Source organism: Zalophus californianus, chromosome 2, assembly GCF_009762305.2.
Source record: "Zalophus californianus isolate mZalCal1 chromosome 2, mZalCal1.pri.v2, whole genome shotgun sequence".
NCBI lineage: Eukaryota > Metazoa > Chordata > Mammalia > Carnivora > Otariidae > Zalophus > Zalophus californianus.
The window spans coordinates 158779365-159287475 of NC_045596.1; the positions used below are offsets into that span (position 1 = coordinate 158779365).

General features: G+C 48.3%; 17 protein-coding genes across 49 annotated transcripts; 8 read left to right on the forward strand and 9 right to left on the reverse strand.

Annotated features, from left to right (window-relative positions):
• Window positions 1-982: 982 nt before the first annotated feature.
• PIWIL2 (piwi like RNA-mediated gene silencing 2) lies at window positions 983-76829 on the reverse strand. 5 transcript variants are annotated; one of them, XM_027600759.1, is made up of 23 exons: window positions 76728-76829; window positions 74119-74314; window positions 72551-72638; window positions 72263-72401; window positions 71570-71776; window positions 70864-70974; window positions 68372-68489; window positions 67777-67901; window positions 66867-66947; window positions 66451-66564; window positions 53917-54105; window positions 53018-53102; window positions 52229-52318; window positions 50044-50184; window positions 46532-46645; window positions 45343-45531; window positions 42848-42949; window positions 42156-42272; window positions 41488-41576; window positions 40463-40568; window positions 4499-4752; window positions 3946-4053; window positions 983-2831 (listed from the first exon to the last, which is right to left on the reverse strand). In XM_027600759.1, the coding sequence occupies exons 2-23, from the start codon at window positions 74305-74307 to the stop codon at window positions 2675-2677; spliced, it is 2913 nt and encodes a 970-aa protein (XP_027456560.1). In that variant the 5' UTR covers window positions 74308-74314; window positions 76728-76829; the 3' UTR covers window positions 983-2674. The 5 variants fall into 5 exon arrangements, with proteins under 5 accessions (XP_027456560.1, XP_027456561.1, XP_027456559.1 ...); XM_027600760.1 differs by lacking the exon at window positions 76728-76829 and adding an exon at window positions 76542-76653 and having other exon boundaries at window positions 72263-72323; XM_027600758.1 differs by lacking the exon at window positions 76728-76829 and adding an exon at window positions 76542-76653.
• On the forward strand, window positions 62466-62830 carry LOC113924460 (thymosin beta-10-like). The gene has a single exon (XM_035725553.1). It carries the CDS (start codon window positions 62486-62488, stop codon window positions 62618-62620), a length of 135 nt encoding a protein of 44 aa, XP_035581446.1. The 5' UTR covers window positions 62466-62485; the 3' UTR covers window positions 62621-62830.
• Window positions 76830-88366: 11537 nt separating the features above from the next.
• On the forward strand, window positions 88367-88650 carry LOC113925414 (40S ribosomal protein S27-like). Its single transcript, XM_027600071.2, has one exon. The coding sequence runs from the start codon at window positions 88396-88398 to the stop codon at window positions 88648-88650; it is 255 nt and encodes an 84-aa protein (XP_027455872.1). The 5' UTR covers window positions 88367-88395.
• A 14063-nt stretch (window positions 88651-102713) lies between these two features.
• On the reverse strand, window positions 102714-107814 carry POLR3D (RNA polymerase III subunit D). Its single transcript, XM_027598729.1, has 9 exons — window positions 107687-107814; window positions 107301-107470; window positions 106290-106333; window positions 105519-105670; window positions 105235-105359; window positions 104877-105045; window positions 104266-104531; window positions 103658-103810; window positions 102714-103494 (listed from the first exon to the last, which is right to left on the reverse strand). Exons 2-9 carry the CDS (start codon window positions 107463-107465, stop codon window positions 103372-103374), a joined length of 1197 nt encoding a protein of 398 aa, XP_027454530.1. The 5' UTR covers window positions 107466-107470; window positions 107687-107814; the 3' UTR covers window positions 102714-103371.
• Window positions 107815-116587: 8773 nt separating this feature from the next.
• On the forward strand, window positions 116588-127203 carry LOC113924093 (phytanoyl-CoA 2-hydroxylase interacting protein). The gene is made up of 5 exons (XM_027597373.2): window positions 116588-116876; window positions 120629-120822; window positions 122044-122218; window positions 124360-124477; window positions 126161-127203. Exons 2-5 carry the CDS (start codon window positions 120658-120660, stop codon window positions 126693-126695), a joined length of 993 nt encoding a protein of 330 aa, XP_027453174.1. The 5' UTR covers window positions 116588-116876; window positions 120629-120657; the 3' UTR covers window positions 126696-127203.
• Window positions 127204-133465: 6262 nt separating this feature from the next.
• On the reverse strand, window positions 133466-176865 carry BMP1 (bone morphogenetic protein 1). Of its 3 annotated transcripts, XM_027598416.2 has the most exons (20): window positions 176459-176865; window positions 169326-169439; window positions 166856-167020; window positions 166550-166667; window positions 166062-166240; window positions 165191-165296; window positions 163607-163731; window positions 162916-163031; window positions 155080-155182; window positions 152378-152494; window positions 151999-152144; window positions 151705-151900; window positions 148078-148203; window positions 147172-147332; window positions 146612-146792; window positions 142412-142537; window positions 138825-138952; window positions 138127-138340; window positions 136235-136485; window positions 133466-134215 (listed from the first exon to the last, which is right to left on the reverse strand). In XM_027598416.2, the coding sequence occupies exons 1-20, from the start codon at window positions 176610-176612 to the stop codon at window positions 134081-134083; spliced, it is 2961 nt and encodes a 986-aa protein (XP_027454217.2). In that variant the 5' UTR covers window positions 176613-176865; the 3' UTR covers window positions 133466-134080. The 3 variants fall into 3 exon arrangements, with proteins under 3 accessions (XP_027454217.2, XP_027454218.2, XP_027454219.2); XM_027598417.2 differs by lacking the exon at window positions 162916-163031 and having other exon boundaries at window positions 152378-152445; XM_027598418.2 differs by lacking the exons at window positions 133466-134215; window positions 136235-136485; window positions 138127-138340; window positions 138825-138952 and having other exon boundaries at window positions 142418-143247.
• A 744-nt stretch (window positions 176866-177609) lies between these two features.
• SFTPC (surfactant protein C) lies at window positions 177610-180388 on the reverse strand. 2 transcript variants are annotated; one of them, XM_027599203.1, is made up of 6 exons: window positions 180232-180387; window positions 179371-179529; window positions 178891-179013; window positions 178525-178635; window positions 178018-178165; window positions 177610-177819 (listed from the first exon to the last, which is right to left on the reverse strand). In XM_027599203.1, exons 1-5 carry the CDS (start codon window positions 180298-180300, stop codon window positions 178028-178030), a joined length of 600 nt encoding a protein of 199 aa, XP_027455004.1. In that variant the 5' UTR covers window positions 180301-180387; the 3' UTR covers window positions 177610-177819; window positions 178018-178027. The 2 variants fall into 2 exon arrangements, with proteins under 2 accessions (XP_027455004.1, XP_027455002.1); XM_027599201.1 differs by lacking the exons at window positions 177610-177819; window positions 178018-178165 and adding an exon at window positions 178208-178372 and having other exon boundaries at window positions 180232-180388.
• A 5657-nt stretch (window positions 180389-186045) lies between these two features.
• On the forward strand, window positions 186046-193793 carry LGI3 (leucine rich repeat LGI family member 3). The gene is made up of 8 exons (XM_027600685.1): window positions 186046-186508; window positions 187379-187450; window positions 188276-188347; window positions 188686-188757; window positions 188884-188955; window positions 189551-189720; window positions 189869-190033; window positions 192136-193793. Exons 1-8 carry the CDS (start codon window positions 186303-186305, stop codon window positions 192951-192953), a joined length of 1647 nt encoding a protein of 548 aa, XP_027456486.1. The 5' UTR covers window positions 186046-186302; the 3' UTR covers window positions 192954-193793.
• Window positions 193794-197572: 3779 nt separating this feature from the next.
• Window positions 197573-201633, forward strand: REEP4 (receptor accessory protein 4). 2 transcript variants are annotated; one of them, XM_027598770.2, is made up of 8 exons: window positions 197573-198108; window positions 198919-198991; window positions 199370-199446; window positions 199532-199652; window positions 200054-200167; window positions 200555-200690; window positions 200855-201009; window positions 201098-201633. In XM_027598770.2, the coding sequence occupies exons 1-8, from the start codon at window positions 198077-198079 to the stop codon at window positions 201164-201166; spliced, it is 777 nt and encodes a 258-aa protein (XP_027454571.1). In that variant the 5' UTR covers window positions 197573-198076; the 3' UTR covers window positions 201167-201633. The 2 variants fall into 2 exon arrangements, with proteins under 2 accessions (XP_027454571.1, XP_027454572.1); XM_027598771.2 differs by lacking the exon at window positions 197573-198108 and adding an exon at window positions 198427-198570.
• A 7258-nt stretch (window positions 201634-208891) lies between these two features.
• Window positions 208892-224437, forward strand: HR (HR lysine demethylase and nuclear receptor corepressor). The gene is made up of 19 exons (XM_027600757.2): window positions 208892-209011; window positions 210293-210946; window positions 211700-212480; window positions 213906-214056; window positions 214136-214323; window positions 215771-215935; window positions 216720-216809; window positions 216969-217084; window positions 217885-217966; window positions 218357-218520; window positions 218639-218875; window positions 219092-219257; window positions 219453-219522; window positions 219682-219812; window positions 219936-220055; window positions 220160-220275; window positions 222248-222412; window positions 222835-222963; window positions 223119-224437. The coding sequence occupies exons 2-19, from the start codon at window positions 210332-210334 to the stop codon at window positions 223179-223181; spliced, it is 3549 nt and encodes a 1182-aa protein (XP_027456558.2). The 5' UTR covers window positions 208892-209011; window positions 210293-210331; the 3' UTR covers window positions 223182-224437.
• Window positions 224438-228756: 4319 nt separating this feature from the next.
• Window positions 228757-232798, forward strand: NUDT18 (nudix hydrolase 18). The gene is made up of 3 exons (XM_027600275.2): window positions 228757-229052; window positions 229948-230161; window positions 230431-232798. The coding sequence occupies exons 1-3, from the start codon at window positions 228891-228893 to the stop codon at window positions 231024-231026; spliced, it is 972 nt and encodes a 323-aa protein (XP_027456076.1). The 5' UTR covers window positions 228757-228890; the 3' UTR covers window positions 231027-232798.
• A 126-nt stretch (window positions 232799-232924) lies between these two features.
• On the reverse strand, window positions 232925-248823 carry FAM160B2 (family with sequence similarity 160 member B2). Of its 5 annotated transcripts, none has more exons than XM_027600259.2 (17): window positions 248705-248823; window positions 244781-244859; window positions 242158-242330; window positions 239283-239387; window positions 239064-239186; window positions 238608-238838; window positions 238305-238501; window positions 237948-238056; window positions 237651-237727; window positions 237098-237287; window positions 236461-236606; window positions 236233-236361; window positions 235971-236061; window positions 235621-235764; window positions 235135-235275; window positions 234841-234941; window positions 232925-234604 (listed from the first exon to the last, which is right to left on the reverse strand). In XM_027600259.2, the coding sequence occupies exons 1-17, from the start codon at window positions 248747-248749 to the stop codon at window positions 234466-234468; spliced, it is 2220 nt and encodes a 739-aa protein (XP_027456060.2). In that variant the 5' UTR covers window positions 248750-248823; the 3' UTR covers window positions 232925-234465. The 5 variants fall into 5 exon arrangements, with proteins under 5 accessions (XP_027456060.2, XP_027456063.2, XP_027456061.2 ...); XM_027600262.2 differs by lacking the exon at window positions 248705-248823 and adding an exon at window positions 245366-246374; XM_027600260.2 differs by lacking the exon at window positions 239283-239387.
• Window positions 248824-253214: 4391 nt separating this feature from the next.
• Window positions 253215-282389, reverse strand: DMTN (dematin actin binding protein). 12 transcript variants are annotated; one of them, XM_027600267.2, is made up of 16 exons: window positions 282245-282389; window positions 265106-265310; window positions 264762-264836; window positions 264201-264356; window positions 263234-263278; window positions 262805-262904; window positions 262362-262418; window positions 261997-262149; window positions 261170-261294; window positions 260469-260574; window positions 256326-256390; window positions 256137-256185; window positions 255948-255955; window positions 255701-255766; window positions 255366-255446; window positions 253215-255251 (listed from the first exon to the last, which is right to left on the reverse strand). In XM_027600267.2, exons 2-16 carry the CDS (start codon window positions 265121-265123, stop codon window positions 255138-255140), a joined length of 1218 nt encoding a protein of 405 aa, XP_027456068.1. In that variant the 5' UTR covers window positions 265124-265310; window positions 282245-282389; the 3' UTR covers window positions 253215-255137. The 12 variants fall into 12 exon arrangements, with proteins under 12 accessions (XP_027456068.1, XP_027456066.1, XP_027456069.1 ...); XM_027600265.2 differs by lacking the exon at window positions 282245-282389 and adding an exon at window positions 276127-276264; XM_027600268.2 differs by lacking the exon at window positions 282245-282389 and adding an exon at window positions 274302-274411.
• Window positions 282390-282998: 609 nt separating this feature from the next.
• Window positions 282999-288068, reverse strand: FGF17 (fibroblast growth factor 17). The gene is made up of 5 exons (XM_027599926.1): window positions 288034-288068; window positions 287830-287866; window positions 284978-285155; window positions 284655-284761; window positions 282999-283607 (listed from the first exon to the last, which is right to left on the reverse strand). The coding sequence occupies exons 1-5, from the start codon at window positions 288066-288068 to the stop codon at window positions 283314-283316; spliced, it is 651 nt and encodes a 216-aa protein (XP_027455727.1). The 3' UTR covers window positions 282999-283313.
• Window positions 288069-293422: 5354 nt separating this feature from the next.
• On the reverse strand, window positions 293423-313619 carry NPM2 (nucleophosmin/nucleoplasmin 2). The gene is made up of 9 exons (XM_027599209.1): window positions 313459-313619; window positions 313040-313129; window positions 312851-312936; window positions 312569-312694; window positions 295762-295855; window positions 294791-294981; window positions 294620-294654; window positions 293784-293817; window positions 293423-293699 (listed from the first exon to the last, which is right to left on the reverse strand). Exons 2-9 carry the CDS (start codon window positions 313095-313097, stop codon window positions 293655-293657), a joined length of 669 nt encoding a protein of 222 aa, XP_027455010.1. The 5' UTR covers window positions 313098-313129; window positions 313459-313619; the 3' UTR covers window positions 293423-293654.
• A 9090-nt stretch (window positions 313620-322709) lies between these two features.
• On the reverse strand, window positions 322710-409472 carry XPO7 (exportin 7). Of its 3 annotated transcripts, none has more exons than XM_027598052.1 (28): window positions 409379-409472; window positions 359699-359845; window positions 357312-357405; window positions 356570-356736; window positions 355292-355357; window positions 352710-352814; window positions 351183-351348; window positions 350610-350683; window positions 348628-348747; window positions 346134-346280; window positions 344804-344976; window positions 342895-343088; window positions 342331-342436; window positions 339881-340016; window positions 339300-339373; window positions 338061-338141; window positions 337061-337124; window positions 336543-336651; window positions 335491-335597; window positions 333118-333206; window positions 332308-332415; window positions 330020-330102; window positions 329593-329807; window positions 328974-329112; window positions 327008-327168; window positions 326405-326503; window positions 325397-325524; window positions 322710-324345 (listed from the first exon to the last, which is right to left on the reverse strand). In XM_027598052.1, the coding sequence occupies exons 1-28, from the start codon at window positions 409394-409396 to the stop codon at window positions 324252-324254; spliced, it is 3264 nt and encodes a 1087-aa protein (XP_027453853.1). In that variant the 5' UTR covers window positions 409397-409472; the 3' UTR covers window positions 322710-324251. The 3 variants fall into 3 exon arrangements, with proteins under 3 accessions (XP_027453853.1, XP_027453852.1, XP_027453854.1); XM_027598051.2 differs by having other exon boundaries at window positions 322719-324345; window positions 355265-355357; XM_027598053.2 differs by lacking the exon at window positions 355292-355357 and having other exon boundaries at window positions 322719-324345.
• Window positions 408889-419259, forward strand: DOK2 (docking protein 2). 8 transcript variants are annotated; one of them, XM_027598056.2, is made up of 6 exons: window positions 408893-409113; window positions 410066-414905; window positions 415947-416228; window positions 416483-416570; window positions 417429-417610; window positions 418117-419259. In XM_027598056.2, the coding sequence occupies exons 2-6, from the start codon at window positions 414843-414845 to the stop codon at window positions 418735-418737; spliced, it is 1236 nt and encodes a 411-aa protein (XP_027453857.1). In that variant the 5' UTR covers window positions 408893-409113; window positions 410066-414842; the 3' UTR covers window positions 418738-419259. The 8 variants fall into 8 exon arrangements, with proteins under 8 accessions (XP_027453863.1, XP_027453857.1, XP_027453855.1 ...); XM_027598054.2 differs by having other exon boundaries at window positions 408894-409113; window positions 417426-417610; XM_027598055.2 differs by lacking the exon at window positions 408893-409113 and adding an exon at window positions 409816-409969 and having other exon boundaries at window positions 417426-417610.
• The last annotated feature ends 88852 nt before the right edge of the window (window positions 419260-508111 follow it).

A 508111-nucleotide genomic window follows, 5' to 3' on the forward strand; every position in this document is an offset into this window, starting at 1 on the left:
ACTCCCCCTGCTTGTGTTCCCTCTCTCCCTATGTCTCTCTCTGTCAAATAAATAAATAAAATCTTAAAAAATAAAAAAATAAATAAAAAGCTGCTTCCTTTTTCACACCATTCAACAAAAGGTTGCCCTGTAACATCGTACAGAAATTAGGTTCTGTCTAGGGGTGCCTAGATGGTTCAGTCAGCAGAGCATGAGAATCTTGATCTTAGGGTCATGAATTCAAGCCCCACTTTGGGCATAGAGCCCACTTTTATTTATTTATTTGAGCCTACTTAAGAAAAATTAGGTTCTATCTAGAATGAGTTCAGAGGCGCCTGGGTGGCTCAGTTGGTTGAGTGTCTGCTTTCAGCTCAGGTCATGATCCTGGAATCCTGGAATCAAGCCCCACATTGGCTCCCTGCTCAGCGGGGAGTCTGCTTTTCCCTCTGCCTCCCCCCACCCGCTTGTGCTCTCTCTCTAATAAATAAATAAAATCTAAAAAAAAAAGAATGAGTTCAAGAAGCACTGCACCATTTCAAAATGGAGTTTCTAAATAAATACAAAGAGATGTAGTGGTGAAGCAAGCAGCCAGCGTGCTTTGGGCGTGCTTTGGGAAGGTATTTTTAAGGGTTACAGAAAGAAGGGCAAGCATTATTAGAAAAAGGGGAAGGGAGAGGCCACACTTGGAGCTGGCTACAAAGGTAATAGAAACTGATGGGAAATGGGAAAAGAGATTTGAAACACACACACACACACACACACACACACACACACACACACACGCACGCACGGAGACACATCCCTCAGTTGCCCCTAGAAGACTGTTAGTGACTTTACCAAGAAATCTTACTAGCAGGTCACAGTGAAATTACCTTGCTACTAACACTGGAGATGCATCTTCATACTGAATAATAAACTAATAATTCTAACAAGTGTTGCAGCTCTAGGAAGGAAAAGAACTATATCAATATATCAACAGCACTATTTCAAACACAAATTCACATTTATACAAATTTGTTTTTATTTATTTCCTACCCCACAGCCCAATCATTTCACATTAAGACTGAAAAACAATGCAAGAAAACAGGAATAAAAAGTGAAGAAATTTTTGTATTATATTCAAGCATTTGTCTTTTCTGATTATATAAGTGAAAATGAGTATTAGGAAATCCAACTTCAAAAGAGAAATTCAAAACTCAAAATGCTTCCAAAGAGAATCAGAAAGCTGATCAGTTAAGCCAGAGACCAGTGATCCAATTTGTTTTAAATTCCAGGTCTTAGCCTTACCCTATGTCCCGCACTCCAAATGAAACCACAAGTGCACTTAAGGACTATCAACACTCAAAAGTTCTTCAACAGAACTTTGAAGCAGAGGCTGGGCACCACAACAAACTGAAAACTTGCTTGGTTTTCTTCTTCTAAGGAGTTTTTTAAGCTAAAGTTTCTCTTCTCACACACTGTCATATAAAATGGGAATTTCTGCTTTGTCCTCTCCATGCCATCACACCAAAAAATAAATAAATACAAATTTGAAAGGGGTAAATAAAACTGGCTTTTAAAACCAGTTAAAGCAAGTTAAAGCTGAATTAACCCCAAAAGGGTTAGAAGATTTTAAAACAGGGAAAAATAAACACAAAAAAACCCCACAGGCCGAGTGACAACTTTCTAAGCTGAAATGGTCTGGACTTTGGCAGGAGTGTCATGTTTTCCAAAGTTGACTTCTGGAAATCTTAAGCTGGATTCAGAAAAATTCCTAACAAAATGAGCCAAGAGCCAGGAATAGGTTATTGAGCAAGGGAAATGAGTGATTCCATTTACAAACACATCAACGAAAAGAAGGCCACACATCCGAGAGAAAGGTTTAAGAAAGACTCACACTCTGTCATGAACCTTCTTAGCTGTTGAATTTCACCATGTTCTGATACTTAATTTAAAAACTGAAACTTATTAAAGTTCGGGGGTGAGGGGTGTAGAAAAATCAATATGGGACACTGTAAAGCAACTAAAACATACAGAAAAAAACTTTATCCAGCCTCTCTCAGGAGACCAAGGAATGGCTAAAGGCCCCTTTCGAAAGCTTCAAAGCCAACTCATGTCACAGGTGTCACAAACTCAATCCGCAGACAAGATTAGGTCAGAAGGGCCTGACGACGCCACCAGCTGGTTTTACTACATGCCTTTCACACTTGCCAGCAATAGCAGTATCTTGAAAAACTTTGCCTCACAGGCCTTTTTATTACCTTTCTCTGTTGCCCCAATAAAGTAACTCTCTACTTTAAGAAACGTGGAATGATTCATTCATTATCACCTCTGGCGCCAGAAATGGGAACTGCTTAGTAAGCAGAACTTCTAAGGTGTAATTGCTGCTTCTGCAGGTCTCCACAGCACATTGGGCTGTGGAGGCTCTTCCAGGTTCCCCTGTATTCACCTCTCCATCTATGCAGGAGCAGTACTGCCTCCACTTGGTCTACAAAGACCAGAAGGCAATTTCCAGCTGATATTTAGAATGGAACTTATTTCTTGGTGCTATCAGGTATAACAGAGAAAAAAAAAGAAGAAAAGATATCTTATTCTACTGGGTCGGTGAAAAAACCCACCAACACAAAAACCCCTCCCACCCCTGTTGCTCCCGCAGGAGTCGCAGCTGAGTTCAGAACGCTAACCTCCCGAACCAGCCCACATCCTGGTGGTCCAGTCACAGGAAGAACAGGTTCTCGCACAGCTGGATGGCTGGTTCATGATGCAAGATTTGTCCTGACAGGAAAGCGAGCTTGTGGGCGTACTTGCAAGGAGCTGGAACTCTGATGGTGCCAGGCCAATTCCAGTACATGTGGCACAGTTTGAAAGTCAACCTGTAGGCCAAGAAGAACATACGATCTGTATGACTCTCCACCTTCAATCTGGGACATGATTATGTACAAATGGGTGTATGACACACAGCATACTTTTCAAAAAACTGGGGGACTGAGAAATACATGATGCAACTTTTGGGAATCATTATTTCTAAGTGGATTTCCTTTCCACTATTTGTAAGTCAAGAGGACATGGGTAACATGGGTAAATCCCCTCACTTTAGGTGCCCCCGTTTTTAGATCCAAACAAGGTGGGGCACCTGGGTGGCTCCATCAGTTAAGCGTCTGCCTTCAGCTCAGGTCATGATCCCAGGGTCCTGGGACTAAGTCTTGCATCAGGCTCCTTGCTGAGCAGGGAGCCAGCTTCTCCTCTGCCTGTTGCTCCCCCTGTTCGTGCTCTCTCCCCCCAACCCTCTCTGACAAATAAATAAATAAATCTTAAAAAAAAAAAAAAAGAAACAAGGTAAACAAGAGTTTGTTTTTTTTTTCTCAAGAAGAGGCTGCAGAAGGGTAAGTACTCCAGCAAAGTACTGATATAATCTGAGCCCAAGGACATTGGGTCTCAAAACGCACTGTGTATCATAATCACCCAGGGTAGTTTTTAAAATAAGAATGCCTCCAAAAACTAATGATGTAATATATGGTGATTAACATAACAATAAAAAAATAAAAAAAAATAAGAATGCCTTACATTGCTTGGGGGTAAAGCCTGGGCATCACTATTTTTTTAAAGCTCTTCAAATAGGGGTGCCTGGGTGGCTCAATTGTTAAGCATCTGCTTTCAGCTCAGGTCATGATCCCAGAGTCCTGGAATGGAGCCCCACGTCATCGTCATCGTTGGGCTCCCTGCTCAGCGGGAGGCCTGCTTCTCCCTCTCCCACCCCCACCCCCGCTTGTGTTCCCTCTCTCGCTGTGTCTCTGTCAAATAAATAAATAAAATCTTAAAAAAAATAATAAAAGCTCTCCAAATAATTTTAATGTGCACAAGAAATACCAACCACTCTCCAAAAAGATACCATTATCATGAAAGACAAGAAGAAACTCAAAGGGTAAATTTAGCAAGCTGGCCAGAATTACAAGACAGAAAGAGTAAATTATCTATCAGTCAGCTCACCTCTGCATGTGATCAGGGCTCAGGTTTGCAGTGTTGAGAACACAGACGTAATGGGTAGGAATGCCACAACCCTGCCGTACATGATGAGCAAGAAGGTAAAAGTCCACCCTAGGAATGAAAAAGTACAAAGGAATGATATGGCCAGATCTGGCGAAAGAGAGCTGGAAAAGATCTTGGTGATGATTTTGGCTCCTCCACCTAAGGCTCAGAGAGGTCAAATGACTGGATCAAGGACACAGACCACCATGATTACAGCTCAGGTTTCCAGACTCAACAGGCTATTTAAGAGTGGTAGTATGAACTACCGAAACTGTATGCAGAAGGTTTAAAAAGTATGCACAACCTTAGGAAAAGAATGTGCATTCAATATTTTATACTTAAGAGGTAAAAGCTTTATTGTTTTCTTTTTAATCCTTTTGAAAATATTTTATAACAGCAAATCTCTGAGGATTCCATTCCACATCTCTCTAGGCAACCTCCCCATTCCAATACCCAGGGAACAGATAACTCCTCCAACCTATTCTTGTTGAAATATAATGTTTTCCCCACTTACCACTCACAGCTTGTTATGGTATGATCTACCACAGTCCCAGGGGAGGGAGTCACAAAGTGTTCAGTAGCAGCCAGGTACAGATTGGTGCTGATTTTCTTCTGAACTACAAATACTACCATCTTGGGCTGATAATTCTCAAAAGCTTCAAAACACTTCTGTAGCTGAGGAATCTCATAGTTGGCAACCGTCTTTAGTTGGCCATCAGACACTCCATCACGGTACACCACGATCTTCTCTGGGAGACAGTGGTTCACCTGCAACAGACACCCTGCTGAGGTGAACTGTGGGGTCTGGGGTTAATGACCGCAAGCAGAGAGAGGCTCACTCAGTACACAGCCTGGAGATGTGGCAGCAGATCCTTCTGACAGGGGGGACCAAACCCACCATGTCAGAAGGGAAGGGGGGAGAGCTTCTAGTCATTTCTAGACTTCCTCAGGGTAGTAAAACAGACCTGGTACAGCAAAGGTGTTGTAAAATATGAAAGCAAAAATAAGCCAGTGATGAGTCACATACTATGGCACATACTCAAAGTTAAAAGGAATGGTAGGAAAATTAGGGGGTGAATCAATCTTCCTATGTTTTGGATTTAACATGAATTACTGTCTAGGCAAAGAACAAGGTAAACTGTTAGAAAAATTCTATGACTGCACATTCTACAGATCTACCATCTTCATATTTTTATGTATAAGCAACATCCAAAGTTGCTAATTAGTGAAAGGGTCCTTTACCTTTACCAAGGACCCTTTACTATATTATCCTACAATCAGGTATAATGTGAAATATTTTTGCTTTAACTAAGTAATTAATTAGCAAAAAGTATAATGTGAAACATTTTTGTTTTTAACTAATAATTAGCAAAAAATTAGCAAAAAACTGATTGAATCAGTTTGAAGAATAATGTTTCCCATTTAGAGAATTATGTTCTAGCTGGGTTTGATTTTGGTGGTTCAAGAGAATAAGCTGTTCTTTTTTAAACTAGAAGTTCCCTGAAAAGTACTTTAGTTTGGTTCACAGTAAGTGGCAGTTTGATTCTAATTGCGTGGCATGGGTTATTCACAATTCCCCTCAAAAACCTAAATTATTACTGAATTAAATACACACACACTATACATTCTTATTTTTTTTTACACTATTCATTCTTTATACATTATTCTTTTTAAGTTTCAATTCAAAGAATACTTTTTAAACATAATCATTTAGAATATTTCTGGAGTTCAAGTTCAGAACTTAAAATATTTTATAAATATCCCTTTTTTTCTAAAACACCTCAAGTGTTCCATTTACTAATGTGTACTGATCTTCACAGTCCAAAACTGACATTATTACTCCAGTTTGTACTACATTTTTTTGTGTTGTCTTTGGCTCTCCAGCATCTATTCTACCCTTTTTGGTAAGAACATTTAGTTTTCTTTTACCTCCAACAGGATAAGTCTGGTAGGACTATTAATCCAGGTGCCTTCCCCTCATCCAAAGTTTTTCAGCACTTTTGATCTATGTGGCTAGATAATTCTGTTTTGCAGGGGCTGACACTATAGGATATTTAGCATTCCTGGCCTCTACCCACTAGATGCCAGCAGCAATTGATCCTAGTTATAGCTAAAAATGCCTCTAGACATTGCCCACTGGGAGGATATAACTGCCCCCAGCTGAGAACCACTGTACTAACCAAAGGACATAAAGATGACTCAAGTCATGCCAACATAATGTTCCTCCTTGCTCTGACTCGTGAGCAGAGAATGAAACTCACTTGGATTTTGGTAGTGTCTCTTTAGGTCCTTGCTTCTGGAACTTTAGGAGCTACCCTGACTCCTGTCCATTTCCCAGCTTGATGCTAAACCTTCTCACCAATCCTGAGACTCTCCATACTTTTATCAACTAATTCCCATTTTGCTAAAGTTAACACATTTCTGTGACTTCTCAAAGACAAATAACCTGTTAAAAGGTGGATACCACAGGTACTGAGATCAGGAAGAAACTCTCAATTCACAGATTAGGAAACAGAGGAAGGACACTGGATTGGGATCAGGAGATCTGGGACTGAGTCTGACTCTGCTGTTCCTTGGCTATGATCTTGAACACTGTTTCCTCAGTTGAAAAGTGGAGATCAACGACCACCTTACCTTCTTGTCAGGGTTGTTAAGAGGGATAAAGTAAAAAACATATACAGTTGACTCTTGAACAATATGAGTTTGAACTGTGTGGGTGCACTTAAATACATTAATTTTTTCAATACAGTACAATACTTTAAGTGCATTTTCTCTTCCTTATGATTTTAACATTTTCTTCTCCCTAGCTTACTTTGTTGTAAGAATACAGTATGTGATACATTTAACATACAAAAGATGTGTTAAGTCTACTGTTTATATTATTGGTAAGGCTTCTGGTCAATGGCAGGCTATTAGTAAAGTTTTTTTAATTATTATTATGTTAATCACCATACATCATTAGTTGTTGATGTAGTGTTCCATGATTCATTGTTTGCGTATGACACCAGTGCTCCATTCAATACGTGCCCTCTTTAATACCCATCACCAGACTAACCCATCCCCCCCCTCCCCTCTAGAACCCTTAGTTTGTTTCTCAGAGTCCATAGTCTCTCATGGTTCGTCTAGTAGTTAAGTTTTTGAGAAGTCAAAAGTTATACACTGATTTTTGACTGAGTGTGGGGGGGGGCCCCTAACCCTTGTTATTCAATAGCTAACTACATTTATCTTTAAAAGCTGTTGAGAACAAGCTAGTATATGTGCTGCCGAAGCGAGCACTGTTGAGAACGAGCTAGATCAAGGAATACAGATATTCTGAAGCACAGAGAAGGGACATAATGAGATCAATGGAGTGAAAAATAGAAACAAATTCATCTGAAGTATTCACTGATATCACCTCTTTCTTTAAAATTTGCTAACCAACCAGTGCGTGTGAGATACTACATACTTGGCCCTATATAAGCTGCCAGTAGAAGTGAAACACATGATTCCTGTTAACAAGGAACTTAAAAATCTTTTATCTTTAAAGATTTTATTTATTTATTTGACAGAGAGAGACACAGCGAGAGAGGAAATACAAGCAGGGGGAGTGGGAGAGGGAGAAGCAGGCTTCCCACTGAGCAGGGAGTCCGTCGTGGGGCTCGACCCCAGGACCCTGGGATCATGACCTGAGCCGAAGGCAGACGCCTAATGACTGAGCCACCCAGGCACCCCAAGGAGCTTAAAAATCTAATAATAGTTAACAGTGGCAACTTTTCTAGGTCATCTAATCCAGTCTCATTTCATAAATGATGGTTATGGTCTAGACAGGGGTCAGGACATAAGACAAATCACAACATTTTTTATAAAGATTTTACTTATTTGTCAGAGAGAGAGAGCATAAGCGGGGGGGAGGGGCAAAGGGAGAGGGAGAAGCAGGCTTCCGGCTGAGCAGGGAGCCCAATGAGGGGTTTGATCCCAGCATCCCAGGATCATGATCTGAGCCAAAGGCAGATGCTTAACCGATAGAGCCACCCAGGTACCCTGACAAATCACAATATTGAAACATAAACGTTAAATGTATATTATTAAACCACTCCAGTAAAAGAGTAAATACACTAAATAAATTAATGAGTACCCCGAAAGCAGGACTATGTTTGTTTGACTTGGTATTGCTAGCGCTGAGTATAATGACAAGGATCAAGTAGAAAAATCAGTATCTAATGAAAGTCTGAAATGTTTTTAGTTATGTCTCCATTCATTCATAGAACACTCAAAGCCACTAAATACAAGCAGTTGTGCTAGTCTCAGAAAATTAAAAAATTACTTTGATACAATCCAAATATTCATGGAACCCAAATTAAAACTGGGGAGACAGACACATAAAGTAAATGCTAGTGATAAATTATAAATAACATTATAAAGGTATAAGCAAAACACTGTAAGAACAGAAAAGTATAAGACGTTTGTCATCTGGCGGGAGAAATGAATGTTATGCCTCAGGAAAAGGTGTAATGAAAGATCAGCAGACAATTCGTGCAGGAAAGAAGGGTAATAGGATTCCAAGTAGAACACAAGCAAAGGCCTAGATTACAGCTGGAGAAGGGGTGAGAAAACAACTAGAGACCACTATATGATCAGTCACACATTTGAAAAACTACTCTGGCAACCATCTAAAAAACAGATCGGGGCCCTGGGCGGCTCAGTCGGTTAAGCATCTGCCTCCGGCTCAGGTCATGATCCTGGAGTCCTGGGATCGAGCCCTGAGTCAGGCCCTGTGTCAGGCCCTGTGCTCAGCAAGGAGCCTGCTTCTCCCTCTCCCTCTATTCCTCCCCCACTCGTGTTATCTATTGCTATCTCTCTCTCTCAAATAAATAAATCTTTTTAAAAATTTTAAGAAATAGGGCGCCTGGGTGGCTCAGTTGGTTAAGCGACTGCCTTCAGCTCAGGTCATGATCCTGGAGTCCCGGGATCGAGTCCCGCATCGGGCTCCTTGCTCAGCAGGGAGTCTGCTTCTCCCTCTGACCCTCTTCCCTCTCGTGCTCTCTGTCTCTCATTCTCTCTCTCTCAAATAAATAAATAAAATCTTTAAAAAAAAAACTGTATTAAAAAAAATTTTAAGAAATTAAAAACAAAAAAAAAAGATCAAAGATGATTAAGAATGGGTATTAGGACTAGAACACTTCCAGTTCATAATGTCAGAAAACACCAAAAACCTTCATTCTTATGGTAACACACAAAAACATCAAAATATAAAAATCACACTCCCAGGGGTGCTTGGGTGGCTCTCAGTCAGTTAAGTGTCTGACTCGTGGTTTCGGATCAGGTCATGATCTTGCAGTTGTGGGATTGAGACCCACACTGAGCTCTGTACTCAGCTTGGATTCCTTTGGGTTCTTTCTTTTTTTGCCCCTCCCCCTGCTTGCACGTGTGCATACACTCTCTCCCTCTAAAATTAATTAATTAATTAATTTTAAAAAATCTTAAAAGAGTGAGTGTGGGTAGTAGGAAGAGGAGGCCTGAGGCTGGAGAAATTTTTATCAAAAACAGACCAGACTGATGGAATTCTTGGGAGATGATGGAGGAGGAAGGACAAGGAATTTGTGTCCCCCCACCCAGATAACAAATGCACTTGCAGAGTCCACCTGATACAAACGATTTTTGAACTCCAGAGTTTGCTGAAGGCTTGCAACTTCCTGGGAAGACTTGGACAGCGAAGTGCAGGTTATTTCTATTCTCAGTACAAAATGAGCCCTATCCCCATGCTCACCCACACTGCAGGGCACTATCCTATAAATACTGGGAATCTGTGCTCTGATAGCTGTTTCTGATCACACATGTGCAAACAGGTAGGCAGCCATTCTTGTTACATCTACGTCTCTAGCAAAAATGACTTCCAGAGGATTTAATGATCAAGTGCCATCCTCCCCTGCCCTTCATTTTGCTCTTTCTCCTCTTTTGGGGGTCAGACACTGAAACTAGACATTCAAAAACAACTGAGTATATGTAAATAATCAGGAAGTGAAAATGCATGCTAGGACAGAGAAAAGCTCACAAAGGAACTTAGAAGACCTTATGTCCCAGCACAGTCCTAACCTAAAACAATAAAAAAAGAAAAAAAAGAAAAGAAAACTAACCCAAAACAGCAAAGCCCTAAGAAGGGGAAGAATCTGACTTCCAAAGTTACAATGTTATTAGATTCAAATGCCCAGTTTTCAACAAAACTCACAAGGCAAACAAAGAAACAGGAAAGTATGGCCCAAAGGAAAACATTAAATCAACAGAAACTGTTGCTAACAAAGACCTCATGGCAGTTATACTGACCAAAGACCTTAAAACAATTGTTTTAAAGATGCTCAAAGGGTGCCTGGGTGGCTCAGTCAGTTAAGCGACTGCCTTCGGCTCAGGTCATGATCCTGGAGTCCCGGGATCGAGTCCCGCATCGGGCTCCCCGCTCGGTGGGGAGTCTGCTTCTCCCTCCGATCCTCCCCCCCCATGTGCTCTCTCTCTCTCTCAAATAAATAAATAAAAATCTTTAAAATAAAAAAAAAAGATGCTCAAAGAACCAAAGGGCGATGTGGACAAAGTAAACAAAAGTGGAAATATTAATGAAGAGAACATCTGAAATGTAACCAAAAATAACTTCTAGAGTTGAAAAGTACAATAAGTGAAATGAAAATTCCCTAGACGGATTCAAATGCAGATCTGAACAGGCAGAAGAAAACCAGCAAACTTGGTGACTGTATAATGGATATTATTGAGACTGAGAAACAGAAATAAAAAAGACTGAAGAGAACAGTGCCTAAGGGACCTATATGACACCACCCAGTGGACCAACAGATGTATCATAGGACTCCCAGGAGAAGAGAGAAAGGGGAACAGAGAATATCTGAAGAAATAATGGCTGAAAACTTCCTAAATCTGATGAAAGACATGAATATAAACATTCTTCTTGAATGCTCAATGACCTCCAAGTAAGATGAATTTAAAGAGAACCACACTGACACACATAATCAAATCTTCAAAAGCTGAAAGATAAAGTCTTAAAAACAAGATAGAAACAAATCACATCACATGCAAGAAATGCTCAGTAAGATTATCAGCAGACTGTTCATCAGAAACTCTGGAGACCAGAATGTAGTGGGCTGATATATTCAAAGTACTAAAAGAAAAACTGTCACTAAAAACTTAGACCAGCAAATTATTTCTTCAAAAGTAAGAAATTAAGACATTCCCAGATAAACAAAAGCTGAAAGAGTTTCTTGCCAAGAGACATGCGATGCAAGAAATGCTCAAGGGAGTCCTATAGGATGAAATAAAAGAATACCTTACAGTAATGTGTAGCCATGTGAAGAAATAAAGATTTCAATATAGATTAAGTATTATTGTAACGATGGTTGGTACTACATTTTAAAATTTTCTACATGATTTAAAAGACTAGTAAATTAAAAAAAAAGTATTAGTCTAAAACCTAGTATTGTTTACCTTTGGTTTGTAACTCTAAATCTTGTTTTTTTTTTTTTCAAAATTTAAAGACAAATGTATTTAAAAGGATTATCAGTCTAAGTTTTGGGGCACATATTTATTTGTAAATAAAGACACATGTATTTTTTTACATCAAATGTCAAAATATATAATAAATTTTAGATACATTTTATATATATCTATACTTATATATAGATATAAAGAGGTAGAGATGGACCTGTAAAGGAGCAGAGTTTGTATGTTATTGAAGTTAAACTACAATACATTCAAATTAGAGTGTTAGAACTTTAGGATGTTACATGTAATCCCCATGTTAACCACATAGAAAATAGCTACTGAACACACAAAAAAGGAAATGAGAGTGCCCCCAACAAAATCAACCCAAGGAGGTCCACACCAAGACAATGAATAAACCTATTAGCTGATTTTTCAGCAGAAACACTGCAAACCAGAAGAGAGTAACATGAGATATTCAAAGTACTGAAAGGAAAAAACCTCCATCCAAGAATACTCTATCCAGCAAGGTTATCCTTCAAAATAGGAGAGATAAAGAGTTTCATAGACAAACAAAACTTAAAGAAGTTCATCACCATTAGACCAGCCTTATAAGAAACAATAAAGGAAATTCTTTCCTTTACCTGAGTGAATAGAAAAGGTTATAACAGGATTAAGGAAATTATGAAAGGAAAAAATTTCAAAGATAAATGCAAAAATATAACAAAAGTAGTAGATTAATCACTTATAAAACCTGTATGGAGGTTAAAGCACAAAAGCAATAAATCAATTATACCTATAAAAATCAGCCAAGGGAGTCACAAAATAAAAGAATGTAAAGTAAGACATCCTATACATCCACTGTGGTTGGTGGAGGGAAATAATTTATTGCTCTTAGAATGAGTTCAAACTTAAGCAACCCATAAGATGTTATATATAAACCTAAAAACAACCACAAATCAAAAACCTGTAATAGATACACAAAAAATAAAGAACATGGAATCCAGGCATATCACTGAAGAAGGCCATCAAAGCGTAAGGGAAAAGAGCAAGAGAAGGAAGGAACAGAGAACTATAAGAACAACTGTAAAACAAGTAGGGGCACCTGGGTGGCTCAGTTGGTTTCAGCTGAGGTCATGATCTCAGGGTGGTGAGATCAGGCCCTGTTGCACTCCACACTCGGCACAAGAGTCCACTTGAGATTCTCTTCCTCTCCCTCTCTTTCCCCTTCTGCTCCTCCCCACCATTTGCATACATGCATGTGTGCACACCCTCTTATAAATAAATAGATAGATAAATAAATAAATAAATAAAATATTTAAAACACAACCATAAAATAAGTAACAAATGTTAGGAGTATATACCTATGAATAATTATTTATTTTTATTTTTTTTTTAAGATTTTATTTATTTATTTGACAGAGGCACAGCGAGAGAGGGAACACAAGCAGGGGGAGTGGGAGAGGGAGAAGCAGGCTTCCTGCGGAGCAGGGAGCCCGATGCGGGGCTCGATCCCAGGACCCTGGGATCATGACCTGAGCCGAAGGCAGACGCTTAATGACTGAGCCACCCAGGTGCCCCTCAATAATTACTTTAAATTTAAATGGACTAAATGCTCTCATAAAAAGACATAGTGTTACTGAATGGATAAAAAAGCAAGACATATGTATATGCTGCCTACAAGAGAATCACTTCAGACCCAAAGATACATGCAGACTGAAAACGAAGGGATGGAGAAGCATTTATTAGGCAAATGGAATTAAAAAAAAAAAAACGGAGCAGCAATACTTATTAGACAAAACAGACCTTAAAAGACTGTAACAAGAGACAAAGGACACTACATAATGATAAAGGGAACAATCCAACAAGAGGATATAACCATCGTAAATAGTTATGCACCCAACATGGGAGCACCTAAATACATAAAGCAACTATTAACAGACATAAAGGAAAAAGTTGACAGTAATACAATAATAGCAGGGGACTGGAAAGACATTCCATGCTCATGGTTGGAAGAACAAATATCGTTAAAAGGTCTATATTATCCAAAGAAATGTATACATTTAGCATAATCCCTATCAAAATACCAACAGCATTATTCACAGAGCCATAATAATCCTGAAAAATTGTACGGAACCACAATGGACCCTGAATAGCCAAAGACACCTTGAAAAAGAAAAGCAAAGCTAGAGGCATCACAATTCCAGACTATTACAAACTAGTTATCAGAACAGTATGGTATAGGCACAAAAACAGACACATAGATCAATAGAACAGAATAGAAAACCCAGAAATAAACCCACAATTATATAGTCAATTAATCCTTGACAAAGCAGGAAAGAATATCCAATGGGAAAAGGACAGTCTCTTCAACAAATGGTGTTGGGAAAACTGGACAGCAACATGCAAGATAAAGAAACTAGACCACTTTCTTACACCATACACAAAAATAAACTCAAAATGGATTAAAGACCTAAATAGGTCTTAGACCATAAAAATCCTAGAACACATGCAGTAGTATCTCCGACATCAACCATAGCAACATTTTTCTAGATATGTCTCCTGACACAAAGGAAACAAAAGCAGAAGTAAACTATTGGGACTACATCAAAATAAAAAGCTCTGCACGGTGAAGGAACAATCAACAAAACTGAACAGCAACCTATGAAATGGGAGGGAATATTTGCAAATGACATATCCAATAAAGATTATCCAAATATATAAAGAACTTATAAAACTCAACACCTCAAAATAATCCAATTAAAAATGGGCAGAATATATGAACAGACATTTTTCCAAAGAAGACATCCAGATGGCTGGGGTGCCTGGGTGGCTCAGCTGGTTTAAACGTCTGCCTTTGGCTTGGGTCATGACCCCAGAGTTGTGGGATCGAGCCCCATGTCGGGCTCCCTGCTCAGCGGTCTGCCTGCCACTCCCCCTGCTTGTGCTCTGTCTCTCTCAAATAAATAAAATCCAAAAAAAAAAAAAAAAAGACATACAAATGGCTAACAAACCCATGAAAAGATGCTCAACATCACTCATCATCAGGGAAATGCAAATCAAAACTACAATGAAATATTACCTCACACCCGTCAGACTGACTAAAATCAACAACACAAGAAACAGATGTTGGCGAAGAGGTGGAGAAAAAGAAACCCTTGTACACTGTTTGGTGCGGATGCAAACTGGTGCAGCCACTGCAGAGAACAGTATGGAGGTTCCTCAAAAAGTTAAAAATGGAACTACCCTACAATCCAGCAATTGCACTACTGGGTATTTACCCAAAGAATACAAAAACACGGGGCACCTGGGTGGCTCAGTCGTTAAGCGTCTACCTTTGGCTCAGGTCATGATCCCAGGGTCCTGGGATCGAGTCCCACATCAGGCTCCAGCCCCACATCGGGCTCCCTGCTCGGCGGGAAGCCTGCTTCTCCCTCTCCCACTCCTCCGCTTGTGTTCCTGCTCTCGCTAACTCTCTCTCTCTCTCTGTCAAATAAATAAATAAAATCTTAAAAAAAATTTTTTTCTTTAAAAAAAATACAAAAACAGCAATTCAAAGGAATACATGCACCCCTATGTTTATAGCAACATTATTTACAATAGCCAAGATACAGAAGCAGCCCAAGTGTCCATCAATTGATGAATGGATAAAGAAGATGGTGAGATAAAGAAATTTGTATTAAATTTTTTAACATCAGCCATAGGAACATTTTTTCTTTATAGGTGTCTTCAGGCAAGGGAAACAAAAGCAAAGTTAAACTACTGCAACTAGAGCAAAATAAAAAGCCTTTGCACAGTGAGGGAAACCATCAACAAAAAAAGACAACCTACTGGATGGGAGAAGGTATTTGCAAATGATATATCCAATAAGGGGTTAATATCCAAAATATATAAAGAACTCATAAAAACCATAAAAAAGCCCAAAAAACAGATCATCCAGTTAAAAAAATGGGCAGATGGGGGCACCTGGCTGGCTCAGCTGGTAGAGCATGCAACTCTTGATTTCAAGATCATGAGTTCAAGCCCCACATTAGGCATGGAACCAACTTAAAATTTGAAAAAAAAAAAGAAAAAAAGAAAATGGGCAAAGGACCTGAATAGACATTTTTTCCAAGAAAGACATACAGATGGCCAACAGACACATGAAATGATGCTCAACATCACTATTCATCAAGAAATGCAAATCAAAGCCACAATGAAATATCACCTTACACCAGTCAGAATAGCTAAAATCAAAAACACAAGAAATAACAAGTGTTGGTAAGGATGTTCTCCACATCTAAGAAGGAACCCTCATGCACTATTGGTGGGAATACAAAGTGGTGCAGCTGCTGTGGAAAACAGTATGGAGGTTCCTCAAAAAAATTAAAAATAAAATTACCATATGATCCAGTAACTGCACTACTGAGTATTTATACAAAGAAAGCAAAAACACTAATTTGAAAAGATATAAGGATGCTTATGTTTATGGAAGCATTATTTACAATAACCAAGATACAGAAGCAATCCAAGTGTCCACTGACAGATTAATAAAGAAAATGTGGTGTGTACACACACACACACACACACACACACACACAACTGGAATATTACTCAGCCACAAAAACAGATCTTGCCATTTGCAACAACACGGATAGACCTAGATAGTATTATGCTAAGTGAAGTAAGTCAGTCAGAGAAAGACAAATACTTTTTAATTTCACTCATATGTGGAATTTAAGAAGCCAATGGACAAAGAAAAAAGGAGACAAACAAAAAAACAGACACTTAAATACATAGAACAAATTGGTGGTTGCCAAAGGGAAGGGGGGTGGGGAAGATGAGTGAAATAGAAAAAGGGGCTTAAGAGTATACTTACTTTGATGCACAATGCATGATGTATAGGATTCTTGAATCATTGTGTTAATTATACAATTTAAAAAAGGAAATGAGAAAGGAATTTAACCATTTTACTACAAAAAAATGAACTAAACAAAAAGATAGTAATACAGTAAATGGAGGACAAAAAAAGCTGTAAGTAGCATATACAGAAAACAAACAGGACAGAATTTCTCCCCTAATTAGTAATTACTTTAAATGTAAATGGATTAAGCTTTCCAATCACAAAAATAGAGACTGACAGAATAGATTAAAAACACTTGACCCATCTATATGTTACCTACAAGAGTCACTTTAGATCCAAAAACACATATAGATTGAATGCGAAAGAATGGAAAATGATATTCTGTGCAAATAGTAATGAAAAGAAACTGGGGGTGGGGGAGACCAGTTTTTTTAACTGGCTCAGTCAGTTAAGCATCCAACTCGATATAGGCTCAGGTCATGATCTCAGTGTTGTGAGATCAAGTCCTGCATCAGGCTCTGTGTTGAGTGTGGACCTACTTAAGATTCTTTTTCTCCGTCTCCCTCAGTCCCTCGCTGCCTTACCCCCCCAAAAAAGAAAGAGACTAGAGATGTCTATAGTAACATCAGACAAAATAGACTTGAGATCAGAAAGTTACAAGAGACAAAGAACATTATACATTAAAAAAGGTTCCAAAACTGCAAGATGATGTAACAATTATAAACATTTATACAGCTGATAACAGAGAATCAAAATATATGACAGAATTGAAGGGAGAATTAGCAAAATGCAAATCAAAAGTACAATAATATATCACCTCACATTCACTAGGATGGCTAATATAAATATACATACACATACACACACACAGAAAACGAAAATAAGTATTGGCAAGATTGTGGAGCCACTGGAATCCTTGCACACAGCAGGATTATTAAATGATACAGCTGCTGTGGAATACAGTATGGCAGTTCTTCAAAAAATAAGACTCACCATATGATCGACCAATTCCATTTCTGGATATATACCCTAAAGATTGAATACAGGGTCTCGAAGAGATGTTTGTACACTCGTGTTCACTGCAGTATTATTCACAATAGCTAAAGTGCAGAAGCAACCTAAGTGTCCACAGATGAATACATAATCATAATGTAGTGTATATATATATATATATATATATATATATATATATATATACAATGGAATATTATCCAGTCTTAAAAAGGAAAATTCTGCAATACAACATGGACGAACTTTAAGAACATTATGCTAAGTGAAATAAATCAGTCACAAAAAGACAAATACTATATGATTCCACTTATGTGAGGTATTTAGTCAAAATCAATAGAGAGTAGAATGGTGGTTGCTCAGGGGCTGGGGAAAGAGAAGAATGGAGATTTATTGTTTAATGTGTGCAGGGTTTCAGTTTTTACAAGATGAAAAGAATTATGGAGATTGTGGTAGTGATAACTGCACATTACAAATGCATTTAAAACCATGAACTGTATTAATCAAAAATGGTTAAGATGGTAAATTTTATATGTATTTTACTCAATTAAAAAAACTGGGAAAAAAAAAAAAAAGAAGAGGCCAGGCAAACTATGGGCAATTGTGGGTGCAGGAAGGGCAGGCTAATGTCTGGAAAATCCCTCCAAATATTAACCACTTGCTGGAGTTATTAGCACTCCACCCTAATCTCTTCCCAATTCTGCTGAGAAAAGAGAAGTGAAGGTGGAATTGAAAAGCAGAAAGAACCCATATTCACATATTCTACAGCTGCCTGAAACTCTTCACTCTAAAGGCAAAAGTTAAATACCAGTCGAAACTGGCCTAGGCCTATGTAGTCATAGCCATAGTCAGGACCACATCAGCAGCAACAAGGGTTGATCAGAGCAGAGTTCCAGCTTCTTAAGCTCAGGCCAAATAACTGATGAACTTAACATGTGGTGATTACTCATCATGAAAGATAAAGCTGAGGCAAGTGTCAAGAATGTAGCTTGTTTTTGATTTTCACACTTGAGTAGAAGGAAACACTGGCACTCAAACTCAAAACACTAGGTTTCAGTGGCCCCTGACACACCAAAGTAGAGAGGCCAAGCAGATAGTTGGAGATAAGTCTACAAGCTCAGATGAACAGTCTTGACTGAGTGGGTGTCCTCTGGGGTCCCATCTTTCCCTACCAGCAGTCTCTGGAACATTCTAGGGAGTCCATAAAGTAAAAAAATATTTTTATACTACTACTACCACTACTACATTACCTGTTATTTTCTCTGTAATTCTCTCATAAATACACACTAGAATTTTCCAGATAGTAAATGACACCACAAAAGACTAAATGTAAAATATTTACTTGCATTTTTCTAACTCAAACATTAAAGCCATTTGCAAAAATGTAAAACAATGGCTCTCCTCTCACTAAACATTTTGGAAGTAGTTATCTTTAATTAAAAATGTTGTTACTGGGGCATCTGGTTGGCGCAGTTAGTAGAGCATGCAACTCTTGATCTCAGGGTCATGAGTTCAAGTCCCATGCTGGGCGTAAAGCTTACTTAAAAAATAAATAAAATAAAAACAAAAATTTTATGTTATTAACATGTACTGAGTTTATACTTTTCTTATCCTATTTTTTACTATAGTTGACATAGGAGATTAGTTTCAGCTGTACAACATAATTATTTCATATTTATACATATTGCAAAATCATCACCAAAATCCATCTAGTTAACATCCATCACCACATATAATTACAATATTTTTTCTTTTAAGATCTTTTAAGATCTACCATTAGCAACTTTCAAATATACAACATATGGTATTATTAACTACAGTTGCCAAGGTATACATTACATCCCCATGACTTATATAATTCTAAAATTGGAAGTTTGTACCTTTTGACCCCCTTTAACCATTTTGTCCACTCTCTTCACTCCCCACCTCTGACAACTACCAATTTGTTCTCTATGAACTTTTTTTTTTTTTTTTAAGATGACACATATAGGGGAGGCTGGATGGCTCAGTCGGTTAAGCTTCAAGCCCCATGTTGGGCTCTGTGCTCAGCAGGGAGTCTGCTTGAAGATTCTCCCCCTCTACCCCTCCCCCCACTTGTGTGCATGCACTGTCTCTCAAATAAATATATCTTTAAAAATAGATGACACATATGAATAAACTCATATGGTATTTGTCTTCCCCCGACTTATTTCACTTAGCACAATGCCCTCAAGGTTCATCCATGCTGTTGCAAATGGGAAGATTTCATTCTTTTTTTATGGCTGAGTAATATTCCATTGTAATATACATACCACTATTTCTGTATTCATCCACTGATGGGTAATTAGGTTGTTTCCTTATCTTGGCTACTACAAATAATGCAGCAGATACCATTTTAAGTTAGTGTTTTCATTTTTCTGAATCATACGGTAGTTCTATTTTTAATTTTTTGAGGAACCTTCACACTGTTTTCCACAGTGGCTGCACCAATTTACATTCCCACCAACAGTGTAAGAGGGTTCCCTTCTCTCCATATCCTTACTAGCACTCCTTTCTTATTGTTATTTTAAATTCAAAACCATAAAACATTTCCTCAGTTTTAACTCTGAATATGGTAAATATAGATAGAAATATACCACTTAAATAAAAACTCACTATTATTTAAAAATGTAAAGGGTTCCTTAGACCAAAAATTTGAGAATGGCTGGACTAAAGATATAAATCTAAATACAGACATTAAATAAAACCATGGATGAGCTTAAAGCTTGCCTGTGAGACTTCAGGTGGTGGACCAGGAATTCTGAGAAACCTGACAACTGAAAAGCTGGACAAAGTACATAAATATTTAGGGGAAGACCTCAGATCCAGGCAACATCAGTGGAAGAATGGGGGCCTAGATAAATGAACCAGGCTTCTGTATCTGTTTTTCCCCTGGCATCAGTTTCTGGTTTTGCTGATACGACGAGGGTACCTACAAGGCTAGAAGGTTTGGAAGTGCTTTTTTTTTTTCCCTTTTTCCTTTTTTGAACAGCTTTATTTGGTTCTAGTTTGCTATACCATAAGGTCACTCTTTTAAAGATTTTTTTTTTTTTATTTGAGAGAGCGAGAATGAGAGAGAGAGAGCACATGAGAGGGGGGAGGGTTGGAGGGAGAAGCAGACTCCCCGCTGAGCGGGGAGCCCGATGCGGGACTCGATTCTGGGACTCCAGGATCATGACCTGAGCCGAAGGCAGTCACTTAACCGACTGAGCCACCCAGGCGCCCAAGGTCACTCTTTTATAAAACTCTAAGGTTTTATATTCATAGAATTTTGCAGTTATCTAATTTTTTAAAAAGATTTTAAAGAACCCTGCTTAAACCCTGTTAAAGAACCCTGCATTCAATCTTTTAAGGATTTTATTTGGGAGAGTGTGCATGCACTGAGCATGGAGCCTGGTGAGGGGCTCCATCCCAGGACCCTAGGATCATGACCTGTACATGGATCATGATGTACTCCCTCTGCCCCTCCCACACGCTCTCTCTCTCTTCTCTCAAATAAATAAAATCTTTTTCTTTCCTTTGAGACAGAGAGAGAATACAAGCAAGGAGGAGGGTCAGAGAGGGAGAAGCAGACTTTCTGCTGAACAGGGAGCCCAATGTGGGGCTCCATCTCAGGACCCTGAGATCATGACCTGAGCCGAAGGCAGACGCTTAACCGAGCCACCCAGGCAGTCCTCAAAGAAATAAAATCTTAAAAAAAAAAAAAAAAAGACTATTTTTAGACCACTTGTAAGTTCACAAAAAAAAACTGAGACAACAATACAGAGTTCCCACATAACCCCTCCCCAACCTACACAGTTTTTCCCCATTACCATATTAGGGTGGTACATTTGTTACAACTTGTTACAATACAAATGAGCAAATACTAACACATTGTTATTAAAGTCATAAATTTTTCTTTTGGACAGCATTTATTTATTAAAGATTTTATTTATTTATTTTACGGAGATAAAGAGCATGCACAAGCAGGGGAAGAAGCAGGCAGAGGGAGAGGGAGAAACAGGGTCCCTCCTCTGTGGGGAGCCTGATGTGGGACTCGATCCCAGGACCCTGGGATCATGACCTGAGCCAAAGGCAGTCGCCCAACCAACTGAGCCACCCAGGCACCCTAAAGTTCATAATTATATTAGGGCTCACACTGTGTTGTATTTTCTTTAGGCTTTGAAAAAATGCATGACATCATGTATCCATCATTACAGTATCATATATAATAGTTTCACAGCCCTAAAAATCCCCTGTGCTCCCCCTATTTATCCTTCCTTTCCTCACACTCCCAAATCTCTGGCAACCACTGATCTCTTTACTGGCCCCATAGTTTTGTCTTTTCCAGAATGTACTATAGTTGGAACCATGCAGTATGTAGTCTTTCAGATTGGCTTTTTTCACTTTGTAATATGTATTTAAAGTTCCTCTACGTCTTTTCAGGAATTGATAGCTCACTTCTTTTTTTGCTGAATAATACTTCATTGTCTGGATGCATCACAAGTTTACTTTTCAATTCACCTACTAAGGGAGATCTTGGTTGCTCCTAAGTTTTGGCAATTGCGGATAAAGCTGCAATGAACAACTCTGTGGAAGTTTTTGCACTGACATTTCAACTCATTTGGGTAAATACTAAGAAGTGCTACTGCTGTATCCTACGGTGAGAGTTAAGTAGGCTCTACGACCAATGTGGGGCCTGAACTCACGACTCGGAGATCAAGAGTCACATGCTCTACCTGACTGAGCCGGTCAGGTGCCTCAAGAGTCTTTTTTGAGGGGGAGGGGTGTGCGCCTGGGTGGCTCAATTGGTTAGGCATCTGGTTTCGGCTCAGGTAATGATCCCAGGGTCCTGGGATCAAGCCCCATGTCAGGCTCCTTGCTCAGCAGGGAGTCTGCTTCTCCCTCTCCCTGTCCCACTCCCCCTGCTTGTGCTCTCTCTCAAATAAGATGTATTTATAGTATATAATAATATATATAATGTATAATCTTATAATAAAATATATTTATTTGAGACAGAGAGCACGCACGCACACATGCACTGAGGGAAGGGTAGAGGGAGAGCAAGAGAGAAAATCTCAAGTGGACTCCATGCTAAGCATTGGGCCCAATGTGGGGCTAGATCCCACAACCCTGAGATTGAGCTGCCCTGAAACCGAGAGTCAGACCTTTAATCACATTGGGCTCTGTGCTGGGAGTGGAGCCTAAAGAAACTGCCAAATTGTCTTCCCTTGAAGTATCTGCACCCTTTTCATTCCTACCAGCAAAGATGAATGAGAGCTCTTATTTCTTCATATCCTCAATTGGCATTTGGTGTCATCTGTGTTTTGGATTTTGGCCATTCTAATAGGAGTGTAATGGTATCTCACTGTTTTAATTTACAATTCCCTAATGTTGTATTTTCATATAGTTATCTGCCATTTTTGTATCTTTTTTTGGTGAGATGTCTGTCAAGTCTTTTTGCCCTTCTTTTAATGAGATTGTCTTCTTGAGTTTTAGGAGTTCTTTGTATATTCTGGATAACGATGCTTTATCAAATAGGTGCTTCGCAAATATTTTCTCCCAGTCTGTAGTTTTCCATTCTCTTAGTATCTTTCACAGAGAAGTTTTTAATTTTTTAAAAAGTTTTGTTTATCGGGCGCCTGGGTGGCTCAGATGGTTAAGCCTCTGCCTTCGGCTCAGGTCATGATCCCAGGATCCTGGGATCAAGTCCCACATTGGGCTCCCTGCTCAGCGGGAAGCCCGCTTCTCCCTCTCCCACTCCCCCTGCTTGTGTTCCCTCTCTCGCTGTCTCTCTCTGTCAAATAAATAAATAAAATCCCTACACCCAAACCGTGAGTTTGGGGGCTCAAACCCACAACCCCAACAAAATCAAGAGTCGCATCCTCTTCCAACTGAGCCAGCTGGGCACCCTGAGAAGTTTTAAATTTTAATTAAGTCCAACTCATCCTTTCTATTATGGATTGTGCTTTTGTATCTAAATAAGTTCTCATCAAAACTCAAGGTCACCTAGATTTTTTTGTTACCTTCCAGTTTACCATTTTGCATTTTAAATATAAACTTGCAGTACCTTTTAAGTTAATTTAAGTAAAGGTATGTGATTCGATTCTTTTTCATGCAGGTGAACAGTTGTTCCAGCACCATTTGTTGAAAAGACTAACCTTTTTCAATTGCGTGTATGTGCTCCTTTATCAAAGATCACTGGACACTATTTGCATAATTCTATTTCTGGGCTCTCTTATTCTGTTTCACTGACATCTATTCTTTTGCGAAGACCACACCACCTGGATTACTGTAGCTTTAAAGCAACACTTCAAGTTGAGAAATGGCAGTCCTCCGACTTTGTTCTTCAGTGTTGTGCAGGTTATCCTGTGTCTTCTGCCTTATGTGTAAACTTTATAGTTTGTCGATCTCCACAAAATAACTTCCTGAGATTTTGATTGGAATTGCATTGGCTCTACAGATCAAGATGGGAAGAACTGACAATGATATTGAGTCTTTCTATCAATGAACATGGAACATCTCTCCATTTACTTATTTTTTATCAGTTTTGCAGTTTTCCTCATGTAGTGTACCAGCTTTGTTAGATTTATACTTTAATATTTCATTTTTTGCTGCTGATATAAATGGTATTTTTAAAATTCAAATTCCAATTGTTCACTGCTGGTACATACGAAAGAAACGGGTTTTTGTATGTTAACCTTTTATCCTGCAACCTTATAATTCTTGCTTATTCCAGATTTTTTAGTTGTTGATTCCATGAGATTTTCTACATAGACAATCATTCTATCTGCAAACACTTTTTTTCCTCATTTCCAATATTTACATATTTTATTTCCTTTTCTTGTCTTTTTGCATTAGTTAGGACTTCAGTATGACGCTGAATAGGAATAGTGAGAGGGGAAATACATGTGCCCAGTATTAGGGGAAAGTATATAGTGTCTCACAATTAAGGATAATGTTAGCTGCAGGGTTTTTGTAGACGTTCTGTATTAAATTTATGAAGTTCTTCCTCCACTGCTAATTTTCTGGGAGTTTTTGTTTTTTAAATCATGATTGGGAACTGAATTTTGTCAAATGCTTTTTCTGCATCTATTGATGTGATATGATTTTTATTCTTTAGCTTGTTGATGAGATGGATTACATTAATATATCTTTAACTGTTGAACCATCCTTGTGTAACTGGAATACACATGGTTGTTGTATTCTTTTCCAAGGGTTGCTATAACAACCAACCACAAATTGAATGGCTTAGAACAGAAATTTATTCTTTCACAGTCCTGGAGGATGGAAGTCCAAAATTTATTCTTTCACAGTCCTGGAGGATGGAAGTCCAAAATTAAGGTATCAGCAGGATCATGTTTCCTCCAAAGGCTCTAGGAAAGAATCCTTCTTTGCCTCTTGTAGCTTCTGGTGGTTGCTGGCAACCCTTGGTGTTTCTTGGCCTCTATATACATCACTCCAATCTCTGCCTACACCTTCACAACAACTCCCCTGTGCTGTGTCTTTGCTTCTTCACATGGCTTTCACCCAAGTCTGTGATCAAATTTCCCTCTTATAAGAATATCACTGATTGGATTACAACCCATCCTAATTCATTCCCTGCATATTAACTTGGCTGCATCTGCAAAGATCCTATTTCCAAATAAGGTCACATTCACAAGTTCCAGGGGGTCATAAATTTGGAAGGGTAATACTGAACTCAGTACAGTTAAGGTATATAATTTTTTAAATACAGTTAGATTTGCTCTGGTAATATTTTGTTGAGGATTTCTGCATCTTCTATGTTCATGAGAGATACTGGTCTGTGGCTTTACTGTAATGCCTTTATCTGATTTTGGTGTGAAGTGGTATCTCATTGTGATTTTGATTCCCATTTCCTAATTATTAATTATATTAAGTTCTTTTCATGTGTTCTTTTTTTTTTTTTAGGGGGAAGGGGCAGAGAGGAAAAATCTTGAGTAGGTTCCATGCCTAGCACACAACCCAATGCGGGACTCAATCTCACAACCCTGAGATCATGACCTGAGCCAAAATCAAGAGTCAGACCCAAGTTAAGCAGCTGAGCCACCCAGGCGCCCCTCATGTGTTTCTTATCTATTTGTATATGCTCTCTGGAGAAACGTCTAATCAAATGTTCCCTGCTTTTAAATTGGGTAATTTGTCTCTCTGTTGTTGAGCTGTAAGAGTTCTTTGTATGTTCTGGAAAGTAGACCCTTACCAGATATATCAGATGAATGATTCTGTCCCATTCCATGGTTTGTCTTTTTACTTTGATGGTGTCCTTTGAAGTAAAAAAGATTTAATTTTGATGAAGTCCAATCTGTGGTCATAAAGATTTACATCTTATGTTATCATCCAGAATTTTAAAGTTTTAGTTCCTACATTTGGGTGCTTGATCCTTTGGAGTTAACTTTTGTACCTTGTGTGCGGCAAGGATCCAACTTCATTCTTTTACATGTGGATATCCATTAGGCCCTGCATCATTTCTTGAAAAGACCATTCTTTCCACCCCTGAATGGCAACCTTGTGAAAAATTAGTTTACCACAGGTCCACGGGTCTTCCAATCTCCAATCCATGAACAAGTGATGTATTTCCTTTTATTTACATTTTCTTCAATTTCTTTCAAGACATTCTGCACTTTCCAGTATGCGCCTTGCCCTTCTCGTTAAAATTTTTCCGTTTCATTTTTGATCACTGCTAGTGTACAGAAGTACAACTGATTAATGTATATTAATCTTATATCCTCAATCTGGCTGAACTAATTTATTAGCTGTAATAGTTTGTGTGTGTGATCTTTAAGGTTTCCTATATGTAAGTTATCATCTAGAAAGATGTTTAGTTTTCTTTATTTCCCATCTAGATGTCTGCTGCAACTTTCTTGTGATATTTTTGTTTGCTTTAGTATCATGGTATTAGCCTCATAGTCTGAATTGGGAAGTGGTCCCTCCTTTCCAATTTGATGGAAGAATTTATGAAAAATTGGTGTTAATTCCTCTTTAAATGTTTGGTATAACCAAAAAGATTCAGTGGTTTGTGTCTTTCTTGGGGTCTGTCCATTTCATTTAATCTATTTTCGTGGGATACAGCTGTTTAGAGTATGTTTTATAATCCTTTTTTCCCGTTTGGTCAGTACTGAGGTCTCTTTTTTCATTCTTGATTTTAGTAATCTTATTCTATATTTCATGGGTGTTTTAGCTAAAGGTTTGTCAATTTTGTTGATCTTTTCAAATAACCAACTTTTGGTTTCATTGATTTTTTCTATTGTTTTTCAATTCTCCATTTATTTATGCTCTAATCTCTATTATTTCCTTGCTTTAAATTTGCTCTTCTTTTCCTTATTTCTCAAGGTGGAAACTGGGTTGTTTTGAGATCTTCATTTTTAATATAGGTGTTTACAGCTGTAAATTGCCCTCCAAGCACTGTTTACCTACATCCACAAATTTTGGTATGTTGCATCTTTGTTTTTATTTATTTCAAAGTATTTTCTAACTTACCTTTTAATCTCTTCTTTGATGCTTTGGTTATTCATGAGTATTTATGAATTTCCTGAATTTATCTCTCATTAAAATTTCTAATTTCATTCCATTGTGGTTTGAGAACATATTTTATATGATTTTAATCCTTCTAAATTTATTTGGTCTTGTTTTACATCCCAACAAAGTGGTCTATCTTGAGATAATGTGCCATATACATTTGAGAAGAATATGTATTCTGTTGGTGGAGTGTTCTATAGATACCTGTTATGTTTAGCTGGATCATAGTGCTGCTCAAGTATTCTGTTTCCTTGTTAATCTTATTTCTAATTGTTTCATCCATTATTCAAAGTGGAGTTTTGAAGTCTCCAACTATTACTGTTGAATTTTCTATTTCTGCCTTTAATTATGTCAGTTTTAGTTTCATGTATTTTGAGGGGTCTATTTGGGGTTAGGTTCACATATATTTATATTTTAGGTCTTCCTCATGGAGTGACACTTTTGCCATTATAAAATGTCCTTCCTTGTCTCTAGTAACAATTGTTATCTTAAAGTCATTCTGTCTGATAGTATAGCCACTCCAACTCTGTTTTGGTTACTATTTGTATATAATCTTGTTCTATCCTTTTACTTTCAACCCACTGTGTCTTTGACACTAAAATGTGTCTCTTGCAGAAATTATAACCATGTATTTTTCACTTAATCCATTCTCTAATTTCTACCTTTTGAATGGGATGTTTAGTTCATTTACAATTAAGGCAATTACTAATACGGTAAGATTTACATGTGCCATTTCACTGTTTTACACATGCTTTATATCTTTTTTTGTCCCTCTATTCTTCCACAAATGCCTTACTTTCTATTAAATACATATTTTCTAGTTACCATTTTAATTTCCTGTTGTTCCCTTTGTTATATTTTTCAGAGTTTTTTTTAAAGATTTTACTTATTAGAGAGAGAGAGAGAGAAAATGAGCACAAGCAGGGGGAGGGGCAGAGGGAGAGGGAGAAGCAGGCTTCCCGCCGAGCAGGGAGCCTGATGTGAGACTTGATCCCAGGACCCTGAGATCATAACCTAAGCTGAAGGTAGACACTTATCCAACTGAGCCACCCAGGTGCCCCTCAGAGTTCTTTTCTTAGTGTTTTCCTGGGAAATTACAACATATTAACTTGGAACAATGTCATTTGGTTAATTAATATAAAGTTACTTTCAGTAATATTAAAAACTTTATCTATGACTTCATTCCCTCCCCTCTCCTTTGTGCCTTTATTGTCACACCCATTCAATCTTTACACATTGTAGGCACATCTACTCAGATTAACATCTACTGCTTTATGAAGTTGTTTCTTAAATCAGGGAGTACAAAAAAAGTGACAAAAATACATTTTTGCTCTCATATTTATCTGTATGGTTACCTTTTCTGGTGCTACTTATTTCTTCATACGGACACAAATTACTATCTAGTGTTACTTCATTTCCACATAAACGACTCCCTTTAGTATTTCTCATAGGACAGGTGTCAGTGATAAATTCTTCCAGTTTTTACCTGAAAAGGTCTTAATTTCTCCTTCATTTTTTTGATTAGATTACTCACATTTTATTTTTGTTTATTCCTCTTTTCTTATTTTTTAAATTTAAATTCAATTAATATATAGTGTATTAATTAGTTTCAGAGGTAGAGTTCAGTGATTCATTCTCCTTCATTTTAAAAAAAATTGACATATATCGCATACCATAAAATTCTCCATTTCAAAGTGTATAATTCAGTGATTTTTAATATATTCACCAAGCTATGCCCTAATCCTGTAATATTTTCATCACCCCAAAAGAACCCTGCACTCATTAGCACTTACTCCCCATTCTTGTCCACATCCCCACTCTCTGGAAACTAGTCATCTCTTTTCAGTCTTTATGATTTGCCTATTCTGGATAGTTCACTGAAATGGAAGAATATAAAATATAGCTTTTTTATATCTAGCTGCTTTCACTCAGCTTAATATTGTCAAGATGTCTCTCCTTTTTAAACAGTTTTTCTGGATACTGAATTCTTATTCAACCTTTTTCTTTCATTATTTTGAATATGTCCTCCCACTGCCTTCTGGCCTCCATGATTTCTGATGAGAGATCAGGTCTTAATCTTACTGAAGATGCCTTGAACATAGTAAGTTGCTTTCTCCTGGTGCTTTCAAAATGCTCTCTTTGTCTTTCAGTAGTTTTACTGTGACATGTCTAGGTGTGGGTATCTTCGAGTTTTTACTACTTAGTATTCATTTGGCTTTCATCGAATTTGAGAATTTGGGGCTATTGTTCCTTCCAATGTTCTTTCTTCTCCATTTTCTCTCTTTACTCCCCTTCTGAGAATCACGTTATGTTTATGTTGATATGATTAATGATGTGCCACAGATCTCTGAGTCTCTATTCATTTTCTACATTCCTTTTTCTTCCTTTTCCTCACACTGGATAATCTCAACTGACCTATCTTCAAGATTGCTGGTTATTTCTTCTGCCTAGTCAAATCTGATATTAATCTCCTCCAGTGAAATTTTCATTTATTTTACAACTCCAGAATTTCTCTATGGTTCCTAAAATTTTTTAAAACATCTTTTTATTAAGATATAATTCACATACCATATAATTCACCCACTTAAAGTGTAAAATTCAATGATTTTAAGTATATTCATAAATATGTACAACACATTTAGTATATTCACAGATACCAACTTTCCATCCTCTCCCCACCTCATCCCTAAGCGAACACTGGTCTACCTTCTGTCTCTCTAGATTTCCCTCTCCTACACATTTTTTATAGGATCTGTGGTCTTCTGTGACTGGCTTCTTTCACATGGTGTAACATTTTCAAGATTCAAGTATTGCATGCTATTTGTCTCAGCTGTTCCACATTCTTTTTTCTTTCTTCTTTTAAAAAAAATTTCTATTGTCTTATTTTCTCTTATCTTGATAGTTATATACTCTTTTATTATTTAGTATCTAATCTAGAAATTATACCAACATAGATCTTTAGCAAATCGAAGTGTAATATATATTATTACTTTCATCTTTTACTCAACAATTCAAGGAACTAACAGCATTAGAATTTCATTTACTTCTTCCTAATATATGTACTATTGTCATTAATTTGAAATTTATACACACACATGAATATATATCCATTAGGAATTATATTATTTTAGATGGTATGTATCCATTCAAATTTATCCCATATTTGCCATTTTTATTCCTGAAATCACTATGTTTCTCTTTAGGATAATTTGCCTTCAGGTGATGAATGCCATTTAGTGTCTTCCTTCAATGCGAGTTTGCCAGTGACAAAGTCTGTCAACTTTTTGTTTGCCATGGAATATCTTTATTTCACCTTATTAGAAGTTGTATTTCATGGATACTAGATTCTACATTGGCAGTTCTTTTCTTTTCTCTTTTAAAGACTTTATTTTTTTAAGTAATCTCTGCACCCAATATGGGGCTCAAACTCACAACCCTGAGATTAAGAGTCCCATTCTCCACTGACTGAGCCAGCCAGACGCCCCTTTAAGCACTTTGTAGCTATTATTTTATTACCTGTGCTTACACTTTTTCTTTTGACAAGTTAGCTATTAGTCCATTTGTTGCTCTTTTAAGGTAACGTTTCTTTTATTTTCCTTTGACTGATCTTAAGGTGTGGTGTGTGTGTGTTCAACAGTTTTATTATAATGTACACCTAAGTATACTTATCTTTTTATATATCCTACTTAGGATTTTTCAGATTATCTTGTATCTGTGCTCACTTTTGGAATATTCTTTACCATTGTCTTTTCAGATATTTCTTCTGTTCTATACCCTCTTTAAATTCCTTCTGGGCCAATTATGCATATATTTTATTTTAACCCCGTATCTCCCATGTCTTTGTATCTCAATGCTTCAGTTTTTTATCTCTTTCAGTTGACTTTTTCCTTCCTCAACTAAGTCTAAACTACTGTTACCCATTTTTATGCACAGAGTTATGTTTCCCCAGAATTTGTATGTTGAAGTCCTAACCCCTAGTAACCCAGAATGGGACTGTAATTGGAGATAGAGCTTTTAAAAAAGAGGTTATCAAGTTGAAATGAGGTCACCAGGGTAGGGTCTAATTAAATATGAATGTGTCTTTTTTCCCCCCGTTTTTTATTGTTATGTTAATCACCATACATTACATCATTAGTTTTTGATGTCATGTTCCATGATTGTTTGTGCATAACACCCAGTGCTCCAGGCAGAATGTGCCCTCTTTTGAATGTGTCTTTTTAAGAAGAGGATATTAGGACACATGAAGACCATGTGACAGAGAAAAGACAGTCATCTACAAGACAAGAAGAAAGGCCTCAGGAGAACCCAGCCCTGCCAACACCAAAATCTTGGACTTCCCGTCCTCCAGAACTGTGAAGAAATAAATCTTTGCTGTTTAAGCCACCTGGTCTAAGGTATGTTGTTATGGCAGTCCTAGCAACCTAATAACCCATCCACTGAGTATTTAATTTTGGTTGGCATAAATATCAGTTCAAGAAATTCCAACTTTTTCCTCATAGCACCCAATTTTTTGCTAAAATTCTTAATGTTGTCTTTTATCTCTTTAAACACATTAACTGTAGCTATTTTTTTTTTAGAGGGGGGTAGAGAGAGATGTGGGCAGAGAGGGAGAGAGAGAATCTTAACTAGGCTCCAACCAGCACAGAGCCTGATGCAGGGCTTGATCTCACAACCATGAGATCATGACCTGAGCTGAAATCAAGAGTCGGATGCTTAAGTGACTAAGCCACCTAGGTGCCCCAAGTGTAGCAATTTTAAAAAGTGTCTGATTACTCAATTATCCGAATCCTATGTGGATCAGAATCAATTATCTGTTTTTTTGTTTTTGTTTTTAGTCACTTCATTTTCTCTCCTTGTTATTAGTTATTATTTGGTTGGTAGGCATTGTGGAAACATTTTGATGCCTAAGATAATGTTACCTTTCTTCAGAGGATTTGTATTTGCTCTGGCAAGTGAGTAGTGAAACTAGCAGTCAAGTTCACCTAAATTCATATTCAGGGACTGACATGATTCAGAGTCAGTCTACCTATAGTTCTTTACTCCTAGCCTTTTAGGTTCACAACCCAGAGAGGGAAGTATACTCAGGACCACCACTGATTTAGGGGCCCTGGCCTCCTGTTTTTGATCCTTAGAGACAAATGTGCTAAAGTTTTTCAACATTTTAGCTGCTGCTTTCAGAATTAGCATATGCCCCTAGAGTTTCTGTCCTTTTATATCTTGGCTTTCTTATTCTTTTTTCTTCATTAAGTCTTCAATTAAACACAAGTAGATTTTATATATACACGTGTGTATATATATATATATATATATATATATATATGCATATATGTATGTCCTTGTGTATATGTATATGCACATATGTGTATGTATGTAACTATACCCATACACACACATATGTGTAGACATGTACGTGTATGTATATATAATATACATATATTCCTTTCTAAAAGTTGTATGCCAAACATATCATTTATAAATAGTGTTAATAGAAATGAGGTTAAGCCTGGAATGATGTTTTAATACAGAGAAGATTTAAGTTTGTTTCTTCCAGGAGTCTGGGGTATTAGCACTATGAGAAACTTGGGAACATTAGCATTCTGGGTCATTGTATCTGATTTCAGGAATAGAATAATTCAAAGATGAACCGTAGTTTGCTCTAAGGATTTATATACCACTGACTCACCCTTATTCCTACAGTGTAGCTCTTTAGGGCACCAAACCAAAATGTTGGAGGTTTCCTAGTGTCATCTAAACTTAGTGAGTTCTAGGGGTGCCTGGGTGGCTGAGTCGTTAAGCATCTGCCTTCGGCTCAGGTCATGATCCCAGGGTCCTGGGATAGAGCCCTGCATCGGGCTCTCTGCTCAGCGGGAAGCCTGCTTCGCCCTCTCCCACTCCCCCTGCCTGTGTTCCCTCTCTCGCTGTGCCTGTGTCAAATAAATAAAATCTTAAAAATACATAAATAAATAAACTTAGTGAGTTCTAGACTCTAATCACTGTCCACCTGGAATACTGCAAGACTGTCAAAAGTACTCTTCAGGGAACTGAATGGGAAAGAAAGGACCTTGAAAAAATCTGCTCCTCCATAAAAGCAAAAATGGTCAAAATCAAACTTTCTGGAATTGTGGATACTAACCAGAGGTTTGCAACAATCTGAGGAGCATTTACTCAATAAAACCAGCTGAATCTCACAAGCTTTACGGTGTTTTAACTTGCTCTACTCACATCCCCCTTTCTCTGCAGTAGCTGTCACATTTGTAGCCTCAACTACTATGGTAATTGTGAAAATAATGTAGCAGTCACTGGAGGAGGCAGAACACGTTCAAGACATTTAAAGAAATATCTGTTCAGTCATTAACTGATCACTAAGCTAACCAAGGGGAAATTTTCAATGCTACACACAATCTAGATTACAGAGATTATAGAATCAGGCCAGAAAAGCCATCAAAGAATAACAATAACAATTCCTAGGAGTGGAGATTTAATTTGCAGAGCTGCCACATTATATTAAAAATGTCTCATTTTCAACAAAAAATTATAAGACACGTCAAGAAAGAATAAAATATGGCCCATTCACATGAAAAAAAAAGTAGTCAATAGAAACTGCCTGGGATAAATCCAGTTGATGACTTTACTGGAGAAGGACTTTAAGCCAGTATTTTAAATACTGTTCAAAGAAGTAAAGAAAACTACATCTAAAGACCTTAAGTATAGGAAATCTCTCACCAAAAAGACCATCAATAAAGAGACAAGTTATAAGCAAGAACCAAAAAGAAATTTTGGAGTTAGAAAGTATAATAACTGAAAAAACAAATTCCACTAGATGGGCTCAACAGCAGATCGGATCAGGCAGAAGAAATCCATGAACTAGGAGATAGGTCCACTGAGATTATCCAGTATGAGAAAGAGGAAGGAAAAAGAAGAAAAATGAATGGAGCCTCTGAGACAGTAAGATGCCATCAAAAATACCAAACACAAATAACTGGAGTCTCAGTATCTCAATAGTACTGACAGGTGAGAGAGAAAGGGTCAAAAAGACTATCTGAAGAAATAGTGGACCCCAAATTACCAAAGTTGGTGAAAAATTCAACTGAACATCCGAGAAGCCTAAGGAATACAAAGTAGGATAAACTCAAATTTGATCTGCAACATCAGCTATTTTCTGGGTCTTCAGCCTGCTGGCCCACTCTGAAGATTTTGGACTTGCCAGCCTCCATAAATTATGTGAGCCAATTCCCTAAATAAATCTCTCTCTGCGTGCACACACACACAAACAGTCCTGATTCTATCTCTCTAGAGAACCCTAATATAGAATTAGCACACAAAAAGAGGAAGAGACTATAACTATATAAGAACAAAGTTTTTGTACATTACTGAAATTAATTTGTATTACTGTAAATAAGATTTTTATAAATTAATAAGCAGAAAATGCATTTGATAAAATCCAACACCTTTCAACATAAAAATGCTCATCACCTGTCAGAAAAAAAGAAAGAAAGAAAAATGCTCATTAAATTAGGAATAGAAGAAAACTTCCTTTTTTTTTTAAAGATTTTATTTATTTATTTGAGAGAGAGAGAGAATGAGAGAGAGCACGAGAGGGAAGAGGGTCAGAGGGAGAAGCAGACTCCCTGCTGAGCAGGGAGCCTGATGTGGGACTCGATCCTGGGACTCCAGGATCATGACCTGAGCCGAAGGCAGTCGCTTAACCAACTGAGCCACCCAGGCGCCCAGAAGAAAACTTCCTTAACATGAGAAAGCAAGTTTATGGAAAACTCACAGCTACCATACTCAAAACAATAACTTAAAATTATTCCCCTACAAACATCAGGAATAAAATAGGGTGCCTGTTTTCACCATTGCTATCAATGTTGTACTGGAAATTCCAACCAGAGCAGCTGTGCAAGAAAAAGAAAGAAAAGACATCCAAATTGGAGAGGCGCCTGGGTGGCTCAGCTAGTTAAGCATGTGATTCTTGGTTTTGGCTCAGGTCATGATCTCAGGGTCGTGGGATGGAGCCCTGCACTGAGCTCTGTGCTCAGCTTGGAGTCTGCTTGGGATTCTTCCCCTTTTCCTCTCTCTACCCCCTCTGCCCCTCCCCCTGCTCACATAGGTGTTCTCTCTCTCTCTCTCTCTCTCTCTCTCAAATAAATAAATAAATAAAATCTTTGTATCCAAATTGGAAAGAAAGAATTATAACTATCTCTATTTGGAGATGACCTGATTCCATAAATAGAAAATTCCAAGAGTTTTTGAAAAAAGAAAAAGCCCTAAACCTAATAAATTAAAAAAAGTGGTAAGGTTAAAGATTAATACATAAAAACCAGCTATGTTTCTGTACACCAGCAATGGACAATTAAAAAATGAAATTAAGAGAATTACATTTACAATAGCATCTAAAACAATAAAATTCCTAGGAATAAATTTAATCAGGGAGGTAAAATACTTGTACATGGAAACTATACAATTAATTTATAATTTTAGCAATTTAATTGCTGAAAGCAATTAAAGAAGACCTAAATAAATAGAAAAAATATCCTGTCTATATATTATATGCCTAAATATTATTAAGATGGCAACACTTGCAAAGCAATCTACAAATTCAGTGCAATCCTTATCAAAATTCCAATGGCTTTTTTCTTTCAGAAATGGAAATTTCATATGAAATTCTAAGGGACCCTGAACAGCTAAAACAATATTCGAAAAAGAAAACAAACCTGGAAGACTCACACTTTCAGATTTCAAAACTAACTAAAAAGAAATAGTAATCAAAACAGTCTTGTACTGACATTAGAATGACAAACACACATGGACAAAAGAAAAACAGATAACCGGACTTCATAAAAATTTTAAATTTTTATGCATCAAATTAATATTATCAAGAAAGTGAAAACATTCTACAGAATGGGACAAGATATTTGCAAATCATTTATCAGACAAGCATTCTGTATCCAAAATATGTAAAAAAAACTTTACAATTCAACAACAACAAGACACATAATTCAATTAAAAAAAGGGGAAAAGATCTGAAAGGACTTCTTCAAAGAAGATATACAAATGGACAAGCACATGAAAAGATGTTCAACGTTGTTGGTTATTAAGGAAATGCAAGTTAAAACCACGATGAGATACCACTTCACAGTAGCTATAATTAAAAATGGAAAACAAAGTATTAGCAAGGATTGGGGAAATTGGAACCTCTGTACATTGCTGGTAGGAATGAAAATGGTGTAGCCACTGTGGGAAAGTTTGCTGGTTTCTCAAAAAGTTAAACACAGAATTACCTTATGGCCCATCAATTTCTCCTAGGTATATACCCAAAAGAAATGCAAATAGGTACTCAAATGAATACATAGGCATATTCACAGCAGTATTCACAATAGTTAAAAGGTAGGAACAAGTCCAAATGTCCATCAATAATGGATGGATAAACACACACTGGAATATTACTCATCCATAAAAAAGACCAAAGTAGTGATATATGCTACAACTTGCATGAACCCTAAAAACATGCTCAACAAAAGAAGCCATACACAAAAGGCCACATATTTTATGATTACTTCTATATAATGCATCCCAAATCAGTAAATCCATAGAGACAGAAAAGCAGAGTAGACATTACCAGTAAGTAGAGCAAAGGGTGAATGGGGAATAATTATCTCCTTCCAGAATCAAAAAGAGGTTGGAACTAGCAAGCAGATATTTTGGTGTGCTTGCTTGAGGTGACACCTGGGTCCATGAAATGGACATTGGAGGCTGCAGCATTGCAGAAATGGACTGAATCTAGACATTTCTCTTGCACCCTCTGAAGTGCAAAATGCCAACAAGAATTGTTCTGACAAGAGGAGATACAGAGAATGCAGATGGCTCTGGGGTAGATTCCCTGAGGGGAAAGCCCTGCACACAGGTGGCAAGTTAGACTGACCCCGGTAGCTCCAGGAGGCAAGAAATAGTTCCTGACATAAACAGACATCTATTGTGGACTGGGCTATGCATACCTGCTGGTAGACATAAATGCTCAAAATACTAAAAAAAAAAAAAAGGTCTAAAACAGAAGATACTGCACCAATTTGGACAACTCACATTTCCTTGTGACAAAGGAACACATTTTCATCCTCAGAGCAACAGTTTGACAGAGAATAGAATGGACAATTGAAACTTTTTTTTGTCTAAAATGGAGGGAATAAAGGCATGAAGGGTTGACTTGCATGCTTTCGTGAGTGTGTACTGACACTCAACATGAGCAGGGCCCATAGGATGTCTCTCAGACCTTTCTGTGGGGGATCCAGAGAAGAGGGGGTGGAGGAAGATGCTAGTATAACAATACGTTTTTTTGTTTTTCCCATGTGACCTCAACACTCTTTTTTCCTACTGGTTCTCAGACCAGAGCTGCAACTGCAGGTGCCAGGACTGGGATGAACTGTGTATCCGTTCACTAGGGCTGCCATTAACAAAGTACCACTAACTGAGTGGCTTCGACAGCAGATATGTATTGTTTCACAGGGCTGGAGGCTAGAAGTCTGAGATCTGGGTGTTGGCAGGGTTGGTTCCTCCTGAGGGCTATGAGGGATAATCTGTTCCATGACTCCCTCCTAGCTTCTGGTGGCCTCAGGTGTTCCTTGGCTTGTAGCCGGCAATCTCCCTGTGTCTTCACATCGTCTTTCCTCTACGTGTATATCTGCCTCTGTGTTCAAATCTCCTCCTTTCATAAGGACACAGTCATACTGGATTAGGGCACCCTCTAATGACCTCATCTTAACTCCATCATCCACAAAGGCCCCATTTCCAAATATAGTCACATTCACTAGTGCTGAGGGTTAGAATGTCAATACCTTTTTGTGTTTGTGTGGGGGATATAATTCAATCTATAACAATCTCTAAGCAAAAAACTGTATATTTTTAAACCTTTATGATGAAATTCCTAAGGGCCTGATGGGGTAGATCGTGCTTTCACCCCTCTAGCAAAACTGAGGTTCACAGGAAATGTAGCTAAACCACCTAGTGGGCAAGAGAGCTCACTAATTCTGTACCTGTGTAGCCCTTCCCTATATGAATGGGAGTGGACTAAGGTGGAAGCACCTGCCAGACCAGCATTGCTATCAGCAACCTACACCAGCATAGGGGCCAAACCTAACATTCCTTCCAAAGGTAGAAAGGTTAGGGTATGAATGGAGGGAAGGAAGAATGGTAGCTGAGGATAAAGGAATGAATCAATGGTTATGCAATGAGGGAAATCTAATATTACATTCATTGGTATCTCAAAACAGGCTTAGAACAAGAGATAATATTATTGCCTGTAGCTCAAGTGTACCCCACGCCTGAAGAAGTAGAGCCATGTTGCTGAGACTATTCTTGCTTTTAGAACCTGACAATGTCAAATGAAAGCCTGCAAACTTAAGTGGCATAGCTCTGGGAGATATTTTGGTCATGTAGTATGACAATGAACTGGAGTAATTACTCATGACTGAGTGGAACTCTAGTAATGCCTCAGCATCCGTTGACTCATATTTCAGGTTATATTTACTACCATACTGCAATGTGATGGGACACTAACCTTGTTGGTTAAGAATCAGTTATATTACTTAAACAAGTCTTCTAATAATACTGATGTTGACAGTCAAACATATTGGGAAATTGGGTTAATGCTTCTTCAGGATGTAATACTGATGGAAGAATGAATGGCCTGAAAAAGAACTGGATTAGTTAACCACCAGCTAAAATCTACACTCAAGAGTTCTGCACAAATTTATTGTAAGGAACAAACAGTGGCAAATGGAGGGGGAAAATGTAATTAAATTAGTACAAACATGAAAATGTATGTAACAGCTTTATAGAGCAGACCCATTATTTAAATCTATCCCATCCCCACACTGGCTCCTCCAAATATTAGGCATATTCATAATGAGACTACTGGACAAATGGAATGCAGTGAAAGTGATACTGCATGACTTTCAAGGCTACGGTATAAAGGCAACATGATTTCCACCTGGCTCTAGTTTCTTGGAATGCTCACACCTTGAACCGTGTGCCACTATGCTGTGAGGAAGCCCAAAGTAGCTCATGTGGAAAGACCACATGAAGAGGCACCAGAGCCCACTGCACCCTGCTCAACTTCTTGACTCCTTGACTTCAGAATCATAAATGCTCGGGCGCCTGGGTGGCTCAGTCGTTAAGCGTCTGCCTTCGGCTCAGGTCATGATCCCAGGGTCCTGGGATCGAGTCCCACATCCGGCTCCCTGCTCCGCGGGAAGCCTGCTTCTCCCTCTCCTACTCCCCCTGCTTGTGTTCCTGCTCTTGCTATGTCTCTCTCTGTCAAATAAATAAATAAAATTAAAAAAAAAAAAGAATCATAAATGCTCACTGCATGTCACTAAGTTTTAGGGTAAATTTGTTACACGTCCATCAAGAACCAAGCAGTGCTCAAGTAATTCACAACCCAGAGAAAGATAAATAAGGATACCACTAACTAATACAAGGCAAAATGTAATAGCCACTACACAGAATATAAACAAGGGGCCTTGGAAAAAATTAATAAACAAACAAGGGGTCTGGGAAGAGGAAGGAACATAAATAAGTCTAAGGGAATGGAGCAGTAGGGGGAAAACGGAAAAGGCTTCAAAGAAGCAATCTTTGAAAAGGTAGGGCCTACAGAAGAGCTTGAAGGGAAAAAATAGCATCAACAAGAAAAAGGAAGGTGTGGTAGGACTTGGTGACAAAAGAGCATATATATAGGTCTCCTTAGACAAAATTCAACTTTTTTTTTACATGATCTCAAATACTGAAAGAATATTAAGCTAATTGAAGGACAGTGTAGGAAACATTAATCTAAAAAAAATAAGGTGGAGTTCTAGTGACTGACTGTAATCATATGAAATTATTAAATTTTTGCTGCTAATCTCTATGCAAAGGGCTAACTCTGACCCTAAGAAATGAAAGCCACTTATCAGCACTTCCTTTGATGTACTGGCCAAGGTAAAACCCAATACTTTGCTTGCTCATTGTGCCAGACCCAGTATCAGCTTAATGACAGCAATTCTCCATGGTTAGCATTCCTGGGAGTTCCAGGGGTGATTTATAGGGAGGTCTTTGTCTTGAACCAAAATGAAAAGTGCTTAATAATAGCCATAAAAAGCTGAGTAAATTCATAAGCTTCTTTAATTGGTGAAATTTACCCCCCACTTCCCTGATAAGGGCATGAAGATTATGTCTACAGGTATCAGGCTGACAACCTGGGAATAATCATTACTTACCGAACAAAATCAAAGATTTATCTCTTGTACAAGTAGAAGCCTGAAAGCAGTCCCTCTGAGCTGCCTGTTCAGCAATGACTAACTTTTCAATCTGTTTAGGAGACACCTTCAATTTGGGACCCCTCCCGCTAAATCAGAGTTCCTCCTAAAGTGGTCAGATAGGCAGTCCTTAAAAACCCTGAAACTTTAAGATTTCTGTTCTGGGGCGCCTGTGCGGCTCAGTCGGTAAACATCTGCCTCTGACTCAGGTCATGATCCTGGGGTCCTGCTCAGCAGGTGACCTGCTTCTCCCTCTGCCTATCACTCCCCCTGCTTGTGCTCGTGAGCTCTCTCTAATAAATAAATAAAATCTTCAAAAAATAAAATAAAACAAAATTTCTGTTCTCCTCACCTCATAAAACTTTTTTAAGGAGCCCACCAGGCACAGCTTCAGGCTATCCACAATCTCCTGATGAGGCATCTGGAATACCACTCGTGAGTACCACTTTGTGAGAGTGCTGGGGAAGAGGGGGTGAGAGAGAGAAGACAGAAAGATGAAGACACACTCGCAGAGGGAGGCCCACGGTCTGAATGTTATTACACACAGGCCCCTCTACGCAAATACAAGTACCTACTAAATGCATTTATCCTACAGGTAAAAACACATGGCGGTATGGGAAAAGATACACATATATATGGGGAAAGACACACATATATATGCGCCACACATAGAATGTAAAAATAAAGGCATAATTGTGGTATTTGCTACAAAACTGCTTCCAAATGAAAAAATTTAACCACCTAGTCAACAGAAAACTAGTTAAATAGTGCTCTAGCATACAACAAATTCCATGCAGCAGTTGAGAAGAATTGGTTGAGATTTATTTGTATGGATATGAGATAATATCAGCAATATACAATTTAAGTACATAAAACAAGCTAAGGAATAGTATACATAGTAATATGCCACTTTGTATACATACATACACCACCTATACGTGTTACTATGTGCATAAATGAGGATCTAAAAGTTTGATCTAAAATCAAACCTTTGGTGGTAGTTAATAAAAGATTGCCCATGAGGAAGTTTCACTTTCTAAATTTCTGCAGGTATCTGCATGAGCATGTCTTGTTTTTACAATCAGAACAAACAAAAAAATCCCTCATTCCTGGGGGGGGGGAACCACTTAAGACACAGCCTCCATTCTGAAGAAGATTACACCACAGCCAGGGGAACAAATTTACAGATCTGACATGTCTGGTAAATAAGACTGAATAAACTAATAGGAAGATAAAGCAGGAAAAAGTTTAGTATACTTTTGTAGAGTACACTTTTACCATAATACAAAATATTCAAAAAGTATTTGCTGGATTTATAGTAAGATTAGGCATCAAAATGAGATAACCAAACAAAATGGCACTATGAGTAGTACTTACAGATTGATGCTCGCAACGAAGCCAACCACAGAGCGCATGCCTCGGCTAGGATCATGGTAAACATCCATCCCAATCACCATTAATTGTTTCTGGGTTAGAAAACAAACAAACAAAAAACCCAAAACAAGCAATCCAACACCCCATCTTTTTGTTATCTGCACCCCAAAAGCAACATATGAAAATAAGTTCTGGGAAAGGAAGAGAAAGACTGACATTAACTTGACATTTTTTTCAACACTATGAACAAGTCCGAGATCTAGAACAGGAGCAGCACACTTCTTCTGTAAAGGACTAACCAGTAAATAACGTTGGGCTCTGTAAGCCACACAGTCTCTGCAGGAACTATTCAGTTATAGCACAAGAGCAGCTGTAGGTAGTCTGTAAAGAAGTATGGCTGTATGCCCATAAAACTCCATTTAAAGACACAGAAAATGGAATTTCATATAATTTTCATGTGTCAGGAAATATTCGTCTTATTTTGATTGGTTTCCACTATTTAAAGTTATAAAAACCATTCTTAGCACGTGGGCTATACAAAATCACGCTATGAACCATTTAGACCACTAAGCATGGAGAATAAAGATAACTCTGAGGAAAACCAGGAAAACAACTAGGTAGGAGTCTCTGGAGAGCTAAATTGAACGAAGATACATCTCAGCATCACTCACCAGAGGAATATCCACTCCCCAGAGCTCACCACCCAATTTACAATTAATCTGAAGTAAAATTTTCTGGGCCACACTCCGAAGCCTGGTCGGCTGACCAATGGTTCGGACATTGATGACCTATAACAAAGGGGCATGGGGAAAGAGGACACTATCAGTCTGTCAGACGATGTAAACAAGCCTGAAGTAAACACTACATTTGTTTAAGAAACCCCAGTCAGCAGATAATATACTTTGCCTGACTAGTTCTAATTCTAGGATTTTTAGGCAGGCATGCACACACACATACACACACCCCACAAACACAAATCAAAACAAAACGAAAAAAACAACCAAAAAACAAAAACTTTCAAAAGAATCTCATACAGAGTAATTTTTTTTTTTTAAACCTACTTAGGAAAAACAGCTTCCCCCTTTCAGAGTGAAGCCTATCCTCTCAGAACCCAGTCATGTGAAACCACCCACCACCCACTGAACCAGCAAGAGTAACTCATTTGAGAACATGAAGGCAGCATTTACAAAGAGCATCTGCTTTTAACCAGGTTACTCTAATAAGGGGAATGTTCCACCAGAAAGATTACACATGATGGCTTCTAATAGTTACTGCAGTCTTTCAGAACACCTGTATGCCTCTTTTCAAAGCCTCAAGGGAGGCTCTAGTTTCCATCTGTGCCTCCTGCCCAGCTCCCACTCACCTGTGAGGGTACAGGAGCTTGCACACAGCACAGCTTTTTAATGGCCCCATAGAGATCGTCACGTGTGCCCATGATGATGCAAACAACCATCTGTATCTTCCCCTTGAGGAGATAAAGTACATATAAATCAGGCTTTGGAACTCTCAGGGGACCATGATGGGGCTCCAGTTGGGGGCAGTCTAAGAGCCTGCAAAGTCATGGGACCTTTAAGGCAGAGGGGGATTGAAACAATGAGGGTAGGCATTCCAACCCCAAATAGGTCTTTGAACCGTTGTTGGGTTCAGGGCTTCCTTGCACAGATACGGAATATGATACTGTAAATTATCTAGAGCTGGTCCTGACTACCTGACGTCTTTGAGACTTAAGATGCCTGGAAAAGGCAGGCTTGAAAATTTGCAAGGGTTACTTAGTTGCTGCTTTCAATTCCCTATAATGCTTTTTACCACTCTCTTCAGTAAACTAAGTACCTTATTACATTCATACCACAAAACTGAGGAAACATGAAATATGATACCACAAGAAAGCATTCAGAGCCAAACACAAACAAATGAAGCTATTGCCAAATCCGTAAGTGGCTCTTCCTAACTCTCTGGTTAGGAGATAGAATGATATTGCCAGCAGAGTATCTCATATAAGCATCCTTGACCCCTCACTGTTTAATTAAGAGTTCCAACATTGGAAACATAGGATCTTTCAAAGTCTGAATAAAGAAAAGTAGCACTCAACTGAAATGAAGGTGCCAATTCTTTATGCCAGAAACAGATATTAATGGTAAGTCAATAGTATATTATTCCAAATCAAGATTAGTGTTAGATTACGATCTCTCCGAGGGACACCTGGGTGGCTCAGTCAGTTAAGCGTCTGCCTTTGGCTCAGGTCATGATCCCAGGGTCCTGGAATCAAGTCCTGGAATCAAGTCCCACATCTGGCTCCCTGCTCAGCAGGGAGCCTGCTTCTCCCTCTGCCTGCCACTCTCCCTGCTTGTGCTTGCATGCGCTCTCTCTCTCTGACAAATAAATAAAATCTTAAAAAAAAAAAAAAGACCTGAGAACACACATTCTAGTTATCACATCAAAGAACTTCCAAAGTCATGGAGAACACAGGCTGCACACTGGCAGCCTATGGGCTGGACCTATCAAACACATGAAGCTTTTTAGTCCCTATAGTAACTTACATGTGTTGTTGTTGTTGTTTATTAACACTTTTTAAATTTTATTATTATTATTATTATTATTTTTAAGTAGGCTCCATGCCCAACATGGGGCCTGAACTCATGACCCTGAGATCAAGAGATTGAGCCAGCCAGGTACCCGCCTTTTTTAATTAACATTTAAACATAAGGAGGGGAACATACACACAAATCCAGATCTTTTGCTTCTACTGAAAAAGAAATAAATTAAAAATTAATTTGATAATGCTGTGCTTCTGTCTGCAGTCATAGGGCTTACTCTCTTTAGTTCACTATAGCCCCCTCCTAGCCCAGTTCACTTGTTTGTGTTATTCACCTGGCTCCCGCAGACATTCTGAGTTTGTGACCCCTAACAAATAATAAAACAGCATGCCCTAAAGACGACAGAGACAAGACCAATATGAGTTAAGTTTGGTAAACACGATGAATGAACCTCATATCCATGCTGCATGAGAACTGATAGCAGTACACCCTCCTAAAGAGAACGTGGCAAGTGGTGAGATGGGGGAGCTGATGTACTACACGGGGTTATTCTTTTGAAAGCAGAGCAGAATTATCAATGATCAGGCCTAGGGGGAGGCCACGGCAGACTACAAGCCTGGGAAACCAGGAAGAAATTACAAAGAGAGAATACGAGGGTGCTGTTGTGGGTGATAACCCAGAGTTGGGGATCAGAGAGATCCCAAGATAATCTCATTCTAGCACTGATCTCACAAGAAAGGACTCTTCAAGTCAAAGACTAGTTACTTCCGAAAACTTTTCCTCTGCTTTTGTTCCCTCCTTAAGCTTCTTCCTGTGTTTTGTGTACAAACAGGTAAGAACTGCAGGCCTGAACTACTGAGTTACGAGTGCTATGACCTGCTCACCTCCAGTGGTCCTGATTGGCTGTCAGGACCGAGCCAATGGTCCAGGTGCCATGTTCATCGCCAGAGCAATTCAAATCTTAAGCCAGACCAGACTGTGACAGCTCAGTACAGAACTGTGCAAAATGGCACCGGGCCCAGAAAGTTGTTTTAGGAGCACAACATGTTCTATATAGATAAGAAACTAAAGTTAAGTCAGCTATTCTGTCAATTATGTGAAAAAAGAACCTAAGAGTGAGGCTGCCCACACAGAATGAGAGAAGCAGAATTAACCGAAGAGCATAAAGATTACTTACACTTAGCTCAGTATTCATGTGTACATGAGTAACACACAAGTTTCTGGGCATCATAAACAGCAGACTGATGACCAAGATAATTTAAGATCAAGTATTCAAGTATTTTAAAACAGGCATCCTATAAATATACTCAAATTAATTTATTACCTCAACTCCTAGCATGGATTGAATGGTTCTGACATAGGTTTCTATTCGATCATCCTTTAGTTCAACCCAGGCCGGTGGGCTCATGTGCATACCAATGGGGCCAGCTATCTTCTCCAACATGTTAACCAGTTCTCGGGCCTGATCCATTGCTCTCTTTGGGTAAAACAGTGCCCAGAAATGCATGGGGACCTAGGAATAACCACAAGCTATTTTTAGCACTTCCCACAACTTAGACACTCTGAAGTCACACCCAGGAGGTATTATTCTAGAGAACAAATTGCTTATAACTCTGCTTGAGTCCTTTCTGATCTAATTCCTGTAATTAACACAAATATATGTGATAAGTAAACTGGGGGACACTTTCACAGTGGAATACTATGCAGCAATGAGAATGAAAGACCTACAACCATATCTAACAACATGGATGAAACCCACCAATGCAAGGCTGAAGAAATTAAGCCAGACATAAAAGAATATATACCATATGGTTTCATGTATACATCAAATACAAAAACCAACTGAAATGAATCTGTGCTGTTAAAAGTCAGGATAGTGACTACTCATATAGTTTGTAAGTGAGAGGTAGGTAGTAACAAGGAGCTGGAGGGATGGCTTCTGGGGCACTGATAAAGTTCTCTTTCTTAACCCTTGGTGTGGATTACATAGATTTATGAACCTTTGAAAATTCATCAAACTTACAATTGTAAGTATACTTTTTCTTTAAACATATTTCAGTAAAAAGCTTTAGAAACAGATGTGAGTACTTTATGCATGGCCAAAAAGATGAGGTTAGCCAAAAACATCTAAAAATAATTATATACCATTTTGTTCTTTAGTTCCTTTGGTGGAGGCTGTTTTAATTATACTCCTTTCATGGATAAGAACATCTTTCAGGAACCCCCAGGGAAAAGCGGGGGAAGATAAAAGGGAGAGTGGGTAATAGGCTGGCACTATATGAATTACCATAGCAATCTATCTCCTTTTCCTAAGTTTATGGCCAACCAAAGTGCTTATTTCTAACAACTCATCAGTTTGCTCTATTTGGAGGACCCCAGCTTAATAGATAATTCAGGATGGGAATTCAGTTGGTAGTCTCCCTCAAAAAGAAGACACTGAATCATTCCTGCTTCTTAATTTCCATACTTATAGGAATACTGGTCCTCTCTTCACCACCTCAAAAGTCACTTACAGTCAAGATGGAAAGGTCTCTGGTTACTTCCTTAATCCAGTTTAGTTCCTGAGATGTGATAAATGAAGTATTTCTTAAGTTAATTCTTTCCATTGGCAGAACACGTCCTTCAATCTAAACACAAAACAAAGTACCCATGACATGAGCCATCTGCAAACACTACTGATACTGTTCTCTCTCAGGCCTGGTCAACTCCACTATGTAAACCTGTCCCTGTAATAACTTCCGAGAATGGCACAGAAATGAAACTGCTAGCAGTGAGTGAGTCTAGGCCAATAAAACTCTGGACAAATACAGGTAAAATTTTTATAGACATGGCTCTTCAATTATTGAAGCTTCTAACATGGTCTCCCAAGAAAGGGATTAGAAAGCATTGCCTCTTTAGAAGTAGAGAATGCATGTAAAATAACTATAATTTCAAGATAAATAGGAAAATAATTTTTTAAAAATATTTTAAGGGACAAATTGAAAGAAAATTAAAAGCAAAATTTCTTAATAAGGCTGAACATAAACTACTACACTTTAAAAAGAAAAACAGGAAGGAAAGACATAAATATAATGAAAGAACAAATTAAAGTTAGGAATAAGTCAATCAAATCTAAATATCCAAAAATAAGAAGATAATTAAGCTGATGATATAACAACATGATGGACTATTCTGTAATCATTAAAACTACTTTCTAACGAATATGATTCTGTTTTAAAAAAATAGTAATGTATGCATAATAAAAACTTAATGAGTCTATACTTAGTGGTGATTATCTCTGGGGATGCGTATTTTTACTACGATCTCTACCACTTGCTTATTTAAAAATAACAAATACTGGGGCTCCTGGGTGGCTCAGTCGGTTAAGTGCGCAACTCTTGATTTTGGCTCAGGTCATGATCTCGGGGTTGTGAGATGGAGCCCTATGTCAGGTTCTGTGCTCAGCGGGCGGTCTGCTTGAGATTCTCTCCCTCTCCCTTCTTCCTCTCCCCATGCTCTTGCACAGGAACTCATGTGCGCTCTCTCTCTCGCTCTTGCTCTCTCAAATAAATCAATCTTTAGAAAAATACTTTATAACCAAAAAAAACATTTAATGAGTTTATTAACATAAATAACAATAGCAAGAGTAAGGAATCAAACTCATGATGTGAAAGTAAAAAATTTTTGAACTTTTCTAGAAGGCAACTGGCAATATGTAATACAAGCACTAAAAACATAAATGTCCCCTGACCTAATAATTCCACTTCCATAAATCTATGAAAATAAACAACATTACAAAGACTTAGTTACAAGGCTGTTTACTGAGTAACTACTTCTTTTTTAAGATTTTATTTATTTATTTGGCAGAGAGAGAGAGCGAGCGAGACAGCAAGCGCACACATGGGAAAGCAGCATGCAAAGGGATAAACAGGCTCCCCGCTGAGCAGGGAGCCCGATGCAGGATCATGACCCGAGCCGAAGGAAGATGCTTAATGACTGAGCCACCCAGGTGCCCCTGAATAACTATTTCTAATTTAAAAATATTAAATTCAATTTTAATGTAAAAGAATAGAAAATTGTTTAAACTATCTAGCAGCCATTAAAATGTTTAGAAAAATATTAAATGACATGGAAAAACATTCTAAGTATACGGAGGGAAAAAAGGAAACTGAATACATGCCGTGCGTGAGTATGCATAAGCACACAAGCATGCACATGTACACACACACACACAAACCCACTGAAGGGTATATACCAAAATGTTAACAGTTTATTCTCAAATAGAAAGATGAACTTCTTTCTTCTTTGGCTTATATTTTCTACATTTTCAAATTAATAGTTAATAACCCAAAAACATGTTCAAAATACAATATTAAATGAAAAAGAAGATGTAAAACTATATACGATATAATCACAGCTTTGTAAAAAAAAAAGATTTATTTTCACAGAAAAATGTGGAGGAAGGATATACATTGAAGTATCTTTGATACATATCTAAAATAAAACACTGAGGGATGCCTGGGTGGCTCAGTGGGTTAAGAGTCTGCCTTTAGCTCAGGTCATGATCCCAGGGTCCTAGGATCAAGTCCCACATCAGGCTCCTTGCTCAGCAGGGAGCCTGCTTCTCCCTCTCCCTCTGCCTGCTGCTCCCCCTGCTTGTACTTTCTTTCTATCTCTGACAAATAAAGAAAATCTTTAAAAAAAAATAAAATAAATCACTGAGATATCATCTTTGGATGATAAAATTACTCATGTTTTTATTTCTTTCTTTACTTTTTGTGAGGTTTCAACAGTTTCCTTATTGACTATCCATTACTTTTATTTAAAAAAATTTTTTTTAACAAGGAGTCAATTCAGAGAAGAGAATTAGAGAAAAGATAGAATTAATTATTTTGGTATAACCTCAAAAGAAAGGTGAAAAGTAATAGTAGCTAATGTTTATTTAGCACTTGCTATGTGTCACATATTATGCTGAAGATGTTACCATTTACATTCTTATAATTCAATCATTATCCTCATTTTACAGATAAAAATACTAAGAGATGCTAGGCAATTTGCTCAAAGTAACTAAGATGGCAAGCGGTAAAACTGAGATTCAAAGCCAAATAAGTGGACATAGAAGGCCAAGGACTCCACACCATCTCACACTGCCTCTGCCCTATGGATCATGCTGCACAAAATACAACAGAGCAGACGCAGGCAAGATGCAGGCAGAAAGGGCCATAAGAAAATCAGATGGTGTAAATCCAAAACTCTCTATGCCTATGGAAAGAATGACAACAGTATATTCAAAGAATCACAAGTTATTTATTGGGAAAGAAAAAAACTTGGGGAAAAGAAAGGACATACAGAACCTTAAGAATTATCTGGATTGGAAAACTGAAAATGAGGTAATTTTTTTTTATAAAGACTTATTTATTTAGGGGGTGGGGAGAGTGCATGTGAGCACGGGGAGGGGGAAAGGGAGAGGGAGAAAGAGAATGTTAAGCAGAATTCCTGCTGAGGGTGGGGGGATGGGTTAGCTCGGTGATGGGTATTAAAGAGGGCACATTCTGCGTGGAGCACTGGGTGTTATGCACAAACAATGAATCATGGAATACTACATCAAAAACTAATGATGTAATGTATGGTGATTAACATAACAATAAAAAAAAAAAAGAATTCCTCCTGAGCACGGAGCCCAACGTGCAGCATGATCTCACAACCCTGAGATCATGACCTGAGCCAAAATCAAGAGTCAGACGCTTAACCAACTGAGCCACCCAGGCACCCCAAAAATGAGATAAAATTTAAGTCAATATTCCCTTTACTATCTGTTTGACTGAAAATTAACAGCTCAGATCTCTGTGAAATACAGAAGAAAAATAAGAGATACTAACAAATTGAGAGAAGAAAATTCAAATATTATGACTAGGACCCCCCCGAAAAAGTATAATAATAGAGCGAAACTCCAAAATAAAGACAAGAGAGGAAGCTATCACCTACTTCACTAAGCTCTTAAAATCACTGTTCAATGCTGTTTCCTACTCGGCCACATTCACTTTACCTTATGTACATCCTTCTGCAGACAGAGTCCCCAGCGTGCCAATTCATTGCTGGCTGTCTCATTCTTTGAAATTCTCTGGAGCAAGCATTCCAAAGCATTATGGTGCTGTTTGGGGCTCAGGTTGATCTGCTGGGTCAAATCCTAAATAGATTTAAAATGGAGATATTAAGTATTAGTTTCTCCAATATGAAGTTAAACCCCAATATGTCTAAAACATTTCCAAAAGAAGACCTCCTTTTCACTGAAATCTGTAGACATTTTTTTTAAAGTTTTTTTTTTTTTTAATTTATTTATTCATGAAAGAGAGAGAGAGGCAGAGGGAGAAGCAGGCTCCCAAGGAGCAGGGAGCCCAATGCAGGACTCGATCCCAGGACCCCGGGATCATGACCTGAGCCAAAGGCAGACGCTTAACCATCTGAGCCACCCAGGCGCCCTGTAGACATTTTTGAATACTCCAAAAATTTTAATAAACATCTCTCAGGAATGTAAATGAAGTATATGGTTAAAATTTTAATCATAAAAGTAAGAATTTGAAATGTTATTGTTTCTTTCTCCCACATGACAGCTAAATCTTACCTCTTTCTCAAAACCATGTTCTGAATTTAAAATTCCTAAGAAATTCACAGGTGCCTGGGTGGCTCAGTCAGTTAAGCATCTGCCTTCGGCTCAGGTCGTGATCCCAGGATCCTGGATCCAGCCCTGCATCGGGGTTCCCTATTCAGTGGGGAGTTTGCTTCTCCTTCTCCCTCTTCCTCTGCCCCCCCACTTGTGTGCTCTCTCTCTAATGAATAAATAAAATCTTAAAAAAAAAACTCCTTAGAAATTCTATGAAACAGGAGCAAAAGGGGCTTGATTATACCTATTTAATATTTGGGAAAAATAGGCAGGAAAATGTCCTGTGCCAGGCAGAGCCAAACATAACAGAATGGAAAACCAGATCCAGTTTTATACTTCATGTCATACTACTACTGTATTTAATGTCATCATAAGACAAGTTTTTTGTCCAGTGTTTGGTCCATAATTCATGCTTTCTAAATGTTACTGTTTTTTTTTTTTAAGATTTTATTCATTTAACTGACAGAGAGAGACACAGAGAGAGAGGGAACACAAGCAGAGGGAGTGGGAGAGGGAGAAGCAGGCTCCCCGCCTAGCAGGGAGCCTGACGCTGGGCTCGATCCCAGGACCCTGGGACCATGACCTGAGCCGAAGGCAGATGCTCAACGATTGAGCCACCTAGGCGCCCCACTAAATGTTATTGTTAAATGAAGACCCAAAGGTATACATGAAGATTCTAAATCACATATGTGAGTTCTTTACTCTTCTGGGACCAAAGAACTGTCTAGTTGTTGTTCCCTATGACGCAGTCATTACTGCCAGTCTGCAGGGTGGCACAGATAGCTCTGTGATCATAAAGTCAATGGGTGACTGACTGTTGTAAGGAAGGAGCCTTGACCTACATGCTAAACAGAGAAGGAACGAAGGTAGACATGAAAGAAATCTCTTCCAGATATGCTAAGCTTCACTTCGGGCTCTTTACGATGTTATTGAAAATAGTCTGTGGCATCGGAGACAGACATGGGTCCAAGGGTAACAGACACGTGCTGGGAGAGTGAGGCAGCACAGGAGCTCGTGTGTGGAAAGCCCCAAGCGCTGCAGACAGAGTGGAGGTGAAGTGCTTGGGCTCCAGACTCATGCTGCTGCCCACTACTGTGCTTCTCAGCTATTTCCTATGGGAATTCAGCCCAACACCTCCTGGACACTCCACACCCCACAAGATAAACTTCTATCCTTTTACCTCAGCCTCTGACTTGTTGATTACTTTGTGCTACATTATCTCCCCCACCCCTTTAAATAGACTGAAGGCTTGTAGGAATGCTAGAAAAACTCAGGGCTATCAAAAGAACCTCACTTATGATCATATGACCAGTTTACAGTCATCTATCTGATTGGTGGGGGTGAAGACAGAATTACTTGTTTCCTTCTACCTTATAATCCAGTCACTCCACTGTTTTGTTTTCAACAATCTTCAAAAAGGAGCTGATTGTGGGAAGGGACATGGAGCATGTTTTACATAGAGAACTGGAGCCTGGAAGAACAGACCTGCCCAGGTGATGACACAGGCCTGCCCAGATCTAGCTCAAACTGTTCTCAAAAAGGGCTTCCAATCAACACGGGCATTTCTCACCTTCATGGCTCTGAAGTCCTTCTTCATCTTCTCAGGGATTCCAGTCATGAACGAAAGCTCAGGTAGCAGCAGGATTTCGCCTTTTAGCAGCTTTGAGGAGAGAATGGAGAGGAAAAATAAGGCAGTAAAGACGGTCTTGTTCCTCTGACCTCACAGGACATGCCATGCCCAGGGCTGGGCCTGCAGGGACATAACTGGCACAATAAGGAACACAAAACCCCAGAAAAGAGGACAGTGAAACACTACAAGTATTTTACCCTTTTCCCCTCAGTCATAATACTTACAGCCTGCTATATTAGGTAAAGGGAAAAATGTTGAAATGGTCAAAAAAAGCGGAAAAACTATAAAGAAAGAAAGAAAAAAAAAACCCGTCCCTCTTGGGCCTCCAGACAAGCTAAGGGGATACATCTCATCCAGCTGGGGCCTCCAGATCTTATCTTAGCTGGTTGATCTTCAGCCTTCTCACTTAAGACAGAACAGTCAGTGTCAAGGTACTTTCCCCTGGCCCCAGTCCCTGTTAAATGTCTACAACTTTCCCAATGGATCCAGTGTTTTAATCTTTAGCAGAAAGTTCTCCTTATTCCTTAACCTAACTTGCTCATATGGATACTTAGCTCCTCATTATGGGGACTTCAAAAGCAAATCCTACCGCATGAAGTGACACCACTGGCTAGATGAGACAGCCCTGCAGGGTTTTCCCCAACCACACTGTAACCCTGCTCCACAGCTTCCAGCACCATGGATGAAGAGCTTAAGCTAGAAGTGCAAATCTGACACCCCCCCACTCACCATCCCTTGGTTATTCTGTCTCTCACTGGGCCTGTGGATCAGCAGTGGCTGGTCCTCTTCCTTAATTGTGATCCCATAGTTTTTGCTAGAGCAGGGCAGAGGCAGGAAAACATTTCAGAAGCAGCTTCACTACTGTATGGCAACACAGTCTGGGTATCTTAATCAGTACTGGGGTACATAATTTGCATAATACCTTTGTCAAGGATCCCCCAGAAACTCATTATAGCATATTTATAACTGGAAAAGGCAGGCTTAAGTTAACACTGCAATTAAATGGAGGAGAAAGAGTCTAACATCCAGGGAAAAATATGCTTAAAACTGCATCAGGTTGGGGGTGCCTGAGTGGTTCAGTCAGTTAAGCATCCAACTCCCAGTTTTGGCTTGGGTCATGATCTCAGGGTTGTGGGATCAAGCCCCACGTCAGGTTCCACGCAGAGTCTGCTTGGGATTCTCTCTCTCTCCCCACCTCTCTCTCTGCCCCTCCCCCTGCCCGTGTGCACTCCCCCCACCCTCAAATAAATAAATCTTTAAAAAAAAAAACTGCATCAGGTTGAAAGGCTTGGGCAACTGGAAAGACAAGATGACAGTCAAATGATTAAAGACTTGAATTTAATCTCTCCAACCAGACTTCTACCTAAACCAACAAAAGAAATGTAATTCAAAATCCTGGTATTAATTTATAAAGTAACTTCCAAAATTACTAAAAGAAATGAAACTGGAAGGGTAGCATATTCAGGTCAAATCCCACAAACAAGCTCATTCAATCTTAGGTGTGTGACCAATCCAATTATTTAGAAGCGTCCCACTGTATGCTACTATGGAACTCAATCTCCCACTACAGAATGGTAGCCTGTATCCCACAGCCACCCAAAGACCCAAGCCCAGTCCCTTCTTTCCACCTGTAGTATTCCAAGAATGTGATCTCCTTCCCATCAGACATTGTGAAACTATCTTTTGGTGTCTTATTCCAATCCACATCATCAATACGATAGGTACGATTGTTGTATCGGGTTATAACAATATTGCCAACCAGAAGCTTAGTGCACTCATCCTGGAAGTTTTCTTTGTTCTGCTGATACATGGCATGCCTTTGGAAAGAAACAAAAGACTTCTGAATCATATCTGTATACAGAGAGCACAATGGAAAGGATGGGGGATGCAAATAAGTGCTTCAGGGGTACGATCACAGCTCTATAGCACCAGAAGGCTCCGGTTGTCTCTTGTAAGAGTTAGGACTCTCATCTTTCTTTTTGAAATTACCAAAAAACCCAAAATCACTAAAAACAGTGAAAAGAGGGGTGCCTGAGTGGCTCAGATGTTTAAGCGTCTGTCTTCAGCCCAGGTCATGATTCCAGGGTCCTGGGATTGAGCCCCGTGCCAGGGTCCCTACTCAACAGGGAGTCTGATTCTCCCTGTCCCCCTTTCTCCGCCTCTCCCCTGCTCTCTAATAAATAAATAAAATCTTTAAAAAAAAATGTGGAAAAAATAAAAGTGAAATTAAAAACAGCAACTACAAATTAGTAAAATTCACAGTTTGCCTTCGAATTAGATACTTTAATCATCAAACAATTATTTTGTATCATCATTATGAGGACAGTCTAGGGAGGGACAACAAAACATTCTTTAAACTATATTTGCCCTGGGTGGCTCAGTTGGTTAAGTAACTGCCTTCGGCTCGGGTCATGATCCCGGGGTCCTGGGATCGAGTCCCGCATCGGGCTCCCTGCTCAGCAGGGAGCCTGCTTCTCCCTCTGCCTCTGCCTGCCACTCCCCCTGCTTGTGCTCTCTCTCTCTCTCTCTGTCAAATAAATAAATAAAAATCTTAAAAAAAAACCTATTAAACTATATTTGCCTTTTTTAGCTAATGGAAGGGATTACAAATACCTATCATTAGACAGCACTGGTGAAGATGCTAAAGATGCAGATGACAGACTCACCTTAGATAAACGTACCCTCGCGGTAACCTCTAAACAGTGCTGTGAACAAGCCAACACAGGAAACTTGCAGAAAGCATGTCTGAATATGCCCAGGGAGTCAAGGAACGTTTACAGAATGATGCTTGAAGGAGCAATCTGCCAAGCAGAAATGCCGGGGGAGAGGAATGAGTGACATTGCAGGCAGAGGCAGCAGCATGCAGGGGATAAGCAGGGATCTGGGGGTGGGGAGGACAAGGAGGCTGAAGAGGGACCGGCTGAAGATAAGCAGGGCCAGAGGTGCATATCCTTGTTCAGTCAAGGATCAGAGCTTGGACTTGTTTCTGTAGGTCAGTGTCACCCAGGGTAGATTCTTCAGGAACACTGGTGATCCCTTGAGAGGTTGTGAGAAGGTATGAAAAAGGTGCCACAATCAAAAAAGTGGAATCCATTCTGCAAATTATAAGCCCTGTTTAGAGACTCACAACATACATGAGCACCACAGGCTGCTAAAGAAACATATTTGCCTTTACCTCCAATGTATTTAACTACGGATTCCTCCCACTCTTTTCTTTTAACCTCACTGAATGAACATTTATTGCCATCCTGGGCAATTAGTATCCTGCAGAACTGTCTTAAGAAAGACTGCAGTAAGTGCTGAAAAACCATCAGAGAGTTTAAGCAGTTCAACACTGACAACAGAGCCAATGCCTGGGTTCAAATCTTGTGTCTCCCACTTACTAGCCTGTGAGACTGAGTAAGTTACAGCTCTTCGTGCTTTGAAAGTGGGGTCAGGGAAGCACCTAACTCAGTGTTGAGAGAAAGCAATGACTTTACATACATGGAGCACTGAGAACTGTGCCTAGCACAGAGAACAGAACTGTGTGTTTGCAAATATCATCTCCATCATTGTCATCAGCGCCTGATACATGCCAAATGTAGTGTGTGTGTGGCGCTTTACTCTGTTGGCAGGTTAAATACAGAGGAGAGATGGCTATAAAGATAGTTCATTACAGGGGCGCCTCGGTGGCTCAGTTGGTTAAGACTCTGACACTTGATTTTGGCTCAGGTCATGATCTCAGGGTCTTGAGATCGAGCCTGGTGTCAGGCTCTGTGCTGGGCATGGACCCTGCTTAAGATTCTCTCTCCCTCTCCCTCTGCCCCCGCCACTTGTGCGCTGTCTCAAAAAAATGTAGGTTAACTATACATATGTAGTTGTGGAAGTCAAAAGCAACCACTAGTATAAAATCCGTATTCAAACACTTTTTAACTTGTAATTTACTTTCAGAACTCTTTTTTTTTTAAAGATTTATTTATTTATTTATTTGAAAAAGAGAGAGAATGAGAGATAGAGAGAGCAAATGAGACGGGGGAGGGTCAGAGGGAGAAGCAGACTCCCCGCTGAGCAGGGAGCCTGATGCGGGACTCGATCCTGGGACTCAAGGATCATGACCTGAGCTGAAGGCAGTCGCTTAACCAACTGAGCCACCCAGGTGCCCTACTTTCAGAACTCTTAATGACAGTTTTTAATATTCTCTCATCAAATCCTTTTCCCCTAAATCACTGTCTTACATCAGAAAAGGTAGGAGGCTGACATGGAGGAGGAAGGCACAATCAAGAAAAAAGCTAAAAAGGGACTGAGGGACACAGGAGATAAACAATATAGGCCTATGTCTTGTTACTCCAATATTCAACATTGAAAAGTAGATAAAAATCAATGATTTTTAACTGCATCTATTTCACTTTACTTTTTTTTTTTAATTTTATTTATTTGAGAGAGAGAGAGAGAGAGCACATGAGATGGGGGAGGGTTAGAGGGAGAAGCAGACTCCCTGCCAAGCAGGGAGCCCGATGCGGGACTCGATCCAGGGACTCCAGGATCATGACCTGAGCCGAAGGCAGTCACTTAACCGACTGAGCCACCCAGGCGCCCTCACTTTACTTTTTTAAAAAAGATTTTAATTTATTTACTTGAGAGAGAGAGAACCAGTGGGAGCAGAGGGAGAGGAAGAAGCCGACTCGCCACTGAGCGGGGAACGATGTGGAACTCGATCCCAGGACCCCAGGATCATGACCTGAGCCAAAGGCAGACGCTCAACTGACTGAGCCACTCAGGTGCCCCTCACTTTGACTTCTATACCGGGATTGAAATAAAAAATTAAAATTAAAAAAACTCATGCTGAAAAAAGCCAGACTGAACAAAAAAACAAAAAATGAGTATATACCATATGATTTCACACATAGAAAATTCTAGAAGATGGACACTAATCTCTAGTGGCAGAAAGCAGAACAGTGTTTGCTGCCTATGGTGGACAGAGGAGAACAAAGAGAGAGGTCTGAAAGAGACATGAGTAAATTTTACATGGGCAATGGATATGCTCATTATCTTCACTGTGATGTTACATTGGTATGTAAGTTAAAACTCATCAAATTGTATACTTTAAATGTATGAGGTTTACTTTGTCAATTGTGCCTTACTAAATCTGAAAAAAGAAAAGAAATTAATGGAATAAAAGATCTCAATGAGACTGAAAGATTAGATTGAGTGTCCAATAATTACTAGTGGCATTTCAAGTTAGTGGGGGAAAAGGATTATTAAAAACCAGGTAAGAGGGGTGTCTGGGTGGCTCAGTTGGTTAAGCATCTGCCTTAGGCTCAGGTCATGATATGAGGGTCCTGGGATTAAGTCTCGTATTGAGCTCCCTGCTCACCGGGGAGCCTGCTTCTCCCTCTCCCTCTGCCATTCCCCCCAACTTGTGCTCTCTGGCTCTCTCTCTCTGTCAAATAAATAAATAAAATCTTAAAAAAAAAAAGTATAAGAATTGGGGCACCCAGGTGGCACAGTCAGGTAAGCGTCCAACTCTTGGTTTCAGCTGATCTCAGGGTCATGGGATTGAGCACTGCATCAGGCTCTGTGCTCAGTGCACAGTCTCCTTAAGATTCTCTCTCCCTCTGCCCTTCCCCCCCTTCACATGCGCTCGTGTGCTCTCTCTCTCTCAAATAAATAAATCTTTAAAAAAAAACCCACATGCTTAGGGGTGTTTGGGTGGCTCAGTCGGTAAAATGTCTGCCTTTGGCTCAGGTCATGATCCTGGAGTCCCGGGATCAAGCCCTGCTTTGGGCTCCCTACTCAGCAGGGAGTCTACTTTCCCCACTGCTCCTCACCCTGCTCATGCTCTCTCAAATAAATAAAATCTTAAAAAAAAAAAAACAACTTTAAAAAATGGGTAAGAAAACTTGCTATCCGTTTAAAAAAATAAATTCCTGGGGACGCCTGGGTGGCTCAGTCGGTTAAGCGGCTGCCTTTGGCTCAGGTCATGGTCCCAGGGTCCTGGGATCGAGTCCCACATCAGGCTTCTTGCTCAGCCGGGAGTCTGCTTCTCCCTCTGCCTGCTGCTCTCCCTGCTTGTGCTCTGTCTCTCTCTCTGACAAATAAATAAATAAAATCTTTTAAAAAAATTAAAAAAAATAAAAAATAAATTCATCAATTTAACATTAATGTGTAAGAAATTAAACAATAAAATCAGGTGAAAATATAAACATTCATATGTCCCTGGCAATTAAAAAATGACAAACTTTGTAAAAGATATATTGTTTTGTAGCCATGGTAACAAGCAGCCATAAAATCCAGAGGTTTTTTTTTTTTTTTAAAGATTTTATTATTCATTTGAGAGAGAGAGAGCGAGCAGGGGGAGGTTCAGGGGGAGTGGGAGAAGCAGACTCCCTGCTGAGCAGGGAGCCCAACACGGGGCTCGATCCCAGGAGCCCAGCATAAGACCTGGGCCAAAGGCAGACGCTTAACTAACTGAGCCACCCAGGCGCCCCCATAAAATCGTTTTTAAACCTACTTAATACGTCTATATCAACTCACCTCAGCAAACCTACTTTTGTAAGCTATCCAACCAGAGTCGTCCCCTTGTTTCTGTAAATTGGCCAATCAGGGAAGAACTTAATCCAATAAGCATCCCAGAGAGGAGTATTACTCAATCAACAACAGACTACCTGAGCAACCATGCTTGTGCTGCTTGCCCCGCTGCAAGACTGCTGTCCTGAACTCCATACCTCTCCAGTATTTGCTATAAGATCAGCAGTCTCGTCTCACTGCAGGAAGCAGTAAATCAGCAGCCTTCTCTTTATTTCAGAGAGAAAAGAGGTCTCATCATCCTTTGACAATTCTGGAGGTCTCACCACGGTAACTGTAGAAGCTCTTCCTTGGCAACACTCCAGGAGTTTCAGACCCACAGATGCACTCACTGGGCCCCTTGTGCTTAACTCCATTTGTCCTTCAGATCTACTGCCAGTGAGTCAATCCCAACAACTAGTTGAGTTCAGACTAGTTTCATTAGGCTTTAGCTGCTTATCTAATGAGTTTTCAGGTTAGAAGTCATTGTTTGGACCCAGGTCTTTGTATGAGGTCTTTGGGCTTTTTGTTTTGAAGGAATACCATTTGAAAATTATTTTTGCCATTAACTTGATTTCTCCCCATCTGCTTACTTTGCTTTTGCTGTTATTTGTCTATATTCATAAAATTTTTTCATGTGTTTTTGTTTTGCCCTGCATTTCCTTCTTTCTGTTAAATGTACAAGAGTGTTCTATAGGGAATGCATGGAGGCATAAGCCAGATAAGCCTCCAAACCAAGCCAATCTATTCCTAAGACATCATAGTTGGAGGTCCATTTGATCAGAGACCAATTGGTAAAAAAGCAAGTGGTCAAACGTTAGGAAGGCTCTTCTTGTCTTGTCAATTTGTGAAAGAAGATCACTGTGTTTATTTAGTTCAAATTCCAGGGTCAGGGATAGTTGGGTCACTGATCTCATGGCCCTTCCTATCTGTGTTTGGAACCTGAAATACAGTTCACAAACACACATCCTTAGACAACTTTAGTGCTTCTCCTTCTTGTTTGTCATATGTTTGCCTATGCCAAGCTCTCAAACTCCCTGGGAGAATTTCTGCTTCCAATATAAAGGTGTACCATAGTCCTAATTCTGGCACTTTCCTTAGTAAAAGGCAAAAAATATTTTAAGTTAAAATTACAACATCCAAAGTGCACACAGAACATTCTCCAGTATAGATCATATGCTGGATCATTAAACAAACCTCAATGTATATAGAAGGATAGAATAATACAAAGTAAGTTCTCTGTTCACAAAAGAAGAAATTCAGGAAACTCACATACATGTGGAAAGTAAACAACACACTCCCTTAAATCATCAAGGGGTCAAATAAGAAATCACAAGGGAAATTAGAAAATACTCCGAGTTAGATGTAAATGAAAACACAACATACCAGAACAGATGGGATACAGCTACAGCATTACTTACAGGGAAATTTATAGCTGTAAAAACCTATACTAAAAAGAAAAAATATCCCAAATAAACTAACCTTTCACCTTATGACACTGGAAAGAGAAGAGCAAACTAAACCTTAAGTATGCAAAAGGAAGGAAATAATGAGTATAAGTGTGGGAATTAATAGAAAACAGAAAAATACAGTCAACAAAACCAAACACTGGCTTTTTGAAAAGGTCAACAACACTGATAAAGCTTTAGCTAGACCACCTATGAAAAAAGGAGACTCAGATTTCTAAAATCTAGGGTGAAAGAGGGGACACTACAACTGGGCTCAGAGAAATAAAAAGAACTGTAGAGGAGCCCTTTGAACATCAGTAGGCCAACAAATTAGATAACCTAAATGAACTGGACAAACTCCTAGAAAAACACAAATCACCAAAACTGACCCAAAAATAGAAAATCAGAATAAATATCTAACAATACAAAAATTAAATGAGTGATTTAAAAACTGTACACAAAGAAAAACCAAAACCCAGATGGCTTCTCTGTCAAATTTCTACCGTACATCCAAAGGAAAAATGAATTCCAATCCTTCATAAACTCTCTCAAAAAAACAGAAGAGGAAGGGAATACTTCCCAACTCTTTCTATAAGGCCAATATTACCCAGATATCAACACAAGACAAAGGTATCACAAGAAAAATAGAGATATCACTTAGGAATATAGAAAAAAATCCTCAACAAAATATAAGCAAACCCAAACCAGCAACATAGAGAAAAAAATTATACACCACGAACCAGTGGGATTTATCCCAGGAATGCAAGGTTGATTCAATATCAAAAAATCAATTTAAAAAGCAGGATTTTTTTTTTTGACCAAAACCCGATTTCCTTTCATGATAAGAACACTCAATAAGCTAGGAATAAAATGGAATTTCCTCAATCCAAAAAAGGGCATCTACAGAAAACTCACAGCTAATATACTTAATGGTGAAAGACTGGATGGATATTTTTTCCCTAAGATCAGGAAAAGGACAAGGATGTGCACTCTCACCACGCCCCCCCCCCCACTGAATTGTCTTTATTAACAAAGGGAATATCCAAGGCCACTACATTAAGGAGGGGCGGGGTCAGGGCTTTTTTTTTCCCCTCACTTTCACCATGCCCATTCAACATTGTACTAGAGGTCCTAGCAGAATAATTCAGCAAAAAAAAGAAATAAAAGAGATCCAGATTGGAAAAGAAGAAGTAAAAAGTATCTTTATTTGCAGATGACATGATCTCCTATATAGAAAATCCCACAGAATCCATGAATAAACTTTTTTTTTTTAAAGATTTTTATTTATTTATTTGTCAGAGAGAGAGAGAGAGAGAGCACAAGCAGGGGGAACAGCAGAGGGAGAGAGGGAGAAGCAGGCTCCTCACTGAGCAAGGAGCCCGATGCAGGACTCGATCCCAGGACCCTGGGATCATGACCTGAGCTGAAGGCAGACCCTTAACGACTGAGCCACCCAGGCGCCCCAAATAAACTGTTTTAACTAATAAATGACTTCAAAGGGGTTGTGGAATACAAGATATAAAAAAAAAAAATCAGTTGTTTTTCTCTACACTTGTGACAAACCGAAAATGAAATTTAAAAAAAAAATCCATTTACAAATGCATCAAAAGAATAAAATACTTAGGAATAATTGCAAAACTTATACTCTGAAATCTACAAAACACTGTTGAATTAGTGGTAAGTACATATAAAATTATGTACTTAGAAAATGAAGATAATTTTATATCCAAAAGAAGCAATTGTGCAGAAAACAAAACCAATCCTACATACACTACATAACTCATCCATAAATAGCTTTTGTATAGTTATAATAAAATATGACAATAACTTTTATGAAAGTAAAACTTTAATAAAAATAAATTTCAATAAATGGAAAAATATGCCATATTTGTGAATAGGAAGATTCACTGAACATTCTCCCCAGTTGATGCCAATTGACTTTTTTTCTTGTTTTCATTAAATCACTCAAAGGATCACATGAAAGAATAAATGGGTGGCATTTACTATGAAAATTCTGAAAACAGGATTCCTTGACAAATATTAAAAGCTAATAAAATTACAATAACTAAAACACAGTATCACATTGATTTTAACCACTGGATCAAAATGAAATATTCAGAAGTAAATCAGTCTCTTGCTGCAGCAACGCAAGTGGGAGTACCAGGCGCCGGGCTCGGAGCGGAACTCCACGGATCGCTTTAAGAAAATGGCAGACAAGCCAGACATGGGGGAAATCGCCAGCTTCGATAACGCCAAGCTGAAGAAAACAGAGACGCAGGAGAAGAACACCCTGCCGACCAAAGAGACCACTGAGCAGGAGAAGTGGAGTGAAATTTTCTAAGAACCTAGAGGATTCCCCACCCCCGTCATCTTCGAGACACCCCAGTCGTGATGTGGAGGAAGAAGAGCCACCTGCAAGATGGACATGAGCGACAAGCTGCACTGTGAACCCGGGCACTCCGTGCCGACGCCACTGGCCTGCGGGTCTCTGAGGGGACCCCCCCCCAACCGGACTGCCAAATTCTCCGGTTTGCCCTGGGATATTATAGCAAATTATTTTTATGTTTAATGAAAATAAAACACACCTCGTGGCAAAAAAAAAAAAAAAAGTAAATCAAAGTACCTTAACATATGATAAAGATAGTGATTTAAATTAAAAAAAAAAAGTTTTCCAATAAACTGTGAGACAGTCCCAAGGCAATCATCATGATCCCAACATCCCATCAAGATAAATTCCAGAAGGTTTAAAACATCGGAAAAAATAAAACATAAAATAAGTTAGATCTATCTAAGAAGAAAAGCAAAGCAGAGACCATAAAGAAAGAAATAGTGCATTTGAAGACATCTACTCTTATTTAACAAATATTCTTGAACATTTACTATATGCTAGGAATCAACCAGAGCTGGATGTACTGTGAGGAAAAGAGACACGGCCCCCACCATCAAGGAGAGACAGTCTAGGAAAGATAGAATAACTACAAATTCACCCCAAAAAAGTGAGCCATTCTCAACCTCTCTCTTTATCTCACACCCCACGTCCAGCCAGGACACTGACTGAGCACTACTTTCACAATTTATCCAGGAGCCAACCACTTCTTGCCACCTCCACTGCTGCCATCTTCATGCCTCCCCTGGATTCCTGGTTGGTCTCCCCACTTCTATTCCCACCCTTCCAACTCTCTCCCCCATGCAGCAATGGGAGGGATCCTTTTATAATTTAAGCCACATCATGTTACTCCTTGGCCATAAATCCTATGCTTCACTCAAGTAAAAGCTAAAATCCTTACAACAGCCTTTCAAAGCTCTATCCTGTCATCTCCTCCATCTTCCCCATACTTCCACTGCCCTTGACTAGTCACCCTGGCTTCCCTGCCACTCCTTGAATGAACAAGGCATATTTCTGTCTTTTAAAGGCCTTTACTCCGGCTGTCCCTCTGCCAAAAAGTTCCTTCGCCCATATATTCACCTGGCTAACTCAACTCCTTAAAGTGTTGGCTCGAATGAACTTGGCCACTCTACCTAAAATTACAGCTCTCCACCCCCCCCCCCCACTCCTGGTACTCCTGATCTCTCCTACTCTGTGTTCCACTTTTTCTTCCTTCCAAAGCTCTCAACACTTCTAGTATACTATACAATTCACTTACCGTGTTTATTATTTACTGTTTATGTACCTGACTACATGAGGAGAGAGATCTTTGTTATGTTAACTGATATGTCCCAAGACTCTGGTATACAACGGGAGCTCAATAAATGCATTCGAAGGAATGAATCAATTCATCAGATAAGCAAAGATTTATAAGCCTGATAACGCCTAGTAGTTGTACACAGCTGGTGGAAAAATGAACTGAATAAGTGTTCTAGAGGGTAATCCGTCAATGTATATTTAAGTATCTTTTTTTAAAAAGATTTTGAGAGAGAGAGCATGTGAGACAGAGAGTGCACGAGCAGGGGGAGGGGCACAGGGAGAGAGAGAAGCAGACTCTCCACTGAGCAGGTAGCCTGATGTGGGGCTCGATCCCAAGATCCTGGGACCATGATCTGAGCCGAAGGCAGACACCTAACACTTAACTGACTGAAACACCCAGGCACCCTTACATTTAAGTATCTTATTATAGCAAATATTTTCTTAAAGTCTTTAAAATGTTACGCCTTTTCATTAAGTAATTCCACTTCTAAGTACATAGCCTCAAAAAAAAGAATCAATGAAATGGACACATATTTATCTATAAAAATGGGATTTCATGAAGCCATTACAAATTAATCACATCTATATTTACTATAGTAAGTGATTTACTATAATAACACATTTTTTTAGATTTATTTATTTATTCCAGAGAGAGAGAGAGAGGGAGGGAGAGAAATCCTCAAGCAGACTCCCCTCTGAGCACAAAGCCTGAAATGGGGCTCAAGTCCAAAACCCTGAGATCATGACCTGACTGAAACCAAGAGCTGGATGCTTAACCAACTGAGTCACCCAGGTGCCCCTATAGTAAAGCATTTAAACAAAAACTCAGGGTGTGTGTGTGTGTGTGTGTGTGTGTATTAAACCAAGCCTTCTTAACTACAGAGTTAAATACAATTCCTCCTCAGGGCACCTGGGTGGCGCAGTTCGTTAAATGTCTGACTCTTGGTTTCGGCTCAGGTCGTGATCTCAGGGTCGTGAGATTGAGCCCCGAGTTGGTCTCCACGCTCACTGTGGAGTCTGCTTGAGGATTTCTCTCTCTCTCCCTCTCCCTCTGCCCCTCCTGCTTGTAAGTTCTCTCTTTCAACGAAATAAATAAATCTTTAAAAAAAAATACAATTCCTCCTCAAAGTACAACAGGTCTCTATTCAAATGCCTATCTCTGCAAGACTTACATACATTTAGTATCCTTAATCTGTTCTATAATTTTTTAATATTTATTTATTTGACAGAGAGAGAGATAGTTAGAGCAGGAACACAAGCAGGGGGAATGGGAGAGGGAGAAGCAGGCTTCCCGCAGAGCAGGGAGCCTGATGTGGGGCTCGATCCCAAGATCCCGGGACCATGATCTGAGCCGAAGGCAGACACCTAACACTTAACTGACTGAAACACCCAGGCACCCTTATGTTTAAGTATCTTATTATAGCAAATATTTTCTTAAAGTCTTTAAAATGTTACGCCTTTTCATTAAGTAATTCCACTTCTAAGTACATAGCCTCAAAAAAAAGAATCAGTGAAATGGACACATATTTATCTATAAAAATGGGATTTCATGAAGCCATTACAAATTAATCACATCTATATTTACTATAGTAAGTGATTTACTATAATAACACATTTTTTTTAGATTTATTTATTCCAGAGAGAGAGAGAGAGGGAGGGAGAGAAATCCTCAAGCAGACTCCCCTCTGAGCACAAAGCCTGAAATGGGGCTCAAGTCCAAAACCCTGAGATCATGACCTGACTGAAACCAAGAGCTGGATGCTTAACCACCTGAGTCACCCAGGTGCCCCTATAGTAAAGCATTTAAACAAAAACTCAGGGGGTGTGTGTGTGTGTGTGTATTAAACCAAGCCTTCTTAACTACAGAGTTAAATACAATTCCTCCTCAGGGCACCTGGGTGGCGCAGTTCGTTAAATGTCTGACTCTTGGTTTCGGCTCAGGTCGTGATCTCAGGGTCGTGAGATTGAGCCCCGAGTTGGTCTCCACGCTCACTGTGGAGTCTGCTTGAGGATTTCTCTCTCTCTCCCTCTCCCTCTGCCCCTCCTGCTTGTAAGTTCTCTCTTTCAACGAAATAAATAAATCTTTAAAAAAAAATACAATTCCTCCTCAAAGTACAACAGGTCTCTATTCAAATGCCTATCTCTGCAAGACTTACATACATTTAGTATCCTTAATCTGTTCTACAATTTTTTAATATTTATTTATTTGACAGAGAGAGAGATAGTTAGAGCAGGAACACAAGCAGGGGGAATGGGAGAGGGAGAAGCAGGCTTCCCGCAGAGCAGGGAGCCTGATGTGGGGCTCGATCCCAGGACCCTGGGATCATGACCTGAGCCGAAGGCAGACGCTCAATGACCGAGCCACCCAGGCGTCCCTGTTCTACAATTTAAAACCTAAACAGAACAATGGCCAATCTGTATTCAGCTATTACTGAACTTTCAGAAAATTGTTAGCTTGTTAAAAGTAAATCCCCCCATTCACTCACATGACATCCAGTACTGAATCATTCCGAATGACCTTATGTGAGACATCAGCTAGGAGAAAAAGACCTCCATCTGTCCTTCGGATGCTAGCTGCATAGCCTGGCCAGATCTGCAACCTGAAGAGACAAGTGAGCTTTACCTCAGGGTTCTAAAAAAACCACAGATACTTCCATGCCCCCATTTGAAACAGCTGAGCAAATACCGCCCCCCTCCCCAGTAACAGTGAGAAAGCACCATGAAACAAAGTAAATCAACATCATTGTGAACTTACTAAAAAACTAAACTATGAAACAGATTTAACTGATAAATTATATTCACAATCATAAAATACTGTTGAGATTTCTGTACTACATATGGTAATCACAATGAAAAAATTCTTTCCAGAACATTCGAAAGTGAGGAAAAGAACACCACTGACCTGTGTTGCTGTAGTACCATAGCACTTGTAGGGTCATAAAAGTTTCTCCCCACAAGCTTCATATCTAAAAGTTTCATTACCCTGAAATGAAAAGCAAAAATGGGTCTTCTAGAGAATAATTAAAAAAATTCAAGCTCTACTACTCTTAACAATATTTTCCTTTTGAAGCCTGAAGTGTCAAAATTATTGGTGCCCTTTGCACAATACAGCTCTTATGCTGAGAACACCGTTGCCAAAAGAAAAAATTATCACTTATCTTGAGGTATATACAACTGACAATAGCTTGTCCTACATACCAGGTGACCAAAAACCAAGTTGATTTCCCAGGTTCAATTTACATTATTTTTCACCATTAACTAAAAAGAATGCAAGGGAGTCAATTCCTGTTTGTAAAGATCAGTCTGACATAAGAAGCTGTGTTCGTTCCCGGCAGTTCAACTTACTGGGTAGAAATTACGTTGTGTGTCTCATTTAAAAAGAGGTGGTGTAGGAATAAGTTTTATGAAAAATTGGGTCTTATAAAAAGTAAAAAAAAATTATGAGCTGTCTGAATCCAAAAATCAAGGGATGTGGAAAAAAAATTCTTCCAGCATAAATTTTTGTACACTACCACTCTGAGTAGCCCCATCAGTAACACCATGAAATTATGCAATATAAACATCTGCTTGATGGAATCCGAATGATTCCAAAGGAACCCAACCAGCCACCTCAAACCTACCTTCATTATACCCAAATCTGGCTAATCACTTGACATAATTTTTCAATAAGTTAGCCTCAATACCATCTATTTATTTATTAAATGTTTCTAAACTCCTATTTATATGTGCGTAGTATAATACCATCCAAGCTTCTTGAAGAGCACTGTTACAAATGTAAGACTGAGATTAAAGAAAATAAGCTGTTTTCTCACCGACGGAAAACAACATTGTAGAACGGAATGCACAAGTCAGAACAGGGCTCCAGGATCTTTGTCAACTGAATCTTAATGCTGATATCTGCGCCATCAGTTTTCCTTTGACTTTTTAGCTCAAGAACCTAACAAATAAATATATGCAAGTAAAAAAAAAAATGACAAAACTACCAAGCCCTAATCTAATCCAACTGTGTTCTGGAAAACACTAAAATGTCTTACATATATTTTCTACTTTCCCCTCATTTTGCTGTCCACACTGGGCCAAATCATAGCATGACAACTAGGATTTAAGAGAAGATTTGGTAAGAGGACTGACTAGCAATAGATCCCTTCCCATTTGAAATCTTAAACCATTCTCTGTCACTGAGGTCAAAGGCTTCCAACCACTCCTCTTATGTGAGAAGGAACTTCTTGAAGAATTCAAATGAAAATGTTTCTTAGTCTGACATTTCTTTGTTATGGAAAAGCCTGTCTTTCTTTAAAGAATAGGAAAGTACAACTCAAACATCAGGATGTCTATGATTTCCTACCACTCAAAGCACCAGAACTCTCTTAGGTTTCATTCCAAAATATATTTCCTATTTAGTCTTACTTGTTGAAGCTTAATAGGCAGATAGAGAATGGATCCATCAAAAGCAGTAACGTTTCCAGTGACAGCTTGATGGTCCTTCAACATGCCAAACCTCATGCTTTTGCATTCCACATTAGGGCTAGAAAACAATAAAGAGAATTTTACTTCAATTTGCTCAAATGGCAGGCAGTCTTCACTACCCCTGTTTAATAGGTTTGGTAGAGAACCAGTCACTTGTAACTACTGCTCCATCTAGTGGTCATATTAAAATTCAAATACATCTGACTACAAAAGGAGTATCAACCCAAGAATACCTGCCCACAGGAAAAAAAAAGCAACCACAATTCCACCACCCAAAGACAACTGCCTTAACATTTCAGCGTATGTTTTTCCCGATTTTAGACAAGAGGTCAGAAAACTTTCTCAGTAAAGGGCCTGATAGCAAGTATTTTAGGCTTTATAGGTCATAGAGTCTCCACTCAACTTGGCCAACATGCACGAAAGCATCATGGACAATATGTAAACCAATGAACCTGGTTATGTTCCAGTAAAGTTTTATTACAGAACAGGCAGATTTGCCCTGCAGGCCAGCCATATTTTGCCAATCCCTGATCTAGAGTCTGCAAAAATACACACTTTAAAAATAACTTTTTAAAAAGAGGATTTTACTCCAACTATTTTTCACTTGTGGCGATTTCTACTTTTTATTGATTGTCACAAATCTTACAGCTTTAAAAAGCTCCAGTAGCTATGTGGTACAATGGCTGTCCCATTTCATATCAGTAACACAGAGCCCTGTTGTACAACTGGAAAGTTTAAACATATCTAAGGCTAAAAAGGATTAAGTATGTTCAAGTACAAGATGAAAGATTAAAAAATCAAGTGGTAATCCAATATAGCTGTCCCCAAAACTAAACATTCATATGCTAGTATCACATTTCAAAATGCTTCTCCAAAAATTCATCTACATGAATGGCACTATGCCCTAAACACAGTATTTAAAATTGTGTCTCTGGACTTCCTTCACATAATACAAGGAAGCCCCAGGATAACCAGTCCACTATACTACATCTCAGTATCCTCTCAATGGTCTGGGATGCTCTTTATATTGTGGCTTCAAAGGTCCAGATCTACCATCTTGAAATTTACAGAATCCATGTCTTCTCCACTGTCCAGTCAATGCAGAGGCCTGTGAAGACTCACACTCCTTTCTGCTTCATTAACATTTGTCAATCCATTTCCAGAGAAAGGGTTCTTCCCTCTCATTAATGCTTATCTGTTTCCTTTACATTCCAGAGCAGGCTCATTTCCACTACCCTCCCTTCTGGGGGGAGGTTCAATTTCACCCTCTTTTTTAGCTCCTTCTCTTCACCTGCCACATGTGCTCAGCTTTAAAGCAATTACTCTCTTTATCGTTCCATTTCTCATTTCTCTTACATACTTTTTATGTGGCCAGTTCACTGGCTATTTCCAATGGCCTGTGCTCTCCTTGGTTCTTTTAGTCTAGTTTTTTTCTCCATAATTCTAACAAATCTAGTGGAAAATCAACAAGGGTGTTCTTCAGAGTAAATTCAGTAACTTTTTTTCCTGTGGCCAAAGTCAACCACCTCTTCCTCATTCAAAGGAGCCCTTCCTTTGGTCTTTATAATCTGTTTTCAAGGTATTTCCCCCTAACTTCCTTTATTTTCTCTTTCACTCCACTTATTCCTCTTATACATCTGTGCTTCAAAAATTCAGTCTTCCATCTTCCTATTTTCTCTCCACAGATACTCCAAATCACTTTCATTTTCACACTTCCAGCTAATATCCTCCAGCTAATGACTCTCCTGAGATTTTAAGCACGCGTGGAGCCCAACGCAGGGCTGAACCCACAACCCTGAGATCAAGACCTAAGCTGAGATCAAGAGTTGGATGCTTAACCAGCTGAGCCACCCAAATGCTCCCTTCCTGAGATTTGAAAAGAGAACACAAACTAATACGAATTCTTAGTTTTTAAGAAGTATGAGAAACCCTGAAGTTATTGATATAAGATTAAAGTTATTCTCTCTGATTTTCTCACCCTCAAATTTCACCCTAGACTGTCACTGGAGAGCCATCATGGTATGAGACTTATGCAAGGAGGATCCAGGTTTTGTGGGGTGTGGGTCTTACACCAGTGTCTGTGGGGGTCTCTCTTTAAGAGGAAGAATACAAAATTACAGATACAAAGTAAGTTAAAAGGTTATGGAAGGGGTCTATGCAAGTAAAAGGCCCTGACCCTAAGCTTCATCAACTTCACAGTAAATCCACCTTACAGGTGTATAAAATGGCACCTATTAAGTTAAAATTGGAAATGGTAATACAGCTAAACACAAATAATGTTAACCTTGAATTTATCACAAGGTTCTGAGTTTGTGTATTATTGTGGAGGGACGCTCATCAGGAATCACACAGAAAAATATCCAGTTATTCCAGGGAAACGATTTCATTACTGTTCTCTAAGAAGTGAATACAGAGAAAAAAGTTGTGAATACCTGAAAGTCACATGATATTGATAAACTGCTTCATTATGACACTGTATTTTGATAAGGTTCAATCCCAAAGACTGAGGTGTTCCTTTTGAGCCTTGTTTTACAAAAAGCTCTCTGGAAAATAAACAAAAGCACACATATAACAAAAACAAAAATGCAAACAACTCACGCCACAAAAAAATTAAAGAGAAAAAGAACACTGAGGGAAGTGATATTTTACACTTAGCTTACCCAAGTTACACAAAAGCAAGCTTTGAAGGCTAGAAGCTAAGTTCTTAGCAATCTCTAATTGGAGAAGTTAAGATCACCCTCTTTGCCCTGGTAATATCAATGGAATAATTGAGGCCAGCTAACCAAGAACACAAAAATTAGTTCCACCAAGAAAGCTGCAATATCTTTCCTAGATAATTTCCTAATCTTCGATGTGACAAACAACTGGCTGTCTGAATTGAGAAGGAAATGAAAAATCATTTGAGTCTACTCTTCTGGTACACACTATCTAAACCATCAACCCCATTTCACTTCATCAGGAATTGTCCCACCTCTTTGTCATTCTCCCCACTGGCAAAAACCCAAAAAACAAAATAAACAACCCTGCAGCACCTACCACCCACAAAGGCTTTTAGACACAACAGAAACAGTGCTTATAATATTATAAGGCCTCCTCCCACATCATTATCAAGCAGAGAAGGCGGTGCTCCAGACTTACTTTTCCTTGTGTTCTACAGTCCCAAGTAGAGGGTGATCCAGAGGGTGAGGTGAGGATGGGGGCAGAGGTGGTGGTGATGATAGCTGGGTAGGATCCCGAGAGGTTAGGCTGAGAGCACCAGGAGCCTTGTATACTCCTCTGCCTATACTACCAGTTGCTCTTCCCAAAGGTAATAAAGATGTATCCGAATTCCCTCTTCCAAGCATTCTGAAATGTTGAAAAGAAAAGCAAATCAGGACTTTCTCAACCATGTTCCTATCTAAATGATTCCTCCAAGTCTACATTCTTTTCCTGAAGGAGTCAGCAAAGGGAACAAAACCTTGGGATTCTCTTCAGATCCAAATATGCCTACCAGACTCATTTGCTAAGTGCTATTCATACTGACTCTCAAAGCCAATTTCCAGGGCAGAATTGAGGTGGAAGAGTGAATCAGCCAGGTTAAAGAACCACCACAATCAGGTTAACTTAACAGGGCAAATGGAGTTGTAAACTGCCCAGCAGAGAACTACTTTTTACCCTTTTCCAATGACTGATGGGAGCGGTGGCTGCTGATTATTTTTGGAAAACATCCATTCTTTAATATAAAACCATGTATTGTTTATAAGATAATACGACCCTTTTCAGAGTTTCCATTTGGGCTTATAGAGATATTTCATCTGAATTTGAATTTCCCTGGAAGGCAACTTTACCCACCTATTCCAACCAACGCAGGCCTCTGCTATCTTGCTATCCCCAGCTGCCAACACGGAAGGATCTGGAAATGTGGGATGCGGTTCTTCTTTGTCCTTGCGCACCGTACTGGTAAATAAGCCTCGACCTAAAATGCCTCTACCTGAATGGAAGGGCCAAAACCCACTATAACTGTGAGTTGAAGGTGTTGTAAAGTAGATATTTTTATGAAGATAAATTGTATGAATTTAAGAACAAAGAAATCATACATACATATTCCCACACTTTTTTGCAAGTTAGTTTTCCACATACCTAATGGAGGCACTTCACGTTTCAGAGGGATCTGGGACACTGTCTCAAGGCCCAGTCCTCGGAACATAGAGACCAAACCTACAGATTCCTATGGAAAGTTAATGAGTAGAGTTATTAAAAAATATATTTCGACAGTTATTCTAAGATGCAGAATGCTTTTCATTTCTAAGATGAAATAACAGTGTTATTTCAATGACTGCAAGTGACACACATTCTGTAACATGCGTAGTGAAGTGTTTTAGAAGACATAAGAATGATGTTTCTAACAAGACACCCAGAAACACTGATGGTTTTCTTAAAGTCTTGGTAAGTAATAAAAATCATCTTTGAATTCTATACATGTTATAAGAATAAAGAATAAAAATACCTCATAAAAATTATTTAAGTAGTTTTTTTAGAGGGGGGAGGGGCAGATGGAGAGAGGGAGAGAGAATAAGAATCTCAAGCAGATTCCATACCCAGCACAGAGCCCAACACTGGACTTCATCTCACAACCCTGAGATCATGACCTGAGCTGAAATCAAGAGTTGGAGCTTAACCAACTTAGCCACCCAGGTGCCCCTTTAAGTAGTTTTCATAAACACTTTCAATAAACACTCTTAATACTTATAACAATATCATCTTAGGTTTTCAAGTGTAAATACAGGTATAGTCCATGAGTTGATGTACAGAATAACAAAGTGCCATTTTTCTAGTTTGTTTCCTATACACCCAAGGTAAGAGGGAACACTGTACTAGTTAATACATTTTCAGAAAAAAGCTGACCATTTAAAAGTACCTGAGGTTGGGTTTTTTAAAATAACCTCCAACAAAACTTGCTACTATTTTCTATGGCAGTCTTGAAAGTTTAGTGTTATTACCCCAATTAGGGCTGTCACATATAGACTCAAGCAAGTCATCAGAGAAAAAATACAACATAATGTCATCTTTTCTTCTGCCTATATAACTTTACATTACTCTACTTAAAATTGCCATAACTGCATTATCTGGTTCTTCCTGTATTTGTTAACACTTTATTCTTTGAGATTTCTTAATTATAGACAAATACCATTCTTGAAATTACTATATAATTAGAAAATTAAGAATGCACATACATGCAATTGTACACACATTAGAAGCAATAGCTGAAGATCTTTTTCTTTAAGATTTGGGCAAAGAGCCCTCTAAAAGGAACCTTCTTAATAATTATTACCTCAGAAGCAGAAGTGGCTGCTAATACCATAGAGTCAAACCCAATGCAAAAATCTAAACACTTAAAAGCCGTATCTTCAAACCTGCCATTTATGTATGTATGTTTATTTATATCTATAGAAGCTAGAGGGCTGAGGTCTATACCCAAGTCTATCTAGCATTCTTTACAAGGCACTTTTTCTAAACTCACAACTCTAGGATTTGAAATGTATGCCCAGAATGCAACTAAGAAAAACAAAAACAAAGCCCAACCAATCAACCAACCAAAAAAGCCCAAATCTTTTTTTTTCATATAGGGCTTCACAGTTATTTGAAATCTGTTATTTCCTCTGATGATAAGCTGTATGCTGCTACTGTGCATCCAGACATGGTCTTACCCTTTGTGCTGGCCCACTCCGTGGGCTTGGTTCCCCTGGCTTTCCAAACACATGGCCTCTGCCTGCAGGTCCTGCCCTGCCCAGAGCTGAGTCCAAAGGTTTAGGAGCTTGTGGCCAAGAGCCTGGCATCCGTACACACTGAGACAGGTGCACAGAAGAGCCCCTGAAGGGTGGTCGGACAGGATCCATTGAAAGGCTGCAGAGGATACGGGTGTCAATCCTGTTCTGATCAATTATCTGCCGGCATTTTATAAAGATTAAAGATTCCTAATTGTTTTCCTTTTCCTTCAAGACAGACTCACAAAGCATTAAAAACACAGTTTCCTTAGGTCAGACCAGTAATACCTGCTATATCATATTCACTTCTAAAGCTCTATTTAGCCTGGAATATTCTTTTTTTAAAATTTTTTATTGTTATGTTAATCACCATACATCAGTTTTTGATGTAGTGTTCCATGATTCATTGTTTGTGCATAACACCCAGTGCTCCACGCAGAACGTGCCCTCTTTAATACCCATCACCAGGCTAACCCAGCCCCCCATCCTCCTCCCCTCTAGAACCTTCAGTTTGTTTTTCAGAGTCCATCGTCTCTCATGGTTCGTCTCCCCCTCCAACTTACTCCCCTTCATTCTTCCCCTCCTGCTAACTCCTTTTTTTTTTCTTAACATATATTGCATTATTTGTTTCAGAAGTACAGATCTGTGATTCAACAGTCTTGCACAATTCACAGTGCTCCCCATAGCACACATACCCTCCCCAATGTCTATCACCCAGCCACCCCATCCCTCCCACCCCCCACCACTCCAGCAACCCTCAGTTTGTTTCCTGAGATTAAGAATTCCTCATATCAGTGAGGTCATATGATACATGTCTTTCTCTGATTGACTTATTTCACTCAGGATAACACCCCCCAGTTCCATCCACGTCGTTGCAAATGGCAAGATCTCATTCCTTTTGATGGCTGCATAATATTCCATTGTGTATATATACCACATCTTCTTTATCCATTCATCTGTCGATGGACATCTTGGCTCTTTCCACAGTTTTAACCTGGAATATTCTAAATACTCTCCATCAGCAAGCCTTAAAAGCCAAGCTCTCATCAAAGTTACTTATATTTTCTACCCAAACAGCCTCTCAGAGAACTTGGTCCTGTAAGTTAACTGCTTGTTGTACAGGAAACACTTTTTATGTATGAACATGATTTTGGTTTATGAGCAAGTTCACAGTTACCATGGCCATATTACAAAATTATTCTGTCAGTAAATACTTATGGATTTTGCTTTGTTTTTGGCCTATCTTTCCTCTACTAGAGTCCTCATTTTTTTTTTCCTAATCTATTTTCACTTTACACTATTCCATCTTCTCCTTGATCTCCATAGTTGCTTCTCTGAATCTTTATCCAATTCCTCTCTATCAAACTCTTCTTTCAAACTCTATCAGAACTGAGTTCTCTAGGATGTAGACCCTTTTGCTTTGAGCTTGCAATACCTGCTGAGTCTCATGGGTAACATTTAAATACCCTTTTTCGCACCCAGGTAACTAGGGATGAGGCTCTTCCTGCTCCTCAAATCTCAGGACCACTAAGCCTCTTCAAAATCACTTTATAACCTATAGAATTCAGGAGTCCTTCTTTAAAGAGCTCCCTTCATGGCCCTGACCCACTCGTGGTCCCCAAAGAATCCTTAACTGACAAATAAACCTCTTAACTTTTGCAAACCTGCCTTAAGCATTAGCTACAAAAATCACGCCATCTACGTAAAGACAGGACTGACAGAAATCCTACTATACTATAGGTGGAAGTAGTTCAGGATCTGGCAAAAATAAATTTTCAATTTTTACCTAGACTACCCTCTTTTACACAAAAATGGCAGGATATGCCACCCTTCCCTAAGGGCTACAGTAACTCTAAGTGCTTAAACTCCTTTTCAGTTAGCCTGGCCTCTTTGCTCACATCTTCCCAGCACCACCCAAAGAATCAGTTGCCTAACTGGTACACACTGAGGGGCGCTATGACACCTACCAATTACAAGATCTCTGGAATCCTCCCTTCTCCACTCCTCCCTCACCTCCATCATCACTGCTATGGATTCTGGCCCCTCCTCCAGAAGGCCCTCGCTTAATGTGGACTTCCTCCTTTGATAAGTTAGCAGAGAGTTGGCAGCCTAGAATGTGCAACAGGGAAAGGCCCGGGGCCAGGCCTGCCTTCCCCACCTCTCCAGGTGCCAGCTCTGGGCTGAGGCACTATGACTGGGGGCCTAACCAGAAGGGAAGCCCCCAGAGGGCAAATCCTACCCCCCTCCACCCCAGAGGAAAGTCCCCAAACCAGTAGCTTTGCTGGGGTTCCCACCCACTGTTGCCATCCAAATAACACTCAGAACCAGCAGGAATCCCCTCTCTCCTTGGGCCCCAACCTTTATACCTTCTCCAGGTCCTGCGTTCCTCCTACACACCCGGCGTGAAATAACGACTTCCCGCCCCTGGCCCGGCCCCACCCAGGGCCCACAGTTTCTCCCGCCTGGGGTGGGGGGGTGGGGTCCGCACTGGGCCGGAAGGAACCCCGCTCGCTACTGCAGGCGAGAGCCCGCCCGGCCTGCACGGAGGTTACCTGGGCCTCCCTGGCCTTCCAAACCTCCGTTCCGTCTGCACAGGAGGCTCCAGCCGTCACCAGGTTCCGCTGAACGTCAGCGGAGCACCGCACTCGACGCACTGACACGCCGAAAGGCCCACATGCTCCAGTCCAATTTCCGGTCCTCTTGCGGGGCCCCAGGGGCTGACCCCATTGGCCAAACGATACGCCACTCACAGGATGCATCCATCTCATTGGCTCGTCTGTGAAAAGACCGTCTCCCTTTCCAGCAGCTTCGTTCTACAGAAGATTCATCCCCAAAAGGGTGTTTGAAATGGGGATCCGGAAGTTAGGAGTAAGCGTTAGCATTGAATGTATTATGTTTCTATGATCTGGACTCTGTTCTGTGGGCAACTCCCATAAAAAAATTTGCTCAGGGATGCCGGAGTGGCTCAGTCCGTTAAGTGTCTGCCTTCCGCTCAGGTCATGATCGCGGGACCCTGGAATCGAGTCCTCTATGGGGCTCCTTGCTCAGCTGGGAGTCTGCTTCACTCTCTGCCTGCTGCTCGTCCTGATTCTGTGCTCTCTCTGTCTCTCTGACAAATAAATAAAATCTTTTTTAAAGTTTTATTTTGTTATGTTAATCACTACACATCATTCTTTTTTTTTTTTTTTTTAAGATTTTATTTATTTGACAGAGCACAAGCAGAGGGAGAGGGAGAAGCAGGCTCCCCACTGAGCAGGGAGCCCGATGCGGGACTCCATCCCAGGACCCTGCGGATCTTGACTTGAGCGAAGGCAGCCACTTAACCAACTGAGCCACCCAGGCTTCCCTACATCATTAGGTTTTGTTTTTTTTTTTTTAAGATTTTTATTCATTTATCTGACAGAGAGAGACACAGTGAGAAAGGGAACACAAGTGGGGGTGGGTGGGAGGGGGAGAAACAGGCATCCCACCGAGCAGGGAGCGCCATGCGGGGCTAGATCCTAACACCCTGGGATTAGGACCTGAGCAGAAGGCAGACGCTTAACGACTGAGCCACCCAGGCGCCCTACATCATTAGTTTTTGATGTAGTGTTCCATGATTCATTGGGTATAACACCCAGTGCTCCATGCAGAACGTGCCCTCTTTAATACCCATCACGGGGTTAACCCATCCCCGCACCCCCTCCCCTCTAGAACCCTCAGTTTGTTTCTCAGAGTCCATAGTCTCTCATGGTTTGTTGCCTCCTCTGATTTCCACCCCCTTCATTCTTCCCTTCCTGCTATCTTCTTCTTCTTTTTTTTAACATATAATGTATTATTTGTTTCAGAGGTACAGGTCTGTGATTCAACAGTCTTACACAATTCACAGCACTCACTATAGCACATACCCTCCCCAATGTGTATCACCCAGCCACCCCATCCCTCCCATTCCCTACCACTCCAGCAACCCTCAATCTTAAAAAAAAAAAATTGCTCGTAATGGCGTTGATGTGCCCCATCCTTCCCAGTTAGAGATTATAGGGATATAGGCAAGGGTAAGCTTGAGTTTACATTAAAACATCTAATTATGTGATCTCTGTACTTCACTTTCTTTATAAGATAGAAATAAAAGCATCTATTCATAGGGTGTATGGAAATGTACATACGTTAATGAGATGATGTATATAAATTACTTAGCACAATGAGAAGATTGCAATTAATGTTGCCTGCTGTTATTATTTATTGATGTCTGAATCTGTAAGCCAAGAAAAACTTTCTCCAAACTATATAAAAATATTGGTGGTTAATTTTGTAGTTACAGAATATTTTCACCCAAAGAAATACAGATTTCTCACCCTCTCCAATCGTTTTGGCAAATAACTACACCCCTTGCCAACACCAGGTTTTAGGAGGTGGTTGGGGTCAAGCTTCAAGAAACCTTGGCTGATGCTAGAGACAGGCAAATGCTCTGCATGGAATAGCACTAGAGGCTTTTCCAAACCTCACGTATCTCATACCTTGTTTTAATCCATACATTCAAGGACTCTCCTCTACTCAAATCAGAATAGAATTTGAAAAGTATTGGAGTAAGAGGATTTACAAAGCAGGGATCTAATTGGCGTGATACTCCATTACTCTTTGTAGATGTTATTTGTTTAACATTGTAACATTTTAAGTTCTTCTACTCTACAACCTTCCTACCTTTCAATGTTATAATGTCATGTTCTATTAACATATATAGTAGGCAGAATTTTGTTGCCCATGCAAATATTAGTAGCCAGTGGGCTCAAAAACAATAAAACAAATCGTTTTGTAAACTTGGTAAAGTCCCAGCTCCCTGTCCTTTTAGGTACTTTGACCAACTTTGCATGAAAGATTCATTCCATGCCCAGGAAACAATATCTTAGGGGGAGGATTTAAAAGATCTTCACAACAGCAATTCTCAGATAATGTTCTGAAGCTGTCAATTTTGGAATATAAACCAAGAGCACCATTGCAAAGAGTAATGGTAATATGCAGTACAAAGGGAGTACCTAGGGTTCCCTAGTTTTCTATATCTTGTCATGCAAGAGTAGGTAGCCTCTGTACAGTGTTTCTAGCCAATCCATACGTTATAAATACTACTTATTTCACCAAAGAAAAATCCATATGGTCTCAGTGTTGAGTGGAGATAAAGATGGTCGAAGCTCTCTAAAGTGTGGACATCTGCTTGGAATCTTTCAAAAACTAATCAACCTCTCCTGGAGTTTATATTCCCCACCAGGGTACTTCAGTTGCTAATTAACCATCCCAAGGATATTGATTAAAAACAGCACACATACATCATACTCTTTTAAGTATTTAAAATTAAATTACCAATGATATTTTCATAATGTGAAATTTTGTCTACTTGGCCCTGCCAGGCTCTAAAACTCAGTGTGAGGGTGACCCTCTGTATGCAATCCGGATTTTCCCGGGCAATCATGACTTCAAACACTCTGGCCCTTTGTCCCATCACTACTTCCATTCTGACCATGTTTCCAGATTATTTTTGTTCAGAAAATAAAGTCACCACAGCCACAGTAAGATCAAGGGCAGAAAATTACATTGCCTGTTTGGCCTAGGAACTACAAAGAGGATTTAATTGGAGATAGACCTATGTAGTACCTCTGGGTTCCAGGCAGAAGTAAATACATTAGGAGAAATGCAGCTTCAACCTGGCCCCAAAGCTCCCATAAAAAGTGTCAATAGATATAAGCTCACAAGAAAAGTAAATAAATCACAAAACACATTAGGATCAATAAAATGGGTGAACTGTTCTTTTGTTATTTGTAATTTAAATGTAAAATACACACGAATGCACATTTAAATACACGTACACTAGGCTCAATTAGGGGACAAAACACCCCAATAAAAAAGTGGGAGATGGGGTGCCTGGGTGGCTCAGTCAGTTAAGTGTCATGATCCTAGGCTCAGCAAGGAGTCTGCTTCTCCCTCTGCCCCCCATCCCCCCCCAGCTCCTGCTCTCTCTCTCTCAAATAAATAAAATCTTAAAAAAAAAAGTGTGTGTGTGTGGGGTAAGTGATTGAACTGATCTTTCACCAAAGAAGATATATAAATGGCTAATAAGCACATGAAAATATGCTCAATATCATTAGTCATTAGGGATATGCAAACTAAAACCACAATGAGATATCATTTCATACCCACTAGAATAGCTATAATAAGTAAAACAGATAATCCCTGTCATGGTTTAATTTTATGAATCAATTTGTGCCATCTCTGAAGTGCCTAAAGATTTGGTCAAACATTATTCTGTGTTTTGGATGGGCTTAACATTTGAACTGACGTACTGAATAAAGCAGACTGCCCTCTGCAATAGAAGTGGGCCTCATCCAATCAGGTGAGGGCCTGATTAGGACAAGAAGACTGATTCTCTCTGGAATAAGAGAATTCCTCTTACCTCACTGCTTTTGAACTGAGACAGCTGCTTTTCCCCCACCTTCAGACTCAAACTAAGACATTGACTCTTTCTGGGTCTTGAGCCTGTTAGCCTTCAGACTGGAACAACACTATATATGTATCTTAATGGTTCTGTTTCTCTAGAGAACCCTGACTAATAACAGATTTTGGAAACATGAAATGGGATGCTGATGTAACAAATACATAAAAATGTATTTAAGTGGTTTTGGAACTGGGTGGTTGATATAGACTGGAAGAGATTTGAGGTGCATGCTAGAAAAAGCCTAGATTGTCCTGAAAAAAACTACTGGTAGAATTACAGATGTTCAAGGTGCTTCTGGTGAGATCTCAGCCTGAAATGAGGACGTTATTGGAAACTGGAGGAAAAGTGATCCTTGTTAGAAAGTGGCCAAGAACCTGGCTGAATTGTGGTCTAGTGTTTTGTAGAAGGTTGAACTCATAAGCTATGAACTTGGATATTTAATTGAGTTTTCTAAGCAAAATGTTGAAAAGTGAGACCTGGCTTCTCCTTCCTGCTTCTAGTAAAATGTGAGAGGAGAGAGGTAAATTGAAGGAAAAATTAAGCAAAAAGGAACTTGAAGACTTGAAAAGTTCTCAACCCATCCATATTGCAAAAATGAGGAAACTTGTTCTGGAGAGAACACCAAGGGTGTGGCTAGACAATCCACCCCATTAGGAGATTATCCATGATTAACCAAATCAGCTATCTCAGCAGAAGCTAGGAGTAAAGATGGGATTATGCTGGCAGAGACACTGCCAGTTTGGACCAAAAGGAACAGAGAATGGATGAAAGAAAGGAAGGCTTTTGGACTTCTGGGATTTTCGAGGACAGGACAATAGAACTATTCAGCATGCTTTATCCTTTAAGAAGAGGGAAGAATAACCCCAAAGGTGACTCAGAGATCATCAGGGCTGGCACTCCCACCCCAAGCCTGGGAGGCAAAGCTGTTTCTTCTTCACAGGTTTGCAGCTGGAGAGGAATATTACCTCAAGATGAATCTGAACCTCAGTTGTCACCCATACCTGATTTAGATGATATCCAGATGAGACTTTGTACTGGGGTTAATGCTGGAATGGGTTAAAACTTTGGGGGGGTGGTATTGGGATGGGGTGCATGTGTTTTGCATGTGAGAAGGACATGAATTTTGGGAAGCCATAGGGCAGGAAGTTATGGACTGAATTTTGCCCTCCCTAAATTCACATGTTGAAGCCTGACTCCCAATGTCACTGCATTTGGAGACAGGACAGAGGTACTTAAGGTTAAATGAAGTCGTAAGTGTAGGGGCCCTATTCTGATAGGAATAAGAAGAAGAAGAGACACCAGAGATCTCTTTTCCTCCCCATGTGAGCAAAGAGGAAAGGCCCTTTGAGGACACAGAAAGAAAGTGGCTGTCTACAAGCCAAGGAAGGGTCTTACCAGAAACGAGTTTGCCAGCATCTTGATCATGGACTTCTTCTTCTTCTTCTTCTTTTTTTTTTTAAGATTTATTTATTTGAGGGGCACCTGGGTGGCTCAGTCGGTTAAAGCCTCTGCCTTCAGGTCAGGTTGTGATATTAGAGTCCTGGGATCAAGCCCCATGTTGGGCTTCCTGCTCAGTGACGAGTCTGCTTCTCCCTCTCCCTCTCCCTCTCCCTCTGTGCGCACTCTCTCTCTCTCATTGAGAGAGAGAGTGAGAGAGAGCACACGCACGTGCACGCACGAGTGGGGGGAGGAGCAGAGGGAGAGGGAGAATCTCCAGCAGACTCCCTGCTGAGTGCAGAGCTGGCTCGGGGCTCAATCCCAGGACCCTGAAATCATGACCTGAGCCGAAATCAAGAGCCAGCTGCTTAACCGACTGAGCCACCCAGGCGCCCCTTGATCGCAGACTTCTATGCCTCCAAAACTGTGAGAAATAAATGTCACTTGTTTAAGCACCACCTTCACCACCCCTCACATCTGTGGTATTTTGTTAAGGCAGCCCTAGCTGACTAATACAATACTAAATGTCGACAACGATGTTGAAGGGTAAATACCTGACATTAAGCTTCTGATTGCTGAGGTGCCCATTTCAAAGACATGCATCTCAAACAAACATATTGCCAGATAAACAACTAGCTAAGGAGCCAGGCTGTCTTCATCCCTGGAGTTCCCCTTTAGAAAGCCTTGTGGAACTCTGACTCCTTGAGTGCCCTTGCTTTTCTCTTCCCACCCCCTACTCCCTGCTCTTATGTTTTGTTTTTGTTTAAGATTTTATTTATTATTTTTTTTTTTAGATTTTATTTCTTTACTTGGGAGAGAGAGAGAGAGAGCACAGGCAGAGTGGGGGGGCGGGATGGAGGAGGGAGAGGGAGAAGCAGACTCCCCACTGAGCAGGGGGAGCCCCATGTGGGACTCGATCCCAGGACCCCGAGATCATGACCTGAGCTGAAGGCAGTCGCTTAACCAATTGAGCCACCCAGGTGCCCCTCCAAGATTTTATTTTTAAGTAATCTCTACATCCAATGTGAGGCTCAAACTCAAAACCCTGAGATCACGAGTCATGTGCTCCACCAACTCAGCCAGTCAGGCACCCCATTGCTCTTATGTTTTAAATTCACCAGATAGGGCGCCTGGGTGGCTCAGTTGGTTGGGCGACTGCCTTCGGCTCAGGTCATGATCCTGGAGAACGGGGATCGAGTCCTGCATCGGGCTCCCTGCTCAGCGGGGAGTCTGCTTCTCCCTCTGACTCTCCCCCCTCTCATGTGCTCTCTCTCTCTCTCTCTCTCTCTCATTCTCACTCTCTCAAATAAATAAATAAGTAAAATCTTTAAAAAAAAATAAAAAATAAATTCACCAGATAAAGAGTAAACCCACAAAACCCCCACCCTTGATCCTAATAAAGGCAGAACCCCAGGTACCCCCACACACACTCCGTCTCTCTTCTTCCTCCCTCTCCCCTAGACCTTGTTGTGTGGCCCTCAGGCATATTGTGTACCCTCCAGAACTTGTGGGTAATAAACTTTGGGTTTTTTCCAAAGTCCCCTAATGGTTGGTGCTGAGATGGGTCTTGCAAGAACCACAAGGGTTGGTCCAGCACAACATTGGCTCTGGTCAGGGAAATACCTGTGGGGGCTTGCCACAAGTGGTACGTGAATGTCAGGTGAGTGCCCCCAGGCATTCCTAGCTGATAGCATCACTATCAATAGGCTAAGACTGACACAAAACAGATGTGGCAAAACCAGAACCTTAATACATTGCTCCTGGGAATGTAAAATGGTGCAGCCAGTTTGGAAAACATTCGGCAGTTTCTCAAAAAGTTAAACAAAAAATTACTGTAGGAACCAAAAATTCCACTTCTTGGTAACTACGTAAGAGAAATGAAAACATTCGTCCACACAAAGCATGCATGCAAATGTTTATAGCGGCATTACTGACTAGAGCCAGAGTGCTCAAAAACAACCCACCTGTCCATCAACTGGTGAATGGACAAACAAAATGTGGTATACCTAAACAATGGATAAATTCAGCAGTAAAAAGGAACAAACTATGCCACATGCCATGGCTGAACCTCAAAAACATTATGTTAAGTGAACGAAGCCAGGCACAGACCACATATTATATGATTCCACTTATATGAAAAGTCTAGAAAAGACAAATGGGTAGAAACAGAGTGTAGAAGAGTAGTTACTGGGGGCTGGGAGGAATAATGAGGACGCACTCTTAATGAACCTAAAAGGATCTTATTAAGGTGATGAAAATGTTCTAAAATTGATTTATGGTGATGTCTGTACCACTCGATAAATTTACAAAAAATTATTAAACACTTGAATAGGGTCAATTTTATGATATGTAACATAGACCTTAATAAAGCTATTTTAAAATACACATTAGGAAACAAGCACAAACTGCAATGAACAGAATTCGACCCACAAACATCTCAAAACAGGGATCACTGGACACAATGTAAATGAATCCATAATATGTTTTAAAAAATAAAAATGGCAATTAAAATCATGAGTAAAGAGCAAAGACTACCAAAATTGACTAGGCAGACTTGAAAAGAACCAAAATAGAGCTTCTAAAAATGAAGAATATAAAATTTGAAATGAAATACCTAGGGGAAAAAATTACACAACAGAGCAGACATGGCTGAGGGGGGCCCATCATGAATTACAAGAGTAATCTGAAGTAATTATCCAGAATGTAGCATCAGTGGAAAATATGAAAGGTTTAGACACATGGAGAACAAAGTTAGAACAGAAGATCCAACAGAATTTGAGAAGGAGATAATATAGAGAAAAGAGGAAAGGCAATATTTAAAAGAGTTAACAGCTGAGAATTCTTCAGAATTGATGAAGGATACAAATCTCTAGAATCAGAAAGCCCAAGGAATCTCAAACAGAAAAGTAAAAAGAAACCTACACTTAGCATCATAGTTGTACTACAGAATATCAAAGCCGAAGAAAAGAGCTAAGAAGAAATACATTCTCTGCAAATGAAAGAAAATTGGCTCAATAGAAAAAGCCTGGAAGGCAGTGGTATAATATATCCACAGACCTGAAAGTTTAAGGAAAAAACAACAATAAATTGCTGTCAACCTAGAAATTGCACATCTAGTGAAATTTTCTTTCAACAAGAGTAAAATAAAACATTTTGAGAGAAAGAGAGATCACAAAAGAGAAATTTACCTCCAACAAACCCTGTCTAAAAGAATTTCTAAACATTAAATGAAGAAAAATGAAAAATAGGAGATGAAAAAAGGAGTCATAAGAAAGTAGTTGGCTGAATAAAGTAGTAATAATAATGTCTAATAGGTGGGTAGCTTAGCAAGGATTCCTCAGAAGGCTGAGTCTGAAATAGAAGTTTAAGTGCAAGGATTTTATTGGTCTGTGTGTGATCCCAGGGAACAAGAGTGAGGGATGGAGGAATGATGGAGGGCAGGAGCGCTCATTCAAGGATACATGATTAATTTGGCCACTGCTACAAAGGTCTGGTTGCCCCATCACTCAGGCTCATTTGAGAAACCATATGAAGTACATATCAAGACTACTTATCCTGGGGGATGTTCCCAGGGAGAGTAAGTGGGATGAGTGTATCCATTGATTCTCTTCTTTCCCTTGGTCAAAGGCTCACCTCAAGGTGTGTTAACTCCTTTTATTTTCTAGGTGCACCATGGTTTCCCAATGCTCTTCTATGCGTTGACATCAACATAGATGCCTCAGGATAGAAGGCAGGAGATGCACAGGGCAAGTCTGAGGCTAGGCATTATCAGATTCTATCTGTGTAGACCTGGTGAGTGCCCACAGAGATGTTCACCACAGAGCTGGCTATATAAAGAGAGGTAAGGCTGAGAGGATCTGTAATGAGGCATAGAGGTGTCCAATACAGTGAAGTTAAAAAAAAAAAAAGGTAGAGCCAGAAGGTTAAGAAAAATAACATTTAAGGTTTCCTGGGTGACTCGGTTAAGCCTTTGGCTCAGGTCATGTTCCCGGGGTCCTGGGATTGAGCCCTGCATCAGGCTCCTTTCTCAGTGGGGAGTCTGCTTCTCCCTCTGCCCACCCCCTGCTCTCTCTCTCAAATAAATAAGTAAGTAAATCAATAAAATCTTTTTTTAAAAAAAGGAATATAACATATTTTAATTAGTAATTAGAGTAATTAGAATTAAAACATTATAAAGTTTGCATATTAAAATTTTTTTAAATAATTTTTATGGGGGGGTGTGCCTGGGTGGCTCAGTCAGTTAAGTGCCTGAATCTTGATTTCAGCTCAGGGTTATGAGATCGAGCCCTATGTAGGGCTCCATGCTCAGCGGGGAGTCTGCTGAAGATTCCCTCTCTCCCTCTCCCTCTCCCTCTGTGCTCTCTCTCTCTCTCTCAAATAAATAAATACATTTAAAAAAAATAATAATTTGTATCGGGGGTGCCTGGGTGGCTCAGTCAGTTAAGCAACTGACTCTTGATTTTGGCTCAGGTCATGACCTCAGGGTCGTGAGATTGAGCCTTGCATGGAGCCTACTTAAGACACTCTCTCTGGGGCTCCTGGGTGGCTCAGCTGGTTAAGCACCTGCCTTTGGCTCAGGTCATGAGCCCAGGCTCCTGGGATTGAGCCCTGCATCAGGCTCCTTTCTCAGCGGGGAGCCTGCTTCTCCCTCTCCCTCTGCCTGCTGCTCCCCCTGCTCATGCTCTCTCTCAGTCAAATAAATAAATAAAATCTTAAAAAAAGAAAAAAAAAGATTCTCTCTCTTCCTTCTGCCCCCCTCCCACCCTCGCTCATGCTCTTTCCCTCTCTCTAAAAAGATACAATAATAATTTTTGTTGAAGTATAGTTAACATACAATTTAAATTTTTAATTAAAAACTAAGGTATAATTGAAATAAAACTTTATATTAGTTTCAGGTGTACAACGTAATGATTTGATATTTGTATACACGGTGAAATGATCACACAATATGTCTAGTTATGTCACCTTACATAGTGACAAAAAATAATTTCTTTTTCTTGTGATGAGAACTTAAATTTACTCTCTCAGCAACTTTCAAATACGCAATACAGTACTATTAACTATAATCAGCATGTTGTACATTACATCCTATGACTTATTTATTTGATAATTGGAAGCTTGTACATTTTGATGCCCTTCAACCATTTCTCCCAACCACCACCACCTTCCCCGCCTCTGGCAATCACCAGTCTGTTCTCTATATCTATGAGCCTTTTTTTTTTTTTTTTTTAAGATTTTATTTATTTAGGGACGCCTGGGTGGCTCAGTCATTAAGCGTCTGCCTTCAGCTCAGGTCAGAATCTCAGGGTCCTGGGATCAAGTCCCACATCGGGCTCCCCGCTCAGCGGGAAGCCTGCTTCTCCCTCTCCCACTCCCCCTGTTTGTGTTCCCTCTCTCGCTGTGTTTCTCTCTGTCAAATAAATAAATAAATCCTTAAAAAAAAGAAAGATTTTATTTATTCATTTGAGAGAGAGAGAGACTGAACACAAGCAGGGGTAGCGGCAGGCAGAGGGAGAAGCAGCCTCCCTGCTGAGCAGGGAACCCAACGTGGGGCTCGATCCCAGGACCCTGGTATCATGACCTGAGCCACGTCCTGAAGGCAGACACTTAACCAATTGAGCCACCCAGGTACCCCTTGTTTGTTTTTTAGATTACACATGTAAGTGAGATCATATGGTATTTGTCTTTCTCTGTCTGACTTATTTCAGACTTAGCATAATACCCTCCAGTTGCAACCATGTTGTCACAAAAGGCAGGACTTCCTTCTTTTTTATGGCTGAATAATATATATGTATGTATATGGAATTGCTGGACCATATGGATCATATGGTAGTCCTATTTTAAGAAACATTTAAAGAAATAAAATGCATATATTTCCAGTCAGTATGAGGAAAAATGAGAAAAAACTCAATCAATCCAAACAAAAAGTCAAGAAAGAAAAACAATAAATCACAGAAAAATCTGGACAAAGAGAAAGCACAAATTAAGTGGTAGAAATAAATCGAACAGTATTAGTAATTATGATAAATATAAATGGACCAAACTTTCCAAGTAAAAGGCGAGAATTATCAGGCTAGATTTAAAAAACAAAATCCAATGATATGACATTTAATTAGATAGAGATAGATGTAAAACATAATAATAGAGAAAGGTTGAAAGTCAAATGCTAAAAAAAGAAAAGAAAAAAGAAGCTCATGCTGCTGTATCAATTTCTGACAAAATAACTTTAAAGTAAAAGTATTATTAGGGAAAAAGTGGGTCAACTAATAGTGATGGAGGATTCAGAGTTCGGGACTGGCTGGGATTGCAAAAGGATCAATATGCCTTTGGCTAGAGATTTACTACACCCATCCTTGGAAGAGGAAAAGAAAAAACACAAAAAGAAACAGCTAGTTCAGAGCCCAAATTCCTATTTTATGGATGTAAAATGTCCAGGTTGCTACAAGATTACCACGGTTTTCAGCCATGCTCAGATGGTGGTTCTTTGTGTAGGCTGTTCAACAGTGTTGTGCCAGCCAACAGGAGAAAAGGCCAGACTCACAGAGGGGTGTTCATTTAGAAGAAAGCAACGCTAATGATCCACACGACCTCTTGAATTTGTGTTATATCACAGAAAGCCTTATCAGTTTAGTAATTCCAGTTAATCTACCAAGATAATGCAATTATGTTTAATTTTGTATGGTTTACAACAGTGATCTATTTTGATGTCAGTTTTTCAATAAAGTTTTGATTATGGGCAAAAAAAAATGATGGAGGATTCAAGAAGTTTTAACCATTCTAAAGTTATATGCATCTAATAACATAGCATCGAGATATGTAAAACAAAAAATGATGCATACAAAGAGAAATAGAAAAATCCACCGACAAACTAGAAGTTGACAACATACATCTCCCAGTAATTGATTGATCAAGCAAACCAAAAAAATCAGTAAGGTTAGGGAAGATTTGAATAACACAGACCACAGGCTTTATTGGTTTTGTTTATGTGCTTGCTGTTTAACAAATATTCATATAGAGTTTATTATGTAGCATGTGCTCTTCTAAAAGAATTTTTGTCAAGAACTCGAAAGAAAAGTGTTCTGATCTGAATACCTTCCAGAGTCAAGGTGCTGTCATTGACACTTCAGCTAAATTCAGGGACAAATTTCATAGCACTTTTTCTAACAGGACAACTCCTATCATGAAGAGAACTCCCCGCAGAACGCACATGAATAACAAGCTAGTCATCTCCAAGTAATGAAGGACAGCCTCGTTTTGAAGAGATCTCTGCAGTTGTCTAAGAGCTATGTGATCTACGGGTGCTGTTCTTTTTTTTTTTTTTAAGATTTTATTTATTTATTTGACAGAGAGAGAGATAGCAAGAGCAGGAACACAAGCAGGGGGAGTGGGAGAGGGAGAAGCAGGCTTCCCACGGAGCAGGGAGCCCGATGCGGGGCTCGATTCTGGGACCCTAGGACCATGAGCTGAGCAGAAGGCAGATGCTTAATGACTGAGCCACCCAGGCGCCCCTACTGGTGTTGTTCTTATGGTCTCTCATTACTCACCATTAAGTGCAAATCACCATGATTTGGGGAAGCAGACAAGTTAACGCTTGGCTTCCATGTACCAAAGGTGTTCACGGTGCTCCTGGGGAAAAAAAAAAAAAAGAGCAGATTTACAACTGCTGGATCCCCCAAGTAGGACCCTACATCAGTCAGGGGTACAGCCTGACAGCATCTCTAATGTGGCCTCCCAGAAGGATTGTAATCCTTAGGGTTCTTAGTATTGTTCAAAGAGCTTAGCCCTTGTTTTTGGAGGGACTGCTAAGGGGCAGTCAGTTCCCCCTCCTCTACCTGTCCACACTACCAGCCAAGTGGCATTCATCCATCCACCCATGGAATGACTGATCAATGGGTAGGGGAGTGATGATGAGATCCAGAGGTGCTGATGGGTGTTTTGTGTGGAAGGGGCAGAGCTAGGACTGGTTTCTGCTTTTTCTGATAGACCCTGGCTAAGATTAAAGAGAATGGTGATGGAACAGAAGGCCAACTGAGCAGTCAGTTCAGTGTCAAGGGCTTGCAACAGGTGGAGAGGAGCAAGGTGCTTTCCTTTGTGGGGAAGCTCTAGAGGCAGTTCTGCAAGACAAAGATTATTAACATCCTACGCTCTCCCACCCCTTCCAGGGGACCGAAGTGGTTCCTCCCTGGTGCCTAATTCATTATTCTCCTCCCACTGTGTTCCATTCCAGTAACTACAAACTTACTATTTGTCACACCCAGATCATTTGTCCAGAAGGATCAGATACAAGAGGGACAAGGGTATTTTCATAAATTTAATCAGTTGTGTTCCTAGTGTCTGAGTAATTTCTTTCACAGCAACTCAGGACAAAAGAAACACCTAAAAATCCCATTATTAATTTGTCAGGTCCAAATATCTTAATATATATTTATGTTGTCACCGCTTTGTAGCCATTTGAAAAAATAATACATGTAAATTGAAAGAAAAATAATACTTTTATTCTATTTTTAAGTAACCATAATTACATGCTAATGGGATGTGCTGCGTGCTGTACGAGTTTTCAAACCTTGGCATCAGGGATTGGATATCTCCGTGCTCATTGCCTGTTCCACACTGATATTCACACAGTATGTGCTTTTTATCACAGCAACTGTAGGAAACCCAACTTTGCAAAGATATGACATTGTTAATAGGTTAATAATCCAATGTTGGAACCACGATCGACCTTATACTAGTGGTTCACACAGTTTCCCACAGATGTTGAGTATCACCGTGCTTCCCTTGAACATTTATTTTTATAAATTTTTAAAAAAGATTTTATTTATTTGTCAGAGAGAGAAAGAGAGAGTGCGTGTGTGTGCGTGCACACAAACAGGGGGAGCGGCAGGCAGAGGAAGAAGCAGGCTCCCCATTAAGCAGGGAGCCTGATGCGGGACTTGATCCCAGGACTCTGGGATCATGACGGGAGCCAAAGATAGATGCTTAACTGACTGAACCACTCAGGCGTCCCTCCCTTGAACATTTAAAATATTCTCTGGTGGTCCATGGGCTTACTGCTGCAGCACCCTGGCGTGCATGATACAGTTTGGGAACTGTGGGTCTCACACAGAATTGTTTAGTTTGGGGCAAAAATTCTTGGGGGGGAATACAAAATCAGATTGTCACACTTGATATTCCTTTAGAGTGTGAAATGTTAACAAACTGTATAACAATATTCTAAAAGCTTGATAATCAGCATTAAACTTGAATCCCCTTCCCCTAGGCCTCCTTTTGGCTGGGCAGCCACCAGAGGATGAAGCTACCAGGTCTGCTGGGATTGCCTTCAGGAGAAAGAAACATCATGTGCATCAGGGAATCTCAAATTCTTGAAATAGGTCTGTAGAACATCCCACCTTTCACCTGATTAGTACCAGGGAGTGGCCAAGAAGAAATGATTGCTTTCTAAAACAGTCAAATTTAGTGACCACACTGCCTTACTAATATGCCCCAACCAGGAGGAGGTGATGGAGGTAGGGTCAGAAATCATTTTGAGTTGATTTTTGAAGAGTCAATTCCAACGCTCCACAATCCCAGATGCTTGTGGATGGTGGAGAGTACAGAAGGTCCGTCAAACACCTTGAGTAGCTTGAGAGCCCACTGCGATCAAAGGTGCATCGTGGTCAGACTGTAAATGTCTGAAAAGCCAGAAATATAACAAATATCAGTTTCAAGGGCTACAAGGAGCTAGCCAGAGTCAACATGGCAGCAACATTGCAACCTGAAAAATGATCAACAGTGGTGAACCACCACCAGTAGCCCCAGGAGGGGATCAAATGTTCGACGGACTCAACTGCCTCGTGCAATGGGCCTCCCTCTCCGAGAGACAAACAGTTCAACATTTATTACGAGTTGCTGTCCTGGCATGCAGTAATGGCTGGTGCATCTGAAATACAGAGTCTTTACTCAGTGCCCAGTCTATGCTGGTGGGTGTGCTGCGTGTCTGCTTTAATCATGGGTCCAGGCAGCGAACGTGGCTGTGTGGGCAGTGCAAGCTTGATCTGCAGCTTGATTCTGGTCAGTCTCAGAGGATGGACCCTCACCGTGAACACCTACCTGAGAGACCCAAAGAGTTCCGTCAGCAGCCATAATTTGTTTCCATGGTTCATGACCCCAAAGAGGGAAGAATCTGCCAGTCTGTAGTTTTCCAAGTGGCAGACCAAACAGCTAGGTCACTGTCAACAGCCCAAGAAGCAGTAAAAATGTAACAAGATTCATCAGGGAGCACTGGCTGGAGCTGTGAGGATGGCTTTGAGTTCTGCCCACTGAGAGGAGTGAGTACATCCGTTCTCCATTCCACATAGCTGGCACCAACGCTGACCAGCCACAGACACCTGGGGGACATCATGGGTTTCAGCAGAGCCAGACCATCAGCGAGCCTGGCCCAGGCATTTAGGGCAACCTGTGTGGATTGAGCCACTGAGCAAGTGTCTTTGCTTCAGCTCTGGAGTGGAGGATAACCTTTCCCCCAAAGGGAAAGCTGCCTTTTCTTCATGTAAGGCCGAAAATGCCACTGAGGCCAGGTAGCTGTAGACTTAAATATACCATCTCCATCAGACAAGTGAGGCTTCTCAGGCTCTTTCCCACATTATGTGTTGTTGGGTCTGAATTAACCTACCCCCCCCACTGCCCCCAAGATCACAAGGTCTCTACGGGCATGTGTTTCAGCCCCATCCGGTGTTCAGCTTTGACAAGAACCCAATAGAAGCTAAAAGCTGCTTTTCAAAAGAGGTGTACCTTTTAACCACATGAGGGAGGCAACCCCCTCTTCCCCCCCCCCACAAAAAGGGGTGCCTCCTGGTGAAGGCAGCCTCCCTGGAAAACGATCAATCAGGAAAATGATGAATCAGAGAGATTTTTAGCTTCAAGGGGTCATAAGGTTGCAGAGTCCCCAAAACACTAGCACTTTCCTGATGCAGAATTCCAGATTGATCTAATCTCTTCAGGCATTTATGAGCATTCACAGTGCATTCATGGAAAACACCAATGCCAATTACACACTCAGCAATGAAAGCCACTAGAACAGTACATTGACTTGGCCCAAAGCCCTGCCCACAAGGTCAATGAGATCCTTTCTTCTCTCTGGAAAAGTGAGGGACAGTCTTCCCTTGGGAGGAAGCGAGGAGACTTGCAAAGTCCTTTTTTGCAATTGCTCAGAAATGTGGAACAATTCTTCAGCGCACACCTACAACCTACGTAAGAGTAGCCATTCCTTCATTCTTTCAACAAATATTCATTTGGTGCCTATTATGTGCAAGGAACTATTTCAAGTTCTGGGGAAACAGTAATGAACAAAACTGTCCCTACTGTCACATAGCTTATGTTCTAAGGGGAATATCAGGCAAAAAAAAAAAAAAAAAAAGGAAATAAAAAATATGTCAGATGGTGGTAGATGCTATGGAAAAAAGGGAGCAGGAAAAGGGGCACTAGGAGTGTGGGGGATGGGGCCTCATTAATCTATGCAGTACGGTCAGGTTCTGCAGTCTCAGAAACCTGAAGGAGTGAGGAAACAAGATGTGAAGTCGATTCTAGGCCAGGGGAAACCCCTGGAGAAGTGGGTTCTAGGTAGGGGGAAATAATGCCGAGACCCTAAAGCTGGAGTCTGCCTGTTTTGTTTCAAAAGTAGCAAGGCCTGTGCGGCTGGAGTTGAGTGACCCAGGAGGGTAGGACATGAGATCACAGAGGACACGCGAGGATCCATGAGGTCTTGGTAGATTGAACAGTCTTGGCTTTTACTCTGAGTGAGGTGGTAAGTGGCATGATATGGCACATTTCACCAAGATCTCTCTGGCTGTGTGTTGAGAACAGACTGGTGGCTGTGTGGGGGGAGGTGGGGGTGTGGGGGCTTGGCATCATAGAGGCAGGCGGATTGTTTAATAGGCAGTCATAAGTCCCACAAGAGAGGATGCTGGTTTGGTCAAGAGTGATAATGCTGAAAGTGTGGTGAGAAGTGACAACATTCCAGGTAAATCCTTTTTAATTATGATTTTGAAAAATAGAACTACAACACCATTACTTAAAAAAAACTAACGATAAATATTTAATATTTTCAAATATCTAGTCAATATACAGATATATAAGATTACCTCATGAGTTCTTTTTTTTTACATTTGTTAGAAATGTCAAAGATAAAGCTGGATATTAGTTAAAGCAGTGAAAACAGATTTTATTCGGTAACCACTGCCAGTAGGGAAAAGAGCTGAGCTCCATTCCGATTTGTGAAGAGGCAACAGAGCATTTTAAACGGAGAATGAAGAGCAGGGCCTCACGCTAAAAATTAGAAAGGGTTGGTCACTGTAAATGTGATTAGGCCAGCAGTGTCTGCTAGCTGGCAATTATGGGAAGTTAGGAATCTATCCTCCCAGAGACAGGGAGACCAAAGACCTCTCCTTCCTGATTATACTTCAGAGGAATGGCTTTTGGGTCCTTGAGACAGACATTCGGAGTTACAGAAGATACACATACATCTCAAGGAACAGAGGAGGGATTCACAATCGCAAGCCCTTTTTAGCGAGTGCTCTAAGAAAACGAGATGGGGCCGATGTCAGATACTAGCTACAACAAACGGCAATTTTTTTTTTTTTTTTTTTTTGACAGCTCTGAGCTTTTTCAAACAGGAACTCAAAAGGGGCTGGGTTGTCCCAGGGACGAGGCCTTAAGCTGCTAGAAGCCATGTTGAAGTTTGGTCAAGCTTCTTAGGGCAGGGGTTTGAAGGGAGTCTTCATGTTGAGAAGTTTTTGCAGTTCTCAGAATCTATATCAGGTAAGGTCCATATGCTGTAACTGATGGACATTCTGCCTTAAATTTCTTTTAACCTATAGGGTCCTCCTGATTCTTCATTTTTATCCCTTACAACTTGTTTGTTGACGAAATGGAGTCATTTGTCCTGTAGACACAATCAAGATTTTGCTGACTGGACTCTCATGGCTTATTTTAACGTGATTCTTGGTCCCTATATTTCCCCCAAATTGGTACTCAGGGTCAAGTCGCCTAGTGGGCATACAAAAAGAGATGGGAGGATAGGCGGCTGGATATATGGACGGGAGACAGGAGAGATCCAACTGGCAACAGTACAAAAGTCATGGGCATAGAGTTTAAAGCCAATTCCGGATGTGATTGCTGAGGGAATGAGAAGACAGGAGAAACCCTCTAAGGGTTTCGAGGTGTGGAGATGGGGCGACACCAGGAAGGATGAAGGGCACATCCGATGTGAGGGCAGTGACCCCGAAGCCAATAAAAGAAGGTACTTAAAGAAGGAAGGAGTGCTCAACTGTGTCAAATGTGGTAACAGATTCCATCAAGTGAGGATTGCAAGTTTCTATTGTTTGGTAAGGACGTCACTGGTGACCTTGAGAAGAGCTGTTTGGACTTAAGAGGGAATGAATGAGAGCACATGGAGACATGTAAAGACAGCTCTTTCAAGAAGTTTGACTGCAAAGGGAAGCAGAGGAAAAAGGTTAACTGGAGGCCAACTCAACCTTGAAGGAAAATTTGTTGTTTTCCAGATGGGTCCATACGAGCCTATTTGTAACCTGTGAAACTGATCTAATAGAGGGGGAAATTGGGGTATTGTATAGGGAGTTGCTGGAGCAATATCCTTGGAATAGGGAAGAGGGGATGGAATCTAGTGCCCCAGGGAAGGGTCTGGTCTCAGGGCGGAGCAAATCAATTCATCCACAGTAATAGGAGGTGAGGCTGTGCACCTGGACACAGATGCAAACCGACCCGTCGATGCCATGGAGGGAACATGTGTTCTAAGTGCTTCTATTTTCTTAGTGCAGTACAAAGCAGGGTTGTTAGCTAAGACTGAGAAGTGGAGAGGTGTTGGAGGTTTGAGGACACAGGAATAGGGGTTAGCTGTACCCTCTGGGGAGTGAGGAAAATAAATAGACAAAATGTGGATTATTGGTCTTAAAGTGAGACCATCACCTTGGCCGGGTGTTTCTCCAGCCAAGTTTAAGCTCTCAGAGAAAATGCAGAGTTAGCAGAGATTTAGATTTACCTAAAAGTGGGAGTTTTTCCAATGAATAACGCAGGAGAGAAGGGCAAGGGTGCTGAGAGTGTGTGCAAGGAAGTGGTTATAATGACCACGCATGGTATCTATAGAGGAAATTGTGGGTTTGCTCACATAAGTGATATGCCTTGGAAACTCTTCCCTGTCACAACTGGGACCAGCAGTTGTTCAGTTATTTATTTTTTTAAGTAGGCTCCACACACCCGGCATGGAGCCCAGTGCAGGGCTTGGACTCACAACCACGAGATCAAGACCTGAGCTGAGATCAAGAATCAGTGCCTGACTGAGCCACCCAAGCGCTCCTGTTCAGTTATTGTTAAAGTAAGTTGAATAGATGTGACAGAGGCTGCTCATTGTTCCACAATATCCTGTTTCCTTCTTCCATGGTCATGAACCTTGACTCTTAGGAGGGTATATGCTCATTCAAGACAAAGACCACATTTCTCGGCCTCCTTCAAGGCCAGGGGTGACTATGTCTCTACTCTCTGGACAAATATATATATTCATCAATATTATGAGACAGCTCCCAGGAACCTCCCTAAAAGGAAATATGATACACACCCTGTCCTTTGGCAAGGGGGAGGGCTATGAACCTTTCATTTATCTGGCTGCCTGGGGTGGAGATGCAATGACCAGAGCTCTGGTCTTCCACGTAGAACACGAGGATGAGGTCCATGCCCTAGATACCATAGGGAGATAAGCTGGAGGAACCTGAGGCCCTTGGGTCTTTGTGGTGCAGAGCCACCACACCAACTCAGACTGTGCATCTTTAGAGTTTTACAAGAGAGAAATAAAATTCCATGTGTTTAAACCAGTTTTTGGAGGGCTCCATTTCTCACAGCTGAATCTAATTTTAACTCATATTTTGGGGAACATTTTTAATGAAAGAAACATAGCTATTTTAAATATTTTAACTTGACACTTACTAATGGACATTGATCCACTTGGCTTTTGGTGTAGGGACAAGTCCTATTCTTTGCATGGGGTTCCACTAATTAGCATTCCACAGAAACTACACATGCCCATAACGCACCAAGATCACCAGTTTCGATTTCTTCAAAAGCAGAATGCAAAGGCAAAGCCTTCGGGAAGTTGTGAAGCTGTGTGAATGCAATACCCTGGATGTTTACAATTACCCCCATCTTTATGTCTTCCTTGCCTACACTTAAATTCAACAGTATTTTTTATTGACTCACTTTTATCAAGTCTTTCCACAGCATTTGCTTTGGTTTGGGAGAACTTTGTTTTAGCACTTACCGTTCATCAGTTTATGTAATATTTAATTACATATTTACCTTATTTTCATCAGAAATACTTTCTCTTAGCCTCATACTTTATTAGTTGATGAAATATTTTTGTTTTTGTTTTTTAAGATTTTATTTATTTGACAGGGACACAGCGAGAGAGGGAACACAAGCAGGGGGAGTGGGAGAGGGAGAAGCAGGCTTCCCGCAGAGCAGGGAGTCCGAGGCAGGGGCTCAATCCCAGGACCCTGGGACCATGACCTGAGCCAAAGGCAGACGCTTAACGACTGAGCCACCCAGAGCCCCAGTTGATGCAATGTTTAATTGAATCCCACAATTACGCCAGTGAAGACAACTGGCAGAAATGAGCACTGACCTTTGGAAAGCATATAATCCAACTGAAGAAGCAGTGCGTTCTTCCCACATCAACCCTCTCTGATGTTGGACGGAGGGAGAGAGGGAACGTTAGTTATCTCTTCACTGGAGTACGGGTCAGATCTGCTACCCATCATCACTTTACATTTATATAATTTAAAGGAATCTTGATTTTACATTTAACTTTACAAATGCACAAGCAACTCTTACACACTGTTGATGGGTGTGTGAATAGGTATGAGCATTCTGGAGGGCAGTATCTATCAAAGCCTTAAAAATGTCATAGAACTGACTTGGCAAAGCCTTTTTAAATAAAGAATCCTAAGAAAATAATTGAGACATTTCCAAAAGAATTCCTATGATTATCTTGCCTGGGGGAAAGGCTTAAGAGCCCCACTGAGTATGGCTAGTTTTACGTACCGACTGTGTTTTCATTTGGAATATACTGTTTTGAAGGAATGAATCAGAGAGAACTTTAACTTTGGATTGGCAGCATGACATGGTCACAGAAAGCTTTTATTAAAATTTTGGATCCTTAAGCCGACTGTGGCCAATACAGCTTGTGGGCACTCAAGTGCCACCCGATTACTGAGGCTAGAAAGGGAATACCACCAAAATAATAATTATAATAATAACAGTAATGATAATAATAGTAAATTAAAAATAATAAAATAAATTTTGAAAAAGGAAGGGAATACCGCATTTCCCCAAATCTCTTGTGCCAGGGTCTGGATGTGAATTAGGTTCCACCAATTGAGATCTGAAAGGTGGAAGGCAGGCCATTTTCCTACCACTTTAGCTGTTTTCTGCTGCTAAAGCTGTGGAGTCTGATTCTTCTCTTTCCCTCACACCCCACCTCAACTCTTACCAGCAGACCACGCTGGCTCTACCTTTGAAATAACTACTCAGAATCCATGCACTTCCCAGCACCTCCACTCTTCCCACTCCGGTCCACAGCACAGCCATCTGTTGCCGGGATGACTAGAGCAGCCTTTAACCTGGTATCTCTGCTTCTATCTTTGCCTCGACCTGGCAGCTCAAGTGAGCCTTTTAAAACCCAGATAACACTTGTGACAGTGAACCATTTCACTTAGAAGACAGCCCAACTCCTCTCCGTGGCCTAAAGCCCTGGCTGACCTGGACCACCCAGCCCACATCTCCTCCTCTCCCCTTCTTCCTGCTTTTAGCTCCAGCCAGTCTCCTTTGCTGCTCCTGATTCTGACCATCCTCACCCCCTATGGATCCTGCCAGCTCACTTCTTCAACTCTGACATGCAGAGCTACCACTCGTAGACTCCCCCTACCCTTTAAAAATAATTCCCAAGCGCTTGTCACCTTCTAAATACCACAAAACTTACTTAGTTATGCTTATTGTCTGTCCCCCTCACTAAAATGAAAGTTCTGTCAGGACAGACGTCTTCCGCTTTTGTCACTGATGTATCTATTCTATGCTGCAATGTGCCTAGCACCCAGGAGGCACTCTGTCTGTGGGCTTTTGTCTTCAGGTGTCCCAGGGTCCAGTCTGTAGCTCTGTGGTTCTCCAGAGGCAGTGGAGACTGTGGGGCTTTCGAGATCACTGGACTGCAGCTATGCAGTGTTCTGTAACTCAACGGCTCCGTAGCCGGATTCTCCACCCTCCCGACTATGGGAGAGGTCGTTGCACCCCTGGTGGGAGTTCTCGGGTGTTCTGATTCATGGAGGCTCAACCTATTACTTACTCCTCCAGCTTTCCGAAGAGTCTGTAAACACTTATTTTCCTGTATTAAACTCCTCTGCGTGAATAACTGGAATGGCTTTTATTTTTCCACGGAACACTGAAGAATACACGAGATAGTTGTCGGACCAATGATGATCAAGACTGCATTTTTTCCTGACTGACTGGGTTTTAGATGTAAATGAGCCAACTAGAAGAAAGCCCAGCCCCTACCTCAGTCCTTGGGGAGCTGGATCAGTGACCACTCCAATACAAGGGAACAGAAGAAATGTTTCAGAAGACCTGAGTCAGAAGTTGGCCACACAGGGAGGGAGTTACTAGAGTTGGCATTCTTTCTCCATTTTTTTCAGAGGATACCCCTGAGACCCAACCACACTCCAGTCCCTACCCTCTATTGGTAGAACTTTGGCAGCTGAACCATATCCAAGAGGAGCTGTAAATACCACATCTGTCACTAGCTACAGCCATCTGAAGAGGAGAAATGCCCTAGCTGTGAATGTCCTGCACTAGTCTGTGGGTGGGAGCACAGGGCGAACAGGCAGTGGACGTCATTTTTCACATCATACCTAAAAAATAAGCCTCTTTTCCTTTAAAGAGCCAAGTGTTAAGTGGTCAATTTAATTGGACCATGGGGGTAGGTCTAGGATTAAAAGACCCGTCTTTAATTAGTTCAGCTAGCTCAGACATATCTGAAGTACAAGATACTCATCAACAAAGAACTGTATGTGTTTTTAAGATAAAGCACATGATGAGACAACATAATATTTATGCCATCATACACAATATATACAATTTTAGAGTCTGAAAAAGAATATGTGCTAAAATGTTAAAACTGGTGTATTTAGAAGAAAAGGCAATTGAACATTTAAAAAATTCTACCTAGATATGCCTAGACTCTCTTGTCATTCCTGCTTCTTCCCTACTAACAAAACTCTGTCTCAGGCAGCAACAGGCTGCCAAAGGCCCGGGGACAAACTGCTCCATCCATCTCTTTGGCAGCACCGCGTCCAAGGGTGGGTATGTGACCCAGCTCTGTCAAAGAGACATAGGGGGCAAGTGTCTTTGGGCTTCTGAAGGATATTCCGAAGAGCACAATGGGGAGAAAGTTCCTTTACCACTGTCTACTTTGCTTCCTGCTGTGGCTTCGGACACTCATTTGAAGAAATGATGCTGGGCTGTAGCAGACGGAGGCCAGCAGAACAACTGGCTCTAAGGAAATCTTGATGACGTTTTGGCTGCCTCCCAACTCTGGAGCCCTTTATCACTAGACTTCTCATTACAGGAGATAACTAAACATCCTTACTGCTTATGCCACGGTCAGCCCAGCTTCCTGTCACACTTGTGCGGCTGCTCACTCCCTGCAGAAGCACTTTTCTGTCCGCCACCAAGTGAATGCTTTATGTTCACGCTAATCTACAAACACCCTATTAAACAGCTACTATGACCTCATTTTTATAGAAAACCAGTAAAACCAAGCTTAGGGAGGGTAAGGAATTTTCCCCAAAGTTACTGGTGGAGGTGGAGTCAAACCCAATCCTGGCTCTAGAGCCCACACGTGTCACTCTACTCACACAGTTAAAAAAATGAACAAGTCTGTAGTTCTCTCTTTTAGAAGCATAACAAAATGCCTACACGTAGATGCAGGTAGTAATAAATTGGCATACATTTGCACTCACACATAATGAATTTTGACTTTAGGCTTTTTCCTCCCATTATTTGTGTTTATTTGTTGGTAGAAATGTATGCTTCAGAGGCTCAGTCAAGAAAGCAGACTTGTTTCATCTTTTTTCCACACTTTCACTGGTGACATCCAGTCTGTGTATCGGGGATAGAGAGACTGGTCAGGGGACTCTGATGCAGGGTCATAATAGTCAATCCCCAAGACACCTGAAATGGAGAATGTGAAAGTGGTACATGCTCTTCCTCGAGCTTTCTTAGAAGAGCTAAAGACGGCAAAATACCAAAAAGCCAACAAGGCAGAGCCTTTGAGTTAGCCCAGAAAAGCCGAAGACTGTTTCTGAACCAAAGAAACAGAAGAGAAAGGGGATTACAATAGAGGCCTAGTGGCAGTGGATCGCCTATCTAAAAGAAGCAAGCACTGGAGCCCAGAGAACAAAGCTCAGATTTCGCCCAAATAGAACTTCCATGGTTCATGTCTCCACAGAAGGCTTCTGTCTCTTACAAGACACCAGAACACTACCAACGGAGCTCACGTGAGCTCTTAGCTACAGAAAGGCCAATGTTCAATCACCCCTCATTGCTGCAGGCTAGGCAGTTTGAGGGGCTCGGTATAGGAAAACCCCAGTCGTGATGAACAAAAAAAACAGACTCATGGGACAGAAAGGTGAGACTAAAGGAAGGCATATCCACCCCAAACCTCTGGCGCCACCTCAAAGTCGGGAAGAGGCACTCTTACTGAGCCTGTGTGGTCCATCGCCGGTCCAGAGGCAGCTGGCTAAGCTCACAGCAAAGGGAGCTATGACATTGGTGTCTAACGACCAGACACTGCTGCAGGCAGCCTTCCCGAACCCTTAAGATGTCTCCCACTACAAAACCAGGGAAAAAACCCAGCCCTGTGGACAGGGAATGAGGGAAGAGAAGCTGCTCCTCCAGGAATGACACACTGGAAGGATCAAGAGCATGATGATCTGGTAAAAGGAACAAGGTGACAGACCCATGAACTGAAGGCCACCCTGGCCAGCAGGGACTGCGATGCAGAGCTGGTGATGGTAGGACAGGAGGTACAGGGGAGCCTCTCAAACTCAAAGCTTTCGAAGTAGGAGGTCATCTGTCAAGTGTCAAAGAAGCCGCTACGCAATAAATCCCTAGATGCCGTCTTACAAGGTTGCTTTTCAGCAGTATTTGAGTGTGATTATAATTCTGAGTGCTCACAGGCTTCTGTTGGGAAACATTTAAATGGAAGCCAAGAGTACTGCTAGTCATTGCAGGGCTTGGGGGTGGGGGATGAGTCCTGGGACCCCGATGTCACCCAAAGGCAAGTGTAGGGTGCTGGGAGGAGTCTCTGAGTTCACCTCTGGTAGAACTTACAGCTAGTACCTCACGGCAGTGAACAGGCAGCACTTGGCTAGCAGCACTCAGGAGAAAATGGGCAGGGAAGGGCCCAAACCTATACCTTCAGAACTTCCGGCCCAGGGGGACGGCACATGGCATCAGGAGGCAGGGAGAGAGCAGCTCCAGTCACTTCTTCCGAGAGATTCTTGGCATCTCTATTTTGTTTGAAAACAGACTCAGGCAAAGGGAAGGGGAACTAACATTTATTGAGTGCCCACAGTGTTTATCTGGCCTTGTGCAAGGAGTTTTCATCTACGACATTCCATTTCATTCTCACACCAACCTTGCGAGGTAGGTATTATCCTCATTTTTGTCCCATGAGGAATATGAGGCTCAGAAAAGTTAGGTAGTTTGTCCAAGGTCACACAACTAGTAACCGATGGAGCTGGGATTGAGCACTGAGTCCCAGACTGAAAAATTCCCTGCTCTCTCTCCAACGCTGCTTCTTGGGAAGGAGAAGGGAGCAAAAGCGGCTTCCTACCCTGAGAACAAGACAGTCAGCAAGAGGAGGAGCCTGGACTTTCCCACAGACCCTCCCCTCTCTACCTGGGGAGGGTACAGTCACTTGAAGAGATAAGACATAAATATAAAAATAAATAGAAGGGACAAGTCCCCCAGCAGCGAGGATGTGCAGGATCCATCCCGTGGGTAGGCCACTGGGCCGTTCCCAGCTGCCGTGGGAGGCAGCCACGTGGGCCCTGTGGGGAAAACTGGGACAATGGCTGCCAAAGGCTGGAGTGGGTGGGCTAAACAGGCCCTTTCTGGGTCGCACAGATTTGAGAACAAAACGTCTGGAGCAGGCAGCAGCCGTGGGCACAGTCACCATCATCCTCCATCTGCTCATTTTACCGGTGTTTGTGATCCAAGAGGGACTCAAAATCGGGGGAACAGACAAGTTTGTGCTTTATATGTCCCAGGACGGTCATCTCACCAGTCCGACTGTCCCCAAGGCCCACGGACACCAGCTCCTGCCAATCAACAGAGACAGCGATGAGAACCAAAACCACACAGCCCACTACTCGGTCCTATGATTTTCACGTGAAAATCCCAAGAATGCTTCTCCCTTAGCACTGACTCCTCAACACTCCTTACCTCTTAAGGAGCCCCTACTGTGACCCTACAGGCTCTCACCTGCAGAAAGGAACAGGCAGTTCCCATGGTCACATCTAGGGTCACCTTGCCCAGGAGGAGTTGCACCTTTCCTGACTTGCGGATGAGCAGCTTGCCAACCTGACCCTCTGTCAGGTCAGCCAGGGTACAAGCATTCTCTGCCAGCCTGGCTTCCTGTGGAGAGAATCAGAAGATGGGAACTGGGTAAGGAGCTGCTTCCTCCATCCTGCACGAATGACACCCTTTTCCAAAGGAAGGCAACAGCAGCAGAGGTTAGAATGAGCTCCTCCAGAGGGCCTTTCCCCAGGGCTCCCTGCCATTGGCTGAACGACAAAACCCAGAGCAAACAAATGAACAAACGGACAAAATACTGATAACTGCTGCAGCTGAGTGATGGTACATATGAATTTATGTTCTCATTTGTGTACGTTCAAAATATTTCATTGTGAAAAGTAAACACATGTAATAGGGGTTGAAGTACAAAGCCCCACGTCCCTTGTGGGTAGAGAGAACAAATGGGTATTATTCTGACATTTCAGCTTGGGTGGCACACCTCTGCTTTCCCAACAGCTCACTGTTTCCCTTCCTGGTCCCCCCGGCATTTTCACAGAACTCATTCCTGAGCATACCCGGTCTTTCTCCTGCTTTATAACCACCATCTGTCCATCCTCGCTCTGCACCTCTGTCTTGATAGGCTTGATGTCCTGAGTGGGCGGCTGGCCAGGGAGCGTGTCTGGCAGCTGAAGGAACAGCAGCTCTTCTTCCTGGGTGAGGCTCAGCTCCCTGAGCAGGTCTGCCACAGATACGTCCTTTGGGAGGCCCGGGGTCTTTCTGGCTGTCCTGGGAGGAACCTTCATCTTGGCCTCCTCCTCCTCATCTCGGGGCTCCTCTTTCACTGCCCAAGGTAACACAAATGGAAGAGCTATGACGTGGCCATGTCGTCGTACGCAGCCCTTCATCCCCCTCTGCTTCACTGTCACTCAGCCACGAAGTGGAAGGGAATCACTGGTTACGAAGAAGGATCCAGGAGTTGTGTGACTTATCTAAAAAGGCTAGGCCCACGGATCCATGTCAGCACGAACCTCCTGAGAGTGAGAGTTTGGTGTCCCTGTTCGGGTAATGTATTTTACAGCTGGAATGGGAGAGGACCTGCTTCTGAATCTGGGAGGCTCATTCCTAAGGAGGATTCCTGGGGGGCAGCCACAGGGAAGGAGAGGAGACGCTAACGGACACAGAGTACCTTTCACAACAGGTACATCCACCTCCATGTCCTCTTCCTTGGGGCCAGCCAGCCAAGGTTTAACATCTGGCTCTTCATTCTCTTCCTTAAAAAGCCACCCTGAGTGAGCCAGCGGCAGCTGCACAGGCATGTTTCGAGTGTCATTCCTCAGCCCAGGGTCATCGATGAACTACCAGGGAAGAGTCAGCGGGTCACATGGTCTGGCTAGCATGCACACATACCTGGACCGCAGCCCACCTCAGCCTTTTCTAACTGAAGATTCCTGCTGTTCACAGGCCTCCAGGACATCAGAGAGCTCTTCTTCCCCCCCAAGCCTGCCTCCCCAGAAGCCCATTCCTCCCTGCCTAGTGGTACCTACATCATCCTTCTCCAGCATGCGCAGGATCTGTTTTGTTTCTTCATCTGTCTCCCTCTTCTCTTTTTTGATGTTGATGATATGAGAAGGCCCCATGTCTGACACATCCACTGTCTTATCCCAGTTCCCTGTGGGAAATCACTCAGTTCACCAGAGGTATGGAAGAGGCCAACAGCAAGGAAAACTAAACTGGGAGCAGGGGGATTTTACTGCCCTTGCCCTTCTCTTGGGCGGTCTGGACTGAAATCCACTGATTCCTTCCTCCCAGAACCCCAGCAGCTTTGTACCCTTTTTCTTCATCATTTCAGCTGGACCCTGCTCAAAGATGGAGTGGGACTGGATCACTTCTGGGCGGCCCCGGCCCCGTCCATGCCCCTCTCGCTGTCGGTCTCTCTCCCTGTCACGCTTCTCCTTCTTGATGGTTACTTCTTCCTTGGGCCTGGAAAAGAGAATGGAGTAAGGAAAACCACTCACTCACTCTGCCTCAGAGAACCGGTCTTACTCTGCCATACCACTCTACTCCACCTGAGTGGAGAATTAATGAGACAATAACTGTATCAGAAGAAGCAGAACCCAATCTTAAGTCTAGCACCTTGTCTATTTTCTTGATGGGGCAGTGTCCCTTCAGTTTGCTTTACTTTACCTTCTTGCTTGAGGGTATATATTAGAACTCAACTCAAAAGTTGAATTACAGAGACTGCCCCAAAATGTGGACTTTTTAGTGTTGGTTGAAAGCAAGAGGGTTGTAATACAAAAGAATGTAAGTGAAAATCTGACACGTTTTTGTCTAACCTAGTGGCTCTCAACTCCAGCTGTAAAAGATAATCATTCTGTTTCACTGCAAAAAAGTTAAAAATCACCATTGTCTAGAGATGGACTTCCAGGCATCAGTATTTTTTAACTTGCACATTAGAATTACTGGGAGTCAAGGTCCAAAATCACTAGTGAAAAAAATTAATACACAAATTTAGATTTCTGAGCCACATACCTAGTTATTTCCCAAAAGACCCAAATTCAGAACAATAAGGGAAAAGTTTTTAGAAGGCCCAGCTACTTACTCTTCCTTGATTTTCCGACTGATGATATTTGGGGTGAAGGTTTTCTGAAAGTAAAATATGGGAGTCACTGATTTGGTAAGTTCTGATCCCAAAGTATAGAGAAAAATGAAAACTCTCAAAGGGCATCTTGTATGGACCAAGACCACCGTTCTACAGTCCCCACTGTTGTCAATGATTTACACAGACAGACATGTACTTAAAAGGGACAAACATCTTGTCATGATAGCAGTGGACTTACACACAGAACAGGGCACCAAAACCTATTTAAGCTAGCAGCCTCAGCTTCTGCCCTCTGAAAGGAGAGCCCTCAGGGCTTTGAAAATTTATTTGTCTAATCTCACTTCCTATCATCAAACGGCTATAGAAACCATAGAGTATCATAGGAAAGAGCTCTAGCAGCAAGGCTCAAGTAGGAAGTTGGCCAGCACTCACAAACTGATGATACAGCTAGGCTGTCACCAGCATTTCCCAAGGCAAACAAGTCTTGAAAACTGGCTGCTTTATGCTTCTATTACAGCCCCTCCTCCCCCCACTAAATTTCAGGGCTATCCTTACATCTACAGTCATAAACACAACAGAAAAGGGCACAGAGCCTCCAGTGTCCTGCCTAGGATTCATTATACTCTAGATCACAGTCTGCCACTTTAATCCATGGCGAATACAGAGCTCTCTAAAACTACAGGCAAAGTTTATGCCTGCTGGCTTTCATGGGTTTCTTAAAGGTGTCCAAAACACATAAAAATGTAAATAAGCACTGCTCGAGTTGCTTGGGGAGTAATTAGGATTCTCTGCCCTTCAGCCATCTCTGAGAACCAGTCAACATCTTGTACCCAGTATCTAGACCTGAAGGTAGGCAGACTCCCCAGAATTTGTCAGCAAAGTCTGGGGGCGAGTTTCGTTAGGCCCAATACCAAGCCCGGCACACGGTAGGCCCTACGTGAACATCAGCTGAACCCCAGGGTCCTGGAATTCAAGGTCGTAGGGTTTCTTTAGAAAGGTGCCGTCTGGTACCTTCTTGACTCCTCCGAGGGTGAGATCCCTGGAGCGGATGGAAGGAAGGCGACCTGGAGTGAGTGGAGGCGCCGGCCGCCGCCCGATAAGCCCCCGTCCCCCAGAGAGGAGGGGGCGGGGACCTCCCGGAGCACTCGGCTCGCCCGCGGCGTTTCCTTGCGACATTTTGCCTGGGAGAAAAGAAGGAAAGGGGCAACAAAGTCACTCGAGGGGGCGGACACACGGACCCTGGGCGGAACCCCACCCACGTGGCCTCCCGCCCCCCAGTCAGTGCGTCCCTCCCTTTCCACGTGGCAAGACTCCCCGGACCACCCAGTTAGAGCACTTGGCTCGCTCTCTGCCCAGGCCCCCGGCCAGGCACAAGGCAGAGACGCACCCCAGCGTACCTGGGCTGTGGCTCCACACCACGCGCCTCCCGACTTCACCTCCGACGCGGCCCGCAGATTGCCCTGGGTCTCCGCGCCCGGCGGAAGTCTGCGTGGCAGGGCCCGGGGGCCGCCATCTTGCCGCGGGGCGGAAGTGAGGTCGGTGGGCGGGGCCGGGCCACAGTATTTATCCGGCGGTGCCTCGCTCCCCTCCGCCTTCTCTTCCCGGTTCTTCCCGGAGTCGGGAAAAGCTGGGTTGAGAGGGCGAAAATGGAAGAGGGGTCTGGTCTAGGTTACGCTGCGGTGCAGCGTTCGGGGGTCTTGGCCCGGGCCGAGGGGGTAGAGGCGCCCAGCTCCGGGTCCGTGGGCCGTGGCGGCCGCCACGACCCAGGATGGGGATTCGCCGTGATGGAGCCTCTGGGAGCGGTGGGGTCGTGGCTCGGGACGGGGCGAGGGGCGCGGGGCGGAGAGCGAGACCCGGACTCAGAGTTGGGAAGTCCCGGGCCGGGCCGAGCCGCGGCTGTGGGCTCGATGACGACCTTGGAGTGGTCACTGTACTCCGGGCTGCGGCCTCGTCCTCGTTTGGGGGTCCCTTCCCTGGACTGCTGGTGGGATCCTGGGGGGGGGGGGCTGTGGGCGCCGCGCTAGGGCAGCAACAGCGGACTAATTGGGTGCCTAAGGGCACCCGCCCTGGGCTCCTGGCTGCGGACCCTCGTGTGCGCTCTCTGGGCTCTTGACTGCGGACGCCTGTGTGCGCTCTCGTTCCAAGCCCGGAACCGAAAAACGAAGTTTGCTCGATTGGGAGGGACGAATTTAAAGAACTTTCATGGTGATTCCTTCATTTGTAATTTAACATAAAAAATGCCTTTACTGTTCTCCCCACCCCCAAACCATGTAAAAACCACTTAACATTGCGGAAAGTTTGAGGGGAGGAAAACATTTGTACTACTCACTACTATTAAAACTTCTGCAATGCAGTCCCCTTGGAGAGCTGTCATTGTACCACAGTTTTGAATCCTACCTTCTGAAATAACATTTCTTTGTTGCTGCATCAAATGTGTAATTCTTGGGTCTATGTCATGATTTGCCTGTTTTCCTATTTGGACACTTAGATTGTCTCCCCCACCCCCTGCGCGCACGCTGTTGTAAATAACGCTGTAGTGAACATCTGGTGCATTTAACATTTTTTTCTTTTGGATTATATCCCTAGAGCAACCTTTCAGACTTGTGATAACTGGCCAAAAGAAGATGTACTTTATTTTTTAAGTAAAATTTTTGAGATAATAGATACACATGCAGGTTTTTTTTATATTTATTTATTTTAGAGAGAGAGAGAGGGAGACAGAATGAGCAGGGAGGGAGAGTGAGAGGGACTCACAAGCAGACTCCACGCTGAGCGCATTGACCCCCACGCTGGGCTTTATCTCTTGATCCTGAGATCCTGACCTGAGCAGAAACCAAGAGTCAGATGCTTAACAGACTGAGCCAGCCAGGTGCCCCAGATACACATGTAGTTTTAAGAAGTAATACAGAGATCTCAAGTTTTCCCCAAGAGAAACATGTCCTAAAACTATAGTACAATATAACAACCAGAATATTGACATTGATACGGTAGAAATATAAAACATCAACGCAAGGATCCTAGGCACACCTCCCTCCCTTTGGTCCACCCCTGGCAAAAACTTATCTATTCTTCACTTTCATACTGCTGTTATTTCAAAAGTGGAACTCATTCAAAAATGGAATCATACAGTATGTGACTTCTTGGGATGGCTTTTTTCACTCAGCATAATTCTCTGGAGATTATCCAAATTGTTGCATGTATCACTAGTTCTTTCCTTTTTATTACTAAGTATCCATGGTTTGTTTAACTATTTGTTCTTTGAAGGAAGTCGGGGTTGTTTCCAGTTTTTGGCTATTATGGATAAAGCTGCTATGAACACACATGTACCAGTTTTGTTTTTTACAAAGATAACTTATTCATTGTAGAAAATTTGGAAAATTTTAATAAACATCCAGAAGAAAATGAAAGTCATCCATTACATACTTGAAGTTGTTTTTCTATGCATGTGGCTTTTTAAAAATTGAGGTGTTTTACATATGGTTCTATAATCTGCTTTTGTCTTAATAATATCCTATAAACATTTTTGGAGTTATCGAATATACTTCTAAATTATAATTTTTAATGCCTAAATAGTACTCCACATTGTTGTCTTGCACCATAATTCCTTTAACCAGTTTCCTGTTAACCAGAAACCAGTTTCCTTCCGGCAATGCTGATTGGATTTCTGCAAAATTTTTCACCCCAACAAGAAAAGAGGAGAGAAGACTTAAATCAAGACTTCTATCTTTAACATTTTGGGGTTTGCTTCCTAACAACAATTATTATAGTTTCCCATTAAGAATATTCTCCAGTGTTCCCTCTAATTAGGCTAATATACTTTTGGCACCATTCTCCTTTCTTTTCTCTCTCTTTTTTTTTTAAAGATTTATTTATTTATTTATTTATTTGAGACAGAGAGAATGAGAGAGAGAGAGCACATGAGAGGGGGGAGGGTCAGAGGGAGAAGCAGACTCCCTGCCAAGCAGGGAGCCCGATGCGGGACTCATCCAGGGACTCCTGGATCATGACCTGAGCCAAAGGCAGTCGCTTAACCAACTGAGCCACCCAGGCGCTCTCTCTTTCTTTTTTTTAAGAGAGAGAGAGTGTGCACCCACACGGGGGTGGGGAGGTGGGGTGGGGGAGGGAGAGAGAGAATCTCCAGCAAACTCCCTGCTAAGGGCAGAGCTACAGGCTTAGCACAGGGCTCAATCTTACGACCCTGAGATCATGACCTGAGCTGCAATCAAGAGTCAGAGCCTTATCCGACTGAGCCACCCAGATGCCCCACACCATTCTCCTTTCTTTCTTTATTTGCTCTAACACCTCCCTCTCTGTTTTCTTCCAAAGGGTCTATATTCTTTTATCAAGCCTCAAAAGAAACTAGTAAATCCTTACCAGCTGAACCCCATGTCATCGCATCTGTGATTCTAGCAGATCTTAATTGTTATTAATAACATTTTATTTCTACATATTTCATAGTAAAGTTGATAATCTTATTGTTGTCTGATAACTTAATGAAATTAATAATTAAACTCTTAAGAGCAAATATAGTTTTTTTGGTTCTAAATGCAGAATTCAGAAGGTGTAAACAGATTCTGTCAAAAGACTGTTTCTGTGAAATCTTGTTGGGCATTGGGAATACTAAATGAATAAGAAACTGCTTTGAATATGTATCAGTAGAAGAAAAGGAATGTGTGGTATGAAAATGCTATCCAAGCTCAAGCCATTACATGTTCTCTATGAGTAATTTCTCCTGATTTGTTTGCATCATTTTGCAGGCCATTATTTGCTGGTTCCTTCTCATCTCCTTGATCTCGGAACATTGGAGAACCCTAGTATTCAGTCCTCAGATCTCTTCCCTTTTTTCTTTATACTTACTCCTTTGGCTCTGGTTCAGTTTCTCAGCTTCAAACCCTGTGCTGAATGCTGATGACTCCTCGGTGCTTATCTCAATATGGACCTCTCTGAACACCAGATGTGTATTTCTGCCTATCCCACCCTTCCACTTGGATGTCCACAAGGCATCTCAAACCTACATCCACACCCAAACTTTTGATCTCCCTCCTCAAACTACTTCGAAATGTTCCCCATCTCAGTACGTGGCAACCCCATCCTTCTAGCCGTTTAGTCAAAATTTTGCAGTTATTCTTCACTCCTGTCTTTTTCTCATGTGACGCATCCAGTACATCAGCTTTTCCAGAATCTTGCCACCTCTCACCACATTCACTGACATGCCACCCTGGGCCTGGCCACCATCTCTTCTTCTTTTCCTCTTCCTCCTCCTCCTCCTTCTTCTTTTGCTATGATTATTTTAATAGCCTCCTAACTGGCCTCCCTGCTTCCATCTGGGTCCCGTCAGTTTAGTTGTAACATAGCATAATTAACATATTTCACATCAGGTGACGTCTCTGCTCTTGACTTCCCAGAGGCTTCCCATTTCAGAGTAAAAACCAGATAATTTAGACTGGCCTACACAAGCCCTACATAATCTGTCCCTCCACCCACCATCTCTCTGTCCTTAACTCCTACCACACACCTCTCACTCACTCTGCTCCAACGGCACCGGTCCCTTGCTCTATCCAGAACTATCTGGCATGCTCCCTCTACAGGGCCTCTGCATCTGCTACCTGGAATGCCCTTCCCCCATGTAATTCTGCGTGGCTCTCCTCCTCTCTTCAATAATTTTTTTTTTCTTTATCCCAAAGTCACTTTTTCAAGGAGGCCTTCTTTGATGGCATTATTAAAAATTATAACCTCCCCCATGACATTCCCTATCCCTATTTACTGACTTTTTCTCTATGACACTATCACCTAATAGACTCTAGAGTTTGTTTGTCTCTCCGTCTTCTCCCCCCCCCCACCACCAGAAAGAAAGTCCCATAGGAGCAGGGACTTATCTTCCTCCTTCACTACAGTATCCTCACTGCCTGAAACAATACCTAACACAGAGTAAGCACCCAATAAATTTTTGTTGAATGAACGAATGAATTCCAGTTTGTGTTGAGACCAAGTAGCAAATCCAGATGTGCATTAGAGAAATAAAAGGGTGTATTGTTTCCAGGTGGATTGTACAAGTGATTTAACTTTAGCACCACTGATGTAAAAGCCATCCTTGCATTGCACACGTCCATATGTCTTCTCTATAGGTTCTCTGTATGCAAGTTGCTTAATGCAGTAAGTAGTAAATAAGTAAGCAAATACTGAGCGAGTGGAGGGAAGGCTTTGTGGCATGGTGGCAGTTTGTGTATCTGTTACATTTTCTTGTCCCTGGTATCTTGCCAAGAAGTGCCCAGTGGTATTCCATAGCTTCTACGTTGTGCTCTTCCCTTTTGGGTATAGCTCGGTGACTATTCCAGTACCGTGGATTCATCCTATCAGTCCTTCCACTTCTTACTGAGCTTGTGATTCTTTCGTCATTGTTCTTGGTCTTTGTCCCTTGAAGTTTCTTTTCGCCCCTCCCAACATTTCATTAATGTCTCTTCTATAGCTTTTCAGTGTGCTTAAATATAATTCAGCATTTTTCCCATCTTAAATTTGTTAAATATTTAAGTAAAAAACAGCTAAAAAAAACTTTAAAAGTTCAAAGTAGGGAGGGTTGTAAGAGGTCTAAATATAATTTCAAAACGATAAATGAAATAAGTACTGAGAAATCCATACAGTTCTTATACACAGTCACTGCCCACTCTTGTCATTGCCAACACGTGTAAATGAACACAGTGGTTTTTATGAGCTGTCTGGATGTGTCTGCATTCATTGGCCCTGGAAATCCCCGCACTTAGCTCAACCGTGAGGAAATACAGGTAAACATTTTGAGTCCATAAAATTCACAAACAGTATTAAGACTGTAGGTCTTTTTCACTTACAGCTTCTATCTATTGCCTCACACTCTATTTGCTCTATGTCCTTCTACCATGAAGAACCCAGCCCTTGTACTCAGACATGATTTTGAATATAGCTTTTTTTTTTTAGATTTTATTTATTTATTTAAGACAGAGAGAATGAGAGAAAGAGAGAGAGCACATGAGAGGGGGGAGGGTCAGAGGGAGAAGCAGACTCCCTGCCGAGCAGGGAGCCCCATGCAGGACTCGATCCAGGGACTCCAGGATCATGACCTGAGCTGAAGGCAGTCGCTTAACCAACTGAGCCACCCAGGCATCCGATTCTGAATATAGTTTTGCCTTTATGGGCTGAGTCTCATTTCCCACCACCGACTCTTTTAAGATAAGGTTGATAGTTCCATCTTTCAAGGCTGTGGTGAGAATCCCATGCATAGGGTCTTGGTGCTTAATGGTAAAATAATAAAATTGATAATAATAATAAAATTGCTTTTGTTATTATTGTAATCATACTCTAGATATAATATTAAATATGGAAACTTCCAAGCATGCACAAAAGTGCAGAGAATAGCTTATTGGATCTCCAAGTACCCATGCCAATCTTGTTTCACCTGTCCATGCCCCTCCAGATTATTTTTATTTTTTTATTATTATTTTAAGATTTTATTTATTTATTTGACAGAGAGAGACACAGAGAAAGAGGGAACACAAGCAGGGGTAGTGGGAGAGGGAGAAGCAGTCTTCCCGTGGAGCAGGGAGCCCGATGCTGGGCTCGATCCCAGGACCCTGGGATCATGACCTGAGCCGAAGGCAGATGCTTGAAGACTGAGCCACCCAGGCGCCCCTGCAGACTATTTTTAAATAGGTCACAGATACCATGTCATTCACCCATAAATAGTATATATCTCTGAAGGATATTCTTTTTAAAAATAACCATAAAATATCATTATTAGAGTATCATTCTTAAATACTATCAAATACCCCCTTAGTATTCAAATTGCCCAATTGTCACATAGGGTTTTCTTCTTTTAACAGTTTAAGTCAGTATCCAAATAAGGTCCATACCCTTGAATATTTTATTGGAGATATAATTAAGGTGTGGGCAGAGTTTTGCTGTAAGACTGTCCATTGCAGTGTTGTCTAGAATGGAGAAAAAGCAAAATATTCATTATAGAGTAGGAGATTGGAGTATGACCTGACAATAGAACCATACACAGCAATTTAAAACAATACTGTAGAAAGACTATGTAATGAACAGAAAAGGTATTGGTAAGTGAAAAAGGCAGGTTATAAAACAGTATTTACACTTTCTATTTTTGTTAATAAAATACATATCTGAATGGCGGGGGAAATGAATGATTTTCTCTCTTCAGTTTTAGAATCAGAATTTCTCATCTTTCTATAGTGATCATGTATTCCTTGTGTAATAAAAAGCTATTAAAAATAAAACTGCAGCAGAAGGGCATCTGGGCGGTTGTCTGGTTTCACATAGCATTCGTTCTATTTGAGTTGTTAAGCTCTCTTCTCCCCATGTGTTTTCTCATGTGATTTGAAGAGCAGTCCTCAGAGGTAGGAAGCAGCAGAAGCCCTGACAGGGTCTGTGCCTTCCCCTGAGGCTATCACACAGCTCCACAAAAGCGCATTCAGATGGCTACTGTTCACCCTTGGGACACATGATCTCATGCGCACTCCTCGTGCCATCCTGGGAAGGTGGGAGGCAGAGCTGTGCTAGGACACGTCTTCCTTTTAAGGGGGCATCCGAGTCTCAGAGAACCTGACTTTTGTTCACACCAACCCTCAGGTTAGTTGTAGGGCCAAGTTTTGGTCCAGATGTCTGGTGCTGGCCATAACCATGAGACTACATTTTGCATCCCTTCAAAATCACAACATTTCAGTGTAGGTGTGCGAGGGGCAGGACCTACTTATGTTTGGCCAAGGGAGTGCTTAATCCTGTCTCAATGTAACGCACCACGCTGCATTCTGTGGTTCAGAATCTGACCAAACTTGCTCGGGTTCTCCACACCCATTTAGGGAAGGATGGGCTTCTGCTTGTCTTTGCTTTCTGTAAAATATTCATGTTCTGTCCACTGTCTAAACTTTGGTGCTTGCTGATGTCTGCAGCCCCCAAGTCCCTCTCGGTGAGTGTCCCTTGCACTCAGCTCATGCCTTCTGTGGCACTCTGAGCCCTCAGCCAGAACCTGAGAGGTCCGCCTGTTGCCCCTGCACCAAGCCCTCCCCACACTCCACCACGTTCCTCTTTCCACGGTCACCTCTTGGCTGTGCTCTGGCTGGACTCCAGCTGGTTCTGACGCCTCCTTCTCTGAATCCTTATCTGTACCCTGCAATTTGGTTGTATATTTCTTGTTCTTTATGTCCACCTTTCCTCCTCCTAAAAGACCACGGGCTCCTTGCAGTAAGACACTATTAATAATGATGGCAATGACAACAGTTCTGATGGGTCACTGGGCCCTTCTTGTGTACCAGGCCCACAGCTGAGTGATTTACATAATTTCTCAGTATTTATTACTCACTTGACAGATGAAGAAATCGAAGCTCTGAAAGGTTGAGTAACTTGTCCAAGATCACCCAGCTAGAAAGTGATAGAACTGGAATTTTAACCACATCTGTCTGACTATAAAGCCCATGCTTTTCCAAACTGTGCATACTCTTTGTCGCTGTTGGTTGTTTGATTCAGATTTCCTTGAGTGCTCTTCACAGTGGCGTCTGAGGTTTTCATCTGGTGGTAGAAAAGCCTCCTGTCAATAAGAGAGCAGATAGTATTCTCCATAGCCCAGATGGTTGGTTGGGATGAGAACACTCCAAGCTCCCTGTGTGTTCTTCCCACCCCCACTTTCTTGCCTCTGCACACCCTTCGCTGCCCCACAACCTCTCTCTCTCTCTCTCTCTCTCATTCCTTTCCCTGGGGATACCCCAGCAGTCAGAGGACTCTCCCTAGATGATCGGGGATCGTCTGCGGGTCTAATATCTTTTGATAGAGTTGGTAAGAAAATGGAGCCATGGATCGGCCAAAGTCCCCGCGGAGAGAATCCGGACTGAAGACGGACCCCCACCCCTGTACCTCTTTCCCGTCACAGCTCCCCTTCCCTTCCCCCAGTCAGAATCCTTGTTTGGGGGCTCCCAAGCCTCTGGGCTCAGCCCCACCCCTCTCCCAGCATCCTAAAGTTCGGGGGCTGCATTCAAGTGAGAGATTTCCAAGTTGAGGTGTGTTGGAGGGACTTCTGAGGGCGGCTTGTCCTGGAAGAACGGGGGTGGGGTGGGGGGGGAGTGGCAGCCACCGCCGCTGTCTCTGAGGACATCAGCGGAGCTTCCTGGGAGACCCTCTGCCCTTTCCCCTCCCACCAGCCCAGGCGAGCAGGGACCAAGCTTGCTTATTGTCACCTGACGCTGGGCAGCCTCTGATCCCATTGGTGGAGCCAGATTCGGTCTGGCTCTCCCGTTCTTTCTCGCCTTCTCTGCCTCTCGCTCTCCTCCACGCTGCTGTGATTTCGCTCTTGCCTCTCCTTGCGCTCAGCTGGGAAGATCGCCTCTCTGGGGGCAGCAGCCGTGTGCTGCAGAGCCAGGCAGGAGCTGCCTGCGGGGCATGGAAGAAGCCTCTTTGGCAGCCTCGAGAGGAGCGGGAGGAGCGAGCGAGCGCCGCTGCCTGTGACCCCAGTGTCGCTGCTGCCCCTCTCCCTGGGAAGAGCACGTCCACACAGAGGGCTCTCCCTTCCCTCCCTTCCAGGTCTTCCTCTGCAGAGCCCCGTGGAGCCAGGTGAGTGCCCTTCCTCCCCAGAGCATCCCGCTGTCAATTCTGAGAGGGACTGAGGCAGCAAGGGGCTAGGAGCTGGGGGCACCAGGGGCCTGCCACTGCCCACGGTGCCCACCTGGATTGCCAGGGCCAACGACCTTGTCCCCTGTCCCCCAGGGCCTTGGCAAAGGGATTAACAGCTGGGTCCCGTCCCCAGGGGCACCACAGTTAGTCACCCCGTGACCATTCTGCTGCAGTCAGCGATGCCAACAGGGAGAGTGGGGTGGGGGAAGATTCCCCCCTGGCTTGTGGGTGGCTTTTCTGGAGGGGCATGGGCAAGGGGTATCGGTGTGTACGGCACGTATGCATGCTTGCGAGGACCCTGGAGGTTTGCTTGCGTAGACAGTTCTGTATGCACACACTTAGGCTCTTGTGTGGGTTTCCACTGCTGGGTGGCATGTTTAGGGACATATGTTTCTTGTACACGTGAGCTACGTGTGTGGGGGGATCACTTATCTGAGTAGCCTCTGGGTTATGTGGGTGGGGGCAGTGTGAGGCAGTATATTTATGGGGTGGACATATCACTTGTCACGGGTGTGGGAGTACATGTTGAGGGAGGGAGTGCATGTAACCAAAGGATTTCTATGTCGGGAGGGGCAACTCCAGAGCAGAAAGGGGTAGGTAGGTGGAGAGTGTGGGCAGAGGCCACTGTCCGTGCGCAGACCCATGTAGGTGAGCAGACCTGTCGGCATGTGGAGGATCAGGGCTGGCAGAGGGTGGCTAGGGACAAAACATGTTTTCAAAGTCTGGGTCTTCGAGCCTGGAGAAGATTTGAGAGATAATACCAGAATCTGGGCAGGGGTTGAGTTGACGTGTGTGTGAGTGTACATGCGTGTGCAAGCCGGCATATGGGTCGCATGCCTTCTGTGGAGGTAGCACACGTGCATGTTGGCGCCTGTGGCTTTCTTTTCTTCCCCAAATATGGCTTTGCGAGAAGGTGTGCGTGCATATGTGTGTGCGTGAACCTCTGGACTCCAACATGTGTGGGTCTGTGTGGAGGCGACAGCTTGTAGCGGGAAAACTGTGGGACATTCTTAGAATGTGGAAGGGGGTGGAGGCACCTGAGTGCGCAGGTGAGTGCGCGAGACCGAGAATGTCTGAGGAGATGCGTGCAGCCCTTGTGTGGCGGGTGTGGGTGGGCACATTTGGTGCATGTGTGTATGTGTGCGTATGCGTGTGCACTCATGTTCCTGCCTGTGTGTGGGTGTGTAAGTGCTTGTCTTGGCAGTGCGGGTGTTTCTCAGGTGCTGTCTCAACCTGTCCCTCACACCCTGACCTTCCCCAGTCATGGACTTGGAGAACTGGGGCTCACACCCACCCTTGGTCCACCCTGGCATTGCTGTTCTCCCAAGTGTCACTCACGGCCACTCTCCCAAGCTAGCATGGGGGAGTAATCTTAGCTCTTCCAGAACTGTAGAAAGGAAAGGATGAGCCAGGTCCTAGGGAGCCCCCCCCAAACATGGCTGCCCCTGTCTCTGGGGAGAGTCTGAGGAGAGGAGTACTGAGGCAGTAATAGGTGCCCACCTGTGGGGTAGGCATAGATTGAATCTGCTGTGGGTGGGAGGTGGTCACTCAGGCCCTCTCTGGGGTGGGAGTGTGTCTGTGTTGGTGTGTTGTGTTGGTGCGTGTGTGTGTGCATGTGGGTGCATGTGTATATCTCCCTGGGGAGCTCCTCACTGGGAGCCCAGAGGATGGCAACCCCCCAGTCTCCACATCTGTCCCCATGAATTATAAACTGGTTTATTACCATACAGTTGTTTCCCAATCCTATTTTGCTTTATTTTGGGATGGACCTGGTAGCACCCCCATGCTTGTTTACCATAGGATTCCCTGCGCACAAGCCACGGACATTTGGCTAAATTGCACGACAGGCAGGCTCATAATTTAGGGTAGGAAGCCAAAATGAAACACGGGCTCAGGGAGCACCCTGGAACAGGTAAAGGCCATCACCCATATCCGTCTCCCTGTGCCTGCCACTCAGGCAGCCCACGGATGAATTTAGAGATACCAGGCTCCACAACAGACTTAACTGACAGGCAAGTGTGGGTTGGATCTTCTGGAAGCTATAAATAGAAGTACCTGCTTTCGAAGGCACAAGGTACCCTCACCCTTAGCGCCTGGGCAAAGAGAGGAGCAGAAGCAGAAAGGGGAGAAAAGGAAACAACATTCCAGAAAGCTGAGGTGTGCTGGGACGGGGCTTGAGAAGGAACCGGGAAACCACGAGCTCCCCTGGGCACTAAGCAAACGCCCGGGAGCAAGTTCAACCCACGTTCGTGTTCTTGTCCCAGAGACAGTCCCGCCCCTCTCCCGCCCCCTCTCTCTTCCCACCCTGTTCCCCAGAGCCAGGCCACAATCAAGGCCAGGGTCGGCTCCTCCTAGCTAAAGCACAGGTGACTGCCAGGGGTGTGGTCCTTTCATACTTGGAAAAGCAGCCCAGGTGGACGCGAAGGGGTGAGAAAAGAGGAAGGTGAGAGAAAATGTAGCTACTGGAAAGGGAAGGATAGAAGGAAGTAAAATAAATAACAGTAAAACCACGCGCACCTACGCATATACACATGTCACACACATATCACACACACTCACATGTGCGGATACAGCCTTTGCTTAATGATAAAGAGTTTGGGCTCTGGGGGCGCCTGGGTGGCTCAGTGGTTAAGTGTCTGCCTTCGGCTTAGGTCACGATCCCAGAGTCCTGGGATCGAGCCCCGCATGGGGCTCCCTGCTCGGCGGGAAGCCTGCTTCTCCCTCTCACACTCCCCCTGCTTGTGGTCCCTCTCTCGCTGTGTCTCTCTGTGTCAAATAAATAAAAAAGATCTTAAAAAAAAAAAAAGAGTTTGGGCTCTGGAGTCAGATGTGAGTTCAAATCACTTTATAGCTGCATGACCTCTGACATCTCGGTATCGCCCCAACCTCAGTGAACTCATCTGTAAAATGGGGATAATAAAAGTACCTACCTATGGCGAGGCTTGCATGGGATGATGCTTGGGCGATTATGGCCACATATCGGCCTGTTGTAGATGTCAAAGGCAAAATGAATTATTCAAACGAGTCAAGAAACGGAGGATCAGCTGAAAGGAAAGAGTGATAGTTGCAAAGTTAGGGGTGGAAGAAGAGCTGTGGCCCATACTGCCCCCTCCCACCACTGGCGTATCCACGTGCATCTCCGTGGCGCTTGGACTCCCAGCCTTGGTCTTGGTGACCCTCCCTGAGTCACCCCGAGGGAGGAGGGAGGCCTGAGCCTGAGCGACCTGGCACCCTTGGCCTCTTGGCTGCCAGGGCCCTCTGCCCGCCTCAACCCTCACACGGGTCTCCTCAGTGGGTGCTTCCTATCTCTCCTACCCCGCCTCATACAGTTCTCTCCACCCCCACCCCTTCCTCTTTTCACGCCTGCTGGCTGAGGGCCCCCCTCCTCGGCTCCATCTGCTGCGAATCTGTCCTGCCCGGCGTTTGCAGCATTCCCACTGCCTCTGCCACCTGTCAGGTGCCGTCTGTTCTGCAGACCCCTCTGAGGAGAGCCAAGAGCCCCCCGAGGGGGGAGACCCCATCCCACCCTTGGTCCTGCCCCTCCATCTTCCCATGCACTCTTCCCATCTGATTTGTTGAGGCAGGTGCGATCAGTGGATTCCCAAGGTTCCAATTTGCAAGGGATGTTGGGAGCAAGACATTCCAGAAAACTCTGGTGGGGAGGAAGGGGCTACTGCTTCCTCTCCCCTCAGTCCCCACAGGAGCCAAGCCAGAGGGGAGCATGGAGCTGCTGTCCACGCCCCACAGCATCGAGGTCAACAACATCACCTGTGACTCCTTCCGGATCTCCTGGGCCATGGAGAACAGTGACCTGGAGAGGGTCACCCATTACTTCATTGACCTTAACAAGAAGGAGAACAAGAACTCCAACAAGTTCAAGCACCGGGTGAGTGGAGGGTGCACAGAGGGCCCGTTGCTCACACTCCTCCTTGAAGGAGGCAGGGTAACGGAGCGCTTGCCGGTGGGTGATGGTTGGGACTCTGACAGGCCTGGTTCAAACCCAGGCTCTTCTCCCAGTGTAATCTTAGGAAAGTTATTCAGCCTCACTGAGCCCAAGTTAAGTAAAAAGGGTATAATAATGCCAGCCCCCGCAGGCTTGTGAGAGGCTTCAGTGAGGTAATGTTTGCGTGGTGTCTGGCTTGGGGCCCAGCCCCCGTGAACGCCATTATTGGCATCATGACTGGGGCTTCAGACGGGGAGGGAAAACCTGAGGGGGGCCACAGACATCACACCGGGGGCTGGTGTCTCAGGGTATGACAAAGCCCCTGACTCAGGAAGCAGCTTTGTTGTTGACTGTGTGGGCAACGTGGGCCATGGGAGGGCTGGGGCCCTTTGCTTGGTCCTCATTGACCCCTCTTGGGCCGCTGTGATCCTCTCTGCCCCTGGCTCTCTGGCCTACAGGTGGCTGGGTTTAGGAAAGCAGCATGGGAGAGTCCTCTGCTGGCTGGGGTGTCCTTTCCCTGGGTTAAAGCCGGGGAGGGGGTGGGTGGGAAGAAGGCTCCCATCTCCTCAAGCTGGCAGAGAGGAAGGGGGAAGAGTGAGGTGGGAAGGAGCTGGTTCCCACGACGACTGCATCATGTGGGTTGCTCACCCTCTCTCTCTTTGGAACTGGTTCTCCCGATCTGGGTGTCTTTTGGCAGGCCAGTTGCCACGGTGACGTGAATGTTCAACACCACCCCCTTAACCCTCCCCCCCAAAGAATAAGGCATATTTTCCCTTCCTCCCTGGCTCTCGGCATTTGCCGTTGCCGTGGAGACGGCACTGCAGTGTGCAGAGCTCTCGAAGTCTCCCTCAAAAACGGAGGTCTCGCCGCCCTCAACTTTTCGGCCTCCACCCCCGTGGCCTTTCTCCTTAATTCCCAAGAGAACGGGCATCAGGGGGCGTTACGGAGGGGTGGAGGCTGGGGGGTATCTGTATGGCCTTCCCAACGGCCACTGCTTGCTTCTGCAGGAAAATGGTGGCCAGGGCGCCGAGCCATTGAATCTCTGAGATTTTGGCCCTCCTTGGGCAGCCTAGGGGCCATCTGGGGAGCGTGAGGTCTGGCGGAATGCCAAGATTGGGCCAGACCCCCAGTTTGACTCTTGGCTCTCTGCATCCCATTTCTCAGGATGTCCCCACCAAGCTTGTGGCCAAGGCCGTGCCATTGCCCATGACAGTAAGAGGCCACTGGTTCCTGAGCCCCCGCACAGAGTACAGCGTGGCCGTGCAGACGGCCGTGAAGCAGAGTGACGGGGAGTACCTGGTGTCCGGCTGGAGCGAGACGGTTGAGTTCTGCACCGGGGGTGAGGCCGTGCTCTCTTGCTGCTTTGACACATCGGTCTTAGTTAGGGTCGGGAGGGGGATGCGTCTTAATCCAGCAGACGCTTATGAGCACCTGCTGAATGCGGGCACCATGCTTCAGCCATCAGAGAGGCACCCCAACGAGACCCGCCCCTGCCCCCGCCAAGCCCGCAGTCTGACACGGCAGGGGGGTGGGGCAGACGTCATCACTGCTAGTTGGGCTGCCAATACCGCTTCCGAACAGGGATGCACTTCCTTTTCGGGCTCGGGGCAAGCATGCTGTTTTTGAATCGTGGTAAAATACCCATAACACAGTTTCCCATTTTAACCAGTTAAGCGTATGGGTCAGTAGTATTAAGTACGTTCACAGTGGTTGTGCAACCAATCTCCAGAACTTTGTCATCTTCCCAAACTGAAACTCTACACTCACTACACAACAGCTCTCCTCCTCACTTCAGCCCCTGGCAACCACCATTTCACTTTGTGTCTCTGTAACTTTGACTCCTCTCGGTAGCTCCTGCGAGGGGAATCACGCAGCATTTGTCCTTCTGTGACTGCAACATGAGTTCCGTTATTTCACTCGGCATCATGTCCTCAAGGTTCATCCATGCTGAGCATGTGTCAGAATGTCCTTCCTTTTTTTTTTTTTAAAGATTTTATTTATTTATTTGAGAGAGATAGAAAGCACATGAGAGGGGGGAGGGTCAGAGGGAGAAGCAGACTCCCTGCTGAACAGGGAGCCCAATGCGGGGCTCGATCCCAGGACTCCAGGATCATGACCTGAGCCGAAGGCAGTCGCTTAACCGACTGAGCCACCCAGGCGCCCTGTCCTTCCTTTTTAAGGCTCAATAGTATCCCATTGTATGTATAGACCACACTTTGTTTATCCATCATAGGTCGAAGGACAGTCAGTAAGTAATATTAATAATAATCCCATTTGCTCATCTTGAGCCTCCACTTAGCCTGGGAACCTGACCCCTACTTAGGGGTCCTGCAAACCCTCTTAGCAGAATTAAGTTGGCAAATTCCAGTATGAACAAGCACCAGGCTTACGTGTACCTGGTAATGGATGACCCAGGATCTGCCCCACAAATAGTCCACTCTTTAGGTGTCCACAGGGGGAACTGCTCCAGATCTCTCTCTGTCACAGGGAAGGGGCAGGGAACATTCCTAGCCCCGGGCCTCTGAGGCTGCTGGCTCCATCCTCTGCCAAGGCCCATGCCCTAAGTCTCCTTGAGTTGCCATTCTTTCCCGAGCAGTGCTTTTTCTTAGCTCGGCTGCAAAACCCCACTCTGGAGGTGCTCCCACTCCTTGCGGGGAAAGCCTCTTGGTTTACCCCAGAACTCCACACCTAGTGGGAGTTTAATTCAAACTGGGGAGCTGCGGATGGCTGCAGTCCAGTCCCCACTACTCTTGCCAAACCCAGCACCCTGGCCAGGGCTGCATCAGCAAGGAGGAAAGGGCACCTTTTTCTAATTTGTACAAAGGCCCTGTCTTTGCTGGCAGCAGCCCTTGCCCGAGCCTCAGGGCCCCAGAGGCTGGTCCTGGCCCTGGGAGGTGTCCGGTCTACCATCCTGTCTCCAGCCTTCCCTGCTTCTCTCAGGGTGCCGAAGCAGTCACTGCCTCTGACCCTGCTCCGGCTACCCACTCACATCAGTGATCAGCAGGCTCCTTGTGAGCCCCTACCTATAATGACAACTGGCTTCCGTGTGGGTGGTATGGACGGCCTTCTACCTGCTGGATTTGGGGGTCTCCCCCTAGGGGACCTCAAATTCTCCCCTCTCAATCCTTGTTTTGCTTGCTGGTCTTCTTCACATGAGGATAGCCAGGGATCACAGCTCCTGGGGCCCCCGGCATGACTGTCTAACTGGGCAGCCCCTATCCCTTTCTGACTCAGAGAGCTGAGCCTCTGGCAATGAGAGTGCAGGGGTGATGAAGACAAACAGCATCCAGCTGTCCATGTTCCCAGCTGGGCCACCTGGCTTGCTCCTATGTGGTCCAAGGTGCTGTGACTGTTTGGTGTCCCCTGTTGCTCTGAGGACGGAGGTGGGCTGACATACTCCGTGTGCAGTGGGTGAGTGTGGGGGCATGACGCTGTGAGACCCAGCCTGGCCCTGGGCTTAACCAGCCGGGACTCTTGCAGATTATGCCAAGGAGCACCTGGCCCAGCTGCAGGAGAAGGCCGAGCAGATCGCAGGCCGTATGCTCCGCTTCTCCGTCTTCTACCGCAACCACCACAAGGAGTACTTCCAGCACGCCAGGTACGGCGTGGCCCCTGGCAGGGGCCTGGGTCTCGCCTTCTGCCCCTGACTCTGCTTTGCCCAGACAGCCGTGGCTGTCTGACATCACGCCCACCTTGTCTTTGCCAGACCCTCCTACGGAGTATCACAGGCTGGCTCTGGGGGGATGGCTCACTGCTGGGGATTGGGCTCCAGGGAAGGAGAGGGCTCTCGGGATGGGGATGCTTGGGGGAACCATGTGAACTGGCCTGGGTGAACAAGATCTTGGGTTTGCTCCTCCTTTTGGACAGTTCCTTTCACTGGCTTCTAATGCCCAGAGTCAGCTGTCTCTCCAGTTCAGGCCCTGGGTCCCAGAGGGAGATGGTAAGGGGAGCACAGGGTGAGAGGATTCTGTGTCTGAAGGGTCCTAGTTTTCAAACTGTGTGCTGTGGAGGCTGGAGGCTCCAGGGAGGTGTCACAGGGCATTTTAGGGGGGTATTAAGGGGTTGTTGAGGAAATTAGGGTGAGGCTCGGTGGGCCCCACATCTATCAGTCAACTGGAGCAGCTTCAGTTGCACTGCTTATCGACTGCCTATGTATAATATCTTTTGGGGAAGAAAGAGAGGGGCTCTGTAGTCCAAAAATATTTGATCCAATTGATGATCTGTTCTAACCCTCTCAGCCTAGAGATGGGGAGCCTGAGGCGCAGAGAGCCAGTAGGTCACTAGTCACCTGGGACATCCAGGACCTGGCAAGGGTGAAGCCGGGTCGGGGGCTGCCCACCCTCCCCAGGCCTGCTGACACCGCCCCAAGTCCATGTCCTTCTAAGGCTGGGCTAGGGCAACCTGCTAGTCTTACTGTCTTTGTCATTGCATTCAACTGGGGGTGCGGTGCTCCCACCCTACTCCAGCATGGCAGGGAGCTAATGGGCTCTTTGGTTTTTGTACTAAAGAAGAGAGGCAGCCAGGTGAGTGGTGAGCACACTGGCCCAGTTCCAGGTCCTCTCTCAGCAAGCACGCAAGAGAGAGAAAGCACCCATATGTGCCAGGATGTAAAGATGAATAAAGGGTAGAGTCCCCCCTCTTGAAAACCTCAGAGTCTATCAGAGGGACAGTTCAGACAGATGGAATGTAAGAAGTACATGTGATTGTTGAGTAAAATTCAGTACCTGCACGTAGCAGGCAAAGTTTTGTTGAATACAAATGTGCCTGATGTTCCCCGAAGATTTTGGAGAGGAGGGGACACCTGTGCTGGGCCTGGAAGGATGATTAGGAGTTTGGTGGGCCAGGTGAAGAGAGGTCCAGGGAAAGGCAGTCCAGGCAGAGGGAAGAGCCCTGCAAAGGCACAGAGGCAGGAAAGTTGGGGGTTCATGTGTGGCTGGAGAATGTTACTTGTGGGTGTAGGGGTGGTGGGAGGTGGGGTCAGAAAGACCAGACCTTGATGGCCTTGCTTTTCATGAAAGCTCCATCAGAGGGTTTTAAGATGGGGAGTGGAAGGTTCAGACCTCTCCTCTGTGAAGGAGTGGCTTGCATCAGTCCATCTCCAGGGCTCTCCCTGCTCTCACATTCTGGAATGTTCTATTTGCGACCGATGGAGGCAGCAGCTGGTGGGAGAGCTGGGAGCTCGGCTGGCTTCCTTCTCAACCCCACACAGCAGCCAAGCCTCAGCCCAGCTAACCAGCGGCATTTTCTCTTCCCTTTGGCATTTTTCCCCCGGGGTGGGTAGGACCCACTGCGGGAACATGCTGCAGCCCTACCTGAAGGACAACAGCGGCAGCCATGGCTCCCCAACCAGCGGCATGCTCCACGGGGTCTTCTTCAGCTGCAACACAGAGTTCAACACTGGCCAGCCTCCTCAGGACTCCCCCTACGGTCGCTGGCGCTTCCAGATCCCTGCCCAGCGCCTTTTCAACCCCAGCACCAACCTCTACTTTGCGGACTTCTACTGTATGTACACAGCTTACCACTATGCCATCCTGGTGCTGGCCCCTAAGGGCTCCCTGGGGGACCGCTTCTGCCGTGACCGCCTGCCCCTCCTGGACATTGCCTGCAACAAGTTCCTGACCTGCAGCGTGGAGGATGGGGAGCTGATCTTCCGCCATGCCCAGGACCTCATCCTGGAGATCATCTATACCGAACCCGTTGACCTGTCCCTGGGCACCCTGGGGGAGATCAGCGGGCACCAGCTCATGAGCCTATCCACTGCTGACGCCAAGAAAGACCCTAGCTGCAAGACCTGCAACATCAGTGTGGGCCGCTAGGGACTCCTGGGGAACTGGGGGGCTAGGGAGAGATGACAGGCAGGGTGGCAATGGGTGGCATAGGTTCAGGGAGCTGGCTTTCTCTCCCCTGCCCCCCCCCAGCTCCCTCCACGCCACAGCCTTCCCCTTTCCCACCCAGTGGCATTAGAGGCAACAGAGGGTGTCCCCTTGGTAGGCGTGGCCTATTCACCCCTGGTGGACTTGGTAACGCTTCTTAGCCTCCGTAGGTTGGTGGAAGGAGGGTAGATTTCTGGAGATTTCCCCATTCCTGGTTTCCCTGTCCTGCTGTTTCTTGCTTCATCCCGGCCTCCACCTCATGGAAACTTACAGCCTGGGGGCTGTCGCTGAGCAGCCTCCCCGGGCCAGAGCCCACGTGTTCCTTGCCTGCCCCCAGAGGCGCTGCAGAGAGCCGCGGGTGCTCCTCTCCAGCCCCGCCCACCCCACTCAGGGCCAACCACAGAATACCCCTCCCCTCTGTGCCGGCCCGGGGCCGGGGGGGGGGGGGGGGGGGGGGGGGGGGGGGGGGGGGGGGCTACCGACTCCAGGCCTGGCCCTTTCCCTTTATACATAGTCTCCTGCACCGCTCTGACCCCCCAGCACCCTCTTCCTGCATGGGGAGAGCTGTCCCTCCCCTTCTCCACCTGCCCTCTAGAAAGGGGCCCTCTTTTTCCTCCTGGCTTTGGGGGCTCCGGGCTGTTGGGACTTTTCCTTTCTCCTCTGGAGATGATGTGTACCCCAGCGTACCTTCTCCGTTGCTCAGAGCACCGAGGTCGGCAGTGGCAGCCACTGGGGTCGAGGAGGGGGACAGAGACCCCTGAGACCCAGAGGTAACCCTTCTTAGCCCGAAGGGGGCCGCCTCCTGCCCCGAGGGGACCCAGTGTGGAACTAGAATCGAGGGCTTTCCGAAGAGCCCCAGCACCCTGCCTGACTGTGCGCTTTGCTCGCTCTCTCTGCCACGGGGCCGTGACTGCACCGTGCCTGCGTGTGATCTGGACTGTGGCTTCCCTGCCACCGCACCTCACGCTCCGCCCACCGGCACCGTCTGCTTCCCCACCGCCAGCCGGTTGGCGGAGAACCCCTTCCCTGGGGAGTTCTTGGAGACGGCTTCCTGAGCCTCCCAGCGTTTTCGCCTATTTCTTACTTTGGTACGGGTCATGAGGGTGGTGAGGGTGGACCCCCAGGTCGGGGGGCAGGTGGAGGTGTGGATGGAGGCAGCTAGCTGTTCAGGGGATGGTGGAGGCGATGTCAGGCAGAGGACAGCAGCCCCCACAGTGACAGCCAGATCCCCGTGATGAAGTACAGAAGGGGCCAGAAGGCCAACAAGGCCATATCTCAGTAAGGGCGCAGGTGGGACAGCTGGTCGCCTCTTGTGTAGCCACAGGGAGTGGTGTGGTCAGCTGTCTCTGTGGCACGGAGCAGGTCTGGGGGCCCTGGGAGAAGCATGGAGGAGAGGACATGGGCCCCCAGGCCTCTTCCCCCTCTGCTGACTGTGTTGCTCTGGGGGGTGGCCCACTGCTCTCCCCCGGCCCTGTGTCTGCCCTGAGCTGGGGGCACACCCGCCTGTGTTGTGCTTGCGACGTGCATCAATAAACCACCATGGCCTGAGAGCCCCGACTCTCTTTGAGCTCTGGGAGGGGTGGGGGTAGGCAAGTTGTACAATCACAGAGGAACTCAACTGGGGATGTCCCCCAGGACAAGACATCTGGAACTGTCTCCAAGGGTGCTCCAAATCTTGCTGTGGGAGGCAGGGCTCAGAAAGCGGAGCCGTATCTCTAGCTTAGAAGGGACTTTGGAGGTCTTTTGGTGCTACCCTGCACTTTGCGGAAGGGGAAACTGAGGCCTTATGAGAGGGGAACCTGTGGCAATCTGAAGACCTTAGCAAGGTCCCCTGTTTGGAGCCCTTCCCAATGCGACAGCCTGCCACTGCGTCAGACCCAGATACTCCTAAATTTCCCTCGCCCAGAGCCCAACTCTCCCCTCCCCAGCAGGGCTCCTCATTTGCAGATCTGAGTCACCTCTGCGTCTATTATTATGGACTTATTAAAATGATCTGCTGGAGTAGAAAAGTTCCAGAAAAATTAGAGTCACCTCACTGACACTGCCTGGCTCAGGACCAAATGAACATGTGTCATCCAGAGCTTGGGGCACAGCCTCCTTGGGCTAGGGGAAAGCTGAAGGGCAAACGACCGCTTCCTGAGGGCCTACTATGGGCCAGGCATTTGGCTAGGTGCTTTCACACACATCAGCTTATGTAGTCTTCACAATGGCCCTCCGCCATAGTATTCCTATTTAACAGATGAAGAAATTTTGTGAGGCACAAAAAAGTTAAATAAAAGGCTTGCACATGTCTTACAGCTGGTAGGCAACAGTGCCTGGATTGGATTCAGAAGCTGGAATCTTCCCATTCCACTGTCCTGTCTCCCCTAGTGTCTGCCAGGAGCCGCCCGAGCGGTAAGACATGGGCAGGCTGGTCTCAGCACTTGGCCCTCTCAAGGGTCTCCCCTCTACATCTCTCCTGGCTGACCAAGGCTGCACCTTGATCCTGAATAACACCAGGGGGGGCTGTGGAGTCACAAATGCCAAGGAGCCTTCTTTTAAAGGAGTAGTGGGCAGCACTGGGTGTCCAGAATTCCACAGACGGGGAATGATCTTCAGGGCCCATCCTTCCCTCCTCTGGTCAGGAGACCCCCACCCCACGCCAGAGGGGTTTTCAGAATTCTTCAGAGGTGCAGGCTTCAGTCTTCCTTTTGTGAACCCTCTGAGTTTCTTAGGGAAAGATTGGCTCCCAGTGTCCTCTTTAGTGGGGGATGAAGGCAGCGTACTGAGGGGAGGTTGGGGAGGGGCCACACGCAGGTTTCCCCAGAGAGCCTGCTTCTCATTGCTCTCTCCAGATGGCCGCTCTGCTCTGCTCTCCGGTTGCTGGAGGCGCTTGTCAGAGCTGGGTCAGGGCACTGGCTGGAATCTGCCCTGAGGTCCTTTCTGGCCCCTGTCCCTCTAATCTGACCTGGTGGAGGGAGAGAGGTCTATGTGCGAGTGCGCGCGCGCACACACACACACACACACACACACACACACACACACACACACACACACACACACCACCTCCCTAGACTGGATTTAGAAGACACACATGGCTGCCACAGAGAGCCACAAAGTGAGGGACAACCCAGGACTGTAGCTGCCACCATCCAGCTGAGGGGCCCCGAGTTAGCCCTGCTCCAATGCAGTCAGGGAGAAAAAATGAGGCAGTGGCCACCAAGGGGTGCCTCCAGGTTACAAGCGGGGTGTTCTGCCGTGCGGGCACCAATACACAGACACACCCAACACATACACGCGGCTACGTGCCCTCAAGCCCCCAACTGTCTGTCTCTGTCTCTCTGCTCTGCCCATTCCTTCCCTACTGGGCCAGCATCTTTCTTTTCATCTTGGATGGATGACAGTCTCCCCAGAGTAGTGGGTGGGGAGGAGCCAGCTCTGAGGACCCTCACAGTTTTGTATGGTTTTGGTATGTGTCTCTTCTCCATGTTAGGAAAGAAGGTGGCTGGGGTCCCAAGGAAAGGGATGAGGAGGGACCATTCCCCCAGACGGAGGGAGGCCTTCAGGAAGCTGAGCTGAGGTGATTGGCCATAAAACAGCTTGGCCACAGCATCTGGAGGAGATTGGAACCAGATGTTCCTGAGATGGGGGAGGGGAGCGTGTGGGACTGGGAGGAGGCTGGAGCAGGAGAAGCAGGCTGGTCAGTAGGAGGCTGAGTTGGGGGGCCTCGTGGCTCTCCGGAGAAAACATCTGGCTGCCCTCTCCCCACTCCCCAAGTCAGACACTACTATTTTTGCAAACTGGAGCAGCAAATCTTTTCACGGATTCTAGAATCAGCCCTGTGTATAGGGACAGTCAAGCACAGGGTGTGACTTGGGAGGTGCCCAGAAAGGCTACCAGCTAGCCAGAAATGTCTCCTGCTGCCCCACAAGCCCCGCCTTGCTGTGGGCTAAGCATGGCCTTCTCTGGCAGGAATCCTTCTGCCCTCAGCAAATAATGCTCAACTGGAAACTAGTGTACCCAGAAGTTTCCTTTTTGCATAGAAAGAGAGTAGTCCAGGAACTGGAAAACTGTCTGGCAAAGGAAAGGAAAAGAAGGCCCATTTATGGAGAGCCTCTTATTTGCAGGCACTGTATCGGGATCTCCTCAAAGGGTATCTCATTGCTTCCTTGCAACCCTGAATGTGTTGTCATTCCCCTGTCTAGATGAAGAAACTGAGGCTCAGAGATGTTAAATGACTCACCCAGGGGCACACAGCCACCAGATGGTAGAGCTTGTGTTTGAAACCGGCTATGTTTGCATGCAAGCTTTTGAACTTTTCATGACACAGAAGCAGATGGGGGAGGGGGAGGGGAAGGGGAAGGGAAAAGGGGGAAAGAGGAGGAAAGTGGTGGTGCAGGGCATGTGACTTTCCTCCTACTATAGTGGAGCCACACTTGGCCCTAGAAGATCCCCCACCCCCCTGCTGGTGAGGAACCCCGCCCTCTGGCTGCTTGGAGACTAGACGCTGGGTTTTCTTGTCCACCTCAGCTGTGGCAGGAAGGGTTGCCGAGGACAGGGGAGAGGCTTGGGGAGCAGAGGCCCAGGGAGGAGGCAGCTGGCCAGCACCACTGGACAAAGGATGGCAGAGCCACGTCTCCTGACTGCCAGGCTGATGCTGTTGTCCCCGCCTCTGCGGGCTACAAAGGTGCTCCCAGAGGCAGGAATCTGAAGCTCCAGGGTGTGCGCTAATCTCGCTCGAGCTGGGAGCACAGTCAGGGGCAGGTCCATCCCGGCTTTTCTATTCCTGGCCATGCCCTCAGGACCAAGAGGGCCCTCAGGGACTTGCAGACAGTTGTAGGAGCAAGGGTACCTTCCTCTGACATGGAGTCAGCTGAGCTGCTGGGCAGCGCTGCCCTGGAGCTGGTCTAATCTAGAAACCTGAAGCAGCCCGAAGGTGAGGGTGGGTGGGGTTCTGAGAGCACATGCATTGATTAAGTTCTGGAATATGTATGTATCAGTGGCCTGCACCCAGCTCCTGAGCAGCCTCCACCACCCAGAGGCAGCCTCTGAAGATGGGCCCAGAGCCGACAGGGAAGGCGCACCAGCACGGTCCCTGCGTCATTAGAGGGGTCTGAGTCTACGGTGGTGATGGAGTCTTGGGACAGGGGCCTGGGGTGGCCGCATGAGCTGCCTCTGGCTGTGGCATTGCTGTTCACAGAGTGGAGGACTGGCTACTCTCTGTGGGCTGGAACCCTTAAGTCTGGATGGGGTTAGGATCCTGGCTCCTTCTGGACATATGGCTCGTGAACTGGGAGTATGGGCCTCTGAGCTTCAGAACGTGGAGGGCTGGTGAGAGAGCTGTGACCACTGACTACAAATTCTGCTGTGGAGGAGCTGATGCCAGGTCGATTGGCCAAGTGTCCGGGTGAGATGCCCAGGCAGCTCCAACGGTCTGGGGGCCTTTCCATCCCGCTCAGGGCCTCCAGGCTGTCCGGAGCACTGAGGTCAGAGGAGGTGGGGGCAGGGAGCGGTGGCTGTGACATCACAGCCTGTGACCTCACTGGAACAATAGGCGGTAACCCTTCAGCCCATCACCCCCTCCCTTGCAGGACCTCCCGGGCTCATCTGCCGTCAGGACTGGACGAGAGAGCCGCAGCCTGACAGTGGGAGCAGGCCGGCTTCCTGGAAGGAAAGGGTCCTGCCTACACATCGGATGCCAGCAATGTGTCTGGTTTCTACTACTGCATTCTGCTTAAAGGGCCCGTCTGGGGTGCACCATGCCATGCTGCTGCCTGGGGGTAGGTCCCCTCCCACAGTCCAGAGAGCATCTGGCCCAACACGGGCCTCTGCAATAGGGAGAGGCTTGAGGCCAGTAAAAGACCTACAGACCCACTGAAGGATCTCAGGGAGCCCCAGGGCTGGGAGCAGGATGCCTGGCCCTCTCTGAAATAGGGGAGTGGCCAGCCCAGGCCGAAGAACCCAGGTCCTCTCTCTGCTTTCTTGCCCCTTGAGATCCATGAAGAGAAAGGGGAGAGAGAGGCTCGTCTGAGTGGAGGGAGCAGGGATGTGACTTCTCTCCTCCTGGCCTCTGGGAATCAGGTCTGGGCCTCACTGCTGGCTGGGGAGGGAGAAGGCCACGGCAGGAAGGAGGAGGCCCGCCGAGACACAGCCTTGGGAGAGGGGGCCAGAGCTGGAATGTTTGCTCAGTGGCTGCTGAGTGTCTGGCTCTTGTCTGCATGGGAAGAGAAGGACCCGCAGGGGGCCAGCACTCAGTGTTTGACCTTCAGGAAGGCAGAGTTTCAGGGCCAGTTCATGGATCTGTTCAGGCTGATGCCAGTTTTCTGGCTTCTGGTGGGCTCCCCGGGGACACACTCCAGCCCACCCACCCCTTTCTCTAGACAGAGACAGAAAACCCAGGTGGACACCAGCTGGACAGACAACATGCCTAGCCCCTTTTACATACCTCCCCCTCCCCGCCCCCAAACAGCCTCTTTACAGAATGTTCCACTCCTCACGTTGTGTGGGAGGGCTATGAGCCCTGCGTGTACACTGTATGCCTACAGGCTGAAGTGCGCAAGGCGGCTGTGTTTGTGTGTGCCCGAGTGTGAAATCACACCCTCAGGGGTCCTGGAATCGAGGGATGGAAGGGCAGCCAGCGAGGCCCGGTGTCCCAGCTGTGGGCCGGTCCCAGACACAGCAAGCCTGCACATCTGGAATGAGATGCCCACCCCCCACACCCCCTCATGTCCCAGACAGCATCTGGCACAAGATACTCGCTGTAACACTTTCTGTTTATTGGCTGGGGTGCCCTGGTGTGGCTGACCAGCCGCTGGGCCTGAGAGAAGCCCTGTCTCGCTCCCCCACCCCCTCCCCTGCATCTCCCCACTGTGGCTCCTATGGGACTCATATGGAAACTCCGGCCCCAGGAAGTGGGGAAGTGGGGGCTTAAAAAAACCAAATCGAGGTTGGAGAAGGGGTGGGAAATGTACATTACAATGAAGATATGCCACCAGCTATACATAATACAGCGCGTAGAGAGGGCAGGGAAGATGGGCAGGTCTGCTGACAGACGCTCTCCCCACCAGGCCAGGCCCCCAGAGAGGAATGGCTACTTCAAGTGTCTCAGTGAAGGCTCTGGCTCCCGGCCCCGGCCCCCTTGCTCTGGTGGGGGCAAGGAGGAAGGGATCGTGAAAGAGTCCAGTTCCCCTTGCCTCCTGAGGACAGCCTCGCCTGGACCGTCGGCCTGCAGGTCCCGGCGCTTCGGGGACAGGGTGCCCACCTCCTGCCCACCTCCCACTGTGCAGTCCAGGTGACTGAGGGCAGCAGGCCTCCCGTCCCCAACCCCCCCCCCCCCATGAGGGCAGGGGTCATTTTCTGCTGTGCAGTGTGTCCTGGAACTTGGTGCTGGTGTACCGCAGGTGAAAGCCTTTTTTGGTGATGGTGTCATCTGAGTGGAATTTCACCAGGACAGAATCTCCCGCCGAGTACACCTCCTCAGGAGGCTGACAGAGGAAAGGAATGGGCATGAGGCTGAGGCTGCTGTTGTTCCTCCCCAGGATCCCCTGCTCTAAGGAAGCCGGGCGGCTCCCAGACATTCAGCAGATTCCCCCAGCCCCTTGAAGCAGGAGGAAGACTATTGCCAGTGGGAGTTTAAGGGGGTGCCTGGAGGAGGGAAGAAAGCAGGGGATAGAAGAGCTTGTCCTAAGTTCAGAGTCACACTTCATTCTAAACCCAGCACTGCTATTAACTAGCTAGTTGGGAAGTCTTAGCAAGGCACTGCTCCCCTCTGGGCCTCGCTTCCCTCGAGGGCAAATGGGAGAAATACTCCCTGCTCTCCAAGCCTAGAAGGGCCGGTGGGGGCGGCAAACGAGAGGATGGTTGTGAAAGGATTTTACAAAGGGAGTGGGTTCTCTGAGAGGCTGCCTTCTCACCGTCTCAGCTGTCTTCTGGGGAAGCCAGGACAGCTGGGTCCCCCGGGCACAGATGTGCCCATGCCCCTCCTGTCCTCCCCCGGTTCTGGCCGTGGTCAGCTTCAGGTGATGCCCTTTCCTAGGCTCCTGCGAGCCCCTCCTCACCTCTGCCTGCAGGCCCTCCGAGTGAGAGCTACCCGCAGAGCATCAGCACACAGATGCCCTGGCTCTCAGGGCATAGAAAGCATCATTTCCGAGAACCTTGCGGACATTTCCAGCAACCTTGCCAGGAAGCCCTGACGGGATTGGGTTCCTTCCCCAGGTCCCCTCCCGTTGGCTCCAGCCCGGTGGAAGTCTCTGGAAGAAGCCACCTGGGAACACTGGATTTGATGTGTGGCTCACTGGAATGTGCCAGATCAAGGGAGTTAACAATGTGCAAAGTGGAGAGGGGGTGCTGGCTTGGCAGCCAGGGGATTCCAGAGTGGTGAGCCAGGCAGGCGAGGGGCCCGTGTGCTCCGCTCCCGCCCCACCTCCCTACCTCTCCACCCTGTCCCAGTCCTACAGAGGCTGAAGCTCTGTCCTAAGGGCACATTCAGTAGACTAATGGTGGGTCCAGTGGATGCTGCAGCTCTGGGAAGTTTAACCCTTCCTAGGGTGCCCAGGCTGCCCTGGAGCATGGCCATGAGACAGGTGAGGGACCAGGGAGGGGACAGAGGGAGGGCGTGTGTGTGTGTGTGTGTGTGTGTGTGTGTGTGGTGTGTGCATGTGCCCGTGTGCAATGGTGTGTGTGTGTGGTGTGCATGTGCCCGTGTGTAATGGTGTATGTGTGTGCACCTGTGTGTAATGGTGTGTGTGTGTGCGCACTCGTGTGTAATGGAGAGGGGAAGACGATGTTCTCTGAAGGGGGAAAATATTCACAAAAACAAAAGAAAAAAAAAACAAAAGAAGCCACAAGCTCTGACTGAGAGGAAAATAAATCCACCTTTGTGGTTTTCCCGTGACCTCGGTTAAAATCCCATGGAGCAAACTTTTGCCCACTGCCTCTGAAAGTGCCATTTTTATGGACCAAGAAGCAGTGTCCCGCATCTGCTTAGACAGTAGCACCAAGGGCTTTGGGACCAACTGGCCTCCCGCCAAGAAGGGCACCTGGCAGTGGAAGAGAGGAGGGTGTCTTTATGGCTCAGCCAGAATGACTGCTTAGCACAGTTCGGCTCCAGGTTCCTGGCTTTTGCCCCAGCCTCTGCCCCTGATACTGGGCCCTGGTAAGCTGCCTTGGGACTGGAACAAGGGATGGGGCGGGGGGCAGAGGGAATTCCATCCCCCTCCCCAGATGCAGGCCACCCTGTAGGTCCAACCGAACTAGTGCTGAGCAGGCTTGGGTCAGGGCAGGGCCTGTCCCAGAGGCTGCAGAAACCACAGTGTTGGCCAAAAAAGGACTGAATTTCCTGGGTGGGGATGGCCCGGGCCAGGGCAGGCCTCCATGAGCAGCCACCCACCAGGCAGGCTCTCTTGGCTCCTGCAAAGGACCGGGCCTGGGCTACCACCCATACCGGCACCCCACACCTGCCTAGGCCGCATGGGCGCTGGACCGGGGGGGGGGCAGGGTCTCACCCCTGAGCCGCAGTAGCGCCCCAGCCTGGGGGCTGTGCTGTCATAGCCATCGAAGAGCTCCATGTAGTCGTAGCCACAGTCGGCCTCCTCCTCCACCTCGAAGGTCTGGAACACCAGCTCCACGCCGTAGCCTTCCTCTGCCACGATGACCCACTCACAGTCCACGCCGCCGGGGTAGTTGTTGTCGCCAAACTGGGCGTGCGAGTAAAGATCCTTTGTCTTCACCTCTGCCCGCACCTGGCCTCCACACTCTGTGGGAGGACAACAAGATGAGCCAGCGCTCCCTGAGCGCGGCCGAGGGCCAGGCGCTGCACCTCACCACGCCCACCCCTCGCGGCTGGATGGGGGGCCACGCGGCTAGTGGGGGGCGGGTGTGCACCCGGCCCAGGACGTGCGGCCCACGACAGGTGCTCTGCTGCTCCGCCTCTGGACCGATGCCCACACAGGCCCGGGGACACACGGGGCTGTTAGGCAGCTCTGAGCAGAGGCACCGGCGGTGGGGGGGGGGGGGAGGGCACGCTTGTCAAAAGAGGACATTGCTAATTTGCTCCTTCTGACGGCTGCCCTGGAAGAATGTGGGCCCTGCGTTGCCAGAGCTTCCATTCTTCGGAGAGAAGAACTACATCTGGATTTTCTGTGAAAACTCTTGATTTTTAAATGTTGGCTCACATTTTTAAAAAACACAGTGTGGGCCAAACAGAGCAGGTCTGAGGGCCAGAGAGAGTTCTGGGCCCCCAGTCTGTGACCCTCTGCTGGGAGGGGCAGATGAGAGCACGCAGGGCAGGGCCAGCGGAGCCCATCCTCCTCGGGAAGCCCTCCGGCCCCTAGGACGCCCGGTGCTTATGCTTCCCTGGAGGGGTGGCGAGGGGGTGGGACGGGACCCGGGGCGGGAACTGAGTTGCAAGGGAGGAGGGGAGGCTGTGGACCCATCAGTCCTGGGGATGCCCCAACAGGGGGCTCAAGGCCCACAAGGAGCCTGTGAAGACCCCATCTGACACCCTTCCCAGCCTGGGCTCCAGCCTATCTCTGCTGCTGCTTTGTTTCCACTTCATGGCTCTCCTCACACACTCGTTATTCAGGCCAAACGAAATGACCTGCGGTCACTTGTATACACCCCAAGTTATCCTGGGGCTGTGGCTGGGCCTGGGCTCCTCCCCCGGCTGGAATGACCCCACCAAGTCCCATTCAAAGCTAGAGCTTATCATGTTTTGCCTCCTGTTCTCGTTATCTGTGCATGGCCCAGCTCACCTCTGGCCTGGGAGTTCCCGGGCTGCGGGTGGGGGAAGGGCTCCTGCCTGATTCATCACCATGTGCCCCTCCGAGGCTCACATGGGGCCACAGCTCAGCAAAGGGTTGCTGAATAAATGGACAAGGGATCACTAATTCCCTAATTCCTGATTCCCTCCAGGGCCGAAATGTTTGCTTCATTTTTGGGACGGGCACTTACAACACTGCCTCAAACATGTTATGTGTTAATAAATATCTGTAGAATGAATGAACGAGTGACTTTTGGGGGTTGGAATGTGGGTGGGCTGCTGCATGGTCAGGCGTCCTACGGCTGCGGACTCTGGGGCTTTCCTCCCCATCCCTGGCTTCCCCCACCCACTGTCGTCACTGCCCTCTGTTTTCCAACTTCACAGCCCCTAATCAGGATCTCCCCCACTCTTCTTTTAGTGCTCCCTCTCTGCTCCCCTGCTCGGCCCTTGGAACACAGTCTCTCTCCACCCAGGCCACAGGCTTGGTCTAGCTGTGCCTTCACATGCTCTTCGTCACCCTCCCCGTGAGCCTCCTGAGCCTGGTCCTGCCTTTGGGACCAGGACCAGCAGATGCCTGCAGGACAAGACAGCATGAGGGCACTGGCTGCCTAGCGCCTTGGCCAGAGGCGGCCTCACCTGTGGAGTGGGATGCCTGGAAGCCCTTCCTCTGGACGGAATTGTCCGAGTAGAAGCGCAGGAACATGCGGCTGCCCGTGGCCAGGACAGGCTCCGGCTTCTTGCTCCCACAGAAGCGGCCCAGGACAGGGGCCTTGGCGTCACGCCCGTCGTACACTTCCAGATGGTCATAGGCACACTCGGGCTGGGACTCGATGTCCATCTCCACGAAGGTCTGGAGGGCACAAGGGAGAACAGCAAACTCAGAATGTGGCTGGGGGGGCGGGCAGCAGGTGGCCCCAGACCTAGGCCTCTGGACCCCAGCTCCTGGAGACCCAGGGAAGTGGTCACTGCTGGTGGCATGGCTAGAAGCAAGGAGGGAGGGCCTGGGGCAGGCCGCAGGTGGCCCCAGATCTAGGCCTCCGGACCCCAGCTCCTGGAGACCCAGGGAAGTGGTCACTGCTGGTGGCACGGCTGGAAGCAAGGAGGGAGGGCCTGGGGCGGGGGGCAATGGCAGGCAGGGCCTCCGTCCAAACCAGATAGGGGGCTCACTAGGATCCTCAGAGGGGTGACAGCCCTGCGGGCTCAGCCAGGCCAACAGCCTGCAGTCTGCATCGCTCTGAGTCACCCAGGGCTTTGGAGCCGATAGGAAATAGGCAGCGGCCGGATGGCACGCAGGAACAGGGGCGCCCATGCGGGCTGGGGTGTGGGCGCCTTACCAGCTTGACCCGGTGGCCGGGGGTGCTGGAGATAGCCCAGGTGCACTCCTTCTTGCTGGGATATTTGTCAGGCCAGTTGGGGCTGGTGATGGTGCCACTAGTGGATGTCACCTTGTGGTCACAGCCGGCTGTGGGGAAGTGAGGGGAAGGAGATCAGCAAGGACCCCGGGGCTCCAGTGCCCCCTGTGAGGAAAGGAACAAAGCCCTTCCCTCCTGCCCTCCTTGCTTCTTTCTCCTGTCCCTCACCTGCCAACGGATGGAAGGCTTACATGACTTCTTTTCTGTTCCGTTACCCACAGGCGGGGAAATCTAGCTGCAGGCTTCCATGCGGGGCCCTGCCTGGTAGCATCCATGGAAGCCACCCTCACAGCTGCCCCTGTGCAGATCCCTGCATCTCTGAGGCCATCTGGCCACACCCCCTCTGCCCTCCACGATGCTGTCATCCTTTGGTCTCCTGCCACACTTCCACGTTCACAGAAGACTTTGGCACCTGACTCAGTTCTCTACCCCCTCCCGCTGCCATCCTGTCCCTGATCTCAGCTCTACTGGTGCTTTATCTTCTTCCCCTCGAGGTGGGCTTGCTTATGACCTTACCAGGCCTTGCCATTACCCACCATTTCCTCATGCTACAAATATCACCTCTCTCTGACCACCTCTTGTTCTTCCAGGGTGCTCAGGCCCTCACTGTCCGTTCACTGCTTCTTCAGCCTTAGAGAGCCCTCCATGGCCTCGATCCTTCTGGTTTCTCCCAATATTTCCTCCTTTGTTGACTTAACTTCCCTATCTGGCTGGACCACGCAGCCGATCACCCCTGCCACTCAACACACTGTCCTTAACTACGGCATCTTGGAGAACCCCATCTGTGACCCCAACCACTGGAGACCCAAACCACTTGATACTCTTGGATCTGTCCCTCACCAGCTCCACCTCTCAACTCCTCAACTGGCTCCAAACCCTCAGCCCTCTCAACTCCCAGCCCCTTCTACCCAGAAGACCAGCTCACCTCCTGCCTCCTTGAGAAAATCAGGGCCTCAGATAGGAACAACTTCAACTTCCTGGCCCCTACCTGCAAACTCACCTCCCCCTTTCCTTGTCTCTAAGAAGGTGCCTCTCCTTCTGTGAGCTGGAGCTCACTACCACCCACCACCTGGGGACCTTTGTACCTCACATCCACCCTCACTCCCTGTGCCAGCTCTGCCAGCCTGTGGGCCTTCCTAAGCTTTGCCCCATCCTAAAATAGTTCTCCCATGGCCCTACGTTCCCCTCCAGCGGCTGCCCGTCCCTCTCTCATTTTCTTCTCAGTTGACCATCAAGAAAACTTGCTGTCACTCCATTCTCACTACTTAAGGCTCCTCGATCCATTGCAATCTGCCATCTGCCTCTGAAAGTGTGGCCTCCCAAACAAATTTAAGAGCTGATGCTCATTATTTATTATCATCCGATCTGACAGGTGCCTCCAGGGAAAACGGGCAGCCGGTGCACTGCAGGCTGGGGAGGAGAAAGGGACGGGTGGCTGCCTATGGTCAGTGGCTCACAGGACGAACCCACAGCCACGAGGCCCTGAGAGCAGGGGGCGGGCCTCGAAGAGGCTCTGGTTGGTGGAGGCACGTGGAGCCCCTGGCTCCCCACGTTGGACCTGTGGGCTGTGTCTGTCATCCTTCTGTGGTTCCCCACCGCCACACTTACTGCCGTCCCCCATCTCTACACTGGCCTTCCCTCCAACTTCTGTGTGCACACGCCCCCATCTCTACACAGGCCTTCCCTCCAACTTCTGTGTGCACATGCCCCCATCTCTACACAGGCCTTCCCTCCAACTTCTGTGTGCACACGCCCCCATCTCTACACAGGCCTTCCCTCCAACTTCTGTGTGCACACGCCCCCATCTCTACACTGGCCTTCCCTCCAACTTCTGTGTGCACACGCCCCCATCTCTACACTGGCCTTCCCTCCAACTTCTGTGTACACACGTCCCCATCTCTACACAGGCCTTCCCTTCAACTTTTGTGTACACACGTCCCCATCTCTACACAGGCCTTCCCTTCAACTTCTGTGTGCACACGCCCCCATCTCTACACTGGCCTTCCCTCCAACTTCTGTGTACACACGTCCCCATCTCTACACAGGCCTTCCCTTCAACTTCTGTGTGCACACGCCCCCATCTCTACACAGGCCTTCCCTCCAACTTCTGTGTGCACACGCCCCCATCTCTACACAGGCCTTCCCTCCAACTTCTGTGTGCACACCCACTTCTCCCCCAGCTAGACTTGCAACCTCCTTGGGGGCAGAGGGACCCCCCTCTTGAGCCCCCTGCTGAACTCTGCACCGCACCGTACCCTCTGTAGGGATTCAGGAAATACTGACTCGTAACTCGCCTAGCGTGTGAGTAGGGCACCTGAGGGCTTCTAAAGTGACTCTGCGCAATGTACAGGCTGTCCGCCCAAAAGTGTAAACCTGGCTCACCCTATTGGTGTTGATGTACTCTTTTTCACACAGTACAGAGAGAGAGAGAGAGAGAGTGCACTTTGGACAACCTCAAAATAAGGTCCCCTCCAGCTAAAAGACGTGGAGGCCCTGTGAGGCAGCAACTCCATATTTGGGAGCCTGCACTGATGGGGTTGGAAGCTCTTGAGCATCTGTTGGGTCACTGTTGAGTGCTTCAATTCTGTTTATTTTAGCCAGAAGTTTATTTGTTGGTCCCTTGGTTGTCCACCTAATAACAGTGAGAAGAGGCATTTGCCAGGCACTGTGCTAAGTGCTCAAGTGAGTTCTATAAAACTTAGCATGCAGCAAGGTAGGTCCCATGGTTTATCATCTCATGGGTGAGGAACCTGAAGCTCAGGGTGGTGAAGTGACTCGGCCAAAATCACACAGACATTCAGTGGCAGAGCCAAGTTGATGTTGTGCTGCTGGGATAGTGTGTCCTCAGCAGGCTGGGAACACTATAGAATTAATGACCTGGAAGGCCAGTGTTGTATCACGTCCACAGAGGTATCGGATGATATCGGTGATGGTATGAGAGCTGTTTCCAAAGCTCTGCAGGGCTTGAGTGTCGGGGAGGTAGTCACCCTGTTCTGAGTGTCCCCGGGGGTCAGAAGTGTGACCCGTACGGTTGACATACACGACTGTGCTTGCTGGGAGCCCCATGCCCTGATGAGGTGGGCCTGTGACCACCTGGGTGTCCCGCAGGAGCAAACGGAGGCCATCGGGGGCATGCAGCCGGCCAAGCAGCAGGGCTGGGCCAGGCAGCCTGTGCTCTGAACCACCGTGCCATCTCGCCTCTGCCAGAGGACTCTCGTCAGGGAGAGAGGGACCGGGACACAGGTTTTAAGAACCAACCACCAGATCAGTCTCAAGATGGAGGTCGGGGACAGGTGAGAGCCCCTCCTCTCCTGATGGGCACAGGGAGAGATGGGAAGTGGGGGGGAGTCTGTGGACCCGGTGGGAGGCTGAACAAGGTGGCCTCAGAGGCCACTCACGTCCTTGAGTCTACATGCAGCCAGATGGCGGTGGCACCCACCCTCCCCCGCCTCCTGGGCCCCGGCCTCCAGTCCCTGGGGCCCCGGGTGGGCCACCCTGGTAGTGCTCACCTTCCTTGCAGTCGTGCTTGTTGTCGTGGAGGACGAAGCCGCTGCGACACTGGCACTCGTAGCTGCCGAACGTGTTGACGCAGTCTTGCTGGCAGCCGCCGTTATCCTTGGAGCACTCGTCCTTGTCTGCAGGGGAGCAAACAAGGCGGGGCCCGGGTCTGTGCGGGGCTGAGGGCCGGGTGGTCGCCCCAGGGGCAGCGGGAGGCTGGCTGGGCTTCCTCCCCCCGGGGGGCCCAGGCCATGGTGGTGGTGGTGGTGGTGGTGGTGGTGGTGGTGGTGGTGGTGGTGGTGGTGGGTTCCCGGGCGGTGCCTCCAGCGGAGCCAGCCCAGCGGCCCAGCTGTGGGGAGAGAAAGTAGAAGTGGGGTGGACGGAGGGCTGGGGGCTGGAGCTGACCAACGTGGGCACCCTCTACCATTACCTGCTTACTGGACAGACGGACAAGTGGAAAAACAGACACACGGACAAGCAGACTGCAAGAGAAAGGAGCAGGACGCAGGGGTCCCTCTTTTACTTCACAACAGGAAATGTCACAGACACCATCAAAATGGGAGGGGGTGGGGGCGGGGAAGGTCCCCTGTCCACGGGAGGGGGCACAGGGGGAGAGGAGAGCACCAGTTCTGTCCGGCCAGAGGAGGGCAGGCCGGAATGGCAGAGCGGAGGTGGGGGGTGGGCGGGCACTGAAGCCCCCATCCCATTCCGTCCAAGATGAGGTTCCTGAGTAACAAAGGGTCCGGGAGGCCTGGCAGGCCTCACTGGGGGGTCCGGTTTCTTTTCTGCACTCGGAATTTGAGCTGGTGGGGGCGTCCCCGAGGGGGCTGCAGAGCCGGCCTCTTTTCTGAAACGAGAGAGAGAAGGAGAAAAGGGACCAAGGGGTGGGGGTGGAGGGCAGGGGCCAGGGAGGGAGAGCAGTGAACACCAGCTCGGGCCTCGGAGGCGGAGTCACAGGGCAGTGCGGGGAAGGCAGTGGGAGACACATGCGGGGCGGCCATGTCCGGCGCAGCCAGCTCAAAGAGGAACAGCAGGTGGGAAGAGGCACAGCGACAGGGGACAGATGGGGAGAAAGCCTGTGGCAGGAAGAAGGCCTGGAGGGGTTTGGAGCCGTTGTTGAGGAGGTGAGAGGTGGAGCTGGTGAAGGACAGATCCAAGAGTATCAAGTGGTTTGGGTCCCCAGTGGCTGGGGCCGCAGATGGGCACGAGGCCTGCACACGGGGAAGGAGAGAGACAGATCTCCGCTAGAGGGGGGCAGCCCGCAGAAAGGGTGGGCCTGGCTGACAGCTCCGCGCTCCCACTCCGGCTGCTGCGGGTTTAGCTGTGCACACTCACACCAACATGCCCACAGACACAGGATCCCCCGCAGGGACGTACTGCGCTCCCAACACGGCAGCAGAGACACCGACCCACGGAGACGCGTACACCCACGCACAGGATGCTACTCGGTGCCCGCGCGTCACTAGCCACCCACCGCACTCCTCACTCCCACACCTGTGTGAGAAGGCGTGCACAGGTCCCAACACACAGGCACAGGTGCATCTGCAGGCGCTCAGGGGCCAACACGTGGGTACGAAGACACACACACATGCGGAGACCACAGGCTCTGCAGCAGACCGGTGGACTCAATTGTGCCCACACATGCGGCTGCTCAAGCTTGGGTCAACCCACACACACGCACTCCCCCACAAGCACACCCACACGCACGCACTGACACACAGAGAACACGTGGTTCCGGGCACGCGTGTGTCACACCCACATATTCTCCAGTCTGTCTGTGCTCACTTTGGGGACTGTGTGCCCGGCACAGAGGCAGGTATTCAGGGAAGGCGTATAGACTGAATGGACACCCAGAATTCCACAGGGAAACCTCGAGGTAGAAAGATGCCCTCTGCCATTCAAATGGCCAGGTGGGGTCCTCGACAAAGGGAGCCCTGTTCTTGCTCTCCATCAGCAGAGGGGCTGAGAACTGGAGCCCTGCTTCTCCACTCCATTCTCACATGGGCCAGACCCCTTGGGCCCCGTGGGTACTCAGGGCCAAGAGATGGAGTCCCCAAGTCCCTCCCAGGGCTCCTTCTCAGTTAGAACCTCACAAGGGACTCTGGCTGAGGGCCCTGCAGGAAGGTAGGGGTGAGGGGCACCCTATGACTTGGGGGTTTGCCCAGGAACATGCCTGTGACTATGCTGGGAGTTTCAGGGGTCCCAGCTCAAGAACTGAGCAAAGATTTCCCAGAAATGTTTTGATCTCCACGCCTTCCTCATACTTGTACCCTAACCACCTAGTACAGTGCCTGGCACATAGGAGGGGTAAAAGAAATACTTGCCCGTGAATGAGTGCGTGGGTAAGTGGGTGGCTGAATGGCCGAGTGATAGAAAGGTGAGTCCTGAGGAAGGCCTGCTGCAGCATCCCAGGCGGCGGGGGGGGGCGGGGGGGGGCTCGGGCGTGGGTGGGGGCGGGAGTGGTAGCCTCACCTCGGAACCAGGGGAGCAGGCTGCAGGAGGGACAGGAGCAGGGAGGGTGGACACGGGCCCGGACAAGGAGATGGCACTCACCCTCCAGTGCCAAATGCCCCGGAAGGTGGCTGGGGTCAGACTGAAGGTCTTCAGGCTCTTTCTTCTCCTTCTTGGCTTAGGGTCTCCTCGCTGGGTGTCCCAAAAGTCCAAAGAGCCCCCCTCCTGGGGGGCCAGAGTCAGATGCCCCATGCCCTGAGGGCTCAACCTTGATGCCCACCGGTGAGGGTCCACTGCAGGTTTCTTGTGCCGCAGGGCATCGCATGTGTGTGCGTGTGCAGGTGTGCAGGTGTGTGTGTGTCTGTGCGGGGCTGAGGGGTGGTTGGTCCAGTGTCATACCAGGGCAGGGCAGTACCCGGGGGTGGAGAGCCCTGGGCTCTAGGCCTGATGGATGTGGTGTTGGTCCCCCTCCCCCCTCCAAGACTGGAGCAACAGAAGGGCAGGAAGAGACAAGAGTAAGCAGGTAATGGTTTCCCCAGGACCGAGCCCACCCCCGAGTAGGTGTTACATCCCCTCAGCCCTCTGGTGAGCACCCTGTAGGATTTCCAGGAGGGCACAGGGAAGAAAAGGATTCGCGTTGCACGGGGAGGGGTCTCAGCAAGCAGTAGGGGGCAGGGGCTTGGGGGGGACTGTAAGCAGAGCAGGATGGCTGGCAGTGCCAAGCAGGGACCAGGGCACAGGGGCAGTGCATGGCATCCAGGTGGGGCAGGCAGGGGTGCAGGGCCACAACATAGGGGGCTCGAGGATGCAGGATCCTGGGCAAAGGAGGGGAGAAGGAAGGCAGCATGGACTAGGCCATGGGCTTCCTGCCTTCCTGCCACCCCATGCCTGGCCCACCAGGCCTGCTGGGGATCAGGATCCCTGGGCCACTCCCCCAGAAAACCAGCCGCTCCAGCCACTCCCTCTGCCTCCCACCACCCCCCCCCCCCACTCAATTTCATGGAGTCCCCACCCCACACTATCTATGTCCCAGGTCCAATTGCCTCCGAAAGACCACCAGCCTCACCCCAGGATGAAGGACAGAGGGATGACTAAAGCAGGGAAAAGGTCTCTGGGACCCCTGGAGGCCTAGCTCAGAGGGGCTGGCTACCTCTCAGGCCACCCAAAGATGAGGCCATCAAAGGGACTTGATCCCAAGCCTTATGTGGGGCAGCTCTCAATAAACGTATGCTGGTTGGATCTGAGTCCCCCACCTGTGGGCTGAGGCTGAGTGGGAAGTCTTTGGTGTTGAAGAGAGGGAGGCTCCTCATCTTTTCTGAAGGCCCCGGCATGAACCCGTTTGGCATGTGTAGGGTCTGATCGGAGATGTGGCCGCTGCCAGATCATCTGCCCCACACAGTGCAAGGCAAACACCCTCCTCTTCTGCATGTACCCCGCATTCTCTGGCCGCGATGAACTCCCTGTTCCCAGGGCCTGCCCTCTCTGGGACCTCGGCATAATGGCTCCTGACACCTGGAAAGCCCTCTCCTTTTGATTCTGCATGTCTATGTCCTGCCCATCCTCAGGCTGGCTCCCATATAGCCCAGAGGATTCGGGAGTAATGGGGTTCAGGAATGGAGGGGCTGGCCTGGTGGTGGAGGGCTGGTGGGGGGAGGAGGGGACAGAGCCTGCTGGCCTGGCAACAGGGAGGGCTAGGAAGTGCAGGGGTCCAGTGGCAGGGAGGAGGGGAGGCAGGCTCAGAGCTGGGGAGTCTGGGTTACCTGAGAAGAAGTGGGCCTTGAAGCCCTTCTTGGAGACTGTGTTGTCGGACTTGAACTCCACACGCATGTTGTTGTACTGGGAGGTGATGACCTCGGGTTTCTCGGAGCCACAGAACTTGCCATGTAGCTTGGAGTCGGCTGTGAGCCCACTGCGTACTTCCACGAAGTCATACTTGCACACCTGAAGGGCAGGGCAGCTCCAGGCCTGCCTCCTCCAGGAAGTCTCTCCTGACCACCCCTACCTGGGAAGGCTCCCTGTTGTGTGGGTCCTTTTGTCTTTAGTCACCCACTTTACAGACTCTAATAACTCAAAGAGGTGCCACGTCAACCCCATTAGATCCTCTTGTGCTCTCCACACAAGCCCCAAGTCTTGCCTCGCTCCACATCGCCACGTGCGCGCTGCCTGGCCTTCAAGCCCTCCTCCCCAACCCTCCCCTGCTTCCTGGAATTGGGAGCAGTCTCTCCTCCTCTACATTCTTTGGGTATTTCTTTTATAGGGAAGGAAGCCGGCTCCCACGCCTCAGACCTTCCTGCGTCTCCTCAGCCCAATGAGCACTTACGTCATTGCCCTCGGTCTCGAAGAAGTCGAACTGCAGGGAGATCCGGTACTGGGTGGGGGCCACCAATTGCCAGATGCAGTTTTTGTTTGGGGGGTACTCCTTGGGCCAGCCGGGGCTGGTGATGGAGCCATTGAGCTTGGTGAGGAAGCCACCACAGGCAGCTGGGGGGACAAGAGAGGTGCCATCACCCACCAGGAGCCCCCACTCTAGGTACGGGCCAGAGACAGGCCCTGAGTGCACTGGGGAGATGGGGATCTTGGACTCCCTTGTGTCTCGTCTCTCAGGAATGGGAGGGAAGCAGGCAGGGTGGGGGGAGGGTATCTTCAGAGTATGAGGAACTGAGGAGTCGTATGTGTGAACACTTCTACTTTCTCTGCAACAGAACCACCAGGACATCTGCTGAGAGGGAGGAAGGGGGTGAGGGGCTCAGGGAAGGCTGGGCCGGTGCGCAGGGAGGACTGGAAGCGGGGCGAGGCAGGGAGAGAAGCGACCAGGCAAGACCAGGCTGAACTGGAGGCTCTGACAGGGAGTGCTTTCACCAGCTTTCACCTTGGGCCGGGTGTCGGGAGAGGCCAAAAAAATCAGTGTGTGTCTGAGGACAGTGGTTTCCAAACTGGGGATCATGACCTTCTGGAGGGTGACGAATTCCATCAGTCAGTCAAGATCAGCATTTTAAGCGAATAAAAATGAAAAAAAAAACCCCAAAAACCCAACCCAGAGCGCGTCACACTTGGTAAGTGTGTTCTGGGGGACTGCGGGATAGAATGTCTTCCTCGTCCCCCCCCGTCCCCCCCCCTGTCGTAAAAAATGTGCTAGGGAGTCCCAGCCACTCCAGGGAGCGGAGTGTCCAAGAGCAGGAGAGATCTTGGCTTAGAGGCCTGGGTCCCGGGGAGGGGGGGCACTCACCCTCACAGCGGCGCTTGTCCGGAGCTAGCTCGTACCCGGGGTCACAGCTACACTTATAGCTGCCCAATGTGTTGAGACACCGCTGCTCACAGCCCCCGCGGTTGGGCCGCGAGCACTCATCCACCTCTGCCAGTTGGAAGGAAAGGGGGTCAATGACTGCCAGGCCAGGGCCTGGGTCTCTCCTCCCGCCCTCTGCTTGCGAGTCAGGTCCAGGGTCCCTCAGGCTTCCTGTGACCACCTCCAGCCCCAATGCAGGGGCCAGCAGTTGGCTGTGGACCCCTCAGAGCTCTGAGGCTGTGGGCCTCCCTGCCCCACCCAGCCCCCACTCAGTCCCCAGGGGACCCTTCTCCTGAGAGCCCCAAAGGGACAGGTTATGACCTGAAAGAGGGGACAGGCAGACCCCCACAGAGCCTTCTTCTGACCACAATGGCTGGGCTGGTGGCCGCCACCATGGACTGGTTCCTCTTGTGTGCCATTCCTGGCTAAGTACTATTTCCTCCTTTCTCCTTAAATCTGACATGACCTGTGATGGAGGGACTGTTACTATCCCCATTTTACAGATGAGGAAATGAGATTCAGAAGATGACCTGCTCACCGTGACACCAGTTTAAAAAAAAAAAAAACACCCACTCTGTCTGGCTTCCTCCCCAAGCTTCTACAGCACTTCCTGCCTCTGAGCCTCATTGGCACTTCTTCTACACAAACTTCTGGACTTTAAGGCAACTCTTGAATTATTATTTCAATTCAGAGTTGAGCACCTACCATGTGCAAACTACTTTTATATAAGTTTGTCATTTACTCAATGAGATATGCAGTTTTTCAGTGGAATTGACCTTTTCTCCCCATTTAGGCCATAAATTCAAGGGAGGGCACCAGGTTCTGTGCATCCCTCCTAGAGCCTCTGTGTCAAATGGCTGGATAAAGACTGTGTGAAGTCACCGCAGCAATGTCAAAATAGCCAAGATGTACAAACAGCCTAAATGTCCACCAACAGATGAGGGTAAAGGAAAGCCGGTGCAGGATGGGAAGAATTAATCCGGTTACAACGTCCATAGCCCCAAAGCAATCTACAGATCTGATGCAATCCTGATCAAAATACCATTTTTCACAGAGCTATAACACGTGATCCTGAAATCTGTTCAGAACCACAAAAGATTCTGAACAGCCAAAGCAATCCTGAGAAAGAACAAAGCTGGAGGTAGCACGCTCCCACATTCCAAACTGCACAACAAAGCTGTAATCAAAAACAAATAAATCAAAACAGTATGGTACTGGCACAAAAATAGAAAAATAGATCAATGGAAGAGAATACAGAGTCCAGGAAAAACCCTGTGATTATATGGTCAATTATCCTATGACAAAGGAGGCAAGAATATACAATGGGGAAAAGACAGTCTCTCTCTCTCTCTCTCTCTCTCTCTCTCTTTTTAAAGATTTTATTTATTCATTTGAGAGTGCGAGCAAGACACAGAGAGAGAGCACAAGCAGGGGGAGCGGCAGGCAGAGGTAGAGGGAGAAGTAGGTTCCCCTCTGAGCAGGGAACCTGATGCAGGGCTCAATCCCAGGACCCTGGGATCATGACTTGAGCCGAAGGCAGACGCCTAACCGACTGAGCCACACAGGGGCCCCCCGACAGTCTCTTTAATAAACAGACTGGACAGCTGCATGTCAAAGAATGCAACTGGACCACTTATCAACACTATACACAGAAAGAAACTAAAAATGGGTTAAAGACTTAAATATAAGACCTGAAACCATAAAACTCCTAGAAGAAAACACAGGCAATAAGCTCTTTGACATTGGTCATAGTGATATTTTTTTTGGATCTGTCTCTTCAGGTAAGGACAACAAAAGCAAAATAAACAGATGGGACAACGTCAAACTAACAAAAGCTTTCACACAGTGAAAGAAACCATCAATAAAATGAAAAGGCAACTTAGTGGGAGAAGATATTTACTAATATTATATGCAATAAGTAGTTAACACCCAAAATATATAAAGAACTCATAAAACTCAATATTTTAAAAAAACAACTATTAATTTAAAAATGGTAGGAAGATCTGAATAGACATTTCTCCAAAGAAGACATCCAGATGGCCAACAGACCAACATCACTCATCGTCAGGAAAAATGCAAATCAAGACCACATTGAGCTATATCACCTCACGCCTGTCAGAATGGATAGTATCAGAAAGGTAAGAATAACAAGTGTTGGCGGAGGAGTGGAGAAATGGGAACCCTTCTGCACTGTGGGTGGGAATGCAAATTGGTGCCGCCACTGTGGAAAACAGTATGGAGATTCCTCAAGGCGTTAAAAATAGAATTACCATATGATCCAGCAATTCCACTTTTGGGTATTTATCCAAAGAAAATGAAATGCCAATTTGAAGAGATATACACACCCCGATGTTCACTGCGTCGTTATTTATAACAGCCAAGATATGGAAGCATCTGAAGTGTCCATCGACAGATAAATGGATAAAGAAGATGTGGGAGAGCCATACAGTGGAATATTACTCAGCCATAGAAAAGAATGAAATCTTGCCATTGGTGACACCATGAACTAAGTGAATTCACACTAAGTGAAATAAGCTAGACAGAGAAAGACAAATGCCATATGCTTTCACTTATATGTGGAATCTAAAAACAAATGAACAAATGAAACAAAACAGAGACAGACTCATAGATACAGAGAACAAACTGATGGGGAGGGGAGGGGAGGAGAGGGGAGGGGAGGGACGGGAGAGATGAACAAGAGAGGTGAAGGGGACTAAGACGTACAATTTTCCAGTTATAAAATAAATAAGATGGGGATGCAATGTACAGCGTAGGGAATGCAGTCCAATCACTATGTTGTATTCTTGAAACTAATAGGATACTGTGTGTCAATTATCTTTCAATTTAAAAAATGTGTTCTGTACACACAGTGGAATACTATTCAGTCTTAAAAAAGAAGGAAATTCTGCCATATGCAGTATGGATGAATCTTAAGGGCATTATGTTTTTTTTTTAAGATTATTTATTTGAGAGAGAGAGAGAGAGAGAGAGAGAGAGAGAGAGAGCATGAGTGGGGGGATGGGCAGAAGGAGAGGGAGAGAGAGAATCTCAAGCAGACTCCCTGCTGAGCATGGAGCCCAACACGGGGCTCGATCACAGGACCCTGAAATCATGACCTGAGCCGCTTATCCAACTGAGCCACCTGGGTGCCCCTTAAGGACATTGCGTTAAGTAAAATAAGCCAGTTACAGACAGACAAGTCCTGCGGGATTCCACTTACATGAGCTATCTAAAATAGTCAAATCCAATAAATAAATGAAGTCAAGTTCAAAGAAATAGAGTGGAATGATGTTGCCAGGGGTTAGGGGAGGGGGAAATGGGATCAAATGGGAAATGATCAATAGGCATAAAGTGTTGGTCGAGCAAGATGAGCAAGCCCTAGAGATGTGCTGAGCGAGCACTGTGCTTATGGTCGGCCCTACTGTCCAGTGCGCTTAACATGCTTTCGGAGGATGGATCTCAAGCTAAGTGTTCTGACCACAATACAATGCAATTTTAAAAGACAGAAAAAGGAATGAAGGGGATGGATTAGCCATGGGGGTGGGCTGGGTGGGGGACGGGAAGGAGCACCTTTGAAGAAGTTGACAGCAAAGCCGGCTTTGTTAATGGATCCGTCAGAGACGAATTTGAGCCAGAGGCGGCTGGATGTGCTCTTGATGTCATCGGGCTTCTCGTAGCCACAGTAGCGTCCGATGAGGGTGCTGCTCTCACTGTGCCCGTCACGCACCTCCAGGTAGTCGTAAGCACAGCTGTCGTGGCGCTCGATCTGAGGGTCGGGGGCTCGGTCAGCTGGAGGAGCGCTGGTTGCCAGGGCCCAACACCAGAAGCCCACGAAGAGGTGGGACCGAAGGGTCTCTGACCTACCTCGAAGGACTGGAAGGTGAGGCCCACGTGGAAGCCTTCGGACACCTGGATCCGCCAGATGCAGACTTTGCTGGGCCGGTAATCGTCAGGGTAATTGGGCGACTGGATGTGGCCATTGTCCTTTTTCACATCTCCCCCACAGATGGCTTTGGGGACACAACGTGAGGTCAGTGAGAGGGCCCCCCTCTCCCCCTCCTCCAGACCTTCCCACGCCCCCCCCCCCAGCTTCTTAGTGCCCCCGGGCCTGGCCAATCCCACCGGGATCTCTGCATCCTCCCTCATGGGCCCTCAACCTCGCCCCTGCGGTGCCAGGAGCAGGCAGTTCTGGGATGCTCAGGGACCCCATAGCTGACTCCTCCCTGTCACGCTTCCACAGTACCTTCATAGACGGCAAAGAAGCCCTTTCCGACCCAGTTGCTGCTGCTGCGGAACTCCACCCAGAGGCGGCTGTCGGTGGAGACAATAGGCTCGGGTATTTTGCCCCCACAGAAGCGGCCTGTGCAGACAGTGTGCACAGAGGGCAGTGAGGCCTGAAGCAGGGCGCTCTCCTCTCCCTGCACCAGGAAGCCCGCCCTGCTGCTCCAGGGGGCTCAGGGGCTCTGGCCCTGCTCTGCACTTGGCACAAAATCCCAAGACCCTGCAGGTGGCCTGAGTCTGGTCCAAGATCTAGCGGGGCCCTGAAGAGCCAGACTTCTAGAGGGCTCTGTGCACCTGAGGGATGGAATATGAGTTCGGGGAGGAAAGGGGGCTCCTCACAATAACCAGCTGTATCTATGTTTTATTTACTTTTTCTTAAAGGAGCATATTGCCATCATTACTTTTTTTTTTATCATTATTTTTCTTATTTGATCTCCATGCAAACAAGTAATCACCAAGAATGAACAGAGCTTTCTTTGTACATTACAAAATGTTTTCATTTGACCAAATGCAAGAGATGCCAGAGGACCCCAAGTAAATCCTAGAATCTAGGGACTGGGTCAGAAAGTGTCCCCTTTGAAATAAACCCTGACAAGAATCCGTGTCAGCAGATGAGGCTGGCCATTTGTGGAATCCTTTGTAGTCAAGAATCAATGAGGGATGACTTGTGTGTTCCAAATAAGATTGGGTATTTCCCAACCTTTGGCAAGGGTCAGAGGGTGCTGACCGAGGAATGTAAGTTATGAAAAAGAAAGTGGAATCTTGGACACGCTACCACGTCTGCAGGAGGAAGTGTTGTAAAGACAGCTGCTTTGGGTGACTAATAAGAAATATTCAAATATCAGAAAGAGATGGTTAGCAACGATTTGTCAGCCTGCTTCAGGCCCAGGATGTGGAACAAAGGTTCTAATGTTAATGGGCGGTCCTGGGCTTCCTAGGAGTATGTCCTGATTGGAGGAGGAGAATGCACACAGCTCCTCAGGCTTGAAGCAAAAGCCTCTCTTGGCCCTAAATCTATGCCATTGAAGCACCTTCTGCCCCATACTTCTGACCACTCACCCCCCACTTACTCACCACTCCCCTCACCACCAAGGGACAAAGTCTCCTGTGCAAACAAGTTGGGGCCACTGTGCCAAGAAGGGAGCCCTCCGTGGTGTGCCAGGCTACCCTTAAGCCAGATCTTGCAGAGGGAGAAAATGGAGCCTCTGAAAGTGCCCAGATGAGGAAGAGAGCCTGGAGCTGTAGAGTTGTGCCTGTCTGTCTCCCTCTGTCACTTGTATGACTCCCACGACCCACACACTGAGCATCACCTCTGTGGGAGGCCCAGAAGCCTGTACCGAGGACCCTGAGGTCCAGATCAGGGAAGGGACTAGAGATGGAGCTAGAAGGCACTAATTCTACCGGGACTCTTGGCTCCCACACCAGGGTGGCCAGATCACCCTTGGCCAGGCTTTGAGTTTCAGGGGAGGAAGAAGAGACTGTGATCTAAGTAGTTCTAAGAAGGAATTAGCCTGTGCAATTCTGTCAGGTGAGGGAAACTGTCAACAAAACAAAAAAGCAATTTACTGAATGGGAGAAGATATTTGTAAATCATATATGAGATAAGGGTTTAATATCCAAAATAGATAAAGAATTTACACAAGTTAGTATCAAAAAACCAAACAACCCAATAAAAAATGGGCAGAGGACCTGAATAGACTTTTCTCCAAAGAAGCCGTAGAGATGGCCAGTTGGCACATGAAAAGAGGCACAACATCACTCATCATCAGGGAAATGCAAATCAAAACTACCATGAGATGTCACCTCACAGCTGTCGGATTGTCTGGTGTCAAGAAGACGAGTGAGAACCGGTTTGAGGACGTGGTGCTAAGGGAGCCCTGTGCACTGCTGGTGGGAACGTCAATCTGGAAAACAGCATGGAGCTTCACCCAAAATTAAAAATAGAGCTGCCCTATGATCCAGCAATCCCACTTCCAGGTATTTATCCGAAGAACGTGAAAACATCAATTCGGAGAGCTATGTGCACCCTCCTGCTCATTGCAACATTATTTACAACAGCCAAGAGACGGACGCAGTAGAGGAACAGATAACTAAGGTGTGGGATAGCCATACAGTGGAATATTACTCGGCACAGAAAAGGATGAAATCTTGCCCTTTGTGACAACATGGATGGCCCTAGAGGGTATGGTGCTAAATGAGATAAAGACAAATACCGTATGATTTCATTTCTACGTGGAGTCTAAAAACAAAACAAACGAACAAACAAAGCAGACTCATGGATACGAACTGATGGGTGTCCGAGGGGAGGGGTGGAGGATAGACGGAACAGGTGTAAAAGGGTTAAGAGATACAAGGTTCCAGCGACACACTTGATCGTAGCCAGAAGGCCGAGAAGCGATACAAGCTTCCGGTTATAAAATAAATGAGGCATGGGGGATGTCAGATACAGCACAGAGCATATAATCAATAATATTGTAATAACGTCGCCTGGTGACAGATGGTAACTGTCCCTAATCCTGGGGACCATTTAGTGATGCATAAAAATATCCAATCACTATGATGTCCACCTGAAACTAAGAGGATATTGTATGTCAGTCAGAGTTCAATTTAAAACCCCGAAGGGCTCAGCCGCAGAGGAGGTGGGGGGTGGGCTAGTGCCGTTACCTCGGAGGGGCGCCTTCCTCCAGAAGCCGTCCCGGACCTCCACGTAGTCGTACCAGCACAGGCGGCTGCGATACAGATCCATGGACGTGAAGTTCAGAATGATCTAGGGGACATGGGAAGAGGAGGAGCGTGACGCAGCCCCCCACGCCTCGCCAGCCCATGGTGGCAGCCTGCCTTCCCCTCCGTGAATAGTGAAGGGGTTCCAAAAGTGAGCTCTGGGCACAGAAACGTCCCTCCTCTCCCCGGCTGTCCGCCAGTGACGGCCAGCATTCTTCTCAGACATCCTGGCTCTCACTTAACATATGTGGCCTGATGGAATCTATACAAAATGTCTCATTTTACTGATACCCTTCGTGAGGAGCCATTGCTTCTGGCTAAACCCAGCTCTCCTCGCCGTGGATTTAAGTAACACGAATCCAGCACCTTTAGAGGGATGAGGTCTCAGTGAGAGGAAGGGCCCGGGCGGCATGTGGGTAGCGAGGGCTCTGAAATGAGAATGAAGGGTCCAGAGAGGAGAGGCAGAGAAGGGCTGAGTCACCCGTGGTGACATATTTATGAACGCCGATTCCAGGCGGGGGGTCATGCTAGCAGCTGAGGGGAATACCGGATCCGATTCCTTCCTGTGAATGGGTTTAGGGTCTGTCCCTGTCAAGGGGCTTAGGATTCAGAAGGATATACACACCTGAAAAGCTCACTTAGTGAAAAAACTCAGACTCCACACACACAGGCCTGAGTTGGAATGTCACCTCTGCATTTCCCGATGTGAGTCCTTGGGTGAATCACCCAAGCTCTCTGACCTCAGTGGCCTCGAGCATAACATGAGGAAAGAGCACCTCAGCCTGACATGGGAGCTCATGGCTACAGGCGCTGCCCTAAGTGCCTCCTGAGCATGAGCTCACAAACTGGTCACATAATACCGGAGGGATGTTTGATACTTCGGTAAGGTCCAACTCTCCCCAGCAGGTGGGCATATTAACAGGTGGAGAAGCACACTTTCCAGGAGAGAAATTGCTTTAGTCGTTTCCAGAATGCACCCCAAAGCCTCTTGTGTATTTAGAGTCCAACAAGCAAGGACTCCAGGGAACAGTTCATTGTGACCTAAGAGGTGTGTACAGAGGACACACGATGGCCCAGAGGGCCCACCTGTTAGATCTAGCTGGCTTTCCTGCTGGAGGCAAAGAGGATAAGGAGATCTGTGTCCCCCATGGCACCCTGAAGAGTTAGAGGCAGTCAGAGTGGAGGCGAGAATGAAAACGGTCCCAAAGCCGGCACCGGCGATTGCAGTCCATAGCCCGTGTCAATGCTGCGATGGTCGAGGTTCAGTGGAGAACTCTGGCTCGCAGTCACTTCTTGACACGGACAAGGACTGCAGAACGTTCAGTGATTTCCACATCCACCCAGACGACCCTTCCTGTTTCCTGGCCTCTCCGCCATGACCTCCTCTCTCTACCTCTTCTCCACCACACCCAGCACATCGTGCCCTAGACCTTGTTATCACCACTAACTGTGCACCGCCCCCCCACCCCCACATAATCTCAGGTTCAAGGACCCCACTGTCCAACCACGGGCCCCCATCTCTCCTGGCCCACCGCTCTCGACGGGAGTCCAACAACCTTCCAATTCACCATGACCGTCAACCTGAGCCTACAGGGTTTTCCTGCGTTTTACCTTCATGTACTCACATCTCTCCTTGCCTAGCTTGGAATCCACAACCCATCCTGCTTCTTTTCTTTTGATTCGTACGTGGGCTGAAAGGTGTTTGCGTTTGGGGAAGTGTTTCTTAATTGTGGTACTCTGAGATGTAATCGAGTAAGACTGTGTTTTGAAAAGTGCACTATGTTACTCTTGATGATTATTATTAGTCATCATTGAGAGCTATTGTTATTGTTAAGATAAAAGTCCTCATATTTTGAAAAACTGACATTGAAAATCTGTTCTGGCTCTTGCTCTGGAGACAGACAGTGTGCCCAATATTTCATCTTTCTAGAAAATGCCCAAAGTAGGACACAGAGGAAGTGGCAAAGGCCCGGGGCAGTCATCTCACTTCAAAGCAAATCCATGGTCTAGCTTTATCATCAGCTCCTTACATAGGACCTCAACTCTCTCGCTCCTCTTCCTGAAAACTGCATCCCTGGTTAAATCCGACTTTCTACCTACTCGGTGCCTCTTCCTGGATGGTCAAATGTTGTGGCTAGAGAAAATACAGGCCCGTTGACTGTCTCACTTGAAATGTGAGACCGACTGGGCCCTTCGTGCTGCCAGGCACACCTTTTAAATCCTCCCCTTCTCTCCTCAAACCACCTGTTCCCCTTCTTGACTCTCAGTCCTGGTCCTGCCATCATCTTTTCTCAAGATTAGTTCAATAGTCCCTACTCTTGATCCTACCTCTCACCACAGCAGACCTTTCACAATGTAACCGGATCTTAATTCCCCACTGCTCAAAATCCTTTAATGCTTGTTACTCAGAGTAAAATCCAAAGTCTTCACCATGTCCTCTAAGGTCATTTGTGGTCTAACCCATCTCTTTGACCCCATCTCCTACCGATCTCCTCCTTGCTTACTTGGCTCTGGCCACATTGGCCTTGCTGGTCCTCAAACACACCAAGCCTGCTCCTGCCTCAGGGCCTTTGCACTTGCTGCCTAGAAGCTCTTCCCAGCTATCTGCCCAAAGTGTTCCCTCATTTCCTGTCTATTTCTACTCCAACTCATCTGATGAGAATGAGGCCTTCCCACATGGAACAGTAACCCCCACTTCACTCCTTTATCTCCTACTGCTGATTTCCTTCGTGACATTTATCACCATCTAACCTACTGCGTTTACTTTTTATTTGCTTGTCCGTCCCCCAACCCTGCCAAAATGTAAACCCTATGAGGACAGGAATTTTGTTTAATTCACTACGGAATCTTTGGTGCATGGCATGTAGCAGTTGCTTCATAAATATTTCTTGATTAGAATTTTGCTTTCAGGAATCTATTTTACAGATATACTTGCCCAAGTGTGTAATGATCTAAGTCTTGAGATATTTATTGTAGTGATTTTGGTAATACTAAAAACTTAGGAAAAACTTAAATGAAACATCCATCAGTGGAGACCTGCAGGAGATGGCCAAGCAGTGAAAAGGGGATGACAGCATGCTAAGCAGCCATGAACATGTCTGAGGTAGAACTTGATTTGTGGACATGGAACCCTGACCACAATTAACTGCTGAGTGAAAGGCAAGTAACCTAAGACCACATATCCACACACATGCACACACACATTCTTGGAAGGGTCTGGAAGGACATGGCAAGTGTTACTCATGCCTAGTCACCTCTGAAGAGTGGGATTTGGAGGAGGATCCAGGGGAAAATATTCATTTTTTACCTTATGAATGCCTCTATTTTTCAAAATTCTTACAACATGGATATGTTATCCTTGTAGCTGACGAACAACAAAACTATCTTTCAAGGAGTTGCTGGACGGAAGAAGGAAGGCAGAGGGCCCAGGGAGGACACTCTGGTTCCTCAACTTATGCCCTTCACCACTATTCCATGTGGCCTCCCCGGGGCTGCCCATCAACTTGCTCAGCAGCTGTGCTGAGAACAGCAGCAACTTTCCCTTCATCCTCGGAAACAACTCTGGCTCTGTCCCAGGCGGATGAATTCACACCCTCTGAAGAGACCACACCCAGCCGGCGCAACCCCAAAGGGCCCACCCGAGACCTCCAACGGGGCAGGAGGAACCAGTGGTCACCTCACTCAGGAGGAAGAGACCTGCTCTGGCGGTTAGGGGCATCCTCCAGGGAGGCACAGCCGTGGCTATATTGAGACCAGAGATGTCTAATTAAGCGTTGTAACAACTTCTGTCGTGTGGAAACAGCTGTGCTCTGGTGGCAGGGCCACCACCCTTTGCCAAAGAAAACCTGGCCGGCTCTACCACTTCCTGGCTGGTGACTCTGGGCCTGTGGCTTGATTTCTTTGTGCCTCAAATATGGGGGCGATTCTAAGGCGCTGCGGGGTTAAATGGGATAGAGAGTGCGGAGTCTCCAAGTGCACCCCGCATATGGGAAGTACCCCTCACATTTGTTGGCTGCCGTCAGGGAGAGATTGGGACAATATGTCGACTCTTGGGGACCCACAGCCTGGCTTCCGTCTGCCTTTGCTGGACCACCTGAGGCTCATCATTTCACACCTCTGTGCCCCCATTTCCTTACTTGTAAGATGACAATGGTAATAGTACCTACCTCAAAGGACTCAGGGAGTTAATATACGTAAGGTTTATAACACGGGCACATGTGTGAGTCACACGGACAGCAGACATACATGCCACACATATATACCACATACATACACTACAGTGTATGCCACTTCAAAAAAGTTAGTTGCACTACTGGAGCTGAGTTTGCTTAAGATTTTGAAATCTGGAACGGTTTATTCCAGAATCTGGAAGTAGCAGGAGGCGGATGGCGGATGGGGGAACGCAGGGAGGTTGACCAGGGATTGCTCCGTCAATAGATTAAGACTACAGAATGATAATAACAGCTAGCCTTGATGGAGCTCCCACCACGTGCTAGCGCTGCTCTAACCACTTCACGTACATTAACTTGTCTAATCCTCGTATCATCAGCCCCATGAGGGAGGCATTACCACCAGGCCCACGTTACAAATGGGGAGACGGAGGCACAGAGCGGTTAAGCAACTTCCCCGAGATCATACATCCAGTAAACAGCACGGCAGACCTGAGTCAGACCCAGGCACTCTGGCTGTTAAACTCACACCCTGAGCCACCACTCCATGTGGCCTCCCCAGGCCTGCCGCTCAATTTGGCCTCACAGCTGCTCAAAGAATGAGGGTCAGCTTTCCCTTCACCCTCCCACCACCCACACCCTTCAGCACGGGGAAGCAGGCACTCAGGGGAGGGTCCAGCACAGGCCTTGCGGAGGAGGGAGGGCTCATCTCTGCCCAGCTGGGGGACGGGGGTGGGGGTCAGGGAAGGCATTACAGGGGAGGCGGGATTTGGGTTGGAACTTGAAGAATAGGCAGGCTATCACAGGCAGGGATGGGAATGAGGGTGGACACTGCCAAATCCAAAAGACATCTTCAGTTCTTATCTTCTTGGCTCCCCTGCAACAATAGGCCATGATCTCCTGAAACCACTTTCCTGCTCATCAGGGGCTGGTTCGTGGCTTGGGAAACACTGTAAGTCCTCTTTGGGGCAGCTGCTAATGACGTGCAGTGCAGAGACTTGGGGGTCCTAAAAGAAACCTTCCCAAGTGGCTCTTTCTTGTCTGACATCTCCCTGACTTGCATAACCGTGTAAGATAAAATTTACACATCACTTGCACTTCTGGCAATAATCAGAGAAGTGGAGAGCGAGGCAAAACAACCTCTCAGCACAGAAGAGACATCAAAGTCCACACCCGAATGCAGGCGGGTTTACTCCAGGATGACTGTTGAAAGAGCGTAGACTTTGGAGTCGGGCAGTCCTGGAACCCCAATGCTGGTTCCACCACGATTGGCTGTGTAAACTTGGGCAGAGTTACGCTCGCCTGCTGAGCCCCGACTCCTTCGTCTATACAGAAGGGACGACTGCCCCTGCGCCACAAAACTGATGGGAGGAATAACGAGGCCGTGCGCACGAGATGTCTACTACTCTGCCTGGCAACTAATGGGTGCACAGCGAAGAATGGCGGCTGTGATGTCCCAACGCCATCCTCCCCGGCTCCCCAGCCTCCATGAGCCCTTAAAGGGCCCCTGTCCCCCGGGGGGCCCATCTCTGGCTCACTTACAACTCTACAATTGCATCCAGGACCGTGAGTGAGTCTAACTTTTTCTCTCTCTGCAACCACGCACTGATGAATCTGGAATTTTTCTCTGTAGCCTTCTTCTCTCCCCGGTGGGGAGCCTCCTGGGAGTTGTGGAGGGAACAGGCCCAAGGCACAGGGAGGCGCCTGGGGCCCGGCCATGTGTCTACTAGAGACCAGGGCCAGCCCGTTCCAGGTCAGAACAACAGAGAAGGAGACCGATCCCTGCTGACTGAGCAAATCTTCTGAAGAGGAAAGACGGCAACGCTCTACCCTACTCTATGCTCCTTGGGGCCAGGACTATCTCGTGCCTCTTTCTGGCCGCCTGTGCTGGGCGAGTAGTGGGCACAGTGGTCTGTGGAAGGGTGCTTTAGCAACTGTTGATATGGGACAGGGCTTTAGAATACACAGTATTGCAATCATGGATTTTTGTGTCATAATCCAGTTTCTTGGGCAAGTTACTTAATTTTTCCAAGTTTGCTCTCTCGTATGCAAAATGGGGATAACATTAGCACCAGCCCAGAATGTCATTGTATTAATTACAAGACATAACACATAAAGAATTTAACACATGCCTGGCTGATAATGCGCTCAATAATCGTTAGTCGTTTTTATTGTTATCTGCTGTGAGATCTCCAAAGGCTGCAGCAGCAGAGACCTTTGGCAGAAGGATAAAGGAAGCCAGGGCATGGTCAGAACAAGGCAGCAAAAGGACAGCAATTGTTAAGTTCAATTCAGAATAATAATAAAAAAAAAAAAGAACAAAGAGGGGATGGGTTCACTTTTGAGGGAAGATGACAGAATGTTAACTGAGAGAGGTGATGGAATTACTCAACCCTCAATAGAAGTCTAGCACAAATAAGAATGATCTTTAAATTGCAAAAAATAAAATAAGCACAGTTTGGAAAGGAAATGGAAACCGAATCACAATGGAGGAGAGTCAGTGAACACCTCTTTAAACTGGCTTTTGCCTCTAGGCTCAAAAATGACATCAGAGGACACTCAAATAACTTACAGATGTGATCAGTGTCTATAATCTTGAGAACTCGGAACAAAAGCTTTGCCAATTTTCAAAAGGGGTGTGTGTGCGCGCACGCATGCGTGTGTTGGAAGGAGGGTTTGGAGTGAATTCTGGGAATCGCAAACCACTGAGTTGAATGTCAATGCCCAATTAAACAGTCTGCCGCCATTTAGAAAGGAGACACTTGATTACGAGGAACCAGTTCAGGTTCACTTGAAACAAAGCATATCAGACAAATGTCATTTCCTTTTTTAAAAAGGCACTTTCCCAACTGGTGGAACAGTAGATTTGATTTGGTAAGGCAGTCCGTCTACATATTCAGCATTTATCAAGATGACAAAGGCATGGTCTGAGAAGCTCACTTCCCAGTCAACAAGGTCGTGGTAGTGACATTAAGTGGTGTCTCAGCCAGTGGAATAACTCTGCCCAAAGTCTGCAGATGAACCATGTCAGCTCAGAAAGGGATCTTGGATCTGCTTTGATTCGTGTCCTGTTCAATGTTTCTATCAAAGACCAGGTTCCAAAGACCCAGAAGATATGCTTATCAAGAGCTCGGGACATAGTAAAAGGGACGGCCACCTGCAAAATGGTGGACTCGGATTCCAAATGGTCTTGAGAGCTGTTGGACTGAACGACATGACCAGGAATAAAACCTAGTTGGGCTCGAGACTGCACTAGTACATTAAGTGCCATGTTCCAATCAAGGGAAATAAAGTCTTAAAGCTGACTCCTGGAAACAATCAAAATGCATGGAAGGACATGGAAAGTACAGGGGTGGGTGAGAGGTCCAGATTCCACACGAAAACCCTGTGGGTGAACCTGACAAGCGCTTGGAAAAGTGCCTCTCGTGTAGCAAGTGCTCTCTGCGAGTCAACCTTTATTTACAATGATTGCTAGAAGCCCCTCCTTGAGGCAGTGCTCCATTTCTTATGGGGTGAATGGGTCTACGTTTCCCAGGTGGGTCATTCACAGCCACAACCGACTATGCTCTCCTACTCTGGGATCCTGGCAGAGGAGGGGACGCTCAGTTACCTTCTCCCCAGGTGTGACTGAGATGCGCCATACGCAGTGCATGTGGGCGGAGTAGCCATTGGGGTACTCAGGGGAGGAGAAGTTGCCTGTGCTGTCTTGTAGGGTCTCTCCGCAGGCTGTCAAGGAAAGGAAATGACTGAACTGCTGGCTGCAGATGCCCAATCCCCCCAGCCTTCTGGCTCCCCGCCCAGAACTCTTGCATCCTTTGGGGGCGAGAAGAACGGCTGAGGAGGGGAGGGAGTCCAGGATGGTCCTGTCCCTTTAAGATGCCCTCCCTGCTCCTCACATATAAGCTCACACCTCTGACCTCTTCAGCCTAGTGCTACAGGATGCGCTGTTGTCAAGGCAACATGGTTTCCAGAGTTAAGGTCAAGCTCCTTCTGCAGGCCTCACTCTACCTCACTCCCTGAGAACTGCTCTGCCAGCCCTCTTTCCAGCTCCTGCTGCCCTCTTCTCCCAGACGCCTGGAAGGTGTGGGGCTCAACATCTCACCACCACCCAATCCCAGCCCCAGTTTGGTTCCTTAACTTGAACAGTGCCCCTGCCTGGGTGCCCCCACCCCCAACACCAGGCAGCCTCTGGCCTTCTCTAAGACTCCCAGCTTTAACCTCCTCAGCCCCAGGCCCTGGCCCACTGGCTGCTTCAGGCTCTGTCCTCCACCCCTCCCTGGCCCGTCCCTCCCTGCCCCGACCTGGGCATTTGTAGAGCTTGCGGGCCTGGGCGATGTCCCCCTTGCTGAGCCGGGTCCTTTGACCGATGGGAGGTTTCACCCCATTGACCTCGTACTTGGGAACAATGGTGTCCAGGAAGATGCCCCTGAGGAGGAAAAGCCCGACCTGGGTGAGAGTCTGATGGAAGGAGGGGTGGCGTGCCTGTGTGCACCCAAGGTCACGACCCTGCCAGAGCCCAGACATTCCTCCGTAGGGTCAGGGACGGGTGGAGAGATCTCACCCTGTCATTATGCTGCCCACTGACCAGCAGCCACCCTGCTCCGTGGCAGCCACACGACTGGAGCCTGGGGGAACCCCAGGAATACTCTGGGAAGTCAGGGATGCAGGGTCCGCATGCCCCGGGGACCTCCCGGTGCCCCGGCTCAGTCTGGGTCCAGTCCCCAGCCTCAGAAGAGCTTCGGGCCCCTAGCGATCATGGGTCCAGCTTCTCCCAGCCCCTGCTTCCGCGGCCCCTCATGCTGAACCTCTCCTAGGACTGCCAGGGCCAATGCGTATCCTACCACAGGCTGGTCTCAACAAGTTCCAGCGTGGCCGGACCAGACCCTGGGGACAGCCCCGCAACTCCCGATCCATCAGTGCCTCCTGTCCCCCCGAGTTCCTGCCTGCTAAGTCCTGGGTGTTGCCATCTGGGAGGAGCAGGGCGAAGGGAAGCAGGCGGCCCTCCACCTCCCCTGGGCCCCTGACTCACACCCAGCTGGGTGGAACTCGGCAGGGGGCAGAGTAGGATGTGGTGGGAAATGTCCAGGGGAGGTCTGTGGCCGTGGGGGGCGGGATGACCTCACCACCCTTCCTCGGTCTCTGTTCCCTCAGGTCTGGACGCGGGCGAGACTGAGGAGGGGCACTGTGTGCGGGACAGAGCAGGAGAGCAGACAGAGGATGAGGAAAGAGCCAGGCATGGGAAAGGCCAGGCCGGGAAGGGGAGCCTGAGGAAGAGGAGGGAGGGGCCGTTTCCCACACTCTAAGGAGAAGCTGTGGGTGCGGAGGCTGGGCCACTACCTCTGGGAGTTCTGACTGTGATTTCTGGGAACGTGGGCCCAGGAAAGGGAGTAGGTGTGTGTGCGCTTGTGAGCAGGGGAGAGAGGCTAGTTCAGGGTAAGAGGGAGCCTTTGTACAAATTAGCCAGTTACAAAAAGCCAGACTGATTAGAAAGGATGCCCCCAATTAGAAAAACATGCCTCTTTTGGCTGACAGATGAGAGAAAAGCTCAGCTCCACTGGGCTGATACAGTTCTGGAACCACAGCATATATCTGTGTGGCAGGCAGAGCAGCTGGATTTTCAGCCTCTTGGGCCAGGTGCCCTCGGGGTACACGGTACTAGGCTTTGTGAGCCCCGGCCGGGCCATGGACCCGCCATGGAAGAGGACAGCAAGGCAGGTGGTTCCCACGGGTCCTCTGCTTGGAGGCTGCGGCCACCCAGAAGTCCACTCTTGTCCTTGGTGACTGCCCCAGCAGGACAGCCCAGTGCAAAGCGAGAGGCCCAAAGAGAATGGCCTACAGAGGGCGGGATCGGGCTGCCCCAGAGGAGGCCAGGCCCCATCTCTCACCTGGAGAACGTGTTCCGGGCATAGTGCATGATACTGTCAAAATCATAGGTCTCCCCCAGGGACTCCACCTCCTGGAGCTCCATCTTCAAGAAGTTATACTCCTGCCCTGCGAAGACCAGGAAAAAGGTGTGGGGGGTGGGAGGGGTGGGTCTGTGTGGGGTGCAATGCCACCTTTTCAGGGTGGGGACTGGGGTCCTCCCTGCACTTGAGAGGTGCCCCCCTACCTGAGGGTCCGGGGAGCAGCCAAGGGAAGCCTGGGGGTAGGGGTGGGTCTCTAGAGAGTCTGTCCAGCAGAGGGGCAGGGTCAACGAGGACTGGCTGGAGGGAAGGCTCAGGGAGTATGGAAAGGAAGCACCCATTTCTAGAACCACAGGGAGATGAAAGCAGGGAAGTGTGGAGGAGGCCTGGGGAGGGAGGAAGGAAGCAGGAAGGGAGGGGGGGAGGTAGCCAGGAGAAACAAGAAAGAAAAAGCCCTTAGAAGAGAGACCAGGCAGAGGGCAGAAGACTGGGGAAAAGTGAAGAGAAATGCTGAGATGACTTGGGGGGTTGTGCCAATTCCCCCCCAGACTCTCTCCCACCCCAGGGCAGCTGGGCTCTGGCTGCTCCCGATGGCCTCTGTGTCCAGGACCAGGATCTCTCCCAGCCCCGCCAAGCAGCTCTACAACTGATCAAGGGCCTCAGAGATGCTGCCGGCAGGGAGCCGATGTCTCAGGGCCGCGGTCTGGACCAACCTGGGCCCTGGACAAGGGCTGCCCACTGAGCTGACCAAAAGCGATGGCTCCAGGCAGCAGCTCCCACCCCCACCAGAGGCCCTGGAGCGGGTGCTGGGGCAGGTGCCGCACACAGCTAGGCGCCAAGGTCAAGGTGCTACCTGGCTGGATGTTTTCCCGAACGATGGAGACGTGGCGGTCCCGGTCTGGCCGCGTGTGCTCGTGCCAGAAGCCGATGACATGGCCCAGTTCGTGGACAACGATGCCGAACTTGTCACAGTTCTTGCCAATTGAGATGGCCTGTGGGCCCCCGCCACGGCGACCCACGTAGGAGCAGCACCTGGAGGGCGGGGCCAGCTCAGGGGGGCGGTCCCGAGCTGGGGGAGTGCATCCACTCAGGGGCCGGGCGAGGCTGCCAGGGGGGCAGGGGAGTGAGGCGCGGGGGAGGGGCCTGAGCGTGGGATGCCCAGGCTGTGTGCAGGGGTCATAGCCACATCAGGGCGGCTCCTGGGGAGATGTCCCAGGGTAAGGGGGTGGGAGGGAGACAGATGACGCAGTGTCAGGCCCCGCTGGGGCAGCAGCGGTGCCCAGGGCAGAATATGGGTTGGGGTGGTGGCCGAGGGTACAGTGCCCAGGGGCCCCTGCTCACCCGCAGGGTCTATAGGTGAATACAATATAGCTGTCCTCGTCAGTGCGCTCCAGGAAGGTGACACAGGTGTGCTTCTCCCAGTGCCTCATGGCTTGCCGGAAGACTGCCCTCTGGCTGCCTGCCAGGATGAAGGGGGCCAGGTTGTCACAGTGTCCAGCTGGGCCCATCTCCACCCATTGCTAGATGTCAGCCTCTCGTTGGACAGGTACACAGAAGGTGCCACTCCTACCACAACACATGACCCAGCTGCCCCATGGCCAGGCCCAGATGCAGGCTGCTCCCCTGGCCCCCCAACATCACACGCACCAGTGAAGTTTCCCCCAATGACAAAGGGGATGACCCCATCGGGCCACACACGCTCTGGTCTGGATGTTGCTGCCCGCCGGCTCCGGGACCTGCCTCTCCATCTCCCACGGCTTCTCCTCTGCAGCTGCCCACTAGTGCTCTGGCAGTTGAAGGTAGAAGAATTTCCTTGGGTTGGAAGAGGAAGACATTGTAGCAAGTGAATGAAGGGGTGGCGCAGGAAACAAATTATATAATCTATCCTCATTTGGGGGGAGTCCATATTTCCCCACTCACTAAAAGTTATTTGTAATCCCAAAATCAATACCCTCAGCTCTCTCATGGTTATTTGCTGACATGCACAGAGCAGGGAAAAGTGTGAGTCACCCACATGCCCAACTGAGGGGGAACAAGGTGACACTCTGCCTTCTTGTTTCAGCTCTTGTACTGTCAATAAGTATCTTTTTCATAGTCTATTTAGTGCCAATTTTTTTTTGCATTTGGGGCTTTTTGCTGGTGACTTTGCTGTTTAAAATGACTCCCTTCCACCCTGATGTGCTGAAGCATTGCCGTGCTGTCTGGTGTCCCGAGTGCTAGAAGGATTTGATGTTCCTTATGGAGAACATACATGTCTGTTACATAAGCTTCGTTCGGTCATGAGTCATAGTGCTGTTGGCCATGGCTCAATGTTGATGAATCAACTGTGTATTAAATCAGGGGTCTTTAAACAGAAACACACGTAAGACAGGGTCACACATTGATCAGTTGATGAAAATGATATGATGAGAAGCTAGCAGGAAGTGAACATTGTGTTTCTCCTAGGAGTGATGGATGGCTTCGGATTTGTGAATTCAGTGTTTGCAATGACTTTATGGAACAAGGTTATCCTATAGCTCTATTCATAACTACCATGGATTGGGGCGCCTGAGTGGCTCAGTTGGTTAGGCGTCTGCCTTCGGCTTGGGTCATGATCCCAGGGTCCTGGGATCCAGCCCTGCGTCGGGCTCCCCACTCAGCGGGGAGTCTGCTTCTCCCTCTCCCTCCGCTCCCCCCTCCCACTTGTGCTCTCTCTCTCTCTCTCTCAAATAAATAAAATCTTTAAAAAAAATTTAAAAAAAGAATAACTACCACGGATAGTGAGAATTGACCATAACTGAAAAAGAAAACCATGGTGTCCTAATTTCCTAGGGACTGCAGGGGGCTTGAGACGAGGATGTGGTCCCGTCTCACTTAATAAAACTTCTTCCTTGTGGAGCATATGGAACTTGATGTCTTTCAGTGTTCCCAAATACACGTTCTCCAGTGACGTAGCAGCTCTCTCGGATGCACTGGGCAAGCGTCACTATGTATATTTGACGGATGAGGAAACTGAGACCGAAGATTTGCCCAAAGTCACCTGGTGGGCTTGTGGCGGGCCCAGGCGCTCCAACCCCTCCATTCTGCTGGTCCCCTCTGAGGCCCAGGAAGCCTTGCTAGTTATCAGGCCACCACGTCCCCCTCCAGTGCCAGCTGCTCTCTGGGGTTAGTGTGACCTTTACTCCACGGCTGCCCGAGCCACGAGCCTCCCTCATGCAAGACAGGGCAAGGGCTTGGCACAGAGTGCGTGCAGAATGGGCTCCGGGTGAGAATCCCTGTCCCTGGCAATGGGAGAGCTCCCTGGAGGCAGCACCACGTTCCAGAGCACTGACAAGGCTGGACAGAAACGAGGCAGCCCATGCCCTGACTCTTCCTCTTCTCTTACCCATTCACAAGGTCCAGGTGGGTTGCTAGCTGCTTGGGCCACACTCGGAGATGAGAAGGACCCATCTCTGACCTTGAAAAGCTTTGAGTCCAGCAGGGAAGATAGACGTATTAAAAAAGAAAACCATTGAAATATGGTTCACTGAGTGAGATACTAACATGGTCAACAGAGAGCAGAGAGAGAGCAAATGGAGGTACAGGCATGGTGGGGGGACGATCAGGGAAGGTTTCACCAGAGAGGCGCCGGAGATGGGCTTGGAAAGATGCGTAAAAGCTTGCAAAGTGGGAGCACGAGGAGAAGCCAGGAGGGACTGGGATGTTGAGCCAAAAGCCTCAGATTTAGAGTGAGAAGGCTTGGGTTCCTGCCCGAGATCTGCCACTGACGAGCTATGTGACCGTGAACAAGTCACGTTACCCCCATGGGTCTTAGTTTCTGTATCTGCAAGGCAGAGGTTGTCCTGACACCTACCTTTGCAGGTGGTTGGGGACAGTTAAGTTAGAGAATGCTTTTGAAAGTCCTTTGTAAACTGTAAGCAAAAAGAATGTCCATTCTGGCTCCTGGGTTTGTCTATACTTGCTGTTCCTCTGGGGGAAGGGATAAAGGTATCCCAAGGGAAGACAAGCCATTATGCTGGGTTCAAGCTCATAGCCTCTGTACCGAGAGGGCCTGGCTGGGAAAGAGGGAGGTTCCTTGTTTCTCCAATTCTGGAACCCATTTCTGGGACATAGGAGACCCAGCCTGTGCCCAGTGTACCTGCAGTTTTGATGGAAGACCTGTGCGTTGCCCGCTGCCTGAGATCTGCAGCCTGCTGCGCCTGGAAGGCCCTCAGGTCCTCCTCATCCAGGGCGATGTCCCCAAGGAAGGCAGCTAGAGAGAAAGGAAGAGGCCGGGGGAGTTGATCCTTCTACCCAGCACAGGCAGCCCCAACGCCAGGGGCTCCCCTATAGCAACTTTAGTCGGCAAATGCCTTCTGAGGAAGAAGGCAGTGGGGCACTGGCTTTGAGAATCCCTCGGGAGACTCGTGCTCACTTTGGAGTTGGGAATCCAGCAAAGCTGATACCCACCCCCTACCAGAGGAAGACACGGCCATGTCACTCTTCTCATCACTCTGAACACTTAGTAAGCACCTTCTGTGGGCCAGGCACTAGCCGAGTGATGAGCAAGATAGAAGAGGTCCCTGCTTGTGTAGAGCTAACCTTTGACAATACACAAATAAACAAACACTGAACTCAAGAATGGTGATGCGTGCTATGAAGAAAGCAGAAGGGGGTCAGTGTCTACTCTGTGGGCCCATAACCTTGGTGCTGCACTGAGCATGTGGTATTCACTCAACAAATGCTGTTTCAAAGACGGAGGGGAGCATGTGAATATGAACAGAGCCGAGAGGCATAGGAGGGAAACCAGGACACATAATGGAGCTGCCCTGCTAGGAGGAAGAAGTTTAACTGTTCTCAGGGGACTCCTATTCTGAGTCTCAGGGTCCCTTCTCTGGAGGAAGAAAGGCCGGGGGGTCATAGAGCCCCCTGAATAGGCCATTTGGACTTCTGGATCTGGGGAGAGATGTTTTTGGAGAGATGGGCTCAACAATCCGCCTGCCTTTTGAGAAGTCAGGAGCAGGAGGAAGCTGGGGAGCTGAGTGCTCTGGAAGGAGCTCAGAAGTGAGCTTCACACTGGGCTGGGCTGGGGGAGGCGGGAGGCTGAGCTGGATGGAGGTGGAGCTCCACCCATGGCAACATCTGCTTCTCATCCTGAGTGCTACACAGGCCTGGCGGCAGCATTACACAAATTGTTTTAACCTTGAGGCCTTGCACACAGGTTTCTCTGCCCCAGATGGCCCACTGGGTGAACACACACACACACACACACACACACACACTTCATCATACACAGAATCAGGCACATGGTGACATCCACAGCCGTGCCCTCAAACACAGAGCTATGTAAGTCACAGAGATATACTCCCCACTCCCATTCCCCCCAAGCAGCGCCCGCACCACCCTTGCAGGTGGAAGGCACTCCAGAATGTTTGTTCAAGTCAAATATCACATTGATATTCTTTGGGCCTGCAAAGACACATGCCCATAGACACATACTCTGATGCAACCTAGACCTGGATTGACAGAACGTGGGAGTCCCTCTAGCAGTTATCCAGGCCAACATTCCATTTTAGATATGGAAACTGAGGCCTGGAAGGGAAATGGTCTCCCACACTGCTAGTCATTGGAGAGGCTGGATTTGTAACATGGGCCTCCTGATTCCCAGTCTAGCACTTGTTGTATTCAAGTGCATTACGGCTGTAGAACCCATATCGTAAATACCCATACACAAAAATAGACACTCATGCAGACACACATTCACACACACACAAAATGCACCGTCACAGACAATTCTAAAAAACACACATGCACAGGCTCCAACGCACACAGACTAACTGCAAGCTCTGAACCCATTAAGCCAGTAACGGCTACCATTACTGGCTACTACACCTTCCCAGGCGACAAAGTGCTTTCACATTAATGAATTCATTTAATCCTGGCCCACTCAGGGCCCATTAAATCATGCTCTCCCTGTGCATTTGCCTACGAGTGTGCAATTACAAACTCTTCGAGAGATAACCTCGTGGCTGGATTCCAGCCCACCTCCCTGACTTCAGAGATCAGAACACTTGGGCCTAAGAAGGAAATGACTTGCCCAAGGTCACCAGCTGGTAAGTGGCCCAGAATCTCTTCCACCACATGAGAAAGATTTTTTTTCCAAAAAAGGTCACCGTCGGGGGACTTGGCTCAGCAATTGATTGGATGGCAGCGGGAGACATTTCTTAGCTGACACGCAAAGGTCGTGGGATGAGAGGTACACTCCGAGAAGATAATGCCAACATTCACACAGGCACACACATGCCACACGAATACCCTCATACCTTGACACACTTTGCACCTCTGCACAGACACTGGCACCTCTGGGCTCACGTGTCCACACCCACAGGCACCATCATCCACACACGTGGCTGGACATTTAGACTCGTCTTTGGACATGGCAGCAAAAAGCAAAGTCTTTGTAGGCAGACAGACCTGTCTTTGAATCCCAGCTTGGCTCCTATTAGCTGACAAGTCACATAAACTCTTCTAAACCTCAATTTTCTCCTACATAAAAAGGAGCTAACGATAGAATCTGTCTCCCAGGATGACTGCATGAAATAAGGCATGTAAACAAAGCACCTAGCACAGAGCCTGGAACACGGTAAGCACCCACTAAATGGTCACTGTTAATCTTACCCCCAAAACAGCCCCATAAGCTCAAGATCAGCTCTCCACTTTCCAAGGGCATATCGGTTCACCCCCATTAGCCTCTTGACTGAGTGAAGCCCCAGAGTGCTCAGAAGCAGAACCTCGAATTCCAAGTACAGAGGCCACGGAATCGTGCTGGCCTGTGAGACCAGGACAGTGTGGGGGGGCAGGGCAAGTGGAAGGCGGGACAGGCCCTAGGATGGCCACAGAGCTCTTCTGCCGAGCGGGCGTCCTGTGGTGGGGATGTCATGGCTGAAGAATGTGTGGGAACAGAGTGGGGGTGGGGAGACATGGGGTGGGCAGGGGAGCCTTCTGGCCAGGAGTTGAGCCTGAAGGCCCTGCCCATTTAGGATTCCCCCATGGGGAAGCTAGGGAATCTAGATGCTGGAGAGTCCAGGACAACCCCCCTTAGCCGGAAGGAAGTCCTGGGGTCAGGGTCAGGGTAGTAGTTGTTTTCAACACAGGATCAAAAGTTTGTTTTGTTTTCTGGCTGTAAACCAGCCGGGAGCACTCGTGGCCACTCCATAGTCAGGCTGGGGGCAGGAGAGGAAAGAAAGAGTAAGGTGGACTTTGTGTGCCCATCCTCTAGGTAGGCCTCTTGGCTCGAGTCTCGTCCCCTGGGGCATGGCAAGGCATCCCTGTCTGGGGAGAGGGTGAGGAGCTCGCTGGTGTGGTGGTGCCCCAGTGCCATGTGTACAGGGCATACGCATGTCCCATCACACAAATGCAAGCTTCTAGCTGGGGGAGAACATACTCAAGCTCCCACAGACATGGGCATGTACTTAATCACAGCTGTACGCTGCTACACAGGTGCACATTTTGCGCACACCCTGACGTGCACTCAGGAGTACCCACATGCACAGTTTGCTGGACTTGCCCTTAAAGCAGGGGTATACCCACAAATGTGCCCAAGCACTCCCTTGACTATTTCCCTGTGCAAGCCCTAGTGTATTCAAACACAAATTATTGCATATACACATTTCACAGGCTATACCCCCCAAAGGTGAAGGGCACCCTTAGAAATGAATGGGGGGCGTGGAGAGAGCGACAGAGAGACAGAGAGATCAGCTGACTCCCCTGGATATCCTCAGGAGGCCCTTAGTAGGCTGAGCGACACATTCTCCCTCCCAATCCTCCCCCAATATCTTCTGGAGAAACTAGAATTCTTGAGAGTTCCTTCTTCCTGGGGAGTCCCATTGGTCCCCCTCCATCTGGAACCCAGGGAGATTCTAAGTCTTTTCCTCCTCCCTTGGGGCACCTAAAAGAGAAGGTGACTCAGGGAGCAGGGGCATAGGTGGGTGGATGACTCATTCAGAGTGTCTGGAGGGGGAATGTGGTCTGGCAAGAGAATGGATCACTTCTCAACCTCCAGAACTTGTGGCTGAGGCCCCTTGAAGTCCAAACCTGGGCCACGATGCCTCTGGGGTGGGGACAGTGATGAGGGTTGGTGAGCTACTAGCCCAACTCATCTTCTCAGACAGAGCAAGCAAACCTCTGAGCTGCCAGCTAGGGCCGAAGTAAGGTCCTCACTGGCTCAAGGGCACTCCCCAGGTGCTTCTCTGCCTCTGGGAGCAGCTTTGTCCCCATTCCTGCCTCCCACATCTCTCCCAGAGCCCCGAGGCTCACTGCCAAGAGCTGGGAATCTCAGGGAAGATCCCCCTTGATGGTTTGGCATCCTAACATATAAGAAATCAGGGCTGATTCGCAATCTCCCTGGGCAAGGGGGAGAGAAGGAGAGAGAGAGAGACAGAGAGAGCTCATATGTGAACGTGAGAGCCTGCACACCAGAGCATGAGCTTGGTGGAACCAGCTCTCGGCACACACATAGAACAACTCTGCTTCCCGCCTATTGTTCTAGTGTTGCCTAGAAGATCCAGGAAACTCTCCAGGGTATCAGGGGTCTCAGTTTTGCCTTACTGCCCTCAATTTTGCCCTACCTCTGACAGTAAGTGCAGGAGATAAACTCAAATGAAGGGGCCTGGTAATCCTGAAAGGTGAGCCAGGGGATTCAACAGGACTTTCATTCTTGGTCCTCTGTGTGCAAGGAGGAGAGGAGGAGAGAGCTGGAAAGGGTGAAAGGAGCAGAGGTAAGCAGGCAGATCAGGGGCATCCAAAGGAGGCAAAGCCAGGTGTTCCTGCCACCATCACGTTTAGCACCTGGATGGCAGGGCTCAGAGGAGGCAAGAGGGCACAGCAACACAAACAGAGAGAAGAGCCTAGGGACGCAAGGCGTGAGGCTGTTGGCGTGGGGTCTTAGGGAGTCAGGGTGAAGGTAGGCAAGGCTGCAGCAGTCACCCCCAGGAGGGAGGCCTGATCTGACCCTGACTCTTGGCCTCATCAGGCTCTCGGGTCCTCTCGGCCACCCCCAGGCCTGGCCCAGCTCCCCACCAGCCTCACTTCACCCTGGGGCAGAGGCTTCCCCAGAGCCCTTGTTTGAAGTTCCAACTCAGCCAGCCCCACCCTAGCATGAAATCTGAGACTGGGGATAGAGCCTCAGCCTCCTGCCGCCTCCTCCGAAAATCACTCCAAATCCCTCCAGGAGTGAAATACATCAGATTGACTTCCTACCCATTCTTCAAGGCCTTCCCTCCTCCATGACGAACCCCCAAACCTTCCCAGCCTGCCGTGAGCCCTGGTTCTCTGCCACCGCCACCGCCAGGCTGCAGAGGGGTAAGGGGCTCCTTGAGCCTTTAAGCCCTTTCTTCCCAAGGTGGCACAGAACGCATCTTGGTTGGTGCGGTTGGTTACATCCCCACGCGTCTTATGTCCCTCCCAGACTGGAAGCCCTTTGAGGGCAGGGGCCATGCCTTACACTTTTCTGTATCTCCCCCAACATCAAGCCCAGGGCCTGGCACATATTATTAGCATTCAGTCCATGTAGATCAGCTGAATGAATAAGTGACACAAGGACAGGGACAGGGAGACACTCCCTTTTCCAGCAAACCCAGCCCATTCCCTCAGAAAAAAATGAAGTGAGAGTGTGAGGCACAGGAAACAGGGGAGTAGGCAGCAAACATTTATTAAGTGCTTACTGTGTGTTAATCTCTAATAAGTGTTTTATATATGTTCTCATATTTAATCCTTGCCATCAACTCTACAGAGAGACATATTATCAGTTCCATTTTACAGGTGAGAAAAGCAAAGTTCAGAGATGATAATTAACATTCCCCAGGCAGTAGAGCTAATGAGTTGTGGGTCCAGGATTGACAGCTTAGGTCGGCCTGCCTCCAAAGCCCAAGCTCCATCTGCTTAGCCTCATGCCCACTCCAAGCCCAGGGAGAAAGATGATGGCTAACGTCTGGTTTACCCACAGCCCAGCAAGGGTGGTGAAAGGCCGAGATTTGGCTTCTGCTCCTCCCACTGGAAGAAGGGTCTACCTCTTCTGTAGCTTGCTGTGTGTGATCCATTCACCCAAAGCAGGGAGCCCAGAGTCAGGACTAGAGGGACCCAAACCCTTATGCCACATACAGGCACTCCTAGAACTCTAGGAACCGGGGCATTACCCCTGGCCCTGGTTATTTGGAGACAGGCTGAAATCAGAGGCAGGAAGTTGAGGAAAGATTCTGATGATATCTTATGGCCTGTATGTTCTCTTGTCCCAGGCAGCCTGTTCAGGGTCATCTGATTAGGCAAATGGCCTGAGTGCCTGGCCATCTGGTCACTCCAGGGGCAAGACCCCTCTGGGCCCAGCAGGAGTGAAGGGGTTACATGGGGTCTTCATGGACAAAGAACACACACACACACACACACACACAAACATACACTCCGGGGCCCTGACCTCAGCTAATTAGCCTCTAGTGTCTGTGGACTAAGAGAGCTGATACACAGTATTTGAGTTCTCTGTGTTTTTCCCCTTTCCACCCCAACTTGGCCTTGCTAGGTACTTCTGACATCTAAGGGCAGAGGGAATCCCCCCTCCCTGGCTGGCTTCTCTAACTTTGACAGCTGTCTCCTCTGTCCCAGCAGGCCGCTGTGTCTGGTGGGGGGGACCATGGGACACCCAGGGAGCATGACATCAGAGGATCCCTTGAAAAACTTTCTTCTTTCACTTGGGCTGGGTGGGGGCCTCAGGAGACTTGCTCCTTGGAGATGCAGGCCTCCCGCACCCCCTGGGCAGACAGATGTGCAGCCTGGGGGCAGCCCAGACAGGCTGGAAAACAGCAACGTCCTGGAGCCCGAGATGGGGGACAAGGGAAAAGTGCGCGCACACACACACACACACACACACACACACACACACACACGGGAGTTTGGCCAGAAAAGTTTCCTGCAGGAGGAAAAGCCTCCTTGGCCGCAGGTTTCTCCCTGGACCCAAAGAGTTTGCCCCAGGAATCGTCTGAGAAGAGAGGGCAGCGGCAGCAGCTTCCACAAATAGCAGCACAACTTCAGTCCTAAAAGTCCCCCAAACTTCCCCCTCCCTCTCTCCCTCTTTCTTTTGTTCCCCACTGCATTGCCAACCAGGCAGCTCCCGGCTTCCCACACTGGACTGTCCTCCCCCAACCCCAAACCCTCAGCAGCCCGCGCCTCCCCGCCGGGCCCGCCCGCGCCCCGGCCCCCGGCGCCCCGGCGCCCCGGCCGGTCGGCTGGATGGGGGGCGCCTACCCGCCTTGCAGGGGTCTTTGTAGCCGACGGGCTCCGAGTCGTCCTCCTCCCCCAGGTCATAGGTGTAGTCGGCCAAGTCCAGCGGCCGGCCCGGGCGCAGCAGCAGCAGCAGCCAGAGCAGCAGCGGCAGCGGCAGGCGGGCCACGCCGGGCATGCTGGAGGGCGCGGCGGCGGCGGGCGCGGTGGCGGCGGTGGCGGCGGTGGTGGCGGCGGCGGCGGCGGATTGCGCCCGGACGCGGGAGCCGGCGAGAGGGGAAGCGGAGGACTGGCGGCGAGGGGAGGGCGCTCCCCTCCGCTCGCCCTCGCGCTCCCTCCCCGCGCTGCCCCCCCTCGCGCGTCCCTACCTCTCCCTCTTCCCTGTCCTCGCCCCCCTCCTTCCTGTCTCCCGCCCCCTCTCCGGCCCGGCTCCTCGGCCCTCTCCCTGCGCCTCCAGCCTTCTCCGCTCCCTTCCCTTCTTTTCCTCTTTCCTTCTCTCCTCCCTCCCTCACCCCCCCCTTTTAGGGAAATGAGCTCGCTGGAGGGCGGGTTTTCGCCCGGAGCTCGGCCCCCCTCGGGTCCGGGACAGCGCACGGCCGGGCCGGGCGGCGCGCCAGCGGGGGGCGGGGACCGCCGGGAGCAGGCCCGCCCCGGGAGGGGGCTCGGGCGGCCCGGGGCGCGGGCCGGCGGGGCCGGGGATGGGGCGCCGGGCCCCGAGGTGCCCGGCCGACGGCCGCTCCCGCGAGGTGCCCTCTAGCGGCGGCTCGTCCCGCGGGCGCCGGGCCCGAGCCCCGTCCGGGGCAGCGGGACACGCTGTCAGGTCGCTCCGCTGCTTCTGCCCGCCTCCGCCCCCGGTCTCTGCGTTTCTCTGCCTGCGTCTCTCGGTCGCTCGGTCTCAGCTTTTCTCGGACCCTCGCCCATCGCGATCCCTGTCTCTCTAGTTCTGTCGGTCTCTGGCTGTCTCTGTCTCTCGTCCTCCCTCGGGAGACACCACTGGAGGGCGCCTAAAGCCTGTGGATTGCCCAGTCCCCTCGCCACTGCCCCCTGTCCCCCATCACGCCCTGACGGGGGGGGAGGGGAAAGCCCCGTCGCTTCCCCAGAGCCCTACCCTGCCCCTAACTGGCCCCACCAGGAGCAGGACTGGGGGCGTGTGGGAAGATGGAAGAGGCGCTCCCTTTGTTTTTCAATCAGGCTGCTTTATTCTTTCGTGGTAGGAGCCCCTTGGCCCTAGGAGCCGCATCTCTTCTGCCCGCTCCCACCTCTCCCCACAGCTCCCATTTCTCCAGCTCCAGTCCCTGTGGTGTGGGTAGGAGCAGCTTCCTATCTCTCTGCGAAAGACCCTTAGCGCATAGATCTTTCCTCTTCACTTGGGGCTTCCACAGGCCCTGAGAAGCAAACACACACTGTTTATTATGTGAGGGAGAGGGACCGGGAGGGGGCAGTCTATGAACCTTCCCTCCCCTGAGCTCCCTAGATGGCCCCGCTCAGTGGATTCCCCAGTTCCTGGTCAGCTGACATGGCAAGGTGGCGCAAGCCTTCCTGGGCCACTGCCGCTCGGTGCCCTGGCAGTCACACCTGCTCACCTGAGGGGTCCTAGATGTAGTAGAGGGGCACCTCGCCACACAGGGTCCTCACTGTGGTGCCCAGGAAGTCCAGGGCCCCAGGGGATTCTGAGCCAGCATCATGGCCCTCCTCCTGGCCCAGCTTAGAGGTAGACCCTGCAGGCTTGACCTGGAAAGAGCACCTAATTTAGAGCCTGGGAACTGAGTTTCTGTCTCACCTATGGCATTACTGTGGGACCTCAGGCATGTCAGGCCATCTCTCCGAGCCTCCTAAAAGCCTTGCTTTCCTCACCAGTGAAGAGGGGGCTGTGCTGGAGTCAGAAGCCCCCGGGGAGTGAGGTTCAGCTGAGGCCAGCAGCTTGGCATCAGGGAAGGGCTGGGGAATTGGTAGGGAAGATGTGGTACAGGTGAGTTTAGAGATGGGCAGCCCCCACGCTTTACAGGTGACAAACAGCTGTCATCTCAAATGCTCCTCCCAGCAGCCCTGGGAAGGGGACAACCCACTCCTCCTCACCCACACAGACCTACCTGGAAGTTCTGGAACTTTCTAGTGAGAGCCTCAAGACTTGGGATGTTCTCCGGAGCCATCTTCATGACATAGCAACAGGTTCCTGGGGCTGGCTTATAGGCGATCAGGAGCTGAGCACAGGAAGCCCAGAGTTCATTCAAGAAGGCCCTGCCTTGCTCACTCCCTAACCCTGATCCTGGGCCATCTCCCTCTAGGTTAGGCACCTGAGGGAGTCCTCTTGGAATCTGGGGCTCAGCCTGGGGAGGCAAAAGGGCTAGGGGCTGGGGAGAGCTGGATGTGCATGAAGTGGCACAGCTGGGTGGCCTAGCAGTCTTGTCATCGGCCCCCAGCCCCAGCCCCAGGGCCAGGAGGTCCGGTATACCCACCCGCTGGTAGTCATACACTACAATACCACTGGAGCCAATGGAGAAGGTGGCGGTGGTGCCCGCACGCTCCTGCACGGCCAGGCGCTGCTGGGCTTCCGGTCCCCCAATGCTCATCTCCAGGACCTGGGGGAGGGCACAGGGTGGCCTGGTATTTCTCTTTCCCCACTCGTCCCTTCAGTCCCCATGTCCACCCTCAGCCCTCTTTACTAAAATGCAATCCCTTCTTCCCTGGGAGCCCAGACAGGCTGGGTGGGACCGGATGCTGGAAGGAACAGGCTGCCAAGCCAGCGAAAGGCCTGGTGGAAAAGCCTAAGCCAGAGTTGCCACCCTGTTCCTGCTTCTGTCCTTTCTTGAGGCACCCCTTGCCTCTTCCCCTCCATACCCCCCGACCCCGGACAGTTCACTCTCTGCCCAGCCCGCCCAGCCCCTTTGTTTGGCGTGTCCTCTACCCACTGCCCACCCCATTCTGGGCCTGCTCACCATCTCAGTGTGTTTCTGGCTCATGTGAAGACCCATTAGCAGGGCCCCTACAATCACCACGACCACAAGGACTATCACCACGACCACGATGAGAAGGCGTTTGAGGCTCACAGGGAAGCAGGGGATGCCGAAACGGCCCTGGGGGGCTGCCGAGTAGTCCTGACATGGTGGGACAGGCAGGGAGACAGGTATGAGGTCATGAGCGGGGCCCTTCTTCTCTCTGCACAAGCTAGACACCCTCCCACAGCTGGACACCAATACTATGGGTTTGCAGAGGAGGGCTGAGACCAGAGAAGGCTTCTTGAGGAGGTGGTCTGGATTCCAACAGAAAGGCTTAGACGTGAATTCTAGCGTGGAGAGACCCAAGGGAGCATGCTTCGCCAGTCTCATCTCCTGCTGTTTCCTCCAGACCCTTGGCACCCCAGCCATCCCCAACCCTCTCTGTTCCCCCAAATAATCCATGCTCTCTCACACCTCCCTGCCTTTACACATTCTACCCCTTCTTCCTGCAATGCTTGCCTTCTCCACCTAGTGAGCTCCTACCTATTCTTCTGGAGCCAGCTCAAATGTCCTTTTCTCTGTGAGGCTTCCTGTGAGTCCCCGCATAGTGTCTGCTTATGCAGTGCTCTCTGCAGCTCTTTCCACTGACCACTATGGTGGCTCTCGGCCCCTCACGTTGGAATGATCAGTTGCCATGTCCATCTCCCCGAAGGACTCTGCCTTAGTGGTCGGTGTCCCTGCCCTAACTTAGCGCGGTCCTAGGTTAATTAAGTGAATGAAGTTGGATGAAAAGACTGGCTCAGAGAGCTTGGATGAGGCAGGGCCCAGCTCACACACATGTACGCACACGGTCATACTCACTGGCGGGCTCTCAATCAGGACCTCCTTGCTGCCAACATCCATCTTGCTGTAGGCGTCTTCCCCACTCATCTCCCAAGTGTGACTAGGGTCTTATATGTGCCGGTAGGGAGAGAGGACAGAGGTGAAGGATCCGGCCTCCTTCTGCCAGCCAAGCCCTTGGCTTTGAAGCCTGTTTGTTCCTGGCCCTCCAGACCTGAGGTCCCGATAAGCCAGCTGCAAGGGCGCCTGAGGGCCCTTGGCCCTGGCCCATGAGTCCTCCTGGCCCCCGCCAAAGCAAAGCTGGGTGCGCTAAGCAAACTTGCCCTTGGGCAATCTGCGCCTCCCACTGTAGGTGTCTTCCTGGCGTTGGCCACCTTTCTTGCTGGTACCTGCCCCTGCAGTCTTGTGGCTTTCCCTGTTCCTCTGCCAGGTTGAACCTCTCAGGCAGCCAGGGGTCTGACCCAATGGGGAGTCCACCACACTTCCCAACAGAATTCCCCCCGTGCAGAGGGATGAGCTCCAGGAAGGGGAGTGAGAAGGCAGTGCCTGTGGACCCAGGAGGTCCTGCTGAAGGCAGGTGGGTGCTTTGGCATCAGTGTGGGGGTTCATATGTGGCCATTTCTTAAAGAGCCTCACATTTTCACTTCAAGTATGCCACCTGCCTGGCCTCCTCCCACACATCTGGTACCTAACCTCAAACTTGCCGCTAGTCATTCTTTTCCTAATTCTGAAAACTCTTCCCCTCTGGCTATAAATTTTTACCTACTAATGTGTGGTTTTTCATCCTTTGCTATGGGCTTGTTTGGAAGCTAAAGGCTTTCCCCCCCCTGCTTTTACTTTTATTCACATTTATTTTATGCTGAATTTATTCCCAGGCCATACGTTGTTGTTTCTCCAGTTTCTTGTGGGCTATCTTTCTCATCTGTGCCACCTCCTCTTCTGGGTTGGGAACAATCTGCTCTGTTTCAGGAAGGATCATCTCAATGTGGCAAGGAGAGCTCATGCAGGGGTTAATCCGACCAGGAGCTCTGTAAACTTAATGGCTCATTTGGGGGCTCTGTTCACCTGGATGTGCTCGATGACCAAAGAATCTACATCTAAACCCTTAAGTTCAGCGTTACTCTCTGCATTTTTAAGCATGTGCAGCAACAATTCAGCACTCTTCAGGTCGCTGGCCCTGTGTCCAGACCCACTGTTTGGCCCCGGGCACACCTATCAGCTCCACCATTATAATGATGGAATGGCCCACATTGCTTCTGTAAAGTGACTCCAGATACTTGGTGGCTTTGGGGATATACATGCCCTTGATGATCTGGGCAGTTTCATGAGTGCTCTTAAAACGAATGTGAAGATTTGAACCTCTTGATGGGAATGATTTTGTCGGGTTTTCTGCATCAAGTAAACAGTGAACCATTTTCAGAGATCAAGCGGAAGGCTTTTGATAGCAGATTCCACACCTGACACTCCTTTCTTGTGCCCAGACAGCCTTGCGCAGGGCTGGCTGCGGTGACTGATGGGATCCGCATCTCCTCATTCTGGAATCTCACCTGCTTGGTGCTGCCTATGACCCTATCCCTCTAGGCTCCTCTGTTTATACCCTCGGATCCTAAATTTGCGCTGAGAATGCTCCTCACCCTAATGTGATGCACTTTCTGGGCCTTCTCCTTCACCCTTCCATCTCTTTTACCTCCTTCCTCAAAGCCACTTCTGTTGCTTGGTTGTACTAAACTAAATCGACCAATGGCTGCATCCTCTCTTGAGCTTTCCTCCACTTGCTGGGCCAGGTGGTCTCTACAGTGCCTTTCCCTTGGAACTTTCTAAGTGTCTAAGTCAGAGCCCCACCCTCACTCCTCTGGGCCTCTCTTAGCCTCCTGATACTTAAGCTCCAACACTTCACCCCAGTTCCTGTCCCTGGCCTGGGGGCTCCCTTACACCTTGGCCCTGCCCTTCATTCATGAGCTGGCCCCCAGCTCTCCAGCCCTGGCGGGTTGCCCCGTCCCCACAAGGACCTCCTCTTCAGCAGGAGAGCCTTCAGCCTCCAGGTTGCACAACAGCATGGCATCTGAGCTGAGAGTGCCTGAGAAGCTCAGGGAAGGAGAGAGGGGAGGGGAGGGAGTGTTTGCTCCCACCACCCCTTCCTCACCCCCCACAACTACCCCTTTAAATATTTGCTGAAACCTCTAGCAGCAAGTGTCCTAGGAGCAGTGGGCGGGGGGGGTGGGGGGGTGGGGGGGTGGGGGCGGGAGAGGTGGGGGTGGTAGTGTCCAGGGAGGAGGGGGAGGCATTCTCCTCTTAACTGTGTGCAGCCTCCGCTGGGGTGTGCAGGTGCCAGATGTAGGAGACAGCTGCCTGTGGTGCCCGCCCCCAGCGCCCCCAGCGTGCCCACCCCACTCCCGCCCCGGGGTTGTCCTGGCAACGCTGCGATTGATTGGCTGACTCACACACACTGGGCCTGAGCCAGGTGGGCAGTGGGCCAGCAGGAGAGCCAGGGAGGACTGCAAGCATCTCGGGGTCCCTGCGGGCATCTCAGGCGGCCGCATGGCCCAGCTGTGGAGCTTGTTCTGAACGGGCGCTGTGTGTAGGGCTTGCCGTCATCAGCTGGTGCTGAGAAAGGAGTCTCTCTTGGAAAGAAGCCTCTGCTCTCTCAAGTCCTCAGTCTCCCCTGCAGGCTGCCCTTTGGCTGTAATTCTCGCAAGCTTTGTGGGTTTTCTTTTCTTTTTCTTTTTTCTTCCACTTGTTTTTGCCTGTTTGGAGGTTGGGGAAAGAAGGTTGCCCTCAAGTTTCACAAGGGGAGTTCAGATGCTAGCACCAACCCCTCTGGCACTGACCCAGTAGAGGTCTTGGGGTCCTTATCTTCGTTTTCAGGAAATGAGGAGGGACCTTTAGCTGGGCATGGATAGCTGTCCCCCGTCCTCCCCCCCCCCCCCCCCCCCCCCCCACCGCACACCAGCCCTCTGCTGCAGACTTTTCACATCTTGGCCTTTACTTAGGCCGTTTCTCCCTCCTGGAAATCCCACCTTCAATGCCCCTCCACCTCTCCGAGTGCCATCAGCCCTACAAGGCCAGGCAAGAGCCACCTCACTGGCCCAGGCTACGGTGCCCCCTCCCTCCTCCAAAATCTCCCGGCCTCCTGCTGCCCTTTCACCTGCCATTTAGCACGCACCGCTGTTCTCATCAGCTATGCGGGAGCTTTTCGTTGCCCTATCTTCCCTGGGACTGGCCCTGAGACCATGCTTTCCTGAGGCTTCTTTGTACCTGCTGCAGGGCAAGGGGCACGACACAGCCAACATGTAATTATATTCAAGGATAGGACGGTCACCAAACATGAAGGGGCTCCAGGTGAGCGGTCAATAGTTCATTTCTTCAGCATGTGGAGGTCTTGGTGCTTCACTGGCCAGCTCTGGGATCCTGAATGAATCCATCTTTCTGCCTTTCCAGGCTTGAGTGTGTTCAACTGTGAAATGGGACTAGTCTGCCCATCCTGTCCCCCTTTCCAAGCTGTTGTGAAGATCCAATGACATCATCAATCCAATCGTCATGATTATCATCATCTACTTCATCCCCCAAAACACCTCTTCTCGCTAGCTGAGAATAGGGCCCAGACTCCCCCTTTCTGTCTGTCTCCGGGCTAAATCCCTCTGGGAGAACTGTAGGTGATGGAGAGCCACCCCTTCCATGTGAGCCTCTTCTTTTCCCCCTTCCAGCTCCTCAGCTGCAGGGGCTGGGACAAGATTCACTCTGCCCTTTGTGCGCTGGGCAGAGCCGTGCCAGGGACGGGTGGGGATGGTACCCAGCTGCCCTGGCCACCCTCCCCACCCCCATTGCTTGTCTTCCCACACGCTGGCATACAGAGGGCTGCACGGGCAGCTGGATGGGCAGTGGCAAGTGAGCATCAGAGGGACAGGGCATCCCTGCTTGAGAGAACATGGACAGATGTAAGCTCCAATCAGAGAAGCCCCTGCTGGCAGAGGCTGGGGACAGCTGGGGACACATCTGAAACGCAGTGATCTCAGTTTCCTGGCCTGATATGGACAGAACACTAGACTGGGAGCACATTCACCTGACTTCCAGGCTCCCCTAGTCCTGTACCCCCGGACTTTTCACACAGTCAATCCTGCACACAGACTCCCCCAGGGAGGTAACACAGCGGAGAGCAGCAGTTCTCAAACATTTTGGTTTCAGGACCCCTTAACATTCTTAAAAAATATTGAGGACCCCCAAAGAGCTTTCGTTTATGTGGGTTATATCTATTGATATTTACCATATGGATATTTACTGAGAAATTGAAAAGTGTTAATTAATTAATGAAAATTGCAATAATAAACCCATTCTATGTTTTAAGATAAATAACACAAATTTTAAAAAATTATTTTACAAAGCAAAAAATTAGAGACAAGAGTGTCATTGTTTTACATTTTTGCAAATCTATTTTTTTAAATGTTTATTTATTTAGAGAGACAGCACGAGCGGAGGGAGGGACAGAGGGAGAGACTCCTCAAGCAGACCCCCTGTTGAGCGCTGAGCCGCACACAGGGCTCGATCCCCGGACCCTGAGATCATGACCTGAGCCAAAATCAACTTAACCAACTGAGCCACCCAGGTACCCCTTGCAAATCTCTGTAATTTCTGGCTTAGTAAGAAGATACATCATGTAGCCTCTGGACAATTCCAGGGTATTTTCGTGAGAGTGTGAAAGTGAAAAAGTAAAATTAAGTTTTAACGTTCTTAGGACAATTGTTTTGACCTCAGTGACTCCCTGGAAGGTTCTCCTGGACTCCCTGGACCACACTTTGGAAACCCCTGGTATAGAAGTCCGACTGTGGGGCGCCTGGGTGGCTTGGTCGGTTAAGCGTCTGCCTTTGGCTCAGTTCATGATCCCAGGTCCCTGGGATCAGGTAACATGTTGGGCTCCCTGCTCAGCGGGGAGCCTGCTTCTCCCTCTGCCTGCCACTCTCCCTGCCTGTGCTCTCTCTCTCTCAAATAAATTTAAAAAAAAATAAAAAAAAAAGACGTAAGACTATGAACTTCGGAGTTGGGCAGAGTGGGTTGAAATCCCTGTTCTGTCTCTTTCTTCGGGTACTATCAGCCTCACTTCTCTTATCTGTAAAAAGGGATTCATATCATCCACCTTAAAAGTTTGGAAGGATTAAGTACATAGAATACAAAACACACAGTCGATGTGACATCAAGCTGGGCTGCCTTCCTCTTAGTTTGGGCCTCAGTTTCCTCATTTGTGACAAAGAGCTGGACTGGAAAACGTCCAGGGCTCTACCCAGCTTCAACAGTCTGTGGTTGGGTAGGGAGAGATGTTCCAGAATTCCACACACTCCCACTCCAACTCAGTAACAAACATTTCCCTTTTCAGCTCACAGAGACACAAAGGCACATTCTGTTCACGGGCTCGTGGACACACATGTGAACACAGCTACACACATGTCGCTGATGACACACCCATGAACTCTTGTTTAGAGGATGTGTCCCCCTGAGGGCCACGACAGAGGGACAGGCACACAGAGGCACGTGGATCCACAATGCGGAAATGCCCCCACCAGGGGATAGGGGCCTGAGTGCAAGTGGCCCTGCAGACGCGGAGGAGGCACATGCACACCTGCACTCACGACAGCCTCCCTGGGCGCCGGACATGCAAGCGGACGGCCCCCGGGAGACCCGAGACCGCTGCTAGGGCGCACAGCGTACAGGGCCGCAACCACTCCTTTCTCGGGCTACTCCCAGCTGGGGACTCCCCCCCGCCCCCGCCCTGCACCCTCCGCCCTCCGCCCTGCGCGCGCCCCCGCCGCAGTCCGCGTGCGCCCCCGCCGCAGTCCGCGTTCGCCCCCGCCGGTCAGCCCGCGCTCGGCTCCGGGCCCGCGCAGCTCTCCCTGCCGGCTCGCGAGAACGAGCAGGGGAGGGGACGGAGCCGGCGCCCCGAGGGCTGGAGGAGTCCGCTCTCCGCAGCGGGCGGCCGGGCCCCTAGCTGCGGCAGCAGCCGGCGGCGGCGGCGGCGGCGGGGACGTGCCAGCCCGCGCTGGGTGGCGGAGAGCCCGCGGGGCGGGGGCTGCGGCCGGTGGTCCGCGAGAGAGCTTGCAGGCAGCATGGCGGGGCTGCGGGCCAGGCGGAGCTCCGGGCTCCGGCTGCTGGCGCTGTCCGCGCTCGGCTTCTGCCTGATGCTGCAAGTCAGTGCCAAGAGGCCCCCCAAGACGCCCCCCTGCCCGCCCAGCTGCTCTTGCACCAGGGACACCGCCTTCTGCGTGGACTCTAAGGCAGTGCCCAGGAACCTGCCCTCCGAGGTCATCTCTCTGTGAGTGTCCTGCCCTGGTTTGGGAGGTGGGGGGAGCGGAGAGAGGGAGCAAGGCAAAAGCCCTCTGAAAGTGGATGCATGCTCCCCCTCTACAAAGTGTGGGGGGCAGGAGGACTCCAGGGGTCCTCAGGACTGGAGATTCAAGGCATCAGCCGGGCAGGGAGTTCTGTAGTCATGCAGGCTCAGCAGCCATGGCTGCGGAAAACAGGAGTTTATGGCCAAGAATGAATCATCACCATCAGCATCGGTGAGACCTACTGTGTGCAGGGCTCTGGCCATGGGGGGAGGGGTTGTTTACAAGAGCATGTGGGCCCCTGCCTGTGATGTCACACCAAGGGCAGAAAGGCTTCTTGTGGGGGGAGGGGTAGAAGTGACATGCACCCACACAGAGCCCTGGCACCAGGCAGCCGCCTTCCACTGGTCTTCCATCCACTCTGCACTGGGCCAGCCAGCCTGTCGCTTGCAGTAAATGGCCGCAGGGACTAGATGGGCTGTGTGGTCCTTAAGAGCAGGATGCTAATCCCCCACCCCCATCCCAGTGCCCCATCCCTCAACAGCACCCAGCACACGGTGGGTGTTAGGATGGTCTTGAAGGTGTGGGTACTGGAACCTTCTTTTGGCGGAAGGGGAAGCTCAGCCAGGGGCCCCTGGTGCTCAGGGAGGCAGTGGGGGTGGGGTAGTGATGAAGGAAGGCAATGAATTTTTCATAAAGAGAAGAGAAGGGTAGCCTCAGGTAGGGGGCCTGGGCTGGTGAAATGGGGAGTGTCCAGGCTAAGTGTGTGTAGAACCATTGCCCTGTTCACCTTGTGTGCCCTTCCACCCCCAGTCCCTGCATAGTCCCCACAGCACTGACTCCACTGTCCCCTGCAGGACGCTGGTGAATGCTGCCTTCTCGGAGATCCAGGATGGAGCATTTTCCCACCTGCCACTGCTACAGTTCCTGTAAGGACAGGGGCTTGGGGTAGGGCAGGTAGGGGGTGGGGCAGTGGAAGGGGACAGACCCTGGACTGGGGAGAGGAGAGCAAATGCACGTAGCCATCGCAGGTTAAGATGCAGGTGTCCCTTACTTTTGCTGGCTAGGAGAGCCACAAAAGGTGGAGCCGCATAGAGTCAGGAAGGGTGCAGGGAGCAGCAGGGGGAGAAGGAAGGAGGGGGTTGCATGCAAAAGCCAAGAGTGGGTATTTGGGGCCCAATTAGGAATGGAGACCCAAAGGAATTGGGCGCAGTAGCTTGGGCTGGTGCCAAAAGGTGGACATGGCAGGGGAGAAGGGTCATCTTAGAGACAGCTGACCCCAGGGACCAAGATTTGAAGAAAGCTCGGGGTCGAAAGGGAGGGAAGTGGGGGGTGTGGAATTTTAACAGGGGCTGTTACTGTTTGAAGCCCCAGTCGCAGGAGAGAGTGCCTTTGAGTTACCCCAACTCCTGTTCACCACGGGTTACCCTCGAACTCACCAGCAGTCTGAGAGGGACTGAGTGAGCTGGGGTGGGGGAGGGAGACAGACAGACAGTGGAGATGGAGACAGAGACAGAGAGACACAGTGGGGTGACAGGAGAGATCTGCCCCTGACTGTTTCTACCCTTGAAGCAAAAAGCTTCTGGGCCCAGAATAGGCTCCTGGCTGGTCTTGCTGCCGGGCTGCTCTGGGGTCCCGAGGTGGGACAGCAGGACCCCGCGACTGTGAGGAAGGCCCAGGGTGAGGCTGCAGGCTGGGGGGCTGGCACAGCGGGCACACCCTTGGAAGCTCTAATTCCCCCTCTGTCTCTCCAGGTTACTCAACTCCAACAAGTTTACACTGATTGGAGACAACGCCTTCACAGGACTGTCGCACCTGCAGTACCTGTGTGTGGCAAGGAGTGGGGAAATGGGAACCAGAAGGGAGGAGGGAGCCCGGCCTGGGTGGGTTGAGAGGGCAGGTTGAATGAGGAAGGCTGGGGGAAGGGGGGGAACGGGGAGGGAGAGCCCTTGAATCCTCTGACTGCAGGACCCAAGCAGAGGGTCATTTCATCCATCCCTCTGCCTAAACCATCCTGCCTGGATGCCTGGTCACCACAGGCTTCATGTCACCAGAATCAGAATGGAAGCCTGTCTCAGGACCATGGGCAGGAATCTAGGTGGGGCAGAGGGAAATAGCTCTGGGATACTGAGTGGCATCTAAGACAAATTCTCACTGTCTCCAGCTTCATTGAGAACAATGACATCTGGGCACTATCCAAGTTTACCTTCAGAGGACTCAAGTCTTTGACACACTTGTGAGTACATCACGGATACACACACATGGGACCCAAACCCCACATCTCCTGTGGCCTTTGGCCTCAGTCAGGTGACCCAGGGGTCTCTTGTGAGATCTTCAGGTGACCCAGGGGTCTCTCTTGCAGATCACTGGCCAACAATAACCTGCAGACACTGCCTAGAGACATCTTTCGGCCCCTGGACATCCTGAGTGACTTGTAAGGCTGAGCCCTACCTCTTTCGACAATGCCACAGAGGGGTGCATCTGGGGAGAGAGTGGTGTGGGAGCCAGAACTGGGAAGATCCTAAGGTCTTGGGAGGCTGGGAGGGCTTGGGTTTGGGGATGCCTCCTAGAAGGAGATACACAATGTATGTTTCTTAAACATGTACATTTTAAATGTATGTTTGATTTGAATGTACATTAAAGTCCTATAGCAGAGCCACAATCATTAATCAGTATTTACACAAGAAAATAAAAAAAAAAACAACAACCCAGGATTGTGGAAGGTTTGAAGGAACTGAGATGCAACATAGTTGTGCAGGTTATACCCTGCAAAAGGCACCTGACCCGGGAGGCCAGTAGGGACTAAAACTCGGCCCCTACTCTGCTGGCCAAGCACATGTCCATGGGGTGGCATGTAGCCCAAGGGGAACTTTTCTCTAATCTGTGCAAAGATGCCATGTGAGCAGCGAGGAGCAGCCTTGATTATACCCACTTCCAAAAGCCTAGAGAGCCCGGGGTGGGGGGGTGGGGTGTAGAGCCGTTGGGAACCTATTCATCTCTGGGTTCCCTCCATCCCCCTCACGAGCCAGGGACCTGCGGGGCAACTCGCTCAACTGCGACTGCAAGGTGAAGTGGCTGGTGGAGTGGCTGGCGCACACCAACACCACAGTGGCCCCCATCTACTGCGCCAGCCCGCCCCGCTTCCAAGAGCACAAGGTGCAGGACTTGCCGCTGCGGGAGTTTGACTGCATCACCACGGGTAAGAGGTGCCCCCCCCCCCCACCGCAGGCCTCCCCAGGGCAGCTCCTGGAAGCACCCCCAGCCTCCGCCTTGCCAGTCCAGCAGCCCTTACCCCCCAACAAGCTTTTATCCTTCTTCTTCCCACCCCTCACCTCTTGTCCCTGCAGATTTCGTGCTGTACCAGACCCTGTCCTTCCCAGCCGTGTCAGCCGAGCCCTTCCTCTACTCCAGCGACCTCTATTTGGCTCTGGCCCAGCCAGGTGCCAGTGCTTGCACTGTCCTCAAGTGGGACTATGTGGAACGGCAGCTTCGAGATTATGATAGAATCCCAGGTACCTATCCCTGGCCTGGCTGTGGTGGCCCCCACAATGCGCTGGGCTCCATTGTTCCTCCCCATTGAGTTCCTAGGGGTAGAGGCAGAGATGAGACACTGTCTCTGCCCATAATAACTTTCCGGTCTTTGGGGAGAGGCCAATACATACACACATAACATCCATATAATAGGTGGGTATGAGGAGGGAGATATGAATACGATGCTCTGGGACCACAAAGGAGAGATCTACCCTGGGCAATCAGGGAAGTCTTCCTGGTGGAGGGGATGCCTGAGCTGAGTCTTGAAGGGTGAGGGAGAGTCAGAGGTGATGCCTAAGTGCCTGGCTTAAGTATTGGGTGGTGCCAGTGAACCAAGAAGGAGATAAGAGTGGCTAGTGAGCTCAATTTGGGATCCACTGAGTTTGAGCTGTGTCTAGAAGGCTGAGGGAGACTTAGCTCAGAGAAAAAATTGTGGGAAGGGTATTCTGACAGCGAGAACAGTATGAGCAAATTCAAGAAGGTATGCAACGGCTTAGTGCATGAGTGCGTGCATGCGTAAACCATAAGCAGCTCATATGACTACAGCATAAGGGTCAAGGTCGAAAGAGGCAGATGAGACCCAAGAGACATGAGGACCAGGTCACAGGCAGATTTTGAGCAGAGTGTGTTAAACAAACCAACCAGTATTTTAGCACACTTTCTCTGTATGCAGTGTGGTGAGTGGCTTGGCATGGGACAAAATGTGGGCACACCGTAAGGGGGGGATGTGCTAGAGCATGGACTGGGGCAGCAGAGGTGGGGATGGAGAGAGAGATTTAGAATGGAGGAGTGAACTGACACAAGAGGAAACAGAAAATTTAAATTATCCTGTATCTCTGAAATAATTTGAAGTCTTTATAAAAAAGAAACCCTTCCCACAAAAGAAGACTCCAGGGCCAGATGGTCTCCCTGGTAAATTCTAGAAAACATTTACAGAAGAAATAATAGCAATCCTACACAAACTGTATTAGAAAGCAGAAGGGAGGGTTGACAGGACTCGGGACTGATCAGCTGTGGGTGAGTGAGGGACAGGGAGGTGTTGGGGATGGCTCCAGGTTTCTGGACAGGGTGACTGGGTGGAGCCACAAACAGAAATTGAGAACACAGAGGAGGAAGAGGAGCAGGTTTGAGGGCAGATATGTGCCCAGTCATGGCCAGATGGAGTTTGAGGTGCTCTTGGGGGTGTGGGCATGGAGGGTCTGAGCTGCAGCTTGGGAGCTGGGGGATTATGAGTATCTGGGCAGGTGGACCAAGGCTGTGGAAGGGACTTGGGGTGACTGCCAGAGCCCTGGGCTTCAGCATGGGCTTTCTTGGGGGGAGAGGTGGGGAGGAGGAAGGTGGCCAAAGCCGTGCTGGGAAGGAGGAGAGGAGAGGTAATAATTAGGGACATCAGGACGGGTGAAGAGTGTGGCCCGTGTGCTTCAGGTGCCTGAGAAGGGGCAAGATCGATCTGGTTGTTGAGCAAAAGTACATTCGTGCAGACATCTCGTACATAAAAGCCCCTTCAAAAGTGGGAATTCTTAGGATAATGTGTTTTCATACCCAACTATTCAAACATCAAACTGTCATTATATGTACCTTGGCTCTATCACCTGGCTGTGGATGGGCTCAGACTCTTCCTCCTTCTGCTGCCTGGCATCTGTCTGGCCAGCCAGGTAGCTTTGGGCAAGTCCCTTAAACTCTGAGCCTACTTGTTTCCATGTGAAATGGGCAAAATAACAGGATCCATTTCAGGGTGATTAATTGAGGCAATCTGTTACACTCAGCACAGGGACTTCACACAACAAAAATTCAATAATCGACATTATGGATAAACAACTGGTCAATATCTAGGGACACCTATTTTGTGCTCAGTGTCAGCTGATATTAAAACCCTGGGGGCAAGGGTGGAGGGAGAGTGATGCTGAGACAGATTATTAGCTGGGAAAAGTGGATGAAGTTCAGTGGGAGGGATACTGTAGCAGAGAGCCTTAGTCCTGGGCCAGGGTTGGAGGGGAGTGACACCCTTTTCCAGGGGCATGGCATGCGGTGGGGCCCGCGGCTGCCTGACCTTGCCTGATGCTGCGTCTCTCCATCCTGGCAGCCCCCTCTGCCGTGCACTGCAAGCCCATGGTGGTGGACAGCCAGCTGTACATGGTTGTGGCCCAGCTGTTTGGGGGCTCTTATATTTACCACTGGGACCCCAACACCACACGCTTCACCAAGCTGCAGGACATTGACCCACAGCGCGTGCGCAAGCCCAACGACCTCGAGGCTTTCCGCATCGACGGTGACTGGTACTTTGCTGTGGCCGACAGCTCCAAGGCGGGTGCCACCAGCCTCTACCGCTGGTACCAGAACGGCTTCTACTCCCACCAGGCCCTGCACACCTGGCACCGTGACACTGACCTGGAGTTTGTGGATGGCGAGGGCAAGCCACGGTTGATTGTGTCTAGCAGCTCCCAGGCGCCTGTCATCTATCAGTGGAGTCGCACCCAGAAGCAGTTTGTGGCCCAGGGCGAGGTGACCCAGGTTCCTGATGCCCAGGCCGTGAAACACTTCCGTGCCGGTCGCGACAGCTACCTGTGTCTCAGCCGCTACATCGGCGACTCTAAGATCCTGCGCTGGGAGGGCAGCCGCTTCTCTGAAGTGCAGGCCCTGCCCTCCAGGGGCTCCCTGGCCATGCAGCCCTTCCTCGTGGGCGGCCGCCGCTACCTGGCGCTGGGGAGTGACTTCTCCTTCACGCAGATCTACCAGTGGGACGAGGGGCGCCAAAAGTTTGTGCGGTTCCAGGAGCTGGCTGTGCAGGCCCCTCGGGCCTTCTGCTACATGCCTGCTGGGGACGCCCACCTGCTCCTGGCCCCCAGCTTCAAGGGACAGACCCTCGTGTACCGACACATCGTGGTGGATCTCAGTGCCTAGAGGGGTGCCGAGCCTCTGGGTGTCCGGGCGGCCCCTGGAGGATGCAAAGAAGTCTCTGTGAGCAGGATGTGTGCCCGTGTGAAGACACATGTAACCAACCTGCACACATGACCTCACGGACACCCCCCGCGCCCGCCCCCTCCATGAGCATGGGCACACACCGTGGGCAGGCCCAGGGGAGACACTTATACTATAGTTGTCATCAGCATGGAGACTTGTAGATGTGCCAGGCAACCCAGCTGCCCTGTGCCCTCTCATACGTGGACATCTGTCGGCCCCACATTCTACCCAAAGACACCCCCCCATCCTTGATCTGCTGCTTTCCCCAGCAGACTCTGGCCCCAGGGGAGGAGTATGGGGGGGGGGCAGAACCACCCCCTCCCGTTTTTCAGCTTAGCTTTCCTACTCTTTGGTCTCTCCTGTTGGTGCTCCGGGTGTCTGTTTTCCTGCTCATGTTCGGCACTGCAGCCCGCGGCCACATCCTTCACGCCGCTGGGCTCGCTCGCCCGCGCTATGCTCCTTCTGCATGCACACATGGACGCTGATGGACACCCTCAGTTACACACACACACCTGTTGACTCTCCCATTTCTGTGTGCACACATGCAGATTCAGTGCGGCCTAAAGAGGCTCTCCTTCATCACCTTGACTCTCTTCTTAGAGAAGGCACATGGTACCTGTCCTCCTCGGTTCATCTCTGGTGTGCCCACCCTGTAGCTCATAAGGATGGCAATGGTAGTGCCAGCCTCTGGGCACAAGCTTGATCTCCTGGGGGCAAAGCCCCTCTGCCCAAAGCAATAAAGCAGACCCCGAGTTCTTCTTAGGGCCTTCTCTGTTCTCACTGGAGTTTCCTGCTCTGACTTTGAATCCAGCTCACCTGTGGACGGGAGACCACCCAGATAAAAGCCTTTCAGCTTTTCTTTGCTGTGGCCACCCCAGCTTCAGACCACCCCGTGGTTCAGCCCCACGTTTGGGATGTGGACCTTGAGCTGTGTAGGCTCTGTGAGGTGGGTCCAAGAGCTGGCCGAGCCAGGGCCCCGGCAAGCACCTGAGCCTACTGGGCAGGTGCCAAGAGTGGAGGAGGGCTAGAGAGCATCCTGGGGATCCCAAGACCTCTCCAATCCACAGAGGCAGGGCCCAGGAGCATTGCCTCCTAGTGCAAGCTGAGTGGTGGAGGGGGTGAGGGTCCGGTAGAAGCAGCACGTGGGAGCCAAGCTCCTGCTGCCCTCTGCTGTGTGCTGGCAATACACAGCTCAGCCCTGCAAGGCCAGCGAAGGCGTGGGGTGAGGTGGGCAAACTTCCCTGTGCCCAGACTGTGGAGGGCCTACTGGTGGCAGGATGCCCAGGGGCACTTGGGGGCAATGTTATGACTCACTGCTGCAAATAAAAATTTCCCACCCCATTGCTTGCTCTCAGGTGTCCTGCAGTCACAGGCCGCCGTTTCATTCAGAACAGAGCCAAGGCTGTGCTCTCTGTCCCTGCCGTTCCCAGGCAGCCAGCATTAGCCTTCAGACCCCCTTCTTCCTTGCTCTCTTTCGGAAGAGCAAGTGGGTACCCCACGGTCAGCCGGTGCTGGGGTCAGGAGTTCACGATGATGACTCTCGGGTGCGGAGCAAGTGTGACTAGTCTCTACCACCTGGGGCTGACTCATAGCCCAATTGTTCCTTCCCGGAGATCACAGTCTTGGGGCCCACTGAGACTGGGGTCTGTCCCTCCGTCCGGTCAACTCCCACCAACATGGCCAAAGGCAAACTCAGCAGTCCCTCCACTCCTCTCCCCTCTGTTCCATTGCAGCTAGCCCTTGCCCTAGGTGTGAGATTTCGAGCAAGTCCACTGACTTCCCTGGCTCTCGGTTTCTCCTTCTGTAAAGTCGACACTAAAACCTACTCTGTCAATTCTTGATCCTGCCACTTTGCAGCAGGGGCATCCCCAACCATGATACTTAGCCCATTTGTATCTCCATTTTTCTCATCTGTAAAATGTGGATAATCAAGATACCTAGCTGACAGAGTTAGTGTGAGATTTAAATGCATGAACTATATGATACATTCACATATGGAAAGCCGTGGGAACAGTGCGTCCGACGCAGCGTTGTGACCCGTATTGGGCTTTAGGACTCTGTGAGGTGCTGAGGTGGCTCAGAGAAGGGTGATTGGTGGGAAAGGAGGAGGTTGGTCTTTGGGGAGAACTGCTGTCTGTGGACTAGGGCTTCTCCCCAGTCAGGCTCAGAGCCCCTGGGCCCTCTGTCTCTCCTGTAGCGGCAGCTGCCCCCACAAGCCTGCCCCTGAGCACACCCCCACACAATGCGGAATCTCATGGGCGCTGTGTCTGGAGGTGCATCTCTTCCAACCACATCCGTGTGCTCTTGGCTTAGCAGATGCCCCTCAGGCCCCCCAGCCACACTGTCCTGCTTTTTCAAATGGGGAATCGGCCCTCAGGCTGTGCCAGGGAGAAGTTGCTGGGGAAAGTGGGTTGAGTGTCCCAGACACATTGGTACACTGTTGCCTGGTGGAAAGATAAACATTCTGTCACTCTCCCTGGGACTCCCAGCGCTGGGAGACACTTCTCCCCTTGAATGCCCAGCTTTCTGCACATGGGGAATGAAGCCTGCTGTACGCCTGCCTGGTCACCTGCTCTGGGGGTCATCTGTGTGTCCAGAGAGTTGCTTAGCAACCCAGTGTAGCTGGGTGACTGTGTCAACATCTCATGACCAAAGGCCATGAGGGACAGAGTCCTCTCACTCTGCACCCCTCAGCTCCCAGCCACATGCCCCTCCACGCTGAGTCCTGCTCTCGGAAGCAGACCTCTGATGTCCCTTAGAGTCCCTAAGTGCAGTCATCAGGACCAGGAGTCTCCATGTGAGAGACCTTCCCCATGGGGATGGTCTTAAAGTGGGCACAGGAGAGCTCTTCGCCAGCAAGTGGGGGTAGATGCTGATGTCAGGTCAGGTGACTCTGGAAGGCAGCCAGGGAGGAGGAGGTTCTGCATCAGGTACCAACGGGCCCAAGGTGCACATGCACATAGTGAACCCAGGCACTCTTACCGCCTGAGGAATGGGTGTTCCTTCCCTCTTCCGCAGCCCCCTGCTCCTCCTGAGCCGGCCCCCATGAGTCAATCACATCCTTCTGCTCCCAGGAGACAAGGATGTGTCTCCTCAGTTAAGCTCGACTTTCACCTCTATCACAATGTTGTGCCTAGAGATGGGTGGTGGGACTCTAGCTCTTGGAGTCTCTCGTTATGCAAACATGGGGTAGGAGTGAGGCCCAGTGTGAGGGGGTGGTTAGATGGGAAGAGGGAGGCCTCAGGGGAGTTTCTCCTGTGGGTCAGTTTCACTGCTAGCTCTCACACCCAACACCACCAATAAAATGGATGATAGTAATTAAGACTACATAATTACCTCGTGTTTATTTATTCCCAGGAAGCCTCCTTTCCCTGGCCCCCATCATTACCTATTCCATCCTTTCAGTAGGTGATGGGTGTTAACTATGGCTCTAATAAAAAGTAGTTAACTGTCCAAGTTTCCCATCCCCATGGCTCTGGGTAACTCTGCTGTCTCCTTCACCTCAGCCCTGTGAAGCAGAAGGGAGGCTGCGCAGGGTGCAGAGGCATGGTCCCCACTGTCAGAGGGAGGAATGAGGCACTATGCAGAAGAGATACAAAGAATGCAGTCCTACATGCAAAGTTCTAGAAGCCACAAATCTTGCCTTCTCCTTCGAGCCTCCCACCTTCTTCCCCCTATACATCTGCCCCTAGAGCTTCTCTGTTCCCTCTCCCCTTCCTGGGCCTTGCTCAGAAGACTGATCAAGCCAAGCATTCACCCATCACCCACCCATCAGCCAGCAACCAAGGCGGCCCAGGGAATATATTTCCTAAATGGTTAAAAAAAGGGGGGGGAGGGAGGATCTTTGTAAAGGTCAAGACCTTGCTACAAAAATTAGCTACAAAGTGGCACTTGTCGATACGATTCAGCTCTCAGGGATGTTTGTGCTCTTGACTCACAGGAAAAGGTGGAACTTCAAACTTCCGGTGAAGATGAAAGGGGGGGTGGCTGGGGGTTCTGCCCAGAATCTCTCAGATCATCACAGTCAGCCCACCAGGTATGCGGGCTCTAGAGAGGTATCCCAGAGAGAAGTCAACTCCTGAAACCCACTCTTCAGGGTGAGTCTCATGGGAGTGTTGAGTCCCTCAGGTTCCCTCTCCTACTTCCTCCCGGTCTCACTCTACGTCAACTCAGCGTCTTTGAGGCGCTTACGCATCTCCTGACCCAGTGCTGCAAGACCTGGATCCGTTGTCGCTCAGCCAAGCCTTCTTCCACTTGTGCATGAGCCTGGAAGCAGGGTCCTGCACCCATCCCATACCTTGTCCCATTTTACCTAAGGGAAAGACGAGGTAAAGGGGGAAGCCAGGAAAACTCTGGACTCCGATTATCCTTCGTTTCCTCCTCCCCACCTTTTTTGTTGCCGTTTCCCAACCCCTAATGTTTCCAATTAGGGCGGCTACTCAACCTAATGGGCCCCATCCACCGGTAGGAGGCGCATCGCCCCTTTAAGGGGCAGGCCCCTGGCTTCTCTGACCTCGCCCCGCCCCCTCCGCGGCCGTACTGCGCTTGCGCCAAGCGCCGGCGACCAGGGGTTGGGCAGAGCCTAGTTCCGTGCAACTTTCAAGTGAGTTGCAAACTCCGCCCCGAAGCCGGTACTGGTGGCTGGGCACCCTGAGACCGCGGGGACCCTAACGAGCGAAGGCCGTGACCGCCACCCGCGGCCCGGGACCCGCAGCAGCGCCACGGCGAGAGCCGGACACCTGGTTCCCCGCAGCAGGAAGTGCGGGGCTGAGCCGTAACTGCCCCAGGAGCGCGGCTGGGCGGAAGAACGCGGCTCCCGCCCTTACCGGCTCCCAAGTCGGTTCCTCCGAGCCCCGGCCTCCTCGCCTCAGCCCACGGGTCTCCCCGCTCTTCAGGCTCTGTGCACTGCGGAGTTAGGGGGCGGCGGGCTCCGCCTCTGCCAAGGGGCAGCCCGAGCGCCCCTCTCGTTCCCGCACTTCCACTGATTACCCCGTCCCAGCCCCGCGTGAGCGTCCCCTGGTCATCTTTTTGTGGGGGTTCCCCCTTCGTCCCGAGGCTGCAGGATGGTGTCCTGGATGATCTGTCGCCTGGTGGTGTGAGTATGGCTGCTTTCATACACCCTCTACCCCCAGGAACCAGACCGCACCTGAGGTGGAAGATAGGAACGTCTGGTGGGAAAGGGGGCTTTCTGTGCTTCGGGTCACAGCTCCCTCAACACTCACCACAAGGGTTAACGGACCTGCGGGCCTGCACGTGCCATCGGGCACCCTTGCTTGTTCTCCACCCCCAAAGTCTCCTTGGCTCCATGGCGACCCCTCCCGCAGTCACACACACTGCAGACAGGCGTGTGGGACAGAGGCCCTCACGCCAGCCTGCAGCCCCTTAGCAAACACAAGGTGGTGTGGCACGTTGTGGGCGGAGATTCCAGGAGCCTACTTCCCATCTGAGCAGTCACATGACTCACCACTCTGGCCTCAGCCGACCCACTCTGTCCTCTCACCTTCTGTTATTCCAGCAGCTGGCTCCAATATTCCTGTCTGCAACCTGGCAGTGCCAGGTCTGGTGGCCCTAGCCTGATTGCATGTCCATGGGAGGGGACTGCCTGGTGCTCTCACCAGCTCCGAAGCCTGCCTCCCATCCGCCTGTGTGTGGCTGTGTGTGCTCCTCCTCAGTCATGCTCCCATAGGCCACTGGTGCAGGCCTGGGCAGGCTTGGGGTGTTTGTAAACAGCAGGGTGGGGAGGTGGCCTCCAGGGCACTGACTCAGGCACAGGTTGTGCAAGCCAAGCGGGAAGAACAGGATAGGCCCTTGCCACTTCACCCCTGGGAGGGAGATGGCCACCTGGTGGGGGGCAGGAGGACATGATGCCCCTCATACTCCCCCTCTGTTTTATGGGCTCTTCTAGGTTGGTGTTTGGGATGCTGTACCCAGCTTATGCTTCCTACAAGGCTGTGAAGACCAAGAACATTCGTGAATATGTGAGTGTGACTGTGGGCAGGAGGGCTTGGTTTAGATAGGGTGGGACGACAACCTTGGGAGTATGGTAGGACTTGGCAAGGTGGGGAGGGTCTGACCTGCCCTCCCCTTCCTCCGGGGCATAAGCAGGTGGCATATCCTAAGCAGAGTGGGTGTGGTTGGAAGGCAGGCTATTGGGGTGCCTGTGCAGAATCATGTGGGTGAAGCTTCTTGGGGGTGGGTACAGAGATGAGTGGCAGTTTCTCAGGCAACTCTCTAGGGCCAGCCAGGTGCCGGGAGAATGCAGCAGGACAGGCTCTCTGGAATCTCCGGGTCAGCCTGGGACAGGGGAGTTGGCTCTGCAGGCTCAGCTGTTGGCCTCTGACCCCCCTGCCCCCCAGGTCCGGTGGATGATGTACTGGATAGTCTTTGCACTGTTCATGGCCGTGGAGACCTTCACAGACATCTTTATTTCCTGGTATGCATGCAGGGGGTCTGCGGGCGGTGGGCAGGTGACGGCCCACTCTCAGCCTGGCTGACCTTGCCGCCCTGTGCTCTGACAGGTTCCCTTTCTACTACGAGATCAAAATGGCCTTTGTGCTGTGGTTGCTATCACCTTACACCAAAGGGGCCAGCCTGCTTTACCGCAAGTTTGTCCACCCATCCTTGTCCCGTCATGAGAAGGTACTCTGCGGGGAGTCAGGGAGGGAAACATAGGGGTGGGTGTGAAGGAAAGGGCCCTGGACTCGGGCTCAGGATTCTGGGTGATTATCTGAGTCCTGCTGCCGTTTTGCTGTGGGGCCTTGACAGAAACTAGCCTTCTTCCTCTCTCGTGATGATTGGATGGGAGCACATGTGAATGACCATTTGAGAGTGTGAAACACCAGCTGGAAGTTGTTCAGGGGATGGTGGGAGGAGGCTGCGTGTGGTCACTCACGGAGGTGTGGGAATGGGTGGGTGGGGAGCCCTGCTCGGTGTGGTTGCCAGTGCCCTGTAGGTGGGGGTGGGCAGGGAGGCATGGTCCACAGCACAGGAGTGACTCAACTGTCCAGCTGAACTCCCCTCCACTTTCCCGCCCTCCGCAGGAGATTGACACCTGCCTCATGCAGGCCAAGGAGCGCAGCTATGAGACGGTGCTCAGCTTTGGGAAACGGGGCCTCAACATTGCTGCTTCAGCCGCTGTGCAGGCTGCCACCAAGGTGCCCTGGGTCCCAGCCCTCCAGCAGCCCTCCCACTCCCAGTGCCTTTTGGGGGCATCCAGCTCTCTGTCAGGGAGCCAAGAGAGAGCACCTGAGCATGCCGGGGAACAGGGTGAGGGGTGACAGGTGGGGTGTTGGCAGGAGGATGGAGCTGGAAGTTCAGACTTCCTTGGCTGGGACAGTGATCATGAGGAGTTGGTCCTGCTCTCTGGGCCTTCACTTCCTGTTCGTGCCACAAAGGCATGGGGCTAGGTTACTGAGCTGCTTTCAGTCCTGAGGCCTGGGCCCCTTCATTTCCCTGAGCAGCTGCTCTGGCTCAGCCCCCTTCCTGCTAGGATCCCCTGCCCCATCCCTCCAGGTGACGCGGTGGCTCCCCGGCCCTTGCAGAGTCAGGGTGCACTGGCCGGAAGGCTGCGAAGCTTCTCCATGCAGGACCTGCGCTCCATCCCTGATGCCCCTGCCCCCGCCTACCGGGATCCCCTCTACCTGGAGGACCAAGTACCTCGCCGCAGGCCACCCATCGGTGAGTGGGAGAGAGATCCGGAGCTTGTTTGTTCCGAGGGGAATGTTGCTTCCATGCAAGCTGTGGCTTCCCCAGCGGTTAGAAGAAGGCCTGGCTTGGCTCGAGGCTTTCAGACTATGGAAATGCCCAGCTTTGCCTCCCCGGCCTCCCCCTCCTCTATACAGGGTACCGGGCAGGGGGCCTGCAGGACAGCGACACCGACGATGAGTGTTGGTCAGACACAGAGGCAGTTCCCCAGCCACCCAGCCGGCCCCGAGAGAAGCCTCTCAGCCGCAGCCAGAGCCTGCGTGTGATCAAGAGGAAGCCGCCGGTGCGGGAGGTCAGTGGCAAGGAAGGCACGAAGGAGGTGGGCTGTCCAGGCACTCGGGCCTAGACCTCCTCAGGTTGTACCTGCTCTCTCCCCCCAGGGCACCACCTCGCGCTCCCTGAAGGTTCGGACAAGGAAAAAGACCATTTCTTCAGACATGAACAGCTAGGGTCTGCAGAGCCTGGTCTAATCTTACCTCTTGCCTTATGGGGCGCTGGGGGCTGTTTGGAGGGTACCTCTGGCTGCACGTCTGACCTGTCTACGCCAGCTGCTCAGGCTCTGTCCTCCTGGCTCCTGGTGTCGTCAAGGGCCAGGTGCTGCCGGGGCCATGCACAGGGCTATACCTGCAATGTACCAAAGCAGGCTGGGCCCAGGGTTCTATTTATTGTCTTTCTCATCCTTCTACCCCCCCCCCCCCCGGGTGTGTGGGACCAGAGTCCTTCCCAAACCTCTGCAGGTGAAACCAAAAGTCCACCCAGCTGTGTTCATTCCTTCCTGTCCTTCAGAGTACTTGACAGCCTCCTCCAAGGCCTGTGTGTGTGTGTTGGTGTGGGTGGGTGTGGGTGTGTGTCCTGGCTGTATGTTTTGTGTTGGTGAATGAGGTCAGGTTTATGCACGTTTTGGTAAATAAACACATAAAAGTGTTCTGTTTGTTCTGGTTTGTATTCCTGGTGCTCATAGCACACATTATTATAAACAGCCTGCCGCAGGCCAGTCCGGGCCTAGGATGGAGGCTAAAAGGACAGACAGACTGCCAGAAGGACCCAGTCTTCTGGGGGAGGTAGCCATTGACATATAGTTGTGATGTGGCGAGTACTGTCACAGGAAGCTCTTGGAGACCTCTGAGAACACAGATGGGAGACTGGGGGGAGGGGGGAGGGACACCCCTGAGAGGGGTCAGAGTCTAAGGCTGTAGACAGGGGGAGATGGGGTTGGACCTTGATGGGAAGTAGAAGCCAGTGGGAGCACAGGTGTGGAGGGAACTCGGGCAGCATAGTAATCTCATGGGGATTAGCTGGAGCTATAAACAGATTAGGCCTGGGGAAGCCAGCTTCCCCCATGGGCCCGTGGGGGTCTCTAGGGGGGTCCCTAGACCAGCTCTAGGGGTCGAGTTCCTGTAAACACCCAGGTTGGCTGTGGGAGCATTGTACCTCTTCAGAGTGGCCGCGAGAGGGCAGCAGCTGCCAGGGTCTGGGCTGCCCCTAGCTTCCAGGTCAAGGAGGGCGGGGTTGGGAGGCTGGCCAGAGCCCTGCCCGAGAGGGGCCTGACCGCTGGCTGGCAGGCTGGCTGGCTGGAGAGACGATGCAGAATTCTGGCCTGGCCTCCCGTGGCCCTCTCTGCTGCTCCTTCCTGTTGTTTGTGGTCAGTGGTCCTGTCTGCCCCATCCACGGAGTCTCCCCCGTTCTGAGACCCAGGCTCTTCCTGCTCTACTCCCTGGGGCAGCCTGTGCTGGCTTTGCCCCCTCCGGCCCCTGGGTGCTGGTCTCACCACAGTGTCCCAGGGCTGCTCCCCTCAGCCACCCCGTGCCTGTGCTTCCTTCCCACTTTTGATTAAGCAAAGAGGTGGGTGGGGAGAGGGGACATACGGTGGTAACCCTGAGTGACCTGAGGAGTATGGATTAACTCTTGGTGTGGGGATTATCTGGGTTTTATTTGGGGAAGGCACTTAATCGGCTGGGGTGGTTTAGCTCCTCACTATTGATGTTCGGTGACTTCCTATCTAGGCCTTCCCTTGCATCTCTTCATTTATTCACTCAAAAAATCTCCGTTGAGCATCTCCCAGGTGTCAGGCACGTTTTGAGACACTCAGGACGCAGAGTCTCGGAACGGCTAGCACATAGGACGTGACAACCCAGCAGGTGCTGCTCTAAGCCCCTAACATACAGCCACTGAATCTTCACAACAACCTCCTGAGGCAGGTACTATTATTACAACACCCCTTTCCAAATGGGAAGACGGGCACTGAGAGGACAGGTGATCTGCCCGAGGTTACACAGCTCACGCTAACAAATGGCAGAACTCGTCTTTGAACCGGGCAGTGTGGCTCCAGAGTCGGTGTGCTTGACCACTGTGCAGGACGAGGCAAGGAGAAGGAGACGGACCCGGATCGAATATCGGTCGTGCGCCTGGCCTTGCGCTGGGCATTTTATAGAGATGGTCTCCCTGACTCCTCCTGACGAGCCTGCAGGTCGGGCTTAGACCCATTTCACAGATGGAAAAACGGAGACTTGGAGAGGCGAAGCCACTTGTCCCCGTCGTGCTGCCTGTGGTTGGGGGCCCTGTCTCACGAGGCAAGCTGGCCCAGAAGTTGCTGTGGCAGACGTGGAACGGCAGGACCCCCACCCCTGAACTGGGGGTGCACAACAGAGGAGTGTGCGATGAATGGGCAAACGAGACATGAGCTCAGAGGAAGGGGGCACTGGAGGAGGCCTGAAGCTATGGGGAGTTGAGGGAGCTGAAGCTTCACCTGCCTTCATTCCTAGAATGGGCTTTAGAATGGGCTGCAGGGTCCCTTGGGCCCCTGGGCAGAAATGGTGACACTTTTCTCAGGCACAAGATTTTCACCTCCCCCCCCCCCCCCCCCACCTCACTGGCCTGGCTGCCCCACAGCTCCTGCCTTCTCTGACTCCTGAGCGCTCTCGTTCACTCGTTTATCCACATTGGCCCCCGGGCCTTTGCTCCAGCTGTATGAATCTCCCGCCCTCTGAACAGCCCCCATACCCTTGCTTACAGACCTGCTTTCTCCAAGAAGCCTTCCCTGACTTGCCAACCCCTCCCCAAGCTCCCAAGCTTCCGGTCTCTGGCCTGCTCACCGGACCTGGGCACACCGTGGTTGTGCTGGTGTGCCCATCGCCCTTCCCTCCCCTCCCAGCTGGCCTCCCCTAGACCTCGCTGGCTTTGTATTCGCCACCTCGTCAGCCCAGACTGTCTCATAGCTCCGTGCTGTTCCCCGGACCCGATCTGCTTCTACCCAACGCTCTGTCCTACCCTGATGTGCCCTGTGATTCCAGCTCGGACACCCCCTGTCCCGGGAAGCCCTGGGTGAGTGCACCCCCACCCCCTTGGAGTTGATTGCTCATCCGGACTGCACCGTATCTATTCTTACATGCTGTTTTTGCCTTGAGCACATCAGATTTTCTCCCCCGTTCATTGTGACTTCATAAAAGAACAGACTTGCTTCCTATTCACTTTTGTATCCCAGGCTGAAACAAATGGTGGTTTAGTCAAAGTGAAATATGGTCATACACGTGTGGCTCAGTGTAAAGGCCCACTTATTCTCTGACCTGTGAGCTTGAGCGTCACCTCCTCTGGGAAGCTCCCCCCACTTTCCCAGGGTGGGACTAGAAGCACCTTGAACTCATTGGTGAACATGCCGCCTCCAGTAGTCACCCCATGGTGGCCCGTGCGGGGCCTGACACGTCAGAGGCCCCAGAGACTGTTCGCTGGTACAAGAACAAATGCCCGGAGTGACTATTTAACCTCCTCAAGGGCAGAGATGGCCTTGCGTGTTCATCTTCGTGCACTGTAGCTCCTTGGGGCCCATCACAGAGCCTCGAAAACGCCAGGGTCTTTAGAACACACATTTGCCAAATGGCTGCTGCAGTTATATGGGTTCTAAGACATCCTGAGGCCAGAGGGGAAGGGGCAAGGAGAATTCCAAGTTCTGGAGCATTTCTGGCCAAGCACACGTGATCCTGAGACGGGAACACTGGGTATGGGCTGGGCTTCCCTCAGGGCCTGCCGTGTCCCTCTGAGAATCACCGAGACATCTGCCGCCGGTGCTTGCCTCCCTCTGCATGGGGCTCCTGGCCCTAGGGCCCCCTAGGTTCTGGCTTGCCCTGGCCCTCTGCCTTCCATTGTCCACCAAGATGCCCAGGCAGATCTAGGCTGGGCCTCCGTTCCAACCGGCCTGGAGCACAGATGTGCTGGGCTCCGCACTGGGCACCGTGTAGGAGATGAAGCAGCCTCGGCCAGGCCCCTGGGAAGAAAACGCCTCGGCTTGGCCCAGGTACTAGCCCCACTCACTTTGTGCCCCGGGCTGACTCTCCAGCTTCGCAGTCCACCTGGCCTGTGTGAGGGGGTGAGGAGAGGGTGAGGAGGTCCTCCGTTGCCTCCCAGTTGCCGGGTGTGTGGGGGCCTGAATTCCTGGACTCCCGTTTCCTGCCCCCACACCGCCCCATCTGCTTTTGGACTTTGGGTGGCTCCTCCCTCGACCTGCCTCTTCAGCCACTGTCAGCCTGTGGCCCTTCCGTGTCCGTCCGGGTGCCCCTTCCTGCCTCTGGCCTCTGGATGCCCTTGGCCCCTGAAGTAGTCATAGCTGCCACTCTGAGGCTGTAGGTAGTGAGCCTCTTGTTCCAACACTGGGGGAGTCTGGGCTGGCACTGCCTTGCCCATGAGGGGGTCGACAAGAGCACCCCAGGCTCTTACCCCTTGTCCCCGATAAACATTGGAATGGCCGGGATGCCCAAGAGCTGGGTAGGGGGCAGAAACCCCAGCAGGAGGATGATGCCTGCTACTCAGGAAATCCTGGGGGCCAGAGCTGGGTTGCTAGGCAGAAGGTCCTAAGCCTGGGGCAGAATGAGGTAGCTTTCTCTACCGGGGTGGTTAGACTGCAGGGGAGGGGAGGTGGGGGGAGGGAGGAGGGGCACTGGGGAGGTGCGGACTGAGAAGAGGAATTAGGTCAGGGATGTGGGTGGGTGGGCACGAGGGGAGGGGAGCATCTGCTCCAGAGCTTCCTCCTGGCTCCAAAAGCATCTCCAACACTTCCCTTCCTCTCCCCCTTACCCCAGGTCCTGGGAGAATTCTCCCCGGTATTCCCCCTCCCCCCCCCCCCCCCCCCCGCCCGTCCAGACGTTGCCACAAGGGTGGGGGGCGGGGTGGGGGGAGGCCAGCCTCAGCTGTCTGAAGGATGGAGGGGCTGGGGAAGTAGGGCTAGGTGCCCAGACGGCCGCGTGTGTGGGAGGGGATGTCCTCAGATGCCCTCCACCCGGCAGTCCCCGCTCTGACGTGGGTGCCCCCCCCCCCCCCCCGCTCCCCGCCCGGATTAGTGGCAGCTTGGCCTGACTCTCCGGGGCTCCTTCCCCCGCCCCCGCCTGCTGCCCTCCCCAGGGCAGGGGGCTGTCCACCCGAGGGGCACTGTGCTTGCCCAGGTAAGGGGCTCTGGGGACAGCGTGAGGGTAGCTGGCTCGCGAGTACTGCTGCGCTTGTCAGCATGAATGTGGGTATCAGTGTGTGTGTGTGTGTGTGTGTGCATGCGCGGGTGAGGGGTCGGTGTGAGCCCAGGGTGGGCCCAGGCGCTTCTGGGGGTGCTGGTCAGCTTGCCTTTGTCCATGAATCCAGCATTGTGTCCACCCGTGTGTGGCTTTCCTTCTGTGTTTGTATCTCTTGCGTCTCCTTCGATCTGCTGCGTCCTCAGGCACAGAACAGCCAGCTACAAGGGCTCTGTGGGCCCATGGCATGGGCTGTGGAGTAGGATGGGGAGCCGGTGAGGGTGGAAAGGGCCTTCTCCCCCAACCCCCATGGCCCCCTGGGCATTTCAGGAGCCTGTCCTGAGAGTCCTGTTCCTGTCCAGAGACTGTGACCTGACAAAGCAGACATGGCAACTGGGGGTGAGATGTGGGGAGATGTCTGTCCTGCTTCCCTGGCACAGTCCCCATCTCCTTGAGGATGACAGTGACAGGCCCTCAGTGCCCAGGACAACCCAGGCTCCCACCCTGCCCTACCCAGCCTCTTCTAGGCCTTAAGCTGAAGGAATCTCCCCCCAGACTCTCCCACAAGCTTCAGCTGCCAGAGGACACAGATGGGGGACCACAGGCACACCCCAGCTCCCTATCTGCACCCTGCAGCCAGCCTCGTTGCGGGGGGGGGGGTGGTCTGGGGCCTGGGACCTTGGCATTGCAGTCTACATTAGACCCTCCACGATCATTTCCCCTGGCACACTGAGGTCCAGGCCACCCCTCAGGGGAGCTGGGGGAGGAAGGCAGTGTTAATAACTCAGTCATGTAAACAGCCCCTACCAGCCTGTCCTGCCACAGACGCGGCCCCTGGGGGGAGGCGGAGGGGCTGAGCGAGTAGGTGCAGACATGAGCCAAGTCCTGCCCGGCGCCCCTTCGGGCCTCCTTCTCTTGAGCCCCCTCTTCTCCTCAGCTGGTAAAAGGATTCCTGCCTCTCTTTCAGTCTCTTGGGAGAAGGCTCCCTCCCAGCTCTTCCTGGCTCCCCTCTCCAGGGATGGCAGAGGGGTGGTGACTCGGGACCAGGCTGGAGGCATCGGAGAACTCATCCCTTCGATGGGCTGGTGGTGGGTGGGATGGTACTGCCTCTGTCCCAGGCTGGGTGAAAGCAGGCCAAGGATGGCTTCCAGAGGGAGGAAGGGGAGTTGTGGGGTGGGAGGTGGGGGCCTGCAGGGAAGGGAAGCGCCCGTTGGGCGTGTGGGTTTCTATGTGTGTCTGAATCTGTCTGTGTGTGTTTGAATCTGTCTGTTTGTGTCTGTGCTCTGGAACCACCCCCGCAGAGGAGCCGGGATGCTTCCTCGGGTGGAGGGTGCCCTGCTTTCCCATTTCCTCTCCTCCTCTCTGCTCCCTCCCGGGAGCCACTCCCATGGGCTCCTCTCCAGTGCTGGGCCTGGAAGCACTAGGAATTGGGATGGGGCAGACCCCCAGAATGCCAGGCTGGAGCAGGTGTCTGGCCTCATCTGGGCCCACCTCCTCTCTGGACACTTGCTGAAACCTAGGCCCTTAGAGTAGGGACAGACTAGAGCCTAGGTCTCCCCAGAACTGCTAAGGCAGGACCCAGTGCCGGCTGTTGGGCCCCGGAAGGGGGCTTGAGTCAAGAATGGTGAAGAGCAGCCTGGCCAGGTCAGGATGAGGCAGGGCAGACATGGGCCAGTGGGGGAGTGGGGGTGCCATGTGCCAGAGCTGAAGGACCACGAGCAAGTGTTCCGGGAGGCACAGGGTCGGCTGGCGTGGGTCAGGCGCCCATCACTGACCCGTGAGAACCCGACTGCCCCTGCCAGCTCTGGCACTGCCCCCCCCAGCCGCCCCGCCCTAACACCCCGGGGGGCACCCCGCCCCACCATGGCCCGGTCCGGCCCCTCCCGCCCTTTGCTCCAGTTCCCGGGCTTGGCACCTATAGTGGGGGTGCTGCCCGCCTGCCAGGCTCCGGGGCCGGGCCCACGGGAGGGTGGGGCGGCTGGGAAGCTGGCACGCTGCCCCGGGGGAGCCTCTCTCGGCAGGCGCCCGGGTGCCGCGGGGGGGGAGGGGGGAACAAAGGGCTCATTCTCCCCGTGCGCAGCCGGTGGCATCGCCGGGGCGTTGGCGGAAGCCCCCGGGGCCCGGGAGGGGGCAGGCCCAGGCGGGGCCGCCGAATCACGGGCTCCTGTTTCCCGCAGGGTGCTGGAGGAGGAAACCGGCGGAGCAGCTTCCCCACTCTCAGTTGCGCGTCTGGCGATGGCGATGAGAGGTCCTGCTGCGCTGTCCGCCGCGCTCTCCCTCCATTAGCCGCTCTGCGCCGTGCTGCGCCCTCGCCGGTGCCTCTCTCCTGGGACCCGGGATCGGCCCCCACTTCCAGGCACGATCCCCTCCCCCGGCCTCTCGGCCTTTCCCCCCACCCCTACTCGGCCATCTCCGACCCGGGGCGCACGTTCCCCCCGGCCCGGCTCCCACTCTCCCTCCGGGGGCACCCGCTCCCTAGGCCCGGCCCGGCCCTCCCCGCGGCGCAGCACGGAGTCTCGGCGTCCCATGGCGCAACCCACGGCCTCGGCCCAGAAGCTGGTGCGGCCGATCCGCGCCGTGTGCCGCATCCTGCAGATCCCGGAATCCGACCCCTCCAACCTGCGGCCCTAGAGCGCCCCCGCCGCCCCGGGGGAAAGAGAACGCGAGCGCGCTGAGCAGAGAGCGGGAGAACGCGTCCTCGCTCGCCGGCCGGGAGGCCCCGGAGCCGGCCCATGGGGAGCGGGCGCCCGGCGCCGGCCACGACGACCGCCGCCGCCCGCGCCGCGCCCGGCCCGCGAAGCCCAGGTAAGCGCCGAGAGGGGGCGCCAGGGGCGGGCCTTCTGGGGACATTCGTAGCGGGGCATTTGTGAGCCGAGCCCGGGCCGCCGGCAGCGAGTGAGTTCCCTGTGCTTCTCCGGACGGCGCCACAGGTCTGAAAGTTAGGATGCCCGACGGGGCTGGACCACGACGGAGCCGTAGCCCCAGAAAACCCGAGCGACCTCTGTCACGGCTCCCTGGGCTACCTCCCTCCTCTCTTGGGGCTTCATCCAGCCCGCCGAGGGGGCCGCGCTGGGGGAGCGCTGCGGCTCCGGTGCCACCTGTCACCCTGGTCCTTTGCACGCACGTTCAATTTTCCCTCCTTTGCCTCTCTCTGGGGCCCAGCCTGCTTTCCCCGCCTCCTTCCCTCCCCCTGCCAGGCTGCAGTTACCAGCGGCCGCCGGCGGCCCTGGCACTGCCTGCTGGACTCGAGCAGCTTGACCCGTCCCAGCTGAGGCCTCTTAATCCCTCTCTCCTGTGCCGGCTCACTCCTTCCCTTGGGGGCTGCGGTGGAGATCTCAGCCCCCAGCAGTTGTCCTGGGACTCTGCTTCCAAAGCCATGAAACCACAGAGAGCTGGGAAGAGACACACCAGGGACTGCCCAAGTGTAGGGAGAGATACCAGCCAGCAGCCCTGCCTTGGCGGCTCTCCCCAGTGACTCCAGCCTACCCTGCCTGCACCCCTACAGGCTTGAGTGGGGCTGAGGGGTGGGGGTAGGCAAGCACCACCCCCGGTCCCACAGACTGCAATGTGGAAAGAGGCCTCTGAGACTGCTAATTTCCAAACCCGATTTTACACAAGGGCACACTGAGGCCCAGAGGAGTGATATGACTTGCCCAAGGTCACATAGCAGGTGCTGAGTCAAAGCCAGGACGCTGTCTTCTTGTCCCCTAGTGCAGTATCTTCCACCGACCTCATCTTTTGGGTTCTCGCCCCTTGCCCTGCCCTGTGGCTCGTGCCCAGGGTCCAGGCTCAGCAAATGCAAGGACATGTCATCCTAGAAATGGTGGTCTCTGCTGAGGGGCTCTGGCCCAGGTGGGCTTGGGCATTTGGGGCAAGGGCTGACCTCCCCACACTTGAGCATCCCACCCAGGCAGGTCCTTCGAGTTGCATGTGGGCAGGCAGCGTGGAGCCTAGCTGTAGGTTGGCACTTGCCTTACTGGTTTGAGCTGCCTTGGTGTTGCCAGGGCGGTGCCCAGCTCTGCCCCAGGCGGTACGGTGCTTGGGGCACGTGCCTAAGAAACTCATGCATTGTTGGTTATGCTCCAGGGACCCCCTCTGGGAGAGCCCCATGAGGGCAGGAGAGTGATGGAGAGTACGCCCAGCTTCCTGAAGGACACCCCAGCCTGGGAGAAGACAGCCCCTGAGAAGGGCATCCTGGGACAGGAGCCGGATACCCTGCCTCGAGATGGTCTGCGCCGGGGCGCACTGTGCCTGGGAGAGCCTGCTCCCTTTTGGAGGGGTGTCCTAAGCACCCCAGACTCCTGGCTTCCCTCTGGCATTCCCCAGAGCCCCAAGGACACGCTCCCACAGGTGGAGGGAGAAGGCCCCCGCAATGGGGAGAGGAAGGCCAACTGGCTGGGTAGCAAGGAGGGGCTGCGCTGGAAGGAGGCAATGCTTACCCACCCATTGGCACTCTGTGGCTCAGCGTGCCCGCCTCGCTATGGCCCCCTGATTCCTGAGCATAATAATGGTGGCCATCCCAAGAGTGACCCTGTGGCCTTCCGGCCCTTGCACTGCCCCTTCCTTCTGGAGACCAAGATCCTCGAGCAAGCTCCCTTCTGGGTGCCCACCTGCTTGCCACCCTACCTAGTGTCCAGCCTGCCTCCAGAGCGTCCATGTGACTGGCCCCTGGCCCCACACCCCTGGGTGTACTCAGGGGGGCAGCCCAAAGTGCCCTCTGCCTTCGGCTTAGGCAGCAAGGTGAGTGTTGGAGCAGAGAGGGTACCTGGGGCTTAGGCCGCTCAGTGTTCCCGAGCGGCCCTGCCTGGCCACAGCACTCTGCTCTTCCGTTCTGACGAAAACATAAGACAGCACCCTAGTAGAGGAGCCTGTCAGCTCAGACAGAGTCAGCCCCAAGCAATTCCTCCTCTGAGCTGTTCCATCTCACTGAGCCTTCCCTGACTTTGGGCCATTTCAGGGACTGATTCACTCATTGTCCACTCAGAACAAGGCCCTGGGAACTGCAGCCTCTGAACACTAGTCTTGTCTTGGGGTTGGGGTCGGGGGACACACAAGGCCCTCTCTCTGGGAGTGGGATGTGCAGGTGTCCCCATGGCCTGTGTCTGTGGCACCTGTCCTCCCACCCCCACCCCCGGCAACCCACCCCCATGCCCAGGAATAAGATTTAGGCTATTTTAAGATCAGTATGATACTCGTCATCAAACAATCTGAATAGATCCTCATAGGCCCTTTGGTGGTGGCAAGCACTAACCCTTTAGTTGCTGGATTTGTGCAGAGGTCTGAGAAATCCCAGGGAGGGAGGGGGGAGGGGGTAAGCTGGGCAGTGGGGAGGCACTTAGGGAGCAGGGTCTGCAAACCAAGATTGAGTTCTTCAGTGTTTTCCTGACCCTTAAGGCCACACAGGCGCACACCTGCCAGTCGGCAGTTCTGCTCATCCTTTGAAGCACTGGGGATCAAAGTCAGCACGAGCTCTACCCCTTCTCCTCTCTTTAGGGCTTTTACCACAAGGATCCAAGCATCCTCAGGCTGGCAAAGGAACCATTGGCAACCGCGGAACCTGGGTTGTTAGGCTTAGCCTCTGGTGGGCATCTCCAGAGAACTGGGGAAGTGGAGCATCCTTCATTCCACCAGAGAGATGGAGAGGCAGGAGTCGGCAGGCATCAGAACCTTTGCCCGTTCCTCCTGGGGCATCCGGACTCTGTTCCCCGGACCCCCTGGCCCCCGTGCCCCCCGGGCCTGGTTCATACTCTTGGCAACGTCTGGACTCTACCGGGGAGTGGGAGCCTTGGGTACCATCTGGGGCCATCAGCCACATCAAGGTGCCCCACTCCTGGGCCTCCTGCCACCCAGGGAGGCTGTTGCTCATCTCACCCACCTGCTAGAGATGGAGGTCTTGGCCCCTGTGGGAAGTGCCAGGAGGGGGGCACCATCGGGCCCAGTGAATCCATTGAGGAAGTGAACAAGGCCTCTGGTCCCAGGGCCTGCCCACCCAGCCATCACACCAAGCTAAAGAAGACATGGCTCACACGACACTCTGAGCAGTTTGGGTGTCCAGGTGGTTGCCCTGGGGACGAGGAGAGCCCTTCTGCCCAGCTGCAGGCCCTCAAGAGGGCAAGCAGCCCTGAGGTCCAGGGAGCGGGTGGAAGCCCAGCTGCCAAGCGCCCGCCCAACCCTTTCCCAGGCAGTGCGGGGCAGGGGGCCAGAGGTCGGCAGGAGATGCTGGACTCATCATTTGGGAACAAGGCAGAGGCCGTGCAGCATGATGACCACAGAGGTAAGGGTGCAGGGGGCCCTGCCTGGGAGGGGCAGCCAGGACTGGGGCTCTGTGGGGAGGTGGGGTCGTTAGGCCCTTTATGAGTGAATCACACAAGTGGTCTGGGTTCCCATCCGGGTGTGATGGTTCTCTGGGAGTTCCTTAGCATCTACAGGCCAGAGCCTGCCAGCAAGTGGCTTCTTATTCCTTCTGCCTCCCCTGACAAGGTCGGCCCTTGTCCCAAGCTGTCATGTGGCAGTGGCAGTGTCACAACACGGTTCAGAGCATGGGCTCTGGAGTCGGAGTGCCTGGGTCCGAACTTTGCTGCCTGGTGCTTTGTGACCCTGAGCTAGTTACTTCACCTCTCTGGGCCTCAGTTTCTTCATCTATAAAATGGGGATAAAGATGGCATCCACCTCGTAAAGACCGCTGCAAGATGAAATGGCATAATTCACATAAAGGGCTTTGAAGAATATGTGGCACTGTATTGAGTACACACTCAGTAAACATTCATCTTTGTGATTGTGCCACATAGCCCCGTCTGGGGCACCGCCCCTCCTGAAGGACCCCGTGTCCCGCCCCAGGAACGAACAACTCCTCCCTTGGCCAGCCGGATCATGGAAACTCAGTTTGGACTTGGCCAGTAGTAGGACTTTGGGTGCATCCTGGACCCTCTGTCACGCTGTGATTCCAGCACTGCTGGCCCCAGTCTCAGCTCTTCAGTGTCACTTCAGTTTCTTAGCCTCCTGGACCACTGGGCCTGGATCGAAGCTCTCAGTGGCCTCGCCCAGGCACCCCTGCACCTGGCGTGGGTCTGTCCGTGCTCTCGCAGGCCTCTGCCGGGGCTGGGAAGCTGTTGGCCCCTCTCCCTTCTTGGGTCACTGCACCTGTAGCGTGTGTTGAAACTATCAGCCTTCTCACTTTCTGGCACCCTCCATCCATGCCCGGATTGTCTCCTCACGCGAACAGGAGGCCAGCAGGATCACCAAGCCCACTGCGGAGCTATCCAAAGTCTGCACTGACTGAGGGGCGCCTGGCTGGCTCAGTCGGTGGAGCATGCAACTCGATCTCAGGGTTGTGAGTTCAAGCCCCATGTTGGGACATAGAGCTTACTTAAAAAAAAAAAAAGATAAAAGGACGTCTACACTAACCGGATTTTGCATGTGGGGCAGGGTGATCGTCCCAGCTGCTCCAGCCACGCACAGCGGACCTCTCCTCTGGGCCGTCAGGCCTTGTCAGGGCACTCCCAGGCTCTCCGCCCAGCCCATTCTGTGAAGTTTCTGGCTGCCTAGGTCACTTTCACTAGCTCCAAATCAGGCTTCGCAGACCGGGGCCTAGGGGCTGGGCTGGCTCTGCATGTGGGCGGGCTGGGGGTTAAAGGTAGGGCCTGGGGTTCACGTAAGCTCGGGAAGCCCGGACTCCTGACCAGCTTCATTGTCTCCTCAGGACCCCAAGATGGTAGGGCCAGCCTCCAGGACCCAGGGCTTCAGGATACATCTTGTTCGGCTCCCCTGGCAGGCATGGCTCCATGCCAAAGCTGTACCCATGCAGCTGGAGAGGCGGGAGGGCTGGCCCGCCACTCCCAGCAAGTGCCGAGGTGAGCCCGTTGCCCCTGGGTGCCCCCGGCACCCTTCCAGTCGGGGCTCCCTCCTTACCTTCCTGTGCCCTATCTCCAGATTGCCTCTGGGAGGGGAGCAGCCGCAGGACGAAGACTCAGCAGCTGGCTCGGAGGAGGGAGGAGGGTCTGGCCCCGAGGCCCGGCTCAGCAAGGGCCTTGCCAAGCATCTGCTAAGTGGTTTGGGGGACCGACTATGCCGCCTGCTGCGGAGGGAGCGCGAAGCCCTGGCCTGGGCGCAGCGGGAAGGTGAGCAGGACCCACGGCGCGGGCAGGAGCCAGGGAAGGCTGGATCTTGTGGTCACAGTGCTTTGACGCGGAGCATGGGGCCTGCAGGGTGTGGGCCCCTCCCTCCCGGGGCCCGTCCCTCCCATTAGCACTGTCCATCCTGATACCAACTCAGGAGAACTCCTGCCTGCTTTGCCCTTGTTCCTGGCTTAGACTCCTAGTCGACATGGGTTCTGACGTCTCTTGCCGGGGCGAGGGATGTTGGGAGGGTGTGAAACCTGGTCCAGTCCAGCTGCTTAAGAGTTTCTGGGTTTGCTGGGGAAACAAAACAGGGTGCCAAGTGTCTTCAAGGGCGTTGGAAAGTGGGGGCCCTCCCTGCGGTTTGAGATTCATAGGCCCCAGGAGGCTAGTAGGGTCTGGGCCGATGCGAAAAGACTGGTGGGATGCCAGGCATTCAGCGGGTCCCTCTGGTTTCAGGCTCTCCCTACTAGGCCCTCCCACAACCCCATGTGTGCATTTGAAAATGTGTACACACCCCTGCAGTAGGGGTGCAGCCTGGGTAGGGGCCCATTGGTGGCTCCCTCTTGTCCCAGAAAGTCCAGCCGCCCCCCGCCCCCCCCCCGCCCCGAGCCGGTCTAGCCTGCCACTCCCTCAGCCTGGATTCCCAGCGCTCCACATCACCCGGTGGCCCGTCCTCCCCGGCTCACCCCAGCTTGTCCATCCCCTCGGGCCTTGGCACTCTCTGTTCCTTCTGTCTGGAATGCCCTTCTCCTCCCTTTCTCCCCGATGAATGAACACTTACTCACCACTCGGGGCCTGTTTGTGTCGCTGCCCCCACTATCCCCACCCTTGCCCTTCCACCCCGTTCTCCTACCCCACCACCCACCCTGTGGTGTCATGATCACTGCCGTGTTTATGGGCCCATCTCCCCTCTCGGAATGTGAGCACTGGGAGGGCAGCTCTGGGCCCTGACCAGCTCTGAGTCCCCAGCACTCAGCCCCACGCAGGGCAAGGTGTTTGGAGCATGAGTAAATGAACGCATGCTCACTGGTGTCCTCCCACTGACCGAGGAGGGCTTAGTCAGAAAGTGTGGGTGAGGGGAGGAGTGGCCTCCTAAGGTTCCCTCTTCTGGTATACAGAGTCCCCTGAAGGGACAGCTCCTCGGGATGGAGGGAGGTGAGGGGAGGACTGTGTTGGAAATGGTGTGGATTTGTAATTCAGGGCCGATGGGGAAATCCCTGGGGCACGACCTGGAGAGGCGAGGCCTGTACTGTCCCTGGGCGGGTGTTCTGAAGGCAGGGCCGTGGGGAGGTTCTTTACAGAGCCTGTTTGTCCGGGGCCTGTCTCCCGTCCAGGGTGGCCCCACAGCGGAAAGCGCTCCCACTCCGCTCCATCCCTGCCTGGAGGTCCTCAGAAGGGACCTGTGGCTTGAGCCTCCTCTGACCCTGTTCTCTCCCGTGGTCAACAGGCCAGGGGCCCGCCAGGACAGAAGACAACCCAGGCGTTCCACGCTGCTGCAGCCGCTGCCACCGCGGACTCTTCAACACCCACTGGAAATGCCCCCACTGTAGCCACCGGCTGTGTGTGGCCTGTGGCCGCATGGCGGGTGCTAGGAGGGCCAGGGACAAAGCAGGTAGGAAAGGAGCTGGGGGCTGAGGGCAGGAGGGCAGGGACGGGGGCCTCGAAAGGGCGGCTCTAAGGTTTGTGGCCATTTCTGGGCTGCCTTTCCCCAAGAAACCCTCCGCCCCCAGCTCCAGCCTCAGCCACCACAGCTCAATGCCCCTTAGAGCAGACTTTTCCCTCTCCCCAGATCAGAGGGCCACGCCTGTGTCCTTGCCCACCCTTAAAAGAAGTCGAGTGCCTACTCTATGCCTCCCACTTTGCTCAGCTTGCACCTTTTTAAACCTTACAACACTGTGAGGTGGGTATATTGCCTCCGTTTTCCAGTTAAGAAAAACTCAGAGAGGTTAAGTGATTTGTTCAAGGTCACACAGCTAAGAAGTGTTGGGTCCAGGATTTAGACTCAGACCTTATGATCCCAAGTCTTACTCTTTTCATGGTTCTCAGCTTCTCCCTTGGCTCCACTCAGTCACCTGAGGGCTTAAAATTTCCCAGTGTTCCAGTAGAGGTAGCCAAAAAGAGTTCCAGGGTCAGAAATGTTTGAGAACACTGTATTCTACAAGATCATCTTGGAGTCCTGGCAATGTATGTCAGCATTTTTCTAAAGTCTCTGCGTTCTACAAGCAAAGAATCCTACGTTATTCTTGAACCCAAGTGTCCCAGAAGCCCATGTTTTATGGATTTATGGATTGTCGAGTCCCTTGATTTAGATGTCATGCCCTTGTGCTTCTTCTCTGACCTTAAGCTGTGGTTACCTTGGTTTCCTGACCTGCAGCTTCTTTCTTCCTACCTCACAGGCCCTCAGGAGGAGTCCACGGAGGAGTGTCCCCAAGAGGCCAGGCATACTGCCAGTTCACTGATGCTCACCCAATTCGTTTCTAGCCAGGGTGAGCCATCTTGGAGGGGTGGGGTGTGTAGAGGGCGGGTCCTGTCTGGATGTGGCTCAGCCCAATCCCATGCCCTCCTGCTTGGTGAGGCCAAGCAGCACAGGGATGGCCTTCTGTCCACACTCACTACCAAACTCCATCTTCCCTCCCCACTCACAGCCTTGGCAGAATTGAGCACCGCCATGCACGAGGTTTGGGTCAAGTTTGACATCCGGGGGCACTGCCCCTGCCAAGCTGATGCCCGAGTGTGGGCCTCTGGGGATGGGGGCCAGCAGGTAAGAAGCTGGGCAGCACTAGCTGGTGAGGGCCCCAAGATTGGGCAGTGTGTCTGGAAATTACTGGCAGGGTTTGGCCCTTGTCTTTTGATGGGGATGAGGGACACGGACGCTGGGTAAAATCAAGCTATTTCTCACTCTCCTCTGGGGATCAGGATCCATGGATTGAGCTCTAGCATCGGCCCCACCTCCCTCTCTGTTTGCTCAGAGCTCCTGCCACTCTGTGCGTGTTCCAGCTTAGCACTTGCCCCATCATGCTGGAGCTGCTCGCTGGCGGGCCCTGTCTCTCCACTCCCCAGGCACAGGCTCCTGCGGGTGGAGTATGGGCCCACCTTCTCTCTATGTCCTGCTCTTAACATAGGGCAGGCACTCAGCATGCATTTTACAAAGGTTTTATAAAGTTCATGCTTTTATTATAAAAATGATTCATTCAAGAAATAGTTTATTGAATGCATTTTGTGTGCCAGACACTGGTACGTGCCCATTATGGAAAATACAAACAAGTATAAGGAAGAATACAGCAATAGGCTATAATGCCACTGTTATCATTTTGACAACTTTCTTTCCAGTCACTTGTCTATATATTTATTCAGCCTATTTTTGTACATTTTAGATCAATACTGTGTGTGGAATTCCGTGAGCAACTTTTTCCCACCTAATGTTATATCACATAACATTCTGCTCCCTCTAAACACAATTTTCTAGTCTGTTGTTAATACTTGTGGGTTGAATTGGATTGAGCTATGTTTGCCGCTTTTAAATCTCTGGTTGGGTTGGGGGGTGGTGGATGGGTTTAACAGAAGGAGCCGACAGAGAAAACTCCCCCAGTTCCACAGTCTTCTTGCAACGGGGACACCAACAGGACCAAGGACATCAAAGAGGGTGAGCAGCTCCCCTGGACCTTGCTCAGACTATGCAGGGAGGTTGGGCTGCGGGGTTGGCGTCCGAAGGACAGATTGGAATGGCTTTAGCCATCCTGTGCCCCCATAGTCTCCATCACTCTTCTCAAATCATTCCTGAGGAAATAAATCTGAATAAAATCTAGGACAAGTCCCCTCACCCCTCTGCAGTCAGACTCCCATCGTAAGCCCCTCCTCCTCTGGAGAGGTTTAGGAAGCTGCCGGCAGGCGGTGGGAGGTGAGCGCCTCCAGAGCAGCTGAGCAGGGCAGCGCCAGTGAGGAGAGAGACTTGGCCAGGACACGAGGGCAGAGCCTGTGGGCAGTGGAGCCTCGAGCAAAAGGGGAAGCCCCTCACCATTTTCCTCCCTGCCAGAGACCCCGGACTCCACCGAGACCCCGGCAGAGGACCGTGCCGGCCGAGGGCCCCTACCTTGTCCCTCTCTCTGTGAACTGCTGGCCTCCACTGCTGTCAAACTCTGCTTGGGGCACGAGCGGATACACATGGCCTTTGCCCCGGTCACTCCTGCCCTGCCCAGCGTGAGCAAGGGCACAGAGGGAGGCCTGGGGACCCTGGGGACACAGGCTGGGCTGGCCCTCCCTGTGGAGTAAGGCAGGTCCTGAGTCATCCTGCCCCTCTGGCCTTCCGTCCACACAGGATGACCGCATCACCAACATCCTGGACAGCATCATCGCGCAGGTGGTGGAAAGGAAGATCCAGGAGAAAGCCCTGGGGCCGGGGCTGCGGGCCGGGCCAGGACTGCGCAAAGGCCTGGGCCTGCCCCTCTCACCAGTGCGGCCCCGGCTGCCTCCTCCCGGAGCTCTGCTGTGGCTGCAGGAGCCCAGGCCTCAGAGAGGCTTCCATGTCTTCCAGGAGCACTGGAGGCAGGGCCAGGTGAGGCTCCTTGCCTCCTGACTCCCAGTTCTCCCGGCCTCGCTTACCCTCAGAGCCTTCATCCCAGGCCCAGGCAGACCTGGCCCATCACCCAGAGTGGGCAGCAGGGTTGGTCCCCACGTGAGTCTCGTGTCCCCTACAACATGCCCCGGCCTGGCCAAGGGGGCTGCCCGTCTGGTCGTTCCCCCTGCATCCCTCTGCCTTTCCTCACTGCAGCCCGTGTTGGTGTCGGGGATTCAGAGGACATTGCGAGGCAACCTGTGGGGGACGGAAGCTCTTGGGGCACTTGGAGGCCAGGTGCAGGCACTGACGCCCCTCGGGCCTCCCCAGCCCACAAGCCTCCACAGTGCAACGTTCTGGGAAGGATTCTCCCGGCCTGAAAGTAAGTGTCCCTGATGTGGGGCAGGGGGAGCTGGGAGGCTGAGCCAGGTGGCAGCGAAGTCCCATGGTGACCCTAGGGGGGGTTTGCTGGAAGCAGAGCCCAGGGCAGACACTAGACCCTCTTGCTGCCACGGGGCCCGAGTCCTCTGGGCAAGGAGGTTCTTCCCCTGGGCCAATGGCATGTCTCCTCCCCTAGTTCGCCCAAAGTCAGACGAGGGCTCCGTCCTCCTGCTGCACAGAGCTCTGGGGGACGAGGACACCAACAGGTGTGTATAGTAGCATAGTACCTGCCTAGCCTCTGACCAGCCCCTTGCCCCTCACCCCGTGACCCTCTTGCCTCTGGGAGTGACCCCAGTAGTGGTGGGCTTTGAGGGGATCTCGGGTGCCTGGGTTGAGTCGGCTGGGCATGACCCCGCCCCCTCCAGGATGGAGAACCTGGCTGCCAGCCTGCCCCTCCCCGAGTACTGTGCCCGCCACGGGAAACTCAACTTGGCTTCCTACCTCCCACCTGGCCCCGCCCTGCGTCCACTGGAGCCCCAGCTGTGGGCAGCCTATGGTGAGTGCCCACACCACTCCTGCCCAGCCCCTGATCCCATGCCTATTACCTCTGGGCACAGGCGTGTCTGTGCCAAAGTCCTGGGGCCCGTGACCTGCTGGTCTCTTCTCTGCTTCCGTGCAGGTGTGAGCCCGCACCGTGGGCACCTGGGGACCAAGAACCTCTGTGTGGAGGTGACCGACCTGGTCAGCGTCCTGGTACGCGCTGAGACCCCGCCGCCTACCTGGCACCGGGCACAGAAAGGTGGGTCCTGGGCCAGAGGCAGGGGTCAGACAGTCTGCAAATTTAGACATGCTGTTTCTCCCCCCACCATCCCCGGGCCCCCCTGAGCTGTTTTTCTTCCACAGACTTCCTCTCAGGCCTGGATGGGGAGGGGCTCTGGTCTCCAGGCAGCCAGGTCAGCACTGTCTGGCACGTGTTCCGAGCACAGGACGCTCAGCGCATCCGCCGCTTTCTCCAGATGGTGAGGAAGGAGCTGGGAGCCCTCCCCTTCCCCTGAGCTGCCCTCATGCTCCCTAGAAGTGGGGGCTCCCAGGCCCTGAAGCTCTCTCCCTGTTGTGCGTGCCCCATGTGCTCACTCTCCCCACCCCCCAGGTGAGCTGGACGGCCTTGACTCACTCAGAGAAGGCAGGTTGGGACCTTATGAGTTGCGTGGTGGGGCACAAAGAAAGAGCAGGGAGTGAGCAGGGACCGAGAGATGAAACGAGAGCTGGAGCTTTTGCAGGCTAGGCACTGTGTAAGGGCTTTGGGTACATGATCTCGGTTAATTGTCACAACCACCCTGTGTGGCAGGCACTGCTGCTTTCCCATTTTGCAGATGAGTAAACTGAAGCTGAGTGGTAGAGCTGAAACCTGAGACTAGGTCATAGCCCTGTTTCTCCTGGGGGCAGACAGCCTCCCCTGCAAGGGCTCCAGGTGGCAGAGGGCGAAGGGAAGCCCATCTGAGACGCCCTCCTGTAGCCCCCCGCCCCCGTGATCTACATCTTATAAGGAGGTGCTCTTTGGGGTGCTAGCAAGTGAGGGCTGAAGGAGGCAGCCTGGTGGGTGGGAAAGACTGGACCAAGATAAGGGGCAGGGAAGGAGAAGATGAGGGGATAAGCAGGAGGCAGGAAGCTCCAGGGGGCTGGGGAGGTGGAAGGCCAGTGTTAAGGTTAGGGCAGGCCCAGGGGTTCTAAAGTCCAGCTGAACCCTGATTGTCCTGGGAGAAAGCCATCCTCCAGGTGTCACCCCTGCTAAAGACACACACAAACACACACACAGACAGACATGCAGGTGTTAACATGGCTGTCCACCACACCGTCCTGCCCACAGGCATGCGTATCTACAGACACACTGACAAACACACAGAGACCCGTAAATATACACACGGAACGCCGGAACACGCCGAAGGAAGCAGACAGAAGCACACCTTCATACACAGATGGCCTCATCTAGTCTGGGTGTGGTCGCTCTAGGCAGTCTCATATGGCCAAACCTGATGATTCACGGAGAAGGTTGGAGGGGCATATTCTCACTGGGTGGCCTGGGAAACACTGATCTAGCTCCAGGATGGATTCTGAGGGCAAAAGAGCCTTGGCACCTGCCTGGGGCCACCCTAGGTTCCAGGCTGGCTCACCAGCCTCCCCTTTCCCCATGGCCCAGTCTTGGAACCCTGAGTCCTAAGCCCAGGGACAATTGCTGAGGTCCTACTGAAGGGGTGGATTTGGCTGGTGGCCAGGTGGAGCATGATGCTGGCATTCACCTCTGCAGGTAACTCCCTGGGCATCTCCTTCTCTGGCTCCCATGAGTCCCTGTCTGCCCAAGGAGCTCCCCACTCTGGTTGGGCTGATGAAGGCCCCCCACCTCCCCCATAGCTATGCTTGCTTCAGAGGCCTCAGCCTGGCAGGCAAGCCTGTACATCCACGGTGCATCAAAGCCTCTGTGTGGCCTTTCCTGGATCTGGGATCTTACATTAATCTGATCGATGCTGCAGATGGTCTCCCCAGGGACATCGAGCTATCTGGTGGCCTACAATTTAGCAGCCAATGCAGGACATTCATGGGACTCCAGGTTAAGAGCTCCTGGTATAGACAGTTTATGAGTTGGGACCATGCAGGACATCTTTCTGGGTTTTTGGAGAAAGGGGTCCAGGGCCAGGGACACAGAGGCTATTCAAAGGCATCCAGCCCCAAGAAAAGTGGGGGTTTAGACCGCCAGACTTGGAGCCCCTAATCCTGTCCTCTACACTCTTTCCAGCCAAACCTCCGACCTGAGCAGCCCCAGCCCCTCACCACCTAGCCTTTTCTCCCGCCCCTATGGCCGCCCCCACCTGCCCTCAAGACTTGGCCACTTCAGCTCTTGGCCTTTGCGCCTCTGGCCTTTGGGAAGTCTGTGCCCCATCCTGCAGCCCTTTCCTCGTTTCCCTCCCTTGCTCATTCCCCCTTCTCTTCCTTGAGGTGTGCCCGGCCGGAGCAGGCAACCTGGAGCCTGGCACCCCGGGCTACTGCTACCTGGATGCAGGGCTGCGGCGGCGCCTGCGGGAGGAGTGGGGCGTGAACTGCTGGACCCTGCTGCAGGCCCCTGGAGAGGCCGTGCTGGTGCCTGCCGGGGCTCCCCACCAGGTGCTTCCCCAGCAGGCCAAGGGCTTTGCAGAGCGCTCAGACCATGCGAAGCAGCCAGAGCTGACACCACAGTGCTCCGGAGGACCCCGGGCCTCACCCCTCCCAGTGCCCTGAGCACTGGGCAGGGCAGGAAGTCCCACCCCACTGTAAGGGCAGGAGAGGCTGAGTGGTCTGGAAGTCATGTAGCCCTGCTGGGCTTCGTGTCCTCGGACGCTCACCCTGCCTGTGCCCTCTCTAGCCTCCCGTTGGCCTGGTTTTGGCCACGCCCTTTGAGGTGCCTGGTGCTGGATCCAGGGCCTCCGCTCTCTGAGAGCTGGGTGGGGGTTGTTATGGGACGTAGACCTCGGGGACAAGAGGGGCAGGGGGAGGATGCGTGAGCCCGAGTCTCCACTGACCCTCTGCCCACCTCCTCTCTGGCACAGGTGCAGGGCCTGGTAAGCACCGTGAGTGTCACTCAGCACTTCCTGTCCCCGGAGACCTCTGCCCTCTCTGCTCAGCTCTGCCACCAGGGACCCAGCCTGTCCCCTGACCGCCGCCTGCTTTATGCCCAGGTGAGTGTGACGCTGGCCAGGAGGGTGGCTGGGATGGCACAGCAAATCCACTCTGTGCGAAGCAAGCAGCCAGCCTGGGCCCAGGAGGGACCTTCTGGGTGGGAAGAGCCCCGGAATGTGATTATAAACACCTTGTCCTTTCTCTTTCTTCTTAGATGGACTGGGCTGTGTTCCAAGCAGTGAAGGTGTCTGTGGGAACATTACAGGAGGCTAAATAGGGGGATCCCGAGTGTCTGGGGTAGGTTAGGGGGGGCAGGTAGATCAGGTGCTCAGTCCCAGCACAGCTTCAGCAGAGAATGACGCTGGGGCACTTGGGGACTTTTGATCAATCCCTCAAACTCCACTCTGGGCACAGGCAGGGCACCCTGTTCCCCACCCCAACCTGGGCCCTAAAGCCAACAACCACGGTGCCATCGAAGCTCACAACTGCCCTTCACAGGCTGGCACCTGCTCCGTCCCTGCATCCCTCTCCACGGTACCAGGCCCACACTGGGGGTGAATGACTCCCTCCGACCCCTGCCCCCTGAACCCAAGAGACAAACAGCCCTTCCTTGGGGGGCCTCGGGAATCGTTCTGGCTTAAGCAACACCTTCTTCTGCTGCCTCATCCCCTACTGTCCCACCTGTTGCCCGAGCTCTGCTTACACCACCCACATCTTCACTGGGCTCCAGGGTGGCCCTTCACACTGCAGGCATGCTGAACAAGGGGCCGCTGAAATCCTGCCCTTTTGCCAGACAACAGTGAAGTGTGGGGAGGGGGAGGACATCAGGAGACTGCCCAGGCTTGGCTGGAGGGAATGATATGGGCGATGCCCTGTCCCTGCTCCCCCGTCTCGCCTCCCTCCTTCATGATTTCCATTAAAGGCTGTTATTTTGTGAATGCTGCTGGAGTGGCAGGCCACAGGGACTGGGGAGGGAGGGGAGACAAGGAAGTGGAGTGGGGTTGGGGGGCACCATGACAGGGACCTCAAACACCCGGGCCTGCTCCTCTTCCTGGGGCCTGGATCCTTCCTTCCCACTGAGGAGCAGATGGAACCTTCCAGGGCCTGGGCCCTGAGGATGCTCCTGACAGCAGACCGCAGACAACGCAGAGCCCTGGGGTTCAGCGGCACGACAGCCTTCCTGTGCGCGCTGGGTCTACGGAGATCTGGGAGCCCCAGCCTGCCCGGAACTGCAGGCTACCCCAGCTCTCCTGTCTGACCCGACCTGGAGCTCTGGGAGTGCGGCCCGGAAGAGCTCTTGCCTAGCCATCTGCCCTCGGTGCCCGCGGCTGGCCCCAGGCCCACTCCCCAGGGACTGGCTCGCTGCCTGAGACAGTTGACAGCCCCTCCCCACCCCCAGGGCCCTCTGTGCGACTCTGCCTGCCCGCGCGCCCTTGTACATCGTAGCGCCAGCATGCTCCGACTCTTGGGATACCTAACTGTTCCTGCAGTGGTTTGGGGAATGTTTTTTTTTTTATGAAATAAAATTTTTTTATTATAAATCTAATATACTTTCAGAACATTTAGAAAATAGGAAAAAGTCACCTGTAAGCTCACCTCCACTCACCCCGAACCCAACCACTATTAGCATTTCGGTGTATTTCCTCGTATTTTCTCCAAGGAGCTGTTTTATACATGACTGAGTCGGTGTGTTTTGTACTCAGTTTCTTCCTTTTAACACTGTATTGTGGTCATTTTCTGTGTTACTGCCTAACCTCCATTTTAAATGGCTGTTTGTGTTCCCTTCTGTGGCTTTGCTGTGATTCACATAACCATTCCTCATTTGAAAGAAAAAAAAAAAATCCGGTTTCTTCATTGTTTGCAGAACTAGGTTATTTTCATTCTCATGGGATAGAGAAAAAAGAAAATCAAGGAGCTCCTACACTTTATTCTGCAACTGTTTTCATTTCACTTTTCATGATTTTGAAGTAGACATTATTTATATTTATTTTACAGAAGAGGAGAGAGGCAGGCTGGGGTTAAGTGAGTCACACAAGGTCACAGCAGATTTAGCAGCAGAATTGGGGTTTGAACCAAGCTTCCTGACTAGAGCCTCCTTTACATTAGTCTCAGCCCTTAATGGACTTCACAGATGGGCTTGCTGTCCTCTCTGTCCTCCTTCCAACAAGGACACTTTATAGCTGATCATGTTCCAAGTGGCACCGAGTGACTCTTCCCTACCTACATTTCACCTTATATAGCTGTGTCCTAATGTCACCCTAGAACCCCAAACACAGGGTGCTTCCTGTGGGAAGACAGAGATGGCCCAGTCACCGGACCTCTGTCTTCTCCACAGGCCTCTCTGCCCCGCCTCCCATCTCATGACAGGCCATAGCACCCTCAAGGGCATATTGGGTCTGACTCTTGTAAACAGCAGGTGGACCAAATGTTCCAGGACTGGCCCTGGGCAGGAAGCCAGTCCAGGTGGAGACTGACCCTGAGACGGCACCTGGGGGCCCTCTTCCTCGTGGAAGCTCAGCTGGCTCACCCCCTGTCTGGTGCTGCCCTTGGGGCCTCTGCTTCTCCCAGCATCCCCACTGTCCACCTTCTGTTCCCGCCCCTCTCACTGGCCCACATGTCACCAAAGTGCAACTCTCAGGGCTGGAAGTGACTCCAGCATGTGGACAACCACTGCCAACTTTTTCTTTTTTCCTTTTTTTTTTTTTTTAAGATTTTATTTATTTGAGAGAGAGAGTGCGCGTGGGGGAGGGGCGGTGGGAGAGGGAGAAGCGGACTCAAGGGGCTCCATCCCAGGACCCTGAGCCGAAGGCAGATGCTTAACTGACTGAGCCACCCAGGCGCCCCTCTCTTTTCTTACAAAGTACATTTTTAGACTTTTGATTTTGAAATGATTTTAGATTTACAGTCAAGTCACAAATATAGTAAAGTTCCCGATTACCCTTCCTCCTGCTTCCTCTCATGTTAACATCTTACACAAAGATGACACAGTAATCAAAACAAGAAATCGTTATCCATACACTATTAACCAAGCAACAGAGTTTACTGGGATTTCACCAGTTTCCCACTCATGTCCCTTTTCTGTTTCAGGATCCACCTATGTCTGCATCTTACAGATGGCCTAGAGGGTAGATGTGGCTCCCCCGAGGTCATTCAGCAAGCTAGTGGCAGGGCACGGGCTCAACCAAACCTCCCCCGCCCTGTACCTTGGGCTACTGCCCTCCTCACCGCCCTGCTTTGCAAGGGGACGGCGTTCCTTGTTCCACAGAGGCCTCTAGAGTCACAGACGCCCTTGCCCCACCCTGCCTGCCCATCCCTGGCCCTGTTTCCAAGGCTGCCTACATTGCCTTCCTGCGCATGTGCGTCCACAAGCTCGGAAATGGCTGCCTCCGGTTTTGCTCCCGTGGGTGCTGGGAGTACCGTACTAGGACATCTACCAGTTTGGCCACTCTTGTCCACCATGCTGCGCAGCCGCCCCCACCAGCTGGTGCTCCACCCTCTCTGGGAACGGGGGATGCAGAGCAAACTTTAACAGAGAACTTTCTCTGTTTCTGGTTCTGGATGCTTTTCCCTCAGCCCCCTTTCCTCCCTCAGCTCTTCCTGTGGGTCTTGGGGATCTGCTGTCTCAGTGTGGTGTGTGCTGTCTTCCACCCGCTGCCTTGAGAAAGTCTACTTTCTCTTGTTTCCCTCGGCACTCCTGAAAGGGCCAGGTACACTGTCTTGAGGGCCCTCTGCCTGTGCAGCCCTTCTCAGTTTACAAGGGGCTTTCCTGTTGCCTTGGGTGCTCCTCACCACAGGGGTGATTAGGTCCACTTAACAGGGGAGGAGAGCTTTTCCCAGTGATAATGGGGAAGTGGGGCGGTGGTTTGCTGCAGTCTGCTCTTCCAGGCAGTCTGGTGTTTATCTTAGGCTGCCTCTGAGGCTCTCACAGCCCTGCCAGACATGACCTCATTCTCTCTCAAATCACCCCTGGGAGGCAGAAAGGAGTCTGGGACCAACGCTGTCCCCACTTCACAGATGTGAAAACCGATGTGTGGACACACACACACACCACAGCAAATATGTTGACAAGGTGCTTTGCAGTCCCTGGGGCCCGACTCTCCGGGCGTGAGTTCCAGAGTTCGGGAGGAGAGGGGTCTTGGATAGGGCTGCGGTCAGCAGTGGTCAGCAAGTGCCTCAAAAGCTTGTGGGCCCGACAGGGATGCCCCATCACCTAACACAGGGCCCTGCCCCCAGGGAACTTGCAGTCAATTCCCTATGGGAGAGGGGCCTAAGGAGGCCAGTCTGGTGTGGCTGGAATTCCTGAGAGTATAGTTGTGTGGCGGTCCTGTAGGCATTTTTCATGACAGTGGGCCTTTGCAAGGCAGCAACAAGTGCTGTGGCCAGGAGGGCTCCCCGCCCCCCCCCCCAGGGCTGGGCTGCCTGGTCACGGTGACCTGCACTGGACAGTCTACAGAGCTCCTCCTGTGATGTCTCACCTCCCCAACAACCCTGTGGAGGAAGGGCTATTATGAGCCTAGTCTACAGATGAGGAAACTGAGGCCCACAATTCCTCCAGGAGCACAGAACCAGCCAGTGAGCTGTGGCTGGGCATCTGGTTCCAAGTCCAATGCTTGGTCTACACCTTCTTTTTTTTTTTTTTAAGATTTTTATTTTTATTTATTTGACACAGAGAGACACAGCAAGAGAGGGAACACAAGCAGGGGGAGTGGGAGAGGGAGAAGCAGGCTTCCCGCCGAGCAGGGAGCCCGACGTGGGGCTTGATCCCGGGACCCTGAGATCATGACCCGAGCCGAAGGCAGACGCCTAACGATTGAGTCACGCAGGTGCCCCTTGTCTACACCTTCCTAAAAGGAAGGTGCACAAAGCTGGCAGGAGGGCAAGGGGAAACTCAACTGGGGATGGGGAGCCCAGACTTGGCTGGCTTCACAGTTTCACTCCAGCTGGCTCTGCCTTCCTGTCCTGAGAGTAGGTTAAAGGAAACTCTGAGGAGGAAAGGTCAGTCTGGGAGAGAAGTAGGAACTCGCCAAAACAACCCACACCCTGCTCTCAAAGCGCCAGGCTACCAGGTCGTGTGAGCTGGTTGTGGGGGAGAACAAAGATGAAGGAGCAGGACCTGGTCCCTGCCCTAGCAGGGCTCTCAGTCTTCAGTGGAGAGGGCCCTAAAACTGCGTGGGAAATGCAGTGGGCAAGGGGCCAGTACACCGATGGAGGCTCTTTCTGCCCCAAATCTCCCCCTCCCATGGCCAGCCACACCTTGACCATCCCAGCCCCACTCCCTCTCTTCTCTGAGCACCTGTCACACCTCTTACCCAAGCCACTTGGCTTATAACCCTCAGTTGACTTTTTATTATATGTCTATGTCCACCTCCCCAAGGCAGGAGCTAATGTTCCCCCTGCCACGGTGACATGCTGTACATTTTTAGTGAAGAAAAGTTATTTGGGAAGTGATCGATTTGGGCAATGCCATGGTAGGTGTATGACCAAAGTTGAACAGTAGGTCCCAGCCACGGCCCCGGGGCCTCCGTGATGTCATCTGGCTTGTCGTGACGTCATCGTCGCGGGCCACAGTGGCGCTCCGCAGCCCGCAGGCAGGATGACGTCATCGTCGGAACCCGCGCCGACAAGTGCTTGCTGGAGGAGCTAGCGAGGCTGGTGGCTAGAAATGTCCGGAGGCGGGGCGTCGGATAACTGAGAGAGAAGCAGAAGCCGGTCGCGGCCACCACCTCCTAGGCCCGGCTCCTAGCCCGCTCACGGACTGGGCCCGCCCCCGCCATGACCGACGCGAGCCAGCCAATCCGGGCAGGCCGCGGTGACGCTTAGCCTATCAGCGGACAGGGCTCGCCGGCGCTTCCGCGTTCGCGAGCGCGCCTGGCCCGAGTCGGCAGGGGGAGGGGGCGACGGCGGCGGACCGCTGTCTCACCGGTGTCCCACCTTGCCCGGCGCGGTCGGTCTGCGGGGGCCCGTTTGCCGCCTCCCAGGGGACCCGATGGCATCGGAGGGCCTGGCGGGGGCGCTGGCGGCGGTGTTGGGGGGCCAGGGGCTGAATGTGCACAGCTGCGACTCGGTGCCGGCCGGGGAGCCCCGGGCGCCCGTGCGGCTGCGGAAGAACGTCTGCTACGTGGTGCTGGCCGTGTTCCTCAACGAGCAGGTGAGCGTCCGCCCGCTGGGCCCGGCGCCCGGCCCTCCGCAGCGCGCAGCCAGCCCCGGTGGGGACAGAGGACCTGCCGGCAGCAGCCGCCACTTCTTGGTGTGTGGTGCCTCCCAGTTTTGCAAAGCACTCTCACTCACACTTAACATCTGAGCCTTGTGCGGCCCAGCCCTGAGACTGTCCCTCTATACTGAGGAGGAATCTGAGGCCCGGGAGCCTGCTTATTTCCTCCCGCTAGGCCTCAGTGTGTTGAGAAGAGGCCTGTCGTATTCCTCTTTCCCCAGAATCTAGCACAGTGCCTGCCGCTAGTGGGCTCAAAGATCTGCCCAGTGCCTCAGAGACCTCCTCTGAGCCCCGTGGACAGTAATGGCACGACCTGCGCTTATATCAGACCTTCTGTCCCACTGTGTGGTGCTCTTTTCGTGCTGATCCTGGTGCAAGTTGCTGCAACACTGGCTAGAAGGGGCCAGGGCCAGAGGTAGGAGTTGTATGGGGGTGGGGAGTGTTGCGAAGCCTAGGCCCCAGTGTGAGGCCCGTGGCACAAGCGGTTTATAAATCACCAGGGGAGGTGAGCGATACACATAGACACATGTGGCATGTAGACAGGAGTCAGTGCAAGACACATGGCAAACCTCACCGTGGGGCCTAATCCCTAGCCCCTGAAACAGCTCCCAGGAATCTTAGCCCCTTTCTGAAATGGAAGTCTGAATGCAAAGAGGGATAAATTGCAGCGTGAGACAGCTGCGGCCCCCAGGAACACAAGGGCCAGCTCCCTGGAGAGCTCATCAGCTTGAGGTGTGCACCAGTAAGGGGGTGTTGGGTGACTGTATTTGAGATAGGCTCTAACCCCAGGGCAAGGGAAGATTCCCAGCGAAGCTCCTCTCTCTCCCCTCAGGATGAGGTGCTACTGATCCAGGAGGCCAAGAAAGAGTGCCGTGGGTCTTGGTACCTACCCGCGGGGAGAATGGAGCCTGGGGAGACCATCGTGGAGGCACTGCAGCGGGAGGTGAAGGAGGAGGCCGGGCTGCACTGTGAGCCTCTGACATTGCTGTCTGTGGAGGAGCGCGGCCCCTCCTGGATCCGCTTTGTGTTCCTCGCTCGAGCCACAGGTATGGCCCACCTGGTGGCAGTGTTTGGCAGGGGCAGCTGACACCTTTCCCCCAGCTTGTCCTCTAGTGAGATGAGCCCCTAGTCTGTCTGGTACAAGCCTGGCATCTCCAGCCTGTGGATTTGACTCCCAGCCCCTACCAACCCCTACCAACCCCAACCCTGGTGTAGGTCAGGGCTAGAATGCCTGGGTGGCCGTTTAATCTGCCAGACCCAGCACTTCTCTCAACAGACACCCTTTCCCCCACCCCATCCTCGACATCCCCTCCAGGTGGAAATCTCAAGACTTCCAAGGAGGCGGATGCGGAGTCCCTGCAGGCTGGCTGGTACCCACGAACCTCCCTGCCCACTCCACTGCGAGCCCAGGACATTCTACACCTGGTAGAGCTAGCCGCCCAGTACCGCCAGCAAGCCAGGCACCCTCTTATTCTGCCCCAGGAGCTTCCCTGTAGTCTGGTCTGCCAGCGACTCGTGGCCACCTTTACCAGTGTCCAGACAGTGTGGGTGTTGGTGGGCACAGTGGGGATGCCTCACTTGCCCATCACTGCCTGCGGCTTCACTCCCATGGAGCAAAGGGGTGGCATCAAGATGGCCATCCTGCGGCTGCTACAGGAGTGTCTGAGCCTGCACCACTTGGCAGTGGAGACCAAGGGGTTGCTTGGACTGCAACATCTGGGCAAAGACCATGCAGATGGCGTCTGCTTGAATGTGCTGGTGACTGTGGCTTTTCGGAACCCAGGTATGCAGAGTGAGCCCCCAAAGGTTCGGGGTGAGAACTTTTTTTGGTGGAAGGTGATGGAGGAAGATCTACAAAGCCAGCTCTTACAGAGACTTCAGGAATCATCTGTTGTCCCAGTCAACAGATAGGAAGGTGCCATCGTTGTGCAAGGAGCCAGGCTCCTGGGCCCTCTCCTCCCCCACCGCGGCTCTGCCTTCCTCTGAGGGAGGCAGGAGGTTGGCAGTCGGGTCTTGTTGCATTAGGAGGTGATTCTCCTAGTTCTCAGGGTAATTTCCTTCTCTGTGGAACAGGTCCCTGCATTGCACCAGGACAGTGCCTTTAACCAAACAAGGAGTTCAGAGCTCAAGGATCTAATTGCCCTGTGGGCACGATGAGGGCACTACTCCCTATGGGGATGTGAGAACTTTCTGAACCTGAGAGGGCATCTACTCGTCATTTTCCATGCTTGCCTCAGTAAAGGCCTACATCCCGATTCTCAGGCACTTAGAATACGGACTTGGGTTGCTGGGGGAGGTCATTCCAAGGGAGTGGGCCCCTTGCTGAGTAAATAGGTGGCATTTGCTTTGCCTTCCTGCCTACATGTCTCTGTGGGGAGGAAGTGAGCAGGAAGGGGGAACTGCATCAAGAAAGAAGCTCCTCCCCTTGTCCCACCACAGCCACCCAGGTCTTCCCAGATAGCAAGCTTGTGTCCCAGACTGCAGGTGACTGGGGTGGGCAGGCTTCCTGCTGTCCACCATAGCCTCTGTGGTCCACTGGAGCTCTCTTTCTCTTGCCTGCCAGGGCAGGATGTGTCCACATCCCCTCTGGGGTTTGAGCAGTGAGAACACCAGAAGCTTCAGGTGGGCAAGGAGCTGTAAAGTAGAAGCTGGTCCTGCCTCCTTGAGCTTCCCTGTTCCCTCCCTGCATCACTCTGCTGGCCTCCAGGCTCCTGCCTCTGCCTTTCTACAACTTCAGCCCAAGCCAGACCAAAACCCTTTATTCCTTTCCCCTCAGCCCAGCAGAATCATGATAAAAATTATTGTTTTAAAAAAGAACTTTACTAAAACTTAAGGGAAAACCACAGGAAGTGAACAAAGAAAATATATCGTGTGCTGATCACTGCGTGTAATACAGATCTCTGGTTCTGAGCAAGGGGACACTTGACTAGGCTTCCCTTCTGAGGTAACTTCACTCTGACACTGATGCCCCCCTTTCCCATCCTCTCTTGGCTGCCATCTTGTCTTTCTGGCCTTAAGCTGTGGTAGGAATCCTCTTGTGCCGTCTGAGGAACAAACATCTCCCACATGATGGAATCAAACCCTTTCACTTTGGTTCATTTCTCTCAGTGTCTGAGGGACCCGCCAGTCCACATCCCTGTCGAAGGGCAATCTTTGCTCCCACTTTATTTAGCCTAGAGTAGTTTTCGACCCTGCCCATTAGAATCACCTGGAGAGCTTTAAAAACAACTCTGGGCCCACCCCCAGAGACACCGATTCCACAGGTATTGTAAAAAGCAAACCCAGTGATTGTGACATGGTAAGAGGTAAGAGCCACTCATCAGCCCTGTCCGAGTTTTCAACTTGCTTTGTCCTGGAGTTCACTCAGCTACCTCCCTGAGAGCATCCCCACACACACACATCTAGGGACAGGTTTTTAAAATAGGAGGTCCACTAAAGCATTCATACAACTCAAAACATAAACACCCCAAAATGAGACTTGCACACAGATGCTCCAGATGGCCCGTTCTCTCCCAGTGTCTCCAAGGCTAGCTGGCTCTCAGCTGTAGGTAAGCTGGGCAGAAAGTGTTGCTTGGCCAAGAAGGAGCCTGGTTCCTGGCAGGCGCTGAGGAACATCAGATGTGCGCTGCCGGAGCCTGTCTCTATTTACCACCACCGTCGCCAGCCGCACCCCCCCCCCCCGCCCACCCGGACACCACCTCCCTCCACTCCAGTGCTGGAAAAGGAACATGTCTTTCTTGGGGAGGAAGATGGGCCTGAATGAGCAGTGGAGTCCTGCGCAGGAGGACACGAAGAGTGGCGAACAGGGCCGCTGTGTCCACGCAACCAAACCATTTATTGCTGTGTTGTCTCGGGGGGACGCAGTGTGAATGCTGAAGGGGATGGAGGAGGGGAGTCTCTGTGACTCCCAGACGCTCAAACGTTTTTCTGACTCGAAGAGTTCAATTTGCCCTGCGAGCTCTGCTCTCCGGTCCCGCGCCAGCACCCACGTGCGCACACACGCATGCATGCACATGCACGGTGTCCTTCAGAGCGGCGGTTACATCCTCCCCAGCTTGGAGGAACGCAGGAGAGGGAGAGGTCACTGAGTTTCTCCTCTTCCATGTCACCTCCTGGCAACCTGCGGCCGGCTTCTAGAAGCGGCATAGGCAGGAAAAGGAAGCGAAAGGGGCTCTGGCCTGCTCCTCCTTGCCCAGGAGCGAAGCCAGCAACTGCAGTCCTGCTGTGAGGTAATGCCTGGCGCCACCTGTGTGTTCCTGCAGGTTGAGACAGATTCAGGCCGGGTGGGGTGGCAGCCCCAGCCGTGAAGGGCATGCAGGGAGAACAACACTACAACCGGCTGCCCGGGCCCCAGCGCCTCCCTGCCGGGCCCTGGGGGCTTGGGGTCAGGTGGGCATCCTGGCCTCGTCTGTCCTGAGCTCCCTGGCTCCCCCGGAAGAGTATGCCATCGAGAGCACTGCAGGCTGGGTGGAAAGCTGAGGGCCAGGCTCGGCCTCCCCCCAGTCTCTGAGCCCCTCTGCCCAGGTGTTGAGGACCTGCCGGGACGGGTTCAGAGGCGCCAGAGAGAAAGCAGCTGGAGCCGGAGCCTGGCACCCAGCCCCCAACTTCCCAAGGCCTCTCCCGCCCTGGCTGCAGTTAAACCAAGGCTCTCATTAGCAGCTGCCCCCGCCTGGGCGCGGAGCATGCTTTGGATATTTGCCATGAGGCGGTTGGGAATTTTGCAACAGTCTCCAGGAGGGCTGGGCAGAAGAGTGGGCTTCCCCGGCTATCCACTGCCCCTTTGCCATGGGTTAAGCCAAGAAGGCAGGAGAGAAAATGTCAAGTCTTAGCAGTGTCTGTGGTACCTAGCGTGACAGAGACGGGGCTCCTGCGCCCCTGTGTCTCTGGCCTGCGGTCCTGACCAGCCTCAGAACGATCACTCACTCCCCTCTGTGCCCCTGGAACTGAGCCACAGGTCTTGGCCCCGGCCACGAATGGCCTGTCGACTCGGGTAATGGGCACAGGACATGTGAGGGTCTGGGTCTGGGTGCTCTCCTGGCAATTACCCAGCTCCCCCGAGAAGGCCCCGAGGACACCATGCTGTCTGGGAGGCCATCTCTTTTGCTCCTTGGCTTCTGGTACCTTGGAGACCCACTCCCTGAACCCAGTCTCGTGTGACTGACAGGCCACGATCTTCTTGAGTTAACCTGGGAGTGGAAGCCCAGGCCCCCTCAGAGGCAGAGGTGCCTGGGAGGTAGAGATGGAACCAAGCCCCCAACCTGGGAGGCAGGAGGTGGCGGCAGTGCCAGGTGCGAGGCAGCTCTTGGGCAGAGGTATGGACAGAAGTCTCCCCTCCTGTCCTGTTCCTGGCTCAGACGTGCCCTTCTCGGGGAGAGGAGAGGTGCAGGTGAGGACTATGTGGGGGGAACTTGACGAAAGCGATGGCAGCCAGCTCCTTGCAGAATTCCTCAAGAACCACCACGCCCTGGAGGAGAGTCTGGTGGTCCAGCCTGAGGGAGACAGCATGGGGGGGGGGGGTCATGGCTGGGAGGCGGTGGGAGTGTGGCCAGTATGACATCCCAGTGTCCATGAGGCACATTCCAGTGGCAGACATCTCTGAGTGAAGACCGAGCTCAGCAATGGGCCCTCTTCCCCCCCAAGCCTGTGCCCCTCCCACTATCCTTGGGCAGTCTGCCTTCCCACCCTAGGGTCCATGCTTGGGCACGCATTTCCCTCGGTTACTTACTGCTCCCCAGGGACCTGACCCATCAGCTGCTTGCGCACCAGGAGCAATTTGCCCGGGAACTGGGGTACCCTCTGAATTCTCTGCATCAAGTCCCCGATCACCTAGAGCGGGAATGAGACACGGCTGAGGTGGGGGCCAGTGACACTCATGCAGGGTCCCCTAGCTCTGCTGTAGCACCGCGGAGGAGGGGTGGGGCTGTCCAGAGTGCCCACTCCTGCGGCCCCCAGCCCCCTCCTGATCCCCTCTCTTCCTGCCACCCCACAGGCACACAGCCCTGGGCTCCGGCATTCTTACCCTGACGAGCACAGAGAACAGACTCCTGCAGCCAGGGGCCAGGTTGATGTAGGGATCCAGCAGGTACTCGTGGATAAGGGGGTGGGGGAAGAGGGCCAGCCGGGACAGCACTGAGGTCACCTGCAGGTTCAGGCTGTACGGCTGTAGGGAGCACAGTGGACAAGCCGAGGGTTGACAGGGGGCGGTGAGCATTTTGGCACTCCCCCAGCAAGGCGCCTGGCCAGTGTGAACGTGTGCGGGGGTGGGAGTCTCACGTGATGTGTGTGTGTCACGGATTCCCTGGGGCTGAGGGCCAGAACATGTTAGGGCGTGTGGAGCAGAGGCAAGATGGGGCTTCCTGCCTGGAGAAGTGGGAGGGGTGGGGGAGGGGGATATGGAGCTGAAGAACCAAAGAGGACTCAACCCCCACCCCCCGCCCCGGGCACCTGCCTGGAGTTCTCCCGTGGGCCCTCAACCCTGTAGCCAGGGCCCAGTCCTGTTGGCTACCTGTTCCAAAATCCGGGACATGCGGTCAAACAGCATTCGGAGGAAGTGACCCTCAAAGAAAGGCCGTTCAGGCTCATGGGGGTCCAGGGGTGTGGGGCCCAGGGGCCAGCCCCAAGGGGCAACTCGGGAGCTGCACTCCTGGAACTGAAACAGGAGTGAGAGCTGAGGAGGTGGGCCCAGTGGTCAGGAGGCACCCGCAGACCGCGGGAACCACAGAGGAAAGATGGACTCAGGCTCTGGGCCGGAGCAGGGAGCGCCTGGGGCAGATCACAGAGGGAGAAGGTGGAGTCTATCAACGCTCTGGCTTTGAGGGACAAGAAGTGGGTGCTGGCAGAGGCCTCAACACTCACCAGTCCATAAGCATCGTGGACGTACGTGTCATATCCGGTCTCCTCTAGGAAAGCCGAGGTCTTGGCTTCCTCAGGAACCAGGCAGAGGAAACTGAGAGACAAGAGCCTAGGTGTGGAGGGGCACTGCCTGGGCTGCCCTAGTTCCTCCCCACTCCATCTCCAGCCCCGAGGCAACACTCCCTCCTGGGCTGCGCCTCCCTCAGGGCTAGAGCCAAAGACGGAACAAACCTCAAGTGGCTTAGGTTTCCAGAAGGCTCCCTACCTGTTGACAATCTCGGTCACTGCTGTTTTGCCATCTGAGTTGGTGGCAGGGGCTGGGGGAGGCTTTGCTGAGGGGTGAAAGCTGGAGTTGAGGAAGCCGTCTGTGAAGTAAGGGTCTTCCTCCAGATCTCTGTGGCACCAATGAATGAATGAGCAAGTGCGGGGGTACGGGGGGCTGTGGCGGGTCCCAGCAGCCTGAGGCCTCCCAGAGGCGCAGGGTTTCACTTACAGGGTGTCCTCATAGCTCTCGGGCTCGGGTGAGCCCCGGGCCACATAATGGCGGCCCTCCAGGTTGCACAGGACCAGGCTGCGGATGACCTGCTCGTGCGGCTTCTGGAGCAGCTCCTCGAATAGCCGCAGGGTGGTGATGCTGATCTGGGTAAGAAAGGGTCAGCAGGACCCTGGTTTCTAGGGGTCCCTGGGAATTGCTCACTCAGATAAGAAAAGAGCAGGTGCCAGGTTTTGGGGGGAGTGGGTGGGTGCTGGGCTGGGAGCCGAAAGTCTGCCCAGTCCTGGTTCTGTTACCAATTTGATGTATGTTATCAAGTGAGCCAACTGGCTTTTCTGTGTCTCAGTTTCCATGGCTGAGAAACGGGAATAGCGGCCTCACCTAGCTCAGAGTAGCTGTAAGCCTCAAACAAGCCAAGTGAATATGAAATAGGTTTGGAACACATCAAGTCACATGGCAAGCATCTGATCACAGAAAATCACCGTGTGACAAAAGCAGTCACTGTTTTTGGGGGTATGCATTTCAATGCCTCAAAGGCAGTACCACCTGGTGAGTTTGTGCAAGCGGGAGGAGCAGTCAGGGGACCCCCTTGGGCAGGGGTCGGTGGGAGCCAGAAGGACAACGCCCACCCCCTCACCTCGTCAGAGAGGTGGTCGCAGTGCCCGATGAGGTGAGCGCACAGAGTGCGGGGGCCATCGTCGGGGGCTGCAGCCTGTGGGTCTGTGCCCAGGAGGAAAGCCACAGCCTCTCGCAGCAGGGCAGGAGAACGGAGCTGACGCAGCATGGCCGTGAGCAAGGCGGTGGAGGTCAGGACGCTCTGCTCAGAACTACAGAGAGAGAGCACTGAGCCAGGCCTGGGGGCTGAGAGCCAGGTGGAGAGGGGAGAGCAGAGAGGGAGCCAGGAGTGAACGAACGTGGGGGTGACAGAACCCTTTCCTGGTTTCCTTGTGCTTTCCCTGGTATTTCTCTGCTTGCTCCCTAGCCCTCCCGAGGTCCTGGAGTCAGCCCATGTGGCTCTGAGCCACATGTGTGTCAGGGGGCCAGGCCCGGCAAACATTAACCATGGAGCCCACAGACCCACGTAACTCTGGCCAAGGAGATCCCTGGCCTTAGGGACAGGAAGGGACTTGGTGGGGTGAGCAACTGGGCCCAACCACGGCCATGCCCAAGGGAACAGGACATAGACTTACACATGCAGGAGGTGGGGCTGCAGAATCTCCATGAATAACTTCTCAGCCACAGCCTTTGCCAAGGCGTCTGCAACCACCTAGGTGCCAAAGAACATGTCTTAAGCATGTTTTACCTCCATGACAGTTTTCCATCGAGAAGCAACCGTGTCCTTGCACAGCGTTTAACACAATAGGCAGCCCGGGGGCCCTGCCTACCTCCTGAGACACCCACTTGGTCCTCAAGGTGGACACAGGGAAGGGAGTGGAGTCAACCGCAGGGCACCCCCCCCAGAGAGCCCTGTTGCAGCCCTGGCTCACCATGTGTGCCTCTGTGATGAGGTGGTCACAGTAATCAAACCAGCCCAAAAAGGCAGCCAAGGCGTCCTTGCCAGGGAAGGAAGCCTCATCAGATGGGGCACTGGGCAACCTGAGGGGGAGCAAGGGAGGAGCTGTGAGGCCTGCCTCAGGGATGTTCCAGAATCTGGGCCCCTTCTCTCTGCAACCTCTGTTGCTGGTGCAGGGCGGGGGAGCAAGGGGGGAAAGCCCTTGAGGATAGGCTGTGCCCTCAGCAAGAGGGTGGCCAGCAGGGGTCCCCATCCCTCCTAGAAAACCAGAGGACAGGGAGGGCTTCTCGCCACTGAAGATGTAGGCCAGCTTCCTGGGTTAAGCGCCTACCTCCAGCTGACGCCCTCTAGTGCAGCAATGTCGGCCGGGTCCAGGAAGGGGGGCACGGACTGGTACAGGTGGCAGAGGTGCTCGACCACAGCAGGGCAACAAGGACTGCTCTGTACCAGGTAGGTGGCGGCTGCAGGCGAAGCCACACTTACCAGGAGCAGCAGGTTCTCCTGGGCCTTCAGAGCCACCCGACCTTTCTAGGGGATAGGGGTATGACTTCAGGGACATACATCTGAACCCCCAGATCCCCTCCCGGCAATTTGCCCTCCTCATCCCTGCCCACTCTGTCTCGGCAGCAAGCACCTTGCTCTTGCACAACCCGATCAGGGAGGTGATGAGGTTGCTTTCCCCAGCCGCTCCATCCGGCTCCTCCTCCCTCTCGGCAGGCAGCTGCGTGCTCAAGGCCCGGGCCCCGCAGGGACTCGTGTCAGGAGCCTTGCTGCGGGGGTGGTCCTTGCCTTGGATGCTGGCTGCCTCTCTAGGCAGGGTGGTGGGTTCTTTGGATGACTTCTTCCTACTGACAATCTTTTTACCCTGCAAAGAAGGTCGGGTGAAGCCATGTCATGGTGCACACCATTCCCCACAATGCCCCCTTGGGAATGCAGGATGTGTTGGCTGTCAGGGCCTCGGCATAGGGCTGGAGGGAAAGCCGCCTAGGTGCCTGAGTACCTGCTCCACCCTCTGCTTCCTCAGAAGGGCCTTAGGGGCCTGCCCTGGGGTCAGGGCCCTCCCGCTCCTGTCCCTCACAGAGGTGCTCACTTCCAGGATGTAGGTGAGCAGGGCTGGGTCCTGTTGGATCTTGGAACAGAGGACGGTGGTGAACTGTACCTCCTCCTTTTCTGTTTGGGATCCAGGAACTGTCCCACCAAGTCGGAGAAGCTTCTAGAAGGGAAGCAAATTAGAAACAGAGAAGAACGGGGTAGCAGAGAAGAGAGAGGGCTTGACCCTCAGACACCCCTTGTTCTCCTGGCCCCTCACCTGCACAGGCCTGTGGACGTTGAGGTAATGCAGGAGGGGGTGCTGCACCTGGGCCAGAACCTTGCTGAAGAACTGGAATACCTGTTGTCGCATCCCTGGGGGGTACTGAGTGTCAAGGAACAGAGTGCCCGTCAGAAGATGGAGCCTGCCCACTGCCTGGAATGCTCCCCGCCGCCGGGGCCACAGCAACCATCCTCCCTCGGTCACTGCTCAGAGAGCACATTTTCTGCAAGCCTCCTTCCCTCACTACAGACACGCCTCCGAGACAGACAGGTTTGCTTCCAGACCACCACAATAAAGCAAATACTGCGATAAGTGAATATCGCAATAAAGCAAGTCAAATTAATTTTTTGGCTTCCCAGTGAATACAAAAGCTATGTTTATGTTATACTATAGTCTATTAATTGTGCAATTGTGTTGTCTAAAAAGCAATGTACATAACCTTAATTTTATAATATTGCTAAAAAATGCCAACCATCATCTGAGCTTTCAGCGAATTGTAATCTTCTTGCTGGTGGAGGCTCTTGCCTCGCTGTTGGTGGCTGCTGACTGATCAGGGTGGTGGTTGCTGAAGGTGGGAATGGCTGTGGCAACTTCTTAAAATAAGACAGCAGTGACGTTGGCCATGTTGATCGACTCTTCCGATTTCTCTGTATCACCGCGATGCTGTTCGATAGCATTTTACTCACAGTAGAACTTCTTGCAAAATCGGAGTCAGTCCTCTCCAACCTGCCGCTTCTCTATCAACTAAGTTTATGCAATGCTCTAAATCTGTTACCATCTCAACAATCTTCCCAGCGTCTTCCCCAGGAGTAGATTCCATCTCAAGCAACCCCTTTCTTTGCTCATCCATGAGCGGCAACTCCTCATCTGTTAGTTTGATCACGAGATGGCGGCCATTCAGTCCCATCTTCAGGCCCCACTTCCTGTTCTAGTTCTCTCGCTCTCTCCCCCACATTTCCTCCTCTGAAGTCTTGAACCCGCCAGAGTCATCCATGAAGGCTGAGATAGAATTCTTCCAAGCTCCTGTTCATGTTGATATTTTGACATCTTCCCATGAATCACGAATGTTCTCCGTGGCACCTAGAATGGCGAATCTTTGCCAGGTTTTTCAATTTGCTTTGCCCAAATCCATCAGAAGAATCACTATCTATGGCAGCCACCACCTTACAAAATGTATTTCCTAAATAAGAAGACTTGAGGGTCAAATGCCTCCTTGCTCGCCGGGCTGCAGCATGGCTGCCGTGTCAGCAGGAAACAACCATCGTCTCGTTCTACTTCTCCATCAGAGCTCGTGCGTGACCAGGTGCATGGTCAGTGAGCAGTCGTGGTTTGACAAGAATATTTTTTTCGGAGCGCAAGGTCTCAACGGTGCACTTAAAATATTCAGGAAACCACGTTGTGATCCGAAGTGCTGTCACCCAGGCTTTGTTGTTCCGTTCACAGAGCACAGGCCGAGTGGCACGAACACAACTCTCCAGGGTCCTGGGATTTTCAGAATGGTCAATGAGCGCTGGCCTCGACTTCAAGTCACCAGCTGCCTCAGCCCGACAAGAGAGTCAGCCCACCCTTGGAAGCTTTGCAGCCGGGCACTGACGTCCCCCCGGCCGCTGAGGGTCCTAGCTGGCGTCTTCTGCCAATAGAGGCCATTTCATCCGCATTGGAAACCTGTTGCTCTGCGTAGCCTCCTTCATCACTTATCCCGCTGGGTCTCCCGGAGAACTGGCTGCAGCGTCTACCCCAGCGCTGGCCGCCTCCCCTCGCACCCTGATGTTACAGGGGCGGCGTCTTCCCTTACACCTCACGGACCCACCTCTGCCAGCTTCTGACGTTCCCCGGGCAGCTTCCTCACCGCTCTCAGCCTTCGCCCGACCGAAGCGAGTCAGCGCCTTGCTCAGGGTCAGGCTTTGGCTTAACGGACCGTCGTGGCTCGTTTGCTCTTCTAGGCCGACCCGTCAGACCTTCGGCGCGGCCGCAATAAGGCTGTTCTGCTTTCTTACTGTTCGCGCGTTCACCGGAAGGCACTTTGAATTTCCTCCAACTTTTCCTTTGCATTCTCGACCTGGCTGACTATTTGTCATGTGGCCTGCTTTTGGCCCATCTCAGCTTTCCTCACTGAGCTTAATCATTTCTAGCTTTTGATTTAAAGTGAGAGACGCGTGACTCTTCCTCACTTGAACACTTGGAGGCCACTGGAGGGGTATTAGTTGGCCGAATTTCAATATTGTAGTGTCTCGGGGAGTAGGGAGGCCCAAGGAGAGGGAGAAAGACAGGGATGGGCTAGTCAGTGGAGCTGTCTTACAGGGGCATTACTTGTGGTACCCCCAATTATAATAGCAACATCAAAGATCATTGAGCACCTATCACCGTAAGGAATATCATCACTAAGTTGGAAATATTACCAAGAATTACCAAAATGTGACACAGAGACATGAAGTGACCAGATGCTGCTGGAAACATGGCGCCAACTGACTCTCTCAGTGCACCGTTGCCCCAAACCTCCGACTTGTAAGAAATGCCAGCTTTGTGAAGCACCATCACATGGACTGCAATCAAATGAGCTGCACCCTTTGAAACCGGCCTGCCCACACTGTTGGGTCCCCGTCCCGCTTCACCGTTCTCCATGACCTGTCATGGTTGGACAGACTGCGTGTGGGCCCCCCTGGTGACCCACTCTCTCTGACTAGAACTTTCATCTGTTTTAACAGCTGCTGGGTCTGCCACACTGAGGCCCCTGCCTGGCACACGGCCGGTTCTTAGCACACCTTTGGCTGAATGAACCCTGACTGAATAACGGCAGCGTTTCCATGACACAACGGGACAGGAACACAGAGGGACGAGCCAGGGCCGCAGGGGCTCCCCGGGGTGTGCCCACCTCGGCCTTGCCCAGTGTGCACAGCGTCTCCAGGATTTTGTGTTGCAGCAAGTATTCCAGACAGGGCCCGGCCTCACCAGCTGCCGTCTGCTGCCTCTCCTCATATACCAGGATGTCCAGCATCTGCTTCAGCCGCCAGGGAATATCCGTTTTCTTGGCGGGGGTGTTTTCATCTAATGAGATTCAGGAAACAAGGGTGAGTGGGGTGATGAGGTCAAGCCCCTGGGGCCCAGGGGGTGGAGGGAGACTGAGGGTACACCTGGAGTAAGGCCCGGCTCACAGTTGGCTTCGAACGAAGACCAGAGGAAGTGGAAATTTACAGTTGGTGCCTCTATATTTAAAAAGACAAAAGACCTTTTGGATGAGGCCCAGGATACAGCCCTCGGACTGGGAATGTGTGCATACTCTAGCGCTTTATCAGAGGGAGGCGGCATCATTTTTTCTCCTAACCCCGGGGGTGTCCAGGAGGGTATACTGCTCAGGCTGCAGGTCAGCTCTGGGCCCGAACAAGAAGCCGGGGGCTCAGGGGTCTCTGTCATAGAATTTAGAAGCTGTCTTGGAGCAGCTTCCGGAGAGGTAAACCTCCGGTCCCTTTTTACACTCACAGGAGGCAGAAAGGAGAAACAATTTTTTTTACACAGGAGAAAAAAAATCCATGCATGACCATGAGTTCGGAGGCAACACTGCTCCGCTGTGCAAAGGTCTTGATGGAGAAGCTGGGGCTTTCTTGGTGAGAGTCTCAGACAGAGTTTGCATAAAGCAAGTTTTGGGGCTTTGGGACTGCCTTGGGGCACCCTCTAGCTTATTTTGAAAGCACTGGTTTTTGAACAACACAGCTCAGTTCACCTCACCCATCCCTGTGCCTATGGTCTAGGGACTGCTCTGGAAATTAATGGATTGGTTTCAGGTGAAGCCCCAGGTGGACCTGAAGTCAGTTCTGGATCTTTTCCTACATCCTGGTAGATTGGGGCTCTCTGTCAAGAGACCTTCAGTCTAAAAGGTACAAACTTCCAATTAAAAAATAAATAAGTCCTGGGGCTCCTGGGTGGCTCAGTTGGTTAAGCGTCTGCCTTCAGCTCAGGTCATGATCCCAGGGTCCTGGGATGGAGCCCCACATCGGGCTCCCTGCTCTGCGGGAAGCCTGCTTCTCCCTCTGCTGCTCCCCCTGCTTGTGTTCTCTTTCTCTCTGTGTCTCTCTCTGTCAAATAAATAAATAAAATCTTAATAAGTAAGTAAGTAAGAAGCAGGTAAGTCCCGGGGCGCCTGGGTGGCTCAGTCAGTTGGGTGTCTGATTCTTGATTTCGACTCAGGTCATGATCTCAGAGTTGTGAGAGCAAGCCCCACATCAGGCTCTGTGCTGGGTGTGGAGCCTGCTTAAGATTCTCTCTCTTTCCCTCTCCCTCTGTCCCCCTCCCTCTATGAAAAACAAAAAACAAAACAAAAACAAAAATAAAAACTCATAAATAAATAAGTCCTGAGAATGTTATATACAGCACAGTGATTATAGTTAATGTATTGCATATCTGAAAATTGCTAAGAGTAGATCTTAAAAGTTGTCATCACAAGAAAAAATTGGCAACTAGTTAGGGTGATGGATGTTAACTAGACTTATTGTGGTCATCACTTCACAATATATCCATATATTGAATCAATATGTTGTACACCCAAGTTACATGATATAATGTTAACATCAATTATTACCTCTAAAAAGGAAAAAAAGATCTTCAGTTTAGAGCCATTGTTCTCCACTGGGGGTAATTCTGCCCCCGGGAACATTTGGCAATGTTTGGAGAGACATTTATACTTATTGCAATGGGGACAGTGGAAACCAGAGCTGCTGCTAAACACCCCACCATGCGCCCCCAGAAGCCCTCCACCACAAAGAATGGTCAAGCCCAAATGTCAACCATGCCAAGATTGGGAAACCTGTCTAAAAGGACATTTAGGGGGGTCCCTCAAAGTGTCCAAAGACTGCTTTTTAATTTTTTGGGCTGGCTCAGGCTGGAAATCAAGTCTTCAGGAAAGGGGTAGACTGGAATCAAACCCCAGTCTGAACCAGGAGGTAGAAAGCCGGGGATGCCGGACAGCATTACCTGGCAACCAATGTGTATCCACCAATACCAACATACTGACTACAAAGCAGCCAATCCGATTCCACCCCTTAGGGAGTCATCCTGCTGGGCCCAGATTACCCAAAGCCTTGCTGTCTGGGGTGTCAGCTGGGGGACACGGACCCAGGCACGTTATGGGCATTGGCTTTTGTCATCTCCCTGCCTTAGATTTCTATAAGGGAAATGCCCTCACAGTTAGCTCAGGGAAAGGAGGACTTGATTCCGTTTCTTTTAATCAGTAAGCCCTGGACACAGGCCCTGAGGACCGCAGGCCTGGACACTCTGCCTCGCTGGAAGCGAGGGGCAAGTGGAGCTCAGCCTCTGCCTTGCAGTCAGCTCAGTGATGTCCCCACTCCTACCTCACACAGTTCCTCTCCCAAAAGGTCAGGGTGGGGCCAGCTCCCACTCTCAACCCCTGTGCAGCCCTCGTCACCTTCTCCAGGCCACATGCATCTCTGCAGGCATGGGGACGCGGCCCACACCTTCCTCCCCACTGGCTGCAGGGCTCCCACCTGTACTTTCAATGTAGTAGTGCGTGATGCCCTTCCAGTGCTCCACGAAGGCCTCCAGCAGGTCAATGCTGGGCTCCCGCTGTGGAGAGAGCAGACTCAGCGTGAGGGGCTGCCACTGTCACTCATCACAGCGGACGGTCAACCGTCTACCAGGGGTCGGGTCAGTGCCAGGCCCTGGAGGAGGCACCGTGATCCAGGTTCTCAAAGGGAACACGAAGGCGTTTTTCTCCAGGACAATCTCTTGGCACCTCTCCCAGCCCCCCTCTCTCCTGGAGACGCTGTGCTCCTGCTATGTGTCATGACTCTACTGTCCCTGGCCCGGAAGATCTAAGAACGTTGGTCGGGGGGACAGACACAGAAACAGTTCGTCTCAACGTGGTTACGCTACTGTAGAGGGATACAGAGGAAAACAGGAGAGCGCCCCCAAAACAACAAAATCAAAATGATACGCATGGAAAACATGGCAAAGACAAAGCTTTCGGGCCCCTCTCAGTCCGAGAGTCTGCACAAATCTGTGTTCAAGGTCATCGAAAGGCTTCGTTCAGCCAGATAGGTAGTTAGCATAAGATTCATGAGGTGCCTTACTTATTATATAACATGCTTGCATCTTTTGTCCAAGGCTGCAGGTTGCTAGAGGAGCTGGGGATGCACAGCCTCCAGCCCCAGGGAATTCTATTTCTGCTACGAGCAAGCCTCAAACCTGCCCCTCTTCCAGAAGTTATCTCTTCATCTCCACACCGATAACAACTGCTTCCCTGAAAACTCAAAAAAAGAGCTGTCACTCTCTTTCCTTGCAGAGTAAATGTATACAGGAGAAAAATGCATAATCAAATAGTCCCTCACCACAGGTGCTCATTTCTACCTCTCCATCTTTGCTCAGGCCACTCCTCTGTCCAGGAGGCCCTGTGTCCCCCTACACTTGCCTAGATCCAAACAGTCACCAGTGAGGTCCAGCTAAGGGCCACCGGTTCCGCAAAGGCCTCACCAGAGTTCCTGGATGCATCTAACCTCACACTTCACTGCAGCACAGAACTGAGTGTCTACTCCTGATTCGTTCAGGAAGTATCTTTTGAGTGCCTCCTGTGTACAAGACACCATGCCAGATGCTGTAAGCAATACAAGGCTGCCGGAGACCCAGTGCCAGGGAGAATAGAATATGAAAACCGCCCCGAGTAACTCAGCTGTAGGAAGTCGTGTGAGAACGTGGGACAGGTAGAAAATGGCCCATGGGAAAAGAGCACTGGAACAGAGAAGGCTTTACTGAGGTAACCCTGAAACTAAAACGTGACGAATGCGGTCCCAAGTCAATAATTAGAGATGAAGGAAAGATGTTTCCTGCGGAGGGAACTCTGCAAAGTGTGTCTGGGACAAGGATGGATTGATGAGCGTATGGGCCCCTGAACATCGAGTCACCAGGTCAGGATTGTTTTTGTAGGCAGTCAGAGGTAGGTCAAGGACGTCTGCTAAGCAGTGTTTCAGGCAGAGTCCGCTGACAGTTCTGTGATGATGAAGGCAGGAAGAACGGTTAGAAGGCCATGAAGACAGGAGGAAGAAGCAGTAACACTGAATCAGAGGCCCTGAAACTCTCCCCCTCAACCCTTGGCTGCCCAGGCAACCTTGTCTTCTTTCACGGTTAGCTGGGGGGGGGGGGGGAGGCATGACCCTTACTGGAGCAGTACCTCCCACGGTCATTCCAAGCACACCGTCCACATGGGGCCACTGTCTCTTACCACGTCCTGTGTGAGACTGTGATTGTGGGATTAGAGTCTTCTCTTCTACTAGACTGTGAGCTCCCTGACGGCTCGGGCTCTGTGTTTTCTAGCTCTGCCTGCCCCTAAAGAGCTCTGCCACGAGTGACTAGTCATTCGTATTTACTAAACATCTCAGCAAACTCCTTTAGACATCCTTTCCATAGTCCCTTGTCTCAGGAAAGCCCTCCGACCCTTGACCGGCACTATAAGTCATCTTCCAGCGCGGCGATGGGCTCTCATCTAGCCTCAAAATTCATTTGTAGTCTCCTGAACCCTTAAGCTGGGCTTATGCTGAAAACGAACAACCCAGTAAGAACAGGAGACCCGGGAGAACACAGACGGCAGCAGACTGTAGCAAACAGACTGTAACAAAACAGACTGTCAGGACAAAGCAAGGGGATCATCTTCACCTCAATCTACTATTAGCTCTTATAACTCCAAAGAAATTGTACCAAATGATTTATTTTAAAGAGAAATTATTAAATTACTAATCTTCATTATCTTTGTTAATAATAATAAAGAATATTTTCTAAAAGAACCCTTAACGATTGCTATTCTATTTTGTCAGAAGAGGGCAGGAAGGAGCACTCTTCCTCCTTAACAAGGAGTCAAGCAACCTGCTGGGGTCTTAACGTGGTGACCCAGGCAGGCGAAGACCTATGCCTCCCCATGTGGGGGTGGGGGGAAAAGAGGGGCTCCCTTCTCTCCTGACAGTTACATGGGGCCAGCCAAACTTCCACGGCATTGTCTATGTATCTGATACTCACGGGCCAAAAATCACCTGCCTAAAAATACGTCCCTTGACCACCAATCCCTCCTCCAGCCCCTGATGCTGAAATGCCTGCACTGGAAGGATTAGAAAGTCACTTCTCAGGACTAAGGCTCTCTCTGGCCCCTCTCCCACCCTGTGTATGGAGCTTTCCTGAGAGGTATGAAGTGGTTTGTCACACCACTTTCTAAGATGACAGCTGTTTTGATTGGAGACAAGGAAGAAGGGAAGGCAAGATCATTCTGGACCCCTCCCGAGGTGGGCTGCCCTGGACATTAGGAAGGGCAGGGCTGGGGACAGGTGAAGGAGAGGTCGGAGGAGCTTTTCACTTTCTTCACAGGTTTGATAAGGCTGAGACTGTTCTCATTTTTAATAAGCTCTGTTTTGGATGGGGGGTGTGGGGGAGAAAGGAGATGGGACACCAGGTTGTTTCTTCTGAGCAAATCGGACAGAATATACTAAATTGATCAATTAGAAGAGACCTCTACTTTGGGACAAAAGAACTGTTAACTTTACAGACAGATTCTTGGCAAGGTTACTTTAAACAGAAGGCATTCGGCCTAGTCTATCTAAACTGCACTTTTATCTTGCTGAATGTAGTGAACCGGCCTCTGACCAGCCTTCAACCCGACAGATAATGGCAAACACACAAACTCTCCCTCATATGGCCGCCACAATTCCCCCCACTGCTGGCCTCTCCTGACTCAAGGTCACTCTGGCCAGGGCCAGTGTGGTGTGAGATAACATTCTGGATACCGCCCTGTGCCCCGCAGCAGGCTGTTCCCTGGGCCAGGCGCCCACCCACCCCTGGACTGTATATATACACGCTTCCTGGAGACGTGGCCAATCTGGGCCGGAACTTCGCAAGTGGAGGCTGAGAGCACACGCGCCTGACGGAGGTCTTGGGGTTGCCTGGGGGCTCAGAAGGAAGGCAAGGGGCATCTATTTTTCCAGCCCAGGTGACCAGAAAGGGAGGAGCGGGGGGGGGGGGGGCGGGGGGGGGGAGGCAAAGGGCCTGGGGAAGGGACCTTGGGGAGGAAACTACTGGGTGACAAGGGAGCCCTCTAGCACAGCACAGTTTGGGAACTGGGAGCGAACTGGTAACGGGGAGCAGGAAAAATAAACAGGAAGCCATTTGGGGAAAAGGGTGAGGGGCTGGGGCGATCTGGAGAGGAGCTGGGAGTAGGCGCGACAGGGAAAGAGGCCACGCGAAGCAGGAAGGGCTGTGCGGGAGGGTCGCGACGGGGGAGAGGGGAGGCCCGGGAAAGGGCGCCGCGGCCTGGTTGGGGGTCCCTTCCCCGAGGCGGACCCGCGCCCTCCGCCCGTCCGCCCGCCGGCTCCTCCTCCGGCCCCGCGCCCGCCCTTCCGGCCTAGCCCCGCGCGCCCGGGCCTCCCCGGCCTCACCGCCCCCACGGCCTCCTGCAGCAGCGCCCCGAGCCGGCTCAGCATGTTGGCGGCCCGGCCCGGCTCCGCTCCCGGGCGGCGGCGGCGGCGGCGGCGGCGGCGGCGGCGGTGGCGGTGGCGGCGGCGGCGGCGGCGAAGCTCTCGGGCGGAGGGCGGCCCCGGAGGCGCGGCGAGGGGGCGGGGCCCCGCCTGGTCCGCCCCGCCTCGGCCCGCTGGGCGCACCGGCCGCCCACCGCCCCCAGCCCCGGCCCGGCCAGGCCCGCGGAAGGAGGCCGGGCGCCGACGTGGCCCGGCCCGGGAGAGCGGGGCGGTGGGGTCGGGGTGGGGAGAAGGGGGTGGCCCTGGAGCCTGGCGCCGCAGCGGAGGGGCGCCGCGGAGAAGCAGGTTCACGCGGCCCCGTGGGGGAAGCCAGGTGGCAGCAAGAAGGACGAGTGGGACCGGGAGTTTCTTCCACGAGGAATGGGAAGGTTTGTGGGTCCTGTAAGTCTCTAGACGCCCCTACCCCAACCCCCTGTCCAACACAGTAGCCCCTGTTGGCACGTGGCTGTGGAGCACTGAAACAAACGTGCTAGTCCAAATTGAGAGGTGCGGAGGGTAAAGTATACCCCGGGTTCTGAAGACTTACTACAAAAAGAAAATGTAAAATAGCTCACTCATGATGTATGTTGATGACCTGTTGAAATTGTAACATATTAGATATATTGGGTTAAATGAAGTATATGATGAAAATTAATTTCACTTGTCGCTTGTTCTTTTAGGAGGATACAGCACTGGTCCAGATGTCCTGCAGAGGAAGTAACAACTGGCTGGGCTGTCTTAGCAGGCGCCAAGGAAAGAAACAGAAGGTGGGTCTCCTGTGTCAAGAGGCCTCCTGCCCCGGAAAGTTGAGCCCAAGAATTTCATAGGCAGAACCCTTAAGGAGAGCAGGAATGTCCAGGACATTTCCTGGAATGTCCAGAGCGACAGCCCCACCAGTTTAAAGCCAGTTTCCCCTCCCGCCTCCACTACTACACTCCCAACCCTCGGGAATGAAAAGATCTTCCTGAGGAGAGGGCTGGTATCTGTGCAAAATGTATTTCTGCTGACCACTGACATATGATGAGAGGGTCAGGGATTAAGGGCGGCACTAGAGAGGAGGGTAGCCTCTACCACAAAGCTGTAGGATCTAGAGCTGTGGGGTCTTGGCGTTTCATTGCACTAGGCCTGCCCTTTGGGGCCCATTCACTGGTCAGGCTGAGGCCCAGGAGAGGCAGACAGCTCCAGAGGTGGCTGTGTACCCTGAGTGGAGCCTGGAGTCTGGCCTAAGTCACCAGGGGTGGGGGCAGCATTCTGCCCAGCCCAGACATGGCTGGCATTTGGATCTCAGTTCTCTGACAGCTGCTTGGGAAAAATAAATGTTTGTTTGTTTGTTTGTTTATTTATTTATTTTTAAAGGAGGGTCTCCCCCCCTTTTTTTTAAGATTATTTATTTATTTGAGAGAGAGAGACAGTGAGAGAAGGAACACAAGCAGGGGGAGTGGGAGAGGGAGAAGCAGGCTTCCCGCAGAGCAGGGAGCCTGATGTTGGGCTCGATCCCAGGACCCCGGGATCATGACCTGAGCCGAAGGCAGACGCTTAAGGACTGAGCCACCCAGGCGCCCCCAAAATAAACGTTTTTAAATAGCCCATCTGTGCCATTTGCAACGACGTGGATGGAACTGGAGGGTATTATGCTGAGCGAAGTAAGTCAATCAGACAAAGACATGTATCATATGACCTCACTGATATGAGGAATTCTTAATCTCAGGAAACAAACTGAGGGTCGCTGGAGTGGTGGGGGGTGGGAGGGATGGGGTGGCTGGGTGATAGACATTGGGGAGGGTATGTGCTATGGTGAGCGCTGTGAATTGTGTAAGACTGTTGAATCACAGACCTGTACCCCTGAAACAAATAATACATTATATGTTTAAAAAAAAAAAAGAAGAAGATAGCAGGAAGGGAAAAATGAAGGGGGGAAATCAGAGGGGGAGATGAACCATGAGAGACTATGGACACTGAGAAACAAACAGGGTTCTAGAGGGGAGGGGATGGGTTAGCCTGGTGATGGGTATTAAAGAGGGCACGTTCTGCATAGAGCACTGGGTGTTATAGGCAAACAATGAATCATGGAACACATTAAAAACCAATGATGTAATGTATGGTGATTAACATAACATAATAAAATTTAAAAAATAAAAAAAGAATAAATAACCCATCTGCAAATGGGCCCCTGTGAGGAGCCCTATGGGAAACGGGAGGAGGCTTTTAGGCCAGAACGTAAGGAGCCTGTTTTGTGTCGGGAGAGGTGACTGGGAGAGCTGGAGACCTGAGTCCAGTCTTGCGCTGTGCTTTTCTGGACCTGCTTCCTCAGGGAAGAGCTGCATGGATTAAATCCGCTTTCCCCAAGGAACTCTAGGTGATAGTGGGAGTGCATCAGGAATCCATAACCTTTCATTTGGCTTCACTTTTAAATTTTTATCTTAAAAGTTTTAATAACAGTCAGTGGACACATTTATATGTGTTATATGCCAAAAGCGTTAGAGCCCACCGATGTACAGGTGACCCTTGAACAACATGGGTTTGGACTGCTTAGGTCCGCTGATACATGCGGTTTTTAGATAAATACAGTACAGTACTCTAACTGTATTTTCTCTCCCTTATGATTTTCTTTCTTTTTTAAAAAAATTTTCAAAGTTTAATATTATTATTATTTAGTAAACTCTACACCCAACTTGGGGCTCAAACTCCCAACTCCGGGATCAAGTGTCACATGCTCTTCCAACTGAGCCAGCCAGGTGCCCCTTTCTCTTATGATTTTCTTCATATTTTCTTTTCTCGGGGCACCTGGGTGGCTCAGTCGGTTAAAAGTCTTGCCTTCAGCTCGGGTCATGATCCTGGGGTCCTGGGATCAAGTCCTGCATCAGGCTCCCTGCTCAGTGGGGAGTCTGCTTTCCCTTTCCCTCTGCTCCACCCCCTGCTTTTGTGCTCTCCCTCTCTCAAATAAATAAATAAATCTTTAAAAAATATTTTCTCTAGCTTACTTTACTGTAAGAACACAGTATATAGTGCATATAACGTAAGAAACATGTTAATCGACTGTTTATGTTAGTAAGGCTTCTGGTGAACAGGCTAACAGTTAAATTTGGGGGCAGTCAGAAGTTATATACGGATTTCTGACTTTGTTTTCGAACAACCCCTATGTTGTTCAGGGGTCAGCTATATTTAAAGTCTGCCAGATTAGCTCATTTGGGAGAAGACCTTTGAATAAAGCCATTCCTCCTGTCAGTTTAAATGAGGGCCAAGGCTATTGCTGGGTGAACTTTTAAATGTGCAAGTCACTAAGCCCAGCTCCAAGAAGAGGGGACATTGACACTGCACTAGCTCCATGGGAGGAGTGTGAATGGATTTATGTGCATTTTTAAGCCATACAATTTTGTAGCTACTTATCTGTGTGGATCAGGATTTTCCTGATACAGTGCAGCCAAATACAATAGTGCATTAGCTCCTGTATGCGATAAAGAGGCAACTGTTGTATGTAAATCTTGACTTAAAATTTTTTTAGTCATCAAAGTTTCTTTGTTCTCATTCATTTTCATCATAATTAGCTATAAAATTGAACTTGTAAGTATTCCAATTACTAATAATAAAATATAATTTTTTAAAAAAGGTTTGCCACTGAAAAGGTTTGGAAACCCTTGGACTAAGTGATCACCAAGGTTTTGCATCTGTTAACATGCATGTGCCTGCCTACGAGTGTGTGTGTGTGTGTGTGTGTGTGTGTGTGTGTGTGTGTGTGTTTTGTGGGAAGAGGCACTGAGAGATTCTCTTAAGGTTTTGTCTTAGGGACCCAGCTCCATTTCAAGTCTCTCCAAATCTCAAGAACTTAAAATCCTTTCAGGCTCAGTGTGCACTCTGCCCCACCAAAAGCACTTCCCAGTGACCTGTGACCAAACACTGCCTCAGCACCCCTTGCTGCTCAGCACCCCAGGAGCTCTGTGGACATGGGGTGCTGGCCTTGTCCCCACTGTATCCCAAGTACTGGAACAGGGCAAGCCCTCCAAACACTGGCTGAACACCTAAAACTGGGTAACTGTTCCTCTCTCTCTCTCTCTCTCTCTCTCTCTCTCTCTCTCTCTCTCTCTCTCTCTCTCTCCACCTCTTCGTCTGCCCTCCCTGTTGCCCCTTGAGTGGCAGCTGCTTATACTGGGGAAGTCCTGGGTTAGCAGTCGGGAAACTTGCAGGTCTGTCTCCACTCGTTACTTGCATGTAGCTTCAGGCTTCGGAGGAGATAGATGAACAAGGGTCTCTTCTGCAACCTTCTCTTTCCCTGAAAGGATTAAAATGATCTGAGCTAGGGAACTCATAGGCTCTTGAAAGGAGAAAACAATGTTGCAGTTGTACCAGAACTCCTACAACTTAAAGTAATTGTTCGCATTTGAGATTCTCACCCACTTTGCTTTTGTTTCAGCCAAAGGGGGTGGAAACTCGTCTCGTCTCGGGGGAGCAGACTTGAATCAGGTCCCAGTTCTTGGGCTCACTCTCCAGCTCACCGGGTCCCTCTGACAGCACGCCTCATCGTGCGCCCACATCGGGGTTCTGTCCGCCAGGTGAGGCCGGCCCCTCCTTCGCTGGCATGCACACACGATATCCCGCTTCTGATCTTCTGGTCAGCTCTTCACCCTCTCCACCCACCTCCACACTGCAGTTCCCTGTCTGCGCCCCCCTGGGAGGCCTTGCCAAGTCACCAAAGACCACGGTACCCGCTCCTCCCTCAGCCTCCACTGAACCCGCAGACCACTCGACCTCACCCGTCGGTACTCCAGTGCTTGGTTTTCCGTGCCTGCTCTTCAGTAGTCGCCTGACCGCCTACTCATGCACTGTTGACCTTCTCTGTGTGTCTGGCCCCCCATCAGACTGGGAGTATCAGGCCCTGGCAGGTGCAGTCATGTCAGATGTTGATGAGCTCGACTGCCAAGCTGAGCGTTCAGGGCCTCAGCAGAGGACAAGCAGCAGGCTGTGCCCCCAGCTGGCTCTCGTATCAGTCTCCAGAGCATGACTCTCTGCCCTTCCTCCATACCTCTGTGCTCGCACAGCCCCTGAAGAAGGGCAGCAGCTGGGACGCTGCCAGGCCAGCCCTGCTTCTGAGGCCCGGGTTTGCGGGAAGGACAGTATGTCTGCTGTCTCCATCTCTTCCAACCCTCGGGGCTCCCCATTTGAACCCTCACTCCCAAGCCTTCCCTCAGCCTGGCATCACCTCTCCCTCTTACCCAGATCTGGTGGCTCAGAAAGAACAAATAGATTTGGGGACCCAATGCAACCTTTTAATTCCAAGCGAAGTCCCCCTCCCACAGCATTATCACACACACACAGTGGAAAGGGATGCCAGGGTCTGGGCAGGAACAAAACCCAGACCCAGGCAAAAATATATATATAATTATATACACATATGTTTCTGTAGAGAAGAGAAGCTGGGAGTGTGATTAAGGTAGGGCAGAGAGTTAGGAGAGAAAGCAGCTGGGGGGTGCCCCAATAAATTACATTCTTTAGACAGCATGGTGGGGATGCATGGGTATGGGCAGGACCTGGTGGCCAGGACACTCAGCCTGGCCTCTTGATCCCGTCCCAAGAGAGCCTGAAGGCCTGGGTTCTACCCAGGACCTGGGTGCTAGAAGTCTAGCTGACTTTGCCTGGAGGCTGATGGTGGGCCAGGGTTCTGCAACATCTCCACTCTAAGCCAAGGCTTCTAGGGAAGCCACAGGGCCGGAGCAAGAGGCTTTGAAGCTTAGGAGTCACAAGGAGAGAACATGGTGAGCTGGAGGATAGGGTGACCTCATTGCTAGAGGCTGAGCTCAAGCTGCTCCTGCTAAGAGTCAGGGAAGCCAGAGGCCCAGGTGCAGGGGAAGCTGTCCTGGGTGAGGAGAGGAGGCGTGCTTGGGTGCACACAGAGTCCTGCGGCTCTCCCTGCCTGCCTGGCGGCTTCCCACCCTCGCCCTCTTCCTAGCAGGCCCGAGGGTTCTACCCACCCATTGGTCAAGACTGCCAACATGCCTGACCACTAAGTGCTGCCTTCCTTTCTCGTCACTCTCTTGTGGGGACCTTCCTGTGGGGGTGGGGGGGGGAGAGGGTGCAAACATTATCTCTGTGTGTGCTGGGCTCCAGACTGGGTTTGCCCTGTGCGGTGAGGACCAGGGAGGAGGGAAGGGGGCCCCTGGCTCCTTGTGGGGAAGCAAGTTCATGTCTTACAACCCCAGCACTGCAGAGGTCTTGGCTCCCCCTCACCTGGGGGATGGAGCCAACTCTACCTCCATCCCCCCGCCCTGCTCCCCGCAGAGATGATGCTGTGGGGTCTAGTGGCCCCAGCTACAGAGCCCTGAAGCAGCAGGGGAGAGCGTCAGTCATGGAGTGGGAAGGGTGGTCAGAAGAGAGAAGCCTTTTTCTTGAGTTCATTCCGCTTCCACAGGGCCAGCTTGCTAAACTCTTCCGGAGACATAGAGAATACCCTTGAGAAGTCCTCGGCTGACAGGTGTCTCTGGAAAGGGGACACACGGAGGCAGCTTAGGGACAGGGGCTCGGGGCGGGGCCACGTGACCAAGGGAGCACTCAAGGAGGCCCCAGGTTGCCCCCACACATTTCCTCTGCATACCTCAAGCCTCATCCGATCCACACCGGGAGGCAGCTTGGTTCTCCCCTTGTTGGTCACCACGAGCATTTCGTAGGGATAGATCTGACGGAGAGGGGCAGGGGTCTCCTGTCACCATAACCCCCTCAACTCCCTGGGCCCCTTATCAGCCTGCAAGGGCCACTGGGGCTCATGCCATCTTTGCCAACCATCTCCCCAACTTCCCTGCTGCCCCTCCCATCATTGACCCCCTAGTACATTCACTTCCCTGGCTTCTCCCCACCGGCTGGCCGGCCCACCCCCACTGCAGATGGTTCTGTCCCCTGCCCCCCACCCCTGGCTCTGCCCCTGCCCCTCACCTTCTGCTCCAGCACACAGGGCAGGGAGTTCCCCCGGTCCATCCTCCCCCTCTGGCCCTCTCCGTTCTGGGGAGACCAAAGCCGCAGTGAGCCAGAGTGGGGCAGGGAGACCTCCCCAGCCTTACCCTGGCTTCTCGTGTCCTCACCATGCAGCTCTGTGGCCCCACACCCTCCACCCCCCCCAACTCTCCAGTCACCCGTCCATGTCTTCTGCTGCTCAGCGTGTTCCCCTCCAGAAGGCACTCACCTGCAGGCCTGTGGGAGAGAAGAATCATTGTCCAGAGGCAGCTCTAAGGTCAGCAGGCCTCCAAACCTGCCAGCTCAGCCTCCCCGACCTCCAGCCACAGCCCTGCCCACATCACAGACGCGGGCTGCCCTGGGGCCTGCTGAGGCCCCGTTCCCCGCTCGCCTGGCACTGGGCGGCCCTGCCTCTCACCTGGGCTTCCAGTCTCACTCCCAGAGGGGCTGAAGTCTGTGGACTGTAGCTAGAAAGGACATGAAGGGATCAGAGGGAGGCTGGAGAACTCGGCACTGCTCCCCCAGGGTGCCCAAGTAGCTCAGTCCCTCCGAGGTGCCCGAAGGCACACTTCCCTCATGGTCTGTGATCTCTGGTCTGGGACCTTACCCGGCTCAGCGTGGTCCTGCCATAGGCGGGGAGAGAAGACGACTTCGATGTGCCTGCATGCAAGGCTGCAAGAGAGCAAGAGGCCCTGCTTAGTGCCTTTGGTCTATCATTCCTGAGAGGGCTGCCTCCCTGGCCTCCCCTGCCAGAAGCAAGGCAGTGAAGCATGGACCTGGGGGGCCCGGGGGGTGCCCCTGCTGGCTTCTGGCTCCTGCCCATTACCTTCCGCAAGTGGCACTGTGCAGCCGGCTCTGAGCTATCTAACTAAATACACATTTGGGGGCGCCTGGGTGGATCAGTCCGTTAAGCATCTGCCTTTGGCTCAGGTCATGATCCCAGGGTCCTGGGATCGAGCCCCGCATCGGGCTCCCTGCTCTGCGGGGAGCCTGCTTCTCCCTCTCCCTCTGCTCCTTCCCCCTGCTTGGGCTCTCTCTCTCTCAAATAAATAAAATATTTAAAAATAAATAAATAAATACACACACACACACACACACACACACACACACACACACACACACACATCTGGGTGAAATGCTTGAGTGTTAAAATTGATAGTTAGCCAATGACGACCAGAGGATGAAGCTCACCATCATAAAATGAAATTCTGGGCTAGAAAAATGTATCTGAAATTTAGTCAAAGTAATTGAATCATTACAATTTTATTATTAGCAATATTAATAATCAAATCTTAGACATTTGATGCTACAATACAGAAATGATCATTTTCTCTGCACCATTGGCTGCTAGACTGTACCAGCAGTCAATATACTTCACATTTGTGGGGCACCTGGCTGACTCAGTCAGCAGAGCATGGGACTCTTGATCTCAGGGGTCTCGAGTTCAAACCCCACAGCGCGTGTAAAGCTTACTTAAAACTGTATATATAGACTTCCCATTTGCAAGATCAGATGTCACTTTCAACGTACACATTTCATGATATCACTTAGCTTTCCTGCACCGCAGATTGTAACTCAGGAAAACTAGTTTCAGTTAACAGGTTTTCCTAAAAAGAACTTTGTAATTAAGATTCTTAGTTTGGCCATATCACAAAACTCTTTCATGCCCAAACGCTAGAAATCATTGGCATTCTATGGCAAACATTTTGATAAACATCTTTAAAGTGTCTTTATTTAAGTAGGTAATCTCTATACCCAATGAAAGGCTCGAACTCATGACCCCAAGATCAACAGTCACACGCTCCTCTGACTAAGCCAGCCAGGCATCCCGATAAACATTTTTGTTTGAAGGTTTAGTCTTGATAGATTCAAAACTATAAAAAATTGTCTTCTTAAAACATCCTTTTAAAAGCTGTTGTTTGGAAGTTTGGTGAGAACAAAATGTGTTTTGAGGAACTCGTTTTTCTTAATACTTTTTTTTAATACTTCTTACTTTTGTGCAGAAAATTATGTTTCTACAAAGATCATTCATTATTGAAGCATTTCACTTTAAAAAAAAGATTTTAATTTATTTGAGAGTGAGAGAGCACAAGCAGGGGAAGGGGCAGAGGGAGAGGGACAAGTAGACTCCCTGCTGAGCAGGGGAGCCGAATTCGGGGCTCGATTCCAGGACCCTGGGATCATGGCCTGAGCTGAAGGCCGATGCTTAAGAGACTGAGCCACCCAGGCGTCCCAGCATTTCACTTTTGTGAGAATAAGTATACATTTACATTTCAAGTGACTGATAGAATTTCAACCTACAAAACACATAAAATTTTCACTTCAAATTACTTTTAGAATGCTTATTTATGTTTTGAAAATGACCATTTCAATGTCACTACGAAATTAGAATGACATGCCTGTTCATAATTCTGAAATTGTTGAGGGCACCTGGGTGGCTCAGTAGGTTAAGTGTCCGACTCTTGCTCAGGTCATGATCTCAGGGTCCTAAGATTGAGCCCCACGTTGGGCTCCAGGCTCAGCATGGAGTCTGCTTTGGATTTTCTCTCTCCCTCTGCCCTTCCCCCTGCTCACACGCTCTCTCTCTCTCTCTCTCTAATAAGTAAAAAAAAAAAAAAAATCATTAAAAAAAACTTCTGAAATTGTTGAGGTTGATTAGCTATGACCGTAACCTATGCAATCATGTGTTCACTGGTCACATACAAGTTCAAGGATACCAAAAATGATGAGGAGGTAGACATTGGGCTATTCTACTTTGCAAGGCCAAAATGGAAGTTAAAAAGCTAATTTTGACTGAATAGCAAAATCTGGTGGAAATGAAGATTGAATCCAACCTTTGGGGCACCTCTCCATTTGCCTCTTTCTTCAGGCCTTCACTGTTCCACGTTCTCTAAAACGGCCCCGTTGTAACTCTTCCCACTCATACTGAAATATCATCCTGGGTACGCTCAGTGACCCTGTGGATGTCTGTGTACATACGGCCCTTACGGCTCCTTGAATCCCACACCCCAGTGGCCTCCACCTCCACTCTCCATGAGGCAGCCCCTTCAAATGGCCACCCCTGGGGTCTTGTCCACAACGGCTGCTCCTTGCATCTGAAGCCCGGGAATCCCACTTTGCAGCCACCACACCACACCCTTGTTTGCAGTTTCCCCTCAGCCTCACTCCCAACACATCTGTTCGTCTGTGTCATGGGGACCTCCGGGGTCTTGATCTACCCCCCCCTGCCACCCCTGACCTTCGCCCCCATGGTCAGCAGCTCCCCCGGCCCCTCCTCCCTCAGCGCCTGCCTTATAAAACCCTAACCCTGGATCAGCCTGTTGCCTGCAGGCCATGGAGATAAAGCCCCCACTGCTAGATTCCCTCACTACAGACGGCCCGCCGTGCACCGGTGCCCCTTCCCTGCAGCGGCTAGTCCAAACCTTCCCAACCTCACCCAGCCTCGCCCTGCTTCCGCTCAGCAGACAACCTCAGCTTCTCCTGGCACCCGCTCCCGGACCCAAGTCCCCAGCCCGTGGAGCAAGAGGCTTTTCGAGGAGGGCCGGAGGCCTGCCTCCCCATCCTGGATCTCCCTGGGTTGGGGGGAACGCTCCAGGGCACAGCCTCGACATCCTCCCTTCCCTCTCTTCTCCGCATGATCCCATTTTCTCTCAAGGTCTTACTACTACAGACAAGCTGAAGACTCACCTCGCCCTGCAAGCTTCCAACTCAGTAAGACCTGGCTCCCACCTCCATGCGCTTCAAGCCCAGCATGTCCCAAACCGGTCCTTTTGTTCTTCCCCCAAGCCCCCTCCCTCATCACCTCCGTTTGGCTGACTCCAACTCCTGCATGTTTTTTAAACCCACTGCCCTTCCCTGGACCTGTGTAGAGCTTTAGCCCTTACCCAGCCCATTGGGAAATGCGGTGGAGTGTCTCCGAAGAACACCTCTCCCCTCCCTTGAGTCTAGGCTGCCCCGGAGCTGCTCTGACCAACAGGAGGTGGGAGGAGTGATGCTCCGGGGCTCCTGAGGCCAGGCTTTTAGAGGCCTCAGAGTTTCAGCTTGGGTTCTCACATCTCCCTCCCTTGGCTCCAGCCGTGCTGCTGCTAGGGAGGTCCAGGCTAGACTCCAGGGATTGAGGCATAGTACCCAAAGCTCAGGCCACCCCCGTCTCTCTGGCTAACCCCTGCCACCCCAAGGCACGCTCTGGGTTCTGGAACTGCAGGCTCCTGCAGGTCCTGTACGCTGGCCAGAACGTTCCCTGTCCCTTGCCTCTGGGCCCATGCTGTCCCCAGTGTCTGCAATGCCCTTCTCCCCACTCACTTTGTCTTCCTCTTCAAGACCTCACTGCCCCCCCCAGCCCTCTGGCCCCAGGCCCTGTCACGGTCCCCTCGAAGCCCTCCCTGTGTGCCTCTCATGTCACCACGGCATGGCCCCACCACACTGACCCCAATTTCCATGTCAATTTCCCCATGGACTGGAAGCTACTGAAGGAGAATGTATTTTTTGACTCTTTATAATCCCCGGTGTCTAGCATATGTTAGACATTCAAGAAACGTTTGGTCAATGAAATGAAATTTGCTCCTTCTGCTTTAGCCGATAGTATCTTTATCATCTAGTCTTGCTCCATGACTGGTATCCTTGCCCCAAGGAGAGCATGAGTACCTTGATCTTCTGTCCCCTGTCCCCCCGTATGATAGACAGACTCAGACTCTGGTTCTGGCCGCGAGGTCCGGCCAGGTGATTCGGGGGCCCCGGCCGTGGCACTCACAGGTATGAAAGGGTGTCCGGTCGGGCAGAGAGCGGGTTTTCCTCCGGATAGGCAATGACTTTTCCATCTCTTCTTTCAAGATCATCTTTCCCAAGTTGGAAGTAACCTGGGGAGGGAGAGAGGAAGACTTCCGTACCCAGTTCTCCTCTCCATCGGAGCTGGGTATCTGCAGGCAGGACTGGGGACAGGTTTCCAGAGAGGCTGTGCTGTGCCCTGGAGCCCGTAGGGCCTGTCACTCTGGTCTGATGGCGCTACCACGCTGCGTCTGGCCACCCTTGAGAGCAAAGAGTCGGCGCTGCTCCATGTAACTGCATCCAAGTGGCCTCTGCATCCGAGGTCACTCTCCCAGAGCACCAGCCCAGGCCACTCTTGGTGACCTTCCCATGACTCCCGACATCCTCTCTCCTGCTCTCCTTGCTCCTCTTCCCATGAACTTAGCCTCCTGAAGCCTGGCACTGGGAGGCGGGCACCCTTTTCTTTCCTTTAATCCTAAGTTAACTAGCGTTCCCCCAAAGCAGCATGAAATCCTGGTGTCCCTTCAGTAGCAGCAACCTGATGTCCTGGGAAGAAGGGGAAGTCCTCATGTTCGTACGAGGATGTTTTTCAGGCACGAAGCCATTCAGAACAGAACAGCTAGAGACCTGGGACTTTTGTCCCCAGGAAGACATGGGCAGGGTGGCTGGGGCTAAGTGAGATGCTACCTTACTGAGTTCCTCTCGCTGACGCTCCCTGAGAGCCTTCATCTCCTCCCCGGAGTCATCATCTTCCTCCTCTTCCTCTTCTTCGGCCCCCCTCCGAGATGCCTTCCGTTTCCTCCATTCTGTCTCTGGGGAACACGGACAAAGGCAGGCTCGTCAATCCACCACTCACTCAGCAAGCACTCACCAGGTCCTGGCTTTGTGCGTGCCACTGGGCTGCCCCTTCAAGAGAACACTACACATTTTGTAAAAAATAAAAGGAGGGCGCCTGGGGGGCTCAGTCGGTTGGGCATCGGCCTTCAGCTCAGGTCATGGTCCCAGGGTCCTGGGATCGAGCCCCGCATCGGGCTCCCTGCTCAGCGGGGAGCCTGCTTCTCTCTCTCCTCCCTGCTCCTGCTTTCTCTTGCTATCTCTGTCTCTCTCTCTACAATAAAATAAAATCTTTAAAACAAAAAATAAAAGTAACATTCTCTAGCCTTGTGGTAAAGCTGAGTAGGCAACACACAGTCACACGACCTAAGTTCACTGGGGACCAAGACGTTGTCTCATTCCTTTTTCTCTTTTCCAGGGCTCCTATCACAGAGCCTGGGAGGCCGACATTTGGTCAATGTCTGCTGAGTGGTCCAGTAAGTGAATGGAAAGGGATTGAAAGACCAACAAGCAGGGCCGCATACACCCAGAGCTAGAGGAAGGCAGGGAATAGTGATGAGCCAGGGGGGTCATGAAGGACATAGGGTGGCAGTGGGGAGAAGGTGGGTTCGAGGACCTTCAACAGGGACTGTGAGGCGGTGTCCCGGGCCTCCCCTCCCCTCTCCAACACGGTCTCCTACCCACAACAGCCAGCGACGGGGGGCAAGGCCAATAGTCGGTTTCAATCTTGGCTGGCTGGTTGGGGTCAGGCGGCTGGGCTGCAGGGAACTTGGAGGACTCGATGATGAGGTCCTCGATGAGGTGCTTGCTCTGAGGGCTGCCTCCCGTGGACTCTGCAGGCGGAGGCCAGGGTCGGTCCCCACCCCAAGCCAGGCCACCTCGGCCCACCCTAGCCGCCAACTCCCTTTCCTATCCCTGTTCACACCTGTGGCACCGTGGGTGTGAAAACAGGGCACAACAAAGCGCACAGGGCAGAGGTTATGTATGTTATGAACAGCCTTTTCCCCAGGGCCTCCCAGCCCAGCTCGGTGAGGGGAGCCCTCACCTCTCTGCTTGTAGATAGGTGGCTTCTTGTAGATGTTGGAATCTGGGCGGGTGGTCTCTGTGGACAGGGAGCAAGAGCCAATGAGAAGAAGGATGCGCTGACGGTGGGCGATGCCAGCTCAGTAGGGAGAAGGGCACAAACAGGGTGGGGGAAAGCAAGGAAATTCACAGGCTCCGCCCAGAGCCAAGACAGAGCCAGAGTTCCTGGAACTGTCCCTCAGGGGGTTGGGGCTTTTTGCACGTTTCTGGTGGGGTGGGAGCAAAGGCATGACAGGGCCCATTATTTCGGGGAGTTCTGCCTGGGGTCCTGGCATCAGGGGGTCTGGCCATTCTGGGGTGAGCATACACCCCAGAGAGTAGAGGATTGAGAATAAGAAGCTTGGCTCCCTGTAGGAAAAAGAGGTCCTAGGAAAAGGGCGCCACCACACTGACAGTAAAACCTACCAGGATGGTGGAAATGGGGTAGAGGGGTCCGGGGGGTCCCGGTGGTTCTTGGGGCTGAAGCCTGAGAGATGGTTCCAGGGGACCGGCTCTCCGCCCACACCTGCAGAGCAGAAGTGTGGTTGACTGAAGCTCCCAGGTCCCCCACCTTACCCTCTCCAACCCATGGAGACCCTGCTTCACCTCATTCCACCATCTCTGTCCCCCCGCCCTAGCAGCCCATGAGCCCCCAACCCCAGGGCAGAGGAAGGGTATCCAAGGACTCGACCTGCTGATGGTGTCTGACCCAGGGAGTAAGGGTTACATGAGGTCCTGGGTCAGACAGACAAATGGACCCAGAGCTGGTCGGCGACAGGATGAGGTCATCCCGTGGGCTCTGCATCTGTGTGGGGGTGGGGAGCTGGGCAAGTGTCAGGTGTGGGGCAGACTCACCTCTGGGGATGGTGGGGGGGATGTGGATTTGGGTGACAGTGAGCGCTGCGGATGGAGAGGAGGCTGGTCAGAGCCACAAGGATAGGGGGAAATGCTCATCCCTCGAACCCCGGAGGGGCCACTTCATCCCCCCACCCAACTCTGCACCCTTGCCCGGCCAATTTCTGAGCCACGTCTTCTGTCTCAGTCCTTGCCAGCTCCCAGCACTGGCCCTCCATCCTTCTCCCTCTTAGCGCTCTCCTGGGCAGAGTCCTCTCTTTCTCTGGCTGCGTGAAGAAGGCACGGGTCTTGCAGCAGTGTGCTTGTGCTCTGGGGGCCAACTGAAGGTGGCTCTGGCCCTGTCTTCAGAGCCTAGCACCCAGGGGGAAGGGCCAAGAGCCATACGCATCCAGGATGGAGTCTGGGCTCCCTGCAGGGCAGTTAAGTCTCCCCACAGCCTGCCTCCAGCTCACTGCTCAGCTGTGACACTACCCCTTTCTGGAATACAGTTTACAGAGTAGTTGCTGTGAGTTATCTCTGGCACTTAAATCGCTGGTGAGGTGGATGGGCAGATGTATCACCTCTATTTTACAGGAGGGGAAGCTGAAACCACACCTTCACACAGTCACTCAGCGAGGACTTCCAGCCTCCCAGTCCAGTGTTCCTGAGGGCTTTGAGCCAATTTGCTCTTTCTGTCCATTCCTACGCTTCTCCTCCACAGCCCCGGCCCCAGCTCTGTGTGGCTGCCATTCAAACATGGCCTCCCCTGTTCTCTACATGGAGCTACCCTCCAGCCTCCAGCCGGTCTCTGCCCGCTCTCCACAGACCCTGCGGGGACCACTGGTTGATTTCTGCCCACAGTTCCCTTTCTTGTTTTGGAGTGTGGCTGCCAGGAAAGGAAGCATGAGAAGGATTCCGCCTCCTCCCCTGTGCAGCTGGGGGAGCCCTTCCCCCAAGTCCCGTCCAAGAGGAGCCTCCCACCCCTCACCTCCCGGCTTCTGGGCAGCTCCACGTGTTCCAGGACAGAATAGGTAAAGTGGGGCTCATAGATCATGAGGTCAGGCCGCTCGATGTCCAGGATGGCCTTGTCCTTGGGGATGGCAGCCAAGTCCTTGTAGCCCAGCACCTGATTGTCCATCTTGGCCTGAAGGGAAATGGTAGGAATGGAGCAGATGTGCCGAAAGCCTCACCTAGAATACTGGCCTTAGGAGCTAGACTTGCAATTTATGAGGAAGAAAACAGGCAGCCATTTGAGATGCCTGTTCCTATTAGTTAATAATTCCATTGTTTTAATTTTAAGGGTTTAGAGAGTCACCTTAAAAAATGATAGTCCTTCACCTAGCACTTCGGGTACAACGAGGCAGAACCAGACCAGCAGAAGGTGGATGTGGGGAAACTTCTCTGGCTTTCTGGCTTCTCTCTGCCTAGCAGCCCTGGCAGCACCATCGTCTGGGAGGCTCTGGGTGAAGCGGCCCAGCGTGTCCCCCACCCCACCCCCTCCCTGAGGGTGCTGGTGGCCTGCGGGTGCTGGTGGCCGAGAGGTACTCACCACGATGCTGGAGGGAGAGCCGGGAACACTGGAGCCTCGGGAGGAGCTGACGCTCCCAGGGGAGGTAAGTGGTTGCTGGGGAGAGTGAAAGGCGGGCGGGTGGGAATGAGCGTGCGTGCCAGGGCCGGGAGCGGGCAGGGCTCTCCACCGGGCGGAGGGCCCCTGGCGGAGGGCGGGAGGGGGCGGCGGGGGCGGGCTTCCCTAGCCCTCTGGGGCCCCGGGGTGCGGCGCCGCGGGCAGCCACCAGGTGGCACCGTCGACTCCCGACCTGACCCTCGGCAGGGAAGCCTGGCCCCACCCGCTGCCCAGGCCACCGCCCGGACGTGGGGGCGGCCCCCGCGCACCTTCTGCAGCCGCTCCATGCAGCAGGGAGCCGGCCGGTCGGGTCACTCGCAGAGCCCCGTGCGCGAGGGGAGACGACAGGGCGTCAGGCTCGGCCCGGCTCCTGGGCGCCGCGCGCTCGGGGCCACGAGAGCAGAAAGCGCGGTCCACCGGGCTGTGGCGTCCTCATCCCTCAGTGACTCTCCGGCTGCGGACCGAGTGCCGGGCCTGCGAGGGGAGGGAGGACGTGCCGGTGAGGGCGGTGGGGCCCCGGATTTCAGGGAGCTCGGGAGAGCAGGGCGGAAGGGAGCCAGCGCCCTCCAGGGTTCCGGCTTTCCATTCGCTCAGCTCCGGGAAAGCCAGCGCGCGTGGGGACGGCGAGGCGGGAAAAGCGGAGGGGCTGCATTTGTTTTTGAGCCATTGTTCTCTGGCTGGAAAGGAAATGACTGCAGGGGTCAGCCGTTCCGGTGCAGCCTCTACATTCCTGCTTTGTCACACCTGCCGGGCCCTGCCCTGCCCTGGGGCCGCAGGCCGGGTTCAGGCCCCGCTTCTCACTCCTCTCGGCCCTTGCCGCGTGGCCTCTCTCTCTGGCTCTCGGCTGGCCCCTGGCCCTCTTTCCCCCTCAATCCATTGTCCACTGTGCGCCCCTCTGTCTCATAGCCCAGAGGGTCCTACTGAACCTATGAGGTGGACAGACGGGGAGGACGGGATGGAGCCAAACTGACTTGGCATGAGTGGTCAGGTTAAGGGGGGGGGCTGCCACGGAGAAGAAGGGAGGGGAGGCTGGAGGGAGCCCACATTCCCTGTGTCCCTGTCCCTGTCCCCTGCCCTGGGTTCCACTGCAGGGAAGATGGGAGAGGAGACTGCAGGGAGCCCACAGCCCCCACATCCCTGTCCCTGTCCAGCAGTCAGTCTCACTTGCAGGCATGTGATTTGGGGCCGCGGCCACATCCCAGCTGTCAGAAGCCTTCTCAGGACGCCTGGGCGAGGCTGCCCTCTGCCCTCTATACGGCTGCTTCACTGCAGGACAGCACCCCTGAGGCTCAGCAGGAAGCCATCCCGCCCCACACTGCTCTCTCTTTGCTCCTAGAGAGCTGGGTCTTGTCTGCTGCAGTAGATTATGAGTTGCCTGGGGCCATGTCTTGGTGTCTTCACCTTCAGCCTTCAACCCTAATTCCCTTAGCAATCCTCCCCCCTGCCCCTTGCGCTGGACACATAATAACCGTTCAGTGAATGCCTGGCTGAGCTTCCAGCGATGGTGGCAGTGGGACTATCTTTCCATTTGCTGGCAGTGAGCCTTAGAGTGAAGAGAGCTGATGGCTACAGCAGGTACAGGGAAGAGGCAGCATAAGGTAGAGATTAAAAGCATGAGCTCGGCGGGGGGGGGGGGGGGGGGGGGAGGGTGCGCCTGGGTGGCTCAGTCGGTTAAGCGGCTGCCTTCAGCTCAGGTCATGATCCTATGGTCCTGGGATCGAGCCCCACATCGGGCTCCATGCTCAGCGGGAAGCCTGCTTCTCCCTCTCCCCTACTTATGTTCCCTCTCTCCTGTATCTCTCTCTGTCAAATAAATAAATAAAATCTTAAAAAAAAAAAAAGCATGAGCTCTGGACTGGAGTTCTTGGGGGTGAGTATAGACTCTGCTACTCAGCAGCTGTGTGACCTCGGGCAAGTTACTTACTCTCTCTGTGCCTCACGTTTCTCATCTGTAAAATGGAAGACAGTACTATGTCATGTATCTATGTCATGGGGAGACTGAGTATTAGATAAGTTATAACAGGTGAAGTGCTTAAAACATTGTAAATTCTATGTAGAGTATTAGCTATTATTATTTCTTTTTCCTCAAGGACTAATGAACTTAGATGTCTATTCTATAGCCATTCTTTACCACAGGGGGTAATGAAAGACTGAGGCCACTGATGCTCCCAATCTTATCATCTGTTACTTTGTATCAGAGCATTCTTCCGTTCACCCTCTCTCCACCACCAAAACCACCCGCTTGCTGCATGAGCAGCCCTCGCACCCACTTTCCTGCTTCTGCGCATGCCCTTCCATTATTCTCTGTCCACCTCCTCGTCTCCCAGATCCCATTTGTCCTTCAGCGTCCATCCTAACCCTCCTCCTCTCGGAGGCCTCCCCTGCTATTCTAGTCCTTCTGATCACCCTTCTCTGAAGTCCGGTGGGACTGAAAAAGAGACCCATATAACTTAGCCCTTGATTATATGTTGCCTAATACAGGACCATGTTTTTTTCACTAACCAGAATGAGTGCTAACTTCTGGAGGGCAAAACAACAAAGCAATTGCCATCATTTTTTGAATGCTCATGCTAGGTATTTTGATAAGCACTTTATTTTTTTTTAAGATTTTATTTTTAAGTAATCTCTATACCCAGTGTGGGGCTCGAACCTACAACCCCAAGATCAAGAGTCACATGCTCCACCAACTGAGCCAGCCGGGCTCCCCTAATAAGCAGTTTAAAAGGATGATTTGTTTCATCCCCTCCAACATCCCTATAAGGTAGACCCATTTTACAGATGAGAAAACTGAGGCTCAAAGAGGTTAAAAAGTTGTCCAGAGTCATGGAGCTGAATATGACTGTGTCTTCAGCACTGGCGTGGTTCAAAGTGCCTAGCTAGTACTGTGTCAGGTGCATTGTGGGGATAGACTAAAATCTGCCACATTTCTCAAGTCTTCTTGGAATTCGAGAGTCAAGGTTTCTCTAAGACAAGTCCCTTGCTGTCAGAGTCACACTAGGTATTTGGTGCCCATGGAAAGACTCCATTCCAGAGCTTTATCCTTCTGTGGCCTTCTTAGCTCTCACTTTGTAATGCATTTGTAACTAGGTGTCTGAGAATCAGCATAAACTCTAATACATATTCAAAGAGCTGTTAGCTCTCTTTCACTCCTCTCTGATCTTAACTGTGGGTTTTTTTTTTAAGATTTTATTTATTTATTTGTCAGAAAGAGAGAGAGAGAGCACAAGCAGGGGGAGTGGCCGGCAGAGAGAGAAGCAAGCTCCCTGCTGAGCAAGGAGCCCGATGCAGGACTCGATTCCAGGACCCTGGGATCATGACCTGAGCCGAAGGCAGATGCTCAACCGACTGAGCCACCCAGGCGTCCCTGATCTTTACTGAGTTAATAGCCATTGTCAAACTAGCGGTATACATGGCTTAGCCTTAGAGCCAAACACTCATTCATCCATAGATCTATCCACCTATCCATCCAACCATCCACCCATCCATCCATTCATCTATCCATCCATCCACTCATTCCTCCACTTGTCCATCGATCCCTCCATTCATCCACACATCCATCCAACCATCCATCCACCCACCAACCATCTACCCACCCACCCAGTCATATATTGCTTTATCCATCCATTCATCAAATACTTCCTGAGCACCTATTCTGCAATAACCACAGACAACATTCTGTGATAAGTCTTATGGAGAAAAGAAAGATGAGGCAAGGGAGCCAAGCTGCCCCTGCAGAAATGAGAAATGTATATAGATAACTCCCACGCAAAGCAGATAAGATAACAGAAGGAGCTGTGAGAGGTCATGGGACGAGGAATCACTTCTGCTGGGGTGTCGAGAAGGGAAAATAAAAAAGATTCCTTAGAGGAGGTATTTGAAGTAGGCCTTGAATGCCCAGTTTGAGTTCATGCAAAAACTAAAGAATGGATTCTCGAAAGAGAAGGAAGGCAGCATGAGCAAAAGTAGGGGCATGGTGGGGGCAGGCGGGGAACAGGGAGCACTGGGTCTGTCTAGGGAACAGCAAATATGGCTAAATTGTAGAGCTCATGAGGTTGAGCAAGAGGTTGGAGGTCAGATTATGGAGGCCTCCAACCCAGACCAAGGGATTTAGATTGCATTTTGTGGGCAACAGGGGCCATAGAATGCTTAGAAACTTTTTTCAAACAACGAAGAGACAGATCCAAGCAGTGCTTTGGGACGATGAATGTGGCTGCAGCCTGGGAGGGGGGACTGGACAGGAAGGGGCAGCGTGGACAGAGACCAGCCTGGAAGCTATGAGGAATAGTCCTGGCATGGGCTTGTAAGGGCCTAGACCTGTGCGCATGGCCCAAGATGGACAGGAGGCAAACGGTAGAGATCCTAGAGGCAAAATGTGCCAAACGGACTCGATCTGGAGAGCCCCCCAGGGCAGGGGTAGGTGGCCGGCTCAAAGACAGAAGAAGGGGCAGCAGTGAGTTCACTTGATGCCTGCTTGAGGTGGAGGTGGGTACAGTTGATGAGCAGGTGGAATGTCCAAGAGGAACCAGAGGTTGAGGGAGGGGTGGGCTGGAAAGAGATTTAGAAGCCATCTGACTAGAGGTGGTAGTCGGCATATGAGGTTGCCAAGGGGAGAAAGAAGTTCAAAACCAGCATCCTCGGAAACACCTAGGGGACTAGAAGAAAAATCATCACAGATGGCATGAAAGGGACCAGGAAAAGGAGATGGCCCGCTCCTTGGGGGCAGGGGGTGTATCTTGTGCACGTGAGTGCAGTAAGTATGGAGAGCGAGGGTGGGAGGGAAGGGCTGAGGAAAAGTCACGAAGCCAAGAGTCTGTGGCCAGAGAAGGAGAGAAGTGCTGAAGGGAGTATGGCTTTCCATGTCGGTGGCCTCCCGGAGCATTTCCAGAGGAAAAGTGAGGCCTCCTTGTCAGGGCAGGCCTGGCTAGGACACAGGCAGGGGAGTGGGACAGAAGGGCCGGAAGGGGTTGGAGAGTGGCTTTGGAGGAGGCCAGATTGGCTGAAGGTGTTTAAGGAAAGGGGAGACTGGAACTCCTTTGTAGGCATGGGGGAGGGAAGAGTGGAGAGGAAGTAGGATCCCTGCAGGGGGAGAGATGCGGTCCAGGCCCAAGTGGAGGGCTGGCTTTGGAAGGAAAACTTGGGCTTCCCTGAAGGACAGGAAAGGGAAAGTTGGTATCCACAACACAGGGCCCTGTAGCCTGGGCCAGGCCCTTATTTTCCCAGGAAAAGTGACAAGGAAGGTCATATGCAGATCTTACAGGTTGGTGGGAAAGAGGCTGAAGAGAGTAGAAAAGGACTGGAGGGGAGTGAGGATGGCTGAGCCACCAGGGAGAAGAGAGAGTTTCAGTGTGTTCTGGAGCCTCAGGCTGAGCCTGGTGGTGGCCTTGGCACCCTCCCCTTGAACACCAGTGTGTGTGGGGGGAGGGGGGGCGGGGGGTACTGAATGGGGCGATGACTGTATATCAGAGAGGTACTCGCCCAGGCAAGGAGGGAGGGGAAGGGTCCATGATGAGCCAAGTCACAGCGGGACACAATCATGCCCTGAACCCACAGTCACACGTGCACCAACATTGCCTTCAGGCATCGCCACTCAGAAATGTGATCTGAAATAATGATGTCTCTGCTCTGTTCCCCAGACCCTTCCTCTCCAGGGCAGTCTGCAAGCCCATGCCCGTCCCCTGGGCTGGGTCTCCCCGCTGAGCCTCAGGGTCTCCCTTACCCGGGGCCACACTCCATCAGGGCTGGCCCGCCAGTGCCCAGTGTGGTAGAGCACACGCCAGCCAGCTGAGCGCTTACCTTCCAGGGCACGGCATTTTAATTTGGGGCTCGCCTTAAGAAGTGAAGGTCTTACCGGTGAAACTTTAAGGAAAAATGTGTGGGGTGGAGGGAGAGAGGAAGGAGAGAGGGAGGGAAGGAGAGTTTTCTTGGCTTCTCTCAAATCCCAGCATGCAGGCAACTGCTGACTCCCCCCACGAGCAGCCCCCTCCCCCAAAGCTCCTTCCCTCTCAAGTCAACACCCACCGTCCCCCTCCCCCAGTCCTGACCCTCTCTCCCCTCTGGACACACCCCGCCCTGTCACACAGGCACAATGCGCTGCCTCCATCCCAGCAGCCTCTGGTGGACAGAGACCAAGAGGGCAGGCTGCAGCAGGAAGGGAGGGCAGGATGGAAGGAAAGGGAAAGAAAGGCGGTGGAGGCAGGCAAGCCCAGGTGGTGGAGAGGACCTCCCAGCTGCTCACTCCCCTGGCATGGGGGGGGCTCCTCACTCCCCCATCTGCGCCCCGCCCTCCCAGGGAGCAGCCACGCCTTATCGGGGCCACCAGCCCAGCCCCGCCTCTCACGGCCCGCCTGGCATCTGCCTCTCCGCGGCGACCAGAACCTCTGGGCTTCGGGCTGGGGAGTGATAAGCCCCGAGCGCCCATCCCAGCTGGCTCCTCCCTGGACTGGGGGAAATGAAGAAGGCTCAAGGGGCAGAACCACAGCTTGGAGCCTCCCATCCTAAGTCCTAAGCCAACCAGTGCTCGCGCTGGGCCAGCCACTGTGCCAGTGACATGCACGCATCCCCTCTGCCCTTCACGCAAGCCAGCGCCCTCCCCATTTAGAGATGAGGAACCACGGCGGAGAGGTGGACATGCCAATGGCCACCCAAATAGAAGTCAGGCTGGAATGCCCACCCAGGCCCGTCTCAGGTCAAAGCCAATGGACACTCTTCTCAGTGGGTCCCCGAAGATCCCACTTCCATCTGAACTTGGGCCTTGGGGCTAACCTTACATAGCGGAGCCACCCAGACTCCTGCTCCCCCGCCTGGCCTGTGGACAAGGAGCAGGGAGGCTTTGTGCCCCTGGGCAGGGTCAGGCCAGGCTGGACGCTGGTGGTGCAGACAGTAAGCGAGTTATGAAATGAGGCAAACGAGCTGTCCAAGTGGGCTGAGGTCAGGGTGGGCAAGAACTTTGCCCCTCTGCCTTTTCTCTAGTTTCACTCACAGTGGGACCGCCTGCCTTGCCCCCTCCCTGCTCCTTCTCCACTCTTTCTGCTTTCCATTCCCCTTTTCTTCTCTTTCTTCATCTTTCCTCCCTCCGCTCTGTTTCCCTTTCACACTGTCCTGCTCCCGGCCCCACCCCCACAGTTACTGTGGCAACAATTCAATGCCAGAAATAAAGGCAGGATCCAGCTAGGTCACCAGTTCCCAAAACAGCATCCCATCCCAGGGTGGAGTGGGGAAGGGCGGGCAGGGGCAGACCAGCAGCAGCAGGGGAGGCCCGCGGGTGTGTGTGTGTGTGTGTGTGTGTGTGTGTGTGTAGGGGGCACCCATGCTTGCCCCCAAAGGGCATGCGAGAGCAGGGGAGGGCTCCTAGCTTTGGGCCCGGGTGCATGGAGCACCCCCGAAGCCTGTACCCTCTCTCCCCTTTTCTCCTTTCCCCTTTCTCCCCATCCCCATTCTTAAAGCCCTGCTCCATCTGCTAGGATGAGGGTGGGGGTTCCTCTAATACCAACACTATATAGCACCCTCTCATACTCTGATGGAGCCTCAGGCAGGGGCAGGTGGGCCTCCGAATCTGGGTCCTGGTCTGAGAACCCACCTGCTCAAGGCCCTGCCTGGTCTTTGTTCCTGATGGCAGCAGGCCTGGGCCCGGGCACCCCTCCATTCCTCCTACCTCACACAAATATGCATCTTTCCATCCAGTTTCTCCTGAGCACTCTCGGGTCTCTGTAGCCTTTCTCTCTACCTTCCCTCTGAAGAGGCCTCTCTTTCTGAGTCCCCCTCAGGCCTGCATGGTCCTCAGCACACTCCTGCGCTGGCCTCTATTTATAGCCGGCCAGGCTGGTTCGTTGTGGTATCACTTACGAAAGCTGGGTTGAGAGGGAAGACGCAAGGGTCTTGTGTCCCAAATTCAGCTTTTTGAATTCTGGGGGTATCACTATTCTGGTGTCTACACACACACACACACACACACACACGTGAGCTCCAAAAGAGGAATCCCTACAGACCTGCACTACGAGGTGAACAGTATGACTCAAATGTTCAGCATATGGAGAGGCCAGCAGCATGGAGGCTCACACGTGGACACAGCTTCACACTGTGTGGACTTCACCCACACACGCAGGAGCCCACACTGAAACACCGTTGCAGAACCCATGCACCCTGCTTGCAATATCACGCCCCCACTCTCCCGGCAGGGCCCCCCCCACAGTGACACACGGTGCCACTGACACCCCCTCACACCCACCCACTGAGCCTCCCTGGCAGCCGTTCTCCAAGCTCACAATCATCCACATCACGTGCTGACACCCCCTCCCTAAGCTGTGCACGTGTACCAGAACACAGTGCCCCCCATTTACCCATTCCCCGGGAGCTTTCCTGCTTCCCCATTCCCAAAGCTTGCCTGCCTTCCTTCTCTTACACCTGCCCCTGCTCCCCTGACTCTCAAACCCTGTCAACACTGTCCCCTGGGAGGGAAACGCCAGGCGCATCTGCCCAGGAAGGGGCATAACTAGCAAGAGGGAGCCTCTGGATCCTTCGGGGCCTGAATGTCTGCTCAGCCCCCAGCCCCTTCAAGCACTCCGGCAGGGGCCAAGAGTGAACAGGGGTCAGGCCTGCGGCCACGCCCTGCCACCCAACCTCACTCTGCATTCGGCTCTCACCGCAGCCTGGCCAGCCAAGGGCGAGAAAGGGGCTCCCCAGGTACCTCCCCACAGGGAGCACACCCATCACCACCAGCATTCAGGTGTCTGTGTGTCTGGCTCCCCTCTCAAGATCTGTGGCACACTGGGAGGGAGACTGGCAACCCCTTCCTCTCTCCTCCCTACACGCTCCCTGTTATTCAGCAAAGAAAGAACAGCTCCCGGCCCACCCCGTCCCCCTCATCCCATCGCTTGGACTTCTGCCCAGCACAGCTAGGTGAAGGGGGGACTGGGGTGACAGTATGAAACACCCCGACCCTCTTTCTCAAATCAGGTTTGAGGAGATCAAACCCAGCTAGTCCCAGGGTCTGGCCACGCAGGACCATTCTCCCACTGAACAGGGGCCACAGCTGACCCCCTCCCCAGGGGATCCCAGCCACCACCCAGAGCCCAAAGTGCCCACAGAGGGGAAGAGAGGTGGGAGACCTTGCCACCTACCTCTTCCCAGACAGTGGGGCCCAGACGCTCTGAGGCCCCAAGGCCAGGCTGGGCAGGCGCCCGCCCAGGTCCCAGGGCTGCCGCTTTTTCTCAAGAGCCAAGGTAATAGGCGTCTCTTCCAGGAACCCAGCCGTGCTTTCCCAGAGCACAAATAACAGGAAAAAAGCCGGCTTGGGGTAGGTGGGTGGGTGGGTGGGGGGAGGTGGTACAGGAGGGGACCTACGCTCTGGGCCCCCACCCCCTCGTCCCCACCCTGCTTCTCCACGAGCTGGCGCTTGGAGCCTGCGTCTGGCGGGGCGGGCCCTGCCCCCTCCCCTCCCCCCCCCCCCCCCCCCCCGCACCTCCCCACCTCCAGCTGATAGCGTGTGGCCGGCCCGAGGGCGGGCGTGCGCCTGTGTCTGTGTGTGTCTGTCTGCTCTTCCACCTCGATCACTCGCTGCAGCTCAATCCGTCTCAAACAAGAGGAGCATTAACCCGGCATCATGACGAAGCGGAATCGGAAGCAGACTCGGCGAGCTGCTGGCCTTTTTCCCTTTCCCATGGCCCCAACCCTGTAACACTCATGCTTGCTCACACGCACACACACACACATAGCCCCTCAAGCCTCTGCAGAAACGGCCGGGGTTTGAGTTGGGGTGGAGGCAAAAGGGGGCTCTACTGATAACCGAGGGGTGACAACACCTGGTTCCTCCCAGCACCTGCATCTCCTACTCATCACCTAAAAGCAGCAACGCAGGCCTCTGGGGGCCCTGCCTCCCTGGGGTGCTAAAGGGCACAGATGCTCAGGGGCAGGGAGAGGGCAAAATGCCAGAATTGGTCACCCAAGGAAGGATTCACCCCCTCCTGGGGAGGCCTGAATGGGAGGATCTGAGAAACCTGGTCCTCAGCACGGGAGACTGGGCTAGTCCTTCGGTACCCTGGATCCCCTGGGAACTGTGAGAAGGACCCCGTCTTTCACCAGGGCAGCTGCATCAGAAGGCAATTTCCTGCCAGGTGATGCCCCCGTCCCAGCACAGAACTACAGGATGTGCCTTCCCTGAATGGGAAAACCCTCAACCACTCCAGGACCCTGCCACTGGCCCATTGGTTCTCTCCGAGCTCAGCACAGAGCCTGGTTCATTTGTGACCCCTGGGGGGGAGGGGAGGGAGCCCAGCCGGCCGACCCTGGCCATGGCCCCAGTCTCCTTCCACCTCACAGCAGACTTGCCTACCTAGGCAGCCCTTGTTGTTGCCCCGGTAACCGCTGCCCACAGCCGGTCAGCTGATGGAATGAGCTGTCCTTGGGGAAATCTAGAATCTGGGGAGGGGGCTCTGGGGTGTCCAAATGGAAAATCACAGGGGAGGGGGCTTTAGGGGGACAGGTGAGAGTGTGCCCTGGACCTCTTTCTCAAAGAAAAGAGGACGGGAGGGGACAGATAGGGAAAGGAAGGGAGGGACGTCCGGGGTAGTGGAAGACAGAGAAGAATGAATTCTGAAGGATGGGCTCCAGCGAGAAAGGAGAAATGAAGAAGGCAGGCAGCTGAGTGGCTGAGGAAGAGTAGAAAGAATTCAGGCTTAGTTGCTGGGGACTGGCTGGGGGAGGGCCCTGTAGGAAGGAACCAGAAAGCCTGGGGGTGGGGGAAGAAACCTTTAGGAAGAAAGGTCAGGACATGATGCAGGAGGGGGTGGACTTTTGATGTGGCAGGAGGGGCCACAGCTTTGGAGGAGGGGGACCCAGGCCTTTCTGGGCAACCAGCCCAGTCTCTGCTTTCCTCCCTGCAAGCCCACCCTCACTGCCCAGGCCCCGCCGGCTCAGTTGTGCACAGCCTCCTGCCACCCTTCTGGCACACCGAGCGCCTGGTGCTTTTCCACCACAGCCCGTTAGGGCCCCTGATTTTCCCACTACCGCGGTTCCTGCCCTGCTCCCACTTGCCACCCCCCCAGACCCCACCCCAGGAGTTTTGTCTTCCGGTGCAAGGGTGACCAGAGGTCGGGCTGGAATGAGCTGTTGCAGGGAAGGACAGCTGTGGACAGGGGCCTGGAATGAGGTGGCTCATGAGAAATGGGTAGGAGTCTCTGGGCCGGGAGGAGGGGAACATTCTCCTCTGCGAAACAAGCACATCGTCCGACAGAGTGGGGGAAGCCAGGGGAAAGGGCAGGGGGAGGGGGAGAGGGAAGGGAGGGCTCTCCAGTACCTTCAGGGGCCTGGGGCGTGGGGCAGGAGCACGGCAGCTTCCTCGGTGACATACACCTCCATCCCTCGGCGCATCTCCTCTCCGCCTCCCGTTGCCAAGACAACCTGCCGGCTCAGCCACGGCGGCAGCAGGGAGGGGGGAGGAGGCGGCTGTGGCTCCCACTGCCTCTTCAGGGATGGAGGGAGGCGGCCTGAGGTCTGGTTGGTGCTGGGGTGGGGGTGGGGGAGCTGCAGGGGCTAGGGCTCCCCCGAGTCTCCCCTACCCCCTTCCATGAAGCTCTGGGGTTGGCTCCCCGGGCGGCCTCAGGACAGCCCTAATTTAGGGCCAGAGAGCAGGACAGCCTTGCAGACAGAGGCAGCACTGGGCAGTGTCCCCCCCCTTCCAGAAAGCTTGGTGTGCAGTTGGGGAAGAGCGATAGGGACAGGGAGGGATGACTTCTGTTGAAGGGTCAGAGGGTGGCTTCCAGCAGGAAGGCAAGGCCCTAAGCATGGCTGGGGTGGACATGGGGTTGTGGGCCCAGAAGTCTGCCCCCCACCTGACCTCAGCTGTCTCTGAGCACCTCCCTCTCATTCCCCTTGACCAAGAGAAGAGTTTTCCAATCCTGCAAAAGCCCATTCCCACTGCCCCCCACTCTAGAGGAATGTCCTTCCACGGGGCGGGAGAGCCACCTTGTGCAGGAAGAGTCTGCCACCAGCCAGCCCTGGAACCAAGGCCACTGCAGAGTGCAGAGTTAGGGCTCCCTCTGTCGGCCTGAGGCATGGTACCTGTCAAGGTCATTCCTTACTGAGAGGGATCCTGGGGGTGGGGGTGTGTGGGGTGTGTGTGTGGGGGTGTGTGTGTGGGATGTGGGGTGTGTGTGTGTGGGGGGTGTGTGTGGAGGTGTGTGTCAGTGCCCACAGCATATGTGTGTGTCATGTGTGTGTGTGGGGGGGGTGGTGTGGGTGTGGGTGTGGGGGGGTGGAGGTGTGTGTGTGTGTCAGTGCCCACGGCGTATGTGTGTGTCGTGTGTGTGTGTGTGTGTGTGTCAGTGCCCACGGCGTGTGTGTGTGTATGTTGGTGCCAACGGCGAGGGCCTCTGGGGTGTGTGTGTGTGTGTGTCGGTGCCCATGGCGTGTGTGTGTGTCGTGTGTGTGTGTCGGTGGCCATGGCGTGTGTGTGTGTGTGTGTCAGTGCCCACGGCATGTGTGTGTGTCGTGTGTGTCGGTGCCCACGGCAAGGGCCCCTGGGGTGTGTGTGTGTGTGTGTGTGTGTGTGTGTGTGTATGTGTGTGTGTGTCAGTGCCCACGGCGAGGGTACAGCCAGGCCAGGAGACCCTTCTCTCACCTGCCACGCTCCACCTCTTCTTCCCCTCTGGTCTTGCCGGACAGTGAGACTTGTTCTGCCCACCAGCCCTTTCCCCTGAGAAGGCCCCAGACTCCTCAGGGCCAGTGGACCATCCTCCCCCGTCACTTGCCTGCCTCCCCTTCAGGCTGGGATGAGAGGGGAGGCAAAAAGTTTCCCCCAGAAGTAGGCAACACTGAACACCAGTGCCTGTTGTCCAGGCCCCGGGGTAGGCTTCCGGGGCGCGGCTCGGCCGTACCCAGCTGCTGAGGGGGTTAGCCTACCTGTAAGCTCAGAAGTGCCTTGAGGCCTTGAGGAGGGCCCCTTGCATCCACAATAGGGGCTGGAGCGCCTGCCCCTCTCAGGAAGGCAGTCCCAGGCCCCACACACCTAGTTCTCGGCTCCTTTCTGCAGCAAGATCACTGGTGCCAGATGTCCTCACTGGACTCTGGCCCCGCCGCCAGCCGCCTCGGCAAGGCCTGTGCAATGGGAGTCTCTTCTCTCTCGGTCTCACTCCATTGCCCCCCGCCCCGCCCCATGCACCAACCGGCTGGGACTGGGAGCACCAGGGACTCTCCCCCTATGCCCGGGCCATCTAAAGATTAACTCCTGGGGAGGGTGACTAAGGGTACCTAGGCACCTGCGGAGAAGGGAAAGGTGACAACTGGGCCACAGGAATAAACGAAAGGAGGAGGGCCTAGAAGTGACCCTTTCTCAAGAGTTTAGAAGTCACGTACCCCCCACCTCTGTACACTGGACCCTCTGTCTCAGGGAGCCCAGAGCCTCAGCCCCCAGCATGCTGCCACAAGACCAGCCCCTCCCCGGATCCCCAACCCACAACTGCATGATCACTCTCCGTCTCAAAGCTCCTGCTACCACAAAACTTTCCCTAGTGTGACCCAATCTTTTCCTGCCAGTTCTCCAGGCAAACTTACAATTCTAGCCAAACCCATGGACTGCTCACCTTCCCCTGAACACACCTCACATCTTCCTGCCTCAAAGCCTTTTTCTCATGCTGTTTTCCCTCTTAGTATTTTCCCTTGCATGTCTTGTCTGCGGACTGGAATCCTGCTCATTCTTTTATTTGTTTAGAGGTGGGGGAGGGGCAGAAGGAGAGAGAGAGAGAATCTCAAGCAGACTCCCCACTAAGCTTGGAGCCTGATGCGGATCTCAAGACCCTGAGATCATGACCTGAGCCGAAATCAAGAGTCGGACACTTAACCGACTGAGCCACCCAAGTGCCCCTGAAATCCTGCTCATCCTTAAAGGTCATACAAACCCCAGCCTTTCCCAATGCTCTGGCCCCATGTACTCTCCCATCCCAGAAACCACCATGCCTGGCCGGAAGTGGAGAATATCCCACTCAGGTGATGAAGACAGGCAAGAATCTAGACTGTAATGCTCACTAGCTGCGACCACGGATGAGTTAATATCTCCGAGTCTGAGCTCGCCCACACGTGATGTGGGAATAATCTTACCCCCTGAATAAGGGGTTATATGTGAGTATTTCTCACATGCTGCCTGGCACATCTCTGGAGTTCTGTACACATTAGTGTCCTTGTTTCCAAAAGCTCCTATCTCCTTTTTTCCTCTTTTGGGTTGTACCAAATGCCACTTTGCTACCTTCTTAGGTGTGAGAGAGAGATTTCCAAAAGTCCTTAAGTTTCAAGTGTCTGGAGATCTTGACAGGGGATGATACAATATCTTGTCCATCTTTTTTGTTAACTGAAGGGCTAGCACAGTGCTTGTACATTGTAGGGAATAAATAAGTCTGTGGATTAAGTGCTTAGGACCCATCCCTGTCTAAGTCCACCTAAGGATGGAGGGTGGAGGCAGGATTCTCCTTCTCATTCTGCCTCCATCTCGAGGGAATGCAGGGCGCTGGGCCAAGGACTTATTTCTGGACCTTCAGTTGGTTTAATTTCCTCAGTAAATACTTACTCTATGTAATGTCCTGTGCTGGGTACTATGGGGGAGGCAAAGACGGACTACTTCTACATCTGAGGCACTTGATTTGTAGCACAACCATTCCACAAGCACGAATAAGTACAGTGATATGTGCCATAAGTCAAGGGCAAGTGGGCGGCCAGAGAGCCCCATGGCACCAGAGACGACCGCTAGTCCAAGAGAGGAGGCAAGTCTACAGAGCGGAGAAGACAGCAGCGGTCTGGGCGTGTGAGCGTTCCGGAGCAAGGCGTACTGGACGCTAGGAGCCTCATGATCAAAGATGGGCACAGGGTGCTGGCCAGACGGCAAGGGCTGCTGTTTTGCCAGAGCTCCTGGAGGGGACTTGTAGGGACAGGGCTGGGAAGGAAGGCTGAGCGGGATTGTACAGGAGCTAAGGAGTCCACTGGTGATCACACAACGCGGGCAGAGCTGTGGCTTAGGGTGGGGTAGGGTGAGCGAACCGTGTGATGTCCTGGAGGGGGTAGGGGTGTCGGGAGGCAGAGACCTGACTTGGAAAGCTACTGTAGTAACCGAGACAGACCCCAGCGAGGTCTGGCAACGGTGCAGAGTTTCCGAATGTGGGAGAGAAAGCAGTGGTGTGCAAGGGGGTGACAGCTGACGTGCTGCATTGCTAGGAGAGACTCAGCAGGAAGAACAAGGCAAGAAGAGAAAGGCAGAAATCTTCGGGGATGTTTCTATGAAGAGGAGCCAGGGAAGAGAAGGGTCCCAGCACCAGAGAATGAAGAGGTAGGACAGAGCTTCAAAAAGGGGTGGTCCTTCATGGAGTCCAGGGCTGTGAGGCTGAGGACGCCCAGGTCTGAAGCCAGGGAGCTCACTGGCCACTGCAGTATGAGGGACAGGGCTCAGTAGAGTGACTTTAATAGAAGCCAGCTTGCAGGGACTAGAAAGTGAGTGGATTTCCCCCTCTGCCTCATCTGGCTGTTGGAGGAACAAGGACAGAGGAGGGGAGATCAATATGCAGGCCTTTCTTAGCTGGAGGTCTTGGTGATCCTAACCAGCACAGGATCGGAGGCACCTGCTGCCGCCTCCCTCCACTTTGTCACATCCTCCCAGAGATGGATGCGCTCGTCTTGCCCCAAGTCTTCCCCCACGGTGTCCACCCCATCTGCGCACTTGCTTAGAACCTTCCGGCACACAGAGGCAGCCAGGGTTGCTGTAGCCAGCTGCGGGGTGATCTAAGGTCCTCAAGGAAGCCTTCTCCCTCCCCCACCCATGTTAAATCCCTTGAGACCCCATTTTCAGAGATCCATTCCTTTGGCCTCTTCTGTTCAGCATCTTTGAAATCAGCCCCAGTTTAGGCGAATGAACTGAACCGACTTCCCCAGAGTATGAAGAGACCCCCTGGGTATGGAGCCTGGACTTGGCAGAGGCACCAAAAGGTGTGGTAAGAAGGTTCAGAGAGCCAAGCCAGAGACCCAAGGCCACCAGCAGGCGTCAGACGTGCCAGGCTCGGGGCTCAGGGCGGGGCAAGGCACTCTGAGATGGCACAGGCCTCCGAGGCCGCCTTCCTCCCTCACCCTGCCCACTCTCAGTCCCTCCTCACCAGGTCTCACCTCAGAAAGCAAGAAAGGAAACAGTGAGGGCTTTCTGGAGCCGGCCCCCAGAGGCCTGTCTGTGCTGGGGAGGTCAAAGAGAGGGAGGGAGAGGCGGGAGAAAGGCGGAGAAGAAAGCAGAGGCAAGACAAAGGGCCCCGTCCACCTTTGAAGCTGTCTCTAACCCAGCCAGGGATGGTGGGGTGGGTCTGAGAGCCCGGCTGGGGGGAGGCAGGCTAGAGTTTTAAAGAATGTCTTAAATTCCTGCGGAAATCAGCAGGATTGTAAGAGCCCCCCTCCCCAACACACCTCCTTCCCAGCCTCCTACCCCTGCCCCCCAAGTCCAGACCTCCACACCTGGGGGCCCCAACCCTTTGTCCTCAGGTAATTGCTGGGCGGTGCCCCTGTGTTTAAAATCCCATTGAACTCACCAGTTATCAGCTGTGGCTCTGGACCACCCTCCCTACCCCCCAACCCCCAGAAAACGACCCCCAACACATCTCCCGCAGTCTTCACCAGGATTAAGGCTCTTTGTGATGGGGGGGGGCAACCTGGTGCAAAGCAATTATGACAAGCTGGGGGAGAATGTCTGTCCTGGGGCCTGGGGGACCTCCCTCTTGGCTGTGCCTTCTAAATTGCTCAGAGTTGGGGGTGTCAGACTGCTCCAGTCCTCACCAAAGGAGAGGCGAGGGATCCCCAATCCCCACCGGCTTGGGCGGCTGCTTCACCCACCTCCCATTTTGACTAAACCGGGCTCCTCCCCAACTTCCCAATCGGTCCTTATTTTTAGGCCATTCTTGGGAAAAGTGGGGAGAAGGGAGGTCTTTTCATCCTTTTTCCTCTCTCTCCATAATACTTCCCTCCGCCAGCTTCCCAGAAAGCAGAGGAAGGGGAAACTGAGGCTGGGGGTCCAACAACATAAGAGCGGTTTTGGGCGGGGAGCCCTGCTAGGAAGGGCTTTCCCCTCAACAAGATTAAAAGCCAGCGCAGATGAGGAAAGAGGCGGCTTTTATGGCCTCTTAGTTTCACTCCCCAAAAGCACACCTGGAGGCGTCTGGGAAAGCCCACCCGAGAAGCCCGGGCGGGGGAGGGGGGCGCCGTTCCCCTCCGCCCGCCGCGGCGCCCCCTCCCCCTGGGCCGCGCTCTAATTGCGACTTCCCCTCAGGTGTGGCCCCCGCCCCCGCCCCCCGCGGGGACCTGGGGAACAAGAGGGCGCATTCTCGCCCTCACTCCCCCTTCCGCTCGGCCGAGCCCTCCTCCCCCATCCCCCTGCCCCCCCCCCCCCGCCCCGTCCTCACCGGAAAACGGCAATCTGGCTACCGGCGAGGAGGCTGCGGCGTACGCGGGTCGCCCGGGCGCCGCGCCGGGCTCTCGGGCCTGCTGCCCCGGCCCCGGCCCCGGCCCCGGCGGCTCGCCCGCCCCAGGGTTTGGGTTTGCTTCGCCCCAACAGGTAGCACGGGACGCGCTGTGCCAGCCAGGAAACCGGAGCCCGCGCGGAGGGAGGGGCGCACCCGCCGGTCCCGGGGCCTGGACCCGCCCCGGGCCGCCAGCCTCGCGCCGGGCGGAGGTGCGGGGCCTTCCCGGGGCCACCCACGCCCCGCTTCCCCTGCGGGCGGCGCTGCCCCCCGCGCCCCGCGCGCCGCCCCATCCACCTGCCGGGCCACGCCCGGCCCGGGGCCACTGGGCTCCCACGGCTCGCCCGGGCTCTGCTCCGCGCCTCTCGGAGAGGCAAGTTTGTTACCCCGCAGTTTGGGAGTTGGCTTGTCCACCCCGCCTTCAGATAACCCGTTTGCAGGAAAATGGTTTTATTCTGGGGCTTGAAATTGGGGATGGGGGTGCAGGCCTGGGTAGTGGAATGTGAAGAATGGCCATCCCTCTTTTTTTTTTTTTCTCCTCTCCCTTTTTCTTTTTTCCTGAAACAAACACAAAAGTCCCTTCCTACAGTCTGGCCTGGAGGAATTTGGAGGCTGGGGGCAGACTGAGGAAGTCTCCGCAAGCAGAGTTTAAAGAGAGCCACCTCCAGACAGTGTCTGCAAGGCCTTGAGTCTGCTGCCCTTTCCACCTGTTTCAGGGAGCCTGCGTCCAGGGGAACACTACAGTTCTCCGCCTGGGGGTCTGCCCCACCCCCGGGGCCTATTCCGGTGCGGGGTTGGGGGGGTGGGGGGGTAGGGGGTATCTGGGGCGGCTGCCTTGAGGCCCCAGCCCTGGTTTGTGGCAGTCCCGCCCCTTTCCGGCTGGAGGCTCCGATGCTTGGTGGTCCTCCTTGGGGGCTCTGGTTCCCCTCCCTCCACCCCAGCCCAGTCTTGGGATCAGGAAGGGAAGGGGATGGGAAGGCTGGTGAGGGGCAGCTGCCCCCAGTGTCCCCCACTACGTCAGGGGCTGTGGCCTCCGTGTGCGCTTGGTCCGGCGGGTGGGGGCTGAGCCCACGAACTCGAACTGCTTCTGCCTCTCGGCGTGGTTGGGGAAGGGCAGCTGGCCCTGGTAGAGGCGCTTGATGAAGTGAGCCTCTCGTTGGTTCTGACGGCTGCGAGAAGCCTGGCGGGGCCGACCCTGCCTCGTGAAGGCCATGAACCATCCCTCGTGCCGGGCATTCTGGAAGGCCGTGTAGTTGTTCTCCAGCACAATCTCCGTGAACACACAGTCTTTGCTCTTCCCGCTGGGCTGCAGAGGGAAGGAGAGAGAGGAGGGGAGTTTGTCCACCCAACCTGTCTGGCTTGTCAGCCTTTTGGGCCTATTTTGTAGGACAAAGGAGGGAGTGATGGGGGCTGTGTGCCCAAGGACTTCTGCCCAGTGAGGTGAGACAGGTGCCCTTGTTGGAGAGGCAAAAGTGGGAGAAAGGAACACGCTTTGCTGGGAGTCAGATCTGAACTTAAATACAGGCTTGTCATTTGCAAGTTGTACACCTTGAGCACGGTGTTTAGCCATGCTGAGCCTGTTTCCCCAGATGTGGCATAAAGATCCAGATTACTCTGCAGTGCGTACTCAGTGGGCACTCAGCACATGAGAACACTCCTCAGCGTGGGTGAATGGTAACTGCTGGGTGGAGGAAAGGAGGCAACAGTCTCCTGAAAAGAAGGGGCAAATGTTTATAGAATAAAGACAATGTCAGGAGCCACCCATCTGACCTTATCCATAGCCTTGACACTATGCCCATTTTTATAGACAAGAAGCCTGAGGCTTGACAAAAATCAGCAAATACTTGGTGAGAACAGCCAGAATCAGAAGCCAGGATTGACAAATGCTAAAGGAAATGGAAGTCTCCCTGCTCAACAGTACTGGGCCTGCCATTGTGGAGAGGCTACACTAGCAGGCAGTTTTGTAGACAGTGTGCATCTTCCTGGAGGGCTCCTGTGGACCCCACTGACCTTGGGGAGCTTGTGGCCGTGTATGAGTGCCCACTCTCAGCACTGATCAACACTTAACCTCAACATGGAGGCTGCAATCTCATGTAGGTGCTAAAATCCTGACTGATTGATGTTGGGATAGAGCCGGTAAATCAGAGCCGAAGAGACTTATGGATCAGTAAGTGTTCTCAGAGGGCTTCTAGACCCACAGGGACTCATTTAAATGGAGAAACCAGAGAGTGGCTGAGTGTTGGGGTGTGAGTAGAAGTGGTCCTGGCTTGGGCCCAGTAGAGGGGAGTGGGGTGCTGTGGGGCAGGCAGTAAGATTGGTTCATTCATCCACTCGCCCTCCTTCCAGGTCTCACCTTTCCGATGAGCTTGCCCCTCTTGTTCATGCAGATGTATTTCTCACTCTCAGCACCCTTGATGCGCACGCGGCTTCCAAAGGTGTCCGTCTCCACTATGAGTTTGGCTGCGATGGGGGAGGGGGAGAAAGACCTCTGTCCGTGGGGGTTCCCGGCTCAGGGGTGTGGCAGGGGAGCCCCCCAACCAGCCTGACCCCCGAGCTTGGGCGGGGGGCACCGGGAGGTTCTCACACTTGGGCCCCTGCCCTGGCACAGGATCTGGGGAGAGACCAGGTTAGGCAGGCCAGGGGTGTGAGTGGCCTCTGGCAAGGGCTGGGTCTCACCGAACTTGTTGCCGTCCTCCGCGGTGGCAGAGATGCGACGCCCGGTGACCTGCACGTGCTTGCCACTGGTCCGGCTGTAGAGCTGGTACTCGCGGATCTGCCGCCGGCTCAGCTGGTCGGTCATGGCGCCCTGGTCCCTCACGTACTGGTTAAAATTAGGAGACGGGTGATTCTCCCCCTTTGCGGTTACCAAGGGAAAAATAGTGTCAATTTGCTTTGGGTGACACCACCAGTGGTCCATCCAGGGGAGCGGGGTGTGGAGGTGAGTGTGATGCGGGCAGGCCATTGGCCCTGGGAAGCAGAGGTGTAGGGCAAGGTGACGTATGATCTTCCCAGGCCAGTGGGTGAGCCAGTCGTGACCTCTTGGCTCTCCATCTGCCAGGCTTGGGAGACACCTGGTGATCTAGTGCAGACCTGGAGTCGTGACTCTGGTTGCTAGAAGGAACTCAATTTCAGCACTAACTGTGGAATCCTGAGCTCCTGCCCGCCTCCCCTGCCCCTGCCCCTGGGTGCTCAGGGCTCTCAGAGAAGCCTGTCCCCGGTTCAGTGTTCCTCCCTCCTAGGGGTGAGGGAGGTGGAGGCTGCAGCAGGAAGAGGCGCTAGGGTCGGTGGCCCAGGGGCGCCCCCGGGAGGCTCTGGCCTGCCTGTGCCACAATGTAACAGAGGCTCGCGGCCAGTGGGGGCGATGTTGCAGCCTGCTGCCTGCTGCCTGCTTCCCGGGTTCCACTGTACGTGCTGCCAAGCCTGGCCGAGTACCGTCCCCAGGCCCAGTCTCTCCTTACCTATCCGCAACGCTGAGCGGGAGAAAAACAGACCACTTCCTGCCCTCTCTCTCCAGTAAGGTGCAAACTTGATGCCATTTCTCAGCTGCTGGTGACAGCTTCAACCCTAGGCTCAAATGTTTCTCCCTCCACCCAATCCTGCTGGCCAGACTCTCTCTGCCCCAGATCCCTAAGGCCACCTTTATCCCAGGCCCAGTCACAACCACCAAGACAGACCTGGACCCTGATCAGCATCTGTCAGAGGCCACTCTGTTGTGGAGAGGGAGGAGCCGGAGCCGGAAGGATCAGCTTTGAGGAAGGGGGCGGTGAGTGAGCGGCTCCAGGCTGACCCTGTAACCCGCTCAGGGTTAACCCTTCGTGTGTGTCACTGCTCATTTCCGACTCCAGCTCAGCCACTGGCCAGGAGTGCCGCCAGGACCCCCCCCCCCCCCCCCCCCCCCCCCCCCCCGCCTATGAGAGCAGGGTCTGGAGACTCAGGGCAGCGAAGTGCGACCCGCACCCCACCCTGGAATTTGGGGTGGGGGCCTGCCTCCCTGCCAGGGGGTGGGGTCTGGCTGGCCCAGGACCCTCGGTGAGGTCCGGCCTGTCCCCAGCCCCCAGCCTCCTGGCCCAGGTTCAGGCCCTCCGCCCCTCTTGGCGGGCAGCCTTCTTCTGGCTGTCTGTTCCAGGTCAGGAGCAGAGAGGGCCTCCCTGAAGCCCCCTCCTCTCCTTGTCCCCCTTCAGGCCCTGCACAAAAGCAGCCCCACGCCCCCCCCCACAACCCCACAGCCCACAAGTCGCTCTCCCCGCGGGACCTGGCCTGTCCCTTTCATGTTCCCGCTGCGGGGGGACCTCCCCTTCCACTGCTGCAGACAGCTGCTTGTCAGACGGCCCCTCAAGCATGGCTATGGTCCGGCCTGCCGGCCCCCCCTCCAAGGGGGGTGAGGGGGCACTTCAAGGGGGAAAGGACAGCTTTGCCACCTTCCCTGAGTCCTGAATGGGGCCTCAGCCAGGCCATAAACGCCCCGGCCAGCCTCACCATTGTGCTAATTCCCCTTCCAGAACAGGTTGGGCCCACCCCCAGCCCCCTCCCAGCCAGGCTGGGGGCTTTCTTCTTGCTCTCCCTGGATGTGTGAAGCAAAAGGCCTGGAACGGGGGCTAGAGCAAAAGGGGGAAGGAAAAGGGGGGGGGAGTTGTCTCTCTCTCTCCCACCCCCCCACTGCTTCAAAGGCAGCCCCTTTCCCTCTCCCAGAGAAAAGGCATTTACCTTCAAAAAAAGTCCCCACTGGATATGAAGAGAAGTGGGCCTCTGGCCTGGGAAAGCCAAGCGATCTCTCCCCAGAGCGGTTCTGGACCAGTGCATTTTAATAGCTGCACTTTTATGGAGGATCACAAAAAGGGACCAAGCCTTGCACAGGGGGCTGAGGCTTGGGGTGGGGGGTGTGTGTGTGCATGGGGGGCTGACATAGGGTGGGGGGAGTGTGGAGATGCAAACCCTGAATCTTGTCCCCAAAAAACCTCTTTGGGCTTCACCTCATTGCCCTGTAGGTAAGGAGTCACCCCGCCCTGGCTGGGCATTCTGACTGACCACGCAATCCCCCAGGACAGCGGCCCCCCAGGACATCCGTGTTGGGGGGCGTGGGATAGTAAGTGGAACGCACAAGTGGTTTTGCATGGAAACCTGTGTTTTCAGATACCTCCAAGTACAAGCCTCACCTGAGCCAGCACCTCTGCCCTCTAACCTACCGCTTCAGACTCCATCCCTCAAGCCTGGGCTGCTCCATGCATTTAGCCTTGTGTGTGGTGGTGGTGGGGGGGGGACCCGTGTGGCAGTAAGGAGAGAGAAACAGAGACTCCAGGACAAGTAGGGACAGGGAGGGTCATGGAGGGAGGACAGATAAAGACCTCAGTGCATCCCCAAATGTGCCTTGGCCCCTTCTACCCTCCCCCGAAGGCTGACACCATCCCCCCAACCTCAAAAACCATCTGTATCCAGGGAGAGGCCAGAACCTGCCGAGAGGAGACTACCCCCGCCCCAGCTGGGTGGGGTGGGGGAGATGGGGAAAAGTTGGTGGGGGGGCGCCCGCCTACCTGAGTTTGACAGCAGAGAATCAGTAGCTGCAGGCACCTGTGTGGGAAGACAAGGCAGACCCTGGTGTGGGTGCCAGCCGTCAACCCAGGGCGAGCCCCCAGGCACTCCCCCCAGCCCCTCCATGTGGGGGTCCCGGTAAGATTAGGTCTGCCCCAGGCTGGAAACGGCGACAAAACTTCAGTCCAGAGAGGCAGCACACTTACAGAGTGAGGTTGGGCAGCAGGCGGGTGGCTCCCATCGCCGGAGAGATTTCTTGGGGCCGTTGCCCCCCTGCCCCCAAACTCAGGAGCAGATATGGGCAGTCCCCAGGGGTAGAGTCCCAGAGAAGCCAAGGTCTCTTCAAGCCACAGGTTTTCAGGGGGGAGAGGAGGAGAGCGAGGGGAGGGGAGGAGGAGTGGGGGAGGAGGGCGCAATTGGGAGCCTGAGGTGTGAGGTGTCCACCTTCCTGGCCAGTGAGCCAGCAAAGCAGCCACCGGCGGGGCCGCCAGCCTCTTGCTGGGCTACCAAGCACAGAGGATGGAGCTGCTGGATAAGGAGGCTGGCCCCTGTGGTCTCCCCCGTTTCCCCTGACCCTCAGACCTGGACCGGAGGGCCCCTCCTCCCCTCTCAGGGCCAGCTTCTCCTGCCCTCAGGTCTGGTGCCCCACCTCCCCAAGGGAGAGCGCAGGTATCATTCCGGGCCAGGGGTTGCTGAGTCTGGCTCTGGGGGTGGAAATTCCCAGAAGCAGCCTTAAAAGGAGGAGCCTCCCTCCAGGGGGCAGGCGGTGGGCTTGGCTAGGAGCGCTCGCTTCCACTGCCTCTGTCACCCCTTGCTCCCCCTCTCTGCTGTCTGGCCACCGGGATGGAGGTGTTAAGGCTGTCCCAACTGGCAGCAAATAGTGGGTGCAACAGGTGGGGGGCCAGGGATGGGGGAGAAGGCGCAGCTGGGGCTGTGGAAGGACCTGTCTCAGAAAAGACAGACTCGGAGAAGAGCTGGTGCATTGGCACAAGCTACTTTTCTCAGGGCCCCGGGCACTTTTCTCCTCGAAATGGGACAGTACTGCCTCAGGATGTCGGAGGACCAAATGAGATAACTGCACTGAGCAGACGCCAAAAGGTGTAATATGTTCTTGGGCCTCACCCATCATCCTCTCTGGGGCAGAAGCTGTCCCTAGGGCCTCCTCCCCGCGCCTACCAGCAGCTGCCTCGGATGAAGTGCCCACCAGCCTCGTCACATGACCTCTGGTCCCACCCTGCTCTGTACCGTGCCAGTATTACCCCATTCTACAGACACGCTGTAGAAACTGAGGCACACTGGTAGGTAGTTAGCTCAGAATGACCCAGCTAGTGAATGGTGGAACTAGGTTCTTAAAGTCCATGCTCTTTCTATTCCACATGGATCTCATCTGGAGACTTTCTGCTGTGTCCATGCCCTCCGGGCTGCGATATCCAAGGTCCCAGAAGCTGGTGACCAGGGACTCTAACTGTTCCTTCCCTACAGAAGGTGGGGGATGGTGACTGTGGAAGCAGGCTCGTGCTTAGGGGGATCTCCGAGGGAAGCCCCCCGCGTCGGGAAGCAGAGCTCACACCTCAGCTCTGGGCTGTGAGGTCTAAGTGCCCCCAGGATGGAAAGAGAAGGGGAAATGCTGGGTGTGGATGTATTTACCTAAAGAGATGAGCAGGAGGGCGAAACTCTCACCTCCAGGCCTCCTTCTCACCTTCCTGAGCTAGATCAATCCACAAAGTTGTCTGCCACCCCTCCCCCCACCCCAGACAAGACCCAAGGCCACCTCCTGGCCACCTCCAGCAGTCCAGCTCCAGCACCTGGCTCCCAGCTCCGCCCCTGGTGCCCCATGGCGGGGCTCAGGGTCCTGTTGAGCCTGACCTGGCCTGGGAAGTGCGGAGGTAGTCCTGTAACTGGGGGAGTCCGGGGTTGGAACAATACTAGAATCATACTGTCAAAACTGGAAGGGCTCGGGGCACCTGGGTGGCTCAGTCCTTAAGCGTCTGCCTTCGGCTCGGGTCGTGGTCCCGGGGTCCTGGGATCGAGCCCCGCATCGGGCTCCCTGCTCGCGAAAAGCCTGCTTCTCCCTCTCCCACTCCCCCTGCTTGTGTTCCTGCTCTCGCTGTGTCTCTCTCCGTCAAATAAATAAATAAAATCTTAAAAAACAAAAACGCAAAAAACCGGAAGGGCTCTTAGAGATTCTTCATTTGGTCCCTGAGGAGGCCCAGGGAGGGTCTCACAGCTAGTTAGTGAGTGGCATGACTTGGACAAGGCATCGGGTAACCAGACTCCCAGTCCAGTGCTCACCATTTTCTGAGCAAGCCCCAGCCTGTCCTGCTTCTCTGCTTTTGCCCAGACCAATGCTCCTGATCATTTCCATTTTCCACATTTGTTCCATTTGGGGCAGGATTTAAACTCCGCCTCCCCTGAGGAAATGCCTGAATCTCCCTCTCTGCTGTGGTTGGTGCTGGCTCTGGCTCTATTCTCCGGGGAGCCCGCGACCTCACCCGCATGTGTGCCTGCTCCTAGCTCCCGGACAGGGTACTCAGGGCTACCTCCTGCTGCCCTCAATCCTGGGATGACAGGTAAGAGCAGATGCATGGAGGTAGTTCCGAATTGGAATTGTGGGGTGGACTGGTGAGCTGGGAGATGGAATGAAATAAGGAGTCAGGTGTGGGGAGTGCCACCTAGCGCTGTCTGGGCCCCAGTTTTCTGAGCCTGAGTGCCTGGTTCCTATCGGTGGGGGAGGGGCCTGTTGTCACTGGCCAGCCCCCCAGCCAGGCCTGGGTCTCCATGGCAACAGATGCCAGCAGTCAAGCTTGGCCTTGGGGCTCAGCCAGGGGCCTGTGCCAGGGGGCTCTGGGGCATGGCTGGGTAGCCTGTTTCATGGTGCGACATCTGCTCGTTGTCCCTTCCCATTGTGCACCCGCAGGCCTGGCTTTCTGACTCAGCTTGCTCCTTTACCCCTATGGGGAGGCCAGTGCTGGGCTCCAAGAGGGGAGGCCGCATGGAGAGTGTTCCATGGATTTTATCCCCATCCCCAGGCCCTGTCCTCCATGGGCTGTGTGACCTATGGCAAGCCCCTCACTTCTCTGGTCTCAGCTTGCTAATTTGTAAAAAGGAAATGGCCATTATCGATGCTGTCAAAACTGCCACCATGAGTACCAACTGAGGTAGACACTCCCTGAAAAGTATCAAGGACCAAAAGAATGGGGGCAAGGGGCCTAGACCCTCTTATGTGGCCCAGACTCAGTTTACCTAAATTTTGCCCCACTCTCTCCCTTGACTAGAGGGAGCTGGGAGGCAGAAGGTAGGGTTCATTAACATTTATGGGGGGAGGTGGCAGGAGGTGATAAGGGAAGTGAGAAGTAGCCTGGGCTGCATTGGTTAATCCCCACCCCCTAGTGCCAAGTTCAACACCCCCCAACTGAGGCGTCTCACGCCTGCTCCTTCTAACAGCCCAGCTGGTGCAGACACAGAGCCCGCAGAGCCCACCTGCAGACCTGCCACTTGTCACCACCTGCTTCGACCCGGCTCACCCTTTTCCTGTTGAAAAACAGAAGGGCTGGGGCTGGAGCTGGGGCAGGGCAAAAGGCACCTGGACCTGTCCAGGCCGGGGAGCCCTTCGTCTTTGTCACTCGGTCCCTACCGCCTGCCAGCACCTGCCAGCACTCGGAGGCCAAGTCGGCGGTGTAGTTGTCGCCGGCCCTTCTGCGCAGACCCCGGGCGCAGCCAGGCTGCTGGGGCGTTGGCCTGGGGCAAGGGGCCGGCAGAGGGAAGAAGTCCCTGTGTGGCTGGGGGCTGCCCAGTCTAACTCCCGGCCTGCATTCTAACGACCGCTTTCAGTTCATGAGACTTCCTAGCGCTCCTCTGCGGGGCTCTCCCCACTCCCATCCGGAGTGGTTAAAGAGCTGGGGGCCACACTACCTGGTGGGAACCCTGGTTCCTCCACTAGCTCTGTGGCCCTGGGGGCAAGTTGTTTCACCTCTCTGTGCCTCATCTTCCAGGTCTGAGAAGCCGGGCTTAACGGGAGTGAGTCCCGGGAGGCCCTCCAGGCTGCACCCATAGCCCTGCACGCCCAGCACGTTCTTCCTACAATGATGGCAATCTTCTTTTGTTCAGACCCCCAAGCTTGCTCTGCCTCAGGCCCTTTGCATTCTTGGCCCCTGCCCGGGCAGAAGGACAAGTGTCCTTCTGCCGGCTACTCCTGGGGCCTGCCACCCCCTTCTTGTCACTCCTCTTCTTTGAGGGGCTTCCTCTGATCTCCCAACAGCACTTCTCCAGCCTGGAAGTTAGCCTGTTTCACTTCCTGCAAAGCCCAGGACAGTAACTGACATTTTGTTGTTGGCTTTTGTTTCCATGAGGCTGGAGGGGACTTGAAGGTGAAGAATTTGTCTCCCCAACTCTGTGTCACTGTGGCATGAAGCCATGAGAAATGCCTGCTGCCCACCTGGAGCCAGATGTGAATTGCTGTCCGGGTGACCAGAGGTCAGTGGCTCATTCTCATTTGTTAGAGGCTGGGGCGATGCCCACATCTGTCCTATGGGGTGACGAGAGCAAGCAGTAAGAACGCTAGCCCTACCCTCCTCCGTCTCTCCTGGCTTCGAGAGAAACGGAGGCTGAACACGGACACAAAAGCCTGCCTGCTGACCTTCTCATGCCGGCATTCAGACCTCCCACCTTCTGGGACCCTGCCTCCGGATCCTGGAGAGAGGCAGGGCCATCTCCCCATTGGCCCACTTTAGGTCTGGCAGGTGGAGGTGTGGGGGAGGGCCAGGGAGAAGCCCAGCAGAGGCCCTGCAAGTATAAGCCCAAGTGGGGGGCCATCTGTGTGTCACCATGGGTGACCCAGGCTCCAGGTCATTCACCCCCTTGCCAGTACCCCCTTGCCTCACCCGAACACTCTGGGGAGCCCTGTTCTGTGGCTCCAGGAACTGTCCTGGGGGATGCCTCACAGGGGAGTTAAGAGTGTTTACCTGTCCACCTCCTGTAAGAGACCCTCTAGAGACTCTGTAAAGCCTGCCTCATGTGCCCTGCCTGGGAGGGTGTCCTTGAAGGTCCAGGCCTCCGGGCTCTTGCCTGACACAGATCTGCACACAAATGAGCAAGAGCTCACCCTGAACAGGAGGCAAGCCTGGAAGCGCACAACTAGCATCCCTCCTCCGGGGTTCCAATAGATGTCCTGTGTATTTGACAAGCGACAGACGTGATTAGGGCCAGGAGAGAAGATCCTCAGGCTAGTCTGACGGGCCAAGGCCCTTCCTGGCAGGGTGGGCAGCTCTCACCCCTTGGTTCGGCACGTGGCAAACGGGCCAGCCACAAGCGAGTGTGGACACAGAAAGACTCACACCAGCTGGAGCTCCCTCCCTCAGGCCAGGGGTAGAAAGTTGAAGCTGGGCAAGGGGTTGAGACACTTGGTTTTTTCCCCGAAGCTGGGGGGGTGGGAGTGGGAGTGGGTGGGAGTTTGAGAAAAAGAGAGGGAGGTAAAGGGAGGTAAAAGAGCAGAGCAGAACCCAGCTGGCGCGCGGCCGCCCTCTGCCGGGCACACGGGCTCACTGCAGCAGCAAGAAGGCCGGCCCCTGGGAACAGATGGCAGAAACAAGGTCCTGACAAAGCAAACTTTATTGTGGCCCCGAGGTTGGAGCTTTTCCCTCCAGGTCCTGCTGAAACTCGAGAGTTGGGAGTGAGGGCCTCTTGTGTCGCCCCCAACAGCTCCATCCCATTCAGACTCAGATGGAGAGAGGCTGCGTAGGGGGGAACCTGGGGAACGCGCCGAGGAAGGCCACCCTGCATGTGCTCTAGGTGGCTCTCCCTTGGTCCCTGCAGCCAGGCCACTCCTGGCTCATTTCTTGAATCCCGGCTTTTTGGGTTTGAGTGTGGGTTTGGCCTATGGAGAGAAGGGGGGGCGCCAGTGTCCCACTCCCTCCCCCTCCTCCCCCCACCAGGACCAGCCCCTTCTCCTGGTACTCACCTTTTTCACAGGACTCTTGTCTTTAAGCCTGGGTCTGGAATTGGGTGGGGTGGGGCAAGGAGAGGGGATGTGGGTGGGAAGAAGAGAGCACTCAGCCTGACACCAGTAGCCCAGACCCTCGCAGTGCCCACACTGAAAGCAGGGGGCTGTGACCTGGAGAGTTGGAAGCTGCCGAGAATTTACCTCTCCGCCTGTCACCTGCCGGGGACCACTCTGTCTTATTTTAAGCAAGATGTTTTGTTCTTCTCAGGCTTCCATCTGCTTTCTTTTATTTATCACAAATGGGTCTTTTTCATTATAAAAGTAATGTTCAACTACTTTGCACAATATATAGCAAATAGAGATTAAATTACTTATTTTCTTTATTTCCCCACCAGTATTAACATTTTGGTGCGTTTCCCTTTAGGGTTTTTTGCTTTGTTTTCTTCTAAAAGCATATGAAATAACATGAATATGACTTAACATCCTGCTTTAAAAATTCAATAAACACTTTCCAGGATGCTCTATTCTTCATAGGCACCAGGTCACATGCCATTGGGAAAATGTGACATGGCTCAATCAAATACTATATTGGCCAACATTTGGAATGCTTCCATTTTTTACTGTTACTTGAATAATGCGTATCTCAGTACCTATCATTTTACCCATATTTTGGGTGGGCTCCTTCGGAAGGAATTGCCTTAAGTGGAATTAGGGCAAAAGGTAAGCATACTTTAAGGCTTCCCCAGAGGCTGCGGCAGGAGGCTCATACCCGCGTGCACACATGGCAGGCCCCTTCTAGCCCCACGTACCCCCGCTACAAGATCGCGGCCGACTTAATAGAGGGAAAGAGTTACCTCACGGCCTCCTCTGCCTTCTCCACCTTCTTTTTCTGGGAAGCAAACACAAGCGGCACGGCCTGCCGCTGAGCGCCCGGCGGGCCCTGGCCAGGCTTCTCTCACTCAGGCACCCAGCCCGCGGCGGGCCTGGCCCCCTTCTGGGGAGCCTCTGGGGGTCCCTTGCCTCACCTTGGCGACGCTGGTCTGCTTCTGGGGCGCCAGCCTCTTGACTTGTTTAAGAGGGGTCTCCTCCTCCAGGGACACATCTACGTCGTCGTCGTCGTCCTCGTCGTCGTCAACCTCGCCGCTGTCACCTTCCTCCTCCTCCTCCTCCTCGTCCAGCGCCTCCTCCTCTTCCTCCCAGGACGGGTCTGCAGCGTCTGCAGCGCAGGGAAGGGGGCAGGGCCGCGGAGCTCCGGGTCTCTGGCGAGCTCCCGTTCCGCCATGGGTCTCGCCGTCAGAGCTGCCCTGGGGAAGCCAGCACCTGCTACCTCCTCTAGACCCTTTCTGGCCTCTCTGACAAAGTGGAGGCTCGGGTGATGTGAAGGGCCCAGAACCCCGGAGAAGCCGGGGTGGCAGGGGAGGGCAGGGGAAGGGACCCGCCGCGGCTCTGGCTGGGAAGCAGTCAGGCGAGGGAGGGTGGGCGGAGGGTGCCAGCGAAGGGGGCGGCTGAGGAATGCGGACCTCATCCTGAGGGAAGGAGAGCCTTGCCAGGGTCTTGGGGTAGGGCAGTGCCCTGACGAAAGAGGGACAACCGCACAGAGGAGGCCAGGAAGAGTTGGCGGCGCGGCGGCTTGCTGGGGGTCCGTACGGCCCCTCCAGCCACGCGCCTCACAGCAGCTGACACTCTGAGTGCGGTAGCACGAGGCACCCCGCAAACTGCTTTTTCCTGGATGTCCCGTTTATTCCTCCCAGCTGCTCTTTGAAGATGAAACCAAGTATACCCCCACCCTGGTGTTACAGGCAAGGGGACTGTGGCCCACAGAGGCAGGGGGGTAAAGCAGGACTCCCAGTCCAGACTACTGGCAATCACGTTGCCTTTGGGGATTTTTGCTAATAACTCAAGAATCCCTCCAGCGTTGGAGTGCCAGGTCCCCCCTTGGCCCTGGGTGCTAGGTACTGCACTCTGAGACCTTCCCCAGGTCCAAGCTCTGACTTACCGTAAAGTTCCTGGCCACTGAGGAACACAGGTCCAGAGCCAGCCCGGAGCTGGAAAGTGACTGGAGGAGAAAGCTCCAGTCCCATCAGAACGACCTGCAGGGGGAGGGATGCAGGGGCAGGAGTGGAGAAGATGGGCTCACTCACCCCTGGAGGCTGCCTGGGAGCTGCTCTCTGGCAGAAACACTCAGAATTGATTCCCCAAACCCCAACTACACACACTTCAGGTTCTCTGGGCCTCACTGTGTCATCAGCCCCTTCCTGTTGAGGTGGATTCTGTCAGAGAAGAATGTGAATCTGATAACCCCGCTCTTGTTAAAGATCCCAGACAGGCTTCCAAGCTGAGGGGCAGCTGTTCAGTAGAGAAGTGTGATTGCCACCGACTGAACTGTATCCCCCAAATTCTTATGTGAAGCCCTAACCTCCAGTGTGAGGATATTTGGAGGTGGGGCCTTTGAGAGGCAATTAGGATTAGATGAGGTCATGAGAGCTGGGCCCTCATGATGGGATGAGTGCCCATGTAAAGGAGGCCAGAGGCTTCCCTCTGTCTCTGTCTCTCTGCCGTGTGAGGACAGAGAGAGCAGGTGGCCATCTGCAAGCCAGGAAGAGGGTCCCTCCCCATATGCGACCTTGCTGGCACCCTGGTCTCAGACGTTCAGAACTGTGACAAAATAAATGCCCCTCACTCTATGGTATTTTGTTATGGTGGCCCACCTGAATAAGACACGAATCAAACGAGAAAAGCAGACACAAAGTGGTATGTACAGTACCAGTAGTGTGTGGATATACATATGAATAAAGTTAGACTTCTCTTAAGTATGAACCATAATTTTCAGGGGACAGTACGATATTTCCTTTCCTTATACTTCTCCAAACTTTCCAAATTTTCTGGAGTATCAATGATGATACTCCCATTTATTGACTGCCTACCGTGTGCCAGGCCCTATGCTAAGCATTTTACAGGCTTTATTTATCGAACCCCTCAGGACAATCCCATGATGGAGGTGCCATGACTTTACAGAGGAGGGAACTGAGGCTTAGGGAGATTAATTTAGAGTTTTGGGCTCAGACAGGAAGGAGATAAATGAAAACTGAAACTCTGCAGCCATCAACACCCAGAAATGCTGGATAAAATATATTCCAATGTTTTCATTGCATGGCTGAATAGTAAGACAGAAGAGGTCCCATGCACCAGAAAAGAAGGGGCAGCGTGGCAAGCACAGGTGCCGTAAGCAGCTGAGGGGGAGATATGCCTGAAAACAGCTCTGGCCTTGAGTTTAAGATCTTATTTATTTATTTGCCAGAGAGAGAGAGAGAGAGAGAGAGAGAGAGAGAGAGAGAGAGAGAGAGAGAGAGGCAGGCAGAGGGAGAAGCAGGGTCCCCACTGAACAAGGAGCCCAATTGCGGGACTTGATCCCAGGACCCTAGGATCATGACCTGAGCCAAAGGCAGACGCTTAACCAACTGAGCCACCCAGGCATCCCGTGGCCTTAGGTTTTAACACACACTCATGGACAGGAGACAGGGCCTGGATTCAAAAGAGGAACGCTGTCACAGAGCCCGCTGAATGGAGGCTAGGACCCTCTAAGGGTTGCACCTCAGTAAAAAGCTCCAGGGTTGGGGAGAGGCTAGGAACTGCAGAATTCCAAACCCACCTACTAGGAACTCCCCCTCCCCCCACCACTGAAGGAAGGAAATGCAAGGGGCATAAATAAGTTTCCTGTGAGAACCTGTACTCACAGGCTGTACCTCCCTCCCACACAAAGTTTGAATTCACTTGGTGAGTACTGCCAAGTCCAGAAACTTGTATAGAATCCCAGACTGGTGACATTCCTGGGCAAATGGCAGACACAAATACAAAACTGTTCTCTTGGGACACTTGTCAATTTTTTTCACATGGAATTCTTTAAGAGAAAAAAACAAGACCCTGAAGACAGCTCCTCATCTAAAAATCACAAAAAACATACAAGACACAATCCTGCTAGAGTGAGCAGAAGGAAACAAGATGACCGCAGACCAGCACAAGCAAGAACCTGAGATAAAAGAGAAACAATCTAAACAATTGTGAAATTAGATTGATGAAAATCAAATAAACAAAAGTAGGAATCAGAACTGTAAGAACAGGTATTAGGAGAAATAAAAAGAACCAAATGCAGCTTCTAGACTGAACAAAGGGTTAAAAAGCAGAATAAACCAGCTAAAACAAGGATCAGGAAACTGGAATTGTGCTGTGAAGAAACTGCCCGGTATGCAGCACATAGAGACAGATGAACAAAATACAAAAGAGAAGCTGAGAGGTATGGAGGACAGAATGAGCAGATCTAACATGCATCTCATCACAGTAAGGGACTAAAAGTAATGGAATCAATATGCAAAGTGATAACCAAGAGCTTCTAGAAACCGTCAAGGACACAGATCCTCACATCCAGGAAACCTAAGTTCTGAACAGATAAATAAAAATAAATGTACACCTGAACATCCCACAGTGAAATGGTGGATAGCAAAAACAAAGAGGTTATCTTAAAATAAACCAGAGAGGAAAGACAGATTTCCAAAAAAGGAACAATAATCAGACAGACTGAAGGTTTTGACAGCAACGTCAAAAACCAGAAGAATAGAATGACATCTTCAAAGTTTCGAGGGAAACTCCCCTCTTTGTAGAATTATACACAGCCAAACTATCATGAAGCAATGAGGGTAAAATAAAGATATTTCCAGGCAAAGCCCAAGTAAGTTCACTACTCCCAGACCTACTCAATGAGGTGTCAAAAAGATGACAATTACTGGTGCAGCCATTCTGGAAAATAGTATGGAGTTTCCTCCTGTTCCTTAAAAACAGTAGGGAGGTAGCCTATTACCCAGCAATTGCACTACTAGGTATTTATCCAAAGGATACAAACATAGTGATCTGAAGGGGCACATGCACCCCAATGTTTATAGCAGCAATGTCCACAATAGCCAAACTATGGAAGGAGCCCATATGTCCATTGACAGATGAATGGATAAAGAAGAGGTGGTATAGAGAGGGAGACAAACCATAAGAGACTCACAATCTTAGGAAACAAACTGAGGGTTGCTGGAGAGGAGAGGGGTGGGGGGATGGGGTAACTGGGTGATGGACAATGGGGAGGGTATGTGTTGTAATGAGCACTGGGTGTCATGTAAGATTGATGAATCACAGACCCGGACCCCTGAAACAAATAATATATGTTAATTAATTGAATTTAAATTAAAAAACAAAACAAAACAAAAGGTGGTATACACACACACACACACACACACACACACACACACACACGAATATTACTCAGCCATCAAAAAGCATGAAATTTTGCCATTTGCAACGACATGGATGGAACTAGAGGGTATTATGCTAAGTGAAGTAAGTGCATCAGAGAAAGACAAATACCATGTGATTTCATGCATATGTGGAACTTGAGAAACAAAACATGAACACAGGGGAAGGGAAGGAAAAATGAGATAAAAACAGAGAGAGGGGGGCAAACCATAATAGACACTTAACTCCAGGAAACCGAGGATTGCTGGAGGGAATGGGGGTGGGGGCATGCAGTAACTGGGTGATGGGCCTTAAGGGGGGCATGTGATGTGATGAGCACTAGGTGTTAAATACAACTGATGAATCACTGAATTCTACCCCTGAAACTAAGACTACAGTATATGTTAACTAAATTGAATTTAAAGAATTTTTTTTTAAAAGAGGACAATTACATGGAAAAGGAAGAGGTGGATACAAGCAGCAGTGGGGTGAGCAAGAAACTTGGTCAACAAAGAAAAATCCAAGCAAGCATTATTGTAAAACGAAATCATACTAGTATTGACTAGTATTGAGTGGGTTTAAAACAAGCTGAAGCTAAGACACTGCATGATAACAGGTAAGTTAAGAAGAAGGTAATTAGAAAATCTCCCCTGATTGTTTGGGAGGAGGAATAGAATATTAATTTTAGACTAATCATGCATGATTGTTAAAAAATTAATAATAAAAATCAGAATGAGATTCAACAGCTTCCAAACCAATAGAAAAGGGGAAAAGAAACCTTAATCTGATAAAAGACAGAAAAAGGAGATACAAGAAAAACAAAACATGAAAAAGCAAGGAATATAGAATCACAAAGTACATATTACAAATAAATCCAAGTATATTAGCATCACAGTAAACATAAACGGACTATATTGGTCAGATAGATTAACATGGAACGTAGCTACTTACTGCTTATAAGATACATGCCTAAAACATAAGCACATGGAAATGTTGAAGAAAAGACATGGAAGCATACCTAGCAGGTGTGGCAGAGGCTTCTCAAGGCTACTGCAATATCCATTCTTCCCTTTTTCCATAATGGCAGTGTCCTGATACTATTCAAATACTGTACCCACCGAAGACTGTATTCCTGAGTTTCCTGTGTAGTTGGCTGTGATCATGTTACTAATTTCTGGACCAATGAGTTATAAGCAGAATTTGGTGGGTGGTGCTTGTGTGAAGACTCCTTAAGAGGTAGACAGAGAACTGAGAAAAGTCCCTTTGGTCTCCCCCTGTTTCTTCTCGCCTATTACCCTAAATGCAGAAGTGAGAGCTGGAGCTGCAGCAGTCTTCTTGGACTCAAAGATGATCTTGAGGATGGAAGTTTTGAACCCAGGAGAGAAGAAAGAGAAGAGAAGCCTGGGTCTTTGGTGACCATCGAGCCATCTTACCAGCCTTGTACTGCCTATGTCTGGATGTCTTCTATCCAAGACAGAAACGAATCTCGAATGTGTTTGAGTCCCTGGAGTTGGGTCTCTGTTACTGCAAACATAACTATCTAAAACAAAAATGAAGCTAGCTGTATTTGTTAGGATTCGGTTTGGTAACAAGCCGCAGAAAACTCAATGCTGGTGGCTTATACAACACAGAAGCTTATTTCTTTGTCACATAAACTCAATCTGGATAGAAGCAGTCAGCTGTGGGTATATACTGCTCTTCAGTCATCAGGGATGCAGGTTCTTCCTATTGTGTTACTCCACCATCTTTAATACATGGCTTCCACCTTCTGGTCCAGGATGGCTGCTCACGTTCTAGCCATCACATCCATATTCCAGCCAGCAGGATGGAGGAAGGGATAAAAACGGTCACACGATCTCTCTTTAAGGACACTTGACCACTTCTGCTTACATTCCATTGGCCAGAACTTCATGGCCATGCCTGATTCTCAGTAGCCTGTGGCCAGCTAAAAGTCATGAATTCCATTACTAAAGAATAAAGGAAAATGGATATTAAGAGAAAACTGGAAAACAAATTAATAGCAGATGATGCAAGCTTGAATTCAATAAGCATTTTGGGGGATAAAAAACTAATGTTGGTTTACCAGGAAGATAATTCTGTAAATCATATGCATCGACAACGTAGTCTAAACACGCAAAAGACTGTAGCTACAGTATCAAGACTGTGTGGTATTGGAAGGAGAGACACAAAGATCAATAAAACAGAAGACCTAGAAATAGACCCACACAGACACGTGAGACTGATTATTGACAAAGGTGCATGACTGGTTAAAGGGAAGAGGACAGCTTGTTCAATGAATGGGGCCGGAGCAACTGCACATCCCGAGGCAAGGAGATGAAGCTTGACCTCAACCCCACAACTTCTACCACAATTACCTCTAGATTGTGGACTTAAATGCAAAACATGAAACTATAAGACTTTTGGACAAAAAAACATAGAAAGTCTTTGTGATCTTGGAGCAGGCAAAGGGTTCTTAGATTTAACAGCAAAAGTCATAAGAGGAAAACTGGTAAGATGGGCCTCATCAAAACTAAAAATTTTTATTCCAAAAAAGTTCATTGGAAAGGGATAAAAAAACAACTCAGACTAGGGAGAAAATATTTGCAAACCATAGGCTTGACAAAGGACTAGTGTCTAGAATCTATAGAGAATTAGCAAAACCTAACAGTAACAAAACAATCCAAGTTAAAAATGGGCAAAAGACATGAACAGACATTTTACTGAATACACAGATGGCAAATGGACACATGACAAGACGTTTAGCATCATTTGCCATTAGGGAAATGCAACTTAAAAGCACTATGAGATATCAAGACACACATTTTAGAATGGCAGAAAAACACAAATAGTGACAACATTAAACGTTGGTGAGGATGCAGAAGAAGGCATCACCCGTGCGTTACTGGTAAAAATGTATATGGCACAGCCACTTTAGAAAACACTTTGGCATTTTAATAAAGTGAGCAGGAAGCCACCATATGACCCAGTAATTGTACTCTTGGGAATTTATCCCAAAGAAAGGAAAAGTTATACTTACATAAAATTTTTTACACAAATGTTCAGAGCAGCTTTATTCATAACAGTCCCAAAGTGGAATCAGCTCAGTTTTTCCACAGCTGAATGGTTGAACTGTGGTAGAGTGAGACCATGGAATACTGCTCAGCAATAAAAAGAATACACAAAACAATTTGGATGAAACTCCAGATTATGCTGAGGGAAATAAAAAAAAGCCTGTTCCAGAAAAGTTACATATGTATGATACTATTTCTAGAACAAAATTTTAGAAATGGAGAATAGGTTGGTAGTTGCCAGAGGTTAGGGATAGAACAGGAGGCAGAAGGGAGGTGGGTGTGGTTATAAAAGGGTATCTTGAGGGATCCCTGTTGTCTCCCTGCCCCATTGGTGCTAAATATATGAACTTAGGTGATGAAATTGTATTGAACAAGATGGCTCGACTGTATCAATGTCAATATCCTCATTTCAATGTTATATTACAGTTTTGCAAAATGTTACTTGGGGAAAACTGGGCAAATATATAGGGATCTCCCTGTATTATTTCTTACAGCTATATGTAAATCTACAATTATCTAAAAATTTTAATTGAAAAATAAACATATATAAAGCAAATAATAAAATTATGAGAGGAATCCACTGAAAATCCACAATCATAATTGGTAATTTTAACACAAATCATTTTGCTAATTGATAGATCAGGGAGACAAAATAGGTAGGTTTGAACACAATTAATAAACTTGTAATTGGACTCCCCAAGAGAGAAGTGGGGAGCAGAAAAAAATATTTGCAGAATAATGGCCAAAAAATTTCTAAATTTTTTTTTAAAGATTTTATTTATTTATTTGACAGAGAGAGACACAGCGAGAGAGGGAACACAGGCAGGGGGAGTGGGAGAGGGAGAAGCAGGTTCCCTGCTGAGCAGGGAGCCCAATGCGGGGCTCGATCCCAGGACCCTGGGATCACGACCTGAGCCAAAGGCAGACACTTAGCGACTCAGCTACCCAGGCGCCCCAAAATTTCTAAATTTGATGAAAACAATGAAACCACAAATTAAAGAAGTTCAATGAACCTCAAGGCATTTTATAAATTGTTCAAAACCAGTGATAAGGATAAAATCTTAATGCAGCCAGAGGGAAAAAAAAGATATTGCATAAAGAGGAATGAAGACAAGGATACTAGATTTCTCCAAATTATGCAAGCTAGAAGGTCAATGGAGCAATGTTATTAAGTGTTGAAGGCAAAAAAGTCAACCTAGAGTTCTACACAAAGGAATGAAGAGTACCAGAAGTGGTAAACATAACGTTTTATTCTAATTTCTAATCTCTTTAAAATATAGACTGTCTAGGGTGCCTGGCTGGTTCAATCGGAAGAGTGTGCAACTTTTGATCCTGGGGTTGTGAGTTCAAGCCCCATGTTGGGTGTAGAGGTTACTAAAATAATAAAAACTTAAGGGATGCCTGGGTGGCTCAGTCGGTTAAGCATCTGACTCTTGATCTCAGCTTAGGTCCTGATCTCAGGATCGTGAATAAAGTATGAACAATGTAGTGTGGGATTTATAGCATATGTGGAAACAAAAGTTATTACAAGAATAGCACAAAGGATGGGAAATGGGAAATGAAGTATACTGTAGCAAGATTCTCATATCATTCATGAAGTGGTATAATATTATTTGAATATAGACCACTGTAATTTAAAGATGCATCTATAGGGGCACCTGGGTGGCTCAGCTGGTTAAGCAACTGCCTTCGGCTCGGGTCATGATTGCAGGATCCTGGGATCGAGCCCCGTATCGGGCTCCCTGCTCTGCGGGAAGCCTGCTTCTCCCTCTCGAACTCCCCCTGCTTGTGTTCCCTCTCTGTCAATTAAATAAATATAAAATCTTAAAAATAAATAAAGATGCATCTATAAATTCTAGAGCAACCACTAAAAAAATAATAGAGGTGAGGTATATCTAAGAAACCAATAGTGGAGATGAAAATGTAATCATAAAAACCACTTAGCTAACCCAAAAGGCAGCCAGAAAAAAAGAAAGGAACACAGATGGGACAAATAGGAAAGCCAACAGCAGGACAATAGGTTAAAATCCAACCTTGTTGATAATTATTTTAAATATTAACAATTCAAATACTCTAATTAAAAGGCAGGGATGACCAGATTGGCTAAATAAGGAAGACTCAATTATACGGTATCTAAAGGGAACCTACTTTATAGAGAGATACAGAAGTTAAAAGTAAAATGACCCCCCCAAAAAAATAGGAAAAATATAGCACACAAACACTAATCAAAAGGGAGCTAGATGTTCTAAATTAATGAGACCAAGTAGACTTCAGAATATTTACCCCAGATAAAGAGGGACATTTCATAATAAAGGGATCAATTAACCAAGAAGATATAGCAATCCTAGAAGTATATGTGCCTAATAAAATAACTTCAAAATACATGAAGTAAAAACTGATAATTGATAGGAGAAATAGGCAAAAGCATAATTATTGTTGAAGTCTTCAACAGTCCTTTCTCAGTAACAGATCAAGTAGCAGAAAATGAGTAAGGATACAGAAGACTCCAACAAAATTACCAACCAACTTGATATAATTGACAGTAATAAAACAATACATACAACCATAGAACACACATTCTTTGAGCATTAAGGAAATATTCACCAAACTAGGCCATATTATGGGTCATAAAAGTCAGAACACAAGACTGAAATTATATAGAGTATTTTCTCAGACCACAATGAGACAGAATTAGAAATCAATGAGAGAATCTTAGAAAAACATACATATTTCTAAATACCCCAGGGGCTAAAGATAACTATAAAATAATTCAAATGGAATGAAGATGAAAACTGTACTTATCAACATTTGTGGGATGAAGTCAGAAAGGTGCTTAGAAGAAAATCAAAGCATGAAATGGTTGTATCAGAAAAAGACCAAAGGTCTAAAAAAAAAAAAAAATCAATAATGTAAGATTCTGCTTTAAAAAACTAGAAAAAGAGCAAATTAAAATCCAAACAGAAGAAAGGAAATAAAGAACAGAGATCAATAAAATACAAAAGTGGGTAAACAATAGAGAAAAGTTGAGACAAAAAGCGGGTTCCTGAAAAGATGGATAAAAGTATTAAACCTGTAACCAGACTGTACAAAGAAATGGGAGAGAAGACACAAATTACCATTATCAGGAACAAAAGAATAGAATTTACTACAGAGTTTACAGGAAAGGAAGGGAATATTATGGACAACTCTATGCCAATGAATTTGACAACTTGAACAAAATGGAAAAATTCCTTGAAAGACATAAAGCTCTCTTAAGAAAAAACAACCCAAATTGTCCTAAATCTATTAAAGAAATTTAAGTTGTAGTTAACCAGAATGCTTCACACTTGAGTTCTACTAAAACATTTAAGAAAAAAATACCAAAGTTACATGAACTGTTTCAGAAAACAGAAGAGAGGATCTTCCTATTCATTTTGAGGCCAGCATTGCCCTCATACTAAAACCAGACAGAAACAAGAAATGACAAGAAAACAGCAGTCCAATGTTGCTCATAAATATAGACACAAATATCTTTTTTTTAAAAGATTTTAAGCAATCTCTATACCCAACATGGGGCTTAAACTCACAACCCTGAGATCAAGAGTGGCATGAGCCAGCTAGGCACCCCAACATGAATATCCTTAATAAAATATTAGCAAATGGAATTCAGCAATATATAAAACTGTACATTCTTGGGATAAGTCCCATTCGATTATAATGCATTGTCCTTTTATGTATTGCTGGCTCATGCCACTCTTGATCTCGGGGGTGTGAGTTCGAGCCCCATGTTAGGCATGGAGCATACCCTAAAATTTAAAAACATTAAAAGAAATAAAATTTGAAAAATCAGTAAATGTAATTTGCCACATAACAGGATAAAGGAAAAAATAACCTCAATAGATGCAGAAAAGAATTCTTGGACAACTCAACATCCATTCATGACAAAATATCTCAGGAAATTAGAAGGGAACATCCTCACCCTCATTTGGACATCTACAAAAATCCTTCATCTGTCTTAATGGTAGAAGACTGGAAAAAGGCAAGGACAGACCTGCTGTTACTATTTTTATTCATCATTATATTTGAGGTCCTCATCAGTGAAGGCAGGCAAGAAAAAGAAATGAAGGAAGTTAAACTACTTTATTCATAGATAACATGAATAAATCCATAACAAATTCTAAGGAATCAACAAAAAGGTGCTAGGACTTATATGCAAGTTTAGCAAGGTCAGATAATACAAAAACAATTACATAACTATACTACTACTGAACAGCAATAAAATGACATTTAAAAATACCATTTGCATACTTTTTTGTTAAGATTTTATTTATTTGACAGTGAGAGCTAGCGAGAGTGAGGGCGGGCACAAGCAGGGGGCGTGGCAGGCAGAGGGAGAGGGAGAAGGAGACTCCCTGTGGAGCAGGAAGCCCTCGTAGGGCTTGATCCTGGGACCCCGGGATCATGACCTGAGTGGAAGACAGATGCTGAACTGACTGAGTCACCCAGGGGCCCCTCTTTCTTTTTTTCTTTTTAGAGATTTTATTTTGTTTTATTTTTTAAAACATTTTTTAAAAGATTTTATTTATTTGAGAGAGAGCACAAGAGTGCATGCAGGAGCAAGTTCGAGCACGGAGGGGCAGAGGGGTAGGATCTGAGAATATGAACCAGACTCCACACTGAGCCTGGAGCCGGATGCAGGCTTGATCCCATGAATGTGAGATCATGACCTGAGCTGAAACCAGGAGTGGACACTTAAATGACTGAGCCACCCAGGTGCCTCACCATCTGCATACTTTATACTGTACACAAAAATGAACTCAAAATGGATCAGAGACTTAACTATAAGAACTAAAACTATAAAACTCCTAGAAGAAAACATTGGAGCAAATTTTCATGACCTTGGATTAGGTGACAGTTTCTTAGATTCAACACTAGAAGCATAAGCAACAAGATAAAACATAAATTGGACTACATCAAAAGTAAAGACTTGTGCTGCAAATGATAGCATCAAGAAAGTGAGAAGACAACTCAGAAAATGGGAGAGAAAATATTTGCAAGTCATCTGATAAGGGGCTTGTATGCAGAGTATATAAAAACTCATACGATTTAAAGAAGACAAATATTAAAATATCAAACTCAAGTGCAATTTTAAAAAATGAATAAACACCTGAATAGACAATGCTCCAAAAAAGATATACAAATGACCAATGAAAACACGAAGAGAGGCTCAACATCATTAGTCATTAGGTAAAGCAAATCAAAACCACATTGGGGGCACCTGGGTGGCTCAGTTGGTCAAGCATCCTTCGACTCTTAATTTCATCTCAGGTCATGATTTTGGGGTCCTGGGATCAAGCTCCATGTTGGGCTCCACGCTCAGTGTGGAGTCTGCTTGTCCCTCTCCCTCTGCTCCTTCCCCTGCTCTCTCTCTCAAATAAATAAATAACTAAATAAATAAAACCTTAAAAAAAAAAGAACCACACTGAACTGCCAGTTCACACCCAATAAAATGAGTAATCAAAATTACAGACAATAACAAGCATTGAAAGATGTCGGAAAATGGGAATCCTCAGACACTGTTGGTGGGATTGTAAAATGGTGTGACTACTTTAGGAAACAATTTGGCAGTTCCTCAAAATGTTATATACATAAAGCTGCCATATGACCTGGCAATTACACCCCCAGGTATATGCTCAAGAGAAATGAAAACACATGCTCATACAAAAATTTGTACATGAATGTTCACAACAGCATTAATAGGTAGAAATAAAACAAATTCCATAAACTGCTGAGTGGATAACTGAAATGGGGTATTGTCCATACAATGGATATCATTTGGCAATAAAAAAATGTACTGTTATATTCTATAACACAGATGAACCTTAAAAACATTATGCTACGTGAGGGCGCCTGGGTGGCTCAGATGGTTAAGCGTCTGCCTTCGGCTCAGGTCATGATCCCAGAGTCCTGGGATCGAGTCCCGCATCGGGCTCCCTGCTCCTTGGGAGCCTGCTTCTCCCTCTGCCTCTCTCTCGCTCTCTCTCTCTGTGTCTCTCATGAATAAATAAATAAAATCTTAAAAAAAAAAAAAAATTATGCTACGTGAAAGAAGCACTCACAGAAGACCACACATTTTACGATTTATATAAACTGCCCAGAATAGGCCAATCTGCAGGGACAGAAAATAGATTAATGGTTGCCTAGTGCTGCAGGTCTGGGGGATGGGGAGTGACTGGTAGTAGGTATGGAATTACTTTTTGGGGTGATGAGAATGTTCTAAACTTAGATTGTGATGGTTACATCACCTTTCATTTACCAAAAACCATCTGATTTTACCTTAATAGGCGAAGCTTATGGTACACGAATTATCCTTCAATAAATACGTTAATACCAATTTCAATAGCACCCAAAATCATGCAGTATGTTGGGGTAGATTTTACAAAGTATGTATATGACCAGTTCCCTGAAAACTATAAAATATTAGTAGGAAAAGTTAAAGTTAAGTTAAAGACATATGTTAGAGTGAAAAGTGAAAGACTTAAACAAATAGAGAAACATATGTTCAATTATTAATGACTCAAAATTGTTAAGACGCCAATTCCCCTCAGAGCAGTCTATAGACTCAATACAACCTCTGTCAAAATCCCTAAAGACTGATTTTTAAAGAAAGTCTATTTTGAAATTTCTATGGAAATGCTCAGGACCTAGAATTTGCCAACACACTTTTAGAAAAGACCAACAAAGTTGGAAGACTCACACTAATTTTAAGATTCACTATAAAACTACGATAATCAAATCACTGTTATGAGAGTAAAGGTAAAAAAAAATCAATGAAACAATACAGAAATATCTGCATATTTTATGTGCAGTTGCACATATATGGGCAATTGATTTATGGAAAAATGCCAACAAATACAAATATAGTGAAAGGATGGTCTTTAAAAAAAAATGTGGTGCTAGAGCACTGGATAGAAACTCAGAAAAAAATGTTTCACTATCCTTACTTTATACCATGCAAAAAAATTATCTTGAAATGGATCGACTTAAATATAAGAGCTAAAACAATAGCACTTCAAGAAGTAAATTTAGAAGAGAACATTTGTGACCTTAGTTTAGGCAATGATTTCTCAGGACACCAAAGAAATGAACCATAAGAGAACAAAATGTCAGGGGTGCCTGGCTGGCTCAGTTGGTTCAGCAGCTGCCTTCGGCTCAGGTCATAATCTCAGGGTCCTGGGATTGAGCCCTGCATCAGGTTCCCTGCTCAGCGGGGAGCCTGCCTCTCCGTCTGCCACTGCCCGCTGCTCATGCTCTCTCTCTCTCTCAGATAAAATATTTTTTAAAAAAGAGAAAAAAAGTCAAATTGAACTTTATAAAAATTAAAAACTTGTGCTCTTCGAAAAAAACTATTATGAAAAGGCAAGCCATGTACTAGGAAAAAATACTTGAAATAAATATATTTTAAAGATTTTATTTATAATAATATATAATACATAAACACAAATATATAGATTTTCTATATTTATATCTATACATATATAAGATGTTTATATATTTATTTATATATTTTATATATATTTTTTAAAGTTTATTTATTTATTTGACAGAGAAACAGCAAGAGAGGGAACACAAGCAGGGGGAGTGGGAGAGGAAGAAGCAGGCTTCCCGCGGAGCAGGGAGCCCTTTGCAGGGCTCGATCCCAGGACCCTGGGATCATGACCTGAGCTGAAGGCAGACGCTTAACTACTGAACCACCAAGGCGCTCCAACACTAGTGAATCTTACTGCATATAAATTATATCTCAATAAAGCAGATATAAAAAGATGACTCAAAGAAATGGAAACAATGAGATCCAAACCTACTAAATAAATGACAGTAGTTCAAAATCAAACCAGTCCCACATAGTTTGTTCACTTCCTTACTCACTCATTCATTATATGCCGAGTTTCCACAATATACCAGGCACTACTCTATAGGCATTATGGTGAAGGCAGTAAACGAAACAGGTAGAGTCCTTGCTCTCTTGAGGCTTAGATCCTGGCTGGGGAGAAAGACAAGGCACAAATGAAGACTGAGCCAGTGATGGGTCCCATGCGGGAAAAAGTGATTATCGAAGGGTAGGAAGAGGGGGTGCCGTTTGTGGTCAGGGAAGACTTCTTCAGTGGGAGGACATATGAGCAAAGTTTGAATTGAAGATGGGGGCAAGTGTGTCCTTCTCACGGGAACATTAAATGCAAGACTCCTAGAAAGGGGTATGTTTGGAATTTTCAAGGTACGGTCAAGAAAGCCAGTGTTGTTTGAGCAGGGTTAGGGAGGGGAGAGTAGCAAAGGTTGAGATTAAGAGAGGTTTCTGCAGGCCAGAACATAAAGGATCCTGGATTTCATTCGAAGTGAAATGGGAAGCCACTGACCTAGGTGTTCTAGGAGAGAAGCAATGTGATCTGACTTTTGTTTAAAAGGATCCTTCTGGGGGTGCCTGGCTGGCTCAGTCAGAAGAGCTTGCAACTCTTGATCTCGGGGTTGTTAGTTTGAGTCCCACGTTGGATGCAGAGATTACTTAAATATTAAAAAAAAATTAAAAGTATCCTTCTGGCAGCTGTGCATAGAATAGATCAGGAGTTGGGGAAAAGTTTTTTGTAGATATTCGGTAAATATTTTAGGCTTGTGAACCATATGGTCTCTGCGGAGACTACTCAGTTCTGCTGTTACCAAGTGAAAATAGGCATGAATAATACATAAATGAAGGCGTGTGGCTGTGTTTCAGTAATACTCTATTTACAAAAACAGGCAGTGGGCTGGGTTTAATTCTGCAGTTTGTTGAACCCTGGAATAGACTATAAGGAACCAAGGGTAAAGGGTAGGTAGACCAGGTAGGAGGCCCTGCAATAAAATTGAACAAGAGGTAATGGTCACCTGGACCAGGGTATAGTAGGGAGGTGCTGAGAGGTGGTCAGACTGGTTGGTGTATGTTTGAAGGTAGAGCCAACAGGATTTGCTGGTGATATGCGGTGTTTGAGAAGGAGGTTTTTGTCCTGATTAACTGGAAGAGCAATTATATCCTGGGGGAGGATCAGGTTTGGGGGTGGGGAAAGAGATTATTGATAAAAATCAAGAGTTTGGATTTGGATTTGTTAAGTACAGGTTATCTCTTAGGTATCAAATACATTGAGCAGGACAGAGGATCTGGAGCACAAGAGAGAGAGTAGGTTTACAGAAATAAATATCAGAGTCTTCATTTGTAAAAATGGTCTTTAAAACCCTGGCAATGAATGAGATCTAGGGAGATCTCATGGACAGAGGGGGAAAAAAAAAGTTTAAGGACAGTTTTACAGATGGGCCTCCCAGGTCTTCAGGGACAGATGATACTGGTCTTACCTTCACTGTTCCACCGCATAGAAGGAGAGAACACTCCATCCCCCTGTTCATGAGGCTAGTATGCCTTGACACCCAAATAAGATAAAGAGTTTATGGGTCAACGTCACTTATAAGTATATAAGTTTTTTAAAAAAGTTTTAATATATTAGCAAAGCAAATCTAGAAATTTATAGTATGATCAAATAATGTTTATTTTAGGAATGCAAAGTTGACGGAATAGTATTCTATTAATATAACTTACCACATTAACAGGTTAAAGAAAGAACCTATGATTATCTGAATAGAAAAGCATTTGCTAACCATTTATGATTAAAATGAAGAAATCCCAATTTTAAAAGGGAGAGGACTAGATGGGGACTTCCTTGACCTGAAAAAGGTGTCTACCAAACATGTCATACTTAATGGAGAAACATTAGAAGCATTCCTTTAAAAATATACATATAGTGGCTCCTGGGTGGCTCAGTGAGTTAAGCGGCCAACTCTTGGTTTCAGCTCAGGTCAAGATCTCAGGGTCAGGAGATCCAGCTCTGTGCTCAGCATGCAATCTGCTTAAGACTCCCTCTCCACCACACTGACGCGCATTTGCTCTCTCTCAAATAAATAAATCTATAAAAATATACATATATATCAAGAATGAAACAAGGACATTTACCGTTATTATCTTACTTAATATTATACTGGAGGTCCGAGACAGTGTAGTTGGATTAAAAAAGACACAAAAACTGCCATTAACAACGATGATTTGCATAAAGAACTCAAGATAATTAGAAAAAGAATTTCTGGATACACAATCAGTATGGAAGTCATCAACAGTGTCCTGTCACCAGCATCAAAAGGTTTAAAAACGTGATTTTGAAAAGCGGTTAACTTGCCCAAGGTCACACAGCTCGTAAAGGGTGGGCTGGGATGGAAATGGGGCTCTCTGCCTCCTAAGTCCAGGGCTCTCGGTCACGGGCAATATAGCCTCTCAGGCAGGACTGCCCTACTGCTGAACAACTGTATCCCCCCTTGATGTCTGTCCATCCCCACCCAGGCGGTGAGGACTGAGCTGGGCCTCCTACCGCCCCAGGGCAGGCAGTCTCCCTAAGCCTGCGGGGAAAGGCTCACCATGGGTAGCACAGAGGCCTGAAGCGAGGCAATGGTGATGGGCTTGGTCTTCTTGTCTTCCTGGCTGGCTGGGGGTAGGATTTCCACGAGGTTCATCTCTTCTTTGGCTTTCTCCCCCAAGCAAATCTGAGAGCGGTTGGAGACAGGCCACCTCATCACCGGAGGGCAGCGGAGGGAAACCCTGTTCCACCTTCTGGGACCAGAGAGCCCCCCTGGCTCTCCGCAGCTGTCCAAGTCCCTCCCGGCTGCATCCGACCACCCTTCCTGCGGGGAGGCACCCACCGTACTGAGCAACAGCTTACAGTCCTGCCTCCCCTCCTTCTGGGCTTTGACCGTCCAAGTCCGTTTCTCCTGGTTTAGCTCACAGCCTGCGAAGGGAGAGGGTCGAGGGGGCCGGGCCGGCTCAGGGGAGGGGCTCCCCGTCCCCCCCCCCCACCCCCCGGGCTCGGGAGCTGCCGGGCCCTCACTCACCCCAGAGCGTGGCCCTGGGCGCCTTCTCGGCCGCGCTGCTCGTGCTGCTGAGATTCATGCCGCTGGGTGCGGGAGCCGGGGTCCCGGCGGCTGTGCGGAACGGGCGTCCGCGGTGAGCCGAGGCCGGGCCCGCCGCCCCCGCCCGCCCGGCGCCCAGCGCGGCCACCCGCGTCCCGCCCCGCCACCCCGAGTCCAAGCCCCCGGACGGCACAGCGGGGCAGCCCCGGGGCCTGCGGAGCGGGGCGCTAGACGCTTAGGTCGCCCGGGCTGGAGAGGGAATGGGAGCCGCCCCGGCGGGCCCTTCGGGTGCCCTGGGAGCCCCGTCGGTGCCGTCGTGGTCCCGGCTGTCCCTCCCCTGGGCCGGGCCCTCTCGCCAGCCCGCCGCCGCCTCCCGCGCTCGGGCCTCCTCCCAGCCCCACCTGAGCGTCACCGCCCACTGCAGGCTGTTAGGGGGCTCGCGAAGGGGCAGCAGGGGGGCGTCGACTCAGTCTTAAAGGAGAGGCCCTTCTTTCCCCGTTCGACGCTGCCATTCCTTCCTCCACTTCCTGCCTCGGCGCACCTGGACGCTTGTTAAAGCGCAGGGCCGGGTCCCATCTCCGCGGCGCCGGGCGTTGGAGGGCTGGGTGGGGCCAAGGTCATTTGCATTTCTAACAGGTTCCCAGGTGAAGTTGCTTGCCGCTGGTCCAGGACCAGGCCATGAGCAGCACCTTCGGGACCACTGGGGATTCACCAAGGCCTACTGGGTGAGACCGCCGAGCTTAGACTTGCCTCGCCACCCCATGGGAAGCCGCTTTAAGGCTTTTCCTGCTCATCGCCGTCCTTCCTGCCCTTTCCCTACCCTCTAGGTGCGGGCCCTTTCCAAGGCCAGGAGGGCCGGTCCCCCAGGGTTATGGTCCCCAGAGAAGAGCCCTGTTTCCAGAAGGATGATTTCTCCCATGGCGAAGAAGGGGTGGGGATGAGTTTGGTCACCAGAGAGGCTGCTGTGGCTGCTGGTGAGGAGTACACCTTATGAGGACCAGTCACTGAACAACAGCCGTTCACAGGGCTCAGGGCAGCGCTTAAATGTTTGTTTGGGCGCGGTAGGGGTAGTGAAGAGGAGGCTTTCCAGTGACCACATCCCCGTCTCTCTCGCTCATGTGACATCTCTGACGTCAGAAATAACCAGGGATCTCTCTGATTAAATTCTTTTCTTTCCCTCCCTCCCTTCTTCTCTCCCTCCTTCCCCTCCCCTTCCTCCTCCCCTCTCCTTCCCCTTCCTCCTCCCCTCTCCTCTCCCTTCCTTTTTCTCTTTCCTTTTTTCTTTCTTTTCTTTTCTTTCTTTCTTTCTTTTTCTTTCTTTTTCTTTCTCTTTCTTTCTTTCTTTTTCTTTCTTCTCTTTTTCTTTCTTTCTTTCTCTCTCTTTCATGAAGTATAGTTGATCTGATTGCATTTTTATCCTTCACTCCCATCCAGGAAACTTCTCACCTACAAATAAGGTTCAATGCTTTTCAACAAAAGTACCAAGGTAATTCAATAGGGAAAAGATAGTCTTTTCCAAAAATAGTGCCATAGGAACTGGACATACCTCTGTAACCTTGATTGGAGCTTCTGCTGTGCAGGAATCAGGTCCCCCCCACACACACATCAACTTTACTGAGAAATAATTTATGTACATAAATGCATTCGTTTAAAGTGTATAATTTGGGGTGCCTGGCTGGTTCAGTCAGTGGAGCAAGTGATTCTTGACCTCAGGGTTGTAGTTTCAAGCCCCACACTGGGTGCAGAGATTACTTATAAATAAAATCTTTAAAAAAGTGCATAATTTCGATGAATTTTGACAAATGTTTATAGCTGGGTAGCCACCACCACAGTCCAGTTATAATTTCCATCATTCTCCCAAATTTTCTTGTTTCCCTTTGCAGTCAGAATCCTCACCCTAATGTCTAACTGGCATCAGGCAAGCACTTACCTATTCTGACACTGTGGATCATTATTGACTGTTCTAGAATTTCCAAATAAGTAGAATCCTACAGGGTCTTTTCGTCTGCCCTCTTTTGTTGAACAAAATGTGTTGGAGACTTATTCATCCATACCGTTACTTCTATCAGTAGTTTGTTTCTGTTTATTGTTGAGTAGTAGTCCACAATTTGTATACCCAGTCACCTGCTGGTCAGTTTTATGTGTCAGCTTGACTAGACTATCATACCCACTTAATCAAACACTAATGAAGATGTGGCTGTGAAGGCACTTTGTAGAGGTGATTAACACCAATAATCGGCTGTCTTTATATAAAGATTACTCTCAGTAATACGGGTCGCTTGATCCAATCAGCTGAAAGTCCTTAGGAGCAGAACTGAGGTTTCCCTTAAAAAGTTCTGCCTGTGGACTGCAGCTTCAGTTCCTGCCAGAGACCTTCCAGTTTGCTTTTCCTGATGACCTGCCCTCCGGGTTTCAGACCTGTAGCCAGCCCCCATAACTGCATGAGACAATTCCTTGTGATACGTCTCTGACTCATATACCCTTTGATGGATATTTGGGTAGTTTTTAGTTTTAGACATATATTATGAATAAAAATGCCATTAACATTAGAGAGCAAGTCTTTGTTCGCATGGATTTATGTTTTAGTTTTTCTTTGGTAAATACCTAGGAGTGGAATTGCTGGATCATTTTGTAAACATATATTAAACTTTATGTGAAACTGTAGAACTATTTTCCGAATTCCTGTACCATTTTGCATTTCTACCAGCAATGTATGAAAATTCCAGTGGCCATTCATCTTCATCAACACTTGGCATTGTCAATCTTCTTAATTTTAGCCTTTCTAGTGGATGTATATAGTGACGTCTATTTATTTGTATTTGTTTGATGACAAGTGATGTTGAGCATCTTTTCAAGAGTTTACTGGTCATTTGTGTATCTCCTTTTGCAAAATACCTGTTTAAATATTTTGTCCATTTTTAAATTGGTCTATTTTGGGTTATTGTTACTGAATTGTAGGGATTCTTCATACACTTTGGATACCTGTGTTCTGTCATGTATATGCATTACAAAGGTTTTTTATTCCTGCCTATGGCTTGTGTTTTCATTTTTTAAAATGGTATCTTTTGAAGAGCAGACATTTTAAAATTTGATGAAGTCCAATAAATTTTTTTCCTTTTATGGCGCATGGCTTTGGTATTCGAAGCAATCTTTGCTTAATGCAAGGTCATGAAAGTTTTCTCCTAAATTTTCTTCTAGAAATCTTGTAGTTTGAACTTTTACTTTTGCATCTGTGATCCATTTGAAGTTAATTCTGTGTGTGGTGTTAGGTAAGAGTCGAGGTTCAGTTCTTTTTTTCTTTCAAATGGATCCCCAGTTCCTCCAGCACCATTTTTGTAAAAGACTATCCTTTCTCTATTGAAATACCTTGGCACTCTTGTTGAGAATGAACTAAGCATGTACATTTTGGTCTATTTCTGGACTTTTTTTCTGTCCCATCGATCTGTCTGCCCCAGTGCCCACACTACAGTAGTGATTTCTGTAATGTTATGGTATATCTTGAAATCAGGTAGGGGAGCTCTCCAAATCTGTTCTTCTATTTCAAAAATGTTTTGGCTAGTCTAGGTTTTTTTTTTTTTTTTTTTTTTTTTTTGCATTTTCAAATGAATTTTAGAATCAGCTTGCCAGTTTCTACAAAAAAACTTTCTGGGATTTTTATTGGGACTTTGTTGAATGCATAGTTCAATTTAGGGAGAAATGACATCACAATTTTGAGTCATCCAAACTATGAACATGTTATGATCTTTCCAGTTGTTTAAAGATTGTGCTCTGCAATGTTTCATAGATTTTAGTGTACAAGTTTGGCACATAGCTTGTTAAATTTATTCCTATGTATTTCATGTTTTTTGGATGCTAGGACAAATAGTATATATTTTGAAATTTCATCTTCTAATAGCTTATTTTTAGTATATAGAAATACAGTTGGTTTTTTATACTGACCTTGTATTCTGTGATTTTGCTAAATTCGCTTATTAGTTCCAGTAGCTTTCTGAGCCCCAAATCGTGACATCTGTGAATAGTTTCACTTCTTTTTGATCTGTGCACCATTAATTAATTAAGTGCCTATGTGCTCTGATTAGGACCTCAAGTACAATATTAAATTGAGGTGGTAAAGGAGGTATTCTTTGTTCTTGATTTTTAGGGGAACCATTCAGTCTTTCATCATTACATTCTATTAGTGGTAGGCTTTTCGTAGAGGGCTTTTAATTGGTAAAGAATGTTTCCTTCTATTCCTAATTTGCTGAGAATCTTCATGTGTATTGAATCTTGTCACATGCTTTTTCTTTATCTACCGAGATGATCAGCTTTTTCGCTTTCATTTTGTTTATACAGCTAATTACATTTATTGGTTTTCTGAATGTTTTAAACCAACCTTGCATTCTTAGGATCAATCCCATTTGGCCAGGATGTATTAGCCTTTTCATATATTCCTGGATTTAATTTGCTTATATTTTAAGATTTTTTGCGTTTATGACGTATATTAGTCCAAAGGCTTTTTTTTTCTTTTAATGTCTTTGTCTGGTTTTGGTATCAGGGAGATGTTTGTTCTATAAAATGACTGGGAAGTGTTCCCCCTTGTTTTCTGATGTTTTGTCCAAGAGCAGGGAAGTCTCCTTAGATCAGAGTTCCATTCAGGTTCACCAAGAGCTCTGCACTCATCCCCATACTGTTTCATGCTTCCTCTGCCTTGACTCAGCGGCTGCTCCATTCTAGAACCTGGGAATCCTACCAGAACCCTCTATCCTTTACTCTTCACATCCAACAAAGTCTGTTGATTCCAACCTCCACCCCCTATCTCTCCAGTCTTGTCTCAACTCTCACCCAACAGTCCTTGTCTTGGTTCAAATCCTCCTTACCCCCTAGCTGGTAGATTCAACAAAGATTGGTCATTAGCCTGCTTTGTAATGTAGCCTCTGGAAACTTGAGGCTTTTCGGATCAAAGCCCAACCTCTGGTGCCCCACCCCTCAACCAGACACGTATAGAGCTAGCTACACTTTTTCCTCCAGCCGCGCTATTTTTGCAACTTCTAGAAAGGTACAAGGTTTCATGCTTCGGTGTTTTTGCACTGTGAGTGTTCTTCCCTGCCCTTTTCCGAGTGACTCGTTCTGCTAGGGCTCGACGCGGGGGACGGGGGAGGCCCTCTTTCGCACTCCCAGGGTATACAGAGCCACCAACGATCATCCTTTTCCGCCCGTTTGCCCCCTCCACTGAGTCCTTCCCAGCCAGGGACCAAGTCCTTGAACAGTGCCTCTATGATTACTACCGCGGACACTGGGTGTGAGGCCATGGTACGCGTGAACTCGAACCCCTACCGGGCACACGGCTGGGTGGGGGTCCAGAGGCTGCCGTTGCCCTACTCCGCCTTCCCCAAGAACGATCCCTCCAGCCCCCCACGCCAAGGGCTGGAGAACGCAGTTGGGAGTCACGACTGCGATTGCGCAGGGCGGCGGAGGCGGAGCGAACGGTGGCGCCGAGGAGACGCGCCGGCGGAGAGGACCTACGTGCGCTGACGCGACGGGGACGGAAGGAACGCGCGGAACCTCTTCCGGGGCGCGGCGGGTTGTTGGGGGCAGAAGTGCGGGGTTGGGAGTGAACTCTTTACCGTTTTCCTTCGCGAGGTCAGGGAGCTGTCAGCAGCTTCTGCTCTTTTCCTTTCAGGAGAGGCTTGTGGCAACGATTGCGTTTAGCTCGCCCACACCAGGCAGCGGGGGGCCCTGTCTGCTGGGCCTTCACCCAAATTAGTCCAACTACTTTCTCTTCACGATCCCCTTACCATCTGGTCCCCGCTCGTAAGGAGCACATTTTGGTTGTTGAGGCGGGGAGAGTGAGGATTAGGAATATCTCAAATAAACCCGAGTGGGCTATAAGACTTGGGGCAGGGACAGTAGGGAGCGACTTCAGAGAGGGAATGGGGTTCTACTTTGGGTCTCTAAAAGGGTAGATGGGCAAAGGGCATGGAAATTTAGACTGAGAAGCGACGGTTGTGCAGACGGGGGAAAGACACGAGGTAGGATGTGGAGGCAGAGATGGCAGTGGCAGATGTCTAGTTGAATGGAAGGACTCTGCTGCGTTTGTAGTCTGGTTGGCAAAGTCGGTAACTTGATTTGCTTTGTGGCACCTGTCCCAGACTGCCAGGTGTTAAAGGGTGGGGCATGGGCTTTCTGATAAATAAAAACGATAATGGTCTGCTATACTCTTAAAAGTGGTTTCATTTTCATTGATTTTCCAGTTGAGTTAGTTCAGCTTCTAGAGTTTGCTTTACTTTCATTGCACAGTATAATCAGTCTTTACGGGCGCCTGGGTGGCTCAGTTGGTTAAGCGACTGCCTTCGGCTGGGCTCATAATCCTGGAGTCCCGGGACCGAGTCCCGCATCTGGCTCCCTGCTCAGTGGGAGTCTGCTTCTCCCTCTGACCCTACCCCCTCTCGTGCTCTCTCTCTCTCTATTCTCTCTCTCAAATAAATAAATAAAATCTTTAAAAAAAAGAATCAGTCTTTAAGAGCTGAGGAGAGCTTGGGTTTTCTGGTTTCAAGAATACTGGTCTTAAATTCGCCCACCCTTTTACTAGATCAGACTGTACAGTGGCCCCTCTGAGCTTCAGATAAGGAGTCAATTAGTTTTTTCCCCTGAGTTTGGTTGTCCTCCAAACCTTGAATTCAGACATGCCTGGACTTAATTTGTTACCCGGTAGCAAGGGTTAGGAGATTCCCCACGGGTCTCTCTTCAGTCGTTTGTAACTGATAATGGAGTGGTTTGGCCCATTAGGTGATGCTGTATGCTTAAGTCTATTATGAAATCTGTCTTCATGATTATCAGTTAAAAATATAATTGTGTATGGTGCTTTGTGTAAGTGTGTTACGTACTGTTCACTGTTTTGGAGTCAGTTTGTACTGTTGAGGGATTTTTATGCCGAAGAGTGGAAATGAATTTGCCTTGCCAATGTTTTTTGCTTTTGAGTTTCCTTTTCTGTTGCTGACCATCAAAAAGGCATTTGTCCTGAAGTGGATGCTAAGTATTTGATGAATGAACAGACAGCAGCAGTCAGGCTGCCCTGAAAACCATAAGGGTTTTCTGGGGAAGGGGGATAATAGTCTAAGCTTGATCCCATCCTCCATTCTGCTCATATGATGTCCCACTGTCTGGCAGCTGATATGTTTAGTTGACCCACTGCTCCTGAAATACACCAAAGTGGCTGACCAGTGAATTCCAGGGTATCTAAAAAACACAAAATAAGATATAATAGACCTGGGAGAAAAGCTACAAGAGGCAAGAATTCTAAGACATTACCTAGCACTTAATTGGCAGTTGTAATTATGGTTGGTATGTACATTTTTGTCCTTTCAAGTTTATTTTTTGAAATATCTAAAGTAGGACTTTAAAAGTTACAACCATTTACATTTTTCAAGGCCTTATTATCAGACTTAAGGCTTTTGCAGGTTCCCTGTAATTATCTTTGCTTTCCTTTTTTGCTTTGGCACTTTGGCGGCAGCATTAGAAGGCAACTTAGGTGTGTTTGTAGATCTAGCCAAAAATCTTGGGTGGGGGGAAGGGGCTGGCTGGTGGCAAATAGGATACAGAGAGGTGCTTTGGCTCTCTACACTCAATTCCTCTTACCTCATGACCATGAATATTTTTGAAAGGTGGTCTGTGTCTGCACCTGGTTGAAATTTCATAAGGTGCTAGAACATTTTTCCACTTGGGTGGAAAAAAAAACACAAGTTCTTAAGAAAAGTTCATGTTTGCAGAATATAAAACTCTTATTTCTTAGTAGGTTGTCTCTTGTCATTAGAAAATTAACAATTGGGTGAAAGTCATTACTTCTTAAAATCTAAAAATGCAAAAATTTGACCCTTGGCCAAATTCTTCCTCTGATTTATACTTTAGTGGGAATAAATAACCCTTATTTGGGCAGAGTCAACCAAAAAACACGTACATCCATAATACAATTTAGTAATCTGCCACAAAGACTTAAGGTGTTTTGTCAACATAAGGTACAGCCTGTGTCAGGAAACACTGTCTAAAGACACTTGACTTGATAACCATAGTGCCCAGGATAGCCTAGACACTAATAAACTCATGTGTTAACTGAATAAAACCTCCACCTGACTTCTTGGGGGAAACCCAATGTTTAAAGATAACTGGTTTTTTAAAGGATGGATCATGTTACATTGCTGATAATTTGACCAGAAAAAATTTTCCTACTTGGCTGTTTTTTGGGTGCCCCCTCTTTTAACTGCCAAGAAAGGAACACCTTCACTGTTTAAAAAGTTTGATGTGGTTGTGGAAGATTTTACTATGGTGGTTTGTCATGACTGGACTGCACTTAGGGTTGCAATGAGGAGGACACCATCTATGATGAGTTTCTTGCCTCTGAAATTGTTTTTTGTGTAAGGGAAAGGAGGGGTCTGGTGTTTTGCTGATCAAGCAGCATCTCAAGATAGTTGAGGGGAGAGGGGGTTCTTCTTCCAGTACCCGTGAGAAAGTTGTTTATCTTATTTACTACAGAATTAGAATTCCAGGTCACTGGGGCATGTGACTGGAGTGCTTTGCCTATTAATGAAGCCTGACCATTTTCTACTTCTCTTAGGCTTAGAGACAGACTTGGCTAAGACAAATCAATTCTACTTGCCTTCTAGCCCTGAGAATACAAATTTTTGCCTTCAAAATAACTTAGGATCAAGATAATCCCCAGGACACTGAAACAGCAAAGAAAAGGTAGCAGGATATCTAGATAAGGTGGGCAAGAGAGGCATCTAGGGGCCCCTCGGTAGCTCAGTCCGTTGAGCGCTGACTCCTGGTTTTGGCTCAGGTTGTGATCTCATGCGAGTTCAGCAGGGAGTCTGCTGGAAGTTTCTCTCCCTCTGCCCCTCCCCCCACTTGTGCACACTCTAGAATAAATAAATCTTTTTTTTTTTTTTTTTTTTAGTAGCACTCTAGAGCCTGTGATTCACGGGATATGAATCTACATTAAGGCACAGACACAGAGACAATGTTCCCGGCAACTAAGTTCTCTCGTATCTATAGGTACTACAGGGCATGGGGCTGAGAAATAGTCCTCATTAGGGCTGGCCCATGAGGCCTGCAGAGTGGTACAGGGAGAGAACTTAACCTTGAGCTCGTCAGGGTCTCACGAGTGAAGCCCAGCCCTCGTAAGAGGGCAAAGGGGCGCTGGGTGGCTCAGTCATTTGAGCGTCCGACTCTTGATTTTGGCTCAGGTCATGATCTCACGGTCCTGGGATGGAGCCCCACGTCGCAATGCCTGCTCAGTGGGGAGTCTGCTTATCTCCCTCTCCTTCGGCCCCTCCCCCTGCTCACCTGTGTGCTCTCTCTTAAATAAATAAATCTTAAAAAAAAAAAAAGGAACATTAACAAAACTGGGCTTTCTGCAATTATTACTTCTCTGCTGGTTGCCATGTTATTACCTAGAAGAGGCAGCGTGGCTTCACCTTTCTATCTGTGGCCAGCAGCACTGTATATCTATCTGTATAGATGTGTCTCAACTAAAACAATCATATTTGTAAAAGAAATCGAGTCAGACTTAGTTGAATGAGAAGCTAATTTTACAAGGGTGAGAGGCACCTGTCATCCACTGGCTTTTATGAATGCGTGTTTCAAACATCTTTGTGTGTTTAGAGTGAGACATGTACCTGTAGACACACTAGACTTGATTGCAGAAGCCAGGTCAGTAGAAACCATTGAAGTTTATTGGCGGTCACAATGCTTACACTGTATGCAGCAAACACCCTTACAAGTCTATCCGCAACCTGATCACGCAAGAAAGGATTCACCACACAGTCGCCAGAGGAGAAGGAAAAAAAAAAATTAACAGGCTTGTTTTTGGGGGCAGAGGAGAGAAATAAAGGTAAAACCTAATTGATGATGAGTGTCCCATGGGCAAGAGCTGAACTAGAGATGCGTACAACTAGCGGCAGCAATTGTGGAAAAAGTACAAGGCAAATAGCTTTCTCCATTAATTTTCTTCTGTAGGTTAATTTTTTTAATATTCAAAACATTTATTATGGTTTTCATTTTATAAAAATGTATATTTTTAAAGGGGTGGGAGACTGTTAAATACTTCATGCTAGGCAGACCTTGTTATTAAGAACCCCTCCACTGTAGTAACTTCCTCCAGTTCATACATTCACGAGTGCAGGGTACATATATAAATATCCACGCGCATACATCCACACACACTGCCTCAAGGGCTGGGGAAGACTCAGAGTTATTGGCCACGCACCTGGGCCTCTGGTGGACTCATCCAAGTCGCTCACCAGGAGAGCAGCTGGCTCAATTCCTTCTCTCTGGTCTCTACCTTTACAGAGACCAAGAACCCTAAATCATAGAGTTACATCTGACTTGTAAAAGCAAGAGGCATCTGTCTGAGGATGAGGATAAGCAAAGTGGGCAAAAGGATGAAGCTAGAACACCAAACACTTTTAGCTGCAGTTGTCTGTCACTGCAAGAGGCCGAGGGACCTAGGGCAGCATCTATGGTTGAAGGGGAAGGATGGTGCTCCACATGGCTTAGAGTTCCTAATAACAAGGGTAATACAGTAACAGGAAGTGATAATTTTGGGGGCAAGGAAAGGGCAATAAGAAAAAATATACATTTGGAATTTTTACTTTTTTTTTTTTTTGCCTCTCTACACTGTGTCACTAAATATATCTCTGCACGTTCACACATCCTCGTCCAGTAAAGCTTCAGGCCACCAGAATACACATTTTTTTCCTCACTCGCATACACAACCCCTCACATCAGCATTGGTGCACTAGACTCTGTAAAAATTTTTCAGTCACACTTTTTGTTTTTAAACTTGAGTCAATATAAACCTTGTTCAAAATGTTATGAAAAAATGTACATGTTTATACAAGGCAGGTTGTGGCAGGACACTGGGGGTTCCCCCCCCACCCCCTGGGGTGGCCCCAGGAGGAGGGGCTGGAGTCTCACACATTTGTGTCTCTATCTCCTCCCACCACCCTTCCCACCCAACCCCCCAGGAACCAGCAGCGCCCTGCCCCCTAGTGAGTGCACTCACACCCCTATTCCCTGGGGAAGTAGCCAGGTGACTTTGCCATTTTCCCCACACCCCTGGAGGAAGGAGCCAGGGTCAGCCAGGCCCTCTCCCTTGTAATTGTTTGCCCCTCTGGGCCAGACCAAAGGGCGCTGCTCTGTACAGGTAGAGTCCAAGGAGGTGTCAGCTCATCATATCATTGCTATTCACGCCGTAAGTGGAATTCTTCATCGAGTCGTTGACTTCTCGACGGAATGCCGACAGGTTCTGGGTGAACCTGCAGAGGAGATACATGTAAGTTGGGGGAGGAGGGTGGAGGGGAAAGGTCTTGGACTAAAACATTTCTGGCAGAGAAGCGGCTACTGAGAGGCAGAATGTATGCATCTGTTTCTAAGGTCAGTTAACATCAGTCTTCAGACCTTAAGGGAAAGCTGGGCTAGTTTTGCAACCCTTTCAATCTTGACAGCCTTGCGGCAGACCTTGAGATCTGGTCAAATCTGGGGCGTTGAGGGCCACCTTGGGCTCATGGCAGCACAAAAGGAATCTGACAGAGGTGGGAAGTAACCCTCCCAAAGTGAAGGCATGAAGAGAATGAGGCTGTCTCACTCAATGCTTAATGCTGGAGACCTGTGCTAAGGCACTGTGCTGTCCAGTATGGTAGCCACTCGCCACATAGGGCTACTGAGCACTTGAAGTGTGCCCAGTTCAAATGAAGAACTGAAGCAAATTAGATGAAAGTTAAAATTCAGTTCCCTGATTGTACCTTAATTAATTTTAAGTTAAAATACCATTTTTCAAATTAATTAAAAAAAATAAAACTTAAGCATTAATTCAGAAAAGCCTGATGTTCAATTGACAACCAGACAACTTCTAAGTATGTCTGGTATACCTGAATATGGGAATCTACTTTGTCAACTGTAAATTTTATGAAATCTTAATACAAATCAAGTAATTCAAATGAATATTTAGCATCTGACTTGAGATGCCTGCTAAGTGTACAATACACAGGATCTTGAAGACTTAGTACAATAAAAAGAATGTTAAATTTAACATTAAATTTAAAATTAAAATTCTCAGTTTTTAAATATGGATTACACATTGACATGATAATCTGCATATGTTAAATGTATTAAAAGGAATTTTGTCTGTTTCTTTTTACCTTTTTTTTAATGTGGCTACTAAAAAGTTCAAAGTTACGTATGTGGCCTGCTTTTCTACTGAACAGCACTGCTTTAAGATGGTCTCTAAAAGACTCTTTAAGGAGTCTCCCCTGTTTCGATGACTTGAGAAACTGCCTAGGACTTCTCTGTAGGGCCCCCTACACTCACCTGTCTCTGTTTTTCGTAAGAAGATTTCGCTCGATGCCTTCCATCAGGTTTTCGAAACACAGATGCATAGCCTGCTGCTTCTCTGGTGGCTGGCTGTTCACGATACTGTTCCTTAGGTCAGAAAAATACTGTGGGGCAAGGAGTGAGACAGGGTAAGGAGAGGAGATAGGGATTAGCCCTCCCTCATCTGCAAGGTTGAAGGGATGTTCTCCAAAACACAGAATTATCTACCAAAATGGGGTACCTTTTTTGATTCAAGTAAGTATTTGCTCCAAGATAATGCATCTTTATCTTACTTAAAAATCAAAGAGTTTTAAATGTGTAAACACTCTAAGGGTCATCTGATCCAGGTTCTATTTTTTTTTTTTAAAGATTTTATTTATTTATTCATGAGAGAGAGAGAGAGAGAGAGAGAGAGAGAGGCAGAGGGAGAAGCAGGCTCCCAAGGAGCAGGGAGCCCGATGCGGGACTCGATCCCAGGACCCTGGGATCATGACCTGGGCCGAAGGCAGACGCTTAACCATCTGAGCCACCCAGGCGCCCCCAGGTTCTATTTTTTTTAAAGGATTTTAAGTAATCTCTATACCCAGTGTGGGGCTTGAACCCACAACCCCGAGATCAAGAGTCACTTGCTCTACCAGCTGAGCCAGCCAGGTACCCCTGATCCAGGTTCTTTTATAGGACTCTCTAGACTTCCTTATGTTTGTTCATGGTGGAGCTGGACCTAGAATTTAGGTCATCGGTGGTCTGCTCTCCAGGTATATTCTCTCCCAGTAATACTTCCTCATCCTTTGTCTGAATTGCCACACATGCTGACTTCTAACAGTTCAGTGATAATGTGCTGTTCAAAGCATGAAGAGTACATGCTCAGAAAATGAGCTGTTCTCCCTCGGCTTCACCATTGTGGGGTGTTCCTATAACCTTTCTCACAGTGCCCCGGAAAATGACAGCCAAACGTGTGTCTACCCGTGTTTCTGGCTCTGGGCACCAGGGAGATGGCTCTTTTACCTTTTCATTAAGTAGTATCAAGCCAAGTAGGGGCCGGGACATTGACCACTGGTTCCTACAGTCTTCAAAGATGATGATGTTCAGCACCGTTGACAGCATCTGGAAATGGAGCATCTGAGGCAGTGATCTAGTGTGTAGCTACCCAAGGCAAATCTTACTTCTGGAAAGATGCCTCATACAAATAAAGCGATGGCAAACATGGTTTGATCTGTGTGGTCAGTTACTTCCTTTTATCCCGTACTCTTGTGGCCACTCTGCAGATGCGAGTACAAGCCTTACAGCTGGCAACTGCTGACTCAGGCTCCGTTTATGGCAACGGGTGGCCACAGTCGTCGGTGTAGAAGGAGCACAGGTCCGAGGCATAGGGGCTGGTGTGATGCTCGGAAAAACAATTCAGAACCTGTTTTTCTTCCCAGATTTTTTAAATATCTGATGATTACTCAGCAAACTCAAGATCCACTGCAATTTTAAGGCATAAACTTCACTTCGGCAGCATGAGGCTGGTGAGATGCTAGCCTCCCCATTTTGCGTGGCCTCTCCTCTCTGAGAGGTTCTTCCACTGCCGGACACCCCACACTGCCTCCTAACGCTCACGTTCCTTACCTGCTGGATCATCTCTGGATGCTGCTGCATGATATGCAGAAAGCGGTCGCTCTCCTGGTTCAGGGGTGTCGTCCTCTTCTTGGTGCTCCGTGACAGTTGCTTAAAGAGGTATGTCACGATGTGGTCCAGGCAAGAGCAGCAGCCTGTGCATACCATGGTGTCTGGAAGAAAGAGGGAGGGGTGGATTAGAGCAGGGATATGGAGCTGCTGATGGAGATGTGGGCAGCCAAGGGGTTGCCCTTAGCTGAGATCCTGTAGAGGTAGAGGTACCCCAGCAGACTGGGACCTGTCCCCAGCTCAGTCAAGGCCTGTGTTTGGGTGCTTTCTGTTGACCTCTCACCCTCATCATATAGCAAGGCCCAATTTTAAGGTTGAAAGTGAGTGTATGGTAATAATGCTTATTATTATTATTACATATATTAATATATATATTAATTAATAATATCAACATTACCGCTCAATGTGCTGCAGATGCATGTCTTCTGCTTCATAAAAAATAACGAATACTTTACATACAGCAAGTACTTCTACTGTGCCAGATATTATGCTGAGGATTTTATAGGTATTATTTCTAATTTATCCTCTTGAAAACTCTGGGAAGTAGTTGTTCCATTTTAACAAATAAACCAAAGTTTGAAGAGGTTATGTGACTTGCCTCTAGATCACACTGCTAGTAACTGGACAAGCTGTGATGAGAATCCAAGAAGTCTGAGTTACTGGGGGGAGGTCATTAAACCCAGCTTCATACAGTCTATTGACATTTAGAGTCTGTTAGAGGTACCGTATTCTTTATCTATGAAGCATTTGCGGGGAGCGTGGCGGGCAAGGGTGGAGGGGGGAGCTGCAGACTCATCTACGCATTTTACAAAGGGGATGCTGCGGCACGGCTTGCGGACAGAGCTCTGACGAGGTGAGGCACAGGCCAGAGGACTAAGGGATGAACCCTTAAAAGAGTCAACCCTTCTGTTTCTGTTTATGCAGAGGTCCCTCGATTTTCAAGAAGCTATAAAATAGCCTTCCAGAGCAGGGTCGGAGTCCTAGGTATGGCTCTGCACCCTGCTGGAAGTAAATGCCTATCGAAGAAGGGGCATGGAGGTGTAACTCACCACAGCAGGCAATCCAAAAGTCATTCTATGTGCACTTGCAATATATCGTGATTATCTTACAGCTGACTTAATCTTCCTATTTGTTTTGCTCAGCCTAATATAAAAAAAATGTATTTTATTCTCTGAATACATGCGTACTTACTGAGACTGCTCAATGGTAGCCTAGGAACAAAAGGGCTGACAGGAGCCAGGTGGAGGAGGATGAAAACCCGTGGAGCTGTCTGCGTGAGTGCCTTCCACAGCCTCCGCTGTCCTCAGGTTAGAATCCGACACCCTGATGTGCATGAGGGCCCCTGCGTGGCCTCCGGCTTTGTCCCACCCACCTCTCTCAGGCTTCTCTGCACCAGTGTGCCAGGCATCTGGATTTCCTGACTCTCTCTTGCCTGCAGCTGCTGGTACTTGCTGTTCCTGCTGCTAGGAAGCCTCCCCACTAATCCGCTAACGCCTGTGCAGCTTTTTGGCCCATGGTTTTTTATCAGTGCTTTTGGCCAGCCTTGTCTGACCCCACTTCTCAACACCAGGAGTTTAGGTATTCTTCCCGCCAGCTCTCACAGCACTCCCTCCTCACCCCCACTGTGGTGCGGAAGTAGGTAAGTGCAGTAAATAGGCACTGGTCTACATGTCTGTTTCATCTACCGGACAAAAAGCTCCTAAAGGACAGGGACTGTGGTTATTAATAAGTATTGTACCCTTAGTCCCCAGCACAGTGCTTGGTCCTCAGGATAGGGTCGATAAGTATTTCTGGATGAGAATGTATCCATGAGTCATACATATACCCCAAAGCAGTAACCCTTTCAGATACCGGGGCAAAGTTCTCCCTTTCTGTTAAGTGGTAAAAACCAAACAATCCATGTGCTCACCAAGTGCAGTAAGTCCTTCAGAAATGGAAGAGAGAATATACATGATGACATGAGGTTCCAGGCTTGCAATAAAGTTCATGTGGTCCTGGGTCAGGACTTCCAGTAGTGAATAGTAAGACTGGCTGAGCTTGGGGTAGTCCTGTGGGAGAAGAGGACAGAAATCAACTTAGGCGTGGTGTACTTCAATAGGCAGGAAGCAAGACCTTTTTTTTTTTTTTTTTTAAGATTTATTTATTTATTTGAGAGAGAGAGCATAAGCGGGAGGGACAGAGGGGGAGGGAGAGAGAATCTCAAGCAGACTCCCCGCTGAGCACAGAGCCCAACGTGGGGCTCAATCTCATGACCCTGAGATCAGGGCCTGAGCTGAAACCAACGGCGGGACGCTCAACCGACTGCACCACCCAGGCGCCCCAACAGGGAGTAAGATCTTAAATGAAACAGCTCATTTCCCTTCAGATGGGAAGACAAAAGAGCTAGTTGGAGTTAGCTTATAGTTCTCCAGAAAAACATTCAATCACAGTGTCAGGCAAAATAACAAAAAACCCCAAACCCCAAAACCACCCAAAACACCTGAATATGATGAGGGGCTCGGATCCTGTCAACGAAGCTTAACACTTACCAGGAGGTCACTGTGGGGAATAGAGAGGAGCAGCTTGATGAAGGTCTGTAGAGCATTGTCCAGGGCATCATCTCCATAGAGACGGAAGACTCCAAAATTGACGTAGCTCCCACTGAGGGCTGCCTTCAGCATGGAGAAGCAGATGGAGATGCCCTTGAGCTTCAGTGCATAGACCTGATCCTTTGGGACCTCTCCTAGTGTCAGGATGCGATTGCCTGAGTAGACAGACATGTGATATATACATTTATTCAACCACATTATTACTGATAGTTTAGGTCACCAACTCAACCCTCCTATTCGAAAGGCCCTTGGTGCCAGGGGCCCTGTCATACTGTCCTGGCTGTTGCCAGGGCTAGTCTACACTGCATACAGTGTGGTGACTGAGCTGGAATTCACCCCTAAGGTTCTGCTCCTCTAAAACACGTACCATACATTGTTATCATCTTGCTGGTTTCTCTGAAGAGTAAGATGCCATTGGGGGAAGAGACATCGAATTGCAGTCGCTGAGATCTGAGCAGAGAACACAGAGGCAGAGAAAGTCAAAGGTATGCTGCTGGAAGACTGGGGAACTTCAGGCTCTCATCTGAGTACCCTGGGTGATTCTTTTTGCACTAAGATGTGCAGATTACCTATCCTAATGTAGAGTAACCAAGTTAAAGATATTTAACCAGTGACAGAGCTTCTATCTTGAAGACTAACACGCTAGACTCAAGTTCTGCTTCTCAAATTGAAAACACTGAAAAGAAACAAAAGTGAGGCAGCAGATGAAACTATTTTCTTAAAATTCTCCATTTTGATTGAAGTATGGCTTCTATGAGTCATTTCTTAGAAGGACTAAATCATGACCCTTCAGACATTAACCTATGTTTACCTTTATAGCTTTGGCGGCAACTAAGGGAGGGTACAAACGTTGTTACCACTTGATAAGAAGAAAAGAGGTGAAGGGACTGGGACCGCTACTAGAGAAAAGTAGGGGAGGCAAGCGTTTGAAACAACTTAAGTTCTGAGTTCCTGACTGTTCCCTGGACCAGAGCACCTCTTTGGTTTGCGCCACCTTTTGATGAGCTGCTAGTTGGTCTTTTTATTGACCCTGGTAGGTTAAAGCCTCAAACCCCCAAGGGTCCTTCTTGATTCTTCTTTCCTTCCCCCCACATTGGATCCATCAAGGTCTAGCTCTACAACATGCCCTGAATCTATCCACTTCCTGTCTGTTCTTCTGCTTCCACTCTTGCCCCTCTACAGTCCCCTTCTTCACATGGTAATGATGCCAACAAGGTCATTTTAATCCTGCGCTTCAAATAGTTCAGCAGCTTCCCACTGGCATGAGAATGTGCGTACCTTCCTCACTCCTGCTGGACTAAGTCACTACAGGGCTGGGCCTTGGCCTGCCTGCCTGAGCCCTCCCCTCCCACGGCCTCCCTCATTCACCAAACTCCAGCCAGTGGCGTTTTTCTGTCTGCAGTCCCAGTGAGCTCATCCCATCTTAGGACTTTTGCAGTTTTCACAGTTTAGAACACTCTTTCCCCTTATTTCTGCAGGGCTACCAGAATCTCTCTTGTCATTCAGATCCCAGCTTAAACATCACCTTCTCTGAGAGGTCGGTTCTCCCTCCTCTCCTTTAATTCCGTTTTAGTAACTTTTTTCTTCACAGCACTTACTACTATTTGAAATGATTTTCCATGCTTGTTTTACTGTTTGTTCTCCCAGAATGTAACATCTAAGAGGGGAAAGGTTTTGTCTGGCACAATGGCTAGGAAAGTGGCTGGCAAAGAGTGGATGCTCTCAAATATCTATTCTGGAAATGATTAACTCTTGACTGTGAGGCTCCCGGGAGGCTATCGGCTCTTTGAGTATTACCTACCCCTCACTGAAGTAGTTTTGAAAAATTAATTCTCTTAGGAGAGCCATGAGAGGCAGATACATGGACCCAAAATTCTAGTGAAGTCAAGGGGGTGGATTTTTCTTTTCCTCCATCCCTAAATTCTTGGGCAAATTTAAAATTTGGTATTTTGGAAGTCTGTCTTACTTTCTTCTTAAGTAAATCTTTACCCATCCAGCTGCAATTTGCTGAACAGACACCTTTCTTAAAACAGGGTATTCTAAGGCGTCTGGCATTACTCTCAATTGTCTCTCTGAAATGTGGTGGACATGACACCATTACTAAATGTTAACTTTTATATGTGGGCGGGAAAGTCAGAATACTTTCTTGCCAGATTCACCTCTCGTAAGAATTGGTTATCTTTTTTTTTTTTTAAAGATTTTATTTATTTCTAACAGAGAGAGAGGGGGAGAGAGAGAGAGAGCACAAGCAGGGGGAGCTACAGGCAGACGGGGAAGCAGGCTCCTCGCTGAGCAAGGAGCCTGATGCAGGACTCGATCCCAGGACCCTGGGACCATGACCTGAGGAGTGAAAGGCAGATGCCTAACCGACTGAGCCACCCAGACGTCCCAAGAATGGGTTATCTTGAGACTCTTTCCAAAGTGACTTATTTCCTGCAAGCAGCTATGACTTTGTGTGGCTGGGACACCCTTCTTCCAAACAAACCAAAACATATATATACACATTAACTTTTAGAGACGTTTTTCAAATTCTGAAAGCAGTGAAATCTTATTATCTTCCACAATCTGACCAAACACGAGGTAAAATCTCTTGTCCCAGAATTCTGTCATATAAAAGGGCAGTTATGTCCTCTGAAAAATCTTCGTCTGGCTTACCTGTTATGAACTAACTCAGCCATCAGCTTGAGCACAGGAGTGGTACAAGCTGGATCATGGTACCAGAGCTCAATTGCCCGCTGGAGAATTGGCATGTAGGATGGATATCTGTACATGAAAAGCTAAGGAAGAATTCTAAATCCAGAAAGGTACAGAACTGACAGTAATCTCTCCGCACTGGCCAAGCACAAACTGTCAAATGAAAGTTCTCCAACTGCCTGTCTTCTGCTTGCTAATCTTGCAGTCTATTAACCCGAAGGTGCTAAGGTGACTGTGTGCTCCTGGAATTGTAATAAGCATACAATAATGCACTGTCATTTACATAATGACTTTGTTCTGAAGAGAATAATGTATCTCGTTGTTAATTTATCTTCTTTTCCCTTCTGTGACATGATAGGAAATAAGCTATTTCTGTTATATATAACTATTGGAGAAACAGAGGCACTCAGCTTTGAAAGGATTTGTTCAAGGTTATGAATTCAACAAGGTTAGACTTTCTCATTCCTAGGAAAGTTGTCTTTTTTTAGTAGATTGAAACGTCTCCTTTTTCTGACTGTAGCAAACTTCACGTGCAGCATTTCCAACGACTGTCTTCATTTCCCCGTCTCTCTGACCTGAGCAGGCAGCCCTCTGCCATTACGCCACCGTGGAACGGCAGCTTACAAGACACAGGGCAGGTCTTTGGGCACAACTCCTCGCCTTCGTTGCCTCCCTAATCCTCCCCCTCCCCCTTCCCTGATGCCTCCACCGCCCATCCACACTCCGGTTAAGGCTTTCAGTGGCAAGCCTTCCTGGTCTGTATTAGGATACATCCACTCAAACAGCATCATGAAGCTGGTCTTGGCATTGAAGGCGAAAGCTATCCCTCTCAGGTCTCTTACGAGGCCAACCAGAGTTCGCTGTAGTAGAAGGCAAAAATATATTAAAATAGAAGAAAAACCAAACGTATAACTACTTGACGGGGTGTCACAAATTCTTCCATCATTCAACAAATATTCCTTCCCAAATATTCTGAACTGATCTCTTCCATACTAGGATGGAATCTTTTTCACTTGGATAATTAGTTTTGGAAGCTTGTTATATACTAAGAAAAAGCAATGATTCCTGGTCCATCACAGCAAAACAAGAGGTTGATAAAGTTTTAAGACACTATGTAAAAAGCAGAAAAGCAAAAAAGCTTGATTCAAGAAGAGTTAGAAAAAAAAAAGGCCAAAAACATTTACACAAGAGGCAGAAGGACTATATATCCTAAAGGTCCAGTACCACAACTAATTACAAAGGCACCAGTGCCGCAGGAAATCAAATGCAGACCCTGCTGGGAGGAAGACACAGAAGCCTACAGGTTACCTGCCCCTCTGGCTGGGGTGCCTGGAAAAAAGACTGATGTGTCAAATTTTGGAGCTATGAAGTTATGCTTTTATAGAAGAGATCGCAGCCTAAGAGGTCAGATACCATGCCCAGAGTCACGCTTCTAAGTGGCCAGAGGGCCAGGCTTAAGACTCATACCATCAAGACTCCAAATCCACTGCGTTTTCTCAGTAGAACTTTTACTTGTCCTACAGGCCTTGAACAGCAATAAGACTGCTTTGAAAAGCTAACAGTCATCAACACGCTCAAGGACATGGCACATCTGGGTGTCCTGATTCATTTGTCAGAAATGATTGCACTTCTGCTAACATAACAGCCTGCTTTAAGCAAAGTTCTATTCCTAAATTGATACATAAGCTGTTTCCAAGTCTAAGACATGGTCACTCTAAAAGACTTATTACATGAAGTGTAACAAAGACATGGATCATGCTTGTAGTTCATGGCCAAAATGTTCTTTTCATTAATTGTACTTGCTTTGTATGGAACTAAAGTGATGAAAAGGGTGGCTATTCGCTGATCTCCCTCAGTTATCCTTGGTATTGGCTGGTACTCTAGCTCAAGTTACTGCCATGCTCCACACTAACCTCAGCTTTGAATGGTATCTATCTCAAGACCCTGGTATAAAGAGGAGAGAGAGCGCTAGACAAAGTAGTGTTGCTCTCTGACTTCTCTGATGATTTGGAGACAGAAAACTAAGAGGCTTTCTAATGATGAAAACAGAATTTTAGGATATTAGGTAAAGCCTGGCATTTTGGGGGCAATACTCCTGGTATTTGGTGATTGTAATTCAGCTTCAGTGTCATTATAACACTGCAAAAAAGTCCTACAAATATTAATAGCCTAGTGTCTTCTGGTTTTGGTGCAGAGACCTATAGATAAGGAAAGCCGGTGTGTGTGCAGATGAAGAGAGCAAAAATCAAGAAATGATAATTCTGAGAGCCAGAAATCAGTAACTAAAAGTAACTTTAAAATTCCATATATATGGAAATTCACAAAGCCTTCTAAATGACTCCTGTCAAAGAAGGAATCTTAATGGAAATCAGATAATACAAAAAACTGAATGATAATGAAAACGTTACATATAAAAACTATAGACTCTGGAGACTTAGAGCATTAATAATGTTAATATACTTAATGCTATGCAACTGTACATCTAAAGATGGTCAAGCTGGTAAATTTTACGTGTTTTTTTTTTACAATTAAAAACAAAACAAAACAAAACACCCAAAACCAATGTGTGGAATAATATACCTAGAGGGACATTTATGGTTTTAAATGATTACATTAGGAAAGGAGGGCGGAAAAGAAGTTAGGACAATGGAGAAACCCCAAGGAAAATATATGAAAATAAAGAGTAAAAACAGAATAGAAAGTACAGATAAAACAGTTTAAATAAGGAAAAAAAAACTTATTTTTATGAAGACTAATAAACACATCTCTGGCAGGACTGATCTAGATCAAAAGAGAGAAAACACTAATAAGCAGTATTAAAAATGAAAGGGGAACATAACTAAAGATACAACAGAGATTAAAAAGGTAATAGAAAAATATACAACTTTATGCTACCACATCTGAAAATGCAGACAAAAAATCCTAAGTGCTGCTTAAGAACACACTTCAGCATAAAAATAAGACTTTATAACTCTCTACTGGTTCTTCTATTTCAAAATCCCAGGAGTCCGAGAGATTAAATAAAAAGTGAAATCAATGGAAAATGTACGGAGGAGCGCTGTTTTCTGCAGTGCTGGCTAATCTAGTCTCTGTCAGGGGTTGCCGGAAAGCAGAAGCTGGTCAATCAGTGGGTGAAGGACTCACCTTTGCCTCTTGCTCGTTGAAACTGTTAGTGCTAAACATCTGGGCCACGGCCTCAAACGCTGCTGTGAGCGGCAGCATGAACTGCTCATACTGATCTTCATCCTCTCCTGTAAGGGAAACCACCCAGGCTGTGACTCCAATATAAAAAATTCCCAAAGCTGTGTGTGCAAGGAAAATAAGATGGTTTGAAAGGTGAGCAGACCCAAGGATAATTCAAGTGGGCCCCTTTATAATCCCCACGGGTATTAGTAGTAATTTCAGAATGAAATGTAAATAGATCATTTTTAAACTAGAAGAGGCAGAAATCATCCAGTCCAGGGACGTCCACATTTTTTTCTGACACCGAGCCACAATACCAGAGGTTCATATGTGTACAAGATACTATGTTTTTATTTACTTCTTAAGTGAGAGCTAACAGTCAGCTGAGAAAGGCCTGAGTCTGGTGTATGAGAACCTGATGAGACTCATACTTGAATCAGGTGCTTGTGGAGGCTCTCTTCACAATTTTCTTTTCACTAATCTTCCATAGAGCTAGAAGGTTTTGTAATGTTATGTAGTAGGATTAAACTTAAATAGCTCAAAATGAGGATGACAGCACTGAGTTGCAGTCATTAGTTGACCCAAAACTGCTAATATCACAACAGAGCTAGAAAGGTTCTTCAGCCCTGCGGGTTCACATGTGCTAGTGAAGTGGGGCATGGAAGGTTCTGTTGACGGTGGGTTGCGCCTTCATTTGGGGTGGAGGGGTTATCTGGCCAACAAGATGCATTTAGGACTCTCAATTCTCTTAACTTTCAGAGGAGAAATATGAATAGGTTTTAAAACCACTGCACATCAGATGAAACTTCTGGCACCATACTGTTCTTCTCTTCCAGTTACAGGGACCATGACAGCATGATGTGTTCTTGGCGAAATCAGACTGTTATTTCAGACAGTTCTCTTACTGTTGAAACAACAAGAAAGACCTCCCCAACATCCAGTTTTCTATGCTCAAGTAAGAATTTAGCACAGTGCCAGACTACTGCACGAGCCTCTAGGATTTATTGCAGTACCTAAATCCACCATGAGGAGACGCCCAAGTGCTGTGTAGAAGGTAGTCCGACACCGCATGTCTGTCAGATTGGACTGATTGTTAATACCCAGAAATGAAAAGTGCTCGCTCTAATGAAAAAAAGAAGACAAGTTAAAAAGATAAAGACATGGGTCACAGGCAGAAGGCAAGCCAGGAATTTCAGAATTACGGAGCCTTTTCAAGCTAATGACTATATCGTCTTAAAAGTACGAGGGGGATTAAAAAATTTTTTTTTGGATTATTGTTGTTGTCTACAACTAATTTATCTTCATATGAATAACAGTAGACAGCATCATCACAACTCAGATCATCTGGCTCCTGAAGAGCGGCTCAGATGCCAGTTAAGTGTGATCTGGCAGCATGAAGGGAGTCAGGGAGCAGTCTCTGGCTTGGGGGGCACTAAGGACCTCAATTGAAAACATCCCCTTTATATGGCTGAGGAAGTGTGTGTGTGGCTGGCTGGAGAGGAGAACCAGGAAGAGGTGCTAAATCACTCACCGTGTGATTGTTCAGCATGAACTGTACCGCACTAAGCTTCACTAGTTTCCTTACACTACTGTATGTGAAGACAAAGAAAGAAGGTCAAGGAAAGTGTGTACAAATGAGGAATCTCTAATGCAGAATGCAGCTTTCTGGAAAAAGTTAAGTACAGTTTCTTTCCTGACTATGAGTTCCATACTCAGATTATCTTATTTTCCTTAAACACTTGAAAATGACACCTGCCAAATGGAAAAAAGACGTGTTCTCTACTAAGCAGTATTTAACTGATCAATGACAGAATACCCATACAAACTCCTATCTGTAAGAGAAGAGATAAAACCCAGCAGTTTCCCCCAAGAATCATGAATATCCTAGGGTAGCTTTTCTCACTGGGGCTTCTAAGAGCTAATTAAGCCCTAAATCCCTGCCTGAGGCATCCATTGTGTGTGGTGAATTAAGTTCTCTCCTATGCATTTAGAATGGTACTAGCTATGTACAATCTTTGGGATAATTGAGAAAAAAGTCACTCATTTTTATAGGGTTTAGTCTGCTGCAGACCCCTGGTTGTGGAAGGCTGTCTCAGAGCAATTCAAACTTTATAGCAGACTTGGTCCAAGTCAAGTCAAGAGGGAGTACAGCTACTACTTTTACTGCAGAGCTTGTAATCAGGCTGCTTCTACCAAAAGGCTGACAGACAATCAAGATGGACTCTGTATCACTGAGGATGTAAAAATACTGGCTACAGAGTATATACTGATTGCACAGACCTGCGGGGCATTTCTGGATCTTAGATAACCAGGGATAAATCTGTAGAAACTGTTTGTGGGGTGGCTCATATTTGGAGTCTGCAATTATCCCTGGATTCTGTGTCGGTACTGCCTTTGGCTCCTAGGAGAACGGAGGATACTTGAGCACATATAAACTAAATGAAAGTGGAAACAGCAGGAGGCCATGATTTCTACGACCATGGCAAGCCACAGTTCCTGCTGTGCACAGAAGCTGACTTAGAAAAGGATATCCAATGGAGAGGTCATTGAGAAGCTGTAGTGTCTTGGAGGTGATCGGTTCACAGCGGCCCCAGTACTTCAGGTTGGTGATGCTGGAGGACAAAAAGAAAAAAAAAGCAGGAGACACTTTTGATTTGCCTGGTTTCCTTGAGGGCTGGGAGAAGAAGAAAATCATCCATCAAGAGTCACCACACATCTGCATCACCAATTCACAGACATCACAACCACAAAAAATGGGTATAAAATCTCCGTACTTACATTTGGTTGACTAGAAAAATTATCCTTCAGATAATCTTCACTACTTGGTTCCAAAGCTACACTGGCCCATACCCAGGCCCTTGGAATTCTGGGGCACTCCAGGGCTGATTTCTGCAGCAAGGGTAAGAGATTTCTGCGGCAGTGATAACATGCAGACGTATGCAATTCTGCACCTGCACCATCCACTGTCAGCTGCAGAATTCTAGTAGCCCTTGCTTCCGGGTTCTTGGCTGGCAGAGTCCTTTAGACCCCCTTTGTTTTTTGCATCTTAAATTATTAACCAGCTCATGGATACGAGTGTTTAGGATTGGGATGGCTGGAAGGGGGCAAAATGTCACTTTGCACACAGCCCTGGGTAAAATATTTGGCTCCTAGTGTGTGCTTTGAGATACTGAGCTCCTAAAAAGGGGAAAATGTGAACAAAGGGGCATAACTTAAAAAACAAAAACAAAAACAAAACAAACGAAAAAGGGCCAATTAGGAGCTCCAACTTTGAAGACAGTTCAAATAGCACTTGATTTTGCAGATTCAAGACTCTCAAAGGGTGTGGATGCTTCTTGAGAGGAAAAGCCTGTTTTAAAGTGGGGCTCTCCTCCTTGGCAGGGCACACCTAGTGGAAATCAGCACCAGAAAGTGAATGCCCACTCTGGGCATCCTTGGCAGCAGGGTGATTGGGTGAGAGGCTGAGAACCAATCACTGGGGCAGAGATGTCCATTTTGCTAATGCCATGACAGGGTTTCACCAGTGATTCCAGAAGCTAGAGATGAGATTCCACATGAACAAATTAAATCCTTGCCTGTACAAGCCTGGAATGCTCTGGGGCCGGGCCATATCTCTAAGCACAGCTTGTCACACACTCAAATGCACAATTTTCTGACGCAAACGATCAATGCTGGAATACCAAGGCACTGGCAGCATAATGCCAAGATCACATTTTACAGTTGCAACAGGATTGCAAGGGACTCTTGCTGATGGCAAGCCAAACACTTACATTTTTCCTATGAAGACGCTTAGGACCATAGTCTCATCATTCAAGCCCAGAACTTCTGAGAGTCGGCGGTACAGCTGGTGTTGTGTTAAGGGAAGAGAAAGTAATTAGAAAAAAATGGATTAGAAAAATCACATCCCAACACTGTTTTTGTCCTTATTCAGGGGTAAGATGTGGAAGAAAATGGACAAAAGTGTAGGGGAGGTCTTTCTTGAAGGGATAAGCGAGTTTCTAAGTATTACTTGATACTGGAGAGATGCTGAGCTATCTTATCAGTCCCCTTCAACGCTGAGATTACAAAGACTGTCAAAATGTTCTGCTGTTCTGAACATCAACTCATGTACAGAGACTGAGAATTGCCAATGTTGAGACCAACAGATGTTCTGACTGGCCATCTGTTAAGCCCGTGGAACATTACAGAAATGGACCCAATTCTTTAATAGAATCTCTCAAAATTCTACAGATGAAGAAGAGACATTTGGACCATCCTAATACTAAAATCTGTGTCTGAACTGCTATCAGATGTTTCTTAGTCAGCAATTCCATAAGTGAGAACCAAGTGGAGCCAATTGACATCCTGTTACCTTAGAGGATTTTTGCACCTGGTCCCCAATGTAGATCTTACGAAACTGTTCAAAAAAGCTCAGCATGGCCAATTCTAGCTTCTCATTACCGGCTTGAGCCAGGCGAGAATCTGTTAGGTTCATCAGCTGGAGCACCCTAGAGGAAGAAGAGCAATGATTCTCTCAACAGCAGGATATCCTGGTCACTCTAGAAAATCCAACCTACCCTCAAATAGTCCTATGTATCTCCTCTCCTTACCCATCCTATCTGAAAGGCATTCTCTGCAGGCTCTATGCTCTGCTGAGAGAACAGAATTCTCCATTTCTGCCCCACAGGAACCACAACTGAAGAATGAATATGAATGACTGGTTGGATGTTTAAAAGTTCCAGTCCACCAAGACTATAGACTGAGGCAGAACTAGTAATTGGCTTAAAAATAGTGGGAAAACAAAGCAAAACACTGGCACTGGGGTAATGGTCTTCCTTGAAACTTATGTGAGACCATAAGTAAAGCAATTTATTTTCTAAGTCCCAGTTCCTCATCTGAAAAATGACTGGACTAAGCCCATGGTTCTCAAAGTTTTTTCCCACAGAGCCATGAAGGGAATTGACACATGAAGGGCAATGTCCACAGGCAGGTAAAAGTTCCAGAGACCAAGAGCAGATATGCTACCCGTGACTTCATCCCTTTACCTCTTCCCTGCACCAACCCCCCTGCAAAAGAAAGCATACTGGAATGAAGGTGTGTAAATACTGAATGAATAAAATGTTATTACAAGTGAGTCATTTGTCATTCTGATGATGTGAGAACAGGTAAACGTATCATTTTGACATATCATGAGTGAATCAGACTTAGGCATGATGTTGTAATGCTCAGTGTGAGAACCAGGATACAAGACATTCTCTAAATTCAGGTCACACACACAGTATCACACCAGGCTGCTGAAATCAGAAAGCTTATTAGCTTTCATTCTTATCAAATCTTTGCTCAACTCTTCAAAAAATGCCAGTGTGACATGCCATGGAGACTTTTGTCAGGATTAAGGCACCTAAGAGCAGATGGACATCTGATAAGAGAAAAATGGGGATTTTCAGAATAAGAATTATGGATTGAAATGTCTAGGAACCAATCTATTCTAAGGCATCATGTTAAAATGTGTTTATCTCTAAGGAGAGCATCTGAAAAGTTCAGAACCCTTCAGGGTGGCAGTTCCCCAAGGTTGCAGTCTGTTTGCACACAATCCTGAAACATGACCTGCCCTTCTACTTGCATTCTGACAGGAGGGTGCAGTGGGTTGTCCAGGGGCTACTGGACCTGTGACACCATGACAGACTGGATGCAGATGCGGATAAGAGAATCCAGCTGACTTCTGGGCCAGACATTAAAACAAAGCCACTTTCCTCATTAACTTTTTTGAAAAATATTTAAAAAAGCATTACTTATGCTGACATGTAATGGGGCTTATTGTTATTATTAAGGGAATAAATTTAAAGTTTCTCACAACCCCGAGATCAAGAGTTGCATGCTCCACTGGCTGAACCAGCCAGGAGTCCCAGTTTTATTTTTTAATACAATAAATATTGATAGCTAGTCTTATAAACAGAAACTCTTTGAGATCCTCAATACTTTTTAAGAGGGTGAATGGTCCTGATGAAAAGGTTTGAGAACCTCTGTGGCAGAGTATTAAAAATCCCTGCCTTTTTATTTTATTTTTTAAACGATTTTATTTATTTGCGAGAGAGAGAGAGAGAACACAAGTCGGGGGAAAGGGCAGAGGGAGAGGGAGAAGCAGACTCCCACTGAGCAGGGAGCCTGATGCAGAGCTGGACCCCAGAACCCCAAGATCATGACCTGAGCTGAAGGCAGACGTCCAACCGAGCCACCCAGGGACCCCCAAAATCCTGCCTTTTTATTTCTATGTTAGGTGAATTTTTAGAAATCGTTAAATGTTCATTTACAGGTTTTTAGATAGATGGATGAGAATTACATAGATAGAAAATAATAACTTGAAATCCTCTAGGTGGAAAAGTGTATGTCAAGAGATTTGAAAGGCTGTAGAAATTCTTCAATTTCATATTTGAGGATATCTGAAGAACCATATTTTCCTCTTAGTCTTACTCTGCTATGGCAAAAGCAGTCTACATTTCATTAACTCTGAGATACTGTCCTTAAAACTAAAAGCTACTCCCTACTCTGGTTTTCCTAATTCCGTATCCATCATTTCCTTGCTGAATTACTCCAAGTGTTTTCTCAGTAAACACTGTAGGTAAAATTTTTGCTGTATTTATAAAATGTCTGAAGTTGGACCTGTAACAGTCCTTCATTTTCATGGGCAATCAGCTTCATGAGATTATATTCTATAAACAGGGAGGAAAGCAGCATAGAAGCATGCCAAGTTCCTATGATGTTGGGATCCAAACAGGTGGCGGTCAGAGCAGTGAAATGGAAAGCCTCTGTGAGAGCACCTACCGACAGACGAGCTCGCCATCCATAGCATCTTGCTCATCAGTGCTGGCAAAAGAAACCCGGCCACCGATCACTGCGCCGATGATGTAAACCAGCCACGTCAGCCTTCCTGCAACAGGAAGAAGACCTATTAGTGTCCCCTCCAGTGGTCATTTCATTGAAGAAATTTCCTCACAGTGAGGTGTGTTTCTTACTAGGAGCTTCTGTCATCTTAAGAACACTGTGGTAGAGCCATAAGGTCAACTCTTCTTACCAAGTATAGCTATCACCCTGCTCTGGTAAGGGTGATGCCAAGGGGGAAATTCATTAGATAACCAACGGTCCCCTATCAGACAAGGTCATGAGTTTTAGAGTCCAGTACTTTCTTGAAGTTAAACACATCCATGTAGACAGGATTTCAGTTACTCTTCCCTAGCCCCGTGGCATTTACTCATAATATTCTTTTGTGTAGATGGAGGCGATGGATGATGGAAGAGTCCTTTTAGGGGGCAGGTAGGAAAGAGAGGTGGCAGTGAGTGAAAGGGTGTGGACAGCCCCGCCTTTCAGGCCTCAGTACCGTCCACTAACCTTCCTGCACTGCGATATCCATCGGGCTGGCGCTGGCACTCTGCAGCAGCTCCTGATAGGACTGGGCAGACTGGTCAAACAACTGCACGAGGAGTGCGCATGTCTTCTCGTACTCACAACGCCCGATGGTGGACAGCTGGTCCAGCTGCTGCTGCACCAGGCCGGTATCCTCCAGAGGGTCTTCCAGGCCATCCCTGCTCCCAAGGGAGGAAGGAAGGCGCTCTCTTAAAATATGCCATTGACTTCCCCACCACAACAGCTCTCGTTCTGCATTTAGCCACCGTTTCCAATGGCAGAGGCCCACAGCCTAACACTACCTTTTGCCAAGAAAGGAATATAAGAAGTGGGAAAATGGGGGTCTTCACCCTAACGTCCGTCTTCTTTAGATACACTCTGTGAGTTGGGTGTCCAGCCTTCTAATCTGAATTCCTGCTCCCTTAACATTAGTCTGCCTCGACCCTCTCAGTCCTATGCTTCTCACCCCAGGAGCTCCTGGTTCTTAGTCTCTTGCCGTTCTTGACTCTAATAAGGTTTGGGACTACACATATCCCGTCCTTGTGTGGGGCCATGGTGGCCAGATTTGTTTTGGAATTCAGAGATCTTCAGATTTTAAAGAGGCAACGTGATGCTTCTACCACGTGATATGAACCCTCAATGAACTCTCTGGTAAATCAACTTCAATATTCCTGTAGCAAAATATATAACCATCAGGAATGATCATACAAAGCAGAAGTTTTTAAAAAGGCTCTAAATGGTTTCATATTAGCACATGTCAAATTTTGCCACCAAATGAGTTTTGATTCCAAACTTAAGAGAAAATTTAGTTTTCACTTCTTGCATTTCAGACTCGCAGATGAGGCACCACGGATCTATACCAGGTCCTACCTTATCTATCGGCTACTAGAGCTAGGGGTGTGTCATACTCTGAGCTCTTCGTCTATTGCTATATCACAGTGTGACAACCCAACAGCTGCACCACCACGACCATTACAACTAGAGTTCACAGCTGTGTGTGTACTATGGTCCACATGCTGGACCAGAACATAGTAATTTAACCCTTTTAATAACCTTGCCCAAGAGCGCACAGCTATTAACCAGCTATCCGGGCCCAAAGCCCACACCCGTAACCACTCCTCAACAATGCCTCACTGAAACCAGCTGAATCCTTAAGAACAGAAACTATGTAGCAGATAGAATGCTTTCCAGTGGACTTCACAAATACTTGCATTTTGAAAGGATTCAAGTCATTAACAGTTGAGCCTATAACTCTTATGACAATTAAATGCCAATTAAGATCTGATTTAAAAAACAAAACAAAACCCAGACCTTCAGAATCCAAGTCAATTCCCCTAAAAGGCAGGTCCCTAAACAAAGAATAACTTCACTTTATATAGGTCATTTCTGAAAGGATCTAACATTTCTTTAGCTACAGATTTCTGGTCCAGTTCACAGTCAAGATAGAAACCATGCATTCCTGTAATGCGATCGGCAATCAGCTGCCCAGGATTCTACCTCTGCTAGTAAGCTCTGGACTGTGTCATCTTATTTATCCACTTCTTTTTCAGGAAACTAAACCACCTATAACTTACACATAATTCTTATCATCTATTGGTTATAAATGTTCCTGTCATGTTGAAAAGGAATCATCAGCAAGGACAAACAGAATACTGATATACCTTGATTTCAAAGAGATGGCTAAGGAGGGCAGAAAACGGGGACATGAATGAGGATGTTGCAGAGAAAGGCTGTTCGCTCAGATTTTATGCTCCACCTGCTATTCGGGGCTGACGTGAGGAAACGGCCGTTAACGGCATCAGCTCCAAGGAGGCCCAAGTCAAGTGCGCTTTTGCCAACTGGGTGTCTGAGCTCTGGCAAGTCTGACACCAGGCAGCTGTCCCAGTTTCCTTACCTCAGGATGATGTGCACAGATTCCAAACGGGATGTGATATAGGCTTTGGTGACCTCAGGAGTGTAAGTTTCCAGCATGTGGGGCTCTGTGGCTTTCACGTATGGCACAGAGGCTGCCAGCCGCTGCCATAGGCTCAGGAGATAGTGCACACTATTTGGGGCAAATTCCCAGTGCTAAGGAAAACCAAAAGAGCAGGAGGCACATTTCTCATTTTTTGTACACTTCACACAAAGGAAAAAGGCTTAAAAAAAAAAAGGATAAATGTTTATGGGCTTTGTTCTGTGCATGACAACTCATCCATCCAATGTGCTTATTATTATTTCAGAGATTAAGCATCTAATAAAAAGAGCTGTTCTACGCTGGTTGTGTAAGCCCTCCCACAAGGAAAGCCTTGTGTAAATGGTTCTCAAACATTGGTACCCATGAGAATCACTTGGAGAACTTGCTGGACATAGAGACACCAAGGCTCCACCCTGGATCTAGTGAAGCAGAAATTATGGGGGTAAAACACAAGCACCTATATTTTTCAAACTCCCCAGATGATTTTGATGCCATAAAATTTGAGAACCACTGTTCTATATTACACGACTAAGAAAGAGAGGTCGCTAGCTCTCTCTCTTGACTCTTCTGTCTCACTCCATTCCAATCTTGCTTTTTTCAGAGTGATAATCTAAATATTATCCTTGCAATTCCCACGTGTTCCTCTAACCAAACTCCTTGCACTTATGTCAGGCAAATGAGCAGGCTGCAATAACTACTCTGCAGGGTTGCCCTATACTGATACCACTTTTGCCGGCGGGGTGAGGGCAGGTGGAGAAGGGAATACAGGTACACCTTGGAGATATTACTACGGGTTTGATTCCAGACCACTGCAATAAAGCGAGTCAAATGAGTGTTTTGGTTTCCCAGTGCACATAAGAAAGTTGTTTTACACTACACTATAGTAAGTGTGCAATAGCATTATGTCTCAAAAAACAATGTACATACCTTAACTAAAAAATACTTTAGTGCTAAAAGTGCTAACCATCACCTGAGCTTTCTGGGAGTCATATCACTGATCACAGATCACCATAACAAATATGAGAAAGTCTGAAATATTGCGAGAATTACCAAAATGCAACAGAGACAGGAAGTGAGCAAGTGCTGTTGGAAAAATGGCACCGATACACTTGCTCAATGCAGGGTTGCCATAAACATTCAACTTGTAAAAAATGCAGTATGTGTGAAGTGCATTAAAATGAGGTACGCCCGTATTCTTTTAACTTTAAAATCAATGAGCAAGAGAAGAGGTTCCAATGTGTAGGAAAGAGAAAGACAAGCAAAGACAAACCTGTAGGCTGGTCACTGTGAAGTTAGCTATCAATCGGATGACCTCAGGGTAGTTTTCCACCTTTACTAATTCTCCCAGTTGATAGTTACTCTTCAATCGGGCCAGTAGTCTGCAAAACTCATGGTAATTGTTTGGGTCTGATAAACTCTGGTGACAGCACAGGAGGAAAACAGAATGTAACATGTGATGCACTACTCTTCCAGAATGACATTGGGGATGGCATAAGGGGAGGGGAGAATCTACTGTAACTTCTCAGCTACAGGTCCTCACTTAGAATGATACATCTGCAGAATGTTTAAAAACAATTTTTTAAAAAGTCACTTTTAAAAGAGATGGTCACATCTATTATCTCATCTGTTCATAACAATCATCCTGTGAGATGAAATTATTAGCCTCAATTCAAAGTCTGAAATGGAAGCTCAGAAGGATCACATTACTTGCCTAAAGTTGTAAAGCTTATTAATAACAGAAAAGGGGTACAATCGAAGATGTGGCTGGCCTGTTTGCTTCCCACTAATCAAAGATCATGAAATTTTCATTTTTACATCTGTCAAATTTATCATTAAATAAGACTATACTTCAGTGGCAAAGTTACACAAATGCTTATTTACATTATATCATCATTGCTATAACAATTTAATTCCTAGATTAGTAAGACAAGAAAGAGCAAGTGTTGGTGAGGATGTGGAGAAAAAGGAACCCTCGTGCACTGTTGGTAGGAATGCAAACTGGTGCAGCCACTGTGGACAACAGTGGAGGTTCCTCAAAAAATTAAAAAATAGAACTACCATATGATCCAGTAATTTCACTACTGGGTAACTACTCAAAGAAAACAAAAACACTAATCTGAAAAGACATATGCAACCCTATGTGTACTGTGGCATTATTTACAATAACCAAGATATGGAAGCAACCTAAGTGTCCATTGATAGATGAATGGATAAATGGATAAAGAAGTGGTCTATATATATATATATGTATGTTCCATATGTGTGTATACATAACACATATATATACATACAATGTATTATATTACTCCACCATAAAAATAACTAAGATATTGCCATTTGTGACAACGTGGATGAACCTAGGTGGTATTATACTAAGTGAACTAAATCAGACAAAGAAAGACAAATACCACAGGATTTCACTTATATGTGGAATCTAAAAAACAAATGAACAAACAAACAAAAAAAGCAGGGACAGACCCATAAATACAGAGAACTGAGGGTAGCCAGAGGGGAGGCAATGGGGGGATGGCCAAAAATGGACCAAGGGGAGTGGGAGGCAGAGGCTTCCAGTTATGGAGTGAAGACGTCGTGGGGATGAAAGGTACAGCACAGGGAATATAATAGCTGCTGTGTGGTGAGCATAACAATGTAGAGGGTTGTTTCACTATGTTGTGCATCTGAAACTAATGTACATTCCGAGTCAACTGTACTTTAGTTAAAAAAAATAATTATTAAAAAGAGGGACAGAACTGAGCATATATATATATATATATATATATATATATATATATTTAAAGATTTTACTTATTTATTTGACAGAGAGAGACACAGTGAGAGAAGGAACACAAGCAGGGGGAGAGGCACAGGGAGAAGCAGGTTTCCCACGGAGGAGGGAGCCTGATGCGGGGCTCAATCCCAATCATGACCTGAGCTGAAGGCAGATGCTTAACGACTAAGCCACCCAGGCACCCCCAGAACTGAGCATATTTAAAAATGAAATGCCTCTTTGGTACTTCCTAGTGTAGAGAAGTGGTACTCTAAAAAAAAAAGTAGGTGTTGGCTGAATCTCTGAGACTGAAAAACACAAAAAAGGGCAATCGAGTTATGGATTGAATACTAAATGGGCAATATCTCCCTTCCCACCTAAAAGCAGGCCTACATACTTGGGTAAATAATGTATATTAAAAAAAAAAAAAAAAAGGAAAACAGAAACAAAAACCAAATTCTAGATTCTTAATTTCTTGGGGGAAAAATGACTAGCGCTCTCTCATTTTCCTGTGTCAAAGGGATCCTTTCCCCTAACTCCTGCATTCCTGACACTAGAGGATACAAACTCCTCATTTGGGTAAACCCTCAAGAATTTGCCTACAGGATGTCTGAGTGGCCCAGTCAGTTAAGCGTCTGCCTTCAGCTCAGGTCATGATCCCAGGGTCCTGGGACTGAGTCCGCATTGGGCTCCTTGCTCAGCAGGGAGCCTGCTTCTTCCTCTGCCTGCTGCTCCCCCTTGCTTGTGCTCTCTCTCTGACAAATAAATAAAATCTTAAAAAAAAAAAAAAGAATCTGCCTACAGATACAGACTCGCTTAAATCTTCTGAGAATGATACACTGAACTGTTCTCTAGGATTTCTGCTAAGTGTGGCCTCTAGATGGATTTCCTTCTGACTCAACAGAGGGGCACATACTAATATCACACACACACACACACACACACACACACACATATTTAAATATGTATTCAAACAATAAATTCTCAAAAATCTTACCTGTGGGTTTTCCAGTATTCGTTTAACACCGTCAACAAGATGTGAGAGAAACTTGGCCCTCTCTGCATTGTTAAACAGGGATCTTCTTACTGAGGCAATCTGTACTAAACAGGATAATACCTAAAAGCAGGCACAACCAAACACAACCGATTAAGAAGATGATATGGCTCCTCCATACTATCTTTTCCCTCCTTCCCCTCCTAAAATATTCTTCTTTACATATGCTGTTAACTCTGTTCTATCAACTTCTGCTACTATTATCACGATATAGAAAGATCAAGGAGAGTGCAGCTGAGGATACTGGAAAACGGTTTTATTAAAAGAAAAAAAAAGATCATTAAATCCAAGTTACCATAACAACTAGTTAAATTCACAATGTGGAAATTCATTTAGGTATTATTCTTTGACCACCAATGGCTTCTTTGGTTCTTGTTAAAATATATACTTAAGGCTTGGAAATACCATATAATTCGTAGGTTAAGTAAAGCTTTAGATTTAGTTTTCTCTGTTTCATTAAGACTTTTGGCTAATCACAGGCACCTGGGTGGCTCAGTCATTAAGCGTCTGCCTTCGGCTCAGGTCATGATCCCAGGGTCCTGGGATCGAGCCCCACATTGGGCTCCCTGCTCCGCGGGAAGCCTGCTTCTCCCTCTCCCACTCCCCCTGCTTGTGTTTCCTCTCTCGCTTTCTCTGTCAAATAAATAAATAAATAGATAGAAGACTTTCGGCTAATCAGGCTTTGCCATAATGAAATAACCAAGTTAGATCTGTGTCCTGAAAAGAACAGGCTTTATACTGAAAACATTTTACCCGTCCCCCACCGTGCTAGATATTTATATTGCTTGCCCCTCCAGATCTGTCTTCTATCCTTCTCCACATGCTCTGTTCCCTGGGAGGCTGACTTCTGTCCACCAACAGCCAGAGCTCCACTGCCCTCTTGCCTCTAGTTGCCTTCAACCACTGGATAGGACTAGGAGATTGAGGGCAGGAAGAAAAGAGGCACCCCCCCTCGACCCCTGCCTGGGCCATGACTGGCAGTGTCCCTCTCCCTATGCTGCCCAGCCCTCCCCTAAGACACAGTTTTAGCTCTTTCCAGGGTTTCCCCCATACCCCCTGGGGCTTCCCACTATTGCCCCCCCTAGAGGGTGTACCTCACCTCACCTCACCTTGTTGGATTCCCTTAGTGTTGTCCACATCTTTACTAATAGTCCTTTTATGAACTACCTCTCTTGAGTGAGCTACCTTTTCCTGAAGTAAACTTAATGATACAACACTGAATTCATGTTTCTACTAAAGCTAAGGTCTACATTTGGAAAAGTACCATAATAATCAGGAAAACAGCCTACTGTAGAAACACTATGTAAAACACCCATTACTTTACTGTCTTATCTGTGTGTTTTGTATGTTAGCATTTTACACCAAACAATCTGAAATACTAGGCCAATGTCTTTCAGGACCTGGATGAATTTTGAGATTTGAGGAGGGTAATTACTGCTTTAAAGGAGAAATGCATCATTTCCACGAGTTCTCTAGTATTATCCAGGATAGTACACAAATTTGCCTTCCTCTTACAGCTTCCATTTATCACTTATGTAACATGTGCCTGAAGGATTTTTCTAAAATTTTCTTGGGCAGGATAATCTTCAATTAGACAATACAAGCTGAATCCCCGCCCCCCCCCACTCTAGCCTGTGGCTGTTTGAGGTACAGTACAAAGTCAGATTCAAGATGAGACCAGAAGAGCTTGACATTTGCAGGAATCTGTCATTAGAGAGGAATAATTTAAAGAGAATTAAGTTAAGACTTTATTACGAGAACGTTTAGGCCACACGTCTTACCACGAAAGGCTAGATAACTAACCCTAGCATTTCTATGCTTTACTTGCATGATTTGGTACAACAAAATGAACGAGCATAAGGCTCATTCACCATTGCTACTTTCTAGATGTAGGTTAGGCTTTAGAAACTGTGGTCCTGACTCACCAGAGGCGAAAATGAAGGAGGGATGGAATGATACAGGTCAAAAAACAGCTGCAGAGTTGAAGAATCTAAGAACGCTGAAAAAAGACAGAGGAGCCGTTACTGAGTACGTTGCTCGTTCCTAGTGGCACACCTACAGCACTATATATTAGGGGGCACATCCTCTGTTTTTTCTTCTCACAGGGTTACTTCCTTTCAAGTGATAAGCTAAGAGGGGCTTTTGGTTTTCCCTGTTTTTTAAAGCACTAGGTTTTAGCTCCTCTAAGGAACAGATTCGTTCTTGTGATTCTCATAGAAATGACCTCAAATGAGTAAGACCACAGGAGTCTCTAGGTGATGCATGCGAGAAGGTCACACTCACATCCATCAGTAACCCAGTACTTAAAAAAGTTCTCCCAGGCTGAGGGATCTGTAAGGTTCCTCCAACACCCTCTTCCTCACTGTATTAAGACAGATGCTGAGTTTCTAAGTTTTCTCTAACAGCAAGCAAGGGCTAGCCAGGGGTTCCTTAGACCATCCCGCAGACATGGTGTGGGGCTGAGCAGCAGTCTGTTCCTGCTGGTGCAGTGCTCCTACCTGATCTCCAGCTGGTGGGAATCTGTACTGTGCACAGGTCATCTGAGGACTCATCAGTAGAAGTGCCGATGAAATCAAAGTTTAGGCAGTTATGAGTGAGTTTGAGCAGTTGCATGAGCAAGCCATGCTGACTTTCATCATTCAAGTTTAGATTCTTTCCTGAAGCCTGTAAAAACCACCACATAATGAGCCCAAACAATCACTCCCCTCTTCCAAGCTTGGTGCCAGACTCCTGAGAAGGCTGTTAAGCCAGAAAAGGAGGGCAGTATTTCAACTCAATAAAGTGGTGTTTTCCCTGCAAAAGAGGCTGCACTTCTGTCACCTTAATGTCACTATGAAAATCCTAGCTCATTTACTATAAAAACATGAAAGTGGTATTTAAAGAAATCCCCCTTTTGACATGTATTCTTTACATGTTGTAGACATACTGACCACAGTGGATTCTGAAGCGATATGGGAGGGGTGGTCACTCCATTTGCTATGAGATCCTAGGTATTTCTAGATGGGGCTGGTGACCTCAGTGACAAGTTGGCTAATTGTTTTTGATGGTATCAGCCAGGAGGAGTCAATCCTCAGTTTTCGCAAAAGCTTTCCCCGCTCAGGGGGTATAACAGCTTTTGCTAGGTAGCTTGCCCGACCCGAGGACTGTTTGGGAGTTCTGAGATAGAACTAGGTAATTGAGGAAAAAGATAAGTATCATTAACTGGGACAACACAAAGAATCCAAACTTGCTTCTAAAACTCATGACATAATGGAAAATGAGACTAAGAACAGAAAACCCCACAAAAACCCCAAACAACCAACCAACCCAAAATGAACAAACAGCCAGAGGCTAACCCCATTTAGCTTTCTATGGGGAGGTCCCTATAGATTGTTATAAATGGGTAGGACTCACAGGTGAGCATTTCTTTCCTAGTTCAACTCATCCCTAAATGAACTTCAAGACCCATTTTCTGTTTTAAAACAGGTAATTTCCTTATGTGATAACTGTCTACCCCTTCAGGTTATGAAATCTAAATGGATGTTAAAAATTCAAAATCTACTTTTCCTTACAGATGTTGCTTGGTTATGTGTCGCCTGTAACTCAGCAGGGGGCAGGGGAGCCGGCCTGTTTCAGTATGCTAACAATGCAATCGGAACCTGCTTTTAGAGCGCAAAGAATCCAAACACCATAAAGCTAACATGCGTTTATTCCATACAGGAAGATTTTATGTGGGTATATAAAAAGCAAACAACAAAATCCCAAACTTCGTGGTGAACTAGATTCTTTGAGATACGTGTTCACTTACTGCGCTTTGCTTAAGGGAACGGCTCTGAAATGAGGCAATTCTAATCCCCTCTCTAAAATCAGTGGTCAGTGTGGCACTTTCTTCCACATCTTGGAGACCAGCATCAGGTGAGAGATGGTGATGGTTAGAGCTGCACCAACTCTCAAGGAGTCAGCATGGAACTGACCTCTAACAGATCCCCACTCATTCTCATTCTTTCAAAGGGCACTGGGAAGCAGGACCCAATCTACAATCTCACCTGTTTTAGTAAATTGCAGGAAAGTGTGAAGATATCAAATAATGATGAGTCTCGGAAAGAAGAGGCTATTTTTCTGTGCTTGGTTAAAGGATGCGTGGTGTCGGCCTGTGCAAAAAGAGAAACCAATCCAAGTTTTAGAATTAAATGCAAAGAAAAAAAATTTTCATATAGACTTTAAATAAACTAGGATTTCCAATAAAACCAACTTATATAAAAATACATTCTTAATGTTTAAATCACTGTTAACTCACGTGTAATGAGAGGATGCAAAGGACAATAAGCTGCTAACAGTTAGCAGGATAGGTCTACAGCTTACAGATGGAAGACAGAAAGAGGGATGAGCATCTCCACTGTAAAGTTTTAATTTCCTCTGCATTTAGGGAGGTAAAATTTAACCAACTGCTGGGAGATACTGCTAATAATTACTAGCATGTTGTATTGTGGCTCAGTCTCAGAAACACAGTGGCAAAGCTTGGTAAACAATCCACTCAAGACTAAAGTTGCCACAGAATTTCCAAAGCAGTTATTAACTGACAGCCATGAACTTAGGATAACTGACAACCAGCCCGTAACACCCTCTGCCTTCTCTAACCTATTTCAACACGTAGTCTCTATCCCAGAAGTGAGCATTTATTTGAAGGGCAGCATCAGTCTCTCACTTTTTCCTCTGTTCCTCTCTTTTCAACCAAACTTTAAAGGTTTTTACGGTTAAGAACTCTGTCTTTTACTTCTTTAGTACGCCCTCTATTCCTGACACACAGGCACTTCAGTAAGTGGAATAAAGGGATTTCAAGGTTACCAAGGGAATTTTTAGTCCAACCACCTACTGAAAGCTTAAATCTCTTCTATACACCAATCAATTCATCCAAGAGGGGGCACATTTGCTGTTGGCACATTAAAGAATGCAGCAAGATTTCATCAAGTTATGGACTCCCCTTGATTTTCTTTTTTAAAGCTTTATTTAAGTAATCTCCACACCCAACGTGGGGCTCAAACTAACAACCCCAAGATCAAGAGTCACATGCTCCTTTGACTGAGCCAGCCAGGCACCCCTCCCCTTGATTTTATTTCTAAGTTCAGACAGGGTCGGTAACAGAAATAAGCTTTCTGATTTAAATCTGACAACCAAAAAAACAACAGAAAACTAAGTTTTGCAGAGGTTCAAAGTATCCCCCAATTCTAGCTTCAGTGTCACTGTGTTATCATAAATGTCTTGGATAATATGGCACTGCCAGATTATATACCATATTCCACATATAATCGGTTATGCTGATCATAATACAGAGAATAACTGCACACATTAAGTACATTACACACATTTCTACTGTTCCATTAAGAAAGACAAATAAAATTTTGGAGTTTTAAAAAATATCAACATTGGTGTATTTCGTGGGGCCAAACTTTGAAGAGGAGAACATTAAGCCCACAATCTCTGTTCTCAGTTAATGCGTGCTCTCGTATTACAAAGGTATAGTGGTTCAGTAATAAGTTATTTGTTAAGAGCACAGGCTCTGGAATAAGACTCTGCAGGTTCAAATTCAGATACTGTTGCTTGCTAACTGGGATACCTTAGGCAAATTATTGACCTTTATGTGCTGCAGGTTCCTCATCTAGAAAATGGGACAGCCATGGAACCTACCTCCCAGGACTACAGTGAGAATAAAATTAGCTGCTATCAGTAAAGCACTCAGAACGGCGTCTGCTGCACAGTAGTCACTCAAAAGTACAAGCTATTATTATTTTGATAATTACTGACCATAGTGGGGATTGCATGTGACAGAGAACACAGTATGGACTCCAGAGTTTAAATGGCTAGAAGCTGATGCATTTAAGACAGTACTACCTCACAGTTAAAATTCTCAGGGTTAATAAAAAGGTCTGCATAAATATGTGCAATAGCAACAGTGATGCCAATGTAATTTACAGCTGGCAACTGAAGGGTGAGATGTCACAACTAGTATTAATACTGGCCTGTTCAATAATTACAAAACTTTAGCTGGATACAAAAGTAAATGACTAAAAAAAGTAATAGCCAGAGCAAAAGAAAGCCACTGGCGTTTTCCTCTGTAGTAACCTGTGACAAGAAGGACTACTCAAAAAATTATTTGGTATTTAGCAGAATGTTTTATGCATTCTAAAAAGACCACCAGAGAAGTCTTTAATAGCAGCACATGAAATTAAGTTTTAAAGGGTTATAAATACATATTAATGTATTTAGCAGAAGTGGCACACAAACAGTCTGGTTCCACTTTTGTGATCCCCTTTTTGGACACATTCTCTTTTATTAGCAGAGCAGTGATTTATTATGGCTTTGACTTAGGCCTGTTGCTCTCATCTCGCACAATGAACATTAATATCAGCAAGGAGAGCTGTTCTGGAGACAGAAGAGGACCAGGATGTTAAGAACGACGTAGGCTGCATGGACAGAGGAAAATCCAATGGCACTATTGTTTCAAAGGGCATTAATCACTTACCGCAAAAGCACACAACTGCCAAAAAAGATCATCTCACACATAGCAGAAAACACCAATACTAAGAAAAAATATGGCACTTACTTCAATGAGGAAGGCTGTAGCACTTACTTGATTAATTTCATTGGTTAGCTGAGATAAAATAGTGACGCCAATGACGCAGTATTCCACACTGTCCTGGTAAAAACAACGTGAGGCACGAGTTGGTGTGTGCAGTGCGACTTCAGCAATGGCAGCACAGCTGCGCTTTGGATGTGGCAGAGTCCTGTGTAGCTATTAAAACTGCCCAGATAAGGCAGCGAGGAACTGTAGTTTAAAACTGTTGCTTTGCAGGACATAAAATATAACTGCCACAGGGCGCCTGGGTGGCTCAGTTGGTTAAGCGACTGCCTTTGGCTCAGGTCATGATCCTGGAGTCCCGCGTCGGGCTCCTTGCTCAGCGGGGAGTCTGCTTCTCCCTCTGACCCTCTTCCCTCTCATGCTCTTTTATCTCTCATTCTCTCTCTCTCTCAAATAAATAAATAAAATCTTTAAAAAAAAATATAACTGCCACAGAGGAAGACTGCTAAATCTGACTTCATCAAGACTGAAACCTTTTGTATTTCAAAAATAGTCATAAGCATTATACTGTACCCGTTATACAAAGAGAAACTGGCAAAATACATTTAAGGTAAGTGACAAATGGATGTGTGACATAATTCACAACGAGACCACATACAACAATAAGAAAAAGACAAAGAACTCCAGATTTTAAGATATAAATCGGAAGTTCTACAGAAAAAAAAAATCAAGTAGTAAATTAACATATGAAAATTTGTTCTGTCTCATTCATAACTCAAATGCGGAGATACTAATTCTTTTTACCTATTAAATTGGAAAAATAAAAAAGCTGAGCTCCCGGGCTGGTGGTATAGAGACAGGCACTCTTTTAACTGTTGTAGGGAACAACCTTTTTTGAGGATAATCTGGAAATATCTTTGAAAGCCAAAAATACACATATCCCTTTGACGGTGTAATTCCAAGGCTAGGAATTCACCCCACAAACACACTTATTCCAAGTATGACAGGTGTGTATATATTTTAGGATATTCACTGAAGTGTTTACTTAACAGTCAAAGCATGGAACCAAACTAAATGCCCACCTATAAGACATTAATTATTACGTGATGGTATTGTCAGATTGGAATAGTATACAGGCATTAGAAAAACCAGAGTTTGTCTGTGCTGACATGTAAGCATGTAAAGGCAAAAAAGACACAGAAGAGAATGTACAAAATAATGCCATTTTGTGTAATTTTTAAAAAAAAGTAGATCATAAAAAGTAGATATAAACATATACATGTTGCTTCTCACATTCCTACTACATCACATCACATATATACATCATACCTGTAAGAACCTTGTGACATCTGTGATTGCATTTCTGAAGACATAGTCATCCTTCTGACAGTCAAACCAGCCCAGTTTTGTGATTCTGGCATATAACTGAATAAGTGCTTGTGTCACGAAAGTAGCCAACTTTGGCCGGGTGGCAAGGTAGTTGAGCACATAGTTCCCTACAAAACAAAAAACTCTGCGTAACAGAAAGCTCTGCCAGGAAAGGCCACACATCTTTAAATGTATTAAACATTCAAGAAATGGGAAATTTAGCCTATTTCCCCTAAACTCCCTTAATTCTTGTTTCTGTTGTATTCCCTTAATTCTAAATGCGACTGAAAAATGGGACTTTGAATTTAAGATTAGTAGGCTTTCCAATTCAGGATTTTACGCTTGTCACAATGACAAGTGAGTACGGCAGCCTTGAATCTACTGCTAGTTAAATGCCATGCCTGCACAGAATTCAAAATCCTTAACAACATTTTTCTTAGTTATTAGTGGCAGTAAAGACTGAACGAAAGAAACCTCTTGTCGAAAAAAGGGATGACTTAAGGCTTTATCTAGAAATAATTATATAAGATCCTCTTCACTTTCAAAAGCCCCAAATTCTAGGGGTGAAAAAAAACTGGATTCTACATATTTTGTATGCTTACCAATTCCAGAACACTATCAAACAAGCAACATAAATTTAACTATTGCTAAGCACATCACTAAACAGACCAATTTCTTGAAAACAGATCAATTCTCTACTTACGAATATCTATGCGTTGCTCCAATGGTAGAGGGTTGTTTGTGCGTGATACAAGCTTTGTAAGGCATGTAGCTGCCAGTAACTGGGAGTAAGAGGACTGTGGAAAGACGGGGAAAAGGACTCAGAATTCAATTCTATTAAGTTAGTCAGTCGTGAGGTTTTTTTATTTGGAGATCTATGCTGAGATTCAAGAAATATTAATCAGTTTTGCAACAGTCGATCCTCCACATTTTAGAGGGTCTAAGAAAAAAGGAGTCCCACACAGAGTCTATGTTCAGTGAGCGGATTTCAGTTATGAACAAGGTGCAGTATGCAGTGAATGGCCTGACTGAACTGAATCCAGGGCAGATTCTGCATCACTTAGAGGGGGCCCGTGCTAGAGAGGACCATTTCAGGAAGATATTAAGAAGACAAATCTTTAGAAGATGGATCTCTTCTTTCATTTAAACCAAGAAATCTTCTGTCAAAAGCCTTGTTATAGTGATGCTTCAAAAAGTTTCAACTCAAAATATTGCTATAGTATACCTTTAGAAAGTTGGTTTGTTTTTCTTTTTAAAGCAGCATTAGAGGGAGCCATTACATTATGCCGTATAGGTAATTCCTAACCTGTACCTTTACACCAGCACGGCTATCAATCGGATACAGCTTTGGGGGATGTATATGCTAGTTTTAAAGTAAATGGATACCAATTACTTATCAGAAAGAAAAATTATGCCCTATGCAAGGGAACAGCATTATCATATTCTCACAGTGGATTTTATGAATTCTGACCTTATGGAGAATAAAATATTCTGGCATTCTAACAAATGATAATGCATAAAAAAGAGCCATGTGCAAATTCTTCCATGTGGCTCTATTATGATAAAGTCCTATAACAGGGACAGACTCAGCACTATTAAAATAATTTAATTAAGGGTCAAGGATAATTTCCTATAACACTAAGAATCCTTAAGACAGTAGGCTATCCACAGGCACTGCATACTGCCACCAGTTATAAAAAAGTTTATGCTTAAGAAAAAAAACCTATAAAGTGACTTTGACATGTGATTTTTATTCAACACCCCTGAACATGGTTTAAACTGATTAGAGCAGGTGTGTCAGATCACTAATAATGCAAGAGAGGCTACTCTAACTGTAGAATACAGCATACAACTGTAACTAGACATTATGCAACATCTAAATGGTTTTTATACACAATTCCAATAAACCTGCTACGTCACTAAGAAGTCAATAAAGATTAAAAGGAAGATTCCACTATGATTGTTTTTAGTACTGCACCAATCCTGTTTTACTGCAGCTTGTTTTATTTATTGACTGTCAACATGAGGATCTGGAGTACAACAGGGTCAGAGATGATATGATGATACTGTGGGGCTCCAGTGGGAGTCACCTGGAAGAGCTGGTTGTACACCTCCCGGAGCACAAAATATACGAATATAAGTGGGTCAATCCTAAGACTAAGGGACTGGAGAGACATTTACAACATGCTACATGCGAAAACAGAACAGAGCACTATATAGTCTCTGACCAGGGCTCTGTAACCTTCCGATGCTTGGAAAAACAGCTCTCTTAGCTACTAAAGGATAATTTTTAGCCAACTGAACAAATACTGTTACACTGTCAATGAAAATTCAAACATGAAGTCATCCAGAATTTTACCTTCAAAACAAATTAACTGCTTTTGTTCTTTCCACATGTCCTTCCAGTCTGAAGTAAGAGTGCTAGCTGCTGGTCTAGTTGGGATTCTGACTCTCTCGGGCCCTTTCAAGAATCCACCCTGGCTGGATTCTTAGCCTTCCTAAGACCGCCATCTTGCCCCAAATACTAATTTAACCAAACCAGGTCTCACTGACAGCATTATATTGACCACTGCACTGCCATTTTTAAGCTCCAAGAGGCTCTGATTGCATTTTAAAAACTCGAACCTCTGGTGGTTTTCGTTGTGGAACTTCCCCCCAACCCATGCCTCCAAGGCAATAAGCAGCAGCTGTGGTACAGAGGACACAGCAGAGCGACCACTGGGGAGCTTGCACGGTGACATGGGCTCTGTGGGTAAGAAGGCTCATTCATATACAGCTCTGTCTTCTTTGTAAAGGATCCGAGGTGGTACTTAAGTGTGAAAAACAGAAAGAAAGTCCCAGAAATGTGATTCAAGATGAAAAATGACAGAACAAAGTATACGTTCAATGAGATTTTCCTGAGGAGGAGGCTGTGTGTCCTTTCACTGTCAACCTGGCAGCTAGCGATGGTGCTTTTTAAAGGTGAAATTAAGAAGGCAGAGAGGCACCTAGAAGGATTAAGGAACACAAGCCATCCCAATCCGCCCTTAAACTTTGAATATATGTTCCTGAACCTCTCTCCTCCTTCAGGAGTTTTCAAATCTTACGCACACTTCCTCTCTCGAGGAGCAGCTGGCACTTGCTCAGGCAATCAGGGCTGTTGGTGAATTCGACCAAGGCTTTCTCTGCCTGGAGTCGAGTGGTTGTGTCTGTTGTCTCATAAAGCTGTTTGCACAGATTCTCTAGTTGGGCCAGGCTCTGGAAAAGATCAGTCAGGAAAGAAATCAGTCCGGCCTACTATATATACACCACGTACTGTGCACAAAACCACTAGACGAAGGTAAGTACTAATCAATGGAGAGAGACTTGTTTCTCAACTCTGAGGAGAATCTGGGTGACCTTTAACTAATAATAACCATTTATAGCTTTTTAAATTTTATATTTTAGAAGACAAAATGATAAAACACCTAAAATACCTATATATTTTTAGTCATTCTGTTGGAGGTCAATCACAAATTCATTTTTCCTTGCAAATACCCATCCTCCCAGGCTTTTCCAGAAGGCTTTCAAATAAAAATTCAGAATTTACTTGTTCTGCCATCAATTTCAAAACAATACTGGAGGCACTGCGGTAAAATTAAGCACATAAACACACAATGTAAGTGTCACATAGATCTTTTTGTAATTTTAAATATTTTCCCTTTTCCTAGTAGTTACTGGCTCACAACTACGTGTACGAATAAAGATGGCCGACCTCTATGAGAAAGCTTCAGAATGCATGTACGCACCTTCCTCCCTGGGTCCCTCATGTTTAAAGTTCAGCAGACTCTCTTCTCCTGTCGTACTTTAAACTCTTGCTTCGGTTCCAAATTTAAAGTGCAAGGGTCAAAATAAATGCAACCCTCACATATGCTCAGACGGAGATAAGACCAGGGAAACGCCCCCAAACAAACCCTTCTCTCCAAATCTTGAACCAGTTCCAAGGAGGCAGGAAGGGGATGGGTGTGTGCTTCAGTCAAAAACCCAAAGGGATGGCAGAAAGGGATGCAAATCTACTTCCACTGACTGTGGTGTTGAAAAGCAAAGCGGAAAGAAACCAGTAAGTTCATTTAACTGTCACCTTTCACGGACTGAGGCGGGAAAACATCTGTTAGTCTTCAAAGGAATGGTTTGGACTTTAAGAAGAAATCTGAGGCTATTTTCTAGAGTAGCAAGCAAGATTTGGTGTAAACAGTATGTGGGATGACGGATCCTACTATTAGACAGGACAATTCCGACAGGAACAGAAATAATAATAACATAATAACAATAATTAAACAAACTGACCTGGGTAAATAGCCTAAAATTTCTTACACTACCTGTCTGCCCAAGGCTTTTCAGGATCACTTTATTTCCTTATGGTGTTACTTTATAAATCACAGCTTTTCCACGAAGTAGGAAAGCCCTTAGGGCAGGATACCTATTTTACTCAACCTGATTAATAAATTTCAAACATTAACCCAAAGGAAACAAGAAAGACAAATACTGACACTCTAGGCTCAGCAGTTCTCACTTCAGAGCTCCCCAACAACAGACACAACAACCCCTACTTCCAAAACAAAACAACCACCCACCCTTTAAAACATCTTGGGACTCTGATTAGCCTTATGTTTAATTTGTTCCTCTCTGAATTCCAGGAGTCCCACTTAATACCTTCTTGAATTTAAAAGCACAGAGGAGGGTCACCTGGGTGGCTCAGTCGTTAAGCGTCTGCCTTAGGCTCAGGTCATGATCCCAGGGTCCTAGGATCGAGCCCCGCATAGGGCTCCCTGATCAGCGGGAAGCCTGCTTCTCCCTCTCCCACTCCCCCTGCTTGTGTTCCTTCTCTCGCTGTGTCTCTCTCTGTCAAATAAATAAATAAAATCTTTAAAAAAATAAATAAAAGCACAGAGTAAACTGCACTTACAAAAAAGTTAGATCTCAGTGAAGTCCCATAAGTAGTATCTGATTTTTTTTAAAAGCTTATGAACACAAGGAATAGAGGATAAGGCAAACTAATTACATATATTCCATAAACACAAGTGAAAGTGATAAGCTTACAATACTGGCCCAAGATCTTACTGACAAATGAAATCGGTTTAATTTTAAATCCCCACGTTCCTAAGCAAGGGATTAAATCTCCTTCACAGGGTTTTGTTTCAACCTAGCAGGCTGGGTCTCCCCACCCCCATAAAATGATTAAAAAAAAAAAAGGGAAAAAACTATTTTAAAAATAGGTTAACAGGGGTGCCTGGCTGGCATAGTTGGTAGGGCATGCGACTCTTGATCCCAGGGGTTGTGAGTTTGAGCTCCATGTTGGGTGTAGAGATTACTTTAAAAAAAAAAAAAAGGTAACACAGAAGTCATGAGCAGAAAGTCACCCTAACTAAAACTGAAAATAGCTATAAAATCTGGTATTAGGTGTTAGGGAGCAGCAGCTGCCTCATAACCCTACAGCCACCACACACTTGGAGCTTTCCAATATCCTGAACAGATACTCCCTACACAGTCATGCTGCTTAAGGTATAATGACTCTCCTTAAAGTCTGATCAATCAGTTCTGGTAGCACCCCCAGTGCATCTCTTGTTTATGTTTATTACAACAAAGTTGTTCACATGACAATGGCTAGGCATCTGTCACCAGTACTTCCTTACTGCTAAAACCCTACATGCAGGTTATGGTGGGCTTTCTCGGTGGTAGTTTTGTTTTGATCTGCTTTAATTCAGCAGACAAAAACATACTGCAGGGTAAGTCTGTTAATGAGTTCTCAGCTCAGGAAACAAATCTGTTTAAAAAACAAAAAAGCAATTTGACCATTTACACAAACAGTTTGAAGAACTATAGCCCTGTTTCTGTGTTTCCAGAACGAATGGGAAACAATTTTGTTTTCCCAAATTAGTGAAAACATCTAACCACAGGGTTAATAGTCATTTTATTTGGGAATATTACGCATATTATCCAAGGAAGGAGAGGAGAATGACACATTTATCTTTATGCCCTTCTGGATCCTCATGTTTCTAAAGCAAATCTAACAGATTATTCTGAATCACCTTTTTTGGGACCCTGATAAAACAATTTATCCTCCAATTATTTGATTGGCTATTAAAAGTGGTACTTCACATTTAGGATAGCAACAACACATCACAGCATTTCCCCCCTTTGCATAGTAACACCTGTATTAAACCTTCTCCCATCCACCCATCTTATTGAGGACAACTATTATGTGATGCCAGTTCCGTCACAGAAAAGCCTCTAGAGAAGAATGTCTATTTTCTATTCCTGAGACTGCCAAATGTATAATCCACAAAGAAACATCCATCTGGTCTCATTGAACAGAAAAGCACATTTGGGTGAAATACTTCACAAAACTGGAAAGCGATCTTTCACTAGCAAAGTATGGCTTTAGTACAAGAAATGTAAGACAAACCCCCAAACCTTGACCACGCTGATTTCAGCAGTGATAGTTAAGGTGAAGGTACTGAAAGAAAAGTGGCTTCACTAATATTTAGCAACAATATTATTTTGTACAGTCTTTAAACTTGAACAGAGAAAATGCAACTCGTTTACTCTCATTTCAATATAAGGTGCAACCAATTGAGACTATAGACCTTAGAATATAAGGGAGAATACTCTGAAGAGTTTCCTTTCGAGGAAAATGAAGATTGTTCCTGGATTAGATGCTATACTACTCCACAAAGCAGAGTACTTTGGGAACTTATTTTAATTTGTAAAATACTGCTTTTTAAAAAGCCTACCAGTATATATTTTTAAATTAGCTTCACTGCTTAAAAAAAAAAATTCACTTGGAGATTTCCAATCAGAGACTAGGATACACAATTTTAGGAAGGATCTGATAACAGTCCCATAATGCTGAGTACTGAACAGAAAACAAACATAACCCTTGGATGACTAGTCAGATCTGCAGGTTCTCTGTAGAGCACATCTTTAATCTGACAGCCAACAGCACCCCCTGAAATGATCAGAAACCACCATCCTATTACAAAGGGTGAAGTGCAGGCTCCATTTGGAGAATTTCTCATAAAAAATGTAGAGTAGATTTACCAATTCTGTATCTGAATTTTCATGATTAGGATGGCTTAAGTATACAAAAAAAAATTGCTGAAAAAAAATAAACCGACTTTCAACTTGCTCATAAACTACATTAATTTACATCTTCTTTAGTTGGAACTTTTTGGTATACTAAGAAAGCACTGTGTTAATTAAAGATGCATACTGAGGGGGCGCCTGGGTGGCTCAATTGGTTAAGCGACTGCCTTCCGCTCAGGTCATGATCCTGGAGTCCCGGGATCGAGTCCCACATTGGGCTCCCTGCTCAGCAGGGAGTCTGCTTCTCCCTCTGACCCTCTTCCCTTTCCTGCTCTCTCTCATTCTCTCTCTCTCAAACAGATAAATAAAAACTTAAAAAAAAAAAAGAAAAAAAATAAAGATGCATACTGAAACTGCCAGGTGAACCATTTTGAAGCTCTATCAGTAAGGTTAATAAAATTAATATACTAATTACATTTTATTATTTATCTATTCAATAAGGCATTCTTATCGTCAATAATGAGTACCCAATTATCACAGATAATATCTTTTAAAACTCCTAAAGATCCAGTAACAACTGTTAATTGTTAGGTTAAAAAAGTAAGTGGTAAAGCTGTATGTAGTGTGTATCATTTGTGATGTATGTTAGCAAATTCAAAGAAGAAAATCTGGAGGAATACAAACCAACCAATCATCTCTGGGAGGTAAGATTATGGGAAACTGTCAACTTCTATGTTATGTACTTCTGTAACTTTTGAATTTTTGATGACCATATATTACTTATAAGCAGGAAAACCCCCTAACAACTATACAGGTATTTCGAGGACAGATTTGAGTTACATTCTCCTTCTAAATAAACTTTTCTAATTATTAACATATTACAGCTGATTCTGTTTGCAATCAGAATTCATAAAACCAGTTCAAAAAACCAAAAAAGGCAAAAGGCTATTCTAAAAATGAAATTTTTAGAAACTATGTCTCTATTTATTACTTTTATTTTGTTCTTACCAACTGTAAATGCTGATAATTTAAATGGCCTAAAAAGAACATTCCACAAAAGATTCCTCTTGTTTATGTTGTCTAGAAGGCAATCCTATGGGCCAAAGCCATTATGGTTTTATACATATATCAGCAGATCTCTAAGATGTTATTTGTTGCAGTGGAGTCAAGGGGGGGGGGGAGTAGCTAGCCCTCCCATGAGAATGTTTATAAATGCAAACTACTTATTTTTTAAAAAGTTAAAAAATTTACAAAGCCAGCGCACTTTACAAGATATACAAATGGCCAAGAAGCAAATGACAAGGTGCTCAATCACAACAATTGTCAGGAAATGTAAATTCAAACCACATGAGACATCTATTAGAACGATTAAAATGAAAAAGCCAAGATCTAGTGTTGCTTTGGATGTGAAAACAAGAACTCATACCCTGCTAGTGGAGTCTGAACTGGTTCAAACACACTGGAAAATTGGCCCCCATCTATTAAAGCTCAAAATATGGATACCCTATGACCTAGCTATTCCACTCCTGTATAAATAACCAACAGAGATTTGTGCTAAATCCACCAACCCCCCCCCCCCCAAAACGTACAAGAATGTTCAAGGCAGCACCAAATGTAATCGTTCCCAAATGGAAAGCCAAATGTCCATCAACAGTAGTATGGATAAATAGCTCATTTCTTGATCTGGGTGCTGGTTACACAGGAACGTTCATTTTGAGAAAATCCACTGAACTGTTTAATTTGTATATGTTTCTGTATGTTATACTTCAATGAGAAGCTTTAAAAAAAGATGGTTGAATGCCACAGTTCTCCAGGTATTCATTCTCACACATTTCCTTCTGATATTCATGGAAAAGAAGTTCATCATAATCAACAGGTACACTCTAGATTTAGAATGCTGTACTTTTATATCAATTCACACTTTCAGAACCATAACTTCCATTATTTTCTTAATAAATAAATGAATAAATAAATAAGGTAAGGCTTCTGGATGCTTCTGGGGGACATTCTATGTCTGAGAGTACTAAGAGGCTGAGTAAAACTTTTTGGTTGCAGATGCTGTGTAATGTCTACTGCCGTAAAACAAGATAAAATAGGTATTTCCAGCAAGTGATAATACTATGCCAGACCTTTGCACCCATTAGATAAGGACAGCAAGTCTGCTAACATATGAGACTGCAGAATTCTACATTTAGCCTCCAAATACGAATCAATTCGAACTTGTAATAAACATGTTAAGATCTTTGCATTGTGGGTAACTGGCAGCCAAAATACATGTAAACAACCTATTTCAAGAAGTAAACAGACAGATTAACTGTGCCTGGTCACTTAATGGCTTATTGACTTATAAACTTCACTCAAGTGTTTTCATTTAGCATGTCACTAAGCCCTGGTTTTGGTTCCTTCTTGTCGTTACTCAGGAGCAAGGAATGAAAGTTGCAGCATCAGCTGAATCCTCTAAAGTACGGGTTTCAAACTACCGGTAGCCTCAAACTGGCCCACAGACATTGCTGTTTTTTGTCTTACAGCATGGTTTTAAAGTTAGACATAGTTGCCAGTATTTCATAATAATATCTGGTTTTACAGCTTCCCAAGAAAAATTCAAGGATTTGATAATACTGGACCTGCATTTTCAAGTGTTGCTAATCAGATGACACGCCTCAGGCAGGTTCTCATAGTTCACCACAGTTCCTGCATGCCTTTGAGTGCCTTCTCTCTGGGCTCTAATGTAGTTTTGTCTGCTATCAGGGGCTCACTCTAGGATCTCAAGGGTAAAAACTAGTGAGCATACCATAGATTTTAGCTAATAACTTTGGGTACTAACTCTTTGCTGGATCTGTTTAAAACTTAGGCAGAGAGGAGAAAGATTGAGAGTTAAAGCAATTTGGACACTAGTCTTAGTAATTAACTGCTGTGACTTGGGGTAAGTTAATTTCCTGAAGTTTCTGTCTGCTCATGTGTAAAATAAGTGGATTTTATTATATTATTTTAAAAAGACACTCCCAGCTCTAAAAGTCTGTGATTGTAATATACTATTCTTTCTCTTTCAGTTAAATAAGGAAATCAGATTTAAAAGTAAGCAAATATTAAAATTAAGATAATCACAAAAGCCACAGTCAGGACAAATTTTCTTAAAGAGAGAATTATACTTAAAAAATAAATTTGGTAACACTCTCACACATCCCTCTCACAATAGCATGGGAGCTTTACTCACAACTTCAGTGACCTAGCAGAACAGGGATCCTTTTGGAGGGGAGGTTGAGTAGTGTAATGACTAAGACCTTAGCTGTTAGACAAATCCCCACTCCTCTATTTACTAGCAGCGGGAGTATGAATAAGTTACTCAAATCTTTCAAACTAGTTTTTATTTCTTTTAAACAGAAATGCTTCACGAGGCTGTAAAAGTCAGTAAGATATTGTTATGTAGACTGTTAATGACTGAGTTCATTACTGGCTATTATCAATTACACTGGCTATTAAAACTGTGGGGGCACCTGGCTGGCTCAGTTGGTAGAGAGCATGCGGCTCTTGATTTCCGGGTTGTAAGTTCGAGACCCCTGTTGGATGTAGAGATTACTGAAAAATAAAATCTTTAAAAAATAAAACAACATTTTAGAAGCACATGGATAAATGCATATAAAAACTGCACTGCTGGGGCGCCTGGGTGGCTCAGTCGGTTAAGCATCTGCCTTCGGCTCAGGTCATGGTCCTAAGGTTCTGGCTGGGATAGAGCCCTGCATCAGGCTCCCTGCTCAGTGGAGCGCCTACTTCTTTCTCCCTCTGAGCTCCCCCTGCTTGTGCTCTCTGTCAAATAAATAAATAAAATCTTAAAAAAACAACAACCAAAACTGCCCTGTTTCTTCTAGAGGGGTTATAAATGACTTTCCTATAAGGGTGGGGTAGCTAGGGGAACTGGGGCTAAGATATACAAGTGATCTTCATTATCTGTGGATTCCATACTTGTGAATTTATCTACTTGCTAAAATTTATTTGTAACCCCAAAATCAATACTTGCAGCAATCTGGTGGTCATTCACAGACATAGAATGGTGAAAAATTTAAGTCACTCGACATATTCCATCTGAGGTGCAACATTCAGCTCTCATACAGTGAACAAATGTAAGCATCCTTTTTGTGGTTTATTTAGTGCCATGCTTTTCAGTTTTGTGCTTTCTGCTGTTTATTTTTCTTTTGAGAAAAGTATTTTATTATTTTAAAATTTTTAATTAAGTATAGCCAACATATTTGAGTTTATTGTTTACAAGGTTCAAGCACAGGGCTGAAGTACTACTGTCCAGTGTTCCAAAGCCAAGAAGGCTGTCTGAAAATACAGGTGTAAAGCTTCACTCAGACACGTTAAATATGGTGTCTTTAAACAGAAGCAGAAAAAGACCAAGGTTACAGGTTGACTGGTTGATGAAAATATTGTGACCAGAGGTCTGCAGGAACCTAACCCTGTATATATCCTCTAGGAGCAATGTTCTAGTATTTCCTAATTCTTTGTTCTTGGTGACTCACACAACAGAACCACCATGAATAATGAGGTCTGACCGTATTTCTGGCATCATTAGGTGGTATTCAGTACACATTTCCTCACAGAAAGTGGACTACGTTGCCACTGTTAAGGGCATTTATCTCAAAATAGAGGTATTTATTAACTTTTATAACTTCCTACTAGAATTCTTGCACAAATGACCCAAATGTTTGCTGAAACTGCATTTATATTATTTATGTATTGTGATTTTAGCTAATGAGCAGTAATGAACACACTAGATGGAAAAGACAAAAGTGTGTGTGTCTGGCACATAATAGGAGCTTCATAAAAATGTCTTGTATAAATGGTTAAGTCTAACTATTAAAAGCTTCTAAAGGGACTCTGGATTAAAATGGCAGATTGACCACACATCTAATTTTGTTCCTTCCCAAAGCTCAACTAAAACAACACTACTGGGATTTTTAAAAGTCATAATCCCACATGGATGGGGAAGACAGGAGAGGAGACAAATAGCAAGAAAATTTTGGAATCCAGAAAAATCAGTGGTAACTGACTTAACTAACTCAAGAAAGCCAAATCCCTTGCCACTGAGAAGATTTGAAAACCAACATGACTGGTACTCCCTGCTCAGATGTTAAGGTGAAGTAGGGTGGCCAAAGCAAGGAAGAGCAGGATGAAAATATTTTTGAGAAGTTGATTCCAGATTTTCCCTCACTCCATGCCCCTCTTTCTCTGGAATGGAAGACACCAAGCCATTCAAAAGCACATCTGAGGATATGGGCACCACAAAGGTAACAGGTCAATTACAAGGACATTGAATGGTATGCAGTCTTCCCCTACTTGATTCCTTCTACCCAGAAATGCCAGCGTCCAGACAGTACTCTCTAGGCAGGACTTTGGAAGATAGTCCCCTGAGAAAGGCAATACTTAAAGATGACTGATACAGGGGTTACCCAACAAATGGTACAGTCAGATTATCCTACTGTGATGCTTCAAGCAAAGGAGCCTTACCTGCACACTCAGAGTTTTCCAGTCAGTTTTGTAGTCTCTTAATCTTGATTATGAGCAAATAATCAAGGATTACTAGAAATCTAAAGAAGGCCTTTAACATGGAAGACAGTGTTTAAAAACAAAACAACAGGCCCAAAATGGAGTTGTTTATGCTAAGCCCCATGTCACCAAACTGAGACTTAATTACAGGTTTGGCTCTCCCAGGAACGGAATCTTAAACCATTTGAATCAGGAATCACCTGATCAGCACCAGTTAGGTAATCTGCCTGACAGACCCCTGCCATCCCCTAAAGGAAAGTATCTTTGCAATAACCAACCTTTTTTTTTTTTTTTTTGCCTAGTAGGACTTCCTTGTTTCCACTTCCTTCTTGCTTATAAGTGTTTCATTTTGTGCAGTAACTTGAGCTTCTTTCTGTCTCCTAGATTGGATGCTGCTTGCTAATTTTTGCCCGAATAAACTCTCGCAAGTTTTAATATACCTCAGTTTATCTTTTAGCAATTGCAATCTAAATAAGCACACAAAAAGCAACCGGGAACAAATGGAAGTTGTGCAGGGAGAAGGAAACATGAAGAAAAAGAAAAAAAAGGGATAAAGGCGGGGGGGAGAAAAAAATATTAAGCTCACCAAAGAGATAGGAAAATATACTGCAACTGTGGAGTAAGAATAGGATGCTCTAAGAAAAGACATTCAAAGAACATAAAAAGAGATCTTAGAAATTAAAAATATGATAGCAGAGATAAAATGTTTTATCAGAAGGTTGGAAAATTAAGTTAAAGTCTCTCAGAAAGTAGAGTAAAAGGACAAGAGACGGAGAATGAGAGAGCACAGATAAAATCAGAGACCAGGTTCTGGAGGTTCAATATCCAAGTAACAGGAGTTCCAGAAAGAGAAAACAGAGAAGAGTAAAGGAGAGGAAATTATCAACAAAATAATTCAAGTTAACTTCCTAGAACTGAAGAACATTAGCTATACCAGAAGGAAAGCGGGGGGGGGGGGGGGGGGGGGGAGGGATGCCTGGGTGGCTCAGTAGGTTAAGCGTCTGCCTTCGGCTCAGGTCATGATCCCAGGGTCCTGGGATCAAGTCCCTCATCAGGCTCCCTGCTCAGTGGCGACCCTGCTTCTCCCTCTGCCTGCTGCTCCCCCTGCTTATGCTTACGTGCTCTCTAATAAAATTAAAAAAAAAAAGGAAGGAAACGGTTTACTGAATGCCCAGCATCATAGGTGAAAATCAAGCCAAGGAACACTGAAGTAAAACTTCTGAGACCTGAGGACAAAAAGATTCTACAAGCTGCCCTGAGGGTGGGAGGATGGGAATTGGGGTCAAAAAATAAAAACAAAACCCAAGCGAGGTCACATACAAATGATCAGGAATCAGATGGCTCTGGACATCACAAAAGGAACACTGGAAACAAGCCAACAGAACAATATCTGCAAGATTCTGAAGGGAAATGACAATATAGGATACTATACCTACCCCAGACAAACAAGTAATCAAGTGTGAGGGTAGAACAAAGCTATTTCTAGCCTGTAAAGCCATAACAATCTATCACCCGTGCTCCTATGGAAAGAAAGTGCTTCACATCAAAATAAGAGTAATCCCATATATAAAGGTGAGCATGGAATGCAGAAAATCAGAGCTGCCAACACTGGAGAGACATCAAAGAAATCCCTAGGGCAGGTGGTGGCGGTGGAGGGAGATCCTACAATGATAACTGTGCTATCCACCCAAGCAACCAGCCTTATTTAAGCAAAGTGGCTCAAGAAGTCATCACTAAGATCCCTCCTGCCATGGAGAATACCTGGGTGAGGATTCTTACGTTAAGACTTCCCGTTAATCCATGTTGAAGTAGGAAAGCCCTCAATTGACAAAGTAACCACTCTCTCTTAAACTTTGGAAGGCTTTTCTATAGAACTGTGTAATCATTTTAAGCTAACATTCCAAGAACAAAGGCAGTTGTGCAACATTGAAGGGTGGCTTTGAAATTAATACTGCATCGTATGGTACTTCGTATGGTACTTCACAGTATTTTAGAAATCGGTGGCAGGCTTTAAGCATAAACATTTTGCACCCTGTGATTTATAAATGGAGTTCCAATAAGAAAAAAAAGGAACAATATACTTGGTTTTTGCCACCTTCAATTCCTTTATAAATAAGGTTGTTTGTCTCTCAAATGCCTTTCATGGAACTTAATTCTGTCATGCTGACAGTAGTGAAAGACCAAAACAATGTACTCTGCTATGAAAATGGCTGAGTAAGAGAATAGACTATGTAGGCCAAGCATATCGCCTTACAAAAGGAAGCCAACACCCAGGCATGTGGGAACCCAAATTTGCAGTACAAAACAACACACCTGTAAATTAGCTTTTTTGCTATATTAACCATTTCCCTAAGACCTCTTATTTTAGTAGGCTCTACACCCGACATGGGGCCTGAACTCACAACCCCTAGATCAAGAGTCGCAAGCCAGCCTGAAACCTGTTTTTAAAAGCAGATCTATAGGGAGAACAATCCTTTAATAGTTCAATACTCCTGTTCAGAGTGTCAAACCAGATCTCTAACAATTTTAGCTGTAATGATACTGCCTCCTGATATCATCAGATTTTTTCTTTACAAATTTATTAATGATTTTTACCATATAGCAAGCATGGCCAAACATGCTTCTAAAGGTCAGACAGTAATAGCCTGTTGGTTAAAGAAGCCAAACTATGTGAGTTGTACAGACTCTCTTCATTTAGTCCTGGTTTCCAAGAGCAATTTGTTTTTGAGTTATTAATCTAGGTTACACTGTAGAGGCATAGTGTTGGGCCGGGGTGCATTTATTATTTTAGTTTTGTGTTCTTAATATCAATTTGGTACAAGATTCAAACTTTAGAGTTTTGGGTGTATTTTGTATACAATCATTTAAATATATTAAAAGTGGGGCGGCTGGCTAGCTCAGTCGGTAGACCATGCGACTCTGATCTCGGGGATGTGAGTTTAAGCCCCATGTTGGACGTAGAGCCTACTGAAAAATAAAAAATAAAAAAATAAAAAAACCGAAGATTAAAAGTGCCATTTAAACACTTAATTGTATATAACAAAGCAAAGAAAGGTATCAAACGCAGAATTATCAATTATCTTTGGCCACCAACCACCAAACTTGATTATTATGTTTTACATTGATTAAATAAAAAAGGATTCAGATTAAAGCATTTATATTTAGTTTTACTAACAGGCTATCCAAATAAATGTGACTGGCCTGGTGAATATGCAGGGAACTTCAGGAGTCTCAGGGTTTTCCCCCTTTTTATGTTGCTAGTTCTTACAATTTCCATGGCTGATAGAAATTGCATTTACAAACAGAATCTAATTTACTTAAGAGAATGAAAAGACCAGCCACAGACTGGGAAATATCTTTGCAAAACACATATCTGAGAAAAGACTGGTATCCAAAATATACAAAGAACTCTTAAAACTCGACAATAACAACCCAATTAAAAATTTGGAAAAAGACTTGAACACAGACACCCCACCAAACAAGATATACAGATGGCAAATAAGCATATGAAATGATGCTCCACATTGTATGTTATCAGGGAGATGCAAATTAAAACAACAGTGACAAACTACCACACAGCTATCAGAATGGCTAAAATCCAAAACACTGAAAACCCCAAATGCTGGCAAGGATGTGGAGCAATAGGAATCCACAATTCATTGCTGGTGAGAATGCAAAACGGTACAGCTACTCTGGAAGGGAGTTTGAAGGTTTCTTACAAAACTAAACATACTCTTACCATACGATCCAGCAGTCGCACTCCTGGTATTTACCCAAATGAGTTGAAAACTTATGTCTACACAAAAATTTGTACAGGAGTGTTTATAGCAGGTTAATCAGAACTGCCAATACTTGGAAGCAACTGAGAAGTCCTTCAATAGGTGAATGGATAAACAACCTATGGTATATCTAGACAACAGAACATTATTCATAGATAAAAAGAAATGAGCTTTCAAGCCACAAAAAGACATGGAAGAACCTTAAATACGTATTACCATGTGAAAGAAGCCAATCAGAAAAGGCTATTATCTATGTCATTCCAACCATATGACATTCAGGAAAAGGCAAAACTACAGAACAGTAAAAAGAGCAGTTGCTGCCAAGAGTTGGGGGGGGTACAGGGATGAAGAATAGTAGGGCCCAGGGAATGTTAGCACACAAAACTATCCTGTACGATACAGTAATGATGGATGCATGCTGTTATACATTTGTCAGAACCTACAAAATGTACAACACAGTGGACTTTAATAATTATGTATTAATATTGGCTCATCGACTGTAATGAAAGATGTTTATAAGAGGAGAAACTGTAGAAAAGGATAAGGAGGTATGTGGGAACTTTCTGTACTTTCTGCTCAATTTTTCTGTAAACCTAGAAATACTCTTTTAGTACATTAAAATATAAAGTCTATCAAAAACAAATTTGACAGTTTAAAAGTGCTACTTTCGCTCCTCAAATTTTATTTTAATACTGTCTGGTTTACTAGCCAATGTTCTATAATAAAACATGACATTTTATATCCTACCTTTCACCCTGCTGGTTCAACTGACAAAGCAATAAAATGGTTAAAATTCTCTAGTTTAATACACAGGCATTAAACACCGCTATTCATAAAGACGATGTAACTGACAGTGATTCTCTGCAGATCTAAATTAATTTTTTTGAATTAAAAGAATTTTTTTAAAGTAAGCTCTATATCCAATGTGGGGCTCGGACTCAACAACCCCTAGATCAACAGTCGCATGCTCTACTAACTGAGCCAGCCAGGCACCCTTCTGCATATCTAAATTAGAATCCATGTTGTACCTATCTGATAAAAAATATTCTTCTGCTAGAGGATCTATGTAGGAAAAATCTGTAAAAGTTAGATTTATAAGGTCATATTAAACAAATGTTTATTTTAAATAACTTAATGTTACTTTTTTAAAAAAGATTTATTTATTTGAGAGAGGGAACATGAGCATGTGTGCGGGGGGGGGGGTGGGGGTGGGGGGAGGGACAAGGGGGGAGGGACAAAGGGAGAGGGAAAGAATCTCAAGCAGATTCCCCCGGAGAGCAAAGAGCCCAACTCACCACCCCGAGACCTAACCTGAGCCAAAATAAAGAGTTGGACACTTAACCGAAGGGGCCGCCCAGGTACCCCCGTTACTTTTATTACCTCTTGCCACCGAAATATTACTTACATATAGAAAATCAGCAAAATATATCTCGGTTTGCCTTATGGGCCTTCTATTTTATATAGCATGTTCTGTCCTTTCAAAATTCCGAATACAATTCTGGCACATTTTGACAACTGAAAATATTTTCTCTGTAACTTGCTGCAGCTTAATCATACATTTGTCTCGGTTTAAAAAAACCCCAAACAATACTCATTTCACCTGAAGAACCACGGTTATCGTAAATTTTAGAAGATCTGTCGTTACATATAAATAACAAAATGTACAACTAAAAAAAATGTAGTGTGTACAACATATCAATATTATTTTTGGACAGTCCTAATGTTTTCATTCACAAACTTATTGCAGGAAATGACTACTTGGTATTTTGCCACCTCTGACATCCTAAGTTGATACATGTTTTCTGAGCTAAATTCTCAAAAGAAATAGACAGGCCAAAGGATTTTGATATCCTAGAAAAGAAGACAAGTGACATCTGCTAAATGGGTCACTAATACCAAGAAGGAACTCTCTAACAATGGGGGTGGGAGGATGATACTGAACAATTTTTATTTAAATTTGTTGAGATTGGGTTGGGTTATCACCAGTCACTCCTATTTTGCTTCTGTTGTATCTCCGTCACCATCAAGGATTCTCACTGTTCAAGCAGCACTGGGATCTTCTCTTTCATACGCAACACACAAGTCACACTAACTGCAACTTTATACACTCATAATTAACATAAGATCTTAATGTAAGTTCCATAAATACTCTTCAAAAGTAGTTTTCCAGAAATACTGGGAACGGAACACGAGGCTCTGAAAAAAACATTAGCAGTAGTTGAGACCAAAACAAAACAGTTGATAACATATCTATATGGCTCCTGGCTTCTCCAAGTGTGATCAAATGCTGGAGGGCTGCATCAATATTTTGACTACAGGGGCAGAATGGCAGACTAAAGAAAAGAACAGTGAATTTTAAAGTCAGGAAAGGAGAGTTTTAACTAGAGGTTTCATGGGCAGCTCTGCTTTAGACTCTTTATGTGACTCTGGAAGTTCCCCAACTTGGTACCTCTATTCTATCACATAGATAACAGGACTCATTCATTCAATGACAAATATGTGAGTGCCTACCATGTGTCAAGCACCGTTCTAAATGCTTGAGATACATCAGTGAACAAAACAAAGACCCCTGCCCTCTTGGAGGTGACACTATAGTGAGGAAAGACAAATCATAATAAACACAGTACATTAACTTTAGGGTATATTGGAAGGCAATAAATACTATGGAAACAAAGGGAGCAAGGAAAGGAGGATAAAGTGAGTGTATGTATGTGGGATGGAGGAAGAAGAGCTGCAGGTTATAGTATTCTAGGGTAATTAAGGTAGGCTTCATAGAGAGGTGAAAAAATGAGCCAAATGTTTAGAAAGTGAGGGAGTTAACCAAAGAGGGCATATCTACTTAGGACTCCTAACAAGGATTCCCTAGAGATTAAGACAACACACATGAGGTCCTCAAAAGGGAAAGACTATCACTTAGCTGGGTAGCTACCAACTATGTGTTAATCCCTGTGATACGTACTTATATATGTCTCATTTCCTATACAAATTTAAGACAGGATATTAAAATCCTATTGGTAGGGACGCCTGGGTGGCTCAGTCGGTTAAGCGTCTGCCTTCGGCTCAGGTCATGATCCTAGGGTCCTGGGATCGAGTCCTGCATCGGGCTCCCTGCTCGGCGGGGAGCCTGCTTCTCCCTCTGCCTCTGCCTCTCTCTGTCTCTCATGAATAAATGAATAAAATCTTAAAAAAAAATAAAAAATAAAATCCTATTGGTAGTTATTCTTCTTTTTTAAAAAGTAAAAGGCAAATAAAACTTTACATGAGTTAATTTAAAGGTTACAAAAAAAGAAATAGGAATATATGTGTAAATACATATAAAATTCATCCAACTAATGCTGTTTCTTTCTTTCTTTCTTTTTTTTTAATTAACAATGGCCTATTGCAAGATACTTCCAAAGAAAGTCCATGTGACATCTGCAGGCTGGTAAAGAGAACCTGAAATTGACAATCTAGCTGTTGAAATGAAAACAACAGTAATAATCCCAGAAACAGACATGATGTGACCTAAACCTCTCCACATAACCTCACCAACAAATCTTACTTATTTGATGGGCAGAACAATTTACTCTTCCTTTTAGGGGACAAAAACCAACTCCTGTAGTTTAGGAACATGAAATATTCCTTCATCGAATGGTACAAATGCTAATTAAATCTCCAGACAAGTGTTTCTTTGAAAATGTCCATAAGAGCCTGTGAGACAAATGAGATTAAAGAAACTACTTCTAAGGAAATGAAATGACTTTAGATCCATTTAGCCCCACTAGAAACAAATATTTTAGGATATGGCTGTGAGTTAAGCAAAAGACAAACCCAACTAATATGTATGCTTCTTTTTTTAACCCCAAACCAAACCAAACCAAAACCAGATCCCAGTAAGAATGATTGTAAAATTACCTTCTGGAACTTAAACCTGTTCCTAGTTTGGTAATTAGGTTTAAAGCAAAGTGCTCCTAACCATACATTTTCAGAAAGTTAAAAAGACTTCCCAAACTGTAATAAAGGAAAGTTCTGTCTGCATTTCCCTACCAAAAATAATCAACAGTGCTCAGTAAAGTTTAGGACTAAACAATAAATGACAATGAGACTCAAAGACTGAGGTGGACAGCTTTTTAAGAACCTTGCCCTTGGCATGAAGAAGCTTTACCTGACTCCTGGCAGAGTTAAGAGCAGTCGCTGAGAAGCCTTAGTTGTCACAGGGGGAAAGGAAGTCCTGAAGCACTTAGCCTTTAAAGCCACAGTTAGCACTACTTTTTACACCACACTGCTTTCCTCCCAAACACATTGCTTTTAATAAATTAATTCTCAAACGCTAAACCTGTCTGTAACTACTCTGGCACAATGAATGCACAAATGTACTTTCATTTGAGTAGGGATGATGGCAGAAGTACTGCATACAGCAAGAAACCTAGCTGTTAGTTTCATGTTATTTAATATGTAGGCTTTGGAGAAAGGCGGCTATGCTAGCAATTGCCTCTGGCCGGGCAATGCACTAAGGATGACTTCTGTTGTCAGCCTTTTATAGTTAATGGAGCAACAACTGAATCCGAAAGAACAAAAGTTGGTTAAACCAGGAAGATTTGCGTTACACAAAGAAGAAAAGTCACTTAATTATAAATGTGGAAATTAAGTTTCACAGTGTGAGAAAAAATAAACTCATTTTGCTTAGAATGTTAATATCTGGAACTAGTGTGTCGATGTATGTAATTTTCTGAAAAGTATAATTCAACAGTTCAACAGAAACCGGAAACAGAGGACATCTCGAGTTTTGAACGCAGAGATTAGCAAAACGAGTTGTGGGAACTTTCAGGACCCTGTTCCTATCTCAGGACCCTTTATTTGCTATTGCTGCCAGAAGTCCCCAGGCCCAGGGGCGGTGTTTCTTCGTGATGACTCAAACGACTACGTATGAGACCACACATTCAGTATCAAGACTGTCTAGGGTACTGGCTCTTTAAGAATCCTTGGAGGAGTCAAGATGGTTTCTTTGAAATAATCCCACCATATCCTTCCAGTCTGAGAATGTCATTACCAAAGCCTGAGACATCTTCTGAAGTATAAAACATTAAACAAATTCATGAAGATTTTGGCACGGATACTTTGATAGGATGTTGAATTCTGCTTACTAATACTCACTTTTTTCTGGAAGAGATGAATTAAAAAAAAAAAAACACCAAAAACAAACCCAGAAAAGTTCATTTCCTCACCTTGTATTAGCTTGAGCTATATGAAAATGCCAAATATCCAAACACTCTTGATCTATAAAAGTGGCAATTTTATGTGGTTGAACCTAATATATAAAAAATAACACTTTAAAATGTCTTCAAAAAAAGAAACAAAAAAGCCTTCAAAGTACTTTGAAATTTATGTTCAGCTTCTAATTAAGGGCTGGACTTCAATTTTAAAGAGCATTTCTTTCGTAAGATTTTATTTTTAAGTAATCTCTACACCCAATGTGGAGCTCGAGCTCACAACCCTGAGATCAAAAGTTACATGCTCCACAGATTGAGCCATCCAGGCACCCCTTGATTTTCAATTTTAGATCAATATATTAGGGTGAGTGTTATTTCAAATTTGGTAAGCAATCTGACTTGAAATCTATCCATTCTAAATCTACTTTCCACTCACAATACAAACCCTCTGGTCTCTTTGGTTTTCAAATCCATCATGCTCATTCTTCTTGGCTTACAGGGCCTACTTACCACTGCAGTTTTCTGACTCTTGTTCATTTCTTTCTTTTTTTAAAAAATAGTTTTTAAAAGATTTTTATTTATTTGACAGAGAAAGCGCAAGCAGAGGGAGAGGGAGAAGCAGGCTCCCCGCGGAGCATGAAGCCTGATGCGGGGCTCTATCCTAGGACCCTAGGATCATGACCTGAGCCGAAGGCAGAAGCCCAACCAACTGAGCCACCCAGGCGCCCCTTTAAAGATTTTTATTTTTAAGTAATCCCTACACCCAATGTGGGGCTCAAACTCATGACTCCAAGATCAAGAGTCCCATGCTCTACAGACTGAGCCAGCCAGGTGCCCTGACTCTTGTTCATTTCTGCAGCTATTCCATGTGTGCTTAAAGACCATGTTTGTGTACCTCCATCAAATCCAACCTGTTAACTTGTGTTCAAATCTTTTGTAGCTTTATTCTTTTTGGCTCCTTGCCCTATCAATGACTCAGTGACTTTTTTTTACTATGATAATAGATTTCTAGTTTTGCTCTATACTTTTATTAGTTTTTATTTTTATATTCTGAAGCTATTTCATGAGGTACATACAAGTACAAGAGCTGAATCTTTTGTTATTTAGTGACTTTTTGATCTCTAAAGGCTTTTTTAAACCGGGTACTATTACCAAGCTCTCCGCTACTTTATAGATTGTTTTTTCTACTGTTGATGGTATCTCTGAGGAAGAGAAGTTCTTAATTTTAATAGTTCAATTTATCATTATTTTCCTGATTAGTATGATTAGTATTTTGCTTGCCCTGTTTAACAAATCTTTTCCTAGCCTAAGATCACAAAACTATTCGTCTATTTTTTTAAAGTTTTGTTTCTTTTATGTTCACCTTTAGATCTAAAAGCCATTGGAAGTTACCATGTTGTGGGGGTGGTGGTTAAGTTTACTTCTTTTATATTATTATTTTTAGTCCACTCAAATTGGATTTTAACTCTGAGATTACTTAATATTTGTGATTTCTAATGTATCCTGGACTCATTCTTCCTTCTTCCTTTCTGCTATATTTGTCCTAGTTCTCTCTCTTTTTCTTTCCATTTTTTGGATTTAAAAAGTTTTTTGTTTGCTAGTTTTTGAATTCTATTTTTCTCCTCAATACTAGTTATCACACACTCTCAAAAAAGTTCAGAGTTAGGCAATACTTTATCCCTCCTCCTGAATAACACAATGGCCTTAGAACGTGAACTATGATCAGTTCTCTCCTGTGTTACATTTGTTATTGTCCGTTATTTTGGTTTTGTCTTTTTAGTCCTAAAAATTAGACATTACTATTATTTCATAAGTTTGTTTAGATTTGCTTATATTTACCAATTTCTTTGCTCACCTTTACTTCTCACACAACCAAACCCTTCAAGGATATTTTCCTTCTTAAGAATCCCTTATAGAAGTTTTTAAAGATTTAATGATGGTACATTCAGTTTCTGTTTATCTAAAAATGACTGATAATGCCTTCATTCTTGAAAGATTCTTTTCTTGGGCATACAAGTCTAAGTTGACATTTATTTTTCTCTGTACTACCTTTTGGCTTCCAGGCTGCTGTTGAGATGTCTCTCCTCCATGCTCTCCTTCTAGGTATGTTAGATACTCTGTCCTCCATGTCCCTTAACCATTCGTATTTTTCCTGTGCTTGTCTCCCTGTGCTGTATTCTGAATAATAACTTCCGATCTTCTAGCTCTCTCTCTTCCTTGCTATGTCATATATACTAACCTATTCACTGGGCTAAAAATTTCAATGGTTATGTTTTTAAACTTATATTCTACTTGATTTTTTATCAAATGTGCCTTGTCATTTTTGATCACTCTTTCCTTGATTTTTCTTTTAAAAATTCATTACTTTGTTAAGCATTTCAAACACAGTTTAAGTCTCTAATGATTTGCAGTATCTGGGGTGGGGGGGAGGATAGGGTAATCTAAAAATGTTGCTTCTAGTTTCTGCCAAAACTCATTTACAGGGACCTTTTCTGTGTGTGGGATAATATAAACTCCTAATTGCTCAAAATAAGTCTGTAGAAATCCTGAGTACCTATGTTTTCTTAATCTGCTAGTGGCCACGGAGAGCTAACACAACTCTGTTCTCTAGGGTTCTGGATTAACACAGAAATTTCAGCGTTATCCTCTTCACTTTGCAGTAGGAACAAGTGTTTAGTTTTGGCATTTGACCCTAGAGCGATGTTCACTTCAACACTCACTCCCCATACTCCAGTTTGGGTGGGTTCACTGAAATTATTTAACAGGGCTGGGGGACTTGGAGATTCCCTTTTTCTTGCAAGCCTGTCAATGTTTGTTCAAATTCTAACAGATCTACTTATATTACAGTGACAGGGTACTTCAGAAAAATTGGTTTGCCATACAATAGGAAAGGGAACTCTATCTTCCTACTAATTCTTGCTCCCAAGGGACTTTCCTTACTTTTTTTGGGAAAGGTTGACTATGTATTTAAAAGGAATTATTTTAATATTTGACTAAGCATTTTTGAGTGTTGTACAGAAGAATTTTAAGTAATGTACTCTGCCATTCTACTAGGAATTTCGGAAGTCCTGTTTTTTCCCCAAAATGCTGTTACACTAGATCGCTCCCATTTTATACCCATGTACAGGCACGATGTTGCATTTATTTGTGTAACATTTTATCTTGTCAGATTTGGAGAATTTTTCTAGCCAATATATTGAGATCTTTCTAGTTCCCATTATCAAACAATCCACCCCTTTACCCTGTGTATGAACAGTGTGTTATACTTATATTCCAGCAGTTATTTGTTTATCTGATTTCCTTTATTACCCTGAGATTAAAAAATAGGAAATATCTTAATTACTTTTGTCATGTTGGAGTATATAAATCACAGGGGGTATTCAATAAATGCATATTGAATGATTGTCCTTAACTAAGTTACTGCTAAAAATATTAAACAGGATAAGCCCATGGTCAGACCCCTGGGTCATAAGAGGGACTTGGTTTCTAGCTGTCAATGATCCATTAATAGCATTCTTTGTTATGGTCATTAAACTAGTTATTCAATTCAGTGATTCAACAAATACCTAAGACCAAGAACAAATACCTAAGAAATTTTACATTTCAGCCAATTATCTAATGTCTAAGACAGTATTCTGAGAGATTTTATCAATTGCTTTCCTGAAATCCAGATATATTCTGTCTACATTTCCCTTTTCTACTAGCCTTACTGACTCATCTTAAATCCTTCATGAAGGCTTTTTGAATATTCAGATCAAACTGACTCTTCAGCACAACGCTGAACTCAGCAACACACATTTTTACACTTTAACTACATGCTGCTTTACTGTTTTGTTTTGTTTTTTTTGCTTTACCGACTAGTGAGTTTATAAATTATATTCCCATGACATTTATTTATTTAAAGACTTTATTTATTTATTTATTTATTTGTCAGAGAGCTAGAGAGCACAAGCGGGGGGGGGGGGGGTGGTGGCAGGGAGAGGGAGAAGCAGGCTCCCTGCTGGGACTCGATCCCAGGACCCTGGGATCATGACCTGAGCCAAAGGCAGTCACTTAACCGACTGAGCCACCCAGGTGCCTGACATTTATTTTTTTGTCATTTAAAAACTAATTTATTTTAAAATAATTATATGCACATGACTAAAAATTCATATAGTAAAAAAAGATTTTTTAAAAGATTTTATTTATTTCTACCTTCCCTCCACCCTAATCCTTTGTTTCATCTTCTAGAGTCAACCACTGTAAAAGTTGCTTTTATCCTTACAGAAACTTTCTTCATACAAGCATAACTATGTGTGTGCCCACAGACACAAACATCTGTTTCTACACAAAGAGAAACAATTTTCTTACACAAACAGGAATATTCTGTATTTAGTTCTAGACCTTGCATTTTTAAATTAATAATACAAATGGGTGATTTGTTTCCATATCCACACATATAAATATACCTTACATCTGAACAGCTACACAGAATTCCTTTAATCTAGTGTGGTGTTAAAGCATACCAACAGAGTGATGCTGAGCACTCCCTGCATTCCTTAAAAACTGTTTAAGGTTTGGGACCCATGACATTTAACATGGTGTTGAACAAACAGCAAACAATCAACAAATTACTGCTTTCCCACAGCAGAATGTCTTTTAAATGTATGGTATTTGGGGAGAGAATGAGAAATCTCATCTCCAGTCTCATCCTCGCTGGGGAAAATGGAAGGGAAGAAACAGGAATAGAAATCTTATTTCTTCAAACAGAGTAGAGCAACAAACACTTGTGAAAGAGATGTATTCAGTTACAGCAATCCAAAGAATAAAGGAGCCTATATGTTTCAGATGATATGAAACAATATTCTGAAACATACTGTCAATCACCATAGCATCCTAACACTACCGTCCTAAATATTTTATTTGATGACACCTAAAGGAACTTCGATAAACTATCAAGTTAACTTGTGATAAGCCTGGGAAAGCCATATTGTATGCCAATTCCTTAAAAACACAAGAAGTTATTTCATATCTTTCTCAAAAAATAATGAAGCTCAACAGAACAGCTAGTGAGAAACCATGAAGTTTTCTAGTTCAGTGGTTCTTGAAGTATAGTCCATGGACCCCTGGGAGTTACTGAGACTCAGGTTTGTAAGATCCAAGCTACTTTCAAAATAATACTAAGATATTATTTACCTTTTCATTGTATTGACATTTGCACCAATGGTGCACCAATGGTACAAAGGCAGTGCTGGACAAAATTACTGGTGTCTTGGCACAAACCAAGGCACAGGTATCAAAGTGTACTAGCAATCACTGTATTCTTCATTGCCACATACTTATTAAAAAAAAAAAAAGGCCAGTTTTTACCTAAGGATGTCCTTGATGAAGCAGAAAAATTATTTTGTACTAAATCTCAACCTTGAGAATGTATCTTTTTAATATTCTATATGACAAATAGGAAGCATGCATAAAAACTTCTGCTGCATACCAATGGGTTTTCATGTAATAAGGACAGTTCAGATATGGTTTCTATTCCACATTGCTGCTAACCTTCACAAAACTACTCCTTGTCAAAGAAGTATCGAAAAAGAATATCCATAGTTATCTGAAAGGCTATTAAAATATTCCCCCCTTTGCCAACTACATATTTGTGTGAGGCTGGATTTTGTTCATACACTTCAACTGAAACAATGTATGGTAATAGACTGAATGTAGAAGTAAATATGAGAATCCAGCTCTCCTCTTATTAAGCCAGTTATTAAAGAGTTAACAAAAAAATATAAAATAATGCTACTTTACTAAGTTTTTGTTTTGTCTTGGAACATTTCTTCATAAAAATGTTTATAATGGGTTATGACTGTTACTTTAAATGAATTAAACACATTCTAAAAATTGTCTTAACTTCTAAAATAGTAATTATGGTAGCTATAAATCACATTAACAAAAGCTCTTTGGGGTCCTCAATATTAAAGAATATAAAGGGGTCCTGAGACCAAAAAGTTTAACAACTGCTGTAGTTAATGAAAAACATCACTTTGGCGAGCCCTGTTCTACTTTATACACAGCAGGACTTATAAACTACCTGATTTTTCTTACTTAGCAAGAAATACTTCAGAATACTATTTGCGGGGTGCCTGGCTGGCTCAGTCAGTAGAGAATGTGACTCAGTATCAGGGTTGTGAGATCAAGCCTCAGGATGGGGGAATAATTTACTTAATAAAAATAAAAAAAATAAGAATACTATTTGCTACCTATACATCTTCTCCAGTATTACAATGTAGGATCTAATAAATTATTATCAGGTGAACACCAGTAAAGTCCAGAAACAGAACTTTACCAACCATCCCAGAAGCCCTTTCTCAGTTGCCCCATCCCAATCATAACACCTTCCCACTCTTGCTGTAACCATTATCCTGACTTTTAAATGAATCACTCCTTTGACATTTTCTTTTTAGGGTGTGCTTCCCTTGACACTGCAGTTTTATTTTTCCCATATGAAAAAACTTTGGTGGTCTTTTAGGTCTCTTTTAAGCCACAAGAGAGCCAGCATCCCCTTCACTTCCCTATAATTTATCTACTGAAGGACCTGGGCTCTTTTACCTATAGAGTTCCCCAGGTTTGGATTCTGCTGACTGCACAGTCTTGGTGTACTTCAGCATGTTCCTGTGTTTGGTATAACCTAAAAATTGACAGATGAATCCAGAGATGGATTACACTCAGGTTTTGTCCCCCTTCGGCAAGACTAGAGGAGACACGCAATGCCCAATTTGGTCTTCTTGCAATCTTGGGAGCCACTGATGCTCACTGCCTGTATCTGTTTAGTTGGTGGAGACTGTAAAGTAGTGATACTTTAATTTTATAATTTCTTTTTCATTTATTAATTGGAATACATTTATAAAGCGATTCTCTCCCTTAGCTACTATCTGGTTATCTACTGGTTCAGTTCACATAGAAAAGGGAGGGGAAATACTTGATTATTTTCCTTTATAAGCTTTCAAGATAATGAATTAGTTTCCTATCATCCTCTGATGGTGACCAATCATTTTCATTATTACTTTTAAATATCATTAAGAATTAATGGATTTAAACATATTTAATTAATCTTCTTGCCAAATTTTCAAACAGCACATTTGGGCCACCAAGGGCTAGATTTAACTACATTAGATTTAGCTGTGTAAAGATCAGCTTCACAACTGAAAAGGTACCTCTCCATAAGCAAAGACATTTTAGTTATGGAAAAGGCTGATAACTAATTAGTTCTTAAATGAAAAAACTCAGGGTAGATTTAAAAATATGATTTTCTTAACACTTGTGTGGAGATAATAAGTTCAGATAAAATTAAAAAGGCTGGGAAGTGTTTGCTAATTATATTTTAAAAAATTCTTTAATGACTTCCCCTTGATTTTCAGAATACAAGGAAATCTCATTCGCTTAACTCATAAAGCACACCACCATTTGGTCTCTGGCCTCATCTCTGGCCACTCTGCCCCACTAACCGTCTCATCTTTTTGGATAGTATAAACTAAAAAAAAAAAAAAAAAAAAGTTGTCTGTTTTGGTGATGCTGTTTTCCCGATACAATGTTAAAAAAATTATCCACGTACATCTAAACACAGTTCATACTACAATTATTTTATAAGACTCTGACTCCATTAACTTTGGCATTAAAACAAAAACAAAAACAAAAACAACACCGCCATTCAATTGTTGGAAGTAATTACTCTAGTAATCTCTACATCCAACATGGGGCTCAAACTCACAACCCTGACTGAGATCAAGAATCGCATGTCCTACAGACTGAGCCAGCTGGGTGCTCTGGGAAGTAATTACTCTAAGTAAAAAAATCCAAAAGTAAGTTACTGCTTGAAAATCTTGGGCACATTCTGTATTTAACCTTTTTTTTAAGTTATAAAGATATATAAGGAACAAAATAAGAATAAAAGAGCTAGAAATGAAATTATTTCACTTTATTGTCAATATGATGTTTTCCAAAAAAGAGAAGTATCATGTTCCCAGTGGCAGGGAAAAAGTATGTAAACAAAAACCTTGCTTCCACTAAAAGGAATTAAGATTTTTCCAAAAAGAGGGGCGCCTGGGTGGCTCAGTCATTAGGTGTCTGCCTTCGGCTCGGGTCATGATCCCGGAGTCCTGGGATGGAGCCCAGCATTGGGTTCCCTGCTCTGCAGTAAGCCTGCTTCTCCCTCTCCCACTCCCCCCTGCTTGTGTTCCCTCTTTTGCTGTCTCTCTATCAAATAAATAAATAAAACCTTTAAAAAAAAAAAAAAGATTTTTCCAAAAAGGTATTTTCCACACCGCAGGGCAATTATTGTAAAAATTTTAAAGTAGAAGAGATTTAACATGCCCATGCTCCTCATTCTCATTAAGTACACACAAGACCTGAAAAATTACATATAACAATGTTTCTCAATCTCAGATCCTCAGAAACAGTCTTAGTGTTCCTTGCGTTCTCCACAAGAATTTTATAATGTGGTGTATTCCCATTTTTATGACTGTTAAAAAAAATAACCATATTTTGGATCTGTCTGATCCCCTTAACATCAAGTACTGTCTCGTGATTTTGGTGCTCACATACCTGCTTGGGGTTGGTGCCAAGTAGTTATACTTTAATAATTGAAGGCTAATAAAAAAGATGCAGAGGTAGACTTAATATGTAAACGAAGCGTTCTACAAAGTAAAGGTCAAGTTATAGTATAAATGAGAGTTTTCTAGTCCTTTGAATACAGAAAAATGGTGGGAGAATTGGGTCTTCACATGACACCTGGCAGTCCTGGCATGATGAACTCAAAATAGAACTTACAGAAACTTCTTAATGGTATGGGGTTTCTTTTTGGGATGAGGACAATGTTTTGGAATTTGACAGTACTGATGACTGCACAACACTGTGAATATACTGGAAAAATGAGTGATATATTTTAAAATGGTGAATTTTATCTCAACAAAAAAGAACTCAGAGCACAGCAGTATTACAGACATCATTACCTGGCATATGAAATGTATGTGGCCAATTGGAATATAACTGATCTTGTGGCTTGTTTTAAATTTGTAATTGTTTATAGTGATGGAAGAGTGACAGCCCTGTGGAATTTATGCCTAATTTTATCTTTGTTAGTATCTCTTACACTGAAGCCAAAATAACTTAAATCAATGTTGGGGCTCTGTGACACACCATCTGCCCTTTTAAGAGGGACTATCCAGTAAGAAAGTTTGACAAAAGCTGTTATGCAAGATTCATAAACATCATCCACATTCTATTTCTCTGAAACTTTAGAAAGTCTAGTAATAAAACAGTTTAACACAAATGGGACTTAATACAAATTTCATCTCTTCTTTATAAACTACTCTAAGACCTCTGAAGATTCTCATTTACCCATGCAACATTTCTACTGGCAAAAACCGAATACCAATTTGAACACAGCACTGCTCAACAAATACACAATGCTTTAAAAAAGAGGAACAAGAATACCAAGAATCAGGCACTGAGAAATAGAAATGCAGGTTTCTGTGTTAGTCCAGGGTACTTCAGTTTCTGTTGATCCTCTACAATTAAACAAAGTTACTAGTCAATAACTTCCAGTGATTTTAGTGAGCCTTCAGTAATTAATAAACTCAAAAAAGGAATACCTTTCCTGCTTTGACAGCTGGCAAGCTGTTACAGATAGGGACACTACAGTGATTAGGACAGTGATGGGAACAGGAAGGAAACAGCTAAGAGCTACTTCAGAATCCTGAACAACTAGACAAGCACAGTTTGAAAAGTATACTAAGCTCAGCTCCTATCGGTTAGCCAGCAAAACATGAGATATCAGTCTCTCCTATTATGTGAACACTAAGATTTAATGTTCTTGGTAGTAGAGAGATCAAAAGTGCTTCTGCCTGAAACATAACACATTAAGATGTTTTAAAAATCAAATAAAAAGTTTAATAACTGAACTCAAGTGTGTTTTGGAAATACATTTAATAAGCCCAAATAAGACTGACCAACTGACTGATTCATTCAATCAAAATGAATTTGTGTGTGCTTTATGGTGGTTTATTTATAATCTACCAATAATTATGTAAATTACACATGCTGTAAACATTTTCTAGCCATGCTGAAAATTCCAGAAGATATGCAAATATGAAATTTTTGAGCTGTTATTGTGCTAGGTATTTTAAATATAGTACAACTTTGGAACTCATAGGTTTGATTAGTCAAAGTCTGAGTCTGTCTAAAGTGACAGGTTCACAGGTTGATGACAGAGGAAGGTTTTTAATTTGGTGAGCCTGGTATGTAGTAGCAAGGCACTTACATACGTGGCGAGTAGCCTAGCTACTCAACATTTACCTCTCAACTCTCAGTTCAGCCTCAGAACCACCCAATATGAAGTAGATATTATTTCCCCTTTCAAATGAAAACAAAAACAAAAAAGACAACAGAAAATTCTGCCTACAGAGTAATGCATGTTCGACACTAGCTACTAACAGAATTGCATGAATGAAAGAGCTTCCAGTTTGGGAAGTGACAAGTTGAGCAAACCAAAGAGCAGTTTCCACCTGAAGAATTTCTAAGGGTCCTTCAGTATGCTAATGTACACCATAAATTTCTGAGAGATACAATATGTAGTTTCCCAACTTCTAAGACCACATAACCCTTTTGTGTGTGGAACAGGTGACAGACCAGTGAGCCAAGAAATACAGTACTTCACAAATGCTGCTACTGTGGTCCCACAAAATGTGAAGATTCAGGAAAGTTCAAGGATTAATCTTTTGAGACTATCACAGAGTATGTACGATTTAGTCATTAGAGCATCACTGGTTAGGACAGACATCACACATAATCATCCTTTATAGGGCGGAAATCTAGTGACCTGTATGTGACTGCAGATTCAAACTGCTTCTGTGAAACAAAAGGGCAAAAACTGTTCTGTTGATTGCATCTTCTAGATGTAAAGAGAGGTCATGGTGGAAGAAATAATTACCAGTAACCTCTGACTGCTAATCAGAATCACTTGGGGGTGCTCTTAAAAAAAAAAAATCACATTGCCATAATCAAGATTCTGATTCAGCAGGTTGAGGTAGGGCCCCAGGTGATTCTCCTAGAAGTAGGGCTAGAAGACAGAGGGAAGAGACCAGAGAGCCTGGTTTGCAAGAAAATAAAACAAAAGAGCAGATGCCTCCAGCTCCATCTCAGAAGGGAGTCAGGAAACAATAAATCATGGGCCACTACTACAAGAATTTGGTGTTGTTTAATGTATACTGCAGAACTGTAGGAAAGAGTTCATTCGTGGGTTTGAATTTCTACTCTGTAACTTACCAAGTGAAATTGGGCAAGTTAGGTAACCTATCTGTGCCTCAGTTTCCTCATCGATAAAATGAAAATAATAACATGGTCCCGACTGTGTTGTCAGGAGGCTTATATGAGATAACTGTATAAACATACTTAGCAAAGCACCTGCTATGTGAAGAGGGCTCAGCATACACTGCTGTTGCTACTCTGACCAGTCCTCTACTGGTGATCAGGAGCACAGCTATTAGGAAGGAAGAGGCCTAGGGCGTTGTTTCAGGGGAAGACACTGCATAAAAATGTTTAGGGAAAGAAGGCCCCAAGGGACAGAATAGATAGTGGCAACTAACAAAAATAAGGAAAGCAGATTAAAGCCCTGGGATCTGCAGAAATCAAGCAAAGAAAGATCCTGCCCATACAGACTCTTCACAGGGACTCTGAATGGGCATGAGAGGGGCCACAGATTTAATTAGGAGGCAGTCCCAATACCTCAGACAATGTTTCACAGACAAGAAAACTATAGCTCTGACAGTGAATTTGCCCCCAAGGTTACATTGCTATTAAAATTTAGATGTGGCTTCAAATCCAGTGCCCCTCCACTAAACCAGACTGTATGACAAAATAAATTCCTCTTAAAGTCCTATCTATGAGAAAGAAGCAAAAAGCCAAGCTATTCAGTGAAAATGAATATACATACCAACAAATACATCTATTTGTCTAAGTCTATTTGTATTCAGTGGAAAAGAAGGAGCGTTGGCAAGAGACCTACACTTGGAGCTTAATAATCAAGTTTTTTTTTTAAAAGATTTTATTTATTTATTTGAGAGAGAATGAGAGATAGCACGAGAGGAAAGAGGGTCAGAGGGAGAAGCAGACTCCCTGCTGAGCAGGGAGCCCGATGTGGGACTCGATCCCGGGACTCCAGGATCATGACCTGAGCCGAAGGCAGTCGCTTAACCAACTGAGCCACCCAGGCGCCCCAATACTCAAGTTTTAATCCCAGGTTTCACTGACTGTGACTTTGGGCAACAAGCTTAATTTCCAACTACTCTGCTTACCTGGAAGAAGCTTGCACCTTGATATAAAAATCAAAAGAAATCATGCATTTGAAGATACACTGAAAATCAGGTTTAGACTTCTGGTTCCAGCAAAACAGCAAACTAGTTAGCTTCCAACCTTCCTGACACAAACATGTAGAGCTGCTATTTAAATAAGACAAAAATCCTTTTATATGCATGGCTGTGTAACTAAAGAGCAGAAGAAACCAGCTAGGGCCAAAAATTAAGAGAACTAAAAACCAGAGAAGCAAGCATGTCCTGTGACCGTCCTGGTGCAGCTGGGGCATGTTGGCTTTTGGTCTTGGGGCTTACGTTTTGATATCAATGCAAGGACTAGAGATGCTCTGGGCCTGCACTGGCTGGGGAGCTGGCACCAAGTGCCCAGGGATTCTGGATTCATACCAGAGAATAAAGTAGCTCAAAAAGAGGGCAGACTAAAAATAATAATACTAAAATATAAGTAAAATCTGCTCACCAAACTGGGAGATAATAAGAAAGCTTGTCTACGTTAATCTGAACTCAGTAAAGGAAAAAAAAAAATCCAAGAATCTGTAACCAAGGACTGGTGTGACACTCCAGTTTAGGAAATCACGATACTAACAAGCAATTGCCTTTGGGCCAATGATGTTAGGTAGAGTTTTGGGCTAGGTAGAGTTAAATGCAAAACCTCTCTGGAAGAGGACACCTCCAATCCAGACCACAGAGGTTTTCACACACAAATCTCTATTCCAGTTTAGCTCATAATCTAAGACTGAAAACACATGAAGAAGGCAAGAATCTGCAGACCAACCGCAGAATTAAACCTCTAAGAAATTCACTTAAGATAATACGACAGAGATGAGTAGAGATGTTGAAGTAATCAAAACTTTAAGAGAACAAGACACTAGGAAAAAAAGAACAGGCAGATTTGAATAAAGATGAAATGAAACTGTGAAAATTGAAAGTATAAGTCAACTAAATAAAAAGCTTCAGTAGATGGGTTAAATACCTGAGTAATCACAGCTGAAGAATGAGTTAGTGAACTAAAAGAGAAATCCGTAGAAACTCCCCATAATAGAAGAGAAATAAAGACATGAAATAGGAGAGTAGTTATGACATACAGGAGACAGAACGAGAAGATCCTAAATATGTCTAAAAAGGCCTCCAGAAGGGAAGGTAGAGAACACAGAAGGTAATATTTAGAAAATTTTCCAGAACTGATAAAAACCACAAATCCCCAATTTCAGAAAATGCTACATATATCAAATAGACTCAATCAAAAAAAAAAAAATCAACCCACCCACTTTGTAGTAAAACATGTAAAACAAAGAGGAAGTCTTAGAGTGACCACGTAATTGATTCTTTAAGCTGGGACACTTTTGTCCGAGGTGAATGTGACGCCCGTGGGATCCCAGGACAAAAGGAGTGAAGTATCAGGGCTGCTTCGGTCTGTGTGTCCCAGCCAAAACACAGAGCAGTTCTATTAAAGAAATAAAAAGACTGACAGCAGAATTCTTGGCAGCAAAAGACAGAAGACAATGAAATAACCTTTTCAATGGGTGAGAATGACAGTATTTCTCTCTTTACTTCTATAGCCAGCTACATGATCTTTCACAAGTGAGGGCTAAAAATAAAAACATTTTCAGACAAAAGTGGACTGATCTTGTTCAAATTGTTAAAACAATTACTAAAGGATGCCGATATCAGAGAAGGAAATTCATTCCAGAAGGATAGCACAGAGATGAAAAAAAAATTCTACCAACGTTGTCAATTAATTAGAAAATTTTGAAAAAATGAAAATTTAGAAAATGACAACTCAAGAAAGGACCCAAGAAAGAAAAGAAAACCTGAGTAGATCTACTGCCCACCTCTAAAAACCAGGCTAGATGGTTTTATGGTGAATAGTACCAATCATTTAAGTACTAATGCCAATCTTATTTAAATTGTTCCAGAAAAGCAAGGAAAGAAGGAACGGAGAGGAGGGAAAAGTAGAAAAGCTCCTCACCTGAGTCTGAGGCTAGTATAATCTTGACACCAAAACCAGACAAAGGGAGAGCACAGTATGACAAAGGAAAATTATAGGCCAATTTTCGTTTATGAATAGTTACAAAAATCCTAAATAAAACATTAGCAACCCAAATCCAATCTGATAAATTTGACAAGCTGATCCTAAAATTCATGTGGAAGAAAAAAAGGGCCAAGAATAATGGAGACCATTCTGAAGGAGAAGTCTGGGAGCACCGGCCTTCCTAGAGACCAAAACTTATAAAGCTCCATCAATTAGGATAGTATGAGGGGCACCCGGCTGGTTCAGTTGGAAGTGTGACTCCTGATCTCAGGATCCTGAGTTTGAGCCCCACAATGGGTTTAGAGATTACTTAAATAAATAAAACTTAACAAAAAAATTAGGACAGTATGATATGGGCACAGGGATAGAGAAGCAGACCAACGGGACAGAGCACCGGAAGGAAACTTGTACCACAGATGTGGCAATACAGATCAGTGGAGAAAGGCTGAATGAACGATACAATAAATAAGGTTGAGAAAATCCACGTGGGGAAAAAGTCAAATTGTATCTTTATCCAAAAATGAATTTCAGTAGATAAAACTGAAGGTATAATAAAAATGTAAGTTTATAATACTTTTTCACATAAATAGCAATATATCCAGAATAGAATGATTTAACCAAAGTTTTCTTCAGGAAAACAGTTCGATTTTCTATAAATATGAGAATAAATGTTCCAGCTAGTTGAAACTAAATAATAAGGTACATGCCCACACATAAATATACACGATATACCAAAACACAACTTTAAATGTATATGCACATAACCAGTACACTCCTTAGGGATAACAAATTATCTTGGGGGAAAGGGTATTCTTTTTTTGTGTGTGAGATTTTATTTATTTGAGAGAGAGAGAGAAGGAGAGAGAGCATGCACACGAGCTGGGTGAGGGGCTGAAAGAGTGGGAGAGGGAGAAGCAAACTCCCCGCTGAACGGGGAGCCCCATGTGGGGCTCAATCCTGGGGCCCCAAGATCATGACCTGAGCTGAACCACCTGAGCCACCCAGGTGCCCCAGGCAAAGGGTATTCTATTCAAAAGACAGTCTCCATCAAAAGACAGTCATATCATTTCTCATGACTAATTCCCACAGCTAAACTGAAAAAAACATAGGAAGAAAAAAAAAAAAAATCACACAGATAATCATGATCTACTTTGTGGTAGACTTCCACCTTTTGCTATTACAACCTCTGCTCCTGCAACTGAAAATCAGAATCAAGATACTACACCAAGGAGTTTCACTCCTTGCTTTTTCCATTTAATTTATGGAATGAATATTTTAATAAATCACTCAAATCTCTGAGAAATCTGGTTTGAATGCCTGCACAGCAACCCATCACATTCTCGCGCGTGCTAGTATCTGTAGCCTTGTCTCCCTTCTTGGCATAATAAGCTTCAGTCAGGATAGTCTCTTCCAATTCTGAGAGGGGAGGTTTCCTCCTGCAGGGCCTTATATATATCATTTCTTTTTGTCTGAAACACGGTCCCTTTCCTTCCCTTCATATCCCCACCCAATAATAAAATTAAGAAATCGGGGGCTCCTGGGTGGCTCAGTCAGTTTAGCGCCTGCCTTCGGTTGGGTCATGATCCCAGGGTCCTGGGATGGAGCCCCAAGTCGGACCCCCTGCTCAGCGGGGAGTCTGCTTCTCCTCTGCCTCTCTCCCAGCTTGTGCTCGCTCGTGCTCTCTCTCAAATAAATAAAATCTTTAAAAAAAATAAGAAATCAGTACTCTCAAAAGATTTCAGTACACTTTCTCCTTCCTATCACTTATCAAAATTTGTAAATTTTTATTCATTGGTACAATTTCTAGAGTATAAACAAGGAAAATGCCTGTTTTGTTCTTTGCTTTATCTCTAGTATTTAGCACAGTGTCTGACCCATAGAAGTGAAGTAGTAATTAAAGAAACCATTTTCTAAACCCATTTTTGTCTAAACCTTCCTTAGGCATGATTACTTGTACTTTTTCTTTAATTGTTTTAACTGTATAACAAAATTAAGATTAAGATTGTTATGGTTGGAAAAGTTTAAATTCTTACATTATCTCTAGAAAACAATAATATAAAGCTAACTATCCTACAAAAAGAGGGCATATGAATTTTTTTAATTGTGTCATCACACTCTAAGATTCCTTCTAGCTTAAAAATTATATAATTCTAATCCCATTTCATTAACCCGTTAATGGTATCATTCTGATTACCATGGACATGTAACACAATTATTGCAGTCATAAATGAAACATTCTCAACATTCAGTTGTGAGTAAATAAAAACAGTACATTTGGTGGAGAAATATTAACTGGCTTTAAAATGTTTTCTTAATACACCCACATAAATAAAATATTAAACAGAAAGCAAACTACTATAATACATCATTAAAATAGTTGTGTTTAAAAACAAGGGTCAGGGCAGTATTCCATTTTAAACAAACCCGTGTATGTGATTGGGGAACCAATGATTTGAAGGCTTGAATTAGAGGAATTTTCAAACTGCAGCCACATCACTGGTTAAACAACAGTAACAATATTAACATTATAAAATCCAGGAAAAGGAGGAAGACCTTTCAATTGTTTTCTCAAACCTCAGAATGTGCAGCACACCTATTATCTTGGCAGTAAAATACTACAGTATACCACAGGCTGAATAATACTTTCTTGCCCTATAGAAACACATCCTTGATTCTCTAAAAGAAATCGATGTGTTTATTAAGTACACATCAGAGTTAACTTCCCTCGAATGTTCCATTTTGTATGTTACTTCTTTATACCTGTTATATGCTTGTATATCACAGGTATCAAGAATGAACAACCTGCAGTTTCTGAGCCTAGCTGAGATTTAATATTCCGAGATATTAGGACAGCATCTCCTCTAATCTATTAAGACACGCAGTCTAACTATTGATAAACTTTTAGAAGTTGGCTAATAAGAATGAAAGATTTCAGAAATAAAGGTGTAAAGAGGACCAGACTTTTTGTTTTAAGATTTTTTGTTTTATTTATTTGACAGAGAGAGAGAGAGACAGCAAGAGAGGGAACACAAGCAGGGGGAGTGGAAGAAAGAGAAGCAGGCTTCCCGCGGAGCAGGGAGCCCTATGTGGGGCTGATCCCAGGACCCTGGGATCATGACCTGAGCTGAAGGCAGATGCTTAACAACTGAGCCACCCAGGCGCCCCAAGAGGACTGGACTTTTACTGGCTTAAAAATTCAGAAGATAGCTTCTCAGTTCTCTTTTCCCAAGAGAAAACCCCAAACACTGTATGTACTCCTTTAGAAGATTCAACAAAAATGGAGCATAAGAAACTCAAAACAGAACATTAAAGGAAAAAAGATAAACTTAATCTTGGAACCCTGAACCTTGATTCAGAGAAGCAAAGAATTCAGAGTTCCCTATTTACCCTCTGACAAAAAATGTAAAAAAAAAAAAAGAGTATTAAGTAAACATTTCTTAAGAAGTGTTGGCATACACACCCCACACATACTGGTTTTCTGATTCTCTGGAATTCTAAATAATTTTTCCCTTAACAGTTTTGTAAAATATCAATTTGCCTTTCAAGTCTACACTACTATATGATCTTTGAAAAATGCTTTCCAGGAACTTATCAAGTCAGCAAATAAGGAGTACCAGGCAAGTTGCAAAACAGAAGATTTAGAAGAATCTTCTAACAGAAGAAATAGGAGGTTTTTTAAAAAGAAGTCTTTTCTCAGTACCCCTCAAACACTAGTTACGAAAAACTCATCTGTTTTCTGAAAGTTAAGATGAGATGGAGAGACAAAACAGACCAAGGACAGATCAGGTAGATTTAGTTTTAAATATCCTAACAATAAAGAAACTTTAAGCAGTACTGGTGGCCAAACTGCCCAGCTAGCTCAGAGAATGAGAATGAGACTCTTAAGAGGTATCGGTGGCCAGAGTAGTTTAACATCATAAGGTTTACTGAAACTCCTGACAATAGGACCTCTTCTTTTTAAATGGATGCCAATTTCACTGCTGTTTGTCAAATGTATTTTAACCCTGCTGCTGGTAATTTGAGGCTGTTGCAGAATACAAACTAGAATAAAACCTCAGTTTCACTAAAGTTTTGCAAGTTTGCTGTGAACTTACTAAGAAATCAGATAGGTGTGTATTGTGAACAGCTAGCATTTTGCATGTATTACAACATCTGAAGGCTACTGAAATGGGCTTTCACTATGATTATGTGAGTTCTAATCCAAGTTGATAACAGGTAAACATTGCCTACTGGGTATCTCCACTCAAATGTACACCAGCACCTCAAAATCTGTATATTTGAGACTGACCTTACTACTTCTTCAACCTCTTGTTCATTCATTCACTGTCTACTTAGCTGCCCAGAAATGTGGAATCCTGCCTTCTTACTTTATACATTCGACTGTCAAATCCCACCAAGTGTAACCTCCATAATGTCAATCTCCTAGTCCCCATCCTCAAAGCTATGACCTTAATACAAGTCCCAGTTACTTCTTGCATAGACTACTGCTTTATCTCGTACTTTGTCCACATCCAATCAGTTTTCTATACCATCAACACAGTGATGCGATTATTCCATCACTTCTACTTAAAAACCTTCAACTACACATCTACAGAACAAATTCCTTATTATGATATAACAGGTTCTTCATGTTCTGGTTCTTTCCTACCATTAAAGTCTCATTTCTCACCTAGCTCCTCTTTATTTCCTATACAGCAGCGATACTTAATTGCTTTCAGTTTCCTGGGATGTTCCATGAACATATACAGCTTTCCTTGTGGTATTATTTCTCTACTTGGTATGCTTATTGACCTAGAGAACACTACGTCTTTTTATTTTTATTTCATTTTTTTATGTCTTTTTAGATCTGGCTTAAGCGCTCACCACTTTAAGAAAACTTTCCTGGCTTGGGGGTGCCTGTGTGGCCAGTTAAGCATCTGACTCTTGGTTTCTGATTAGGTCGTGAGATCGAGCCCTGTGAGCACGGAGTCGGCTGGACATTTTCTCTCCCTCTTGTACTCTCTCTTTAAAGTAAACAAATTAAAAAAAAAAGGAACTTTCCTGGCTCTCCAAGGGAGGACTGACATGTGTGTCTCATTATATTCTATGCATACATGTGTCACATCACCTGTATCCTTTACTTCCCTTACTGGCATATATTTCTAGCTATTATGGTCCTTGAGTGTAGATGTTGTACCTTATTCACCTTTATATACCCACTGCCTAGCACACAGCACGCAATCAAAAAATATCAGCCAAATGAAGTAATGTTTACTGATCTGTGTATTTAGTTGTCATCTCTCCTATCTTACCAATTTACCAAGAGGATGATACTATTCTAAACAACATTCTGTCAAATAGCAAATAGGGGACACATTTAGGGTACATATAAGACACATCAGGTCAATTCAAGAATGTGACAAGAACTATGTTTGAAACCAAAATAACAAGAGTTGTTTAAAAATGTTATCTTTCTGGAAGCCTCTAAAATACCCTTTGTTACATATTTCCTTAGGTCTATATACAAGAACATCAACAGAACACCCATATGCCACTTTCTCAGTGGGAGCTTGTGCATTTAGATTCTTACTTCAGCAAAACATTTATTTCTAGGATAGATCACACTGACATGACCAATCACAAAAACTTATAAACATCTCTGTGTTAAGAACAAGATAATTCATCAGGTATAATAATTACATAATTTTCTTCCACTTTTTTTTTTTTTTTTGCCAAAGAAGAGGACGACCATATGGTAATGTATTTGTTGACCTCCACTTCACTATTCATAATCAGTTTTGCCTGCCCCTGAGAGGAGAATCACAAAAAAGTTTTTAGTGATGTGAAGGAAAGCCTTTAAATTCAATCTTAAAATAGGCTATCTCAACCATTTTAACTTAAAATATTTCTGGGTTCTTCTCTTTTTGAAGATTTATTTGAGAGAGAGAGAGTGAGAATATGCATGTGCAGGGGGAGGTGCAAAGGAGAGTTTCAAGCAGATTCTGTGACCTGAGCCAAAACCAAGAGTCGGAAGCCTAACCGACTGCGCCACCCCGGCGCCCCTCTGAGTTATTTTCAAAGCTAATGCTATCATTATGAAAAATTTTAAGGTCAGTAATATTTTAAAATTAGTAGCTGAAAGAAACCAGAATTGCTAGTATATCAAGGCTTAGCACCTTGAATAAATGACTTCATGGTTTAACACCTTCCTCAATATTCTCCGCCTTATCTGTAAAATGGTTTCAAAATACACAGGAATTTTAGGTTTGTTTTTGTCAAGTGCTTTGGGGAAGAATACATGCTTAGGGTGTTTTTTTGGTTAAAGTCCTTAAGACACTACTTCCTATCAGTAGAATTCTGAATTTCTTTTATGAGTTGACTGCTTCCTCTCCTCACTTGGCTAAGAGAACAGAACATATCCTAGGCTCATGGTATAAACAGTAACTAATCTTAAATAAACACCTTAAATAGGCATTTGCATTCACATACCTAGAAGAATGAGGATCTAGCTTACTTTATAGGCACCCAGGAAAGTAATTCTATAACCTACGTTCCACTTCTGCTTCCATTCCCTTTGGTTTGTTGGCAAGTTTTTCTTACTCTAGAGTAGCACTGTCCAACAGAAGTTTCTGTGATAAAAGAAATATTTTACCTGCACTGTGCAATATGGTAGTCACTAGCCACACAAGGTTAGTGGGTAATGGAAATGTGGTCAATGTGACTGAAGAACTAATTTTTTTAAGATTTTATTTATTTATTTATTTGACAGAGAGAGACACAGAGAGAGGGAACACAAGCAGGGGGAGTGGGAGAGGCTTCCCACTGAGCAGGGAGCCCGATGCAGGGCTCGACCTCAGGACCCCGGGATCATGACCTGAGCTGAAGGCAGATGCTTAACAACTGAGCCACCCAGGCGCCCGTGAAGAACTAAATTTTTCAATTAATTAAATTTAAATAGCAACATGTGGCTAGCAGTTACCATTTTGGCCAGTGCAGCAGAGATCTGAGAATGGCACTGTCAACAAAAAAGTATAGCCTGATCTGGTTCCTATCAAACTGGGCTTGGGTTAGAACCACGCTGGGCTACTCCCTCCCCTACCCAAAGGTCAGGCAATAGATCTGAAGAGACAAGTACGCAGAAAGTCTGCAAAACTTTTTGGTAAAGTGCCAGGTAGTATTTTAGGATTTGTGGGCCAGTAAGTCAAACAGGTCTCTGTTGCAACTATTCAACTCTGACACTGTAGCATAAAAGTAGTCACAGCCAATTGGTTAAGGAACTTGTATGACTATGTTCCAATGAAACTTTAAGAACACTGAAATTTGAATTTCATATAATTATCATGTGCCATGAAATATTACTCTTAGATTTTTTTTTCAACCATCAAAAAAATGTTAAAAACTGTTCTTAGTTATCAGGTCATACAAAAACAGGCTGTGGGGCCAAACCACCAGCCTGGTTTGCAAACCTCTGAAATACAGGAAAAGTCAGTGAGCACATGAAGAGATACTCAACCCCCTTAGTCATAGAGGAAATGCTAGTTAAAACCACAGTAAGATCTCACCAGAATGGCAATATCAAAGGTTGGTGGAGACAGGTAACACTTGGAATTCTTTCTTATACACTGCAGGTGAGAAAGTGAAATGGTACAGTTGCTTAAGAAAATTGACAGTTTCTTTAAAAAAAGTTAAATATACTGGGGTGCCTCAGTGGCTCGGTCGGTTAAGTATCCAATTATTGATTTCGGCTCAGGTCATGATCTCAGGGTCGTGAGATCGAGTCCCACGTTGGGCTTGGTGCTGGGTGTAGAGCCTGCTTGATTCTCTTGCCCTGTGACCCTCCCCCACCTTCTAAAAAAATAAAAAAATAAAAAATAAAAAGTTAAATATACCATAAGACCCAGCCATTCTTTTCCGAGGCTAACCTAACTCAAGAAAAATGGAAATTTATGTCTACACAAAGACTTGCATGTGAATATTTATAGCCCTTTTATTCAGAGTGACTTAAAACTGGAAACAACCCAACTATCCCTCCAAGGTGTGAATGGATATATAAAATGTGATACATTCATTCATACCATGGACTACTACACAGCATTAACAAGTAGCCAACTATTGATACTACCCAACAACCTGAATGAATCTCAAAATCACATGCTGAGTAAAAGAAGTAAAAACCCAAAAGAATACACAATAAGTCGCATGAAATTCCAGGAAATGCAAACTAATTTATGGTAACAGAAAGCAGATCAGAGTTGTCTGGTGCTGGGGGAAGGATAGATGGCAGAGTTAGGAGGAAATGTTTTGTATTCTGATCATGGTGAAGGAGTAACAGGTATGTGTTTGTTAAACTGTACATCTTAAATGGATGCAATTTACTGTGCACATAAAGATAATTTAAAGGAAAATCTGATTCCACTGGCATCAGAGTTACACATAGCAATCTTCAGGAATTGATATATTCACTTTTTTAAAAAAGTGCCATTTAAATTTGAGGAGATGGGTAAGCAAGGTGCTGGGTGTAGAGCCTGCTCTGAAGTTAGTCTGAAGTCTCACACTATCACTTCTTATTGAAAATGTGCCCCTGGTACCTTGAGGGTACCCAAATCAAAGAGCTTTGAGGAAAGGTTTTAGGAATTCTGTAAAACTACACTTTTCCTGTTTTCAACACTCTGATCTCCCTGTTTGGAACATGGATTTTAAATTAGACTACAATGTAGAATTCCAAGAATTAGAAAGTAATCTTTTACATTATAACAGGTTTTCATTTGTAACATCTTTGGGATAATGTCTTTATTTTAAATACACCTTGCTACTCAGGTTCAATTTGTTTAAAAACATTTCATTATAGGTCTTTTGAAAGCTTGATGAAACTTGCTCATCTATGGAACAACATTATCAGTTCAAAATATTAATAAGGAAAACAAGGTCCCATTTCCCAGGAAGTTTTATCTATTCTTTCAAATTCTTGGGTATTCCTCGGACTATTTTTTGACAAGACCTTATAAGGATTCCTCAGATGGGTCAATGACAAGCTGATGATTCAAAAAAAAAAAAATCTACTAACACATAACAAATAATATTCTAAATAATTTGTGGCTATACCTTGGGCAAAATCTGGATGAATTTTTTTTCAGCTGAGTACAGATACGTGAAATATACATCTGGCTTCCCAGATTCTTTTCAGAGAAAACTATATTACAGCTTCCTATAGTCAAATTAATTTCATGCTTGACTAGACAAGTCCTTTTGGAAGAGACAAATAAACACCAAAATTAGGTGTCAGTGGAGGTGAATGAGGTTAAGAACCCAAGCCCTGAAATGACTTTTGCCTTTTCAAATGATATATACTTTCAAAACTCTACAAAGAATTCTAAAGAGAATTGAAAAATACACTTAAAAAAACCCTGCGTTTCCCTTTTCTGGCCTTAAACACAACCCTTTTAACCCGTACGCAACTCAAGCTTTCAGGCAAATGTCTAACATAACTCTCAATTTGGAGACTACACATTTCAAGTATCATAACTTACCATACAAAGTACCAAGATCAGTATTTGTGTCCAACATAAGTTCATACACTTAAACATTAAAAGGCCGGTGTAGCTATAAAATTACAACTTCCTGATGTAGCACAAGGGATATTTCATTAATCTGTTTGAAGAGGTATTTATAAGAAAGCTTTCTAATTGTTTTTCATCTAACTAATCTTTAAGAGAGGTTGAAATCCAGGGACTTTTTTTTTTTTTTTTTAAGTAGGCTCCATGCTGGGCCCCAATGTGGGGCTTGAACTCACGACCCTGAGATCAAGACCTGAGCTGAGATCAAGAGTTGGATGCTTAACCAACAGAGTCACCCATGCACCAAATCCAGGGACTTTTAAGTGAGAATAAACCTTTAGTATACTAGCATCAACATCTAACTAATAATGTCAATTCCTTGTCCCAAAAGAAATGTTTTTCACTGCTTATTGTCCAACTAGGAGACCTCTTTACTTATTATTTGGAGCTCAATTTGTGAAGTGTTACAGATAATCAGTTTCTCAAAAATACTCTGGGAGTTTAAAAAACTGGGAGGGAGGATAGAGGAAGGCATATTTAAGAGAGATGAAATGGAAATATTAGTATGAGCACAAGTGTTTAAGGAAAATTCAGTATACTATTAAGTATGTATTAAGAACAGGGTGGTTCAAGGGGCATGTGGGTGGCTCAGTCATTAAGCGTCTGCCTTCGGCTCAGGTCATGGTCCCAGGGTACTGGGATTGAGCCCCACATCGGGCTCCCTGCTCAGCGGGAAGCCTGCTTCTCCCTCTCCCACTCCCCCTGCTTGTGTTCCCTCTCTCACTCCTCCTGCTTGTGTTCCCTCTCTTGCTGTGTCTCTCCCTGTCAAGTAAATAGATAAAATCTTAAAAAAAAAAAAAAAAAAAAAAGAACAGGGTGGTTTATTTGGGAGAGAATGGTAAGGATGACAACTGGAAATCCCAGTCAGAATGCTCAAAGTGTAAGAGACTTAACAGATCACCTAATCCAGGCTCAAAGAGACTAGATGAGTTGCCCAATTAATTGGCATAAAAGGACTTAGCAGGATGCCTGGCTAACAGATGCTCAATAAATGTGGGCATCTCCCTTTTCCCTCCCCCAACCAAGATCCCACACCAGTTAAGTTTGACAATAACTACCATCACAATCATCACCTAAAGCTTCCAACAGTTCTCCAGTCTGCCAGAGAAACCAGGTCCTTTCATCAGCCTAGATCAAGGAAAATTCCACATGACTATGATCTCTATAATACCTACCTTATAGAGTTGCTGTAAGCATTAAATGAGACCATGTAAAGGGGCAGGCAGCTGAAAGTCCAATAAATGCTAACATAAAGTTTCCATTTCTGCCTTCTCTCAAAGACATCCTTTCCATTTATGGTAGTAAGAGTGTGAGTGTGGATGTCTTTGTGTGAGGACACATGAATGTTTATAAAGGGGTGAAGGGCCAGGGATGCAAATATGACATACTTAGGACCCAGTTTTTGACAATTCTCCTCCTTTCCCCAGGATTTTGGAACCCCCCCATCTCATTCCACTGAGAATTCCCTGCTATAGGGAGTCACTGTAAATGTGAGGCATGAACTCAGATGTACTGGAATGGGGGGGGGGAAGTAATGGGAGTAATAGCCCCCCCATTCAGGGACACGTTGAGAAAACCATGGTCTCATTACAAATTCACAACTCAATAACCCAGGCTTGTTATCTCCCCAATTAAAATGCAAGGCCCCTGAAAATAAGACATTACATCTTATACTTCCTTCCATGTGTCTATATAGCACTAGGAACAGGACATTAGCAGATACTTAATAGTCTCTATTAATCAGTCTCAAGAATTCAGTATTTAAAAATCCAACCTGCATGGAACTCTCCAGGAACACATACTGTGATCCTGAACTACCTTTTCACATGGGTCAAAAGAGAAACACTTACAAATTAGTTTCTTAAAAAATGCGGTGAGCATTTTCATCTAAAAAGAAATGTTATCTTTAAATTTTAGTTCTAAAGTTCAAGAATGGCCTGAAACTATAGGCAAATTTTTGTGTAGGTATGCTTTTCCTTCCTGGAGAGCACACAACTTCCATCACATTCTAAACACACACACACCACAAAAAAACCAAACTGCCCCCAAAAAGTGAAGAACCACTGCTCTGTACTGTTTTCTCTGGCTCTGAAGTTCAAGCTCTCAGAGACAGGTCTTACTCAGCTTGACTTCTAAAAGTGTATTTAAAAATCAAATGATAGGACAGTAGTTACCCCTAGGAGGATGTATGGGTAGTTATCGAGGGGGGCATCAGAGGGACTTTTGAGGCACTGATTATATTGGATTTGGATGCTGGCTACACAAGTGTTCACTTTGTGAAAACTCATCAAGCTGAACACGTTATTTGTGTACCTGTCTGAAGGTATCTTTCACTAAGAGGTTAAAAAAAAAAACAGTAACAAAGATGGGTCACTTATACAAAGCAGACATCGTTACACAATGTAAAAAATAAGTACTTCAAAATTATGTACTAGGAGGGGCGCCTGGGTGGCTCAGTTGATTAAGCGACTGCCTTCGGCTCAGGTCATGATCCCAGGGTCCTGGGATGGAGCCCTGCATCGGGCTCCATCCCAGGGTCCTGGGATGGAGCCCTGCATCGGGCTCCCTGCTCGGCGGGAAGCCTGCTTCTCCCTCTCCCACTCCCCCTGCTTGTGTTCCCTCTCTCGCTGTCTCTCTCTCTCTCTGTGTTAATTAAATAAATAAAATCTTTAAAAAAAAAATTATGTACTAGGAGAGGCCCCTGTGAAAGCTCCCTGTGAAAGAGCCAGTGAGGCACAGTGGCCCTCAGTCCAGCGGCGTGCAAGTAACTAACTGGCGCAGATTCACCATCCTCAGTCAAGCCTTGAGACTGACTGTAGCCCCAGTTGACACACCGACTGCATATGAAAGACCCTAAACTAGAAAGGTCTAGGTAAGCCACTTCCTGATTCCTGACTCTGAGAAATTCTGTGGGATAATATATGTTTGGTGTTTAAAAAAAAAGGTGATGCAATTTCTAAACACTACCTTCCTTATATATATTGACGTGAGCAAAAAAACCTCAGTAGTTGTACCTGAGACATTAGCTTATTGGTTTAAATTGGCAATATTTCCTTCTTGAAAGGCTGTGGTACAATATTGCTTTCAAAACCCAACCAAGAGGGGCACCTGGGTGGCTCACTTGGTTAAGCGTCTGCCTTCGGCTCTGGCCCTGATCTCAGGGTCCTGGGATCTAGCTCCACCTCTGGCTCCCTGCTTAGCAGGGAGTCTGCTTCTCCCTCTCCCTCTGCTCTTCCCCACCACTCGCACACACACTCCCCCCGCCCTCTCAAATAAATAAAATCTTAAAACAAAAACAAAAACCTAACCAAGAAAAAAGAAAATATAGCTGGTGATTATGAACACCAATTTCTGCATCAAATGGAATTCAGTTTCTCTGTAAGATACACAATAGGGATCTTCTCAATGCTTCTTTCTCCTAACTCCTTCTAAATTAGAGATTCCATTATAACATGTTTTATGTTTTACTGCGTAAGTGTTTGAATGATATCACATGCATGCCTTAATTTTTCTGAAGGCTTTTCTCACAAGATGAAATATACTCAGAATTAAGTAAGTAAATACTTAAGTAATTAAGTCAGAATTAAGTAAATTAAATATGTTCCAAAATATAGACAAATCACTTTATATAAATCCACAGAAGAGGGAGATGGGGTGAATGAGGGAATATAGCTATTTCAGTATCATCCAATACAAATGTAGCATGTTTTGAAATCAATGTATTAGTTCTTGTATGTGCACTTTTGAAGCCCGCCCAAAGAGAGCAGCAGAATTTGACATTTCAGCAGTCTGGTTCCTGTGTCTTTCTCAGCTCTGAATTCTCTGCAGTGTACAGTACAGCAAATGGTCTTGTACACATTAAGCATTATGGTATCACTGGAAAAAAGTTGCAAAAGTTACTGAGTTTTTCCATTTGAAATTCTCAAAAGTTGTACAGAACTCCCTTCTCAAAATGGGACTACCCCTAGCTCCAGTCATTTCCTTACATATTTTTGAAAGCTGAAAATACAACTATCAATTTTGCCATCATCAGGCTAAACTTTTACACTCTTAAATTTTAACCTGCCAGTTGTAAAAATTCTTCTGTGTGACTCCCTAAAGTTACATCAGTGGTCAATATTTAATTACCGTACCTTAAATTTAAAATAAGACTATTTGAAAACAGTATCTTCTGTTATTACAGTCATAATGGAGAGCCCAGTTAATAATACTTTAAGATTCTGTGTAAGGCCCAGCATAACAATATAATAAATCTAACAAAACCCCAGAACTATCCTTCATTTATATAATTATATATTTAGTATACTCATATACTTAAAAATTAAGTAATGTATATTATTATATATAATATTATATGCTCTTTCCTTTGCCTTCAAGATCCTGAACACCAGCTAGATTAAAGCTAACATCTGATTTTTCTTAACCTTTTTCATTACCACTGTACACTAAGAGTTGTCTTCTCTTTGCAGTAACTAGCCAGTAACTGAAGATACTGAATCCTTATTAACTTCATCTAACTTTAGATATTTAAAAGAAAAAAAAAAGGAAGGGGAGTAACTGAAGATAAATACAAATGAGTTTGATTTTTTTTAACAGTCAATGCTCTATAATCACTGTCTGCATGGTGGGTGTTAGATAAGGTCATCTAGGAACAAGAGACCCACCACTGTTGAGTTGCTTACAGCCACTCTTCTAAAGAGGCTTGACTATGACAACAAGCGAGCTGAAAGAGCAAATGTTGTAATTTTCCCATTACTAATGTTTTGTAACACTTAAGTCTTCCATAAAACACATATCAGAAGAGATGCTCAGGACTTCAGCCTGAGAATCATATGACACTTGCTTAGTGTCAGTAAAAAAAAAAACCCAAAAACCAAAAACCAAAAAAAACAACAACAAAACTGCTCACCCTGGTGGTTCAGAAAAGTACTAGACACAAAATGACTCAACTATTTAGCAGTACATATGAAACTTTCAAATAATAACTGTCTTGAATCTGTAACAGACTCCTTTTTAAACTTCATGTTCTAGTAGTGTTATGAGAAAAGTATCACCCCTCAACCGACTTCAGATTTGCCTTTAATCCTTTTATTTACTCATTCCACATTGGGGAGAGCATCATCTTGGAAAGGTTTTCTGCTACAGTGAAGTACCAGGGAAAAATCTGTGAGTCTCCCATATAAAACTGATTTAGTGGTCTAACAAAGAAAAGCAACATGCCACAATCTATCTAAAGAGAAAAAAATTCCCTCACAAACTTACTCTCTTGCGATGAAGACTGCTAATACAAAGAATAACACACTACAGCTCTTAACAGTAAAATAAAACACTTGCTGGCATACTCCACTTTGTTTCGAAAAGTCAGTAAATTCTTAACTTTGGTAGATTTTTATTCTTGGGTGGGAGAAAAATATCACCTTATTAAAAATGCGACAGACCCTCCTTTGAGCCAAAAATGCTACGAAGATTAATTAATTTGATGCGGCTTGACTTTCCTCTTGTGAGAAATGACAGCCTTTTGGGTTCAAGGTATGACAGAGATTATATTAAGAGATACTCCATACAGGAGATAGAACAAATGTATATTCATAAAAGTAAACTGACTTCCTTTGCTTTCCAAATCATCATTCAGAAAGACTATCCATTCAAACCATGTTTTGGAATGCTCATGGACACTGTTTTTTTCCCCAGTAGAAAACACTAGACCCAGAGTCAAAATGCTTTAGGCCACTTAGCTGGATCTTACGTAAATCTCCTATCATTTTGTACTTTGGTTTGCCTTTAAAAGGAGAAATAATTCTTACCTACCTACTCTTTTAGGATGGAAGAATTTTTTTTTAATCACATAAAATCCTTTATGTTTCTTAGAAATGACTGCTATAAAACTCAAGGTGCTACACTATTACTACTATTATCACCTTGTATCAAGTTTTACTGCTATTTCTGAATTAGGCCATGATACTGGCTTTAAAACACAAATCTTGTGGTTTTCCATCTGCGGTTACAATTTTTTATAATTCTGTCCTGATAACTTGTCCCTCATACTCCAAAGATCTACTCCACTGATCCCTGCGGCTGAAAATTAGTGCCTTCTCTCCCATTAAACAACTGATAGAAGTCATACCACTCTAGTTTCTTGTACACATCATATCGGGAATAAGATCATTCTTTTTACTTGAGAAATGATACTGTATAGTATCCCAAATAAGGTGACACTTGTTATGCTCTCTATACTTCCCACAACACAAAATCTGTGCAGTTACCTAGAAAATCTGAAAGCTTCTGACAACAACAGATTTATATCAATAACTGTCATAAAAATATCATGTCTACAGCACAGAGAGAAAAACTTTATCGAGATTACAAGAAATAACCCTGCAGTCCTTCAGGTACTACTAGGTTTGGTGTGGGCTGTCCCTTCCTAGGGCCTGTGCCATGTCTTTGAAGAAAGTGGCTTGGGCCCAAAGCACGCCTGGGGCACTCTTGAGCCCGATCAAGACCCTCCACAGCAACGTCTGCACCCAACACTGAATCTCTCATTTCAGACACACCCCCCTCCACCCCGCGTTTCATAGGAGGTGTGGGCACTCAACTCCTTCACTGTGGATAGGGGGACAGGAGGGCGGGCGGGCCCAGGCCTGAGCACCCATTTTGGGAGGACTGGGGAGCTCGGCCCCACAGGCTGTGCGACTGGGAGTGTGGGAGTGAAGGGCGCATCCGTGGGAGGGGGAAGGAGGCCAGGTCGGGGTGGGGGGGTCTCTTGTATTCGAGGGCGTGAAGAGGAAGGCGGCGGGAAATACTCGGGAGAGGGAGATTTACCAGTGTGAGGTTTTCTTTTTGTTTTTTCTTTAGAGCTGGAGGGTGTAATGGGGAAGACCCCTCAGGGCAGACCCGACAAGGGGGTCTCCCTCCCTACCCCGTCTTGGGGGGCAAGAGGACTTGCGGAAGGCCTCCTTCCAGCGGGAAGACAGTGACTGATAAACGATGTAAGCTGTGCGCGCCGGGGCACGGATTCCTGCACCTCTGGCCCCGCGCGAGAGGCGTGGGACCGGGTGGGAGGGGATGGAGGAGGCCCCCGGCCCGGGAGGCGGGAAAGGCCCCGGAGCTCTGGGACGGGCGGCGGCTCCGGAGCCCCGAGTGGCGGTGGCGCGGGCCTGGCGAGCCCCGAGCCGGCTCGAGCCCTTTGGTCCGCGTGCGCCCCCCACTCCCCACTCTCCGCGGCCGCCGCCTCCCCCCCGCGGCTCCTCTCACCTGCACATGATCCGCCATTTTGCTCCATTCATGCTCCTCTCCGGCCCCCCCTCCCCCCCAGCGCGCACCTCGGCCGGGGCCGCTGCCGCCGCCGCCGCCGTCGCCGCTGCGCCTGCGCGCTGGGGGCTCGTCGCGCTACGCTCGCGGCGTAGCGCTGCTCGGCTGCGCAGGCCCCGGCGGCCGGGGCCGCGGTTGGAGAATGCGCAGCGCCGTTGGGACGGCGTAAAGGCGCGGGCAACGTCAGCGGCCCGGAGACGCGGGGGGTGGGAAGAAGGAGCGGGCCCGGGGATCGCGAAGGGAGGGGGAGCCGGGGGAACAAAGCTTTGTTTACATGGTTTTTAAAGGGGCCGCGCTGGCTCCTGCGGGCGGGCGGGCGCTGGAGCGGGGGTTGGGGCTGCCTGCTGCTCGTAGGCTCGGTGAGGGCTCCAGGAGGGGGGCCGCGACCCGTCCCCGCCCAGAACCCAGCGTCTGGTGGAGTCCTCTCTTCCCGAGTGTCGTCCTTTTGACTTCTCCCTGGATGCCCCCCGCACCCCCACCGTGCAACTGCTGTTACATCACACCTCCGAACGGTCTTCCCTGCGCCCACCGCTGGTATCCACCCCCACTCCCCTACTTAGGATGTCTGTATTATTCTTTACTTTCCAATGAACTGCCGACGTCGACCGAATTTATTTTGTGTCTTTCTAGCTCTCTGCTCCAGTGGATAAGGGCCACTGCTCTCTGATCCTGCGTTTTACCAGCAACCTGAATAGTGATCTCCCTGTTTTCGTGTCTGTCCTTTTCTCCTCCAGAAACGTTCATGGGAATAGCCGCCAAATAGTGGTGACAGTTGAAACACGCAGAAGGCACTGTTCCAATCTTCACAATTGATTATTATCTTAATCAGTACTCTACGCTGCCTCCTGAGAGGGGTCAGATGCTGGGAAAGGTGGTTGGGGGGGGGGTGAGATAAAGGGGTTTTAGGACCCCTGGACTCAGTCTTACTGGGATAGTCAAGCCCCTGGGTCAGATCAGGTCAGTCCCTGCCCGCTGAGGCCAATTCCAATCTTTTCCACTAGGAATTATCAGTGTTAGATAATGCTGGTTTTTGTTTTCCGTTGGATTTCACTCTTGCTTCCAATCAAGGCCCCCAGATTAAATTTTCGCTGGATTCTGAGAGTATTGGTTGTTTGAAGTTTATATTGACTGGGGGCTATCACCTACAATGGAAATGGAGGTGGTAGTGAATTTCTGTTGTGGATTGAGTGGACTGGTGCTCAGCATTCATTTCAACCTGGGTCCTCCTAGTGTTTCTTTCTGGTTTGCGGACGTAGGACACCTAAAAACTACATTACCCAGACTTCCTTGCAGCTAGGGTTCTGTATGCAAGATTGCCTCTGCTGATTAGATTCATTGGGAGAAGATTTTGGAGGCAGAAGTGAAGCAGAAGCTTTTGACTGTTGCTTCTGGCAAGCCTCACCCCTGGAATGTTGTGTTGTGCTGTGTTTTGTTTTCCCGTGTCCAATCATAAGCTCCCTGAATGTATTGAGCGGGGATGGTGAGTCAGGGGCTTCCTGACCTTGGCAGGCATGGCAGCTCCAGCGGTATATTCTTGGAGTCACAACTGCAGTGGCAGTCTTCCAATTCATTACTTGCCTGATTGGGTGGGAGTAACAGCTCTCTGTGGTCCAGGCCCTCCACCAATCCTCCTCCCCACGCTTGGTTCTCCCTCCATCCTCCCTTTATCAGTAAATGGTACCACCCCATCCCTGCCAGACTTACAGCATTGATCACTGTCCAAAGCTATTTACTTGCATACTCTTTTCATTGTCAGGGTCTCCAATTAGAAAGTAACAACTTTCTGTCTTCTTTATGCTGTGTCCCTAGTCCCTCTGTACCGAGTAGATGCTCAGTAAATAATTTCTGAGTTAATTAACTTATTTATTTCTCTGTCTCATCCTATAGTGTGTGTGGGTTCATATGAGAACATAAAGCATTTGGAATGTTATGTCAATGTTAAGTGACACAATTATTACGTTCTATTATAAGCTCTTCTTCTCAGCTTCAAGCACTGGGTCTCTCCTTCCTTGTACTGGTAGAAGTGAAATACTTAATGGAGAAAGGGTGAGACTGGAAACAAAACTCAAGAGACTGGTGTTGTGCTCCCTCCTCCACAGTCAGGAGCCACTGGGTTGGGGGGAAGCAGGGGAGGATGTTTATGACCCCAGGTCACGTATCTCTTTCCTCAGTTCTCCATCCTTCTCAGGCCCACACCAGCTCCATGCCCATTGTAAACCGTCTTTTCTGTTGTGTGCCCAGTGCTACCGCTGGGGTAGGTGCTCCATCTGTCCGTCCGTCGCTTGGGGGTCACCTGATCTCCAAGTCTGCCCAAGGAATCAGACACAGTCTCTGCTCCTTCCTTTGTGGCCCCCAAAGACAAGCTCACAAGCCCTTTTGTGTTAAGGATTTAGTTGCTAATCACTGGTGAGAATAATAACAAAAAGTTGCAAAGCTCTTGGAGCTGTGTTCTCTGGCCTGCATGGTTCCTAACTCCTGTTGAGAGAAACCGGTGTAAATGAAAGGATCCCCTGGCTTACACTGAAGCACAGGTGAGGTGTGGTATGTCCCTTCCTTTCCAATAAAAGCAAAGAGAAACCAAAGAGCACTCCAAACCCCACTTGTGTCTCAGTATAAACCACTGGGACTCTTCCCTTTAGGATGCTTTCTCTTCCCATCATCGGTGCCTGGGTAACCTAAGGGCCTCTCATTTTCTGCCCCTCTGCTGTGTCTTGGAGCTATGTCGTCTGGGTCTCTGCTCACAGGATTTGCCTGTGGCCAGACGGAAGGTACTGGAATTAGTACTCCCACCGCAGGGATCTCGCAAGGCCTGCCAGGGAAAGTGGAGGCCTTTAAAGTGTGTTGCTCATAGTACATTCCTGCTGTTCCATCTGCAGACAACAGCCACAGAATTTTTCCAGCTACCAGAGGCAAGGGATGGCAGGTGGTTGTCTGGAATACCTGGGGCCCAGGACTCCGGGTAGAAATAACTTTCAAGTAATCTGGTAAGCTCGGGTGCCCCCCTGTGGTTCCGAGTGGAATGTGTCCAATTTGCCTTAGGGAAAGGCAATCAGAGTAATGGGGGCGGGGGATATTTTCTATTTTTCTGCTTCTCAAACTGAGGTCTGGCCCACGTGCCAGCACTATCAGCATCTCTGGTCTCACTCCAGACCTGCTGTATCAGAATCTGCACTTTTAACAGGATCTTCACATTAATGTTGGAAAGGCATTGTTCTGGCAGCCTCCAGGATGACCCTAAAAGCTTTCCTCTTCTCACTCCATAAGGAGATGCTGATGGCCAAAGACCAAACAGCTCCCAGGTAGCATTGCCTCTCCTTCGGGACTAAAGAGACAGAATAGACCCTTCCCCATTTCCATACTCCTAACCACTTCCCAAGGAGCTTTTCACACACCAGCATCCTTGGTTTTCCCTTGATCTCTGGATCAACCTGTTCAAATCCAGGCAGCAGGGCTGAGTGCCGTGAGCTTTACGTGACTCAGCCCTTTCCTCCCAGAGCTCATAACATCCATCTTTTAAAGCTGTTTTGGTAAAGCACACGGCATATACAGCAGATGGCCTGAGCAGTACACTGCTCTGCTCTCCTTCCCAAGGCAAACAAACCCCTATGGTAGAGGAAATGGCCCAGTTATATAAGCACCCATTATGGGGTTACCCCAAGAGTGCTTGTCTAATTCTCTGGTTCCCCAAAATTTCTGCACCATGCCTCCATCAGATTGCTTCCCTAAACCATCTGGCTCTAAGTTAAATATTTTCTGGGGACCTTAGATTTCCCCAAAGCAATGTATTTTCTTGCATGGAGTCGGGATTGCATTTAGGGGCCAACAATAAAAAGACCATTGAGTTAAAAATCAGGAGCCCTGGGGCACCTGGGTGGCTCAGTCAGTTAAATGTCTGCCTTCAGCTCAGGTCATGATCCCTGGGTCCTGGGATCCAGCTGGCACTGGGTTCTCTGCTCAGTGGGGAGTCTGCTCCTGCCTCTCCCTCTGCCTCCCCCCTCATGCTCTCTCGTGTACTCTCTCTCAAATAAATAAATAAATAAATAAATAAAATCTTTTTAAAAAATCCGGAGCCCTGGTACTTTTCTCCTGTCCCCACCAGCCCTGTGACCTCAGGAGAGTTGCAAACAGGTGGGTTCATACCTGCATTCCCCTTTTCCAGGGATAGATAGTATGGCTGGTGATAGATAGTATGGCTGGTGACATTGTGTGCCTGGAAGCTCTAGTAACTAAGGAGTACTTTTGTTTTGGCAACTATGAAGCCTTTTTTGATTTTTTTAAAAAAGAGATTGTATTGCAACTTAAAAAGATAATCCACAGATGAAACTCTAGTGCCTTTATAATGCTCACAAAGGCTGGAAAGAAGGTGAACTCCAACGGTTTGGATGTGCTCTGGGAACATAGCATGTTTCGGTGTGGGGATGTTCATGTTTCTAGAATCCCAAGAGGGTGCTGTGTGTGTGTGCAGTTGTCTGGGGCAGGGAGTGCTCCTCTTGGAATGAAACACAGTTGCAGCTGTGTGTGAAAGTGGTGAGCTCTGTCTGATGTGTTCTGTATGCTGGGCATGTGTATGTGTGGCTTAGCTCTTACTGAGCTAAGAGACCTGGGTTCCGGTTTGGTGGCCTTGAACATGTCCCTCAGATCTTCCTGAGCCTCAGTCTATTCATTTTTATTTTATTTTATTTTTTAAAAGGTTTATTTACTTATTTTAGAGAGAGAGAGCTCTCGAGTCAGCAGAGGGAGGGGTATGGGAAGAGGGACAAGCTCCCTGTTGAGTGTGGAGCCCGATGACCATGACCACGGGGCTCCATCTAAGACCTTGAGATCATGACCTGGGCCAAAATCAAGAGTTGGACCCTTAGCCGACTTGAGCCACCCAAGCGCCCCCAGTCTACTCATTTTTGAATTAAGGAGTTAGTCTGGTTGATTTTTAAGTTCTCTTCCAACTGTGTCATGCTGAGCATCCCACTTGAATATGAGGGCCTTTTGCTATTGGTTTTATTGTTGAATTTGGTTCTGGGTCTCTCTGTTGCTCTAGGTCAGCCATTCCCTTGTTCGGTGACTCCTCGGCCAGCTTCTGTACTTGAGTTGTTGCTGGCCGAAAAACTGGAAATTAGCTTTTCAGAAATTATCTTACTCAGTGAAAATGCAGGAAGCTTGTGCATGAAACTCTCTCGTCAAACACACACAAACACACACACACACACACACACACACACACACACACACGGAGCAAGAAACCACAGGGCCCATCGGTTTGTCGTCATCAAGCAGACGAGAACAGTGCAGAAAACTCTAGGCAGAGAGGAAATGAACTTGAGAGAAGGGGGAACACACAGCAGGGAGGAGAAAAAGAGGGCTGGAGTGGAAGGAGAGAGCTGAAGGGCTGGGGCGCCGGCACGGTGGGAGGATGGAAGAAGTGGCAGTGAAACAGGGCTTCCTACACCTGCTGCAGCAGCAGACTTTTGGAAAGGTAAGAGCAAGACTGTGCTGGGACTGGGCAGAGGGCCTGGGGGGCTGCTAGAAATCCCTGGGGAGGAGGAGGCCCCCCCCCCCCCGAATGTTTCAAAACCCTTGTGGGAAGATAGGCACTGTGCCACCCACCATGTTAGACCCAGAGCTCAAGCTCGGGAGGGGTCTTTCCTCAGCAGCTGCTTGCTTCCCCATCCAGGCCCCAGACTGTGCTGTTTGCAGACGGCTGTTCTGTTGGCCAACAGGGAGGGGGGTAAAGGAGGGCTCTAACTCCATTTCTTGCCTCTTTGGCTCTGTGGTTAACTTGTCACGGGGATGCTCGGGAAGGAAAGGGAAGGGAAGGGAAGGGAAGGAGCAGCAGAGGGGATAATTCGGGGTTGCAGTGAGGTTCCTTCTCCCTTTCCTGCTCTGGTGGGGTGACTTTGGCTGGTGCCAAGCTTGAGCGGGGGTCTCCGTGGCCAGCCTCCTTTTCCTTCTTTGGCCTCCTTAAATGAGGAAGTCCTCTTTCCCTCAGCTGATTCACACCAGGACTTCTCTGTCTCTCTCATGACCCAACCTGTCAAGGGATGAAGCAGGAAGGTTCAAGAGGGTGGACTGAAGTTCCTGGCCTGGGGGCTTCCGTGGGACCTCACACAGAGCGAGAACCATGGTCTCCAGCCAGGGCCCTCGTGCCGCCCTCTCATCCCTCCTCTGGGCTTCAGGGACTCATAGGATCTTTGCCCTTTGACTTGGATCTTGGCTGGGCCTGCCTTGCAGTCTGCCTCCATGGGCGCACCATTGTGCCCTTCTGCCTTCGGCATTCCACCTGCTGTCACTGCCTCCTCCTTGCTTGTGGGGGGCAGATCTCCAACGATTTCTAATTGCTAAGGTCCCTGCTATTCTCTCTGACTCCTTGGGTCTCCTGTGATCTTTGCCTCTCTCCTTGTCCCCGAATGCTGCCCCATTACCTCTCCCATGCTTCCTCCTCTCCCCTTTGGTCACCATCTCTCCATTTCTCGGTGGCTCCCTCTCGGCACCCCACCTGCCATGCATCTGGACTCAGAAATGGCGCCGGTTTGGGGCTGTGCTGTATGGAGAGTCAGACTGCGCCTTGGCCCGGCTGGAGCTCCAGGAGGGCCCAGAGAAGCCACGCCGGGGAGAGGCTGCCAGGAGGGTGATCCGCCTCAGTGACTGCCTACGTGTGGCTGAGGCCGGCGCGGAGGCCAGCAGCCCCCGGGACACCAGCGCCTTCTTCCTGGAGACCAAGGAGCGCCTGTACCTGCTGGCAGCCCCCGCTGCAGAGCGCAGTGACTGGATCCAGGCCATCTGCCTCTTGGCCTTCCCTGTGAGCCATCCACGCGTGCAGAAAGGGCGAGGGGGCATGGCATGTGGGAGGGGGGCACTCGGTACTTGCTGTGGGCAGGTGTTATAAGAGCCAAGCTCAGGATGCTGGGGGCGGTTCCTTGTGTCGGGCGGGGGGGGGACCCCATTCCAGCATGTGGACAGGGACAGCAAGCTGAGTGTGCTCTGGAGGAAGGCCTGGGCCGGAGGTGGGGCTGGGCATGGGGGCCAGTGGTGAGACCCTGGCGTCTTCCTCAGGGCCAGAGGAAGGAGCTGCTGGGGCCCGGGGGGAAGGGCAGACGGCCCTGCATGGAGGAGAATGAACTGTATAGCAGCGCGACTGCAGGTGAGGGGCTGCTTCTTCTCCGGGGGTTGGCCTCCCCAGGGCTGTGGTGGGGTGGGGCTGTGGGCGACAGCCGCGTTTGAGTCTTCCTGCCCTGTGGTTGCCCCCAGTCCCGGCCAGCCCCCTTATCAGCCTCTCTGCATCGCTTCCGGGAGAGGCCCGAGGTGGGGGAGCCAGGCCTGCCCTGCGCTCACTCCCTCTTGCCCGGGCCCTGCTGCTGGGAGAGGGCCAGGCTGGGGGGGTTCAGCGAAGGTGCTGCTCTTGGACTCTGTGTCCTTCTCTGTCTGAGAAGAGAATGGTTTTGCTTCTGTGGATTTAAGGTGTCCTGTGGCAAGGGAGCTTTCTGCTGACAAGGCAATCCCTTTTTGTGATGTCTAGCCCACTGGGTTGGGTGTGTGGAGGGAGCAGATGGACACAGGGTGACATTCAAGCCCCACCTCACAGAGGGCACTGGGTGATGTCAGCAGTGGGTGGGTAGGCTGAGAGCTGGGAGGGCAGGGTCGGCTGCACCTGCAGCCATGACAGTAGGACTTGGGGAGGTGGCTGCGTCGGGGGGAAGATTAGATGGAGAAGACAAGGCTGTGGCTCTGGCAACAGGGGCAGGAAGGATGTGGGCACAAGGTCGGGGTGTGTGTGGCTAGGGCATGATGCCGACTAGGGGAGGGGGTGGAGGTATGTGGCATTTTGGGGAGTATGACCTGTCCTAGGGCAGCTCAGCCTTCAAGATACAGGCTGTGGGGTCATGGGCACATGGCTAATGCTTTTTCTGGAGGCCTCTGGCACACTCATTTAGGGCAGGGCAGAGTTGAGGCAAGCCAGCTGTTTCCCACCAACTGCTTTCTCCCCTCTCCTCCCCAGTAGCCCCCCGCAAGGAGTTTGCTGTGACCATGCGACCCACAGAAGCCAGTGAGAGGTGCCGGCTCCGGGGATCCTATACCCTCCGGGCTGGGGAGACTGCCCTGGAGCTGTGGAGTGGCCCTGAGCTGGGCACCCAGCTGTTTGAGTGGCCCTACAGGTTTCTGAGGCGCTTTGGGCGGGACAAGGTGAGCAGGGGCCGCCACAGGGCAGGTTGAAAGAAAGGAGAGCTGTGAGAGAAGAGATTGTCAGCGAGAGGGCCAAGGGGCCCTCAGAGGAGGAGAGAATTGGAGGAGGAAGGAAAGACAGAGATCAAAGCCAGCAGAAGAGAAGCAGCTAGTGGGGAGAGAGCCAGAGGGTGGAGGTGGGGGTGGGAGAGTGCGGTGAGCTGGAAGGACGGGAGAACAGGAAGAGGTCAGGTGGTCAGAGGGGTAAACGGTGGCTGGCATTCCTGAGGTTGAATATATACCAAGCTCCGTACTTGGCTGGATGGGAGGGAGAAGGAAGGCAGAAGAGTGAGGGCTTTGCTTGTTAAGGAAAAAACCCAGAGGGAGGAGAACCAGCTTGGGGAGAAACTCCCCCAGTTCCTGTGGAGGGAAGCTGGAGGTGACAGGTTTGTGTTTAGGAGCTGGGTCCAGGGGAAGCAACCCCATCCTGGGGCCTGGCTAATAATCTCCCTTTCCCCTCCGCCCAGGTAACCTTTTCCTTCGAGGCAGGCCGGCGCTGCGTCTCTGGAGAAGGCAGCTTTGAGTTTGAAACTCGGCAAGGCAACGAGATCTTCTTGGCCCTGGAAGAAGCCATTTCTGCCCAGAAGAACAGCACCCCTCCTGGGCCCCAAACCCAGCCAGCCACAGTCCCTGCGGTGCTGCCCCGGCCAGAAAGCCCCTACTCCCGGCCCCACGATTCACTGCCACCTCCGTCGCCCTCCACTCCAGTGCCCACCGCCCGGCCACGGGGCCCAGAGGGGGAGTATGCAGTGCCCTTTGATGCAGTGGCCCGTAACCTGGGGAAGAGCTTGAGGGGCATCCTGGCGGTCCCTCCCCAGCCCTCTGCGGACCCTCTGTATGACAGCATTGAGGAGCACCCACCCCCGCGACCTGACCACATATATGATGAGCCTGAGGGAGTGGCTGTCCTGTCCCTATATGACAGCCCACAGGAGCCCCAGGGTGAGGCCTGGAGGAGGCAGGCCACAGCTGACAGGGACCCTGGCAGCCTCCAGCATGTCTACCCAGCAGGGCAGGACTTCTCTGCCTCTGGGTGGCCACAGGGAACTGAGTATGACAATGTCATTCTTAAGAAAGGCCCAAAGTGACGGGAGTGGAGAAGGCGTGGACCTTATCAAATAGGGGTGCTGAAGCCTGTGGGTGCTGAAGCCTGCCTGTCCCCCCTGGGGGTGGCGTCAGAGGCCCGTGAGAAGGAGCCGGAGGATGGCAGCAGGCCTTCCATCTAGTTTCTGCTGGTTACTCCTCCCGGCTGCTGCATTCCAGGAATTTCCCTCTGCTTCTTCCGGAACCCTGGGCTTGGCCTACCTTAGTCTGGTCTGAGGAATTGTCCCGCCCAGGGCCTGCTGCGTGAGTCACCATCCTAATGCAGGAAGAGTGCCTGAAAGCGACACACCCTCCTCCTACCCCTTCCCACTTCCTCTTCTTTCTTTCCCCGGCCTAAAGGAACCTTGGGCATTTAGGGGAGAGGCCAAAAGGATGTCAGCAAATTGCCCTGATTCCTTGGCTTGTGCAGGCCTCCTGCCTGCTGGGGATAGCCCTGGCTCCAGGCACCCGGGAGGATGGCTGTCGCTTTCTGTAGGTTTTGGGTTTCTCTGTGGCATTAAACATTTCTGGAATATTTTTGTGTGGCATCGGTGCTGTGGGGCGGGGATGGGATGGGACAGCCACAGCCCTCCTGGGGAAGAATGCTTAAACTGGCCACCATTGATACTTCCTGTCTCAGCAGCAAGATCTGCTCTGAGCCTAGGCTGGGTCCCAAGCATTCGTCCACAGAGTAGCAGGTCTGTGAAAGTCAGGACAGCTTGGGAAGGTTGTTCAAGCATCTCTAACCTTTTGCTAGCTGAGGGTCAACTCCAGGAAAATAGTGGGGAAGCAGGGCATATATGCGAAGAGCTGTACTGGAGGGTGGGAAAAAGTTGGCAATCACTGAGCCTCTTATGCACTAGAAGTGGGACTAAGGAGCTGTGTGGCCCCGGATCGATCCCTTGCCTTCCTAAGGCTTGCCTTCTTTGTCCACCATGTAGGCTCTGAGACCCCTTCCTGCTTTGTCATTCTCCATAGGCCCTCAGTATCCCACTTCCCTACAGGTCAGCCTCTATGTCCTGTACCCTTCCCTCTCATCAAAACCTGCTTTCAGTCCATGTCAGTATTATGCCATGTCATGTCAGTACACTTCTGCTACCAACCAATTCAGCCAATATTATGGAGCATTGTCAGGCTCTAGACGGCCCTGGCCTCAAGATGCTGACAGCCCAGAGGGGCCTGAGACAAGGACACAGGTGTCTATTACAAGAGGGGGGCATTAGTGCCACAAGAGGGGAATCAGGGTCCTGGGGGCCAGAGGAGGCAGCTGTTTATCATGGGACATATGAAGAAAGACTTCATCTGGAAGGTGGATCTCCAAGGGTGGGAAGGAATTTGATGAAGACTAAAGGAGTGTGTGAAGAGAGCATCATGGGCAGAAAAGTGAGGATGCGTGGGGGTATGTAGGTGCTCAGGCAGGAGTTCCATGTTCAGAGTGGAGGGAACATGCAGCCATCTTGTTGGGAAGGCAGCTTCCAACCATGTTGTGGAAGGAGGGATTCGAGAGGAAGGAGGCACGACGAGGCTTTTGAGCAGAATCCCAGAAGAGCCGTGCGTTAGGGCAAGAACCCCACCAGCGCTGTGGAAAATGGGACTGGGGTTAGGAATGATTTGAGGCTGCCTTGGAAGGAGAAATTCAGAAAAGAATGGACTCAAAAGATGTCGAGATTGGGCCTGCAGATCTTGGAGTCATATTGGGCATGGAACGCCGAGAAATGGAGTTTCTGTAAAGATTCAGGTTTGGTGAAGAAGGTGAGCTTGGTTTCTGACATGTAGAGGTTAAGATGGCTTTATTGTAGCCAGCCCAGGAGAGTCCTAAAAGCAGCTGGAAAAGGGCGCCAGAGCTCAGGAGGGAAGTGAGACAGAGCCTCTCCGGTGTGGGTGTGTTGTGATCGATGTTTTATCTCAAACCAGGCCTTTGCCCCTTGTCAAGGGAAGTTGAGGCAACGGGTGAGCAGGCCAGAGACAGAGCCCTGCCTTTTTTGTCTGGGCCAAAGGGCTGTCCCTGTTGCCACCGTCCAGTCCCAGTCTCAGAATACAGCGGAAGCAGGAAGGCCGAGGCCTCTAAGGGCTTCCGTCATTCCCCTCCCCAGGCCGGGACAGGAGCTGGGGGACCCCTAAGCCGGGATGACACAGTTCTGATTTCCTCAGGCGGCATTTGAGGTGGACGTCTTGGCTCACCCCGGCAGGGGGCAGTCTTAGCCTGTAGAAAAGACCACTGGGGGCTTAGCGGCAGCCAGATGTGGGGGCTTGGCCCTGACAGGGAACTTCCGTGTTTGCTCAAGAATGGAAGATAACCCAAGGAATTGGCGTGTGGGCGCCTGCTCCTTCGGATGCTCAAATCCCACTTGGAGCCCTGCGGACCCTGCCTCCTAGCGGTGGGGGCCCCTAAGCTGAAAATGGCCCCCTCCTCCCCACTTTCCTCTCCTTGGAGATCCAGGGACTTCGGAGTTCTTCTGTTCTTTGCTCTAAAGGGAAGTGGTAGATGGGGCCCTAGGGAAAGGTGGTGTGAGGGCGGGAGGGCAGGGGAAGTGGAGCATTTGGGGAAGTTGGGTGGGGTAATGAAAGTCCTTGAGGCAGCTGTTAAGGACAATGACCATGCCATCGGTGTCCCCCTCCGTCCGGACGTGTCCCCCATCTCCGTCCGGAGATGTGACCAGGTGGGTGGGTCATCCTACAGAGAGTGCCAGGGCAGCCAGCCACAACCACACTGTCGCCGAGGTCGTGGGCACCACCCCTTAGTCCCTGCCGCATCCCCACCCGCCCAGAGCGGGGGAGCTGGGGGAGACACACAGACCCATCCCCTGCCCTCGTGCAGCCCACACGCAGAGTGGCTGTGCCGGGGATGCTGACTGAATGGACTAATGGCCGGGTGAGCCTTAGGGATCCATCTCAAACAGAAACACAGAGGTAAAGCCTTCCTTGAAGTGCTTCTGTGCCAGCCTGGCTGTCAGAGGCAAATTCATAGGTAAGGGAACAGACTGGTCTCCAGGGGACCAAGTGACAGGTCTCCAGGAAAGGTCCTTGTGGCACTGGGGTCTGCTCCCTGGCAGCTTTTGATGCCATGAGATGCTCTGCTGTGACCGGGACACTTAGAAACTGCTTTTACTGGCTGATCATTATGCAGAGGTGACACTGGGGCAGGGAAGAATGGCCTCATGAGTGGTGCCCAGCAGAGATGTGTACAGAGTCACGTAGGTGCACAGGTACACGAGCAAGCACACTATATCATTCTTCCTGTTTCTGCTCTCTCTCTTGCCCTCCTTATATTTTCTTTTTGCCGAGAGCATGAGTGGTATGTGTGTGCATGTGTGTTTTGGCCTGTGGTCTACCCTGTGAGTCTGCTCTGGGCTCATGGTGGGGGCATCCAGGGCCCCCCTGGTGAGTTCCCACCTTGACACCTCGGAATATATGGAGGTCCAGATTGCCTGGGCCTCTCTGCTCACTTAGACTCCTCCCTAATGGTCACACTCAAGCTGTTGCTGCCACCACCTTTCAGCTGTGATGCTAACCAGCCTCCTGCCTCCTAGGCACTGATTCAATTAGCCAAGGTGCCCACCTCCTGCAAGGGCCATTTATAAAATCAGCTGGGGCAGCTGGAGACCTCAGGGAGGGCAGGGCTGGGAAGCAAGGGGGGAGGTCAGTGAGTGACAGAGGGAGGTAGAGGAATGGGCGAGGGCGGGGGTTGAGGGCAGGGGCATCTGATCTGATTAGACATCAGGCTGGCTTCCCCTGGCCAGCAGCTGCACATCACTGCCCTGCTCTGATCCTCCACTCCCAGGCCGGTCCAATGCCAGCCAGCAAGGAGCAGCGCCCAACCATCTCCCGGCCCTGGCCAGGCTTGCCCCTCTCTTCCTGGCCTCTTTCTCTCACGTCTGCAGACCTCTTCTTGACACCAGCTCCCGGATCCCAGGGCCAGACAGAGGTAGCTGGTGAGTTCAGGAGGGGTTGTGGGTGGGGGAGCACCAAGTTCAGAAGGATCTTGTGGGGAGCTGGAATCCCAGAGCTGGGGTTAAGTAATTCCAGGACCTGCATCCGGGGATGGGGTCAGCCTTCTGCTTTCAGACAGAGCTGGGGGGAGTGACGTGAAGGTGTGCCTGAAGGGACCATGGCAGTTGGGATGATAATAATGCTCTTGAGTCTGTACAGCATTTCCTTATTTATAAGCGGCTTTGGGGGCAGTTTGGGGTAGTCGGCGAGGCACACAGACCTGCATTTAAATTTTGCCTCTGCTACTCGTTTGCTGTGTGTCTTTGTGCATCTGCTCTGAGCATCTGTGTGCACATCTGTAAAATGGAGATACTCTAATATGTCCCTCAGAGGTTGGTTGGGAAGACTAAGTGAGGGAATAAGCACAGAGCTCCTAGAGCAGCGCCGGGCACATACATAGCTCCTGTCTTACCCACAGTCTCACTGTACTTCCAACCGTGTGCTGAGGCAGGCAGGGTGAGATGCCCCCATTTCATAAGCAAGAGCGTGGAAGCGTAGAGAAGCAGAGCCCCCTACCTTTGGGGGCTGAACTTGGGCTTTGTGGAAGCGGGAGGACCTGTTGGGAAGGAGAGGTAGGACTTTGACAGAAAGGAAGAATACAGTCAAGGAGAGAGGAGGGGGCCACATCAAAGGCCTTTCAGCACTGGCTACAAGGCTTCTCCTGAGGGGACTCTGCCCACTCGGGCACAGCAGCCCTGACTGGCGCTTTTATGCCCAGAAGCGGGAGAGCTTAGAAGTAGGCTGCTTCATAGACTACCAGGCCACTAGCTTGAGGCACAACCAGAGAGCAGAAGCCACAGGGGAGGTCTCCCCCTTTCATCCGAGCCTCTGCACCCACTCGTGGCCTGGCAGCTGGGACCCCAGGGCAGGCGCAGGCTCCTTGCCAGGTAGGGGCACTGGTGGGCAGGCGGGCTGGAGTGGCCTGCCACCTGGCAGGATCAAAACGCGGCTCTGGAGCCGCTGCCCTGCAGCCAGCAGAGGGGTGGTGGGAGGGGGAGGCCGAGGAGAAGGGGGCAGAAGGGACACAGAGATCTCTGAAGGACTTGGCCATCTCTCCCACTGAACTGCAGATGTCCTGAGGGCGGATTCATTCTTTCCCAGCTTATTGTTGTACCCACAGCACCGAGCGAGCGACCGCAGTGCCTGGTGCAGGGGAGGCACAGATAACTATTTCCTGATGGAAAGAACAAAGGAAGCCCACTTGGCTTGGGGGGGACCTCAGGGGGTCCCCGATGTGTCATGGTTTGTGGAACTGTGGGACTCCCCATCCAGAAACATTCCCCCAACTGACTCCAGGAATCCCAGCACCAGCCTTTAAAAATGCAAAGTGAAGCCCAGTGAGAGGCACAGTCTGCCAGCTGACTGGGGGAGGCAGGGAGGAGGGGCTGAGCGGGAGAGCGGCCAACTGGGGTCTAGAAGAAGGGATTGGTGGGGACTGCCCCCCCAGATGAAGAGCCAGCTTCTTTGCAGGCCAACCTCTGCCTAGAATGGCGGACTGGCAGGCTTCCCCTGTTGGTGCCCACCTGTCTTCCTGTGCCCAACTGGGCATCTCAGCCCCCACTCCTCCAGAGCGGGGCCCTCTGGGTGCCCCGGGAGCTGAGAAACCCCTCTCCTGTGACCTTTCAAGGAGCAGAACAACGGAGCCCGAAGGGGCCTTAGCAACCCTCTCGCCTGAGTCCTTATCTTCCACTTAAGGAAACTGAGGCCGAGTTAATTTTTAATCTCTCTCAGATGTATTTACATTTTATTAGAAATTGTTTACAGTTGTGCTTAATGCAAAGGAACACATCACGATGCTGAGTCTTGCGATGCTCACAGGGAGATCATTTTCAGTCTTTTAGGTGCATGGTGGAGGGACCAAGGGGTGGGGATTCCTGATTCTCCTAGCAACGGTGATCTCTGAGCAAAGCTGTCTTCGCTCCCGCAATGTCACCCCTGCAAGTCCCTGAGCAAATGCCCAGGGGTATGAGCCAGAGGCCCAGGTTAATTAAGGGCAGCTTAGACCGAGGCTGTTCATTTTTTGCTGGTTACCTCACTGACCCATACAGAAAGGAATGCTATGCGGTCCTATTCTCTTTCTATTTTCCTCCAATAACTACTCCCCCTTCCTTGCCTGTGTTATCCTTGACCCTAACCCCCAGCAGCAGCTTTTCTCAGCAGGGTAGGGGCCAGTTCTGGGCTCCCAGGTTCCCACTTCCCCCTGCAGACAGGAACAATCCAACAACTTGCTCCATGAACGTGTATGGGGCAAGGGCAGCTGAAGGATTGGTGGGGAGGAGAGGGAGGGGGGAGAGGCAGATGGTTGGACCTGGCTGGACGGGAAGATGTGGGCATAAGAAGGAACAAACTGAGATGGCGACTGGGCAAGGGGCCGGAGGTTCCAGCAAGATGGGGAGGGGGGATCCCTAGGGGAGCTGGGGGAGAGCAGTTGCGATAAGACCACGTTGCCTGGTCACAAAGGAAGGAGAAGCCTCAAGAAGTTACAGTTTGTGAACAGCACAGTGGTCACCAAAGCCTGGATCCAGTGCTGCCAGGTGCCCGGGAGGCTGGTTTGTTCAAACCTGGGGTTATGCCTGAGAACCAGTGAGGAAGATCCTGGTTCTCAAGAACTGCTGGCTGAGATGGAGTGGGAAGTTGGCTGGGTCTGGGGGTGGGAGTCAGGTGAGCATGACTTGCGAGGGTGGGCTCGTCTGGGCCTGGCTAGGCATAGACCAGGGGCACAGAGCACCCAGCAGGCTTTCGTGGACCTGGGAGGCTGGAGAGGAGCCTGAAGGCAGTAAGAACTGGCCTTCAGAGCCAGGCATCCAGTGTCTGGGGCCCTGCATTACCAGATGGGCAGAACTGAGCAGCCAAGACCAGCCTGAACCTAAGGCAGGGACTGGGCCACCTACCGCCCTACAGGCATTTAGACCTTCAGGCTTTGTCAGACCCTGATAGCCAACCTGTGCTTTCCTGCTCCTGCCTTTTGGCTTGGCTGGCTCAGCACAGGGTCCTGCTTCCCAGTAGACAAAACAGAGCTGCCTCCTTAAAAAAAAAAGTCTTGGGTGCCTGGGTGGTTCAGATGGTTGGGTGTCTGCCTTTGGCTCGGGTCATGGTTCCAGGGTCCTGGGATCGAGTCCCGCATCAGGCTCCCTGCTCCTTGGGAGCCTGCTTCTCCCTCTGCCTCTCTCTCTGTCTCTCTCTCTCTCTGTCTCTCATGAATAAATAAATAAAATCTTAAAAAAAAAGTCTTTGATTCCTTTGATGGTGAAGGCAATGAGGGGGGCAGCAGTACAGAGGGCTCTGGGTTTGGGGCATCTCTGCTTGTTCAGCAACTCTGTGCTCTTAACCTTGTATGTCCATGATGGGGACAATATGGGATACCAGACAGAGCACTGAACTAGGAGTCTGGATCCCTGCTCTGCCACTAACTGGCCATGAGATGCTAGACAAGCCCCTCCCCCTCTCTGAGCCCTGATTTTTTTTTTTTTTGTCTGCAAAGTGACGGAGCTGGATTAGAAGACCTTTAAGGTTCCCATTAACTCTATAGTGCTTTGTTTTAGGGCAATTGCCAGGGACAGCAAGGCAGCAGGAATGACTTCAACAAGAGGGAGTATGGGAAATATGAATTCAAAATCTTAATTTAAACGTACAGTGGGCCCACAGCTGGGGTTCAGATGTGTCTAGAGAACTGGTAGGGTGGGTCCTCTAGCATGAGAGACAGAGGAGCTTTCTTGGAAGAGACCTCACCATAAAGGAAGGAGATGGCATTGCAACATCTCTGTGTATGGTTGTACATGTTGGGCAATGAACAACGCTTGAGCATGACAAGCTTGGTCAAGGAATAGAGCACACAAGTTGTCAGAGAGATGGAGTGCTTTGAGGACTGTACAGCATCTATGTGGCCACCATACAGTGCCACAGGCTGTGCACTGCACAAGTCCAGGGGTGCCATTCTCATAAAGCACAGTGGAGCTGTGCTTGGGTGTCTATCTCTTGGTTTTGTCTCTCAGCACCCCTCTTTCACTTGGAGTACTGGCTGCATATCTGGGGATTTCCTATAGTTGGGGTTGAGACAGAAAAGGGAAAGTGAGAGTTTCCTTGCTTTGCCACAGGATGCCGAGCACTGTCAGCAGATCCCTTAGGAGTTTCTGGTGCCCAGTGGACACAGAAGTGCAGGAGCAGAAGACATAGGCATGGTGGTCTCAGTGGAGGTTGCATCAGTGCTAGAAGACAAGACAGCCAGTACCTGGGTTAGCCATAAACATCTGAGGGGCACTTATCATGGACTGGGGTCCTTCATTAGCAGGGGCCTGCAAAGGGCTGTAAAATCCTTCATCACCTTCCTTGGCAGGTGGCCTTAGAGCTCTCCCTCAGTGCAGCCACCTCCTCTCTCCCATGCTCCCAGCTGGGCTCACCCTCTTTCAGCTCCCAGGAATGCCTGTCTCCAAGTTTAACTCACCCCTGACTCGAACCCTTCTCTGCTCCATGGAGCTTTCTTCCAAGCTTCTCCTCTCAGCCATACACCTGGTCCTCTTTGTTCTTTTCACAAAGGGAGTCATGAGGGGGAGACAGAAGCTTTGGGTTGTGGAAGTCACAGTCAGCCCCCGGGGCTGCTTCGTCACACTGTATCATGTCATCTCGAGCACTTGGGTGTGGGTGCCGGCTGGAGCAGTGTGGGGGATGAGAGCCCCTCTCCTGGACACAGGGCTTCCTAGAATCCAGAGCATTCCGTACTCTCCTCTGTTCTTTCGAAACAGTGACTGTTCTTGTATTTTATAGATGGGGACACTGAAGTTCAGACTTGAGACTTGATGACTCGCTCAAGGTCACGAGGCTCCTAAGGGGCCACGTGGGACTCAGCCAAGCCCTTCCCAGCATGCACCCTGCATGGTGGGTGGCACCAGGCGCCCTTTGTGACGAGAGAACTTCTGAGAGGCAGGGTGGCAGAATGGGAGGAGAATTAGCTGGGAAAGCGAGTGGAAATCGTGCGCCTCCATTCCATCATGAGTCATCATCATCTTCGACGCCCCCGTGGCAAACAGGTGCCTGAACTCCTATCAGCTCCTGTCTCAGGGGCCACTGAGCTTCTGAGAGGCACGGGACTGAGAACAGTGTGAATGGCACACAGGATGGCCCCATGGCGGGGAGGTGGGAGCTACCCCTGTCCTTGGCGTGGCCAGCCGGCTTCCTCTGAAGCTTGGTGGAGGCAGCACAAACAGCCAGACCTAGCGTAAAGGTGCCAGGGCAGAGGGAGTCTTTGGCACCTGTGGGAAGGCTGACGGGACACTGAGGCTTGGGCCTGGCTCCTTTAAGAGGCTGCCCCTTCCTGCTGATCCAGACTAGGGGACAGATGATGGATGGCCTGAAGAGGAGGGGATTGGAGCCACAAGAAGAAATGAGATAGAGAACTGACCAGCTGGCAAAATCTCAGGAGATCAATGGAGACCATCGGAATGGAGGGGCTGCACTTAGGGGTCCTGGAGGCGAGTGGCTGGGCTCCCTGCTCCCAGAGAATAGAGCAGTTCTGGCTGGAGGCCTAGTGCCCTTTCCCACCCCACCCCCACTCTAGGATAACCCAGAAGCCTTCTCTACTGCCTTCTCCACCCCCCGCCCAGGCTATGCTCTGTTCAGGAACTGAGTGGGTAGGTGTGGTTTCCATCTGAGAGAGCATACTGGTACTTTAAAGTGTGCCCCTGGTAAAGCTGAGCAGGTGGGGGTGCGAGGGTGTCCTTCAGTTGCCACATCTGGATGCTGTCACATTCTGAATGTCCCAGGCTTGTCATTGCTGGCCAGTGTGGGCACCTTTAGGTCACTGATGGCTTGGGTCTTCAGGGCCTCCTCCTGCCCCCAGAAGGGGGTGCTGCAGGAGGAACAGCCCTATCACACCATCAGCTCCTTCTCTGGGAGGTCTGGACTCAAGAAACCCTCCCCAGCAGTTCACGGCACCCCTAAGAAGAGTGATAGAGCTGCCTCAGTAGGCTGGAGTCCCCTGATGGGCAAGCTCAGACATCCCCCACATAGGCGATCTTCCTAAGTGAAGGCACAATCTGAAGCACTCTCTGTTTTCGGGGGTCCTCCCAAGGCTAGCCTCTGGATTGGCTCCCCTGAAGCAGCCCAAACCTGACCCGATCGGAGCTGTTGGGGTGCTGGGGGTAGGAGACAGTGACCTGGGGCACAGGACGTTCCTCTCCCTGGGGCCCAAGCATGTGCTCTGCACTTATAGGATGCTTGGTAAGGAAGGTGTCATTGATTGACTCACGGATCCCCTTCGCTCTGTGCAGTCTCCCGCTTCATCCATGAACATTCTGGCCTTTACTGTGGGGTCTGAAGCCCAGAGTGCCAGCATGCCAGCTCTTCTGGGCACCTGAGGTTTTGGACCTAGTAACACCTAACTAAAATGCCAGGGAACCTCCAGGAGCTTCAGACTGGGCCACTCCGGGCCCTGGGTGGGAACCACTGCTCTGGAGAGCCATATGCTCCTGAACTCACTTCTGGCTGTGGCTGCCTAGACAAAGACAAAATGAGACCTTCTTGTGGGGGCTAGGCTGGGGAAGAGGAGAGAGCTGGACAGCTGATACACTTTGTTCGGGAATCGGGGAGAGCTGAACTGGACTTTAGAGATTGCCCAGCTGTTGGCTGTGAAATCTGGGGGCCTGACTCCCCACTTTGTGCTCATCTGCCTTGAGGCACTCTGAGCAGGGCAGGAGAGGGCCCCCAAGTATCTCTGCCATATAATCCACCATTATAGCTTCACTCCATTTGCTCATGAAAGGTTTTGTCATTTCTAAAAGCCTCCCTTATAAAATGTAAATACCTCTATAAAGTAATCATGCCTTAAGTTCATTATTGGCCAACATCTCAGTTTTTATCATTTTAGTGAGACATAGATAACCGCCAGAAATTTGGTCTGGATAGAGGTATCAGTGTGCATGTGCATGTGCATGTGCATGTGTGTGTGTTTGGGTTGAGGGTGGGAGATATATTTTTCCATTCATTCAACAAGTATTGATCAAGCATGGGGGAAGTGCCAAACAGTGTTCTCGGTCCTGGGGATGCAGAGAGAACAGAAGAGATGAAACGCTGCCCTTGTGGGATTCACATTCTTTTGGAAGAGGGGCACAATAAACAAATAAGGAACAAATAAAATTTATGGGATATCAGTTTGTACTGTGGGGAAGAATCAAGCAGGGAAGGGCTAGGATTATGGCTGGAGGAGGGGCAAACCTCGTGGTAGGGGGTGTGGCTATGAGAAAGAGCTAGCCTCTTGGTGTTTGCCAGCACTGAGACCTGAGGCGCTCACTCTCAGGTGTGCAAGTGCCATGGGACCTACCATCTGTCCCTGCCCACCTCCTCCTTCACTAAAGCCCCAAGATCCATAGAGCTCTTGGGTCCCAGCAGAGAAGACTGTGGGGAGCCAGCCCCCTGGCAGACCAGCTGGAAATGTTCCCCCGGCTGGCAGGAAGAAGGAGTGAGTGGAGCTTGCTAGTTCTGGACCAGCCAAGATGAATGAGGAATGTGGTGCTTGCTCACCTCGCATGGCTCATTACCCAGCCTTAATCTGGGTGATTTCTCTTTTTTTTTTTCAGACCAAGATTTGGTGGGGGGGGAATGGTGGAGATATGTGGAGTTACAGGGGTCACCCTGCAGCAGAAAGTCAAGGTTTGGCATAGCGCTCTGAGGTGGGGGGGCAAGGGCTTGTTTCAGAAAGTACCTGGTTTCCTTCCCACCCTCCTTTCTTCCCTCCCTCCCTCTGTCCATTTCTCTATTCACTTTTCCCTCCCTCCCTCATTCCATCATTGAGGGTCTTCTCTGACAAGGCAAGGGGTAGAAAAAAAAAAAGCAACAAATTCTTGACTCAAGGAGTCTAGTGGGGAGATGGGGAGAGACTCAAGGCATGGTGTGTTTAAGCACTCAGGGGTCTGCACACATAGCACCAGAGTGTGGGTGCCTGGCTCATAGAAGGAGGCCTGACTGCTCGAGCATCAGGGAAGGCTTCCAGGGGGAGGTGATGCAGCTGGGAGAGGAGAAAAGGGTGCTGCTCCGGGCTGAGAGACTGGCGAGTTCGAACACTGTCGTGGGTAGAGGCTGCATAGCAGGTCCAGGGGTGCAGGGTGGGAGGGAGCAAGCCTGGGGTGGCATGCCTCAGAGAACTGCGCTCCTCCCGGGCAGACGCAGCGGGGTCAGGGCACGCTGGCCCTGGAGAAGTGGAGGGATGAGTCAGTCCAACTCAGTCCAATCCAGTCCTTTTCAGGCATGGAAACATGCCTAGAGGGGCCAAGAGAGCTGCCGAGGTCCCAGAGCAACAGACAGGGAGGCTTCCGTCCCCGGGCTCTCCTGAGCGTGCTTGCCCTGTGGCTCTTGTGCAGGAGCCAGCACTAACTGAGCCTTCACTGTGCCAGGTGCTGTTCTAAAGGCTTTCTGTGGATTAACTCCTACGTCCTCACAAAACCCCCTGGAGGAGGGTGGGCTCTCACTTCCTGATTTTTCAGAGGAGGAACCTGAGGCAGAGCAGGTAAGCCACTTACCCAAGGTCCCACTGCTAGGATGAGGGAGCAGGGCTTTGAGCCCTGCAGTTTGCTCCAGCGGTCATGGTCATCCTCTCCCCCTGGAGGTCTGGAGGTGACGAGGAGAGGTGGCCTAGCTGCCCCTGCCTGAGCACCATGCTGGCATTGGTGGGCTCAGCACAGTCCCGGAATCCTCCACACTCCCCCAAATCTTCTCAACTCCCTGGTCTCCCTGTTGCTTATGATTTTTGCAGACTCTCCAGCAGAGAAGGGCCGGGAGATATTAAATAACTGGCTAGGGGGTAGTAGACGGGGAGGCCATTATTTCTAGCATTTGCTGATTTCCATGGTGTAAATATTCCATATATAGCCATCTCTCAGTCATCAGTTTGACGTCAATTGGCTTGCAAAACACCCGAAAATCCTGCCATCGGCTCTCAAAATGGAGCAACTCCAGCGTGCCCCAGCAACAGGCCCCCCTTCCTTCTCCACCCTGCCTGAAGCCCCCCTTTCTCCCATCCCCTGCCTCCTCACATACAGCCTCTGATTAGACTAGGTTCAAGTAAACGGGTATGATTTGAAAGTTCTCATCTTGGGAGGTTTGAAAACGGTTTTATTTCCTCCGCTCAAAAAGAAATAATAATAAAAGATTCATGGAGTGCTTCCCACTATAATCATTTCCTGGAAGGGACCTTAGTGATTTAGTTCAAATCTTGGTTTTATAGATACGGAAAGTCTGCCCCTAGAAGAGGGACTGGCCCAAAGGCACGGAGCCTCTAACTCCAGAGCCACAGTGAGAAGCCAGGTCAGGCTCCTGGTCTCCTGGCCCTTTCTCTGGCCGCATCTCAGCACTGTTCTGGGTTCAGTGGGGAGTGATTCGCGGCAGACGGAAGAAAAATGCAGGATGAAATTTGACTTTGCCACATACCAGCCTATGGCTTTGAGCCAGTATCTTAAATGCTTTGAGTCTTAGCTTTATCATTTTAAAATGCCAATCTTATTAATACTTGCCTTCTGTTTCTCACAGGGGTGTTGTGAAGACCAAAAGAGATGAATGGATAGCAAAGTACATCTAAGGGAAGGAAATACAAATGGTTCTTAAACGTATACAACGATGTTCAATCTCATTCAGAATAAGAGAAATACAAATTAAAATTACACTGATAAATAATTTTTTCACCTACCAGATTGGCAAGAGTCCAGAAATTTGATAACACGCTCTAACAGTGAAGTTGTGAAGAAACAGTCACTCTCATATTTCTCATGGGAAGATAAATGTGTATAGCCTCTATGGAGGGCAATTTGGCCAGAGCTATCAACATTATAAATACATAAATTTTCTGACCCAGCAATTCCACTTCTAGGAATTTATCCTACAAATATATTTGCATAAGTGTAAAGGGCCTATCTTTATGGCTATTTGTTGCAGCCTTGTTTGCAATGGGAAAAGATTTGAAACAATGTAAATGTCCATCAAAAGGAGTCTTTTTAGACTATGTTTCACCCATGTGAGGAGTACCATGGGGCTGTAAACAGGAAATAGAAAGTTTTGTATGACGTATAAGACATATTGTCAAGTGCAGAAAAGCAAGATAAAGAACAGTATGTACGATATGCTGCATCTTGTGTTTAAAAAAGGAGGGTATAGGAATATTTGCTCGCACCTACATAATGAAACTCCGGAAGGATCTCTGAGGAGCTAATAATAGGTGGCCACTTGTGGGGGATGAGGTTGGGATCTGGAAGGATGAGAGATGGGAGTGTCAGGGAGAGTCCTCACAGTTTGCCTTTTAATATGTATTTTTAATTTTTTGAAACCCGTAAGTGCGTTAGCAATTCAAACATGTGAATAAAACTGGAATGCACCGTACAGATGCTAGTTACTTGGGCCATCGCTAACATAAAGATGAGCTAAATGGGATGACTAGGGCCAGAGTCTGCAGGAAGGCAAAAGCAGAATGCTTGGGGGCTTGGGAGAGGGCAGGGGCAGTTGCAGCGGGGGTCCCGAAGGAAAAGCGTTCCTCCATGTTGTATGAGAAGTGGTGGGTCAGGGTGACACGGTGGGCCCAGGGTTGTGAGGAGGGCTGCAGGTCCTGCCCAGGGTGGTCAGACTGGTCATTGTTTGACCCAGCCAAGCTGCCTCATGCATGACATCCCGTTTCTTTGGGTAATGGCGCCAAGCCTTCCCAGTTGGCTCGGGAGCTCTGGCTTCAGTGCTCTGGCGGGGAGCGGCGTGCGGGGCTGCAGAAGGTCTCGCCAGGCGCCAGGGCATGAGTGCGAGTGCTCTGCCTGTATCAGGCTGCGTAATCCTGTCACAATGCTTCCAGGTGTGCCCTGTGATGATCTCCATTTCACAGATGATGAAACCGAGGCACAGAAAGGCCAAGCACTCTATCCGAGGGCGCGGGTGGAGCTGGGCTGAGATTACAGGCCGTCTGGCTCTGGCGTAGTCCTCTGAATCACTATGGGGGTGAGGTCCACGGCCCCCTTGCCTGCTCGGGGCCATCTCTCCAGCCCTTGGTCCTTTCTCCCACTGTGCCTGGATTAGAACATCATTGCTGGGTCAGAAAAGACACTCTTGATTTCTGTGAGGTGAGGAGAACCATCACTAGTCTGGAGGGGCCCTTTGCTCCTACTGGATCCCGTGGGCACCATCTGTGGGGCTGCTGAGCCCCGTGTCCTGCTGCTTCTGCCTCTCCTCTTGGAGGGGAATTGGGGTGAGGACGGAAGGCATTAGAGCACCCTCTCCCTTTTGCATCTCTGACATCTAGAAACAAATCCTAGCAGACAGAGGCCTCTTGTCAGTGAGAGCAAGGCAAGGGCCTTGCTATCTGTGGTGGGATCTGGGGGAGAGGCGGGGCTGCCTGGCAAAGTGAGAGCATCATGTCTCCAATTAAAGTTGTGAGGATTCATCTTCTAACTCAGCCCCCCTCAGAAATTGACATTTATTAGGTTGTCAAAGCTGATTTTTCTTCCTGGCCCTTTCCTGCCCCCAACTCTGGGTGTGTGTGTGTGTGTGTGTGTGTGTGTGTGTGTGTGTGTGTGTATGAACATGCATGTAAATAAATACCTGTATTTTGCTTTTTAAAAACTAAAAGTGTGGTATTTAGCCCTATCAGAGATTTGGCTACTTGATTCCTGATAGAGTGGAAAGCAGTTACCCTGGGGGGCATGAACCCCCATAGAGGGGCAAGGGGGTCTGAGATGATGCTAGTCCTAACATCTGGGGTGAAGCCAGCCTCACGTAGAGACGGAGGTTGCCCACAGTGTGATTTTAGAGGTACCCGACCCCATCACCCTGAAAATATCTCTCCTGCACACGCCACTGAACCTGGAATTCCTCTGTTGGGGCATCATTCCTATGAATTTTGTTCATCCCTTTCCTGGGGTCTCTTTCAAAGTGAAATAGGAGTCTCTAAGAGGGGAATGCATTAAGTCACTAACATCCCAGAAGCAAAGAATCCAGAGCTGGAAGAGATTCTAAAGATGGTCTTATGTTCTCTTGCAGAGAGGAAGCAGAAATCTGGGGGATTTGCCCACCGTCACTGAGCATGTCAGTGACCGTGATGTGGCCATCACCCAGATCCTCTGACTTCAAGCCCAGTGGGACCTGGTTTATCAGATCAGTCTTCTTCGGGTACACGAGGGGGCCTGGCCATATGTAGGCCCCAGCCCCCAAGCGAGGGAAGGCCGATGAGGCAGGAAGGGATGGGGTGTGATGGGGAAAGTATGTAGGAAGGCAGGACTGATGTGAAGACAATTTTGCCTATGTCATATTTCCTCTAATGCTATGTGCTGCCAGTTTCTTTCTTTCTTTTTTTAAATTTCGCATGGTGACGAGGGCCTCACAGGCAGCTATACGGTGGCGAGGCGGCCTTGGCCTTCCCTGAGAGGGTACATGCCAAACTTTGATCACCATCCCCGCCCTTGCTAGTTTTGCCATATTTTTATGCCACTTTTGTTAATATGACAGTGTTTTTCTTTAAATGAACTTATTTTAAACTTAATTTATTTAAAAACAAAATTTGTTTTTCTATTGTGCAAGGAAAACCAGTTATCACTTGCCAGAAATAGATGGTAACCATAAAAATAAATATAATGAGATCAAAACAAGGTTATTAAAATTTAGTTAGGTACCTTTCCTGCCAAAATCTCTTAGCCCGAGGACTGTTTTTGCTTCGTAAAAAGGAAAATTAGTAAGTGTTGGAAAGGCATTAAAAACCTTCTAGCCCCAGATGAGACCTTCTTGAGGCAAGCAGGATCTCTGTGAACTTCCTAAGGCTGCCACAAACGGGGCGGCTGAAAACAATAGTAACTTGTTTTGCAGTGTCTTACAGTCCAGAGTCGAGATGTCAGCAGGGCCGTGCTCTCTGAGAACGGTAGGGGAGAGTCCTTCCTTGCTGCGTTGAGCTTCTGGTGGTTGGTTGGCCGTCCTTGCTGTTCCCCGGTTGGTGGCCGTGTCACTCCAGTCTCTGCCTTCATGGTCACATGGCCTCTCCCTGTGTCCATCTCATAAGGCCGTCTTCTTGTAAGGATAGCAGCCATGTTGGATCAGGGGCCCACCCTACTCCAGTGTGACCTCATCTTAACTAATTATATGTGTAACAAATTTATTTCCAAATAAGACCACATTCGGAGGCACTGAGGGTTAGGACTTCCACATATCTTTTTCTTTTGTTGGGGGGAAGGTGCAATTCATTCCATGGTAAGGTCTCTGAGAGAGAATTGAAAAGGGAGAACTTTTTCATTGTGTGGTCAATGCTGTTGGATGCCTGTCCAAGGGCCAGCATCGAGACCCAAGGGGATCCTGAGGGGGTGGGAAGGCTGTGAGTTTCCCCTGCCAACTGGGCTGGGGAATGTGAAGATCTGCCAAGCTCTCAGGAACAGGTGGTGTTCTTGAGACCCTAATGAGCATTTTGCTACATCAGTCCTGGGGCCAGTAGGTGCCCCCAGCATTGGGGTGAGTGTCCTCAGTGAGCCCCCCTTGGGTCACAAAATCGCGTCGTAGAGACCTCTTTGTAAGCAGCCAACATTCACTGAGAATCTCTTGGGGGCAAAGCACTGCAGTTCCCTGGATGTTGGTCTGCAGTTCCCTGGATGTTGGTTTCATGGGCCCACTGTGGCGCAGAAGGACAAGTGGAAAGGGCCAAATAGGTGGGCGAGGTGGGTGGGGGTGGGGAGGTGCAGCAGATGCTGTGGCTTCCAGAACAGAGAGGCAGCTGCCGCTCCAGGGGGAGTTTCTCAGAGGCCCAGGTAGGTGGACTTTATTGAGCACCGCCAGGAAGGCAGGTAGAAAAAGTCCCTGCTTCCCTGAAGCTCTGCTGGGGTTGGGGGAGGGGGAGATAGCTGCTACACCAGGTGGCGATAGGGCTAAGGAGAAATAAAGCAGTCTGAGAGGACTGGGAAGAGTGCTCCCAGTGGAGAAGCAGCAAGCATGAAGGGGGGAATGGAACAGCAGAGGCCAGGGCGTTGGAGCAGAGTGAGTGGGAAGAAAGAGCCGAGCAAGGAAGGGAGAGAGGCAGTGGGTGGCCAGGTTTTGGCGGGGTGCGGGGGGGGGGTGCTGGTAATTCCACATGGGTAAGGATGCTGTATTTTATCCTAAGTGTCAATGCAGGATTTTGAGCAGTCAGTGTTCTGACCTAATTTTAAATAGATCACCTTACTGCTGTGCTGAGAGTAGTCCCTGAGAGGCAAGAGTGGGAGCAGAGAGAGGCTCTTACAAGGATCCAGACAAGCTGAGGGTGGCTTAGACCAGGGGACAGTACGAAGGTGGTGAGTGGTGAGAAGTGACTGGATTCTGAATATTCTTTGAAAGTAGATCCAATGAGATTTACTGGTGGAATCAGTTGTGACAGACAGGAGTCAAGGCTGGCTCTGAGCTTTTTGGCCTGAGCAGCTAGAAGGATGGAGTTGCCATTCTCCAAGATGCGGAAGGTGGCAGGACGTGCAGGTCTGGAGGGAAGATTGAAGGTTCTGAGTGGGGTAGTTAAAGGTAGACGTGACTTTCCGGTGAGGATGGTGGGTGGGCAGTTGCACACCGAAGCCTGGAACTTAGCGGGGAGTTGGGACTGGAGATGTGCATTTATGGTTAGTTATTAGAGTTTAGATGGCGTTTTAAAGCCACGAAGCAGAATGAGCTCACTGTGAAAGTGAGTGTTTGTAAAAAAGGTAAGCAAAGGATTCATCCCTGGGGCACTTCCATCAGTAAGGCTAGAGGCCAGATCTGCAAAGACACCAGGCAGGGCAGCAGGCCGTGTGAGAGAAGAACCAGGAGAGAGAGTGTGGCTGTCCTGGAAGCCATGGGAAAAATGTGTTTTGAGGAAGAGGGGGTGTTCAGCCTGTTGCAGGTGGGTCACTGTTGTGGGAGGGAAGGCAGAGAGAGGCAGGAGGACAGATCCCGTGGTGAGAGTCTCGGTGTTCTGGGTGCTTCTCTCTTCTCAGTGGAGTGAGAATCACAGGCTGGGGATGAAGGGTAGGGTTGAGTCATTGGAAGTTTGAAGGGAGCAGACGAGAGAAAGAGGGCTCAGGAAATGTGGGATTGCTGAGTGGCACTAAGAGCCCACGTGACAGGTGGCACTCCAGAATTTCTGTATTTGAAGGAGTAACATAGATCTGGTGAAGTGGAGCTTGACGGTGAACCTGTGAAACACCCACAGAAGGCTGAGAAATCTCAATTTTGCATCAAAGAGAAGAGGAGCTGAAGGGGTCAAAAAATCAGGCGAACCCCTTAGGAGCCCCCTCACTGGAGGTCTTATGGACTGACAGGAGAATGAGCCTCCTAGGTGGGGTGACCCCTACAGCTGAGAACCACGCTGCCCCTCTGTTGCAAGCTGGGTGCGGTCACGGAGATGCAGTAGTGGGATGAGAAGAAAGGAACAGGACAAGATGGGAGGGCACCAGGTGGCACGGTGGCCACACCACCTCATCTGTCAGAAGTCAGACCAGGTGTCATCTGTGACACCTTCTTCTTACTCTTCCCTCTTCAAGTACCAGGTCAGACATTTAGGCAGATTTTTCTAAGGGCATAGCTTGCATCTCTGGAATACCTTGGCTAATTACACACACACACACACACACACACACACACACACACACACACGTTCAAACATCAAAGTAGTCATCTTGGGCCATGAACTTATTGCAAAGATGTTGCCATGGCAGAAAATACTGCTGGAACTCCTTTTTGGGAAATCCAACTGAGCATGTGACACACTCTCTGACTGTTCTCTGTGGGGGTCAGTCTGCATTCCAAGGGGAGATTTGATTTCTGGAAGAACCTAAAGCCATTTAGAGCCAAGTGTGATGACTAAAATTGGGGATTAGATTCTTTGTGGCCACTGATGAGGTCTGATACAGACAGAATAAAACTAGCCTTGTCTTGTCTAACGGGGACAATACTTCTTTTAAGGGATTTAATAAGGTATAGTGTGTGAAGTGCCTGGTGGAGTTTTTGATCCATGGCAGGATCAAAAAAAATTACCTTCATAATTGGTAATTATTAATATTCTTAAAACAGTGATCCTGAAATGAATAGAAGCATCATTGAAGTAAATGATTTGTCCCCCCGGGTGATGGCTTTGAAGGGACAGACTTTATCTAGAACGATAAATTTTGCTAAGTCTGTTAAAAAAGCAGCTTTATAACTTCATAATTGTATCTGTTAATCTTTATCAACCTTGCAACTCAGAGGATAAAGAGCTCTATATCAGAGAGAAGAGCAGCTGGAGGAGATCAAGGGGAAGAGAATAATGCCAACCCCTGCGGCACCCCTTAGGACCACCCATGTCTGCTGGTGGTGCCTGGTTACCCAGCACTAGACATAGTGGGTCACCAGGTATCGAAGAGACCAAATGTGTCCTCTCCCTTCCCCGCTGCTGCCCTCAAAGCTTTTCTGCTGGTTTGCTGATGCTAGGGAAAAGCTCTAGGATGAGAAATTCTTGTCTTTGGCTTAAACTTTCAATCCTTCAGTACAAAAGCAAATAACCAGGAAGAAGATAGCATGGGGATAATTTACAGCTTTGTGTGAAGGTTACTAACTCCTTTCCCGGGACCAGGTTTTGATAATGCGAGAGTAGAGACAGCAGAAAGGCCCCGGGTGTTTCTGCCAAAGGGGTAGGGAAGGAGGAGGCATCACCGGGAAGTTAGGGACACCAAAGGCAAAGTACCAAATGCTCCGTTTTGTGCATAGCCAGACTCGCTCTGTGCTTCCCTCCCCAAAGGGCATGTGAGGGAGCTTCCCAGCCCATGGCTGTCAATGGGGAAGGCTCCCAGTGCCACCTGCTGCCATGGGAAGCAACAGAAAGATCTGGCTCTCCTCTGAACTCTGCTTTAGCCAGGCCAGCAACTGTGGTTGCTCCCTCTCTGGGCCTCAGTTTCCCACGAAAGAAAATGGTGGCTTGGGGCTATATCAGTATTTCCTAGACTTTTTTTTTTTAACCTTCATCGGCAGTAAGAAATACATTTTACATTGAGACCCAGTATATGTGTTCATAATGTATGTGGATACACACATAATACGTACCTATATATGTGTGTGTATATATATACATAATATATACATATATACACACACATTATATACATTGTGTGTGTGTGTGTACATATATATCTATATATATAATGTGTCAACTTGACTGGTCATGGAGTGCCCAGATGAAACATTATTTCTAGGTATATCTGTGAGGGTATTTCTAGGTGTGTCTGTGAGGGTATTTGTGGATGAGATTAACCTTTGAATCAGTGGACTCAGTAAAGTAAATTGCTCTCCCCAATGTGGGTTGATACCATCCAATCCATTGAGGGGCCGAATAGAACAGAAGGCAGGGGAAAGAGGAACTCACCCCTTTTTCCTCCTCACTGCTTGAGCTGAGTCATCTCATCTCCTGATCTCAGACTGGTATTGGCTCCCCTGGGTCTGAGGCCTTTGGGCTACGAATGAATTGTGCCACCAGCTGTCCTGGGTCTCCAGCATGCAGATCTTGGGACTGCTCAGCCTTCTTTACTGTGTGAGTTAATTCCTCATCATAAATATTTCCCTCTCTCCCTCTTTCTCTCTCACCCTCCCCCCACCTCCAAACATATAGGGATGTATGTATGTGTGCATGTATGTCCTATTGATCTGTTTCTCTGGAGAACCCTAACACACACACGTTTGTGTATATATATTTGTGTGCACATTTATCTATCTATCTATCTATCTATCTATCATCTATCATTTTTCCATTTCTCTCTCTATGCATATCATCTATCTATTATCTATCTATCTGCAGAACAAAGATTGCAAGACTTGCAGTTTGAAATACCTGAAAGTAGATGATCGATAATGTCCTTTCTGATTCTGCTATTTTTTTTAAAAAGATTTTATTTATTTATTTGAGCGAGAGAGTGAGAGAGCACAAACAGGGGAGAGGGAGAAGCAGGCTCCCCGCTGAGCAAGGAGCCTAATGCAGGGCTCGATCCCAGGACCCTGGAATCATGACCTGAACCGAAGGCAGACGCTTAACCGACTGAGCTACCCAGGCGCCCCTCTAATTGTGCTATTTTAAGCTTATTCCTAAGGCAGCTTTGGGTGACTGGTTGAATATGGCAGTTAAAGATTCCAGGGATATGTCCATGTAGAGCTCCTAGCACAGGGTACTGCTGACAGTAAGTGTCCTGTGACTGTCAATTGTTACTTTTACTCACTATCTGGATTGGCTTCAGCACCTTGGAGCCCACTTCATTTCTCGCCCTTTGGCTTTTCCTTACAGGTACTCGTTTCCTGCGGTGTCCTGTAATTTTATTTTATGAGTATAGTTAACAAACAATGTTACCTTAGGTTCAGGTAAGCAACATAGTGACTCAACAAGTCTCTGCCTCTTGCGGTGCTCACCTGGTGCTCTTCACAAGTGTAGCTACCATCCGCCGTCACACAACACTGTTACAATACCATCCACTAGATTCCTTCTGCTGTATCTTTTATTCCCAGACCGATTCATTCCATAACTGGAAGTCTGTGTCTCCCAGTTTTCTTCACCCATTTTGCCCATTTCCCACACTCTCCTGCCTCTGGCAACCATCAGTTTGTTCTCTGTGTTTATAGGTCTCATTCTGCTTTTTGTTTGTTTTGTTTTTTAGATTCCACACGTAAATGAGATCATATGGTATGTCTTTTTCTGTCTGACTTACTTTACTTAGCATTATATCCTCTAGTTCCATCCACGTTATTGAAAATGGCAAGATCTCATTCTTTTTTATGGTGTGTGTGTGTGTGTGTGTGTGTGTGTGTGTGTGTGTGTGTGTGTCTATATATACATCACATTTTCTTTACCCATTCATCTATCAGTGGATACTTAGGTTGCTTCCACAACTTGGCTATTGTAAATAATGCTGCAGTAAACATAGGGGTGTATCTTTTTGAATTAGTATTTTTTTAAAGATTTTATTTATTTATTTGACAGAGAAAGAGAGAGAGAGCCAGAGAGGGAACACAAGTGGGAGAGGGAGAAGCAGGCTTCCCGCAGAGCAGGGAGCCTGATGCGGGGCTCGATTCCAGGATCCTGGGATCATGACCTGAGCCGAAGGCAGATGCTTAACGACTGAGCCATCCGGGCGCCCCTTGAATTAGTATTTTTATTTCCTTTGGGTAAATACCTAGTAGTGGAATTACTATCATGTGGTAATTCTATTTTTAATTTCTTGAGGAACCTCCATACTGTTTTCCACAGTGGCTGCACCAGTTTGCATTCCCACCCACAGAGCATGAGGGTTCACTTTTCTCCTCACCCTTGCTAACACTTGTTATTTCTTGTCTTTTTGGTTTTAGCCATTCTGACAGGTATAAAGTGATACCTCATCGTGGTTTTAACTTCCACTTCCCTGATGGTTAGTGATGTTCACCATCTTGTGTCCTCTAATTTGTGATTGTGAGATCATTTCCTTCCCAGCCAGCTTTACTGAAGTATAATTTACAAATAAAATTCTAATATACTTAAAGTATACAATGTGATGATCTGATATATGTATATATTGCAAAATGATTTCCATAATCAAGTGAATTAACACATCCATCATTTCACATAGTTACTCTTTCTTTCTATTTTTCTTTTTTTGGTGAGAATGCTCAAGAATTTCAAGTATATGATAGAGTATTAACTATAATCACCATTCTACACATTAGATCCTGAGAACTTATTCATCTTATAACTTTTACCAGTCTCTCCCCATTTCCTCATTTCCCCTGCCCCCTGGTTCCTGGCAACCACCGTAGTACTCTGTTTCTATGAGTTCAACTATTTTTTTAAAAAAATTCCACATAGAAGCAATATCATACAGTGTTTGTCTTTCTCTCTCTGACATATATCATTTAGCATAATGCTCTCCAGGATCATCCATGTTTTTGCAAATGGCAGGATTTCCTTACTTTTTAAAGGCTGCATAATATTCCATTGTATATTTATACAACATTTTCTTTATCCATCCGTCAGTAGAGACATAGCTTGTTTCCACATCTTGGCTATTGTGAGTAATGCTGCAATGGACCAAAAGTACAGCGATCTGAAATCGTTTCTTTAGTGCTTTATCTGTAGGAATTCTTTGATGTCTAAATTTGAATTATGTTCCTCCAGAGAGGGTGTGTGTGTTTGTGTTTTTCAAGCAAAACCACTTTAAAATAATTTTTTGTTGTTGTGGTGTGTCTCACAGCTGGTACAAGTTTCAGACCTCGATCCACATGAGGGCCATTTTTTGATTAGGAATTTTTTTTAAAGATTTTATTCATTTATTTTTGTGAGAGCGAGAGAGAATGAGAGAGAGCGAGAGAGAGTGGGCTCCCAAGCAGGGGGTGGGGAAGGAGCAGAGGGAGAAGCAGGCTCCCCTCTGAGCAGGGAACCTGATGTGGGAATTGATTCCAGGATCCTGGGATCATGACCTAAGCTGAAGGCAGACGCTTAACTGACTGAGCCACCCAAGGCGCCCTGATTAGGAATTATCAGGGAGACTCTACCCAGAGCAGAGATGGGCAGGAATCCCCACCATCTCCAGGTGTGGGGTGGATTTATTTAGGGTGTAGAAGTGTCCCAGCTTTGTAATGGGGTCTTTCAGATGCCTCCCATTCCTCTTGAGCCCAGACTTTGTCTCTTAAGCTCCTTACCCTCATGTCCTCATTAAAACCCAAGCTCCCAGCTAATGGAATCATCTGATTGCTTCTCACACCAGGCTTTAGTGGGCACTTACCTCCTTGAGATTGGGCTTTCCGATGATTTTTGGCCTTTGAGGATTTTTCTTTCTCCCAGCTCATCTATGTATTTATGAAATTAATTTATTTTTATTCATCATATTTTTGGTGTTCTTCATTTTGAGAATATTCTGGACATCTAGACTATTGTATTACCTGAAATGAAAGGTCCTACTGAGTACTTTTCAACAGAGAAGTCTACCACCACAAGGACCCTCTCTCTTACAACAGGGACAGAAGGATGCAAATCTGGGGTTTGTGAAGCACTACCTCCAGCAGATGGCTAGGTGGCCAAGGTCTTCCTTTGGGGTGTGGGGGGCAGGGGCATAAGTGGGCAACTGGAAGCACCCTCTTGATTAGGAGTGTAGTTGCCTGAATTCCCTGTCGCTTATTAACTGTGATAGTTAACTCTGAACTTACTGTGTAACTTTGGGCTGGCATCTTAACCTCAGAATTCTCTTCCCTACGGTGGAAACAACATGCTTTTGGAAGAGTAAATGTCCAGAAGCGCCTAGCATGGTGCCCAGCACATACTGAGTACTCAATACATGTTGGCTGCTATTGTTTTACTTCTTTTTTCCCTTGGCTGCCTTGTGGCCATGGTATTTCCCATCATCTGAAAAGGCTGTAGTCTCTGCACTGGGCATCCGGGGGCCTGAGTCCCTGTCTAGCTGTGTGAATTGGGGCATGTCACTTCGTCTTGCTGTACTCTCACATGTAAACATTCTGCTCATCTGTGACCTAAGAGGGTGGCCTATCTGATTTCTAAGGATCTTCCACACTCATAGTCTGTGATTCCTATAAGAGTGGTGTGAAAGGAGAAGACACCCCTCAAAACACAGCATTTTCCCAGGCAGCCCCCAGGGTCCCACCAGGTTGGAGTTCCCAGAGTTAATCTGTAAAAGTTGGATCTTAGGAATTTAGCACGCATTTCCCCACAGGAGTAGGTTTTAAGTGGTGGTTAGCTTCCAGGGTTAACTCATAAACCCCAGCTTAATCCATAATGAAGCAAGAGCACTGTGCATTTGCATTGGAAATGGTAGAAAATAATGCTGTCACAATACTAGTAATTAAACAAAACAGAAAAATAATTCCATTGAATAAGAACTCATTTTTTATTTATATAGAATCTTGGTGCTTGAGGGAAGCAGGTTAATTTAGAAGAGGAAGAGATCTATGGAAATGTGTTGGGGAGAGTCTGGACTCTCTCAAGGGATTGCGACGGAGGCTGATGGCATGGGTTCTTTAAGTATCTGATTTTGGTTAAAAGTCCAAGTTTTCCTCCTATCAGCTTTGACCTAAGTCTTCCTCTCATGTCTAAGGGTTTGGACGTAGCTGTGGAAAGTGGCAAGGCAGAGACAAGAAGGGAGATAAGAGTCATCCCAGCATCACGAGAGTGGCCCTCAGGTGGATTTTGTTGGGCCTCTGCCATGCTGGCTCCCATAGCAATCATTTTTGTAGTTTTAAAAATCTTACTTTATTTTTCCATCTTTATTGAGGTGTAAGTGACAAATATGTAAGGTATATGACTTGATGTTTTGAAATAATATATGTTGTAAAATAATCACAACAATCAAGCTAATGAACGTATCCAACACTTTGCAAGGTTCCTTTGTGTGTGTGTGTGTGTGTGTGTGTGTGAGAGAGAGAGAGAGAGAGAGAGAGAGAGAGAGAACACTTAATATCTACCCTCTTAGCAAATTTCAAGTACAAGTCTTCCTTGACTTATGATGAAGGTGTTACGTCCTGGTTAACCCATTATTGTTGAAAATATCTTAAGTTGAAAATACATTTAATGCACCAAACGTAGCTCAGCCTTGCCTACTTTAAACAGGCTCAGAACACTTACATCAGTCTACAGCTGTGCAAAATCATGTAACACAAAGCCTATTCTATAATAAAGTGTGGAATATCTCATGTAATTTATTGAGGACCGTACTGCAAGTGAAAACAGAATGGCTGTGTGGGTGCAGAAAGGTTGTCAGCGTATTGGGTTTTTACCCTCACCACTGGCCACGAGCTGTGTTCCCGGCCACTGCCCTGCATCACGAGAGAGGATCCTAGCATCTCGAGAGCCCGGGAAGAGATTCAAATTCAAAATTTGACATACAGTTGCTACTGAATGAATATTGCTTTTGTACCATTGTAAAGTTGAAAAATCGTTAGGTCCAACCATTGTAGGTTAAGGGCCATCTGTATACAATATAGTATCCACATAGCATTTTAAAGGAAAACTTATGTGCCAGGATATTAAAATGTCATTAAAAAGCTTCCAGATTTCTGGCTCTGGGCAGACTGGCAACCTGGTCCTCTGGCACTAACCTTCCACAGGGTGACTGTAGGCTAGTGCCTACCCAACCAGGTCCTCTTCATGTAATGAAAACATTTTCTTGTTGGTCCCTGAAGGCATTTGAGTTTGAAAATCCCAAGTGATGTAATTTAATAAGAGGAAAGGGATTAAAAACAATGTCAGTGTGATTATGCATAGGAGAGATGCTCTGAGAGGGAGTCACCTGAAAGAAGTAAGAAAAGGTAGAGAAAAGGGGAGGTGAGTCTCGCATCATCACGGAAAGCTAAGAAGGCAGGGGTCAGGCGAGGCAGTTTGTCCTTTGGCCATCAGGTGGCCTCGCAGCCCAGCACTGCTTGGTGGTTGTCTGAGGGAACGTCCAGTGTGCAAATGTCTGATGTACTTCTATGTACATGAGGTTTCCAAATTAAGCATCAGGGTCTCCATGCTCTGCTGGCTATTACTGTTCTCTGAGCCAAATCCGGGGGTCCCCAAAGGAAAGAGTGTGCCTATATTTCTGATGTAAGGACAATTTGACTGTGGTAATGGCACTCTCTTGATCCCGAGGGTGGACTCGGCTGACCTTGCTGACTGAGTGGGGTCTCCTGTCCCTGCATTGTTCTGCGTGGGGCTGTCCACAAACTCTGTGCTGGTTACAGGTCGGGGGACTGCCTTCCTACCACGCACCATTCGATGCCTCCTCGCCCTGTCCCTCTGTCGCTCAGTAGCTTCGGAGTTGCTACAGCAGACCAGACTCCTCTGGGGCATCATTCTCAAGTTTTGGAATGTACCAGTTCCACTGGGGGGAGCTTATTAACATGCTGGCCTGCCCACAAATGGAAGGTGACTACCCAAAGATCTTTCTGACTAGGGTGACCATATAATTTTGCATTTAAAGTAGGACACTTTTGAGATTGTAAGGGGATGCTATTAATAATGACAGACATCATGAAACAGATTCCTGGGGTATGCTCCCGACACAGGAGGCCTCTGCCTGCATTTTGAGAAACACCACTCTGGACACGGGCTGAAAGAAGTTTGGATTACAGGTTCATGAAAGCCGGCGGCACACAGTATGGAGACCAGTTAGAGTTTGGGCAAACCCTTTCCCCAGCTTCCCTCTCTGTAAAACGAGGGCCATGGGTGGGCTCGCGTCTAGGTGCCTTCCACCTTTGCAGGCGGGCATCCGATGTCCCCGCTGACCGGGTTGGAGGACTCCCCGGTCATGGAGATTCGTTTCTCCTTCTCTCAGACACACTTGTTGGAAGGCTGTGTGGCTGCAGCAGGCACCTAGGGCCCCAGAGGGTTACTTCCCGCTGCTCCGGGACCAGGTGTACCGCCAGCTCTGTCTACAGAGGCTGGGGAGGGGCCAAGATGGGCGGCTTCTGAGTACCAGTCTGCATCTTAGCCTTTCTGCATCGTGACGGCCTTTCTCCTCTGGGAGTGGATGCTGCAGGCCTCTGGTGCAGAAGGAGGCTGTGTGTGAGGTGTGAAGCCACCCAGACGCTGTGGGGGCTGCTCCCAGGCGAATGTGACACGTAGCCCTTGATGTGTGTCTATGTTCTTTTGCCCCCGTGTTTGCCTCCAGCTCATGGTATGGAGGTATTGTGGACTGATTGTGACTCCCTCAAATATATGTGGAACTCCTAACCCTCGATCTGACTGTATTTGGAGATAGGGCCTTTAGGGAAGTAATTAAGGTTAAATGAGGTCATAAGGGTAGAGCCCTAATCTGATAGGACTGGTGTCCTTATAAAAAGAGGAAGAGATATGCGATCGTGCTCTCTCGCTCTGTCCCTCCCTCCCCCAACAGGAGCACAGAAGAAAGGCCAGGGGACGACATAGTGAGAAGGTGGCCGTCTGTAAACCAAGGAAGAGAGGTCTTAGCAGAAACCCACCTTGCTGACACATTGGTCCCAGACTTCTAGCCTCAAGAGCAGGGACAAAACAAATGCCTGTTGTTTAAGCCACCCAGTCTCCAGTATTTTGTTATAGTAGTCTCTGAGCTAAGGCAGGGGGGACACTCATCACCCCTCATCCCCCCAGGCAGGTAGTGCATTTATACCTAATGGATTTTCTATAAGGAATCTTCAAATTTGTTTGGGCTTTGGGTGATCACAACAAGGTCACTGTGGGTCAAGTTTCTTCCATCTTGGCACAGGATGCAGGCCCTTTAGCTGCTCCCCCCGCTGAATGACTACTCTTTGGCACCAAAAGATAAAAGCCCAAGAGGTCAGGTGCCATTCCGGGGTGTTGCCTGGGTGTGCACGTGGGTGTGGAGCTGCCTCTGTGTGTGGGTGTGCTTATGAGGACACCGGGTGTTCATGTATGTGTAAGCAGTCACTTAGGGGTCTGCACAATGAGGCTGTGGTATGCTCATGAGTTTGGTTACCACATACATTTGTTTACACATCAAAGATTAGATGTGGTGTCTGGAAATTGGGTTGAAGCTAAATTTTTGCTTATCAGCTTCACCGTCTTTGGCAAGATCCTTAGTCTCTTCCTCTGTGAAACAGAGAACAGAACTGTTTCACAGAGGTGAGTGGTGAGGCCCATAGGGCCGGAGCGGGGAACCCCTGGGGAGCCGGTAGCCACTCCTCTCCCCGGAGGCTCTGTGACCTGCCCGGCTCTCTGCTCCTGGTACCCCAGACAGGAGGTGTGTGCACAGGCTGGGTGTCCTCTGCCAGGCCTGGGCTCCCAGGGCTGGTGCTGCTTTCCATTTCTCACTCCTCCCCCGTGTGCCCGAGCCTGGCTCACACCAGCTACTCAACAATTAGTTTTGAATATATAGATGAATGAATGGCACCTTGTAGACACTCAGTACCCAGTTACTGAATGGATGAGGCATCTTGTGGGCCCAGTGAAACATTCTACCTAGCTTCTTGTCAGCTGGGGCAGAGATGGGGGGCATCAAGAGGGGAACTGACATTTCTCAAGTAGCTGACTGCTGAGAACAAAGCTCATCTACCCCCATGGGGAAGCAAAGGAAGGGAAAGGAAGCTCTCTGAGGATGTGTTTGAGATTGCCAGTGTCCCCAGTGCCAAGAAGGAGAAAAGCAGATGATTGGAGAACAGTCATCTCTCTGCTACGTGGGGCTTACCAGCTTCTGTTTATTGAACAGCTACTATGTGCCAGGCACCATGCTGGGTGCTGGGGCTAACATCATGACCCAAATTGGCCATTCACGATCTCACAAGAGGCCACTATCTCATTTAATCTTTAGACTAGCTGCGTGAGGACTAGGTGAACTGTTGCACTGGCCAAGGGTTTATAAACTGTAGAGTGCTATAAAATGTCAGGATTGTTGTGAGGATGATTAGTTTTCCTCCCCCATGTCTGTGGCTTGCCCGGCAGCCTCCCTGCGTAGCGTTGGCACCCACCTTGCCTGTCTCCTTCCTGGCTAATTGGGGAGGCTCTCCAGGCCTGATTTATGCGGACACTCACACGTTCTCCCACTGAACATTATTCTAATCAGACACCTCATTATTGGAAGCCTGCCTCCTCGGGCTGCCTGGACAGGGTTATTACAGGATATTATACAGACCATTTGCATGGCCACCTTCAGGTCATTTCCATCACTTTAAGCTACTTACAGGCCCATTTTCTTCCCCATAATATTTGCCTAATTCGATTACTCCACGGCCTCAGCGGGCTCAAAATGGAATCAGAAGTTACACCTGGGAGCAAAGTCAACTGGATCCCGACACACCCTCAGTACGTGGGGCCTACCTGTCACATCCAGGCTTCCAGATCTGAGGGGGAGGGCTGAGGAGCCTGGTGACGGGGGGCTGGCTGGGGAAAGGACAACTTGCCAGATAGACCAACACTGTTTAGTTCCAGGTGATGTAAAGGGTCCTCTCCTAATCCCTGAGTCCATCTTTTGTAAATTCATTCAGAGGCCCCTGTACTTCTCCATCATCAACCTTAACACACTTGATTGCAACCGATTGTGTAATGTCTGTTTTCACAGACAGAAAGCTATGTGAGAGCTAGGCCTTGGTTTATCTTCTTGATCTTTGTGTCTCCAACAGCTAGCATAGCACCCAGGGTGTGATCATCCACCCGTAAATAGATACGTACTTGGTGATTGCCTCATTGAATGAATGGGTCCTTCATTGCTTCCAACTTTCTCCACTAGGAATGTATCTGTGATTCCGTGTCGAGGTCCCTATTTCCGTTGTGTTCTTTGTGCTCCCTGGTGTCTGATAATGAAGGGCCCAGTCCAACACTTCCACTCATGTACTGACTCTGTGTTGGGGGACAACACTGAGAGCACAGAGCTCTAGAGCGGGGCTTCTCAACTGGAGGCAGTTTTGTCTCCCAGGAGTCCTTTTGTAATGTCTGCGGACATTTTTGGTTGTCACGCGTGAGGGGAGACTTCTGGCACCCAGGGGCAGGCCAGCGATGCTGTGGAACACTTACAGCACAAGGGCAGCCCCTATAACGAAGGGTTATCCGGTCCAAAATATCAATCATGCCAAGGTGGAGAAATGCTGCCCCAGAGGTAGCCCAGCACATTCGACAGAAGGAAGGGGAGCAGGGTTCCCGGTGGTCGGGTGGACTCTTGTGGTGTTTGACGGGGGTCTTTATAGGACCCCTTCTCTCCCCTGTCCCAGTTCTGAACTGTGAATCAGGCAGAAGGAGATCAAAATACCTCCTTTATCACCGAGAAGACTGCTGGAGGACAGTGCTGTGGTCTGTTATCTGAGGGCGGTTGGTAATTCTACACTCCTGAGTTGAATTTTTTCATCTCCCTTGAAAACACAGGGCTCTTATAGGGCCAGGCATGGCAGAGAAAAAGGGCACTCAGCACTCTGCGCCACGCTCACCCAGGCCCTTTCCCCGCGCCAACACTCTTCTTCGCCTGAAATGGCAGCCAGAGCCGCCCGACCCAGATGAGGTGAATATGGAAGCCCAGCGATAGCCCACGATTCAGGGTCTCTCCTGCTCGGGGTCCAACCTGGAGCCATGCCTATGGTTATGCCGGGAAGACCTGGAGCCAGACGCGCCTGGTCTCTGCTTTCCTTTGGCCCTGAGATTCACGGCTCGCCAACCCTTGAGTTCTACACTCCAAATCTGCAAAATAAGGAAGATCATAGGTGTTGTTCAGTTTTGTTGTCATGATTGAAAAAGTGCTTAATGTTAGTATGGGACAGGGCCACGCTGAGTGGGCAGGGCGCTATTTGAGGGCCACAGGGAGGTGGGTGACTAGCTGCGGAGCAAAATCACGCACGTAATACATAACTACAGCCCAGACAGGAAGCATGGGAGCAGCCCGACTCTCATGGGCTTTCCCAGAAGGAAAAGCTCAAGCGCTCAGCTCTGGGGGAGACGCACGTGGAGAAAGTGGCTTTGGATTTGGGCCCAGAGGATGGCAGAGATTTTAAGAGTTAAAAACTTACTATTTTCATTATTACAAAAGCAGTATGTGCTCATTTAGAACATTGAGGAAATACAGACAGATCAAAGGAAGAACACTTCCTTTCCATTCCCACTGCCCGGAGATCATCCCTGGTAATGTTTTGCAGCTTGGGTAAAAACGTGCTCATGTCAACCTGCCTCCTGTGTTAGTCAACCAGGATCTCTGCCCTGGGCCTCCTCCACCTCCCGTCCCTGGGGGGTTTACTCACACTCAAAGGGTCACCCGACCCCAATGGCAGAGTGGACGTGGAGAGCCACTGCACAGGCCATGGGGGCCCCTTGCCTGGCTTCGAGGGTTGGAGCTCTCAGTTCACACACACACCCTTAGACATTGTATTAGTCTGTAAGGGGTATCATGAATACCACAAACCAACTGGTTTAAACAAAGAAAGTTATTTTTTCACAGTTCTGGGGGCTGGAAATCCCAGATCAAGGGGCTGGCAAAGCCAGCTTCTCCTGAGGCCTCTCTTCTTGGCTTGCCAACGGGCTTTTCTCTCTGTGCCTCTTCCTCTTCTTATAAGGACACCAATTCTATTGGATTAGGGCCTGAGCCATATATATCCTCATTTAAACTTAATTACCTCTTCTCTCCAAATACAGTACCATTGTGGGTTAGGGGTTCAACATACGTATTTTTGGGAACACAACTGAGTCCATGAAAGCTGTTTTCCCCCAAACTCAACAATACATCAGGGTAGGCGTCCAAAGGGGCTTTGGAAGCTGAGGGTGGGGACGTGGGCAGGGGGCAGCTGCCTGCGGTGGGCTTGGGAGAGCAGGTCGCTGAGGAAGCGGTGTGCACTGGACTTGCCAGCACTGTGTGAGGCGGCTGGACCTCTGAGAGGGTGGCTTCCCTATTCCAGGAGACAGAGCTAAGTGATGTGCTCTCTTTTGGGTTCCCTTTCTAAGTCTGGCATGGAGTGAGTGGAGCTGGTGCCTTGGGGAGGACCATGGCGGCTGGGACAATGGGCATCGCAGTGGTGCCCATGAGGGACTAAAGTTTAGTTGCCCCTTCTCCCCTGTTTTGGAATGTATAATCCTCCCAAGGGCTTTAGTATGATCTTCAAAAGGGAGAGGCACCCTCAAATCGTGACTAAGATTGAATTTTTTTTGTCAGTCCTGGAGAGTGGGGTCTTGTAGCCAAGTTTAGTTGGATTTAGACAAATGAGTAATGTGACATTTCTTGTACCAGGGTGTTGTAGAACAAATCCAGACCTGTGATATTGGACGGTGTCAAACATTGTAATTTTTGTCAATCTTGTAGGTGAAAACTGTGTTCTTCTCTGACACCACCAAGGGGAGAGGAAGCTTGTCCAAGGCCATTGTGAAGCGCTAAAGACCAACAGGGAAGATGATCAACAAGGGCCAGCCAGAGACAGAGGAGGGAAAGGAGACTGAGGGGAACCAAATTCCCACCCACTAGCTCTGTCCCCATTGAGCCAGAGGCTTGGGAGTCATCCTGGCCTCATATTCGACCCTGCCAGGCAGGTAGGGTTGGTGCTGGCCACGTGAAGGACTTAGGGAGGCACATCCAAGCTTGTGTCAGCCGTGGCCTCTTAGTTTATAAACTTTGCTCCTCAGCACGCCTGTACTACCTCATGCACCCACCTGCTTTGTATTTCGGGAATACGGAAAAAAAATGGAGAGGTTAATAATATAAGGAACATCCATTTACCTATCACTCAGTTTTGTTAAATTTTAACATTTGCCATAGTTGCTTCACATTTAAAAAAAAAATATTACAGATCCAATAGAACCCCCCTGAACCCTCCTCCTCCTGGATCCCATGTCTGATCTTCTTCCCCAGAGGTAATACTCTTCTGAATTTGGAGTTTATCATCCCACTCATAATTTTAGACTTTTGCTACATACATATGTTTCCATAAACTATATATAAAGTTTTGCATATTTGAAAGTGTATCCGGGCAGTAAATCTTCAACTTGCTTTCCCCCTCAACATTATTGAGGTTTATATCCATGTGATTCTTGTAACCCTGGTTTATGCATTTTAAGTGCTGTATCATATTCATTGTGTGACCCTACCAAACAGATTTGTCCATTCTTCTGTCAAGGGACGTTTAGATTTTTGTCTACTACTGCTACTCTTGGGCACCTAAGTATTCACTGTACAGGGAGACATGGGTCTCCTTATGCCGTGGGTGAGAGAATTTTTCTAGGACATACATCGAGGAGTTGAATTTCTGGGTTGTGGAGCACATACATCTTCTACTCTACCAAATAGAACAAAGTTGTTCTTCTAAGCGATCGCCCATCAAACTGTATGAGAGTACCTGTTTGCCCACCACCACTTGACATTTTGGACGTAAAAAAGTAGTTTTTTTTTCTTCATTTGATGAGTATAAAAAAGTATCTCCTTGTTGTTTCAATTTATATTTAAAAAATTATGAGTGAGGTTGAACATCCTTTTGTGATTATTGACATTTGCGTTTCTTCTGTGAATTGCCTACTCGTTTTCTGGGCCCATTTTCCCATTCGGTGGTTTGTCTTTTTCTTTAGGTATGTCGGGATTTCTTGAGTATTCTGACTACAAACCCATTCTCCATTGCATACATGGCGGCTGTCTGCTCCCAGGCTGTGGTGAAATCTTTTCATTTGTTCGCGGAGTTTCTTGTTCTGCATAGGTCTTTAATGACTTTTAAAATTTAAATGAACCCCTTTCCCTTTTCTGGGGGCAACAAGGACTTCTCAGGGATGGTGATGGGGGAGAAAAGGGCTCTGGGTGCTTGGGGCCAGAGGCTCCTGGCAGGAATGAGGCTGTGTGTAGATCTGGGCTGGCAAGGCTTCTTCAGGAGGGGGGCCGTGTGCTCTTGGACCCCCGGGTGTGTTGGAGGCCTGCCCACAAATGGAAGGTGACCACCCAAAGATCTTTCTGACTAGGGTGACCATATAATTTTTCATTTAAAGTAGGACACTTTTGAGATTGTAAGGGGATGCTATTAATAATGACAGTGGGACAGTGGAAGTAAACTCGGACTGCCTCAGGCCAACCAGGACCAAGGGCACCCAGCTGCTGGAGTTTGCGTTCCTAGTTCTTACATTTCGTCTCACTTTGCTGGTTTCTGCCAGTCTCTACCCACCTCTGTGGCTCTCCTCCTGCTGTCAGCTGGGAGGGCTTTGGGGTCCTTTTCCAGCCACCTCAGAGCCTTAACGTCACTTCTTCCATAGCCCATTGGGAAAATACTGTCAGAGAGACCAGTCTCCTGTTGTCTGAATCCTGCTCCATGGAAGTCCCCTGTTGGCCACCTCTGCTCTGAGCTCCTATGACACTTGCTCTGCATTACTGACTGGGATCTTTAACTTGCAAACTTTGTGGGCATTGTCTCCCCCCATTAGCTTGCAAAGCTCTTAAAAATGGGGATATGTATTCCACTTGTCTGCTCGGTTCTTCCAGCCTGCCCCTGCACTGAAAGTCCCCCATTCTGTTTTGCTGCTTGGGTTGGGGGAGGGGTCCTTTCTCCTTTAGGGGAGCAGGGTCTTTGTTACAATTCTTCTCTGCAGCACATTGTGTTCCTGCACCCCTTACCGTGTCTCCTTCACACCTCCATCTTTGCGGCCATCTGCTCCTTCGGGAGGCTGCTGTCAGGGGCAGTTTTCTGGAACTGGTTCAACACATCAGCAATGGGAAGTGCATCTTCAGGCTGGAAGATAAGCATATAGTCATAAATGCCGAGCAGAGCCTCTCATTTCAGGGATGCATACATCGTGGCATAATTAAGAGGGAAGTCTTGTCCTTGAAAAAGATTTTCAAAAAGGGTTTGTAATTGCAAGGACAGAGAATTAGTTTTAAAGCTTCTTGACTTTTGTGATAATCTCTAGGGCTTCTTTATCAATTTGTACCCAGATGATGTTGCTCTCAAGTCATAAGCAATTGGCTTATCAGTCTCTCTGGCATCTTGTGGCGGAGCAGAGCCCAGATAGGGTTAGGTGAAGCGTCACTGGTCCAAAGTGGTGGATTATGTTTATTATAATATCCTGACGCAGACTCAGAGGTCTATAACTGCTTGACATTCCTGGAAGTGTCCTTGGGATGTTAAGTCCAATACCATGGGACATCTTCCTAGTAGGACTTAAATTGGTTTTACAATTGTTGCTTCTTAAGGAAGGAAAACCTAGAAATGGAGTCACCAGGCGAAGGCTGGAAGCTCTTGTTTTCTTTTGAGAACAAACACGTCACGGATCATATAGACCCTGCCTTGTGGTGAGGGGGGCAGAGGGGGGGGTTAACTGTAGCAGCAATGATGGGGTAGTCTGGGAAGGCGAAACTCGGTCCAATTTCACATTTCTCTTGTTTTCCCTTAGGACACTGACGTGTGCAGAAGGTGTGGGTTTTCAGGAAAACCTCTTACGAGTTTATTTTTGTTGATACCAAGATCAGGGCAATATCAGAATATGGTTCTCTGCCTGGAGTTCTTGATGCGTGGGAAAGTTCTACATGCCCTACATTTTAGGTGCTTAACTCTGGTGTTATTCAGCAAGTGACAATTACTCACAGGGTCTCTACAGATTTCCTCTCCATGGGCTTGGACAAGGTCCAGGAAGAGGGAGGAGCTGAGTCACAGCTGGGCTGGGTTGTCCTACTGTATTAAATGCCTTGATCATGGGGCACCTCAGTCTCCACAGTCTTCTCACACTGTGGGGCATTAGCATCAGCAGTACTCATTAGGTTCATGAAATGTTTCGAGGTCATCTGATTTAATGATAACCCATGCTCTGTCTTTTCACATTCTGTATCTTAGAGGTATTTAATTATTCAGGTGTTGGGGAGATAGCAAAGAGCAGATCAGCCACGGCCTGTGCTCTCCTGGATCAGTGGAGACAGATCTTAGTGATAAAGAGTGATGTGGGCTGAGAGGAAAGGAAGGTAAGCGATGGGCACCTGTTGCAAAGTAGCTTTGGCCCTGACTTTCCTCACCAAGGCCCGAGTCTCTGAGGCTATCTGAGGATGTTTGTTGGCTCTAGCCTCTGATGGGGCTGTTCTAATGCAACCCGGGCTTCTGACTCCTTTTCAAGAAGCCGTGGCCCTGCCCACTCATTGGCTCCCCGAGGGTGTCACCCTGAGATGTGTCGCTGCCTTCAGCAGGCACACCTTCGCATTTCGGTCTGGAATGAGCACTCTGGACCTCAGCGGCTGTGCCGAAGGGCGGTGGGGAGAGCTAGGAGGGCAGGCTTGCTGATGCTGAGGGGCCCTGAGCCCAGCTGGTGGCCACCTGAGAGCCACACCGCTGATAAGCACGACCAGAAATGCTGCACCAGCTTCTCATGTGCATAGCTCGTGGCTCCCTGACAAGTGAAAATAAAGACCTCTGAAGGGCAGGTGCTGGGAACAGGGAGCCCTGTACTTCTCTGCTGGGGCTGAAACAGCTGAGGATCTCAGAGGCATCCTTCCTCTGGGGGGCTCTGCTCTCCCAGCCCTTGAAGCTGCAAGGAGAGTGCCGGGGTGGTTGTCTTTGAATGCGAAAGCGGGTACCTGCATAGACACTCCCTAAGTCCTGCTGCTCTGGCCAGCAGATGCTCCTGTACACCTGCTGGCAGGGACCACTTCTACAGCACAGGTCACTCCTGGAATGTCTGCCAGATGTGTTGTCATAACAATAAAGCACGTTTGCTGAGGGCTTCTTTGTACTGGGCACTGTGCCAAAGCTTTATGTCTGTCGTCTCATTTAATTCTAAAGTCCTTCGATGTAGGTTACCTCCCGTTCCTTCCATTTTTTAGAGGGGAACTTTGAGGCTCAGAGAGGTTAAGATACCTACGGTAGGCAAAACAGCCTGAGGCGCATCTCAGTCCAAAGCCCAGTTCTGCTGCTGCCCATGCCAGGCCACATCCCGCAGTATCTGCAACTGCAGGCTTTCCTTGGACCCCATAAACGTCGGCACTGACTTAGTTCAAGACGTGACAACGGAGGACTTTACTGCGAATTCTGTGTTCAAGGGGGATGGGCAATTTATCAGCCAGGAAATCCCCCCACTGCAGCATGGAACACGAAGGCAGGTCTCTGAGCTGAGTGCTACAGCCCTAAGCAGGTGCCAGGCCCTTCCTTCTGACAGGATCCAGCCACTGCGTCAGTGGCAACCAACGTTCGTGGCCAGTATGTGTGTCACGGGTGGGTCCCTGGTGTCCCCCATTACCCATGAGCTCTGGCTTCCCCCAAGCTCAGCTGGGCGTGACTGGTCCCGCCTTTTGGCCCTGGCAGCTCCTCAGTGGGATGGAGCCCACCTGAATCCTAGCTTTGTTGACTGGGGCTTTGTCTCTCTGGCTAACTTTTGCCAACTCTTACAGCTAAGACTGTTTTCTGCACCTCCAAGCACTGGCTAGGGTTCTGCTGAAGCCTAGACAGACCTCTGTGAAATTAGTGAGGGATCCTGCCAGGAAAGCATGTCCATTGGCCCTGTGGACACCAGTAATAGTCGACGGGACTCAAAGTGGGCTCTTTGATTTGGGCCCAGGGATGGGGTGGGGCCATTTCCATCTCTGGGTCCCTTTCATTGGATCCCAAATTGTTTTCCTGCCCACTGATAAATTTCTAACATGTCTTGCATCTGAGGTTTCTGGATTCTGCCAGTTGATTCTATTGTAAGGTCCAAGCTTCTGTGTAGTGAATGATGGTACCCACAATAAGCATAATTTTAATCATGCCTCAACAGTTCATGAGATGTCCTCTTAGGTAAGGTGGGGCTGGGGGGGTAGTGGGAGAGCAAGCCTGTATCAGCAAACGTCTGGGCCTTTCTAGTGGTCAGGAGTATAGCCTGCTTCTTTTCTGGACACTTGTTTCTGAACCTTTAAGACAGTGTTCTTAACTGGGCGAAGTTTTGCCTCCAAGGAGAGATTTAGCAATGTCTGGAGACGTTTTTGGTGTCCCAGCTGGGGACTTGCATTGACAGCTACTGGGTAGAGGCCAGGGATGTTGTTAAGCATCCTACAATGCACAGGGACAGCACCCTACAACAAAGGTTATCCTATCCAAAATGTTGGTAGTGCCAAGGTACAGAAATGCTTCTGGTCAGTGCACTGTCTGTGCTTGAGGAGAGGGGCCCGTGTGAATCAGAGCCATTTGTGTGCAGAGGAGTCCCCTCTTGTTCTGGTTTGTGGTGTCTTGTTTGCAACTCAGCTTTGTCCGTCCTTCACTCACTGCCCCAGCCCCTCAGCAGCTGCCCTCGCCCAGACTATGCTCTTCCTACAACCGTGGACTTGTGCTCCCAGGCTGAACTGGTGGGCATGTCCCATTCATCTCTGCCCCTTAACTTAGAGGAAATATGTTTGTTGGACAGTCGAACAGAGCTTCGCAGAGGTCTATCCTTCGGGAGTGATATTCTCTTTTGTATGCATAAAGATAAAATGAAAGCTTACTGATTATCCTGGGTTGAACAGTGTCCCCTTCCGCTCCCAATTCACGTTCCACCTGGAACCTGTGATTGTGGAAATCGGGTTGGAAATAGGGTCTTTGCAGGTGTAATCAGGTTCAGATGAGGTCATACTGGATTAGAGTGGGCCCTAACCCAGAGACTGTGTCCTTATGTGAAGAGGGACACTTAGACATGGAGATGCACATACAGGGAGGATGGCTGCAGGAAGACGGATGTGGAAGTTAGAGTGATGGGTCTGTGAGCCAAGGGTGTCCAGGTCTGGCTGAAACCACCAGAAGCCAGGAAGAGGCAAGGAAAGAGCCTATCCTAGAGCCTTTGGAGGAGCCTTCCCTGCTGATATCTTGATTTCAGACTTCTGGCCTCCAGAATAAATTCTGTTCCTTTAAGCCAGCTAATTTGTGATAATTTGTTACGGCAGCTCTAGGAAATGAATACGCTGACTTATAAATCCCAGGAAGTCGGCAGACAGACATAAAAACCTTCTTCGTACCTCAGTGTCATCATCTGTCATTGGTACCAGAGTGGACTTGGCGGTTTGCTGTCACCTGGCCTTGTCTTCGATGATGCCCACATTTGTTTCCAGACAATGTTGAACTTGGCTTGTGGTGACCAGGCAAAGTTCATCCCAAACCCTTCTCAGAACAAAGTAAAGGAATACAAGTGAATGTGTATACTGAGGTGTCCATCACCCCTGTTCCTGGCTCCCAATACATTGTAGTTTGGCCCTAAATTCAGGTTAGGGGTCCCCAGAACTTGTAAGTGCTCTGTGTGTTCTTGAGCAACAACCAGAAGCTTATTGCGTTGGTATGTGGTTATAGGCCAGATGGGCCCCGGCTCCCCGTGGGGCTGCCTGCCCAGGTGAGCTCTCTCTCTCTCTTTTTTTTTTTTTTTTTAAGATTTTACTTATTTATTTGATAGAGAGAGAGTGAGCACAAGTAGACAGAGTGGCAGACAGAGGGGCAGACAGAGGGAGAGGGAGAAGCAGGCTCCCTGCTGAGCAGGAAGCCCAATGCGGGGCTCCATCCTAGGACCCTGGGGTCATGACCTGAGCTGAAGGCAGATGCTTAACCGACTGAGCCTCCCACGCGCTCCCCGCAGGTGAACTCTTGAGAATCATGTCGTTCTGATCTATCACCATACCACGCCAAGGTGTCTGTATGCTGTCCCTCTAGCAGTCGGGTCTAACAGACCTGGCATTTTCTGGGCCACGGACCCCTTTGGGAACACTTGCAGGGATGGGATCCATTATCCAAACCCATGGTCAGGGCCCCTTCTCTCAGCTCTCACACCCATTTTCCTCTACACTCCCTTGCCAGCCTTTCTTTTAGGCCCATCCCACAGTGGCTTGAATTCCCCATTTTTCCTTCCATGAGAGGATTTGAGAGCCAGCCAAAAAGCACCCTGCCCTCAAATCACTGAGTAAGACCTGTTGACTCACTCTTCAGACTAGGAAAGGCCCCCTTCTCAGAAACATAAAGGCCATTCTCTTCTCTTTGAGGAGGAAATGAAAATGCGTTCGATTTCTCCACATAATGCAAAGAAGAATTTCTTGCTAAAGAAGCAAAAGCTAAAACCAAACACAAATTGAGTTCTCATGGGTCACCCAGCTGCCAAGGGTTCGGCAGGATTCCTTGTTCTGCATCAAAAGCAGGCTTTGGTGCTGTGCCTCAGAGATCATCAGGTTCAAAATCCTCATTCTGCGCATGGGGAAGCTAAGGCCCAGACAGGGCAAGTGACTTGCCCAGGGCTACCCTGGTGACCGGTGCCAGAGCTGGGACCAGAAGCCAAGTGCCCTGATTCTGAGACCATTGAGGGTTGACCTGACTTCAAATCACTGGGTATGGGAACTTGACAGGTAGAAAACAGTAGGAATGCATCCCAGCCCAAGCCAACACAGCCAGTCTCTTTCAGTGGTGGGGAAGGCACTTCCCTTCTGACCCCCCTCCCTGGCTGATGCCCTGGTTAGTGACGACAGCTCCCATTTGCAGAGCACCGTGTAGAGCCTTCACTTCCATTACCTCCTTTGATCCTTGGTTACACTGTGCGTGGGCGGGGCTAGCACGGCTGGTTCCCACCTTATAGATGATGAAGACAAGGTTCAAGAGGTTCAGTGACTTGTCCAAGGTCACACATTTATTGCAGAAGAGGAATTAGACCCTAGGCTTCCTATTCAAAATTCCTGGAGCCCCTGCCCTACACGTGAGCTGCTTGGCAGCTGCTTCTCCCGCCTCTTCTGCTCTGCTCCCCTCTCGGACAGCCCGGCAGAGCCCGCTCTAGGCCCCTGCCCTCCTTATGCCTCTTTCCTTCCTCCTCCTTCTCCAGATCCACGGCCAAGTGTCCTGGGCCTTCTTTCTGTCCCTTGATCCTTCGGGCCCCGCGCTCCTGCTGCCCGATGCCGCCCTGGCCCCTCAGGTAGGTGCTGGGTCGTTTGTACACTGTGGCTTAGGCTGCAAGCCGGTTCCTGGGGGGTGGAGTGGGGGTGGAATCTGGGATGGGGTTCTGGATTCCCCCCGGAGCTTGGGCACTTACTTGGTTGATTCTCCACTGCCCACTCACACACTCTCCATGGCTGGGTCTCAGTTGTTCCCTCTGCAGAATGGAGAGGGCCGCTCCCTTCTCTCTCAGTTTGGGGACGAATTCTGCCAAAAAGGGGTTAAAAAATATAACTGAGCTTAATCCGAATTGAGGCCTGGTCTGCTTATTTGCATATAAGCATCTCTTCCGCCCCCAGCCCTGGTAATTTGCATCTCATTATCCAGGTGCCTCCTTGGTGATTTCCCCCTAGACTGGTCCTGCCGGCTTTAGCTCTATCTCTTTTTTTGGCCCTTAGAGCTTTTCTCCTGCCCTCCTGGCTCCAGAGGGGCTCTTTGGCTGGTCCTGCCTCCACAATCCTGGCTGTAGGCTATTTCCTGGTACTCAACTTCCCCTCCGCATCGTTGTTTCTGCGGCCCAGCCAGGGAAATGGCAAGCCTGAACTGGGACCAGTGTGTATGTGTTTAGTGGGAGGGGGCTGACATAGGAGGGGGGCGCTCCATCTGTCTGTGCGAACATAGAAGGTACAGAGTGTATTCGTTTGCGTGTGCGTGCGTACACACAGCGTGTGTTATACATATTTGCCTTGACCCCTCTGTTCTTTTGCTTCCATCCCTGGATGACCAGGGATGGTTTAAAACAGAGTTTGACATGCATTTTGTGCGACATCACCCAGGTAAAAGGTTTGGGGGATGCGCAGAGGGCAGGGACAGGCTTTGTGTTTTGTCCCCCAGCCCTGCCCCCGGGGCAGACGCAGGGCCCTAGGCTCTCCTAGAGCAGCCTTACTCTTCTAAGCACTGGTGTCTCCCCAGGGAAGCCAGCCGTGTAGCCTCCCAGTCAGTCCTACCCCTGAAAGCAATTGTAGTAGGGGCCGGCCACAAACAGAGATGAGCAGAGGGCCCTAGGGATTGAGCAATTGCCTGGAGGGAGGAAGAGACCCCTTATGGAAGGTCTCCCTAGGACCACAGTGGTTGGGCCCAACCCCGGGTGCTCAGTGGCACTGCCTGACCGGCCGAATCGGAAGGGGCTCTGCTCTGGTGCAGAGTTGAGGAGGGACAGGGAAGCAGGCCACCCACGCCGATGACTAAAAGGCAGTGTGTGCTGGGGCAGCAGCACTGGGTGGTGGCAGGCAGTGACATCTAGTCCCAATTCTTCATCAGTGCATGCCTATAGGGCCCCTGCCAGGGGCAGAGCCTTGTGTTGTGTTCATCTGTGGATAGAGCAATGAATAAGACGGACATGTGGCCGCCGCGGGGCGTGCACGGCCTAGTGGCGACTCAGACTAGTAAACAGCTCAGTTTGATGCAGGTGGAGGGGGACGTTCAGGGTCTGGCATGGTTAACTTTAGGGGTCATTATGGTGATGCCACTGTACCGGGATAGTGGCCAAACACTGGTCTGGATTTCACTGTGAAGGTAGTTTTTAGATGAGATGACATTTAAATCAGTGGACTTTGAGTAAAGCAGATTGTTCTTCAAGGGGTGGGCGGGCCTGAGAGAAAGCGGGCCTTGAGAGAAACCAGGCTGAGGTTCCCCCGAGGAAGAGCATTCTGCCAGTACATGGCCTTTGGATTTGAGCGGCAACATTAGCTCTTCCTTGGGTCTCCAACCTGCCGGCCTACTCTGCGGATTTCAAACTTGCCAGCGTCTACAATTACATGAACCAATTCCTCTGTTTTTCTGGAGAACTATGACTAATACAGAGTCCTGTGGGAGAGCCTAGGAAAGGATTGGGGGGGCATGGAAGGCTTCCTGGAGGAGGCAGGCTGGGGTCTGAACTATCTGCAGTTAAGAAAGTGGAAGGATGTTTGAGGCAGTGCAGCAGGAGGGAAGGGGCGGCATGGTGTGAAGAATGCAGCGGGCCAGGCTAGCTGAGTCCAGAGTGAGCGCTGTTACTAATGAGCTTGATGGCCTCAGGAACGGCCCTTGATTTTTCTGAACTTCCGTGTCCTCCATTTTGAAATGGGGAAGAGAGCCCCAACAACCTCTTTCAGAGAGCTTTGGGAGCATGCAAAGGAGAGGCTGAGGTGAGCAGCGTGGTCGATGGTGAGGAGCTGAGGAACGTGAGGGCCTGCGTGGCCCCTCTGGGGCTTTGGCAGGCAGCGTGGTGGTGGTTGTCCGGGCAGAGGGTCTGTGCTGCTTCCTTTAGGCCTGGAACATGCCGGGCAGCAGCAGTAGTCCAAAGGGGTTGGCCTGCTTGAGGGGGTTCTTCCCTGACTTGTTGCAGGCCTCAGTGTTTGCATCTGTCAAATGGAGGTGGATGATCGCTTAGGGTTGTCTCGAGAATCAAGTGAGATAATGTGCTGCATGGGAATAGGCTGAAACGAGGGAAGTGCTAGAACACAATGTGTCGTTATTGTCGGTGGTCAGGAGCAGGGCCGGGCCAGAGGGCAGAGCGACGCTTGAAGACGTTTGAGGACAGGCGGCCGCCCCCCTTCCCCCCCCCCCCCGCCCCGGGTGCTGACCCTGCAGTGGCAATGCCTCCTTACCTCCTTAACTGCTGCTCGGCAGGGGCCTCATTCCCCTCGCTCTAGTCCAGGCCCTGGAGGTGAGAGCTGACAGAATTCCTGCAGGAGGCCCGGGTACTGTGGGCAGCTGGTTGGACGTTAACATCCTTTGAAAGGCTTCCTTGACACTTTTTGCAGGTGGAGCTCTGCCCAAGGTGACCAGGTGGCCGGGGTAGCAAGTTCTCAGAGGGGGGTGGGGGGGGGTCTGGACCTGTAGCATTAGCACCAACTGGGAACTTGCTAGAAATACAAATTCTTGGCTCCACCCAGACCCCAAATCAGAAACTGGGATAGGGCCTGAGAAGCTGAGTCAGGAAGTGGGATGGGGCCCAGGAAGCTGTGTCTGAACAAGCCCCGCAGGGGATTTGTGTGTGAGCCACCGTGTGTGGACTGGGCCTTTGGCAAGGCCAGGGGGAGCTTTTGTTGATGGACTGAAACAATTCACCCACACAGAAAACATCGTTCTCTATTCCTCCTCTGCCACATTTTTCCCCTCTTTTTTCTCTCTCTCTTCTCCCCACCTCCCCTTTTTTTTCAAGACACAAAACCCCAGCAGAGGTGGACACAAAGATTCTCTGGGTTACCTTGAGGAGTGGAGGCATATTTCTAACACTGCTTACACCTTAGAAAATAAAGAGCAAATGGTTAACAAGTATCTGAAGAAGGTTTAAATACCATGAATTAGAGGAAAATATAAATTTGAACATTTGAGATACGATGTTCAGCTCGTCAGAATGGCAAAAGTCAGAAAGGTGGACGAATCATAGAGCTGATGAGGATGTGTGAAGACAAGTGCTCTCCTGAATCACAGGTAGGGGTGTAAACTGGTTCACTTATTTTGGAGAGCAATCTGGCACACTTAATGCTATTTATTTTTGTAAATTATTTTTATTGATCACACCTCACATAGTGCTTACTGTGTTTTAGACACAGTTCCAGGCAGTTTACAAACACTGATTAACTTGAGTACGAGTCTGCCTGATGACCCAGACATCCTACTAGCAGTGCATCAGGAGAAGGTCTCGGACAGCAACGAAGGGGGAGGTATAGGGTGTGTTGTTTGTGGCAGAGGCAAGTGGGAACCCTTCTCAGTGTCCATCAGTGGGGGATGGACAAGGGGGCAGTGGTGGGTGCATCCTGAGGGATCCTATGTAGTGCTGGGACCATCTAATCGGACACCTATAGCAAAGAGATCTCAAAAAAAACCAGTGCTGACTGAAAAAACCAGACTGCCAATAACATTCATAACACAGTACCATTTATGAAAATTCAAAACACATATTCATAACAATGCTCTATAATTTACAGGATATATGCATATTTAAGGACATTCAGCAAACATCCTGGAGCAGGTACCTATGTGGAGGAGACGGATTCGGAGTGGGGACAGTGACGAGGGAGAAAGGAAAAGGGGGGAAACACACAGGACCCTATTCTACTGGACGCTGTCTTAATAACGTGCTACGAGCCACGGAGCGTGATGGCCTCGATGAACCTGTGGTCAAAAAGAAAACAGAGAAAAGAAGCCCTCTTTCCATGTTGATGGCTTAAAGCTGAGCAGGACTGAGGCTGAGCATACAGGGGAGGTGTGGAGTTTGGCCAGAATCTGACCCTAAAGCTAGTCACTCGGGCACCTGCGAGGCTTCGTCAGTTAAGCGTCTGCCTTCCGCTCAGGTCAAGGCAGGAAGCCCCTGCCTTCCGCTCAAGTCATGGTCCTGGGATCGAGTCCCGCATGGGGCTCCCTGCTCAGTGGAGAGTCGGCTTCTCCCTGTCCCTCTGCAGCTCCCCCTGCTTGTGCTCTCTCGCTCTCTCTCTCTCAAATAAATAAATAAAATCTTAAAAAAAAATAAAACTAGTCACTCATATCTCTGTAAAATGGGAATAGAAATCAATCAATCAATCGATCGATCAATCAAGTTGTTATGATAGCCACATCATATGTTCTGCAGGGACTGGCCTCTAGGAGACACCCCATGGTGACTGCTTCTCTGCCTTTCTCCGGTGGCGTCTAGGAGGCCGTCCATGCCTTGGACAATCTTTCTGGCCTGCATGTGTGGGAGCCGTGAGAGGTCAGGGCCTGGGCGGGCTGGCTGGGGGGCGGGCTGTGCTGGGGGGGCCGACTGGCTGGGGGAAACTTAGAAACACAGCTTTGTGTTGGTGCTGACATTTGTTTAGGAAAAGTTCGTGAATATACAAGAGGAGAGAGAATGGTAGAATGAACTCCCACCCCACTCCAGTTTCAGCAGATAGCAACATGTGGCCAATCTTGGGGATTTATTGATAGAGGGGACCATAGATAATCATGCCTTACATTTGTATGGAGATCTTTTGCATATGGTATTTCATTCAGTGTTCACAGCGACCCATAAAAATAGATATTGTTCTCCCATTTTAGAGATCAAAAGACTGAGGCTGAGTGCAGTGAAGCTACTGTCTGAGATGGATGTGCCGGAGGCTGAGCCTGGTGCTGGCCCTGGGCACTCTGGCCTGCAATCTAGCCCTAGTCTACGGCCCTATGAGCACAAGCACCCTGAGCAGCCTTTGTCAGTCGCACCCTGCTGCTCCCTAGGGGGGTGGCCGTGGGCCAGCCCCCTCCCCTCCGGGGCCTCCCCTTGTGGCCTGGGTAGCGTCTGTGCATCTGGCCTGCCCCTCTCAGAGCTCAGTGCTCTCACTCCCTGGTGTGCCCTGCTTTGCGGGAAGTGGGGCAGTTTAGAAACAACCCAGAAAGCAGAGAGAGGCAGACCGCACCCTGATGTCCCCACTCCAGGGGCCCAGTGCTGGCTCAGGGCCACTGGATAGAGAGAGGCGCCCCCAGGAGGTGGCAGTAGGGGGGGTGGTAGTGGGCTGGGACAGAGGCCCCCAGTTTGCCCTCATTTCTACACAGAGTTCACTTGGGCTGCTGGGGCCAGGAACTGGGGAGCAGGTGGCTGCTGGGGAAGAAACAGGGAGATTTCTGTAGCTCCCTCAGGGTATGCTCAGCTCCCAGGCAGCACTGAGACCAGGTTCCAGAAACAGATTTCTTCTTTTTTTAACCACTTTTTCCCCATGGTGACCTACTTTTGTAGCTGAGGCCCTAAGACACTCTGGTCACCTCTGAGTTGTTTTTCTGGAGGATAGGCTCCCTAGCCAGTCCTTGCTCCCTGCACTTGGTTGGGAGGCTCAAAGTAGGACACCCAGAGTCTTCTGGGGAGGGGAGGGCCCCCAGGACTCAGGGCTATGGAATGAGTACTTCAGGTTCAACTCCTCTGGGCTGGCGCCCTGGCTTGGTTTCTGAGACACAGGTAGAAACTTCTGCTCCTGAGTCCCCAGTCACTCGGCAGGGTCCTTTCAGGAGGTGTCCACGGGGGTGGGAGAGGGAGTGATCGACAAGGAGGAGATGGTGCCAGCCAGAGAGGCAAGATCCAAGGACCAGCCAACATCTATGCATTGACCACTCCCTATACACCCAGCCCTGGAGGGTGCAGAGGGCCTGATAAAGCCACAGGCATAATAGGGGGCTCCTTGGGGGGGCAGTGGGAGTTGGAGGTTGTGCCCATGGGGGCAGATGTAGAGAATTCCGGTCTTGTGACTGATGTGGACTGGGGAGTGAGGACACTCAGCAGGAACAGGGCCACGTACTGCCCTCAGGGAGTTACAGTTTAGTTGTGTACACACATGTGCACGTGCAGACATAGCCCTGCTTTCACACCGGTAAATAAGGACACGCACACATGCACACACAGAGACACGCCCACACTCACACAGAGAAAGACACACACTGACATGCCCATGGTCTTGCACAAATAAATAAAGACACACACACACACACACACACACACACACACACACACACACACGGAAGTCAGTCATTCAAAACAATTAAGCACTTAGGTTGTGTTTTTGCACCTGAAGCATTCTGAGAAAGATTAGTCCAATTGGAACAAATGAGGAAGGTTTTATGATGGGAGTAGCATTTACTTCTTATACTTTGTGCACAGGGATGTGTGGGAATGGCATTCCGGGCAGAGGAACAGCATGAACAAAGGCATGGAGACTCCCATGAGCCCTGTTTGTTCAGAGGACCCTGAAGGAGACCCATCCACCAGGATCATTGTGCTGGGTATACGCCTCTCCATGTGGCTGCAGAGTGCTGAGCAGGGTGGGAGTGGGGGGGAAGGTAAAAGCAGGCAGAACCAGCTGTTTCCAGACCTGGGGAGCCTGGGAGACCCTGGGTTTCGAATGCTACTCTGCTTTGGTTGGTTAGTCCAGGCATCCAGGGGAAGGTTCTGAATTATTTAGTCAAGCCCAGAGGTGGGGGCAGGTGCAGCAGGGAGGCAGGGGCCCTGTGGAGGCTGTGGTGGAAGAGTAGGGCCCCTCTCCCTCGGTTTTGTGAACTCGAGATGCTCTTCCTCCCTTCCCGTGCACCCACCTACCTGTCAGCTTCTTCCCCACAGAGGAGGGATAATGGCAGCTGCACTCTGAGGGTTGTGGTGGAGATCAAATAGGGAGAGGAAGCTCCTCGGCATGGGGTCTGCCACGCAGGAGGTGTCCAGTGGTGAGAGCCCGTTCACATCTATGCACTACCCCCCTTCTTCATCTGGCTAAGGCCTTTGCCTCCCTGAAGCTCAGGATCACCCCGGGCTCTGGACGGCGGGGGGGCGGGGGGGCTGCTGTGCTTTGACCCCCCCCCCCCCCCCCGCACCAGGAGCATGTGTGACGTAGCCTGAGGGTCTTGCACCAACAGGGCCTGTCCTGGTCTCCCTGTGGCTCATTGGCTCTTCATATCCCTGGTGCCCTGCACCTGCTTCATGGGACAGGCTGAGGACCGGCTCTGAATGAATGAATGAAAATGTGTAAGTGCTTTGTAAATTGGTAAGAATTTACAAAAGTTACTTAATGGGCTTCTCCAGAGAGGGAGCCTTGGGCAAATGCATAATGAAGAAAACAGAGCCTGATTTCAAGGCCAAGGCCAGATTGGAGCCGGACCTGCAGGGCCATCAGGGGAGGGGAGGGGGCCACACGGGCAGACACCCCCTCCTCAGCAGGGCCCACCAGCCTGGGCCCGGGCACAGTCTGTAGCTGCAACGCTACCATCTTTTCAGGGCAAACTTTCGTTCCCTCCCATTTCATTTTCTTGTTCTGATTATAAGGTCGATTGTTGTAAAGCACTCAAACTTCTGACAGGAAGTAAATACTTAACACATCTCACATGAAAAGTACAAATTCCCTTACCCACCCCGCTAGGGTATGCCCTTACAGAGTCCCTCTGGTTGATTCACTCACTTTGATTGACTGATGGTTTATTTGTCTTACAAAAGCAGGACCCTGCTAAGCACAGTTCCTGCAACTTCCTTCTATCACTAGCGACATATTGTGGACATTGCGGGTTTTTGTTTTTACCTGTACCACATTCTTTTTAATGGCCATATAATATTCTGACACATGCAGGAGGTACCACTTATTTAACCAGTCCTTGACTGATGGACCTCTGGATGGTTCTAAATGGAAATTGCATTTTAAAGGAGGCCTGAGTGGTGAGGGCGGGATGCAAGCATGATGCTCTTCTTCCTTCCCCTCTCTTTCTCCTGGTGCCACCTTATGAGACAGCAAAACCACTTATCTCGCCCCATCCCCATCCCGGGCCCTCCGCCTCTCCCAGAGGGGTGAGGGGACACCTCTCCTCCTTTTACAGCTTTGCCAACCTGATCCCTATACCCTGGGTCTGTTTGTCTTCCTTCACCAGTGATGGGTAACCCACCTGCCTGGCTCAGACCTTGTTTGCTCAGCCTGGGGATTTTTGGTAGTGGAGGGTCTCGACACCTGCCTGGGGCCTTGGGGCAAACAGGGAAGGCCAAGGCAGGATGAAGTGAGGGAGGTGGGCGGGTTGCTGGAGTGACAGTGATTAGGTTGGCAGGTTACCCTTTTCCAGGAGGGGACAGCCAGAGAGGACAGAGGCTGCTGTTTCTTGTGGCATTTAGGGAATTTGATGATGCAAATGAGCCCTCTGGTGACTATGAATATTCATTAGGAGTTCTCCCTTCTGAGCAGTGGGAATTCCTCCAGGCTTGCTAATGAACCTGGCAAGACAAAGGGTGGGTGGGATGTGGTCCGGCTTCATTCTGCCTTTCCTCTCTCCCACCCTCTTCGTGTCCCCTCCTAACCTACGGGGTGTGGCAGAGGCAGAACCAGGGGAGGGTGGCCTGGGTTCTAGGTCTGGTCTCTAATTTGCGGGTTTCCGTCTGACCAGTCTGGGCCTTGTCCTTCTCTTTTCCCATGAAAACCATGACCAAGGCCACCCCTAGGAAAAAGCCTGAGGCAGGAGCTGGGGAGAATCATAGGCAGCTGGTTAGAATCCTAGGTACTGTTTGAATAGATGGGGAAACTGAGGCCGAGAATGTAAATGGCTTGCCTGAGTGATAGGCAATTATATGACAGAATCAGAGTTAAGCCCAGGCATTCTGACTCGGGATCTTAACATCTTATCTCCCTGCTCACTTCTGAAGCCTGAGTAGTCCATTTGCTGAGCCCCCCACATGCCCAGTGTAACCCCTTCTTGGAATCTTTGTGTTCCTGAGTGGAACCCACTTCTGGGAAGCCCAGCCCACAGCCACCGCTGCTCCCTGGACCCTGCTGCCCTTCTTGGCTAAAACACTCACTCCACACTTGGCACAGACGTCCTGGCTGAGCTGTTACCTCTTCAGGGGGCACCTGTTTTCTGAACTTTAGGGTGGGGCCCATGTCTTACACACTCAGCCAGAGGTTCAGGGGGACCTACTTTCTGAATCCAAATCAGGGCGTGAAGCCCGGTGACTATGACCATCTCGCAGGGACCACAGGAAAGAATGTGTGAAATCAGAGCTGTCCAGGTTAGGGTAGCCAATAACAGATATATGCGCATGTGTGGGATCACAGAAGGAGACAGAGAGAAGAAAGGAATCACAGAGGTCACCTCTAGGCCAATGGATTTAATAATTTTTCTTCTTTTTTTACAATTACCAAATCTTTTTTTCAAATGAAACCTTCCCCAAAGCCCAAAAAATAAAAGAGACAAAAGCAGGGCTGCTCAGGTGCAGGATGGGATGCAGGGGCCAGAGTCCCCTTGCTAAGTCCTCCCCCTGTCTCCTCAGCAACATCTGAGCTCCCTCATTACACAGATAGGCTGAGGCCCAGGGAGGGACAGGATTTGCTGGGAAGTTACACAGCTTGGTGGTAGCAGAGGCAGAATTAGAAATCAAGTCTCAGGTGGCCTCGGTTGACCGTGTCTACCAGACCCCGAGTTTTTGAGGTGCCCCTGGGATGAGTTCTGGGTCAGCCAGCAGGCAAGTAGGTCTCCGCCCGCCCTTGACAGCCAGGTGCTTTTGGATATGGTGGGCTGCAACTTTTGTCTCCATTGACCTTTTTGAGAGCTGAATGGGAGAGCGTTAGAAGGAGGTGTGTGGGCAGGGAGGAAGGCGGGCACTGTTCCAAGAGGAGTTTGATCTGGATAACAGTGCTCGGCCTCTGGATCTCATTTGGTTCTGGGGGAGGGGGTGGGGGCACAGTGCTACTGCTTTGTCTCATTTCCTGCTCATTGGAGGAAAAGGAATCAAGGAGTTTCTCAGAGCCTACAGCGCAGGCCTTTGCCTCTGCAGACTTCACTGCGCCATGAGCGCAGCTGGAGGTGTATGGGTGGGGGCACTGGCCTGTCTTGTGGCCCCCGCTATGCTTCTAGCAGGGTGCTGTGGATGTTCACTGGCCCCAGCGGTCGCTCCGCTCCCTCACCTCCTCCTGCCGTTTACACAGAATGTCTGTGCTTCCTTCCTGTGCCTTCGATTGTTCCTTCCTGGTTTGGGGGCCCTTCCCAGCTGCTCCCCTTCATCTAGGAATTTTGGAGAGTTCCATTTGAAGCTCCTTCAAGGGCTGAAGCACTTGGGGATGAAGATGAATAAAAGAAAGATGTGGGCTGGGGTAAAAGGGGAGGAAGGACAGCTACTGTCTCTCAGGGAGGACTTTCTCTCAGCCCGGCTTTGCCTTTGGAGTTTTTGGAGATCCAGAGGGCAGGCAGGGTTGGGTCAGCTGGGACCGAGGGGTCCGGAGGTTCTTGTTGTGCCTCTGTTTCTTGGGTTAGCCTGGACAAATTGTCTGGTGCTGCTTGGTGCCTCAGTTTCCCCACCCGGAGTAAGGGTGGTGTTCTCACCTTTCTTTCCTGCTTTGTGAAGCTGTTATAGGGTGACTCTTGTTACTTGCCATGGGGTCCAAACAAATCACAGCAAATGTATTTGGACATATTGCCCACACCCCTTGGAGCAAAGGGCAGAGTATAATAATTACAACCAAAGTGTAGGGGGTAGGTTTCACCTCCCAGGGGAATTGCCCAGAAACTAGACCTAGGGTGGCCTGGAGAAGTTGACTTGACCTGGGACTACAGCAGCCTCTGAAAATGGAGGCAGGTGGAATAGATCAGGGGTCCTTCCCGGGCAGGCCAAGACACGGAGCCACATAGGTTGCCTAAGTGGGCTGCACCGCCGAGCTCCCCTTCAGGCTGGGCGAAGGTGCTAACAGGGCCCCTTTCAGTGCCCTGGGGCTTGGTGGTGAGTAGTCCTTGTTGTCTAGGGACTTCCCTTGAAGTACACCTTTCCACGGTCCCCCACAAAGGGTCTCCAAGCAGAGGCTTCTGTGCATCAGGATATAGCACTGACTATCATCTAATGCATCTAACTGACTGTACCCCTATATAGAGTCACTGTGTTTCTGTAGAAGTTGAGTGCCCAGGATCACTTAGCTCTGTGATATTGCATGCTGCTTCCTCTCCCTGAGCCTCAATTTATTCATCTGCAAAATGGGAGGGAAGAGATGGTGAGAGGTTGGACCTTATTATCTCTAAGGATGTTCTAGTCCAATGATGAAGTTTCAAGTCTAAGAATCCTTGCCACTTGCTGGAGTGACCATTTCCTGTCCTGGTGGTTTAGCAACTCTCCACCTACTAGATTCCAAGGCAGCTTCTTGTCATCACCTCTTTCCTAAGGCTCTGCTGAGAGCTGGTGGCTGATCATGATCCTTGGAGTGGTACCTAAACCCCATTCTACAGATCTGCATGGCCTTTCCAAGCCACTTCTGCCTTCTCAGATGGAGACATCATATTCTTCTATCATCTACCCACTCACCTGCCCACCACCCACCACTCATCCATCCCAAAAATTGTTATCTGGAGTGTCTAAGCACTTTGCTAGGCACTGGATATAGAGAGATAAGAAGGCATGGCCTGTACATCCAAGAACTTAACTGCCCAAGAAGTTGTGAGTGGGCAATACACAGCAGCTATGATACAAGGCACAACAGTGTTTTAGAGTTAGCCTTAGATTGGTTTCTGCCTCCACCACTCGCCTGATAGTTGTGTGATCTTGGGTGAGTTACTTAACCCCTTGAATCTGTTTCTTCATTTGTAAAGAGAGATAATGATACTAGGCATATTGAATGTAGAGATAATTCTCAATAAAGGTTACTTTCCTCTCTCCATAAGGGAGGTACAACAGTATCTTGATGAACACTGAGAGATATATAGAATTGTTGAATCATTATATTGTACAGCTGAAAATAATATAGCACTGTTATATTATTATATATTACGTATAATATATAATAACATTATATATTATTATATAACTGTATGTTAATTATCCTTGAGTAAACATAAATAAATAAAAGAGAGGTACAACAGATGTGGCATGGCAGCCCAGGGCAGGGAGAGCTTCCTGAGGTCCAGGAGCCCCAGAAAAGACCTCCCAGAATGGTTGACATCTGGAGAAGCATTGAAGCAAAAGGGATTCCAGTGTGAGCCAAGGTGGGGGAGTGCGGGACATCACTACACAGCAAGGAGCAAGCTTGATCAGGGATATGTGGGGAGCCCTGGTGGCAGACACGGTGGAGAGTAGGCTGGGGCCATGTGGGGAGGGCACTGACTGCCAGGGTCAGGATAAGGAAGCCACATGGGGTTTTTGAGCAGGAGAGGAGTCAGCCCCTTGGTTCCTGGGGCAGAGCTAGACTCCAAGGCCTTTGGTGACTAAACTATGAGCTTCCTCTTGGAGCCGGAGATTGGGATCTGATAACGAGATTGCAAGGTGAGGACGAGCTGGATGAACTTGGGTGAATCCCTTGGGCGAGCTGGGTCCTTAGAGGTGAAAGTGGAGGCACCTGGATGAAGTTATCCTTCCAGTTTCGAGTTCCATCATTGGTGTTTCTTCTCTAGTCCCCTGCCCATCTGCCTCTTCCTGCGCTCCCTCCTTCCCTCTGTGCCTCTCCCTGCCTGCTTTGCCAGTCCATTTCCTGTGGGCAGAGTGGAGCGGTTAATCTGCTTTCTCCCCTGCTGCACCAGAGCAGAGGGGGAGGAGGGATCACCACCTCCTTCCTGGGTGCTGAGCATCCCAGCTTTGCTGTTAGAAAACTACGGGCCGTGAGGGTGAACCGGCTCTTGCCCCCCTTCAGTGTTTCTTGGCGAGCCATGAGCTGAAGTGGAAACCCCGCTCCCTTCCCAGTTCCCCAGGGGACTGGGGAGGTACTGGGAGGGGCAGAGGGCCCTGGACAGACCCAGAGAGCCATCTGGCCAGGTCAGAGAGTGCCCAGCAGCTAGGCATGTGGGGGGTCATCTTAGCCCGAAGTCCCTCCCTCTGACTCCTGATGGAGGGCAGCCAGGGAGGACAGCGGTGAGCGGGAGCGGTTGTTTGGTGGTCCTCACCAACAGCGAGACCCTGACTCTTGGCGGGGAGGTTGGGTTGGTCTGGCTGGCAAAGCCTTCTAAGCTGGTGCCTATCTATGGCTGGGAATCTTCCATGGGGAGGTGGTCCGGGGGCACAAAGGCAACAAGTCATGCGTATCCAGATATCTTTTCTTCCCACCTGGATGGAGCAAGTCACACCAGAGCTGGCTTGATGAGTATGCATGGGGGGCTCTGCCCACGCTGGGTTACTAAAGCTTGTAGGGAACACTTCCTATCCCCCCAGTGTTTCTCGTATTACACTCTGAGCCTCCTATTAAAATGAAGCACGCCTGCCAGAGGCCATACCTTAAAGTGACGTGGGTCCGCACTTCTGTGCATATTTAGTGATGGCCAGCTGAGAGCTGGAGAGGCCCATGCAGATGGCAAGGGCGAGAGCCAGGGGTCTCAGGAGAAGGGGGCGGAGACCAGAAGAGGCAAAAAAGACACTGTCCCCTGACCACACTCCTGCCTGCAGCCACCCAAAAGTTCTCTGTATCTGGTCAGGCGTATCTGGTAACCTGGGCTGAACTCAGAGGGGCCCCCCGCGGGTGTGGTGGTGAGGGGGCTGTGAAATCAGGCAAGGCCTGGGGTCATGTCTGGCTCCTTTGCTTTCTAGTTGGGTCTCCTTGCGCAGGTAATTTATCCTCTCCAACCTCGTCGTCATCATCTGTAAGACAGTGTGTTGTGAGGAATAAATGAGATAAAGTGGAGCATTTAGAACAGTACCTGTCACGTAGTGAGTTCGCAGAGGAACATGGCGTCTTGCTGATACTGTGGGAGAAGTTTCCAGCATTGTTCCATGAAGCTCCTATCTTCATGCCTGCCTCTTTCTCTGGCGGCCCGTCAGTCTACCTTTCTTACTAAGCTTCTTTTTATCTGCCCTTTTTCTTCTCCCCCATCGCTCAGCTCATCTCTCTATCTTTGGCTGCTGTCATGTTATCTCTCTGCCTATCTTGCTCTCGTCTCCTGCTCTCTGCCTGTCTCCACTCCTCCCGGCCCCTCCATCCCCATCCTCCCTCTCGCTTGGGCTACCTCCTTGCCATCTATCTGTTTGGCAGTCTGGCAAGCACTGGGTGGTTCCCCTCCCCATCACTGTCACCTCCTCCCCGTCGCCCCTCCTCTGGGACTTCCCTGGTTGAGCCCCTCCCCCTGCCCATCTCCCTCTGCCCACCCCCCACCCCCGTTTCCCTCCTGTAGCCCTTATTGGGAGCCCCCTCCTGGCACCCCTTCCCAGCACCCCGACCAGGTAGGTGGCTGTGGAGCGGAACAATGCAGGCAGATGAGGGCTGAATGCAGTCTCCAGAGGCGAGGGTCGGGCCTGCTAATTCCCCCGCTCTGGGTGGAGGATGTGGAGGCTTCATTCAATTATGTCACATCCACTCAGCTGCTCCACCCAGATGATGCAGTGCAGCCTGCTCGCCCTTCCCTGCCAGGACCTAATGGAGAGAGATCTCCTTCAGCCTGGCTGACCACAGGGGTCCTCCTGGAGCAGGGATGGGCCCAGCCTGTCTGGCCTCAGGCTTTTCAGGGGCCATGATTCGCTGTTCACCCTGATTACACCCAACAACTAGCTTCTGGAGTTTGTCCCTCTCACCTTAATCATTTCGGAATTGGATCTCAGTGCCTCTCATTCCATTACTGCCACCCCGCCTCCCCCAGCTCGGCTGCCGCCTGCAGGAGCCTGGCAGGCCCTGCCTCTCCCATGAGGTATGAGGCCCTGGGGGTAAGAAGACCCGGGAGGTGACTGAAGGGTCCCTGGTCTGGGACCCAGGCCAGGGCTGCCTCTTTAGTCTGAAATACAGACATATGGGCATCACCAGGGTGTTTATTCCAGGCATAAGGTCTTTACTGACTAAAGACTACGCCAGGTGCTGTAAGAGATGCCAGAGAAGCCTGAAAATTCTGTCCCTTTCCTCAAGAAGCTCGACCCTAGGAGACAAGGCCAACAGAATGACCTTGAATGACAGTTAAGGGCAGTGACGATACCACTCGCGTTAGTTTTGGAGAAGGGAAGATCAAATAACCAAAGAACAAACATTTGCTGGAAATTCTTTCTTGTGCGTTGTGCTGTTTATTCCTCACTAATCTGTAAGGAAGGGATTGTCTACATTTTTGGGTGGGGAAACTGAGATCCTGAGACATTGAGAGGCTTACCTGAGCTCAAGCAGCTGGCAGGGGACAGAGCCAGTGGTTAGGGCCTTGGGGCCCAGCCCTTCCTTCGTCACTGTCCCTCAGGGCTCAGGTGGTCAGGGAAGGCTCTGAGGCAGGACCCAGTGGGCAGAGGGAAGGAGAGAGGGCACCTCAGGTGGGGGCACAGCTTGAGCAGGGTTTGGTAGTATGAACGAGGATGCTAAAAGGGGGACACGGGAGGACTGATCTGGGGCAAGCTGTGGGGCCCCTGGGAAACGGGGGCTTGGTGCAGGGCTGCCGCGGGACCAGGTCTTGCACCTCCCTCTGCCACCTCCCTCCCGGTAGCTCCACCTCCTCGCCAAGCCCCTGAGTAAGATGCGGCCTCCGAGAACTCACGGAGCGAGTTTGAACCTCCAAGTTGAGGGGATCACCTTCGAGAGAATGACCAGTAGACCAGTGTAATGGGACGAATCATGTCCCCCCAAAAGATATGTCAAGTCCTAACCCCCGTATCCAGGTACATGATCTTGCTTGGAAATAGGGTCTTTGTAGGTGTAATTAGGGATCTTGAGATACAATCATTCTAGATTTAGAAATGGTGTCCTTATAGGAGAAAGAATAGGGAGATTTGAGACACAGAGACACGGGGGAGGCTGTGTGACCTCAGAGGCAGAGACCAAGGGGATGCAGCCACAAGCCAAGGAACACAGGAGCCACCAGGAGCTGGGAGAGGCAAGAAAAGATCCCCTCCTAGAGCCTTTGGAGGGGGCGCAGCACCACCAACACCTTGATTTTGGACTTCTGGCCCCCAGAACAGTGAGAGAACAAATTTCTTTTGTTTTCCACCCCTCAGCTTCAGGTAATTTGTTAGAGCGGCCACAGGATGCTGACAGAGGCAGGGACGCATCTGTGAGCACAGGAGCGGCAACCCGTGAGGGCTGGGGGGAGCCACTTCCTTAAGTGATGTTTGGGGCCCCCACACTCCCCACTGGAGACCCCTAAGACCTAGCGGGCCCTCTCCTCCCCCACAGGCCTCACGGCACCAGGATGGGCAGAGAATTCAGTCCCCCGCCCCTTGCCTTTGGTGGGGAGGACATGCTGAAGTGCAGAACAAGGGGGCCAGGGAGCCTGAGGGAGGCAGTTTTAGGCCAAAGGGAAGGCAGGCCCCTGGATACTGCGGGCAGTACGGGCATGGAGCAGTTCAGCCCTTGAGAGTGAAATCCACTTACTGGAAAGAAGTAAGTGTGTTTCGCTCAAAAGGGCCCACTGGGGCCTTCACTCACGTTATGGGTGACGGCTCCACAGCGTGATAGGGAAGGATGTTCAGCATGAGGGTGTGGGCAAACACCTGCCTCAGAGAACTCCTTCCCAGAATCAGCCCTCAGGGCCCCCCTCCTGATGGAGAGAACCTGGGCTGGCTGAGGCGGCCGTCACCTCCCCGGACACTGCAGTGAGTCCAGGCCAGGGATTCCGGAGGAATGAGTGGATTCCCCGGCCACTCCGCCCCTCCACGACCCCCCCTGGAAAAGGCACTCCTGCCGACAAGCACTCACACTGGTTTCCCCAGTGGCTCCTGGACTCCATTCTACTTAAAGCTTAAAGAGCAGAATGAACAAGACAGGCATGAGTTTTGTTTCGTGAGGAGTTTGTGATGGATAGAGAAATCCCCATGGAGGTCCGTGCTGGAGGGTGAGGCCTGGACGTGTCCGGGAGTCAGGGGGTAGTATCGTATCTTAAAATGAAGGATAGGATACGGAAACCTAGGGCTTGAATTACCCTCGAAGGCTCCTCCTCTTGGAGGGTGGAAATGGTTGGGCATCTGGACATACACACCAGGGAGGGCAAGGAGATGAGGTGTGGAGCCATTTATTTGACCACAGCCCTCTGTGCCCAGAATGTTCCTCTCTTTCCTCCCTGCTGATGGCTGCTCTGTTTGGTTATGGCTTTTTCCTCTATGGAGAGTGAGATATTTTCCAGCACACCTTCCATCAGAACCATCTTCATTTACCACAGGCACTTCCTGCCTCCCTCCCTCCCTGCTGGTCAAAGTGAGATCCAGACCACTGTCGGTGCCTGAGGACTCTCTCCTGTTTCTAGTTTATTCTTTAAGAGAATACTCTTACTGAGGATGACCTCAGTTTCTCTCTCGATAAAATGGAGAAAGTTATATGGCAGGACGAGGTCTGCCTATCTGCCTCTGCCCTTCCCCTCTCTAGCTGTACCTCCTTGCCAAGCCCCTTCCTTCCACCTCAGCTGGGAAGGCACGGCCCAGGCAGGGGGTACATGCCGTGTGTGTATGTGTGTATGCGCACACGGAGCTCAGCATGCCAAGGACACCCTGTTTCTGCCAGTGGCCTCCATTTGCAAGATCACTCTCCTTCCTTGTAGCAGACCTTCATCAAGCTTTCAGAGCAGACACGTCCCAGGGAGGGTTTCTGGGTTGCAGCCAGCCCTCGCCTTGCTCTCCTCAGGCCTCCCCCGCAACTGTCAGGCCTCCACGAGGCCCACATTATGCCCAATCCCCTACAGCCATCCCCTCACCATGACAGCACTGCTTGTCAGCCAGCCCCTTGTGTTTCAGATGAGGATGCTGAGGCTGAAGGAGGGACACAGTTGTCCAAAGTCACAGAGCTAAGGCTTGGCGGAGTTGGAGTCAGGGCCTGGGCCAGTCCTGTGTGTACCTGGGCAGGTTATATTTTGGTGCCCCTCAAACTGACTTTGTGACATATCTCTCCCCTGCTGTTTGTAGTGGGGTTGGAGGTGGGGCTGGAGAGAAGGGTTGGGGGTTTCCCACCCAGGCCTGTCCGCCTCAGCAGGAGCGGGGGTCAAGTTACTGAAGAAGCCGTGTGGAGGGACCTGAGGTATTTGGCACCGTTTTACTTCTTCATCCCATTGATATGCTCTTTACAGATTCATGCCCAGTTGACCTGTGAGAACCACAGGCTCCTGCCTCACCTCTCCAGCCCACCCTTCCCTTAAATGCCAGCATCTCAGCCTAGGTGCCAGGACACTGGGTGCTGCAGGGCCTCCTGTCCCCAGGGGATACTCCCTCCAAGCTCCCTCCCTAGTGCCTGTTACCGGCTTCCCAGCTCTTCTGGCTGCCCCTCCCCACCCCTCTCCTTTCCTCTGACACTTGCTCACCTCTTAGAGCTCTCTGGCCTAGAAGCTCCTGCCACGTTTTCTTCCCTCTTGTATCTCTAAAGCTCATTCTTCACACCCACTCATTCCCTCGGTGATGACAGCCACATCCACATCTAAGCTTTAGCCATATTTCCTGTTGCCCCACCTCCAACCCTTGACATCTACCCTCAGGGGGAACATGCGAAGTGTGACAGGGGCCACCGCACTTCTGCTCAACGTGTCTGACGACTTGAGAGTTTCTCATGAGAGACTGACTCATTTCTTTGGCTTAAATGCAAATGCCCCCTGGAGTGCTCACACACAAGGCATTGCCAGTGTTGGTATCTTGAGGAACAGGAAGGGCTTTATTAGTGAAAATGAGAGGGCATCTAAATGCTAGCCTAAGTTCAGAATATAGAAGTAAGGCGTACCGTTCAGGAATCTGTAACAAGTCCAGATTGTCTAGGGCAGGGGTCTGCCAACTTTTTCTGTAAAGGGCCAGAAGTAGCTAGTCTACAGACAGTAAAATCTATCTGTAATATATTGTCTTTGTGGACCATATGGTCTCGGTCGCACTGACTGAATTCTGTCATTGTAGCGCGAAAGCAGCTGTAGGCAGTGTTACGGGCTGAGTTGTGTCCCCCCAAATCCGTATGTTGAAGTCCTAACCCCCAGTAGCTCACAATGTGAATGTATTTGGAGGGAGGGTTTTTAAAGGGGTGATTAAATTAAAATGAGGTCCCTAGGGTGGGCCTTGATCCAATATGACTGGTGTCCTTATAAGAAGAGGAAATCTGGGTGAGACATGTGCGAGGGAAGGCCCTGTGAGGACACAGAGTGAAGGTGGTGTCTGCTAGCCAGGGACAGAGGCCTCAGGAAAAACAACGCTGCCACAGCCTTGATCTTGGACTTCCAGCCCCCAGAACTGTGAGAAAATAAGTGTCCGCTGATTAAGCCCCCCAGTCTGTGGTACTTTGTTACAGTGGCCCTAGTAAACCAGTGTGGGTTGTAGGTAAACCAGTACCATTCGGAGGTACACAGATGAGTGTGACTGTGTGCCAAGAAAACTTTATTTATGAACCTCAAGATTTGGACTTGTATTATTTTTATGTGTCACAAAATATTATTCTCCTGATTCCCGCCCCCCACATCATTTAAAACTGTGAAAACCATTCTTAGCGCGTGGGCCGTACAAACACAGGTGGTGAGGGGCGTGTGGCCTGTGGGCTGCACCCTGCGGGGCCCTGGCTAGGGCATCAGATGTGACCGGGGTGAGGGTAGAGCTGTGGCTGGGAGGGTGAGCCAGAGCCACGTTGGGCAGGCGGTTCACAGTGAAAGAGGAAGCCACGAACATTCTAGAGCTGGGGAGTGATGTGACTGAAACTGGATTTTTAGGGCATAGATCATTCTCCGTGATGTAGAAGGAGATAGGAGCTTGGTAAGACTGCTTTCTTGCGGAAGCCAGCGAGCTGCTAGTGAGGCCGAGATAGTTACTGTGTTCTTCAGATTTCTCTCCTCTCTCTTCCCTGCCGGAATACTTTGCAATCACATAGTGAGAATCTTGTCTCCGGGAATTGATACCCGTCTTTCTCCAGCTGTCTCCCCTCTAGAGTGTCTGGTCATAGGATTGTAGCCACCTTTTCTCTAAGTGACTGTTCTCTTTCTGGGATGTTCTGAACTCTAAGATGACATGCTCACTTTTTCCTAAGCTCTTGTTCCTCTGTCCATGGTTTCTGTCACTTCCAGTACTCAGTAATTTCTTCTTGCTGGGTCAGACATAAGCCTGAGCGGGCTGTTGCCTTTGTTACCTCCTAAACCTCCTGGGGATGAAATTGCAAACAGGCGAGTCTAGAGGTTATGAAATGCTCTGTGTTTAGCAGAATGAGATTTATGTGTATTTGAGTCATTGCTAATGTGTCTCAATCCTGTCCTGGGGTTGTGATCTGTATTAGGGAAGCACCATGTGTTCTGATGCCTCAAAGCTGTGGAGGAAGAGTCCAGGGACACCCCCTGTCTCCCCAAACCTGGTACATGGTACCGTTTGGCACTGATCTGGTCCTGAAACGTAGGTGGGGGAAGCCGGGAGAGGGTGACCCTCCCTATTTCACAGAGGGAAGAAAATGTGGCTCTGAGAGAAGGCAACCCACCCAAGGCTACACAGCCAGGCTTGAGCAAGATCAGAAAGCAACACAATCTCAGTCTGCTGCAGCGTTTCACAGTCACCAACACCCCAGAATCCCTGCAGGGCCGGCAGGGTTGCAGGATCCCTGAGGAAGTGCTGACTCCGCAGCCGGCATGCACCAGCTTCTTCTGCCCTGTGCGTTCTACCCCTCTAATGGAGCCTCCGCTGTAGGCAGAAAGCCTTCTTACCATTTCCCGGTTCTGGACCTTTGCATATGCTCGTCTCTCTCTTGAAGTGCCTCTCCCCCTGTCCTACTAGATCCTATCAGTCTCTGGGGCCCAGCACAAGTCCTGGCTCCTTCCTGAAGCCCTTCCTACACACTTGAGTCTCTTCTTCCTCCCACCCCAAAGCTCCTGTCGTCTGGAGCCCTCACTGGTGCGAACCACACACTGTCTTATTACATCTAGTGCCCACAGTCAGCGTTTCATGAGTTTTGTGGTTTCCACCCAAAGATCACCAGGTCAGGAGTTAAGTCCTACGGGTCTTTGTGTCACCGTCACATTTAGCACAGCCCTAAAATGGGGAGTCTTTTTTTTTTTTAAAGATTATTTATTTTAGACAGTAGGGGGAGGGGCAGAGGGAGAGAGTCCCAAGCAGATTCCTGCTGAACATGGAGCCTGACACAGGGCTCCGTCCCATGACCCTGAGGTCATGACCTGAGCTGAAATCAAGAGTTGGCCACTTAACCGACCGAGCCATCCAGGTGCCCCTAAAATGTGGAGTCTGTTCAGTGAGTTCTACAGGCAGCCAGGGAAGAAGGAAGGAGGGAGGGAGGGAGGGAAGGATGGTTGGAAGGAAAGAAGGAAAAGACGTTCAATGCTGAAAACCTTCATGTCTTTGGACAGGTAAAAGTGCTGTCTTTAGGAACAGCCATGAGTGGGAACTGGGGGTGGGGCATGGTAGGTGGCCAGGAAGGGTTGGCTCTAGGTGGCATGGAAACTGGGAAGGATCAGCTCTCTTCTGGCAGTTATGGAATCTGAGGGAGCGTGTGCCAGTTGAGAGGAGGGCAAGAGAGGTAGGTCCCTTCAGCCAATCTCCGCTTCTATTGTATTTCTCCTGGCAGTAGTGAGTGGAGCTGGGGTGCGGTGCAGGGGGTGGTGGTAGGGGGGGTGTGCTGATGCCTTTGGTGACAGGAGATAAATGAATCCATCCTAAAGAGCAGCTCCTTTTCTAGAAATGTAGCAGTTCAACTCTTGACTTCACTGCCTTGGAGTTTTAATTAAATGTCAAATATAATTTAAGACTGCAGTCCTGATGGGTGTATGAACATGGAGTCCAGTGCCTCATCTTTGTGGGTCTCCCCACTACATACCTAATTTGGGGGGTTAATTGACCATTCTTTATTTGAATGTGACATGAGAAATCATTTGATTTCCCTTCTCCCCTCATCCTTGGTTTTGAAAAAATAGTTGGAAGAGTCAAAATCAAAAACAAAACCAAAAACTTGCATATGTGTTCCACATAGAGAAAGATCTAGGTTGGGACCTGGGTGATTTGAGATGTGTATTTGATCTGCAGTGTTCCTTTCCCCAGTCAGGCTGGGGGTGGCATAGTTAGTGCCCCACTTTCTCTGCTCGGCACTTGGTGGCCCCCCAACTTCCCCTGCCCATCTTGTGGGAGTAAAGAGGAGGGAGCCAGGGACCCCTCTCCCGGCTGCTGGATGCAGTCAGCCACAGCCTCCAGGATTGCTGCAAAACGTGAGAGCGGTTTCTCCAATTGCCCTGTGCAGGTGAGCTCACTAAGCCCGGAGAGGGAAGCGGCTGAGGCCACCGGCTGGGTTACAGCAGAGCCAGAAGCACAACGGAAGCCTCTCTGAGCCGTGCTAGCCATTGTTTGAAGCAGTGGGTGTCACATGAAAATAATTAGGCTAACTTCATCTCAATTCACTTCAGCATGTATGAGATGGGGAGTGTATTAGAGGCTGCGGAGAAGCGAACTCGTCCTGGACGCTACTCAGAGAAGGTCGTCTATGTCTCTTAGGCGGTGATAGGTCTTCCTTTATAGGATCGATGTCATTGGTTTCTTTTCTTTTTTTATTAAAGATTTTTATTTATTTATTTAACAGAGAGAGAGAGAGAGAGAGAGCACAAGTAGGCAGAGCGGCAGACAGAGGGAGAGGGAGAAGCAGGCTCTCTGCCGAGCAGGGAGCCCGATGCGGGACTCGATCCCAGGACCCCAGGATCATGACCTGAGCCGAAGGCAGCCGCTTAACCGACTGAGCCACCCAGGCGCCCCTATGTCATTGGTTTCTAACACAACTCTGTTGCCTCCTTGTTGGAAGCTCTGTAAACCTCTCCGTTGAACTCCTTTGCATGGCAAAGTGGGCCTTTTATACCCCAGTCCGGCCAGACCAAGCCTCCCTGCAGCCCCAGGCACGACCTCCGGCCAGAGCTGCCTCCGCCGGGACGGCCCGCTTGGGTCGGTTAGGATGGCGTCGGGTGGCACGTGCAGGATCCTGGCACAAGCATGGGCTCAGTCCGTAGGACCTTCTAACTCTCCCACGACAGGAAGACAGGCCATTGCTGGACGTTTGGCTATTCAGCAATGCTGTCAGAATTCCGGGCCTCTTCTCCCTTCCCGCTCTGCCATCCTCAGCTTGTCCGCGTTCGGTTGTCCTGCTCAGGGCAAGGGGAGAGAAAGGCACAGCAGCAAATCCGTCTGTTCTTCTGCTCGGGGAAGCCAAGGCTGCCCCAGAACCTTCCCCGACAGATCTCCTCTCACATCTCACTGGCCAGACCTGGGTTATGTGACCGCTTCTGGATACGAGAGCCTGGAAAGGCAAGCATCTGGCAAGGGGGATGAGGATTTCATGACTGGTTCACGGGAATGGGTTGATGTCTCCGTTCCCTCAACCCTTAAGTGGGGATAATTTTGAGGTGTGAGTCACACTGTTTCCCAAGATCCTCTCTGTGGGCCTGAGCTTCAGACACCCACTGAGGTAGCGGGCTTAGTAAGACACATCTTCTGGACCACTGCCCTCTACCTTGCTGGTGTTCCCGGGACCTCCCAGGTTAGCCACCTTGCTCCTTGGCCCAGGGTGCGCTTCCGGGGTGATCCAAACTAGGACGTGGTCTTAGTCATCTTGGTGTTTCCAGAGGCCAGCATAGTACTGACTTTAGAGCAGACCCCCAGAAGTTCTGTGGAATGAATAACTGGGTAGCCGGGGAGGAAAGGCATATGCCCAGAGTTAAGCCTAGTTAAGTCACAAGGCAACATGTCTCATGCAGCGTTGTGGTACAGACATTTACTGCTCATCAAATATCTCTGTGCTGCTCTGCATTTCCCGTCCTTCTTGTGTTGGGGGAGCCATGTGACACGCCCTGGCCAGTGGCCGGGAGGGGGCATGACACATGGCGCTGCGTACAGCATTCTAGCTCTCTCTTTCCTGCCACGGTTACCTGAACTCCGTGCATGCACACAGCAGGCTGTGCAATGGGACACGAGCAGCCTAGATTTCTGAGCTCCTGCCTGGAGGGCACCGGACCGGGGTGAACTTTGTATGAGTGGGAAGCAAGCCGTGTGAAGCCATGGGGAGTTTCTTTTTTTGTTATCACAGAGTAATCTAGCCTGACCTGCATGACTCATTCACCAACCCTTATTTTTGAGCTCTTGCTATTTGGTTCCTGGTGCCGGGGAGAGAGGCAAGCGGAGAGGCTGAGTCCCTGTCCTTGGGGCTTGTCGTCTTGTTACGTACGCCAGGTGGTGGACAGGGGCCTTCCCTCCCAGGTGGGAGCAGCTCTAGCCTGGCTCCCCCTCCTCTCCTCGACGCCTCACTCCTGACCCTCTGGTGGAGAAATTAGGCAGATTATAGGTTTGTGGGGCAATGGAGGCTGGAAGGCACTAATACCCAATGTTTTTAAAAAAGTCTTGATTGCAACTCACGATGGAAAATATAGTTTACATTTCATTAGTATGCAATACATAATATGTATATGGGCCGGGATCAATATCACTGGCAACATATTCTGATATTTGGTATTCTATTCAATTTTGTTAAAGAATACTCATTGTGGCCCACTGAATTGATTTCCATGACCCTCTAATGAGTCTGCAGTTTGAGAAAAAATGAGTCTGTGTGATAGAGACTTGAGGGAGATAGAAAGTGGTGGTAAACACTGTAGCCTAGGGGTGGGTCTAGGGGTGCTTCCTATAGGAAAGTCCCTTGGGCAGGGTCCTGGAGGAGGGGCACGAGCTGGGTCAGTAAGGGAAAGTCATTCTAGGGGAGAAGCCTGAGCAAGACCATGGAGGGTAAGCCTAGCTGTTTGGGGAATAATGGTTAGCCTACCTGTAGGGGAGTGGCCATATGGGGGTAATGGGAAATAGGGGAACAGGCTGGGGTGATACTCCAAATAGCTCCTACCTGGAATATCTCTGACCCCTGGAAGAACATGGGCTTTGACCAATCAGAACATCACCTGTTGTCCCCCCTCTCTCCTGGAGCGATGGTACCAAGGTATGCCTGACAGTCTTTCTGGAAGAAAGACATGCAAAGCAAGAAGTTAGCTGTGAACAAGAGTGGGGGATGGTGGTGGAGGATAGGAATGGCAGGTTTGGGGACCAGAACCCCTTGTGGGATGGAAAAACATCTCTGCATTATGCTCCTTGCTAAAGAATAATCTTATTATCTTTTTCTATGCTTCCAACCCCCTCAGGATTCTGAACATCTCATTCCCAGGTGAGGATCCTGTCTGGCTGAAGCCTGGGAGAGATCAGGACTCAGGGAAGGTCAGGGGCAGATCTCAAATAGGAACACCTGTGCATGCTGGGGCAGACAGGGAGGCTGCTGAGACACCTGTGTTCAGTGTTGCTGGACTTAGGGCTGAGGGAGGCATTGGGGATCCGGCTTTAGGTCCAGCCAACAAATTTCCTTTGCCATGAGTTTCAGGATCTAATAAAGGAAGTATAACAACGTCTGCCCCGCTGAACTCAGAATTATACCATGAGCATGTGATGAGGAGCAGTTAGAAATCACCTTGAAATGAACAAGTGGTTTATGAGCATAAGCACTGCCTTGGGGTGGGAGAGGGAGCACTTTCCTCCCGACTTACCTAAGAAGGAAAATTTTTGTTTAAGTAACACGAATGTTATAGAACTGTCCAAAGTACATGATTTCAGCAATGAAATTTGTGGGACCTAACTCGTGGTTCTCTTAGTTTTATAACAGTGTGAAAATAATACATTCTTCATCAAGATTAGAAATAAAAACAATAATAAAAATCTCACATTTACTGTGTGTTGATTATGTGTCAGCAACTCTACCAGGCACTTTGCATCTCATTTAATTCTCACAACCAACCTGTGCAGTGCATACTATTATCATCTTCATTTCGCAAAGAAAAACAGTGAAAAAGCTGGTATAACTCAACTGATGATGACATAGCAAGTGTCCCACCTCACGGGGAGAGCCGTGAGCAGAGTCCCTCCACTTGTAAGTGTTGTCATGCTACGCCTAAGTGCACAAATGCAAGGTCCCCTCCTCTGCCCCACCCCCCAGCTGTCTAGGGCCATCTTCCCCACAAACACAGCCATGTTCTGCTCCCACCCCACACCTCCTCTCCTCTGGTTTCTCTCTGCCAAGCCTCTTAACTTCCCAAGAGCTTGGGTAGGAGTGTGGTGTATGGAGCAAGTGCTCCAGGAGCAGAATAATCCTGTCACTTTCTCTGAGGTCTGCGCCATCCTACAGTTATTCTGGGACAGGGCCTGGAGAATGGGTAGGGGCGGGCAGCCACCTGGGAGCTAGGTTGGGAGTCTGCATGCCTTCTCTCTCCCACATGTATAGCCACCAATACCTTTGGGAAGCTTATGGTTCTTACCAGGTCTTCCCTGAGATTCCATGCATTCCAGGGTCCTCCCTGTTTTCATCTGCTTTTCCAGATCTTGCCTCCCCCTGCACCTCTGCAACCGCCATTGGAGGTCAAGCTCCAGGCACACCTCCTCCATGAAACTTTTGTCTTTTGTACTCAGGTGCATCTTTCCTTCTTGGCACTCTGTCGACATTTGGCCTCATGGGATCCTTACTGTTCATATTGTGAAGAACATGTTGAGCTGAATGTTATCAGTGAGACATTCCACAAGGTAGTTTAAAAGGGCTTCTCCCATTGGGACACTCTAATGTGTTTACAAACCCACTTAGACTTGCCTCTGTCCACCCTTGATAGATCTTTATGAGAGAGGATGGTTTAATGAGCTTGAATTCCTCATCCACCACTTTCTATCTGTGTGCTGTTGGGCAAATCAGTCCATTTTCTCAACCCCCAAATTAGGACAATGATACCTCAAAAGGTGGCTGTGAAAATTAGAAATAATAGGTAAAGCACCTAGCACAATGCCTGGTTTTAATAAACTGTCCTGGGGTAGTGGAACCAACCAGGACTGGAAGAACTGAGGTTTCATCCCGGCTCTATGACTCTATGACTGTTCAACTGAACTTCAACAAGCTATTTCTCTCTTTGGAGCCTCTGTTTCATTTGTGGAATTAGCAGGTCTGGATGGTATTTGAGGTCTTTTCCAGTTTTTTTCTTTTCTTTTAAAGTTTTTATGTATATATGTATGTTAATGCCAGTAACCATACAGTGTAATATTTGTTTCAGGTGTACAATATGGTGATCAACACTTCCATACCACACCTGGTGCTCATCACAGCACGTGTCCTCCTTCATCCCCATCACCTGTTTAACCCACCCCCCCACCTCCCCTCTGTAACCATCAGTTTCTTCCCTAGAGTTAAGAGTCTATTTCTTGGTTTGCCTCTCTCTCTCTCTATTTTCTCCTTTGTTCATTTGTTTTGTTTCTTAATTTCCACACATGAGTGAAATCAAATGGTATTTGTCTTTCTCTGATTGACTTACTTCACTTAGCAAAATACTCTCTGGCCCCATGTATGTCATTGGAAATGGTGAGATTTTGTACCTTTTTATGGCCGAGTAATATTCCATTATTTACACACACACACACACACACACACACACACACACACATTTGGTATATATATATATATACCACATCTTCCTTTCTTCCCTTTAGATCTAGGGTTAGAGTTCGGGTTAGGGTCAGGGTGGGGCACAGGATGAGGGTATGTGTCTGGTATCCTGCAGTTCAGAGACCTCTTCAGATTGTTAGGTTTAGGTTAGCATTATGGTAAGGGTTAGGCGTTAGACATTATAGGTTATGGGTTGCAGTTATGTTTAGTGTTAGGGACACGGTTAAGGTTATGGTATGTGCTTGGTATCATGTAGTTCAGACACCTCTCCAGGGGAGAAAAACCCTAGACTTCTGCTGGGGTGAGAATAGACATGGCAGCCGTCTACTGAGCTGAGCCAAGGAGGGGATTTGGGCCTCTGAATGCTCTTTAAATAGATATTCAATTGTACCTTCTGTTTTTGTCTCTACCTCCATACCCATTTTCAAAAATATTGCCAATTCTTAAAGGTTTGGTATCTTCCTGAGAGTAACTAGGCTGTTTCTCAGTTTTCCCTATCCTGTGTTTAGGAACCCACTTAGTCAGATCTACGGTGAGGGTGAGGGTCGGGGGGTGGGGGTTCTGGTGAGGGTGAGGGTGGGGTGGGGTTGCTGTGAGGGTCAGGGTCAGGGTCAGGGTTAGGGTGAAGCTGTGTGCCTGGTAACCTGCAGTCAAGAGTTTTCTCCAGAGTGTGAGGTTTAGGGTTAGTGTTATGGCACTGGTTAGGGTTAGGGGTTAGTGGTGAAGTCAGGGTTAGTTTAGACTAGGGTATGTGCCTGGTATCCTGCAGCTCACAGTTGCTGTTCTTTTCTTCCCCACCCCCAAGTTTTTATTTACATTCCAGTTAGTTAATATATTGTGTTATATTAGTTTCTGGTGTAGGATCTAGCGATCCATCACTTCCATCCAACACCCAGTGCCCATCACAAGTGCCCTCCTTAATGCCCATGCCCTGTGTCACCCATCCTTCCACCCATCTCCCCTCTGGTAACCATCAGCTTGTTTCCTGTAGTTCAGAGTCTGTTTCTTGGTTTGCCTCTCTTCCAGTTCTGATGTTGTCTCCGACCCAGCCCCCACCCCCACAAGGCCTAGATGAATGAGCCCAGTAAGACCCAACTGGCTCCCCTGAGCTGCGTTTCGGAGGTGCCTGCTTTCCCAGGGGACCTGGTTTGCCTCTCCTTCGTGGCTAGGGAAGCCTGGGCTCTTCCCTGTGTGAGGCCGGGCTTGGAGAGGAGAGAATGGGCAGGAAGGAAAGAGGGAGGGCATCTGAGAGGACAGCGTGACCTTGAAGTTGAAATCCTGTCGTTAGCCCAGAAATGACAGGTTAAGGAGGGGCTCTGGCGTAATGCTCTTCTCAACTTTAATTACTATAATTCTGAGAAGACTTGAGTCTAAGCCTTAGAATTCCTCCACGGAAAAAAACCGTGTCTTTGCAGCGTCCGCAGACAAGGACGTTAGCGAACTGGCAGTCAACGCTCCATCAACTCCCCACACAGGGAGCGCGGCCACTGACAGATGGAGGTGTGTTTGCAACATGGGTCAGAGCCTGCCGAGCACCTTCCGCGCGCCTGGCTCCCCTTTCCCTGCGATCACCTGGCTACTCAGCCGGTCACAATTACAGAGCTATGAAGACAACGTCTATTACCTCCTGGGGAGGGGCGAGGGGACAGAGCAATTCTGAATGTGGCAGAAAGAAAAGGTAGGGAAGAGTCAGGGACGTTGACTTTGGGTATCTTTGTACTGGATGGCAGGTCCATGTTTAGAGGGGTTGTGGGGTCCTCTCTGTGTAGTCCTGGGGGGGATGCCTTCTGCGTGTGTGTGACCATGATGGTGAGTGAGGGGCAAGGAACAGCTGGTGGGGCTTGGAGAAGCCTGGCCTCCACTTAAAGATCTTGCTCATTCATCACGCCCAGATAGCCTGGAACCTTTCCTGATTCTGGAAATGATTATTCAGTACTTTCAATGTTGATTCTTGGCAAAATTCCAAAACAGATGACTGAGACTGATGATTTGTGAGTTCTTGGAAAAGAAAGGTGATTGCTAGAAGCCAGCATGAGTTCACTTAGAACAAAGCAGATCAACCCACCTCCTTTCCTTCTTTTTGACAGCTGTTAGATTGATAATCAGTGTGGCAGGGCACTTCTGCTCAGCGGAGGGTGGAGGGTGGTAGGTGAGAGTTACCCTTCTCCTAGTATTGTCCATGTGTCCATGGGACTTAGGTACTGTGGGGTGGGTGGCCTTGTGGGCTCTCCCTCTCACAAGTCTCTATTTTTATTCTGAACATACACAGCAGTGGGGTGGTCCCCGCAGAGACTGGGGAAGGGGACCCCATTGCCACATTGCCACATTGGATGGCTGCATCTAAGGCACACAGGCAGGCAAGAGCAGCATGGCTCCCTGGGGGGACCTCACCAGTAGATAAGGGGGAGTCCTGCCCGGGCCCAGGCCTCCAAGACCATTAGCACGAGGCAGGAGGATGTATGTTGGAGTGGAGCTGGGAGGTGGCTCTGGATTCCATAGTGGCCCAGGGCAAATTTAGAACACTGGGGGCCTGGGAAAAGCTTTGGACTTCCCATTAACAGTGCAAGACTTGGGTCCTGAGTCGATGTGGTACCCTCTCTCTCGCCTTGGAGAGCCATCATGGCCCCTGTAAGGTAGACAGACATCTATGGCAAGACCAGTAAGAGGATCTAGCCTCCAAGTTTCTGCTTTCTTTGCAGGTAGTAGCCAGGTAACCTCAAGGAGGGCTGAGTTTTAGACAAGTGTATACAACCCTGGGAATTCTTAGTAATCTTTGGGAATCAGACCCTTGGTTAAGTGCAGTTGAGGGCTCGGAGCCATACTAACTTGGGCATGAAAGGAAATGTGACCACATTTTATATGTAGAGGCTGATGAGACCTAGCTACTTGGGCTGGTCAATCTTTGAACTCACAAGTGTAAAATCACAAATGGCAGCCTTGTGAAGAAATGATAAAAATGATCTTCTGTTGGTAGTGCCCTTGGGTGGGCCCATAGTGTCCCTAAAGGGGATGCCTTAAATCTCAAATCTCAGTCGAAAAGGGAGACTCCTAGTATGGTGCCATAGAACTCAGCCCTAAACCCTCTTCAGTTCAGTGATTTCACTGAGGATGTGGGTGAAGACACAGAGAGCAGGATTATTAAATTTTTAGATGACAGTTAGAAGGGATAATTGAGGTCCAGGGAAAGAGCTGAGGGCTTGAAAACATCCTGATAAGCTGAAATGATGCCTGAAACAAACAAGATGAAATTTAATAGGGACAAATATTAAGCCCTATATTTAGGTAATAAAAATGAATTATGTAGGTACAGTATGGGGAAGCAGGATTTCAAATTAAAATTGTGTGGCGGGGATACATTGAGCAGAAACTGCCTGGTGGGGGCAGCAGAGAGGAGCCGCTTTGTGGCGCTCACTAGGGAGTGTGGACCCAGCAGGTAGGGATGCTGGTCAGGGCAGTAACAGGCACGGAAGCACAAGGGGACAAGCCGGCCCGACATGGGCAGGGGAGGGCTGGTCTGCAGCACACAGGCTCCAGGTATGTGGGTTGTCTGAATCCAAGGGAGGCTGGGCGCCTTGTGCCTTGAGTCACTTCTGTCCCAGGCCTGCCACCCTGGTCAATTCTCTTCTCAGCTGGGGTTTGCCCAGTCCCTGAAGGGGCTTTCCATGCCCGCTAGCCCCGTAGGGGGCAAAGACTGGAAATGACAAGCTTCTTGAGATGGAAAACGGATAAGTGACAGCCTGAGGGTAGGAAGGAAAGAGCTGGGTGGGAGGGGATCTGAGGGGGAGGAGGAGGAGACCTTTGTGGTGATGGAACAGTTCTGTATCTTGATCGCAGCACTGGTTACATGAATCAACACCCATGAGAGAAAATGGCACGGAACTGTATACACACGTTGTACCACTGTACCTCATCAGTTTCCTGGTTTTGCTATTGTAGTATAGTCATGTAAATTGTAACCATTCAGGGAAACTGCATGAAGGGTCTAGGAGGTGGATCTGTACTATTTTTTTACAACTTCTTGTGAATCTATAATTTTTTTTTTTTAAAGTTAAAGAAAACAAAACACGAGAAAAACTAAGCCAGACTCTGCGATGAGTGCCCTCGGATGTGGGTAGAGGAGTAGGTCTCCATTCAGTCCTGCAGAAACTAGCTGTTAGGACAGCCTGTGGGGAGGGAGGGGAGGCTTGTATGCAGGAGGTCCTCAGGGTCACTGGCATTTGAAGAGCCCTTGGCAAGGCCCAGAACTTTGGGAATATAAAGCTTATGCAAGATGGAGATGAGAGCTACTCCCCAAACCCACAGGTGCTCCAGGTGGGTGGAGGACTGGGGATACTCCACATTCCTGGGCCCCTGACAGTGAGTTTGGTTAGTGGTTGCCAGGGAGAGATGTTTTGGGACTTTTATCCTGGGAGGGACACTCAACAGTTGGTATGATCCAGCCTGGGAAAACCTGCCCCAAGTTCTCTAAGAGCTGGAAAAGCAGAAAGTAAAGGTCTCCTGGCTTGAGACCTTAGACAGGGTTGGAGCCGTGGGGAGACCCACCTCCAACCTCAGCCCAGACCCCCTGCAGTGCAGTGAGGACAAGCTATGGGGAGGCCTCTATGAGGCAACCTCGGAGGGAGGCCAGCTCTAGCTTCTGCTCTGGGGGAGGTGAGAGGTAGAGAGTGCACTGTCCTGGAGGACGCTGCCAGGAGGTTGCTCCATGGGGGCCCTAGTGACTTCCAAGGAGGTGGCTGCAAGTGTGTCCTCTGTCCTGGCCCTGCTGAGGGTTTGGGACTGTCCTGCTCTCGGCATGCTGTTCCACCTCTCTCTTGGGGCCCGGGAGAGGCCAGTCACAGTCCTGTCCCCAAAGCCAGTGGGATTTGAAAATGGATTTCCCAGAGAGGACAGAAGTGTCAAGTATTTCGGCAAGGCTATCAAGAGGCAGCGCCCTCCCCTGATGTCCGGAGGGGCTGCCGGGTGGCTTTCCAGGTCCCTTTTCTCCCCCGGGGGTTGTTTGCTTGCCGGGGCTCCTCTCAGTCCCCAAGCCTGGCACCCAGGGCATGAGCTGCACTAGGTGCACCTCAGTGCGTCTCTCACCTCATTCCCACGGCTTCTTTCTGAGAACTGAGCCTTGGTCCCGCACCAGCTCCTCTTTTAGCCAGAGTCCCTGAGAATCAGGCCTCTGCAGCTGACACTCCCACCATTGCCGTCTGCTTGGTCCAGGGCCCATAGCCCACTCTGGGGATGGCATTCTCCTGCGTCCTTGGCACTGCTCCGGTCCTGGTGAGATTGGGTCTCTGAGTGGCAGCTCCTTCGATGCTTCCGTTCCCCCAGTCCCGTGTGCCGTGTTCCTGCTCCCCTAAAGCCCATTCCTTTTGGATCCTCAGTGTGCCAAGGAGCTGGCACCAAGTGGTTGTAGATTTTGATCTATGCGGGCAGCACATGCCCAGGAAGGACTCTGCCTGGGGAGGGAGGGACTTGAAGAGACTAGGGACATCAGTACGGGACAAAGGAACTTTAAGGTTCTAGACCAATTAGGGGAGGTGGGGAAAGGGGGAGGCTGACTATACCCAAGCTAGAGACAGACATACCTGGTGAGGACATGTGGAGAAGACCCCATGTTGTGGCTCATTTCCACTCCCTGAGTCCAGAGTAGTGGATAGCAACAGGGGCCTGTTTGGGTTTGGGGACCTGTGCTCATCAGCGGAGGGGGGGTGTCATCTGCTATGTGTCTTTTGTATTTGGCTTTCGAGGGAGACCTTGGGGCTCACAAATTCTCCTTTTCGAGCTGAGCTGGTGAGAGACCGTGGTTTGTTACTTCTGTGCCTATGGCATACCACATATTAGAGAATGATTAGGAGGGTAAAAAATGTGGGGTCCGTTTATGCCCGGGACTGTAGGAGAAGCAGCATCTGGGGCTTAAGGCAGTGGGTGCAGGGTCTGCCTGACTTTGGCAGAATCATGTTACTGGCTGAGGAGGGGCATGCAGTTTGCCTTTGTTGTCCCCCTACTCCCCTTCCTGAGCCCTGTAGCATACCTGACGTTCTCTCCCACCCCTGACATCCATAAGGCTGCCCCAGGAAGCCCATTGCAAGGATGCTGTTCACAGACTAAACGGATCGCAAATTCCAAAGGCATTGAGCGTCCTGATGGCAATGTGGACTGGGACAGCCAGGGATTGATGCGGCAGGGCATGGTGGGGTCCGTGGGGGCTGGGGAGTCTGCCCCACAGCTGAAATCATTCAGATGCAAATTGTTTAAAAATGGTGTCTGCCAAAGAAGATAGAGCTGCCACCAGAATCTGGGAACTGCTCCTGCTGACCTTTCTTTTCCGTTCTGCCCTCAGAAGGGAGTTCTCCAGGTCTGTTCCTCAGGGTTCCTCCCACACCAGTCCAGTGACTCCAGGGAAGTAGACTGGAGTGTGAGTGAAGGTCTGGTTTATGAATCTGCTCCCTGAGTGACTTTGGGCAAATACTCGACCTCTCTCTGTCTTGCTTTATTCATCTGTCAAATGGGCATAATGATATCCTCGTAAATCCACTTTGAAGCATTGTTCTGAGGATGAAATGAAATAGTGTATTTTTTAAAATTCATACCCTGTTTCATTCCACAGTGGATTTGAGGCGGCTTCTAAAAATACCTGTGATATAAAGGATAAAAATAAATAATATGTGAAATCATTTTGCGATTGTACTGTAAACACGTTTTCCTTATCGTTCCTGGGAGCAGTGCAAAAGTGATAATAGATATATTATTTCCCAGACTCATTTTCAATTTAACCTTGGCCTTCAGGGCCTTAACTGAAAAGCTGGGCTATGGGGGTGGGGGCGGGGCGATCCTCAGATACCAAAGCCAGCAATCTGCTGGGCCCTAAGGCTTGTTTTGCTGGGGGGGGGGGTGTGCTGGGGGGGGGGTCAGTTCTGAGTCTTCAGCCTCTTGCGGCTCCCTGTGGAGGCTTTCCTGGCAGCTCCCTTATCATTCAGGCCAAACCTCCCCTGAGCCTCCCCTCTGTGCCTTGGACCCGGCCTGGGTGTGCAGACACAGAGAAGAAAATGACCGAGGCCGGTCCTACCGGGGCTCAAAAGGAAGGACCCTGGGAGGGAAAGTCACATTGGGCTTAGCTTGATTGGGAAAGTCCTTAATTCAATTCTTTGTCCCTACGATGGACACCATGAAATGGGAACGTGCTCTGATAAAACAAAATTACTATGCAAATATAAACAATCATCCTCTCTGTTCAGTGCTGCTCTGAAAGGATTTCAAAACTAACAGAGCTGTTAGGATTTTGGAGCCGACAGCACCAAAGGGGTTCGCCTTGAACACTCTGCCATAGAGTCTTTCAGGGGTCTCTGCAGGATTGGGAGCCCAGGCCACAGAGATGAGCCCTTCCCTGGAGAATGCCTATCAACTTTGGAGCATGTATGAAATATTTAATACGTGCCTGGCACGGAGGTAGGCATTATGAAGGGAGAGTTGTTAGGGGCTGAATTGTGTCACCGCCTGCCCCCCCCCACCCCCCCGCCAATTCCCGTGCGAAGTCTTAACACTCAGGGCTGCAGAATGTGACTGTATTTGTAAATAAAGTCTTTAAAGAGGTAATTAAGTTAAAATGAGGCCGTTAGGGTGGGTCCGCATCCAATTAAGAAGAGGACATTTGGTCACACACAGAGATCCCAGAGATTCTCACATGCAGAGGGAGGACCGTGTGAGGACAGAGGGAGAAGGTGGCCACCTGCAGACCAAGCGGGGAGGCCTGGGCAGGAGCCAACCCGGCCAGCACCTTGATCTTGAACTTCCAGCCTCCAGAGCTTGAGAGAATCAATGCCTGTTGCTTAAGCCTCGTAGTCTGTGGCATTTTGTTCTGGCAGCCTGAGCAGACTAACGTAGATTTACAAAGAAAAGGACAACGTATTCACGCCTTTAATGAATACTCAGTGAGTTGGGCAGTAGGCGGACAGGAGACACCAGCCTGAAGAAGAAAGAGGTGGTTTACACCCTCAGCAAGCTTCAAGTCTGAGAAGATACCGTCGCTGCCTTCAAGATGGGGAGAGAAGCCCGGCACTCAGAGAAAATACAATGGCATCTAATTCTATGTGTATAGGTGAAGTTTAAATTGAGTGGTGCTAACTTCCAGTGGTGGGCGCACAGAGAAAATAAAACTGAAAGGGAATCATGAGGGGAGGTTTTGTGGGGCGGGGGCCAGAACGGTTCACGGGAGGCAAATCTGGGCTGCTCTGGACATTTGCAGGGGACTTCCAGGTCCAGAAACGGTGTCCTGCCAGTGCTCAGGGTGCCGGCCAGGACAGGCTTGTCTCCTGGGAGCTGTTGCCACCACGGCTCAGGCCGAAAGTTCCTGCTCTCCGGCGGCTGGGGCTCGGCTGGCCCTTGTGAGGTTGTTCGCTGCCATTTCTCCAGGCAGATGGGGACTGCTGGCTGTTCATCAAGTTAGCAATTAACAAGTAATTCATTAGGCGCCTAATGAACAAATTATTAACCTGGCAAGCCATGTCCAGCTGCTGACTGGGGGGGGGGGGGATGACTATTAATAAGGTCTTGGAATGGCAGCTGTGGTTTAGTGGTTAAGGCATGGGCTGGGCAACAGGAGATGTGGGTTTTGGACTTTTGGGCCAAATCGCTTTGCCTCTCTAGGCTTAGTTTGGCTGCTCACATGGTGGGAGTAATAAAACCCTATTAGTGGGCAAATGAAATGTCAGAAATGGTCTGAATAGATGCAGGGCATTCAGTTATATACACTCCAAGGCCCCTTCATTCTAACTTCCTATGATTCCACTTCCCCAAGCCAATGTAAGGTATACAGGGACCATCCCTAGAAGCCGGGGATTTGGGAAGTGTCACTCATAACTTAGTATCTGCCTGGAGCCATAGTATATGCAAGGACTATGCAGGGTAGGGCAGATGTGAATAATGGGGCCCTGCTCTCCCGGCGCTTACAATTTGTGGATAGCAGACATTCACACACAGCAAACTCACTAGAGTACGAAGCAGTTTGTGGTCCGGCCAAGAGCAACAGAATTTCAGAGGAGAAAAAGAAGTGTCAGCAGAGGTGAGGGGGAGCCTTGCAGGAGGGCAGGGACTTGAAGCATGACTTCATTGTGTTTTTCTGATTATAAAAATAACATGCACTCATTCCCCTAAATCTCCAAATAGAGAAAATTGGAAAGAAGAAGATAAAGATAATCTGTAATCTCATCAGCCAGAGATAACTGCTGTTGACATTTTTGTGTGTATCTGGGGAGGATTTTGACAGGCAGAGATGGCGAAAGGATATTCTAGGTGGAAGCAGTGTCTTGAGTGAAAGCTCTGGGCTGGAGGAGGGTAAGACCTGGGGTGGGGGCTCTGGGAGATGGATGTGTGGACCAGGCAGGCTGGAGCAGGGGTCCTGGAGCAGAACAGAATTGGCGGCCGGAGGCAGGGAAAAGGGCTGAAGAGGGCAGAAGGGGCCAGACTGCCGTGGTGGAGGGGGTGTGTGTGAGAGATAGCGCCTTGTGCATCAGACCAGAAGCCCCAGCCAGCAAGCCAGCCCTCTGCTCTTCAATCACGCTCGTGATGCAATGGAACTTATTGATGTTGCTGTCCCACTTAGGAGAAATACTGCAAAAACCCCAGCAGGAAAAATAAACAAATATGAAGCCGTGGCAGAGCTGCCAAAGGGAGTGTGGGACCAGAGGAAGAGGCAAAGGAGGCCTGCATCTAGTGGGACTGGCTGGGGCTGTTTCAGCTGTGTCGGCAAGTCTCCTCAGGGGATAAGGAAGCTGTCCTGCTTTGCCTCCCACCCGGCAGGTGTGACCTCCCTTTGGACCCTTGCCTCATCCCTAGGAGACATCTAATTCACAGATATTCTTTGGTCTTGTAACAGCAGAAGGGTTCAGAGTTGACAAAAGTCTTTTCTATGAGATACTTAAAAGGGTTTTGCGGGAGGCAGAGTTTTTCTTTGGCCCCCATGATGGAGACATTGATGCCCACCACACATTCCATCTCTTTCTCCACATCTGCCAGTCCCACTGCTGTCAGACGGGACCACGTCATGGTTCTGGCCAATGGCCCACGGATGGAGGTGACACGGATCGCTCCGGCCATCTGTCTACACTCCAGCTCTCTTTGCTTCTGCCTCAGTGGCCGAGGAGGCGTTTTGTTCCAGGAGGAGTAGCCATGAAGTGATAGCGCGTTCCTCAGTCTGGATCCCTGAGTGACTGTGTGGAGCAGTGCTCCCTGCAAACTTGAGCTGAGCATGTTGCGTGAAGAAGAAAGAAACCTTTGTAGTGTAAGCCTTGGAGACCCTGCAGGTGTTTTCCATTGTAGCTTAGCCTAGCTTAACTAATACAACCCATTTTGGTCGACTGAGGTCTGACATTTTATCTTAACAGTAAAACTAATAGCTTTCACTGGACAGCTTTCCACAGTTTACTATAGAGCAGGTTCACACCATCATTTCCATCCTAGGAGCAATTACATATATGGGAATTGGCCCCTGGTAAGAGCTCAGGAAATGTTAATTCTTTATGTAATGACTTCCTTAAATCCCCACTGCTAGGCCCATCCAGGTTTTAATCAATCCCTCTCCCTACAGTGCTCTAATTCTACCAGTGTTTAGCTTCCAAATGGTGTTACACTCCTTTGTTCTAACACCTGTCTCCCACAACCAGGTTGGAAGCTCCTCGATACTGTCTTACTCAAGACAGCGTCTGTCAAGTTTGTGTGTCAGCGTCTACTACAGCAGGTGCCTAAACGATGGCTGAGCAAGCCACAGCTGTGTGTGGGCGGTGTAGGCCTATCATCACTGTTTTCTTGACGTGTGGCTAGGTTAGGGGACTGGCCCAAGGTCACGCAGCTAGTAAGTAGCACAGCCAGCCGCGGGCCCCAGCTTCATGACTAATAATCACAGCCCGTTGACTGCACAGGCCGTTTTGAGGCCCAAATGAGATATTGCCAGGGTGCTTTGGGGGGCATTCCTATTATGTTTGCATTTTCTATTTCTAAAGGCCAGTGGGGAGCCCCAGGTGGGGGGGTGGTTAGAAGCTGGACAAGGGCCAGGCTGGACTAAGGAGGGATGTTGAGAGGACAGGGACAGGAGCTTGTCTGCCATATCCTCAGCAGCAGGACAGTGCCTGGAGCGCACTCGGTGCTCAATTCAGTGCCCCTGTGAACAAATGGGAAGGAACCCGCAGGGAAAGGGAGGCGGGAAAGGAAGCTGCAACTTGAATTCTGAAGAGACAGATCTGTGACGGGGGTGTGCAGGGTGGGGAACATGCACAGGCTCCCTTCCCGCCCGAGCTCCAGCTGTGTGCATCCGCTGGGGTTCACGTGGTGTCTGTCTCCTATCCCTGGGGCTGGGTTGGCTGCCAGGCAGGTGATATTATGTGTGGCTGGCTCATTGTCGCATCTGTGCAGTCCATTTAAGCGCTCCCAGAACACTCACTGGCCAACAGAACATCAGCCATGGGGCCTCCCCTATTCCTAGCTCCTCCCCAGGGTAGGGGGGCAGAGGGGCGGCCCTTTCTCATCCTCTGGTGGCCTGAATCCCATCCAGGGAGCAGACAGATGGAGCATCCGGATGTAGTGGTCCAGCAGGGGCTTCGAACCGCACCTAGGGAAGAGATGCCCACACCCTCAGAGCTGATGGCAGGTAGAAGCAGCTCCTCTGGGGCAGTGATTGGTTTTAATTAGGCATCAGATTCCAAAAAGGGCCGGTTGTTTTTCTTGGCCCAGTAGGTCTCTTCCAACAGACTGGTTCCCTGTCCTCCTTTGGGGAGTGGAAAGTTCTCTCTCTTTTGAGAAGCCCTTTGACACCCCCACTGGATACTCCTGGCACGGCTGGGTACCATGGAGTCAGCGATAGTGTGATTTGAAGGGTGAAGGGAGCAGCTTCCCAGACACCTCCCAGAACCCCAGATCTGAGGACCAGAGGACACTGAGAATTCATCAAGTGACACTTGCAGATGGATTAGATGAACTTGCATCCCCACTGCAAGTAACTGGTTATGGCAGCCTGGAGTGCTGCGCTGAGAAGTCGTAGCTGTGATCAATTAACAGTATATGCCATGGTTAGGAGAGGGGAGTAGTGCATGAACGAAGCAGATTTGCCTTCTTGGATCTCACTTGAATCCCTTTCTCCTGGTGCCTGATTTCCACCATTAGAGAACCATCACCTTGCTTTAAGGCCCTGTCTCTCTGTTCATATTTCTTTTAAAATGTGTATGTGTCAGAGAGGAGTACCAAGAAGGTATCGAAGAATTCAATGATTGATTGATCAGGATTGATCACAAATAAAGACTTATCAGTTTTGCTAGTTCTGGAAAATGCAACACACTGACAACCTTAAAATGCATGGATTATCACTTGGCTTAGGATCTGTTTATCAGACTGCCTTCTGAAGTGGCAGCTGGCTGAAAAGAAGTGGGAGAGCAGGTCAGTCTGGTGGAAGGCAAGGCTGGAAAGTGGAGGCCCTCCTCCCCGACAGGGTGCACGCCGGGGCTCGGGGTATGGAAGTGTGACCTGTGGGAGGGCACAGGCCAGCTCTACTCTTTCCTCTGTTCAGAAACCCTTTCTTGGGAGAGACCCGTGTTCCTGGCACCGCTGCCCATTCTCTGCGGGCTATGTCTTCATCACCCACTTTGGGGGGGCCAGGTTTGGGGAGAACCGAGGTTGTAGCTGCTTCATTTCTTCAGAGTAAATATTATTGGGGTCGCTGGGCTGAAGTGCAGGGGGTGGGGGATTATATGCTAATAAGTGAGAGCCAGGCAGTTCCTTGTGTCGATCAGGAATTCTAATGAACCGTTAATGTACTAAGTCTTTATGGAATTAGACTTTAAAGTGAAGAGTATAAGCTAATCTAGCTTGAATTAAAAGAACTTAAATGGCAAAGAAGTCCTTCGGTCAGATTTATCAGTTCTTCCTAAGGAGAACAGATTGGGAGGAAAGAGAAGCATTCTATACGGGTCAGTCAGACCCCAATGAGTCCACCAATAGTCCAGAAAAAGAAAAAGGGCTTTGACCTAGGTCAGCGATCCCAGGTCTGAGCCTCTGTGCTGAGCTTAGGTCAGGGAAGGGACATCATTCATTCATTCGTTCATTCATTCATTCAACAAGCACTTACCTGAACACTGATTATGTGCCAGCCTCTGACCATATGGGGATGAAGAAGATGTAGGTCCGGTCTGCATAGAGCTTTGAGTGGGGTGAGGAGTATAGACAAGAAAACAGGCATTTTCAGTAGAGTGTGCTAAGTGCTGAGCTTTGGAGGCCTTTGCTTTCACATCTGTGGAAAGGGGATGGTCCTCTTCACCACGGAGCCCCAGGCCACAGGGATAGCCAGAGCTGTCCCAAGCAGTGCACCAGCTGTGGGCCGCTCACTCCTGAAGCAGATGGGGAAGGGGGCCCCCAGAATTCACCATGGCAACCCCAAAGCATAGTGACTGTTTCTGCGAAATTGTCTTTGTTTTTACAATTAAAAAATCCTTTATTTTTATTTTACTGAAGTGTTTGAGCAGAGGCCACCTCACAAATAGGAAATTTGGAATCAGTTGGGTCTGGGTTCAGGTCCAAGGTCAGCAACTCACTATGTGATCATGGATAAGTCACTTGATGTCTTGACTTCAAGTTTTTTTATCTGAGAAATGCCCACTTCAGAGACAGGGGGAGCACAAGGGAGATGAATTTACAGAAAAAAATCTTTGTAAGCTGTTGAATGCTATGCATTTGTTGGCTCTTTATTCTTGTCCTGCAGGTTTCCTTCAACCCTGAGAGCCTGAAGGCTCATGATGATTGAAATTCTACCGTTAGCACTTCATTCTTTTGGGTTAAACATTGCCCCCCACCCCCTTGGGAGCAGCATCGTTTCAGACTTTCCTACTGGGGCAAGAGAGAGAATAGTAGGAAAACATAGTGCATGGGGGCGGTGGAGGTAAGGAGAGAACATTTTGGAGGATGGGAAAAGAAGTTCCCAGGATGAGAGGTCAGGGTGAGGAAGGTGGGCCATAAAGGTAAATGTGCTCATTGTCTAAACTCTAGGTTGGGTCCAGGGAAGGCATGTCTGCTCAGAGAGGGACATTCTGCTCCCTGTTTTCTGTCCAGAGCCCCTTGTGAGCTGCCTTCTAGCTCCCTGGAGACCTTTAAGTGACAGTCCATCTCAGACCTAGCTCTGGTGCTCCACCCACTTTGCCAGGCTTGGCTAAATAAAGACATAGTCCCTGTGGGGAGCTGCTGGGTCTGAGAGCTCTCCTGGGGGGCACCAGGCAGCAGAAGCCGGCTCCCCACAGCTTAGCAGAAGCAATCACTGCCCGTCTCCCTGGATTCTGCCTCTGACCTTTGGTAACCTGGCAGATTGCCAGTGCCTGAGAGCTGGGGAGGGTGTGCATGTTCAGGAGAGGCTGTGGGGTTGTTCCAGGCAGCTGGGGTCTGCCAAGCACAGTGCTGGCACCAAGACAACTCTGGGGCATGGCCTGGATGGTGCCAACAGGGGCGGGCGGTAAGCTTCGCAGTCAGGGCCGTTGGGGAGGAGGCTTGACAGTGAGCTGGGATATTTTAAGCTGACAGTAGCTCAGAAGGGCCATTTACCAGCTCAGCTCATGCTGCCATTGGGGAGTTTTGAAGGGGGCAGAGGAGAAATGGGGTTTTGCAGTTTTCTCAGGATATCTGTGACTTCAGGTGAAAGAGCAGTTTAGAGAAACAGTCCTTCCTAGACCTGTCCTGGATGAAAGAAAGGCACTGCCAAAAATTATTGGGTGCCTTCTCCCTCTCCTCCAGGATCTCCTAAGTGGGAGAAAGCAGCGGAGAGGCCCAGCACCCTGGCAGAATGCATGCTTGGTTTCTGTGTTAGAAGGGGAAATCTCCCTAGACCAGAGTGTGGGAGGACCTACTTTTGAGTCCTGGCTCTGCCACTTGCCTACTGCATTGTGACCTTGGCCACATCGTGGGGCGTCTTCAAGCCTGAGTTGGTTCGCTTGGAAGGGAAGCCAATCCTGCCACACCCCCTTCCCAGAGATGCTGTAAGGGCTTCACGATTGATTGGGGAGGAGAAGGCCATGAAACTCTGAGGTGCTATAGCCACATAAGGTGGTTCTGATAGCTCCGGGAGTAATGTCCCATCTGCATTCCTGCATTCCTGCATCCCTGCAGCAGCAGCAGTTTCCTCCCTTTCTAATGGGCTACCCCAGGGCCTGGGGACTCCCTGGCATGGGTGGGGCTGCAGAGAGGTCTCTGATGCCCTGGCGAGAGGCTAAGTAAAGCCAGATTCCCACCTCCTGCGGTGCCTACCTCTAAAGACAATGATGAAGCACAGAGAACATTGACCGAAATCAATTAGAGAAATCAATGCCCCCCAGTGCAGTACGCATTTCTTGCATTCCTGCTAGCCTGGTCCCACCCACCCTGCCCAGCAGCCCTGTTCACTCTAGGAGATCAGATGGTTTAGTTAAATCCCTGCTGGTCTCCATTCCCAGACTAGTTCTCTCCTTCTAGGCTGGGCCTCAGGTGGCCCTGTGGTGAGGGAGTGTTGGTAAGGGTGTTCAGCCTGCCATTATGAGGGAGACAGAGGGCTGGAACAGGGATGGGAAAGCCCGTGGATGAGCTGGGCACTGTGCAGCTTTGCCATGTTGGACAGGATACTTGCTAGGCTCTCTGCTTGAACTCCAAGAATGAGGCGAGACAAGGACCACAGGAAAGAGAAAAAAGAAATTTCAGTTTTTACAATGTCTTCACACTGGTTGCTGGGCAGGGCAGGGAGAAAGGGAGTATTTAAGATGCTAACTGGGACATGAAAAGTTACAGGCTGGAGGGCCATCACTTCGCTTATTTATTTAGGGCGCATAGGTTACCAGGGAGGAACCCTGGATCCCAATTGCCAGAGTTCGAATCATGATTCTGCCACTTAAAATATGACTTTAGCAGAGTTAAATCACTTTTCTTGTCTCAGTTTTCTCATTTATAAATGGGGCTGTTAATAGTACCTACCCCACAGTTATAAGAATGAAAGAAATAACAGCATGTATGTGTCTTGCCATAATGCTGGTTACTTTATTTTTTCTAATGACAAAGCCCGAGAAGTCAGGGTTGGTCACCCTATTCTGGCTTGACCACTGTCTCGGCAGGAGGCAATTTCTCCCCTCCCAGGCCTCTGTGGTCAATCTATCACCAACGGCTTGCAGTTTTATCTTGATACTGCCTCTGACGCCTTTTCCTGTCCACACCTACGACCGCCTCCTTCTCCACGACCTCCTATCCCTGCCCACCACTCCTTCCTGTCCACGCCCACCGTCACCTCCCGCCACGCCCACCACCTCCTTGTCCACGCCCACCATCACCTCCTGACACACCCACCCCTTCTCCACGCCCACCTCCTCCTATCCCTGCCCACCACTGCTTTCTGTCCACGCCCACCGTCACCTCCCGCCACGCCCACCACCACCTCCTCGGGTTTTAGGCCCTCCTTACCTTGGGTGAGACTGTTATAATTTCCTCCTAACTGTTCTCCTGTCTCCATCCTTCACAGAGTTGTCAGATCAATCTTCCGAAAATACCATTTTTGTCATGTCACTTGTCTGTTCAGAAACTTTCGGTGGGTTGTAGGGGAGCAAGTCCAAAGCCTTCGCTAGCTTGGTCCTCCACTGTCCATCCCAATGGGACCTTCCAGATCTTCTTCCGTTAGCCCGTGCCGACCTGTGCCCATGGTTGCTCACTCTTGGACTGTTTCTCAAACCGTTCTTACCCCTGTGTTTTTACCTATGCTGCCCCCTTCTCAGAGCTCTCTCCTCTGTTGCAGGCCAATTCTACCCATCCTTCCAGGTCCAGCTGGAATCCTGCCTCCCCAGCAAGTCCTGAAATCCAGTGGTACTCTTCTTTTCTCCTACTTGACCCCAGTGTGCCTTTGGGTTGCTCACTCTTTTCAGGGGTACATGCCCTAATTCTATCTGTAAATGTTTCCCAGACAGGGGCAGTTCTGATGCTGTGCTGGGGACAGAAAAGGGGTCCAATAAGTCTGTGCTGGTTGATTGATTGCAGGAGACTCTGGTGGGCTGCTGTCCCATGGTGGTTTCTGACATGTCTTAGCTGGCACCTTCTTTTTATTCCTGGTTGGTTTTCATCTCCAGGGCAGGGGAACACTCACTCAGCCTTCTTCCCTCCACTGAAGGAAAGGAAGGGATGAGATTCTGCTGGGGGCAGCACAGGTCTGGTCAGCTGAGTTCTGTGGCTAATGTGTGTGTGCACATGCCTGTGTGTGTGTAAGCGTGTGTGTATGTACATGCCTGTGTGTGTGTACTGCATGTGTGTGTACTGCAGTGGGGCTGCAACCCCCTCCCCCAGTCCTTCTTCCCTCTCTGCTACTGCTCTTGCACTCCAGAGAATCCACTCCACAAGATGAGTAGGTCTAGAAAGATGAGGCAAAGGGAAGAAACTAAAGGCCTAAGTGTTCTCTTTCCCTCCCCTTTGCACATCATAACTTCTGGATCTTTAATGGTGGAGGGACAGGCAAGGTGGGTGGGTGGGCAGGAGGCTTACCTGCTGGTTAGCTCAGGATGGCTGGGATGGGCCCTTCCAGGTGGTCTGAAGGAATATAGTACTTGAGGGTGTGTGAAAGTGTGTCAGTGAACCCCAGGGGCTTTTGTTCACACCTACTGACTCTCCTTTCTCCCATGACTCCCTCTTGCAAGATCTCCTATCCCTCATACTCTACATAGTAGTCTTTGGATCCCCATAGCCTTTTATCTTCTCTTCTCATTTCCCGCTAAGTTTTATGCCTTGTCATAGGTTCCCAATCCTTTTCCTAGATCCCAGAGGAAAGGGGTGACATTTTATGAACAACTTCCTATGAACCAGACATTTGACTAGCTGCTCTGTGTACAGCGTCTCATATAATTTCTTTGAGGGTTTTTTTTAATTCCCATTTTATAAAGATTTTATAGATTAAATTGCCCATGGCTAGTATGTGTTCATCTGTATTTCCTCTGCAGATCCTGGCCGAGGGGAGCCTTACACACAGCACATGCTCAGGAAATAATGGTACGGCACTTGGACTGCCACATGTGAGGGCAGCTCAAGTTGAGGCCTGCGGTCAGCAGAGGGTAGGCTGTAGTGGGAGAAGCTTATACAGATAGGGAGGAAAGAGGGCCCAAGGCCAGAGTGCCCCACAGCCACAACAAGCTGAACGTTGATCTGGCTGGTGTGGTCCACTGTCCTTGTGAAGGCCTGGTGACCCCAAGTCCCTAAAAGGCCTCAGCCACTCACCTCTTGCTACCAGATTCTACCCCCCCCCCCCACAAGAGAAGTCAGTGGAAGCCACTCTTGGGTGTCCATTGCTGCTTTCTCAGCCCCTTTCACCCAAAAGGGGGCCAGGCGAAGCTTCCACATATGTTTCAGAGTTGTCCTTCGAATACCCACTGGGGTTAAAAGACAGTTTAACAAATTTTTGGAGGAGAAAGAGGGATGTGCTAATTTGGGAGCCTGGAATAAGAGCCCTTGGAAGAGGGAAAAGCTGCATTGGCTACCAGAGTGTGGGGATGGTGGAGTGTATTTGGGTGACCAGAAGGCCCTGAAGTGGCGCAGCTGAGCGAGTAAGTTCATTTATAGCGGGCTCCCAACCTCTGGCCTCCAGTCCAAGATGCCCCAGCTGTATAATTCCTATCGGCTTGTCATCCTTTCATCTATACTTTTGTGAAGTTGGTTCTTTAAATTCCCGAATTTTGGAAAAGAAGCCGGGAGACCTTGTCAGATATGAAGTCTTTTTCTAGAACTAGAGAGGCCCGGAGCAAAGTCAAGGAGGGCTGCCCAGAGGAGGCTTTCCCCAGCTCCTCTCCCCAAGCTTTCCTAGGGCTGGTCTTGCACTAACTGCCTAGGGCTGCACCTCCCTCGGGCATAATTCAGTGGCGTGGGGGAGGAGATAGGGCTCCGGCCAACGCGCCAGGATCAGCCAGACAAGAGAGGCATTCGGCAGAGACCCGCGCGGGCTGCTTCCAGGGCTGGGGAAGACGAGTTCCCGCCTAAATCCGCAAGATGGAAGTTGCTCCCTCTAGCTTTTCCACTAGCGAAGGCTGCTGGTTTTGTGAGTGACCCCTCCCTTCGCGCCCAGGTCGATTTCTAACATTTACTCTTTTATAGAGTCATGTTCATTTAAAAATGCATGGTAAAAGACACTACCAAATACACCTTAGATCCGGCCCAGATCCGGTTTTGGGTAGCGCGGAAAGTTTACAAGGCACTGGATGTACCCCACCCCAGCACCCGGGGTGCGCGCGGAGCTGAATGCAGGAATGTGTGCACCAAAGCCGAGGGACGCAGGCAGCTCTAACGTTGCTGAGGATGTGTAGGGAGGGAGAGTGAAACTGGGGTGCCTGGCGTGCGTAGGCGTGTGCCCCCGCGTGTCCACGGCCCCGCCGCCTCGCCCCCTCTTGCCGAAACGTGCCAGCAACCTCAGCTCTCTTTCAGCCCTTTCCCAGCCAGACGCTTC

What these genes read in the sequence shown, in the direction of transcription:
- LOC113924460 (XM_035725553.1), top strand. Translation starts at nt 62,486, where the DNA reads ATGGCAGACAAGCCAGACATGGGGGAAATCGCCAGCTTCGATAACGCC.
- PIWIL2 (XM_027600759.1), bottom strand. Translation starts at nt 74,307, where the DNA reads ATGGATCCTGTCCGACCACCCTTCAGGGGCTCTTCTGTGCACCTGTCT. An exon ending in TGCCTATTAAGCTTCAACAA is followed by an intron (nt 67,902 to 68,371) that starts GTAAGACTAAAT and finishes TTTATTTGTTAG; the next exon opens with GTTCTTGAGCTAAAAAGTCA. An exon ending in AAGCTCCTGTACCCTCACAG is followed by an intron (nt 42,273 to 42,847) that starts GTGAGTGGGAGC and finishes CCTTTGTTATAG; the next exon opens with GTCATCAATGTCCGAACCAT.
- LOC113925414 (XM_027600071.2), top strand. Translation starts at nt 88,396, where the DNA reads ATGCCTTTGGCTAGAGATTTACTACACCCATCCTTGGAAGAGGAAAAG.
- POLR3D (XM_027598729.1), bottom strand. Translation starts at nt 107,465, where the DNA reads ATGTCGCAAGGAAACGCCGCGGGCGAGCCGAGTGCTCCGGGAGGTCCC. An exon ending in AGTCGGAAAATCAAGGAAGA is followed by an intron (nt 105,671 to 106,289) that starts GTAAGTAGCTGG and finishes TCTCTTTTCCAG; the next exon opens with GCCCAAGGAAGAAGTAACCA. An exon ending in GCATGCTGGAGAAGGATGAT is followed by an intron (nt 105,046 to 105,234) that starts GTAGGTACCACT and finishes CTTCCCTGGTAG; the next exon opens with TTCATCGATGACCCTGGGCT.
- LOC113924093 (XM_027597373.2), top strand. Translation starts at nt 120,658, where the DNA reads ATGGAGCTGCTGTCCACGCCCCACAGCATCGAGGTCAACAACATCACC. An exon ending in CCAACAAGTTCAAGCACCGG is followed by an intron (nt 120,823 to 122,043) that starts GTGAGTGGAGGG and finishes CCCATTTCTCAG; the next exon opens with GATGTCCCCACCAAGCTTGT. An exon ending in GAGTACTTCCAGCACGCCAG is followed by an intron (nt 124,478 to 126,160) that starts GTACGGCGTGGC and finishes CGGGGTGGGTAG; the next exon opens with GACCCACTGCGGGAACATGC.
- BMP1 (XM_027598416.2), bottom strand. Translation starts at nt 176,612, where the DNA reads ATGCCCGGCGTGGCCCGCCTGCCGCTGCCGCTGCTGCTCTGGCTGCTG. An exon ending in CAAAGACCCCTGCAAGGCGG is followed by an intron (nt 169,440 to 176,458) that starts GTAGGCGCCCCC and finishes CTTTCTCTCTAG; the next exon opens with CTGCCTTCCTTGGGGACATC. An exon ending in CAAGCACGACTGCAAGGAAG is followed by an intron (nt 138,953 to 142,411) that starts GTGAGCACTACC and finishes ACTTCCCCACAG; the next exon opens with CCGGCTGTGACCACAAGGTG.
- SFTPC (XM_027599201.1), bottom strand. Translation starts at nt 180,300, where the DNA reads ATGAGTGGGGAAGACGCCTACAGCAAGATGGATGTTGGCAGCAAGGAG. An exon ending in GCCAGAAACACACTGAGATG is followed by an intron (nt 179,014 to 179,370) that starts GTGAGCAGGCCC and finishes GCCCTCCCCCAG; the next exon opens with GTCCTGGAGATGAGCATTGG. An exon ending in TAGTGTATGACTACCAGCGG is followed by an intron (nt 178,636 to 178,890) that starts GTGGGTATACCG and finishes TCCTGTGCTCAG; the next exon opens with CTCCTGATCGCCTATAAGCC.
- LGI3 (XM_027600685.1), top strand. Translation starts at nt 186,303, where the DNA reads ATGGCGGGGCTGCGGGCCAGGCGGAGCTCCGGGCTCCGGCTGCTGGCG. An exon ending in CCCTCCGAGGTCATCTCTCT is followed by an intron (nt 186,509 to 187,378) that starts GTGAGTGTCCTG and finishes TGTCCCCTGCAG; the next exon opens with GACGCTGGTGAATGCTGCCT. An exon ending in CTGCCACTGCTACAGTTCCT is followed by an intron (nt 187,451 to 188,275) that starts GTAAGGACAGGG and finishes CTGTCTCTCCAG; the next exon opens with GTTACTCAACTCCAACAAGT.
- REEP4 (XM_027598770.2), top strand. Translation starts at nt 198,077, where the DNA reads ATGGTGTCCTGGATGATCTGTCGCCTGGTGGT. An exon ending in ACAGACATCTTTATTTCCTG is followed by an intron (nt 199,447 to 199,531) that starts GTATGCATGCAG and finishes GTGCTCTGACAG; the next exon opens with GTTCCCTTTCTACTACGAGA. An exon ending in GGAAGCCGCCGGTGCGGGAG is followed by an intron (nt 201,010 to 201,097) that starts GTCAGTGGCAAG and finishes CTCTCCCCCCAG; the next exon opens with GGCACCACCTCGCGCTCCCT.
- HR (XM_027600757.2), top strand. Translation starts at nt 210,332, where the DNA reads ATGGAGAGTACGCCCAGCTTCCTGAAGGACACCCCAGCCTGGGAGAAG. An exon ending in AGCACTGGAGGCAGGGCCAG is followed by an intron (nt 218,876 to 219,091) that starts GTGAGGCTCCTT and finishes TCCTCACTGCAG; the next exon opens with CCCGTGTTGGTGTCGGGGAT. An exon ending in CCAGCTGTGGGCAGCCTATG is followed by an intron (nt 219,813 to 219,935) that starts GTGAGTGCCCAC and finishes GCTTCCGTGCAG; the next exon opens with GTGTGAGCCCGCACCGTGGG.
- NUDT18 (XM_027600275.2), top strand. Translation starts at nt 228,891, where the DNA reads ATGGCATCGGAGGGCCTGGCGGGGGCGCTGGCGGCGGTGTTGGGGGGC. An exon ending in CCGTGTTCCTCAACGAGCAG is followed by an intron (nt 229,053 to 229,947) that starts GTGAGCGTCCGC and finishes CTCTCCCCTCAG; the next exon opens with GATGAGGTGCTACTGATCCA. An exon ending in GTTCCTCGCTCGAGCCACAG is followed by an intron (nt 230,162 to 230,430) that starts GTATGGCCCACC and finishes CATCCCCTCCAG; the next exon opens with GTGGAAATCTCAAGACTTCC.
- FAM160B2 (XM_027600259.2), bottom strand. Translation starts at nt 248,749, where the DNA reads ATGCTGAGCCGGCTCGGGGCGCTGCTGCAGGAGGCCGTGGGGGCG. An exon ending in GCACACTGGGCAAGGCCGAG is followed by an intron (nt 239,388 to 242,157) that starts GTGGGCACACCC and finishes CTTGACACTCAG; the next exon opens with TACCCCCCAGGGATGCGACA. An exon ending in TGTCCCGGATTTTGGAACAG is followed by an intron (nt 235,276 to 235,620) that starts GTAGCCAACAGG and finishes TGCTCCCTACAG; the next exon opens with CCGTACAGCCTGAACCTGCA.
- DMTN (XM_027600267.2), bottom strand. An exon ending in GCTCTCCCTCCAGCATCGTG is followed by an intron (nt 264,357 to 264,761) that starts GTGAGTACCTCT and finishes ATTTCCCTTCAG; the next exon opens with GCCAAGATGGACAATCAGGT. An exon ending in AGCTGCCCAGAAGCCGGGAG is followed by an intron (nt 263,279 to 264,200) that starts GTGAGGGGTGGG and finishes CTCCATCCGCAG; the next exon opens with CGCTCACTGTCACCCAAATC.
- FGF17 (XM_027599926.1), bottom strand. Translation starts at nt 288,068, where the DNA reads ATGGGAGCCACCCGCCTGCTGCCCAACCTCACTCT. An exon ending in CTGCTGCCCAACCTCACTCT is followed by an intron (nt 287,867 to 288,033) that starts GTAAGTGTGCTG and finishes CTTCCCACACAG; the next exon opens with GTGCCTGCAGCTACTGATTC. An exon ending in GGAGGACGGCAACAAGTTCG is followed by an intron (nt 284,762 to 284,977) that starts GTGAGACCCAGC and finishes CCCCCATCGCAG; the next exon opens with CCAAACTCATAGTGGAGACG.
- NPM2 (XM_027599209.1), bottom strand. Translation starts at nt 313,097, where the DNA reads ATGAATCTCAGCAGCACGAGCAGCGCGGCCGAGAAGGCGCCCAGGGCC. An exon ending in CAGTGGCCAGGAACTTTACG is followed by an intron (nt 294,982 to 295,761) that starts GTAAGTCAGAGC and finishes CCTGCGCTGCAG; the next exon opens with ACGCTGCAGACCCGTCCTGG. An exon ending in AGCAGACCAGCGTCGCCAAG is followed by an intron (nt 294,655 to 294,790) that starts GTGAGGCAAGGG and finishes TTTGCTTCCCAG; the next exon opens with AAAAAGAAGGTGGAGAAGGC.
- XPO7 (XM_027598051.2), bottom strand. An exon ending in GAATACTGGAAAACCCACAG is followed by an intron (nt 346,281 to 348,627) that starts GTAAGATTTTTG and finishes TGCTGTCACCAG; the next exon opens with AGTTTATCAGACCCAAACAA. An exon ending in TCTCCTCATGGTGGATTTAG is followed by an intron (nt 335,598 to 336,542) that starts GTACTGCAATAA and finishes TTTCCCTTACAG; the next exon opens with GAGAGGATGAAGATCAGTAT.
- DOK2 (XM_027598054.2), top strand. Translation starts at nt 414,843, where the DNA reads ATGGAAGAAGTGGCAGTGAAACAGGGCTTCCTACACCTGCTGCAGCAG. An exon ending in AGCAGCAGACTTTTGGAAAG is followed by an intron (nt 414,906 to 415,946) that starts GTAAGAGCAAGA and finishes ATCTGGACTCAG; the next exon opens with AAATGGCGCCGGTTTGGGGC. An exon ending in GGCGCTTTGGGCGGGACAAG is followed by an intron (nt 417,611 to 418,116) that starts GTGAGCAGGGGC and finishes CCCTCCGCCCAG; the next exon opens with GTAACCTTTTCCTTCGAGGC.